Here is a 523,757-nt window from a genome sequence, read left to right as displayed (position 1 = left end):
ATAAAAGCGGGATACACAAAACGTTTGTTGTTGAAACGTGGCTCAGTATCCTATCCTGTTTATTTTGGCCAGCTGCTCCACTGAATCACAACCTGTACGTAGGTTAAAAAAATGTATGCTTATATTTGCTATGGATGTTTTTCCTTACCTGTGGCTGGAAATGAGACTTTACTTGTTGCCACCAATCAAGTTAAATCCAGGGGTTTTGTGCGCGGTGAGGGAGTGCGGATTCAGCATCCTGCTGATCGGCCCGTTCTTGCCATCCCAGACTTGATTTTTGGAACTAGTCTCACATCTCTCCCTTTGGGAGATTCCAACCAGGGAAGACTTGCTATCTTGAATCCAGGGAGGATCTGGAACCCTGGGCCCAAAATTTGAAAGCAATGGTTTTGGCCGAACAAGGACAATTGGCTGTGATCTCTTGGTCTCCCAGTAGAGTTTCAGGAAACCATTAGTAATGCTGGGGAGCCTCTACTCTTCCAAATGGAAGGTTTTTGAGAGGTGTTTGGCTAATGCAGTAGTCCATATCAGCTGCCCGATTGGTTCTGTGCTGGAGTTTCTGCTAGAGAAGTTTGCAGCTGGAACAACTGCGATTACTTTTGAGAGTTTATGTTGCAGCTATTTCCACTCCCATGGATACGGACGAAGCCCCCTAGGTAGAGATTGTTTAGTCTGTACATTCCTCTCATTTGTTCTTCTCATGTCTATTGTCCTAGAGCACTTATTAGAACCACAGCTAGCGCATTTGGTGTCAGCTCCTGAACGGATTTAAGTGATGCTCCTGCTGGGGCTAGATACTATCAATTGTGAAGAAGATTTGTAGACTCTCTCTGTTAGCAAGTTATGCATGGTGTTTTCTCCATGGTATTCCTACAGCCCAGACCCAGTTAAGTCCCCAAGGTTTGTCCACGTCATTCCCGTCACAGTTGGTCATGCTTCAGATCTTTTGGTTCTAAATTTTTTTTGCTTCTCTTGAGGATGAGAGGCTTCACCTGTTCTGCCCTTTTTGAGCTACAAAGCTTCATTTGGACTTCTCTAGCCAATGGCGCAAGTCTCTTTTCACCGCTAGGCATTCAGGCACATTCTTCCAGGAGTGTTGTACCCTCTTCACAAGCTCTTTAATAGGAGTTCCTCTTGAGGATTTTTTTGTGGTGGCAGGATGGTTGCTTCACACTTTTAAAATGTTTTATAGATTAAATATAGGTTCGGCTCCTGGTTCCCAGATTCTTTCTGCTTAAGGCAGCTGTTTGCTTTTAAACTGGTCTGTTTTGCATCAGGCCAGATATGTCAGCACATAGCTTGGCGGGTGTGGTATATCATTCCCATTGCTTAAGAGTTTTGCAGCGTTAACATATCTGGTTACTTGTATAACCCATGTTCTCTGAATAGGGAATAAAATGCTGTAGTCTCTGCCAAGCTCCTCATGCTGCCGATAGGACTTCTTCATCAGGAAATCTGAGGAGCAGATCTCTATATGCTAGCACTAGAGTTGATGACAATGTGATGTCAGGCGGCATCTGCACCAATGTTGTTTTTGTCAACAATGACGACAACAAAATGATTTTGTTGACGCACCTTTTTTTATGACGATAACGCGACGATGACTAGCTAAAAATGGCTCTAATGTGACTAAAACATGACGAAAAGTTTTCGAGTTTTCGTTGACGAGACGAGACGTAACAAATATGATTATAAGTCTGACGTTCACAATGCATGTCATTTCTGCCTGTTTTGAAAAGGACCCGACTGCAGCCTGCAGATCGAGGCGGGGCTGCACGTACTTTTAAATGAGCAGTTGATCAGCGCAGCACACTGTGACTCCATGTTGCTTTGAGCACATAATTCTGCACCCGCGATGTGCATACGCGCTTTATGCGCTGTGTTTTGAAGCATTTCATATTATCATGGGGTTGCGCACTGAAAGATTATTAAAAGCCTATATTTTGATACCTAGCCTACACAATACATTTAAAATGAGCATAATTTAATTGTATATAATTTGTGTGTAGTGTAGGCTATATAAATACATACACTTCTTAGCTCTAGACATCCATATATACATATAAAATTGTGTTACTTTATTACTGTGATTCCTGGTGAAAATAGGCAATGTGCTGAAATTTTAGAAGAGCATCAATTCATGGAAAAATATATAACTTGAAATATGTGGATAAAAGGTTCTGCCCAATGCGACCATGAAGTACAGCTTGGCAGCACTGCATCTCCATCAATGAGAAAGTCTAGTTTATTATGCAAAGCTTTTAAGGTTAACTGTTGTTTTATGAATTGCAACACTCGTTACAACCTGTAAAACCTAAGTCCATTTCCGATACTTTTTAACCTAAATTAATTTGTTAAAGACTACTTTTTTGTTTTTTTACTAAAATTTACTAAAACTTGACTAAAACCTTTTTGCATTTTCATCGACTAAAACTTGACTAAAACTATCAAGTTTATAAGTGACTAAAATGTGGCTAAAACTAAAAAGCATTTTCGTCCAAAAGACTAAAACTAAGACTAAAACTAAATGGGCTGCCAAAAATAACACTGATCTGCACCATCAGCCAATGAATTGGCATGTTTCCATTTGGGCTTCAGACCATTGGGACACCCATAGGGCATTCCAATTTTATAAGAGCTACGCAGCATCTTTTTCTCTTTTCAGAGAACGTAGGTTGAGCGAGCAATCTCAGAGGTTTTCTGTTAATACGTGAATTTCATCTTATTTGATTTACACATTGTGCTGTTACAAATTAATAAACAAAGTATCTGCCTTAAAATTCTGCCATATTCTTAACAAAATTCAAACAAAAATAAATGTAGCATGAGCAAACATCTTTTTCTTTACTATTATAGTATGAAATAAACATGAATGAACATCAAAATGAATGTTATAAGATACAGTAAACCTTATTGAAATGCCTCATCTAATTGCTCATTCAGTCTTTTAAACAGCAGAGAACATTTAAAGCAATACCACGTAACAATACATTTACTACCTGAAGTCAGGTAGCTTCAAAGAAGATGAGTTATCAGCTGTTGCTTGAAAATTGTCAGGGATTCAGCATTCCGGATAGGGGTGGGAAGCAGGCCTGGACTGGCCATCGGGAGTACAGGGAAAATTCCTGATGTCAAAGTGATTTGACTATTGAAAGGAAAATGGTCTCCCTATATTCTGTCTTTCTTGCTGTGAATAATGGGAATAATGTCAAAATTGGCCATACTTCCATACACTGAAAAAATAAAAACCTTGTATCAACTTAAAAAAATTGAAGTAATCAATCACACGAAACATTTGACATTGACTCAATGTAAATAATTTAATTTAGTTTAACTTGAAAATTTTAAATCCATGCAAACCACTTTATAAAGGTTGATCAATCTAATTATTTTAGGTTGGAACAAACTAATTTTTTTAAATTAGAACAAACCAACTAAACTAATATGTATAGGTTAAATTAAATTAATTATTTTAGTTTGGAACAAACTAATTTTTATAGGTCCGATTAAATTAATTATTTTATTTAATTAATGATTTCAATAAATTTTAATCAATGACTACTCAGAACACTTTTCCTTTAGAACACATTTATTGTTCAATAAACTCACAACATTGAACATTTGCTTCAAATGTATGAAGATTGACAGCAGAAATACTTGAAACACTGCAATCAGTCTCTTCAGTTGTTCATAAGACTTGGCCTTATTCAACCTTTGTACCTGGTAGCCATCGAACTTGGGCAGCCACATTTGTAAATGCTGCAGTGAAAATGCAGCCTTGTTAGTACAACCTTTTTATTAAAAGGATCTAAAGTCTTGGCTGTAAAAACACAATAAAATGTAACAATTATGCAATTATACAATTAATCCCTGTACAGCTGAGTGGTCAGTCTAGTGACTTTTGGGGTCATCTTTATTCCATCAAGCTCCATCAGGACCTTTTGCACAAATTCAAAGGTGAACTGTAGCCTTTTTGGATATTTTAGGTTTAGTGTATATATGAGCCCAGCAACCGATGGCAACTCGTTCAGGACCTCTTTTCCTTCTACAACAATTTTAATGTCTTTAGGTGGATGGAGAGGATCCTCTTTCCCAGTGATAAAGATCGCCATGGTTGTCCGCTCCAGTTCTTCAACCTCATTATCCTGCACAAAAAAAGAAAGAAAATATGTTATAATTTCAGAAAATCTCCCGATTTCATGTTAGATCATAATGTGCCAAGCTCTTATACAATCTAAACTTTCAAAACAAAACATTTGATTAGCAAATAATCAAATGTTCATTACAAGGGATGTGACTAAATTAAAAGTGATGATCTAGTTTTACTTAGTAGATCTGGTAGACAACTTCCCAGATGAGAGAAAATTTTACACTTTAGGATGCCTAATTATCACAAATGTCCTCATGACATTGGAAATAGAACTTACCACAAGCAATGATCACTGGCAGGAGATTCCAAATAATTTGCACAGCAGGAACAGCTGATTGGTGGCTGCTTCCCTGAAGCTGAAAGAGAAAACATGATTTAAGTTTCAGCCATCAAAGTGTGTTAACTACTAACATCATACACAAATTAAGAATACCCAACATTTAACATTAATAGATATATACTTTATTTTATGATTTTAGGAAAGCTGGCTAACATTTTGGTAAATTTCTACCACATGTAAATGCTGTTAATAGTGTAGCAAACTAACATTACCAGATACAAATAGCTGCGCCTTGTAATATTATGGCTGATAAATACTGAACACAAGATAATTAGGAGTGCAAATAAAAGATCACATAGGACCTTTAGCTATTGATAGCATAAGTAACCATTACCATTAGTCAAGTTTCAGAGTTTCAGGGATGCAAACACATGTAAAATGTAGTCAAAAAGTATTTTGGGCAGTTCGATTCAATAAACCGGTTGAAAAAAAAAACAGCATAGGTCTCTGCAGGAATGTAATGGGAGTTACCAAATCAGGGTGTTTTTACACCATGATACCTGATTGGCTAATGTCATAGTGATGTTAGGTTTAGGGCTGGGGTTGGGTAAGGGTGATCATTTTAATTGCATGATTTAGAAACACCCAGCAGTTTGAAAACACTCACAAGGTGATAAACGCCCACTTTTGCTCTGCAGAGACCCAAGTCAAAAAAACAAACAAAAAAAAAAGTCCATCTGTTCTTTTACGCTCAACGTATTGACGTCATTACAGAAGTCTATCAAATATAAAGTCCTTAATCATAACTTTAGTCAGTTAAAAACCTCATAATCATGGAAAGTTTACAATTAAGTTTTGCAACAACACACGGAATAAAGTAACAGCAATAATGTGCATGAGGATTTAAGTCTTGAAGATATAAAGTAAATAAATTAGATGTCATAAGGGCAGAAATCGTAATCCATTTACTATACATAATTTATTGCAATGTATTTGTTATGAAATAAACTTACGTTTCGCCAGGTCAGAATCAATAACAAAAGAACCAGTTCAGTTCAGACGCTCTGTGTGTCAGTCTGCTTCACGCTGAATCATGCATGCGCAGTATCATCAGCTCATCGGTTATCAAATCGGACGTGTCCGATAGAAACGATTCTCGGTTCAGTGTACGTACTGCTGATCGGAAAACTGATGCAACTGGTTCTTGACTCGAGAAAGAGAACCGCTCCAGCAGTGGGCTAGTTCGTTTGTAATCTGGCTCTGCTTGGTGTTCATCTTCAGTTCTCTTCACAGCAGTTCAGTCAGTGTACTGTTTGAGTAAATGAATTACACTGGGATATTGGTTTGTTTGAACTCAGAGGGAGTGTCAGCCACATTAAAAAAGTTAACAGCTTAAGTCATTTGCGGATTAATGCATATTGGAGATGTGAATCGTTTCAAACGATTCAGTTCGATTTGGTGAACTAGTTCAAACGGTTCACTAAGAAGAACCGGTTAAATCGAACGATTCGTTCACGGCACAAAGCTAAGAAATGTCGAGCGCACAAATCCTTGTGTATATCTGTCCAACAGTTTATCGATCATTTGTTTCTTCACGGTTTTAAATTCCATTTATTGTTGGTTTGATGCCAATTCATAGTTCTTGTAATGTGTGATCTAACAGACACACCGTGGCGAGTCGTTTAAAAACAGCACAAAACTCCAACAAAATAATCATTTTATGCAAATCCACAGCCCTTTATCTACAGATCAAGCATCATAATGTGAATATATCATATTGGAGAGAGTTTTACCGTGTATCCTGCTCGATCCTGCTGTAACGGACGAGGCGCGCGGTTTGAATATAAAATGGAGAATGATTGACAGCCGCAGGGAGAGGGAAGACGAGTTTCCGTAAACTGTAATTTAATTATCTAAATATAATTCTGTCCCTCAGATTAAGCTATGGCCTATGGAATGACTTCAGATGACTTTGTGAAATTATAATCTCTCATAACTGCAATCATGCAGACTGACGCGAAAAAAGCGGGAGGTGTCGAAAAGCGCGCTGTTTGCATCCATGAAGTTTGAAGCTTGAACATGGGGGTTTACTACTGCATTTCAAGTGTCAGAAATTGAGCGGAAAAAAATGTCTAGCATAATTATGCATTTAGAAATAATAGTGATATCCTAGTGATAGTTACATACTATCGAGCGTGAATGCTGAAAATACGAGGCCAGTCAGGTAAAACGTTAATTGAAAACAATAAAATAATAAACATTAAGGGTATACAAAGTTGATTATTTTACCTTCTTCAGAGTTGCTCGTAGTTCTTCTGTGTCTCTCAGCCAGCCTGGAGGGGTCTGTTGAAGTGTAAGTAACTGCGGCCGCCACACAGTTCAACTGTAACGGACGTTTTTTTTTTTAAATTCTTCTTTAAATAAACAGGTCAGGTGGTCAGAGAGCGGAACTCCAACTCAGCAATGCGCATGTGCAAACCATGCTTAATTTAATAAAATTGCTTTGATCAAATGAATAAATTCAGTTTAATGCCCCGCTGCAAATCATATTGTATCCATGTAAAAAAAATGGATTCAACCATAAATATAAACTAAAACGTTTAGTTTAAATGTAAAAAACAATAATTTTAAGCTATTCCAACGACAAAATACACATTAAACGAATAACAGCAATGTTAGACTTTTTTCAGTGTACTTGTCCACCATTTTATTTAATGTTGAAAACCTACTTTTTCAAACTCCTCCTAGACCGTTAGTCCGATTTTCACCAAATTTGACATGAATCATCTTCAGACCATGCTGGCAAAAAGTTATGGATTTCGTGTCGTTATACAAAACGGTTCTCATTTAGTGCATTAACGAATTTGCTGGAAGTGTGCCAAAATGCATTTGAGGCTGTATCTCTGCAAAGCTTTGACATATTTGCACCAAACTTTGTATGCGTCATTGACACCTCACACTGACCACGCCACATAAATTTGGTAACAGAACCACTCGAACAAATTTTACGTAGTGTTTGCAAAAACAGTCGTAAGGCTGTATCTCTGCAATGATTTATCATATTCAGACCAAACTTTGTATATGTCATAACAAGCATGACCTGAGGCTACATGTTGCATTTCGGCACAGCGGCATCTACTGGTCCGGAGATATAAAAACAATAGCTATTTTTGTTTATAACTTCTGAACAGTTTGTTCAAAAGTCGTAATAAAATTGGTCTTGTTAGATTCAGGGCAACATGCCGAGTCGACTGATATCCAATTTTACCATTTCGGACATTTTTACTGTCAGACATTTTGAATTTTGTGCTAAAATAATGAATTTTAAGAACGCATCAACGGATTGTTACAAAACATGGTATGGTTCATCAGCACAATGTCCTGAAGGAGCGTGAGAAGTTTTGAAACAGCGCCACCTAGTGATGAATTGTTTTTTTCAAATGCTTATAACTTTGTGTGTGGTCGACTTATTTTCACGAGACTCATCTAATTAGACTCCTGAAATGTTACAGGGTCCTACGATACCAAACATGCTAGGTTTCGCCTTACGGTTTGTGTAGTATTGTTATTTAGCACTAAAAAACCATTAGGCAATATCTTCGAAACCGTTTGTCTGATCGAGACGACCCACCGTCAGAAGTTCAGAAACATAGGTCGATAGCTATTTACCAATGACCAAATGCGAAAATATTGGTCAAGAGTAAAAAACCAATCATGAATTCTTAATTATTAGCATTTTGAAAATTTCATAACTTTTGATTGCATTTACCTATTTTAATGAAACTGGTCTCAAAATATTCCTTGGGTCATGTAGACAACGTACATATCATTTATGTTATAAGAAGCTGAACCTCCTGTCGTCCATTTAGATTTAAGTTGTTATCCTACTTTTTTGCACTTCTCATTAACCGTTGGTCCGATTTTCACCAAAATTGTGTCAAATCATCTTCAGACTGTTCTGACAAAAAGTTATGGATTTCGTGTTAATAGACGCAACCGTTCTTCAAAGCTTTGACATACTGACACCAAACTTTGTATGTGCATTAGTCACCACACACTGACCATTCCACACTAATTTGGTAACAGCGCCACCTATTGGTCAAATGTGATAAGCCAATAAATCATATTAATAGTTATGTTTATTGTTTTCAAGTCATTTTACCTAAAATAATCTTAAAACAGTTTTAATTACTCATTCCTGCCGTTCGTCTGAAACTTGTGCTTGGCCCGTAATTGCTGCTTGCAGCTATATTTAAACTTCTTATTGACTGATGGAGTGCAACTCCCACTGAGTTGCATCAAACAGCTTGAAAGATCAATGACCATTTTTTTATTAACTCTGACTGGATTTATATGCAAGAACAAAGTCATATACACCTAGGATGACTTCAAGGTGAGTAATTTATGGGCTAATTTTCATTTTTGGGTGATCTAACCCTTTAAGTGTTCCATTAATGAACAGGTTAATTAAATGATTGAAGTTAAGCTAATTCACTACATAACCCTTTCTTGCTTTCATTTTAGACCAAAAAGAAGACCGTGAGAAGAGTGAAGAACTGAGTGAGGCAGAAGGGAAGCAGCATCATGTCATAACTAGTAAGAAATTATTGAGCCGCTCACAGATTAAAATTAATTTATTGAAAAGAGAAGCCAAAAAGTCTTTCACCTGCAATCAATGTGGGAAGAGTTACACAGTAAAAGGAAACCTAACATTACACATGAGAATCCACACTGGAGAAAATCTGCACACGTGTGATCAATGTGGGAAGAGTTTTCCGATAAAAGCCAACCTTAAGGATCACATGAGAATCCACACTGGAGAAAAAACGTACTCATGTGATCAGTGCGGGAAGAGTTTCCCATACATGCAGAGTCTTATTATTCACACGAGAGGTCACACTGGAGAGAAGCCATACACATGTGATCAATGTGGGAAGAGTTTCATACATAAAGGATCTTTCAAGGAACACATGACAATCCACACTGGAGTGAAACCATACACATGTGATCAATGTGGGGCAAGTTTCAGACAAAAAGGATTCTCTAAATAAACACATTACAATCCACACTGGAGTGAAGCTGTTCGCATGTGATCAGTGTGGAAAGAGTTTCAGAAAGTCATCCAGTTTTAAAGTACACCTGCGTCGTCATTCTGGAGAAAGACCATTTACCTGTGATCAGTGTGGAAAACTTTTATAGGTCAGATGCACTGAAGGACCACCTGAAAGTTTATACAGAGGAGAAGCCTTACATGTGTACTTTGTGTGGAAAGAGTTTTAGTCGGTCAACAACAAAAAATTATCTGAAAGTGTTACAGTGAAAGTAAAAGTTATAGAGTTTCTCCCAAATCAACAATATTTAAGATGATTTGTTGTTTGAGTACGAGTTTACTACATGATATAATTAAAATAATGATACTATATGACGGTTTTTGCAATTTGTTCAATTTGTATGCAATTTTCTTAAACTACTGAAGCAGAGTGGATTCCAAGGATCCATCACCTTACCTTCCCTGCCTTATTATCACCTTTTAGTCAATGTTTAATCACCATTTGTTAATCAGTATTATCTTTTATGCAGCGATTAATATAAATGTAGAATAGTGTTAGCATGTTTTAAGTTGTTTTTCACGCTCTTGTTTTACAGTATGTAACCATGTATCACTCTTGGTTCCTTTTGCTCTCTTTCATGAAGGAAAGTAAAGCATATTTTTATACATTTATATCAGCACGGTTAACCTGTTAACAGAAAAAGAGCAGTTGGAATAAAGACATAGCAGTTTGATTTGTTGTGCAACCCTTTATGTTAATAGTATATTTTATAGATGTTTTGTTGTTGTGAACAATATTTCATTTTCGTATTTTCTCCAGTCACTAACCAAGCAGTGCCTACAAAGTAAAACATCCACCTGCACTTCTTGCGGTTCCAAACGGTCAGCAGAAGTGAGAAAAAAGATTTATTACATTTGAAATATGGATATTTATCTTACAAAAATGCATGGATTCACTACAGATGATCTTTATTCATCCCCCTGGAGCAGTGTGAGGGGCGTTTTATTGCAGGTCCAGAAAAATATGAACGTCATCGTCAGAATAGTCCATCTGCCATCAGTGGTTCAGCCGCAACGTTTTTGAATTTATATACAGTCATCAAGTTTAATTTTCTTAACCATCATTTTTTTTAAAGTGACTGGTTCGCTTCACTGACTAGTTGTTCACAGCAGCACAGCAGTTGAACACAGCAGCAGTGGGTGAAGCAAAAAGAGAGATGACGAAGTTCCATCTAAATCCATTCACATCTATGTTCTCAAACCTTAAACTGACACAAACTACAACACACATATCTTATATTATTTCTGCGAAATAAGCATTCTCATTGACAGCACCATGTAGTACAACATCTTACACAAACTAATGCATGCATGACACTTCAATCTTTTTCCCATCATGTTTGGGCTTAATGTGTTCGTAACACTGCCAAATGTTTTCTGGTTGTGGATTGGTAAGTGAATAATGCATTGGTAAATCTTTAGTGATCCTTTTCTAAATGTGTAAATGGTAAATGGACTGCATTTATATAGCGCTTTCAACAGACCCATGGCCATCCAAAGCGCTTTACAAGTTGCCTCACATTCACTCATTCACACACTCATTTAAAACACAGACGGCTGTGTGTGTGTTTTGGACTATGCAAATAAGTTCCACAGGAGGAAAGAAAGGTGGGCCACACCGTGTCCAAATCCCACGACTCGTCTCGGTTTACGTTTTTACTGCAGTTTAGTATTGCTGTAGAGTGGACGGGATTATTTACATGTCGTTATACCGGACTTCTCACTCAACTACAGATCATTTTACGACCACTTATGCAAACCTCTTCCAGCAGAGACCTTGGCATCGTTGTGTACTATGCACCAAGCAAAATTAATATTTTCTGACAGGATCTGGCATCAGGGGCTGGATCTGATATTTCTTACATGGAGGTATGTTCTCAAAGGGTTTATATATATATATATATATATATATATATATATATATATATATATATATATATATATATATATATATACACAACTATAATTATTAGGTCCTTGTATTGCCATTAAAGTGAAATAACTGAATATTAAACATGATAAAAATGCAAATTTTTCAGGTAGCACTTGTTTGCATATATTTTATGTCATCATTTATTCACCCTCCTCTAATTTCAAACTCGTTATACTTTCGTTCATCTTCTGAATAGTGAACACAAATGAAGATACTGCAAAATTAATTCACATGAATTGAGCGATGTAGCCACAGTTTTAACTCCCCCACTTTTCCTTTAATTTATTGTGTAAAATGTGATGTGATCTGAATCAGTTAGTCTATGACTGGCTTAATAATAATCCATTAGTTAATGTTAGTTAATGTATTAACATAAAAAGTAGGCCTACATTTATTAGTTTTTATTCATCTTTGTTAATGTGAAAATAGTCATTCATTGTTAGTTCATTTTAATTCCCATTTGTTAATGATAACCTTTATTTTGATGCATCAGTAAATATTTAAATGAACATGAACTAAGATTAATAAATGCTTTTGAAGTATTTCTTATTTAATGTTAATTATAGTTAACTTACTATGTAACTTACTGTAAAGTGTAAAAAAAAAAAAAAAAAAAAAAAGCTTGGTTGGACTCTGCCATCTTATGGTCAGACGCGGGAATTTATGCGGCGCGATCCTCACCATTCTGTGTATTTTTTTTTCTGTTTTACATTCGTTATTGCGGTGCCTTGTGAGATTGAATGTGTAAAATACTATGCTTTAGTTTAAATGTGTGCACTCGATAAAATCCATGTTTTAGAGCCATTGTGTCTCGCATTGATGACGTCACAACACTCGCGTTCTTGCACTCATTCCAGCAAGTCTTCTGAGGTGAGCTGTTCGTATTTCTTTATATATTTACACAATCATTACAAAATGTTTTTATAAGCGAAATTTATAGCTGTCATTTCTGCCTTGTTTTTCTTTTTCTTTTCTTAGGATTCTGTGCTATTTGTACGTCTTGTTTTGGCATCTGTTGACTTTGAGGTTAAGGAACAGGGCAATGATTTTTGGAGCAACATTAACGTTATATAGGTTGTTTCAGTGTTTCGGCGGTATTCAGGTCAAGTCTGTGTAGAAATGTAAAATACATTACTAAAACGAAGCTTTTGGGTGATTTTTTTTTATGTTTTTCTTCTAAAATTGTAGGGAATAGTAGTATTGCAATTTTGTCGTCATCAGAATATATCACATTTGACTCAAATTATCTTAAATTATTAGGTTATTGAGTAAACGCCAATTGCTTTATTCCATGTCAACAGATCCCCTCATTCATCTCATTATATATATTGTAATAATGCTCATTTCATTGGTGGAGTAAACTAAATGATACACACTTTCGATGTCTTAAAGATACACCTCTTAACATCAATAACCCATAATTAAAGTTATTTCAAAGATTCACCTCTTACACATCAATGAACATTGATGTCGTGTAATTTTATATAAAACTGCAAATAAATAAACAATAACCAATTGACAATAATATAGGTAAGTGAAAAGCTAAATTAAGTTTACATTTTGATTGATTGGTAATTAAACATAACATATGATGTGTTACTCATATATATATATATATATATATATATATATATATATATATATATATATATATATAATATTATTATTATTATTATTATTATTATTATTATATATATATATATTTTTTTTTTTTTTTCAGATCTTCTATTCAACACACGAACTTCCCAAGGCTGAATGAGAACATGAATAAACCAGAACCCTTCAGAATAAAACACAAAGATACTGCAAAGCAAGGAGGTTGGTGTTTATTCTTGATTATTTATTAATGTTGCTGAATCACTTTCACAATTTCTGATGTTAAGAGGCATAGGCTTTTTTAATCTGGTGTGAGATTAACTTGAGCTGTGTGAGAAACATGTTTTATTTGACTGTCCTGCTTTTAATGTAAGGAGAAAAATATTTTTATGAAATAAGCTCATAGGGATACTTCACCCAAAATGAAAAATGTGTCATTAATCACTTACCCACATGTCGTTTCTAACCCGTAAAAGCTTCGTTCATCTTCGGAACACAATTTAAGATATTTTGGATGAAGAGCGTGTGCACCTGAAAGTGTGACATGTGCAGCAAACTGCCAACCACACGAAACGTGTGAATAAAGAAAATCTGTATTAAAACAAAATATGCATTGATAATCGTTTTATCATTGTAGGGTTAGAGATTCCCAGGTTTATTTAATTATATATTTTAGATTTAGTCCGAGAGCTCTCAGTCCCTCCATTGAAGCTGTGTGTACGGTATACTGTCCATGTCCAGAAAGGTAAAAAAAAAACATCTTCAAAGTAGTCCATGTGACATCAGAGGGTCAGTAAAAATTTTGAAGCATGGAAAATACAATTTGGTCCAAAAATAGCAAAAACTACGACTTTATTCAGCATTGTCCTCTCAAAGCAGTTTGTGATATCCGGTTCGTGAACGAATCATTCGATGTAACAGGAACGTTTTGAACCAGTTCACCAAATTGAACTGAATCGTTTAAAACTGTTCACGTCTCCAGTAGGCATTAATCCACGAATGACTTAAGCAGTTAACTTTTTTAACGTGGCTGACACTCCCTCTGAGTTAAAACAAACCAATTCCAACCAATATCCCGGAGTAATTCATTTAACTCAAACTGTACACTGACTGAACTGCTGTGAAGAGAGAACTGAAGATGAACACAGAGCTGCAGTGCCCGGGGAGCAGTTGGGGGTTCGATGCCTTGCTCAAGGGCACCTAAGTCATGGTATTGCCGGCCTGAGATTCGAACCTACAACCCTAGGCTTAGGAGTCAAACTCTCTAACCACTAGGCCACAACTTCCCTACAACAGCATTGCAAAGCAACTTTACAGAAAATAATGTTTCTACAATATTTAGTAGTAGCTTATAATTAGTTACTGTCAGTTTATGTGCATACGACATGATTTTTCCGTAAAATTAATACAAGACGTAGTCAGCCAGACGATGAACCATATTAATTATACTTTTAGCAATATTTGTTAGTTCTATTTGTTGATTCAGGGTTAGCATCATCTGGGGTCCAAACATCCAGCGAGGATAGCCAAACGTCCAGCGTGACCTTAGGGAGCATGATGGATTGAAACGTGGTAAATGTATGCATTTAGCAGACGGTTTTATCCAAAGTGACTTACATTGCATTCAGGCTAACAATTTTCTCCTAACATGTAGTCCCTGGGATTCGAACCCACGCTTGCTAAAGCAATGCTCTACCATTTGAGCTACAGGAACACATGGTAGAAGAATAGTTATGTATGCAGGAGGTCATGAATGCATGAACTAGATTTTCTGCATCAGAAACAGATAACATGTTTCGTTGCTTGGCAATGTTTCTAAGATGGAAGAATGTAGTTTTTGGGAAATATAAACCATGGGAAATATGGTTTTCAAAAGATAAGTTGCTGTCTAATATAACACCCAGATTTTTTACTGTAGAGGAAGTAACAGTACATCTGTCTTGTTGCAAACTGTTCTTTGTACTGTTTTTTGATCCATTAATTAATATCTTTGTCTTATCCGAATTTAATAGGAGAAAATTATTGAAAAATAAATCTTTTAACACACTCTGTTAGCTTAGATAATTTAGAAGTTTCATCTGGTCTCGTTGAGATATATAGCTGAGAATCATCAGCATAACAGTGGAAACTAATCCCGTATTTTCTAATAATATCACTGAAGGCCAACATGTATATTGTTGATAAATGAGATGATTCCCCATTTAAATAAACAAAATGATAGCGATTGGACAGGAAGGATCTAAACCATCTTAGAGCCTGCCCTTGAATACCTGTATAGTTTTGTAATCAATCTATGAGTATTTCCTGATCTATGGTGTCGAACGCAGCACTAAGATCAAGTTAAACTAGCAATGAGATGCAGCTTTGATCTGTCGCAAGAAGCAGGTCATTTGTAATTTTAACAATTGCAGTTTCTGTGCTATGGTGGGGTTTGAAACCTGTATGAAATTCTTCATATATATATTTTTATTTTATTTTTTTATTTTTTTTTCAGGAAGGAGCTAACTGAACTAACTGATCTCTACTTCATTACAGTTTGCACATATTTTTTTCGAATTTTAGCAATGCATTTCTAACATTTATAATGTGGTTAAAACCAATTCTAAGAATTGATTTACACAGACTTTCAAATATTTCAAACCCCTTTCCAAACACGGTTAATATATGTACGACATAACCATGGCCCAGAGGTGGACTTCTCATCAGCCCTGTACTCTCCAGCAGATGTTGATTGATCTTGGCACCTGGGAAGGGAACATAAAATGAAACTCAACTCAAAGAAATCCAATGTCTTGTTTCCCTTATGAAACAGATTCTTGGCCATCACTTCCTACAGATGAGAACACACTTATAATCTGTGTCCCTGTTAAAGTTTTAGGGCTAACTATCCAGAATGCTTTAAATTGGGATTGTCAAGTGTTGTCCTATGCAAACAGAAAGCTCTCCACCAGTTAAAAAAAGTTGGTGTTCGAGATCAAGAATTGTTTATCATCTATACAGAGGATATGCAGCCTGTGTTATAGTATGCATTTCCTGTTTACCATGTTGACAACTGAACAAATTAAAATGTTGGAAAGTGTTGATGTGGAGTAAATTGGTTTTGACATTTTATTGGTATTGCCTTTTAACTTTAACTTTTCACTTTATTGTAACAGCAAAATAATTCTGTGTTCCTTAATGATGAACGTCCTTATTTACTTTTCAGCATCATTACAGATACATAAGTCAATAAATAAATAAAGAATTTCCCTGTCCGAAATGGCACACTTGATATGCACTAATGGTCTTGTGGACTTAAAATGGTCGCAGCATGAGTGTGTCCATCAAGTCCACAAGATTGTAGGGTGTCCCATTAGTCATTTTAAATTTCAGAAGGATGCCCACAGGGATGATTTAATTTCCCCTGCTCTAGTATGGTTCTGTTCATCCACCTTCACTTTCCATGTACCATTGTATGTGTGTGTTTGTGTTGACTAGTTCTTTGTTAGTGATTTAGTACATTAAACTGTGTACAATACATTTCAGATCTCTGGTTCTTATTCTGATCCAAATATTATAATTACCACAAGTTATAATTAATATTAATTATAATATTTGCCCTTTGACCTAATTCGCTACTAACCCTTTCTTGCTTTCATTTTAGACCTAATGGAAGACAGTGAGGAGAGTGAAGAACGGAATGAGGCCGAGGACAAGCATAATCATGTCAAAACTTGTGAGAAATCTTTTAGTTGCTCACAGACTAAAAGTAATTTATTGAAAAAAGCCAAAAAGCCTTTCACCTGCTCTCATTGTGGGAAGTGTTACACAGTAAAAGCAACCCTGGCAATACACATGAGGACCCATACTGGAGAAAATCTGCACACGTGTGATCAATGCGGGAAGAGTTTTCCGATAAAAGCATACCTTAAGGATCACATGAGAATCCACACTGGAGAAAAACCGTACTCATGTGATCAGTGCGGGAAGAGTTTTACGATGAAAGGAACCCTTAAGGATCACATGAGAGTTCACACTGGAGAGAAGCTGTACTCGTGTGATCAGTGCGGGAAGAGTTTTGCATACAGACACAGTCTTAAAAGTCACACGAGAGCTCATAGTGGAGAGAAGCCATTCTCATGTGATCAATGTGGGAATAATTTCACAAGTAAAAGATCTCTTAAGGAACACATGACAATCCACACTGGAGTGAAACCACACACATGTGATCAATGTGGGACAAGTTTCAGACAAAAAGCAGCCCTTAGGGAGCACATGACCATCCACACTGGAGTGAAGCCGTTTGCATGTGATCAGTGCGGAAAGAGTTTCAGAAAGTCATGCACTTTTAAAGTACACCTGCGTCGTCATTCTGGAGAAAGACCATTTAACTGTGACCAGTGTGGTAAAACTTTTTTTAGGTCAGATGCGCTGAAGGACCACCTGAAAGTTCATACAAAGGAGAAGCCTTACATGTGTACTTTGTGTGGAAGGAGTTTTAGTCAGTCAGGTACTTTAAAATTGCATCAGAAAAGACACAACAGTGTGAAGGAGCATATGTGTTTTGATTGTGGGAAGACTTTTGTTAGAGATGCTGAACTCAAACTGCATCAGAGCACTCATACTGGAGAAAAACCTTACAAGTGTTCACATTGTAACAAGAGATTCAGATGGTCAGATTATCTGAAAAAACATGAGAGGATCCACACCGGAGAAAAACCTTTCAAGTGTTCACACTGTGACAAGAGATTCAAATGGTCAGAATATCTAAAAAAACACGAGAGGATCCATACTGGAGAGAAGCTGTATCAGTGCAGTCAATGTGAAAAGAGTTTCACTCTGTCGTCATCTTTACTCAGTCATACAAAAAAGAAATGTGTGAAATCATGAACTCTTATCTGAATAAAAATCTGAATTCTTTGGATCCAGCACATTTAATTGTGACACTGTGACACCAAACATTACCCAATAAAACAAGCAATAAAATTGATCTCTTCTATAAAAATCTCCTAATGCAGCGACAGAACTACAAAAACTTCATCAGGGGGCTGTTTCATAAAAGATGCTAAGTGGGGATTAAAGTCCAAAACCTGACTTGAAACAACCTATCAAAACAATTGGAAGTAAAGTTTCGTGCAATTTTACTAATTTGATGCGCGTTCAATGAGTCAAGATGATTGGATGTATACACTTATTCTTAAGCAGCCCTCAATGTCATGGATCAATCGATCCACCATTGCAAACAGCGAATATATTTGTGCTGTTTAATGCATGAGATATGTTGTGTTTTCCACAGTGCATAATGGACATATAACAGTTATATTCTCCATCTATAAATATTAGACAGTCGTTCAGTGTGTGATCTAACGGCAGACTGGTAAAGTGTTGAGTGTGAATCCCCCCATGACAAGATTTGACCCTCCCATTTCACACCCTACATTGCTTATAATCTTATAGTTCATGTAGCACTTCAGATTTTTACTGTTTTTAAGTGAAATAATAATAATAATAGTTTATCGAAAGGTTAAGGGTTCATATTCCCGCCTCCCTTTACAGCTTTTCTTCTGAGAGTGTGGTCACCTTACTGTTTCATATGACCAAGAGTAGAAGAATATTGTGTGAATTGTGGATGAGATGGAACATAGTGATTTTAAAATTATACATTTATTCAAAATTTTAGTGAATGTAAAAACCAGTACAGATTTAAAATGGTGTTGTGATCTCACAGTACCAGCTTTACTGTGGTGTATTTTCTGAGTCAAACTGAAACCAGCCGAGATTAGTTTTCTAAGCGTGGTTTGATCCGTTGGGTGGACAAACAGATGTGAGTGACTCTGGGCATTCAGAGCACGAGGGTTTAGTTTGTAGGTGAAGAGGTTCTTCCTGTGTGGCCTGCTATTATTTACAGCGTTTAAGACTCTAATCTACTGGGGGTGGGGAGACAAACCTTAATAAAACATAATTATTACAAACCTTAATAAAACCTCATTATGTGTAGTTATTGCAGCTCTTCTGACTGCATTATCCCCGTCCCTCATGTTCATGAGCACTGCTGCTTTGGTTCTGCAGCTGATTCAGTATTACTGGGACTTTGAGTACTCGGTGCTCACGCACAGTTAACCATCATCAATACGCTGTGAATCTGGGGACAGATGCACAAACTTAAAAAATGTTATGACAGAGGCTAAGTTTAAGTGTACACTAACACACATACTTAATGTATTCTTAAATTTTGCACATAATATACCTGTACATACAGTACATAACTGCTATTGTAATATACCTGCCATACAATTGTCATTCCTTAACTACTCATTTGTATTTTTTGTATTTTTCATTCTTTTATTATGTGTTTTTTGTTTTGTCGCTGTGAGTCTGTTGCACTGCGGCACTTCTGTCATGAAAACAAATTCCTTGTATGTGTAAACATACATGGCAATAAAGCTCATTCTGATTATGATTCAGTGTTGGCCATGGATTGGGTAATCAATCTTTTGAATTCAGTTTAGACTAATTTCAGTTTTTATTTAACCAATATAAAATATTTGACCAATTTCAAAGACCTTAACATTTGCTAACTTGACTAACTTTAAAGACTAGTTCAAATATTTTATGCAACCAACCCCTGGACTTATTTTTGTAAACGTGGTGAAATTACTGTAAGTGTCATGTTTTTCCCCCAATGTGTTTCTGCTCCTGCATGGTGAGACATAAATTTAATTTAAAAAAAATGTGTAGCTTATATTTGTCACGAGCTGTATTTAGATGCGTTCGACTTTACGCAGCAAACCGATCGCAGTCTGACTTGAAGCAGTGCGTGCTGGTTAGAAATTCTGTCCGACTCGCTGAAGCCACATGACTGTTACGTGTGTGTCATCAAAGTACTGCGTGTTTCAAGAGCAGCTAGCTGACTCAGCCGCTGCAGTTTCTCCAGAGCGACTGCAGAAGCGCTGATGACGACACAGCTGCTTCACGATTGCAAGTATAGAGGCTTGTTCGACTTCATGCAGCTCTGCTAAGACCGATCGTCAGCTGACTTGAAGCAGTGCATGCAGGTTAGAAATTTTGTCCGACTTGATACAGCGCTGACGCCACGTGACTGTGACGTGTGCCATCAAAGTACCGTGAGAGCGATTCGAGAGTAGCCGGAGAACTCAGCCAGCATTGCTTCTGAAGAGCGGCTGCACATGTTCTGATATTGACACAACTGATCCACGATTGGCTGGTTTCACTGATGACACAGATGACGTGCGTTTCAAGTTTATTGCAAGTCGACTTCAGTTTCACTAGTTCACGCTTACATATAATTAGCTGAGGTATGGTATGCGTATTTGGCGTGCTGTCCGGGGAAGGGCTCCGAGCTCGGGAATGGCCCGAACCTAGAGTACCCCCCCTTCCCCATCTATTATAAAGTGAACTTGAAGTGAGGAGATGGGGTGGAGGAGGCATGCTGATAAACCTTCAATGGATAGAGGTAAGTCAGCGATATTTATACTATGGGATTGATTACTTGATTATGGTCCACCTGTGTTGATTAGGCTAAGTATCTGTTGGCTCCTCCCGAATCTTATTAATAATTACATTTCAGAAATTGTCATATGAACTTTTAAAACAGTTCAATACGTTTTTATGTCATCTTCATCTTATAAATCCATCCATCCATCCATCTATCATCTTCCGCTTATCCGGGGCCGGGTCGCGGGGGCAACAGTCTAAGCAGAGATGGCCAGACTTCCCTCTCCTTAGCCACTTCTTCCAACTCTTCCAGGGGGACCCCGAGGCGTTCCCAGGCCAGCTGCGAGACATAGTCCCTCCAGTGTGTCCTAGGTCTTCCCCGGGGCCTCCTCCCGGTGAGACGTGCCTGGCACACCTCCCTGGGAAGGCATCCAGGAGGCATCCGAAATAGATGCCCGAGCCACCTCAGCTAGCTCCTCTCGATGTGGAGGAGCAACGGCTCTACTCTGAGCTCCTCCCAAGTGACCGAGCTTCTCACCCTATCTCTAAGGGAGCACCCAGCCACCCGACGGAGAAAGCTCATTTCGGCCGCCTGTATCCGGGATCTTGTCCTTTCGGTCATGACCCACAGCTCATGACCATAGGTGAGAGTAGGAACGTAGATTGATCGGTAAATCGAGAGCTTTGCCTTACAGCTCAGCTCCTCCTTCACCACGACAGACCGGTGCAGCGACCGCATTACTGCAGAAGCTGCACCGATCCATCTGTCAATCTCACGTTCCATCCTTCCCTCACTCGTAAACAAGACCCCAAGATACCTGAACTCCTCCACTTGAGGCAGGAACTCTCCACCAACCTGAAGTGGGCAATCCACCCTTTTCCGACTGAGAACCTTGGCCTCGGACTTGGAGGTGCTGATTCTCATCCCAGCCGATTCACACTCGGCTACAAACCGTCCCAGTGGAAGCTGAAGGTCCTGGTCTGAGGAGGCCAACACGACAACATGATCTGCAAAAAGCAGCGACGAAATCGTATGGTCCCCAAACCGGACACTCTCCGGCCCTTGGCTGCGCCTAGAAATTCTGTCCATAAAAATTATGAACAGAACCGGTGACAAATGGCAGCCCTGCCGGAGTCCAACATGCACCGGGATCCGGTCTGACTTACTGCCGGCAATGCGAACCAAGCTCTTGCTCTGGTCGTACAGGAACCGAACAGCCCTAAGAAGGGGCCGCTGACCCCATACTCCCAGAGCACCCTCCACAGGATGTCGCGAGGAACACGGTCGAATGCCTTCTCCAAATCTATAAAACACGTTGACTGGTTGGACAAACTCCCATGAACTCTCCAGCACCCTGGAAAGGGTATAGAGCTGGTCCAGTGTTCCACGACCGGGACGAAAACAACACTGTTCCTCCTGAATCTGAGGTTCCACTATCGGCCGAATTCTCCTCTCCAGTACCCTGGCATAGACTTTCCCGGGGAGGCTGAGAAGTATGATCCCCCTATAGTTGGAACACACTCTCCGGTCCCTCTTCTTGAAAAGAGGGACCACCACCCCGGTCTGCCAGTCCAGAGGTACTGTCCCCAACCGCCATGCGATGTTGCAGAGGCATGTCAGCCAAGACAGCCCCACAGCATCCAGAGACTTGAGGTACTCAAGGCCGATCTCATCCACCCCCGGTGCCTTGCCACCGAGGAGCTTTTTAACTACCTCGATGACTTCAGCCCGGGCGATGGACGAGTGCTCCTCCGAGTCCCCAGCCACTGCTTCCTCAACGGAACACAAGTCAGTGGGATTGAGGAGATCCTCGAAGTATTCCTTCCACCGCCCGACGATATCCCCAGTTGAGGTCAACAGCACTGTTTCCCCCTCCTGAGGCGTCGAACAGTTTGCCAGAATCTCTTCGAGGCCAATCGATAGTCTTTCTCCATGGCCTCACCGAACTCCTCCCAGGCCCGATTTTTTGCCTCCACGACTACCCGGGCTGCAGTCCGCTTGGCCTGCCGGCACCTGTCAGCTGCCTCCGGAGTCTCAGAAGCCATCCAGGCCTGATAGGACTCCTTCTTCAGCTTGACAGCATCCCTTACTTCCGGTGTCCACCACCGGGTTCGGGGATTGCCGCCTCAACAGGCACATGGAGGTGGAGAACATGGTCCACTCGGACTCAATATCTCCAGACTCGGATCTCGTGATCCGGTTGAAGCTCTGCCGGAGGTGGGAGTTGAAGATCTTTCTGACAGGGGGCTCGGCCAAACCATCTCAACAGACCCTCACAGTACGTTTGGGTCTGCAGAGTCTGTCCAGCTTCCTCCCCCGCCATCGGATCCAACTCACCACCAGGTGGTGATCAGTTGACAACTCCGCCCCTCTCTTCCCCCGAGTGTCCAAGACATATGGCCGAGGGTCTGATGACACGACCACAAAGTCGATCATCGACCTCCGGCCTAGGGTGTCCTGGTGCCATGTGCACTGATGGACACCCTTATGCTTGAACATGGTGTTCGTTATGGACAAACCGTGGTTAGCACAGAAATCCAATAACAGAACACCGCTCGGGTTCAGGTCAGGGGGGCCGTTCCTCCCAATCACGCCCCTCCAGGTGTCACTGTCACTGCCCAATTGAGCGTTGAAGTCCCCCAGTAGAACGACGGAGTGTCCAGTCGGAGCACTTTCCAGCACCCCTCCCAGAGACTCCAAGAGGGCCGGGTAGTCCGCACTGCCGTTCGGCCCGTAGGCACAAACGACACTGAGAGACCTATCTCCGACTCGAAGGCGCAGGGAAGTGACTCTCGTTCACCGGGGTGAACTCCAACACATGGCGGCTGAGCTGGGGTCTATTAACAAACCCACTCCAGCCCTCCGCCTCTTACCATGGGCAACTCCAGAGTGGTAGAGAGTCCAGCCTCTCTCAAGAAGTGTGGTTCCATAGCCCAAGCTGTGCGTGGAGGTGAGCCTGACTATCTCTAGTCGGTACCTATCGACCTCCCGCACAAGCTCAGGCTCCTTCCCCGCCAACGAGGTGACATTACACGTCCCTAAAGCCAGATTCCGTGTCCAGAGATCGGGTCGTCGGGGGTCTCGCCTATGACTGTCGCCCGATCCACTATGCACTGGCCCCTTACGCTCCCTCCTGCAGGTGGTGAGCTCCTATACAAATGATACATAATACATTATGTTCCTCCATTTGTTTGGTTTCTTCATATTCTCTAGCTTATTTTGCTGTGTTTATACTTCACCTGCATGTGGTTAGCAAACTGCTTACAACTTGCTGTAACTTCAACTTAACAACTTGACAACATTCTGTTCATTTTCAAATAGTTGGTCTAAATCACAATATAAATCCAACAGAATTGTGCTTTTCTGTATATGAAAATCAGTGGTGTTATGTTTAAAATGTTAAAAAGAGCTCAGCAGCAGGGTACTGTAAATCTCGTTGCTGAAACCTTCTTAAAAAACACATACCCACCTGGGAATTATTTAATAGGTTACTTTTATCATTTTGTATTAGCAGAAACACCCATGTCATACTATTAAAGTATATATCCAATGTGTTATCTTGTTTTGGAAGACACCCTTCCAAAACACCACTTATACACACATCTTAAACACGATCAAGTAGCAAACGCCACGTGATCTGCCATGACTGACGTAATTGCAGCAAACTACGGGAGCCACAACGTGTCCGGCTTCATATCTCCGTTTGCAGCTCCTCCCCACCTGCACGCGGCTACTCTCGCCGATCGGTTGCATCCAGCCGATGTCAAACACACCTTAGGTCTCTGTGGAACAAAAAGGGGGCGTTTCCCCATTTAGGGGTGTTTTCATACAGGAATTAGGCGTTTTTAACAATCCAATCAAAAAAGTATGGAAGCACTGAAAAGCCACACATCAATATTTTTTTCTTTCATGTTTTTCCGCGATCAATGAGTTATGTAAACATAAAGAAATAAAAACGAATGCTGCATGTGATTTTTCCTTAAGTGCAGACGTATTGAAACATTTTGCTCAATGATACAACATTTAATTTACGAATACTTAGCTTAAAGGAAATGTGTGAGATAATTTTAAACCAAGTCAAACCTCAAATCAGTATCCGCTGAAAGGGAACTACGTTTCAGTATTATTGTACTTTAGTCAGACTAAAAAAAAAAAAACATGTAAATGGCTTGAAACTATTTACTGTGACAAAATTACAAATAAATAAATATCATTCAGAATAGTCTATTCAAAGAAAACTATTATCTTTAATTATTTATAACCATTTTTGGTCCATTATGCCTTAACAGTATATTTTTGTGCTTAAAAATATTTAAATAGCACAGAAAATGAGCAAAAGAGAGCGAGAGGATTATGTATATAGTTTTTATTTACAAACAAATGTCAAATTTTATTTCCTTAGTGTAAACCTTTTTCATAACAGCTATAAAAGTGTGATATGATTGCACTTATCAACATATGAGCACCATTAAAGCCTAAAAAATACCTTCCTGCGGAACAATTTAGACAGCATTTTACATTTGGTGTTTACTAAAGTTATTTATAATTAACTTTATTATGTTATTATTATTATATATTGATATTATTATCATATATTAGTATTATTATATTATTATATATCATTTTTTTCTCAACATATACAAATATAGAAGCACATGATTGCATTTGCACTTGCCATATTTTTACAGAATAAGCTTCATATGCATTACTGATATTTAGCTGACCTTTACAGAATAAGCTTCATATGCATTACTGATATTTAGCTGACCTTGTGAAATTGATTATAATAAAGAAAATATATTGACCTGAAATGATGACTGCAAAAACTTTAAACATTAGGATATTTTTATTGACCACGTAGCCACAAACTTATACACTTAAAACAAATAATTATTTTAAATGCAATATTCTTAGTTCAGTGTAATAAAAACAGAAACTAAAAAGTATATATAAATATATGGCCGGCAGCCATATCATCCTGGAGCCCAAGACCGGTTTCCCACTGAAGCTAAGCAGGGCTGAGCCTGGTCAGTACCTGGATGGGAGACCTCCTGAGAAAACTAGGTTACTGCTGGAAGAGGTGCTAGTGAGGCCAGCAGGGGGTGCTGACCCTGTGGTCTGTGTGGGTCCAGGCGCCCCAGTGTAGTGATGGGGACACTATAGTGTCAACAAGCACCGTCCTTCGGATGAGACGTTAAACCGAGGTCCTGACTCTCTGTGGTCATTAAAAATCCCGAAAAGAGTAGAGGTGTGACCTCGGCATCCTGGCTAAATTCGCCCATTGGCCTCTGACCATCATGGTCTCCTAACAATCCCCATATCTGCTGATTGGCTTCATCACTCCGTCTCCTCTCCACCAGTAAGCTGGTGTGTGGTGGGCATTCTGGCGCACTATGGCTGCCGTCGCATCATCCAGGTGGATGCTGCACACTTGTGGTGGATGAGGAGATACCCCCTGTCTATGTAAAGCGCTTTGAGTGTCTAGAAAAGCGCTATATAAATGTAAGGAATTATTATTATTATTATATAAATTAATATTCAAGAAATAAAAACCTGTTAGTATCACTTTATTGATTGCATAGCTACAAAACTAAACTAATTCTTATTTTAAGAACAATGTTTTCTAAAAAGCAAGTGATAACAAAAGAAAAAAATTGAATCTAATCTGAAACATTAAATGTTTTCTCCAGCCTATGCTCCAGCCTCATAAAAACAGTCGCTTCCACAATATCCCTCGAATTCATCAGAGGAGTAAAACCCCTGCCACACGCCTCTTTGTCCCTGCTCCATAATGCTTGTAACAAGCTGTCACACTGGAGGCATCTGGATATTGAGTAAGGAATCCTTTACAGGGATCTGAAGTTCTCACTAAATGCCTTTCCAGTTCACCACACCTGATAAATGTATAAAAAAAAAAAAATCAGCTGATCTCATTCACAGACAACTGCCTTTAAAGTGCAGCAATGTACTTACCACTGTTACATGTCAATTGTGAAAGAAACAAACAGAGCTTCCATTTACCTAACAATGATATCAAGAAAAATGGGAAGGGTAATAAGACAATAAAACCTACTGTCCAACCACCGAAAGTGAGCCTCTCGCTGGAAACTTTCCATGCACACAAGTTTGTTGCAACTGCTTGTAAGGGCAAGGGTGCGGATTGCAACATCACCATCATGAACCACAACTTCCAGCAAGATTGCTCGAAGAACTAGCAGAGGAAGCTGTAGAGGAGCAAAAGTTGTGGTCATAATAATCCAACTGCAGTTTAAAGATTGAATAAAATGGCAAATACATGCCTGCTGTATGTTCAGGGGTGTGTCACTGGTTGCAACTACAAGGAAGAGACAATAGAACAGCAGTAATTTGGGGAAAACAAACAAACAAAAAACATTTGTAATCAATAATGGAGCCACTTAAACAAAGTAAACAATACCAGTGTCTTGTCTCTTGGACTAGGAGCAGGTACAATTCAGATATCTTCAAATATAATGGTGACTAGTCGAAACTGAATTAGAGATATCTCTAATTACCTTTGCATGTATGTGACGCATCTATTGAATATATCTATGATGTAATTACAGAGATCTTAAATGGAGATTTGACTAATCATGAAGTATTTAGAGATATCTCTAATCAGATGTCTTAGTGCAATTATAATTGCATATATCTTTAATTATCATTCTGACTAGTCAAATTATAATTGACAAGACGAATTACAATTTTAACTTTTTGAAATATATTTTATGGATGCTCAAACCAAAGTATTAAATGCTACTGTAACCAAAGTATTAAATGGCTTGCCCAGGGGCGGGTCTACGTGGTAAATTCGATTGGCCACCCCAGGTGCCCCCCCTATAAGATGTCTTGTTATTGGTTAATTTTATGGCAAATCAGTCTATAGACTCTACTGAAGTTCGGGATTCAAAGAAGTGCAGCGTCTTCAGAGAAACAACGCTCGTCGCGATCTTGGACTTAATTAATTAATTCTTGACCTGGGTCTTCAGTCTGTGATTAACTCACCTCGTGTCTGACAAGTCTTCGGGTTCAAATCATTCCTTAATCACGTGACAGACCCATGCGCTATTTCTGACATTTCTGTCACTGTGTTTTTGTTACTGTTTCTTGAGGATCTGTGGTGTTATTATTTTATAAATAAATAAAACCTTTTTATAAATAATATATTGATTAATTTGTCTTTTTGACTGTCTATCAGTAAATAAACACTAGGCTATATAATAATATAATAATCTAATAAAGTATTTATAGCCTAGTTAAATTTTTAATCAATTTTTAATAATATATGTATAAGATGCTTGCTCAAAAAGGACATAATGACATAAATTAAAAGCAAAGAACATTTTGAATCCTAAATAAGTAACACTACAGTTCTATAGTCTAATCTGAAGGGTGAACTCAAAAGATATAAATCATACAACACGGTCATTTTTGAAGATAAGAATCCACTGTAAAAAAAAAAAAAAAAAAAAAAAAACAATCAAAGTGATGTCGCCGTCATAGAGACGACTCGTTCTTCCCTAGTCACATTAAAGATTCGTCGTTCAAGAACGACACATCACAAGACACGAAACAAAGAGCTGGTAGGTAACCTTTATGTATGGTTTAAAATGTTTGTATGGTTTTCTCAGATCAATGTTTTTACCCCGTCAGGCTCTGCTCGCGTTGGTCGTGGTTGATTTTTAAAAGTGATCAGTGGGAGTGGTCCTCGATAGTACATGATCTTTTAAAAAGCATCTGAACAATATTATTCTGTCTGTGTATCTTCATTTACGGAACATCAGCCGTCTTTGTCCATTTCTCACCCCAAAATCCACAGCTGTTCTTGTACATGCTCTAGTTACCTCGCGCATTAATTACTGTAACTCTCTTCTTTTTGGTCTGCCTAACAAACTCCTTCATAAACTTCAACTGGTCCAGAATTCAGCTGCCCGTATAATTACTAGAACCTCCTCCATTGAGCATATGCTCTCAGATTCATCACAAATTCTAGTTTTAGGACACATCATTGTTTACTTTACATTTTGGTAGGATGGTCATCTCTGCATTTGCGCAGGCTTGAACATTGGTATATTTTTATTTACAAAGTTATTTTAGGAAAACTTCCAAAATATTTATATAGCAAATTTTTATCATTTCAAAGCTCCTACAATCTCAGGTCATATAACTGGTTACAGTTTAAAGTGCCGGCTATTAGAACAGAGGTTGGAAAGCTAAGCCTGTTATATTATGGCCCCTGGTCCTGGAATGAAGTGCAGACTAAACTTAAACTACAATCCTTCATCTCTTTAGGTGATTTTAAACATAGAATAAAAGAATTGGTCATTGCTAAGTGCAGATGTTTTGATAATTCCACTTCCACTTAAATTTATTATTAATATGATTTTATTAATGTTGTTTCTGTGAACAGTATTATATAGGGTATTAGGTAATACCTAATTGTTTATGCTGCTGTATTCTTTGTTGTATCTATTGATGATGTTGGTTTTGTCTGTGGTTTGTTATCTGTTTAATCCTGCTATCTGACCCTGTCTTGACTAGGTCTCACTTGTAAAAGAGGTTTTAACCTCAATGTGACTTTCCTAGTTAAATAAAGGTTAAAAAAATAATGCTGGTGAGCATCGAGGGCATGGAGGCGACCCTTGTCCAGCCTCCTGCGACTGAGGGTGAACTAAAACTGGTTTCTGAAAATTATGTAGAGGAATTAAAGGAAATTTTTCAAATGGACCTTATAGACTGGTTTAGTGAGGTATTACCCAAGTCTCCATTGTCTCCGCTGGTTCCGCCCAGCCCTGAATCTCTTGTGTCTCCGCTGGTTCCGCCCAGCCCTGAATCTCTTGTGTCTCCGCTGGTTCCGCCCAGCCCTGAATCTCTTGTGTCTCGGCTGGTTCCCCCCAGCTCTTAATCTCTTGTGTCTCCGCTGGTTCCCCCCAGCCCTGAATCTCCAGTGTCTCCGCTGGTTCAGTCCAGCCCTGAATCTCCTGTTTCTCCATTGGTTCCGCCCAGCCCTGAATCTCCTGTGTCTCCCCGCTGGTTCTGCCCAGCCCTGAATCACTTGTGTCTCTGCTGGTTCCCCCCAGCCCTGAATCTCCTGTGTCTCTGCTGGTTCTGCCCAGCCCTGAATCACCTGTGTCTCCCCACTGGTTCAGTCCAGCCCTGAATCTCTTCTCTCTGCTGGTTTAGTCCAGCCTTGAATCTCCTGTTTCTTCGCTGGTTCTGTCCAGCACTGATCCTCCTGTGTTTCCTCCCTGCCTCCCTCTCTCACCTCCTCCTAGACCAGCCAGTTCCTCAACCTCATCTCCGCTGGTGCCAGTCAGTCCCGCAGCTTACCCTTAGTCAGCGCCATCTAGACATGATGTTTCGCCACGGGACTTCCAGTCTCCAGCTCCGACTTGGCTTGAGGATTCCCTGTCTCGGCCTCCAGCCTCCGAGCCCTGGACTCCACCTCAGTCCTTCGACCCAGCGGCTCTGCCTTGGCTCTTAGCTCCCTCGTCTCCACCGTGGCCCGGCATCCCACCAGCTCCACCAGGTTCCCTTGTCCCTCCGGATCCACCTTGGTCAGTCGTCGACCATCCGCCAACTCGGGACTCCATTCCTCTGGCTTTGCCTCATCACTCCATCCCTCCGGCTCTGTCAGGCTCCTCCTTCCCTCCGGTTCCACCTCCATCCTCAGTCACTTCGGCTCCGCAGTGGTTTTCCAGGGCCCTGTCTCCGCCTTGGTCACATGAGCCTTCTGCTACGGATGCTCTGCTTCACCCTGGCTCTCTGTCTGCTTGGCTCCAACTTGGGCTCCTCATCCAACGGCACAGTCTCCGTCAGTCGAACCCCTGGTGTTGTCGGCCCCTCTTCCACCATGGCTCCTACCGCCGTCGACAACATCGTGGGTCAGCATCCTGGCTGGTCTTCTTTGACCTACATAAGCATGACACCTGAATCTTTTCACAATATTATTCATGGTAGATGGTGATACGCCACTTTTACAGTTACAACCAGTTGAATTTTACCAATTCAACTGGTTATTGTGGTTTCAAAACAGCTAAACTTGGATAGTTTATAATCTTTTTTTAATAATAAAAAAAATTAATTATGAACAATTTGTTGGAATTGAAAAAAAAAAAAAAAAAAAACTGTGATACACCCATTTGAAGTAGATACAGTCATGGCCCGAAAGTTTTGGCAATGATAAAATTTGTGTTTTGCAAAGGTTGCTGCTTCAGTATTTGTAAATTACTTTTCCACGTTTCTATGGTATACTGAGAAACAATGATAAGCATGTGTTTTAGAAGACTTTTATTGGTGCAATATATATAATTTATTTAATTTTATCTATATTTTAATAGTATTTATTTTCATTTAGGAAAGGTGAGTTTCAATGGCATTAGTGAAATATGCTCGGATAAGAAAAAAAATAAAATCCTGTACATTTCAATCCATTCTATTCATCCATGCTGAATCTGCTGAATAACTCGGCCTCAACTCAATGTAATCAACAAAACAATGTTCCACTGTACATTGTAAATTCATGCATTTTCTGTACTGCAGATTTAGATGTCATTTCAACGCTTTATGACTTTTCTAACTGCAACCACTGAATCTAATGAACTGCTTCAAGTTTTATAACCTTAGTGAAGAATGAATATACACCAACCTATTTTTTTCTTCAGTGTCTTCCTGTTTTATTCTGCAGGGATCTGGATCAGTCATGTTTTCGACTTTCTTCAATAAAGTGGGAAGAGCTTCACTAAAGGTGAATTGCTGTTTGGTTGGAGGAGCAAATCTGCCAAAATCAAAATCATATCAGTGATCAAATAAATGTTTAATTCACACACTAAGCATGTCTTTTGTGTTTTTCTATCCAACTAACAAAATGTAATGTTTGGCTATTTACTTTGTGTTAAAACAAATGTAAATATTTGAAGAATGTATCTTTTGTCTGAGGAATAATCTTAACATTATTATTTTTGACAGGGGACTCCTTAATTTTAGTTCTCCTAGACTTAACAGCTGCCTTCGACACCATTGATCATCAGGTGCTTCTATGGAGACTAAAATCTCTAGTGGGGTTAAATGGTTATGTCATGGAGTGGTTCAAATCTTACCTAACTGACCGCTACTTCTCAATAAAAATTGGAAACTACTCCTCTGCTGCGCGTCTCGAATTTGGCCTCCCTCAGGGTTCGATCTTATCCCCTCTGCTTTTCTCCCTCTATATGTTGCCGCTAGGATCGATTATGAGAAAGCATGGAGTTCAATATCATCTCTATGATGATGATACCCAAATCTACCTACCTATAAAAAGAGGCAATCCCCTTTCTGTCAGTTCGCTATTTTCCTGCCTCGACGAGATTAAAATCTGGCTGGCAAATAATTTTTTATCCCTTAACAACTCAAAGACAGAGGTTATTGTGTTTAACTCCTCAAATGTCTCCAAAATTGATACCTCTATTCTAGATGACCTGGCAGTTCACCAAACAAAATGTGTTAAAAATCTTGGTGTCTTGTTGGTCTGTCAGCTCACTCTAGACAAACACATCTCCTCAGTAGTTGCATCTAGTTTTTTCCAGCTCCGTCAGTTATCAAAAATCAAACACTCATTGCCTGTTAGCTCACTCGAGACAGTAGTCCACGCCTTTATTGTTTCACGGCTGGACTACTGTAATTCTTTATATAGCGGTATTTCAAAAATGCAACTAGATCGGCTTCAATTAGTCCAAAATGCTGCCGCGAAATTTCTAAAAAATGGCCGTAAATATGACCACTCCACCCCTCTACTCCGAGCCCTTCACTGGTAACCGATTCAGTACCGAGTAAATTTTAAAATAATTTTATTCGTCTACAAATGTGTGCACGATCTGGCCCCAAGCTATCTATCTGAACTCATCTCCCCATACAACCCCACTCGAGAGCTCCGCTCTGGAAATCAAAAGCTGCTCAAGATCCCCTCATTCAGACTCAAACGCAGAGGTGACAGAGCATTCTCTATCCCAGGCCCGAGATTGTGGAACAACCTACCAAGCCACATCAGAACTGCTCCTTCCCTAGATATTTTTAAATCTCTTTTAAAAACCCATCTGTTCTCCCTTGCCTTTTTGGATTGACAGGGATAGTTTTTATTACGTTCATTAGTTACAGGTAGTCGTGTGTGAAAACATAATATTTGTGATAAAGTGCTAGACATACTGTCTACTGGATTGTAAATTTTCACACTTGGTGTCTTTAAATATTATGTACCATCAAATGCTCAATGGAAGCTATACATTATTTTACTTGGACTGGCATGTAACATGTTCTAGTGTTGTCAATTCTATCTGCTTTATTTTATCTCTATATGTCATGCATTTTATTTTGTACAGCACTTTGGTCAGTCGGGTGACTGTGTTAAATGGCGCTTTATAAATAAACGAACTTGAACTTGAACTTGACATGAAGAGGCTTTTAGTGACACTCCCTTTTAATAAGTATTATCAGGGAGTTCAGTTCTGTTTCATTAACCACAATTAAACAACTACCACACAGCAGCATTTGTACATGTGAAAGTGCATATTTCAATTCACAACTTAAGTCATTGCATTAAAAAATTATAAATAAATAAATAAAATTATTAACTTTTTTTTCATCCTAGGGACAGAAACGGCTCTTTATTTAAAATGAAATAGAACAACAAAACAATATTTTAAAATAAAAAAATTCAAAACATTTGAGATGATGTAAATCCACACGTCAACAAAATATATAACACTGTTCTCGTGATTTTAGAATATTTTAATTGAAAAAAAATCTTACATACTGTGCCTTTAAGTGGCAGTTTACAGGTGATCTTAAGACATTACCATAAAGGGAAAATACTGCTCTGAAATAGCAGAGATGATCCTAAATCAACCCTTATGATAATTTGAAGAAGCCTGACTGCAATTTAAGTGTTTGCTGTAAAGACTGATTATTTGAGTCAGGAAAATTATCTCATATGTCATATTATGTCATGGATATCATTCCTACTTTGACATAATCGCTTCAAAACATCGAAAAGACGATCCACACCAACCTATAAAAACAATCAAATCCGCTAATGTTTCAGTGATTTTCACATTAGCTTCTTCCTTACACTGCCGCTAAGATAATGTTTATTTCGGTCACCAGAAAAGACACTCAAATCACGGCAATGAGACCAATACTGTTATAAATCAGTGCATATTCAAAACACCGTTGACTCACTTTACTGTGGGGCAGATTCAGCGACGTCTGCAACTAAAAACGGAAAAAAATGTGCTTTGTCTGTTCATTTACACTATAACAGCAGTCGGCGTTTTGGGAGCCTAAAAAATGCAAGCTCTTGAAAACGGGTTTCAAAGCACAAGTAAAATGTCCCGTTATCAGTTCCTTTAAAATAAAAAAAATGTGAATTTTGTAAACCGTGACATCTTCTTCTTCTTTGGTGTTTTACGTCAGCTGGCATTCATAACGCTGCTTTACTGCCACCTGCTGTTTTCACTTCCCCTTAGTACTCAAGAATACAAATGTGATCCTGGACTACAATACGGAAGTTCTAAGCGGCAATGCATTATAATATTTTTCCTTTTTGTTTTCTCGTTATAACGACTTAATTTTCTCATTATCTCGACATAACAAAGTTCGTTTTCTCGTTATAACGACTTATTTTTCTCGTTATCTCGACATAATGAAAGTTTGTTTTCTCGTTATAACGACATGACAGTTTTACTGTTGCTATAGTAACGAACTCAACTTTGACAGGCATCTGATGGACAACCATGCAGGCACTCTTACTGTAGCCTATATTTCAGCAAATATTGCTTCGCCTAGGTAATAACGTCTACAATACTGTATATAAATAAAGGCTGATCAATCACTGTTGATTTTTCCAGAGACAGTACAACTAACGTTTTGTTTTTGTAATTAACATGTTTAAATGGCAACACCGCGCCATTAAAGCTACTTGGATTAAACTCACTTTTCATTTTCCCTTTATTTGAAATAAAATTATAATTTGTAATTTGTAGTAGTCATTATATGATGTGGCAGATATCATGTGTGGTACAAGCTTCTGTTTGAAAAGAGCGTTCATTTGTACGTGTAGTGTATGTGTGTGTAGAAAAAACGATTACAACATTATAGAACAAAACTGAATTAAATTAGCTCATGGATTTTACATATACATCACATTTCTCATCAATATGGTTAACAATAAAGATTAGTAATAAGGAAAAGAAGCACATCAGCCTACATCGTTACATCCCGTCCTACTGTAGATAAACAGAATACAGTGATGTCAACCTTGGTTTTGATAAGCAGTTATTTTATGCAACAGAACGCGTTGGTGAAACTCATGCATCTAGCAGGAACTTAATACACAAAATATTCATTTTGATTCAAGCATTTAACATTTTTGAATTAATTAAATGTCAGTAATGAACAAGACTGCAAAAATTGTAGCGATCACGAGGAAGGTCCACGTACAGTAAAGTGGACAGTGTACAACACCCCATCAGTTATATTCAGGTCTATAGTGTCACCTGCTGGCGCAGTTTTGTAACTTCTTAGAGAAAACTAAGTCGTTATAACGAGAAAACGAACTTCGTTATGTCGAGAAAAAACGAGAAAATTAAGTCGTTATAACGAGAAAACAAAAAGAAAAAAATATATAATACATGGCCACTTAGAACTTCCGTACTACAAAGCCAGTCACAAAGGTATTTTTTTCCCCCTTTAACTTAAGATGTATCATCTGAAAGTTGGATAAATAAGCTTTCCATTGACGTATGGTTTGTTATGATCAGAGTATATTTCGCCAAGATACAACTATTTGAACATCTGGAATCCGAGGGAGCAAAACATTTAAATATTGAGAAAGTCATCTTTAAGTTGTCCTTATCAATCAAAAATTAAAATTAAAATTTGATATATTTACGGTGGGAAATTTACAAAATATCTTCATGGAAAATGGTATACTTAATAGTCTAATGATTTTTGGCATTAAAAAAATCAATAATTTTGACCCAAACTGTGTATTGTTGTCTATTGCTTCAAATATATGCTACTCAGGCTATGACTGGTTTTCTTGGTCCAGGGTCACAAATGTCCTTCCTTTGTCACCACTTACACACTCTACTGTACTTTTTAGATTATACCATATCTCCCCAGGCCTCTGTTGTCTGAATCTGTGATCCAATTGGGTGTCTTTGTTCTGGTGGGCGTGGTAGGCTGCTGTTGCTGCAGTAGTTATAAGATCACATCTACTTGCAGTTAACTTCAGTAAGACATGACATAAAAAGACAGCAGGGGGAGATGTTTTCCAATCTACCAAAAAGGGTACCAGCACAGTCAAGGCCCAGAAACATAGTTGACAAGTGACATGACCACTGATGTCACATGGACCATTGTACATCATTTTGTGACATCACACACCTGCCCAATGATGAAACCAATGATATCACACAGATGAAATTCCATGGAGATCGAAACTAAGGTTTGAAGATGCATTATCGTATAACTATGCCAATCATTGTAAATAGCTGACTACCGTGATCTTAAATGGAGATGGGAGAAACTTACAGAAGGACAAACAACACTGCGACACTCCACCAATGGGCTTGATGGCAATGTGACCAAACGCAAGCTTCTCCTCAGTAAAGATACATGAGAACCTGAATGGAATTTACAAAAAATACACCTGAATAACTGTCAGACTACAAAAAAAAAAAAAAGCTTCTCTGGTCTGATGAACCTCAACTCCTTATTTATATCTGAGGAAAACAAAGCACCGTTGATCACCGTCATAATACCATCCTAACGGTGAAGCATGGAGGTGGCAGCATCATGCAGTGATGTGTTTCTCAGAGGTAGAGACTGGGAAAGTGGCAAAAAAACAAAACACGGGGGGATTTAAAGCAGTTTAACCTAATAACGCAACATAACAATGTGTGAAAAAGAAAATGAAGGGGTATGAAGACTTTGTACAGGAACTGTAAATTCAATTACATTCTTCAATTTGTTGAAGATATTCAACAAATTGAATTTTTATAAACAAAAGGTCTACAAAAGCTGAAGGAAATGTATATATTTTTCATCACACACACACACACACACACACACACACACACACACACATATATATATATATATATATATATATATATATATATATATATATATACACTGTAAAAAAAAAAGCGTCAACTTAAAAAAATAAGGCAACTTATCGCAAGCGCTTTTTTGAGTAAACTTAACAAACGGGGACTAAAGTCCACCCAACTTAAAATAACTTAATATCACAAGTTGTCACAACATAAATAGTCATATTAACCTAAAAAATATCAGAACAAAATGCACGCACACAGAAGCGTTCATCATTTATGCTGCAGTGCCCAGGGAGCAGTTGGGGGTTCAATGCCTTGCTCAAAGGCACCTCAGTCGTGTTATTGCCAGCCTGAGTTTCAAACCCACAACCGGGTTAGGAGTCAAACTCTCTACACTAGGCCACGACTTTATATTATTCAAGTATAGTAAAATAATAAATAAAAGACCATAACACAGGTCAAATAACTTTTTTTTATTATTGAAAGTTTGTGTCCAAAGCACAAGGACATACCGAGTCTTGTATATTAACTTTTTTACTCAATGCATTTTACACTGAACTAAACACATGGTACATAATGCATTAAATAAATCCAGTGTTAATTATACCTTAATACGTTGGCAGTCTTGTGGCATGAAGTCGCATGTATTTAACATTTTTTTTGTTTTTAAATGAACTATTATGTGAAATGTACTATATTGTGTATTTTAACATCAACCTAATCCACTGAGCAAAGTTACGTCCATTGGACGTCTTTTTATGTCTTTGCAGACGTTGAAAAGACGTCCACTGAGGAGACAGAATGTTTTTATGACGTCTTTATTTTATTTTATGACTTCTGTACGTCTGATATAGACATTCACAGATCCTCCTTACAAGGTTCTGTGACTTTATTTCTGTCAGACATCTAGAGAAGCTCTTATTGAGAATTAACAGAAGTTTAAATGTTGATACTTGATTCATTTGAAGTCACTATTGTGGTGGAAAGTGTCTGGTTTAGTTGGGATCTTGGTCCAGTTACTTCTTGTGTTAGCTTGTCTCTTGCTGCTGTAATGCTGTATTTTAAAACACTGTTATAGTGAAAATATCTCAGTGGTAAATCATTTACCACTCGTATGTGAAAATACCTGAAAGTGTGAAGTGTGTTTGCGGCCAAATGTGCATTTCACAAAATAGAAAATATTTGCATGGCATGTTCACTTTGAGCAAAGACAAGAGGTTGTAGTTCACAGAGAATGTTTTCCATATAAACTCTTGGAAAATAAACTCGTTAGACAACTTTGCACTCCATATCCAGCTCTGAGATCTAAAATGATTGATTGTGTATTATAGCATTTGTGGTGGCTGGTATTCACAAGTAGTAGCATGCAATGTACACACCCACCCACACACATTTTATTCAGTTCACTGCTGTGTTCAGTTGTGAATGTGAGTGCTGTGACTCTCTCCTGTTACAAAGGAAACAGTTTATTGTCCAGCATCAGTGTGTCTGATCTCAGCATCAGTCTCTCTCTACCTCTGGAGGTGGAATATCAGGAGAACAACATCTACAGCTGTGTGATCAACAATCCCATCACAAACCAGACCACACATCTGGAAATTAGTCAACTTTGTCAGCCAAATTCAGGTATGTCGGTATTTGGGACTTTTACACTGGGTGCATTTACTGTGACGAGTAGCATGCAATGTACCCACACACACTTTATTACATGCACACCAACAAAACCCTAACAGGAATGCTGTTTTCTAACTTTATTTTCTTCAAACACGTGCGCAAAACAAGCTTGTTCGCTTTAATCGCGTAATAAAAACGGCATTCGCGTTGATAAGATGTGTCAGCGCCATTTTCCTCAGAAACCTTGGAATAAAACGCAGGACTTCGAAAAACAAACAAACAATCACAGCAAACGCAAAGGATGATTGTGTATAAGCAAGCATTTTCTGCGCTTCCATTAAACGTAGGCTATTAAATGAAAAAAAGTAGAGGCAAGTAGTCTGGCTATGTGGTAGTCCTACCTATTTATTTTTTCTCGGACTAACACTGCCAACCCACATCACCGGAGCTGCAACAGCAATGACGCCGCCTTTTAGATTTCGTCTGTATGTGAAGAGATCGACGTACACATAATATAATTCTCAGAAATGTCTCGGTTTATGCTTTCAGATTATTCTGGCTTTTAACGAATATGGTGTTTCGTGCATTTTTCTGTTTATGTCTGTGGCTTTTGGGAGGTAAGTAATGTTTTAATTGCTTCAGTTATTCCTATAGACTATACAATCAAACTCCAGTATGTTCTAACAGTTTGAAGCTTGTTAAACTAAAACGTCATCTTTGTTTAATTTTCGCCTTTAGGGAATGAACACTTAGATCCAGGAATGTTAAAATAATAAATCGAATGTGCAGTTTACAGCACTTTAAAAGATGTAGCCTACACTTTGCCAAAATGTATTAAACTTAATCTACAGCCTACATGCAATTTAATGACTTAAGTTTTTAGCCCAAAATTGTCATTTGCTTTCCACCATGTGTTTCCAAACCTGTAAGACTTGTGTGTGGAATAGCTGGCAAAAAAAAAAGGTATTTAGCTGTTTCCTCTTTTTTAAAACACTCACAAAAGTGGGAAATACAGTATAGCACCAAAGAGAATAAACGCATATTTGCCAACTGGTGAAAAGCATAATTTCTTCACCTGTATGTCTTTCATGTTCTTTATCTGCGGAACACAAAGAAGATATTCTGAAGAACAGTGAGGTCCAAACAACAATTGACTTTCACTGTATTGACAAAGAAAACACAGAATATCTTCTCTTGTGATCCACAGATGGAAATCAGTCACAGGTTTGGAATGACATGAGGGTGAGTAAATGATGGAAGAAACTACATTTTAGGAGAACTGTCCCTATCCCAGCATTTCTTTATGATGCTGTTTATTGTATAAACCAGTTGTGTAAAAATGAAGTGTGATTCTTTTATTTTTTCATACTTGTAAATACTCACGTTAAAGAAATTGTAATGAAGTTTTATTTTTGTTTTCGAATAAACTCTGAAAGATATCTGAGGTGATAATCTGTGACTGTTTTGTCGACTCTTTTCTTCAGGTGTGTCTGATGTTTATTCAGATGAAACAGTGATGATATCAGTGATGGAGGGAGATTCTGTCACTTTAAACACTGATGTTACTGAAATACAGCAAGATGATCTGATACTGTGGTCATTTAGATTTAACAGTTCAGAGACTCGTATCGCTGAAATCTATAAACAGATTGTCTCTGTGTATGATAATAAAGAGAATAATGAGAGATTCAGAGACAGACTGAAGATAGATGAGCAGACAGGATCTCTGACCATCACAAACATCAACAAATTACACTCTGGACTTTATAAACTAAAGATCATCAGTGGACAGATGAAATACTTCAGCTTCAGTATCGCTGTCTATGGTGAGTAAACTGAAGAAATCATATTGAAAAGAGTTTTTTAAATTTTAAATTAAATGTAAAACTGACCATCTGGAAGCACATTGTTATTGATCTGTGATGATTGACTATCACATCGCTACCAATAATGGACTGTTCCTGTTTTTCTTTCATGTTTTTTTTAGGCATTCTGCCTGTTCCTGTCATTATCAGAGACGCTTCTCAACATTTTTCACCTGAATCATCAGGTCAGAATTGTTCACTGCTGTGTTCAGTTGTGAATGTGAGTGCTGTGACTCTCTCCTGGTACAAAGGAAACAGTTTATTGTCCAGCATCAGTGTGTCTGATCTCAGCATCAGTCTCTCTCTACCTCTGGAGGTGGAATATCAGGAGAACAACATCTACAGCTGTGTGATCAACAATCCCATCACAAACCAGACTCAACACAACATCAACATCACTCAACTCTGTCAGCCAGATTCAGGTATGTGAGTATTTGGGTGCATTTACTGTGACGAGTTGCTTTCACTTTCACCTAATAACTCCCTTAGAGTCTATAATTGGACTGTTTGACAGTTAATAATGTCATGCTGGTTTATCAGTCGAATGTATTAATGAGATTGAGATGTTGAGTTGAATTTACAACGGCTCACCCATATTAAGCATTTTGACAAATAACACCTTTTCAGGTGTGTGTGTGTGTGTGCTCTTAATATTGGGTTTCCAAGCACATTATATAAAGGTTATATTCCTAGCTATATAAATGATATAAATGAAACTTCACAGATAGAGTGTGTATGAGCATTAGCATCTCAGCTAACACGGAACATTCACTAATTTTCTTTAAAGGGTAAGATAGATGTTATGATAAAATGTTTTTTAAATAACATTTTTGGAACATTCAAATACAATTAGTACCATTTGATATTTATTCCTATGCTGTTGAACTTGAGAGAATATTCTTAGAACAATGTTCTTTAAATGTTTTCATGATGTCTTTACTAAAGGTTATGGTTATGGTTGAGTGAACACATTCTAAGAAATACATTTTGGGAATATTCATTTTATTCTTGATGAATGTTATCATTAACCTTCTTGGAATATAAAATATAATAAAGTAAGAACAATATGCTGTTATTGATACCCTTCAAGATCTCCTGGAAAGAGCTGTGGGAGATGGAGGCATTCAGGGCAAGCTTTACCATCAGGGCTGCCTAAGATGTCCTTCCTTCTCCCGCAAACCTAAAACAATGGTATGCCGAAGACCCCACATGCCCTTTATGCCCAAGTCTAGCAACGCTGAAGCACATCTTAGTGGGATGCAAGACCAGCCTCACACAAGGCCGTTACACCTGGCGGCACAACCAGGTGCTAAAGTGTCTTGCAGCAGTGTTAGAAAGCCGACGGACAAGTGTGAATGCCCTTCCTCCCCCGTCACCCCAGTGGCATCCAACACCATTTGTTTTTCGGGAGGGTGAGGGTCAAGCCAACCTCACCACCATAAGATCAGACTCTGGTCAGCTGGGCAGAGCATGTGACTGGAAGTTGCTGGCAGACTTGAGCAAGAAACTCTGCTTCCCAGCTGAAATCACAGCCACCAACCTGCGACCAGACCTTGTTCTGTGGTCAGCTTCACTCAAGCTTGTTTACATCATCGAGCTCACCGTGCCCTGGGAGGGTGCAGTGGAGGAGGCTTATGAACGCAAAAGGTTGAGGTACGCCGAACTTGCAACCGATGCGCAACAACAAGCCTGGAATGTGAAATTACGCCCAGTGGAAATAGGCTGCAGAGGGTTCGTAGCCACCTCAACATCCAGGCTACTCAGGGAGATGGGAGTGCGAGGAGAGGCCCACCGACAGGCAGTCAAAGACCTCTCTGCGGCTGCAGAAAAGGGAAGCCAGTGGCTATGGGTAAAGAGAAAAGACTCCTCCTGGGTCTTCAAAGCGCTTTTCACACTGCACGTCGGACCCGCAATATTCCCGTAACATTGCCTGGTCGCCTTCTGTGTGAAAGCAACCACGTCCCGAAATTGATTACCGAATCGAACCCGGGTTGGGGACATAGTAACATTGCGGTAATCGATCCGGAACGACCGCTGTGTGAACAAAAGCCAGATCTAATTCCATATCGAAGTGATGACGTGCGTTATCGTGCGACTTTTTTACCGGCTGTTTTGAAGGAAGATCAACGTTCGCGACGAAAACACATGTGCAAACTGTAATGAAGCAGAGATCAGTTAGTTCCTCACTTTCAGCACTGATGCCGAGATCGTTTGCTTCAGTGAAAGTATAATGTGCCAAGCGTTGTCGACTCGTACATTACACGTCACGCGCTGATGTCACGTGTCGTTACGGGATCTTCAAGGGTTGTGTGTGAAAGCACGCACATATACCGGGTCATCACTGGCAGTGTGAAAGTGCCAAATCTAGCGACCAGGGAACAATTACAGGAACACTTTACCCCTGTATTTGCCGGAATGGCAGTGTGAAAGGGGCTCAAGTGAGTTGATGGCACCTAGGGAGTGAACCTGGGACGCTGGGATTCACTGCTGAACCCTCTGGAGGTGTCGTGGGCCTATCAGCGAAACACCAAGGAAGGAGGGTGCCCACTTGACAACCCAAAGGGTGCCATCACTCAATCGACTATCCCACGGAGTCTCATCGGAGCCTCAAGAATGCATTAAGGGATATCAACATCAAGTCCTATACAACAGATCCAACACAAATTTTTCAAATATACATTTCTTAGCTGGGAAATTGCTTTATTCAATTTAGAGGAGTACACATGAGCAAGATGTGGAATTATGTTTTTTTTTTTTTTGTTCATCTCTGTCTCTTGAATTAGTCTAATGACTGTTTGTGTTTCATCCATTACAGAATCCAACCAGACTACTCTTCTTCTAGTTGTGTTGCTCTTGGTCTTGCTGCTGTTAGTGATCTCAGCTGTAGTTGTGATGATGATGATCTGTCGACGAAGAAAATACACACGAGCTAAACAAGAGGGTAAGTATTACATACAACTAAATATATAGAAGTGTCAAAAAATCTTGGAAACACAATATCGGTTTCTTAAACTTTTTTTATTATTTTATACATTTTTATCAAACAGCTCAGAGTAATGAGGAGGAGGTTGATTATACTGAAGCAACATTCATTAAACATGAAGATCAGGATACGGTAAGATATGTTTGCTAACCTCTGCTCTAAAACTCTTTGCTTGTAGAAATCTTGCTAAGTTGCTGTAGTTTGTTTATATACATGATGTTATATCTTTTAACATTCAGACATTATACACAGTATTTGAAAATCTGGATTTAATGGTTCTTAATTTGCTTTTGCTGGCTTGTTTTCTTTTGTCACAAAGCTCCTATGAATAGACTCTGAATCCTATGAGACACTTCTCTAACTATGTTAACGGTCTTTGTGGGAATAAAAATAACCATAAAATGTCACATAGTGTGTTTTTTTTCATTGATTGTTATTATTTGTGTATTAATTGTCATTTTCATATTCGGACTGTGCTTTAAGCATGTGTATTATCATTATTGTGCTCATCTCTCTCTTGATTTCCTCATGTGTGTCTCTAACAGAGGGCTAACGGACACGATCAGACGGTGTATTCAGAAGTTGTTTTGAGAAGATGATCGTGTGGACTGTATGCCTCTTCTACCGGTGCAGAGCATGTTGAGGTGTATTTCAGTGTAGCAAAGCTCAAAACCCCAGTTAAACTGCAAATGCACTGGTTCTAGCTACACATGACTGAATTTCAGAATATATTTTTTTAAACTTTATTAAGAAAGACCACGTCACATTTCAGGGATTGTAATTTACTTGTACACAAATACATAAAGGTCAGATGTGTTCAGTACTGTAGGATGCTTGTATAATCGCTGTGCTCGTGGCTCCCTCTGCTGACTCTCTGTCAGACTAAAATGCTAAAATGGGTTTGACTTTCTGCTGGTAGATAACCATCTGTGGGACAAAAAGCTACATTGTCTTTAAAAATTTTTTTTTTTAAATATTTGTAATTTATTGTTGCCTTCCGATATTTCTAAAATATCAGTTCAATAATATAATATCAGGTTCTCTAAATTATCTGTCATTATGTTGTAATCTGTGTAAAATTTGCACATTAAATATTGTAATCAGCAAGCAATAATTTTCTATGTGCATTCGGAGGGAGTGAGTGCTCCAGTAGCCTACATGTGATGCATTTACTCATAAGATGTTTTTATTTTCTGTAGAAAGTTCTTGCAATGTAAATGAAAACACAGAAAATAATGTTTTGCAATAGTTATCAGTATTAATTATGTCTGTGTAATGTGGTTCATTTATGGACACTGAATGAAGCTCTTGACAAAATCTCAGTAACATCTGAATATCTCCAGTTTTAGAGTCAATCTAAGCTGACAAACCCAGGTCATGTGATTTAAAGGGACTGATGAATCGAGTTTTATCTTTATTCAAATTGTTTGAATGTAATTTTAGTCTATATAAATGCTTATATCTTTTTTTGCCTTGCTTAAATTCTTTACTTGAAATGTTTGAAGGCTGTTGAAGTGATTTGTCTGTTACGATATTAAACATTTTCTCTGCACTGATTATTTGTCTCTTTATGCCACAATAAAGCTCTGATGTTATTCATGGAAAACTGATGCACTTTTTTTATTCTGTTTTTATGAATCCCAGGATCAAATGTTGTTTTCAGTCATAAGATTGAATTCTGTTGTTCGTCTGTCACATTACTGACAGTTTGGTTAAAGCTAAAGCCTGTGGTTTCACTGGATGTATTTGTAAGTTTGATATGGGGAAGAGCATTTCATGTGTGAAAGCTTAACATCATAACCTTAACATCATGAATACTGATTGAACAATTTAATCATGAATAAACCTTATTATAGTTTGACATAACACAACTGAATTGCAATGTCTGTTTTTAAAGACGTTGGTGGAAGATGCTAAACTCTTACTGAGGTCAGTGCGTCAGGGGTCTGATCTCGGTGCGTCTGGTTATTTTTCTGGGTAAATGCACAAAGCAGAATTCAGTGTGAGTGTGGGTGTTAAATATGTGGTTTTGTCACATCCACAAGTGAACGTTATGATGAAAACAGCAGTGTGTGAACAACCAGCGTGAAGCTCAGGTGATCTAAAGTGATTTTCTAATTAAAGGGACAGTTCACCTAACAATGACAATTACAGCAGGATTTACTCAACCTCAAGCATCCTAGAAATATATGACCAATGTAATATATGTAAATATATATATAATGCCATGACCAAAGAGAGAGAAAAAACATATTTAACAACTAATGAAATGATGACAGATTTAGGGGTGAAGTCAAGTTAACTGCATTTTTTCCCAGTGATTTCCCCGAATTCACCCACATTTTTTTATATTAATTGTGATATATTATTCTTATTTTTTAATTAGACTGAATTAAGCTGGATGGTTACATCACCGTTTTCTACAGAACTGCTTTATAAATGAACTGAACTCATTTCATAATTGATGAACTTCACACAGTTATTAAACTGAAGTGAATCAACCATGAACAGTCCTCAATCCATCCTTCAATCAGATCTCAAGCCCAGCAACCAGTGTGAAGTCTGCACTTACAGGGAAATATTTTCTGTCATCATTTATTCACCCTCATGTCATTCATGTGACGTTCTTCTTCTGCGAAACACAAAAGCAGACATTTAGAATTTTATTTTGACAAAGAAAACAGAATATTTGTTTAATTGAAGAAAGTCAGTCACTGTTTTGGAACAAAATGCGGGTGTGTAACTGTAAATATATAAGTAAATAAATGCACATTATCATTGTGTATAAGCAAATGTTTTCTTCTTCTTCTCCTTCTCCTGGAGGTAAAAAGGTATGTTCAATTCAATTCAAGTTTATTTGTATAGCACTTTTTACGATACAAATCATTACAAAGTAACTTTACAGAAAAATTAAGTTTCTACAATATTTAGTAGTAGCTTATAAGTGGTCTGTGTGTGGAAGGCTATTTAATATTTTTTTCGGACTGAAACTGTTGACCCACAGTCAGTGAAAGAGCATCAGCAAACGAGACGCTTCCTCTTTGAAGAAGGTTTCTGAAACGTGAAGAGCTTTTTGATTGTTCTTTTCAGACATGTGGCGGGTGTTTCATGCATTTTTCTGTTTTTGTTTATTAAGTTATATATTTTTACAGGTATATTTCTTGTAATACAGGCAGACTATTCCAGTATATTCTAACAGTCTATATTCTAACTTCATCTTTTTTTGCATAGGGTTTAAAAACTTTAATCCTGGAATATTAAAGGACCAGTTCACACTGAATTAAATTTAAACCTTAATGTATATATATATATATACACTGTTAGAAATGTCTGTAAATTTAACAGTATTTAACTGTAAAATGAACTGTATTTTACTGTAGGACAGTTTTCCAGCATATTACTGTATTTTAAAGTTACATTTTGGGGAATACCCTCTTGGCGACACTAAATTACAGTATTTTTAATTTACTGTAAATCTAAATACAGTAAAGAAAAAATGAGCGTGAAACCTGACCAATCACAGATCAAGTTTTATTTCCCACTTGGAGAAAGAAGAAAACAAGACACACAGATGCGAAAAGAACCAGTCAGATGCAAAGGTGGGTACAAATATTACTTCTTTTACTTTAAATATATTATATCTTTGGTTTAACTAAAACAAAAATATAAATAAAAAAACGCTGCCACTGAACGGCGCGCAGTCACCTCACATTTATGCTGTGAAGAGAGCTAGAGAGAGTTGTGGTGACACTGTGCAAACATTCATATTTCTTTCCTTTCTTTCCCTTTTCTGAACGTTTCACCGTCAAAATATGGACATTAACGGGTCTCTGCCTTGGGTTTGACCACTCCAGAAGCTGGTGAGTGTTCATGTGAACTGTTAGCCGAACAACAAAGCTTTCGTGGATTTAGCTTAAAGTCAGTCGGATTTTTCCCGCTATTATCGCTTGCTGTTAACTGATTACCCCATATAAATGCACGTCGTGCTTGTAGTGCTAGAGTAAAACCCGCAATGTTCGTGTCGTGTGCAAACACTGGCGTCTCTGTGGAGACATTATACGCCTTTATTAATCATGCCAAAGGGCATAAAAACACGGCGAATTTAAGGTTTTCGTGTGCAGTTCCTGAATGCTCATACACTTTCCAAAGCCTCTCCGCCCCTCAGTCTCACATTTAACGTTACCGCAAACACATAAAGTTAAGGAAACTAAACAACCAAGAGAAAAATATGTCTACTTCAAATGTAACATTTGTTCTGTACATCAGCATCGGGAGAATAACATAATCTCGTTCTCGAAAATGCGCCGCAAATGGCACAGAACATAATGGAAATGTTTTCAGGGGACCCCAGTAAGTGACGAACCCGACTGTGTACATCCAATGCGCGATCAACGGCTGTCCGAATTCACCAGGGGGCAAGGAACTCGACCGGAAGTTGAAGTCGGGTGGGGGCTGCCATCTTTTGGCAGAACTTCACTTGCGTTAGCATTCCCATTGACTCCCATTCATTTTGACGCCACTTTGACAGCGAGTAACTTTACATCTGAGGTGTTTAAAGACTCCGTTTGTCCATTATTTATTTCTAAAGATACACGACAATGTATAAAGGGCTCCATTACCTTCTATGTTACATTATGGCCCCGTATAAACAGTTTTTGTAAAAAATAGGCTAACGATTGCGTCATAACCACTCGGCTCGCTGTCGCATTACCGTACAGACAGGACGAGAAGCTCGCAGGCAATTAACTTAATATGGCGTACTGGCGTTACATTTTAAAATACTATACAAAATAATTAATCAGAATACTTACTCCTGCTCACTCATGCCAACGAACTCCCCGCTCAAGCTCGCCGTCTCTGCAAGATTAACGATGGCAGTTTGCACGCACAGCTACTAGAAGATTTACATCTGTCAGACAGGTTGCTGACGTCGTCAAGCTTCGTTTGAGTCTGCGCGTCAGAAAGGGAAGTGCTAAAAAACGCTAAAAATGGGCTTCACTTGTCTCAATTGAGTTCCAATGGGGTCGCTGTGTCCATTTCTTTTACTGTCTATGGAATTCACTCACTCGTTTTCATTCACAGCTTCAAGTGAACCGTATTAGTGGACTAATGTAGAAATGAGTGAATGAGTGTTAAGGGGGCGATTTCGGATTTAGCCAACGTAATTTCCTCATTATTTTAACCTGGGATGTTCTCGTGACAAAGCAGCATGGTGTCTATCAGCTTAATAGCTGTACTTAGGACATAAATGTCTTATTATTGCTGTTAACATAACTGTTGCAAATAAATACATTTTATACAGAAAAGTTTTCGTAATATGCTTTATTTATCTGTGTGTGTCTCAACTTTAAAATTAGCTGTTTCATCTTTGGACCCTACATTACCTTACATTTCTTACCTATGAAACTTATTTAAACATAACATTACAATTTTTTTTACAATGTTACTAATGTATAGATTAATATCTCACCCTCATGTTCTTTTTACATTTTTTATATTATATATAAAGTTGTATGTCATAAATATGTAATCTCTGTATTTTTTGCAAGAAAACAAAAGTAGACGTTGAGTACTAAACATGCTCCATCCGGGTTCGTCACATATTGGGTCCCCTGGAAATATTTCCGTTGTGTTCTGTGCCATTTGCAGTGCATTTCTGTATTTGGTTGTGTTGTGAGTATTTGGTTGTTTTGTTAGACATTTTTCACATCAAATGATCTAACTTTTTTTTCTGTTATGTAAAGGTTAAATGTTAACCCTGACAACAGCAAGTGCTCCTCAAAGTTCCACGTCATCAAAAGAAGTGGGAAGATGGTGCAAAGGAAGAACTCTGGTCTGAACCCTCATGTATCCTCCTTCATTAAAGGGATAGTTCACCCAAAAAATTAATTCACCCATTAATAACTCACTCTCATGTCGTTCCAAACCTGTGAGACCTCCATTTATGTCCTCTGTCCCTCCATTGAAGCTGTGTGTTCGGTCTGCTGTCCATGTCCAGAAAGGTAAGAAAAACATCATCAAAGTATTCCATGTGACATCAGAGGGTCAGTTAGAATTTTTTGAAGCATCGAAAATACGTTTTGGTCCAAAAATAGCAAAGACTACAACTTTATTCAGCATTGTCTTCTCTTCCGTGTCTGTTGTGAGAGAGAGTTCAAAACAAAGCAGTTTGTGATATCCGGTTCGCGAACGAATCACTCCCATGTAATTGGATCCTTTTGAACCAGTTCACCAAATCGAACTGAATCATTTTAAACGGTTCGCATCTCCAATACGCATTAATCCACAAATGACTTAAACTGTTAACTTTTTTTAATGTGTCTGACACTCCCTCTGAGTTCAAACAAACCAATATCCCGGAGTAATTCATTTACTCAAAAAGTACACTGACTGAACTGCTGTGAGGAGAGAACTGAAGATGAACACCGAGCTGAGCCAGATAATGAACAAAATACTGACTCGTTCTCTAGTCAGCCACATTAAAAAAGTTAACAGCTTAAGTAATTTGTGAATTAATGCGTATTGGAGACGCAAACAGTATAAAATGATTCAGTTTGATTTGGTGAACTGGTTCAAAAAGATCCGGTTACATCGAATGATTCATGAACTGGATATCACAAACTGCTTTGTTTTGAACTGTCTCACAACAGACCCAGAAGAGAAGACAATGCTGAATAAAGTCGTAGTTTTTGCTATTTTTGGAACAAAATGTATTTTCGACGCTTCAAAAAATTCTAACCGACTCTGATTGTCACATGGACTACTTTGATGATGTTTTTCTTACCTTTCTGGACATGGACAGTATACCACACACACAGCTTCAAAGGAGGGACTGAGAGCTCTCGGACTAAATCTAAAATATCTTAAACTGTGTTCTGAAGATGAACGGAAGTCTCACGGGTTTGGAACGATATGAGGGTAAGTTATTAATGACCTAATTCTGATTTTTGGGTGAACTATCCCTTTAAGGAGTTTCTGGATTTCAGCTGGCAAAACTATTAAGCTACTAAGAGCAAATACATTCTACACAGGAGTTTAATGAATTTGTAAATTTTTAAGATTGTTCTTATGACTGAATCTGTTCATGTCTGTTGTTTTAAAATGCTCTTAATATGAAACTTTTATGTATAAATTAAATGTATTCAAGTTTTTGGAAAACTGAAAGTACAATCTGCAAGAATATTAAAATGTTATTTCAAGTATTACAATTTAACTATTAAACCAATAAAAGAAGTTAAACAGTCTTTTGTTTCTTTTTATAGTTTTTACTACTGAGACATGAGACCTGTGTAAATTTCACAATGTAAAGTTATATTTTATTGTATTAAAATATATAAAAGGAGAAAAAAACATAATTGTGTTTTACAGTAAAAAAATATATTACTGCAAATACATTTACAGCAAGTTAAATGGTACTGTAAATATGAATACAGTATTTTTACTGTAAGTTTAATTTACAGTAAGTTACTGGCAAACTGCTGCCAGTAAGTTACTGTAATTTCTACAGGAAATTTTTTACAGTGTATATATATATATATATATATATCAATTCAAAAGTAAAAATTTTAGCCAAAAATTCAAATTGTCACCATTTACTTTAGTCTCACTCGTGTTTCTAAACCTGTATGACTTTTATGTGGAATACAAAAGTACATGTTTTTCACTTTGATATCTTTTAACATGTAACAAAACTGATACCGTAGATAGTTTTGGGATAGTAAAAAAAAAAAAAAAAAAAAAAAACTTCTTTCATGTTGTGATGAACTTTCTTTTTTCTGCGGAACACAGATATCTGAGTGGGGTCCAAGCAACATTGACTGAACACAAAATAAATAGATAGATAAAAGATTATCGTCTTGTGGTCTCCACGGAATAAGGACAGTCATACAAGTTTGAAATAAAATGAAGATGATTAAATGATGACAGAAGCTTTATTTGATCTGAAGTAACCCTTAAAATTATTTTCGTATTATGGTACTGTTTATTGTGTAAACCAGTTATGTAATAATAAAGCTTGATACTTTTGCTCCATTTAGATTTTTTTTGTACATATGTTATAACATTTATATAAAAAAAAGTTTTAATATTGTTTTGTTTTTAGATAAACTCTGAAAGATACCTAAGATGATCATCTGTGCTGACTCTTTTCTTCAGGTGTGTCTGATGTTTATTCAGATGAAAGAGTGATATCAGTGATGGAGGGAGATTCTGTCACTTTAAACACTGATGTTACTGAAATACATAGAGATGATCTGATTCTGTGGACATTTAGATTTAACAGTTCAGAGACTCGTATCACTGAAATCTATAAACAGATTGTCTCTGTGTATGATAATAAAGAGAATAATGAGAGATTCAGAGACAGACTAAAGATAGATGAGCAGACAGGATCTCTGACCGTCACAAACATCAACAAATTACACTCTGGACTTTATAAACTACAGATCATCAGAGGAGATGTCAAACACGAGCTTCAATCTTGCTGTCTATGGTGACAGTTTCTTGCACAGACTGATCGTTTTGTGTATTTAGACCTCAATGTATTGTCACAAGCCACAGAGTTTAATTTGGTTTTGTTCGTTTGTTTTTTTGACTCTCAAAGCCATGTAGCCCATTGACTGCCATTATATGACTGACAAACTACAACGGTTTGGGTTAAAAATCTTTCTTTGTGTTCTGCTGAAGAAACAAAGTCCCCTACATCTTGGATTCCGTGGGGGTAAGAAGATAAACATTGAATTTTCATTTTTGGGTGGACTATCCATTTAAGGTATTTCAAATACTACTTCATACAAAGTCATGATGTTCTTCTCTTTAAATAACTAAACATAACTTGATGCAAATACTAAAGCCCCTTTCACACTGCGATTCCGGCAAATACACGGATAAAGTGTTCCGGCAATTGTTCCTGGGTCGCTAGATTTTGCACTTTCACACTGCCAGTGATGACCCGGTATATGTGCGTGGTTTCACACATAACCCGTGAAGATCCCGTAACGACATGTGACATCAGCGCGTGACGTGTAATGTACGAGCCGAAAACGTTAGGCACGTTATACTTTCACTGAAGCAAGCAAACAATCTCGGAATCAGTGCTGAAAGTGAGGAACAAACTGATCTCTGCTTCATTACATTTTGCACATTTTTTTTTTTTGTCCCGAACGTTGGTCTTCCTTCAAAACAGCCGGTAAAAGAGTCGCTTGATAAAGTGTTTCATCACTACGACACTGCATTATATCTGGCTTTTCTTCACACAGCACTCGTCCCGGGTTGAACCCAGCAATGTTACTAGGTCCCCGACCCGGGTTCAATGCCGGAATTAATCCAGGCACGTGTTTGCTTTCACACAGAAATTAAGAATTTATTTAATCACACAGATTGAATAATGTTTAAATTATTGTATTAATTTTATTTATGAAATCCATATGTACCATGATATGTGAAAATATTGTTGAACCAGTTCTAACAAATAAAAATAAAACATTTAATCAAGCAGACGTTCATTTACGTTTACATTATACATATACAGTATACAGTAATTTATAGATATAAAGGTAAGAACAGAGAAGTTTGTATTTATTCCTGATTCCTCAAGATTGATAAATATTACTTTTTTACAAATTGTAATGAAATAAGACTTGAGGAAAATCAGGAGTTATCAACTAAATATTGTCTGATCTAAGTATTTTCAAGTTTTGATTTTGTGCAAAAGTGTTACATATATTTGATTTATACAAATTAATCAAAAAGTATCATAATATTGTATTTCAGTTGACTGGTGGTGCATTAATGCTCACTTTGTCCTTTCCCTATATATTTTTATGGCAAACCACACACGTGATCAGTGTAGGAAGAAATTCCCACATAAAGAAACTCAAATCCTCACTGGAAAGAAACAGCATACATGTTGTAGTGATTTTTCCTGTTGCCAACCTAGCGAGGTGAAACAGTGTAGTGATGGGTATTCGCGTCACCAAGGACGTTATGATATTTGGATCACGTGTCACTTAAGGTGTGGTTACTCTATTGGTGGAAACTCTTAACTTCTAGAGCCTCTTAAGTATAATTAACACAAGGAAGACACAGATGAAACAAAACAGATTTTATTAGCAAAATATAGACAAGAGTAATCACCAACTACGAAATGAATACCATCAATGAAATGGGAATAAAAGTGCATAAGATGCATAAAACGCAAGTGATTATGTTGAGTGTTGCAATGTCAGAGTAACGTTATCTGGAAAGAGAAACTGTTGCTTCTCTGAAAGAAATAAGGTGAAGAACCCTATTATGCATCAAACAAATATATGAAAGATTTGCTATAAGCTGCAGTTGGCTTTATAATATCTAATTTAAATTAGAAAAATCATATGATGGTAATTTCTAACAATGCCAAGGTCTCTGGAAAAGGTTTGGATAAGTGATATTTACGTTCTCTGTGGTAGAGTGAGCAGTCCGGTAGTGGTGACTTTATCCTGGTAGCAATGCACTGGGTAAAGGAGCAGGAATCTGTTTCAGCTTTGAGCACAAAGCACTGGAGGATGCTAATCCCCTGGAACACCAAAGGGTCCTAAAATCTGGAACACACAGATGTGTCCCTGCAGTAGATGCAGAAGGTCCTCAGCCTGAAACATGCAAGCAAAGGTACCTTGGAGTGAAGGTTTGCTCACCGGAGCTGGACGAAGACTCTAAATGAAGTTTAGAGGTCTGAGGACTAGGTATCTGTTATTGCATCTTTCCTCATGGGTCCAAGGCTCAGAATGTTGTTGATCTGTTGCAGTCTTTTCCTTGACAGGATTCAGACTCAGAACGGAGGTTGATCTGTTGTAGTCTCAACTTTACAGGCTAGAGACTCAGAACGGTTGTTGATCTGTAAGTGTCTCCTGGATGTGTCAGTGTCTCTGTTAATGTCTCACCCTTGTAGGCCGGACACTCAGAACTGGCTCTGTTAGTGTCTCATCCTTGCAGGACTCAGACTCAGAACAAGGAGTGTCTTTTGGGAAGGTACCTTTACCGACGAATACATAAAATATCTTAAACTGTGTTCCGAAGATGAACGGAGGTCTCACGGGTTTGGAACGACATGAGGGTGAGTTATTAATGACATAATTTAGATTTTTTGGGTGAACTATCCCTTTAAGGATCTCATGAGAGTTCACACTGGAGAGAAGCTGTACTCGTGTGATCAGTGCGGACAGTTTCAATGCTCCATCACCTTCCCTTTGTCCCCTTATTATATGGCTTTAGTCCATATTTAATCATCATTTGTTAATCAGTATTATTTTATTTTTATTAATAAGTGATCAAAATTATTTTTGCATGGTTTATATGTAAGTTGTTTTGATTTTCTTGTTCCTACAATAAATTATGTAAAGTATGTATCATGCTTAGTTTGTTTACTTTTGTTTTATTTTTATACATCGAAATTTTTATTTTCGGTGTTCATATCAGCAGGATTCAGCAGAAAAAAAAAACAATATTAGGAATAAAGACATACTTGTAGCAGTGCGACTTTTTGTGCAATAAATTCCATCAATTTTGTTTAATATATGATATTTTATAGATGTTTTGCTGTGATACTCTACAAAACAAGATTAAAAACACCTTTTTTTTTTGTCACTGCTGAAAAAAGATCACTTTCTGTTAAATTAACTGTATAGTTTGAATTAAGCTAGCCTACATCAGCAGTGCATGGTTTAAGGTGAATACTCCTACATCACTCTTGTCAATCTTGATCGTTGCAACAAAAATCTTGACTTTATCTAGTAGTTATTTTGGGGAAAATTATTTTTTTTTTTCTTGTTAATAAATTAATTAATACCTTTGTCAGCTTTTTGGCCGCTTCGAGGATCCGTACCATAATTGCAAATTCCAGGTGGCTGGCTTGACTAAGGTAGCAAGTTTACTGAGGTGAGTTGTTCACATAGATTCATATATTTACACAATCATGACAAAATGTTTTTACACAACAAAACTACTTTTACTACATTTATGAACATAAGCTAGACCAAACAAGCCTTTGTAGACAGACCGGTGTGGCTGCTAACTGAAATTCAAAACAGGATCTGGTTCCCCCACTTCTCAACTCAGTATCCCACAGTGGGAACATACTCACAGAGGTTACAACAGTCAGTTGTAGAAAGGATATCAACAGAGTGTTAGAAAATGCTGCAGCAAACCAGGTATGTCACAGGCTGCTGATAATAATGTACAGATAGAATGTACATTTGATGAAAATATTTCATGTTGCTTATGTGGTTTCCAGACTGCAATTAAATGGTCGTATTTTGCTTACTTTATAGCTTGTGCTACTAAATTTTGTCAGATTTTGTACATGCTTGCACTGGTGCTCATCTGATTTTTTTTTGTAGATAGTATAATTTATTAGTATGATGTTTAGTGAGTTTTTTTATTATTATTATTATTAGTACATTAAGCCACTTTAAACATTTTATTGTTCAGGGCTCATCTGATTTTTAATAGATCGTATACTTTATTAGTATAATGTTTTGTGAGTTTGGTCTGTTAATATAACTGCCTTAGTACATTAAGCCACGTTAAGCACTTTCTTATAACGGTTTTCTATAGGAAAAGGCTTAACGTGTCATTAAATGTGGTGAGATCATGTTCAGGGCTCATCTGATTTTTTTTGTAGATGGTAACTTTATTAGCATGATGTTTAGTGAGTTTGGTCTGTTAATATCATTGTCTTAGTACATTATACCACGTGAATGTTTTTCACAAAAAGATTTTTAGAATGTCCCAAATGTTTCGGTGATTTAAACTAATTTAAAGCCAGATGAAGCAGCGCTGACTCTCCATTTCAGGAGCTAATTCTTCACTGTGTAATGTTCTCATTAAAAGCCAAGTTGAAATTTGTCTACGAAACAGCACATTTTACTCTTTAGTGCATTGATGAATTCTGAATTCTCAGTCCATGCGTTCTATATGCTTTCAAACCCACCTTTTCTGGTTATTCTCCAAACCCTTTTAACAGACCCCTTTTACAGTTTGCACCATACACATTACAGAAACGAGAATACATTGCTATCATACATTTGGCAAAATGGTTTTGTGGTTGCCTTTTTCCTTTACAATCTGAGGCAAGTGCAACTCTGACACACCGGTGCATCGTTCATACTTTGTGAGCAGTGGTGATTTAAATTAAATTATTTTGTTACAGATTGCATTTCCAAACAAACCAAGCTTGAACCTGGTAAAAAGATCATCTGTTTACCATCTTGACTGAAAAACATGATATTTCATTAGTTAGTATTAACATCATAAACTGAAAGCAATCTTTCTGTGACTTTTCAAATGTTTTAAAATTGGTCATCCAAGTATATGGAAGCAAAATAATGACATATGTCTTTGAAACAAAAAAACATGCTGAATAGCACAAACTGAAAAAATAATGCATTGCATTAACAGTACTTGTATTTTAATGCCTTGTATTTCCAGGGCTTGCATTTTTAGGTCCTGAAATGTAACATAGTTGTTTAAGCTGTGAATATTTCAATTCAAAATATTTCACACACCTTTTTCATAATAAAAAAATCAATAATTCATATTCACGTTCCAGAATTCACTTCCAAAATATTCAGTCGGTTTATAAAATACGTTGTATAATATTCGACAGGCAAATTTCAGTCCATTTTATTTCACTTTCCAAATTCGCTTCCACAAATTCAGTGGTTAAAATTCGGCAGATAATTTGCCCTTTCACATCCGGGAGCTGCAGGAATAGCAGTAGAGCACAGAAACATGATCTCCATCTGCTGTCAGTGTTGTCCAATTGTCCAAAGTTCTCTTTTTAAATGAGAGCAAATTTTGTATTTAATTTGAAAACCAAGGTCCTGGAGTCTGGAGAAAGCGCGGGGAAGCTTCTGCTAAACAGCTTTTTGAAGATGCTGATTTCATTTTCCAGCAGGATTTGGTGTCTGCCCACACTGTCAAAAGCACCAAAAGTTGGTTAAATGACTATGGTGTGCTTGACTGGCCAGCAAACTGGAAGATGGAAGAGGAAGATGAGAAACAAGAGAACAAACAAAGCAGATGAGCTGAAGGCCACTGTCAAAGAAACCTGGGCTTTCAGACGACCTCAGCAGGGCCACAAACTGATCACCATGCCACACCGAATAGAGGCAGTAATTAAAGCAAAAGGAGTCCCTACCAAGTATTGAGTACATGTACAGTTAATGAACATACTTTCCAAAAGGCCAACTGTTACAACTTTCTAATTTGTATCCAGGATTAGGAGAGGCAACACTGAGATTGTGATCATTGTACATACTGGCGAGGGTAGCAAAAGACAAATGCAACACAAACCTCCCAATAAACATAGTTTATTGCGTGACAACAATAGTAAAGCAAGTGTATCAAATAACAAACAACAAAAAGTGAAATTTTACAATTTTACATGAACTAAATAATAAGAAAGAAAACAGATATAAATCGGGGGGAAGGACATGAGTGGCACCAAAGAAAAGAACAAAACAAAACCAGTCTAACTCAAATTCAACCTCTATCTCTACTAATAAAAGGGAAAAAATAAGAAAAACAAGTCTTCAGCGTTTGCACGCCATAACTTGCCTAATGTCACTAGGTGTTGCAAAATCTATGTCATGTAACATCCTACCTGTCCCGTTTTCCCCTACGGCAAAAAAGTCAGCACAATGCCGGAAATAACAATAATAAAGGCAAACATAAAAACTATACAAAGTAGGAATGTCACTAAACAAAACTAACCATGATGTCACTGCCGCTAATAAAGATTGACAGCTTCCAGGAAAAAAAACACAAAAGAGTGTGCACTGAATTTATTTAATACATAAGTTTCACAATTTGAGTTGAATTACTGATATAAATTGACTTTTACACAACATTCTAATTAATTGAGATGCACCTGTACAATAATCGATCTTCACAAGCAAATAGCCAAAACTTGGATATTTTAGGCAATATTAGAAATCATGGCAAGGGTGCGTCTCTTAAAAATAAAATATGTTACAGTGGGATCTCAAAGACATAGCCTTATGTGGCCTGCTGGTCACCAGTTGCTTACCTGCCTTAACCTTATCACCTTTTATGTCCATAGAGGTGGAGTTGTACTAGGTCAAGCTCCACCCATGATGTCCAGAGAACTGAGCTGGACATGACTTGACTCTGCAGTGAGCACCACTTCTTTACCTTTGGTTATTAACAAATGTACAGTATGGTACTGTAGAAGAACAATATTGGTTAACTGATCGCAATCTCATGTTAGTATTATATTTTATACAAGGATAATTTTGGTGTGGCAGTGCATTGTTTTTTATGCCCAGTATACACTCGACTATTTTGGCTTTCCCAGATGAAAACAATTAACATTCGTGCCGATTTCTTTGGTCATGGCTCCTAAAATGGTGGTCCTACTTCATACTGTGAATAAGGTTAAAGATGGTTGCTGTCACGACTTGTTTGTTTACATTGCACAGTCTACGTACATGTCATACTTAAGATTAATAGATCTATGTCGCAGTGTGATTTGTATTATTTTAGAAGATTGTTGAAACCACACAATCTGAAGCAAGCAATGATAAGGAAGTTACTAACCCATTAAATTCAGAAGTCTAGTAGCCACACCTGAATTTCCTGGAAACAAACTTTATCACAGATAGGTCATTGAGAGCACGAGCGTCTATGAGCACGCTGTCACCAGTATGCTTGCCAGGAAAATTGTTTTGTGTCAATGCTTATTGTTTGTAAAAGGTAAGATTATTATTATTTTTTTTTTACTACATCATTAACTCTTTTTAAGTAAATAGTACAGTGCAGTACTTATTGCTGGTGACTGATATATAGATATATATTGTTTGGCTCTAGCTGTATGCATGTTTTGATTTAACTAAGATGTTGATGAAAAGTTAAATAATTGAATAATATTGTGCACTGATTGGTTTAAAATTGCAGTGCTTGCTGGATAGTGATAAATCTGTTAGGATTTTGTTTGTTTGATTGTTTTACCATCATTCATGAAACTGCAATCATTCCATATTTACAAAAACAGATTTGACATGCGTTCAGTGAGTGATATGTAATTATTAGGACTGATAAGCGATTAAATGATTTTTATCTAGTTAATTACATGATGTGGTGATTAATTAATCAAATTAATCGCACATCAAATTTGGAGAAATTACTCTGAAATTAGTTAAGTTAGTAAGTTATTGTTGTGCAAACATCAAACAGATTACAAAAAGTAGGTTCAGCAAGAAATATTTAGTTTGATTAAATGTATTGCATACTCTCGCTCTCGCGGTACATTGATGTGAAGTGCCACTTCAAAGCCAACTATGGCCAATGGTTCAACGCGCCAAATGGTTCATCCAATTTGTTCAAAATGTGGATTAAGAAATGAAATACTGCTGTAGATTGCTCAGGGATGAACAATTCTGATTTGTCTTTATATTTTGGTTGGCAAAATTGAGCAAAACAGACATTGTATCTAAAATAACACAATAAAAAAAAATAAAAAAAATAAAAACATGGTTACTGTAGCTAAACCATGTTAACCACAAATTAACCATGATTTGGCTACAATTACCACAGCTTAACCATCATATTTGTAGAAAATATTTGTAAAACTTTGGTTATACAAATGCTAATCAATATGCCAAAAGACCATTGGTACACTTGTACTCCAATAGAACTATTTTCATACGGTTGTGTTTGAAGTTCCAAACCTTTTGCCTTGAGCAATCATAATTCATGGGTGTGTCTTTCGGTATTGTGTGGATGCGTATTTGAAGAGGCATTTTTTTTTTACCATTTTTGACCCCTGCAAAATTATTACTCTCATTGAATTTGCTACCTGATTGCCTAATCCTAACCCCTCCCCAATACTTAACCCTAACCCAGGGGGGGCAAACTCAGCAGCTACTGGAGGACTGATGTCCTGCAAAGTTTAGCTCCAACTTGCCACAACACACGTGCCGGGAAATTTCTGGTATGCCTAGTAAGAGCTTGAATCTCTGGTTCAGGTGTGTCTAACTGGGATTGGCCCTCCAGGACCAAGTTTTGGCACCCCAGGCCTAAACCTACCAATACTGTGGGGAGGGGGGAGGGGTCTGTAATAATCAGTAATAATCTGACACCTGGTCTCTCACCCTTTACAAACAAAAGCAAATTACAGTACATTGCTTTGTTATACAGAAGTTAATAAACTATATTATTGTCAGATGTATATGACAAGGAATATCCTATCTAGGCTATTTCTTATATTTTAATATAAAATGTGTAGTTTTTACCTATAAATACCGATCTCGTATAAACGATGACATAAATGAGAACAAACAATAATTAATTGTCACACACATGATGCAGATATACTGATTATTTGTCATGGTTGTCATGCTTAGCTTAGATGTGAAACAAGGCTTACTTGGTCCAAAGTAAAGATGTTCAGAGTGAGGATAAATACAAAATATAGGCTTTATATTTATTTCTGGTTATAACTTGTTAGCTGCCATTTTTGGGGGCATAATAAATGTAATTCATGAATGCTAATTTGGGAGTTTATTGGTGAGGTGAAGTTTAATTAATTAATTTTATTTTTATTTATAATAAGAAATTATATTTCACAAAGTAGATCATACTCTAAAGTAGTTCTAAGTTGACAAACAGATGCTACACGCAATCCATTAAAACATGTTTGGTGCATTCTCTACTCACAATTAAAACGTGTGTATTCAAAGTATCACTTATATCAGCAGTCAAACATAAACCTGAAATGTTAGAATTATTATTATTATTATTTTTATTTCAATTATGTTTTGTCAAGGATTTGATTTATGTGATTTGGTTTAAAAAGTGCAAATTGCAACCACTTAATAGGATTTAAAGTTCAGTTTTTATGGTAACACAAAGTCTGTTTGCAAATTCAAAAAATGTATATTAACATTTTAGGCTTTCAAATTATCCTAGTTTTTGGTGATTACTTTTGGACATTTTTGTCCTTTTCAGTGTTAGTCATTTTGCCTGTGTTATTGCCAACTGCATACATTTTGGCACAGGTGTGTTTTTTCTATTGGAATTTTACTATTCTTATATTATTTACTATACCATTTGTTCCTTTTTATTAATCTGTTTTGCACTAGGTACACAAAATTGTTCCTTTCAGGACCATAAGGACAAAAATGTCCCCACTGAATCCCATTAAAATGGCTATTTTTAATCGCAGTGCCATTTCAGTGTAAAATTATGCAATTTTTGTTAATAGGCTTTCATTCTTTTGGCAGGGCTTCAAAATTATCATTATATTTAATATATCCTTGATGGAGCAATTTGTTCAGGTCTGGCCTATAAAGCAAATGCTCACTTTATTCCTGTTTCCTGCTTCTGCATATTATAGAGCCAATTCGATAAATATTGCAGCTATAATTGTGTGGGTGTGTTGGTATGGATGTCATGATGTGGTTTGTATGTGTGACGTAATAATTGTGTGTGTTTGTGTGTGTGTGGGTGAGTGTGCTTGTAATATTTGAGAGAGAAAGCTGCAAAAATCTCACTGAAAGCAATTTTTTTTTTTATATCAACCTCAAATTTGGAACACAACTTGTTTAGATTTATGGCTTTGATCTTCTAGCAGGTTTAGAGTTCAACATGTGTCATATAATTAATATTTTATATAAAATATCATTCATAAATCATTTTCATAAATGTAACATTTTTTCACCTTTAAACTTTTTTTTTTTTTATCTGCCATGGGTCTTCTTTAAAATGAGACCAAACTTAACTCTATGCTCCCAAGCTTCACATTTTTATGACAATTGTTTACATGGAGATTTTTGTCCACTGACCTAAGTGTAACTTTTTTACTTGATGCACATGGGTTAAATATATATTAATACATAAATATATATCAATAAATTCACAGACATGGTGTGGTTAATATACTAGTGAGGCAGTCTCCGTGCAGTACAGAAGATTGGCCTTTGTTAATAGCTAATAGCCTTTGTTAATGGTTTCTGTTTTACAGACATATCTCAGAACACATAGCAATAAATATTAATACAGTTCTGCTTGTGGATTTCAATTTGCCCCCTTGTATCCTGTAAACAGCTTTTTCTTATTTACAAACAAAGGGCTTTACCCACAAAAGAAATCTGATCTGAATGGAACTCATTATTCAGTAGGCTACTTGTTATTTTTGTGTGCATGTACATCAGACAGTCAGTGAATGAATAGCAAATAAAGCTTAGGCTGAGTAGTACATGTCCACCGATCTTCATTCTCATTCTGAAGAAGAGGAATATAAAAAACAACAACAAAAACAGCCATTTAAGGGACCAATGGTGATGTATCACTAACAGATCTGAAGTGATCAACTAATACAGCAACAGTAGCCACGCCCACCACAACAGAGACGACCAATCGGATCACAGCTTCAGCAGAACCACAACGAGTAGTGTCTGAGGGTAGAAAAAAAGTGAGACAAAGCTTTCCATTTTAAAGAAAATGTAAGATTTTTATTTTTTTTTCTCAGACTTTTGTAACTGCAGATTAGCTCAGCTGATTAACAATAACATCACTGCTGAAGTACCTGCACATATTTGAATGTAAACTTTGAAAGTGTATCATTGTTAAAAGTCAAAATTTAGGAATAAAATAGGCTATACTGAAAATTAGCCTCTAAGTTAATAGACATGGATTAAATGCCACAAAACAGAACAAGTGTCAGTTAAAGAATAACAGAACATTTAATACCTGCGCATGGCTGGCAGAGTTGAGTGATGTTGAGATGTGTGGTCTGGTTTGTGATGGGATTGTTGATCACACAGCTGTAGATGTTGTTCTCCTGATATTCCACCTCCAGAGGTAGAGAGAGACTGATGCTGAGATCAGACACACTGATGCTGGACAATAAACTGTTTCCTTTGTACCAGGAGAGAGTCACAGCACTCACATTCACAACTGAACACAACAGTGAACAATATGATGATGATGAACATTGCGAAGAGTCTCTGGTGATGTTGGGAATAGGCAAACGAGCTGGAAAACATGACAGAATAACCAGGAAGTTTGCAAAATTGATGTAAACATGCTGAATTAGTGTTCTTAAAGTTGCTGTTCGGATAAGATTTCCTTCATTTTCCTTAACTGTTTGCAGCACAATTACAGAACTAATTCATCCTTCAAACTGTGATGGATTTCTAAGTTGAAGGATGGCAATGTAAAGGAATTGAATCTGAATAGAGGAATTCAGACTCTGAAAAATCCAGAACTGTGGCAATGTCTCCAAGACACTTGAACATGGGGAAGTCGTGGTCTAGTGGTTAGAGAGTTTTACTCCTAACTCTAGGGTTGTGGGTTTGAGTCTCGGGCCGGCAATACCATGACTTTGAGCAAGGCACAGAGACCCTAACTGCTCCCCGGGCGCCGCAGCATAAATGGCTGCCCACTGCTCTGGGTGTGTGTTCACGGTTTGTGTGTGTGCACTTTGGATGGGTTAAATACAGAGCATGAATTCTGAGTATGCAGACAGGGACTTTTCAGATTGTATGTAATGGTTCCAGAAAGTACAGCACAAGTGCACTGTTAATGTTGCGCAATGAGGATTCCCTCTCTAGGCCACCCTGTTCTGCCAGTATAGATGTTGAAAAGTGAGTTCATGAGTGAGTCTCCACCCTTAACCTGCAGTTTCACCTGACTATATATATATATATATATATATATATATATATATATATATATATATATATATATATATATATATATATATATATATATATATTTTTATTTTTTTTTATTTATTTTTTTTATGTACATTTATAACATATTTTGTGTAATATTATGCCACCCTGGCAGATAAAAAGAAAGAAAAAAGAATCAACACTGCAGTGAGGGTGTTTCTAATATAAAGGAAGTGACCATAATCCGAAGTATGAGTCTTAATAAAGAAGGCCATAAGTCAATACATAGACATTATATTTGAGCAAATTAAAATATCCTGTTAACCCAGCGAACAATGTAAAAGGATCTATTAACTGTATATTAACCATAGTTCTATTAACCATAGTTACAGTGGATAAAGTAATATCAGAAATGACAAACGTTGAGGTACAAGTGCATCTGACAAATTGACAACAGACTCTAGTTAGTTGGTTAGTTTCAGCATAGGGCTGAAATCCTATTGTACTTGTTTACTTTCAAAAGTAATGTGTGCCGGTAGAAGCCTCATGCTGTGGGGCTGTTTTTCAGTGGCAAGGACTGAAAGACTCATCAGAGTAGAAGAAAAACTCAGTACACCAAAATATTAAGATAAAACCCAGTCCAGAGCATTCAGAACCTCAGACGGGGCAGAAGGTTCACCTTCCAACAGGACAATGACCATAACCACATAGAAAGAGTGGCTTATAGACAACTCTGTGAATGTCACTGAGTGGCCCAGCCAGAGCCTGGGATTGAACCCAATCAAATATTTCTGGAGAAACCTGGAAAAAGTGCTTCTGCCCCCATCCAAACTAACATAGCATGAAATGTGAGGAGATGAAGAGAAAAATGGCAGATAATTGCCAAATACTTATGTGCAAAGTTTGTTTCACCATACTCTTAAAGACTAATACCTATAAATAATGAATTTAATCCATTTTATATATATATATATATATATATATATATATATATATATATATATATATATATATATATATATATATATATATATTATCACATAAGCTGTTGGACCAAATTGGAATATTTGCTGTCATCCCATACAGTAGTTCTCAAACTATGACAAATTTCACTTTTGAACCCTAGTGTAAAAGATTAGATTAGATTAGATGATTTGCATCTGATGATGATGTAATGTTAAACCTATGAAATTGGCCAAAAAAACAACAACATGCTGCTCCATAGTGCGCACACAGTGCCGTAACCACCATTTCTGGAAATATCTCACTAGTCAAGCATTTAGAGCTGTAAGCCATGTTCATTTTCTGCCATACATTCAACCCCAGACAATATATATACTGTATAGATATCCAGTATAATAATGTTGCATAATTGGGGTCTCAAGACTGATTTATACTTATAAATATAAAGTGTTTATGTTTTAGAGAATAAAACACTGAAATTGTATGAGATTTCACCACCAAAGCTGGTTAATGTACTCACCACAGACAATAACTCTGAACCTCTTTTCTGAAGTCCCTCCATTACTGATGATGGTTACTTTGTAAAGTCCAGAGTGTTGTATTCCGATGTTTTTGATGGTAAGAGACCCAGTTTGAATACTCATCTCCAGTCTGTCAACGAATCTCTCATTAATGTCATATGTTGGCATGTTCTGCTTGTAGATTTCAGCAATACGAGAGTTTTCAGGTCCGAATCTCCACAGTATCTGATCCTCTCTCTTTATTGCAGAAACATCAGCATGAAGGGTGACAGAATCGTCCTCCATCACTGATAGCGTTTCATCGGCATCTGAACTAGTACCAAACACACCTAAAACATTATGCAGACAAATAACATTCATGCACAAATTGAAAACTTACACAAAGGTAGCTTTGGAGCACTGACTGCAAGCGTAAAACGAGTTATTTTTCTATTGTGTTTAAAAAGACCCACAAAGAATCCAACAGGAAATGGTTTCACTCTTCGTATGAAAAGCCTTACAATGTTTACGACGCAGGTTTATCTAAATTCAACAAAATCACCTTCATCGACCAAAAAGAAAATATATGTATAAGTAATAATATAATGATAGTAAATATGATAATAAAGCCTCACACTGTACAGAGATCAAAAGCAAGATGAAACTCCACATGGACATTTTTGTAAAACTGGTGAGATGCTGTTGAGTTGCGTGGCTTCAGCAGAGCACATTCAGCCAGTGAATGGAAAAACTTGTTACCTGAAATCATGATGAGCTCAGACTCAGACCACAGTGGGTGTTACTTCAACAACCTCTGACACACTTAAACTGAAGGCCATAAACTCCTTTGAGCAACATCGATTTTCCTTCTATCTGTTTTCAAATAGCATTGCTGTATGTGAAAGAGAAAAAAAAAATGTTTCAACAATACATAATGCTATATAATATTATGTTTTAATTTTAGCATGTTGTTTTAGCATGATGTTTTGCACCTGTTTATTGGGGTCGGAATAGTTGCTGAAGGATATATGTGCCATTATTGTGGTTAGAGGTTCTCATCCACCTTCTGACCACAAGTGAAACAACAGACAAAGTTTCCATCAGACACTTTGTAGAGTTTTCTTAGCTCTCTTTATACAGTATTCATGGCTGACTTTGTTTAGGATTTAAGAAACCTTGATTATCAATGTGAATATGCACATTTAGAACTGTGAAAACAACAAAGGCCTGGAATAGCAATCAGATTGTTAACAACTAAACCACCATTAATATTTAGTTTGCTTTTGCTTTGTCCTTTTTTCAGCTGTCACTACTTCCGTTTGGCATGTTGTGTGGGTGTGATGCACTCGATGATAAATATGAGACTGTTTTGATCTCGCTCAGCCACAATTCCAGAAACAAATCACTGAATGTGTTTTTAAAAGTGAGTGAGGGTGCTCTAGCAAAGTAAAGATGTATAGAGAGATTCACAAATCATTACTATTTACCAATAATTGCAACAGCTTTTCCAAAAATATTTGGAGGGCTTGAACATGTTCCCGATTTATTCACTCTGAGGGAAAGTTTTTCAAAAGTTGTCACGGGTGTGGTACCTGGGCTACACCCTTGTACTTTATTTACCCTTAAAGGGGTCATGTGATGTGACTTCAAATTTTCCTTTCCCTTTGGAGTGTTACAAGCTGTTAGTGAACAGTTAACATCTCTAAAGTTGTAGAGACTAAGGGCACTTTCACATCTGCCTCATTTAGTTCGGTTGAATCGTACCAGAGTTTGTTTCCCACTTTGGTGCGGTTCGATTGGGCAGGTGTGAAAGCATCAATTGCACTCGGGTGCGCACTAAAGGTGGACCAAACAAGCGTACCGAGACCTGCTTGAAGAGGTGGTCTCAGTACATTTTCAAACAAACTCTGGAGCGGTTCGTTTGTGGTGAGAACATGATCTGACCGCGAACAGACCCAACTGCAAAAAGTATTGAGCATTTTTGGACTAAAACAGCTGCCGTAGTCAGCTGCGTTGTGCATTATGGGATGAAGAAAGTGTTTGTTGACAGTTTGCACTTTAGCATGGCAGCTCGTGGACAAACTTGGAGTAGTGAGGAGGTGCGGAGCCTGATAGAAATTTGGTGAGATGACCATGAGCATGTCAGAGTTAAGAATAATTAATGCACGCCTCCGCTTGAAGTTACGAGCGATTCCCGCTCGCCGTTTGAAGTGCATTAGAACGTTGTTTTCAAGCCGCATCCGTGCTTCATTATAGAAATGTATTTTTTGCATATTGTGGTGTATACAAACAATGTAATAGATTATGGCCAGGGACAAAACCAGCACGCGCTGTCGTGTTGACGTGTAGTTGTTGTCTCCGTGTTGTTTTCTGGCTTTTCCTCTTATGTTGGAATTTTCCCGCAAGTAAGTTCTGACCAATCGAAAAGCAGTTTAGGAAATACGTCATGGCCAATGAGTGATGTAGATGTTGTCATGTGACTGCATTTTGGTTCATTTCAACTGGTACGGACCAAAGCAATCAGTGTGGTGTGAAAAGGAACCAAAAAAGCTGAAAAATGCTACAATGTATAATTGTTTGCCCTTGGTTCGGACCAAATGAATTGAACTAGAGATGTGAAAGCACCCTGAAGTCTCAAATCCAAAGAGAGATTCTTTATAAAAGTCAAGACTTGTCAGAACACTCTCTGTGGACGAGTTTGTTTCATTGTGAAAGCAAGACTACTTTGTTTGGCCTTCCAAAGGGAGGACACAACTAGAAATCAGTGCAAGAGGTTACCTACTTATCACAGGGGCTTTACTGACGAGATGCGAATGAAAGTTGCTTTCGATTTTTTGCCTAGCCCTATATTGATAAATACCTTTGATCTAGATCATGTAAATGTAAATTTTGGGAATAAATACAATGAGTGACAAAATTTGTGTGTAGTATAAATTAGTAGGCCTAAATATGTTAATGTAGGTTTATAATATGTACAACAACCAGAGGTCAGCAACGCTACAAGTAAGATGAAATGTAAAAAAGTGCTGGTAATAAGATGAATATTCAGATTTAACATTGTAAAGTAAATATTTTGATGGCAGCATGTACCAGTTTGGACATGGTAAGTACGGAAGGAGACATAGCCTACGAATGTGATAAAAACGTTATAAAAACATTTCTACAATGTTGCAAAAAAAAAAAAAAAAAAGAAAAAACATATTTGTAACATACAAAAAAACAAACAAACAGCCATTTGTCCTATAAAATATGTAGGAAAAAACATCATCACAACCTATTTCACAAAGTAAAAAAAAAAAAGAAAGGCAGTCAAGGTAAATTACAGACATGGATTTGAATCAGATTCAGTTAGATGGACAGTTTACACCAGGTAACTCGTTCCCGGAGGGCCACCCTCCTGTAGTTTCCCACCCCAATAAAAAACATCTGAACCACCTAATCAAGGTCTTGCTATGCATGCTAGAAATGTCCAGACAGGTGTTGAGGTAAGCTGGAGTTAAACTCAGAAGGACATGGCCCGCCAGGACTGAGTTTGGACAGCCCTGGTTTACACCCAGATGGTGTCCAGATCTTACCCACTGACTCAGGTCAAGTTACCTCTAACTTACCATGGGGCAAATTAATTTATTTATTTTTGATTAGTAATCATATATATTGATTGCATTGTCTGAAAGTTTAAAATGATAGAAAACATCCTAAAATGACATTACTTTTGGCTCATTTACCTTATCTTGAGAGCCACGTAAGTAAAAAAAAAAAAAATTGGCTCATCTTACTCCACTCTCCCCTATCAAGATATTTGTTCTATTGTAAAGTTCGGTTTTATTGTGATGTGATGTCATGATTATGACAGGGCCTGGTTTCACAGACATGTTTTAGGATGGGCCAGGATTATAACCTGGATTAGGCTGTCAGTTCAATTAGGAATGATGTGGTGACAACAGCTGTGCAGAGGGGGCCCAATTAGATTTTTTTTGTCATGGGGCCCAAAATTCCTGGCAGCGCCCCTGGCTGGTCTTAATGTCTTTAAACACCGTGCACCAGACTTTAGTCTCGAGACTGAAAACACTAATTGAGCTCAAATGACATTCATAACCGACCTGACAGTAGTGTTTCCCGGCTTCACAGAATGAACCTGCTCGCGCGTGGAACTAAAAGTATTTTCTTGCAGAACGACCCAGTCTGGATAACAATTGGCTAAAACGACTGTCAATCAAACTCATAAAGAATAATGCAATTCAGTGAGCCGCTAGTGATTCATTGTTACGGTGTGATCATCGAGACCAGAACGTTGTTCTTGTAGGACTATGACGGACAAAGCTGTTTTCCTTTGCTTTTGTCTGTTGCTCAAGAAAGGTAAATAGCACTAGCCTTTTTTTATTTTTTTAGCCTGTTCTTAATTGTGTTCATTTAGCAGATGCGCTATGAACTACATGTAGTATAAGGCTGGAGCCGTACCATATCGTCTACATAGCACCCAAATCTTATAAGTCTATGGTTGGCTAGTTCGAGGTCGCATCGGTAATTTATGTTCAACACATGGATGTTTAGATTTTTAGTTTTTTGAAGCCCCAGACTTGTCTTCAAAACTTGTTTGTTTGAAATATGTTCTGTTTTGTTGTTGCTGTGAGTTCTTGATGGGATACAGGCTGCGTCGCGGAGTGGGTTTGCCGCGTGTTGATTTTCGTCTTCTCGCCTGTACACCTGCGGCCGCGCATAACAGGTATCAGGCGAGGTTTAACCACAGCAGCCGCGGCCCCGGGGAAGAGTGAAGCGGAACACTTAACAAACCCGCTCCACGTCTGCCACGCTCGCAGTGTGTCCCAGGCGTGCGTCGGTTCAAAACGGAAGTTGTTGGGCATTCAGAGGAATTTAGAATTTGATCGAGCGTGGAGCGATTTCACCAGAGTGGGATGAAATAGATGAGTGGGGAGCGGAATTGACAAATACATATAGGCCTACACGCATGCTTCCTCAAACAAATTGGTGATTTGAATCAGTGCAGAAATCCTTCGCAATGTGTGTGATTGTATTTGATAGATGTCTGTGAATTTTAGGGTAACAAATGAATTCAGAAGATGCCTTATTCATGTATGCTGACATATAGTGCTAGGTAGTTATCTGACACATATATTTGTTCAATAATTTACTTCATATTATTGTAATTAATTGTAATTATTGATATAATTATTGTGTGGGGGAGTTGTCTTCAATTTAATTCAGTTGATTGACCAGTTCTCTATTGAGAAATATTTAAATAGACATTTAGCCAATGTTTTTTAAGATGTTTATGGAGTGTATTCAAATCTGACTTTTTAAAGATGCCAGGAAAATCTTATGTGTGCTTAGTTAGATTTCACTTTCAGCATAATAATGGTTGTGATTAAATTCTGACTTCCAGTCATATTCTTACCTCCGTCTTTAAGACTGGTACCAGATTGTTCCCTTAACTATTTACTAATTTGCTTGCCAAGGTGTTTGCACCTTATTTTTAACATAAGCACGGTGTGGCCATTTGGAAATTGAATGTGTTATGGTTTCCAGTGTCTTTTGCTTCCAGTTATTTCAGCTGTACAAAAACTGTCCATTATGCAGTTTAATACTGCATTTGTTATCATATTATTTTAATTTATTATCATAATCACAAACACTCTTTTGGTGTTTTTTTTTTAATACAGTTATTTACACTTGTGGCTAATGAATCACAGTTCACACTCATTAACAGAAAATAGCAAATGCTTATTCTGTGTTGCAAAATGAGGTGGACAGATTGGCTAATGGAAACAACTGCCTGTTCTTGATTCAGTTCATAATGTTGATAAAGAATTATTCCTGTTATATATCCGAGACACATATTTTCTAAATATGTTTCAGGTGTGTTTGGTGATACAGATGAAGTGAAGTCAGTGTCAGTGCTGGAGGGAGATTCTGTCTTTCTAAACACTGATGTTAAAGTACAGAGAGATGATCAGATTCTGTGGATGTTTGGACCTCAAAACACTCGTATTGCTGATATCCACAGACAAAACATTTATATAGATGCCACTAATACAATATTTGAGAACAGACTCCAGATGGACAATCAAACTGGATCTCTGACCGTCAGAAACATCAGATCTGAACACTCTGGACTTTATAAACTACAGATCATCAGCAGCAGAGGAACAGAAGAGAAGTTGTTTAATATTTCTATTTATGGTAAGTTGACGATGCATACCCGCATCATATTCATGTCTTGACATCTTGTTGTCCTAACTCTTCATTACTTTTAGTTTATGTCGAGATGCTATAAGTGCAAATTAAGTTAGATGTTATTTACACAGTTTTATGCTTTTTTGCACATTGCATCCATATAAAACAAATAACACTTTGCATTAAGCATAAAACGTGATTCCTATGTAGTGATACATTCTAGTGTAAATAAAACTATTACACTAATTGTATTATGGTTACAATCTGCATCATTTAATGTTCATATCTCTGTCCAGCACGTCTGCCTGCTCCTGTCATCACCAGAGACTCTTCACAATGTTCTTCAGGATCATCCACATCCAATTGTTCACTGTTGTGTTCAGTTGTGAATGTGGGTCATGTGACTCTCTCCTGGTACAAAGGAAACAGTTTATTGTCCAGCATCAGTGTGTCTGATCTCAGCATCAGTCTCTCTCTACCTCTGGAGGTGGAATATCAGGAGAACAACATCTACAGCTGTGTGATCAACAATCCCATCACAAACCAGACTCAACACAACATCAACATCAGTCAACTCTGTCACACATGTGCAGGTATTAAATAGTCTTTTATCCTCTAATTGTAAATGAGTCAGGCCTGTTATCACAGACAGGTCTTAGATTAAACAAGGAGTATGTCATATCGTAGTAAAGACATTTTATTATCTTTTATAAACTTGCCTTTATCATTATTATTTTTTATTATTAGTATTATTAGTTCTATATTTTAAGATACAATACAGCCCATATGAAATTGTTTTTTTTTGTGGCATCAATTCTACTTGGATCCTATTTGGATAACTTTGATCCTACAGTATATGCTACTTTATTCCTAAATTTAGAAAAAAAAAAAAAACTTTTAGCAGACATACATGTTTATGGGTTTACATTTTTATAACCCATCCTGGAAAATGAATGAAATTTTTTTTTTTGTGTATTACAGAACTGGATGAGCGTTCGAAACACATGATGCCAAAAGCCATTATAACAATTATAGCAGTGCTGCTTGCTTTCATTGCTGCAGTTGTAGGTTTGAGGTACCACAGAAACATAAGGCAAGTCAATACAAAAATACATATGCTTGAGCATATTTTGTTAACTTTAAAATTGTGATTTGTAACCATTATCTTTTTTATGTTATTATTATTATTCATTTTTATTAAAACATTTATGACTCGGGAAGAAGAGGTGATTTATGTTGATATAACATTTTGTGCATATCTGGGTAAAGAGAACAGTAAGACATCTGCGACTTTTCTGTAAACCCTCAGCCATTTTATTTTTAATTGTGATTCTGTTTTCTTGCAGGACAATAGTGCAACAGTTCACACAGCGTACACAAGCGTAAGGGAGAGTGGAGAGAGTTGAGCCATTTTTTTGTTTTCATATTTAAAGCGAGCAGGTGACTGTAATGGGTCCAACTTAAATATGTGCATACATTTCAGGATGTGATGCATACTGATTCATTCACGAAACTAGGCATCCAATCAGATTTCTGACTCTCCCCAATGCCATTTCAACATGTTGAATCGGGCAACCCGGTCTGACGTGTGCCAAAATTTGGGTAATAGAATGGAAGTATGGATGATTTATTTTATTTAAAGATACCGTTCACAACTCTGAAGGCATTTTTTTAATTATGTAAAAATTTCTGAATAAAATAAAGTTAATAATTAAAGACTCATTATTCACTTACCCCTATGTCATTCCAAACCGTAAAAGCTTTGTTCGTCTTTGGAACACAATTTAAGATATTTTGGATAAAAAGCGGTAGGCTTGAGAGTGTCCCATAGACTGTCAAGTAAATAACATTGTCAAGGTCCAGTAAAGTATGAAAAGCATCGACAGAATAGTCCATCAGTGGTTCAGCCGTAACGTTATGAAGTGACAAGAATACTTTTTGTACACAAAGAACAAAAACAATGACTTTATTCAACAATTCCTCTACTCTGTGTCTCTCCAAATCAGCGTAGGGCCATTTTGGCAAATCTGAACTGAACCTAGATGGAGTATGCACTTATGTGTATTTACACTTTGGTTTGAAAGTGAAAAATTCATCTGCGCAGTGCAGAGCCTACAACATTTGCGTACAGCTCCGATTTGCCAAAATGACGCTACAGCTAAAACAAAAACACTCTCCCCCGATACGAATTTAGGAGCCAAAATGTTTTGTTTATTGTTGGTCAGTTTATCACTGTTATATCATGTTTCTTTGTATTTTGTATAATTTTTTCAATCATTTGGATTTAATGTTTAATACCCCCATTTTTTTGTGCTCGTTCTGTCTATCCTTTGCACTTTTAAGTTATTTAATTATATTATCTCTTACTCTAATTTATATACCAGAATTAGGTTTAAGCATTAATACATTATTGGTGTTTGATTTGATACCTACTGTATTTTGCACAAGCTGTTTTTTTTTTTTTTTTTTTCTTTTGTTTGCTTCCTTCTAAGTAGTAGTTTAAACAATCTAACTCAATCTTTATATACCTAATTAGAGCAACATTTTCAACAGTCAGAGGTTACCGACTGCTACTATTTGAGTAGACCAACATAGTCACCATTACCTAGAACCAGTTATATAGTCCTCACATGAAGACATGAACAAACATCTGGAATTTGCACATTTTTATGCCCCATTGGGGAATGGGAGAGATCCTTAAGCTATCAATACTTTATTACAGTCTACTTTTGTAAAGAAAATCGTCGTAAGCCAAACATGAATGGGGCGCTTTCTTGAATTCACGAGTGACTGATGACCTTAATGTTAATACACTATTTCTTGTCTGTCTCTCACAAGATCAAAGTAAGGTTCTTCCAGCCTTACCATGTGTACTCTATCATTAAACTGCCTTTTTCACTGAACAGTAATTCAGAAATGTGTTCAATATTTTAAGCCACTGTTATTCACATTTCTTTTGAATTTGTATAAAATTTTGTATAAAGAAATAAATATAAAATTATATGCTCAATGAAACAGTGTCACCATAAATGTCATTAAGAGAGAGAGGAAAATATGAGTTTTTGGGAAAAGCAGTTTCTACAAGACCATTGTGGCAGAGAGGTTGCATGTTATTTTTGAGGTTTCCAGTTCTATCAGTATTTGAGATTCACACCAACTACTGTCACAAGACTCAATCCATCATTCACCGCCTTGTATTGTGTGCTCTTGTTATTGCTTTTTTGTATGTTGACTTTGTATAGTTTGTAAAAAGTATCAGATATATAATAAAGTTTAAACACAAGGGTTGTGGGTTTCTGGAAGAAAGTGTTTTCTACAAGACCATTGACAGTGTCCTCACTTGTGGCAAAGAAGTTATAAGTTATGAGTTTAAATAACAAGGAGAATAACTAAGTGCATTAAACGATAAAATTGTTTGCACTACATAATAAAGATAAAATAATTTAGTGTTTAGTCTCATTTACCTATTATTTTATGATGTGATATTATTTTATAATGGTATTTTTGTGCTGTGCAGTCCTAAACTTTTCTCATAGACCATTTTCTTTGACTCGTGATAATGAGAAGATTGAGATGATGATAATTTTTGGAAAACACCAAAAGTAAGTCATTTAACATTTTTAACAATTTAACTACCCTGATTAGATTAGATCAGATTAGATTCGACTTTATTTCATTGCACATGTAAGGTACAAGGCAACGAAATGCAGTTGATGCAGGAGAAATATAACAAAGCATCAGGGAACATCTGCGTGTAATGAAGGAGGAAACAGAAGCTTAGACCAAACGTAGAGCTCCTCAAAGAAAGGATGGTGCTGACAAACTTCTACCGGACAAATTATGGGATGAGGAAGTGTTTGTTGACAGTTTGCACTTTAGCATGGCAGCCCGTGGACAAACTTGGAGTAGTGAGGAGGTGTGGAGCCTGATAGAAATTTGGTCTGATGACCATGAGCATGTCAGAGTTAAGAAGAATTAATGCACGCCTCCGCTTTTACGAGCGATTCCCGCTCGCCGTTTGAAGTGCATTAGAACGTTGTTTTCAAGCCGCATCCGTGCTTCATTATAGAAATATATTTTTTGCATATTGTGGTGTATACAAACAATGTAATAGATTATGGCCAGGGACAAAACCAGCACGCGCTGTCGTGTTGACGTGTAGTTGTTGTCTCCGTGTTGTTTTCTGGCTTTTCCTCTTATGTTGGAATTTTCCCACGAGTAAATTCTGACCAATCGAAAAGCAGTTTAGGAAATACGCCATGGCCAATGAGTGTTGTGGATGTTGTCATGTGACTGCATTTTGGTTCATTTCAACTGGTACGGACCAAAGCAATCAGTGTGGTGTGAAAAGGAACCAAAAAAGCTGAAAAATGCTACAATGTATAATTGTTTGCCCTTGGTTCGGACCAAATGAATTGAACTAGAGATGTGAAAGCACCCTGAAGTCTCAAATCCAAAGAGATATTCTTTATAAAAGTCAAGACTCGTCCGAACACTCTCTGTTTGTTTCATTGTGAAAGCAAGACTACTTTGTTTGGCCTTCCAAAGGGAGGACACAACTAGAAATCAGTGCAAGAGGTTACCTACTTATCACAGGAGCTTTACTGACGAGATGCGAATGAAAGTTGCATTAGATTTTTTGCCTAGCCCTATGTTGATAAATACCTTTGATCTAGATCATGTAAATGTCCCTACCCTTGAGGGTGTTCATACTCTTGATCTTGAGTTATCATATAGAATTTCTCTTTATGATCTAGTGGACAATGGGTTTTCTGATCATAAAAGTGTTATGTTTTCTATTCCTGTATCATCAAACTCTTTGTAACTAAACTAAATCACGATTAATTAACTCTGATTCAAATAATTTTATATATAAACTGAACTATAATTATTATTTTTTGTGTGTGTGTGTGTGTGAACTACCCACATCATATAACTTTTTATATTTTGGGAATAAATACGATGAGTGACAAAATTTGTGTGTAGTATAAATTAGTAGGCCTAAATATGTTAATGTAGGTTTATAAAATGTACAACAACCAGAGGTCAGTGTGATGTCCTTACATTAATGCACCACTAGATGGCACTCAAGCCCCTTGAGTTAGATATATACATAGTAAGTAAGTGAGATGAGTAAGAAAGACTGCTGAGCATGTGCATGCATGTTAACCTGCTTGTTCATAGTAGTTATTAAAGTTTGCTAAGATAAATACACAGTCTTGTACTTCTTGTCTACATGAAGACATAACAAAATTGGCGACGAGGAGGTTTTTTTACGATATTCCCTGAGGATGGCATCAGTAAGTGCTCCATTTCCCAGTCCTTTTTTGCCTTGTCCCGGTGAGCCTGCTATACCATTAGTAACATGGCTGAAGATGTTTCAGAATTACATGCTTGTCATAAATGCTACTGGAGATTCCTGGCCAGAAGCCAGAAAACGGGCTTTGCTCCTTCACTGCCTCGGAACTGAAGGTCAGAGACTGTTTTATACATTGCCTAATACCGGTGACAATCTAGCAGATGCTATTAAAGCTCTGGAAGAGCACTTCATTCCAAAAAGAAATGTGGTCGTGGAAAGACATGCCTTCAGGAAACGAGTGCAGAGGACAGATGAAACGGTATTGCAATATATTGCTGCACTGAGAGATTTGGCAACTACTTGTGAATTTGCTGATAATCTTGATGATATGCTGCGTGACCAGCTTGTTGAAAACATTGCTAACTCTCGCATTCGTGAAAGATTATTAGTGGAATCTAAATTGACATTGGAGACTGCAATTACAATTGCCACACAGCTAGAAGCCGCTGATGTTCAGGCCAAATCAATGGCTACAAGCAACCCTGCTCCAGTACAAGCTGTACATTCCACTCCTGCTTTTGGACGGCAACGTCCAAAGGCCAAATTCAAAGCACGTACCTCATCAAAACCCTCTGCTTCTGCTCCTTCTTCGTCAGCTCGGACATGCTTTCGTTGTGGCTCTGCTGGACATCTTGCAAACGCACAGAATTGCCCTGCTGCATCTGCTAAATGTAAGAATTGCAATAAGACTGGACATTTCGCACGAGTCTGCCGTTCTGCTCCTACACGTTCAGTGCATTCAGTTGAATTACCAGAGGTCTGCATTCTCTATCTACCTGGAGAAACTGACCGTTTGATGTCACGTGTGATGTGATCATCAATGCCACACCTGCTGCCATCCCTGTGTCTCTACAGCTCACAGTGGACACTGGTTCATCAGTGTCCATCCTGCCAAAACAATTGTATGAGCAGCATTTTCACACTGTGCCGTTACATGCTCCTACTGCCCGTTTAGTTACTTACTTAAAAGAACCAATTTCAGTACTAGGATGTTTATCTGCTACAGTATCTAAATATGGCCTTACCTGTCCTGCAAACTTCTTCATCGTTGACAATGGCAAAGCTTTGCTAGGCATGGACCTGATTAAGGGACTCCAGCTTCGATTTGATGGACACACTGTGCTGCCGCCGCCACAATCTGCTTCAGTCTGCGCCCTCTCCACTCCTCCATCACAGCATGTTACATTGGGCTGTGTAAAAAATTTTACACACAAGGTTAACATTTCTGAATCTGTACCTCCTGTCAGACATAAACTGCGTCGCTTACCTTTCTCTGTGAGAGATGCTGTTTCTACGGAACTGGAACGACTTTTGCATGCAGGTGTGATTGAAAAGATTGACTCTTCTCCATGGGTTTCTCCGATTGTTGTGGTCCAAAAGAAAACAGGGGGGATCCGCATGTGTGTGGATCTGCGAGGGCCCAACAAGGCAGTTATAGTAGATAGCTACCCCTTGCCGCACATGGAGGAAATGATGACATTACTGCAAGGCGCATCTGTATTTTCAACTATTGACTTGGAAAGTGCATACCATCAGGTACCTCTTCATGAAGACAGCCGGGACCTCACTGCATTTATTACACACGAAGGCCTCTTCAGGTTCTGCAGGGTACCTTACGGCTTGGCATCTGCTCCATCTGCATTCCAAAAGATGATGGTTGTCATTCTAAAAGGACTCCAGAATGTTGCAAATTATCTGGACGACATCATCGTTTGGGGACGCTCACTACAAGAGCACGATCAAGCGCTAGAGAATGTGTTGCAACGTCTCAAAGATGCCGGGTTGGTGCTGAATCAGTCTAAATGTCAATTCAGAAAACAGAGCTTGAAGTTTTTAGGACACATGGTGACATCGCAGGGTATTCAGTTGGATCAGGAACATCTCTCTGCAATAATCGATGCACCTGCACCAGCGGATGCTGTTCAGTTGCGTTCTCTGCTAGGCCTTCTATCATGGTACAACAAATTCATTCCCAATTTCGCCTCTGTGGTAATGCCCCTGCGTGCATGCCTGAGAGATGAGAGTGGATTTCGTTGGTCTAATGAAGCTCAACAAAGCTTAGCTGATGTCAAAAAGCTACTTGTACACAGTCCTGCTCTTGCAATATTTGACCCGGAGCTGCCAGTGGTAATTTCTACTGATGCATCAGCTTACGGACTAGGTGCTGTCTTCGCACAAATATGCACGGATGGTCAAGAACGTACTGTCGCTTTCGCATCCAGAACACTCACCTCAGCTGAACAGAAATATTCCACTGTTGAAAAGGAGGCTCTGGCATGCGTTTGGGCAGTGGAAAGGTGGAGGACATACTTGTGGGGGCGCAGATTTACTCTACGGACTGACCATCAAGCCTTAACGACGCTGCTGACCACAAAAGGGACTGACAGAGCTGGTATGCGCATAGCCCGGTGGGCTGCTCGGTTGCTCTGTTTCAACTATACAGTTGAGTATCGTGCTGGATCTGAAAACCACACAGCAGATTGTTTGTCCCGCTTGCCTCTGCCTCTTACTTCAGATGCTGAGTCGGATACAGAGCCTGAGTTTGTTGCTTTACTGTCCACAGGTCCGACTGCTATATCTCAGGATGAGTTCGCTGCTGCCTCTGCTCGCTGTTCGGAACTCTCTGCACTGCGCACACAAATTACAATTGGATGGCCTTCTTCTGTTGCTGCTTTGGATCCTGTTCTTCATCCGTACTACAAACTCAGATATGAGTTCAGTGTGCAAGCTGATTTTGTGTTTAGAGGGTCTCGATTGGTGGTACCTGGGGAACTGCGTGAGTCATTGGTCCGCATTGCACATGAGGGCCATCAGGGAATTGTTAGAACAAAGCAACGCCTGCGTGAAATGTATTGGTGGCCCAAAATGGACACACTTGTGGCAGAGAAAATTACTGCCTGTCAGTTATGCCTTTCTCTGGATAAAACTGCGAAAGCCTCTGCTGTTCCACTCCAGCCTGTTCCTTTACCTTCTGCACCTTGGGAAAAACTGGCAATAGACATCGTGGGCCCTTTTGAGACTGCTGTTTGGGACTGTCGATATGCTCTGACACTCACTGACTATTATAGTAAATGGCCCGAGGTAGCCTTTACTGCATCTGTTGCAACAAAACAGGTGACTGCATTTCTTACCTCTGTCTTCAGTAGGCACGGCAACCCGACCACTCTGGTCAGTGATAATGGGCCTCAGTTCACTTCCCCAGAGTTTGCTGCGTTCCTGAAAAAGAGAGACACTAAGCATATTCGCACATCAGTGTATCATCCTGCTGCAAATGGAGCTATTGAACGCTTCCACAGAGTTCTTAAAAGTACGATTCAGTCAGCAATCCTACAATCAGCTCCATGGAAAACAACAGTGACTGACTTCCTGCAAGTCTATCGCGCTACACCTCATGCTGTGACAGGTGTTTCCCCCTTCGAATTACTTCATGGAAGGAAAATGCGTACCTGCCTCAATGTCTTGAAACCCTCACCTTCTGGTCAGGCGCCTAAAGAATTGCAGAAGCGTGTTTCATCACGTCAGGATGTCATGAAATCTCGCTTTGACCAAAAGCATCGTGTGCGTAATTTTTCTTTCCAGAAAGGGGATAAAGTGCGCATTAAAAAGTCAGCACATGTACCAAAAGCTCATCCAAAATTCACTCCTCCAGTTGAGGTTAGGAAAAAAGTTGGCCCTTACACTTACCTCTTGGATGATGGAAAAAAATGGCATGCATCGTGTCTTGCACCTGTACCGACTAATGTGCTGGATAATGGACTGACCACTAATGCTGAAAATGTGATCCCCTCTCAGGTTCCATTGTCTGGAAATTCAGTGTCTTCTGATGCTTGTCCACGGGAGAAACGTCAAAGACGTGAGCCAGTTTGGCTAAAAGATTATGTTTGTTAGTAACAGAAACTGACATGGACTATTGCAACATACATTACACACACTCACATGACAATTCAACACTGAATAGTAGTTGAGTAGTTTGGTTCATGTTGCTTATTATTTAAAATGATCTTTTGCATTCAGTTAATGTGTTTCTTAGTGCATAATTCATAGAGATGTAAACTTGTTGATACATTACAGATCTAATGTTCTTTATTTCTATTTCATGCCAGTTGTTAGTTACAGAAAGAATTCATTTAACTAAGAGGGGAATATGTGATGTCCTTACATTAATGCACCACTAGATGGCACTCAAGCCCCTTGAGTTAGATATATACATAGTAAGTAAGTGAGATGAGTAAGAAAGACTGCTGAGCATGTGCATGCATGTTAACCTGCTTGTTCATAGTAGTTATTAAAGTTTGCTAAGATAAATACACAGTCTTGTACTTCTTGTCTACATGAAGACATAACAGTCAGCAACGCTACAAGTAAGATGAAATGTAAAAAAGTGCTGGTAATAAGATGAATATTCAGATTTAACATTGTGAAGTAAATATTTTGATGGCAGCATGTAAAGTACTAGTTTGGACATGGTAAGTACGGAAGGAGACATAGCCTACGAATGTGATAAAAACGTTATAAAAACATTTCTACAATGTTGCAAAAAAAAAAAAAAACAGCCATTTGTCCTATAAAATATGTAGGAAAAAACATTATCACAACCTATTTCACAACGTAAAAAAAAAAGAAGAAAAAAAAAAAAGAAAGGCAGTCAAGGTAAATTACATACATGGATTTGAATCAGATTCAGTTAGATGGACAGTTTACACCAGGTAACTCGTTCCCGGAGGGCCACCCTCCTGTAGTTTCCCACCCCAATAAAAAACATCTGAACCACCTAATCAAGGTCTTGCTATGCATGCTAGAAATGTCCAGACAGGTGTTGAGGTAAGCTGGAGTTAAACTCAGAAGGACATGGCCTGCCAGGACTGAGTTTGGACAGCCCTGGTTTACACCCAGATGGGGTCCAGATCTTACCCACTGACTCAGGTCATGTTACCTCTAACTTACCATGGGGCAAATTTATTTATTTATTTTTGATTAGTAATCATATATATATATTTATATATATATATATATATATATATATATATATATATATATATATATATATATAATGTGGGTTTTTTTTTTTTTTTTTTGATTGCATTGTCTGAAAGTTTAAAATGATAGAAAACATCCTAAAATGACATTACTTTTGGCTCATTTACCTTATCTTGAGAGCCACGTAAGTAAAAAAAAAAAAAAAATTGGCTCATCTTACTCCACTCTCCCCTATCAAGATATTTGTTCTATTGTAAAGTTCGGTTTTATTGTGATGTGATGTCATGATTATGACAGGGCCTGGTTTCACAGACATGTTTTAGGATGGGCCAGGATTATAACCTGGATTAGGCTGTCAGTTCAATTAGGAATGATGTGGTGACAACAGCTGTGCAGAGGGGACCCAATTAGTTTTTTTTTTCTTTTTTTTGTCATGGGGCCCAAAATTCCTGGCACCGCCCCTGGCTGGTCTTAATTTCTTTAAACACCGTGCACCAGACTTTAGTCTCGAGACTGAAAACACTAATTGAGCTCAAATGACATTCATAACCGACCTGACAGTAGTGTTTCCCGGCTTCACAGAATGAACCTGCTCGCGCGTGGAACTAAAAGTATTTTCTTGCAGAACGACCCAGTCTGGATAACAATTGGCTAAAACGACTGTCAATCAAACTCATAAAGAATAATGCAATTCAGTGAGCCGCTATAGTGATTCATTGTTACGGTGTGATCATCGAGACCAGAACGTTGTTCTTGTAGGACTATGACGGACAAAGCTGTTTTCCTTTGCTTTTGTCTGTTGCTCAAGAAAGGTAAATAGCACTAGCCTTTTTTGTTTTGTTTTGTTTAGCTTGTTCTTAATTGTGTTCTTTTAGCAGAAGCTCTATGAACTACATGTATAAGGCTGGAGCCGTACCATATCGTCTACATAGCCCCCAAATCTTATAAGTCTATGGTTGGCTAGTTCGAGGTAATTTATGTTCAACACATGGATGTTTAGCTTTTTAGTTTTTTGAAGCCCCAGACTTGTCTTCAAAACTTGTTTGTTTGAAATATGTTCTGTTTTGTTGTTGCTGTGAGTTCTTGATGGGATACAGGCTGCGTCGCGGAGTGGGTTTGCCGCGTGTTGATTTTCGTCTTCTCGCCTGTACACCTGCGGCCGCGCATAACAGGTATCAGGCGAGGTTTAACCACAGCAGCCGCGGCCCCGGGGAAGAGTGAAGCGGAACACTCAACAAACCCGCTCCACGTCTGCCACGCTCGCAGTGTGTCCCAGGCGTGCGTCGGTTCAAAACGGAAGTTGTTGGGCATTCAGAGGAATTTAGAATTTGATCGAGCGTGGAGCGATTTCACCAGAGTGGGATGAAATAGATGAGTGGGGAGCGGAATTGACAAATACATATAGGCCTACACGCATGCTTCCTCAAACAAATTGGTGATTTGAATCAGTGCAGAGATCCTTCGCAATGTGTGTGATTGTATTTGATAGATGTCTGTGAATTTTAGGGTAACAAATGAATTCAGAAGATGCCTTATTCATGTATGCTGACATAGTGCTAGGTAGTTATCTGACACATATATTTGTTCAATAATTTACTTCATATTATTGTAATTAATTGTAATTATTGATATAATTATTGTGTGGGGGAGTTGTCTTCAATTTAATTCAGTTGATTGACCAGTTCTCTATTGAGAAATATTTAAATAGACATTTAGCCAATGTTTTTTAAGATGTTTATGGAGTGTATTCAGATCTGACTTTTTAAAGATGCCAGGAAAATCTTATGTGTGCTTAGTTAGATTTCACTTTCAGCATAATAATGGTTGTGATAAATTCTGACTTCCAGTCATATTCTTACCTCCGTCTTTAAGACTGGTACCAGATTGTTCCCTTCACTATTTACTAATTTGCTTCCCAAGGTGTTTGCACCTTATTTTTAACATAAGCACGGTGTGGCCATTTGGAAATTGAATGTGTTATGGTTTCCAGTGTCTTTTGCTTCCAGTTATTTCAGCTGTACAAAAACTGTCCATTATGCAGTTTAATACTGCATTTGTTATCATATTATTTTAGTTTATTATCATAATCACAAACACTCTTTTGGTGTTTTTTTTTTTTAATACAGTTATTTACACTTGTGGCTAATGAATCACAGTTCACACACATTAACAGAAAATAGCAAATGCTTCTTCTGTGTTGCAAAATGAGGTGGATAGATTGGCTAATGGAAACAACTGCCTGTTCTTGATTCAGTTCATAATGTTGATAAAGAAATCTATATTTAATATCTTGCTATTTGTATTCCTGTTATATAACAGAGCCAAATATTTTCTAAATATGTTTCAGGTGTTATTGGTGATACAGATGAAGTGAAGTCAGTGTCAGTGACTGAAGGAGATTCTGTCTTTCTAAACACTGATGTTAAAGTACAGAGAGAGGAGCAGATTCTGTGGATGTTTGGACCTCAAAACACTCGTATTGCTGATATCCACAGACAAAACATTTATATAGATGCCACTAATACAATATTTGGAGACAGACTCCAGATGGACAATCAAACTGGATCTCTGACCGTCAGAAACATCAGATCTGAACACTCTGGACTTTATAAACTACAGATCATCAGCAGCAGAGGAACAGAAGAGAAGTTGTTTAATATTTCTATTTATGGTAAGTTGACGATGCATACCAACATCATATTCATGTCTTGGCATCTTGTTGTCCTAACTCTTCATTACTTTTAGTTTATGTCGAGATGCTATAAGTGCAAATGAAGTTAGATGTTATTTACACAGTTTTATGTTTTTTTTGCACATTGCATCCATATAAAACAAATAGCACTTTGCGTTAAGCATAAAAAGTGATTCCTATGTAGTGATACATTCTAGTGTAAATAAATCTATTACACAAATTGTATCATGGTTACAATCTGGGGGAGTTTGCAATAGCCAACAGAGCATCATTTAATGTTCATATCTCTGTCCAGCACGTCTGCCTGCTCCTGTCATCACCAGAGACTCTTCACAATGTTCTTCAGGATCATCCACATCCAATTGTTCACTGCTGTGTTCAGTTGTGAATGTGAGTGCTGTGACTCTCTCCTGGTACAAAGGAAACAGTTTATTGTCCAGCATCAGTGTGTCTGATCTCAGCATCAGTCTCTCTCTACCTCTGGAGGTGGAATATCAGGAGAACAACATCTACAGCTGTGTGATCAACAATCCCATCACAAACCAGACTGAACACAACATCAACATCACTCAACTCTGTCAGCCATGTGCAGGTATTAATTAGTCTTCTATCTTCTAATTGTAAATGAGTCAGGCCTTGGTATCACAGACAGGGCTTAGATTAAACAAGGATTAGGTCATATCTTGGTTAAGACATTTTAGTATCTTTCATAAGCTTGCCATTATTATTATTATTATTATTTCTGTATTATAAGATATAATACAGCCCATATGAAATTGTTCTGTTTTGTGTGGCATCAATTCTACTTGGATCCTATTTGGATAACTTTGATCCTACAGTATATGCTACTTTATTCCTAAATTTAGAGAAAAAAAAAAAAACTTTTAGAAGACATTCATGTTTATAGGTTTACATTTTTATAACCCATCCTGGAAAATGAATGAAATCTTTTTCTATTTTCATATATATATATAACAATTTTTTTTTTCTTTTTTTGTGTATTACAGGACTGGATAACCGTTCGAAACACATGATGCCAAAAGCCCTTATAGCCATTATAACAATTATAGCAGTGCTGCTTGCGTGCATAGCTGCAGTTGTAGGTTTGAGGAAAAAGAAGGCAAGTCATTACAAAAATACATATGCTCAGTGTGCGATTTGTGAAAAAAACAGAGGGGGGAGGGGGGGGGGGGGTGTTTGAAACATTTTAATTCATAAAAATAAATAATGAGAACATTAACTAGATGATGTCATGTGCTAATTAGCATATTTATGACGTAAGTGCGTCGTATTGTATTGCATCCCTATGCTCACATACAGCAATTTAATTTAGCCATTTAATCTAATTCTCAATAAAACAGTTTTTATTACTATATTTTAATGTTTCTGTTGTCAGACAACGGAATGAATATTATAATGACTGAAACGCGGTCCATTAAGACTACATAACCAGCTCTCAAACATTAATCTGCACTAATGAAATAAAATACACATACGATAAAGTCGGTGGTTGGGCTGTTACTGATGTCGGCTATACTTGCTTGTAAAATAGAGTTAGAAGCAACAGAATATCTTTTTTTTTTTTTTAACTGAAAGTGCTGCTCTTCTCTGCGCTCGCTGAACACAGCAGTTGCAGAGAGAGAAGCTCGCGCTGGGAAAGAGAGACCTCTAGATTTGTCGCGAGTCGCTATTTTGGAAAAAAGTTGCTAAATCTAGCGACAAAGTTGCCAAGTTGGCAACTCCACTGCCAAGCGGACTGGCTTCAATTGTCTCGCAAGTGTTGATGGGCTATTACTCGTGAGCTTAACCAATCAAATAGCGCCGTGGGCGGGGTATTGAGCAAGTCTGCAGAGTGGTGAATACAGGGCAGGGGGCAGGGTTTCATATTTTTTTTGAAGCACCCCTGGGCGCCGCCATTGGCTAGCGGACCCCCACCTGCTGTTAGCATTCCATTGACTCCCATTCATTTTGGCGTCACTTTGAAAGCGAATAACTTTACATCTGAGGCGTTTAAAGACTCCATTTGTCCATTCTTTATTTCTAAAGAAACACGAAAGTGTATAAAAGGCTCCATTACCTTGTATCTTACGTTATGGTCCCGTAGAAGCAGTTTTTGTAAAAAATAGGCTAACGATTGTGTCATAACCAGCGACTCTCTGTCGCACAGTAGAGAAATTACCGTATGGACAGGAGGAGAAGCTCGCAGGCAATCTTTTACTGTCTATGAGGCTATCGGGGGGACGTGGAGGCATAAAGTCGAGGGAGATAATTAATCGGAATACTTACCATAATTTGCTCCTGTTCACACTCGCCTTTCTCTGGAAGATTCGGTGGGTGATTCAGATTTCTCTTAGCACAGCGATTAGAATAATTACAGGTTGCTCACGTGACATTTACATCATCAAGCTCAGTTTGAGTCTGCGCAGTACGCTCGACCCCTAGGAAGTGCGTGCTTCTAATTGACTTCATTTTTCTCCATTGAATCCAATGGGATCGCTGTGTCCATTTCTTTTACTGTCTATGATACAGAGAGGATGAGCCAGCCAAAATAGCGCATTTTAAAATAAAATTGACTTTAATCAGACCATGGATCCGTGATAGGTTTTGTGATCCGTCTCACCACTAGTGTAGTAGCACTGATCACTTTGAGGGGGGGGATAAATTTATCCCCACCGGGGATAAAAATAATTAAGCAGAGGCAGGGATACATTGACCAGAAAGGGGGAAATCCCACGCATCCCCCCCCGGCAAATCGCACCCTGCATATGCTTGAGCATATTTTGTTAACTTTAAAATGGTGATTTGTAATCAATTTGTAACCATTTTCTGTTTTTTTTTGTTTTGTTTTTTGTTTGGTTTTTATTAAAAGGTTTATGAATCGGGAAGAAGAGGTGATTTATGTTGATACAACATTCTGTGCATATCTGGGTAAAGAGAACAGTAAGACAACTGTGACTTTTCTGTAAACCCTCAGCCATTTTATTTTTAATTGTGATTCTGTTTTCTTGCAGGACAATAGTGCAACAGTTCACACAGTGTACACAAGCGTAAGGGAGAGTGGAGAGAAAAAAAATGTTATGTGTGGTTAGTGAAAAACTAAAATGTTAAATCACTTGAATAAGGCAAAAAAAACACATAAAGAACATTGGTTCCCGGGACTTTCACCATCAATTTAGACACATCAATCATAACTCCTTCAAAAACAGCTAGAAACCTTGGAGTTACAGTATGATTGATGATCAGCTGACTTTCTCAGACCACATTGCTAAAACTGTCCGATCCTGCAGATTTGCTTTATTCAACATCAAGATCAAGCCCTTTCTTTCGGAACATGCTGCACAACTCCTTGTTCAAGCTCTTGTTCTGTCCAGGTTGGACTATTGCAATGCCCTCTTGGCAGGTCTTCCAGCCAATTCTGTCAAACCTTTACAATTAATTCAGAACGCTGCAGCAAGATTAATTTTTAATGAGACAAAAAGAATACACGTCTCACCTCTGTTTATCAATTTGCACTGGCTTCCAATAGCTGCTCGCATAAAATTCAAGGCATTGATGTTTGCCTACAACACTACCACTGGCTCTGCACCCATTTACCTAAATGTGTTACTTCAGACTTATGTGCCCTCTAGAAGCTTGTGTTCTGCAAGTGAACGTCGCTTGATTGTGCCATCCCAAAGAAGCACAAAGTCACTTTTACTGACTTTTAAATTAAATGTTCCCTCTTGGTGGAATGACCTCCCCAACTCAATCCGAGTCCTTAGCCATCTTCAAGAATCGGCTTAAAACCTATCTCTTCCATCTTTATTTGACCCACTAACTTTAACACTCACTATTCTAATTCTATTCTTAAAAAAAAAAAAAAAAAAAAAAAATCTAACTACCTTTCTAATCTTTTTGTATTCTATCTATTTTCTTTTCATTTATTATGCAATTATAAAAAAAGACCTCTAACACTAGCTTGCTCTATTCTTTTTCAATCTATGTAATAAGTTTTAATTAATAAATTTTAATTTAATCTTTGAGTAAAGTGTGTGTGTGTATATATACAGTCATGCCCACAAATATTGGCACCCTTGGCAAATATGATCAAAAAAGGCTGTGAAAATTCATCTGCATTGTTAATCCTTTTGATTTTTTTATTTAAAAAATTCACAAGAATGTATCCTTTCATTGGATAATAAGAATTTTAAACGGAGGGGAAATATCATTATGAAATTAATGTTTTTCTCAAATACTTGTTGGACACAATATATATATATATATATGTATGTGTGTGTGTGTACAGTACAGTTATGTAACTTTTGTTATAACGCATTTTAATTTAATCTTTATTAAAATTTTTCATTTACCTGTATGTATGCACAGTGCAGTGCAGTGTTAATGTTCAAACTGTGTTTTTACAATGTTAAAGTGGCTGACAACAATAAATATTCTTAATAGGAATATAACTGACAAATTTTTTATCTGTATTTAATTCTTAGAGCTGTAGCTGAAAAGTTAGGCATATACTTCCCTGCTGAAATTTAATGTTGGTCATTATGGTGGAACTTAGAGAAATATTTTCTGAATGTTTAGGAAATTTTCAGTAAACCATTTCTTTCCCCTTGTAGAGTCATCAAGGATTCAGCTTATTCTTATTCTAAACAGCCATATAAAACAACAACAAAAAAATAATTTATTTGGTGCTTTTCAGATGTAACTAGGCATAGTTAGGCATCTTAAGGAGACTTCTGCGATTTCTCCTAAGAATTTGTCCATTCTCTGTTCTAACAACTGATCTTGGATTAGTTACTTGGATTACTTCTTCCAAAACAACAGCCTTCTTGTCCCAGCAGTTTGCATCTTCCACTCTCACAATGTCATTTTTTAATAACACTTTCAGCATTTTTGTTTGTTTGTCATAGCTTGTCTTTTGTCTCTTTTGGAGAGCTTTCTGTTTCTGCCTTACATTTGCACTGCCCATGTTTTCTCGTTTTGTGTTCATTCTGAAAGGAAACGTTCTTATCTTGCGATTCATTAAGAGCTCTGAAGGTGATGCAACCCCCAACTGCTCCCCAGGTGCTGCAGCATAAATAACTGCCCACTGCTCCGGGTGTGTGTTCACAGTGTGTGTGTGTGTGTGTGTGTGTGTTCACTGCTGTGTGTGAGCACTTTGGATGAGTTAAAGGCAAAGCGTGAATTCTGAGTATGGGTCACCATACTATGCTGAAAAATTTTTGTTCTAAGAATATTTCACAAAACGTTTTAGTGCTAAAATTAGCTCCTAAATCTGTGAAATGTTAGGAGTATACTGACATACTGTAAACGTTAAGCGTATACCTCCATACATAAAATGTTATTGCCAGTAATCTACCTTAGAATAGAAACATTTTAGAAACATTTGACGATAGTGAGCTTTTTAAAAGGTATCAGCTTTGGATTGGAGGTTATCCCAACTCCAAAGTTTTAATCAGAGGTGGAAAGAGTACAAAAATATTCTACTCAAGTAAAAGTAAAAAGTAGCTCATTTAAAATTTACTCAGAGTAAAAATTACTTAGTTACATTTTAACAGTGGGAGGGAGCCAAAAATGGGACAGGCCAAGGGTGTCAAACTCAGTTCCTGGAGGGCCACAGTCCTGCACAGTTTAGATATAACCCTAATTAAACACACCTGATCCAGCTAATCTAATCATTTAGGTTTATTTGAAAACTACATGATATGTGTGCTGGAGCAGGGTTAGAACTAAACTCTGCAGGGCTACGGCCCTCCAGGAACTGAGTTTGACAACCCTGGGATAGGCCTATTAATCTCAAACTAGTTGTTTTTAATTAAAGGAATCAGTTATTTAGAATAATAAAACATTTGGGCTGTTACCAGGCAAATCAGTATCAACAAACTCATCTTTTAATGCAGAGGAAATGCAGAAGATTCATTGGAAGTAGCATTTAGATGTATTACACTGTTTAGTGCAGGACAAGAATGCATTTAACCTGCAGTTACAAATGCACGAATATTGTTTTGATATACAAGACATAAAATGTTGAATACTCATTTGAAATGATAAGAAATTAATTATAAAAAAATAAATAAAAAGCTCACTGTTAAAGTCACTGTTAATAAGTGAGTCACTGCGATTGAACCGAATCATTTAAACGGTTGATTCATTCAGGAACGAAACACTGTCACGTTGCTCAGAGACGCAAAACTGTGCTTTGGTGGCTGTGTTTGGAATTATTTTCTGTTGTAGAAATAGAGCTAAAAAAGGCAATATGGTGTCTAAAATGCAAGTCTCTTAATTAACTTGTTTACTGAACTGTTATATATTTGTATGTATATATTCATAATGATTTTTGGAGGAAAAGACGGCATTCTTTGTGTGATTCTGATTTAATATATGAAATTATATAAATATGTGAATTTTCTGCCCCTATATCTTCAATTTTGTGATCATTCTAAATGCATTTTAGGAGACTGAATCACACAGTGAAAGAAGGCACTATAAATGTGCGCGCACATCATTAAAACAAAAATTATGATATTATCGCAGACGATATACAGTCTTGTTCAAAATAATAGCAGTACAATGTGACTAACCAGAATAATCAAGGTTTTTCGTATATTTTTTTATTGCTACGTGGCAAACAAGTTACCAGTAGGTTCAGTAGATTCTCAGAAAACAAATGAGACCCAGCATTCATGATATGCACGCTCTTAAGGCTGTGCAATTGGGCAATTAGTTGAATTAGTTGAAAGGGGTGTGTTCAAAAAAATAGCAGTGTGGCATTCAATCACTGAGGTCATCAATTTTGTGAAGAAACAGGTGTGAATCAGGTGGCCCCTATTTAAGGATGAAGCCAACACTTGTTGAACATGCATTTGAAAGCTGAGGAAAATGGGTCGTTCAAGACATTGTTCAGAAGAACAGCGTACTTTGATTAAAAAGTTGATTAGAGAGGGGAAAACCTATAAAGAGGTGCAAAAAATGATAGGCTGTTCAGCTAAAATGATCTCCAATGCCTTAAAATGGAGAGCAAAACCAGAGAGACGTGGAAGAAAACGGAAGACAACCATCAAAATGGATAGAAGAATAACCAGAATGGCAAAGGCTCAGCCAATGATCACCTCCAGGATGATCAAAGACAGTCTGGAGTTACCTGTAAGTACTGTGACAGTTAGAAGACGTCTGTGTGAAGCTAATCTATTTTCAAGAATCCCCCGCAAAGTCCCTCTGTTAAAAAAAAGGCATGTGCAGAAGAGGTTACAATTTGCCAAAGAACACATCAACTAGCCTAAAGAGAAATGGAGGAACATTTTGTGGACTGATGAGAGTAAAATTGTTCTTTTTGGGTCCAAGGGCCACAGGCAGTTTGTGAGACGACCCCCAAACTCTGAATTCAAGCCACAGTACACAGTGAAGACAGTGAAGCATGGAGGTGCAAGCATCATGATATGGGCATGTTTCTCCTACTATGGTGTTGGGCCTATTTATCGCATACCAGGGATCATGGATCAGTTTGCATATGTTAAAATACTTGAAGAGGTCATGTTGCCCTATGCTGAAGAGGACATGCCCTTGAAATGGTTGTTTCAACAAGACAATGACCCAAAACACACTAGTAAACGGGCAAAGTCTTGGTTCCAAACCAACAAAATTAATGTTATGGAGTGGCCAGCCCAATCTCCAGACCTTAATCCAATTGAGAACTTGTGGGGTGATATCAAAAATGCTGTTTCTGAAGCAAAACCAAGAAATGTGAATGAATTGTGGAATGTTGTTAAAGAATCATGGAGTGGAATAACAGCTGAGAGGTGCCACAAGTTGGTTGACTCCATGCCACACAGATGTCAAGCAGTTTTAAAAAACTGTGGTCATACAACTAAATATTAGTTTAGTGATTCACAGGATTGCTAAATCCCAGAAAAAAAAAATGTTTGTACAAAATAGTTTTGAGTTTGTACAGTCAAAGGTAGACACTGCTATTTTTTTGAACACACCCCTTTCAACTAATTGCCCAATTGCACAGCCTTAAGAGCGTGCATATCATGAATGCTGGGATGTTTGTTTTCTGACAATCTACTGAACCTACTGGTAACTTGTTTGCCACGTAGCAATAAAAAATATACTAAAAACCTTGATTATTCTGGTTAGTCACATTGTACTGCTATTATTTTGAACAAGACTGTATATAGCACACTCCTCACCACTGTCTTTTTGGCTAATTTGTGCAAAACCTCTTGCTAAAATGTCAAAGCTTCATTTTAACCACCAATGCAACGATGCAATTATTTAGCTTACCTCTATGTTCTTGCAAAGGGTTGATGTCTCGTCAAGATTTTATAAGCTACTAGTTTGGTCTTCCTAGGAAAGTACAGCTTACACTGCATAATAGAGCATACATATGTACCAGGGGTTCACTTCATTTCCTTCCAGTTAGACTTCAGAATATGACGGGGTTTCGTTTTCAGCGGTGTCTGCACCACTAACGCCTGTTTTGTGTGTCTGCATCTTTCTTGTGATTTTAGCGCCAGTTTGCCCTCCTGCCCATTATTTACTGCCGTAGTTTCCAGGGAGCGATTTTTTTTTTTTTTTACTCCGTAATTAATGTGTTTTAAAATTTAGCGAAGTACAATACTTCAAACAAAATATACTTAAGTAAAAGTAAAATTAAAGATTTAAAAAATTACTTTAAAAAGTATTAGTACACAAAAAAGCTACTCAATTATAGTAACGCGAGTAAATGTAATTCGTTACTTTCCACCTCTGGTTTTAATTATATCTTTAATATAGCATAGCTGTTCTCGCATCCAGTTTGGTTTTCTTTTATGTTTTATGTCTTACTATCAGCCATGATTATTATACTTGGCTAATTAAAAGGCTGTGTATATGCATATTACCAAAATTGTATTTGTTCCTTAGTCGCAAAAAAATAAAAAAATAAAATCCACATTAAGTTGTGAAATCACACAGTCCGTGACAGACAAATCATTAATGACTGGTCTATGTGGTTATAAAGTACATCGGGCAGGACATCCATATGCTCACCTAACATTCATTGACCTCAAATATGGCTTATCATCTGAAATATGTAGGCTATGTATTAGCAACTTTACATGGCAGCTCAATCTAATGTTAGCTTAGACAAAAGTGTGCAGGTCACATGTTTGTGCGGAGTGGGAATCTGAACAGTAGCGTGCTTTGGCTACTATAGGACAGATGGAGGTGCCAGTGCAATCATTTGTTCTTAAAATACTTCATAGTTTTTATTTATTTAGATATGAGTATTGCATCTTTTGTATCTGTAAAAACTCTACATTTATTTGTGTGCACTCAGAATAGCAATGAAACATTGCACTTTTGTAAACTAATGAAAGCAAACAGGATTCACTATCTGCCGTCTTGAACACTGTGAACTCGAGTGTGTCACTTCAAAACTGCTATTTAGGAGAAATCTTAGTGGCACGATAAAATATTTTGTGAATGACAGTGCTGGGCCTGTATTCTTAGATTCTAAGAATCCTCTTAGAGAGATCCTAATATAGCTTTTCTATGCAGGAGTCATAGCTTAAGAGCAATTCAGAACCGATCTGAGAGCAACTCCGAGCGAGGAAAAGGAAAAAACTTTAATCTTAGTGAGGACCAATTAACCAGATGAACATGCAAAACTAAGTTATTTATAACATAATTATAACATAACATAGCTTATGGTTAACTTTAAAACTGAAGAGTCACATTAAACGGTATGGTAACTGGTTAACCTCTAATATATTAGCATGCTAAGCTAACTAGCATAAGACAACAAACATAAGCATGTTCAATTTCCAAGAGGTATTTCTCAGGAACAGAAGTGAATATCAAAAATCTGTTCAGTCGTTTCCGTGCAGTCCAAAGAGCTTCTGATCAGATTTTGGACAAAATTTGGAGGAGGAATAGTGAAAAAACTGTATGTCTGACGGCACATTAATGGAAAACGGCAAATGAGACATTGTCAGAATCAGCATAAGCCAAGGATTTGGAAAAATTCCAATTTGGACAATGTTTTCAAAAGCTAAGCATTTTAGCAAAAATCCTTATATCTCTGGGACACTAGGTGACGCAATGTTTAAACTTCTTAAGTACATCCGGGACATGTTGTCTATGATTCATACCAGCTTTTGAGCAGATCATTTAAAAAAAACAGGTAGTAACTCCGATCCTGGCAAAACTGACATTTGACAATCCATAGACAACAAGATTTTTCCTTTTCTGACTATCTGTTCAAAAGTTATTGACTCATCATGACTCATAGGTGGCAGTGTTCCAAACTTTGGCATGCACCCTCAGATCATGGAGCTGATGAAATCCAGTCAAATGTTTGTAACTTGAAGTGTGCCTGTAGTGACTATTAAGTTCACTTTAAATAATTTTTATCACAAACATGGATATGTTTTTGCGTGGATTCATCATCAAAGGAACAATGCTTCACTGCTAACCTAATTCAGGACTAGTTATGTTCCCGATTAAAGATCACAAATGGATACCGGCTCAATCGCTGGATCAGTCAGATGTTAGCCAAATAACATCCATAAAGCAAAAGATTTATCCACCCTGTATTCCCCATTTCAATAAAAAAAAGGTGATTATGTGAACTTAACTGAAAATACTCTTATCAAGTACTGCCTCAGTAATCACACTTTTCTTTATTGTTGTTCAAATAACTTTTTTTTTTTTTTATGTAAATGTACCAAATTGATTATGATGCATGATTGATTAAAGAATGCAGAAAGCTCATCACACAAGACAGCATAAATCACATATAAATAACATGCTTTCAGGGCTGAGGGAAATCAGGTGTGTTTGATTGTCATATAATTTCTTACACTGTTAAAAAAAACCATGGGCCTAGGTTTAGGGGGGGACGCTAGGTACTAGTCCCTATCAATATTTTGAGATGACAAATTTGTCCCCACCAATATTTAGCAAGCTCCTTTGAACTGCTATTTGGATAGATTCTAACGGCCAGGACGACGACAGTACAAGAAACGCCGTAATTTGATTGGCGGCGGGGTATCTGACAGGCTACATGCGCGGGCCGGGACTACTTTTGTGCTTGCACTAGCAGCGAGCGGGTGGTTTGTGTGCGCGCGCATGTTGACGACGCCGGCGGTAAGTTACAAAGGCTGTCTCTCTGCCACATACAAAGGCCAGAGTAAAAACATTTTAATATGGGGGGGGGGGGTTTGCCCCTTTTTGTACTTTGTAGATGCCACCCAAGAAGAAATGGGACATAAGAAGCTTTTTCATAAAGCAGAGTCAGAGCGTAAGTAAGCAAAATAACTAGCTAGCCACAAAAATAAACTAGCAGTAGTGACTGACCAGGCTTTCAAATGCATATTCTGTGGAAAATAGTATTAACTGGTGATAGTATTACCCAGATAGAATGCTACGTTAGCAAGTAACTGAATGTCAATTAACCTGTAAGTTTCCTTAACTTAGAATCTTGCAGTCAACATAAACGTGAGTGTACTGGAGGGTAAATAGTGTTTATAATAGAAAAGTGTTATTATATTTATTTATTTAGATTTGTTTCTTTGTGGCAGAGTATTTTTTGTTAGTGTAAATACTAATGTACATAATTTATCTTAATAAAACGTTTGGTTGTTCAGCACTACACTACACAGTCTCAGATTTAATTTTTTGAGAGTGCATTTTTGAGATTATACAGTTATACTAAATCACCATTAAATCACTGGTATCTTACAACAAAATAATTCCGGCGGGTGGGGGGTTGGAGATGTTATGGGGGTGTCCCCACCAAAGCTGAGACCAAACCTACGCCACTGAAAAAAACTGTCAAATTTACGGTAAAATACCGGCAGCTGTGGTTGCCAGGAACATACAGTGAAAAAAATGTGGAATCTGTAAAAGACAATACGGTATACTGGTTTTGTAACCCTAAATTTTACAGTAGACAACATATTTTTTTTAACCAAAATCATGGTAGAAAAAAACATATATTTATACATTTATATTTAAAACATATATATAATTTTATGTAAAAAATGAAACTTTCCACAGCTTTTTACGGATATTTGCAGTAAAAAAAAGTTATAATATAATAATATATATATACAACCTATGAGTTTTGGATCTACCTAGATACACATTACAGTTGTGTAAAAAGCCAGTGATAAGAAAATAAAATGTCACGCACATCAAATGATTGGACAAGTAGCTGTAGAAATATGTTTTATGTGTATGCGCATGAGAGGAAACCTCTGCCATCCGTTTTTGCCCTCTGTTTCTGTGGCTTCTTTCTTATTTTAGTAAAAAGACAATAGATCTTTTTGAGTGTGTGGAACTGGCATCTGACACCAGGACTGAGTCTCTGGGACTGCAAACAGCTAAAGAAGAGTTGTTCTAAGAAGCATAAGAAGACTGAATAAGTGTGCATAAGAAGACTGATGTTCGGAGCTCTTTCTTTTGTTCTTTCTTACTAGGAGGTTAAAAGTTATTTAATTTTTGTAAATATCTGCATAGTAATACCAATGACAGTAACATTTTGGAAATTAAGTGGGTTTTTTTTTTTGTTTGTTTGTTTTTTTACTTTGTTGATTACTTTTTCAAGTGTGTGGGGGTGTTCCAGAAAGCAAGGTTAACTTTACTTTTACCCCTGTACTTTATCAGAGTATTTTTATTTTGGAAAACTTAATTTCAAATGCATGCTGCAGTATTCCAAAACATTGTCAGCACACTTGTGTTACACCAAGTGTGATCTTCCTAAGCTAACAATGTTTTAGCAAAGCTCTCCTTATTGTTCAACAGACTTCCATTCTGGTAATGTTAAAGGGTTAGTTCACCCAGATAGCTTATTTATGTAATTAATAACTTACCCTGATGTTGTTTCAAACCCGTAAGACCTCCGTTTATCTTTGGAACACAGTTAAAGATATTTTAGATTTAGTCCAAAAGCTCTCAGTCCCTCCATTGAAACTGTGTGTACGGTATACTGTCCATGTCCAGAAAGGTAAGAAAAACAATATCAAAGTAGTCCATGTGACATCAGAGGGTCCGTTCGAATTTTTTGAAGCATAGAAAATACATTTTGGTCCAAAAATAGCAAAAACGATTTATTCAGCATTGTCTTCTCTTCCATGTCTGTGTGAGAGAGAGTTCAAATCAAAGCAGTCTGGATCCGGTTCGCGAACGAATCATTCAGTTCACCAAATCGAACTGAATCATTTTAAACAGTTCGCATCTCTAATACACATTAATCCACAAATGACTTAAGCTGTTAACTTTTTTAATGTGGCTGACACTCCCTCTGAGTTCAAACAAACAAATATCCCGGAGTAATTCATTTACTCAAACAGTACACTGACTGAACTGCTGTGAAGAGAGAACTGAAGATGAACACAGAGCATCCCTGAACTCAGATAGTAAATATCAAACATTTGATATTTCCGACTCTTCATCAGGCTGCCTCTGACGTGAAACCCACGATAGCCAATGAGAGCGAGCAAGCATCACCTACCAGTTGTTGCGTGCTTCTATAGTTGAAACTTGGCAGCCACAAACATGCCATGAAAGCAGAGTACATCACCCATATTCCCTTTTATACTGTGAAAAAGAACATGTGCCAGAATAGCCAGCTGACAATGTTGATTGTCCTCTATTTGTTTTTCTTCTCAAGTCACGTTTGATCTCGCGAGTGTCCGTGAATCTCGTGTTACTGTGAAATCGTTCTTACAATCGACAAGTGAAGTGTGTGGTCTCATGGTCTGTTCAAATTGTCTACTTTGTGAGTTCAAGGATTATAAGGCTACAAATCGGTTGATCCGTCTTCATGACTATGGTCTCCCGTGCTTTTAAAATCATTTCACGAGTTCACAATTACATATAATTAGCTGAAGTATCATAATGCATATTTGGCGTGCTGTCCAGGGAAGGGCTCCTAGCTCGGGAATGGCCCGAACCTAGAGTACTCCCTGTATATAAAACAGTCCCTCCAGAAAAACGCGGATTATTTTTGTGATTGTTGCGGGCAAAAATCCTTGATTTTGCGGCAGGTTTTCTTAAAAAATGCGATGGAATATGCGGGATATTTTTGAAATCTTATGCAATGAAATTGCGGGAAATTGCAAAAACTGCGGTTTGATGAAAAAGAGAAAAAAGGTGACCCCCCCCCCCCAAACCCTGTTCTCACTAGGCCTTACTGTAAAGAGTCATTTCTTATGACTTCCTATGATAAGCAAGCATACTAAATCACATAATATTTAAGTTTCCATTCTGTTTTATTTCAGACCTTAATTAACACATTGCTCAAACTTACAAAGCATTGAGTCAAACAAGTTCTCTAGCTTTACAAAAGGAATATTCAACAACTTCTGTAAAAAATGAATACAAATAAAATATAAACACACAAATATACAAATGCTGTTTTACAGGAATTGCAAAGTGCAGTCTCTTACTGCAACGTAATTTTTTTACATACTACTAATATACTTACAACTGTGAGCTTTTGGTACTATTCTGTAACAAAAAAGTACAATCTTACAACTGTAGAGGTGCATCAACTTCTGAATGAAACTACAACAGTCCACTGTGAAAATGAAAACTAACTGCGTAGCCTTTAACACTGGCCTATCATTCGCCATCCTCATCCTCATCCCTCTTTCAAAATAATTTGCCCCACTGTCATGTAACACAACGGGTAACTGCTTCGCGCAGTCTTTTTCGCTTATTTTTGGTGGCAGATGAGAATGATTTGCGTCCTTCCCCCTGGTTTCCCCGCGGGGCGCGGGTTTCACAGATGATGTTCACGTCGCACAATTACGTCACTTCATAAGGTTCCCATTGGGAAATAATGGCGATTTACTTGTGTGAAGTAAACGCAAGATTTTTCAACTTCCTGCTAAGATATATGTGACTTTTTTGCAACGAAAATTATTATGAAATCATGCTACCTCCGCATATTTTGCTTCCTGAAATCTGCAATTTATGCGGCGAAAGTGTGGCGTATTTGAAAAAATTGCGACCCCCGCATAAATATGCGGCCCTTGGCTGATTATGCATTAAATCACGCGATCGCATAATCGCGTTTTTCTGGAGGGACTGATAAAAGTGTAACATGAACTCTAAGTGGAGGAGATGGGGTGGAGGGGGGATGCTGATAAACCGTCAATAGATAGAGGTAAGTCAGCTGTATTAATACCCTTAGTGTTAATTACCTTAAGTGTGCTCCACCTGTGCTATTTAGTATTTGACATGCTCCTCCCGAATCTTGTTAATGAAACTTCATTTAAGATTTGTAAATTGTCTAGTGTGCGGCCAGCATTATCTGACACAACTGTTTAAGGTCATGTTCAACATTAAGGCTCTCTGCCTATCATTCCGCCTGTGTCCCCCCCTTTTTCTCTCTCCCTCTCATTCTCTCTTTTTTTCCTGATTCTCTCTTTTATATGCATGTGCAGTTGTTTATGGGTTTTCTTGGTATTAGATGTAGACATGAATCCGAGGTATGGGGGGGAAATACTCAATTAATAACTGCATAGTTCAAGCTAGACATTTGCATATATTGGTGTGAAAAGCAATACAAGTCACACCACAAAAAAGGCTAATCTTACTTAGTATTTTGCCTTCTAAATAGCTTAAATCAAAATGCACTTACTAGATAAGCAAAAAGACATAAGAGGCAGAAGACATTTTTCCTTGGGGAAAAATCTAAATGAAGTGGATTTTACTTAAAACAAGTAAAATCCTTTTAAATCAAGATTATTTTTCTCACCTCATTGGAGTTTTTTTTTTTTTTTTGCCATGCAACTGGGAAGTCATTTGAAATGTAGCTATAGTGTCAAGGCTGGTCTCGCTTTGTGTTTATTATAGTAAATAGCAATATTGTCCTCTGGTGTGACACTCTTAAATTATATTTTTTAAATTAAAAACGACATGATAAACAGCAAGCTCAGAATAGCGAGGCCATTAATTGACAGAAAACGGCTGAAGTATCCTCTGGTTTGACAAAAAATGTCCATGTACTGCCACACACCACAGGACAAAGATGTCACACCAGAGGACAATCTTAAAAAAAAAAAACGCTTTAAATAATTAAATAAGATTTGTTTTACTCTTTTTTTTTTTTGTTCTTTATTTTTATCACTGTTCTTAAATGCAATAATTGCATTAGTTAAGCTTTTCTTATGTTTTCTTATGTGTTATATGTGTATATATATATATATATATATATATATATATATATATATATATATATATATATATATATATATATATATATTATGGCAAGCCGTTCAGGAAATAATTATATTTATAATATGAAGTCTAAATATATAGAATGAACGTTTGAATATATATATATATAATGAAAAGCTGAATATATAATGAAAGTCTGAATATATATATAATCAAAGTCTGAATATATAATGAAAGTCTGAATATATATAATGAAAGTCTGAATATATGGAATGAAAGTCTGAATATATAGAATGAAAATCTGAATATATAAAACGAATTTCTGAATATACATAGAATGAAAGTCTGAATATATAAAACAAATTTCTGAATATATATGGAATGAAAGTCTGAATATTTAAAACGAATTCCTGAATATATAAAACGAATTTCTGAATATATATAGAATGAAAGTCTGAATATATAAAACAAATTTCTGAATATATATAGAATGAAAGTCTGAATATATAAAACGAATTTCTGAATATATATATAGAATGAAAGTCTGAATATATAAAACAAATTTCTGAATATATATGGAATGAAAGTATGAATATATAGAATTAAAGTCTGAATATATAAAACGAATTTCTAAATATATATGGAATGAAAGTCTGAATATATAAAACGAATTTCTGAATATATAGAATGGAAATCTGAAGATATAAAACTAATTTCTGAATATATAGAATGGAAATCTGAAGATATAAAATGAATTTCTGAATATATAGAATGAAAGTCTGAATATATAGAATGAAAGTCGGAATATATAGAATGAAAGTCTGAATATATAAAATGAATGTCTGAATATCTGATGTTATCAGCGCCATCTTGTGTTATTCATCTACTATTTTACACATTTAGAGCTATGAGCGAGTCCGCACGAAATTTAGTAGCAGCAATTTTAAGTAACGATCCTCTAATTAACACCCTGGCGAATGCGTGTACGGGCCAAAATACTGGCATCCGTCCTCAACATCGTTCTACTGATGAAGAAATTTATTCACTATTTCACAGCGGAAGAGCGAATGCGGTGAACTTTACAGCCCAGGGAGATCCTGCTTATCAAGCAAACATTACAAAAAGAAACATGCCTTCTACCTCACAGCGATCACCCACAGCTATCTACAATCTTCGCCCGTTCACTCGAAAGGGCCCTAGACATAAGAGGTAAGAACAAAATTAATTGGGAGTGATAAGAGTTTTTGTCATAGCAAAATTCAGAAATATCGGTGGAATATGTTAAGTATGATTTCATATGTAGGCAATTGTACATCTTTAAATGTAATGTACAATAATTAGGCTTAAGTAGTTAAACTTTGGAATTAGTAGTTTTTGGGTTTTCCACTGCTGTAATGACATGGTTGTGTACAAATGTTGTATATAAACTAGAGAAAAAAAAAATCTTAATATCAACTACATTTTACAATAAATTAATTTAACACAGCTTCCAATTTCTAAACAGAAAAGATAACTTAATATAACGTACATACATATTTAATTGAATTGAATATGTTGATTTTCTTTAATGTTAAGGTTTCAGGCACTAGGCAGTTTACGTCCGGTGGCTCAGTCTTTCACCAAAGAAGTTATTCTCCTGCCAGACCATACATCTACACATGTGCCAAGGCGTGCCAAGAAAGCTTGGCTTTTTGAAAATGGTCATATAAAATCTGCCTTAGAATTTGGCTGTGACTGGGACGCCGACAAAGTTATGCAGACTATAACATCAGCCTTCCAGCCAGTTGTCGAGGGATGCAGTTAAACGTTGTGTTTAATCACATTTATTACTTATTTTATATTTTTGCAGTAATACTAGTAATATAATGTGCTTTGATAAATATCCCTTGTTGTGATATGTAACAAAATTAACCAAATATTGGATTTTGCCAATACATTATCTAATTCTTTTAAATTTATATTAACTGACCAACTGATAGTATAACTGACAGTATAAAAATTTGAATGTGTAGACAAATGGTGTTTTGAAACCATACCTTTCCATGTACTGTTGTGTGGTTTTCTAGCTTCAAAATAAGTTTCATATACAGTGTGCTTTTTATTTTGTCAGATTACAAATCTTGATGTCGTGCCACAACAAATTAGTGGAGCCATCCCTGACTTCCAAACAGACTTTAGGTGGAGACCTTCTGAAAAAGCTTTTTCATCCGAAGTCCATTTATGTCAGGCCTGACAAGGTCATTTTAAGTGAAGAGAAAGGATCTGTAAGTAGTGCAGAAGATTTTTTTATTTATTTTAAATTACAGTATTGTCAAAATTCGTATGCACCCTAGTATTTTCAGCCTCCAAAAATTGCTATAAGCCAGTTATTAATATATTTTGCTGTGTTGTGTATATAGGAAATATCAATTCATATTTCAATTTGACATGAAGTGTAATAATCAAATTAGACTTTTGTTTGCACAAGGACAACAGTTGGTCTGCACCACACAGAGATCTGAACTCACCATCATCAAGTGCATCTGTGATTACATGAATGAACTGAGACAGACTAAATCCAGACACCAAACACCTCGAAGATGCTTGAAGAAACTCACCTGCAAAACTACTTGCAAGTGTACCAAGAACAAAAGCTGTTGAAACACAAACTTTAATATGATTTAGTTAATAGTAGTTCATTGTTAAGTTACATTTTTTCATTATTTTTGCAAATTATTATTTTCATCCAAAATTTACAGCATTTTTGTTAGATCTTTCTTCAAGCATATTTGAGATGTTGCCACAGTTCTTCTGGATTTAGTCTTCTGGTTTCTTATTTTTCTCCAATCGCACATGGACTTGGTGATGTGAGATCACATCTCTTTGTGGTGCACCGGATGTTGTTAGACTCCTTGTGCATACATAATTCAATTCAATTCAAGTTTATTTGTATAGTGCTTTTTACAATCCAAATCGTTACAAAGCAACATTACAGAAAATTATGTTTCTACAACATTTAGTAGTAGCTTATAAGTGGTGACTGTCAGTTTGTGCACGTATGACAGGATTTGTAGAAAAATTAATACAAGACGTAGTCAGACAGGTGATGAACATTATTAATATTATTAATAATTAATAGTTATTATATGATGCAGTCACACTTGTAGCAATATTTGTTAGTTATGTTTGTTGATTCAGGGTTAGCATCATCTGAGGTCCTCTGAGGGTCAGCATCATCTCTTCTCAGGTGTTCTGGATCCAGACTTGAGCTTGTGTAAATCCTAGTTACCAGGGGATGTGAACTTGGGGTAATATGATCATATTTTCTTGAGTCTAGAGGTCATGAATGCATGAACTAGCTTTTCTGCATCAGAAACAGATAACATGTAGCTTGGCAATGTTTGTAAGATGGAAGAATGCTGTTTTTGTAACATGGAAAATATGATTTTCAAAAGACAAGTTGCTGTCTAATATAACACCCAGAGACATAAATCACAATGGATTATTACAATTAATGTCAAAAGAAACATAAACAATACTTCCTATATAAAATTATTTTCCCTATAGATTCACAAAAGCAAAACATTAAGATTTTTTTTTTGTGGGGGGGGGTGGGGTGGTGAAAGTACTATATTTGACTTTTGTACAGTACTATATATAACAGGGGATAATGGCAAAACTGTATTTTACTTTGGTACTAGTTTGTTGTGACAATTAAAACAAATGTTTGCTTTGTTGTTAGCATAGTGTATTGGAAGCATACATTTAATAAAATTATTATTATAAATGTATTTATTTGCTTCAATTGACAGTCATGTTCTGATGAAGACAGTAGCAACACAAACAAGAATGATTTCAAAGAAACGGTGGATCCTGACAAATGTGGTAAATACTTTTTCATTTTTATTTTAAATCTATTACATAATGTAATGTTGAAGATATAAATGTGTTATGTTGCTTACACTCTCATATAAGTGAAATCCTAATAAAAAAAATTAACCAACTATTTTTCCTTGTTTTTACAGTCATTCGTAGTGTGCCTGACATTTCCAAAGAAGTTGTTTCAGCCATCTCCAGTGTCTCTCCAGTAATACCCCTTCCATCTCTAGTGATGAAGTTATTTGGTGTATTGACACTAAAGATATTTGCACCAATGCACCACCCATCTCAGCTGACAACCTCACCATGTCAAAACACATACCACAATTGATTTGGGACAGAGACATTGTAGACCCTCCGTTGAATAGCCCTTCGTCCTCTTAAGGCTCTCCCCACTGGATCTATGATTCTTAAACGCTCTCGCACTCGCCATCGCGGAACTCTGATCCCTCTTCCCCTCAAACTACCAGTGATGTATGTCTCTCCTGATCCAGGGGTTTGTTGAAGAACCTCAGTAATATGACGATCTAGATCATCATTTGAAATGCTTGTGAAACTCCCATAGTCCACTAAACCAAGTTGTCTCCTGTGGTTGTACAGTGTTCGAATGTTTACAGACAACATTCGTGATATGGCCATCCAGCTAAATCCTATGTCCCGCATGTGAATCAACAGAGCAGCTGATATGTTGTACCTCAAACGAGAAAAAAAACAAAATAACAAAAATGTGCTAATTAACAAAGTGTTAATGCATAACTTGTATTAATTATTTTGTTTGCAACTTGCAAAGACGCTTAAGTACAATCAGTTATCATCACTCACCTCAGCCTTCCTCTCTGTGATGAAGAATGTGCACTTCTACCATGCACTTGTGTATCAGCTTCTACCTGGAGGACTATTTCAGCCAACATTTCCCTAAGAGATTCATAAATTCCTTCGAGAATGATGCATAAGGTTCTTTCAGCAACATTTTGTTGAACATGACTGCCCATAACTGCTAAGAATGTTGCAAGATTGGAAATATGATCCTCGAGATGACGTGATGTAGACTCCAAATTGTTTGTTGTTTGGAGTATGACCCACTGTTGCAAAAAAGTCTTGTAGCTCATGAAAGTATTGGAAAATTTCAGTGAATGACATTTTAAATGAATCATAATTCAAAAGGCTAAAACAAGCTACACATTATTCAGTGAGAATTGTCAAATGTACACTTTCTTTACACATATTCACACTTTCGCATAAATTTAGACTTTCATCTTATATATTCAGACTTTCATTCCATATATTCAGACTTTCATTCCATATATTCAGACTTTCATTCCATATATTCAGACTTTCATTTTATATATTCAGGCTTTCATTTTATATATTCAGACTTTCATTCCATATATTCAGACTTTCATTCCATATATTCAGACTTTCATTTTATATATTCAGGCTTTCATTTTATATATTCAGACTTTCATTCCATATATTCAGACTTTCATTCCATATATTCAGACTTTCATTTTATATATTCAGGCTTTCATTTTATATATTCAGACTTTCATTCCATATATTCAGACTTTCATTCCATATATTCAGACTTTCATTTTATATATTCAGACTTTCATTTTATATATTCAGGCTTTCATTTTATATATTCAGACTTTCATTCCATATATTCAGACTTTCATTCCATATATTCAGACTTTCATTCCATATATTCAGACTTTCATTTTATATATTCAGACTTTCATTTTATATATTCAGGCTTTCATTTTATATATTCAGACTTTCATTCCATATATTCAGACTTTCATTCCATATATTCAGACTTTCATTTTATATATTCAGACTTTCATTTTATATATTCAGACTTTCATTCCATATATTCAGACTTTCATTTTATATATTCAGACTTTCATTCCATATATTCAGACTTTCATTCCATATATTCAGACTTTCATTCCATATATTCAGACTTTCATTTTATATATTCAGACTTTCATTCCATATATTCAGACTTTCATTTTATATATTCAGGCTTTCATTCCATATATTCAGACTTTCATTCCATATATTCAGACTTTCATTTTATATATTCAGGCTTTCATTTTATATATTCAGACTTTCATTCTATATATTCAGACTTTCATTTTATATATTCAGACTTTCATTTTATATATTCAGGCTTTCATTTTATATATTCAGACTTTCATTCCATATATTCAGACTTTCATTCCATATATTCAGACTTTCATTTTATATATTCAGGCTTTCATTTTATATATTCAGACTTTCATTTTATATATTCAGACTTTAATTTTATATATTCAGACTTTCATTCCATATATTCAGACTTTCATTCCATATATTCAGACTTTCATTTTATATATTCAGACTTTCATTCCATATATTCAGACTTTCATTCCATATATTCAGACATTCATTTTATATTTTCAGACTTTCATTCTATATATATTCAGACTTAATTTTATAAATATAATTATTTCCTGAACGGCTTGCCATAAAATATATATATATATATATATATATATATATATATATAGTAACCCATTCTATTTTCTCAAAGATCAGATTATTCAGTTGATGTACACAAGGGTCTGTTTCACACCATATGGCATCATTACGTCAAACCAGTGACTAAAACATCAGCTCATAGTGTTCGCAAACTAGTAATAACTGTAAATTAAATAATAACTGTAGCATTTCACTGCATCCACAAACTTATAAAATCCTCACAAAGCTCATGAGATTGGAAAAGTACATAATATTGATGCACAAATGCACAGTAAACCCATTGCAGGAAAATCTGATGGGTAGGATAAAATGTCTGTTTCTTTGCATTTTTGGAATAGAGAAATTGCCATAATGTCTATGAGGATATTAGCCTAATATTTCACCTACCAGACCGGAAATGATAAGAACAAAAACTAAACAGATATTAAGATTTATGCCCTGGTTTAGTTTGGCCAAGCACAACGCCTTTTGTTGGAAATCTACAGTATTCCATATGTTTTTCCCGATGTCTGACCGATTAGTACAGCCCAAAACATGACAATAAGTGACCATTTTCAGCAGCAATAATCAGCAACATATGCAAGTTTCAATAATCATAAAACTGGAACGTTCTAACAACCCTATTTCTGACCTGAAACTCAGAAATAGGGTTAAAAATAAATAAATAAATGACCAGCGTAATCAGGGTCAATAAAGAAGATGATTGTATTGCATTTAGAACTTACATATAAAACAATATAATGAAAACACTCCAGGATAATTACAGTCTTTCACAATAACATCAGGTTTAATATTCTGCTGCATATAATTCATATTCAAAAGCAGCAGAAATAATAAAATAGACATAAAAATGACCTCTTAGCACCTCTGACTAACAAAGTAAAAAATACAAATAATAATTGCCGGTTTACTTCAGACGCACCATTATATTTCACAAACAGACGCGCAGGAAATGGTCCCTGTTGCTGGACTCTAGTAAGCGTAGTGTTGTTGACCGTTTTACTCTGGTAAAGGTTTTTTTTCACAACCACAGAGGTGCCCGAAACACTTGACATGTGTTCAATGCAGGAGTTCTTCCCAGGAAATGGGTTTGGAAAAGACCTCCCGTTCCAGCCAGAGGTCGTAGTTCATTTGGAAGTCTTCTGGAAGGTCGATCCGCTGTCCCAGCACGCTTTGCAGGCAGTTGTCCACCGGGAGGAATTCAGGATTGCTCTGGCTCTTATCGTAGCGTCGGCTGTTAAACCGTTCGATGCTGGCGCGTAGGGCGCATTCTTCCGCCTGGAAATCCCACGGGCGAGCGTCCAGGTCTGCTGTCAAAGACGGAGCTCGTTTAATTTTGACACTCAGGTGCAATAAAAAGTTTTGGGTGTAATAAATGATGCACTGAACCATTTACTGAAGAACCCAGAACATTGAAGTCCAGATTCTTCCCCTACTCACCGTTTCCGTAAGCCCAGTCGTCGTTGAGGCGATGGCGTACTTTCTGGTATATCGCTGACATGGTTTTCATGTTGCTCTTCCTCCACTGTCGTCCCAGATACTTGGTCTGGACTTTGAGCAGTTTCAGCACATAAAGCTGCATCATGGCCTGCTTGACCTTCAGCGCCCTCTTCAGGATTGGAGCAGATTTGAACACCACCAACATCTAGAAAATGGCCAAATTTGAACGTCCTCTCCAGATATAATACAGTGCCTTGCAAAAGTATTCATACCCCTTCCATTTTTTCCCCCCTCAAGTTTTTTGTTATGTTGTTGCCTTATATTAAAATGCTTTAAATTACCTTTTCCCACATCAATCATTAATCTATACACCATAATGGCAAAGTAAAAAAAACAGGGTTTTAACATCTTTGCAAATGTATTACCCTTATCTGAAGGCCGTTGAAATTTAGCTCAGGAGCATTCATATTGCTTGTAGATATTATTACACTTCAATTTAACCAGTGGCAAATTCAATTGAATGGGTATGATTTGGAAAGGCACAAACCTCAATAAAAGGTCTAAAAGATAAAAGTGCAAAACTCATACCAAAGCAAAAACCAAAGTTGTGAGAATTATGTTATGGTTTTTCATTATGGTGTATGGAGTGTAGACTCATGTGGGGGGAAAAGTAGTTTAAAACAGTTTAACATAAGGCCGCAACATAACAAAATGTGAGAAAATTAAGGTGTATGAATATTTTCGCAAGGCACTGTACATGAGCACAGAAAGCTGTAAAATAAAAATGTTTGGATTTGTTTGTGTGGTGTCTCACCATGGTCCTGGAGTGCTTCCATTTGGTGAGTTTATTAAGGATGCGCAACAGATTAATACAGGAGAACAAGTTCCTCCAGCAGAACTGATTATCATCACCAGCTTCCTGTAATCAAAAGCATCAAACAGCTCAAAGACTCGACTCAGATGAAGACTGAAAACATTCGGGTGTATATTTTTCTCACCATACTCTCAGCGGTGAGCTCTGGAAGCTCATGGACGATGCAGTGAGGGAAATCCAGAACTGAGATGCTGCCGAATAGATATGACAGATTACCCAAAATGCTAGAACAAGTACATTCTTCATGTTCCGTTAAAATGTTTGGTGATTCTGAAATGACTAGAGTTTGACTTTAAGCTTCACCTGTTTTTAGCTGTGATGTAGGACATTATGTTCTGGTTGAAGAACTTCAGGATCAGCGGGATACAGTTGGCAAACACCAGATGCTGCGCCATGTGCTCAAACTAAAGAAGAAACTTGCTTTTTTACTGGACTTTTAAATGATTCCAATCACATTTCCTCACAAGGTTCCTCACAAACAGCTTCGAGGGTGTGCTTGTATATACCTGATAGACGTGGTTGAGTTTGAAGTGTTTCAGCAGCAGCAGCAGTATGGCTGATATTGCTTTGACAATGATTTCTTTATGGCGATTCACATCTAAACCCAACTTCATACTCTGAAGAACCGTAGTGCTAGAGAGAGATAACAGAAAGTCAAACAATGCATGCTTAATGTGCAAAATTTAAACTAATAATTAAAAAAAAAAAGTCTACTGTCTATAGCTTAAAGCTGTATGAGGAATTGCTCACACAGAAGTCACTTTCAAACCAAGCAGTTGTATCTTGTTTATAGTGGCAAATTCACCAAACCAACTTAAAAATAAGGGGCAATTTGTTTGGGGAACTTTTCTGATTGCATGAATTTCTATTGTAATGACTGGATTTCAAATATGCAACTTTGCAAAGCAACAGCTGGTTTGACCACATCTTTAGTAAAAGATACATCTATAGTACAAGATACACTAAAAGTCAAAAGTTTTTAATTAGTGAGACTTTTTAAAGGTTTTTTTTTTTCCTTTTTCTATTAAGAAGTCTCTTCTGCTCACCAAGCCTGCATTTATTTGAACCAAAGTATAGAACATATTTTAATATGGAATTTATTCCTGTGATTTCAAAGCTACATTTTCAGCATCATTACGCCAGTCTACAGAGTCACATGATCCTTCAGAAATCATCAAAATTATAGAAATTAATACTCTAATTTAGCAAGGATGGTGTAAATTGATCAAAGGTGATGATAAAGACATTTACAATGTTACAAAATATCTATATTTCAGATTAATAGAAAGTTCAGAAGAACAGAATTTATCAAAGAAACTGAAAAAGAAATCTACTCAGCTGTTTTCAACATAATATTAATCATAATTTTTTGAGCAGCAAATCAGAATAGAATAATTTCTGAAGGATCAAGTGACTAGAGTGATGATGCTTAACATTCAGCTTTGAAATCACAAGAATACATTTTAAAATGTTAAAATATATTAAAATTATTATTTAAAAAAATTATATTACATGAAAAACTATTTAAAACAATTATTTGAAATTGTGAAAACGTTTTTGCTGTACTTCGCATCTAAAAATCCGAATCTGGAATTGTATTAAAAGTGATCATATTCAATTTAAACAGTTTAGTGACATTTTTGACTCTGACATAAAACTTTTGCACAAATCTATTAAAATGACTTTTGCCTATGAATTTTCATTGAGCAATGCTAAATTTAACTATACTTTTAGTAAAGATAGACAAGATTTACCAATTCAGCTTCAAACACAGACTCAAGTTATTAAGAGAATCACTTTGATTCAGCGAGTCCGTTGACACATTCAGATCATTAGCTAGCAAGTTTTATTCAAGAATCAGTCAGTCCGGCTGACAGAAAGCACAACAACATCTGCAGCTGTGCTGTTTGACAGTGTCTTACGGCATTTCCTCGGGCAGCACGTCTGCCAGGATGTTGATGGAGTCAGTCTTGGCTTTGGACGTGGGAGCAGCAGCCAAGAGAATCTTCAGCAGAGCAATCTGAACACACACACACACACACAGTCTGTTACTATGAGAACATCTCAGATGTAATGGGACTAGTGTGTAAGTGACAGTTTCTCACCATATACTGTGGTAAACTGGGTAAAATACCCTGGTATAAGAGCTCTGTGGCACACAACTCCAGCTCTTCCTCACCCTAAACACACAAACAGAGAGTGTGTTTGTGTGTGTGTTGAGCTCACCATCAGACATTATATTGCAGCAGTGAACAGTGACTCACGCCAGACAGCGGGGTCTTCAGGTACTCCTCTTCTTTAGTGCTCTGGACCTCAGCGATGGACACATACTTGTGCTGAAACGAACACACAAACTAAATGTTGACAAGGCAAACACTAATGCATTTTATTGGAGCAAGACACCACAAAACTATAGGGATTTTACTATGGTTAAGCTTAGTGGTGTCAAAAGTATCATCTCCGGTACTGAAATTTTAAAATGTAATTTCCCGCTAACATTTGATCGCTGTTGAGCTTATTCTTAAACAATGCTGATTGGTCATAGTGTCCACACGCTCAACAGATGCTACTGTGATAGGCTACAATGATCAATGCTTTATGCTACTTACTGAGCACAACAAGAGCTTTTAAAAGCCAAAAGTGATTTCAAATGTTTCTGTTGTGCTTCTGTGCTCAACAGCACTCAAATTTTTACGGGAAATGGATGCTTTTATATTTCAGTAACGACTGGTACTGAAGTTTGTACTTTAGCAACTCCAATTAAGATCATTAAACCATTTCAACAAAGTGTCAACAGTTACTGTTTTTAATAAACAGTGACAACAGCAATATGAGAAGTTTAAAAGACATATGTTTGGGCCATTCTACAGAACTGGTCAAAAGCTGCCATCCAACAACCAAAAAACATTTAAAAAAGCAGTAGATGTTTACTAAGATTTTTCTGTTAGCTACAGAAACCCACAAATATATTAAAAATGTTAGTAAGCTTAATATATATATATATATACACACACACACAATCATCATTTATTGGCTATTTTGAATTGGGAGGTAGATGTCTCGAACCCTAATCCCTAAATTTCAACTTTATAAAATTCTATTAATATATTTACATTTTATATAAATATATATATATATATATATATATATATACTTTGTAAATTATAAAATGTGTAAAACGCATTTTCAAGTGATTACCGTAATGTGTATGGTATAGTCCAATGGCTGACTCTGATTTTAACTTCACCCCTGCATTTATGATCAGGAAATATTTGTGTGTGTATCTCTCTCTCATACATGTTGAGCAGAGAGACCTCATCGTTTTGAGGTAAATGTATTCATAAGTATGAAAAAACAAAATTTCACTATAATTGAACACTTCGGTTTCATAAAATTAAACTGCGAACATAAATCTACGAACAACATAACTTTAGACGTTTACTCTCAGAAAATCCTGTTTTTGTAAGAGCTCAGACGGTGGGTTTTCGTTCTGAAAAGAAACCCAGGCTCAGGGAAATTAGCACAGCCGATCCTAAAACACGTCGGCTACCGCTTCAGGAAGAGCTGCAGCACTGTGCAGAGTAGAGGTTTAAATCCCAGTTAAACTAGATTTCAAGGATGCGGTTTACTCTGGGAACTCACTAAGGGCTATCTGATCATTAGTGCTGTTTGTCTATGGCCTTTATGTTGGCTTAAACATCCTGTTTATACTGGGAGAGAGATGTGTTATTCACTGCAATGTCCACATGTTTTATTACAAGCAAGAAAAATGCGATTATATATATTTAAAAAGAGTGTTCATTTCATTAACTATTATAATAGCCTACAGTAAAATTCCTCTGTACTGTATAATGTCTAAGTCACATTAGAAATCTGTTATGATCAGGCACAATGCAAGGATCAGACGTTATCCCAGAATTGAACTTGTGACATTCACAAACTAGACCACTAAAAGTAATGTTTCCTTATTTCAACCTCAAATTCCTTTATTATTTCCTTAGAACGTCAACAGCAGGCCTGACCGCTAACATGAGCTTGTGCGTGAGATAAAATGACTCATATATTTGGCTAACCACTAACCATGATGAGTGACCACTTTTATGTAGAATAACCTTTTCTAGAAGACTGATATGTCTTACGTTTTGTGCCAGTGTATCGGACATTAGTCAAAAGTGCTGCTCAGTTACAATCTACTTCAAGAAAGTGCACAGAAAGTCATTACATGTTGCCCTCTTGTGGCGATTTGTTAGTGTCAAAGCAGAAAGTATATGCATTTCAAATACTAAACACATAAAATAAATATTATTATAGCCTAATCTCAGTGATAAAGTGTGCAAAGGTTCTAAAATGAGCTGTTATCTGTATTTTAATGTCTGCACAATGCTTTCACTGTGTGTCAAATGGAGGGAAATAGTATTTGTGTGTGTATTGACTCATGAATTTAAACTATCAGCACTTCTATTTTAAACGTTTTAGATTTATTAAATCATGTTTTTTTTTTTTTCGGTTCAGCAGAAGAACAGGCCTTTTAACATCCTGAAACCACTGGTAAAATATATTAATCGAAAATACCTCAAAATATGTAAGAAGTCATGTGCTCTGATAATAGATGTGGGATTAATATGATTCCTCTAATCAAGATAAAAAAAATATGAGAATTAACGGCACAGTTACAATAAATCTGTATTATTATACAATAATGCATACATGCAAAATTTGTGGGATAATTTTTTTTCCAAGATGTTTCCAACTCGTGACTTTGAACCAGTTCTGTAAAATGGCCCATGTATGGATCATATTGTAAATATGCAAGATATGCATGAGCAGGGTGGGGTTATGTTAATTAGCCATGTTCCTTGCATTGCGTTAGCAAGCTCAAGGTTGTGGGTTCGATTCCCAGGGAGCACACGTTAGGTAAAAAATGTTAGCGTGAATGCACTGTAAGTTGCTTTGGATAGAAAGCGTCTGCTAAATGCATAAATTAGTTTAATTTAAATTTAATTAATTTATGTGGTGCTAATTACCTGTTTGAGAGTTTTGATGCTTTCATGTATGGGTCTGGGCAAACCAACCACTGTATCCGTGTCACTGCAACACAGACGCAAACATGCATCACTGCGGCTCATGGGAAGTAAACAATCAAGCTTCAGAAAACACACTCACTTTCCCAGCGTGTAACCGATGAATTTACTCCTGCTGGACTCCAGGAAGTTTTCAATATCCTTTTCCCTTTTAAAACAAAAACAGAAATTGCATTTGAGAAACCCATCAAATCAACCGCATCAAATGGATGAAATCAATCTCCTACCTGACTTTCGGAGCCCACGGCAGACCCTTGGGGAAACAGACCCTCTCAGAGGGGGGATGCGGGATGGGGGGTGGCATGACCTCATCACGCTCCAGCGGGAAAGGCTCCGCCTCCAGAGAGTTGTCGTTATCGTCATTCTCCTCTTCGTCCTCGCGGGCGTCATCAGCCTTATACGGGTCCTTCTCGTTAAACGCATCCAGATTGTCCTGCTTTATAAGACCCTGAAGAAAAAGTTGCATTAAGGATTGTTTGTGGGAAGTCGTGGCCTAATAGTTAGAGAGTCAATCGAAAGGTTGTGAGTTCGAGTCCCGGGCCGGCAGGAATTGTGGGTGGGGGGAGTGCATGTACAGTTCTCTCTCCACATTCAATACCATGACTTAGGTGCCCTTGAGCAAGGCATCGAACCCCCAACTGCTCCCTGGGCGCCGCAGCATAAATGGCTGCCCACTGCTCTGGGTGTGTGCTCACAGTGTGTGTGTGTGTGTGTGTGTTCACTGCTCTGTGTGTGTGCACTTCAGATGGATTAAATGCAGAGCACAAATTCGGAGTATGGGTCACGTCAATTTCATTTTATTTTGATCTAAAATCCACTTATGATGTGTGTCACTTTTCTGTTACTTTGTGTTCTCTCCGGGCACGTCTCTGCTGTTGCTCGATGAGGTCGGAGGCGGACGCTGGCGGGGACGCAGCTCTCATGCTCCTCACCACGCGGATGCTGTCCTCCGGCAGCGGCGGGAGACCCAGTGCCACACGTTTACTGACTTTACTGCACTGCAGCTGCTCGAACCCTCCCAGAGTGAACTGGGATCCATCAGGAAAACACACAGACAAAACCATTAACACAACAGGCACTTGGTGTGATTTAATCCAAAGCTGTACTTGAACTCACCAGGATGGTCTTCCACAGCAGTAGCAGGACTTTCTTCATGGGGAAATGGGGCGCGTGGCCGCTGCAGAACTTGGTGACCATCCCAAACAGCATGACGGAGACGGGCTCGTGGTTATAGAGAGGAGAACCTGCCGGGAAACATCAGAAACAATTCTACTCTTCCATACTCAACATGTCTCTTCAGATAGAGCATCACAGTTTAGGTCAGCTAGAACACATGCAGACCGAGTTCAGACTTGAAGGTTTCTCTGATGGTTCTCCACTCCGGACTGTCTGTGGGTTCTTCACGCTGGATGGCCTCCACCATCAGATACATGATGTTCAGCAGGATCCTGAAACACGCACGCAGAGAGGGTTATGGAGGACTGCGAGTGCCACTTATAATAAATAAATAAATAAACAAAAATAAATAAATAAATAAACCAATGATCAGTAAACCACGTGCAAATAAATTACAAATGACAAATTAATAAGTACACATTTTTATTTGTTTAGAAATGTAGTTAAATGAATACGTAGGAAATAAATAAATTTTAAAAACAAAAAACACTTGAATGTATCAGAAAGTAAATTAATCACTTTACAAATGCACACATAAATATTTACGAGTTTTATTTATGTTTAAAATACAGTGAAATGTAACAAAATAAATGAATACATACAATTTTAAAACTGACAAATAAATATAGATTTAAAACATTTTTTAATTTTGTCTGAAAAGGCAGTTGTAATGTAACAATACATATTACAATAGAATTGTAACAATAAATCAATTTACAAAGGTGACAAATAAACAGAAGTTTTAACTCATGTTAAAACATGTGGATAAATGTAACAAAAAATAAGTTAATCACTGTTTAAGTAAACAAATAATGTAGTTAAATCTATAAGTAAAACACTTACTAAAAATAACATTAAATCATAACACAACTTATTAAAAAATAAATAAATAGACATTTGAAAAAAAAAAAAAAAAAATCAATTCTTGTTTAAAAATGTACTTAAATGTAACAAAATATAAAGAAATCACATTCAAATTGACCAAAACATTTTGGTAAATGTAACATGTTTTTTTTATCGCTTAATAAATTTTACTATTTTTTATAAGTTAAATTTAGCAATAAAATAATGTATTATGAATTTACTTTTCAAATTGACAAATAGAAGTTTAATAACAAAATACAATAACACCTAATTTTATAAAGTTGCATTAGCAATTGCTTTACTATTTTGTATTCATCAGCTAAATTAAAAACGACAATTCACAATTCACATGTGGGACAATGAATTATCTGCCCTATCAGTCGAGAACTAGTTAGCACATGTCAAGTGTTGTGTGTTGTACCTGAGGTCAGTGCTGTCAGCCAGTGAAATGGCAGGTTTCCTGACCGCACTGCTGCATGCAGCACTGTTACTGAGAGACATTTAACACCGAGTTGAGTTATTTAAGCTTACAGACGTGACATATGAATGTCTGTGCGTGCAGTTCATCTCACTCGATCTCCATGTTGAGCAGCTCCACCAGTGCAGTGAAGGCTCCCACATCCAGCAGCAGGAAGACGTTATACCTCATCCAGTTCTGCACCTCCAGATCTGAAGAGCACTCGCCGAACGTCCCTGAACACACACCAATCAGAGCTTGTTAACACTGAAATGCATGCATAAATAAAGATTACAGATCACGATTTACCTTGAGCCATGTACAGGATGGCTCTGGCGACTTTTAAGCGGCGCTCTCGGCAGATCACGTCCAGTCCGTCCAGCAGACGCATGGCATGAGCTCTGTGCTGAACCCAATCCAGTTCGGTCCATTTCTGATCAGGAACTGCAGAAACACATAACACATGATCTTTTGTAACACATAGATCCTCTTAAATGCACACACAAAAACATTTTTTAATGATGAAACCTGCAAATGTGTGTAACTATGAAAGAATCAAGTGAAATAAGAGTTTAACACTTACTATGAGTGTGGAAATCTTCTTCGAAGCACTTTCTGTTGAGCAGGAACTCTGGTCCCTCTGTGTAACTGTACAACTCTACAAACGCCGTTTCATATTGGAAAACAACATGTTATTGTTGTCTGTAATTTGTTCATGATTTGCAATATTATTACATAAGAAAACAGCAGTAACAGAACCACATCGCTCTCACCTGACAGTTCAACTGTAGATTTATCAGCATCTGAATACTCAAACTCCAGATCAGGTGTTTCTGAAAGACCCTGAGACACAAACACAACATATTAGTCTGTTTATCATCCATTTTTTTATGTAAGATAGTCTTTCTGAGTCATTGTAATTGTCCATCATCAGCTGACAACTGATTATAGCTCACCCTTTCAAGAGAGACAAAATAGCTGTTTGGAATGAGCTCATCCTTGTGGTGCTTACATGCATTTATTGTGCACTTGTAGGGAAATTCAATTGTTAAAAGGCTATTTATAAAATCCATAGGCCATTTTTACTAACTGCTTGTGGCAGCGCAAACCATCTTTTGGCGTTAAAATAGTACTTTCAGGAATTGCTAAAGAAATATAGTATGAGTGCTGAATTTAGGTTAACAGTTTCTATGAAGCCTGTATTTATAATACATTACAAGGGTACTCTTAAGGCATTATAACAAATGCATAATGCATTACAAAATCAATCTTATAATATGTTATATCAACTCTTGAATAATCATAACAACAATTATAATACATCGTAATACGTATATGTGGTTACAAGTTTAAGAGTATGATTATTTATACCATAATGAACACCATATTAAATCTTCTTCATTTAGAGTATAATTAACATTGTTTATTTCAGATCTGCACAGTATCTTACTACAGCTTGTGAGTGGTTAGATATTGAGTGTTTCTTTTGGAGCTACTGTTAATTTATTGATGTGAGCTTAATACTCCAACAGAAAAAAAAAAATTCAATGTTTTTTATGGTTACATTTTATTTTGATTGTCCCCTTAATCAATCGACTATAAGTGACTTTGCAACTACGTCCCAACTAACTCTCATTGGAGTATCAGTATGCTCAAGAATGGTAGAATCTAGTACGGTAGAATAAGTTCAAAGCAAATGTGTCTTATTACAAATTCATCTGATCTGATAGCTGATCTTGTGGTTGTCTGAGTGAGGGAAAAAAAAAGTTATTATTACTTCTTATAAGTGGTCTTTGACAGCTTAAAGTAGAGTAGTATCAGAACAATGGCAAGTTAAGAGACTTATAATACATTATAACTATGAGAAATATAATCCATTGTAAAAGTTGAAGCAACGTGTTCATTGTGTTATAAATCATCATACTCTTAAAAGCTTTAACCAAAAATAATTAAATATTATAATATATTACAACCGCTCACATAATGCCTTAAGAATACCCTTATAATATATTATAAATTTACTAATGTTTGTGCTCATCAAATTACTAGTATTTGCATCATTTTTTTCCGCAAAAAAAAAAAAGAGTGAACTAAAGGATCGGGAAGGATTGACAATGAGAGGTTGAACTAGGTATTGCAGTCTAAATTAAAAATATTAGAGAGGGTTTTTTTTTTTACCCAGGCCCTCCTCCTGAGACTTGACGCACACGAAGGTTGCCAGTTTGACAACACCAACAGGAACTGACCCTTTCTATTGGCAGCTTCCATGACTGAAATTAATCTCGCTATGTTTTCGTCAACTGGCAACTCAGGGTGCCGAAATACAATTGAGTAAACTAGAAGTTCACAAACCAAAACAGACACTACATTCCGGCCCAGAACACATATTTTCAAAGGAGAATATCTGTCTGTAGCATTGTTCTTCAGATAAACAAATATTACCATGTTTCTTAAATATCTGCAAACATATTCCGGTATTTTTATGCTTTCAGTTGAGTCAAATATTTACATACAGCACCTTTAAAGCAGGCGGTAGCCTAATTTGTGTTGCACTTGGTAGGTTGCTCTCCTCATTATGGAAATGATCCGGCTTCGTCCGTGTTATTTATTTTGCACATTGTCAAAGATGGAATTTTCCCCTTCCATCGAGGCTTTCATGGAATTGTGCTTTAATACTAATTTGCCATGTTTAGTCAATCTGGCCCCATATGAGCAATTAACATATTAAGGAAATAAAAAGTACTTAAGGTGAGTACATTTTTATACGTTTTAAAACACTTAAGTTTTAACCATGCAATAATGTCAAATTTAACTCTTTAATTTTAATTACCTTTTAAATTATTGCATTAATAACCAATGGTTGGTTATACTTTACAGATGTGTTATTTATAACACTTAAATACATGATGTAACGGTTTAGATTAAAATGACATTAAATTATATTTTTAGTTAACTAAAAAAGCTTGACAGCACATTTGGCAGAGCACACTTTAACCATATTTCAAAGAAAATAGAATTATGTAAATACTTGTGAAGCTGTATTAAAGTTGGTCATAAAAGCACTGTTCATAAAATATGAGTGCATTTATTTTCAATTTAATCTATGATACATTTTCACGTAACAGCAAATGTCATGCAGTTAAAAGACTGAAAGCACGGCATTTAATCTGCATTTGAATGTATTCTTTTAAGTATGCTATATCCACAATAAGTAGTTTTATTACTACAGAGAGATGCTGGTGTTTAAATATTAGTATTATGACAAATATGATTTATTATGTTCATCGTACAGTCAGCCGTTATCTAGGGTTAAATAACCAATCAGAATTAAAAAGCCGAGAGAAGAGATGAATCACAACCTATCATTAAAGGTCGATGTTTACTACATGCATCAATCACGCTGTGTTATTCATTAATATGTGTTCACTAATTATAAAATAATATGAGGGATTTAAATATAATATAATATATATATATATATATATATATATATATATATATATATATATATATATATATTTCAAAAGTAAATTAACTGTTGTTTAATTAATTTTAAGTTAACTTATATAAGCACTTTTGTCATGAACATTTACAATTACGACGCTCTTTTCATATTCTGAGCTACAAACAGACTGCAAAATTGCATATATACAATCACAAGGGTCTAAACAGCTTCGTCTGACTCTTACCTCAGAGTCCTTCCTCTGGTTTCTGCTGAACTCGCCTCGCATTTTATTCGGCAACATTTCGTTCTGTTTCTGTTTGTTGTTAGCTGATAAACCGACACCCTCCATCTTCACTCCACTTCCGGCTCCCGCTCCACACTCTCGCGATACATACAAACATCTCGCAATGCTACAACCTGAGGCTTCAGCGGCTCCTGACGTGATGTTCAATGGTTTATATCATGACTTTGATTTAATATAATTATTGCAATTTTTTACTCACACAATTACTTTTCATAATATATGAGGGCACCGCATGTTCTTCCAAGGTAAATAACAGATAGATAGATAGATAGATAGATAGATAGATAGATAGATAGATAGATAGATACATAAATAAATAAAAGGGTAACTAAATAATGCGGCCCTGGACTGCTACCACAAAACCATAAAAGTCATCAGGGCACATTTTGTGAAATTCAGATTTATACATAATCTGAAAGTTGAATAAATAAGCTTTCAGTTGGTGCATGGTTTGTTAGGACAATGGGATAATATTTGGATGAGATACAACTGTTTGAAAATCTGTAATCTGAGGGTGTAAACAAAACAAAACAAAAAAATCTCAATATTTAGAAAATCACCTTTAATGTTGTGTCCAAATGAATTCTTAGCAATGCATATCATTAAACAAAAAATAATTATTTTGGATATATTTACAATATGAAATATACAAAATATATTCATGGAACATGATCTTTACTTTATATTCTAATACATTTCTGCATAAAATAAAGATTAATAATTTTGACCCATACAATGTTGTTGGCTATTGCTGCAAATATACCCTTGCTTTCGAGGTTTTTAAATAAACTTGATATGTGTTTGGGAAGATGTTCTGTTATCGTTTTGTTGACATATCGAGTGTTTTCGGTATTATATTTCGTTTTTTAGACTAATGCTAATTGCTATTATTGGGATATTGTTCAGCAGCTATTGTTTGCATACCTGTTGAATAACTATGAAAGAAAAGTGTATATTATTTTAATGTTTAATAACAGTAAATTGGTACATTATTTATACCACCAGAGAAAAAGCTTTGTGTGGGCATTTTTTTTCTCCCCTTTTCTGATTTTATTTTTTTTTTAAATGTAGGATTATTTTTTTTCCCAGTCAAACGCTGCAAGCCGGAAATCTGGCACAGTGCCGGAGAACTTTAAGCCCTGCATTTTGTACCCCTCTGTCACTGTATTCATAGTTTTTATTGTTTATTATCAAACCACATCAATCCCCCACACTTTTGAAAAGCTTGCTACGCCCCTGGATGTAGTCATCAAGAAGCCCCATCAGCACAGTATGTGACATCTTCTACATCATCCAGGGCAGTGTTCTCTTCTCTGACCAGCATTCATCCCAGTCACCGCCTGCTCTTCATCAGTGGCCTAGAAAGAGGAACACATTTGAAAAAATAAAACATTTACTTAAACTATCTATTTTCAGATAGAGGTGTATTCCTATCCGTAAGGATAGGTAAATAATCTGTGTTAAAGTTTCAACACTTTGCCAAAACGCTGTTTGTATTATTGTACGGTTAGAAGATCCAAACATGCCCCATTCTAACAGAGTCAGTCACTTACTGATTCTTTATCTGTTGGTATTTGATAGAATCAAAGATGCCATGTATCTAAACAAGATGTCCAGGACCTCCAGCAGAAATATAGGCCCACAACATCAAAGATACAGCAGTATATTTCATTGTACACATGGGGTACTTTTTATCCCTGTTATCACCAAACCCATCTTGAGTGTTTACTGCTAAAAAGATCATTTTTTTGTTTCATCTGAACTTAGAGGCCAGTCCAGTTTGAAGTTCCAGTCGTGTCTGATAACTGAATATGCTTTAGTTTGTTTTTGGATGAGCTAGGATATTTTTTCTTGAAACCCTCCCAAACAACATGTGTTGATGTTCTGTTTGACAATTTTTTTAAAGGTTTTCTGAACCCGAGACTCAACTATTTTCTGCAATTCTCCAGCTGTGATCCTTGGAGAGTCTTTAGCCACTCAAACTGACCTCCTCACCATGCATTAGGACGATATAGACACACATCCTCTTCCAGGCAGTTTTCTAACATTTTCTGTTGATTGGAAATTCTTAATTATTGTCCCGATGGTGGAAATGGGAATTGTCACTGCTCTAGCTCTTTTCTTAAAGCCACTTCACTAATTTGTGAAGCTCAATTATCTTTTTCTGCACATCAGAAATATATTATTTGGTTTTTCTGATTGTGATGAATGATTAAGGGAATTTGGGCTTTGTTTTCCCTCTTTATATTTCTGTGAAACAGGAAGCCATGGCTGGATAATTTAATGTTTAGCAAAATTTGAATATGAATGGGAATATACTTCAGAGATATTTTACTCAATAAGAATTGCTAGGGGTGCCAATAATTGTCTCTAACGTGTATTTGAGAAAAAAAAACTTTAATTACATTATGATATTTCCCCCCATTTTAAATTCTTATTATCCAATGAAGGGATACATTTTTGTGATTGTTTTTTTTTAATAAAAGATCAAAATGATTAACAATGCAGATTAATTTTTACAGCCTCCTTTGATCATATTTACCAAGGGGGGCGATATTTTTGGCCATGACTGTATGATTATTATTTTTGCTTATTTAATATTCTTTTATTTGCTTAATTACATTTTATTTTTCTTCTTTCTTCACTCTCTTCCTTTTTAATGTATGTAAAGTGGGTATCGAAAATAATAGCTCCCTGTAATACATTCACATTTTGTTCCTATGAATCCTGAAATGAAGATGGACCGTTTTTGTTTTGTTTATTCACTGCAACATTTCAGGAAAATCCCCATCCATTTTTCTTCTATCCTGACAAGTGCTCCAGTCCCTGCTGCAGAGAAACACCTGTACTGAATTGAGAAAGTTTTCACAGATCAGAATAGGGATGTACACGACCCAGGGAACTGTTAGCTGACCCGTAGGCCTACTTAACTTAGAAAATTTTCACAGACCAGAATAATTCAGTTAAGGGCTCGGGGAAGGGTCAGTTGACCCAAATTGAACTGTGAAAGTTTTCACAGATAAGAATAGTGATGTTAGTGACCCTGGGAAGGGTCAGCTGACCGGTAGTGAACTGTGAATAGTGATCAGATCAGATCAGAATAGTGATGTTACTGACTCAGGGAAACCGTTAGCTTACCATAACTGCAATGTGAACGTTCTCACAAATCGAAATAGAGATGTAAATGAATCAGGGAATGGTTAACTGACCAATTTTTTAGATCAGAATAGTTAAGGGACCAAGAAAGGGTTAACTGACAAAAGCTTAACTGTGAAATTTTGGCAAATCAGAATATTGAAGCCAAGTACTCAAGCAAAGGCACAACATCCCAAACATTATTGTCAAACAAAGTGTACAAGTATATATATACATATATACACAATAGCATTTTATCGTGTGGCTGTGTTCCCCCCGTTTTTTTTTTGTCTAATATTGTCATATCGTTGCTGTTCCAATGAATAACGGTTTCAAATTTATTAGGTACATTAACTAGAATATGACATATTTTCAGTTGTTTCACACTTTTTTGTTATGTGTATAATTCCATATATAATTCCACATGTGTTAATTCATAGTTTTGATGCCTTCAGTGTGAATCTACAATTTTCATAGTCATGAAAATAAAGAAAACTCTTTGAATGAGAAGGTGTGTCTGTACTGTATGTGTGCGTGTGTGTGTGTGTGTGTGAGTTTATATATATATATATATATATATATATATATATACAGTACAGACCAAAAGTTTGGAAACATTACTATTTTTAATGCTTTTGAAAGAAGTTTCTTCTTCTCATCAAGCCTGCATTTATTTGATGAAAAATACAGAAAAAACAGTAATATTATGAAATATTATTACAACTTAAAATAAAAGTTTTCTATTTGAATAAACTTAAAAAAAAAAAAAAATTATTCCTGTGATGCTAAGCTGAATTTTCAGCATCATTACTCCATTCTTCAGTGTCACATGTAACATCCAGTCTATCACATGATCATTTAGAAATCATTCTAATATTCTGATTTATTATGAGTGTTGGAAACAGTTCTGCTGTCTAATATATTTGATGAATAAAAGGTTAAAAAGAACTGTATTTATTCAGAATAAAAATAAAAAATTCTAATAATATATATACTAATAATATATTTTCTTTACTATCACTTTTTTTATCAATTTAATTTAAATGCAGGCTTGATGAGCAGAAGAGACTTCTTTCAAAAACATTAAAAATAGTAATGTTTCCAAACTTTTGGTCTGTACTATCTATCTATCTTTATATATATATATATATATATATATATATATATATATATATATATAGTTAATTTACCTAATAAATTGGAAACCGTTATTCATTGGAACAGCAACAATATGACAATATTAGACAAAAAACGGGGGGAACACAACCACACGATAAAATGCTATTGTGAAAAGTTTTCACAAATCAAGCTCATTCTAAAACAATGTTCTTTTATTCCAGTTGTCTGTGTGTTTATTGGTAATAGACGTTAAACATGAACAATGTCTTTCTTTCGCATTCCTTACTGGCGGACTTACCAAGGGGTTTACGGACAAGAGCTTTGCTGTGAAAAAAAAATCACAGATCAAGCTGATGAAGGTGACATTGTTTTCACTCTTCTAAGTGTCCAAGTTTTGGAGCTATAGGCATTATAAAATTGAGAGTGTCTATGACAGTGCACTGCGTATTTGTAGCCCAAATAAATCTGAATTTCAAAGCGCAAACTATCTTTACTGTGGTGCTCTACCGAATGTTTGGACCTTTCAGTCTGGACACTAGTGACACGCTGAGCTGTTTCTTGTACTTCAGTGTGATGTGTGTTGCTCTCTAGCGGTGAGCTCGAGGAACTGCAGATGTGACTGTTTCAGTTTCAAGTCTACAACTTTAAGCAGGAAAATATTGACATCTGCTGTATCTCCAGTTATACTGATAGCTGGCTATTGAACTAATGAACTCTTCAAACTAAATATGATCAAGTTTTTTTATTTGTATAGTTACAATATGCCAAAACATTACAACACAATGTTTTAAGATTAAAATCACTAAACAAAAAGCATTCGATGTACAATCAGAACTAGTGACTGAAAGCACGTAATATTCATCCACAACTCTTACATCAGTAAAAACTTTATCTTATGTACAGAGACATGTTGTCATGTCATGAGACAGATACTGAACTTAAAATAAGTTCTACTATAAAGTGTCAGAGAAATGTAATGTAAAACATGCATAAACGTCAAATAAATTAATGGTATAAAGAAATATAAATACAACAGGACCACTGATCTCTAAAAATGACTATTATAGATCACTGATTTGAATCTGCTCATATTAATTAATTAATATTAATTAATAGCTCATATTAATTACATTTTGATTTTAGACTTTCAGTTTATGTCTTTTTATATAGAAATGCTAAATTAAATTCACAGTCATGATCAGCAATATTTTAATAATTTCATTATGGATGAGATTAATCTTGACATCATGATGATGAAGGTCTTAATACTAGACTTGTATTCTTACTAATCCACCTCTTTCTTCTAATTCACCTGAAAAAAAGAAAAGAAAATAGCATTCAAATTAATAAAAACCAACAATATACATTCACCATTACTCTGTGTTCATGTATGTTTCTATTAATGCTGCATTATTTCATTTGAAGGTCTAATCTTCCATATGTATGCATTAATAATCATTGATAAATAGTAATATATATAACAGTTAGCATAATAACTTCAGATTTGTTAAAGCAGTGCTATTTGAAGCTGTAAGTTTGTCATTGTTTATATTAATTGCTTGCTGTTTAGCCACATCTCACCAAAATTACCATCACACATATTGATTTATAACAGTACTATAATGAGAACCTTCTGAGGATTCTTCATCTGATGATTACTTTTCTTGATCTGTTGATTTCACAGGATCCTCCGGAGCTTTAGACCCAGTCAACCATCCACTAAAGTACTTCACACCAGCTCTCAAGAGCGGATGTCCTCTCTCCAGACTGTAAGGAGGAACCAAGGTGTTAAGTAGAACAAGTTGAAAATTTGTTATACAATTTGTTTTATATTTTAATTAGTACAAAGCAGATTGTAACAAAAATATTTGTTTATTTTTTTTAATTTTTAAAATACATTCATACAAGATAAATGATGTGTGTTAGTGTGTCTGTGACAAATGGATGTTCACTGACCTCAGTTTACAGTTTGAGTCTCGTAGCACATCAATGAGCTTCTTCTCTGAGTCTCCTACATTATTATTACTCAGATCAAGCTCTTTTAAAAACTGCAGTGCTTCAGTTTCAGCCAAAGTCCGAGTTAAAGAAGAAACATCTGTAATGCCACAGTCATTTAGACTAGAAAGAGAAAGAAAGACAGACAGCGGAAGAAAATTATTTCCCCTTTAACACAGAGTGTGATATTAACCCAGAGGACACAGACACGTTTGTGATTTATTAGCATCATTTTTTAGTCAAAATCACAGTCACTTCAACAGGAAATCATGTGATGAGGAATTTCAACTAACGGCTTTCCAGTGGCAGAAAAATTCACAGTGTTTCCCATTCATTATATAAACTATGGAGGTCCGCCATGGTCTAATTTGTCCCACCAGAGTTTGATAATGAACAGAAAATCTTTTAAAGTAATATAAACTTGCACTGTTACATTCCACTCCCAGACCGACAGTGAACAGCTGTGAGTGAAGGAGACAGACTGAATGAATCTACAGTTCACTCTCTGACAGTGGATGGAGATCAAGGAACAGAGGTTTCCCCCAAAAACCCCCAGAAACAAAACACAGCAGACTGCACTACTTTCTGTTCCTGACATCGCCTTTAACTTTAACTTTAACTTTGAACTTTAAACTGATTGAAACATTTGATTAATTTTACCATTTTGTTTTACTGTTTTATTGTATTTTCAAAAGCATTGTTATGCTTAGGCTTATTCTTGTTATTTTCTGTTAATGTTATAATATCATTACAGTTAATCTTATCACAAACATAATTTCTTAAATTAAACTAATTGCCTTTTTGCTCTCCGTTTCTTAAACTTGTCTGGTGTGAGGCACATGTTCTTCAGCAGTTTGGCTGATACTGATGGTTTCATCAGTTCATAAGACACAACAGGAATTATTAATATGCCATACACAAATACTATATTATTTATTATTTATTTACAAATATAATGTGAACTCAGACTCTTTGTGAGATGTTGAGTGAAAGTGTTATAATCAAATTGTAATGTTAAAATTGTTTAAGCATTTTTAAGCACATTCCTCACCTCAATCGCTCCAGTTTACAGTGTGTTTTCTTCAGTACGTCACATAAGATCTTCACTCCTCTGTTTTCTATTTTATTTCCACTCAGGTCCAGTTCTCTCAGGTGTGAAAGGTTTGAACACAGAGCTGAGGTCAGGATGAGACACTGTTTCTGTGTGATACTGCATCCACACAGACTGAAGACAGAAAGAGAAAAGACAATGAATCAGATCCACGTTAAGTTTATGTGAGTTAAATGCTTCTTAACTAAATGTCATCTAGCACACTAATACACCAGCAGAAGCATGAAAATATATTATAGATCTATAAACCAACTCCTAGCCAGGATTTGAGGATACTGGATTCAACCCAAGTTTACACAATCATCACTCTGTCAAAATATGTTATAAATGTAGATCTGATTTTGTGAATTATGAATGTAGAACTGATTAAAACATTTCAACTGACTATGTTCACATTCTTAATGTGAGAAAAATCACAGGTATCTACTTGGGTTTATGAAATCGTGTTCTGGACAAAGTTCAAATGAGGATAGAAAATGATAAATTTTACAAACATTTACGACGAGAAAAGTTATTTAGGAACTGTATTATTTTAACTAAAAAAAGTTAAAATGAGCACATGATCGAATTATGTCACTGCAGCACGTATCCATGGTAACGCTCAGCTGCTAATGACAGTAACGGTCCTCCTGGTGATGCTTTTAACTGAGTTTTCACTTTCGTTGGTCGAAACGGTATTTATACTTTTAGATTTGTAGACATTAATCCTTACATTTTATGACAAGGTGAGTTTTTAAGTCGTCTCGTATGGCTGCTGATGTTAGGCTATGTGAACACTTTCAAACGTTAATAATTTAATGCTTACATTACCATGTAAAGCTGAAATGATTAAACGTTATTATTATAATATATTACTATTTAGCAATGTTAAGACTCGGTGTAACAACAATAATACTAAATAAATACACTTTTAAATACAGGCCTGTGGCTCTTAATTTATTTTTATAAATTCACCATTTGTAAACTGATTTTCATTTCATTTTTTAGAAATTTCAATAGCATTTGTATAAAAATTATAAACACTGAACATACTAAAAGAAATGAGAATCGAGTCGATATCTAGTGAATCGAAATCAAATTGAATCGGGACATCTGAATCAATACCCAGCCCTATCAGAATAATCTTTTGTCATGCATGTTTGTCAGCTCACTTCAGTTTCATTTTGTCAGATTTCAGCATAAATCTTTCAGCTGATAAAAATACTGAACCATCAGTCCATTAGCTCATAGTACTTTTGAATCTTTCTTTAAAAGGGGAAATGCAGAATATTCAGTGCTACACATTTTGTAACTTGTGCCCTGTTGTCTTAATAAATAGTACATTTAAATCACACTGTAATTGCAGCACAGAGTAATGATGATACTAACTGTAGTTTCTCCAGCTTGCTTTGTGAACTGCTCAACAGAACACCAAGGTGTTTCACTCCAGAGTCTCCTAGTTCATTCTCACTCAGGTCCAGTTCTCTCAGATGTGATGGGTTTGATTTCAGAGCTGAAGTCAGTGCAGAACAATCATCAGCTTTTATATCACAAGACCTTAACCTGCATTCAGAGAAAAGAGACAAATATGTTTTTTATTCTGTTTCATGAAAATACCAAAACACTAAATTGTTTGTTGTATGTGAATGTTCCTCACCTCAATCTTTCCAGTTTTAATCGTGAATCCTTCAGTATATCATAAAATGTATTCACTCTTGTGTGTTTAAGTTCATTTCCACTGAGGTCCAGTTCTCTCAGGTGTGCTGGGTTTGATTTCAGAGCTGAAGTCAGGAAGACACACTGCTTCTTTTTAATACTGCATCTACACAGACTAAAGACAGAAACAGAAAGGACATTGGTTCAGATCTTTGATGGCCATCTTATAAAAGAGCAGCAATAGGCATATAGTCTTCAATATAGTCTTTAGTTGCCATAGTTTAACTGAATTAATTGTTTTTAAGTTCCAAATACCAGAAGCTGTTGTTTTCTTCTCATTCATTTAAAAAAAAAAAAAAAAAACTATAGACATACACTTCTTTTTCTCTCATCTGTTGTTGCAGTAAATGTGAATCTCCAAATATTTCTGCAGAACATGTACACAACCAGTACAGTTGATCAAATACTTTTAATTAAACCGATTATTTCCTAGTTAGAGTGTCTCTACACCAGAAACGACAGCCAAAACAGCTAAAGTGTGTCTACACTGGATGCCACAAAGCATTATAAATTTGTGTCAGTACGTCATAAATAGAGCACAGCAGTAGTTTACTGTCAGACGTTTGTTGTGCCATGCCACAAACAGTGTAGACAGCATCATAGATTCTATTGTATTTTGTCATGTTCCACTGTTAGACACATATTATTAAGTTGGAGCAGTAGAGAAAAAAATAGTTGCAGTACAGATGCAGTACAGTTTAAATACTGTAAACTGGACTTGTTTAAACAGTGATTTTTAATCTCTCTGTAGCTGCTGTACAGTATAATGATACTAACGCTAGTATTTCCAGCTTGCATTGTGGGTTCTTCAGTAGATCACTGAGGTTTTTAACTCCAGAGTCTCCTAGTTCATTCTCACTCAGGTCCAGTTCTCTCAGGTGTGATGGGTTTGATTTCAGAGCTGAAGTCAGAGCTGAACAACCTTCATCTGTTATATCACAGTATCTTAACCTATGTTGAGAAAAAGAGAAAAGCAGAAAATAAACCTAAAGACATTCTCTAAAGACGTAGAAAGAGAGATCATCTCGACTTCACCATATCACAAATACTCATCCTCTTTACAATATAGAGACTATAAAGTGTCTCTGTCATTTAAAAGCTGTTGAAGTGATTTTAATCATTTTGATTCTTGTATGTGAATGTTACTAACCTCAATCTCTCCAGTTTACAGTCTGAATCCTTCAGTGTTTCAGAGACATGCTTCACTCCTGTGTTTTCTATTTTATTTCCACTCAGGTCCAGTTCTCTCAGGTGTGAAAGGTTTGAACACAGAGCTGAAGTCAGGATGAGACACTGTTTCTGTGTGATACTGCATCTACGCAGACTGAAGACAGAAAGAGAAAAGACACTGAATCAGATCCATGAATATCAAGGTTTTGGAGGATATGGATCGTTTGTCTGACTGTTATTTGTCATCTGAAAGTCACACTTGAAATTCTCTTGAACAGTATTTACGTTATAAAGAATTACTTCTATTCCAGATGTATTCACTTCTCGTCAGTTTTAAGACTGGTTCTTCTGTCAATCTCATCTTCAGCTTGTCGGGGAAAATGCGTTCCCAGCAACATACAGTAAGCTTTACTTAGTTAACTACATTAGTTAATATGAACTAATGATGAACAATACATCTACGGCATTTTTTAAATAAAATGTTTTATCTCTTATCATTACGAACCGTGAACTGACATGAACAAGCAATGATTATTAAAGATTAATCTGATCACCTTTGTATTCAATAAAGTAGTGTTGTTTGTGTGCTTGCTGCAATTATAAAAAAAATTTTAAAGCAGGACAGAAGGATAAAGGTGACCATCAGTTGATAAAGATTGGTGGCTGATCTGTTGGTACTTCATTAATTTGCTTTGTTCTGAAACGGGCACTAAATTGTTAAAATGTTGCATTTGTGTTTTGAGGAGTTTGTGAGTTCTGAAAAAACATTGCTCTCCCTCTACAGTAACTGAAATAATAATGATCCATGAGCAAAGTGATTTGGCCTTCTGTTTAAAGCTAACTGTCATTTTTTGAAAAGTATTTGTTTTTAGTGGCCTGTTTATATTTAATACTTCACATTGTGGTTGTGACATGAGAAAATTTTTTAATCAAGTACATATTAAATGATGTAAGACACTTACATCAGTGTGTTGAGTTGACAGTGTTTATCCTGCAGTAGAGCACAGATCTGTTTCACTCGTGTGTCTCCTAGCTTCTGTTCACTCAGATTCAGTTCTTTCAGGAGTAATGGGTTTTTACCCACAATTCCTGTCACATACTGACAGGCTTCTTCTGCAGCAGGACTTCTCAGAAACCTGGAAAAGGTACAATTTTAATTCTGAAATAAATGTACACAGCCTTACAAAACATGTTGGTAAATCATAATTCATTATTTTTCCCAATGACAAGCGTTATTTACTGTTTTATTATTTTTTGACATCCAAATGTTCAAAAACAGTGATGTCAAAAAAGAGAAACAGTGCAAATGTCATGAAGGACAGAAGGGCAAAATATCTTTCTAGACACCAAATTAAACTACAGTCTATTCAGAAAATGTAGGTAACAAACTACTGAGTATCAGAACATTTAGTGGCTCAGAATTTATAATTAAACAGAACTGTAACTTACAACAAAACAATTTGTCACCAACAACACAGTAGCTCAGATGCACCAAATCGAAGCTTATTGTATTACTGAAATAGTATTATGTATGAATATTCAGCCTGATTGTCATTTATTTTGTATTATTTTATTACATCTAACCTCAGTGTCTTCAGTGAATAGTTTGGATCCTGTAGTAAATCACTGAGCTGCTTCACTCCTGACTGTCCAGGATCATTTCCTCTGAGATCCAGCTCTATCAGGTGTGAAGGGTTTGATCTCAGAGCTGAAGCCAGAGCTTTATAACCTTCTTCTGTGATACTGCAGTCTGACAGTCTAGAAAGTGAATGAAAATGTACAAATTAATCTGATTAATCAGTTAGTCCACAAATGTTCAGAACAACATTAATCAATTCAAACAGATGGCTAAATATGGATGCAAACACAGGCCCAGAGACCTTTAACATGTTACACATAATTTCACCTGAGTTTCTTTAGTTGACAGTTCCCTTTCAGTCCATCAGAGAGCAGCTTCACTTCTGAATCCTTCAGATTATTATTGCTCAGATCAAGATCCCTCAGACTGCTGGAGTCTGAACTGAGAACTGAAGCAAGAGCTGAACAGCTTTCCTCATTTAGATCACAGTCACTGAGCCTGAAAGTAATAAACAAATACAATAACGTCATCAAATATGTCATATTCCTGTGTTTGCTTTGGTGTTGAGTGTAGATGCTGGGGATATCTACTCACTTGAGTATCTCCAGCTCACACACAGGATTCTTCAATCCCTCACAGATCTCTATGACTCCTGAGTCCAGCAGACGACTGTTGTTCAGGTTCATCTCTTTCAGGATGGTTTTGGAGGAGAGAACAGTAGCTAGAACTGAACAGCTTTTCTCTGTCAACTCACAATTATTTAGCCTGAACACAAAAACATAATTTTTATTTATCCTATTCAGCACATACAATATTTAGCACACCATATATCAACAGTTTTTTACATTATATTAAATATATTTAAAAATGTATAATTTATTATATGATATACTATATATTCAACTTATAAAATGTAACTATGCAGGGCTTTAAGTAACAGTCAGATCAAACTTAGAAGAGAGGATACTATGTGAAAATTAGTGACCATAAGTCTGAATGGTCAGCCATGAAATGGGAAGTCCCAGAAGGCTCAGTTCTCACACTATTCTCATTCAATTTGTATATGGTTTTAATAGTGAAAATAATAAAATGAACTAAACTTCTCATAACAGCTACGCAAATGGCATTTAGATCTACCCAAGTCTATCACCTAATGACTACAGTCCAACTGAATCCCTGAGACAGTGTATTGAGAAAAGTAACAGTTGGATGTGCCAAATCTTCCTTTAATAAACAAAGAAAAGCAGAGATTATTTTATTTGATAAAAAGGATGAAATTCTCAAGGTAAACCCAAAACTTGGGTAAACCCAGAACTCTAGGGATCAAAAAACAAACAAACAAACCAAACAAAAAAACACTCAGGAATCAGGAATATAGGTGAGATTTTGGATTTTAGTAGTCATGTCAAAGTAATAACTAAATCAGAATACTTTCATCTCAAACATATAGCAAGAAATAGATGATTTTATATCCCATTAGGATTTGATAAAAATGTTTCATTCACCTTCTTTCCCAAAAAGACCATCAGACAGCCACAACTAAAGAACACAATGCTTTCAGGATTATGACCCCCAATCCCCACCCCCCAAAAACTAATAATTTAAAGAGTTTCTTAAATACAATAAAAATACAAAACCAGCCAAAAAGAAATAAATAAATAAAACACAATAATTAGGATTATACAGTATGTTTTACATTTTTGCATAGAAATACTAAGGTTCTCTCAAAACAAGGTTTCTTCATGTTCAACTACACACTGAAATCAGCTTCCAGAAAAAGTCAGTAGATACATTCAAATCCAGATTATAACTATATTTACTGAGGATTGTGCTGCATTAACTGATTGCACTGTATCATTTTATTTCTATATTTTTATCTTATTTAATTTTGAGTATATTATTTAATTTACATACACCTTTTAGAAATAATTACACTTTTTGTACTTTGAATTAGCATTGTGCATGAATATGAATAATCTTGTCCATAAACTCATGTTCACTCACTTCATTGTCTCCAGTTTACTATGGGAGTCCATCAAAAGGGCAGAAAGTTTCTCTCCATCCAGATCTCCTAATTTATCTTCACTCAGATCCAGTTCTGTCAGTAATAATGGACTTGTACCCAGAACTTTAGTGAGATAATCACATGCTTCCTCTGCAGCAGGACTTTTCAGAAACCTGCAGGAAGCAGAAGACAATTTCAGATTGCATGATCTTGTTGTAATTCTGTATATGTCGCTGCTCCCATCATGTTTATGGGTGGAGTTAAACAAACATAGATCATTCACATTATAGGCCCACTAGTTTCTATAGTTAGTGCATTAAGCCCTACTAGGACAAGACTAGTTTTCTAAACTACTCTTGAGTTTTTTTAATGTAGCAATTTGGACAGGACTAAAGTCCCCATGTTTATTATAGAGGTGGGCAGGTTTTCTAGATGTGATATGGTTTTGTGCATCACATTCAAAGTATATAGTCCAGTGTCATAGCCACAAGGGAGCCTGGGCCTCATTTACATGACTAACACCATGTCTGTGAGGCAACGGTTTGTTGGTTCATTTTTGACACACTCAAGTTCACAGCTACTGGTACAGCAGAAATAGAATCCTGTTTGGTTTCATTATTTTACAATATTATTTTCACATTTTGTTGTTATAATGAGTGTACACATAGACCCTTAAGAGATATGAACTATGTAAATATTGACTGTATGTCAAAAAATGACATGTGCAGAATATTTTTTTTTTTTTTTTTTGGAAGGTACAATTTTAGTGAGAGTAACACTGAATAGAATAAAGGTCTCAAAGTTTTAAACCTTGTTTTTATGCCAAAATCAAAATGGTAAATATATCCATCAAGGGCATGCTTGGAAGAAAAAACTACAGAGAACAAAACCGCATTGAATGAAGTGGATATTCAAGATTGACCCCCCCCCCCAAATAAATAAAATAAAAATAAAATTAAAATACCCTACAGCTGTTGCAAATTTCAACACATCTTAATTTTCCCAAAGTTACCACTTCATCAGTGGTGTAGCAGACAGGCACGCAGTAAAATTTGAATATTAAATGAGATTAAAATGAATTAGAACTAAGTGCAAATAGCAACAGTGGAAAGAGTACAAAAATATTCCACTCAAGTAAAAGTACCATTACATTAATGTAATTTTACTTAAAGTAAAAGTACCAGTCTAAAAATCTACTCAAGTAAAAGTAAAAAGTAGCTCATTTAAAATTTACTCAGAGTAAAAATTACTTAGTTATATTTTAACAGTGGGAGGGAGGCAAAAAGAGGACAGGCCAAGGGTGTCGACTCAGTTCCTGGAGGGCCACAGTCCTGCACCATTTCGATATAACCCTAATTAAACACACCTGATCCAGCTAATCTAATAATTTAGGCTTATTTGAAAACTATGTGATATATGTGCTGGAGCAGGGTTAGATCACCTGCTAGATTTACCCATAACAAATTAAATTTTATGTTTAGCCACTAAAGAGACATCAGAGCCGGCGGCACATATCAGAAAGAATATATCAGTCAAGTACAGTCTTTTGTGTGGCAATCACCCGGAGAAAGTACTCATTTGCAAGGCGACCTTCATTAAATTGTTCGGTGAGGACAATTTTCATTTCAGAATTGCCTAGTTTAATACCATTTTGTAGGTTTCTCCCTTGCGACAAAGGTGTTTTGCTCTAAACAAGCATGCTCATGCGACATGGAAAGTACTGATAATAATACTAGCCTACTGATACAAGAGGTTTCTGACCCCTGCCAGGGCTGTGCAAAATCTAGAATTTCAGAATTTAATTCAGTTAAATTAATGAATTTGAATGGACTTCACCTTACAGGATGTTGAATTGAATTTGAATTGGAATTACACTAAGTGAAACTGAATTTATAGCAATTCAGAGAAATTCATTATCACATATCAGTGAGAATGTGATAAGTTACTTTTAATATAATTAATATAAGACACTAACATTAATCATTCATTCACTAAATGTAGAATAATTAGCAATATCTTAATTTCAAAGCAATCAAATGAAAAAAATATTTTTGGTATTACAATTTTAATAATCTGTTTTATAGAGTATGTTTTTAATGTTAATTTGGCCTATTAAAAAAGGCCTATTTACTATAATAAAGTTTTGTGTGTGTAAAGTTCATACAATTATATCTTTATGAAATTCATGTTGTAATCATATGTAATATATACTGTAAAGCGTCATTGTTAAATACACCTTAATTATGTATTATGTATTTGAATTTTATGGAATTCAAATTCAGCTTCCTGTTTGCAATCTCAATTCAAATTCAAGAATAGCAAGTTAGTTGTGTGTAATTCTTTTTGTTTCAATCTAAACTATTTACTTTCACAGGCATTATATACAATATTATGTTGAGACTGCTGAGGCTCGCCCAGAGAGAAGAGGTGGTGGACAGCACAATGAGGAGCACAACAGGAGAAGGCAACTCATTGTTGAGCACATCCAGTCTTTAAACGCAGGGCCAGCCAGACCAACCAGGAGCACCAGGTCGCAAGTATGTCCCTAGTGACCTGAATGTGCACAAGATGCATTAGCTCTTTGAGGCTCAGAACCATGCTCAGACCAGCTACTCCCTCTATTACTCTGTGTTTTCCAAAGATTTTAATCTTGGCTTCGGTTACCCAGCTACAGCCACATTGTGGTTAGTTTTATTTATAGCGGACAATGGTCCTACTTTACTGAATGCCAATGTATTACTGAATGATTTGCCTATGAATATTGTTATCATTATTAGGTTTTTTTCATGCATATGTAGCGAACAAATTGTTCTAGTTGTTACAGGTTTGACACTTTATTAAAAAAAGACTTTGTATTACTAAATAACTTGCCTATTGTGTCATGAATCCGTCCCGGTGTTCCTCCCTCTCACCACCAGAGGGAGGTGATTTGTTAACTGTAGTTGTGAATTGTGTTTTTTTACATCTGTCATAGAGTTTTAAACCCGTTTTGTTTTGACTTGTTGGCTTTTGTTTCAGTTTATTAAAATTACTTCCCTGCATTTGGACCCGGACCCTGTTCGTGTCTACCGCCCTGTGACATACTGAATATTACTATCATTACTTTTTACAGGTTTGGCACTGAATGACTTTTAACCTAAATGCGTTATTAAATGTAAGGATGAAAGAACCTGAGATACTTTGATCTCCTGAGACAGGCAATAAACACAAACGGGCATCTTCGAGACACCCAACAGAGTGGAGGAGCAGGAGACCTCCTTGCTTTCTCGCCATTTGCTTCATTTTAAATCCCTTCACCTATGCTTCCTTCTACTCAATCAGCTCAAAATGATTACATGAAAATGTCAATGCAAGTGAACTAACACTCATGTCTAGTAGCATTTGAAATGTATCAGTGCAACTGGTACAATGGTCTCAATCTTACAAAAGTTAATTAAAAGAGAATCCCAGGGTCCTCCATGTAAATAACCTCCTGTTCCCATTGAGTTGTAAAACCACCCAGTCTTGGGACATGAGTTAATGCAAATTCCAATTGTTAGTTCCTGTCTCCATTTCGGGGGATGTTTGTCTTGGACTGATGTATTTAAAGGATTGCAGAAAAAGGATCAGGACGATTCTGTACCCAGAAAGCTCGTAGTGTGTTGAGCGTCGCTTCACTCCATACTATGTATTTTCTAAGTTCAGGTATGCATATTATATTTTTTAGATGCATCTTTGAGAATTTTGATGTTTTATATCGATATGTTTGAATTGGATATGTAATTGTCAGAATACATCTTTACCTGACTGATAATAAATTGTTTTTATTCTGTTTTACTCTGTAATTATTGATTCTAGTAGATGTAGTAGATTCTATGTTGAATCCTTGTATACATGAGCACCCGAATGAACGAGTTAATATAAAATAAAGAGTTTAACTAGAATAATCAGATGTCAAAAGAATACTAATTAGAAACAGACATACAACCAATTTGCATTCCAACCTAAATTTGAGGTCATAATAAAATGGAGTCAGATTAGATACTAAAATGGAGTCAGATTTGAGTTTAACCTAAAATGAATAACTCTACCGGCTGAAAGACCAATCACGCAGGAAACCTTCATCCAGCACCGGATTCCTTCCTTGGACCGAGTGCCTGGACCTTACACTAAATGATTTTAATGTAATGTTAACATTGTTGTATTTTTATTAAATTAGTAGTATTTGTATGTGTGTTATATTTAAATTATTTGTTTTATGTGGTGGACAATATTGAAACATGAAATTTTAAATATTTATTTTATTTGACTATTTAGTTTGTTACTATTTATTTTATTTGGTTGTTATTTATTTTATGCATTTGCCTTTATTTGATTTATATTAATTTATAGTATGAGTACCTGATGTCATATGTTGCATGTTCTTTTGTTGTTGTTGTTTTTTTTTTTATAAAAAGACATAAAACCAACAATTTGTAGGTTGGTTTTAACAAGGATTTGTAGCATTTAAAAAAAAAAAAACTATGGATTTGTAGCATTTAAAAAAAACAGAAAAAAAAAACTTTGAATTGATAATCAACAATATTGTTGTTTCATTGTTTATCAATCATTTTTTAACATGTTCAGACTGAGCCAATAGACCATTTTAACAGGATTAATTAAATATTAATTCAATGTTTGGGTCTATAACTTTATGTATTTAGCTAAACAAGCCTGCACATACAACGATAATTAGAAAGAAGTAAATACATATTTGGGTGGTGTAATAGGCTATTATAATACAATGTCATTAATCAATATATGAGGAGCTCTTTTCCAAAACGCTAGAAATACATGTGTTATTTCATAGTTTTGTTGCCTTCAGTGTGAATCTACAATTTCCATAGTCATGAAAATAAAGAAAACTCTTTGAATGAGAAGGTGTGTCCAAACTTTTGGTCTGTACTGTATGTTCCATGTAAACAGTCCATATTTTGTACGATTTCTAGTTTATCATGTTGCAGGGTTAGCCTATTATTGATTGATTTCTCACAACTTATTGTGTAGATCGAAATGACAGCCCTTTATTACAACATGAGGAAACTGTGTAGTTTTAATTTTTTCATAACGAATGTTTAATGACCATAAAATGCAGTAAGAGCCTTTGTGTAAATTACTTTTTTTATGTATTAGGCTGTAGCCTGTACGAGTATCTCACATTTTCAAATTAACTTTCTAAAAATGTATTTTAATTTAATTTTCTAATGATTTTTAAGGATGTTAAAATGTTATATTATCAATATATATTTTTTTAATTTTGTTATCTGATCTCAGTTTACAAAACAAAATCATTTTGCCACCTGGTGGTTGTTTCATGAACGACTTTAACACACTACTGACTTGCAGTTAATGCCGTGGCCAATCACAAACAATTGCATTAGGACAGTAAGTACTTTGTGTTGGAATTTTTATTTTTTTAAATTGTGAGAAAAACACAGACTTGGAAGATTCACATTGGATTTAAATCGCAAAGTATGTGCTTTTTGTGGTTCCTTTTGGTTTTGGTTTTGGAATTGGCTTCTAAATCATTTATTCTAGATTTTAGTCTTATAACTATAACCTAATGTTCACAGAACACTATATAATTGTTTATAGTTCAATTAAAGTGTTTTTCAGTTTGAATTGTTTAAAGATAACATGGTATTATCAAAATTTGTTGTTGTTGTGAAAAGGAGGGGGAAACACCTTATTCAGAGGCCAAAACTCAATATGTAAAATTTGGTGCAGTTGCTAATATTTATATTTGATATGATATTTGTACAGACAAAAAGTAAGTTGACAATCCGGTAGCTTGTAATTTAATGCCAGTGAGATCTTTACCTGATGGACTTCGATTTACAGCATTCATCCTGTAGTAAATCATTGAGCTCCTTCACTCCTGATTGTCCAGGATCATTTCCTGTCAGATCCAGCTCTATCAGGTGTGAAGGGTTTGATCTCAGAGCTGAAGCCAGAGCTTTATAACCTTCTTCTGTGATACAGCAGTCTGAAAGTCTGTATATAAAAGAAGCTGTTAAGTATTGCATGTTCTACTCCAAATAAAATAAAGAACACAACATTATAGTCAATATTTTAATAATATATGATATATTAATAAATGGTTCTAAAGATGTAATGTTACAAAACGGAAAACAAGTTATGAAATACAAAATGTATGCTAATTTAATGGTATTTTAAAACGGGCAAAATTGTCTCATAGACTCCATAAATACACCCATTGACCAGTGCTTTAATGATAACATTTAACTAAATAAACTATTTGCCCAACATTGAAAACTGTCATAATTCATTCACCCTCATGCTGTTTCCAAAATTGGACTTTCTTCAGAAAAACACATAAGAAGATGTTAGGCAGAATCAAGTGGCAATCTCTCGTGAGGCCTATACAAAAGTGACTTAAACTGTAATTCCTCGACTGGCTGCAAAGGGAGTCAATCCCATAGACTCCCCATGTTAAAATGGCCAACTTTACAGCAGAAAAAAAAACATGTTTACAGCCTGGTTAAAAAAAAATATTTTGGTCTATATATTTAATTTTGCCTTTCATGAAAACTGTGAGGGGGGTGAATTTATTTATAACTCATCCGTTTAAATTATATTAAACCTTAAAGTTCTGCATAATTAAGCTCGTGGACACTTGAGTGACAGGTGGATTGCCGCTGCTGTCACCACCATCGAGATGGGCGTGGTTCTAGCAATAAGCCCCTGCCCTCCTCCCATTTTTCATTTTCTGAGAGTGACAAGATGCTAAGATGGTGACGGTCATCTCTGCATACTTTAGGCTTCAAAAATGCTCTTTGGAAACCTATGGGAGTGATTTTATGGACACTACGTCCATGTTTTTTACAGTCTATGGGAAGAATATTACCCTATGTCAAAGTGAAACTGAGGTAAATAAAGTAGCAGAAATTAAAGCCTCCAGTTTTCTTTTTTTTTTCAAATAAACATGATAAATGTAAATTAACATGCATAAAAGTGGATAAATTAAAATACACACTTCAGTTTTTCCAATTTGCACTGTGTGTTTTCCAACAGGTGACAGATCGTCTCATTTCCTGAGTCTCCTAGTTTATTTCCACTCAGATCCAGCTCTATCAGGTTTGAAGGATTTGAGTTTAAAGCTTCAGTCAGAACACGACAATCTTCTGGTGTGACACTGCTGTTATTCAAACTGTTAAGAGAACAAACAGTTACAGTTTCAACTAAGTATTTACCAATAGTTATTAGTTAAAAGTCAGCACCTTCTGGTAAATAATACATTAAACACATCCAGCAGCAAATTCACAAGTATTTTAAGTTATTATATTAATGATAAAACTCACATCAGTTTGTTGAGTTTACAGTGTTTATCTTGCAGTAGAGCAGCGATCTGTTTCACTCGTGTGTCTCCTAGTTCACATTCACTCAGATTCAACTCTCTCAGGAGTAACGGGATTTTACCCACAATTCCTTTCACATACTGACAGGCTTCATCTGCAGCAGGACCCAAAAACCTGCAGAAGAGAAGATGAAGCAGGATTCAATTCAACTAAACTTGGTGTAAAAAAAAAAAAAAAAAAAAAACGCATCTGATTCTGATGGGAATCAGAGAGAAATGGTTTATCTTGAATTTACTTTGATGCAAAAAAAAAAAAAAACTGTATTATTGAAGTAACATTTCTATTATGAATTCAACTGCATATCATGTCTCACTTCAGTGTCTTCAGTTGATAGTTTGGATCCTGTAGTAAATCATTGAGCTCCTTCACTCCTGATTGTCCAGGATCATTTCCTGTGAGATCCAGCTCTATCAGGTGTGAAGGGTTTGATCTCAGAGCTGAAGCCAGAGCTTTATAACCTTCTTCAGTGATACTGCAGTCTGAAAGTCTACAGTAAAGAGACTTAAAATAAATTAAATGTTTTATTTATTTGTGTGCCCTTGGTCACCAGCCTTAGAAGGAAAGCACATTTGAACAGTTTATGGAGAAACTATACTTCTAACTATGAGCAACAGCACAAAGGAATACAATAGAGTAAAGATACCAAAAAAAAAAATAAACAGTGATTTTCATTTTTCTTTTTTTTATAGGCAGCTCTAGCATTAGTTTTTAGGTACAGAAACTGAATCAAATAATCAAATGTAAAACAGCACCACATATTTAACTGTATAAATTAAAGGTTGTTCTTTAAAAAAAAAAAAACATTTGTAACATTAATCAACAGCAGTGAGTGATTTCTTTGTTGTTGATGTTCAAATAAAATAAGACTGTCACTTAAAGAGAATGCATTGATCTACTTGGTCTACGTTCAGCCGGCTCACACAATGTGTTTCTGATCTGCTATGACTGCTGTTATAGTATTAATGTGTTAATGTATTGTTTTGCTAGTACATTTGTATGTAAATGTCTAAAACCTAAAACAAACACTTTACTGGCTCTACTGGTCCCACATATAATGTTTTAGAATATAGTAATGTCTATACAACTATTCCGTGTTTTCAACCACAAAGTGTTTGTTTTAGGTTTTATACATTTAAATACAAATGTACTAGTAAAACAATACATTAACACATTAATATAACAGCAGTAATAACAGATCAGATACACATTGTGTAAATAATAGGGGTGGCATGGCTCGCTGAAATGAAACCGAACCATTCGCTTCACCACACACAGTTCGGCATAACCGTGGTTCAACTTAAATCTGACAAAGCATCTGTAATATGGTTTGCTATAAATAGCAGGTAAAACAAACAGGTTTTCAGCTAATATATGTTTCTGTTGATGCATGTGCATTCTGAATTCACAGACATAAAAAACGTGGACAGACTATGCACTGTTGTTCAATGTGAATGCCTTTTATGCTGGAATATGAGCAGTCATTTATTACATCATCACTCAAGTGCTGACTGCACAGATGAGACCTTAACTCATTTAAGCTTTGTCAGTTATACATTTAAGAGCCAGAGGACGCAAGCTCAAGCGTGCACTGTGAAGAATTGTGCATTTGCTCATCCAAAGTGCGCAAACCTATGCCTCAGAACGCACGCAAATATAAGTTATCTCTGAAGTATTGTTTAAATGGACAAATTTACACAAAAATTATGTTAAAATTCCCGTCTTGGTAGGTATCCTACAGCAGACATAGCCGGCTAAACGTAGACCAGCTAGATCAATGCATTCTCTTAATGTAATGCCACGCCAGCAGAGGGAGCCCTCGCCTGCGTACTGACTGTGTTCCACTCCCTCTGCTTCTCTTGTACTTCCTGTTTGATAGACATTTAAGCATGGCTGCAACCACAATCACGTTGCAAAGTATTGCCAGCCTGTCTGCCTTACCAAGCGTTTTCCCATTGCCATAGTTTGCCTTATTGTGTATGATCTTTGCCTGGTTTCCTCGTGTCTGCATTTGGATTTGCCCACTGTCTTGTTGTTTGGATTGGACTGCCTATCTGTGTATGATTCTCTGCCTTCTACAATTACTATTCTCTGCCTACTGTTTGGATTTGTCTGCTGTGGATGTTATTAAACTGCACATGGATTCTAACGCCGCCTCCGCGTCATTACACTTAAAGTGGCAGTTTATTTTAATCGAACATCAACAACAAAGAAATCACTCACTGCCCTTGATTAAAAAGCATTTGTAACTTTACAGAACAATCTTTAAGTTATACAGTCAAATATGTGGTGATGTTTTACATTTGATTATTTGATTCAATTTCTGTACCTAAAAACTAATGCTAGACCTCCCAAAAAAAAAAAAAAAAAATCACTGTTTATTTTTTGGCATATTTATGCTATTGTATTTATTTGTGCTGTTGCTCGTAGTTAGATATAATTTTAAATATAGTTTCTCCATAAACATAGCACATACTGAACCATACCGAAAACCGTAAAACAAACCGAACCATGAAAAAGTTGAACTGTGCCACCCCTAGTAAATAACTATAAAGTTCACTCTGTTAATAATAATATATGTAACATGTATATACAGTATTTCTAAGAAAATCAGGTTTTGATATTGAGAGTAAAAATACCCCACCCCCCTCGAGCATTTTACAAAAGCACAACATTTTGTTTTTTTATAGAGTGAACACAAATAAAATTTGACATTTACAGTTTGAAATGATGTTGTCTTTTTATCTGTATGAACATTAACGTGTGTATGACTTGCAAGTTGTTGCTACTGATACAAGACAAACACACATGTGACTGTGCCAGGGCCTCTGTCCTCTTGAGAGGGTTAACTTTAAACAAACAAACAAACAAAAAGTTATTATTAAAATTAAATGTTCATTCATTTAACTCACCTGAGTTTCTCGAGTATGCAGTTTGTATTTTCTAATCCGTTCTGGAGTTTCTTCACTCCCGAATCCTGCAGATTATTTTTGCTCATGTCAAGCTCTTTCAGAATGGAGTTTGATCTCAGGACTGTAGCAAGAGCTGAACAGCTATCCTCTGTTAGACCACACTTACACAGACTAAAATGATGAAATTGAGAGAGAATTTACAAACACAAGGTGCTTGTTTTCACTCTTAAGTGATTCCTAAGAAATGTGTTTAGGTCACTTGATTTCATTAACATAGATTAATTGTGCAATAAATACCACATTCAAAATTCTCACTTCAGTTTGTTGAGTTTACAGTGTTTATCCTGCAGTAGAGCAGTGATCTGATTCACCGGTGTCTCTCCTAGTTCACATTCACTCAGATTCAACTCTCTCAGGAGTAACAGGTTTTTACCTACAATTCCTGTCACATACTGGCAGGCTTCATCTGCAACAGGACCCAAAAACCTGCAGATGTGAAGATGAAATAGGATATGTAATTTCCAAATAAACTTGAAGAAAAACAACATCCAAATTAGTTTATCGTTAATTTACTTTGATACAGCAGGTTTGGATTAGTGAAATATGTCTATAAATAATACACCTGTATTTAATTTATTTTGTATTATTTCATCATGTCTCACCTCAGTGTCTTTAGTTGACAGTTTGGATCCTGTAGTAAATCATTGAGCTCCTTCACTCCTGATTGTCCAGGATCATTTCCTATGAGATCCAGCTCTATCAGGTGTGAAGGGTTTGATCTCAGAGCTGAAGCCAGAGCTTTATAACCTTCTTCAGTGATACTGCAGTCTGAAAGTCTAGAACAAGTATGAAATCAACTGATTAAGCAGCTATAGTAGAATTTACCTTAACAATATTAATCCCTAAAGTGACCTTCTATAGTGAATTGCAAAGTGAAAACTAATAGCCAGTTACATGGGCAAACAAAAGGCTGAGAATCTCCAGTCATCTTCAGTCACTCACAGTAACTATGTATCCATACAAATGTATGAATTAACTTAAGCACAAAATTGGAATATTACATGAAACATTTGCACATAAAGCACTGTTTCCATCCAGTGAGTTGAAGAGAACAAAATCTTTTGTTAAATTCCACATAGAAAAATTACATTTTCTGAAGTAGAAGTCAATGTATATAAAAAAATTGTATACAATAAATTCCAAGCTTCAGACTATGCAGATGAAAACTAAAACTATGAAACTATTTAACAAATTGAATGAACAGTTTTGAAATAATATGTAAAACAAAATATTTAAGTTTTTTTGACATCCGTTTTTGTCTGTTATCATACAACTCACCTCAGTATCTCCAATTCACACTTTATATTCTCTAGTCCATTGCAGAGCAGCTTCACTCCTGAGTCCTGCAGATTATTATTGTTCAGGTTTAGCTCTTTCAGATTGGTATCTGATCCAAGAACTGTAGACAGAGCTGAACAGCTTCTGTCTGTTAAGTCACAATTATTCAGGCTACAAGGGAAAAAAAATCACATTAGATTGAATACCAACATTTATAATACAGCACGGCTTTATTGACAATGAGTTAAACATTTGAAAGCACTCCACTGTCTTTAGTGTCTTGAGGTGGAGAATATGGAGGTTATTGATTGCAACACTGAGAAGTTCTTGATAGACTTAAGGCTCGTTCACACCAAGTGTGATAACTATAAAGATAATGATAAGGAAGATATAGTTCTAAAAATCTTTCTCAATATTAAAGAATAGCAGAGTTCACACAACAGCTATAATGATTAAGGCACAGAAAAACAATATAGTTGGAATCACATTCAGAACTATTTTATCCCAGCTGATAAACAATAAAAACACTGATAGTCAGAATCAATCCTGCTTTTTTACGAGTTTGAGAGTTTAAAGCAGCAAACTCGCATGTGCTTAGAATAAACATATATTGTTTGCTGGTGTGGACAATAATATGGTTATCTTTATAGTTATAGTTCTTGGTGTGAATGGGGCTTTAGAGTTAATATTCATATTGGAGTAAAAATAACTATGGAACAAAGTGTTTTATAAAAAAATGTACACTGTTCTCCGGATACTGTTGATAAAAAAGCTGCTAAATAAAACTCATTTAATGACTTACAGAGCTCTTTTGGAGGTTTTGATGACTGATAATAATCTAACAAGACACTCATCTGATTTCTTGAATTTCTGAAGCTCAAACTCCTCCAGCTCCTTCTCTGATGTCAACAACACAAAGGCCAAAGCAGACCACTGAGCAGGAGAAAGGTCAGAAGATGAGAGACTTCCTTTGCTAAGGTGAGTCTGAATATCTTTCACCAGAGTTTGATCATTCAGTTCATTCAGACAGTAGAACAAATTAATGGATCTCTCTGGAGACAGATTAGCTTCTAATTTCTGTTTGATGTACTGAACTATTTCCTTTTTGCTCTGGTCATTGTCATCTTGCTGTGTCAACAGACCTCGTAAGAGTTGCCGATTGGACTGGAGTGACAAACCGAGAAGGAAGCGAAGGAAAAGGTCCAGGTGTCCATTGTCGCTCTCAAGTGCCTTATCCACTGCAGTTTTGAGCAAATCAGTCATGTTTTTTTTGGATTTGGGCTGGAGTAACAGAACAAAAAGGAAGTGAAGGAAAGGGTCCAGATGTCCATTGGTACTCTTAAGTGCATCGCCCATAGCTGTCTTGAGAAAATCAGTCATAGTTGGGTCATGAACAAACACACTTTTCATGTTGATGTCTAGAAACATATGTGCATAAAGGGCTGCAATAAACTCTTGAATGCTCAAGTGAACAAAGCAGTACATGGTACCAAGAATGATCCCAGTTTCCTCCTTAAATATCTGGGTACACATGCCTGAATACACTGATGCCTTATAGATGTCAATACCACAGGCTTCCAGGTCGGTGTCATAGAAGATCAGGTTGTTTCTTTCCAGCTGATGAAATGCCAGTTTTCCCAGTGAAAGGATGGCATCTTTATCCCATGAAACATCTAGTGTATATTCTCCATCATACTTTCGTCTGCTCTGCAGGATCTGAAAGCGGAGAAAGTGTGTGTACATCTGTGTCAGAGTCTTAGGAGTGTCTTCAGTATTCGATTCCTGAAGTGTTTTGGAGGCGTCATCAGCCTGACTGTTTTGTAGATCATTATTTTTTTTTTCCTTTAAAATGTTTTGGAGAACAGTGGCTGAAATCCAGCAGACAACTGGAATGTGACACATGATAAAGAGACTCTTTGATTTTTTAACATGATCAATGATTTCTTTGGCCTGATTCTGATCTTCAAATCGTTTTTTGAAATACTCCTCCTTCTGTTCATCATTGAACCCTCGTACCTCTGTCAGCCGATCTACACAGTCAGGAGGAATCTTACTGGCAGCTGCTGGTCTGGTGGTGATCCAGATGAGAGCAGAAGGAAGCAGATTTCCCTTAATGAGGTTTGTCAAGAGAACATCCAGAGATGCTGGTGATGATACATCAGACCACTTCTCATTAACATCAAACTTCAGAGGAAGACGAAATTCATCCAATCCATCAAGAATGAACAGGACTTTTTGGTTCCTTCTTGCAAGGTTCAGTCCTTTTGTCTCCGGGAAAAACTCAGTTATAAGGTCCAACAAACTTTGTTTTTCTTTTTCCTTTAAGTTCATCTCCCGGAAAGGAAGAGGAAATATGAAGCTGATATCCTGATTCTTTTTTTCTTCAGCCCAATCTAAAACAAACTTTTGCACAGAGACTGATTTCCCGATGCCTGCAACTCCTTTTGTCAGTACAGTTCTGATCTGCTTGTCTTGTTCAGGTGCTTTAAACATGTTTGTGCACTCAACTGGTATCTCTTGTGATTCGGATTGTCTGGAAGTAACTTCAATCTGTCTTACTTCGTGTTCAGTATTGATCTGTTCACTACAACCCTGAGTGATATAGAGATCTGTGTAGATGTTATTCAGAAGTGTTGAGTCACCTTGCTTTGCAATTCCTTCAAAAACACACTGATACTTTTTCTTTAGGCTACATTTTAGCTGATGAACAAAGATCAGCTCATCTAAATACAGAGACAAAATAAAGATTATTTTTATCATTTTGTTTTAGTATTAGTTTTCACTGCTACATATATAAGTGACAATATGACAGATGTTCATGAGTCTCTTACCTTCTAGAGTATTAGCAGCTTCATCTTGCTTCATCACTCTCAGGAAGTAGAGTGTGAGATCAAGAGCTGCTTCTTTGATACTGCATCTGTTCTCATTAAAATCCTTCACAAAGTATTGTATGTCTTCCTTTTGTAATATTTTCTTAAACTTTTCCAGTTCATTCTTCAGAAATGTGATTATTTTTCTTTCAAGATCCTAAATCAAAGACATTTTTGCATTTTTATGGGTTCTTAAATGAAAAAAAAAATAATGTTTAAAATAAATAATTAATCAAATTTATATTGAATATTGTTGAAAGTGTTGTTCAATACCCTATTCGTTTATTATAAAAATAAACATTATTGAAAAAAAATTCCTACCTTGAAGATCCATAGGAGATTTCTTGTTCCTTGACTCTGGACATCTGAATCTAATGACTCATCCTGAAGTCTATTAGTGAATAAAATAAAATACTGCATTTTCAGGGAAAATATAAGAGAAACAGTTTGCAATTGTTTTAAAAGAAAGACAGAAAGCAATAGCAGTACAAGTGGACACCGTTAAAGTACAGGACCTATTTAAGTGTAAATTTAGGTAAATATTAGGTCTCTCATTATAATATTTTCTGTCCTACATGCAAATGTAGCAACAGGGGCTGGTGAATTATACATAAGTACAGTAGGTGGCCAACCAGAGTGTGCTTTCTACCACCGCCTCCGTCCCGTCTGCAAAGTGCGTTTGAAGCTTTCGACCATTCTTTAACACTCTTGAGTCGATTAACACATATACGCGTTATGAGTCATTTTCTCCTAATATCCCCGAAAAGAGCTTAAATTACACTTTCAGTTTTAATTGTACAGATAAGAGCAATACATCAATTAAACACTACTTTAATTACAGCTTTTCTATTTTTTTAGTGTGTTCCGTGGGTGTGTGTGTGAGAGTGAGTGTGCATGGGTGAGAAAGAGAGAAATGGCTTTACTTCAGTCAAGCAATAATTTTCTATACAGAATTCACACCCTATACAAATACCACAGCTGTAAAATTTTCACACCCTTTACTAAATTGAACCTATACAATAGCCTACTCATCTGGATTGAAGCAGCAAACATTCATAGTAAAAGTAAACAAATTACATAACTTTATTTAATATTTGAATCACAGCTTATATAGTGTTTTGACATCGACAACCCAAGTGCATTTTACCTCAAACTTGCAACATAACCAACAGCCAACCTGCAGTACACAAATAACTCGCACGGCTTCTGGGCGTGTACTTGAACCTGATGTCAATAGTGTGGAAAGTACAGCCCAGTACTTTCATTGAAAGTTCATTGAGCATTTCAGTTCAGGGAAGAGAGCACCACCTGCTACAGGGAAACAACCACGCTCGGAATCACAAATCAAATTAACATCGGCACTGCTTTTAATCGCTGGAGACAACTGATGGACCTGAAAGAAATGAGGTTCGACTCCGAAATTGCAACATTTCTTTTGGATTGGTAAGTTAGATGCTGTTAGTAGTTCGCTAGAAGTTTGTTTTATATGTTTGTGTATTTGTTTTCGGGAAGTTATAACATAGAAATGTATCGAAGGCTGTTCGATAAACATGCTAATGTTAGCGATGGCTAACCGTAGCTGCGTTTGATAATTAGCTAGCTATAACTTAACTTTACCCATTTTATTATATCATAACTAACCTGCTCTGTCTAGTCTGTTGGTGTCCTTGTCCTCTTTGCTTCTTGGTTTTTCTGTGCGTGAAAAAATTGATGTGTGGCGTGAAAGCGTGTGAAAAGAGTCAATTGCGTGTGTCTCACGGTGAATGCTTGAGAGTTGGCACATAGAGGACAGGTTGATTATTGCTGTTTAGCGTTTGTACTAATCTATGATGTGTCCCTGTGTGCGTACAGGGACATAAAAAATAAATTAAAAGTGATACGTGGACCAAGGTGCCTTTTTTGGCATGGAGACAGAAATGACATAACCAAAATAAAAAGGTTTCTGCTCATGATTCTTTCTGACTAGATACATATTCAACATATGTTCACAAAGCTGACACTTCAAAGTTTACTGTTCAGGAATCAGAATCACTCAGACTGTTATGATAATAGAGATATATAAGCTCAAACATAAAAACAAAAATAAAAATATTAAAAACATATTTTTTAAATGTATTTAAAAATGTGTTGATGTAAGATGAGTTTAGAAATAGAGTGTAGCTAAAGCCACAAGTCTTTCAAAACTTCATTAGAAATTTCATAATCTAATCTGTAAAACTGTGAATTTTATGAAATATTTTCTAAGGCCATGTCATGTGTGTTTTTTAGAGAAGGCTAATCAGATTGATTTATGGCCCTTGTCATCTCTGTAAGATCTCACATGTAAACTCTTCTGTGTATTTTGTATGTGTGTTGGCTTTGCAAAACTTACTATAGTCTTACTATAAAAATACAACAAACCTTTTCTTACGACCTTAAGTGAATTATTGAGACAAAAATGCATTATGAAGAAGAAAAGCACCTGCTATTAGTAGCATTAGAGCTACCTTAGCATCAAGCTACATCAGACAATTTCTGAAATTATTAGTACACCTTTACTCAAAACTCATTTTAAACCCCGATCGAGTGTTTATAATAACTTCCTTTAGCGATCAGGGGTGGAATTTGGTCGTTTACTATTGTAAAAATATGCTATTTGTAGCCTTTTTCATAGCTGCACAAGTTAGCATTTCCGATGTACATTTTTTTTTTATATTTTATAAAATGCCCCAGATCTCTAGAAAATCTCATACCAAGCTTTTCTATCGTAATCGCGGGTTTATTATTCGGATATTTCGTGTATACAGAGGTGTTTCAGTGTTGTTGTGAGCAGATATGGACCAGGAACTGTTCACGAACCATGTGACACGATCTGACGCTGTCTGGTTTTGGGACTGTCAGATTGACAAGCCGAAGGTCCAATCAGAGTCTGTCTGGGTCACAGCTCGAGTACACGGAAGCAAACACACAGAGACAGCTCTGGGAGAGGCTATTTATCATCAGATTGCGTAAATCAGTGGAAAATGAATATAAATGACGATTCTGTCTGAAGAAATACGAAGTAAACATCAGTAAATATATCCATATATTTCCGCAGATATGCATCTTTGGTCTATAAATCCTTATTGATGCTGTTCAGTGAGTCTATGTGAACACAAATAAACCGCTGCTGACGTGACTGAATATGAGTGAGTGGTGAATTTCTATTTAAAATGGGGCATAATACGGATTTATTATTTTGCACTCCTGACATAAATCGCTAAATATCTGTCACTGCAACAATGTTGTATCAAAATATTGGTCAAATATCGAAGCTAGAGTCTTTAAACTTTCAATTGATGCACAGTTTGTCCAGATCAAGTAAGAGAGTGATGTTTAACGTGCTGTGAAAGTGAAACAATAATAAACTGGGGCCGTCGGCGATGTTTGCACGTAAATGGGGTTAAGTAAAGGATCCTAATATTTCGTCCACAACAATATTTAATGAGGTTAACTTATAACTCCCTGTGGTTAGTCTGCACGAGATCAACAAACTTGTTTGCTTTGCGGCCGCTTTAAATACAAAATAAGCATTCGATCTACGTTAGAGCATAGAGACTATGCCATTTCTCGTTTGTTACTCTAGAGTAGACCAATTCACTTTATTGAGGCATACTGCCCCCCTCTGGTATGGAATGTGGAGTATGATTAGATTTTTTTTGCCAAATATTACAGATGGCACCTTTAAATTTCTAAAGTAGCAATTGCATCTCGGGTCGACATTAACACATTGACAGAATTATATTCAGAATTAAAAAAAATATTTTTATACCACTTTTTAATGTGTGATTGTGTAAAGGTGTTCACGAGATACCAACCTTTTGTGAACTTGCTTTCAGCGAACACTCGTTCTCATGGAGATGCGGTGTGCACGGAGGGGAGGGGCTGTGTGTGTGTGTCTGTGTGTGCGCGCGTGCACATGTATGTGAGAGAGATGAGTGAGTGACAGATGCAGGGTAAGGAAATGCAGCTGAACATTATTTGCTCTATGAAAGACATTGACAAAGACAAAAACTAAAGGTAATTTAATTTCATTTTAATTAGTTTTGCCAAATACACATAACAGATTTGGTTAGTTATCGTTATTTTTGTAATGCCTCATTTTTATTTTTATTTCAGTTAATGAAAATGTTTTTTCCCACCTAGAATTCATTTTTTCGTTCGATTTCGTTAACGATTATAACCTTGGCCAGTACACCGACGGCTTTTCACTGCTTACTATCTGTGCCTCAGACAGCCATACTTCCAGTGCTGTACGGCGGCCCATATCCCCCGCACAGATTTCAAAATACTTCCACACAAATTACATGATAGTGAATGTTTACAATGTAGTCTGTGCACACGGGTGCACTTCCGGAAAAATTGGCCAAAAAAAGACCAAAAAACGGCCAATTGCCGATCGTGTATTTTAAGCAAAAACCGTCCGGTTCTGATGATTTATGGCCGGTTAACCGGTGTGTCCCTAGTGTGTGTATATATATATATATATATATATATATATATATATATATATATATATATATATATATATATATATATATGACTGTTTAATAACAATAGCATGCAGTAATAGCCTTTGTGTAAAGGTCTTTTAATTTTTTAAGCATAGACTGTAGCCTGAGACTATACCACTTTTTTAAATTAACTCGCTGTAAATTTTCTAGTGGTTTTTAATTATGTTACAATGTTATATCATAATATTGTTGTTGTTTTACTTCGTTGTTTTATCTCCGCTTACAAACCAAAATTTTACAATTGCAGTCATTTTGCAATCCGTCCCCTTATGATTTTAACACACGACTATCTTGCAGTTAACGCTGCGACCTTGCGGTGACGGCAGTACATGCCATTCTGGTTGTCCAACTACTGTATATTCTGCATTGACAATAAGTATTTTCATACACTGTCGAGCAGTTATGTTAGTGCACCAAAATTAATGGAGATTGCCAAATACTACGGTTCACATCAAATCATTATAATCGTCTCTGTCTCTAATCTTCTTTGCTGATGTCCTTAGTATCTTAATGAAAACTGATAAATATTTCAACAGTATAGTTTCATGATAAATACTGATTAAAAATATTTTCAACAAACATTCTATGTGCAAACAACAATAAGAATTGGCACACTGCCACCACTTCTCCCAAAGATCAATTTATTGGAATATATTGAATCTAAGAATAAATTATCCTTGGGAGCAGCAGTGGATTCTCTCTACTTATATATGTTTGGTTGAATGATCTATTGTATTTTAGTTATGCCTTTTAATCACTGCCTGTATAATTGTATTGGAAAAAAAGCTCCATACATTGGAAGGTCACCAGACATTGTGTTCAGTGATATAATTTTTTTATTCAGTGAACATCGAACACAAAAACACAGTGGCACAGTTAGCTAAAATAATGCTATAATGTCATACCTTTTGGTAGATGATTTTTTATCACTGAATTCCGGTTGTTCACATCCTTTTGATCGGTCACTCTTCACAGACACAGAGCTGGGCACATGTGAACCTGATCTTAAACTAAAGACACAAACAACAGAGGGAAAAAAACAATATTACAGAAGGTCCTTTGGTCAAATGTATGAACTTTTAATGTTGCAATCTGTAATTAATATACAATTATAGACATGCATTTGATCTATTATACTTATACATGTCTGGCTAAATGATCTATTGTATTTTCCATGGTGAATTTATGCCTTTTAATCACTGCCTGTATAATTGTATTGAAAAAAAAAAGCTCCAGACCAGAGTTCAGTAAAGATTACCAGACTTTGTTTTAAGTTATTTATTTTTTTCATTCAGTCAACATCTAACACACACACGCAAAAAAAAAAAAAAAAAAAAAAACAATGGCACAATGAGCTAACATAATGCTGTAATGTAATACCTTTTGGAAGATGATGATTTTTTATCACTGAACTCCGGTTGCTCACATCCCTTTGATCGGTCACTCTTCACAGACACAGAGCTGGACACATGTGAGCCTGATCTTACACTAATGACAGAGAGAACAGAGAGAAAAAAAATATACAGGAGATACTTTAGTTTCGTTTGAAGAGATTTTGTGTGCAAAAAGAAGTTGTTTAGTTCAATTTAACACAACTAATTCACTTAACTCTTCAGGCCTAATGTAAAGGAATCACAGGTAAACTACCAGTCAAGTAAAGTACTGGTTTCTCATCCTACATAATTTCCACTTCACTGAAAAACACAACTGGCTCTAATACTGTTATAGTGCAACAATAATAAATCTCATCAGTAAACAAACTCTGTTGATCCCATTGACCTGATGAGAAAATTCTAAAGCAAAACTATCATCTTGTTCCTATAGCAATGAATATACTGAACAATGAACAGTTTGCAGAGAACGAGTTTGAGAAAGAGACAAATCTTTAAAATTTCCCTTTAAATGTAAATAATTGGCAAACTAGAATTACTTCAAATTAGGGCTGGGCAATAAATCATTTTTATTGATTAACTCGAATGTGTTGTTTTACATCGATTTGTTTAAATGAACATGGTTTCATGGAAAAATGGTTTCATTTTTAACATCTGCCAACGCTCCACTCAGGGCTCCAACTGGTTCCAACTGGGCTCAACCCTCCCCCCACACATTTGCCGTAGAGACATACTGCCTAGTGCGAGCATTTCACCCTATGAAATGAACAACACAGAGGCAGCACAAACACAACCACCAAAAAATGCAAACTGCAGCAGTGTTACTCATTAGGCGACTCGCCAAGCTTTATTTTTGTGGCTCTCATGTCAGGTAATAATATGACGATATGACCATGCAGTCAATACAGATATTTAATAAAAACATGAAAAACAAGCAGGGCTAAAACATAACCCATTAAAAAGCTAAGGTAAGACAAATAGACAGTGTCTGCTCTATTTACAAATAATTTATATTTTTAAACAAAAAAATTTATAAATAAAACCTAAAACAGCGGCATTACAAGATGGAAATATAGACTAGAAAATATATTTACACCGTTTTTAATCTGAACAGCACTTAATGCTGAGTGTGCACTTGGATGGTTAGATGCATGATGGGCTAGTATAAAAATGTAGCTAGTATTATTTTTCTTTTCTTTTTTATCCGATTGTCTCATTTATACCTCTGACTGGTAAATAATAAAGAGATATTTTAACACTAGTTTTGAACAATTTCTTTGTCATCTAAATATTGATTTTAAGTAGGGGGGGAAATCGATTTAAATCGATTACATCAATTTAATACTAATACACATCAAACTAATACAGATCAAACTAAATCAGACCTGTTAGCCAGCACCCCCCATGATGGGACTCACAGCTGAAAGTGCCCTACCTAACTTAAAATTGTAACAGTTCCTTACTTATGTTTGTTACACACATACTTTTTGGTGTCTTTAGAAAGAAGACCCTTTAGGCTTTACTTTTTATCAACCAGAGTTGTTAATGCTCAAAAATATTAAAAGTTATAGACACTGAAGTACCTTTGTAACACACTGAATTTTTTTATTTGATAAAAAAATACATGAGATCAGTCCTGGAGCAATCTAGAAAAGTAATCGGTTGAAAATGGGTTCAAATCTGCTGATGTGCAGTTATAGAGATTGTAATCATACAAATGCGCAATAAAGTCAATAATCACACTCTATTCATATAGACGGCGTTCACATCGATAGCTGTGATTACTCAGTAATAGCGAGCTGATTCGCGCTCAGACAGATGGTAATCATGCAGATACGGGCACATTCAACATAAAACACACTCACACATATATGCAAACTAGGGCTGGGCGATATATCGAACGATATGATCATGCGCATCTAATCAGTAAAGCTGCTTCCGTGATCACCGCTAAAATCTCCATCACCTGCTTATAATTGGAGTGCCATTTAATAGACAGAGCCGTAGATCGCTGACAAGCCACGCCATATCGTGTTCATTATCGCAGATGAATCGCCTTCGATATGAACGCGATATGGCGTGGCTTGTCAGCGATCTACGGCTCTGTCTATCAGAGGTGGGACTTTCAAGTCACAAGCAAGTCTTCAAGTCATATTCAAGTCCTCAAAGGGTTAAAGCTAAAGAGATAATTAAGTGACTAATTAAATGATGATTGTGCATTAATGATGAACTTCTGCTGTTAACAATCAACATCACTGAAGTAAAGAGAAACACAAGAACTACAACTGAATTTAGCCACAGCCTTCAACTGAAAAAAAAGTAAAAGAAAAAAAAAAACTGTCACCATAATTGTGGTCAAGGTTTGCTTTAAGTAGTGTCTTGACCCTTTTACTAACTTAAACCAATTTGATTCAAAACAATTGCAATATTGTTTTCACAACAAACATGTATGCATTGCTGAGTCAAACCTTGCAGTAACATCTTGTCTTATGCTCTCATGCTTTTTCTGTTTATAACTCATGATGACTGAACATCATGAAATTGTGTTTATCTTTGGATAGTAGACCGATACTCAGCTATTACTGAACTGAAGTAAAAAAAAAAAATCACAATGCTTCATTATTGAAAGACACAAAAGGAGACAATGAGTTCAGGTTTTTAGACAAACACACTTATCACACGATCCTCAACAGTGGTGACAATTTTTCATACTGCAGTGCATGACGGGAGTTTTTACTAAGGTTTTACCCAGCATGCAACATTTTGTTGATTGTCACCACTGTTGAGAGTCATATGCTGGTTCTTGATCTCTGTGTGTGCCTACAGAGTATAGTTTTTCAAATGTTGTATGCACTTAGTAGATTTAAAATTCACTTTAATTTTTTCCCCCATAGTGTTGATTTACTGGGTTGATTATGCTTAATTTAAATAGAGCTAATGTTAATTTGATTGTAATCTGACCACCTATCACATACAGATTAATTTCTTCTCTCTGCTTTACAGCACCTCATGCAATGCTACATAAAGAGATCTAACATGACAGTCAAGGGTCAAGAGCCCCACTAAAGCAAACACTGATCTCCATTATGGTTGCATCACTTTAACCAATAAAACATCAACATCTGATCCTCTGTAATTCTCAAGAACAGCAGGTGTTCATCATTAATGCACAATCATCATTTAATTAGTCACTTAATTATCTCATTAACTTTAACCCTTTGAGGACTTGGGATATGACTTGAAGACTTGCTTGTGACTTGAAAGCCCCAACTCTGGTAAAAGATGAATGTCAGTCAATAAGCCAAAGAAGACTATCTCATGATGTCCAAATCAACATGAGTTATAAACAGAAAAAGCATAAGATTATCTGTCATTACAAGGTTGGATTCAGCAATGCATACATGTTTGTAGTGAAAACAATATTGAAATTGTTTTGAATCAAATTTCTTTGAATTAGTTAAAGGGTCAAGAGACTACATAAAGCAAACCTTGACCACAATTATGGTGACATAGTGTTTTTTTTTTCTTTTACTTTTTTTTTTCAGTTGAAGGCTGTGTCTATCAGTTGTAGTTCTTGTGTTTCGCTTTACTTCAGTGATGTTGATTGTTAACAGCAGAAGTTCATCACTAATGTACAATCATCATTTAATTAGTCACTTAATTATCTCTTTAGCTTTAACCCTTTGAGGACTTGGATATGACTTGAAGACTTGCTTGTGACTTGAAAGTCCCACCTCTGCTGTCTATTAAACACCACTCCAATTATAAGCAGGTGATTGAGATTTTAGCGGTATTCACGGAAGCAGCTTTACTGATTAGATGCGCATGATCATATCGTTCGATATATCGCCCAGCCCTAATGCAAACTATTGAAAAATAAAACAAATAAAGAAAAAGCCGATCACTAAGTTATGCCTTCATCAGCTGACAGGTGCATCAGAGTGCGTTACTAGCCGTCATGAGAGAGCGCAAGAATTCAACAAAACAATCTTCCGCCTTTCTTTCACTTTTTTTGTGGATCGTCTCATTCTGTTAGTGATACTGTACGCTACAAAACCATGCCGGGTTTTTCTACCAAGACGCAGTTTTCTGAGCGAGAGGTATTTTTTATAGAGGTATATTTCATAACGGACACAAACAATACTGTCCCTGAAAAACTGAAACATGAACTGAGCCGGCTCGGAGGCCGGCCCAGCCCAGCCCAGCCCAGCCCAAAGTGCTCCCCCAAGTGCTTCTACCTGAGCTGGGGTAGAAACTTGGCTGAAGGTGCGAGATCGGGGTGGCGGAGGGATTCTGGAAGTCGAGAGATAACGAAGGAAGGACTTTCTTGATTATTTATAGGCATTTTCTCTTGAGCTGATTGGTAAACTGTGTAATCACTTATGATGAACTAGCTGTGTTAATTATCCGTGCATGCTCCTCCCGAAATTTGCTTGAGAAACTTCACTTATATAAGTTTAAATAAATCTAATTTAAATAAATCACTTGTTCAAAAAAATTTAATAAAAGAGGATGGGAGTTTGAAATTCATCCCATTCAGCAGTATTGAATATTAGACCTGTTTCAAGTTGTTTCTGGCCTAGAACAATCTAAAAGCAGGAATAGGAAGTTCTAAACTGAAGTTTTGCACAGCATTGAGAAAAAGACTCCATTGTTGATGGGATTTCATTCTTCACAGACAGTTTAAAATAATTATCTAAACATAGACTCAGTCTTACCTCTGTTTCTCCGAGAGACACATCTCAGACGGAGGAACCTTTCCTCGCTCCACTGACATACTGCAGCTACACAGACTTGAAAACTATCAGATGCTCATCATGACCTGAAAATGACAGTATTTTACTGAAATAACATGACAATTCAGATGAATGAATATTGAGTTAATAAACAATATATATATATATATATATATATATATGTAAAGGGCTACAAACAAATATTTTAACCATCTTGATTTCATATTATTCAGATCTCTCCACAACATATGGATCTAAATATACTTTTATTACTATGCAATTAATAAACATTATGTGGTAACACTTCACAATAAGTTTCAATTTTTTAACATTAGTTTATGTGAACTAACAATGAAATATACTTGTAAAGCTTTATTTAATCCTAGTTAATATTAAAATCAACATTTACCAATGCATTTTTTTAATCTAAAATTGTATTTATGAATATTAATTAACAGACCTGAGCTAACATGAACTAACGATGAACAATTGTATTTTTATTAGGTGCCGTTAACAAATATTAATAAATTCTGTAAGAAATGTTTTACTTATTGTTAATGTTAGATAATGCATTACTTATTTTGAAGTGCTACTAATTACTTTTACACAGTGATTGATAGTAAAACAATACATACTTGTTTTTTTTTTTGCAGTGATATGATATAAGAATCAAGATATTGGCATTTGTTTTATTTTTTAACATTAATGTAAAAGGAACTCGGTGTGTTGGAGTTTATCTACCTGTCTGAATTCACACACCCTGGTGTTGTGCAATATTCAGTTGGTGGAGCATCCATGAATATTCATTATAGTTCCCCTGTTGTGGGCAGGTCCTTGAGACAACACACAAACAAATGGAACTCAAAATATAAGCGCAGTCAGAACTTTTCTAATGCATTATTTCTAAAAGGTCATGAACTTTCAATGTTAAGTTATAACTACAAGTTTCAAAACAAATGCATAGTTTGTGGAACATGATAAATCATCATATTTTCTGGACCCCTTAAGCATGAAAGGACCTCCTGTCAACTGCCAGTAAAACAGAGAGAAAAATCTGCTGTTAAAATTAGCCCACTGTGGGTCATCCTAAACAACACTGAATGCTGTATATTGATTTTGTAAAATGTAAAAAAAATAAATAAAAATAGCATTCATTTTTGGATTTTGGTCCTGAATGCAATGTTAAAGGAGTGTTTCTTTATTTTATTTTTATCTTTCCCTTCTTCTTCACAAATGTGCTTTAAATTAAATTTGCTAAGTTTGTTAATACAATGATTTTTTTGGTAGTCTTCTGGCCATAAATTATTCTGCAGAGTAAATGCTCAGCTGCATAGACCTGTTCTGAAATGGACCAATAAAAAACGACTCTCTCCTGTTGCGACCTTTGATGTTGAAGTAAGCTGATGATGAATAAAATGCAGTAAATAGCCAATCTGTTGCTATCAGTGAACTCTGTTGTATTTGTTTACAGATCAGGACGCACAATCTCGCTCACAAATATTTCAATGCAAATACTGCTTAACCATACCCGGGCCAGATCATAACCTTACCTTAAATGAGGCACGTCTGTTAGTATAGATATGGCTGTTTAGACATTTTTATAATAATTTTTATTATAAACATTCAAGGGAACAGTTAAAAATCATATAGTCAGAACTATTGGCGCAAAGAATTTAACATAAAAAAACAAACGAACAACATTTGTATGTCAAGCTCTCAAAGGCCCAGTACGTAGCACTGCCAATGCCGGAAATGTCTGACTTAAGAATACTTTCGATATCTCGATTTAATAATACTATACATTTATAGTATTATTAAATCGCGAGATCGAAACAGACCTATGATGTGATGAGTGATGCAAAAATGGTGCCAAAAAACTAAAACAAAAACAAAACAAAAAACTTTCAAAACAATATTTTTCGATAAACTTTCACTTTAAACGGTTACACGTGTTTAAGTCTGGCTGACTCCGGAAAGAGGCAGACATTAAATAAATTAACATTTAAATCACACTTGGGCTACATGAAATCCGTTAAACAACAACATAATTCCCTCAAACAACTGTATTAGTTTTAGTATTTAAACTTACTTGCAGTAGTTCAGACGGTCGTGTAAAGCAGGAAGTCTTTGAAACACTTTCGATTTGTGATCGCTGTTAACACACCTCCATCATTGTTGTTTGTCACATGACAAATAAAATCCAGTTTAAATATTTTGACTGACCATTCCGTTTGATTTTTTAAAGCTGAATTAGCATTTCATGACCACAGACCAACAGACTCTGGACTTTACAAAGTAACCACCAGTGCAGAGACGACGCTCAACATGTAGCTTAATATTACCGTTTCATATACAGTACGAATCTTGTACATTAATCAGACTAAAACTGGCAGCTGTAACAGTAGCGCCATCTCTTGGCAGTAAAGTGAACGTGTAGAAAAGTTAACAGCATTTTTTTTTTTTTTTTTTACATTTAAATACATTTGTGTTGAAAAAAAAAAAAAATATTAAATTTACATTTAAATATAAAATGTCTAATTTAAAGAGCAACATAAACCGAGTGAACATTTAAGATTAGGGAACGTTATTCACTATTAACATAGCATGTGTATTACTAGAATGTTGGCTGTTTATTAGTACTTATAAAGCACCTATTAATGCCTTATTCTGCATATATATCCCTCAACCCTAATTTATGTTTTTGTGGGACCACCCAACAGAGTTCGTGATTTTAGAGTGTGCTGAGTGTCAGGGTTGGCAAGGAGGAACTCAAATGCAGACAGGAATCAGAACACGAAGGGTTTATTTACAAAAAGGGGAAAAACAAAACCCACGAGGGGGAAAACAAGGGCTAGGGTAGACACTAAATAATTTAACAAAAACTGAGTAGACAAGGTAAACAAGGACTCTAAACAGGAGAACATGAACTACAAATAAACACTCACTGCTAGACAAAAGACTTCTTTGAGGGGTTTCAAGGACAAGATATCTCAGGAGGCTGACAGGTAGGAACACATAAGTTGAACAATGAACCGACGCAAGACAGAGCACACTAGGGGATCTAAATAGGGGAACAATTATGACACGACAGGTGACACAGATAGGACAATCACGACAAGACTAGGATAACAAGGGGGGCGGGGCAAGGGAACGAGACAACACAAGCACATGGCCCAAAGACAAGGCCATGTGCTTGTACACAAAACACGGGTCTGCCATGATCCTGCCTCAAGACTAGGAAAAATCAAGGACACGAGGGCAGAATCATGACACTGAGGGCTTTTCCTTTTTTTTAATAAAAGGGAAGAAAGAATGGAAGGACACAGTCTATGAGAGACAGCATGACAATGCAACACTGAGCATTGAAGAAGAATGCTACAACACAATAGTCAGCCAAGCCAGAGTGGTAGTCCAGCATGCCTTTGGGCATCTTAATGTCTTGGAGAAGGATAAAAGAAATCCAGAACACCAGGAAAGATGTTGTAGTTCAGCAGATTTTAGCTTTTTAACTTGTCTTCGGGTCTCAACCGGAGTCTTTGAGGACCATCCTCTTGGATGCCCCAGAGATGGAGATGAAAATGAATAAAATGAGCACACTTAAAAATACCATGACAGTATTATTTTATTGTTGATTGTTTATTGTAAACACAGACAAGCAATGCATTTTAAATTAAAATATTACTTGTGTGTCATTTTGAGTTAGTGAAAAAGGGAACCTGTTTTTTTATTTATTTCAGAACTAGCCGGGGAGTACCATTCTTTGGATGTCCCAGTGATGAAGAAAAAGTAGAACAGAAGATACCTACACTCACAAAGGCGAAAATTGATTTTGATTGAATTGATTGACTGTTTTATTGATAATGCATTTGAAATCCGTTTGTTTGTCACATTGCGTTAATGAAACAGAAAGCCTGTGCTTATAAGAACTATATTAGCACCTATTTTCCTTGTTGGCAATTGTCTATTAAATGTGTACTATACAAACTAAAATCCCTTAACTTTATGACCTTTTTCATTTATCTAGACAGCAACAGTGTTTTAACATGAAGAACTTTTAAGAGGACACAAACAGTAGGGTGGTGTTAAGGATGTGCGCCTGTATTTATGTAGGCTTCTGTAACAATGCCAACATTATTTGTTCAAAGGACTGTTGTGAAGCTGACATCTGTGCAAGAATTTCTTCATGGCTCCTTTCTGTTGCTAATTCTGACTCCCTCAGAAAATCAAGAAGAGCACTGTCCTGTCCGTCCTGCAGGTGTTTGTTGTAACACTCTCTGAAGCAGCACTTTTCTACATGTAAGGCCTCTGAATTTCAACACCCTCAGCTGTCGCCACAACAGAAAAACTTCTGTCATGCTGGTCACACAATAGGGCATCCATTACTTAAAAAAAAAACAGAAATCTCATTGAGCTGCCACTTGTGCTGCTATTATTGTCTTTCAGCTTTTTGTAAGCATCTTCTAGTGTACCACTTTCTCTGTATTTTTTCTGGGTTTTCTGGGTCTCTGAATTGACTGGACAGCTTACGTGCCATGTCCTTCCAGAATTTTTTTTTCTTTCCTCTGGATGATTTTACTTTGTTCCGTAGTTCATTTCAGAGGGGTAAAATACTTGAGTAATTTTACTTGATTACTGTACTTAAGTACTATTTTGGGGGATTTGTACTTTACTCAACTACAATTTAAACTGACTACTTGTACTTTTACTTGATTTCATTTCTGAAGAAAAAACAGTACTTTTTACTCCTTACAATTTTATTTAATCTTGAAAAGTACATTATATCTTTATTTTATCATATGCACATTAAATATGGTAAACAGAATCTCAAACGTGTGTGCCTGAAGTGAGAACTTATGATTAGTTTTCATGCATTATTTCTACTTTAATTATGACTTTCATTAGGTAAATGTCTGGCTTCAAAGGTTCACCATCAAATCTGAGGAAGCATATTGAGGTAGCAAAGTTGCGTTTTCATTATTTGTTCTGTTTTGATAGAGCCATTAGCTATGTAATATATTAGCTGAATGCTTAAAATTGAGTGCAAATAAAATCAGTGATGAGAATTTAAATACAATTAACTTTTTTGTGGGATTTATTTTTATTTTTATGAAATGTTACAAATCTCCCAAAAAGTGTTTGAATAAACATTATATGCTAAATTTATTGTAATTCGTGTTTCATTATATGAATCATTAAGTAGGAATTTGGACTGTCAGTGAATTTTTATTTTATTTTTTAATCTTAATAATTACATGCTTTTTTCATTAATTAATCTAATTAGTCACAAATAATTGTTTATCAATATTTGCTAAAAAAAAAAAAAAAAAAACTCTAAATGCCCCAAATAAACATTTAAAAGATGAATTGTCCTTTTAGACATTGAATAGACAACACAAATAAAGTGGCCTTTAAAAACGTTAACATTGTATGTTTTAATTCTATGACTCTCCTCATTAATTCAACACATTATTGGATTCTGTCTGGAATATATTTCTAGTCTCTCCATCACATCTTGCTCTTCAAAGGGATAGTTCACCCAAAAATGAAAATTCTCTCACCATTTACTGAACCTCTGTCATCCCAAATGTTTATGACTTTTTATTCACATGAACAAAGTCTATATAATACAAGGGGACAGGCCACTTCAGGAACCACACAAAATGAACTTGACAGTCAAAATTTAAATATTTGTATTTTTCTTACATATTCATATTGTTTCACTTAAGAAGACAGTAATTCATTAACAGGGGTTACATGAGTATCTTTCATATTCTTTGTGCATTTTTGGATGTCCCATACACTTGCGTTATATAAAGATTTTTTTTTTTTTCTAAAACTCTTAGTTTGTGTTCATCTGATAAATGAAAGCCATATATTTATTTATTTATTATTAATTATTTTTTTGGTGTTCCGCTGGATTTCATTTTGTTGTTGTTGCTGTACTAAATATGTGTTTGACCTGTGACATTGCATTTTTGTTCGTTCTCTTCCTTTAACCATTCTTCTGTATTGTTTGTCAGAAAAAAAAAGTACTTCTACTTTTTTAATACTTGAGTTCAATTTAAAGTTGTATTTTTTTACTTTTACTCAAGTATGATTATGACCAGATACTTATACTTTTAATTGAGTAAAACTTTCATTGAGTACTTGTACTTTCAATTGAGTAAAATTTTGTGAGTACTTTTTATAAAAATTTGTTTAGATTTTTGGTAAGTTCACCCTTTTCCTCCAGGTTCTGATGCATTAAATCGATTAAGTACAGTGTTTGCTGGATGTGTTTTTTTGTAAGCCTTAAACTGAAGAGCCAATCAGACTCATCAGAGCTTATTCCTCTTTGGTTCACCTTTAAATAAAATAAAAAAAATGACAATTTGCTTGAATTTTAAAGCAACATTAATCTCTAAATAAATACCACATTTCTATCAGACATGCAGCATTATTTCATTGTAAAGTCTGAGTCTCTTCATGTGTATTGATCACATTTATTTCTCCTCATAGACACAGTAGTGAAGCTCTTCTGTAGATCTTCACCTGATGTTTACTGCTGCTCTCATCATGACATCAAACTAAACTATGATATACAGCATTTATCATCTTTTGGCCATTGACCTCTATCAGGGGCTCTTGGCAATAGATCTTCATCTACTTTGTAAGGTGGAAAAGAAGAGAAAACAATCAGGGTTCAGTGGAACAAAGGGCAAATTAGTTACAATATTCAAGTTACAGTTTTTTTTTTTTTTTGGGGGGGGGGGTAAAAAGAAATTAAATTTACACGATCTCGTATACATTTTTATAAAACAGTATTTGTTTTAAATATAATACATTTAAAACACACATTCACCATTCATACATTTGTCTGTTTGTGTGAATCCTGTTGAGTCACTTTAAAGAGTAACACATGCTAATGATTGTATGTATAATAAAGAACAAATACAAATGTGACTTTGCCTTAAAAAATAAAATAAAAATTTTTGTGTCCAACTATTCACTTAAGTGAGAGAATGCCATGTGATGAGAGGGATAATGTGCAGTAAAAGTCTTAGGCCATTAGTTTTTTCAGCAACACCAAAATAGTTTTAAGTCAGTTATTTCTATCTTTTGCTGTAGTGTGTCAGTAGGAAATGTCAGCTTTTCATTCTAAACATTCCAGATTTTTGTTTGCACAACAGCCAGTGATCTAAACAGAGATCTGACCAGATTCTCATCATCGGTCTGTCTGGAGTGACATGAAGAAACACAACAAACTGAGACAGACTCAATCCAGAAGAACTGTGGAGAGATCTCCAAGACACCTGAAGAACCCGACCTGCAAAGCTAGTACTGCGGAAAGTTTAAGGTGAAAATGCTGCAAAGTGAGGAGGCTGTCAAAATGCCACACATGTAATTTATCAGTTAACTTCTATAAATTAAATCAAATCAACATTTGGGGTGACATTTTTAATTTGTTTGCTATTGTTTGTTTTGTTTGTGTTTTTTGTCATGGGAACACTTACACATTTTTTCAGGTTGCTTTGCAGGAAGGATTCTTCAAGGGTTCTGGAGATGTTGTCACAGTTCTTCTGGATTGAGTCCGTCTCTGTTTGTTGTGTTTCTTCATGTCACTCCAGACAGACTGATGATGATGAAATCAGATCTCTGTGTGCAACACTGGCTGCTGTTAGATTAATTGTAGGAGCCATACAGGTGTAATTGTTATATAATATCTTTTCTATAGTCTACAGTCTTTTCTATAGTTTACTTTCCCACACAGAAGTGGCTATCTATCAAAAGGAAGCAGAGTATACGGAGTATAATTTTGAGTATACTGTAAAGTGTTTTTAATTTTAATTTTTAATTTTAATTAAGTGATTTTAATCATTTTGATTCTTGTGAATGTTCCTCACCTCGATCTCTCCAGTTTACAGCATACATCCCTCAGTGTTTCAGAGACATGCTTCACTCCTGTGTTTTCTATTTTATTCTCACTCAGGTCCAGTTCTTTCAGGTGTGATGGCTTTTATTTCAGAGCTGAAGTCAGGATGAGACACTGTTTGTAATACTGCATTCATCCAAACTGAAGACAGAAAGAGAACAGACAATAAATCAGCAAATGCTATACAGCAACTAATAAACAAGCAAGAGCATGTAAACTTAATGATATGAAACAAACCAAGACAGGAGTATTTGAGGATGTTAGTTACAATCTATGTCTGGATTTGTCCTGACTCAACAAGTGCATTTCATTAATGTTGATTAATATATGGGATTATTGTACAGAATAGAAATAATAACACTTCATCAGATATACAAAGTCTAAAAAAATAAAATAAAATAAAACTCTACACATAAATAATTAAAAGTTATTTAATTTAGAGTGTACAACACATTCTGAATAAACAAAGGTTTAGTGAAATGTACCATAAGTCCAGTATATAGTGCATGCATAATTATTATGCAGGTTTACTTTACCGATTCCAAACCACTTCTATCTTAATAACCTCTATTACTTTTGTTAATAATATTTTATTAATCTTAAATATAATTATTAACCAGGGCTGGAAGTAAAAAAATCTCTTATACTCGTGTGTGCATAATTATTATAAAGCAGGTTTATCTTTTACAGGTAAAATGCATCAAGACATTTAACTCTATTTAAAAAATTATTAAATGCCCACAAGAGGATGCAATACTAATATAATACTAGTAAAACTGTCAGGAACCATTTAGTCTCCAGTTCCACCATTTTCCAGAGCTGCAACCTGAGTCTCCAGAATTACAAGGTTTTATGTTCTCAGAGACTTCAAGAATCAAGAAACACAACCCCCGCTTAAAAAAAAAAAAAAAAAAAAAAAATCACACTCTGATGCTGATAAATACATGAAGAGAATCAAATACAAGAAGGCTTTATGGGCAAACAGACTCTTGAAGGACCAGCACCTCTTCCAGTACTGATTGAGGAATTAATCTTCCAGAATCTGGCAGTAAGTTATTTTTTTATGTCCATCTCCCACCTTGCAAGGCCCGTCTTGCTCATTGTTGTAGCAGCTCACACCATTACTGCATTATGTCTGACTTGAACTGGTGCTGGTCCATCAAGGGTCAATCTCAACCTATCAGTCCATAAATCTTTTTCAAAAATCATGTCTTAATGTATTTCACAACACTAAGTGGGGGTCATCTTTCAGGATTGTTTACCTTTGCAAAGTCCCTGAGAACCTGACACCTTGTACTTTCTCCAGGCAGGTTCAGCTCATCTGCCAAAACTGACCTCAGAAGACTACGGTGGATAGTCCAGACTGCTGAGCGAGTCACTGGTACCACCACTCTCATCCAGAGTGAATAAAAGGGCTGGCAAAAACACTCTGGACCCCTCTCAAGCAATATACACCTGTTTGTAATTTGTGCCTTTTGCCTCGTTTTCTGCTTTTAAAACTGAAGACCTGGAGCAATATAATATAACTAGTATAAACTAGGCAATGATTAATCGTGATTAATCACATCCAAAAATATTGTGTACATAATATATGTGTGTGTACTATATAATATATATGTGTATATGAATACACACACATGTATATTTAGGAAAAAATATGTTATGTTTATATATTTAAATATTTATATATAAAGTATATGCATATAAATATATACATGTAAATAAATTACATTTTTTCAAAATATATAGTCTATGTGTGTGTCTTTATACATAATAAATGTACACTGTACACAAACATATTATATACACAAAAACTTTTATTTTGGATGCGTTTAATCATTGCCCAGCACTAATTAAAACCAAAAATGTATGTACTAATATGTGACTTTTGTTTTAAGCAAGTTCGTTAAATGCTGGTCTTCCTCTAAAAAAAAGGTTCCTGACAGAAACAGTAAACAGCAAGAGAAGGATCTGATGTAACATGCCTCATCTAATGGAGCTCAAATAAAAACAGAGAATATATATATATAATAGGAACTCTTCTCATCTGCTGTGTCATTTATTTTCAACACCATATGTGACACCATATAAATCTGCTTATCTTTTGGCATAATGGAACATTTCATGTGGTTGATAAGCTCAATTGTGTGTTACCAGTCTCGTAAATACTGTTGTGGGTAGCACAATACATGTGAATTTGTTGACTAAGCTGACAGAACTGGTGAATGCAGAAACCTCGTTTGGAAACAAATGTACAGATAAGACTTACAAATCCAGTAGCAGGAAGCCTAGGTCTCCATCCGTTTTGCTACATGTTGCCTCTTTCAGCTCGCACCACCGTCTGATATTGATTCGTTCTCAGGCTCGTGTCCGTTCACTCTTTCATGAGGATCCCAGAATCCAAGATCAAGTTATGAATCAGACCCTGATCACCTGTGAGCACATTACAAAACATTCAGTCAGACGCTTCTCACGGTTCACTGAAAGATTCATGATCAGAGACAAATGTTTTTCTAAATTCATCTGTGTGAGGTATTTCCGATGGCCAGAATATAAAATTATTAAATTATTTTAAGCTCATGATGATTCATTTATTCATTATGACTGGTGTAAAAATTGGCTCTGTAATATATACATATATGTTTATAAGAAATAAAATATTTCACAATCAATACTGCTTATACTTTATTTAATTATTCTTATCTTAGATTTAATTGTGGGTGAGCAATCAATGGTTTAATATTTATTAATACTTAAAGCTGTAATATTAAGTAGTCATCAGTTCTGTAACATTAATAAATATTGAAATATTTAGTTAGAGCTGTAATATCACATTAAATGCTGTAATATTTTATCAGAGCCAAAAAAATGTTGCTGTATTATTTTATTATAGTGTTGTGAAGTTTAATAACAAGCACTTAAATGTAATTGTTATTCCTGCGACATGTAATATTCAGCACAGTTGTGGTCTAGAGGTGAATGTTACTCACAGTGATCAGATTCAGGTGAGAGCTCCACTATCAGAGACAGGAAGTCTGCCAGGAACTGTGTGTTATTCTCAGCCATCTGCAGATGCTTGCAGTATTCTTTATACATAGAGAGAGAGAGAGTGGATGACCATACATTTACACACAACACACATTTAACAGAGGAAATATCATAACAGATAAATGTATGTGTGTAGCTACCTGAGAGCTAGAAACATGTGACCAGCTGACTCAAACAAGTTTGGCAGCAGGAACTGTAAATCTGAGAAAAGCGCAGGAGAGATTATTTAAGATGAAACATCAACATCACTAATCCCACCTAAAACATCATCCGTATTAAATGAAAGACTCACACTGCAGCTGCAGCATGACATCGCTGAGGTCAGCCTGGATGTAATATTCACTGTATGGAGGAAGTACCAGGCCCAGACTGCAGGGGGCGGCGCATGAAATCAAACCATGAGTTAAGCGTGTTTAACATCAAACTGGACGATCTGAACTGTTCAATGGACTCCTACCTGTAATTAGTGTCATTAATGGGCGTCCAGGAGTACATACACGTGACCTTAATGTAGTTTTATCAGACATTTTTCAACATTACTTACGATGTTGCAGAAAATGCACTATTCTTGCTCAATTTCGAAAATGTTCTTCATGGGAACAGATTTGGAGAAATATAGTGTGACATAGAGCCCTATGATTTCCATGAGTGAGAAATGCGGATGGCATCACGGAATCCAGTTATAAACACAGAATTTACTGTATAGCGCGGAATGTAACAGAATTTCACACATTTTGAATGGATACATCAAACAGATTAGTACAGCAAAATAAAAATGTGACATGACATGGACTAATGTCTGTGAATATTAAGCCTCAAAAATATGAATCCTGCAAGTTCTGCTCATCTCTGATGAATGAATAGCACAGACGTGTGGTTTCATTTCTCTAGAACTGCTCTAAAAGTCAGCTCATGAGGATTTTACCATTCCCTTTCACTGTCAAAAAATTTACAGGACAATTACTGTATTTATACAGTATTTTTTTTCCGTTTTCTTAAAATACATACAAAATTGTATAAAATTACAATAAAAATGTGTAATTAAATGTTTAGCTCATTATATTAAAGGTTTATATCCATAATAACAATCTAGCATATTTTCTTGTCATATTAAAGTAAATTTTATTAGTTTTACATTTAATTGTATTACATACTGTATAAACTCTGTAACTGTCTATATATAATTTTAGCAAACTTTTATCATTGCATTAAACAATTCTTAGTCTCTTTCATCTTTGCTCTCTAGATTGAAACTTTCAGTCATGATGTGCCTCTGGCCACAGACACAATCAGTGATGTCACAGAAATTTAAAGCACTTACATGTCAAGAAATCTGACTAAAGTGACATTTAAAAGCCAGGAAAGCTTTGCAATAGTCCAGGCATGATTTAGTCAAACAAGAATGAAAAGAGCAGCAACATGCTTGAAAGTTTTAACCTTGAAGCAGAAACATTTTGCCAAAGTGGTTTAGTGTTCGCTATAATGAGGCAATGCATCAGAAAAGAGATTAACATAAATGAAAGTGAGTAACAATGTACTGTTACATTTTTTATGTCAAATCCTTTACAGCAAAGCAGGGGCATAGCCAGAATTATATTTTTGGGGGGTCCCATCTTAAAATGAGGGGGCAACTCATTATACACACACACACACACACACACACACACACACATATATATATATATATATATATATATATACATACATATATACATACATATATATATACACATACATATATATATACATACATATATATATATATATATATATATATATATATACACTATATCTCTTAACACCTATAAATAAAAACAGCTTAACACCTGTTCACATTTAAAACAGCATATTTACTTCACCATTTCAGCAGAACAGTCATAACAGCCCACAACAGCTCTGTGATTATTACCTTTTACATGAGTCTACGAGGGCAATTATTAAATGATGTCATCATACTCAGTCCAGAAAATCCACCAATTTACGTTCGAAAAACAGAAGAATATATACAGCATAAGCAAATATATACCGCATAAAATCACAGCATTTTTACTTCACTGTTTCAGCAGCATAACAGCATACAATAGCTAAGCGGCTATAATTCAAACCATGGGATTACCTTTTACATGAGAAGGCGGATCTACGGGGGCGATTATTATTGAACTATAATCAAGCCATGTGAACTCATTGTACCATTTTGGGGAAAAGCAACGATTCTTTCCGGCAAACTCAATGCAAGTAAATGCGGTCATCACTGGTTGTGAATGCGATTCATCAATTGCAGACAAATCATTGGGAATTATGCTGATCTGTGTCGTGGAAGTCTCACCGCTACACTCCTGTGATGAAATAGGCGTTTCTGTGTCCTGAGAAGCCTCAGGTGCCACTTCACTCGCTGTCGCAGAGCTTTTTTGAAAAAGCGTAATATTGTACTTTGCGTGACAGCTGCCATTGTCACCGAATATTAATGAACTTTCAAGCGAAGATGACGGCGTCAGTTATGCACAACACGTGACATAGGCTAATCAAATCAAGTTTGAAAACAGCCGCATTTTACCGTGTAACATTTCGATTGGTCAATCTATCAATCAGACTGACAAATCAACATTTCCTTATTTTACTTATTTTATTTTAAGCAATCGGAAATCTGAGGGGGCCGGACATGTAAATGAGGGGGCCAAGGCCCACACAGGCCCCCTCGTGGCTACGCCACTGCAGCAAAGGCATACTAGAAAATAAAGCATTTTATATTAATTTCCTTCTCTCATTTCTTTAGGAAATAAATGCTTAGTTCACCCCCAAAAATAAAATGCTTGCATTTACTGACCCTCAAGTTGTTCCAAAACTGTACGAGTTTATATATTCTGCTGAACACAATAGATGATTTTATGAATAAAAGAAAGAAACTCATATGGTTTTGGAACAACTTGAGGGTGAGTAAATGATGACAGCATTTTACATTTTTGGTGGAAAAAAACAGGAAACAAGATCATATGAACATGTACAAAATTAAATGTGATTTAATTTCAGGTAAAACAGTTCAAACATGCATTTTAGTCTGAGACTACAGGCTTAAGCCTAGCCTGTGAAACCTGAGGTACATGTAGTAACTTGTATAATTACAATATTATATGAATGTTGAATGGAGGATGACAGCAGCAGGGAGAAGACTTTATGTGAACTTGACTTAATTATTCATCTCTACTTCAAATTAAACTAATGGCTTATTATTTTTTATGAAAACAAACAGTTAGTAAATGAAAGACAACATATACACATGACATGTATATCACATAACATCTAATTGCGATTTTTTTGACAGATATTGCGGCTGTGATTTGATTTGTGATTTTACTTTTGCAAATTCAAGCTTTAGCTTAATATTGTCAATAGTGTGCACAGTATGAGTTTCGATAACCTGCTGAAAAAAAACCCCCCCAAACAATAGAAACTAGCACTTTTTTTTTTTTTTTTTTTTTACATTAAAACAATTACAAAATTCCTTTTTGTAGTGTGTTTTGGGCATTATTCCCATATGCAATAGAATCGATCAAATACCAGCAGACAACATTATTGTTCACATTAAAACCAATATAATTCCCAGTATAACTCTTAAATCTATTAAATTGTCTATTGTATTTTGGGATGGGTTCTATTGTTTATTTTTTTCAGCTGGGGATATTACTTTACATAATTTACTTAATTACTGAATTTCACAGGAATATGATGATTTGTTTTTAAGTATTTAGGATTTTAAGAACGAGTGGGAAATGTGCTGCGAACATGCATTATAAACCTCTTTCAAATTAGAATCTGTTGGGAAGAAGCGCGTCCACGATCCGAAAATCACCATCAGCAGCACCAGGCAGACACGCATGAGCCCATCTCGTCATCTTCCATGAAAACTCAGTCCAGCAGCACAGATATCCTCACGGTAAACCAGTTAGGCAGAATATACAGATATAACGTGGTAGTAATCGCTGTTTTTGTCTGAGAAGTAAAAATGAAGGAAAATGAAGAGATGCCGGAGGGCGAAAGATACAGCGCATGATGGTGATGCCGTGCACGCGCGCCCGCGAAACCTCACAGATCTGCGCGCGACCCCATTCATTTCCAAAACACTCTGAAACAAAAACCTTGCGAAAACACGCCCACTTAATATTAATTAATTCAGATATTTGTATTCGTATTTAAGAAATAAAAAGGCTCGAACAAACCTCACATGTTCCAGAAAATAGTTGAAGGGTGCACTGTAAAACCCGACAAGTTAACTTAACTCAATCCGTTTGAGTAAACAGATTGCCTTGATTTAAACCATGTAAGTTTTAAAACTTTGCATTCAAGTAATTAAGTGATTAACTAAGTGCTGATTGAGAATTAGTGATGAACAGCTGTTAACAAACAGAATCACTGAAGAAAAGAGAAACACAAGAACTACTACAACTGACTTCAGACACAGACTTAGATGAAATCAACTGAAATAAAATACATGAAATCTCTCAAGATCTGATTAAAAAACCCCACAAACAGCATCACCAGCTCCACTTATTAATAACCAGACTGACTTTATTTCTGTCAGACGTCTACAGAAGATCTTATTGAGAATGAACTAAGGTTTAGATGTTGATTTATTGTTTCATTTGAAGTAACCATGTTAAAGATCAGTGTTTGCTTTAGTTGGGCTCTTGACCCTTGATTTCTGTCTTAGTCTTTTCTCTGGCTGTTATAACCGTGTGTTTCTAAAACATATTTGTTGTAGCTCAAAAACCCAAAAGAAATGCCATCAGGTGTTAACCTGTACCTAGGTGTAGGTTGTTATACTTTATATTGGTGATGATAATCATCAATTATTGAGCTGTACGGAGTCTAATCTCTGATGAAATAGGTGTTGTGTAATTTGATTGATTATCATAAAAGTGATTCTAAGAGGAAGTGGTTCTGTGATAATCAGTTAATATGAATGACTTTTCAAACAGTGTGGTCTTCTATTGTGTCAAACAGTCACACAAAGACATCAATAATCAGATTATGAACCTCAACAATGGTGACCATAAAAAAAAAAAAAATTGCTGCAGAGCATGCTGGGAGCCATAGATGAAATTTGTACTACTTCATCAGAGATTAGACTCTGTATGGATCAATAATTGTGAATAATAATGAATAATTATCATCACCAACATAAAATACAACAACCTACACCTAGGTACAGGTTAACACCTGATGGCATTTCTTCTGGGCTTTTGAGCTACAACAAATGTGTTTCAGAAACACACGGTTATAACAGCCAGAGAAAAGACTAAGACAGAAATCAAGGGTCAAGAGCCCAACTAAAGCAAACACTGATCTCTAACATGGTTACTTCAAATGAAACAATAAATCAACATCTAAACCTTAGTTCATTCTCAATAAGATCTTCTGTAGACGTCTGCCAGAAATAAAGTCAGTCTGGTTATTAATAAGTGGAGCTGGTGATGCTGTTTGTGGGTTGTTTAATCAGATCTTGAGAGATTTCATGTATTTTATTTCAGTTGATTTCATCTAAGGCTGTGTCTGAAGTCAGTTGTAGTAGTTCTTGTGTTTCTCTTTTCTTCAGTAATTCTGTTTGTTAACAGCAGCTGTTCATCACTAATTCACAATTATCACTCAGTTAATCACTTAATTACTTAATTGCAATGTATATCTTCTTTCAGTGAACTCAACTGAATTAAGTTCAGAGTACTCATAACTGTTAGTTTTTTCAACTTAAACGGTTTAAGGCAATCGGTTTCCTCAAACGGTTTGAGTTAACACAACTTGTAGTTTTAAGGATATCTGTTTACTCAAACCGTTTGAGTTAAGTTTACTTGTCGGGTTTTACAGCGTGTAAATTGAACATAATGTACATTTTGTTTTGAGAGAAATTTGCAACTATATTTGGAAATATTGTAGGCCTACTAGTCATTCGAATTGTGTATAATTTGCTTATTTAATTCAATATTACAAACTTACCATTAAATGAAGTTAATTAGTAGATCCATGCATAGAATTCTTTGTAGGCCTACTAATGATAATATTCTTTGCATAATCTGTAGGCTACACTAAAGTCTCAGCAGTGATGATGATCAGGGAATATGGAGGAGCACAGAGATGAATAATGCATCACAGCAGGAAAATCAATCATACAGAGATTAAAATACAAGCTCTGCTGAAGGTCTATGGTTTGGTCACTACAGTGACACGCTGAGCTGTTTCTTGTACTTCAGTGTGATGTGTGTTGACCTCTAGCGGTGAACTCGAGGAACTGCAGATGTGACTGTTTCAGTTTCAAGTCTACAATTTTAAGCAGGAAAATATTGACATCTGCTGTATCTCCAATTATATTGATAGCTGACTATTGAACTAATAAACTATTCAAACTAAATATGATCAAGTTTTTTTTTTATTTGTATAGTTACAATATTCCAACAATTTACAGTACAATAAAAGAGAAAACTAAAATCACTAAACAAAAAGCATTCAATGTACAATCAGAACTAGTGACTGAAAGCACATAATATGCTACATGAATTCTAACTTGTTAATATTAGTGTAGGTTGATGTGGAAGAAGAGATTCATCCACAACTCTTACATCAGTCAAAGCTTGTCTTATGTACAGAGACATGTTTCTCATGAGACAGACACAGAACTTACAAAAACATATTTAAATAGTGTGAGTGACATGACATTCAGCCAAGTATGGTGACCCATACTCAGAATTTGTGCTCTGCATTTAACCCATCCAAAGTGCGCACACACACAGAGCAGTGAACACACACACACACACACACACACACACACACACACACACACACAGAGCAGTGGGCAGCCATTTATGCTGCGGCGCCCGGGGAGCAGTTGGGGGTTCGGTGCCTTGCTCAAGGGCACCTAAGTCGTGGTATTGAAGGTGGAGAGAGAACTGTACATGCACTCCCCCCACCCACAATTCCGTCCGGCCCGAGACTAGAACTCACAACCCTTCGATTGGGAGTCCAACCCTCTAACCATTAGGCCACGACTTCCCACGATCAGAAGGGATAAACAGTCTGTATATAAAATGTAAGAGAAAAGTAATGAAAAACATACATAAATGTAAAATAAAACAATGGTATAAAGAAATATAAATATGACACAGGACCACTGATTTTTAAAATGATTCTATTATAGATCACTGATTTGAATCTGTCTACATGTGGACCATAATATTTACATTTTCATTTTAGACTTTCAGTTTATGTCATTTGATATAGAAGTGCTAAACTACATTCACAGTCATGATCAGCAATATTTTAATTACTTCATTATGGAAGAGTTTAATCTTGACATCATGATGAAGGTCTTATAGACTTGTATTATTAATAATCCAGCTCTTCTGAGCGCTCATCAGATTCGAGTCCCTTCCGTTTCAGCTGTAAAAAAAGAAAATAGCATTAAAATAAATAGAAAAACAACATTAAACATTCACCATTACTCTGTGTTTCTATTAATGCTGCATTATTTAATTTGAAAGTCTAACACTTCCATGTGTATGCAGTATTAATCATTTTTAAATAGTAATATATATATATATATATATATATATATATATATATATATATATATATATATATATATATAAAACAGAATAATAACTTCAGATTTGTTAAAGCCGTGCTATTTGAAGCTGTAAGTTTGGCATTGTTTATATCAATTGCTTGCTGTTTAGCAACATCTCACCAAAATTATCATCACACATATTGATTTATAACAGTACTATAGTGAGAACCTTCTGAGGATTCCTCATCTGATCATGACTTGTGTTGTTCTGTTGATTTCACAGGATCCTCTTGAGCTTTAGACCAAGGTAACAATCCACTAATGTAGTTCAAACCAGCTCTCAAGAACGACTGTTTTTTCTTCAGACTGTAAGGAGGAATCAGAAGAGAGCAACAGTGTTGAGTAGAACAAGTTGAAAATTGTTTACTATATTTTAATTATTACAAGGTAGACCGTAACAAAAATATTTGTTTAATTTTTGAAATACATTTAAACAAGTTACATGATGTTTGTCTGTTTTTTGTTAGTGTGACAGCGACACATGGATGTTTTCTCACCTCAGTTCACAGTTTGAGTCTCGTAGCACATCAATGAGCTTCTGCTCTGAGTCTCCTATTTTATTATTACTCAGATCAAGCTCTTTTAGAAACTGCAGTGCTTTTGTTTCAGCCAAAGACTGAATTAAAGAAGAAACATCTGTAATGCCACAGTCATTTAGACTAGAAAGAGAAAGACAAGCAGACAGAGGAAGAAAATTATTTTCCCTTTAACACAGAGAGTGATATTAACCCAGAGGACACAGACACGTTTGTCATTTCTTAGCATCATTTTTTAGTCAAAATCACAATCACTTCAACGGGAAACCATGTGAAGAGGAATTTCAACTATTGGCTTTCCAGTGGCAGAGTCATTTAGGGTTTCCCATTCATTATTTAAATTATGGAGGCCCACCATAGTCTAATTTGTCCCACCATAGTTTGATAATGAACCAAAAATATTATTTTAAATAATATTTAATATATTACAATTTTTAAAATAAAAAGTAATATAAACTTGCACTGTGGCTTCAGCAATGTATGTATTACTCTCAGACAGACAGTGAACTGCTGTGAGTGAAGGAGACAGACTGAATGAATCTACAGTTCACTCTCTGACACTAGATGGAGATCAAGGAACAGAGGTTTCCCCCGAAAACCCCCAGAAACAAAACACAGCAGACTGCACCACTTTCTGTTCCTGACATCACCTTTCACAGAGAAGGAAGCCAAAAATATTTACATGTTTTCAATCAGCTATTCAGATTTTATCTGTCTATCAAACAAGACTAAGGGCCCTATTTTAACGATCTGAAACGCAAGCGTCAAAGCGCGAAGCGCAAGTAACTTTGTGGGCGGGTCTCGGCGCTGTTGCTATTTTCCCGGCGGGATAAATGGCTCTTGCGCCCGGCGCAAATCTAAAGTGGGTTGGTCTGAAGTAGCTTCATTATTCATAGGTGTGGTTTGGGCGTAACGTGAAATAAACCAATCAGAGCGTCATCCAACATTCCCTTTAAAAGCAGGGGCGCAAGTTCCATTATGGATTGCTATTATTGTGGCGTATTTACCAGGCGCACGCCAGGAGCGGTTCACAGCCGAGGAGACAGATGTTCTTGTAAGAGCAGTGAAAGACAGAGAAGTTGTGTTGTATGGGGATGGGAGAAACCCACCCAAAATACACCACAATGATTTCCGTCATCTCATGTGTTAATATTTTTTTTAGTGTAACAATTTATGATATGCAAAAATAACTGTTGCATCTGTGTAGATTACATGAGCAAAGTGTATGCGCGTTGTGCACGCTATACATTATGGTCAAGCATGCGCCCTTAAAATAGCATAATGAACAACGCGCAACGCGCCCCCGACTTTAGACTAGGTTTTTTCTGGTCAGTGGCGCAATTGTTTAATGGAACAGCAAAATAGCACCAGGGATTGTTTGCGCCGGAACACGCCTCCTTTTTTGCGCTGAACCGCCCAGGGAGCGCAAGTTCATTCACTAGTTTAGCGACGTGCTTCTGTGGAGGGAAAAGCGCGCTTTGCGCGGGTGCAAAATAGGAATGACACATGCGTCGGTGTACAAAGTCAATTGCGCTGGGTGCAAGATAGGGCCCTAAATGTTTAAAGACTTAATATTTTTTTTTTTTTTACTAAAACATTTTTACATTTTAATCTGGACTAAAACATGCCAGAAAATATATATTTAAAAAGGTTCTGTATTATATTATTTAATTTTATAGCTGTGTTCTTTTGAACTTTAATCTGATTGAAACATTTGATTAATTTTACCATTTTGTTTACTGTTTTATTGTATTTTCAAAAGCACTGTTATGCTTATTCTTGTTATTTTCTGTTAATGTTATAATATCATTACAGTTACTCTGAACACAAACATCATTTCTTGTATTAAACATAATATTCTTGTATTAAACTAATTTCTTTTTTACTCTCCTCTTCTTACACTCGTCTGGTGTGAGCCGCATGTTCTTCAGGAGTTTGTCTGTTACTGTTACCCTGCTGTTGTTCACTCTGTTGCCTCACCATTTTTATTAAAGTGTCTTATAATTACACATTTATTCATGAATATTACTGAGGTTCTTTGTGCCACAGCACACATTTAAATATAATCAGTAATGAAATAATAACCTGCCATGTGTTTGGTATCTGTCAGGTGTTTATAACAAACTTTCATCAGTTCATAAAACACAACAGGAATTATTAATATACTATACACAAATACTATATTATTTATTATTTATATACAAATATAATGTTAACTCAGACTCTTTGTGAGATGTTGAGTGAAAGTGTTATAATTAAATTGCAATGTTGAAATGATTTTAAGCATTTTTAAGCATGATCCTCACCTCAATCTCTCCAGTTTAAAGTGTGAATCCTTCAGTATTTCACATAAGTGCTTCACTCCTTTGTTTTCTATTTTATTTCCACTCAGGTCCAGTTCTCTCAGGTGTGATGGGTTTGAACACAGAGCTGAAGTCAGCATGAGACACTGTTTCTCTTTAATACTGCATCCACACAGACTGAAGACAGAAAGAGAAAAGACATCGAATCAGATCCATGTAAAGTTTATGTGAGTTAAATGCATCGCAACAAAATTTCATATACAGTAGCACATTAATATACCAACAGAACTATAAACCAATTCCTAACCAGGATTTGAGGATAGCTACTAAATTCAACCCAAGTTTAGACAATCATCACTCAGTCAAAATGTTATAAATATAGAATTGATTGAAACATTTCAATTGACCTTTCACATTTTTAATGTGAGAAAAATCACAGGTGTTTACTTGGGTTTATGAAATCGTGCTCTGGACAAAGTTCAAATGAGGATAGAAAATTATATTTTACAAACATTTATGACGAGAAAAGTTATTTGGGAAATGTATTATTTTAGCTCAAAAAGATCAAATGAGCAAATGATCGAATGATGTCACTGCAGCATGTATCCATGGTAACGCTCAGCTGCGTAATGACAGTTAACGGTCCTCCTGGTGATTGTTTTAATTGCGTTTTCGCTTTTGTTGGTCGAAAAAGTTATTTATACTTTTATATTTGTAGACATTAATGCTTACATTTTATGAAAAGTTGACCTTTATAAATGTTTGCTGAATTCATCTCGTACAGCTGCTGACGTTAGGCTATGTGAACACTTTCGATGCTAACGTTAGCATGTTAAGCTGAAATGATTAAACAAGTTAAATAAGTTAAATATTATATACTATTTAACTTATACATGTACTCATATCACATACACAGCAGCTACAAGTTCCTTAAGGCAAACCGTCAAAATAAAAGTTGTGAAGAAACTGTCAAAAATATATTACTATTAGCAGTCTTAAGACTCGCTGTAATAACAATGTTATTAATTATAATATATATGAATAATTCTTTATTTTTAAATGAATAATCTCATTTGTTTTCCGTTTAATTTTAACAGTAAACCTCTGTTGTGCAGCACTTTATTTGCCAAAAAAATAAAAATAAAAAGATTTTTCAGTTGATTAGGATAAATTAAATTGTTTTATGCCTTCATCTGATTACCAGAAAAATTTAAAACAATTTTTTATGGCCCTATTATTGTTTAAAAAAGGACCTTATAAAAAAAAAAAAAAAAAAAAAAAAAAAAAAAGGTTTTAAATACAGGCCTGTGGCTCTTAATTTATTTTTATAAATTCACCATTATAAACTGATTTTCATTTCTTATTTTTAGAAATTTCAATAGCATTTGTATAAAAAAAACTATATTAACTGATCATACAAAAAAAAAAAAAAAAAAAGAAGAAGAGAGAATCGAATTGTAATTGAATCAGAAATCTGTTTAACTAAACAGTTATTTTTAATCTCTCTGTAGCTGCTGTACAGTATAATGATACTAACGCTAGTATTTCCAGTTTGCATTGTGGGTTCATCAGTAGATCACTGAGGCTTTTCACTCCAGAGTCTCCAAGTTCATTCCCACTCAGGTCCAGTGCTCTCAGATGTGAAGGGTTTGATTTCAGAGCTGAAGTCAGAGCTGAACAATCATCAGCTTTTATATCACAAGACCTTAACCTGCATTCAGAGAAAAGAGATAAATATTTATTTTCATTCTGTTACAGTAAAATGCCAAAACACTAATTTGTTAGTTACATGTGATTGTTCCTCACCTCAGTCTCTCCAGTTTAAAACATGGATCCTTCAGTATATCATAAAATTTATTCACTCTTGTGTGTTTAAGTTCATTTCCACTCAGGTCCAGTTCTCTCAGGTGTGATGGGTTTGATTTCAGAGCTGAAGTCAGGATGAGACACTGTTTCTCTTTAATACTGCATCCACACAGACTGAAGACAAAAACAGAAAGGACAATGGTTCAGATCTTTGATGGCCATCTTATAAAAGAGCAACAGTAGGCATATAGTCTTCAATATAGTCTTTAGTTGCCATAGTTTAACTGAATTAATTATTTTTAAGTTCCAAATACCAGAAGCTGTTGTTTTCTTCTCATTCATTTTTTTTAAACTAGAGACATACACTTTTTTATCTCTCATTTGTTGTTGCAGTAAATGTGAATCTTCTAATATTTCTGCAGAACATGTACACAACCAGTACAATTATCAAATACTTTAAATTCAACTCGATTATTTCCTAATTACAGTGTGTCTACACATTACACAACAGCCACAACAGCTAAAGTCTGTCTACACTTGACGTGACAAAGTGACATTGAAAATCATTATAAATTTGTGTCAGAATGTCATAAATAGAGCACAGAGGCAGTTTACTGTCAGGTATTTATCGTGTTGTGCCACATCCAGTGTAGATAGTATAATAGATTCTATTGTATTTTGTCATGTTCCAGTGTTAGACACATATTACGTTTGAGCAGTAGAGAAAAAAAAAAGAGTTGCAGTACAGATGCAGTGCTACAGTTTAAATACTGTAAACTGGGCCTGTTTAACTAAACAGTTATTTTTAATCTCTCTGTAGCTGCTGTACAGTATAATGATACTAACGCTAGTATTTCCAGCTTGCATTGTGGGTTCATCAGTAGATCACTGAGGTTTTTCACTCCAGAGTCTCCAAGTTCATTCTCACTCAGGTCCAGTTCTCTCAGGTGAGATGGGTTTGATTTCAGAGCTAAAGTCAGGATGAGACACTGTTTCTCTTTAATACTGCATCCACGCAGACTGAAGACAGAAAGAGAACAATGAATCAGATCTATGAAGATCATCTAGGGTTTCGGAGGATATTTATCGTTTGTCTGACTGTAATTTGTCATCTAAAAGTCACACATTTAATTCTCTTGAACAGTATTTACATTATAAAGCATTACTTCTATTCCAGATGCATTTGCTTCTCGTCAGTTTTAAGACTCTTCTTCTGTCAATGTCATCTTCAGCTCATCGGGGAAAATGTGTTCCCAGCAACATACAGTAAGCTTTCCTTAGTTAACTACATTAGTTAATATGAACTAATGATGAAAATTACTTCTACTGCATTTTTTAAATAAAATGTTTTATCTCTTATCATTACACACTGTGAACTGACATAAACAAGCAATGAACATTAAAGATTAATCAAATGTTTATTCATTAAAGTAGTGCTGTATGTGCTTGCTGCAATTTATACAAATAAATAAATAAATACAAACTGTGCCTGAAATTAAGCAGGACAGAAGGATAAAGGTGAACATCAGATGATAAAGACTGGTGGCCGATCTGTTGGTTCATCATTAAAGGGGGGGTGAAATGCTATTTCATGCATACTGAGTTTTTTACACTGTTAAAGAGTTGGATTCCCATGCTAAACAAGGACAAAGTTTCAAAAATTAAGTTGTACGTTTGAAGGAGTATTTCTGTTCCAAAAATACTCCTTCCGGTTTGTCACAAGTTTCGGAAAGTTTTTTTCGAGTATGGCTCTGTGTGACGTTAGATGGAGCGGAATTTCCTTATATGGGTCCTAAGGGCACATCTGCCGGAAGAGCGCGCTCCCGTAGAGCAGGGCAGAGACATTCACTGATCAGAGCGAGAGTGTCGCGTAATGTCACTAAAGAAGTGTGTTTTTGGTTGCTAGGGCAAGACAACCTTGCACAGATTACCAAAAGAGAAACAGCATTAAGGGACCAGTGGATGGAGTTTATTTTTACAGAGCATCAACGGAGTTGTGCAAGTGTTTGTGTTTGTTCCCTGCATTTCGAAGATGCTTGTTTTACAAACAAGGCCCAGTTTGACGCCGGATTTGCACATCGTTTATTTCTTAAGGATAATGCAATCCCAACGAAAAAGGGTCACGATCGTGTGTTGGAACCGCAGGCGGTGAGTAAAACTGCTTCAAATATCTCTGTGTTGTTAACTTAGCTATCGGCGCGTAAGCACATCAAGTAAACAACATGCGATGTTGGCATCAAACTGCACTTTCCACATGTAACGTTACAGCTTAAAAAAAAAAAAAAAGACGACATAAAGTGGAACTTAGTCATTTTCCAAAACCGCTAAGCAAATATATACAGTTTCAATACATACTACATAGAGACGTCCTGCTGTAGTCGTTGCTGATGCTGCTCTTGTTAAATTTCAGCCTCCAGATCTGATTCTGGATCATAAATATACGCTGAATCTGACTGTTAGCCATGGTTTGTTTTGGTTAGTTTTGTCCTCACGGTAAAGTCACAGCTTCCAAACGCTCTCAACGCAAAAGCCTACTCGCGCTCGTGATTCTTTAGCTCCGCCCACACGTCACGCCTCCAGCCGCTCATGTTTTTCCGGGAAAAATCGGTACAGACTATCTTTCTCTTATGAATATAATAAAACTAAAGACTTTTTGGAGTTATGAAAGATGCAGTACTACTCTATAGGTACTCGAGATTAACAGGATATTGAGTGAAAACGAGCATTTCACCCCCCCCCCCCCCCTTTAATTTGCTTTGTTCTGAAACAGACACTTAATTGTTGAAATGTTGCATTTGTGTTTTGAGGAGTTTGTGAGTTCTGGAAAAACCTTGCTCTCCCTCTACAGTAACTGAAATAATTAATAATGATCCATGATCAAAGTGACTTAGCCTTCTGTTTAAAGCTAACTGTCATTTTCTGAAAATTATTTGTTTTTAGTGGCCTGTTTAATTTGAATACTTCACATTGTGGTTGTGACACCTCTGGCTCAAACTAATGAGAAAATGTATTAATCAAGTAAATATTAAATCATGTAATACACTCACATCAGTGTGTGTAGTGTACAGTGTTTATCCTGCAGTAGAGCAGCGATCTGATTCACTTCTGTGTCTCCTAGCTTCTGTTCACTCAGATTCAGTTCTCTCAGGAGTAACGGGTTATTACCCACAATTCCAATCAAAAACTGACAGGCTTCTTCTGCAGCAGGACCCAAAAACCTGGAAAAGGTAAAGCAGGATTCATTTTAATTCTGAAATAAATGTACACTGCCTTACAAAACATGTTAATAAAACATTATTCATTATTTTTCCTAATGACAAGCTCTATTTAGCTCTATTGCAGAAACCGTGCAAATGTCATGAGGAGCAGAAGGGCAAAATATCTTTCTAGACACCAAATGAAACTACGTTGTATTCAGAAAAAGTTACTGACAAACTACTGATTATCAGAGCATTTAGTGGCTCAGAATGTCTATTTGAACAGAACTGTAGCTTACAACACAACAGTCTGTCGCCAACAAGACAGTAGCTCAGATGCACCAAATCAAAGCTTATCGTATTACTGAAATAGTATTATGTATGAATATTCAGCCTGACTGTCATTTATTTTGTATTATTTCATCAAATCTCACCTCAGTGTCTTCAGTTTACAGTTTGGATCCTGTAGTAAATCACTGAGCTCCTTCACTCCTGATTGTCCAGGATCATTTCCTGTGAGATCCAGCTCTATCAGGTGTGAAGGGTTTGATCTCAGAGCTGAAGCCAGAGCTTTATAACCTTCTTCAGTGATACTGCAGTCTGAGAGTCTATAGAAAAATAAATACATAATAATAATTGTTATTATTTTCGGAGACATATATCATCACATCTCTAACGGGATTTATGAATGGCTTCTGAAAACCGAAATAGATAAATTATGAAAAAAATATTGTCATAAAGTGCAAAAGATGTATGCCAATAATGTTTTTTATTTTAATATTGGCAAAAAGTAATAGTAATCAAATTCCATCATTAATAAATGCTGTCCTCAGTTTCTTTCAAAAACGAATATGAGCCTCAGTCAGACTCTAAATTAGATAAAAGTACAGCTAAAATTGTGGCCTTCATTTCTACAGTTAAGCTAATTAAATAAACACTAATAAATGTATATAAAGATACAGAAAAGTACATAAATGAAGATACATACTTCAGTTTCATGAATTTGCATTGAGGATTTTTCAACAGAAGAAAGATCTTCTCTATTCCTGAGTTTCCGAGTTTATTTCCACTCAGATCCAGCTCGATCAGGTTTGAAGGATTTGAATCAAACGCTGAAATCAGAGCAGCACAACCTTCTTCTGTGATACTGCTATTCTTCAACCTGCAGAGAAAGACATGAAACTAATAAGAGTAACAGAAAGATACATTTAAATAATAGTTTAATTAATCTCAGTCCCTAAATATTTTACAGAACAACAATAACAGAGTTTCATTAGACTGTAAAAATATTTACATTTACATTTATTTACATTTATTCATTTAGCTGACGCTTTTATCCAAAGCGACTTACAATTGCTATATATGTCAGAGGTCGCATGCCTCTGGAGCAACTAGGGGTTAAGTGTCTTGCTCAGGGACACATTGGTGTCTCACAGTGGATTCGAACCCAGGTCTCTCACACCAAAGGCATGTGTCTTATCCACTGCGCCAACACCACCCTTAAAACATATAACATCAACATTTTGTGTAAAGCATTATAAACCATGTGAAATACTCACATCAGTGTGTTGAGTGTACAGTGTTTATCCTGCAGTAGAGCAGAGATCTGATTCACTCCTGTGTCTCCTAGTTTACATTCACTCAGATTCAGTTCTCTCAGGAGTAACGGGTTTTTAATGTGAAGAACTTCAGTCAGATATTTACAGGCTTCTTCTGCAGCACGACCCAAAAACCTGATGTATGAAATAATTTAAATTTCTAAATAAACTTGATCTAATGAAAAATTGATTCTACATGATAAATGCATTTAATATTCTTGAAATTATATTTATATAAATTATTTGCATGCATGTAATTTATTTTGTATTATTTCATCATATCTCACCTCAGTGTCTTCAGTTGACAGTTTGGATCCTGTAGTAAATCATTGAGCTCCTTCACTCCTGATTGTCCAGGATCATTTCCTCTGAGATCCAGCTCTATCAGGTGTGAAGGGTTTGATCTCAGAGCTGAAGCCAGAGCTTTATAACCTTCTTCACTGATACTGCAGTCTGACAGTCTAGAGGAAGACAAAAATAAACAAGTAGTTTTAAAATACTAGAAATTACTCCTTTGCTAAAAAGATTTCAATATGAGGATTGTGTCATTAGGATATTTGGTAACACTTTCTATGAAACCTGTATTTATAATACTTTATACGGGTATTCTTAAGGCATTATAATTGTTATACATTATTTTTATTGTTATATATAATATTTGATTGCTTCCATTGTCATCATTTGTAAGTTGCTTTGGATAAAAGCGTCTGCTAAATGATTAAATGTAAATGTAATTAAAATGAATGCATAATGTATTATAAAAAAAAAAACAAAAAAAAAAAAACGTTATAATATATTGTATCATTTCATGAGTAATCATAACAAGTCTTAATGCATTATAATATTTACTTATTTGTGGCTATAGCTTCTAAGAGTATGATGAATATTTTTATTGTTATATATAATATTTGATTGCTTCCATTGTCATCATTTGTAAGTTGCTTTGGATAAAAGCGTCTGCTAAATGATTAAATGTAAATGTAATTAAAATGAATGCATAATGTATTATATAAAAAAAAACGTTATAATATATTGTATCATTTCATGAGTAATCATAACAAGTCTTAATGTATTATAATATTTACTTATTTGTGGCTATAGCTTCTAAGAGTATGATGGATTATAACACATAAAGAACACAATGCATCCACTTAAATTACAATGAATTATATTTCCCAAAGTTACAATGTATTATAAGTCTCATACAGTATTGTTCAAAATAATAGCAGTACAATGTGACTAACCAGAATAATCAAGGTTTTTAGTATATTTTTTATTGCTACGTGGCAAACAAGTTACCAGTAGGTTCAGTAGATTGTCAGAAAACAAACAAGACCCAGCATTCATGATATGCACGCTCTTAAGGCTGTGCAATTGGGCAATTCGTTGAAAGGGGTGTGTTCAAAAAAATAGCAGTGTCTACCTTTGACTGTACAAACTCAAAACTATTTTGTACAAACATTTTTTTTTTCTGGGATTTAGCAATCCTGTGAATCACTAAACTAATATTTAGTTGTATGACCACAGTTTTTTAAAACTGCTTGACATCTGTGTGGCATGGAGTCAACCAACTTGTGGCACCTCTCAGCTGTTATTCCACTCCATGATTCTTTAACAACATTCCACAATTCATTCACATTTCTTGGTTTTGCTTCAGAAACAGCATTTTTGATATCACCCCACAAGTTCTCAATTGGATTAAGGTCTGGAGATTGGGCACTCCATAACATTAATTTTGTTGGTTTGGAACCAAGACTTTGCCCGATTACTAGTGTGTTTTGGGTCATTGTCTTGTTGAAACAACCATTTCAAGGGCATGTCCTCTTCAGCATAGGGCAACATGACCTCTTCAAGTATTTTAACATATGCAAACTGATCCATGATCCCTGGTATGCGATAAATAGGCCCAACACCATAGTAGGAGAAACATGCCCATATCATGATGCTTGCACCTCCATGCTTCACTGTCTTCACTGTGTACTGTGGCTTGAATTCAGAGTTTGGGGGTCGTCTCACAAACTGCCTGTGGCCCTTGGACCCAAAAAGAACAATTTTACTCTCATCAGTCCACAAAATGTTCCTCCATTTCTCTTTAGGCCAGTTGATGTGTTCTTTGGCAAATTGTAACCTCTTCTGCACATGCCTTTTTTTTAACAGAGGGACTTTGCGGGGGATTCTTGAAAATAGATTAGCTTCACACAGACGTCTTCTAACTGTCACAGTACTTACAGGTAACTCCAGACTGTCTTTGATCATCCTGGAGGTGATCATTGGCTGAGCCTTTGCCATTCTGGTTATTCTTCTATCCATTTTGATGGTTGTCTTCCGTTTTCTTCCACGTCTCTCTGGTTTTGCTCTCCATTTTAAGGCATTGGAGATCATTTTAGCTGAACAGCCTATCATTTTTTGCACCTCTTTATAGGTTTTCCCCTCTCTAATCAACTTTTTAATCAAAGTACGCTGTTCTTCTGAACAATGTCTTGAACGACCCATTTTCCTCAGCTTTCAAATGCATGTTCAACAAGTGTTGGCTTCATCCTTAAATAGGGGCCACCTGATTCACACCTGTTTCTTCACAAAATTGATGACCTCAGTGATTGAATGCCACACTGCTATTTTTTTGAACACACCCCTTTCAACTAATTCAACTAATTGCCCAATTGCACAGCCTTAAGAGCGTGCATATCATGAATGCTGGGTCTCATTTGTTTTCTGAGAATCTACTGAACCTACTGGTAACTTGTTTGCCACGTAGCAATAAAAAAATATACGAAAAACCTTGATTATTCTGGCTAGTCACATTGTACTGCTATTATTTTGAACAATACTGTATATTGCCACTGTTAAGATGTTACTTTACTTAACCCCTTAACTGTCACCCCCCATTTTTTAAATAGGCATTAAAGTGCACTATCCAAACTTAAATTGCTGTAATTTATGAACACTTTGGAATAGAAACCTAAGGTTGGTCTCTTTTTAAAGAAGAAAATTAGCAGATTTTGTCAAAAGTGTCAGTGAAGTATCAAAAAGTTACAGAAGTTTAAATGTACTGTAAATAAAATGGCTATATTAATTTTATTTTATTTATTATAAATATTTTAAATAACAGGTTTACTCTAAAATTAGTATAAAGTTAAAGCCTTGTGTCTAAATAAGTTATGTTACAAATTTGAAGTTGATATGAAAAGATTTGGAGTTCCTGTGAGATTTTATTTTGGGGCGTCATACCACACACAGCCACTGGGAGTCAACAAAACTACTTTGAATTTTGCTTAATGAATTTATCTCTAGATTTCTCTTTGAATTTATCAAAATAATCACCAAATATGAAATCCTGAGACTCAGACCTTTCCAACGATGTGTTTGTTAACAAGATTATAAAAAGTTTTGATTCTAAAAGACCGTAATGCATTTAGTAATATGACACTTGACCCAGCCCACTAAGGGGGAGGAGGCCACCATTGGATTTTAAAGTACCATTTCCATGGTAACGCAATGTCCGATGGTAACGCAATGTCCAATGAATCTTGGGCTTCTAAGGTTTCAAATGATATATGACTTATGATGATTACTAAAAGATTTTATAGAGAAAAAGACAACAACAAAAAAGAGTACCAAGCATCCCACAGGTGGGACTGTGACAGCAGACAAAGACCACTTATAAATAATAACAACAATGACGACAACCAGTGGCGCCCCCTGAAAATTTTAATAGGAGTGGCCAGATGAAGCCACAGTAAATCGTGGGGTGGCACATCAAAATAGGAAAGTCGTGGCCTAGTGGTTAGAGAGTTTGACTCCTAAGTTTGTGGGTTTGAATACCACGACTGAGGTGTCCATAAGCAAGACACATCAAACCCGCAACTGCTCCCCGGGCGCCGCAGCATAAATGATGAACACTGCTCTGTGTGTGTGTGTGTGTGTGTGTGTGCGCGTGTGTGTGTGTGTGTGTGTTTGTGCGTGTGCATGTGTGTTCACTGCTGTGTGTGTGCACTCTGTATGGGTTAAATGCAGAGTACGAATTCTGAGTATGGGTCATCATACTTGGCTGTATGTCACGACACTTTCATAAAAAAATAAAATAAAAATAAGGGTTTGTAATATTGACAAAATATTTAATTGTAATTTCTGGGATTTTATTAATAACGATACTTAATATTTTGCTTAGTGTTATTGTGCTGATATCTTATTTCTAATTGTGCTGACAGCTGACTCCTGACTTTTTATTTTTACCTTTACACCATTTGCATCATCTTTTGGGTCAAATACTGGCATTTGGGCTGTTAAAAGGAAATGCAATCAGTATCAACAAAACTGATCTTTGTCATACAGAGAAAACAGAAGCTGCATCTGAAGTGTCATTTAGATGTTTTTTTACACACTGTTTAATGCAGCTCTGAGGGACATGGGATACTTTCACCTGCAGTTACAAATTAATAAATAATGTTTTGATATTTTAAACATAAAACATTGAAAACTGATTTTTTAAATTATTTAAAAAATGAAAAGGTACATTAAATGTGAAATTAAAACCACCAGTAGGTGGAAGCGAGTCACTGTTAATAAGTGAGTCATTTGCGATTGAACCGAATCATTTAAATGGTTGATTCATTCAGGAACGAAACTCTTTCATGTTGCTGTGTTTGGAATGATTTTTGTTTTTAGAAATAGAGCAAAAACCGGGAATATGTTGTCTAAAACATAAGTCTCTTGATATTAACTTCTTGCTCTTGTTCATTGAACTGTTGTATAAAATCAATATCACATTTGTAATTATGCTGATCTTTGGAGAAAAAAAAGTAACTTTCTTGTGTTAGTAACTATATAAAATTATATAAATTATCTAGATCTATAAATGTTCTGCCCCATATCTTGAAAATTGTGATAATTCTACATTTCCAGTGAAAGGCAGATACTCAGGTGGTGTCAATCTGCGATCTTTTCTGGAGGCTGCAGCCGGTGATGCATTTTTTTCCTTCTTTTCTTTCACTTCTCAAACTATTGTAAATGTACATTCTGCATTTAAATGAATAGTAAACACTGCAAATCATCCTAGGAGTGGCCAGAGTTTATACAGTGGTGGTCGTGGATACCCCTGGTCACCTCTTGGGGGCGCCACTGATGACAACAACAATATTAGTAATAAATAAATAAAAACAGTATTTTTTCTTAAAAAGCCACACTGTCAGATATTTGATCAGACGATTGTGTTATAAGGCACATTTGCTTTTAGCCATATTTGTAATATCAGTAAGATTCTGGAGATTTAATGACTTCATTGAGTGTTATACTGTAAATAATCATACTCATAAAGGTTATAACCACAAATTGTTTTATGATGTATTATAATATTATAATTGTTGTTAGGATTATTTATGAGATGAAACAACATATTATTGGTTTTTTAAAATGCATTATGCATCCAATATAATGCCTTAAGAATCCCCTTTTAATGTGTTATAAATACAGGCTTCATAAAAAATGTTATTCGATATTTATATTTCCCAGCACCTCAAAAGACTGATTTACCTGCATTCATTACACAGCTCTCTGTAATACTTGATTCTGATTGTTCAGTTGCAACATTTCAAGGTGTGTTATTCACTGATAACAACATTCATCATTAGCAACGCCAAATAACATACCACTCATCTGGCGTTTCTTTCCCATCTCTCATATTACACCACTGTGGTCTCTAGTTTCATTCAGTCACAACTGCTATCATCTTGTGCCTCAGTTATAAACTGTATTTACTGCCAAATGAACCCTGAGGACTTCAATATTAATAGTAGGTCTGTGGTAATTGTTGAATTGTTTGTCTTGTTACTAGGACAATTGTTTTGAACACTGCAATGGATTTCAGAAAATTAACATGTACTGTACGTTTTTAAAACACTGCCTTCTCAAATGACATGTCCACATCTTTATTTATGTGGTGAAAAGCTGTGTAAATCGTGATATGACTGTACATTACACATTAAATGTAAGTCTTATCTGAACTTCATCTAGACTCAAAGCTGTTTTAGGAACTGTTTTCTTAGTGGAAGATTTTCATTTGAAACTTCAATTAATAAATCTATATTTTTTTCTGATATAACAACCAGCTGGATGTACATGTTTCCTTATTTGCTGAATAGAGTGTTAATTTTAGACTTCATTTACAGTCCAGTTATGAGCTTCATACTGATTCATGTTCAGATTTAAATCCTAACCTGAGTATCTGCAGTGAACACTGTACATTTCCCAGTAGACTGGAGATTTGAGTCACTCCAGAGTCTCCGAGTTTATTTCCACTCAGATCCAGCTCGATCAGGTTTGAAGGATTTGATTTGAATGCTGATACCAGAACAGAACAACCTTCTTCAGTAATACAGATAGAATTAAACCTATAAAAGAGAAAACAATTATAAACGTGATATAATATAAAATTATAATATCAGTTTTGCATTAGTTAGCCTGTTTTACACTTTGACTAAATTACTTACTTCAGTTTTTTCAGTCTACACTGTTCATTCTTAAACAGAGTCGAGAAGATCTTCATTCCCGAGTCTCTGAGTTTAGTTTGACTCAGATTCAGTTCTGTCAGATTTGAAGGGTTTGAATTTAAAGCTTCAGTCAGAACACGACAATCTTCTTCTGTGATATCGCTGTTATTCAGACTGCATTGAAAGAAAAAGATTTGCTTGATAATGACATTACAAAAACATTATTATTATTATTATTATATTATTATATTGTTATGTATACATAAAATACACCCAGCAGCAAGTCCACAAGTATTAAAAGGAGTAATCATAACGATAAAACTTACATCAGTGTGTTGAGTTTACAGTGTTTATCCTGCAGTAGAGCAGTGATCTTATTCACTCGCAGCTTACATTCACTCAGATTCAGTTTTCTCAGGAGTAATGGGTTTTTACCCACAATTCCTTTCACATACTGACAGGCTTCATCTGCAGTAGGACCCAAAAACCTGCAAAAAAAAAAGACAAACACAGTAGTTTCATCTACTACACAAACTCAAGCCCATGTGATGCTTGTGGTGTTTTTTCCATCAATATTTTAATTTATTCAGTGAACAAATTCTGTTGTTCAGCACATTTTTCAGCAAAAAATAATGCCATATGTATCAGTATAAATTATATATTTTTTTTATTACATTTTAAAAGATGGATTAAAAAAAAAATCATTTCATTAAACATCCTTTTCAATTACATTTTTATATTAAATCATAACACACAGAATACATAAAAAGGGAAAACTGAGTTTGATTGGAGCCCTGAATTAGAAAGTATCCTACTTTGTGGAGTTGACCTTTTAAAAACAACAACGACAACAAAAGCTATATTTACATTTATTCTCAGTCTAACAAATGTGTTTAATACATTTCCTTCCTCATTAATAGCATTAAATAAATGTGACTGGTGCTGGCAAAATAAGCCGGAATGAGACATTTTTCAAAAATGTGTTCTCCATTTAAATAACTTTAAATTAAAATATGACTTGTTGGAATCTGACAAAAAAATGACTGATGCAAATAAACAGTAGATTAATCAAGAGCAGTGAGTGATATCGTCTTTCCTTTTAATGAATGATTAACAATGAGACAGATCTACAGTATCAGACATAACGTCTGTATGAATCTCGACAAGACACATTTCACAATAATGTACTTTATAGGGAGATCGCACGCTCTGGGAGAGGTGCTTTGCAAATATGAGTCACTGATCGTTTTGTTTTCATCTGCATGAGTTTGAAAATCATATTTCTTTAAATCTTATTTTTTCAGCGAGAATTCTGCACTTTACAACAACAGACAAACAACTTATGAGAAGCAGAAGAGCAGAGAAAAAGGTCCTTCTCTCAGAAAACATACAAATAAAGATCATTTTAGATGTTTCAAATCTGAAAGTGTTTCAAATGTCAAATTCAGATGTGTTCAAATTAGACGAAAACTGACATTTTTCACTTCTTTTGCCTGTAGCTCAAAATTAGACCGTGTGCAGTCCGACTCACTTTGCCAGCACAGGTCACAAATATTGTCATAAATATTGATATTGAATAATTTAAAAATATAACCCAGTTCCATTCAATAGACTGAATTAGTAAAATCAATTTTCTATGAATAAATAGGCTTTAAAAGGCTTTATGAAAAATAATTTATTTAGTATTATTTCACCACATCTCACCTCAGTGTCTTCAGTTGACAGTTTGGATCCTGTTGTAAATCACTGAGCTCCTTCACTCCTGATTGTCCAGGATCATTTCCTGTGAGATCCAGCTCTATCAGGTGTGAAGGGTTTGATCTCAGAGCTGAAGCCAGAGTTTTATATCCTTCTTCTGTGATACTGCACTCTGAGAGTCTAGAGAAAATAAAAACATGAATTAAAAGTAAATACATAGAGTGCACAATCACAATTGTTATTTCAGTTGCATGAAAAACAACAACAACAAAGAAAAACAGTTTTTCAAACTGGGAATACATTTTAATCAGAAAGTGAGCAAATAACATCCCGATCACTGAAGCCATCAAAGACTAGCATGAGTTCTGTCCGCTTAAACTCCCATTAAAATCAAATCTATACTTTAAGATGATGAGTGAGTGCGTGCCATAAACTGAACAAAAGTCTGACATTTTCTCTAATCTAAACACCTTTGGATTTGGCACTACATATATCTGCTCAACACAAACGTGTGATTGGTTAAAATTCTACACGCTTTTTATACAACATGCGTAAAAAGAAAATCTGATGTAACATCAGCAGATCTAAATTAAATTGTGAATTTGGGGAGAATGTTTGCTTATTTTAGTGCCATTTTTTGGCCCAAGTCTCCATTAATTTCCAACCCTACTTGGGTTATGTACAGTATAAGAAAGAAACTTAAGAAAGTAGGAGACTGATTTTGACATTGTGTTTTTAAATTTCATCCTTAACCTAGGAAAAATATAATTGTGAATAAATGTAATAGTTAATTTATTTATTTTATCACTGTGATAAGAGACAACACTTGTTAAAAATACACAAATGTGTTCTCAATGCACAGTTAGTGAATGAAAACCACTGTCTACAACAAAAACAACAAAGTATTATTCAATTATTTCCATTACTGGAGGTGAACTGATTAAAATCTAGATATAAATACATACGTATACATATGCTGAATGATGGTGAAATGTACTCACTTGAGTATCTTCAGCTCACACACAGGATTCTTCAGTCCCTCACAGATCTCTTTGACTCCTGAGTCCAGCAGACGACTGTTGTTCAGGTTCATCTCTTTCAGGATGGTTTTGGAGGAGAGAACAGTAGCTAGAACTGAACAGCTTTTCTCTGTCAGCTCACAATTATTCAGCCTAAACACAAAAACAGAATCATTTATTTTTCAGCACATATTCTTCAAACAACAAATTCATCATATTTGCTCACAGATACAGAATGTCTGAAAGTCTAATAATGACGAAACAGAAGATATAACGTATAAACTCTTCTTCACTCACTTCATTTTCTCCAGTTTGCTGTGAGAGTCCACCAAAAGAGCAGAGAGCTTCTCTCCATCCAGATCTCCTAATTTATCTTCACTCAGATCCAGTTCTGTCAGTAATAATGGACTTGTGCCCAGAACTTTAGTGAGGTACTCACACGCTTCCTGTGCAGCAGAACTTTTCAAAAACCTGCAGGAAACGATTACAGATTAGATAATAGTCCAACTGTATGCCTTTAGGAGCTCCCGTTCTAAACGAATCTCTAAACAGAGCAGAATAATAACTTCAAACATCGGTCTGAATGAATTAAACTATTGCCATTTTCCTGTATAAGCAAACACCAGTAACAGAAAGTACAGAAATGTATTTCCACTTATTACTTCTTTACACATAAACAGAAAACATAAAACAGCATATCTTTAATTACAGCAGATGATCAAAATAAATCATGGCCAAATAATAATACTATGAAAATGATAATGTGATATAATTTGTCTAAACACATGACACCAGTTGACAAATACACTAAATCATCATCAGATATTCTCTTGTGAACACAAATATAGCAAAACTACTTATCTGTGAAAATATTAGTGTAAAATCTATTATCAGTGCTATAATAATAACTGAATTCTCCCAGTGATCAGTCAATAATATCTCATCACCTAAATATTGTGCACCTCTGCTCCAGTGTAGTATTAATGTAAAATGTGTGTAGAATGTGGTTGAAGTTACAGTTATGATCATTGTCTCCAGTTTAATTGAGAACATATGAATTACTCAAATAAAATAAATTAGCACAGTCCGTTTTTATACATTGTATTACAAAAACACTTACAAAAACTGTTACAAAAAAATAAAAAAAATCAGTGTTTTTTTTTGAAATATCTGAAAGCTTTTATCACCTGACGGTCTTTAATGAACACTGTTTATCCTGTAGTAAATCACTGAGCTCCTTCACTCCTGATTGTCCAGGATCATTTCCTGTGAGATCCAGCTCTATCAGGTGTGAAGGGTTTGATCTCAGAGCTGAAGCCAGAGCTTTATAACCTTCTTCTGTGATACTGCACTCTGAGAGTCTATTTGAAAAAAAAAAAAAAAAGTTTTATAATAATCAAAAAGTATTATGTGATTTATAGAATTAAAAACATTTATTACTGTTAAAATATAAACTTTATTATGAAAAAAGTTACATGCAATCAATGATAATTCAACTCACCTGAGTTTCTCCAGTGCACAATTTGTATTTTCTAATCCGTTCTGGAGTTCCTTTATTCCTGAATCCTGCAGATTATTGTTGCTCATGTCAAGTTCTTTCAGACTGGAGTTTGATCTCAGGACTGTAGCGAGAGCTGAACAGCTTTCCTCTGTTAGACCACACTTCCACAGACTAAAATGTTGAACAAGTTATTTATTTATTATTGTCTTTTGGTCACTGTGCATTTTATTTAATCTCTATAAGATACTTTAAATGTGAAGCAATAAATAAACTCTATACTCACATCAGTGTGTTGAGTGTACAGTGTTTATCCTGCAGTAGAGCAGCGATCTGATTCACTCGTGTGTCTCCTAGTTTACGTTCACTCAGATTCAGTTCTCTCAGGAGTAACGGGTTTTTTCCCAGATGTTTAATGACATACTGACAGGCTTCATCTGCAGCAGAATTTTTTAACAACCTGGACACAGGAGAAATACACTGAAATTTCACAACTGTACATTGCAGAGCTGTCTTCTAGAATGAGATGAAGATCAGGAGACAATGAAGATCATCTTGATAACTTTGTAGGCTTTTACACCACAAATGTAACATAAAAGACAGTTTTGTGGAAAACTGCCTCTTTTTATATAAAAGCTTGTAATTTAATTTTACAAGTATAATCCAGCATAACCATTAAACTCAAATATATGCATAATGCAAAAATAAATGATACTAAATGATAATTGTTCTGATTTATTAAAAATTAAAAGGTAAAATGTGGTAAATTAATGTAGATGTAGGTACATGTAAATGTTGCACACAAAGATAAAAGATAATTTGACAGTTTAATTGCATTTCAGCTGAAATCTTACATTTATTGCACATAAGGACACTTACCTCAGTGTCTTCAGTTGACAGTTTGGATCCTGTAGTAAATCACTGAGCTCCTTCACTCCTGATTGTCCAGGATCATTTCCTGTGAGATCCAGCTCTATCAGGTGTGAAGGGTTTGATCTCAGAGCTAAAGCCAGAGCTTTATAACCTTCTTCAGTGATACTGCAGTCTGAAAGTCTACAGAAAATAAAAACATGAATTAAAAGCAAATACATACAGTGCTCAATCACATTTATTGTAAGAGATGATTATAATAAATTAATGCACGGTTCTGATCAGCTGCAGATGTTGATTATTTTGAATAACTGCACAGATAAAGTAGCTCCAGGCAGGTCTTGACCACATTAAAGTTTCATATCACTTCATCAGATTACTTTCCTTAAAGCCTACAACAGCAAAAGAATCAAAACCCCTGAAGATAATGACAAAGAAAACAACAGGAAAAAAAGAAAAGAAATGAAATGGCATGACTTATTCAGGGCAAGAACCATTTATTAATTAGTTTATTGCTTTATATGTATAAAAAAATCAATTGGTTATTTCAGTAGCATGAAAAACAACAACAACAAAGAAAAACAGTTTTTCAAACTGGGAATACATTTTAATCAGAAAGTGAGCAAATAACATCCCGATCACTGAAGCCATCAAAGACTAGCATGAGTTCTGTCCGCTTAAACTCCCATTAAAATCAAATCTATACTTTAAGATGATGAGTGAGTGCGTGCCATAAACTGAACAAAAGTCTGACATTTTCTCTAATCTAAACACCTTTGGATTTGGCACTACATATATCTGCTCAACACAAACGTGTGATTGGTTAAAATTCTACACGCTTTTTATGCAACATGCGTAAAAAGAAAATCTGATGTAACATCAGCAGATCTAAATTAAATTGTGAATTTGGGGAGAATGTTTGCTTATTTTAGTGCCATTTTTTGGCCCAAGTCTAAATTCATTTCCAACACTTGTTAAAAATACACAAATGTGTTCTCAATGCACAGTTAGTGAATGAAAACCACTGTCTACAACAAAAACAACAAAGTATTATTCAATTATTTCCATTACTGGAGGTGAACTGATTAAAATCTAGATATAAATACATACGTATACATATGTTGAATGATGGTGAATTGTACTCACTTGAGTATCTCCAGCTCACACACAGGATTCTTCAGTCCCTCACAGATCTCTTTGACTCCTGAGTCCAGCAGACGACTGTTGTTCAGGTTCATCTCTTTCAGGATGGTTTTGGAGGAGAGAACAGTAGCTAGAACTGAACAGCTTTTCTCTGTCAGCTCACAACTATTCAGCCTAAACACAAAAACAGAATTATTTATTTTTCAGCACATATTCTTCAAACAACAAATTCATCATATTTGCTCACAGATACAGAATGTCTGAAAGTCTAATAATGACGAAACAGAAGATATAACGTATAAACTCTTCTTCACTCACTTCATTTTCTCCAGTTTGCTGTGAGAGTCCATCAAAAGAGCAGAGAGCTTCTCTCCATCCAGATCTCCTAATTTATCTTCACTCAGATCCAGTTCTGTCAGTAATAATGGACTTGTGCCCAGAACTTTAGTGAGGTACTCACACGCTTCCTGTGCAGCAGGACTTTTCAAAAACCTGCAGGAAACGATTACAGATTAGATAATAGTCCAACTGTATGCCTTTAGGAGCTCCCGTTCTAAACGAATCTCTAAACAGAGCAGAATAATAACTTCAAACATCGGTCTGAATGAATTAAACTATTGCCATTTTCATGTATAAGCAAACACCTGTAACAGAAAGTACAGAAATGTATTTCCACTTATTACTTCTTTACACATAAACAGAAAACATAAAACAGCATATCTTTAATTACAGCAGATGATCAAAATAAATCCAATAATAATACTATGAAAATGATAATGTGATATAATTTGTCTAAACACATGACACCAGTTGACAAATACACTTAATCATCATCAGATATTCTCTTGTGAACACAAATATAGCAAAACTACTTATCTGTGAAAATATTAGTGTAAAATCTATTATCAGTGCTATAATAATAACTGAATTCTCCCAGTGATCAGTCAATAATATCTCATCACCTAAATATTGTGCACCTCTGCTCCAGTGTAGTATTAATGTAAAATGTGTGTTGAAGTTACAGTTATGATCATTGTCTCCAGTTTAATTGAGAACATATGAATTACTCAAATAAAATAAATTAGCACAGTCCGTTTTTATACATTGTATTACAAAAACACTTACAAAAACTGTTACAAAAAATTAAAAAATCAGTGTTTTTTTGAAATATCTGAAAGCTTTTATCACCTGACGGTCTTTAATGAACACTGTTGATCCTGTAGTAAATCACTGAGCTGCTTCACTCCTGATTGTCCAGGATCATTTCCTGTGAGATCCAGCTCTATCAGGTGTGAAGGGTTTGATCTCAGAGCTGAAGCCAGAGCTTTATAACCTTCTTCTGTGATACTGCAGTCTGAGAGTCTATAGAAAAATAAATACATAATAATAATTGTTATTATTTTCGGAGACATATATCATCACATCTCTAATGGGATTTATGAATGGCTTCTGAAAACCGAAATAGATAAATTATGAAAAAAATATAATATTGTCATAAAGTGCAAAAGATGTATGCCAATAATGTTTTTTTAATTTTAATATTGGCAAAAAGTAATAGTAATCAAATTCCATCATTAATAAATGCTGTCCTCAGTTACTTTCAAAAACGAATATGAGCCTCAGTCAGACTCTAAATTAGATAAAAGTACAGCTAAAATTGTGGCCTTCATTTCTACAGTTAAGCTAATTAAATAAACACTAATAAATGTATATAAAGATACAGAAAAGTACATAAATGAAGATACATACTTCAGTTTCATGAATTTGCATTGAGGATTTTTCAACAGAAGACATATCTTCTTCATTCCTGAGTTTCTGAGTTTATTTCCACTCAGATCCAGCTCGATCAGGTTTGAAGGATTTGAATCAAACGCTGAAATCAGAGCAGCACAACCTTCTTCTGTGATACTGCTATTCTTCAACCTGCAGAGAAAGACATGAAACTAATAAGAGTAACAGAAAGATACATTTAAATAATAGTTTAATTAATCTCAGTCCCTAAATATTTTACAGAACAACAATAACAGAGTTTCATTAGACTGTAAAAATATAACATCAGCATTTTGTGTAAAGCATTATAAACCATGTGAAATACTCACATCAGTGTGTTGAGTTTACAGTGTGTATCCTGCAGTAGAGCAGAGATCTGATTCACTCGTGTGTCTCCTAGTTCATGTTTACTCAGATTCAGTTCTCTCAGGAGTAACGGGTTTTTAATGTGAAGAACTTCAGTCAGATATTTACAGGCTTCTTCTGCAGCTGGACCCAAAAACCTGATGTATGAAATAATTTAAATTTCTAAATAAACTTGATCTAATGAAAAATTGATTCTACATGATAAATGCATTTAATATTCTTGAAATTATATTTATATAAATTATTTGCATGCATGTAATTTATTTTGTATCATCTCATCACATATCACCTCAGTGTCTTCAGTTGATAGTTTGGATCCTGTAGTAAATCACTGAGCTCCTTCACTCCTGATTGTCCAGGATCATTTCCTGTGAGATCCAGCTCTATCAGGTGTGAAGGGTTTGATCTCAGAGCTGAAGCCAGAGCGTTATAACCTTCTTCAGTGATACTGCAGTCTGACAGTCTAGAGGAAGACAAAAATAAACAAGTACTTTTAAAATACTAGAAATTACTCCTTTGCTAAAAAGATTTCAATATGAGGATTGTGTCATTAGGATATTTGGTAACACTTTCTATGAAACCCGTATTTATAATACTTTATACGGGTATTCTTAAGGCATTATAATTGTTATACATTATTTTTATTGTTATATATAATATTTGATTGCTTCCATTGTCATCATTTGTAAGTTGCTTTGGATAAAAGCGTCTGCTAAATGATTAAATGTAAATGTAATTAAAATGAATACATAATGTATTATAATACAAATATTTACTTATTTGTGGCTATAGCTTCTAAGAGTATGATGGATTATAACACATAAAGAACACAATGCATCCACTTAACTTACAATGAATTATATTTCCCAAAGTTACAATGTATTATACGTCTCATATATTGCCACTGTTAAGATGTTACTTTACTTAACCCCTTAGCTGTCACCCCCCATTTTTTAAATAGGCATTAAAGTGCACTATCCAAACTTAAATCGCTGTAATTTATGAACACTTTGGAATAGAAACCTAAGGTTGGTCTCTTTTTAAAGAAAAAAATTAGCAGATTTTGTCAAAAGTGTCAGTGAAGTATCAAAAAGTTATAGAAGTTTAAATGTACTGTAAATAAAATGGATATATTAATTTTATTTTATTTATTATAAATATTTTAAATAACAGGTTTACTCTAAAATTAGTATAAAGTTAAAGCCTTGTGTCTAAATAAGTTATGTTACAAATTTGAAGTTGATATGAAAAGATTTGGAGTTCCTGTGAGATTTTATTTTGGGGCGTCATACCACACACAGCCACTGGGAGTCAACAAAACTACTTTGAATTTTGCTTAATGAATTTATCTCTAGATTTCTCTTTGAATTTATCAAAATAATCACCAAATATGAAATCCTGAGACTCAGACCTTTCCAACGATGTGTTTGTTAACAAGATTATAAAAAGTTTTGATTCTAAAAGACCGTAATGCATTTAGTAATATGACACTTGACCCAGCCCACTAAGGGGGAGGAGACCACCATTGGATTTTAAAGTACCATTTCCATGGTAACGCAATGTCCGATGGTAACGCAATGTCCAATGAATCTTGGGCTTCTAAGGTTTCAAATGATATATGACTTATGATGATTACTAAAAGATTTTATAGAGAAAAAGACAACAACAAAAAAGAGTACCAAGCATCCCACAGGTGGGACTGTGACAGCAGACAAAGACCACTTATAAATAATAACAACAATGACGACAACCAGTGGCGCCCCCAGAAAATTTATAGGAGTGGCCAGATGAAGCCACAGTAAATCGTGGGGTGGCACATCAAAATAGGAAAGTCGTGGCCTAGTGGTTAGAGAGTTTGACTCCTAAGTTTGTGGGTTTGAATACCACGACTGAGGTGTCCATAAGCAAGACACATCAAACCCGCAACTGCTCCCCGGGCGCCGCAGCATAAATGATGAACACTGCTCTGTGTGTGTGTGTGTGTGTGTGTGTGTGTCTGTGTGTGTGTGTGTGTGTGTCTGTGTGTGTGTGTGTGTGTGTGTCTGTGTGTGTGTGTGTGTGTGTCTGTGTGTGTGTGTGTGTGTGTGTGCGCGTGTGTGTGTGTGTGTGTGTTTGTGCGTGTGCATGTGTGTTCACTGCTGTGTGTGTGCACTCTGTATGGGTTAAATGCAGAGTACGAATTCTGAGTATGGGTCATCATACTTGGCTGTATGTCACGACACTTTCATAAAAAAATAAAATAAAAATAAGGGTTTGTAATATTGACAAAAAAATTATATCTGTAATTTCTGGGATTTTATTAATAACGATACTTAATATTTTGCTTAGTGTTATTGTGCTGATATCTTATTTCTAATTGTGCTGACAGCTGACTCCTGACTTTTTATTTTTACCTTTACACCATTTGCATCATCTTTTGGGTCAAATACTGGCATTTGGGCTGTTAAAAGGAAATGCAATCAGTATCAACAAAACTGATCTTTGTCATACAGAGAAAACCGAAGCTGCATCTGAAGTGTTATTTAGATGTTTTTTTACACACTGTTTAATGCAGCTCTGAGGGACATGGGATACTTTCACCTGCAGTTACAAATTAATAAATAATATTTTGATATTTTAAACATAAAACATTGAAAACTGATTTTTTAAATTATTTAAAAAATGAAAAGTTATCCTTAAATGTGAAATTAAAACCACCAGTAGGTGGAAACGAGTCACTGTTAATAAGTGAGTCATTTGCGATTGAACCGAATCATTTAAACGGTTGATTCATTCTGGAACGAAACTCTTTCATGTTGCTGTGTTTGGAATGATTTTTGTTTTTAGAAATAGAGCAAAAACCGGGAATATGTTGTCTAAAACATAAGTCTCTTGATATTAACTTCTTGCTCTTGTTCATTGAACTGTTGTATAAAATCAATATCACATTTGTAATTATGCTGATCTTTGGAGAAAAAAAGTAACTTTCTAGCGTTAGTAACTATATAAAATTATATAAATTATCTAGATCTATAAATGTTCTGCCCCATATCTTGAAAATTGTGATAATTCTACATTTCCAGTGAAAGGCAGATACTCAGGTGGTGTCAATCTGCGATCTTTTCTGGAGGCTGCAGCCGGTGATGCATTTTTTTTTTCCTTCTTCTTTTCTTTCACTTCTCAAACTATTGTAAATGTACATTCTGCATTTAAATGAATAGTAAACACTGCAAATCATCCTAGGAGTGGCCAGAGTTTATACAGTGGTGGTCGTGGATACCCCTGGTCACCTCTTGGGGGCGCCACTGATGACAACAACAATATTAGTAATAAATAAATAAAAACAGTATTTTTTCTTAAAAAGCCACACTGTCAGATATTTGATCAGACGATTGTGTTATAAGGCACATTTGCTTTTAGCCATATTTGTAATATCAGTAAGATTCTGGAGATTTAATGACTTCATTGAGTGTTATACTGTAAATAATCATACTCATAAAGGTTATAACCACAAATTGTTTTATGATGTATTATAATATTATAATTGTTGTTAGGATTATTTATGAGATGAAACAACATATTATTGGTTTTTTATAATGCATTATGCATCCAATATAATGCCTTAAGAATCCCCTTTTAATGTGTTATAAATACAGGCTTCATAAAAAATGTTATTCGATATTTATATTTCCCAGCACCTCAAAAGACTGATTTACCTGCATTCATTACACAGCTCTCTGTAATACTTGATTCTGATTGTTCAGTTGCAACATTTCAAGGTGTGTTATTCACTGATAACAACATTCATCATTAGCAACGCCAAATAACATACAACTCATCTGGTGTTTCTTTCACATCTCTCATATTACACCACTGTGGTCTCTAGTTTCATTCAGTCACAACTGCTATCATCTTGTGCCTCAGTTATAAACTGTATTTACTGTCAAATGAACCCTGAGGACTTCAATATTAATAGTAGGTCTGTGGTAATTGTTGAATTGTTTGTCTTGTTACTAGGACAATTGTTTTGAACACTGCAATGGATTTCAGAAAATTAACATGTACTGTACGTTTTTAAAACACTGCCTTCTCAAATGACATGTCCACATCTTTATTTATGTGGTGAAAAGCTGTGTAAATCGTGATATGACTGTACATTGCACCTTAAATGTAAGTCTTATCTGAAATTCATCTAGACTCAAAGCTGTTTTAGGAACTGTTTTCTTAGTGGAAGATTTTCATTTGAAACTTCAATTAATAAATCTATATTTTTTTCTGATATAACAACCAGCTGGATGTACATGTTTCCTTATTTGCTAAATAGAGTGTTAATTTTAGACTTCATTTACAGTCCAGTTATGAGCTTCATACTGATTCATGTTCAGATTTAAATCCTAACCTGAGTATCTGCAGTGAACACTGTACATTTCCCAGTAGACTGGAGATTTGAGTCACTCCAGAGTCTCCGAGTTTATTTCCACTCAGATCCAGCTCGATCAGGTTTGAAGGATTTGATTTGAATGCTGATACCAGAACAGAACAACCTTCTTCAGTAATACAGATAGAATTAAACCTATAAAAGAGAAAACAATTATAAACGTGATGTAATATAAAATTATAATATCAGTTTTGCATTAGTTAGCCTGTTTTACACTTTGACTAAATTACTTACTTCAGTTTTTTCAGTCTACACTGTTCATTCTTAAACAGAGTTGAGAAGATCTTCATTCCCGAGTCTCTGAGTTTAGTTTCACTCAGATTCAGTTCTGTCAGATTTGAAGGGTTTGAATTTAAAGCTTCAGTCAGAACACGACAATCTTCTTCTGTGATATCGCTGTTATTCAGACTGCATTGAAAGAAAAAGATTTGCTTGATAATGACATTACAAAAGCATTATTATTTTTATTATTATATTATTATATTGTTATGTATACATAAAACACACCCAGCAGCAAGTCCACAAGTATTAAAAGGAGTAATCATAACGATAAAACTTACATCAGTGTGTTGAGTTTACAGTGTTTATCCTGCAGTAGAGCAGTGATCTTATTCACTCGCAGCTTACATTCACTCAGATTCAGTTTTCTCAGGAGTAATGGGTTTTTACCCACAATTCCTTTCACATACTGACAGGCTTCATCTGCAGTAGGACCCAAAAACCTGCAAAAAAAAAAGACAAACACAGTAGTTTCATCTACTACACAAACTCAAGCCCATGTGATGCTTGTGGTGTTTTTTCCATCAATATTTTAATTTATTCAGTGAACAAATTCTGTTGTTCAGCACATTTTTCAGCAAAAAATAATGCCATATGTATCAGTATAAATTATATATTTTTTTTATTACATTTTAAAAGATGGATTAAAAAAAAAATCATTTCATTAAACATCCTTTTCAATTACATTTTTATATTAAATCATAACACACAGAATACATAAAAAGGGAAAACTGAGTTTGATTGGAGCCCTGAATTAGAAAGTATCCTACTTTGTGGAGTTGACCTTTTAAAAACAACAACGACAACAAAAGCTATATTTACATTTATTCTCAGTCTAACAAATGTGTTTAATACATTTCCTTCCTCATTAATAGCATTAAATAAATGTGACTGGTGCTGGCAAAATAAGCTGAATGAGACATTTTTCAAAAATTTCTTCTCCATTTAAATAACTTTAAATTAAAATATGACTTGTTGGAATCTGACAAAAAAATGACTGATGCAAATAAACAGTAGATTAATCAAGAGCAGTGAGTGATATCGTCTTTCCTTTTAATGAATGATTAACAATGAGACAGATCTACAGTATCAGACATAACGTCTGTATGAATCTCGACAAGACACATTTCACAATAATGTACTTTATAGGGAGATCGCACGCTCTGGGAGAGGTGCTTTGCAAATATGAGTCACTGATCGTTTTGTTTTCATCTGCATGAGTTTGAAAATCATATTTCTTTAAATCTTATTTTTTCAGCGAGAATTCTGCACTTTACAACAACAGACAAACAACTTATGAGAAGCAGAAGAGCAGAGAAAAAGGTCCTTCTCTCAGAAAACATACAAATAAAGATCATTTTAGATGTTTCAAATCTGAAAGTGTTTCAAATGTCAAATTCAGATGTGTTCAAATTAGACGAAAACTGACATTTTTCACTTCTTTTGCCTGTAGCTCAAAATTAGACCGTGCGCAGTCCGACTCACTTTGCCAGCACAGGTCACAAATATTGTCATAAATATTGATATTGAATAATTTAAAAATATAACCCAGTTCCATTCAATAGACTGAATTAGTAAAATCAATTTTCTATGAATAAATAGGCTTTAAAAGGCTTTATGAAAAATAATTTATTTTGCATTATTTCACCACATCTCACCTCAGTGTCTTCAGTTGACAGTTTGGATCCTGTAGTAAATCACTGAGCTCCTTCACTCCTGATTGTCCAGGATCATTTCCTGTGAGATCCAGCTCTATCAGGTGTGAAGGGTTTGATCTCAGAGCTGAAGCCAGAGTTTTATATCCTTCTTCTGTGATACTGCACTCTGAGAGTCTAGAGAAAATAAAAACATGAATTAAAAGTAAATACATAGAGTGCACAATCACAATTGTTATTTCAGTTGCATGAAAAACAACAACAACAAAGAAAAACAGTTTTTCAAACTGGGAATACATTTTAATCAGAAAGTGAGCAACATATAACATCCCGATCACTGAAGCCATCAAAGACTAGCATGAGTTCTGTCCGCTTAAACTCCCATTAAAATCAAATCTATACTTTAAGATGATGAGTGAGTGCGTGCCATAAACTGAACAAAAGTCTGACATTTTCACTAATCTAAACACCTTTGGATTTGGCACTACATATATCTGCTCAACACAAACGTGTGATTGGTTAAAATTCTACACGCTTTTTATGCAACATGCGTAAAAAGAAAATCTGATGTAACATCAGCAGATCTAAATTAAATTGTGAATTTGGGGAGAATGTTTGCTTATTTTAGTGCCATTTTTTGGCCCAAGTCTCCATTAATTTCCAACCCTACTTGGGTTATGTACAGTATAAGAAAGAAACTTAAAGTAGGAGACTGATTTTGACATTATGTGTTTTTAAATTTCATCCTTAACCTAGGAAAAATATAATTGTGAATAAATGTAATAGTTAATTTATTTATTTTATCACTGTGATAAGAGACAACACTTGTTAAAAATACACAAATGTGTTCTCAATGCACAGTTAGTGAATGAAAACCACTGTCTACAACAAAAACAACAAAGTATTATTCAATTATTTCCATTACTGGAGGTGAACTGATTAAAATCTAGATATAAATACATACGTATACATATGCTGAATAATGGTGAATTGTACTCACTTGAGTATCTTCAGCTCACACACAGGATTCTTCAGTCCCTCACAGATCACTTTGACTCCTGAGTCCAGCAGACGACTGTTGTTCAGGTTCATCTCTTTCAGGATGGTTTTGGAGGAGAGAACAGTAGCTAGAACTGAACAGCTTTTCTCTGTCAGCTCACAATTATTCAGCCTGAAAACAAAAACAGAATCATTTATTTTTCAGCACATATTCTTCAAACAACAAATTCATCATATTTGCTCACAGATACAGAATGTCTGAAAGTCTAATAATGACGAAACAGAAGATATAACGTATAAACTCTTCTTCACTCACTTCATTTTCTCCAGTTTGCTGTGAGAGTCCACCAAAAGAGCAGAGAGCTTCTCTCCATCCAGATCTCCTAATTTATCTTCACTCAGATCCAGTTCTGTCAGTAATAATGGACTTGTGCCCAGAACTTTAGTGAGGTACTCACACGCTTCCTGTGCAGCAGGACTTTTCAAAAACCTGCAGGAAACGATTACAGATTAGATAATAGTCCAACTGTATGCCTTTAGGAGCTCCCGTTCTAAACGAATCTCTAAACAGAGCAGAATAATAACTTCAAACATCGGTCTGAATGAATTAAACTATTGCCATTTTCCTGTATAAACAAACACCAGTAACAGAAAGTACAGAAATGTATTTCCACTTATTACTTCTTTACACATAAACAGAAAACATAAAACAGCATATCTTTAATTACAGCAGATGATCAAAATAAATCCAATAATAATACTATGAAAATGATAATGTGATATAATTTGTCTAAACACATGACACCAGTTGACAAATACACTTAATCATCATCAGATATTCTCTTGTGAACACAAATATAGCAAAACTACTTATCTGTGAAAATATTAGTGTAAAATCTATTATCAGTGCTATAATAATAACTGAATTCTCCCAGTGATCAGTCAATAATATCTCATCACCTAAATATTGTGCACCTCTGCTCCAGTGTAGTATTAATGTAAAATGTGTGTAGAATGTGGTTGAAGTTACAGTTATGATCATTGTCTCCAGTTTAATTGAGAACATATGAATTACTCAAATAAAATAAATTAGCACAGTCCGTTTTTATACATTGTATTACAAAAACACTTACAAAAACTGTTACAAAAAAATAAAAAAAATCAGTGTTTTTTTTAAATATCTGAAAGCTTTTATCACCTGACGGTCTTTAATGAACACTGTTTATCCTGTAGTAAATCACTGAGCTCCTTCACTCCTGATTGTCCAGGATCATTTCCTGTCAGATCCAGCTCTATCAGGTGTGAAGGGTTTGATCTCAGAGCTGAAGCCAGAGCTTTATAACCTTCTTCTGTGATACTGCACTCTGAGAGTCTATAGAAAAATAAATACATAATAATAATTGTTATTATTTTCGGAGACATATATCATCACATCTCTAATGGGATTTATGAATGGCTTCTGAAAACCGAAATAGATAAATTATGAAAAAAATACTGTCATGAAGTGCAAAAGATGTATGCCAATAATGTTTTTTATTTTAATATTGGCAAAAAGTAATAGTAATCAAATTCCATCATTAATAAATGCTGTCCTCAGTTACTTTCAAAAATGAATATGAGCCTCAGTCAGACTCTAAATTAGATAAAAGTACAGCTAAAATTGTGGCCTTCATTTCTACAGTTAAGCTAATTAAATAAACATTAATAAATGTATATAAACATACAGAAAAGTACATAAATGAAGATACATACTTCAGTTTCATGAATTTGCATTGAGGATTTTTCAACAGAAGAAAGATCTTCTCTATTCCTGAGTTTCTGAGTTTATTTCCACTCAGATCCAGCTCGATCAGGTTTGAAGGATTTGAATCAAACGCTGAAATCAGAGCAGCACAACCTTCTTCTGTGATACTGCTATTCTTCAACCTGCAGAGAAAGACATGAAACTAATAAGAGTAACAGAAAGATACATTTAAATAATAGTTTAATTAATCTCAGTCCCTAAATATTTTACAGAACAACAATAACAGAGTTTCATTAGACTGTAAAAATATAACATCAGCATTTTGTGTAAAGCATTATAAACCATGTGAAATACTCACATCAGTGTGTTGAGTTTACAGTGTGTATCCTGCAGTAGAGCAGAGATCTGATTCACTCCTGTGTCTCCTAGTTTACATTCACTCAGATCCAGTTCTCTCAGGAGTAATGGGTTTTTAATGTGAAGAACTTCAGTCAGATATTTACAGGCTTCTTCTGCAGCTGGACCCAAAAACCTGATGTAAGATAAAGCAGTATTCAATTACATTTCAAATTAAAGCTGCAAGCAGCGATGAACGGGCCCTCGCACCCGGGCTCACCGGCAGCGAGTGGCTTTAGTTAATAGGTGAACGGTGAGAAATATGCGTTTAAACTCATAAATATAAGTAGAATATATCAATGTTTATTCCATATATGTGCCAATCTTCCTGTTGCCAGCAGGTGGCGCTATCATTATAATGGAATTTTGGCCTTCAGATGTGTTCAGGGCAGGACTTTTATCGAACATGTGAGGTTTGGGGAGGATTGGACATTTTATGCCTGAGTTACAACAACATCCTATTTCATGGCGAAACAATGAAATTTGTCAGGCCGCCATGGACACGCCCATTAACGAAACCTCAAGATCTTCGCAATTTAAGATCGCAAAAGGCTTTAGATTACACTGACCAAGTTTGGTGTTGATCTGAATAAATATCTAGGAGGAGTTCGTTAAAGTACAACCCCTGAAAATGGCCAAAACAACACTAATTTTGCAGAGAAAATTCCAAATAACTGACTTCCTGTTGGGATTCGGACTTCGTACCAAGAGCCTTTTTCGTAGATATTGGTGTGTTACATGTGTGTACCGATTTTTGTACATGTACGTGAAACATAGCTCAAGGCGCACTCCGTTTAAAGTGTATACGCACTCCGTTGAAAGTGTATAGGTGGCGCTATTGAGCCATTTTGCCACACTCGATGGAATATTGGCCTTCAGATCTGTCCAGGCCAGGACCCTTATCACACAAGTGAAGTTTGGGCAAGATCGGACATTTTATGCCTGAGTTATAACATCTTTTATTCCCATGGCGAGACATTGAACTTCATCACGGCGCCATGGACACACCTTTTAACAAAAACTCAAGATCTTCACAACTAAACATCACACAGGTCTTTAGATTAGACTGACCACAAAAAAGACATTGATGTCATAAAATTTCTAGGAGTAGTTTGTCGCAGTGTAAAATATGTAACTTCCTGTTGCCAATAGGTGGCGCTATGACTATAACTGAATATTGGCATGTAGATCTGTTCAGGTCAAGAGTCTTATCCAACATGTGAAGTTTGGGGCAGATTGGACATTGTATGTCTGAGTTACAGCAACTTCCTTTTTCATGGCGAAACATCGAAATTTGTCAGGCCGCCATGGACCCGCCCTTTAACGAAACCTCAAGTCCTTCGCAATTTATTATCGCAAAGGGCTTTAGATTACACTGACCAAGTTTGGTGTTGATCTGAATAAATCTCTAGGAGGAGTTCGTTAAAGTACAACCCCTGAAAATGGCAAAAACAACAGCAATTTTGAAGGGAAAATTCAAAATAACCGACTTCCTGTTGGGATCCGGATTTCGTACCAAGAGACTTTTTTGTAGGTATTGGAGTGTTACATGTGTGTACCAATTTTTGTACATGTACGTGAAACATAGCTCGAGGCGCACTCCATTGAAAGTGTATAGGTGGCGCTATAGAGCCATTCTGCCACACCCGGTGGAATATTGGCCTGAAGATCTGTTCAGGCCAGGACTCTTATCACACATGTGAAGTTTGGGGAAGATCGGACATCTTATGCCTGAGTTATAACATATTTTATTTGCATGGCGAGACATCGAACTTCGTCGCGGCGCCATGAACAAGCCTTTTAACGAAAACTCAAGATCTTCACAACTGAACATCGCACAGGCCTTTAGATTAGACTGACCACAAAAAAGACATTGATGTCATAAAATTTCTAGGAGTAGTTCGTCGCAGCGTAAAATATGTCACTTCCTGTTGCCAATAGGTGGCGCTATGACTATAACTGAATATGGGCATGTCAATCTGTTCAGGTTCGGAGTCTCATCAAACATGTGAAGTTTGGGGCAGATTGGTCATTGTATGTGTGAGTTATAGCAACTTCATTTTTCATGGCGAATCATCGAAATTCGCCAGGCCGCCACGGACACGCCCTTCAACGAAAAGTCAGGATCTTCGCAATTTAACATCGCAAAGGCCTTTAGATTAGGCATACCAAATTTGGTGTTGATTTGAAGAACTCTCTAGGAGGAGTTCGTTAAAATACAACACATGGAAATGACCAAAATTACACAAAATATGCTCATAATATTAAAAATAACCGACTTCCTGTTGGGTTTAGAATTTCGCTCCAAGAGTCTTTTTTGTAGGTATTGGTGTGTTACATATGTGTGCCAATTTTCGTGCATGTACGTGAAACATAGCTGGAAGGCTGTTGATTTTCTTGGTATAGGTGGCGCTGTCGAGCCATTTTGCCACACCCTCTTCTGAATCCTATATCAGACGAAAATTTTCACCAGGTTTGACGAGTGTGCAAAGTTTCATGACTTTTTGAGCATGTTAAAGCCCTCAAAAATGCGATTCATTCGGGAGAAGAAGAAGAAGAAGAAGAATAATAATAAATATAGCTGCAAGCAGCGATGGCGGGCTCAAGCCGTCAGTGCAACGCCACCCCGGTGGCATCGGGAAAACTGTGCCCAGCGGGCATAAGCATTTACAGTAACCCTCTGGCAATCAAATTTTAAGGGATATGGCAGTTAAAGGGTTAATCCGACCCGTCTAGACTTTGAAATCACATACACAGAACAATATATATAACTTTAGTAACACTTTATTTTAATATATATATAAATGTATAAGGTGTACATTGTAGCTGACACCTAAATTAACACATTAAAATTGTTTTATGACTGCAAGTCTTTCTCCTCAAATGCTATTGAGCTTCAAATTTGCTTTTGAGTCCATGTGAAAAAGTAGCATAATTTACATATGACTTACAGTTTGTTTTAATAAATATCAAACATTCAATTTAATGGTGCATTATAGCTGTCACCTAGATGAACAATTACAGTTGTTTTTATGACTGTAAGTCATTCTCTTCAAATGCTACTGACGTTAGAAAATTGTATAACAATATCACATGTAACTTAAGAGACGGTCCCTAAATTTGAGACTCTCGAATGTCCAATGTCAAGCCAAATTTATGCCTGTTTTTGTTTTGTTTTTTACTTTATTTTTCTTTTCTCTGTGCCGGATTGCTGATGACTTTTACCCGGGCATAGATGTCCATCCATCAATTACGAACATTCATCCGCAAATGTCCGAGCGGTCGCGAGCGCGGATGGGAGAATGGCGCATGTTTTATTTTACTGGGATGGTGCCTCCTCTGGGAGTTGGTGCCCTAAGAAGACTGCGTATTCTGCATATAGGGAGCGGCGGTACTATCTGGAAGATATATTCCTCAAACCGTCGTACAAGAGGAGGTGATGCTAGTACTTCAAGCATCTCTCAAAACCTATCTGTTCATAAAGCCTATATATAAAGTCTTAATATAGTATTCCACAATATGTTGTGCTATTCTAATATTATTGTGGTTTTTTATTGACATTGTTATTTGCTGTTATTTTTTGTTTTAATATTGTTACTGTTGTTACTTGTTGTACGGTGACCTTGAGTGGTTTGAAAGGCACCTTAAATAAAATGCATTATTATTATTATTATTATTATTATTATTATTATTATTATTATTATTATTATTATTAGCTGTACACTTGATAAAAAAAATTAAATATAAACTTATGCAATTGTATATATATGTATATATAGTGTACAGTTTTCTTTTATTGCATCTTGAAATAAATGTTTCTGAGTTCTGTGTTTGTTTATTTTTTATTTTTATTTTTTTTTATTTTTTTAGGAAGATTACAGCCTTTAATCTCCTCAAAATAAATGTGCATATAAACCATGAACAATTTAATTATAGCTGTATTTATAAAATGCTTACTAATGACTATTAATTTTGGGAGATGGCTATATAAAGCAGCAACAGTTGATGTTGAGGCCTAAGATATTTCTTAAGCTGTAATGATGAAAAAACAACAACAACACAAAATTGCTTTTTTTTTCTGCTGGTGATTAAAGAGATGATTAAGTCTCCCTCCCTCTCTCTCTCTCTCTCTCTCTCTCTCTCTCTCTCTCTGACACCAAGCCCATCCCCTCTCCCACACATTCACACAAACTCAGCACACACACTTAACACACAAACACACACACACACACACACATTACCCACAGTGACAGAGGGACAGAGTGACATCAGATGTATGGTAGTTTTTTAATTTTCTATCATCCATATAGTGTTGTATAGTCATGAAACTATGCATATTTCCTCAGCATGACTTCTATGTGTACATTTTGTTGAAGTGTTTAGAAGCTGCACTTTAAAAAAATAAAAGACATTTACTGGTTACTTTTTTACTGTTATTTCAAAAAATCACCACGACAAAACCATTCAAGCTATCCAAAATTAATTTGCATCTGTTCTGTAAGATAAATTCTTTAAACAGTGGTAAAAGAGGATGTGGTGCTGATCCTTCAAGAGTCACTCAAAACGTGTCTGTCCATAAAGCCTATAAAGAATTATTCTTAATATACAGTTCACAATATTTCAGCTTGTTATTCTAATAAAGTGAGGGTCATTTTATCAGTAAATACATACAATTCATATTATTTTTCTTTGAAAGATTTCTATAAATGATTTAAATCATACTTGTTTCTACAATAATTATTTAAAAGTAATCCTATACCTCCATCTGGTGGCCATTATTGGTACTAAGAATTGCAAGCTTCATTTATAAGTTATGATAGTTTTAATTTTATGCTGGCTCTTGAAAATGATAAAGCTATTAAACTTACTGTGCCTCCTTCAAATGCTAACTTCTACGTATATAAAAAAATATGAAGAGTTTGGAATGAAAAAAATTAAAGATATAGTAAAATAACTATTGTATTTTTTTTATGTTACTTTAATAAATCGCTATGACCACACCATTTAAGCTATCCTAAACCCATTCGCAATTTAACATCTCAGTATATTGGCTTCATGTTAAAAAAAGTTTGGTGTGAACTACTTGTGTCTTCTTGGAGGAGTATGAAATCATTTACAGGCTGATTTTATCATAAATCCACAATAGAATTTCTGAGTTCTGTATCAATCAGTGTTGTTGTTTGTTTATTTTTATTTTTTTATTTTTCATAGGAAGATAACTGACCCTTTACTCTCCTTTTTAACAAATGTGCTTATAAACCAAAAACAAGCTATTTATAGCTGTATTTATAAACTGCTTACTACTGACTATTAATATTGGGACAAGGCTTTATAAAGCATGAACTGACTATTTACTTTTTGAGTTTGAAATTATTATTTGCAGCACAAATAAGGTTTTTTAGGATTTTTAAAAATCCCTAAAACTGTCAGAAAAGGATAAGGCCTATTTCTATGTGAGTGGCTACATTTATTTGTTTTTATAACTATAATGCATAAACTATGAAATTATACAAAATGTATAAAAAAAGTACAACAGTTATTGTTTTCCAATGTTTTTTATTAATTTTTTTTTTTTTTTTTTTTTTTTGGATTTACATTTAAAAAAATTAGCCTACTGCAATCATTCTAAACAGCTTGAATAAAACCTGTCAATATTTATTATAGACCACTGTAACTGTGTATAATCTAACAAACAAGTTTATTATGAAAATAAAAGTGTGTACACCAGAAAAATTGGACGATAAAGAAATTGCTAACAATAGTATAATAGATCATGTTTTATGTTTTTAGGCGTTTAGATGCAGAAATGGACAAATAAAATGTAAAATAAAATGTAATTGATTTAATTAAATATAGATTAATTCTTGTTAGAGCAAAATAATAAATACATACGTACACACATTAAAAAAGCAGCCAAGATGAATGAGTTTCATTTTTTTTTATAGATTCAAATTGAAGACAGAAGCAGCTGGTATATGCGGTCACTTAATATTCAAATCCAGTAGATCCACTTCAGATTTATTTCTCAACAGTTTATGTTCAATTGGCTGTTTTCGTTCATATTCGCCAAGCTATTTTGAAATAATCTTGTCCGTTATGTGTTCGTTCGTACGACGAAAGGCAGAATCCTGCAGCTCGAGAGATACATGTTATTCTGCCAGTGGCGGTGTCAAATAGTCTTTCACACTTATACGAGTCACAAACACCTGCATTTAGCTCTTGCAGTGTTACAATGGGTTTATTGTGTGCATTTGTGGTAATATTTTATTTAAAAAAGCTCTTAAACAAGAATAAATTCGTTTGTTTTGAGCTCGACACTGTAAGCGCTGATCGGAGCGGTGATTTCAGATAGGCAGCCACAAATATTTAATTTTCACACAAACAGTTCAAAAACATCTGAATTTAGCTCTTGGTGTGTTCTAATTGGTTGATTGTGTGATATCGCTGTAATAATTTATTTTTAAAAGCTTTAAAACAGGAATAAATTCGTTTTTTCTGAGCTCTTTACTCCAGACGCTCGTGATCAGAGCGGTGATTCATCTCTCCTATTTCTCACGTATCTCTGGCCAGAAATTATTTATCCATGAGCCCTGAACCGGTAATAATCAGATATGTTGGTTTAGCTTGTCAGTGTGAATTAAATCTAAGTATGTATTTGTATTTTTAACCGATTTAAAAGTGAAAGTAAAAGTCCGGTAATTGCACCTGTAGGGGCGCTATTTCTCTCAGACAATGGAAGTCTGAAGCACATATACTCAAACAGAGGGACAGAGTGAGATGAGATGTCTGACAGTTTTTTAATTTTCTGTTATCCATACAGTGTTGTAAAGTCGTGAAACTATCCATATTTACTCAGAATGACTTTTTTCTGTATGAAAAAAGGTTTTGAAGTGTTTGGAATTTAAAAATGCAGGACAATTAATAATTCCATTTTTATTGTCATTTAAAAAAATCACCATGACAAAACCGTTCAAGCTATCCAAAATCCATTGGCAATTTAAGTTGTTTAAAATGTTTTGGCATCATGTAGACAAAGTTTGGTGTGTATAGTGTTACTCTCCTCTGAGCAGTATGCATTAATTCACAGCTAAATGTAAAAAAAAAATCCACATTCAAATCAAAATAGCTGACTTCCTGTTGATCGTAGCTGATGACTGTGAATTAGAAAGTTGTCCGTGTTGATAAGAACAATTTTTGTACCGAGTTTGGTGTCTGTAGCTAAAACTAACCCCCCCACTTTTGACAAAAGGTGGCGCTATAGAGTGCCTCTTCCACGCCCTTTTAAAAGCTTTTTCCATTGTCTAGCTATCAAGAATACTGATATGTGTTTTGAGTTTCATGTAAATCTGAGGTTGTTATCTGCCTCAAAATCACCATAACAGAATATTCAAGTTTGACACGTTGCCATGGCAACAATATATAAGATATCAATATCCCCACAACAGATTTACATCGGCCATGTTTTGTCATTATTCTGATGAAGTTTGAAGCAAATCGAGTAAAAATAAGATGCTGAATTCAAAGCATTTTGAAAATGACTCACTTCCTGCTGCCAGTTGGTGGCGCTATAACGTTGACTCTTAATAATCACATATATACGATCGGTATCATACATCGAACAAACCGATGAAGTTTGATCAAACTCAGGCAATGTATGTGGATGTTATTAGGCATTTCCTGTTTCTCACTTTTTGCCCTAATTTCAACGCCTCGCCACGGGCAAACCGTTCGAGATATAAAAAATCCCCTCGCAATTTTTCATCCCCAATGTCTTGAGATCATGTTCACCGAGTTTGGTGGCAATCATGTAAAAAACCTATGACAAGTATATCAAATTCCAGAACATGCTTTTTTTAAACAGCCATGAATAGCTGACTTCCTGTTGGGCGGAGCCTTTGACATAGAGCGCGAAAGTTGTTCAGCTCAATGAGATCTACAAGTGTACTGAGTTTCATATAAATATATGCAAGTGTGTGTGAGCTATGGTTCAAGATTTCTGACTGTGTTCCAGGGGGCGCTGTAGAGCCCCTGTGCCACGCCCGGGTCCCAGTCTCTGTGGCGTCCTGATGGCCGCAGATTCCAATGTGTGTGCCAATTTTCAAGAGTTTTTGAGCATGTTAAGGCCCCCAAAAACCCCCGGAAGGTTTAATAAAAAATAAAAAAAATAATAATAATAATAATAAGAAAAAGAAATATAGCTGCAAGCAGCGATGGCGGGCTCAAGCCACCAATGCCATCGCCACCCCGGTGGCATCAGGCAAACTGTGCCCAGCGGGCACATGCATTCACAATATCCCTCTGGCAGTGAGGTTTTAAATGATATGGCAGTTAAAGGGTTAATCCGAATCATCTAGACTTTAAAATCACATTCACAGAACAATATATATATATATATATATATATATATATATATATATATATATATATATATATATATATATATATATAACTTTAGTAACACTTTACAATAAGATTTCATTTATAAACATTATGTTAACATGAACAATATTTATATAGCATTCATTCATGTCAGTTAATATTCCAAATTAAACATTAAAACATTGTTTTATTGTGATTTTTTTCCAAGCACATTTTACCAATTCCAAACCATATCAATCTTAATAACTACCATTATTTTTTATTTAATCATTTATGAGTGCTATACAATAGTCCAGGAAAGCTGGAAGAGAAAAACAGGTCAAGAAGAACTGACAAAAAGAATTGCAAAATAATTAGGAATTAATGTGAAGATTAATTTTTAGTCAATTCTGCAAGACAGACTTTCAGGAAAGGAGGTGGAATAAAAATGAGCTCCTAAATCTTAATCCCGGATTCTGGAAGATATATTCCTCAAACCATCGGACAAGAGGAGGTGGTGCTGGTCCTTCACGAGTCACTCTAATCTGTTAATTAAGCCTATATATAAAGTCTTAATATATAGTATTTCACAATACTTCATAGTATTCTAATTAAATAATTTTTTGGAATCTTAGATCTCTCAGAACCTGGCACATTGTAATTCTGAGACTCCAGGAAAGTGGCAGTTCTGTAAAATGTTGGCGCTGGAGACTAAATGCTCCCTGATAGTTTCACACCTAATTCACTTAACACACACACAAACACACACACACACACACACACACATTAACCACAGTGACAGAGGGACAGAGTGACATCAGATGTATGATAGTTTTTTAATTTTCTATCATCCATATAATGTTGTATAGTCATGGAACTATGCATATTTCCTCAGAATGACTTGTCTGCTATGTGTACATTTTTTTAAGTGTTTAGAAGCTGCACTTTAAAAAAATAAAAGACATCTACTGGTTACTTTTTTACTGTTATTTCAAAAAATCACCACGCAAAATCATTCAAGCTATCCAAAATTCATTCACACCTGTTCTGTAAGATAAATTCTTTAAACAGTGGTAAAAGAGGATGTGGTGCTGAACCTTCAAGAGTCACTCAAAACGTATCTGTCCATAAAGCTTATAAAGAATTATTCTTAATATACAGTTCACAATACTTCAGCTTGTTATTCTAATTAAGTGAGGGTCATTTTATCAGTAAAATACATAAAATACATATTATTTTTCTTTGAAAGATTTCTATAAATGATTTAAATCATACTTGTTTTACAATAATTATTTAAAAGTAATCCTATAGCTCCATCTGGTGGTCATTATTGGAACTAAGAATTGCAAGCTTGATTTATAAGTTATGATAGTTTTAATTTTATGCTGGCTCTTGAAAATGATAAAGCTATGAAACTTACTGTGCTTCCTTCAAATGATGACTTCTACGTATATAAAAAATTATGAAGAGTTGGAATGAAAAATTTTAAAGATATAGTAAAATAACGATTGTATTTTTTTATGTTACTTTAATAAATCGCTATGGCCACACCATTTAAGCTATCCTAAACCCATTCGCAATTTAACATCTTCAGTATATTAGCTTCTTGTTAAAAAAGTTTGCTGTGAACTTGTGTCTTCTTGGAGGAGTATGAATTCATTTACAGGCTGATTTTATCATAAATCCACAATAAAATTTCTGAGTTCTGTATCAATCTGTGTTGTTGTTTGTTTTTTTTTTTGTTTTTTTTTTTATTTTTCATAGGAAGATAACTGACCCTTTACTCTCCTTTTTAATAAATGTGCTTATAACCCAAGAACAAGCTTTTTATAGCTGTATTTATAAACTGCTTACTATTGACTATTAATATTGGGACAAGGCTTTATAAAGCATGAACTGAATATTTACTGTTTGAGTTTGAAATTATTATTTGCAGCACAAATAAGGTTTTTTAGGATTTTTAAAAATCCCTAAAACTGTCAGAAAAGGATAAGGCCTATAAGATTTTATGTGAGTGGCTAAATTTATTTGTTTTTATAACTATAATGCATAAACTATGAAATTATACAAAATGTATAAAAATGTACAACAGTTATTCTTTTCCAATGTTTTTTATTTATTTATTTATTTAAATTTTTTTTATTTTATTTACATTTCAAAACATTTGCCTACTGCAATCATTCTAAACAGCTTGAATAAAACCTGTCAATATTTATTATAGACCACTGTAACTGTGTATAATCTAACAAACAAGTTTATTATGAAAATAAAAGTGTACACCAGATAAATTGGACGATAAAGAAATTGCTAACAATAGTATAATAGAGCATGTTTTAGGTTTTTAGGCGTTTAGATGCAGAAATGGACAAATCAAATGTAAAATAAAATGTAATTGATTTAATTAAATATAGATTAATTCTTGTTAGAGCAAAATAATAAATAAATAAATAAATAAATACGTACACACATTAAAAAAAGCAGCCAAGATGAATGAGTTTCATTTTTTATATGGATCAAAATTGAAGACAGAAGCAGCTGGTATATGCGGTCACTTAATATTAAAATCCAGTAGATCCATTTCAGATTTATTTCTCAACAGTTTATGTTCACGTGGCTGTTTTCGTTTATAGTCGCCAAGCTATTATGTATTTTGAAATAATCTTGTCCGTGATGTGTTCGTTCGTACGACGAAAGGCAGAATCCTGCAGCTCGAGAGATATATGTTATTCTGCCAGTCGCGCTTTCAAATAGTCTTGCACACTTAAACGGGTCACAAACACCTGCATTTAGCTCTTGTAGTGTTACAATGGGTTTATTGTGTGCATTTGTGGTAATATTTTATTTAAAAAAGCTCTTAAACAAGAATAAATTCGTTAGTTTTGAACTTGTGACACTGTGCGCGCTGATCGGAGGCGGTGGTTTCAGATAGGCAGCCGCAAATAATTCATTTTCACACAAACAGTTCAAAAACATCTGAATTTAGCTATTGGTGTGTTCTAATTGGTTGATTGTGTGATATCGCTGTAATAATTTATTTTTAAAAGCTTTAAAACAGGAATAAATTCGTTTTTTCTGAGCTCTTTACTCCAGACGCTCTTGATCACAGCGGTGATTCATCTCTCCTATTTCTCACGTATCTCTGGCCAGAAATAATTTATCCATGAGCCCTGAACCGGTAATAATCAGATATGTTGGTTTAGCTTGTCAGTGTGAATTAAATCTAAGTATTTATTTGTATTTTTAACCGATTTAAAAGTGAAAGTAAAAGTCCGGGAATTGAACCTGTAGGGGCGCTATTTCTCTCAGACAATGGAAGTCTGAAGCACATATACTCAAACAGAGGGACAGAGTGAGATGAGATGTCTGACAGTTTTTTAATTTTCTGTTATCCATACAGTGTTGTAAAGTCGTGAAACTATCCATATTTACTCAGAATGACTTTTTTTCTGTACGAAAAAAGGTTTTGAAGTGTTTGGAATTTAAAAATGCAGGAAAATTAATAATTCCATTTTTACTGTCATTTAAAAAAATCACCACGACAAAACCGTTTAAGCTATCCAAAATCCATTGGCAATTTAAGTTGTTTAAAATGTTTTGGCATCATGTAGACAAAGTTTGGTGTGTATAGTGTTACTCTCCTCTGAGCAGTATGCATTAATTCACAGCTAAATGTAAAAAAAAAATCCACATTCAAATCAAAATAGCTGACTTCCTGTTGATCGTAGCTGATGACTGTGAATTAGAAAGTTGTCCGTCTTGATAAGAAAAATTTTTGTACCGAGTTTGGTGTCTGTAGCTAAAACTAACCCCGCCACTTTTGACAAAAGGTGGCGCTATAGAGTGCCTCTTCCACGCCCTCTTATGAACTTTTGCCAGTGTCTAGTTATCATAAATACTGATATGTGTTCTGAGTTTGATGAAATTCTAAGCATGTTATATGCCTCAAAATCACCTGAGAAGTATTCCAGTTTAACATGTTGCCACGGCAACAATATTTTTAGATATCAATATCCCCCCAGCAGATTTATATCGGCTGTGTTTTAACATTATTCTGATGAAGTTTGAAGCAAATCGAGTAAAAATAAGATGCTGAATTCAAATCATTTTGAAAATGACACACTTCCTGCTGCCAGTTGGTGGCGCTATAACTTTGACTCCTAATAGTCACATATATGCGATCGACATCATACAACGAATAATCTGATGCAGTTTGATTAAAATCAGGAAATGTATGTGGATGGTATTAGACACTTCCTGTTTCTCATTTCTCGCCATAATTTCAACACCTCGCCACGAGCAAACCGTTCGAGATATCAAAAATCCCCTGGCAATTTTTCATCCCCAATGTCTTGAGATCATGTTGACCGAATTTGGTGGCAATCGGCAAAAAAACCTATGACAAGTATTTCAAATTCCAGAGCATGCGCTTTTTACATAACTCTAAATAGCTGACTTCCTGTTGGGCGGAGCCGAATGACATGCAGTACGAAAGTTGTTCAGCACGATGAGATCTATATGTGTACTGAGTTTCATATTAATACGAGCAAGTATGTGTGAGCTATACATCAACATTTATGACTGTGTTCCAGGGGGCGCCATAGAGCCCCTGTGCCACGCCCGGGTCCCAGCCTCTGCAGGCTCCTAAAGGCCACAGATTCCAAAGTGTGCGCAAATTTTCAAGAGTTTTTGAGTATGTTAAGGACCCCAAAAGCCCCCACAACTTTGACGAAAAATATGAATACTAAACCCTAAATATCCAACTTCCTGTTGGGCGGAGCCTATGACATGCAGTACAAAAGTTGTTTGGTTTGATGAGATCTACATGTGTACCGAGTTTCGTGTGTCTACGTGCAAGTATGTATGATATATGGCCCTCAGTATTCCAGGGGGCGCTGTAGAGCCCCTGTGCCACGCCCGTGTATCAGTCTCTGCCCGGCCCTAATGGCCGCAGGTTCCAATGTGTGTGCCAATTTTCAAGACTTTTTAAGCATGTTAAGGGCCCCAAAAGCCCCCGAAACCTTGAAGAAAAATAATAATAATAACAAAATATAGCTGCAAGCAGCGATGGCGGGCTCAAGCCACCAGTGCCATCGCCAACCCCGGTGGCATCAGGTAAACTGTGCCCAGCGGGCACATGCATTCACAATATCCCTCTGGCAGTGAGGTTTTAAAGGATATGGCAGTTAAAGGGTTAATCCGAATCATCTAGACTTTAAAATCACATTCACAGAACAATATATATATATATAACTTTAGTAACACTTTACAATAAGATTCCATTCATAAACATTATGTTAACATGAACAATGTTTATATAGCATTCATTCATGTCAGTTAATATTCCAAACTTAAACATTAAAACATTGTTTTATTGTGATTTTTTTCCAAGCACATTTTACCAATTCCAAACCATATCAATCTTAATAACTACCATTATTTTTTATTTAATCATTTATGAGTGCTATACAATAGTCCAGGAAAGCTGGAAGAGAAAAACAGGTCAAGAAGAACTAACAAAAAGAATTGCAAAATAATTAGGAAATAATGTGAAGATTAATTTTTAGTCAATTCTGCAAGACAGACTTTCAGGAAAGGAGGTGGAATAAAAATGAGCTCCTAAATCTTAATCCTCAAACCATCGAACAAGAGGAGGTGGTGCTGGTCCTTCACGAGTCTCTTTAATCTGTTCATAAAGCCTATATATAAAGCCTTAATATATAGTATTTCACAATACTTCATGGTATTCTAATTAAATCATTTTTTGGAATCTTAAGTCTCTCAGAGCCGGACACCGAGTAATTCTGGAGACTCCAGGAAAGTGGCAGTTCTGTAAAATGTTGGCGCTGGAGACTAAATGCTCCCTGATAGTTTCACACCTAATTCACTTAACACACACACACACATTACCTACAGTGACAGAGGGAAAGAGTGACATCAGATGGATGATAGTTTTTTAATTTTCTATCATCCATATAGTGTTGTATAGTCATGAAACTATTGTCATGAGACCAGTCATTCTGAGGAAATATGCCTCAGAATGACTGGTCTTCTATGTGTACATTTTTTTTGAAGTGTTTAGAAGCTGCACTTTAAAAAAATAAAAAGACATTTACTGGTTCCTTTTTTACTATTATTTCAAAAAATCACCACGACAAAACCATTCAAGCTATCCAAAATTCATTCACACCTGTTCTGTAAGATTAATTCTTTAAACAGTGGTAAAAGAGGATGTGGTGCTGAACCTTCAAGAGTCACTTAAAACGTATCTGTCCATAAAGCCTATTAAGAATTATTCTTAATATACAGTTCACAATACTTCAGCTTGTTATTCTAATTAAGTGAGGGTCATTTTATCAGTAAAATTCCTAAAATACATATTATTTTATTTGAAAGATTTCTATAAATTATTTAAATCATACTCGTTTCTCCAATAATTATTTAAAAGTAATCCTATAGCTCCCTCAGGTGGCCATTATTGGTACTAAGAATTGCAAGCTTGATTTATAAGTTATGATAGTTTTAATTTTATGCTGGCTCTTGAAAATGATAAAGCTATGAAACTTACTGTGCTTCCTTCAAATGAGGACTTCTACTTATATAAAAAATTATGAAGAGTTAGAATGAAAAATTTTAAAGATATAGTAAAATAACTATTGTATTTTTTATGTTACTTTAATAAATCTCTATGGCAACACCATTTAAGCTATCCTAAACCCATTCACAATTTAACATCTCAGTATATTGGCATCATGTTGAAAAAGGAGTATGGAGTAGTATGAGGAGGAGTATGAATTCATTTACAGGCTGATTTTATCATAAATCCACAATAAAATTTCTGAGTTCTGTATCAATCTGTGTTGTTGTTGTTTGTTTATTTTTATCTTTTATTTTTCATAGGAAGATAACTGACCCTTTACTCTCCTTTTTAATAAATGTGCTTATAAACCAAGCACAAGCTATTTATAGCTGTATTTATAAACTGCTTACTACTGACTATTAATATTGGGACAAGGCTTTATAAAGCATGAACTGACTATTTAATAATGAGTGCAGTTATTATAAAGTGTTATCAATGAATTTGCTAATGTTAACAAATTAGACATTATTTTACAGTGTTATCAAATCCTTAAATGACTCATAAGCATTTGTGAAAGTTCTGCTTGCATTACAGCTTAGTATTGATCTGTGAGCTGAACAGATTTACTGTTACATCCATGAGATTATGTAAATTAAAATAAATATAATGTCACAGGATGTCATAGGTCAGTATCAAATGAGTTTGAAATTATTATTTGCAGCGCAAATAAGGTTTTTTTAGGATTTTTAAAAATCCCTAAAACTGTCAGAAAAAGGTTAAGGCCTAAGCTATTTCTATGTGAGTGGCTAAATTTATTTTTGTTTTTATAATTGTAATACACAAACTATGAAATTATACAAAATGTATAAAAAGATAAATAAATAAATACGCACACATTAAAAAAGCAGCCAAGTCGAATGAGTTTCCTTTTTTATATAGATTAAAATTGAAGACAGAAGCAAGTGGTAAATGTGGTCACTTTAATATTCAAATCCAGTAGATCCAGTTTATGTTCACGTGGCTGTTTTCGTTTATATTCGCCAAGCTATTATGTGTTTTGAAATAATCTTGTCCGTTATGTGTTCGTTCGTACGTCGAAAGCCAGAATCCTGCAGCTCGAGAGATATGTTATTCTGCCAGTCGCGCTTTCAAATAGTCTTGCACACTTAAACAGGTCACAAACACCTGCATTTAGCTCTTGTTGTGTTACAATGGGTTTATTGTGTGCATTTGTGGTAATATTTTATTTAAAAAAGCTCTTAAACAAGAATAAATTCGTTTGTTTTGAGCTCGACACTGTACGCGCTGATCGGAGGCGGTGATTTCAGATAGGCAGGTGCAAATATTTCATTTTCACACAAACAGTTCAAAAACATCTTAATTTAGCTCTTGGTGTGTTCTAATTGGTTGATTGTGTGATATCGCTGTAATAATTTATTTTTAAAAGCTTTAAAACACGAATAAATTCGTTTTCTCTGAGCTCTTTACTCCAGACGCTTGTGATCACAGCGGTGATTCATCTCTCCTATTTCTCACATATCTCTGGCCAGAAATAATTTATCCATGAGCCCTGAACCGGTAATAATCAGATATGTTGGTTTAGCTTGTCAGTGTGAATTAAATCTAAGTATTTGTTTGTATTTTTAACCGATTTAAAAGTGAAAGTAAAAGTCCGGGAATTGAACCTGTAGGGGCGCAATTTCTCTCAGACAATGGAAGTCTGAAGCACATATACTCAAACAGAGGGACAGAGTGAGATGAGATGTCTGACAGTTTTTTTAATTTTCTGTTATCCATACAGTGTTGTAAAGTCGTGAAACTATGCATATTTCCTCAGAATGACTTTTTCATCTGTATGAAAAAATTCTTTGACGTGTTTGGAAGCTGCAATTTAAAAATACAATAATGATTCCCTTTGTAAGGTCATTTAAAAAAATCACCACGGCAAAACCATTCAAGCTATCCAAAATCCATTCACAATTTAAGTTCCTATCAGAAATACTGATGTGTGTTCAGAGTTTTGTGAAATTCTAAGTATGTTATTTGCCTCAAAATCACCTGAGAAGTATTCCAGTTTGACATGTTGCCACGCCAACAATTTTTTAGATATCAATATCCCCCTTGCAGATTTATATCGGCTGTGTTTTACCATTATTCTGATGAAGTTTGAAGCAAATCGAGTAATAATAAGATGCTGAATTCAAATCATTTTGAAAATGACACACTTCCTTCTGCCAGTTGGTGGCGCTATAACTTTGACTCCTAATAGTCACATATATGCAATCGACATCATACAACGAATAATCTGATGAAGTTTGATTAAAATCAGGAAATGTATGTGGACGGTATTAGACACTTCCTGTTTCTCATTTCTCGCCATAATTTCAACGCCTCGCCACGAGCAAACCGTTCGAGATATCAAAAATCCCCTGGCAATTTTTCATCCCCAGTGTCTTGAGATCATGTTGACCGAGTTTGGCGACAATCGAGAAAAAAACCTATGACAAGTATTTCAAATTCCAGAGCATGCGCTTTTTACATAACTCTAAATAGCTGACTTCCTGTTGGGTGGAGCCTATGACATGCAATACGAAAGTTGTTCGGCACGATGAGATCTATATGTGTACTGAGTTTCATATGAATATGTGCAAGTATGTGTGAGCTATACATCAACATTTCTGACTGTGTTCCAGGGGGCGCCGTAGAGCCCCTGTGCCACGCCCGGGTCCCAGCCTCTGCAGGCTCCTAAAGGCCACAGATTCCAAAGTGTGCGCAAATTTTCAAGAGTTTTTGAGTATGTTAAGGACCCCAAAAGCCCCCACAACTTTGACGAAAAATTTGAATACTAAACCCTAAATAGCCAACTTCCTGTTGGGCGGAGCCTATGATATGCAATACAAAAGTTGTTTGGATTGATGAGATTTATATGTGTACCGAGTTTCATACGTCTACGAGCAAGAATGTATGATATATGGCCCTCCATATTCCAGGGGGCGCTGTAGAGCCCCTGTGCCACGCCCGTGTATCAGTCTCTGCCCGGCCCTAATGGCCGCAGGTTCCAATCTGTGTGCCAATTTTCAAGACTTTTTAAGCACGTTAAGGGCCCCAAAAGCCCCCGAGACGTTGGAAAAAAATAATAATAATAATAATAATAATAATAATAATAATAAAAAATAATCCTAAGGAAAACAATAGGCCTCTCGCCCTTTGGGCTTGAGCCCTAATAATCCTAAGGAAAACAATAGGGCTCTCGCCCTCCAGGCTTGAGCCCTAATAATCCTTAGGGGAACAATAGGGCTCTTCGCCCCTTCGGGCTTGAGCCCTAATAAAAAACAAAGCAGATACAAGAGGGTCCTCGCACCTCGGTGCTCGGGCCCTAATTAAACTTCTGAAAATCTAATGAAAAAATTGATTCTTCATGATAAATGCATTTTATATTATTGAAATTATATTTATATAAATTATTTGCATGCATGTAATTTATTTTGTATTATTTAATCATCTCTCACCTCAGTGTCTTCAGTTGACAGTTTGGATCCAGTAGTAAATCACTGAGCTCCTTCACTCCTGATTGTCCAGGATCATTTCCTCTGAGATCCAGCTCTATCAGGTGTGAAGGGTTTGATCTCAGAGCTGAAGCCAGAGTTTTATAACCTTCTTCACTGATACTGCAGTCTGACAGTCTAGAGGAAGACAAAAATAAACAAGTAGTTTTAAAATACTAGAAATTACTCCTTTGCTAAAAAGATTTCAATATGAGGATTGTGTCATTAGGATATTTGGTAACACTTTCTGTGAAACCTGTATTTATAATACTTTATACGGGTATTCTTAAGGCATTATAATTGTTATACATTATTTTTATTGTTATACATAATATTTGATTGCTTCCATTGTCATCATTTGTAAGTTGCTTTGGATAAAAGCGTCTGCTAAATGATTAAATGTAAATGTAATTAAAATGAATGCATAATGTATTATAAAAAAAAAAAAAAAAAAAAAAAAAACGTTATAATATATTGTATCATTTCATGAGTAATCATAACAAGTCTTAATGCATTATAATATTTACTTATTTGTGGCTATAGCTTCTAAGAGTATGATGGATTATAACACATAAAGAACACAATGCATCCACTTAACTTACAATGAATTATATTTCCCAAAGTTACAATGTATTATACGTCTCATATATTGCCACTGTTAAGATGTTACTTTACTTAACCCCTTAGCTGTCACCCCCCATTTTTTAAATAGGCATTAAAGTGCACTATCCAAACTTAAATTGCTGTCATTTATGAACACTTTGGAATAGAAACCTAAGGTTGGTCTCTTTTTAAAGAAAAAAATTAGCAGATTTTGTCAAAAGTGTCAGTGAAGTATCAAAAAGTTATAGAAGTTTAAATGTACTGTAAATAAAATGGCTATATTAATTTAATTTTATTTATTATAAATATTTTACATAACAGGTTTACTCTAAAATTAGTATAAAGTTAAAGCCTTGTGTCTAAATAAGTTATGTTACAAATTTGAAGTTGATATGAAAAGATTTGGAGTTCCTGTGGGATTTTATTTTGGGGCGTCATACCACACACAGCCACTGGGAGTCAACAAAACTACTTTGCATTTTGCTTAATGAATTTATCTCTAAATTTCTCATTGAATTTATCAAAATTTGTGCGTGTGCATGTGTGTTCACTGCTGTGTGTGTGCACTCTGTATGGGTTAAATGCAGAGTACGAATTCTGAGTATGGGTCATCATACTTGGCTGTATGTCACGACACTTTCATAAAAAAATAAAATAAAAATAAGGGTTTGTAATATTGACAAAAAAATTATATCTGTAATTTCTGGGATTTTATTAATAACGATACTTAATATTTTGCTTAGTGTTATTGTGCTGATATCTTATTTCTAATTGTGCTGACAGCTGACTCCTGACTTTTTATTTTTACCTTTACACCATTTGCATCATCTTTTGGGTCAAATACTGGCATTTGGGCTGTTAAAAGGAAATGCAATCAGTATCAACAAAACTGATCTTTGTCATACAGAGAAAACAGAAGCTGCATCTGAAGTGTCATTTAGATGTGTTTACACACTGTTTAATGCAGCTCTGAGGGACATGGGATACTTTCACCTGCAGTTACAAATTAATAAATAATGTTTTGATATTTTAAACATAAAACATTGAAAACTGATTTTTTAAATTATTTAAAAAATGAAAAGTTCTCAAGCTATTGTGAATTTACATTCTGCATTTAAATGAATAGTACACACTGCAAATCATCCTAGGAGTGGCCAGAGTTTATACAGTGGTGGTCGTGGATACCCCTGGCCACCTCTTGGGGCGCCACTGATGACAACAACAATATTAATAATAAATAAATAAAAACAGTATTTTTTCTTAAAAAGCCACACTGTTAGATATTTGATCAGACGATTGTGTTATAAGGCACATTTGCTTTTAACCATATTTGTAATATCAGTAAGATTCTGGAGATTTAATGACACTGGATTTTAAATGGTGTTCATTGAGTGTTATACTGTAAATAGGGGTGTGCCGGTACTAGTACCGGTACCGAACGGTTCCTGGGCAAATTCCAAATGTAAGTGATCATCCCTATCCCCTTGGAGTGGGCACTTTGGAGTGAGTAAGGCATGTGCGTGCCATTAAGTAGTCGTTAGGAATGCACTTTGCTAAAGGAGCGACATAATTTCCTCATTATCTTCAGCTGGGATGTTCCCGTGACAGTGCAGCATGTGTCCGTCAGCAGATGTCGCTGTTTTAATGTTATAAATGTTTTTTCTTTTTTAATTTTTTTTTTATTGTTGTTAGCATATAGGCTAGTGACAAATGGTCAAAAAGTGCTTTAGTTTTTGAGATACCCCTACCGGAGGTAGAACTAAACCCAACAATGTTTTTCCTCATCTCTAAGGTCTCCCATATATGAAATGGATTCTTGGCTACAAATATTTTACTGCTAAGATTGTTAAATTGACAGATATTGTTATACACCACAAAACCAACAAAGGACTAAAATATAGCCTGTCCGTATGGGAGTTAAGGCATATAAACTAATGCAGATCAATCACACAAGCTCTGAGAGCTTTGAAACTTGACACGTTTGTAGTCAGGAAGTTGATTCAACTACTAGAAAAGACTGGATGTAAATATATTTATGTATGGAATAAATAGAGACATGTAAACACATACCTAATATAAGCGGACATGCACAAATTTAATATCTATGCAGAATGTTTTCATTTAACAATGAAACAAATATGATGGCTTGTTGGAAAGGTGGGGTTGTGCTGAATCCAGCAATACCAAATATGTAAATATAGCATGACAAATAGGAGTGTACTGTCACTCAATGTATGAGGTGTCAAAAATGAATGAAAATGGAACACTGACATAATTTAGTCTAAAGGCCATTATCAGTGGTGAGAAGAATGTTGACAAATTCATTGTTTCTGCAAAGTAACTTACATTAGGTAAGTACTGATCTATATTTATGAGACATTTAATAATTATAGATTTCATAAGGCACAGTATACTATACAATTCATATGAAACACAGATCCAATTGAAGGTTAACATTGGAATGGAACACCTTTACTAAAATATCGTCCCTGTCGGGCGGAAACCTCGCATGTCCAAATTTTGTCAATTTCATATTTTTTCACAAATCGATGCTATTGGTCAGTCCCCACGTGGTTCTTTTATTTTTTTAAATTATTAAACAATCTAAAGTGTTGAAAATAGATTGAGAGCAAATCTCTTAACTCCATCGGACACTTCAACTGTCTGAGAATCCTTGTAACTCCACCTCTTCTTCACTTTTTGTGTCCTCAGGATTTAAAGTCGCAACGATTGAGAAATCCTTGTCGAGCAACACATAAAGCAAGCTTTAACTCTGATTTTATCTGTGTTAAACTATGATATCAGTTATTGATGTATTTTAAAATGTCTACTTATTAATAGGCTTATTATTACTAGGCTTATTATACGTGTGCATAGAAGTTTTAAAATGTATCTAATTTCTAATTCTACTTGTATTGAATTTAATGTTTTGGATACCAGCATTAAATTATTGTTTTTATTATTATTTTACTGACTCGAAGTTGGCACTGTGCATGTAAAATACCCCAAGTAGGCTAACAGGTTTTATTTATGGTTTTATTAAGGTTTTTTTATTATTATTATTTTATTTAAGCCTATCTTTGCATAACTGTATTTTTTTTTTTTTTTCACAATAACAAATGAAAATAGTTAGGTTAGATACATTTGAGTAGGCTTGTTTTTTTTTTAAAAATCGATAGCTGTAATGCTTCGGTGCAGAAGGAAGCCTGTGAAACACGAAGGTAAGTTTGCGTGCAGATTAGGCTAATTCCCGCCTATTACAGCCTAGTCACCTCATTGTTTTTTGTTCTGCTTCACTTTTATAGCTCTTAAACGTTTAAAATGGAGTTTATGAAGATGTATGTAACCACAGTTAGCTTTGGTTAACTATTGAAGCCTTTTCTCTTGTCAAAAGGCTGAATGCGACCGCCGACTTTGTTTGCGGCAGATTAATTTCTGCCTTCATTTTTTTATTTTTCCTATTGGATGTTTGCGGTGGTACATGACGTAAGCAGTTTCCAGCTCACCACGCCCTTGGTACGAGCTACTATGCCCTTGGCAGTATAAAACCATCTTGTTCCATCAAAATCACTGTAGTGAGTCAGGAGTTGGAATTGCGAGTATTGAATACGATCAGGATAGAGTATTTTAGCATCTATTTAGCATAGCATTTATATAGTTAAATAGATGATTCCGTGTAGCCTATGTCGTTAATTAGCATAGTTGTTAGTGTAACATTAATATTGTTAGAAGTATAGTTAGTTAGTAGCATAGGATTGCATCAGTTAGGATAGCTTCAAGTTAGCATAGATTTATTTACAGTGGTCAGGATGGTACGTGCTGGTTGCTGGTTGCAACAGCACGGACTGAATAGTTTTCCAGCATACTTGAAAATTAGGCGCCAGTGGTTGCATGCACTTGTCCTGAAAGACAGTTCCCACCTAGAGCTCATCCAGTGGATGAGTGACAGTGGTGTGTTGCAGTTGTAACATCAGGGGGGGTTGACCCCAGAATGGTCCAAGAGGGTCTGGCTGCAGGCTTGCACTTGCACTCTCAGACTTGCACTCTCAGACACTTGCACTTCCGCTAGTGACATCACTTGCAGTCTTTATTTTTTATTTTGTTGAATTTTTTTTTTTACTTTTTGTTTGAATTTCCCAAAATTTTATAACAGTAGCCAGGTGGCGAAGACAAGAAAAAATAAACTAAATTACAATGTCACTTGCAATCGCTATTTGCACTCTCTGCTACCTGTGACGTCACTTGCAATCGACACTAATCGTGCATGTTGCCAATGAAGACAAGAAGCTGTGGTGGTGATTAAATGATTCAAACTAATTTAGTACTATAATGTACAGGGTCCTGCAAGAAAAAGACAAGAACGGCAAATCCGTGGCCAGAACAGCAGAATATGAACGTTTGCGCAAAGTCTCTCGCTAAGTGTAGAAAAAAACACTTAACATGGCTTAATATATTAAGATGCTATTAAATTATCAAATTAAATATAAAGTTCATTAATATAATGAATATGTATATAGTATTTTCCTCAGATACCACAAAATGTGGCATAACGGACTAAGTTGATAAAGGCCAAACTCAATATGCTTCTCTACATTATTAAAATACATAACTAATAGGTACAGGCAAGCAGGTGAGCCCAGTATAGACGCAACATGCAAAGTTACACGTTAAGCATTTTTCCATATAGAATAAACTATCTACAACTCACTGTACTTGTCTGCTTGCCTGTACGGAGTTGATCCTTTTAAAATCACTTAATGCATTTCATAATGCACGTACATATTTTCTGGTCTGTATACATTGAGTCAACAACAAAAGACATATAGGCTAGGCCTACTGAATTGTCTTTATCATCTTAGTCTGTTATTAGGCCACATTAAATGGATAGTTCACCCAAAAATCATAATTATGTTATTAATAACTTTAGTTGGAACTCATGTTGTTCCAAACCAATAAGACCTCTGTTTATCTTCGGAACACAGTTTAAGATGTTTTAGATTTAGTCTGAGAGCTCTTAGTCCCTCCATTGAAACTGTGTGTACAGAAAGGTAAGAAAAACATCATCAAAGTAGCCCATGTTACATCAGAGGGTCAGACAGAATTTTTTGAAGCATCAAAAATACATTTTGGTCCAAAAATAGCAAAAACGATGACTTTATTCAGCATTGTCTTCTCTTCCGTGTCTGTTGTGAGAGAGTTCAAATCAAAGCAGTTTGTGATATCCGGTTCATGAACGAATCATTCATTGTAACCAGATCTTTTTGAACCAGTTCACCAAATCGAACTGAATTGTTTTAATCCACAAATGACTTAAGCTGTTAACTATTTTAATGTGGCTGACACTCCCTCTGAGCGCAAACAAACCAATATCCCGGAGTAATTCATTTACTCAAACAGTACACTGACTGAACTGATGTGAAGAGAGAGATGAACACCGAGCCGAGCCAGATAATGACTCGTTCAAAAGTGAAGAACCGGTTGCATCGGTGTTCGGATCACCAGTAGTTCTTTCAGACAGTTCGATTCAATAAACCGGTTGAAGAAAACGGTTCACCGGTTCTTTTGCGCTCGATGTAATGACATCACTGGTGATGATTGCAAAGCCTTCGGTTTACCCGCGCACATAACACTAGCACAGAATCAGTTCAGAATCAATCACCAAAAGAATCAGTTCAGTTCAGGCGCTCTGTGTGTCGGTCTGCTTCACGCTGAATCACACATGCGCAGTATCATCAGCTCCTCGGTTCACAAATCGGACGCGTCTGACAGAAACGGTTCTTGACTCGTGAACTAGTCAGTCTATTGTTTATTATCTGGCTCAGCTCGGTGTTCATCTTCAGTTCTCTCTTCACATCAGTTCAGTCAGTGTACTGTTTGAGTACATGAATTACTCCGGGATATTGGTTTGTTTGAGCTCAGAGGGAGTGTCAGCCACATTAAAAAAGTTAACAGCTTAAGTCATTTGTGGATTAATGCATATCGGAGACACGAACCGTTTAAAACAATTCAGTTCAGTCAAATTTGGTGAACTGGTTCAAAAAGATCCGCTTACATCGAATGATTAGTTCGCGAACCGGATATCACAAACTGCTTTGTTTTGGACTCTCTCACAACAGACACGGAAGAGAAGACAATGATGAATAAAGTCATATTTTTTGCTATTTTTGGACCAAAATGTATTTTCGATGCTTCAAAAAATTCTAACTGACCCTCTGATGTCACATGGACTACTTTGATGATGTTTTTCTTACCTTTCTGGACATGGACAGTATACTGTACACACAGCTTCAATGGAGGGACTGAGAGCTCTCGGACTAAATCTAAAATATCTTAAACTGTGTTCTGAAGATAAATGGAGGTCTTACTGGTTTGGAACAACATGAGGGTGAGTTGTTAATAACATAATTATGATTTTTGGGTGAACTATCCCTTTAAGCGTTTTGTTGTATGGGAGGACAAAGTTTGCGTATTGTGTTCATAGCCATCTGCTTACCTTGTAGTACTTTAAATAATAACTATATGTCATATTTGGTCTTTTAATTGAACTTAATGTACCTTAATACATTATGCCATATTAAGTGTTTGTTTTTTCTACAGAAGGAAAATGCTTAATGAAAGACTTTGTGCATTGCGTTCATATTCTGCTGTTCTGTGGCCACGGTCCGGGCTTGTCTTTTTCTTGCAGTACTCTGTACATTATAGTAGTAGGCCTAATAATTTAATTTTAATCATTAAATCACCACCACAGCGTCTTGTCTCCATTGGCAACATGCACGATTTGTGTCGATTGCAAGTGTAAGTGACATTGTAATTTAGTTTCTTTTTTCTTGTCTTCGCCACCTGGCTACTGTTGTAAAATGTTGAGAGATTCAAACAAAAAGTAATAAAAAAATTCAACAAAATAAAAAATAAAGACTGCAAGTGATGTCACTAGCAGAAGTGCAAGTGTCTGGGAGTGCAAGTCTGAGAGTGCAAGTGCAAGTCTGCAGCCAGACCCTTCTCGAATGGTGACCAAAAGCAGTTCATGTTCCAAATGGTTGCTGCTAGAAAACAAACTAAACAGCCTGAGAAGACAGGGCTCATTACCCCAAAGAGTGTTTGTTTGTTTAGTTAGATTGCCAATTGTTTTATTTAAGAGTAATTTAATTTGTATTGTGTGAAGTTAAGTTATAGTTTTATTAAAAACGTGCCATATGAAATATTTCATTATTAGATGTATATTATATTTGAATTTGTCAACATTCTTCTCACCACTGATAATGGGCTTTAGACTAAATTATGTCAGTGTTCCATTTTCATTCATTTTTGACACCTCATACATTGAGTGACAGAACACTCCTATTTGTCATGCTATATTTACATATTTGGTATTGCTGGATTCAGCACAACCCCACCTTTCCAACAAGCCATCATATTTGTTTCATTGTTAAATGAAAACATTCTGCATAGATATTAAATTTGTGCATGTCCGCTTATTTTAGGTGTGTGTTTACATGTCTCTATTTATTCCATACATAAATATATTTACATCCAGTCTTTTCTAGTAGTTGAATCAACTTCCTGACTACAAACATGTCAAGTTTCAAAGCTCTCAGAGCTTGTGTGATTGATCTGCATTAGTTTATATGCCTTAACTCCCATACGGACAGGCTATATTTTAGTCCTTTGTTGGTTTTGGGGTGTATAACAATATCTGTCAATTTAACAATCTTAGCAGTAAAATATTTGTAGCCAAGAATCCATTTCATATATGGGAGACCTTAGAGATGAGGAAAAACATTGTTGGGTTTAGTTCTACCTCCGATAGGGGTATCTCAAGAATTCAGGGGCATTGTCACTAGCCTAATAACCGTTGCAAATAAACATACATTTTATATTTAAATATGCTACACTGTAAAACCCGACAAGTAAACTTAACTCAAACCGTTTGAGTAAACAGATTGCCTTGATTTAAACAATGTAAGTTTTAAAACTTTGCGATTAAGTAATTAAGTCATTAATTGAGTGATAACTGTGAATTAGTGATGAACAGCTGCTGTTAACAAACAGAATCACTGAAGAAAAGAGAAACACAAGAACTACTACAACTGACTTCAGACACAGTCTTAGATGAAATCAACTGAAATAAAATACATGAAATCTCTCAAGATCTGATTAAACAACCCCACAAACAGCATCACCAGCTCCACTTATTAATAACCAGACTGACTTTATTTCTGTCAGACGTCTACAGAAGATCTTATTGAGAATGAACTAAGGTTTAGATGTTGATTTATTGTTTCATTTGAAGTAACCATGTTAGAGATCAGTGTCTGCTTTAGTTGGGCTCTTGACCTTTGACTTCTGTCTTAGTCTTTTCTCTGGCTGTTATAACCATGTGTTTCTGAAACATGTTTGTTGTATCTCAAAAGCCCAGAAGAAATGCCATTAGCATTTTTTACTTTACCCATTGTTGATGATCATTAATTATTGAACTGATTGGAGTGTAACCTGATGGTCTTCATTATAATGAAGTAAACTAATCATGCATCACGTATTTTGTCAGTTTTTGGACTCTAAACAGCTCCATAATTGACAGTTTTCATCATCAGAAAGCTGCATAACAACCAATATCTGTTAATATTTCCTCTGGGTTTTTGAGTTATAACAAACATGTTTCAGAAACACATGGTTATAGCAGCCAGAGAAAACACAAAAACTGAAGTCAAGGGTCAAAAGTCCAACTAAAGCAAACACTGATCTCTAACATGGTTACTTCAAAAGAAACAATAAATCAACATCTAAACCTTAGTTCATTCTCAATAAGATCTTCTGTAGATGTCTGACAGAAATAAAGTCAGTCTGGTTATTAATAAGTGGAGCTGCTGATGCTGTTTGTGGGGTTGTTTAATCAGATCTTGATGTATTTTATTTCAGTTGATTTCATCTAAGACTGTGTCTGAAGTCAGTTGTAGTAGTTCTTGTGTTTCTCTTTTCTTCTCTAATTCTGTTTGTTAATTCTGTTCATCACTAATTCACAATTATCACTCAGTTAATCACTTAATTACTTAATCGCAAAGTTTTAAAACTTACAGGGTTTAAATCAAGGCAATCTGTTTACTCAAACGGTTTGTTAAGTTATTTGTCGGGTTTTACAGTGTATATAATATATAAAAACAAATATATATAAAACTTTTTAAAACATCAAATTTATATTGCTTTTATGTAGATGTCCATCAGTGAATCTACTTTCACGGGATCATCCCAGCTGAAGATAATGAGGAAATTATATTGCTCCTTTTGCAAAATGCATTCCTAATGACTACTTAATGGCACGCACATGCCCTACTCACTCTAAAGTCCCCACTTCAAGGGGATAAGGATGATCACTTCCAAATTTAATTTGCCTGGGTACCGTTCAGTACCGATACTAGTACCGGAGCATCCCTAACTGTAAATAATCATACTCATAAAGGTTATAACCACAAATTGTTTTATGATGTATTATAATATTATAATTGTTGTTAGGATTATTTATGAGATGAAACAACATATTATAGGTTTTTATAATGCATTATGCATCCAATATAATGCCTTAAGAATACCCTTTTAATGTGTTATACATACAGGCTTCATAAAAAATGTTATTCGATATTTATATTTCCCAGCACCTCAAAAGACTGATTTACCTGCATTCATTACACAGCTCTCTGTAATACTTGATTCTGATTGTTCAGTTGCAACATTTCAAGGTGTGTTATTCACTGATAACAACATTCATCATTAGCAACTCTAAATAACATACAACTCATCTGGTGTTTCTTTCACATCTCTCATATTACACCACTGTGGTCTCTAGTTTCATTCAATCACAACTGCTATCATCTTGTGCCTCAGTTATAAACTGTATTTACTGTCAAATGAACCCTGAGGACTTCAATATTAATAGTAGGTCTGTGGTAATTGTTGAAGTGTTCGTCTTGTTACTAGAATAACTGCTTTGTGCACTGCAATGGATTTCAGAAAATTAACATGTACTGTACGTTTTTAAAACACTGCCTTCTCAAATGACATGTCCTCATCTTTACTATGTGGTGAAAAGCTGTGTAAATCGTGATATGACTGTACATTACACATTAAATGTAAGTCTTATCTGAACTTCATCTAGACTCAAAGCTGTTTTAGGAACTGTTTTCTTAGTGGAAGATTTTCATTTGAAACTTCAATCAATAAATCTATATTTTTTTCTGATATAACAACCAGCTGGATGTACATGTTTCCTTATTTGCTGAATAGAGTGTTAATTTTAGACTTCATTTACAGTCCAGTTATGAGCTTCATACTGATTCATGTTCAGATTTAAATCCTAACCTGAGTATCTGCAGTGAACACTGTACATTTCCCAGTAGACTGGAGATTTGAGTCACTCCAGAGTCTCCGAGTTTATTTCCACTCAGATCCAGCTCGATCAGGTTTGAAGGATTTGATTTGAATGCTGATACCAGAACAGCACAACCTTCTTCAGTAATACAGACAGAATTAAACCTATAAAAGAGAAAACAATTATAAACGTGATGTAATATAAAATTATAATATCAGTTTTGCATTAGTTAGCCTGTTTTACACTTTGACTAAATTACTTACTTCAGTTTTTTCAGTCTACACTGTTCATTCTTAAACAGAGTTGAGAAGATCTTCATTCCCGAGTCTCTGAGTTTAGTTTGACTCAGATTCAGTTCTGTCAGATTTGAAGGGTTTGAATTTAAAGCTTCAGTCAGAACACGACAATCTTCTTCTGTGATATCGCTGTTATTCAGACTGCATTGAAAGAAAAAGATTTGCTTGATAATGACATTACAAAAGCATTATTATTATTATTATTATATTATTATATTGTTATGTATACATAAAACACACCCAGCAGCAAGTCCACAAGTATTAAAAGGAGTAATCATAACGATAAAACTTACATCAGTGTGTTGAGTTTACAGTGTTTATCCTGCAGTAGAGCAGTGATCTTATTCACTCGCAGCTTACATTCACTCAGATTCAGTTTTCTCAGGAGTAATGGGTTTTTACCCACAATTCCTTTCACATACTGACAGGCTTCATCTGCAGTAGGACCCAAAAACCTGCAAAAAAAAAGACAAACACAGTAGTTTCATCTACTACACAAACTCAAGCCCATGTGATGCTTGTGGTGTTTTTTCCATCAATATTTTAATTTATTCAGTGAACAAATTCTGTTGTTCAGCACATTTTTCACCAAAAAATAATGCCATATGTATCAGTATAAATTATATATTTTTTTATTACATTTTAAAAGATGGATTAAAAAAAAATCTTAAACATCCTTTTCGATTACATTTTTATATTAAATCATAACACACAGAATACATAAAAAGGGAAAACTGAGTTTGATTGGAGCCCTGAATTAGAAAGTATCCTACTTTGTGGAGTTGACCTTTTAAAAACAACAACGACAACAAAAGCTATATTTACATTTATTCTCAGTCTAACAAATGTGTTTAATACATTTCCTTCCTCATTAATAGCATTAAATAAATGTGACTGGTGCTGGCAAAATAAGCCGGAATGAGACATTTTTCAAAAATTTCTTCTCCATTTAAATAACTTTAAATTAAAATATGACTTGTTGGAATCTGAAAAAAAAAAAATGACTGATGCAAATAAACAGTAGATTAATCAAGAGCAGTGAGTGATATCGTCTTTCCTTTTAATGAATGATTAACAATGAGACAGATCTACAGTATCAGACATAACGTCTGTATGAATCTCGACAAGACACATTTCACAATAATGTACTTTATAGGGAGATTGCACGCTCTGGGAGAGGTGCTTTGCAAATATGAGTCACTGATCGTTTTGTTTTCATCTGCATGAGTTTGAAAATCATATTTCTTTAAATCTTATTTTTTCAGCGAGAATTCTGCGCTTTACAACAACAGACAAACAACTTATGAGAAGCAGAAGAGCAGAGAAAAAGGTCCTTCTCTCAGAAAACATACAAATAAAGATCATTTTAGATGTTTCAAATCTGAAAGTGTTTCAAATGTCAAATTCAGATGTGTTCAAATTAGACGAAAACTGACATTTTTCACTTCTTTTGCCTGTAGCTCAAAATTAGACCGTGCGCAGTCCGACTCACTTTGCCAGCACAGGTCACAAATATTGTCATAAATATTGATATTGAATAATTTAAAAATATAACCCAGTTCCATTCAATAGACTGAATTAGTAAAATCAATTTTCTATGAAAAAATAGGCTTTAAAAGGCTTTATTAAAAATAATTTATTTAGTATTATTTCATCATGACTCACCTCAGTTTTAGTTTATGGTTTTTAACCTGTAGTAAATCACTGAGCTCCTTCACTCCTGATTGTCCAGGATCATTTCCTGTGAGATCCAGCTCTATCAGGTGTGAAGGGTTTGATCTCAGAGCTGAAGCCAGAGTTTTATAACCTTCTTCAGTGATACTGCAGTCTGAAAGTCTACAGAAAATAAAAACATGAATTAAAAGTAAATACATACAGTGCACAATCACAATTGGTTATTTCAGGAGTGTCAGAATCACGCTCAGAAGAAAATGGAAGGGAACGCAGCCTTTAACCACTGGATGTTCAGACATCATTTAATTTTTTTTTTTAAAGACATGGCAAAATTTCACTGTTCAGTGTAAACTCTGCCTACCATGGATTAATTTGCTGTCAATGGAAATCTTTGACCTACCAAAGTTATTGCTGGGAATTTCATGTCCTTTAATATATTTTTGTAATGTTGATATTTCTTCATTGTTACTACCTTAAGGACTTCAAGTGTTTTGAGATGAAATATTTGACCTGGAAATAGGGCTGGGCGATATATCGAATATTAGCGATAATATCGGAATAATTTTGACGACGATGTAAAACTTGAATATATCGGGAATATCGAATATTTCAAATTCAAGCATACTTTCCCAAAAGAACGCACCGAATGTCCAAAAAAGGAACCTGTAACTGCTGACTGCTTTACGCACCTCTGCTATGAGAGCTTTAATGATAGCGGTTGCCAGATAACAAGAGTTTAAATCTCCGAATCAGAGCTCCACTGTTACAAGGATACATTTTCTGCCAGGTGTTTGCTTATTTTAAGCAATCTGGCAACCATGCGCACATGCTCACTCCTCATTGCGGAAGAGCCGCCGATGATAATCTGAAAACACTAACAAGCTGGAATTGAGCGATCTAATGAAAGCGTCGTTCAGCCGGTCTGTGTTCTGTCGTGAGAGCTCAACTGTATTGTTTGCATTTGTGATCGCAAAATAAATGCACTTACTCGACCGCTGATGTTTGAATAGAGAAACATAGGCTATGGCCATTTGGAATTACTATTGGGGAATTTCACTGATATGTTTACCAGTTTCCATAATACAGACAGAGAGAATGCAAAAGTCTTTGGTATTCATTTATATATATTTATATATATGAAATAGCTATGTGCTTCAGCAACTAGCTCCCCATCTAAGAGGGTTTTTAGTGTCAGTAGGAACATGCCACAGAGCTTCTCTTAAAACCGCAGTTGACAGACTTGTGTTCTTAGCTTAAAAACTTGTTTAAAAAATTAAAATAAAATACTTATCCCAGTTGCATAGTTTAAATTGTGAATTGCATGCACAAAAAAGTTGACAGAATGCACTTTCTGTACTTAATTTGCACTGCTTCAGTTACATATAGGCCTACAGTACATGACATTTATTCATTTAATAAAAAGCAGTAAGTGATCTCTTGGTCTAGATTTTTTTTAACTGCTTAAATTAGCTGTTTAATCTAAATAGTTTTTTTTTTTTTTAATGGGCAAAAGAAAATCATGTTTTTTTATTTTTTAAATGCAAATGCAAACATATCAAGATATATATCGAATATCGTAAAAAAATTGACAATATCGAGGTATCATTTTTTTTAAGCCCTACCTGAAAATGGTCTTTATATATTAGCCAGGGCTCGACATTAACTCTTGTCCAGTACAAGTGGATTTTGTGAAGGGGCAAGTGAAAGAGGATTTTACTTGCCCGACCGGACAAGTAACCTGATCATAATTTTAATAACAAAAAATAACTAGGGCATCACCGAGACTTTGAAGAGAATGATTCTGATTTTATTACTTTCAGTGTAAACGGTAACTAATAACAGATAATGTATTATTGACAGTATCAAGGTGGAGTCAGTTGAGGCTCGTGCAGTCTGTCTCACTCACGGATATAAGAACAGCACACACAAAGAAACAAACATTGCGATGCAAAAAAATATAAATATGTGCAACATCACACGACCAGGATTGATGTTTTTCCGACATTTTTAGTTCGATTGCAAATGTGATATTGATTTTATACATCAGTTAAATAAACAAGTAATATTAACTGACTTACATTTAAGAGACATTGTGGATTTTTACTTCATTTCAAACAAAAATAATTCTAAGCAAAGCCAAAGCAGAACAGTCGTGCATCTCCGAGCAACAGTCTTTTGTTACTAAATGATTCATTTTTAAATGAGTCAATGATTCAGTGAGCCATTTATAAAACGGTTACCTCCTTCATTTATTGAATGAATCAGCCGTTTGAATGAATCGGTTGAATCAATGATTCACGCATTAAGACAGTGACTTGTCACCCCCTACTGGTGGTTTAATATCATATTTAAAAGTATCATTGCATTTTTCCAACATTTCATAATTTTGTATGTCAAAAAAGTAAAACATTAATCTAATAACATAATTTATTCATTTGGACAGATGGAGTTTGTTGATACTGATTTAATTTTAATAATAATAACAACCTTAATGTCTTATTATTCTAACGTAATGTATTGATCACATGTGAGAATTCAACGTATATGTAGACATCTACATTTAATCAGTTTAGGAAAATATTTTCCTTTATAAAGTTAAAGTGTAACAGCAATCAATTTAAGGCAAATATAAAAAAATATACTGATTAAAGTAATACCTGATAGAGCACTGATGAGACAGTTTCAGAATAAATTACATTTGTGCCAAAGAACAAACAAATTTTTTTTCCCCGGACAAGTATACTTTTTTCACTGGACAAGTGAATGATTGATTTACTTGTCTGAAGGAGGAGCTCATTTAAAAGCTTAATTTGGAGCCCTGTATTAGCAATGATATTGCTGTGAGTTTCATCCTCTTTAATATTCATTTTTGTAATGTTGTTATTGTTTGTACTTTGCACTTAAAATGGTTTGAGATGGATAGAAATGTCATCGCTGAGTGAGTTTAGTCTTTTTCAAAATTCACGTTCGCAGTGTAGCTATATTGTTTGATGTTTTTTCATTGATACAGTCTTATTCACTTTTAGTGTTTTTCTTTTTTTTTTTTTTGATTAAATATTTTACCTAGTAGTGATATTGCTGTGAATTTCATGTTTTTCAATATTGGTTTTCAAAATGTACTTAATTATAAGTAAATATGCTTTATAATCATAAGATGTGATTTTTTTTTTCAGTGTTACTAGCAAACTCTAACAGCAAGGTAAATTAGTGTTAGTATTTTTTAAGTATTAACTGTCCATATATTGCACTTGACAAATAAGCTATTGTGGCTTTTTTTGCTGAATATTTTATATATTTAAATATATTTTGAAAAAAGTACAAGATTAGGCTAACTGAATATATGTGATATCAAATAAGGGTTAGCACAAATGTAATCTAAATGTAATCCAAAAGTAATCAGAATACGTTACCAAAAATGTGTAATCTAAGAGATTATATTACTGATTACATTATTTTCATGTAATCTGTAATCAGTAACTGATTACAATTCATAAGTAATCTACCCAGCTCTGATCAAAGACTAGCATGCGTTCTGTCCTCTTACTCTTACTCTTACCTCTTACTGTCCTTTTAAACTCCCATTAAAATCAAATCTATACTTTAAGATGATGAGTGAGTGCGTGCCATAAACTGAACAAAAGTCTGACATTTTCTCTAATCTAAACACCTTTGGATTTGGCACTACATATATCTGCTCAACACAAACGTGTGATTGGTTAAAATTCTACACGCTTTTTATGCAACATGCGTAAAAAGAAAATCTGATGTAACATCAGCAGATCTAAATTAAATTGTGAATTTGGGGAGAATGTTTGCTTATTTTAGTGCCATTTTTTGGCCCAAGTCTCCATTAAATTCCAACCCTACTTGGGTTATGTACAGTATAAGAAAGAAACTTAAGAAAGTAGGAGACTGATTTTGACATTATGTGTTTTTAAATTTCATCCTTAACCTAGGAAAAATATAATTGTGAATAAATGTAATAGTTAATTTATTTATTTTATCACTGTGATAAGAGACAACATTTGTTAAAAATACACAAATGTGTTCTCAATGCACAGTTAGTGAATGAAAACCACTGTCTACAACAAAAACAACAAAGTATTATTCAATTATTTCCATTACTGGAGGTGAACTGATTAAAATCTAGATATAAATACATACGTATACATATGCTGAATGATGGTGAAATGTACTCACTTGAGTATCTTCAGTTCACACACAGGATTCTTCAATCCCTCACAGATCTCTTTGACTCCTGAGTCCAGCAGACGACTGTTGTTCAGGTTCATCTCTTTCAGGATGGTTTTGGAGGAGAGAACAGTAGCTAGAACTGAACAGCTTTTCTCTGTCAGCTCACAATTATTCAGCCTGAAAACAAAAACAGAATCATTTATTTTTCAGCACATATTCTTCAAACAACAAATTCATCATATTTGCTCACAGATACAGAATGTCTGAAAGTCTAATAATGACGAAACAGAAGATATAACGTATAAACTCTTCTTCACTCACTTCATTTTCTCCAGTTTGCTGTGAGAGTCCATCAAAAGAGCAGAGAGCTTCTCTCCATCCAGATCTCCTAATTTATCTTCACTCAGATCCAGTTCTGTCAGTAATAATGGACTTGTGCCCAGAACTTTTGTGAGGTACTCACACGCTTCCTGTGCAGCAGGACTTTTCAAAAACCTACAGGAAACGATTACAGATTAGATAATAGTCCAACTGTATGCCTTTAGGAGCTCCTGTTCTAAACGAATCTCTAAACAGAGCAGAATAATAACTTCAAACATCGGTCTGAATGAATTAAACTATTGCCATTTTCATGTATAAGCAAACACCTGTAACAGAAAGTACAGAAATGTATTTCCACTTATTACTTCTTTACACATAAACAGAAAACATAAAACAGCATATCTTTAATTACAGCAGATGATCAAAATAAATCATGGCCAAATAATAATACTATGAAAATGATAATGTGATATAATTTGTCTAAACACATGACACCAGTTGACAAATACACTAAATCATCATCAGATATTCTCTTGTGAACACAAATATAGCAAAACTACTTATCTGTGAAAATATTAGTGTAAAATCTATTATCAGTGCTATAATAATAACTGAATTCTCCCAGTGATCAGTCAATAATATCTCATCACCTAAATATTGTGCACCTCTGCTCCAGTTTAGTATTAATGTAAAATGTGTGTAGAATGTGGTTGAAGTTACAGTTATGATCATTGTCTCCAGTTTAATTGAGAACATATGAATTACTCAAATAAAATAAATCAGCACAGTCCGTTTTTATACATTGTATTACAAAAACACTGACAAAAACTGTTACAAAAAAATAAAAAAAATCAGTGTTTTTTTGAAATATCTGAAAGCTTTTATCACCTGACGGTCTTTAATGAACACTGTTTATCCTGTAGTAAATCACTGAGCTGCTTCACTCCTGATTGTCCAGGATCATTTCCTGTGAGATCCAGCTCTATCAGGTGTGAAGGGTTTGATCTCAGAGCTGAAGCCAGAGCTTTATAACCTTCTTCTGTGATACTGCACTCTGAGAGTCTATAGAAAAATAAATACATAATAATAATTGTTATTATTTTCGGAGACATATATCATCAAATCTCTAACAGGATTTATGAATGGCTTCTAAAAACCGAAATAGATAAATTATGAAAAAAATATTGTCATAAAGTGCAAAAGATGTATGCCAATAATGTTTTTATTTTAATACTGGCAAAAAGTAATAGTAATCAAATTCCATCATTAATAAATGCTGTCCTCAGTTACTTTCAAAAACGAATATGAGCCTCAGTCAGACTCTAAATTAGATAAAAGTACAGCTAAAATTGTGACCTTCATTTCTACAGTTAAGCTAATTAAATAAACATTAATAAATGTATATAAACATACAGAAAAGTACATAAATGAAGATACATACTTCAGTTTCATGAATTTGCATTGAGGATTTTTCAACAGAAGAAAGATCTTCTCTATTCCTGAGTTTCCGAGTTTATTTCCACTCAGATCCAGCTCGATCAGGTTTGAAGGATTTGAATCAAACGCTGAAATCAGAGCAGCACAACCTTCTGCTGTAATACTGCTATTCTTCAACCTGCAGAGAAAGACATGAAACTAATAAGAGTAACAGAAAGATACATTTAAATAATAGTTTAATTAATCTCAGTCCCTAAATATTTTACAGAACAACAATAACAGAGTTTCATTAGGCTGTAAAAATATAACATCAACATTTTGTGTAAAGCATTATAAACCATGTGAAATACTCACATCAGTGTGCTGACTTTACAGTGTGTATCCTGCAGTAGAGCAGAGATCTGATTCACTCCTGTGTCTCCTAGTTCATGTTCACTCAGATCCAGTTCTTTCAGGAGTAACGGGTTTTTAATGTGAAGAACTTCAGTCAGATATTTACAGGCTTCTTCTGCAGCTGGACCCAAAAACCTGATGTAAGATAAAGCAGTATTCAATTACATTTCAAATTAAACTTCTGAAAATCTAATGAAAAATTTATTGTTCATGTGAAATGCATTTTATATTCTTGAAATAATATTTATATAAATTATTTGCATGCATGTAATTTATTTTGTATTATTTCATCATATCTCACCTCAGTGTCTTCAGTTGACAGTTTGGATCCTGTAGTAAATCATTAAGCTCCTTCACTCCTGTTTGTCCAGGATCATTTCCTGTGAGATCCAGCTCTATCAGGTGTGAAGGGTTTGATCTCAGAGCTGAAGCCAGAGCTTTATAACCTTCTTCAGTGATACTGCAGTCTGACAGTCTAGAGGAATATAAAAATAAACAAGTACTTTTAAAATACTAGAAATTACTCCTTTGCTAAAATGATTTCAATATGAGGATTGTGTCATTAGGATATTTGGTAACACTTTCTATGAAATACTTTATAATACTTTATACGGGTATTCTTAAGGCATTATAATTGTTATACATTATTTTTATCGTTATACATAATATTTGATTGCTTCCATTGTCCTCATTTGTAAGTCGCTTTGGATAAACACTGTCAGACATGCAAAAGAAATCTATTGTATCTCTTGCTCTGGCGATTGTGTACAGACCACCAGGGCCGTATACAGAATTCCTAAAAGAATTTGCAGATTTCCTCTCAGACCTTCTGGTTACAGTTGATAAGGCGCTAATCATGGGAGATTTTAATATTCATGTTGATAATGCAAATGATACATTAGGACTTGCGTTTAGAATCAGAATCAGAATCAGAATCAGCTTTATTGCCAGGTATGTTTACACATACGAGGAATTTGTTTTCGTGACAGAAGCTCCGCAGTACAACAGAATGACAGCGACAGAACATAAAACACATAATAAAAGAATAAAAATACAAATATGTAGACAGTGAATGACAATATACAAATGACAATTGTAGGCAGGTATATTACAAAGTGAAGTTATGTATGTACATATATATTGTGTGCAAAATTAAGTGTATACTAAGTATGTGTGTTAGATAAATAAAGTGTGTGTGCATATAAATATAAAGTGTGGTGTGTTCGCCGTTATTATCAGCTGTTCAGAAGATGGATTGCCTGAGGGAAGAAACTGGTCCTGTGTCTGGTCGTTCTAGTGCTCAGTGCTCTGTAGCGTCGACCAGATGGCAACAGTTCAAAGAGGGAGTGTGCTGGATGTGAGGGGTCCAGAGTGATTTTGACAGCCCTTCTGCTCACTCTGGATAAGTACAGTTCTTGAATAGATGGGAGAGTTGAACCGATGATTCGCTCAGCAGTCCGGACTACTCTCTGTAGTCTTCTGAGGTCAGATTTAGAAGCTGAGCTGAACCAGACAGTTACTGAAGTGCAGAGGATGGATTCAATGATGGTGGAGTAGAACTGTTTCAGCAGCTCCTGTGGCAGGTTAAACTTCCTCAGCTGGCGGAGAAAGTACAACCTCTGCTGGGCCTTTTTCACAATGGAGTCAATGTGAATGTCCCACTTCAGGTCCTGAGAGATGGTGGTTCCCAGGAACCTGAATGACTCCACTGCAGTCACAGTGCTGTTCATGATGGTGAGTGGGGGGAGTGCAGGGGGGTTTCTCCTGAAGTCCACGATCATCTCCACTGTTTTGAGCGTGTTAAGCTCCAGGTTGTTGAGACTGCACCAGACAGCCAGCTCTTTTACCTCCTGTCTGTAAGCAGACTCGTCACCGTCCTGAATGAGGCCGATGAGTGTGGTGTCATCTGCAAACTTCAGGAGCTTGACAGAGGGGTCCTTAGATGTGCAATCATTAGTGTACAGGGAGAAGAGCAGTGGGGAGAGAACGCAGCCCTGGGGAGCTCCGGTGCTGATTGTACGGGTGCTGGATGTGTATTTTCCCAGCCTCACTAGCTGCTGCCTGTCTGTCAGGAAGCTGTTGATCCACTGACAGATGGAGGTGGGCACGGAGAGCTGATTTAGTTTGGGCAGGAGGAGGTTTGGGATGATCGTGTTGAATGCCGAGCTGAAGTCCACAAACAGGATCCTCACATAAGTCCCCGGTCTGTCTAGGTGTTGCAGAACATAATGCAGTCCAATGTTTACTGCATCGTCCACAGACCTGTTTGCTCTGTAGGCAAACTGAAGAGGATCCAGCAAGGGTCCAGTGATGTCCTTCAGGTGGGCCAGCACCAGTTTTTCAAATGACTTCATGACTACAGACGTTAGAGCCACAGGCCTGTAGTCATTTAGTCCTGTAATTTTGGGTTTCTTAGGGATGGGGATGATGGTGGAACGTTTGAGGCATGATGGGACTTCGCACAGCTCCAGCGATCTGTTGAAGATCTGTGTGAAGATGGGGGCCAGCTGGTCAGCACAGGATTTCAGACAGGCTGGTGTAACACAATCTGGGCCTGGTGCTTTTTTCCTTTTTTGCTTCCGGAAGACCTGGCGCACCGCATCCTCGCTGATCTGAATTGCAGGTGTGGGGGAGAGGGGGGATGCAGGAGGTGAGAATGGTGAGAGTGCTTGATTGGAGAGGTGTTCAGGATGGGTTGCAGGAGCTGTTAATGGTGTGAACGGTAGTTTGGAGAGGCATTCAGGGCTGGTTGCAGGAGTTGTGAAGGGTGTGAATGGTTGTGTGGGGAGGCGTTCAGGGCAGGTGATGGGTGTTCTTTCAAACCTGCAGTAAAACTCGTTCAGATCGTCTGCCAGTCGTTGATTCTCTACGGTGCTGGGGGGTGGTGTCTTGTAATTGGTGATGTTCTTTAGACTTTTCCACACTGATGCGGAGTCGTTGGAAGTGAACTGAGTCCTTATATTTTCAGAATAATTCCTCTTTGCCACTTTGATCTCCTTTTCCAATGTGTATTTAGCCTGTTTATACAAGACATTGTCCCCCTTCACGTAAGCATCTTCTTTGGCCTGACGGAGCTGTCTGAGTTTTGCAGTGAACCACGGTTTGTCATTATTGTAAATTAGTTGAGTCTTTGTAGGAATACACATATCCTCACAGAAACTGATATATGATGTTACGGTCTCTGTGAGTTCATCCAGATCGGTGGCAGCAGCTTCAAAAACACTCCAATCAGTGAGGTCAAAACAAGATTGTAAATCCTGCTCTGCTTCATTAGTCCATCTTTTTACAGTCCTTGATACAGGTTTAGCTGATTTTAGTTTCTGCCTGTAGGACGGTATAAGATGAACCAGAAGGTGATCAGAACGTCCCAAAGCTGCTCGTGGAACAGAATGAAATGCATCCTTTATTGTGGTGTAGCAGTGATCCAATATATTACTGTCTCTTGTGGGACATGTAACATGCTGTCTGTATTTTGGCAGTTTACTGACCTAATAAACTCTTTTGGAGTCAAGCAAAATGTCACCGGGCCCACTCATCATTTTAATCATACACTAGATTTAATTATATCGCATGGAATCAATCTTACTGCTATAGATATCGTACCTCAAAGTGATGATCTTACAGACCATTTCCTTGTATCGTGCATGCTGCGTATCACTGATATTAACTATATGTCTCAGCGTTATCGTCTGGCCAGAACTATTGTTCCAGCCTCCAAAGACAGATTCGCAAATAACCTGCCTGATCTATCTCAACTGCTATTTTACCCATAAATACACATGAACTTGGAAGTTTTTAGAATTGCATGGAAAAACAGTATGTCCAGCTATAGACAGGCTCTAAAAACTGCGAGGGCAGAGCATATACACAAACTCATTGAAAATAACCAAAACAATCCAAGGTTTTTATTTAGCACAGTGGCCAAATTAACAAATTACCTGACGCCATTTGATTCAAATATTCCACCAACGTTTAATAGTAATGACTTTATGAATGTCTTCACTGATAAAATAGATAACATTAGAAATACAATAGCGAATGTAGATTCTACAGCGTCTAACACTTCAGTTTCATCCATCGCACCGAATGATAAACTGCAGTGCTTTACAAATATAGGACAGGAAGAGCTAAATAAACTTATCACTGTATCTAAACCAACAACATGTTTATTAGATCTTGTACCCACTAAATTACTGAAAGAGTTGTTACCTGTAGCCGAAGAACCACTTCTCAATATCATTAACTCATCGTTATCTTTAGGTCACGTCCCAAAACCATTTAAGCTGGCGGTTATTAAGCCTCTTATTAAGAAACCAAAATTAGTGAACTGGCAAATTATAGGCCTATTTTAAATCTTCCATTTATGTCTAAAATTTTAGAAAAAGTTGTGTCTGCTCAATTGAGCACCTTCCTGCACAAAAAATGATCTGTATGAAGAATTTCAGTCAGGTTTCAGGCCCCACCATAGCACAGAAACTGCACTTGTTAAAATTACAAATGACCTGCTTCTTGCGTCAGATCAAGGCCGCATCTCATTTCTAGTTTTACTTGATCTTAGTGCTGCGTTCGACACCATAGATCATGACATACTCATAGATCGATTACAAACTTATACAGGTATTCAAGGGCAGGCTCTAAGATGGTTTAGATCCTACCTGTCCGATCGCTACCATTTTGTTTATTTAAATGGGGTGTCATCTCTTTTATCACCAGTAAAACATGGAGTGCCACAAGGATCCGTCCTAGGTCCTCTTCTATTTTCAATATACATGTTGCCCCTTGGTAATATTATTAGAAAATACGGAATTAGCTTCCACTGTTATGCTGATGATACTCAGCTATATATCTCAACGAGACCAGATGAAACTTCTAAATTATCTAATCTAACAGAGTGTGTTAAAAATTTAAAAGATTGGATGACCAATAATTTTCTCCAATTAAATTTGGATAAGACAGAGATATTAATTATTGGACCAAAAAACACTACACAGAATCTTGTAGATTACAATCTGCAACTAGACGGATGTACTGTTACTTCCTCTACAGTCAGAAATCTGGGTGTTATATTAGACACCAATCATATTTCCCATGTTACAAAAACTGCATTCTTCCATCTTAGAAACATTGCCAAGTTACGAAAAGTGTTATCTGTTTCTGATGCAGAAAAGCTAGTTCTTTATAAGTCGCAATTCATCATTACTTACCTATAAGGCCCTAAATGGTTTAGCTCCTGCGTACCTAACTAGCCTTCAACCACGTTACAATCAGTCCCGCTCCATAAGGTCAAAAAAAAAAAAAAAAAAAAATTTGACTTTTGGTAGTTCCCTAGGATAGCAAAGTCCACTAAAGGAGGTAGAGCTTTCTCACATTTGGCTCCCAAACTCTGGAATAGCCTTCCTGATAATGTTCGGGGTTCAGACACACTCTCGCTGTTTAAATCTAGATTAAAAATGCATCTCTTTCGCCAAACATTCGAATAATGTATCTTAAATTGTGAGTGTAGTTGCATCATTTTTATTCTTTAGCTTGGGTTAAACTAATTCATTTTACTTTGTTGGATCAGCAGCTATGCTAATTATGTCTCTATTTGTTTCTATGTTTTGTAACTAGGATTTACACAAGCTCCAGTCTGGATCCAGAACACCTGAGAAGAGATGATGCTGACCCTCAGAGGACCTCAGATGATGCTAACCCTGAATCAACAACAGAACTAACAAATATTGCTACAAGAGTGACTACATCATATAATAATGATTAATTATTAATAATATTAATAATGTTCATCATCTGGCTGACTACGTCTTGTATAAATTTTTCTACAAATCCTGTCATACGTGCACAAACTGAGAGTCACCACTTATAAGCTACTACTAAATATTGTAGAAACATATTTTTTTTTATGTAAAGTTGCTTTGTAACGATTTGTATTGTAAAAAGCGCTATCCAAATAAACTTGAATTGAATTGAAAAAAAAAAAAGCGTCTGCTAAATGATTAAATGTAAATGTAATTAAAATGAATGCATAATGTATTATATATATAAAAAAAAACGTTATAATATATTGTATCATTTCATGAGTAATCATAACAAGTCTTAATGCATTATAATATTTACTTATTTGTGGCTATAGCTTCTAAGAGTATGATGGATTATAACACATAATGAACACAATGCATCCACTTAAATTACAATGAATTATATTTCCCAAAGTTATAATGTATTATAAGTCTCATATATTGCCACTGTTAAGATGTTACTTTACTTAACCCCTTAGCTGTCACCCCCCATTTTTTAAATAGGCATTAAAGTGCACTATCCAAACTTAAATCGCTGTAATTTATGAACACTTTGGAATATAAAGGTTGGTCTCTTTTTAAAGAAGGAAATTAGCAGATTTTGGCAAAAGTGTCAGTGAAGTATCAAAAAGTTACAGAAGTTTAAATGTACTGTAAATAAAATGGCTATATTAATTTAATTTGATTTATTATAAATATTTTAAATAACAGGTTTACTCTAAAATTAGTATAAAGTTAAAGCCTTGTGTCTAAATAAGTTATGTTACAAATTTGAAGTTGATATGAAAAGATTTGGAGTTCCTGTGAGATTTTATTTTGGGGCGTCATACCACACACAGCCACTGGGAGTCAACAAAACTACTTTGAATTTTGCTTAATGAATTTATCTCTAGATTTCTCTTTGAATTTATCAAAATAATCACCAAATATGAAATCCTGAGACTCAGACCTTTCCAATGATGTGTTTGTTAACAAGATTATAAAAAGTTTTGATTCTAAAAGACCGTAATGCATTTAGTAATATGACACTTGACCCAGCCCACTAAGGGGGAGGAGGCCACCATTGGATTTTAAAGTACCATTTCCATGGTAACGCAATGTCCGATGGTAACGCAATGTCCAATGAATCTTGGGCTTCTAAGGTTTCAAATGATATATGATTTATGATGATTACTAAAAGATTTTATAGAGAAAAAGACAACAACAAAAAAGAGTGCCAAGCATCCCACAGGTGGGACTGTGACAGCAGACAAAGACCACTTATAAATAATAACAACAATGACGACAACCAGTGGCGCCCCCTGAAAATTTTAATAGGAGTGGCCAGATGAAGCCACAGTAAATCGTGGGGTGGCACATCAAAATAGGAAAGTCGTGGCCTAGTGGTTAGAGAGTTTGACTCCTAAGTTTGTGGGTTTGAATACCACGACTGAGGTGTCCATAAGCAAGACACATCAAACCCGCAACTGCTCCCCGGGCGCCGCAGCATAAATGATGAACACTGCTCTGTGTGTGTGTGTGTGTGTGTGTCTGTGTGTGTGTGTGTGTGTGTCTGTGTGTGTGTGTGTGTGTGTGTGTGTGTGCGCGTGTGTGTGTGTGTGTTTGTGCGTGCGCATGTGTGTTCACTGCTGTGTGTGTGCACTCTGTATGGGTTAAATGCAGAGTACGAATTCTGAGTATGGGTCATCATACTTGGCTGTATGTCACGACACTTTCATAAAAAAATAAAATAAAAATAAGGGTTTGTAATATTGACAAAATATTTAATTGTAATTTCTGGGATTTTATTAATAACGATACTTAATATTTTGCTTAGTGTTATTGTGCTGATATCTTATTTCTAATTGTGCTGACAGCTGTCTCCTGACTTTTTATTTTTACCTTTACACCATTGTTTCTAAAAGTGTGCATCATCTTTTGGGTCAAATACTGGCATTTGGGCTGTTAAAAGGAAATGCAATCAGTATCAACAAAACTGATCTTTGTCATACAGAGAAAACAGAAGCTGCATCTGAAGTGTCATTTAGATGTGTTTACACACTGTTTAATGCAGCTCTGAAGGACATGGGATACTTTCACCTGCAGTTACAAATTAATAAATAATGTTTTGATATTTTAAACATAAAACATTGAAAACTGATTTTTTAAATTATTTAAAAAATGAAAAGGTACATTAAATGTGAAATTAAAACCACCAGTAGGTGGAAACGAGTCACTGTTAATAAGTGAGTCATTTGCGATTGAACCGAATCATTTAAACGGTTGATTCATTCAGGAACGAAACTCTTTCATGTTGCTGTGTTTGGAATGATTTTTGTTTTTAGAAATAGAGCAAAAACCGGGAATATGTTGTCTAAAACATAAGTCTCTTGATATTAACTTCTTGCTCTTGTTCATTGAACTGTTGTATAAAATCAATATCACATTTGTAATTATGCTGATCTTTGGAGAAAAAAAGTAACTTTCTAGCGTTAGTAACTATATAAAATTATATAAATTATCTAGATCTATAAATGTTCTGCCCCATATCTTGAAAATTGTGATAATTCTACATTTCCAGTGAAAGGCAGATACTCAGGTGGTGTCAATCTGCAATCTTTTCTGGAGGCTGCAGCCGGTGATGCATTTTTTCCTTCCTTCTTCTTTTCTTTCACTTCTCAAACTATTGTAAATGTACATTCTGCATTTAAATGAATAGTAAACACTGCAAATCATCCTAGGAGTGGCCAGAGTTTATACAGTGGTGGTCGTGGCTACCCCTGGTCACCTCTTGGGGCGCCACTGATGACAACAACAATATTAGTAATAAATAAATAAAAACAGTATTTTTTCTTAAAAAGCCACACTGTCAGATATTTGATCAGACGATTGTGTTATAAGGCACATTTGCTTTTAGCCATATTTGTAATATCAGTAAGATTCTGGAGATTTAATGACTTCATTGAGTGTTATACTGTAAATAATCATACTCATAAAGGTTATAACCACAAATTGTTTTATGATGTATTATAATATTATAATTGTTGTTAGGATTATTTATGAGATGAAACAACATATTATAGGTTTTTTTTTATAATGCATTATGCATCCAATATAATGCCTTAAGAATACCCTTTTAATGTGTTATAAATACAGGCTTCATAAAAAATGTTATTCGATATTTATATTTCCTAGCACCTCAAAAGACTGATTTACCTGCATTCATTACACAGCTCTCTGTAATACTTGATTCTGATTGTTCAGTTGCAACATTTCAAGGTGTGTTATTCACTGATAACAACATTCATCATTAGCAACGCCAAATAACATACCACTCATCTGGTGTTTCTTTCACATCTCTCATATTACACCACTGTGGTCTCTAGTTTCATTCAATCACAACTGCTATCATCTTGTGCCTCAGTTATAAACTGTATTTACTGTCAAATGAACCCTGAGGACTTCAATATTAATAGTAGGTCTGTGGTAATTGTTGAAGTGTTCGTCTTGTTACTAGAATAACTGCTTTGTGCACTGCAATGGATTTCAGAAAATTAACATGTACTGTACGTTTTTAAAACACTGCCTTCTCAAATGACATGTCCACATCTTTATTTATGTGGTGAAAAGCTGTGTAAATCGTGATATGACTGTACATTACACATTAAATGTAAGTCTTATCTGAACTTCATCTAGACTCAAAGCTGTTTTAGGAACTGTTTTCTTAGTGGAAGATTTTCATTTGAAACTTCAATTAATAAATCTATATTTTTTTCTGATATAACAACCAGCTGGATGTACATGTTTCCTTATTTGCTGAATAGAGTGTTAATTTTAGACTTCATTTACAGTCCAGTTATGAGCTTCATACTGATTCATGTTCAGATTTAAATCCTAACCTGAGTATCTGCAGTGAACACTGTACATTTCCCAGTAGACTGGAGATTTGAGTCACTCCAGAGTCTCCGAGTTTATTTCCACTCAGATCCAGCTCGATCAGGTTTGAAGGATTTGAATTGAATGCTGATACCAGAACAGAACAACTTTCTTCAGTAATACAGACAGAATTAAACCTATAAAAGAGAAAACAATTATAAACGTGATGTAATATAAAATTATAATATCAGTTTTGCATTAGTTAGCCTGTTTTACACTTTGACTAAATTACTTACTTCAGTTTTTTCAGTCTACACTGTTCATTCTTAAACAGAGTTGAGAAGATCTTCATTCCCGAGTCTCTGAGTTTAGTTCCTCTCAGATTCAGTTCTGTCAGATTTGAAGGGTTTGAATTTAAAGCTTCAGTCAGAACACGACAATCTTCTTCTGTGATATCACTGTTATTCAGACTGCATTGAAAGAAAAAGATTTGCTTGATAATGACATTACAAAAGCATTATTATTATTTTTATTATTATATTATTATATTGTTATGTATACATAAAACACACCCAGCAGCAAGTCCACAAGTATTAAAAGGAGTAATCATAACGATAAAACTTACATCAGTGTGTTGAGTTTACAGTGTTTATCCTGCAGTAGAGCAGAGATCTGATTCACTCGCAGCTTACATTCACTCAGATTCAGTTTTCTCAGGAGTAATGGGTTTTTACCCACAATTCCTTTCACATACTGACAGGCTTCATCTGCAGTAGGACCCAAAAACCTGCAAAAAAAAAAGACAAAAACAATAGTTTCATCTACTACACAAACTCAAGCCCATGTGATGCTTGTGGTGTTTTTTCCATCAATATTTTAATTTATTCAGTGAACAAATTCTGTTGTTCAGCACATTTTTCACCAAAAAATAATGCCATATGTATCAGTATAAATTATATATTTTTTTTATTACATTTTAAAAGATGGATTAAAAAAAAATCATTTCATTAAACATCCTTTTCGATTACATTTTTATATTAAATCATAACACACAGAATACATAAAAAGGGAAAACTGAGTTTGATTGGAGCCCTGAATTAGAAAGTATCCTACTTTGTGGAGTTGACCTTTTAAAACCAACAACGACAACAAAAGCTATATTTACATTTATTCTCAGTCTAACAAATGTGTTTAATACATTTCCTTCCTCATTAATAGCATTAAATAAATGTGACTGGTGCTGGCAAAATAAGCCGGAATGAGACATTTTTCAAAAATTTCTTCTCCATTTAAATAACTTTAAATTAAAATATGACTTGTTGGAATCTGACAAAAAAATGACTGATGCAAATAAACAGTAGATTAATCAAGAGCAGTGAGTGATATCGTCTTTCCTTTTAATGAATGATTAACAATGAGACAGATCTACAGTATCAGACATAACGTCTGTATGAATCTCGACAAGACACATTTCACAATAATGTACTTTATAGGGAGATCGCACGCTCTGGGAGAGGTGCTTTGCAAATATGAGTCACTGATCGTTTTGTTTTCATCTGCATGAGTTTGAAAATCATATTTCTTTAAATCTTATTTTTTCAGCGAGAATTCTGCGCTTTACAACAACAGACAAACAACTTATGAGAAGCAGAAGAGCAGAGAAAAAGGTCCTTCTCTCAGAAAACATACAAATAAAGATCATTTTAGATGTTTCAAATCTGAAAGTGTTTCAAATGTCAAATTCAGATGTGTTCAAATTAGACGAAAACTGACATTTTTCACTTCTTTTGCCTGTAGCTCAAAATTAGACCGTGCGCAGTCCAACTCACTTTGCCAGCACAGGTCACAAATATTGTCATAAATATTGATATTGAATAATTTAAAAATATAACCCAGTTCCATTCAATAGACTGAATTAGTAAAATCAATTTTCTATGAAAAAATAGGCTTTAAAAGGCTTTATGAAAAATAATTTATTTAGTATTATTTCACCACATCTCACCTCAGTGTCTTCAGTTGACAGTTTGGATCCTGTAGTAAATCACTGAGCTCCTTCACTCCTGATTGTCCAGGATCATTTCCTGTGAGATCCAGCTCTATCAGGTGTGAAGGGTTTGATCTCAGAGCTGAAGCCAGAGCTTTATAACCTTCTTCAGTGATACTGCAGTCTGAGAGTCTAGAGAAAATAAAAACATGAATTAAAAGTAAATACATAGAGTGCACAATCACAATTGTCATTTCAGTTGCATGAAAAACAACAACAACAAAGAAAAACAGTTTTTCAAACTGGGAATACATTTTAATCAGAAAGTGAGCAAATAACATCCCGATCACTGAAGCCATCAAAGACTAGCATGAGTTCTGTCCGCTTAAACTCCCATTAAAATCAAATCTATACTTTAAGATGATGAGTGAGTGCGTGCCATAAACTGAACAAAAGTCTGACATTTTCTCTAATCTAAACACCTTTGGATTTGGCACTACATATATCTGCTCAACACAAACGTGTGATTGGTTAAAATTCTACACGCTTTTTATACAACATGCGTAAAAAGAAAATCTGATGTAACATCAGCAGATCTAAATTAAATTGTGAATTTGGGGAGAATGTTTGCTTATTTTAGTGCCATTTTTTGGCCCAAGTCTCCATTAAATTCCAACCCTACTTGGGTTATGTACAGTATAAGAAAGAAACTTAAGAAAGTAGCAGACTGATTTTGACATTTTGTGTTTTTAAATTTCATCCTTAACCTAGGAAAAATATAATTGTGAATAAATGTAATAGTTAATTTATTTATTTTATCACTGTGATAAGAGACAACACTTGTTAAAAATACACAAATGTGTTCTCAATGCACAGTTAGTGAATGAAAACCACTGTCTACAACAAAAACAACAAAGTATTATTCAATTATTTCCATTACTGGAGGTGAACTGATTAAAATCTAGATATAAATACATACGTATACATATGCTGAATGATGGTGAAATGTACTCACTTGAGTATCTTCAGTTCACACACAGGATTCTTCAGTCCCTCACAGATCACTTTGACTCCTGAGTCCAGCAGACGACTGTTGTTCAGGTTCATCTCTTTCAGGATGGTTTTGGAGGAGAGAACAGTAGCTAGAACTGAACAGCTTTTCTCTGTCAGCTCACAATTATTCAGCCTGAACACAAAAACAGAATCATTTATTTTTCAGCACATATTCTTCAAACAACAAATTCATCATATTTGCTCACAGATACAGAATGTCTGAAAGTCTAATAATGACGAAACAGAAGATATAACGTATAAACTCTTCTTCACTCACTTCATTTTCTCCAGTTTGCTGTGAGAGTCCATCAAAAGAGCAGAGAGCTTCTCTCCATCCAGATCTCCTAATTTATCTTCACTCAGATCCAGTTCTGTCAGTAATAATGGACTTGTGCCCAGAACTTTAGTGAGGTACTCACACGCTTCCTGTGCAGCAGGACTTTTCAAAAACCTGCAGGAAACGATTACAGATTAGATAATAGTCCAACTGTATGCCTTTAGGAGCTCCTGTTCTAAACGAATCTCTAAACAGAGCAGAATAATAACTTCAAACATCGGTCTGAATGAATTAAACTATTGCCATTTTCATGTATAAGCAAACACCTGTAACAGAAAGTACAGAAATGTATTTCCACTTATTACTTCTTTACACATAAACAGAAAACATAAAACAGCATATCTTTAATTACAGCAGATGATCAAAATAAATCCAATAATAATACTATGAAAATGATAATGTGATATAATTTGTCTAAACACATGACACCAGTTGACAAATACACTAAATCATCATCAGATATTCTCTTGTGAACACAAATATAGCAAAACTACTTATCTGTGAAAATATTAGTGTAAAATCTATTATCAGTGCTATAATAATAACTGAATTCTCCCAGTGATCAGTCAATAATATCTCATCACCTAAATATTGTGCACCTCTGCTCCAGTTTAGTATTAATGTAAAATGTGTGTAGAATGTGGTTGAAGTTACAGTTATGATGATTGTCTCCAGTTTAATTGAGAACATATGTATTATTAAAAAAAATAAAATAATAATAAAAAATAGCACTGTTATTTATTTAATTTTACATTGTATTACAAAACACTGACAAAAACTGTTACAAAAAAATAAAAAAAAATCAGTGTTTTTTTTGAAATATCTGAAAGCTTTTATCACCTGACGGTCTTTAATGAACACTGTTTATCCTGTAGTAAATCACTGAGCTGCTTCACTCCTGATTGTCCAGGATCATTTCCTGTGAGATCCAGCTCTATCAGGTGTGAAGGATTTGATCTCAGAGCTGAAGCCAGAGCTTTATAACCTTCTTCAGTGATACTGCACTCTGAGAGTCTATAGAAAAATAAATACATAATAATAATTGTTATTATTTTCGGAGACATATATCATCACATCTCTAACGGGATTTATGAATGGCTTCTGAAAACCGAAATAGATAAATTATGAAAAAAATATTGTCATAAAGTGCAAAAGATGTATGCCAAAAATGTTTTTTATTTTAATATTGGCAAAAAGTAATAGTAATCAAATTCCATCATTAATAAATGCTGTCCTCAGTTTCTTTCAAACATGAATATGAGCCTCAGTCAGACTCTAAATTAGATAAAAGTACAGCTAAAATTGTGGCCTTCATTTCTACAGTTAAGCTAATTAAATAAACATTAATAAATGTATATAAACATACAGAAAAGTACATAAATGAAGATACATACTTCAGTTTCATGAATTTGCATTGAGGATTTTTCAACAGAAGAAAGATCTTCTCTATTCCTGAGTTTCCGAGTTTATTTCCACTCAGATCCAGCTCGATCAGGTTTGAAGGATTTGAATCAAACGCTGAAATCAGAGCAGCACAACCTTCTGCTGTGATACTGCTATTCTTCAACCTGCAGAGAAAGACATGAAACTAATAAGAGTAACAGAAAGATACATTTAAATAATAGTTTAATTAATCTCAGTCCCTAAATATTTTACAGAACAACAATAACAGAGTTTCATTAGGCTGTAAAAATATAACATCAACATTTTGTGTAAAGCATTATAAACCATGTGAAATACTCACATCAGTGTGTTGAGTGTACAGTGTTTATCCTGCAGTAGAGCAGAGATCTGATTCACTCCTGTGTCTCCTAGTTTACATTCACTCAGATCCAGTTCTCTCAGGAGTAACGGGTTTTTAATGTGAAGAACTTCAGTCAGATATTTACAGGCTTCTTCTGCAGCTGGACCCAAAAACCTGATGTATGAAATAATTTAAATTTCTAAATAAACTTGATCTAATGAAAAATTGATTCTACATGATAAATGCATTTAATATTCTTGAAATTATATTTATATAAATTATTTGCATGCATGTAATTTATTTTGTATTATTTCATCATATCTCACCTCAGTGTCTTCAGTTGACAGTTTGGATCCTGTAGTAAATCAGTGAGCTCCTTCACTCCTGATTGTCCAGGATCATTTCCTGTGAGATCCAGCTCTATCAGGTGTGAAGGGTTTGATCTCAGAGCTGAAGCCAGAGCTTTATAACCTTCTTCAGTGATACTGCAGTCTGAAAGTCTGGTTTAATATAAAAATAAAGGTTTATAATAATAATAATAATAATAATAATAATAATAATAATAATAATAATAATAATAATCACTTACAGTTTTATAGTCAAATAATTTTATGTCATAAAATAATCAAATGTACTTTCTCTTATAAGTTAAGAAAAATGCATCATATGACAAAGGCATGTTTTTCATGTTTATTCCTGTTTCCTGTGTTTTCAGCAGTGTTGGGGTAGTTACTAAAAAAATTTAATTAGTTACTAGTTACTTCTGTAAATCGTAATGAGATTACTTTAGTAGTTACTGCATTTGAAAAGTAACTTCACTACTTATTACTTTATTTTTTTCCAAATTCCGTTTTCCGTTTTAATTTTTCTGGATTCCATTTTTTTCTGTTTTATTTTTTTCTCAACTCCTTTTTAATGGTTAAATTTAATTGCATTAATCAAAAAGCATGTCTAATTAATTTAAATCATAACACTTATACATTTATAAAAAATTACATTTTTAGGGCCCTATGAAATGTAAATGAAAATGAAATCTTTTCTTCAGCATATGTTTGATTTTTTTTAGCATGTGTAATTATTTAAATGCATAAAAACAAATTTATGTATTAAATTTTTCTTAAAATAGCCTTATTAAATGTTTTTTTTTTTTTTCTCAGAAATTCTGTTGTGTATTTACATTTTTCTGGTTATCAAATGAAGGCATAAACCATTCATTTAGATTTTCTTTTAAATATTGAAAATTATGCAAACTAAATTTTTTGGTAAACAAAGGGGATTTACTATTAAAAATAAAACATGGAAGAAATGTTAAGCAGGAGATGCTTTAAAGCACGAAAAAGAGAGGTTTTCCCAATAACAGCTGGAAACAAAGCAGCGCTGAGCTCACAAACGCTGCTTTATCAGGCATATAACATGCAAGTCTTCCTTCTGAAATACAGTGATATAAAAACACCTGTGTCTCGTTTTGATATTTAAACATATAAATGTAAGGAATTATTATTATTATTAAACGTGCAGTACGTGCTCATGTTTATTCAACAAAGCCTTTTGGAAAGTTGTTTAGTTTTAAAATTGTGGCGAGTCTCCACACATAAATAAATGTATGGAAAAAACATCACACATCACAAGTACCTGAGCCCAACTTCAGTCTACTCATCACCTTAACTTTAACTGCGTTTGTAGAAGGCACCACAGCCAGACCGATATACACAACACAGACCGGAAGTTAACTTAGGTCCAGGAGCGTGCGCCTGATGAAACCGTCTATAAGATGACATTTCAGCACTTGACAAACGGAGAGATGCTTTCTACGTAGCACTTGAAGCACTGCTGTGCGATTGCTTTACATGCAATGTTGGGAAACGCATGTCAAACAATAACGAACGATCGTAAAATTACTCGTAGAAAACACTCTTAAGCGCTAAGATCAATCGTTATCGGGAAACCCAGCCCAGAACTTTACACACAGGCAAACACGGCATGTGTAATGCAGGAAAGCGCATTCCTATAGTCTAGTAAAGTAGGGTAGTTACCAATATTATTAGTGTAATGCGTTACTTTACTTCGTTACCCAAAAATGTAATATAATTACTGTAATCCGTTACTTTGTAACTCGTTACCCCCAACACTGGTTTTCAGTAATTTTTACTTTGATCAAAAGATTGTTATTGTGTTCCTGTAGCTCAAGTGGTAGAGCACTGCCCTCCAAGGTTGGGGGTTCAATTCCCCAGGAACACATGATATGTAAAAATTGATAGCCTTAATAAGTCGCTTTTGGATAAAAGCGTCTGCTAAATGCATACATTTAATTATTTATTTTTAATTTAATGTTATGGTTAAAATAAAACAATGATTCTCTGAGCTCACCTTAGTTTCTTGAGTGTGCAGTTTTTATCTTCTAATCCGTTCTGGAGTTTCTTTATTCCTGAATCCTGCAGATTATTGTTGCTCATGTCAAGTTCTTTCAGACTCGATTTTGATTTCAGGACTGTAGCGAGAGCTGAACAGCTTTCCTCTGTTAGACCACACTTATGCAGACTAAAATGAAGAACAGGAGAGAGAATTTATAAATACGAAATATCTGGTGCCAACATTCAGTCTCTTGAGAAATAAATCACTGGGCAATACTGTTTTGTCACCTGATTCAAGATCAATCTACAATAATAAATGAAAACGACACTCACTGAAGAGCTTGAAAACTGAAAATGTATTAATCAAGTACATAAATTATGTGAAATACTCACATCAGTGTGTTGAGTTTACAGTGTTTATCCTGCAGTAGAGCAGAGATCTGATTCACTCCTGTGTCTCCTAGTTTATGTTCACTCAGATCCAGTTCTCTCAGGAGTAATGGGTTTTTAATGTGAAGAACTTCGGTCAGATATTTACAGGCTTTATCTGCAGCTGGACCCAAAAACCTGGACACAGGAGAAGTACACTGATATTAACTGTTATATGATGATTATTTGCAATCTTGTTTTAAAGGGTCTTTAGTCATTTCAGAGCTTTTATAAATGTCTTTTTTGATGGTTTAATTCTCTTCCAGCTACATTTTCCTATTTTAATAACACTTACCTCAGGGTTTTCAGTTTTTTGGATGAAAACCACCCTCCCTTTTGTAAATCACTGAGTTCCTTCACTCCTGTTTGTCCAGGATCATTTTCTGTCAGATCCAGCTCTATCAGGTGTGAAGGGTTTGATCTCAGAGCTGAAGCCAGAGCTTTATAACCTTCTTCTGTGATACCACAGTCTGAAAGTCTGCAAAACATAAAAGCTTAAATTTAAATAAATGTTAACATTTAAATTTAACATTGTGTTTCAAGTTAATTAATTGCTGTACAATAGGCTGAGTCACAATTTATAACTAGACACACCAGAGCTGAATACATTATCAGATATGATAAACAAAAAACAGACATGTAAGCAAACCACATCAGTTTTTATGGACTATAGACCATGTCTTCACTTTCCATCTGGGAGAAAACTCTCTCAACCACTGAGTCAGAATAACATCTTTGGAGTTTGTCACTGTTCAAACCTGCAGAACTTGATTGTAATTCCAACACCATCAAACATTCGAACCATCAAGACTTTCATCCAAGGCTGCATCCAGACACTCATTTAATTACCAAGGCAATGCAGGTATCATAAATTAAACTAAATGGAACAGAGGTTTAGAATATGCTGTAGACCCATCTACAGAAAACAGTGTTGATGGATTCACTCACTAAACTGACTCCTTATCATTGCTCCATCCCCAGTTTCTCTAATGGTTTCATTCATTCAGTCTCATGTGCCCCTCCTCATGTATGTATTAATGTATATTTGTTTGCTTACACTAGTTGTGTGTTAGTGTTTAATTAACAAAAATATTGTGCACAAATTACATAGGTTTCTGACTGTCACTGCTTTCGGATAATGTCCCTTTTACAAGCCGATCTTGTTACATGCTCTACTGCATTAGTTCTTGAAAGAAAGCTATTTTCCGTGGCCACAAAAATAATTTTTTAGAGTTGATATGAAATAACACTGAATGGTTGCTGGACGAACAGATTAGTTGATGGTAATAATAATTCTGCTACAATTACTACTGAAAGCTGATATAAATAACTATTTAATTATACTTTATTCTAATTATTTGATACATTTATTTTATTTTATTGCTAATTGTGTCATTTTTTTGTTACATTCAACAAAACATTCTTTAAGTTTAAATTTTACCTAGAGATATTACCACTGTTATGAGAGAAAAATATATATATTTAAAATATATACCTCTGGAAGCAACCAGATTCAATAAATATATAATGTTAAGTGTAGGCAATGTTGAAATGCACTCACTTTAATATCTCTAGCTTAGATTTCTTCAGTCCCTCACAGATCACTTTGACTCCTGAGTCCAGCAGACGGCTGTTGTTCAGGTTCATCTCTTTCAGGATGGTTTTGGAGGAGAGAACAGTAGCTAGAACTGAACAGCTTTTCTCTGTCAGCCTACAATTATTCAGCCTAAACACAAAAACAGCATTATTTATTATTCAGCACATATTCAGCACATAAGAGATCAGCAGCTTTTCATATCTGATCACACGTGACTGACAGTACTTTATACTGAACAAAATAAAAGTTATAAATCATGTTCACTCACTTCATTGTCTCCAGTTTGCTATGAGAGTCCATCAAAAGAGCAGAGAGTTTCTCTCCATCCAGATCTCCTAATTTATCTTCACTCAGGTCCAGTTCCGTTAGTACTAATGGATTTGTACCAAGAACTTGACTCAGATAGTCACACGCTTCCTGTGCAGCTGAACTTTTCAAAAACCTACAGGAAGCAGAACATTTGGAAACTTTAAATTAGATAATTTTGTTAGAATTTTAAGTATTTTGCAGCTCCCATCCTCCTTATGGGTCCAGTGTAGTACTAAAGTAAAGTAAAGAGTAGAATGTGTTAGTCATAATTGTGATAAATATTACCAGTTTTGCTTGATAGCAATTCAGTAAATCATGTCATTCTAATTCTGCATTAGCTTTATTTGTCACATTTAACTAGTTGCACACATCTGAATATGTCTTTGTCTTATTTCGAAAAACTGAAAGGCTTTTATTACCTGACAGTCTTTAATTTACAGCATCCACCTCTCAGTAAATCAATGAGACCCTGCACTCCTGATTGTCCAGGATCATTTCCTGTGAGATCCACCTCTATCAGGTTTGAGTTTGACTTCAGAGATGAAGTCAGAGTTTTATAACCTTCTTCAGTGATACTGCAGTCTGAAAGTCTAAATATACATTAAAAAGCTGTTAAGTACTACACCCAATGCATTAATAGCACCTGCTTCATTTGAGTTTCATACAATAGCTAAAGTTCTCTTTAAACACAGTTAAAAAATTATAATTTTAGCTTCCATAGCCATCTTATTTTATTTTTTATTTTTTTTCAATTAATCTAATCAATTGGACATTTATAAATGTATACTATCATGCAGAAATGTCGATGAATAAAAATACACACTTCAGTTTCTTCAAGCTACATTGTGGATTTCTCAACAAAATACAGATCTTCTTGATCCCAGTGTTTCCTAGTTTATTTCCACTCAGATCCAGCTCTATCAGGTTTGAGGGATTTGAAATAAACACTGAAGTCAGAGCAGCAAAACCTTTTTCTGTAATTCTGTTGTTATTCAGCCTGCAGAGAAAGAAAACAAAGACAGGAAAAATTATTTGGAATATTTTAGCCACAACACACAACTTCATTAAGGTTTTTGCTGTGATATGCAATATCAGCTGTTAGACCTTTAATTAAGATGTGTGTGCCTTTCCAAATCATACCCATTCAATTGAATTTGCCACAGGTTAACTTCACTAAACGTGTAGTAACATCTATAAGCAATATGAATACTCCTGAGCTAAATGTCAACTGTCCCAGATAAGGGTATGAGTACTTATGCAATGGAATCAACTAATTTATTTTATTTTAATAAATTCGCTAAGATGTTAAAAACCTATTTTTTTTTTTTTTTTTTTTTTGCTTTACCATTATGTTGTATGGAGTGTAGATTGATGTGGAAAAAAAGGAAATTTAATCCAGTTTAACATAAGGCAGCAACATAAAAAAATTAAGTAAATTAATTAAGTACTGTAAGTAAAAACTTCTTAAGCAATTAAGTAAATAAGTAAACAATCCGTGATAAAAACAAAATCAAATTACAAGCAATAAGACAAATAAACATACCAGAACAAAGACGCAAATTATTATTAGTTTTTTTCATGTAGCCAATTATTCAAGTACAAAACACTACAAAAAAATGGAGTCATTAAATATGAAATAAAATAAAACTGCAGGGACTGAATAAATTAAATATGCTACAAATGTTTTTCAGTCAAGAGCAGCAGGTATATTAGGTTGCTGTCACTTTAACACTGAATGCACAGATTTAATTTATTGATACACATCTGATTTTCTCCCAACTGTTTATGCTCACTTTAGACATATTTGACTGTTTTTACCTGAATACACGCCAAGTCAGGCATTTTGATACATAGTGTGTAATATGTAAATATAGTGCATTATATTGTACATGCATACAGGGCCAACTGAAAGCTTGTGAATAGAGAATGCAGTTCTCTAGCACAGTTTATTGTGCTTTTAATAAATTAACAAGCATGTTGCAATCTTCATTTTCTCGTTGTGAAAAAAGTGAAAATCTCTTTTACTCATTTCTCTGTGAATATTGCATGGTCCGACCTTATTCATTTCTAAATGAGCAACTATAAACATGTTTTAAAATAAGCGTGTTAAACGCCTCACATTTCTATGCAGGAGTGAAATGCTAAGCAGATGCATTTATGTAACTGTGTTTATACAGCTGCAGCAACATTCAATCTAATGTTTGTGATTGTTGTGAGAACACACCAACAAGTTTGTCACAGTGTCTGGGTTGTGTTCCCTGGGTGTCCACTAGATGTCCTCTTTTCCCACGGTGTCTGTCACTTCATTAATCACTTTCCTCACGTCCCTGCTTAATTATTGCACCCAGCTGTCACTAATTACTAATCATCACACTCTGTCAGGTTCCCATTAGCGTTTGCCTCTCCTTGTGTATTTAACCCGGTCTGTCTTAGTATGTGTCACAGAGTCTTTGTTTATTCACGTCCGTCTCTAGTCGTGCACTTGTCTTGTGTCCTAGTCTGTTTATGTTTTGGATTGACGTTTTGGTTTTGACCCCTGCCTGGACTGTTTCTCTTTTGGATTTACCCTAAATAAACGACATACTTGGTTCTCTCACCGTGTTTCCTTGTATCCCGGCCGTGACAGAAGGACTCTGTCACACAGAGAACCAGCGGTATGTCTGCTTATGTCTCCTCCCCAGCCACAGAGCGGGAGAGGAATGGATTTGAGGGAACTCGCCTGGTGGTTTTCCAGGGGACCAGGGGAGGTCGCAGAGGAGGGAGTGGTCGAGAGGAGATTCAGCACCGCTCTCAACCATGGCCTCCCTTCGACCCGGGGCTCGTGTGGGATGGATCAGAGCCACCATCTCAACATGGCGGACGGAGAGGAGAGAGGAAGCGCACGTCCGCCACGGTGGTGCCACTGCCCATGATAACCACTAGTTCAGCACCACGAGGCAGGATGGACGCCAACACAGCACCACAAAACAAGGTGATCACCAGTACAGCGCCACGGTGCAAGAAGGCCGCCAGCTCAGTGCCAACGCCCAAGATGGCTGCTGACTCATTCTTGGATTATTTCACTACGCTATCAAAGATCTTAGAGATTCCCAAGAGTGTTCATGTCACAGCTGCTGAGCCAGCGCCACAGCCCAAGATGGTCGCCAGCCCAGCACCACAGCACAAGATGGCCGCCAATCCAGCACCACCACACAAGATGGCCGCCAGCCCAGCACTACAGCACAAAATGGCCGCTAACCCGGTGTGGTGAGAAATCCAGTCCCCCCGCGAAATCGAGTCCGCTTAGGACCAAGGCGGTAGCTGTTTTAAATGCCTGATCAAAAGTTGTTATCGCGATAACTTGTTGCATGGCTAATCGGAGCTGCGGTAGCTTGTTGTTTCAAGCAAAAATAATTTAATAAAAGCAACATACAGAATGTAATTGATCAAAATGTTTTTTTAAATGTCATAAAACTAGCAGCATCTCATAAATAATGCATTGTAATTAGTTTTAATATTCGGTTACTAGAACGCCTCAGCACAGCTTTTGAATATATTTTCCAGTTCTAAAATAATAATAATAAAAATTCAGTTGTGATGACTAAAACACGTTTAGCCCACATATTCAGAAGATTGTGGGATAGTTGAAAGATAATTATTAATAAAACGAACCTATATATATATATATATATATATATATATATATATATATATATATATATATATATATAGATAGATAGATAGATAGATAGATAGATAGATAGATAGATACACACACACACACACACTTTGATTTTTATTTATTTTGACTTACTACCTAATTCATGTAATTTTTTACATTATTTTCAATATTGTAATAAGTATACTTATGTTGTTATATATGGTTTTGCTTACAAGCAGTTCATGTATTGCAATTGCTGATTGTATATTATTTAAGAAGCTATTGTTTTCAAAGAAAATCATACAGCAATTATCACATTATGATGACGAAATTACAATTGTAATTGACTTTAACTCATATAACACAGTACATAAAATAGTACAACAGTTACTTGTACTATTACAAATCAGTAATAGTAAGGCAATAATGGCTGTTTGTGCACTGAAAGTAACTAAAAATGCAGCTAGTTTATAATTGTTAATTATAACTTGCAATTATAATATAATTCCACACAATTTTTTTACATTTAAATGTTCAAGCAATATGCACACTATCAATGTAAGACATTTATACATTTTTCAAAATGCATAACATTTTCAAATGATTTTTACAGAAAGACATACTATTGTGTCTATGTGGTCAAAAACACCCTCACTGTTTTAATAGTTGGTGTTAAATGCATTAGTCGTCATACATACAGCAAGCAAGCCAAAGGCAACAGGGGTTAATTAAGAAAAAACTGTAAGATGTCGATACTGGAGTAAAAAAAACCTTTGGAGAAACCAGACTAACCAAAAACACTGGGGACCAGTTCTCCTCTGTATATTCAGTCTGAACATTTGGTACAATATCATTGGTAGTTAACAGCGTTACTGCATTGATTCAGCTGTAAGGTTAGAGGTTAAACGTGCCATGTACAGGCAGCAACATTGTTTTCTCTGTGGCCCAGGTGAGGCATGCAGTGGGAGTGAAGAGTGCTAAGGTGCAGTCATCCATTCATAAATTCTTGCTGTTTTGCTGAAACTGGAAACAGTTCATCCTATGTGAAGTCCATTGTGGAAGATTGGGGAATCCTCAGTCTCAACGTAACCCGAGAGCGTCTGGGACAGAGCTTCTGTGGTAAAGAAAAATATAAAAATTGTTTAGGAACTGTAATATAATAAAAAAAAAAAAAAATCCTCTCTGCCTTTGTAATATACAGTATGCTGGAAGACTTTCTTGACATCATACAGAACGGGTTCAGAATACAACAGAAGCAGGAAACATCAAAAATCACTGTTAACCGTATAGAGCATCGGTTTACAATTCTTGCAAAAATCAAGTTATGATTTATGTGTATGTTGTTATAAAAACAATCAAACAGACATAAATGTAATCTGTTAAACTCAGTCTATTTTGCATTCAAACATTGCTTTAAATAAAGAGACAGGTGATTTATTTGAGCAGAGCTTGTTTTCTGCCTCCACTATTTGGAAAGTCTAATACGAAAATACTAATAAATATATATATACTATTTTATATTAAACAAAACAACTGCTGCAATCTCCTTATGATTTATTGTGCCTTAATTTACTATTAATTTCATTCATAATTATTCACTTACTGAACGCTATTATAAAAGTATATACGTTTGTTTATGTTAAATAAAAGATAAACATGAGAAAAGAGTCGTATCTTCCCTTAAAATGCATCTTGAACAATCGGGTCCCACCTAGCGAGGACCCCTAAGATGGCGGCCATCGCGATGCCTGTGCGCAAGTCGCAACGGATGCACTTGTCATGAAGGACACAAGACAGGTAGTAATTCACAATAAAAATCTTCGTGTGATTTGTGCACGAGTATGACAGAACTAGAGGTGTGCTTAAACCCGTCCTGCACACGCATGCATTTGGGTGTGGAGGGGAGGGGCGATTAATGATTTGAGCAGATTTTCTTATTAACTACCAATATTATCCACTGTCCTTGTGCAGTAATATGACACTGCCAATACACACACAAATAATAGTAGTAACGTTAGTAGTGATAATAATAATTAATCATCTTACGGGTCCTCGCTAGGTGGGACCCGATTGTTCAAGCCTTTTTCTCGCGATCTTTGACGATGAGGTCTGTATTCATTGTTCAGGCGTTTTATCGACTCCATCTGCTATTTTTTCCACATATGAACGTATTTTGCTGGTAGTTAATACGATCTCAAATCTGACAAAGATTTTTAGTGTACATTAGTAACTGTCTCGTGTCCTTCGTTCGGGACAAGTGCCTCCGTTGCATCCTGCGCACAGGCATCGCGACGGCCGCCATCTTAGGGGTCCTCGCTAGGTGGGACCCGATTGTTCAAGATGCATTTCTATGATTTTAAGTGAAGATACGACTCTTTTCTCATGTTTATCTTTTATTTAACATAAACAAACACATATACTTTCATAATACCGTTCAGTAAGTGAATAATTATGAATGAAATTAATAGTAAATTAAGGCACAATAAATCAAAAGGAGATTTTCATTGCAGCAGTTTGTTTCATAGAAAATAGGATATATATATATATATTAGACTTTCCAAATAGTGGAGGCAGAAAACAAGCTCTGCTCAAATAAATCACCTGTCTCTTTATTTAAAGCAATGTTTGAATGCAAAATAGACTGAGTTTAACAGATTACATTTATGTCTGTTTGATTGTTTTTATAACAACATACACATAAATCATAACTTGATTTTTGCAAGAATTGTAAACAGATGCTCTATACGGTTAACAGTGATTTTTGATGTTTCCTGCTTCTGTTGTATTCTGAACCCGTTCTGTATGATGTCAAGAAAGTCTTCCAGCATACTGTATATTACAAAGGCAGAGAGGATTTTTTTTATTATTATTATATTACAGTTCCTAAACAATTTTTATATTTTTCTTTACCACAGAAGCTCTGTCCCAGACACTTTTGAGTTACGTTGAGACTGAGGATTCCCCAATCTTCCACAATGGACTTCACATAGGATGAACTGTTTCCAGTTTCAGCAAAACAGCAAGAATTTATGAATGGATGACTGCACCTTAGCACTCTTCACTCCCACTGCATGCCTCACCTGGGCCACAGAGAAAACAATGTTGCTGCCTGTACATGGCACGTTTAACCTCTAACCTTACAGCTGAATCAATGCAGTAACACTGTTAACTACCAATGATATTGTACCAAATGTTCAGACTGAATATACAGAGGAGAACTGGTCCCCAGTGTTTTTGGTTAGTCTGGTTTCTCCAAAGGTTTTTTTTACTCCAGTATCGACATCTTACAGTTTTTTCTTAATTAACCCCTGTTGCCTTTGGCTTGCTTGCTGTATGTATGACGACTAATGCATTTAACACCAACTATTAAAACAGTGAGGGTGTTTTTGACAACATAGACACAATAGTATGTCTTTCTGTAAAGATTCTTTGAAAATGTTATGCATTTTGAAAAATGTATAAATGTCTTACATAGATAGTGTGCATATTCCTTGAACATTTATATGTAAAAAAAAAAAAAACAGTAGAATCATTATATTATAATTGCAAATTATAATTATATAGCAATTATTGCTATCTATATAAACTATCTAGCTGTATTTTTAGTTACTTTCAGTGCACAAACAACCATTATTCACTTACTATACTTAATGGTATAAATATAATAGGCATACTGACATACTTCATGTAAAATTAATATAACATTCATTTTACATAAAATAATAATATATATGTATATAATACAACAATAACACGGTTCTGCACAAACAATTGCGATTTTATATCATTTAGATTAACAATATAAATTTACACACACACATCGAGTAGCTGTATGCTATGCTGATACGCGAGTAACAAAAAAAAAAAAAAAACGAGAAATGTTTGATTTCACAACCTAAAGCGCGTCGGCTATATACTAGCATATGAAACATGTAATTTAAAGTACATAAATGGTCATTATAGCAAAGTTCAAACGACAAAAATAAAAACGCTATTTAGCAGGAATTGTAATCAGGCGCTAAAAAATAATACCCATTAATTGTTCGTTGAGCCAATGGGATCACTCGGGGTCCTAAGCGGACTCGATTTCTCGGGCGGACTCGATTTCTCATGACACCGGCGCCAAGGCCCAAGATGGCCGCTCGTCCAGAGTCAAGGCCCAAGATGGCCGCTCGTCCAGAGTCATGGCCCAAGATGGCCGCCAATCCAGCGCCACAGCACAAGATGGCTGCCAGCCCAGTGCCACAGTGCAAGATGGCCACTCACCCAGCGCCAATGCCCAAGTTGGCCACCAGTCCAGAACCACGGTCCAAGATGGCCGCCCGTCCCGAGTCATGGCCCAAGATGGCCGTCAATCCAGCGCCACAGCACAAGATGGCTGCCAGCCCAGTGCCACAGCACCAGATGGCCACCTGTCCAGAGTCATGGCCCAAGATGGCTGCTTGCCCAACGCCGCTGCACAGGATGACAGTCACAGCTGACCCTCTGGAGTCGAGTCAGGTTCCAGTGGACTCTCCAGAGTCAAGTCAGGTTCCAGTGGACTCTCCAGAGTCGAGTCAGGTTCCAGTTGACCCTCCAGAGTCGAGTCAGGTTCCAGTGAACTCCCCAGAGTCGAGTCAGGTTCCAGTGAACTCCCCAGAGTCGAGTCAGGTTCCTGTTGACCCCCCAGAGTCGAGTCAGGTTCCTGTTGACCCCCCAGAGTCGAGTCAGGTTCCTGTTGACCCCCCAGAGTCGAGTCAGGTTCCTGTTGACCCCCCAGAGTCAAGTCAGGTGTTCGTGGACCTTCCAGAGTCAGGGCTAGTCACCGATGACCTTCCAGAGTCAGGGCTAGCCACCGATGACCTTCCAGGGTCAGGGCTAGTCACCGATGACCTTCCAGGGTCAGGGCTAGTCACCGATGACCTTCCAGGGTCAGGGCTAGTCACCGCTGACCTTCCAGGGTCAGGGCTAGTCACCGCTGACCTTCCAGGGTCAGGGCTAGTCACCGCTGACCTTCCAGGGTCAGGGCTAGTCACCGCTGACCTTCCAGAGTCAAGTCACTGGTGATCTTCAAGGACTGAGTCAAGTCACCGGTGATCTTCATGAACAAAGGCAAGTCACCACTGATGTTCATGAACAAAGGCAAATCACCATTGATCTTCATGAGCAAATACAAGTCACCAATGATCTTCATGTACAAATACAAGTCACCAATGATCTTCATGTACAAATGCAAGTCACCAAGAATCTTCATGAGCAGTGTCGGGTCAGCACCAATCTTCTGGAGTCCAGTATGTACACCATGGGATTGCCAGAGTTTCATCCTCCCGTTGGTCCGACCACACGGTTGTGGTGGTCTTCTGCTCCGCCCTGGGGGCCTTCGGCCTCGACCACAAGGATGTGGTGGTCTTCTGCTCTGCCCTGGGGGGCATCCGTCTCGACCACATGGTTGTGGTGGTCTTCTGCTCCTCCCTGGGGAGCGTCCGCCCTGACCACACGGTTGTGGTGGTCTTCTGTTCCGCCCTAGTGGGCGCCACGTGATGTCCTTTTTCGACTTGTGTTTTGTGTTTCTTGTTTTCTGTTATGTTTTCTGTCTGTTCCCCTCAGTGAGCCTGGCCCTCCGTCCCTCCCCCTGGACCTCCTCCGGTCCTCCTCCCTCCTGGTCTCTCTGTTTTGTGTCTACACTTCTAGTATCGGTTCCCCATGATTTTTTTTTTTTTTCTGGCCCTCCGTCCCTCCCCCTGAGCCTCCACCTGTCCGCCTCCCTCCTGGTCTCTATGTTGTTTCTTGTCGTGGAGCGTCTGGGAGCCGCTCCGTAGAGGGGGGGTATTGTCACAGTGTCTGGGTTGTGTTCCCTGGGTGTCCACTAGATGTCCTCTTTTCCCACGGTGTCTGTCACTTCATTAATCACTTTCCTCACGTCCCTGCTTAATTATTGCACCCAGCTGTCACTAATTACTAATCATCACACTCTGTCAGTTTCCCATTAGCGTTTGCCTCTCCTTGTGTATTTAACCCGGTCTGTCTTAGTATGTGTCACAGAGTCCTTGTTTATTCACGTCCGTCTCTAGTCGTGCACTTGTCTTGTGTCCTAGTCTGTTTATGTTTTGGATTGATGTTTTGGTTTTGACCCCTGCCTGGACTGTTCCTCTTTTGGATTTACCCTAAATAAACGACATACCTGCACTTGGTTCTCTCACTGTGTTTCCTTGTATCCCGGCCGTGACAAAGTTAAAGTAATACATATACAGCAAACATATAACAAGTTTAAATGAAATAAGCATTTGTGTTTGTTTGCACTTTAACTGGGATTCACTATATTTAGCTGCTTAACCTCTGTCACGTTCATTCATTTTTATGGTTGATGTTTTCAAAAAACAAGATTTAATGTTTGTAGCTGTACGCAGTGTCTGAGTCCTAATGGCTTTCTATACAAATAAAAGTTTAAAAAAAAATTCAATGATAATTATCAAAATGTAACAAACTGTTATTCTGTTTTCAAGATACGTATACTGTTATTGTAAAGTGTAAAACAATGCACAATACTCACGTCAGTGTGTTGAATTTACAATGTCTATCCCGCAGTAGAGCAGAGATCTGATTAACTCGTGTGTCTCCTAGTTCATGTTCACTCAGATTCAGCTCTCTCAGGAGTAACGGGTTTTCACCCACAATTCCACTCACAAACTGACAGGCTTCATCTGCAGCAGCACCCAAAAACCTGCAGATGGGAAGATGGAAAAAAAAAAGGTATAACATTTTTTGCTTAGAAACCAAATAGTCTTTTTTAATAATATTCTAATATTAACCCTTTCACACATAAGTTTAAAATATTCTAGCTGAGCTTCCAGTGTGAGTTTAACACAACTGTTATTTTAGAATGTGTATTGTAGAATGTGTAGCTCTGTATGCGTAATGTATCGCATTTATTTAGTTTTCCCTTTTTTATTCAAAATATTCACAAACATGTTAACTATATTACGAAACGTCTGATATTCCAATTCTCAAATATGTGCAAGTAAATGTATTTGGTTATTTATTTAATGATCATCGTGGCGAGTGGGGAGTGGTTTAGTGGGGTTTGCAGTGGGAGGGAGCGGTCTGATACGAGCGGTGAGTAAGTTGGTCAAGCGCAGAATGACATTCAGAAGCTTCTAATTACAGCGATTGGCATGGGGAGACCCTTAAAATGGTCACTGTGACTCAGAAGTGGCAGAGAGAGACTGACTGAGGGCTTGTGGCCGAATGGATGGTGTCTGGACGAGAGTACAACCAAACGTGCTTTGAGTTTATGTTATTTAATGCGTGTGATCACACCTTTGCTTATAGTTTTGACGAACTGAATAAATATCCACGAGCCTGAGTCACTCCAGCTCCAACTTCTTCCTTTCCTTCTAAAACAAACTTTATTACAATCATATTAGTTGTTCTATAACGGGCGATGTGTTCCTCCATATTACTTTGTGAAAGACATGAAAATAAGTGTCACGGTTTGTAGTAATCACAAAAACGAAGATAATGATGATGAAGAAACAGTTGTATTTTTATTATAGCATTCAGTCCATAGAAGACACAGGTAACATCAAAAAAGCATTAACGTGGTCAGACCCACTGAATAGAAACTGAGAGAACTTAAGTACTGGTGAAAATGAACTGAACACAGCTGAGACAAATGACAAATCAATTAACAACCATGACGACAAACTCAGAAAAACGGTGCAAACTGAAAACAACGACATCCAAACTGAGTGTTAACATGTAAGTGGCTGGTGAACTGTGAGAAGAATAGAATTTTCTTTTATTGTAAAATAGAACTTTATTGTTACCTACATTATATTAATAAAACACATTAAAATATAGTTGAAAGGTTCATTATCGCTGATTCCATAGACGTTAATGTGTGTTTCACAAACTACTTTTTTTTTTTTTGCTAGAACTTACGTCTATCTAGATTAGATTAGATTAGATTCAACTTTATTGTCATTATGCAGAGTACAAGTACAGAGCTAATGAAATGCAGTTAGCATCTAACCAGAAGTGCAAGAATATAGTGTTTTATATAGATAAAAGTGCAGAGTAAGTGAAGCTATGATTTACAGAATGTACAGTGGGGTTGCTATATACAGTATTTAGCAGAGTATATACAGAATATAAATAGGAATGCAGTGTAGGATTGTATGTACATTATGAACAGCAGCAACGTGAGAACAGTGGTAATAAATACAGTTGGATGAGTGTGCAAAAGTATTGTTAAAATGAATTCTATGCAAAATAACAGTAGTGCAATTATATTTTTATAGAATAGTTTACTGTGCTTTGTACAGTAACAACTTAGTTTACAGTGCGATAACTAGAACAGTGTGCAGTCTGTGCAAAATATGAGTAGTGCAAATACATTTAAGTAAAGTACTTTGACCAGTGCAGAAAATAAAGTAGGTGCCGGTTAGATTGGTGGTGTGGCGTTCAGGAGGGTCTATGGCCTTGAGGAAGAAGCTCTTCCTGAGCCTGCTAGTCCGAGAGCGTAGGCTCCTGTAACGTCTGCCGGATGGAAGGAGAGTGAAAAGTCCATGGTTAGGGTGAGAGGCATCCTTGATGATGTTTCTTGCCCTGCCCAGACAGCGCTTGTGATAGATGTTCTCAATGGAAGTTAACAGGGTGCCGGTGATCCGTTGAGCAGTTTTCACCACTCGCTGGAGTGCTTTGCGGTCAGATGCGGAGCAATTGCTGTACCATACTGAGATGCAGTTTGTGAGTATGCTCTCAATGGTACAGCGGTAGAATTCCACAAGGATCCTGGGATTCAGGTGAACTTTCTTAAGGCTCCATAAGAAGTAAAGGCGCTGCTGTGCCTTTTTGACCAGGGTGGAGGTGTTATGGGACCAGGTGAGGTCATCAGAGATGTGGATGCCAAGGAACTTGAAACTCGACACACGGTCCACTACAGCTCCGTTGATGTAGATGGGTGTGTGTGCATGACTCCTAGTCCACCTGAAGTCCACAATGATCTCCTTTGTCTTCTGGGTATTTAGTTCTAGATTGTTGGTGGCACACCACACAGCTAGGTGCTACACCTCATCCCTGTAGGCTGACTCATCATCATCTTTGATCAGACCTACCACCGTGGTGTCATCTGCAAATTTGATTATGGTGTTGGAGCCATAAACAGGAACGCAGTCATGGGTGAATAGGGAGTACAGGAGAGGGCTCAGTACGCAGCCCTGTGGCACGCCGGTGTTCAGGGTGATGATGGAGGAGGAGAGGTTATCTAATTTAACAGACTGAGGTCTGTTAGTCAAAAAGTCAAGAATCCAATTGCAGATGGATGTGCTGATTCCAAGCTGGCTGAGCTTGGAGATCAGCTTGGGAGGGATTACAATATTAAATGTAGAACTGAAATCAATGAACAGCATTCTCACATGTGTGTTTTGACTGTCCAGGTGGGTGAGGGCAGAGTGAAGTGCTGTTGAGATGGCGTCCTCTGTTGACCTATTGCGGCGATAGGCAAATTGAAATGGGTCTAGTGTAGCAAGGAGACAGGATATTAAATGGGATGCAATCAGCCTTTCAAAGCACTTGATGAGGATGAGCAATGATGAGGGTGAGTGCAACAGGATGGAAGTCGTTAGGGACCGAGGCAGTGGAGTGTTTCGGTACTGGTACGATGGTGGAGGTTTTGAAGATAGTGGGGACAGTTGTTTGGGCCAGGGACAGATTGAAAATGTCTGTGAAGACCTCAGCCAGTTGCTCTGCACACGCTTTAAGCACACGACCAGGTATTCCATCAGGGCCAGCTGCCTTCCGTGCATTCACCTTACGCAGAGTGGAGTAAACACTTTCTGTTCATCCAGGGCTTCTGATTGGGGAAAAATTTTATTTTTTTGTGTGTGGTCGCTCTGCCCACACATCTGTTGATGTGCTCCAAGACAGAGTTGGTGTAAGTGTCAATGTTAATCTGAGAGTCTGTGGTGGCCTGGGCAGCAAACTCACTCCAGTCTGTGTGCTGGAATTGATGTTGAGTCAGCACCTTCCAGCCAGATTTTAACAGTCCTTATTGTAGGTTTCACACATTTGATGACTGGGGTATACTTGGGGAGCAGGAACAAAGAGAGGTGGTCAGACTGACCCAGGTGAGGGAGGGGTGTTTTTTTTTAGGCATCGGTCACATTAGTATAAACGTGGTCCAATGTTTTATGTCCCCTTGTAGTGCAAGAGACATTTTGGTGAAATTTAGGGAGAACAGATCTTAAAGTGCAGTGATTGAAGTCCCCAGCAACAATAAAGGCTCCATCCGGGTGCAGGGTTTGTAATTTGCTAATAGCAGCACAAAGTTCTTTCATATCCACGTTAGCATTAGCATCCGGAGGTACATAAACTGCAGCAGCAACAATGCAAGTAAACTCACGTGGTAGATAGAATGGCCTGCACTTGATAATCAGGAACTCCAGATCAACAGAGCAGTAGGTATCAACAATGACAGAGTCTGTGCACCATGATTTGTTTACATAAATGCATACTCCACCACCCTTGTTTTTTTTACCAGAGGTTGCTGCTACAGACCTGAAGAAAGAGTGTCCATCCATATGGACCACGCTGTTTGGGACATCGTTGCAGAGCATAACATTACAGTCCATAAGCCATTTCTGTGTGAGGGTCCAGATCTTTAGTTTGTCCATCTTGTTCATCAGAGACCGTACATTGCCAAGGAAGATGCTGGGCAGAGCTGGTCGATGTGGAGTTAGCCTTAGCTGAGCACGCAGCCCTCCATGCTTTCCCGTCTTTGTTTACGGTCTCGACGCCAACGCCAAGCACTTCCGGTCGGTGCAAGTGATCCGCTTGTCCGCGGTGATCTCAGTAGCTTCGGTGGGAGTTCGCTGAAGTCGAAAGGATGGTCTAATACACTGGAACACCGTTTGTTGATGTCCAAAAGTGACTGTTTACTATAGGTGTAGTTTGCATAACTGAATCGCGCGAACACAAATGAAATAACCAGGTAAATTAACACTATTATCCGAAATCTGGTAAGACGCTGAGCCTCGCGATCTAAATCTCTGAAGCCTAAAATAAATATTATGTGGTTGAAAATACTGCATAGTTGTGATATATGTGCGGAGCACTGAGTGCATTCATCTCTGGCTAAGTGCCAGCCAAAGTGTGAAATCAGGTCTGACTCTGAATTTAGCAGTCGGTCGCTTGATGCACTGAACATTGTAATCTCACCTCAGTGTCTTCAGTTTACAGTTTGGATCCTGTAGTAAATCATTGAGCTGCTTCACTCCTGATTGTCCAGGATCATTTCCTCTGAGATCCAGCTCTATCAGGTGTGAAGGGTTTGATCTCAGAGCTGAAGCCAGAGCTTTATAACCTTCTTCAGTGATACTGCAGTCTGAAAGACTAGAACAGGGGTGAACATGGAACATTCATGTGATTAATTCATTATTCTAGAAAATAAAGAAATGAATGTTTACTTGTATGACAGATTACATTTTTCAAGCAATGAGTAAAGTAATGCATTGCTTTTTAAATTAACAACAAATTAACTGATTTACTTTTTTCAAACAAAGCATTTTATTCTTTTTTTATCATTCAAGCAAGAATGTTTCAGTGGAATGCTGTTGTACGTATTTGTAGCACTGGATAAGTTCTGTCAGTGAGCTCTCATGTGCAGCAGTCATAAACCTAAACTACCACTGTCATGACAACCAGTGCAACAGGACAAAATGTTGACTACAGAATGACTACAGTACAAAATTTTTTCACATCATACATTGTGAAAATTTAACTACAGCACTGTGAAAATGTTCAGGTGAGAAAAAAATTGCTTCCTGCAATTACAATTGTAAAATAATGTTTATACATGAGTATACACACTATATAAACACAGACACTTTTTTACATGATAACTTACTTACTGATGAGTAATTATTTAAACAAACAAAAGACCCAGAGTTACACAGCAACTCACCAGAGCTTCTCTAGCTTACAGTTCTCTTTCAGGCCATCAGACAGCAGCCTGACTCCTGAATCTTCCAGATTATTATTGCTCAGATCAAGATCCCTCAAACTGCTGGAGTCTGAACTGAGAACCGTAGCAAGAGCTGAACAGCTTCCATCTGTTAGATTACACTTACTGAGCCTGAAAATAATAATTGAATATTGCATTATCCAATGAATTTCAATTTGTCAAGTAATGTGGCTATGTGCTATGTGCTATATGCTATATATATATATATATATATATATATATATATATATATATATATATATATATATATATATATATATATATATTAGGGGTGTAACGATACGCGTATTCGTATTGAACCGTTCGGTACGACGCTTTCGGTTCGGTACGCGGTACGCATTATGTATACCGAACGGTTCGTTGGAGTAATTAATTATATTTGAAAAAAAAAAAAAAGAGAGAGAAAGAAATATAATGATATGCGTTCAACAAGGTAGCCCAATAACCCAAACAACGTAACAGGCAACGCCCCTGACACTCCCGAAGAAGAAAAAAACACCATCTTATATGTTTATGTTAGGCTACTCAGCAGGCGCTCGCTCACTCAGTACACGCTGAAGGCTCGTTGCAAAATAGCCAATGCGTTTAACAGACTAGAAATGAGAAGATCCTCCAATAACCAACAGGTCTGGTGTTTGGGTGCACTTTGGATTCCCTTTAAGCTATAATGGTGATGGCAAGAGAGTGGTGGATAAATAAACAACGGTATGTCGCATCTGCAACATGACAGGGTACACCAGCGGGATTACAAAAAAAAAAAAAAAAAAAAAAACAGCGGGAATATCTGGGATATATGCGTCAGTACTATCTGGGAAAAGACGAAAAAAAGGAGAAACATGCACGCAGCAAACTATCCCTGCAGCATTTAGACACTATAGCTTACAGGGAATCCAACCCAAACACCAGACCTGTTGGTTATTTTAGGATCTTATATTTCTGGTCTGTTAAATGCATTAGACATTTTGCAACGAGCCTTCAGCGCGTGCTGAGTGAGCGAGCGCCTTAGGGGCCGTTCACATATCGTGCCTAAAAACGCATGGAAAACGCTAAGCGCGTCTTTCTCCTGAGGCGTCTGTCTTTGCTAAGCAACAATGACGTGCTCTCTCCATGAGACGCGGAAATTTCAGCGAAGGATAAATGGATTTGCAGCTCTAAAAATCGCTTGCAGTAGCTCTGCTACTGAATTTATTTCAAAATTGCAATCCATATACAACTATGATCAGCTGTTCCTTCATCTTGGCTGAGCTCTCAACGTTGTTACGGGAAAGGATGAAGCTGATTGGTTGGTTCTTGTCACATGACCCGCGGTGCGCTTGCGGCATTCTGAAAAGTTGAGATGTTTTTACATTTTGCTGTATCTAAAACGTATCGAACCGAACCGAACCGTGACATCAGTGTATCGTATCGAACCGAACCGTGAATTTTGTGAACCGTTACACCCCTAATATATATATATATATATATATATATATATATATTAGGGGTGTAACGATACGCGTATTTGTATTAAACCGTTTGGTAAGAGGCTTTCAGTTCGGTAAGCGGTACGCATTATGAACCGAACGGTTCGTTGGAATAATTAATTATATTTGGGGAAAAAAGAACAAGTGAAATATAATGATATGCGTTCAACAAGGTAGCCCAATAACCCAAACAACGTAACAGGCAATGCCCCTGACACCCCCGAAGAAGAAAAAAACACCAACTTATATGTTTATGTTAGGCTACTCAGTCAGGTGCTCGCTCACTCAGCACGCGCTGAAGGCTCGTTGCAAAATGGCCAATGCGTTTAACAGACCAGAAATAGAAGATCCTCCAATAACCAACAGGTCTGGTGTTTGGGTGCACTTTACCAATCGATCGGGGTATCCAAACAAGCACGGAAATCAAAATGGACTAGGACTGTACTGTGTCGGAATTTCCTGGGCAGAACAATACAATTAACAGGCCTGCACGTTATTAGATAGAAGAACTGTTATAAATAGAACGTATGCACGGGCAGTTTTGAAAACTCCACCTACTTTGCTCTTGGCATAGTGCAGCGCAAATCGCGTTGTATCTGAAGGGCAACGCTGAGCCCAGGGTCCAGCGCCGCGCATACCGCGTCCTGTGTGAAAGACCCTTAAGCCATTTTGCAACGAGCCTTCAGCGCGTACTGAGTGAGCGCCTTACTCTGTAGTGGAAAACGCAGGTTTTAAGAACATGCTTAATGTAATTGAGCCCCGTTACAATATTCTTTCACGAGCCCATTTCAGCCAGACCGTAATTCCTGCTTTGTTCCAAAAAACATAAGCCCTATAGAGAACCAATTGAGTAAAAACACACTCAATATAAAGAGTTATAGAGTTCCATATAAAAAGTTACATCTTTGTATTTGTTCATAACTGCTACAACAATATTACATATTAATTTTTTTTATAAGGAGCTGTTTTTGCTTTATACTAGGGATGCACCGAAATGAAAATTCTTGGCCGAAACCGAAAACCGAAAAAGAGAAAACCAAGGACCGAAAACCGAAACCGAAACACCGAAAGAAAATATGCCAATTATTAGTACCGTTGCATTTATTGCTATGACCGTGTACTAACTTTACTAAAATTAAGACATTGCAATTGCATAAATTAATATTAAAGTTTCAAAAATAATTACAATTACATAACTTATTTAAAAAAAAAACCATAAAAATACATAATTACAAATGATGCAAATATTTATTAAGCACATTGCAACAATGCACAGTAGAAAATAAAATTCAAACTAAAAATGTATCCCACTCGTGTGTATATTTAATAATAACGTACAGGCCTACTGGCTGCAGAAAGGTTTTAAAATGAACAGTTCTCTCATAAAAACAAAGTGCATTTAGGTGAAGTGCATTTGAAATTTTTCTATGTAGGACTAGAAAGTGCATTACTTCTCCAGTTGGCAAGACTGTTATCACTTCTGGGGATGGGGACTTCAGACAGATAACCATCTAGCTGTTGAGCAGTTGAGCTTGTCATCTGCCTGACATTTGAGAAATATTTGAGAGAGTGTATTTAAATAGGGTCAGGGCATAAATAAACATTTTTATCAAATTAAAGCAGAAATCTAGTAGAAAATCTAGCATAAATATGGCTACAATCTGATATTATGTATGTATATATGTTTGTGTGTGTGTATAGTAGCCTAAGAACAAAATAGCCAACCTATTATTATTATTTGAGGCACTTTCTTGCAGAATTCCACTGAACATATCAGACAACGATGGTGCATGCCACTCATCTGGTGCAGAGACGAGTCTTTTTTTCTGCGCTCTGAACTGTCTCCTGCGCTTGGCGCTTCTCCGTCTCCACGCGGGTTCTCCGCATCCAGCGCGGCCTGGATCATTTCTCGTGCGCGCTGCCTTATTTCCGCATCCAAGTAATGGTCTTTATAACGCGGATCAAGCACATTCGCGATGAAGTGCAGAGGATCCGAAAAGATCTCAGTGAGACGTGTGCTCACAGACTTTATAAGACTGTACTTTTCTTTGTTTTTACTTCGTGGTCCGTCTTAATCTCTTTGTTAGGAGACGCTTTAGTGCTGCGAATAAAGGAGTAAGAAGAGAATGTTCTCACTGGTGTTAAGTGAATGTCGCGTGGAGCTCGTGGTCTGCGCTATGCTGGTGCACGTGCAGGTCGCGGTTTCTGTTTGCGTCATCACAACATTTCGGCCGTGTTGTTTCGGTGATAAAAGTCTATCGGCCGAAAACCGAAAAGGCCATTTTCGGCCGATAATTTTCGGTGGCCGAAATTTCGGTGCATCCCTACTTTATACAGTATGCTGCCAAGAAAACACCACAGAAGTGTCACGGCTCGGCAGAGACGGCGCCGTGGAAAGAACAAGATCTGGGTTCAAGTTCAGGGAAGAGACACTTTATTATAACAAGAACAAACGAGAACTAAAAGGCCAACACGGCAAAAACAAAACCAAAACGAATCACAGGGACAAGCCGGAACACGAGCACGAGAAACACAGGTAATCCACATAGACATTACAATATAGCCAGGCAGAGTGGTGGGTGAGACTAAACTATATACTTGTGAACAAATAGGGAACAGCTGTGTGAGTGAGTATGTGCACAGGTGTACAGAGTGAGTGGATGCAACAGGTGTACAGAGTGAATATGTGAGTGGGTGAAGGTGATGAGTCCGGGAGAAAGGAAGTGGTGCCCTCTGGGGGTGAGAGGGAGGACCACCGGGTCCGGACTCATGACAGGACCCCTCCTCTAAGGAACGTATTCCAGACGTTCCAGTGACCCCCCATCCAGAGGAGGGGCCGTGCGGGGGTGGAATGGGGGTCCCGGTCCATGTGCTGGAGGGGGACCAGGAGACTCAGGCAGAGCCGGTGGGGTGGGAACCCATGTCAAAACTGGAATTGTGAGCGCCTCTGGTGCTTCCCGAGCAGCCACCGCCTCTGCGAACCATGAGCAGCACCCGCTGCCTCGGGGGGCTCATCCGCGGGGGGCTCAGCCTCCTCGGGGGGCTCGTCTGCGGCGCCCGCAGCATCCTCGGGGGGCTCGTCTGTGGCGCCCGCAGCTTCCTCGGGGGGCTCGTCTGCGGCGCCCGCAGCATCCTCGGGGGGCTCGTCTGCGGCGCCCGCAGCTTCCTCGGGGGGCTCGTCCGTGGCACCCGCAGCATCCTCGGGGGGCTCGTCTGCGGCACCCGCAGCTTCCTCAGGGGTCTCGTCTGCGGCGCCTGCAGCTTCCTCGGGGGGCTCGTCTGTGGCACCCACAGACTCCTCGGGGGGCTCATCTGCAGCACCCGCTGCCTCGGGGGGCTCGTCCGTGGCGCCCACAGCCTCCTCTGGGGACTCGACCGCGGTGCCCGCAGCATCCTCGGGGGGGCTCGTCTGCGGCGCCAGCAGCTTCCTCGAGGGGCTCGTCTGTGGCACCCGCAGACTCCTCGGGGGGCTCGTCTGCGGCACCCGCAGCATCCTTGGGGGGCTCGTCTGCGGCACCCGCAGCTTCCTCAGGGGGCTCGTCAGCAGCGCCCGCAGCTTCCTCGGGGGGCTCGTCTGTGGCACCCGCAGACTCCTCGGGGGGCTCGTCTGCGGCACCCGCAGCTTCCTCTGGGGACTCGACCGCGGTGCCCGCAGCTTCCTCGGGGGGCTCGTCTGCGGCGCCCGCAGCATCCTCGGGGGGCTCGTCTGTGGTGCCCGCCGCTGTGTGAAGGCTGGAAGCGAGCACCGCCTCCTCGCCGGGAAACTCCTGGGCAGGCACCCCCACCCTGACGGCTGAGCCACTCAACTGGAGAGCCAGGTCGATATAACTCTCCAGTGTCCTGTCGGGGTGCCAGAATGGCATGAGAGACTTGAGGGGCTCGGCTAGTCCTCCCCAGAAGAAGACCATTAGACAGGTCTTCTCTGTCGCTGACTGCCGAGACGCCCCCACAAAGTCCCAAGCATAATCCTCGATACTCCGAACTCCCTGGCGGACATCGAGGATCCTCCCTGCTGGACCCATCTTTGCTGGCTATATTCTGTCACGGCGCGGTAGAGACGGCGCCGCGGAAAGAACAAGATCTGGGTCCAAGTGCAGGGAAGAGACACTTTATTATAACAAGAACAAATGAGAACTAAAAGGCCAACACGGCAAAAACAAAACCAAAACGAATCACAGGGACAAGCCGGAACACGAGCACGAGAAACACAGGTAATCCACATAGACATTACAATATAGCCAGGCAGAGTGGTGGGTGAGACTAAACTATATACTTGTGAACAAATAGGGAACAGCTGTGTGATTGAGTATGTGCACAGGTGTACAGAGTGAGTGGATGCAACAGGTGTACAGAGTGAATATGTGAGTGGGTGAAGGTGATGAGTCCGGGAGAAAGGAAGTGGTGCCCTCTGGGGGTGAGAGGGAGGACCACCGGGTCCGGACACATGACAAGAAGATGGGTAAAGAATAGCTCCATCATTGTTCAAAGTAAAAAAAAAAAAAAAAAACATACTTTGTTAGTTTTAATAAATTAAACATTTTTTAAAAATCAAGGAAATTTATCTGCCAATTTTTTTCTTTTTGCTGTATCTAAAACGTACCGAACCGTACCGAACCGTGACACCAATGAATCGTATCGAACCGAACCGTGAATTTTGTGAACCGTTACACCCCTAATATATATATATATATATATATATATATATATATATATATATATATATATATATATATATATATACACACACACACAAACTCGATTCCAAAAAAGTTGGGACACTGTACAAATTGTGAATAAAAACAGAATGCAATGATGTGGAAGTTTCAAATTTCAATATTTTATTCAGAATACAACATAGATGACATATCAAATGTGTACCTGACAAAATTTATCATTTTAAGGGAAAAATAAGTTGATTTTAAATTTCATGGCATCAACACATCTCAAAAAAGTTGGGACAAGGCCATGTTTACCACTGTATGGCATCCCCTCTTCTTTTTATAACAGTCTGCAATTGTCCGGGGACTGAGGAGACAAGTTGCTCAAGTTTAGAAATAGGAATGTTGTCCCATTCTTGTCTAATACAGGCTTCTAGTTGCTCAACTATCTTAGGTCTTCTTTGTCGCATCTTCCTCTTTATGATGCACCAAATGTTTTCTATGGGTGAAAGATCTGGACTGCAGGCTGGCCATTTCAGTACCCGGATCCTTCTTCTACGCAGCCATGATGTTGTAATTGATGCAGTATGTGGTCTGGCATTGTCATGTTGGAAAATGCAAGGTTTTCCCTGAAAGCGACGACGTCTGGATGGGAACATATGTTGTTCTAGAACTTGGATATACTTTTAGCATTGATGGTGCCTTTCCAGATGTGTAAGCTGCCCATACCACACGCACTCATGCAACCCCATACCATCAGAGATGCAGGCTTCTGAACTGAGCGCTGATAACAACTTGGGTTGTCCTTGTCCTCTTTAGTCCGGATTACATGGCATCCGTTTTCCAAAAAGAACTTCAAATTTTGATTTGTCTGACCACAGAACAGTTTTCCACTTTGCCACAGTCCATTTTAAATGAGCCTTGGCCCCTGAGAAAATGCCTGCGCTTCTGGATCATGTTTAGATATACTGTAGCTTCTTTTTTGACCTATAGAGTTTTAGCCGGCAACGGCGAATGGCACGGTGGATTGTGTTCACCGACTGTTTTATGGAAGTATTCCTGAGCCCATGTTGTGATTTCCATTACGGTATCATTCCTGTATGTGATGCAGTGCTGTCTAAGGGCCAGAAGATCACGGGCATCCAGTATGGTTTTCCAGCCTTGAGCCTTACGCACAGAGATTGTTCCAGATTCTCTGAATCTTTGGATGATATTATGCACTGTAGATGATGATAACTTCAAACTCTTTGCAATTTTTCTCGACCTAATAAGTTGCAAATTGGTCCTCCAGCTGTTCCTTATATGTACATTTAACTTTTCTGGCCTCTTATTGCTACTTGTCCCAACTTTTTTGGAATGTGTAGATCTCATGAAATCCCGATATTTGGCATGAACATTTCAAAATGTCTCACTTGGCATATATATATATATATATATATATATATATATATATATATATATATATATATATATTAATTAAAATTAGTGTCTTTGAGATTATAAAAAAAATTAGTGCTACAAATTAAATTTCAAGTGACAATTTACAAAACTCTTTAATTAAATCAGTACTCAAAGTTTTGACAGAAGGGAAAAGACAGAAGAAACAGAATATCTAGTTAAACCATATTATTGTGATTATTATTTTGTTGAGTGTAGCTGATGGTGAAATGTACTCACTTGAGTATCTTCAGCTCACACACAGGATTCTTCAGTCCCTCACAGATCTCTTTGACTCCTGAGTCCAGCAGACGGCTGTTGTTCAGGTTCATCTCTTTCAGGATGGTTTTGGAGGAGATAACAGTAGCTAGAACTGAACAGCTTTTCTCTGTCAGCTCACAATTATTCAGCCTGAAAACAAAAACAGCATTATTTATTTTTCAATACATACTTAATACACATCAGATCATTAGGTCTTTATTTATGCTCACAGATATTACAGTCATTTATAATGAATAAACAGAAGTTATAATGTATAAAATCATGTCGACTCACTTCATTGTCTCCAGTTTGCTATGAGAGTCCATCAAAAGAGCAGAGAGTTTCTCTCCATCCAGATCTCCTAATTTATCTTCACTCAGATCCAGTTCTGTCAGAAGTAATGGACTTTTACCCAGAACTTTAGTGAGATAGTCACACGCTTCCTCTGCAGCAGGACTTTTCAAAAACCTACAGGTGTAGAAGAGCATTAAGAATTTAGGTTTTTGCACAAGAGACATTACGTTTCCGTTCCTCAAGAGTTTTGTGAGTGGCTGCAGTAGAAAGCCTAGTCAGAGGTTGTTTAGCCAATTTGGAAAAAGAAATTCAGATACTTTAATAAAACAATAAATAAATAAAAATTAAATAATGTATAAATAAATAGACACATTTAAAACTGTTTAATTCATGTTTTAAAACGTGGATTAATAAATCAATAAAAAGTACATTAATAAATCTTTTTAAATACACATTTTAAATCGCTTTTTAAAAATGCATTTGGAAATCGCTTCTCTCTATTTGCCAATTGCTTTTCTTTGTCCTTTTGCCAATTGCTTTTATTTATCCATTTGTTGTCAATTGAGTTAAAAAATGCCATTGGACAGTACACACGTGGGAGCAACCAATCTGAACGTGTTTGGAGAGGGATTGTGGATGATTTGTTAGCTTTAGCTGATTTCTGAAAAAGAAATTCTCCTCTCGGTTATCAGGGCTGGCGGAAATTGCAGCATCGGCATCTCGCAGTAGCACTTCCGCTTTACTTTTTTATTTTAAAAACTACATTTCAACAAAATAATACTATGTACTAATACTATGACTGTCATTTGCAGACATTTATCATAAAATTTGTTAATAAAGTCAGTTTATGTTTGATATTTGCTGCATAATCGTCTAGGCTGGGAACCGTCTGCAAATTTACCTCACAGTACAAAACGATTTTCAATAATTCATTCAAATTAATGTTTGCACTGCAGGCCTATAATAAAAACAACAGTAATACAAGCTTTACAGTTTGCCAATGTGTTATATTTAAATGTTCTGTCTAAATGTTAAAAGTCATTTTATTTAAAACACATCGGACGTTTTAACCCAATTGGTGGAATTTAATTCGGTCACTTACCCTTCAAGCGCTGTGATAGCGCTTCAAATCTTTCTCTGGTTTAAATTTACTGCTACAATACACAAAAGCAGTTTTGAAATATTTTTTCATGATGATATAAATTGGTTGCATACTGTTAAAACTGATTGTGGTAGTGATATCTTTAGGACTGACGACTGTATAAAACAGTGTCAAGCAAAAGTGAAAAAGTATTACATAAAATTATGTCACTGGCCAATGAAGAAAGTCCGTGCAGCTAGAAGTGCCCCCGATAACCGAATTCATTTATTTTTCAGAAATCAGCTAAAGCTAACAAATCATTCACAATCCCTCTCCAAACACGTTCAGATTCCTCTGACATTTTGTGTCGTTTGAACCCGTCTTCATACTCCCGCTGTAATGACATACAGCTTTTCTCACTGTCCAATGACAGTGTGTGTTACATTTACAAGTGAGAGAGGGGTTGGCTCTTCAAATCGAGGTGAAAGTTGATTGGTTGCTCCCACTTGTGTACTGTCCAATGGCATTTTTTAACTCAATTGACAAAAGGACAAAGAAAAGCATTTGGCAAATAAAAAAAGAAAAGCAATTGCCAAATGCATTTTTAAAAAGAGATTTAAAATGTGCTTTTAAAAAGATTAATTAATGTACTTGTTATTGTTTTATTAATCCACGTTTTAAAACATGAATTAAATAAAGTTTTAAATGTCTATTTATACATAATTTTTTTATTAAATGTATTGTTTTATTGTTTTATTAAACTACACTTAAAAACACGAAATAAACATCTTTAAATATGTCTATTAATTTGTCCATTTAAAAAGTTATTTATTTATATACATTTTTATGTTTGAATTATCAAATCAATAAATTGATTCTTCATTTTATTTTTAAGTGGCACTCTCGGTCCTCCATACAAATAATGTTTCTTTTTGAAATGATATTTAAATTTTATTATCAAAGCTCTTTAGGTTTTTTTTTTTTTTTTTGGAGATTCTGAGATAAACAAATAAACATCCATCAAAAGCCTGATGTTTCATATTTGATACATAATTTTCATAAAAAAAAAAAATGATTTGTAAATAATCAAGCAAACTTATGTTGCTTTAGCCCAATAAGTGTTCATCTTGCAATATTACTTATATAAAAGTTATGTTTACCTTATAAAAATCAGTTTACCACAACTTGAATAGGGGCATTTTAAATATGATATTAAAAGAGCTTGCTAATGCAAGACAGTTCTGACAGTTATAATCTTTCAAATGGCATATAATGTGATTAAGTAAACACTGGATCAGAACATGATACAGCTTGTCAACTGATTGTTGTTGCAGCATGGTTCCAGAAAATGTATTTGAAATTTACAATTTTAATAAGTAATTGAAGGTTTTAATCACCTCAGTGTCTTCAGTTGACAGTTTGGATCCTGTAGTAAATCACTGAGCTCCTTCACTCCTGATTGTCCAGGATCATTTCCTGTGAGATCCAGCTCTATCAGGTGTGAAGGGTTTGATCTCAGAGCTGAAGCCAGAGCTTTATAACCTTCTTCAGTGAGCCTGCAGTCTGAAAGTCTGTATATGAAAGAAGCTGTTAGGTTTTGCAAGTTCTGTGCTAAATAAACAAAATAAAGAACACTTCAAGTTCAAAAAAATATTGTGATGATAAATAATAGTTAGAGAAATGAACAACAAGTTAGACAAATTATTGCCATAGAGTGTGTAAAAATCTATGCTAATAGAATTTTAAAACTAGCAAATACATGCATTGACCAATAATTTAATGCTAACATCTTATTAAACAAACTATTTGCCCAACAAAGAAATTTGTTATTATTGATTCACCCTTGTTTTGTATTTTTTTTTTTTTCCAAAACACAAAAGGAGATGTTAGACAAAATATTAGTCATTAAGTCAAAGTGAAATTAAGGGGAGTAGAGTAACTGAAATGATAGCCTACAGCTTTAATTTTTTCTGGTAATTTAATCAAATTAGCACTATAAATTCAAATGTAGAAATGTACATTAATGAAAATACACACTTTAGTTTTTCCAATTTGCATTCTGTGCTTTTGAACAGAGGACATATCTTCTGTATCCCTGAGTTTTCTAGTTTATTTCCACCCAGATCCAGCTCGATCAGGTTTGAAGGATTTGATTTAAACGCTGAAGTCAGAGCAGCACAACCTTCTTCTGTAATATTGTTATTTTTCAGTCTGCAGAGAAAAAAAGAAAGTGAGAGGGAAAACAAAAACAAAAAGACTGGAAACATTCTTCAGATTATTTCATTCACAAAACACAACTAATAAGTAAAGAAGGATAAATCTATATGATGGTTCAACAAATCTTAGTCCTCTAAAAAAAGAACCAAAATGCCAGTATTCTGAAAATTAAATATCAAACAGTATTATACTTTAATGGTATTTTATAGAGTATTGAACCATGTGAAATACTCACATCAGTGTGTTAAGTTTACAGTGTTTATCCTGCAGTAGAGCAGAGATCTGATTCACTCGTGTGTCTCCTAGTTCATGTTCACTCAGATTCAGTTCTCTCAGGAGTAACGTATTTTTACCCACAATTCCAGTCACATACTGACAGCCTTCATCTGCTGCAGGACCCAAAAACCTGCAGAAGAGAAGATGAAGCAGGATTTACATGAGGTAATGAAAAACAGCATCTGGTTCTGATGATAAACAGTGTTACATTACGTTAAACTGTTATGAAACACTTTCAAAAGTCAAAGTCAAAGTCTGCTTCATTGTCAATTCTGCCACATGTACAGCACATACATACAGAGAATAGAATTTGCATAACTCTCAGATCCTTTGTGCATACAGTTAACTCTAAATACTAACAGTAGACATAAAAATACAGATAAATACTGTCTAAATATATATATAAATACAAACTATACAAATAAGGAAATTGAGAAAAAGAAATAGATGCAGTGGCATAAGGCACATGGCAGATAGCGTACAAAACAACGAAATAAACAAAACAGTGCAGTTATAATGAGTGTAGTGTAAAAAGAGCTTTTCAGTCTGTTTAAAGTGACAAGAGCTCAGAGAACAGTCTTTAATTAAACTATCAAGTTACTTTAATACAGAAATAAAAATTCTACAAATAATTAACTTGCCAAATAATTTATTTTTGTATCATTTCATCACATCTCACCTCAGTGTCTTCAGTTGACAGTTTGGATCCTGTAGTAAATCACTGAGCTGCTTCACTCCTGATTGTCCAGGATCATTTCCTGTGAGATCCAGCTCTATCAGGTGTGAAGGGTTTGATCTCAGAGCTGAAGCCAGAGCTTTATAACCTTCTTCAGTGATACTGCAGTCTGACAGTCTAGAGGCAAACAAATAACAGCAACAAAATAAAGTCTCAAATGTTGTTACTCATTTAGTTAAAACAAGTTTTAATTTTTCAGATTACAATACTTATAATTCTCAGCTCTCCAAAAATGCTGTCTTAGGTACAAACATGATATTGCTGACAAAAAGATTATTTTCATGTTTAAATTCACAAATTCAAACCTGAGTATCTGCAGTGTGCACTGAGAATTTCCCAGTAGAGTGGATATTTCAGTCACTCCAGAGTTTTCTATTTTATTTCCACTCAGATCCAGCTCGATCAGGTTTGAAGGATTTGAATCAAATGCAGATGCCAGAGCAGCACAACCTTCTTCTGTAATGCTGGTGCAATTAAACCTGTATAAGAAAGTAAACAAATAAGCTATACATATAATTATGCAACTAGTAGATTTGGCTATTACTACTTTAGTCCACCAATATGAGAATTTTATGATAAAAGCATTTTTAGTAGTTGGTCTTTATTTTACAAATTGACTAAAATACTTACTTCAGTTTTTTCAGTCTACACTGTTCATTCTTAAACAGAGTCGAGAATATCTTCATTCCCGAGTCTCTGAGTTTAGTTTCACTCAGATTCAGTTCTGTCAGATTTGAAGGGTTTGAATTTAAAGCTTCAGTCAGAACACGACAATCTTCTTCTGTGATATCGCTGTTATTCAGACTGCATTGAGAGAAAACAGTTACACCATTAACAATAACAACTGTTACAGTTTGAACTAAATATTCACCAATAGTTATAAGTCAACACTCTCTGGTAAACAATATATATAAAACATCCAACAGCAAGTTCATAAGCATTAAAATTTTCATAATAATGATAAAACTTACATCAGTGTGTTGAGTTTACAGTGTTTGTCCTGCAGTACTGTAGCAAGTTTCATTAATCCATGATGTTGTTGTTTAAGTTCACTCAGATTCAGTTCTCTCAGGAGTAACAGGTTTTCACCCAGAACTCTATTCACATACTGACAGTCTTCATCTGCAGCAGGATACAAAAACCTGCAGAAGAGAAGATGAAGCAGGATTAAATTCAACTAAACTTGGTTTAATAAAAATAACATCTGATTCTGATAGGAAATGAGAAATTGTTTAGCTTGAATTTACTTTAATGCAACAGATTGCATTAGTGAAATAATAAGGTGTATTAATGCAACAGCATGACATTGTATCATTTAATTATGGCTCACCTTAGAGTTTTCAGTGAATAGTTTGGATCCTGTAGTAAATCACTGAGCTCCTTCACTCCTGATTGTCCAGGATCATTTTCTGTCAGATCCAGCTCTATCAGGTGTGAAGGGTTTGATCTCAGAGCTGAAGCCAGAGCTTTATAACCTTCTTCTGTGATACTGCAGTCTGAAAGTCTACAGTAAAGAGATTTGAATAAATTGCATTTGACCTTTTGTAATATAGGGGCATTTTCAAAGCATTATTAATTGTGTACATATATATATAAATACTGCAACACAAACTAATATAGCAGCGCCCATAATGCATTATAAATCAACTAACAAGTTTATTATAAAGGTTTGTAAATTAGATAATTGGCATAGTTAACAAGTTTGTGAATATTTTGAATTAAAAATAAAAAAAATAAATCGAACTGATTTGAAAATCTGTCATACAGCACTACTGTGGCTGTAGTGTGACATATGACATATGATGCGTCGCCATGGATATAATAAGGTGATGCTGGAGGGTCATCTAGTATATTTTAAAATTGCATGTGAAAGGGTTAACAGCAAAGGTCTCATTACACTACATTCAGCACAAATTGTGCTAAAATGATGTGTGAATAACATGTATGTACACTATTTTGAAGAAAATGAAGTTTACACTTTGAGAGTAAAAACTGTAATATAGAACCATAAAACACATACTTAACTTTATTTCATAAAACATTTGAGTAACAAACAAACAAACAAAAAAACTAAAGGTTATGATACACAAGGCAACTTTCTGAGAAATATTGCTGGGCAATGATGCTATCAATGGGCCACCACACTAATCTAATTATCCAGACAGAGATTTGTGGCCCATTCTCAATGGGAACGTGCACAAACAACATTACTTGGCAACATTGCTCAAAAATTTGCCCTGTGGATAATCACTATACAAAAACTATATTATTATTAAAATTAAATATTAGTTCATTGAACTCACCTGAGTTTCTGCAAAGTGCAATTTGTACTTTTTAATTTAAATGTACAGATATGTATGTTAAAACAGCACATTTAGTCACATAATTTGTAAGGCCTAATGATGAGCCTCTTTGAGAAATATGGACAATATGAGAAATACATAATTTAGATGCTTTGTTTTATCTTAGTAAATTGTCTTAATAAATTTACCTTAGTATCTCCAATTCACACTTTACATTCTCCAGTCCAGTGCAGAGCATTTCCACTCCAGAATCCTGCAGATTATTATTGCTCATGTTCAGCTCTTTTAGACTGGTATCTGATCCAAGAACTGGAGCTAGAGCTTTACAGCTTGTGTCTGTTAAATTGCAAGCATTTAACCTATAAGGGAAATTTTATCATTAAAATTGGTAAATACATACATTTGGTAAATACAAAAATGTAAATATCTCTACCTAAACATTAAATATATTGTGAGGCTCATACATCAGTTATTTTCAGACAGTGATATTTGCTACACAAAATAATCTTAAACATGTTAAAAATGCTAAGGTTTAAGGTTGATGTACCGTAGGCCTGCAGCTAATATTATTTTGATAACTGATTAATCTGTAAGTTGTTTATTTGCTCAATTAGGACTAAATCAATACTTATTTCCTGTTATATATATACATACATATATATAAAAAAATCTAATAATGTGCAAACTGGATGCTATGAAAACAAACATGGTGAATGTATCTAAGTACGCTATGCTATACATCACATGAAAAAAAAATAGACATAAAACAAAACTACTTGCCCAACGTTTTAAAGTCACTTAATTAAGAATGATAAAGAAAAACAAAAGCACAGACTAAATGTTAACTGGTAACAGAGTAACTGGTATTACATTCACTCAATTGGTATTACATTCACTCAAAATAGTAATTATATACTCCATTACAATAGTCTATTTACAGTTACTGTTCCCCTTAAATATAATTAAGTTTCATGTAGCATTTTAAACCTACATTCATCTATTATTGGGCTACATTTCTAATGTGCTCTACTTGTTTGATGTGCATGTGCGTGTTCCTGCTCGATTAATGAAGTCTGTGAAGTTCAACAAAGACAAAATGCAAATACTTGCAGGATTTTCTGAAATTTACATTTAAACATATAACTGCAAGTGTATGCAAATCATACAGTGCACAGCATAAATGAGTACACCCCCTCTAAAACAAATTCAGCAATTACTCTATACTTAGGGTTAGGGTTCTTTGGAGATGTAATGTTCCAACAAGCCTGCTTGATCATTTACCAAAGAAGAGTGCCAAAATTTTTCAGCAAAATGAGATTTTCTTATCAAAGTGATACAATTTTGTGTTGCAAAAATGAGTACACCCTCCTGAAATTTACTAAATAAAATGAAACAAAACAAAAAAAGTGCATAGGTTTAAGGCTATTTTTGATCAACAGGTAAGTATATTGAACCAAAAAGTTTAAAGACACGTAATTTCCTGAAAATTAAGTGTTATATAGCCGACTGAATCATACTCAGACTTAATGGTGGCAGCAGTGGACCTACTTGGGGGTGAACTACCAGGTGATTTATTTTTCTTAGCATAAAAGAGGATAATGGTACAAGTGGAAAACCAAATTATACTCAAGAGACCAAGTCAATCATTTCAGATCCAAAAGCATCCAAAATGCTCTGGTGTTGCTAGAGGAGGAGTAAGGTGAGAAGTGTTTGGTACCCACAGTGAAGTTCAGTGGTAGTAAAGCTTTTATATAGCGGTGAATGAGTGCTGCAGGTGTGAGGGAGCTGTGCTTTATCAGTGCTGTCATGAATTACGTGATATAATACAAAAACTTGAAACAGAAGAAGCTACCCTCCCCTCATTCCCTGCATTACTGGACATTTTTTTCAGCATAACAATGAATATATTCATTCTCCCAAGGTGAAGATCCTTCAGTTTACATGTATTTCACTCTATCTTAATGCTCTTGAGCAGCAGTGGGGGATTCTGTAGAGACGAGCTGAGCAAACTCCCCATTAAAGATCAGAGCATTTAAGGAGGTCGTCCAGGAATTAACCAGGACAGATGTGAAAATTTGTCATGAACTTGTACACTCAGTTCCAAGAAGGGTCAGAGCAGTATACTTTAAGTTCTGGAGGACATACTATACTAGAATATTATACATTTTCTGAATTAAATCTCAGATGTACACATTTCTGCAATTCTTCATTTAAACAAAATTGGCTAATTTACTTATCTTACAGTAAATATTGCCATATATTTTGTTGTTTTTATTAAGTATATGTTTAATATGGTTCAATTTTGCCATTTCCCATGATTTATATTAGTGATCATTAAGAAAATACATATTTTATATTTATTCAGAGGGGGTGTACTCATTTATGCTGTGCATTACACTGAGGGGAAAAAAATAAAACATCTCCAAATGCATTATACAGCAAACACTTCTGCAAGAGCACCTGTCAGGGCCACGTTACACTATATGTTTATGTATTCGTTTTAAGTGCATAACATAAAGCATTCTCACATTATATTCAATTAAAATATATTATTCAATTTTAATTTAATTTAATTTAATTCAAAATATATAAAAACAATTATTTTGGCATGTGGTTTAGAATTAACTTGAAGGCGGTATAAGATTCGAAAAATTAATTATAGAGGGTTCCTGATAAATGTGTTTTTAAGATGAGTGCAAAATGTGACAAATTACTAACAAAGCTTTTTTGGAGATTTTTATGACTGGTGATAGTCGAATGAGACACTCGTCTGATTTCTTGAATTTCTGAAGCTCAAACTCCTCCAGCTCTTCCTCTGATGTCAGCAACACAAAGGCCAAAGCAGACCACTGGGCAGGTGAAAGATCAGAAGATGACAGACTTCCTTTGTTAAGGTGAGTCTGAATCTCTTTCACCAGAGTTTGGTCGTTCAGTTCATTCAGACAGTAGAACAGATTGATGGATCTCTCTGGAGACAGATTATCTTCAAATTTCTGTTTGATGTACTGAACAATTTCCTTTGTGCTCTGGTCACTGTCGTCTTGCTGTGTCAACAGACCTCGTAAGAGTGTTTTTTTAGACTCAAGTGACAAACCGAGAAGGAAGCGAAGGAAAAGATCCAGGTGTCCATTGTCACTATCAAGCGCCTTGTCCACTGCAGTCTTGAGCAAATCAATCATGGTTTCATTTTTGTTTTCCTGTTCTGTAGACTCCTGAACAAATGCATTTTTCTTGTTGATGTCTAGAAACAGATGTGCATAAAGGGCTGCAATAAACTCTTGAATGCTCATGTGAACAAAACAGTACATGGTACCAGCAATGATCCCTGTTTCCTCCTTAAAGATCTGGGTACACATGCCTGAATACACCGATGCTTTAGAGACGTCAATACCACATGCTTCCAGATCTGTGTCATAGAAGATCAGGTTGTTTTTTTCCAGCTGATGAAATGCCAGTTTCCCCAGTGAAAGCATGGCGTCTTTATCCCAGGAAACATCTGGTCTGTATTCTCCATCATACTTTTGTTTGCTCTGCAGGATCTGAAAGCGGAGAAAGTGTGTGTACATTTGTGTCAGAGTCTTCGGAGTGTCTTCAGAATTTGATTTCTGCAGTGTTTTGGAGGCGTCATCAGCCTTTTTCAGATCATTATTTATTTTTTCCTCCAAAATGTTCTGGAGAACAGTGGCTGAAATCCAGCAGAAGACTGGGATGTGGCACATGATAAAGAGACTCTTTGATTGTTTAACATGATCAATGATTCCACTGGCCAGATTCTGATCAGTGAATCTTTTTTTGAAATACTCCTCCTTCTGTGCATCATTGAATCCTCTGACCTCTGTTACCCGGTCGATACAGTCAGCAGGAATCTTACCGGCAGCTGCTGGTCTGGTGGTGATCCAGATCTGCGCAGAAGGTAAAAGATTTCCCTTGATGAGGTTTGTCAGGAGAACATCCAGAGAGGCTGGTGATGAGACATCACGCCATGTCTCATTATCCTTAAAGTTTAGAGAAAGACGGCATTCATCCAATCCATCAAAAATGAACAGGACATTAAATTTATCATTTCTTGTAAGGTTCAGTCCTTTTGTCTCTGGGAAAAACTGACTTACAAGACTCATCAAACTTTGTTTTTCTTTTTCCTTTAAGTTCATCTCTCTGAATGGAAGAGGAAATATGAAGCTGATATTCTGATTTTCTTTTCCTTCAGCCCAATCTAGAATAAACTTTTGCACAGAGATGGATTTTCCAATGCCAGCAACTCCCTTTGTCAGTACAGTTCTGATCTGCTTGCCTTGTTCAAGTGCGTCAAACAAATTTGTGCATTCAACCTGTATATCTTGTGTTTCATGACGTCTGGAAGTAACTTCAATCTGTCTTACTTCATGTTCAGTATTGACCTGTTCACTACAACCCTGAGTGATATAGAGATCTGTGTAGATGCTATTCAGAAGTGTAGAGTCACCATGCTTTGCAATTCCTTCAAACACACGTTGATACTTTTTCTTCAGGTTCGATTTAAGTTGTCGTTGATGAATGAAGACCAGCTCATCTGAACAAACACAACAAAAACACTTGATCTTAATTTTCTTTCCTCATTTTATAAGTGAAAAATCAGACAGATGCTCATGAGTCTCTTACCTTTTAGAGTGTCTGCAAGTTTATTTTGCTTCATACTTTTTAGGAAGTAAAGTGTGATATCAAGAGCTGCTTCTTTGATTTCACACATGTCCTCTATAAAATCCTGCACAAAGTATTGTGTGTTCTCTTTTTTTAATATTTTCTTAAACCTCTCCAACTCATTCCTCAGAAATGTAATTATTTTGTTCTCAAGATCCTAAAACCAAAGAATAAAAACAAAGAGGGGTACAACAATAAAATGTAATTAAATCTTACATCCACATATAAAACATAAGGTTAAACTTGTTAGACAAAAGCAGTAACACAAAGTACCAGAATTGAGGTAGGGAAAATGAGCATTTCCGAACTACTGTAAACATGACAGAACCCTAAATCATGCATAGCTGTGAAGTTGCTTAATATTGTTTACATGTAATTGCAAGTTTAATTAAGAATCTAATGTTATAATTTCTGAAGTAATTTAAGTCAGAAGTGATCCTATCTATCTTCCTACTGATAGCAGCACAACACATGCAGATATAAAGCTGTAGAGGTTGTTTTATAAACTATTCCTCTATAAACATGAAAAAATCCAGGTTTTGATTCCAGCATAGCAGGGATGTGGAAGTGTGCACAACAAAAATCCTAGAGAAAACACTGCAGACATTAGTCGTTTACAAACACAAATATGCTTTATATTTGTTTTATAAGAGGAATAGCTTATAAAACAACCTCTTACAGCTTTATATCTGCATGCGTTGTGCTGTAATCAGTATGCTTTATATTTGTTGAATAACATGTTTGTTTCTTTATAATAATTTGACTGTGCATATTTTTTTCTTACTCTCCATCATGCTATTGTACTATCTCCATATTTTGCAAAAAAATAAAATAAAATAAAAAAAATTTGATTAAATAACATAAATTGTGCCATTTTGAGTGCGACCATCAGTGGTGGAGCCAGGATGTTTTCATAGGGGTGGCCAGAGAGGGGCCAGCAACCAGTCTGGGGTGGCACAGAAATCACAGTTTTATTAAGATTTATTTAATCAATAGTTTTGTAAGAAGGTTGTTAAAACATTTTTATTTGTTGCTAAATTTGCATTTCTAATAAATTAGTTATTAATGGCCAGTATTTGTTTGTAATTTGTCTTTAAGTATAATAATAATAATAATATATATTTTATATTTATTTTAATATATTTTGAATGTGTATGTGATTTTTCAAAATAATGTTCATTTAAATAAATAAATAAATAAATATATATATATATATATATATATATATATATATATATATATATATATATATATATATAGACCTTTTAAGGCCTTTTATTAGGAAAACATTATTTAAGACTTTTTAAGGACCTGCGGACACCCTGGACTTTCTTTCCCGGTACCACCTATTCTATTGCAGCTTATATTAATAGCTGCTAAACACTACCATAATATGCTGCTAAGTGCAACCCTAGATAACCTGTTTCCCATTAACCCTATTAGTAATTGGACTTTTAGCAGTAATTCATCTTGCAAATAATTAAACAAAAATAAGCTGGAATTAACAAAGACTGTCATGTTTCCTCTTTTATTCTTGCTTTTTTCCCACTTCTGGCTGCCAGACGGATAAGTCCTCTTCATGTTTAAATTGGCAAATAATGCATGAGTAAGTACTGTCCCAGTTTGAAAACGGCAGCTAACGCATCACGAGTAAAAAAAGCAAGCACATCCAGCATAACATGAGGGGGGTCCCCCTATGGGGGATGCAGAAATATTGCTCATGTTATAATAATAATGACATTTCCAATTGTTCAAATTGTCAGCAGGAAATTGCCTGCTTTGCCTGACCTATATATATCAAAATATTTTCCCTTACCTGGAAGATCCAGACAAGATTTTCTCTGAAATTCTTGATAAAGCGGTAATTTTGGAAGTCTGATTTCTCATACTGAACCCTGTAAACAAAATAAATTTGGTCAGTGTTTACAGTAAAATGAAATAAAATTGGACATTTCCGATATTACAGAATCTGTTAGAAACTTTTTTTTTTTTTTTGCAAACAAATCCAAGATATGCTGATAAGAAGATTCAAATGTACAGAGGATCTTTCTAATCATCAGTGTAATCAATAGTGTTTTTTAAATTTCATTTATTTTATCTAATGAAAGCACACACAAATATCCTTTGATTTAATGTTTCATTTAAAACCCGACTAAACACATCACACATTAATGTAAGACAATCATAGCCAAAGCCAATTTTTTTTACACAACTCGCATTACAAAACAAGAACACATGTATTCCTCTTAAACCTTTTGGTTTATGTGATGCAGAGTATTTTAACACTTATGTGAAATATGTATTTTAACACCATATTTTTCATTGGATGGCACCAGCATGTTGCACGGCAAGCCATCGCATTCCTGGCCTTTTAAATGTTTGTGCTGTTATAGCCTACTAGTTTTGTTCATGTTTTTGAACTCTGTTTTATCTGTGCTAAGGTATGATCGCTCAACACTTTTGGAAATTCAAGCCTTAGTAAACTGTGTGGATTATCAGTATGGTTCTGGTGGCCATAATTTCCCTAGACACCTGAGGTACATACCGTCAGAGCTATCTCGTCTGGACTGCAGCTCAATGCAAGGAATGTACGCTAAGTCTGTGCTATTTATCAGCATCTACAGACGTGGCTCCTACTGGTGTACTCTGTGCAGCCTGTGTCAGTACTTCGGACTTTGCGGCAAAAAACGCACAGTCAGAGTGTCCGGTCGGATTTCTGTCTTTTAAAGGAGCTGATATACTCGGTGAAAGTGCATCCGCAATCCCGGGATCTCTGCACGGTTAAAGCCACACTGCTGAATGCGAGGTCAGTGGGAAATAAAATGTTTATTCCTCAAGATTTTACTACTTCTCAGAATTTGGATTTTCTGTTTTTAACCGAGACATGGCTGGATCAGGTGAACACCTGCTCTCTCTTTGAACTGGTGCCCCTTAACTATAATGTTTTAAATACCCCTAGATCCACTGGTCGAGGTGGGAGTGTAGCCACACTTTTTAAGGACAGATTCAAATGTAGTCCACTTTCAGTGGAGAAATACATGAGTTTGAACTTCAGCTGTTTATATTGGAATCACACTAATTTATCGTCCTCCCAAATATGACAAGGATTTCATTCAGGACTTTTCAGACTTTCTTTTATTGTGTCAACCACTGACAATCTATTAATCATCGGGGACTTGTATGCTGCCCATTAAAACCATAAGTAAAGCAGTTTGTGTGACGGCTGGTGAAAGGACAGTCTGGAAACAATAGCGAGTACAAATATTTAATGAAAAGATTTGATGGTAGTACAAAGACACACAATGACGATGATACAGCAACACTCCAGAGGGATGGTTTTGGCGGTGAGAAGTCCAGACGGTGGTGGAGAGAAACTGAGGAATCCGGGTGTTGATGGCGTGAGGCAGCAGGAGAGAGTGGCAGAGGAACTGCGGGGAATAGAGCCGAAGGTAAGTGTCCATGGCTGAGTGATCGTGCGGAGAGTGGATGAGGTTCTGGGGAAACACAGACATCCAACGCAAACTACACAGAAGCCAGACGGGGGTAAACACAACGACATGAAACAACGATCTCACAAACACAGAACGTGAGACAAGCCATTATATAGTGGATGGGTAATGAGTGGCAGCTGTTGCTGATGACAATTAACGGAGACGCCCACAACTAATCAGTGCAGACACGGAACACACAGAAATCACCACAAAGTGTAAACAACCCGAGATCACGGTTTACCAACCGTGACAGTTTGTTGATCTTGTGGAATCTTTTAACCTAACTCAGTCTATATGTGATGCTACTGTTACGTGCCTCCCTGGTCTAGGGTCAGGGATGGCAGAAACAAGGAAATTTTTAAACAAGGTAGAAAACAACAAGTTCTCTACGGACCACCTGGAGACCTTCTCTCCTGTCCCAGCATGACACAGAAAAACCACACAGACTGGTCACAGTCTAGAATTCTGGTTTATTTGACAAACTCAAGGAAAGATGCTTAGCATGGAGCAAAAATAAACTTCAGGAGGGGACCAGGCCAAAATAACAAACATAACAGATCTAACTTACAAAAAGGAGTACTTTCTAATCTCTCAAAACAAAATCCAAAATAAACAACAAAAGTCTTACCTTACTCCCTTTCTAGCCAAAAACAGGTGAAAACATGGACAATAAAAGAAATGGCGTCCTCCTCCCTACGGCTCCAAACTTAATTAAACTTTCAACTTTAGGTCTAACCCTTGGGAGCTTACTTGTACAAAAACAAATAAACCACAACTCTCCAACGTTTCAAACTGTATACACCAACAACTATGTAAACAAACAACTAGCACACATGCTATGGTCTGAGGCAGGATGAAAAGTCTCCAGAGGCAGTAAAGGGCACACTTCAGATGGGGTCTTCAGCTTTTATCCACAAGCTTCCCCTCCAGAAGCCAATCAGAGGAACCCGGTGATTGATGACAACCAGAACCAGCTGATCTTCATTAAGCTTTTGAAATGGCGTAGAGAGAATAGGGAGACAAAACACTGCACAAATAACACCTTAAATTACGCCCAAGGACGTAACACCCCCACCACCAAATTTACAACCCTAAGGATTGTAAACACAGATTATTTTTAGTGTGTAGTGGCATATGGGTATCTCAATCACCATCAGCATCACAGGTCCTAGAGAGTGCATCCGCCACCACATTCTCCGAACCTTTCTTGTGCTTGATGTCCAAGTTATATTCCTGGAGACAAAGTGACCAGCGCATCAAACGCTGATTTAGATTGCACATGCGGGAGAGAAAAACTAGAGGGTTGTGGTCAGTATAGACAAGAGGCATACTACTACCACCAACGTAAACTTCAAAATGTTTTAAGTGCCATCACCAGGGCGAGAGCTTCCTTCTCGATGGTACTGTAGTTTCGTTGACACTTAGAGAACTTCTTAGAGAAGTAGCAAACTGGATGTTCTACTCCCGCACCATCCTCCTGCAGCAGGACAGCACCCGCTCCAACAGCACTTGCATCTACTTGAAGCTTAAATGGAAGAGAAAAATTAGGGGCAGAGAGAACTGGAGCATTACAAAGAAGATCTTTGGCAGAAAGAAAAGCAATTGCACACGGAGGACTCCAAACAAACTTCTTCGCAGAGCTAAGTAGGTCAGTCAAGGGAGACACCACTGTTGCAAAGTTTTTGCAAAATCCACGGTAGTATCCGGTCATTCCAAGAAACTGTCGTAATTGACGCTTGGTAACGGGAGCAGGATATTCAACAATGGCAGCAACCTTTGCCGTTACGGGTCTTACACAACCTTGACCCACCTTTTTTCCAATGTAAGTTACCACAGCCTTAGCAAACTCACATTTTGCTAGATTCAGAGTTAACTTGGCATTACTCAACCTGCTAAACACTCTCTCCAAGCTACGGATGTGGCCTTCCCAATCACCTGAATAGACCACAATGTCATCCAGGTAGGCCTCACAGTCGCACAATCCTGAAAAGACTTTCTGCATGAGCCTCTGGAATGTGGCTGGGGCATTTCGCATCCCAAAAGCCATACAGCTGTACTGGAGGAAGTTATCAGGGGTGACAAAAGCAGAGATTTCACATGCACGTTCAGTTAAAGGGACCTGCCAATAGCCCTTTAATAGGTCTAGCTTTGTGACAAACTTTGAAGAACCAACTTTATCCACGCAATCTTCCATACGGGGCAAGGGGAAAGAATCAGGCTTTGTGATGCTATTTACCTTTCTATAGTCAGTACAAAAGCGAAAGGTAGAATCGGGCTTTGGGACCAGCAAGCATGGAGAGCTCCAGGGACTTTGGCTAGGTACAGCCAGCCCATTTTTAAGCAGGTAGTCCGTCTCAGTCTTCATGACCTCTCGTTTTGCAGGATTTACCCTGTATGGGTGCTGTTTGATAGGGACTGAGTTCCCTACATCAATATCATGAGATAAAACTGTGGTTCTTCCTGGAATATCAGAGAAGAGTGTGGGATATTTTTGTAACAACTTTACAACATCTTCACACTGACTTTTTGGCAAATATGACAAATGGGAATCGATTTTACCCAAAATGGCAGAATTATTCAGACGCACACTAGGAGTCTGAGGTTCAGCCAGCAACAAATCTTCATCAACAGGAACATAGTTAGGAACTACAGTAACACAAGGTTTACTCAGTGGCACAGAGAGTATTGTTGGTTTAGTTGAGTCACGTGCAACATAGGACTTCAACATGTTAACATGACATACTCTATTCTTGCGTCTGCGATCAGGGGTACCCACAACGTAATCGGTTTCACTCAGTTTCTGTTCAATGACATACGGCCCTGAAAACTTAGCCTGTAGAGCTGAGCCAGGAACAGGAAGTAACACAAGAACAGAGTCACCCGGTTGAAAACTGCGACGTACTGTTCTTTTGTCAAAGTGGACCTTCATTTTTGACTGTGTCATAGAAAGATGAGCTCTTGCCAGTTCGCAGGCTTTATGCAGACGTTCACGGAAAGAACTTACATAGTCTAGAACAGAAATGGGTGCACTATCCTTACCCATCAACTGCTCCTTTAACAACCTCAAGGGGCCACGGACAGTATGAGCAAACACAAGCTCAGCAGGGCTAAATCCTAGTGACTCCTGAACAGACTCTCTCACTGCAAACATGAGCAATGGCAAGGCATCCACCCAGTCCTTTCCAGTCTCAATACAAGATGTGCGGAGCAAAGTTTTTAAGGTTTGATGAAAACGTTCCACTGCTCCCTGTGACTCCGGGTGATACGCACTAGACATGTGATGTTTTATTCCCAACTCTTTCAACATTTGTCCAAAGACTTTTGAGGTGAAGTTTGACCCCTGGTCAGTTTGAATAACTCTGGGCAAGCCAAATGTTGTGCAAAACCTTACAACCTCTTTCAGAACTACGTGTGCTTTCAGTGTACGCAATGGTATGGCTTCAGGGTAACGGGTAGCAGTACACATTATCGTCAAAATATACTGGTGACCATGTTTTGACTTTGGAAGAGGCCCTACACAATCAATTACCAGCCTCTCAAAAGGTTCTCCAATGACAGGAATTGGCTGAAGAGGAGCTTTAGGAATGATTTGATTGGGTTTACCAGCACGCTGACAGATGTCACATGTGCGGCAGTAACGAGAGACAGCAGACTTGATTCCAGGCCAGTAGAAATGTTTAACCCTTTCGAGTCGATTAACGCATATATGCGTTTTGAGTCATTTTCACCTGATAACCCCGAAAAGAACTTAAATTACACTCTCAGTTTTAATCGTACAGATAAGAGCAATACATCAATCGAATCTGTAAAGGGTCTAGTTTTTTTTGGATACAGACATAATAACAAAAAACCTTTGTGCACTCATAAAATAAATATAACAAACAAGGTGCGCTGTCTACAGTCTTTGTCTCCGCTGATCGTCATGTACAAACATTTCATTAAAATGAACTGAAACACCGTGAATACTCAACGAAGAGACATGAGAGAGATATCTATAGAAAGCCTGGAATGTCTACTTTTAAACTAAACAAGTGCTGCCGAAAACAAATATTCTGAGATAAAGTAATCCATATGAAAACAACGCAATGTCTGTTTTTCATATCTCCGCTCATTATATCTAATGTGACCACGCCCCCGCGCTTAACGCGCTATTCAGATTCAAACTGAAGCGCGCGGCTTGAATACGCCCACACAGAAGAAAAAGCAGCAAGACTATTCTTCAAGTTTTTATTTTATTTTACTGTTTGCTTCGCGATGAGAGGACTAAGACATAATTCACCCCAAAAAGATGTGATGTGGTTGAGGATTTGAGAAATGGATTTCCTCAGAAAAAAGAATGAAGCACTTTATTCAGCAGAGATCATAAACATGAGTAAGTCTCTTTTTTATTTATTTGTACTAGTTTTCACATAACGTGTAAACATTTTACTAGTTAGACTTTTTCCAAATACTTTTTCCAAACTATAATTCCTGACTAAATGTATAATCAAGTGAAACATTATGAAGTTTCAATAACAATATACAATACTATACCATTCAAAAGCTTGATGTAAATAATATAAATGTGACAAATAGAGATAACTCTAACAAATGTAAAAACAATGCAGTTCTTTCGATTTATTCCCCCTAAAAAAAACTGAAAAATATTATCAGCTCTTTTCAACATTAATAATAATAATAATAATAATAATAATGATGATAATAAATGGGGTTTATTTGGTAGAAAATAAGATTGTTAAAAGGATTTCTGAAGGATTGTGTGACTAGAGAAAGGATGCCAAAAAATTTGAAAGTCAGCTTTGATTGTTCCTAATAAACTGTTTAACTGCTCCCCAAGTGGATATTAAATTATGTTGTGGGATAATTAAATATATTCTTAATAAACTACAAACATAAAATTATATACTTTTATTTTGTTCTCACATTCTTTCTTGTAAGTCCTCCCTCACAGTGGCACAGTTGAATGGGAGGCTCATTATGCAGCTCATTATGCAGGCCTTTGTCTTCTCAGGTGTAAATCACAATGATATTCATGATAGTTGACGCCTACTCGCATATGACTTTTACCAACAAAAAGTGTTTTAGAAAATTTAAATCAATATATTGTTTTCTGTGAGTGAGTGAACAAGATGATTTTCACATCATTCAGAAAGAAAAATTCTAGGATACAAGCTCCAGTTCTCAACTTTTCCGGCAACCAATTTTATGTATGTGTTTTATTGCCTTATTCAAGTGATTTAACATTTTTAGTTTTTCACTAACCATGCATAACATTTTTTTTCTCAAAAATACAATCATGTACATGCATGCATTTCACATATTATTATAGCCCAGTTTGTGCTGATTACAGTGATATTAGACTTTACCCATTTAGATATTTATAAGAAACTGAAAAAAAGCACAAATGTCAGGGCATGACAAAACTTCTCAAGGCCCCAAAAATACCCTTAGACTCCAGAGGGTTAACTATCCTCTGAAATGTTTTTGTGACACCAAGGTGTCCAGCAAGAACATTTGCGTGTGCGAGTTGCAAAACATGAGAACGGTAGCTGGAAGGCAAAACAATCTGATATACTGTTTGCCAGTCACCTCCGTCTGAAAACTTGGGGTGCCACTTGCGCATCAGAATTCCATCATCCCAAAAGTACACTACCTTTGCCAACAAAAGACTGCGACTGTCCACTGCAGCACTAATGCAGTTTACAAGTGTAGGGTCTAATTTCTGTGCAGCAGCCAAATGTTCCCTACCCACTATGGAATGACGTTCGACTGGAAGCTGGGCGTCATGCTCAGTGACCATCTCATCCCCAACAGATAACTTGCACTCTACCAGTTTAGGTTGCTCCCTCAGGAAAGAATCAGAGAGATCAACGACATCTTGAAAGCTTCTTGACTGAGAACGTGTAACAGCACATGCTGGAAAAGCTAGAGGATGGGTTGCAGAGAGATCATGGGAATCACCGATTATTGGCTTGCTTACCACTATTGGACTGGGAAAAACGTTACCACCAGCAAGGTCATTACCCAGTATGAGACCAACATTATCTACAGGCAACCGTTTACACACACCCAATTGAACAAAGCCTGTAACAAGGTCAGACTTCAAATTAACATTGTGTAGTGGAATGCTAATACAGCCCATCTCGATACCACGCACAAGGACATTTGCACCAGTATATGACACATCAGAGAATGGCAAAACATCCTCAAGCACAAAGGATTGGGCCGAACCAGTATCTCTAAGAACCTGCACACACTTCTCTGCAGAGTCACCAGCTAGCGATACATAAGCATTCAAAAGAAAGGGACCATAGGATGATGTTTCAGCAGCAAACAAATCAGGAACCGATTGTACAAATGCCACACCTTTAGGCTTTATATTTGTGGCTTTCTGCTTCCATGCCTTACAATCCCCAATCATATGACTAGGATCAAGACAGTAAAAGCAAACCCTCCTATCTGTGCTCTTTGAGAACGACTTCCCTCCACCACTAGTCTTGCTGCCATTCACTCTGAGTGCATCTTGAACTCTAGACTCTGTGGTCAGGGATGTTTTAGACTGACGTGTTGAGGAAAAGAGAGTTCTGTGTGTAAGTGTGAATTCGTCGGCAAGCACGGCTGCATCAGAAAGTTTTGCCACTTTTTGTTCGTTTAAATGAACCACAATGCCTTCTGGCACAGAAGTTTTAAAATCCTCAAGTAAGATCAATTCTTGCAATTCCTCAAACGTGGTAACTTTACTAGCAAGACACCACTTTTCAAAAAACACCTTTTTCTCCCTTGCAAATTCAACATAAGTGTGTTTGGCTTGCTTTGAACACGCCCTGAACTTTTGTCGATACGCCTCCGGCACCAACTCGTATGCCCTCAACACAGCGGCTTTCACAGTATCATAGTCTAATGACTCCTCAATTGGCAAAGCAGCACATACCTCTTGTGCTTTGCCAACGAGGTTGCTCTGCAACAGTAAAGCCCACATGTCTTTCGGCCAATTCAACTTTGCAGCTACCCGCTCAAAAGCAACAAAATAGGAGTCTACCTCTGATTCACGAAAAGGTGGCACTAATTTGATGTATTTGCCAACATCAAATTCAGGTTTAGACACAATGCCATCACTAGAGGAAGGTGGCCTAGAACGAGGTATAGGAATCGGGCGACTACGCAGGGTTTCCACTTCTAACTCAAGCTTACGTAACTTAATGTCACGATCTGCTTGTATTTCAAGAGCTCTCAGCCGAAGCAGCTGTGTATCATGCTCCTGCTTTCTTAATGCAAGATCAAGCTCTTTTAATTTCAGGGCTAACTGAGGATCTTCAGAAGCTGCATTCTTATTGCTAGCTACAGAGCTTGAGTCATCTTTTGTTTCAATGCCAGCCTCATCCCCCTGCTCTAGTGTTTCTTCTGGGAAAACACCTGCCTCTACTAACTTGCTATACAGCTCCTCTTTTATTGCCTGTTTACGTGCAGCTTTAGATATTGTAACATTATAAAAGTCAGCTATCAAAAGCAGATCTTTTTTTCGACAACAGTTGTATTCCGCCAAAGAAGGAGACAGCGTGAACTTTATCAAATCAAAATCCATGTTTCCAATAAAACATAAGACCTCCTCACCCACCAAAGTTTAAAGCAGCCAAACAAACCTACATCCAACCACAAGAAAACTGCAATTCTAGTTTGCGTAGTAAAAAAGAAATGGACGAGCCCCCAATTGTTACGTGCCTCCCTGGTCTAGGGTCAGGGATGGCAGAAACAAGGAAATTTTTAAACAAGGTAGAAAACAACAAGTTCTCTACGGACCACCTGGAGACCTTCTCTCCTGTCCCAGCATGACACAGAAAAACCACACAGACTGGTCACAGTCTAGAATTCTGGTTTATTTGACAAACTCAAGGAAAGATGCTTAGCATGGAGCAAAAATAAACTTCAGGAGGGGACCAGGCCAAAATAACAAACATAACAGATCTAACTTACAAAAAGGAGTACTTTCTAATCTCTCAAAACAAAATCCAAAATAAACAACAAAAGTCTTACCTTACTCCCTTTCTAGCCAAAAACAGGTGAAAACATGGACAATAAAAGAAATGGCGTCCTCCTCCCTACGGCTCCAAAATTAATTAAACTTTCAACTTTAGGTCTAACCCTTGGGAGCTTACTTGTACAAAAACAAATAAACCACAACTCTCCAACGTTTCAAACTGTATACACCAACAACTATGTAAACAAACAACTAGCACACATGCTATGGTCTGAGGCAGGATGAAAAGTCTCCAGAGGCAGTAAAGGGCACACTTCAGATGGGGTCTTCAGCTTTTATCCACAAGCTTCCCCTCCAGAAGCCAATCAGAGGAACCCGGTGATTGATGACAACCAGAACCAGCTGATCTTCATTAAGCTTTTGAAATGGCGTAGAGAGAATAGGGAGACAAAACACTGCACAAATAACACCTTAAATTACGCCCAAGGACGTAACAGCTACCCATAGATATGGGACATACTCTTGATTTAGTTTTATCTATAGGTCTATTAGTAATGTGGTCATAGTGGACAACTGTATATCTGACCATAGATCTCTCATGTTTAATATTGATCTGCCAACTGTTATCTTGAATAATAGATCTGTTTACTGTTATTTCCATCCTGTAAATGAGATCTCAGCAAAGCGTTTTGCTGAGGCTTATGAGGCAAGCCCAGGGCCAGCCATCATTGAGGCTTCTGGATCCTCTCTAGATACAGTGGAACTGACTGCTGTTTTTAATTCTGTAGTGAGGACATTATGAATGACGTGGCTCCACTTATCCCATGTTTCCACCACTGGAACTTTACCCAGGAACTAGGGACTTTGGGCTGTTACTCTGTGTGTTTCCACAGCAGGAACTAGGATCTAAATAAAATTCCGGGTAAAAAAAATCACCTCAGAAAGTCCCTGCTGGCGAGGTAGTATTTTTTCAAAGGTCCAGAACTTTCGGGGGCAGGACTTGGGCGCTGAACATGCTGATTGGTTGTGTTCATGCTGCATTGCTATTTCAACCACCATTTTTTTGGATAATTTTCAAAATATTACTGTTATTGTGTCATGAAATGTAGTTTTAAAAGTATTTCAGGCGAGAATGTAGTTGTTTAAAACTCAATTATGCGGTTTATTTATAAAGACATCGCCTATTTGCAGCGCCTAATATGTGTTTTGCTGATTTAAGAGGCGATCAGCTCCACGCAATCAGCGGGAGCTTAGTGCTCATGTTTACCGATGAGAGCAGTCTCGACTTGGCTAGTCCTTCTGTCATTTGCCGCTGGCTCGAACGACTCTTTATTGGTTAACAATAAAATATAATTCATTTTGGTTAAATCTAACATGTAATCTTTGGACTTTATTCAATTAATCTATTAATATGTTAAAATGAAAATAAAAAGAGGCAATACTGTTTGATATAATATTTTGTTTCATTGTAATGTAGGCTATATAGGCCTACACATTTTCCTGAACTACATTTCTGTGGCTATTAATATGTTTAAATGAAAACGAAAGGAGGCAGTGGTGTTTGATATCATATTTTGTCCTATTGTAAATATACAGTCAGGGAAATTTCAGTAGCCAAGGCGAGCTGACTGATGTAATCAAGTATGCTGTTGTTTGCAGAATTACCGGACTTGTGTCGTCCCATCCACGGGAGTTTACACTCCGAGTCGAACTCGCAAAGTCCAAACTACCAAGGATGCAAGTCCGAAATTTGAGTACTTTGTATTGAGAAATGCTCGCAGATCTATGTTACCAGACTATTTGCCTAATCTTCACAGTACTTTTGACTGCGGTGGAAATGCAGAAAGCAACAGGTCTGGGGGGAAAAAGTTCCTGGTACAATTGTTCCGGGTAATTTTGGTGGAAACGCGGAATTAGACGTAAAAGGTCTAAACCTCAGTCTCAGCCATGCTTTAATAAGGAAACTCATGCTCTTAGATGGGCCTGTAGTATTTCTTATGAAATGCCAAATGATACTCTTAACACTTACCAGCTTGAGGTCAAATTGGCAAGAACAAAATATTTTTCAGGCTTAATTAATAGAACTGCCCATTGTCTGAAAGCTTTGTTTAGCACAATAAACTCTGTGCTACACCCAGCTGTAACTCCCTTTTCAGATTCCACTTCTCTTACTTTCTGTCCCATTTCTTAACTTTAATTTTTATCTAAAGTTTTAGAAAAGGTAGTTCTGACTCAAATTACCCCATTTTTGTGGAAGAATGATCTCCTTGACAAATTTCAATCTGGTTTCAGAGCTGGTCATTGTACTGAGATCGCTCCGCTAAAAGTGTTAAATGATTTATTATTAGTAGTTGATTCTGGGATGACTGCAGTTTTAATTATGTTAGATCTCAGTGCTGCATTTGACACTGTAGACCATTAGATTCTTTTAAAACGGATGGAGGATGAGGTGGGGTTTGGGGGGACTGCCTTGAAATGGTTCCAATCATATCTTACGGATATAATTTTTTTTGTACATTTAGCAAATATTTCATCCTCTGTGGTTCCCTTAAAATATGGCCTTCCTCAAAGCTCTATTTTAGAGCCCTATGTTGTTTGCTTTATATATGTGCCCACTGAGGTGTATTTGCCATTGCCACAGCATTGCTTATCACATGTATGCAGATGACACACAGATTTATCTTCCAGTCAAGGTTGGAAATGAGCAGTCTTTACAGTACCTGTTGCAATGTCTAGACGAGGTTAAAGGTTGGCTCTCAAATAATTTTATTCAGCTTAATGAAGAAAAGTCTGAGATCATAATATGTGATCCTTCTAAGGCTAAAGAGAAGATAGCCAACTCTCTTGCCCCCTTAGAACTGACAGTGAAAGACAGTATGAGAAACCTTGGCGTCATAATAGATTCATCTCTCAGGTTTGATAAACAGATTAATTTGGTTGTAAGAAGCAGTTTTTATCAGTTTAGAATTATTTCTAAGATAAAACCTTTTTTTGAGTTTTAAAGATTTGGAGATTGTTATTCATGCTTTTATCACTTTGCGACTAGATTACTGTAACTCACTTTATGTTTGGATCTGTCAGTGGCAACTATCTTGATTGCAGCTCGTGCAGAATGCCACAGCTAAGCTTCTGACCGGCACAAAAAAAAAAAAAAAAAAAAAGATAGAACACATCACTCTGGTGCTATCATCTCTACACTGGCTACCAGTCAAGTATAGGATAGATTTTAAGATTTTATTGGTTTTAAAAGCTTTACACAACTTGTCCTCAAATTATATTAGCGGCCTCTTAGAGTCTCACACAACGGCAAGTTCACTTAGATCAGTAAATCAGTTGTTGCAGACTGTCCCTCGGTCCAAAAAAAAGTCAGAAGGGAGCGCACATTTTCAGTAGTAGGTCCTCAATTATGGAATGGTCCTACCTTGTGTTAAAACTAATAACTAATAATTAAAAATTTAAACTTCCCTGGTGTAACTAATATTTGTAAAAAAAAGTCCTTAAAATTATCAAAAATAATTAAACTGTCAGACATAAAAAAGCAAAGGATACATACAATAGAATAAAAAAAGACACAAATTATGCAAACTGTGCTTTAAGCAGGGTGGCCATATGAACCGTTCATAGGGGCCAGGATTTTAATATCGCCTAAAACATCAAAGGCAGTTTGACCAATAACATGCAGGTATTGTACATAATCGACCAATCGTGGGGCTGCGCATGAGAAGGTGAGATTTACAGAGAATGATCAAAGCGATGCAAATATGCACACGTGTTTGTTTGTTTGACTTGAAGCGTTGCAGGGCACTGATCAAAAAAAGACACCAAAGTAGGTGTGAGAGCAATTCGAAAGCATAAGGAGACGTCTTCTCTGCTCTCTGTAGCTCTCATGAATCTCACACAACGATCAACCTGCACAGTGCAAACAGCCAAAACCTGGATATGTTAGGCAATATTAAAATCCTGGCTGAACGGCACATATGGCCACCCTAGCTTTAAGTTTTTTTTTTTGTTTTGTAAAAAAAAGTATTCAGTTAACAGCCTACTACAGAAATGTAATAATCTAATATTAAATAAAACAGCATAGTCTTCACTGTAAGAATTAAACTTCCTTCCTTCTTAAGTCATTCAGTCAAAAGCAGAGAGTGATTTTGTCTTTCTTTTGTTGTTTGATTAATAATTAGCACAGTCAGCAACAGGAGGATAGCCCGCTGACACTTTATAAGGCATGCTTATCCAATTTATTGTTACAGACGTATTTTCATTCTCAACTGTTTACGTTCATTTATTAAATAACCGACGAGGGTTTACATGAGTAATCACTAAGTGTCACATTTTGACACATTTTTGCATGTATTTGACCATTTAAGCGCACAGCTTGAGCTAAATGATTTTACTAGTCGGTGTTTGATTTAGACTCTGAGTGCATGCACAGTAATCCTCCTGAGGAACAACACAAGTTCTCTTTTATGCTTTTAAAAACATGAATAAATCTAATTAACTTTAATAAATCAAGCACGTCCAGTTTTGCAAAAGTCACGTAACACGATTTTACAGATTTGCACATGAAATTTGGCTTTTATGGAGGAGCGAAAGCGCACCACTGGAAAGGGGGTGGAATGGGGCACAATAATCGTTTTATCTTACTAGGGTTGCACGGTTTACCGGTGCTACGGTGGTATCGCGATACTAAGGGTCCAAAATACTGGCGGTGCCACTGTATTTTTTAAACGGTAGTATCGTCATTACGGTTGTACCATAAGTACTGTTGTATGTGGCTTGTGGGGCAGTTGCTAAAACGTTCGAACACTTGTGTTGCAAATAAACAATATAGCGTCTTTTTGTCTTCCTGTCGTCTTTCTGCGGTGCCCTTTAAGCGCGCAAAAAACCTGTGTAGAATTCGCGCCTTATATACCATATATGGTATTGTTTTTTTTGTTTGTTTTTTTTTCTCGACAAGCATCTGACTCAGTTCATTTCATTTTAATTTGCAATGGTGTGTTCCTGTGAATTACAATGAATTTACGTTTGACCGCGACAATCTCCTAAAAAAGAACAATTCACGTAGTGAAGTATGGAATTACTTCGGATTTTTACCTGATGAGACTGGAAAACCGATTGATGACGGAAAACCAATCTGCCGTGAATGCCTAACGCGAATTCAAGCTAAAGGGGGAAACACTAGCAACCTCACCCAACAAACATGAGACGTCTATACGACGTGCAGATCAAGTCTAAATTGCGTCGGTCGGTCTGGACCATATCTGGACGTCTACACGACGTGCAAATCCGGTTAGTTCGACGTCCGGTTAGTTCGACGTCCCTTGGACGTCAATATGAGGTTCAAAATTTGAACGTCGGGCTAAGGATTTTCTTGGACGTTTGTAGAACTAGCAGAACAAGTTCAGGAAATTGACATAATTTTTTTTTATATAAACACAAAGCAATCCTTTGATTTCTGATTTAAATATCACATGTAGCCTACTCTTCTGAAACATCTAGGTGATAAATTAATGTAATATATAAATGTTTAAAAACAAAGGCCTGATTAAAGTACCATAATGTGACCATATACAATCTTACATGTATTTATTTATTTATTTATTTATTTGAGTGGTATTTTCCACTGGAGCATTGACAGAAAAGCAGTTTTCATCTAGATCTAAATATAGTTAAAGGATTAAAAATATTAATGTTTAATATATTTAAATAGATAATTAGATTGTAATAATATTATATCATATTAAATAATAAATATTTAATACATAGATTTAAATGAAATGAAATACAGTTTATTTAAACGTGCGCTCGCCACGAGGGGCATTGGCGTGATGTTACGTTAGTGACGTAAACGTGATGGCAGAAAAAAAAAAGTAAACGTGATGGTGCAAACAATCACGAAGACGGAAGAATAATTCAGTTTATTACAAAAGACTGAAGATATAACTACCGCCATACTTTAATTTATTTATTTCTACGTTGAGGACACTTTATAAACCTACAGTGATAGCTGACTAACGAACAACCTTCACAACGGGACGGAGCTAATTAACGGTACTTTGAAATTCAAACAGTAACGGTCATCTAACTAAGTTACTGGTGTTGAGCCAAAGGTAAGCATAAATGTGCTTTTATTCGTCGTTTTATCAATCTAATGTTACATTTCAATTCAGATTAATATTTAAAATGATTTATTTGGATTAGAAAGATTATATATTTTCAAATTCCTCTTTTTGTAATTTTACATATCCCTGTTGGTTTATTTTAGGTGGTTCAATTTACAGTCTGAGGTAAAATTATGATTATCCTTTTTTACTTGGTTATTAAAATTGGTCACTAAAACAGGTGACCGTAATTTTTCTTGATCAAATAAAAGCATCGGTTTTGTTATTTTGTATATATATTTTCTACTTTTCAGGACGGGAACAGCAACAAAAAAAGTTTAACTTCTGATTCATAATCTACACACTCTACTGGTAACGTTAACACTACTGACACCTAGTGGTAAGTTTTAGTAACGTTACTGGCAAGAACAAATACATTCTGTCACTACATAACAATAATGTAAGATTTTCAAAACTTTGTCTTGTGTGAAGGGTTCGTTCTTGTATTAAAACAGCCTTTATGGTATCCTGGATGCTCAAGTGATCCTGTGAAATTAGGCAATTTAAACTTTAAAATAATTTTTTTAAATCACGTTTTGAAATGATTTGCTAAAGACAAAAAATCAGTCTGGCAGAATTTTCTGATCATATCTTCACCACAGAGGTAAAAATGAGCATTGTGAAGCTATATTTATATTTATGATAATCATTTATATTTAATTTGTGTTTCAGGGCAGTTGGTGAAGACAGAGAGCTGTTGTGACGATAGGACAGTTCCTCCTCACTAGTCTCTGCTGTATATGGATGCCTGTCCACTAGCACAGGACATTTACAACATTTTGGAGCCAGGGACCCCTAGCAGATAAGATTTTTCAAGGACACCCTCAGAATTACAAGATTTGAAGGTTTAAAATTATTGTGGGTTGGAGTATAATAAACATAATATGATTGTTTTATTTATTCATTTAGTTTTTTTAAATGATCCCCAATTGTTAAATAATACATTTGTTCAATACCGCACAATAGAGGGCTAAGTTGCACCAGGTCAGGAAAAAACAGATAAATTATCGGTGTATAAGAAACATTTTGCTATTCATTTCAGAAATAATTTAAATACTGATAAATAAAATGTAATAAAAATTGAAAGAAACTTAAAAACTATAAACACTGTAAATATTTTATTTTCCCTCACTTTCAAATCATCTATTCAAAACAGAACAAAAATAAAAATATTTAGGCCTATATATAAAATAAACTAATTCTAGTGCCATTAGTTACAAGCAGTATTTCCTTTGTTAAATAAAGAAACCAAAAAAAACAAACAAAAAAAAAAAAACACTTGCCATCTCAGTTTCTGTGAACCTCATCCTGAAATGTAGAAAACACAGAGGTACAGGCAATGCTACTGTGTACAGACAGACTTGAGAGAGTGAGAACTATATTTATAGAAACATTTAAGTGCCCACTTTTATGTTTACGTTGTGCTTAGGCTTTTTGACATTACATGCATTATATAAGTTACTTTGGAATAATTCAGCACTCAGAAGATTCAAAAATATGACTTGGAGTCTGGAAAATATGGTATAAAATATTTTGTGGACCCATTTGCTTTGGTCCTGAACCCCAGATCGAAAACCCTTGCATTGTAGTATATTGTGTTTATTATTATTATTATAATAATAATTATTATTATTATTATAGTGCATGCAGATAATATTTAGGCACACAAACACTTGACTATTGCATGAATAAAGAATACCATATTTAAGAATTTTATGCTAATTGCAGATTAAATAAAAGTGAAAAAGCTTAAAAAGTGAAGCTCCAACAGGTGAACATAATGTGTGGACCCAACTAAACTAAATTGTGTGTTGTTATTTGTTATCCACTTTATAATGAGTGAAATGTATTTTATTTTTATGTTTTTTTGTGTGTGTGTGAACACACTGTTTCTTTAAGTTTATTTACAAGTAGAAATATAAATTGCATGGAAATAAACAAGAGATTTAATTGAATGCAGCCTAAGAGTGTTTATTTTGTCTAGAAATCTGAACTCAATTTTAACCTCCTAGAGACATCCTGTGTACGTCGATATTGGACGTCCAAAAGACGTCGAAAAAAGACGTCATAAAAACTTTCATTCTGGCTCTTCGGGGGACGTCATTTCAACGTCCGACAAAGACATCGAAAAGATGTCGTTTCGACGTACTTTTGCTCAGTGGGCATCAAGCACCTTCGGACACATCCCACATCTTATGCAGAGTACACAAAGGTTAGTGAATCTTATTTACCTTAAATAATTTGTCTTCATTTTTGACGATGTCCTGTTTAACATTTCAGTAAGGTGATGCATATTATTCACGCTATCTAACGTTAACGTTAGAGAGAGGGAATTAAAAGATTTTTAAAATGAGCAGCTTAAGCTGTATTTTAAAATAATAACTTTATGTATAGTATGTATATATTGTCACGGGAGGAGCACAAGACAGACACAGTGGGCGTGGCGTCAGGCCTCGGAGAGGCTTTTATTAACAGAAATAATAAAACACAGGGAATAAAAGTGGCCAAAGGGGGAAAGTGTCCAAAATAACAGGGAATCTGGTGTCCTCGTCGTGCTGCGGGGTATGTGTAGGTCGGGCAGTGTTCATCGAGGAAGGGTCCAGGTAAGGGGCGGAGTCCGGCGGCCGCACGCGCTCCCCTCCTTGGTCCGGGGCGCGAGGGGCGGCGGCTTCCTCTAGCGGCCACATCTCTCTCGTCGGCCGCGGCGCTGGTAGGGGATGGACGGCCCGGCATCCTGGCCCGTCGGCCGTGTATACGGGTGCGGTTCCCATCCGGATCGCGGGTCCGGCAGCTCACGTCTTGGTGGCGCGGGAGTCCCTCAACGCACCCTTCCTGGACCCACGAGGACACCAGTGTGCATGCACGGGGAAGAGACCGGTCTCCTGAGGAGAGGCGCGTTGGGCTTTTAAACAGCGGCGGTAATGAGGCTCCACTTCCTTCAGGTGTGCCCCATCACACGCCGCCAGCCCTGACTCGTCCAGCGCCCCTCCTCTCACACACCCACTCCAGTCGGGAGCCTGGTGAAGGGCGGCGATTTAGGACGGGGTGCCGGTGATAATCAGGGAGGAGGCAGCTGACTCGTCACAATATTTTTGTTGCTCTTTTGTCCAACTTCTGGATGAATGGTTTTCATTTTTTGCAACAATCTTTGCTACGAAGAATGTTGTTATATTCATTAACATGACGACATTTGCAGTCTGTTCTTGTCAGCCCTTTATTCATTTATAATGTTAAAATTTTCATTTTTTGCAACAATCTTTGCTACGAAGAATGTTGTTATATTCATTAACATGACGACATTTGCAGTCTGTTCTTGTCAGCCCTTTATTCATTTATAATGTTAAAATCTGCTTGTTTCATTCCTAAATATATCTGTGTTTTAAACAAGTTGTTAAAGGAGCCATTCACGAAGTTTCGTGTGAGTAATCACTTGCTTCATTCCTGAAGTGACCAGATGTTTCTTTGAATGGCTCTGTCAATAAATCATTAAGAACGACTGCCACCTACTGGATGTTTTAGTTTCCCATTTAAAGGTAGTCCATAAAATATTTTTTTCAACATTTCATATATTTGTATTTGACTTTTTTTTTTTTCAACTTCATATATCAAATAACTAATCATTATTTTAGCAGTTGTAATTGCAGTGTCACTTCAAGTGCAGTTTCTGTGCCAATTCTGCTGTTCTAAAATGTATTTTACTCACACTGATTTCATTTGATTTATTAAAAAAATAAAATCACACCAGTTTTTATTTCATTAAATGTACAGTACTAACATACAACAAATGTAAAAACTATTTTCTGTATTCTATTTTTTGAAAAAAAAAAATGAAATTTTTTAATTTCAAAATTTTTTAAATGTTTATGCACTTTTTTTTACAAACAAACAGAATCCAAGTACCATAATTAATTTCATATTGTTTCTTATTGGTTTTTTTTGTGTTTTTTTTTTCAGAATCAGAACCATGCTGCCATAACTGGTGCCCAAAGCCACACAGGTAACCCTGCCACCAGCAAGTCGCAGCCCACCATCGACAGCCTCTTTGAGAAATCCAAGAAGTATGAAGCAACATCCAAAGAAGCAGCTGTTCTAAACAGAGCTGTGGCCGAATTCATTTGTCTTGACCAAATACCAATATATACAGTGGACAGGTTTGGATTCAAGCAACTAGTCAAGACCAAAATTGTACACAGAAACTAGAGGGACAATAAAAGCAGAACTTGAAGGATCTGGATTTTATTCATGTACTACAGACCTCTGGACCAGCAGAACAATGCAGTCCTACATGGCTGTAACTGCTCAGTTCATAACAATGGATTGGCAAATGCAGTCATGGTGCCTGGGCTGTGCAGAACTTAATAGTGACCACACAGCAGAGAGCATAAGCGAGGCCTTCTCTGAGATGTTGGAAGAGCAATGGGGGCTCAATTTACATGACATGGCAGGAATTACAACTGACAATGCTTCAAATAACATCAAGGCCTTCTCTGATTGTAACTGGATTCCATGCTTTGGGCATAATCTTGACTTGGCAGTTCACAAGGGCCTCAATGTTGATCATGTAGGCAATACCTTGTCTCGGCTTAGAAGAACTGTATCTGCTTTTTCGCCATCCGCCAAGCTAACAAGACAGTTAAAGTCAAAGCAGGCTGACCTTGGTGTACCACAACACAAACTGATACATGACGAACCTACCCATTGGGGGTCCGCATGTGACATGGTGGAACGCTTTTTAGAACAGCAGCAGCTGTGTTAGCTGATAAGAGAAACAAGTGGCACCTCATGCCTAAAGACCTGGATGTTACTACAATGGAAGCACTGAAAAATGTGCTTGGACCTCTAAGGGATTTTACTGATGCACTAAGTGGAGAGCAGCATCCCACAATTTCCTCAGTCCTGCCACAGCTCTGGAAAACTGAATCAATTTTGATAGTGTCTGCCTCTGACAGCCAACTAAGTTCTCGTATCAAGGATTGCATAAGGTCTGATCTGCAAAACAGATACAATCAGAAAGAGATACAGACAACGTTGAACTGTTGTACATTTTTAGATCCGAGATTCAAAAACACCTTTGTATCTAATGTACAAGAGGTGGAAGCACGGTTTCAGCAGCAGGTTGAGAAAAGCTTAATGCATGCAGTCCCATCAGTGAAGATCCCAAATCAGCCTAATTCCGGGTGTCCAAAGTCAGGGCTAAGTGGACTTTTGGCAGGTATTATGAATGAGAAACGAGGAGCAACGCCATGCACAACTGAGGATGATGTTACTGTCTCTGCAGCAGAACCACAGGTAAGATTACAGTGTATTCCATTTTGTTTTTTTATATTAAATTAATTACAGCACTGTAGCTAATAATGAGAACAGATTTGACTTAATTAAATGTTTATGTGTTTGCATTCACAGCAAAAGCTAAGGAGGGAGTTTGAAATATACCACAAAATGCCAGAGACAGATGCAAGAGATGACCCACTCAAATGGTGGAGGCAAAATGAGGGCAGCTTTCCAGTCCTATCGATCTTCGCAAAAAGATACCTGTGCATATCTGCCACAAGTTGTGCATCAGAACGCATTTTTAGTTTATCAAGCAACATATGTACACCTCTCCGTTCAAGGCTGACCTCACATCATTTGGATATGCTGGTGTTTCTTGGCAAGAACTTACAACAGGTCAAAAAATTGGACACATAAACTGTAAAGGCAACAGCATTAATTTACTCTGAAACAGTAAAATGGTCTAATGTTCTCTAATTAACTTTTCAGATGAATATATGAATTATTCTTATTTTTCTTCTTCAAATTCATTCTTCCCTGAAATCCAAGTTTTATGACTTTCCTTATCCAAATTAATGTGTTGTTTATACTTAGTACACTGAGAAGAGTTTCATTTTGCATGACTTCATTACTGTAAAGGTGGAGTACAATTTTTTAGTTGCTTCATGACTGTTCTTGAGTTTTTCAAAGAGCCAGTTATTCATTTTCATTAAAAAAAAAAAAAAAATATTCTGAGGACAATTTGGTCTGTTTTCATTTATATCTTAGTATTTCTGACATTTTGCTTCATTTTGTAGATTTGAATTTTAAATTAATTCAATATGGCATGGAATCGTGATACTACTTGGTATCGTGATACTTCAGCTGGTATAGTATCGTAACATTTTTTTATGGTATCGTGACAACCCTATATCTTACTGTATTTTCATAATCGTTGGATGCTGAAATCAAAATCAAAACTGTTATTTCGATTAATTGCACAGCCCGAGTAACATTTAGAGATTAAGTCATCCTCTGGCAAAAATTGTTTATGCACTTTGGTATAATTGATTATTTATTAGGCTTGGGCGGTATCTACATTTTGATACCGCTCAAACGGATTGAGCTCCGTCACTATATTCTTTTCATTGACTATTTTTAACTTAAAAATCAATTTTATACATCATTGTTTCCGTTTATATAACGTGTGAATATATCCTCTATTGTATTCTACAACAAAAACAATCAGAGCGCCTCGCTATCACTAGTTTTATTTTAATCTCCCAGGTCCGCTATTAGCTTTTAGCCAGTTAGCATCAGCAAGCGTGGTTGCTGCTAACTGCGCTTACATTGCTAATACTCTATTCACACACATTACCACTGCTGTACTCACTGTTACTTGCTTTAATGGCGGATGAATGTCTCCACTCTGTGCAGCTCGAGCTCGAGGCCGTGGGGAAGCAGATTCGCGACCTGGAAGAGAGGCAGGCCCAGCTGAGAGAGCGGAGAGCCGCGCTGGAATCATCCCGGGCTGACGCTCACAAGTCCGGGGTAAGTATACAGCGTGCTGTTAACAGTCCCACCACGTCTTCTCCGTGTGTTTCTCTGCACAGGCCCGGTGCACCCAGGACGCGATCTTCCCAGATGTCCTTCACTGCGACGCCGGGAGACCACGGACCCTGGGTGTATCCACAGCGGAGGACGCGAGCCGGGTCCCGGGCGACGACTTCTCCCCCTCCTGCCTTCGAGATCTCCATCCGGAACCACTTCGCTCCCCTCCGCGAGACAAGACGCAACGCTGTGATCATCGGAGATTCCATCGTCTGACACGTCCGTGCTACGTTAGCCGAAGGTAAAGTGCACACTCATTGTTTGCCTGGTGCTCGTGTTCTCGATGTTTCTGCGCAGATACCCGCGATCCTGAAGGCCGACGAGAGCCCCAGACCTCAGGTTTCTCAATGAAAACATGAGAGAAGTAAGAAAAAAAAAAACTTTTTTGAACACTGTCAGAACATTTTCCTTGATGCGAGTGGCGCCGCCACCAATGATGAAGAGGATGCAATGCCCACTCGTCGGAAAAGGCTGAGCCAGTTCTTCACTGATGATTACACAGTGTCCAGCCGAGACGAGTGGGAACAGTTCTTGCTGGAGCCATGTATTCCACCAGATGAGGATCCCATTCAGTGGTGAAACGAAAACACGAAGCGCTTCACATAACTTATTCGCTTATCACACCATTATTTGTGAGTCCCGCCAACATCTGTGCCGTCAGAGCGCGTTTTCTCTGCGGCCGGCCTTATTGTTAACAGACTAAGGAGCCGACTTTCCCCCGATCATACATGCCCATGTTTCTTAACAAGAACGTGTACAACAATAGAAAAAAAGCAAAAAAGATTGGCTGACAGCTTCAAAGTTAAGTGTAAGCTACATTCTGTACAATGGCCTAATTGCTGCAGGCTGCTTTACGTTTTTCCTTTGTTCTTTTTTTTTTTGTGCTTTTAATCTGTACTTTTGTTTGTTTGCGTTGTTAAAGTTTTTCAGCTACAACGTTTTTCAGCTAATCTTCAAGATTATTGTGTGTAAGCTTGTTCAAAAATGACAGAATATTTGCGGAAAAACGCCCATCCATAAAAATCACACTGCACGAACAACTTTTAAAAACAAAGAGCAGCTTATAAAAAAAAAAGAGCAAATAGACCCACAACAGTCAACCAGAGTTGAATTAAAATACACATCCATATATATATATATATATATATATATATATATATATATATATATATATGTAGGCTATATATATCTATAATAAAAATTATTGAAAAGCAATAGTCTTCTTTCCAAAATAGTTTTTTATGAAAACCAAATAAAAATAGCTGAATCCATTAAATAAATAAAAAATAAACACAGTGCTAATAGGAACGAACGGCAAGTGGCATACAATCAAGATTTTTCGCTAGGGCACGTTGTGGACCGACAACTTTACCTGCGGTGCTGAAAACCTGCTTCGCTGGTGTGCTTGTGGCACAGACGCACAGGTACTTTCATGCCACTCGCGACATCCGGGGAAAACACCAGTCAGCATTTTTCCATGGATGAAGTGGGTCCTCGTCTCCTTGAGTAACTGGCTCTAAACAGTATGCTGTTATTTCAGCTCCGATTCGGTCCTCTACGATGCCGACAGGACCTACCATTGCATCGTCTTTTTTTTTTGCAGTTTTTTTTTTTTTTTTGCAGCATATTCCCAGAGTCATCTTTTTTCGTGACGGCACAATTTGCAAATAGCCTTGTCCTTATTTACCTCTCCCTTCTCGTTCGGTCGAAACCTGAAATACTGGCAAACTGCAGAAGTTGTTGTCTTTTTCGAGACCAGGTCACTCGGTGCGCAACTCGCCAACTCGCCTCTCTTTCTCTTCATCTCGTTGTCACGCGATGACAACCACGCATACACATTTTTAGGCATTAAATAAATTATATTTAATATTTAATCCTTGTTTCCTATATAAGTGCATTGTTTTTTGTTTTGTTTTTATTAACGGTATGACGGTATTGAAACTGATACCGTTGCTATTTTTAGATCCTGCGATATACCATATTACCGCCCAAGCCTATTATTTATGTTGTAAATTAAACTAAAAGAACTCTGTTGTCTAAAAGATGCGTTTGTGTTCTCACCTGTTGAGAAGAAAAGATGCCAGTTCCACATCACTCTTCATTCCCTTCTGTGTTTTTAGATTATCCCATCGTGTAAATTCTGCACCAATATTTACAGTGGTCTTCTGTCCTTTGTTGCTAAATCACACAAAACAACAAATCACATAGAAACTAACAGGCTAACAGCTGTGTTTATAATTTGGGCAAACAGTCATCAAACTTGCAGGCTACTTTAACCCAGCATTAATCAGTTCAGATAAAGTCCAAAAAAAAAATATGGAAAAAGTCTTCTCCATGTTTAATCTATCTACTATTCATATTGTATATTAATCAATTTCTATGGTACAATTTTGCATCTAAAGGACCGAATACAGACAGTGATGGACAAAAGCACTATGATTTATTCAATGCATATCAAAGTCATATTGACATTACAGTTGTGTCACACACAGCACAGTGAAGAATTTAGCTAATGTTACACTGTAATGCAAAGCACCTGACATACCTTTTGGACCTGAACACTTGTGAGACCAGGGTTTCCCACACATTGATTTATTTGAGGCGGCCACCACAATATAAAAAGGCTTTGACTTTATTGAATAAAGATGAGCACTGCACGTTTCAAAATAAAAAATTGGTGCAGGTGTTTTTATATCACTGTATTTCAGACGGACACTGATTGTATTTAGTAAATTTACGATTTTCATTTCATCTTGCATGTAATGCTTGATAAGGAAGCGTTTGTGAGCTCAGCTCTGCTTTACAGCAGTTACTGGAGAAACCTCTATCTCTCCCGCTCTTAAAGTGCCTCGTGCTGGCAGAAAATGAATTTGCATATATATGTATATATGGGGGCGGGGGAGTGCCACCACAAATAGAGTGTAAGGCTGTGGGAAACACTGGAGACTGATCTTACACTAATGACACACACACAGAGAGAGAGATTTTACTAGAAGGAGGTTCTTCAGTCACATTTGCTTTGTCTGGAAATGTCCATTTTATTTTGATCATGTTGTCAAAACACTCAAAGCATGCAATAGTGAGGGGGTGTTGACTGTTTCCTATGCAATGGCATTAGCCCATCATGACAGTGCTGAATTACTGGCTGAAGCCTTAAAGGACTACGCCTTAAAAATAGCCTGTTTCTGAGAGAGGATCAGAATTTTTCCACATATTAAAATAATAAAAAAATACATGTCATGACCCCTTTAATCTCAATCTCATATGAAGGTAGAAGACTGTTAGCATCCATTTATTTTAACTCTAGGAGAGGCTGTAAGATTTTGTACAGTAAGTGATCTCTTGTAAGAATAAATTTCCCTCTTTATTAAGAGTCTCTGACACAAATGCAATTTGTCCACACTATGAGTATACCAGGTCTTTGCAGCTCATTGACATAATATGAACACCACAAATAAGTATAAAAAAAGTTATAAAATATATTTGTTTGCATTATATTTTATGCAGAGTACAAATGCAAACAGCTGTGCATTTCTTTGCACTTTAAATTTTAGCTGTTACAGGATGTGTGTGTGTGTGTGTGTATATTTGTGAAATATAAGGTCAGCTTACAAAAGCATGTATAATTTTTTTGTTAATTTTGTTGTGTGAAATAGTGAATTGCAGTGTGCATCTGACACTTGAGAGTGAAATCAAAGTGTCTGAACTGTGGTGAGAACTAACCAGTGCTAAAAAGGTGGGACTCATGAGCTTTTTTTTTTAAGCATCTTACAAGACATAGGGCCCTATCATACACCCGCCGCAATGCGACGCACGGCGCAGCGCGTGTTTGCTAGTTTCAGTCTGGCGCCGTTCGCATTTTCCCGACCAGCACCACGTCGTTTAATTAGCAAATGCATTTGCGCGCCCATGGGCGTGCTGATCTAAAAAAGAGGTGTGTTCAGCCTATTACTACTTATAATGATGAATGAAATTGGCTAATTAATTGAACAATAATGCCGATACACATATATATTAACTGACTCATCGCGCGGAGCTTTGGTGAATGCCTGCTTGTCCCGTAGATGATCTGCTCGCGCACTTTAACTTCACGCACGAGCAGATCGGTTTATTCTCTTGAAAAACATTCAGCTTTTCCGCCAACAAAGTGCGCCATGTAAATAGCGATCCGCCATGGCACGAGCGCATCTCACTCTTAAAGGGAATGGGAGATGACACATTGATTGGTTTATTGAATGTTACGCCCATTACTTATTAAGAGAATAGGGACAGCCCATTCTTAAAATGCGCCCCGGCGCACGGACTGTTTTTCCGTTGTTAAAATAGCAAAAGTGGATTTTGACATGCCCTGAGTGCACCTGCGCCGTGCGCTTTACACTTTACGTTTAGATCGTTAATATAGGGCCCATAGTTTTCAATGATTTGTGGTTTCAGTCAGACTCTCACATGTAACAGCTGAGAAATTAGCTAATGCAACGGTGTAATATAGAATGTGTGAGATACCTGCACGGTCTGCCTTTGTATCATACCTGCATTGCTCCATATCTGACAACGTAATAATCTGATTTATAATCACGTTGATGTTTCTTGATTCGGACATATCTCCATGTTTCAGGCAATAATCCAATTGTAGTAACAGGGGTTATTTCTTCAAAAGTTAGCTGGCTCCGGTAAAGTTATATATTTCATCAAGAACCGTTCTGAATTATAGTTATGCAGAACACAGTTTGTCCCCTATTTGCAGTCATACACCATATATACCAGACCATCCAAATAACAAATTTTTAATTCATAAGTAATCATATGTTTTGCACAAATCACCATTTCATTTGTTAACATAGCTCTTCGAGGAAGGCTTTATGACAAAGCAGAATCCTCTTGTTGCCTGGTCGCTCCCGGATCACAGCAAGCGGGACCCGGTCTTGCACTGACTGCCCTTCCCTTTACCGTCCAATGTTTAGTTAAGGGAAGTTCGGATCATTTTACAGACTCATACCTTTGAGTCTCATTCAGCAAAATGAACAAATCTTTTTTCGAGTCATTTCGTTCATTTGATCAAAATATAATTAAAATGTTATGTGTCATTCCTTCATCACGTGACAGACCCATAAGTGTAATTTATACAGTCTAAGCTGGAAAGAGAATTGATTAGTTTATAAAAGGATTTAACCTATTGTTCGTTCTTTTGTCACGTGACATGAGGGCATTGGATAGATAAATTAATTTACAAGCTTCCTTACAAATAGGTGCATAGTTATTATTAGAGGTCAACCGATTTATCGGTTTTGCCGATTAATCGGCACCGATAGTTGATTGCTGGAAAAATCGGTTATCGGCAAAAAACCATGCCAATAGTTTTCCGCATTTCGTCCGTTGCTGGAGCGGCTGAGAAGGCTATGTTTTCATTATACAGTGTTAGAGCGGCCTCTAGTGGCTGAAATCACTGACAGCACGTGCTGTTTGTTTAGACACGTGACGCTGCATGCTGAACAGAGCGAGACACTTCAGACAGAAAATTCTGCTGCGCCTCTGAGCGCCATTCACATAGTTTCCCATTAAATTACATTATATTCGCCCCGAATCGTTGTTAATGTACATAATGAATTGTATATTGAGATTTTCCATCGAAACGTTTGTCTTTCTGTGGCTCTAATAAAGTCTGTATGCTTCATTTATAGAGTTATAATATAGATCGCTCTTTCCGTTTGCACTTAACTTCAAATTATTTTTGGCTCATTGTTCATTCTTTTAATCAGCTTGTGTCCACTTGGTGAATAAATAAACAGTTTTAGACTGCTGCTCGAGTTGAACACGACGCGTCCGGATGTATGTGATACCGGTGAGTTATCCTAGACTCAGCTGCTCTTTTATTTTGATTAGATAACCATTAAGTGTTCAAGAATAGAAGCAGTTAAAGTGCGAGAGTAAACATTGTGCTGGTTTAATTGTAGGGCCCTATGTTTTCCGCGATGCAGAAAACGCGGACGGAATCACGGAATCCATTCATAAAAAAGAAATTCACAGTTTAGCGTCTGTGACGCTCGCGGTGATTTTAGCGTCTGCTGTCTCACTAAATGAGGACGAAAACACATGAAGAACATCTCCAGAACTGCTCTGAGAGTCACTTCATGAGCATTTGACCTTTTGTTGATTTGAGCAAAAGCATCATATCACATGCACAGAACTGTAAAGGGATTCTTTTATTTTGCAACCCGTTCAAAATAAAAGTCTAAAAGGTTTTGAAGTCTAATGTTCAGTAGAATGTACATAGCCTACTACTACTACTACTACTACTACTACTACTACTACTAAAATGAAACAAGCATTCTTTTTAAGGAATAATCACACAACATTTCTTCCATGTTTTCATTTTAATAGTAAATCCCCTTTGTTAGCCAAAAAAAGTTTGCTTAATTTTAAGTAATTAAAAGACAAATAAAATTAATGTTTCATGGCTTGATTTGATGATAACAAAAATGTAAATACACACAGAATTTTTGAGGGGAAAAAATCATTAGGATTCTTTAAGAAAAAATAAATTAATCAAATTGTTTTATGCATTCAAATAATTAGACATGCTAAAACAGAATTTGGTAACAATAAAAAATATGGTGAGAAAAAATAAAACATTTCATAGGGCCCTAATCATGTAATTTTTGTTAAACTTTTATTAAACTGATTTGAAAATGTGTAAGTTTCATGATTTTATTTAATTAGACTTACTTTATGATTAATAAACTTTAATGTAACTATTAAAAAGGAGTGGAGTAAAATTAAAATGGAAAAAACAGAATCCAGAAAAATTAAATAACAGAATTTGGAAATAAATAAAATGGAATTTAGGGAAAAATTAAACCGATTTCATAGGGCCCTATTAGAGTGTGGTCATTTCAACATTTACTATTACTGTTATTATAATTATTATTATTATTATTATTACTACTACTTTTTTTTTAAAATAAAACACTATTTTATTTTATTTATTTATTTTTTTAATCCATTTTAAAAACTATCGGTTAATTAATCGGTATCTGCAAGTGTGGTCCAACCTAGCTATTGGTATCGGCAAAATCCAATATCGGTCGACTTCTAGTTATTTTTATGATTATTATTATTATTATCATAATCATCATCATCATTATAATTATAATTATTATTTACTCTTACAATTACTGCATTTATGGTCTCAAATTGTAGCTTTTTACTTCTTACAGTTTATAAATGTGTGAATTTCTGTCATGATGGTTATTCCATACACTGAATGTTGTAACAAAGGTAATGAAGAGTTGGTTATTATTATTATTATTATTATTAAGTCACTTTCTGACTCAGAGTGCATAGGTTAAAGCTTATGGGTCTGTCACATAATGAATGAACGAGTAGAAAACCCGGAAACTCAAGAGATGAAATAATCAATTATCTTTCCGGCTCAAGACTGCATTGGTTATGCTTATGGGTCTGCTGTGGAGCTCGCCCTGGTGCGGGCTCGGCAGAAGTGAGAATAGAGAGTGCATAATGGCCGCAGAGGGGGCACTCGTGAGCACCCTTCTGAATGCTAAAATGACAAATGGGACACCCTGCGGTCTCGTGGACTTAACGGACACGTGCACGTGACGGCCATTGTAAGTCCGTAAGACCGCAAGTGCACATGAAGTGTTCCATTTGGGCCAGGGCCAGAGATTAACTAATAAATTCTCTTTCCGGCTCAGACTGCATTGACTGAAACAGGTGAACTACTAGACTAATTTGAGTACAGAACCTATAGAATATTGTGCATGTGTGGATGAACGAATCACTCCCGAGACTACTTATTCTTCCCGAGTCACATTAAAGATTTGTTCAAAATGAACAAATCGTTCAAGAACAACCCAACACTACCGCTGTTTGACTTCGGCTAATCAGTTTGGGGGAATGCAAACAACGTGAATATCCTGAGCACAACATTCAGCTATGCAAGAAAACATGCAATCTACCTGAGGGATTTCAGGTATTTCACTATTGATCTGTAAAAATATGGAAAGAAGTCATCCCTCAGGTAGATGGTTTGTGTGTAATGTGTGTGACATTTTTTGTATGACATTAAAATTCCTTTTATAATAGTTGTCCATAAATATGTTAAGCAAACAAATTAGATGTTTTTTTTTTTTTTGTTTGTTTGTTTGTTTTTTTCTTCTAAGTACCTTTTATACACCTTTTATACTTAACCACAGACATGGAAATAATGTACAGGATGTGGTGCAATACAAATATTTTGAGCATCTCTTATTCTGTCCCTTATTTTCCTATAAAGAATCACAATTATCCCTTATTTTCCTTTATGGCATCCATAGTTATATTGTTAGGCAAAGTTTAAATTGTGTTAATTTTTAATGTCCGTTTTAACTACTTGGTCTGCAATGAATTACTTTTTAAATAAAATTAACAAAACCCTCTTTGTGGTGAAAGAAGCATTGCGATAAAACGATTTTGAGGCTTACTACTGAGCAATTTTAACATTCACAACATGCAAACATCAATAAAACTATTAATGTTATTAACCCTCTGGGGCCAACTAACACTAATATGCGTTTTGAGGCATCTTCTGATAACACCAAAAAGAACTTAAATTACACTTTCAGCTTTGATCAAAATACTCAACACAGAGACATGAGAGAGATATCTATAGAAAGCTTGACATGTCTACTTTTAAACTAAGCAAGTCTATCGAAGACAAATATTCTGTGATAACGTAATTCATATGAAACCAACGCGATGTCTTTCACGTCTCCCTTCATTATATGTGACCACGCCCATGCGCGCTATTGGCATTATAATCATCCACATGAATGGGGTAAATGCCCCATAACAACAAACAAAGCAGTGAGTTTTTTACATTTTACTTTGCACTTCGTGCTGAGAGGAATGAGTTCACCGCAGAAAAGACTTACTGTGACAAATAAGAAAGAATTCACCTCAAGAACCTTTGGATTACCTTTGGACTATTAATGCGGCGGCTTGATCAAGCAGAGGTCCTAAAGATGAGTAAGTCTTTTTCTTATTATCCTACTTGTATTAGTTTTCACATAACCTGTACACATTTTACTAGTTAGACTTTTTTCAAACTATAATTCCTGAATAAACGTATAGTGAAACATTATAAAGTTTCTTTCACAGCATCTAAATGTCTCACCATGCCAGGATTTTTTTTTTTTTTTTTTATGTAATATAACATAAACAGCAATACGATATAAAAAAATATATTGTTGCTAGCCTCATGTCAGTAAAAATTGTTAGACAAACTTTACTGAGTGTTGAGTGTTTTTTGGGCGTAACGTGCAATAAACCAATCAGAGTCTCATCTGCCATTCCCTTTAAGAGCCAGTTGCGATGACTATCCATTATGACATGTAGGCATTTTTATGTTTAATTAGCCTACAAAAATTCTTATGCATTGCAATCCTTTAATTTTTAATATTTGGCATGTTTGTGTGCTGCTGTGCGTCCCTGTGTTTATTAATAAGCAGTGTGTACGCGCGTTGTGGACCCGCCTATACTAACGCGCTCTTTGGATAACAATGAAAAAACATTGGGCCAGACTTTAGACCAGGTTTGAGTTGGTCTATGGTGCAGTCTATTTTCAGCTCCTTAAAATAGCAATGCGCCTGAACACACCTCTTTTTTAGACCAGCACGCCCATGGGCGCAAATGCATTTGCTAATTAAACGACATTGCGCTGGACGGGAAAATGCAAACGGCGTGGGACTGAAACTAGCCAATACACTTGCACTGTCGCATTGAGCCGGGTGTATGATAGGACCCGGAGTCATGATCGTAAATCCTGGACATTTTGTACCCTCCTCCAACATCTCTGAAGCAACTGGCAGATGTTTTTGAACCCTTAATCAGTCCTTGGGGTCCAGTTGACCCCAATGAAATCCTAAATAATATATGTAAACATGCACAAATAACTGGGCTTGATTTGGTTGTTCTAAATGTGTGTAAAAAAAAAAAAAAAAAATTCCGCTTAAGGTCCTTGGGGTCAGATTGACCCCACATTGAAAATGAATGGGAAAATGTAATTTTCATTTCATTTGTCAAAAAAAAAGAAGAAAAAAATCCAGTATAAATATGAAAATTTCTACATTTGAATAAAGGTCTGGTCCTAGATCATAAAAAAACAAAGTGGAGCAAACTATATATATCATACACACACATATAAACACACACGTGTGTAACTGCAACAGAACATTTTTTATAGAAACTGGCAAATAAAATCAACAAAACTTGCATAAATCTGAAAAATTTCCACACATAAATGAAGGACTAATACTAGAGGACAAAGGCAACGTGGAACAAGTGTTCACACACATACACAGGTGTCTAGGGCATTTTTTTAGATTATGGCAAATATGGCAGACATAAATGCACAACAGTGTGAAAGGGGTAGACATAACACCCCCCCCCCCCAACACACACACACAGAGAAAGAGAGAGACAGCATTTACTGTTCCGTGAACTCTTCACTACTGTTCATTACTGTTTATTGGTGCTGTTGTTTTTTGTTTTGTATTGTGTTGGTTTTTTCACTGTTTAAAATTAATCTCTTGTTTTAAAAAATAAATAATTCTGAAATAAATAGTATGTGATTACAGTCATGCCTTTTAGTGGTGACTTGTAACATTTCTGCAAATTTATGTATAATAATTTGCATAAGCAAACAATTCAAAATATATTAGACAACAACAAAAATAAATACAAAAATACAGATTGTGTATATTTTTTAGAATGTTTAAATATATATTCACAAAATATATATCATAAAGTTGTGAGGATGAGTTGAAGCATCAAGAAAAATGAAATGAAAATGAAATGAGTCTTAATTACTGGATAGATGTGGTCATTGCACTTTAACTATAATTCCTAAAGTTTTTTTTCACAAACCTGTAGATGGCAGTATTCTATCCCTAACACATAGAGCAATGTCCAAATACAATTTAGAATTAATTAAGATCATGCAGGGTCAGACAACTCTCAGATTCCATCTAAAATATCTTAATTTGTGTTCCAAAGATGAACAAGGGTCTTACAGGTTTGAAATGACATGAGGGTGAGTAATTTATCACTACCAAAAAGTCATAAAAAATACCAAATATCCACAAACACACAGCATAAATGCATAGTTGATAAAAAAAAAAAAAAAAAAAAAAGATATATAGTTCATCGTATAAAAAATTTCCTTCTGCAATCGCTCTGTAAAACTTTGGGGTTTATCTGACCCCAAGGAACTTAAACGTAAACCCTACTTAAGGTACAATTAATGGTTAAACATAGGGCTGTGACGGTTGCCGTGACAAGGTCCATCGCCCAACAAGGTCCCACACCCAACACAAAATTAATTTGCTGAATGCATAAACTGTATTTTCCTGTGCTCAAACCTGCCAATCTAAAGAAAATGCTGTGTATGGTGTTTGAAGTAATTTGTGAATTACCATAGACTTATAGTCTAAATAAAACAATTTGCAACTATTACTGTTATTACACTTGAATACAAAACTTTGTATTATGCTTGCTATAGAGTGCACTACCACCGGTCCGCCATTGCTGCACTGACAAGAATGTCTCTCAAGCACTTTAGGTGTTCTGTAGCTGGTTGTATGAATCCACATAGCTCTCTCCATTTACTCCTGAAATCTGTGCCTTCTGTCTTTTTTAACTGATGCTGCCTTCATGTGCTACCAGAATGATTGTGAATAGGAAAGTGGGACTTAAAATTGCATATGAAATCAATGTGAAGTCGACCAAATCCAAAACTCAAATCCTGAGGTAATCCTCAGCGCATCTTCTTGGGGTGAATTATATCTTATTCCTCTCAGTGCGAAGCGAACAGTAAAATAAAAATAAAAACTTGAATAACTGTGGTATGGGCATTTACACGCCACAAGCTTCACATGGAACATTATAATATCAATAGCACGCTCAGTGCATGGGCGATGTTGCATTAGATATAATGAAGGGAAACGTGAAATACGGACATCTTGTTGTTTTCATATGGATTACTTTATCACAGAATATTTGTTTTCGATTAGACTCACTTAGTTTAAAAGTAGACATGTCAAGCTTTTTATAGATATATATCTCATGTCTCTTCGTTGAGTATTCACTGAGTTACAGTTCATTTAAATGACGCGTTTCCAAATGAAACACCGCAGACCACGTTAATCAACTCCAGAGGGTTAAAGGCAAATTGTGGTAAAACACCTTAGTAAAGAAATGCCAATTTTCCAGATTTTCACATCATTTTGTATATAATCCTTTAAATATGTTTGGTTGCCAGGTATCTTACATGTTGAATTTATGCACCCTATGGATTCCTGTACTATTGTACTATTGGAAAGAAACTCCAGAAAAAAGTTTATCAAAAAAGCAGCAGTTTAAAAGACAGCATTTTGTAATTTTTTCTTCTTTTTTTTTTTTTTAGTCAAACTCTGCTGTCACAACTGAAAATACAACACTGTAACATAAAATGTGTGACATACCTTTTTGTTGACAATGCTTTTTCCTCTCTTAAGTTTGGTCCATCACCTTTTGACTGGTCACTCTTCACAGACACAGAGCTGTAAACATCTGAGCCTGATCTTTGCCTAATAACATGAGGAACAGAGAGAGAGAGAGAAACACTTTACTACTGGACATTTCTCTGTGACTGATATCTGCACGTGCTCTCTCTAGTCCTCCACCGAAATTGCACTTGCTTGATTTGAAAGCACCAGTCATTCCAGTTTACTGACTTTTATGGTCACTCCAGTTTATTCAAATATATATATACACATTATTTTTTATAGTGGTGGACGAAGTACACAAATCAAGTGCTTGAGTAAAAGTACAGATACTCCCACTTTTCAATTTTACTCGAGTGAAAGTACAAAATTATTTGGTTTGTAATTTACTTAATTATTAAATGTAAAATCACTGATCACTAAATTTGCAATTTTATATTATATATTTCATAAAGGGTTGTCAATAGATTCAAACTTTTAATCGGATTAACTAAATCAAATCAAAATACATTGTGACCATCATTTGCATTTAAAACAGCTTTTGTCCTTAGTTTTTCAGGTAGATTTGCAGGTACCAAATGAATACTCGCTCTCTGTCTTATTCAAGGTAAATCATCACCACTTCCATCCCCTAGTTTAGTTGAACTAATGGCTAAAATGCATGTGCATTCAGAGAATCCAGTCATAAAGATTGAATTTACTGTATAACACAGAATTTGCCTAATTTTGGACAAATAAATTGAAAGTAGGTCAGTTCATTTAAATCGCATTGTGACATGGACTAAAGTCTGTGAATATTAAGCCACAAAAGACTATTATATGCTAACTAGCTTTGACTAACTACAAAAGTTGAAGAAACTTATAAAATACCTTTTGGTAGACGATGGTCTTATTTCACTTAAGTTTGGTCCATCACCTTTCGATTGGTGACTCTTCACAGACACAGAGCTGAACCCATCTGAGCCTGATCTTTCTCTAATGACACAAAGAAAGGAAAATAACTTTATTACACAAGGTTCCCAGCTTCATTAAAAAAAAAGAAAAAAGAAAACAAAGTAATGTAATGACATACAATGTAGCCAGCATTTTTCTTCTTACGATAGATGGATATATTTATGTTTGGTAAGAAGTAAAGCAGCAAATGCTAATTAAACACAGTATAGCTGTGGATTTGTCCTTTTTACAACTATGGGTGGATAGATGTATTCAGGTTCTGGGTGGTCATCTACGTAACTTTATTACTGGAAAGATATCAGATTATCACACAATGTTTTGTGAATTATTGTTTTATTTTGTGAATTCATCACTTAAACCTACTGTAATGTAATGTAAAACACATGAAATACCTTCTGGTATGTGGTGTTGTTTTCTTGCTGAAACTGGGCCCATCACCTTTTGACTGGTGACTCTTCACAGACACAGAGCTGAACACATCTGAGCCTGATCTTTCCCAACTAATACAAAGAAGAAAAAAAAAACTTCTCTACAGGACAGGTAATTTGGTGTCTTTTAAAGAGGTGTAATGTTGCAAATGGCAATTAAATATAGAACAGCAGTGGATTTGTTCTTTTTACAACTATGATGGATGATTTCTGTTTGACTATCTGATTTGTTTTACAATAATGCCCCTTAGTGTTTGCTTATGCAACTGTATTACTGGGTACATGCTTAAGTGTCTAAGCTACAAGAGCTACAGTAAATTAACGGTTTCAAATAACTGATTCATTATATCAAATAATTGCCCTAGAACATTCAAATGCATTTTATATGTAGGCATATGTTGATGTTGTTCTTCTATGAAATTATATTTGTAAGGGTGTTTTGTCAGTATCATACGGTTTTGGAATATTCAGACTGTAGCTTCGAATTTCGAATCTCATTGTTTGACATGTCCAAGAAAATGATTATAAGGTTTTTTTGTAAATGTATATATATATATTTTGATTTAGTGTTTTGTTTGGTGAAGTTCTATCACATACACCACAGTGATGAAATTAGCTGACACAACGCTGTTAATCAAAACACATGAAGTACCTTTTGGTAGTTGAGTTTTCCTCACTTAAGTTTGGTCCATCACCTTTTGACTGGTCACTCTTCATAGACACAGAGCTGAACAAATCTGAGTCTAAACTTTCACTGATGAAACAAAGAACAGAGAAAAAAAAAAACTACATTACTACAGGAGATTCTGTGTCTGATATCTACACACAAACATGGACGGACTCCCTAAATTTTTAAGCAACAGTCATTTCAGTTTAACTCACTAAATGTCTTTTATGAATAAATCATCTCAGATGTGACATTAAATACATATGACTGAAACTTACATATATTTGATAAACTTAATTGAACAGAACACAATGTTTTATTGACTAAAATGGAGAATGGACATGTCCCTGCTACACAATTCTTAAAATATGAACGGCCCAATATTTGGTATGTTTCTCTCTTACTTTAATAACAACAGCACTTGAGCTGAAATGAACAAAACCTGAACATTTTTTCAGAACAATTTTTCTTCTTTGGACTGTCCAAAGAGCCACATGGTCAATGTCACTCGTTTACTTATATTTGTGACCCTGGACCACAAAACCAGTCATAAGGGTTAATTTTTTGTAATTGAGATGTATACATGATCTGAAAGCTGAATAAATAAATAATGTATGTATTTGTTAGGATAGAACAGTATTTGGCCGAGATACAACTATTTGAAAATCTGTAATCTGAGGGTGAAAAAATCAAATTACTTAGAAAATCTCTCTTTTAACTTTGTCCAAATTAAGTTCTTAGCAATGCATATTACTAATCAAACATTAAGTTTTGATATATTTACAGTAGGAAATTTACCAAATATCTTCATTGAACATGATCTTTACTTTATATCCTAATGATTATTGGCATAAAAGAAAAATCGATAATTTTGACCCGTACAATGTTTTTTTTTTTTTTTTGGCTATTGCTAAAAATATACCCAGCGACTGGTTTTGTGGTCCAGACTCCAGGGTCACATGTAGTTAGTGACCTAGAACTAGTGCAGAACATAATTTTTTCTTCTTCATATTGCAACATTTGTTTTAAATTATTCAAAATCCTAAAGCTGTTACTTTTTTTTTTTTTTTTTTAACTTAGACAAAAATAGTGGAGTCTAATGTAATGTAATGATTTTCAAAGTGGAATCCTGTCAAAAGTCATAAGAAAACATTACAGGTTACCTAGCTTTGAGTAACTAAAAATCTTGAAGAAACACATAAATTTTACCTTTTGGCAGATGATGGTTTTTTGTCACATAAGTTTGGTCCATCACCTTTTGATTGGTCACTCTTTACAGACACAGAGCTGACAACATCTGAGCCTGACATTTCACTAAAGACAAAGAGAAGAAAAAAAAGATGTATTATTGTTATTCAGTTTTATTTGAAGAGATGTGTAATTAAATAATCAACCAATCAGAAGTCTATATTTTTGGACCATAATGTTGATCCAGGATCAACAAAAGATGTCACTAAAGACACAAACAACAGAGAGGGGAGAAAAAAAACAACAACTTTACTACAGTTCTGTTCAGTTCTCTTGCAATAAAGTTGATTGTATTGTCAAAATTAAGTGAAGGAAAGTTTAACCAAAAGAAAAAGCATTTAAACTGGAATGATATTGTGCTTTGGACACATGCTGTGTTGCAAAAATGAGTAAAACCCCCTGAAAGTTGCTAAATAAAAAATAAAAAATAAATAATGTTGGTGACTTGTGAAAAGGCTCCTGAAATAACTAGGTCTTTACTTCAAAGGGGGGGTGAAATGCTATTTCATGCATACTGAGTTTTGTACACTGTTAAAGAGTTGGATTCCCATGCTAAACATGGACATAGTTTCAAAAATTAAGTTGTACGTTTGAAGGAGTATTTCTGTTCCAAAAATACTCCTTCCGGTTTGTCACAAGTTTCGGAAAGTTTTTTTTCGAGTATGGCTCTGTGTGACGTTAGATGGAGCGGAATTTCCTTATATGGGTCCTAAGGGGACCTCTCCCAAGAGCGCGCGCTCCCGTAGAGCAGAGCACAGAGAGCACAGACATTCACTGATCAGAGAGAGTGCGTCGCAACATGTCACAAAAGAAGTGTGTTTTTGGTTGCCAGGGCAAGACAACCCTGCACAGATTACCAAAAAAAAAAAAACAGCATTAAGGGACCAGTGGATGGAGTTTATTTTTACAGAGCATCAACAGAGTTGTGCAAGTGTTTGTGTTTGTTCCCCTGCATTTCGAAGATGCTTGTTTTACAAACAAGGCCCAGTTTGACGCCGGATTTGCACATCGTTTATTTCTTAAGGATAATGCAATCCCAATGAAAAAGGGTCACGATCGTGTGTTGGAACCGCATGCGGTGAGTAAAACTGCTTAAAATATCTCTTGTGTTGTTAACTTAGCAATCGGCGTGTAAGCACATCAAGTAAACAACATGCGATGTCAAACTGCACTTTCCACATGTACAGCTTAAAAAAAAAAAAGACGACATAAAGTGGAACTTAGTCATTTTCCAAAACCGCTAAGCAAATATATACAGTTTCAGTACATACCACATAGAGACATTGTTGCTGATGCTGCTCTTGTTAAATTTCAGCCTCTGGATCTGATTCTGGATCATAAATATACGCTGAATCTGACTGTTAGCCATGGTTTGTTTTGGACGCTCTCAACGCAAAAGCCTACTGGTGCTTGTGTTTCTTTAGCTCCGCCCACACGTCACGCCTCCAGTCGGTCGTGTTTTCCGGGAAAAATCGGTACAGACTATCTTTCTCTATGAGTATAATAAAACTAAAGACTTTTTGGAGTTATGAAGGATGCAGTACTACTCTATAGGTACTCAAGATTAACAGGATATTGAGTGAAAACGAGCATTTCACCCCCCCTTTAAGCTTTCATTTAGTCATGCGAGAGTTGCCAGCAAAAGAGCAGGAGAAACAGCAAGAAAATGCCTCAGAGCCAGCAAAAGCTATGAAAATAGTGGCACTTTTTCCTAACAGAGTAAGATGCAGCCTGCAGAAGTGACATGCATGGTTGTTTATCCAAACCAGAACTACCGACTGTAGCTGAAGCACAATACACTCATTTAGCTTTGTCCAAGGCCCATATTTACAAAATATAGACTTCTGGGAATCCATACTCTGGTCTCATGAGACCAAATCAATTATTTTGGATCTAACAAAATCCAAACTGTTTTGGTGTTGCTAGAGGAGGGGTACAGAGAGAAGTAGCTGGTTCCCGCAGTGACGTTCAGGGGTAGTAAAGCTCTTCTATAGGAATGTGTAAGTGCTGAAGGTGTGAGGGAGTTGTGCTTCATCAATGATGTCATCCATTCACACACCACTATGTGATGTAAACAGAAGATGCTACCCTCTCCTCATTATGCTGCATTTTTAAAATATGACAATGAAGATATTCATTCTCCCAATGTGAAAATATATATAATATATTTAATATGCATACTGATTATAATTGTATTATTATACTATTAATATTTTATATTTAATATATTAATATAATATAATTATATATTTAAACCACCACTGGCTCTGCACCACTAATTTCATTACTTCAGACTTATGTGCCCTCTAGAAGCTTGTGTTCTGCAAGTGAACGTCGTTTGATTGTGCCATCCCAAAAAAGCATCAAAATCACTTTCACGGACTTTTAAATAAACTTCTCCCTCCTGGTGGAATGACCTGCCCAACTCAATCCAAGTGGCTGGATCCTTAACCATCTTCAAGAAATGACTAAAAACGAATCTGTTCCATCTTTATTCGATCCTTTAACTCTAGCACTCTCTATTCTAATTCTGTTATTTAAAAAAAAAACTTGTCCCTTTTAGACTTGCACTCTACTCATTTACTAAATGCTTGTTATCTTAAAAAAAAATCTTACTAATCTTTTTTGTATTCTATCTGTTTTCTTTTTATTTATTATACAATTAACAAAAGCAAAAAAGGCCTCTAACCCTTGCTTGCTCTATTCTTTTTCTATTCTATCTGTTTTCTTTTTGGTGATTATATAATAATAAAAAATAAAAAAAAACTTTTCTATGTAGCACATGCATATCATCAGTGTTCGAACTGTCAAAGCTCTTGTGGGGGTCCCCCAAACCAGACCCCCATCCCATGCCGCCTTACAAAAAAATTATAATAAATAAATAAATAAAATATACAGACTGTTTAATGAATACATGTAATCTGCAGTAACAAATGCATAAACAATGTTTTTATATTTTAATCCTAAAACGTTAATGCTAATATTTGAAATGGTTAAAAAAAAGATAAGGTATTTTAAATCTGAAATTAAAACCAACAGTAGGTGGCAGCAAGTCACTGTTAATAAGCGAGTCATTCCCGAATCATTTAAATGGTTGATTCATTCAGGAATGAAACACAAGACGCAAAACAGTGCTGTGGCTTTGTTTGGAACCATTTTTGTTGGCAAAATAGAGCAAAAATAAGCAATAAGGTGTCTAAAACATAAGTCTCTAAATAATAACTTCTTGTTTATTGAACCGTTGTTTATTAAACTTGTTTATTGAATAAAATCAACATGACATTTCTGATTTTTCCGAAATATTGGCACTCTCCATGGGATATTGATTAAATATTTGAAATGATTTAAATATATACAATTTCTGCCCCTATATCTTGAATTTTGAGAACATTCTAAATGCATTTTATATGAATCATGCAGTGAAAGTAGGGACGCATCGATCAGATACTCAGTATCAGTATCGGCCCCGATGCTGCCATTTTCTGTCGGATCGGGTATCGGTCCAAATCTGACATAGTGCTTATAATATTCTGTGTTATTGTTAAGCCCCATGAAAGGCACAAAAACATTATAAAGCACCATGACGTTTTCATTCACTTTATTTCAAGTGTTCTGAAGCCATTCCATAGTTAATGTGAGCTATAGATGAATATTTAAGTCAAGTTCTCTCTTCTCTCTTCTCCCCACTGCGTCTGTCTGTCATCCTCCATTTAGCATTCAAACTGCGCGTCACATTCGGTTATTACAGTCAAAACGATAAAACTCTCTTCAAGAGTGCACAATAACTTATTCACAATAAGAGATTTAAAACTGTTAAAAGAAAATGCTCAATAAAATATCGCACAGATATAATACACTACGCAGCAATATCTCATATATATATATATACTTTTATTTATTTATTACTGTCATTGAATAGCACCGAGTGAAAAATCAATGTTTTCTTTATATCTAGTGGCAGTGATCATGACGTTAGTTCAGAGAAGTACCGGTAACCTTTGTCATAGTGTCGTAGAACTGGTAAATTTTGTCTTTGTCATCTAGAAATAAAAGGCATCATGCTAGCTATATGGACGTTTCTAAGCGTTTATCTCGTCCTCCGGTGAAAATGTTGTTGCAAACGTAGCCGTGTGTCTGTCGCGGTGTTTGACAGGAGCTTGTGTGGGTGCCGTCCCATGTAAACTGCGTTAGAAAGCTTGTGCTGTAGGGAAGTGAGTGCGTTTGGGTCGCTATCTCACTATCTATCTGTCTGTCTATCTAACTATATACTGTATCTAGTCTATCTATCTATCTATATATATGTATTTATCTATAATCTGTAATCGTTCTGCGCTATCTGAATACTCTCATCTCTCTAGTCACTCTCAATGCTCTCAAGGCGGCTTTGGTAAATTCTCTCCCCAACGTGACGTGATGCAATGCATTGTGGGGGAAAGGAGACCGCTGTAAGATAGTACCTATTTTTTCGTATTATATTCCATTTTGTGATACCCAACAACATAAAATCGATGGATAACAGTTTAAATGTTTATTACCAACAAGCAAATTGCACATATTCGTTAAAAAATTAACCTTGCAACATGGCCTTTAAAGTGCATCATTCTGTGCATGGGATGCGCATATCCACTTTGTGCCACTCTGTATTGGAGCTATACCCTTTCGAATTATACTTTTGCGCAATGAAATATTATCAATAGTCTTTTTTTGTTCTGTTCCATCTATCATAAGTTGTTGCCTTCATCACTGTGCTATAACCACAGAAGTATAGAAATTCTACATTGATTTAAAAAAAAAAACTGTGCTTGTATCGGATCGGATAGGAATTGGCCGGTACTCAGACTGTTTGGTATTGGATCGGATCGGTTCTGAAAAAATAGTATCGTTGCAGCGAAAGAACACACTCTAAATGAGAACAGTCAGTCTAGCTAGTGTTTAAGCACTCATAACTCCAACTAAGACTAAAACTATTGGTCAAAAAAAATTTTGTAAACTGAAATAAAATTAACATTTCAAAATAAATGAAAAACTAAAACTAAACGACACTAACAACATTAAAATGAATATTAAACAAACCAAAAAATAATAATAATGAACAAAAATAAATAATTGTGTTCGTGATTTAATAAGCTGTCATTCTGTGCCAGAAAATCTGACCTGTGGGTGTTCATGGAAATACGTGAAGATGGCGCTTCATGCACAGAGAATGCCTTTTTTGCATTTAAAAAACAAGAGGTGGGAAATTAAATCGGAAATAACTATAAAATTTGAAATGGGAAATAATAATAATGCAAACCCTACAGCGCATGGACATTTAAAAGCGTGCTTGACGTGCGAGAACAACATGAGATCGAGTTTACAATTTTTTTGGGATGAACTGACTTTAGTGAATAGTCATTTTGTCATGTTTTATGATTATTATGGCAAGGTCCATGACCGCCTTGAATGTACAAAAAGCATCCAAAATGAGAGAAAGCAGCAGCCGCTCTGTGTTTTCACTGCTTGCTGTTTCCTGTGTAAAAGGGGCTTTATGGAATTGATTGCGTTGCTCATCTGAAGCGCATGCGTGTGGAGCGGCTCATCAAAGTAAAGTGCAAACATCATTTAAATCACCACATTGCATTTAGTTTTGAGTAGTATGAGATTTCAAAGCATCTTAGATTGTTTCTTCTTATTGTGTACTTTCATAAAGGGAGAGATGGGACATAAAGTAGTGTCCTGCAGAATAAAAACTCAACTGCCTGTAGATTTCTAGTAACTCTGAAAACCTTGATGGCATGTTTAAGAAGATTACATCTTTAATATGAATGAATATGAATGAATACATTTTACACATACAAGTTGCATATTTTTGTTTTTTGTTCGGTTGTAAAAAATAATTTTATTTTCATTATTAAAAGGTTTGCACAAGAGTTAATTGTAAAGTGTGCAAACCTTCAACTTTGCTAAAATTAAATGTCTTGCGTTGGTCTACACTGGAAGTGTTCCATTAACTCTGCTAAACTATAATTACTAAAACTAAAACTAATATATATATATATATATATATATATATATATATATATATATATATATATATATATATATATATAAATAAATAGAAATGTGTTCAAAAAAATAAAAACTAAACTAAAACTATCAAAATCATTAATGAAACTAACTAAAACTAAACTGAAATGATAGGAAATTTGAAAACGATATTAGAATAACTATGATATCAAAACTATGATATCCTTGGTCTGAGCAAAAGGTTTCAGCAATGACTAATCTGAATGCCTCTGATTGGCTAATGCAATCCTAAACTCAGCAGAATTGTGTGTGATTGATTATAATGAGCAATGCTGTAAAACTGTGTAAAAATAAATTTGATGTAACATGAGCAGGTCTAAATTTAATACAGCAATCGAAACTTTATTTTAAGTATTATAGTTTTATTGAAAAACCAGGGGATCCCCTAAGTATATATTTTTGGGGTGTTTTAAGTGTTCCCTTAATGCTTATGGGAGGTCCGGCTTAAGCGAGGTCAATTCAAACATGCCATATCATTGCAGCAGATAAATATCTGTTAGAGCCCAACTGAGCAAGCCAAAGGTGACAGTGGCAAGGAACCCAAACTCCATCGGATGACAGTAGTAGAAAAAAAAAAAAAAAAAACTTGCGATAAACCTGACTCAGTCAGAAGACCCATTCTCTTCTTTATTATACCCTTTATGAACACTTCATGAACAAAATCTCAAAAAATTCTTGTTATGAGTTATAGCAAGTCTATTACCTAAATAATTTAATTGCCAATGCTGAGAAATACATCTGCTGTTTTTAAGGGTTTTTTTGCTTAAAAAAAAAAAAAAAACTTCAGTAAAGGATTCTCTGAAAACAGACTTACCCATGTTCCTCAGGAAGACTCATCACAGACGGAGAGTCCTTTCCTCGTTCCCCTGACATACTGCAGCTACACAGCCAGTGCAAAAATCAGCACTGCTTTGTGAAAAGTGTCAGCTGTTCAGCATAACCTGAAAATAACAATGTTACTGAGATGAATAACATGGCATTTCAGAGGGACGAATAAAAAATAAAAAGATTATTATAGATCATTCCACAAAACACATGGCCTAAATGTGCTATGCGGGAAATAAGTCAGTACTTTGCTACTGACATTGATAACCAACAATACTTTATTTTCTGTTTTGGAGTCTTTAAACTTTTTCCTATCTTGTTGTATCATTTGCTTTTGAAATAAGCGTAATTTACTATCATTTGTACTAAACGTAATGTGAGATGCCACATGAACCAAAACGTTTGTTTTTTTATTACATAACACATTACATGAAAGAAGGTATACTGGAGCTTATAGTTACCTAACTGAAAATGGCGGATGTCGTCGAAATCTTATAACTTCCTGAAACTGCGTTCTACTTTCGATTTCGCATTACATTTAGTAATGCGAGTTATCTAAATGACAAAAGCAGACTAAAATAAAGAAGTGTGGGAAAAATCCATACTATCCAATACATAAAGCTCCATACTTTAACATGCGTGGTGATCAAACAGTTTGCATTCTTCTTGTTCGTCGGTTAAAGGCTAACAGTTACTCCTGGAACTGGCATAGGCCTACAACTTCGCATTTAAATAAAGCTAAAATTCCTTCATACACTAAAAATATGTGTAACAAGGGAAATATTAAAGCTTACTTGTAGCAGTACAGACGGTCTTGTGTTCAGCGAACAGAATCCAGATATATTTGAACACTTCCGATTTTTTTGTTCGCGCTGTTAGCGACAGATTGTAGATGATCGAGCACGTGATAAAAGTTCAGTTTGCTATAAACCCGCCCTCTCCCAACCACAGGTTTTTTTTTTTTTTTTTTTACTGGAGATTAACGATTGTTGACTGACAGCATCCTCAGATTAAATAATTAAGTAATTAAAGCTATATGTATTAACATTTTCTATTCCATACTTTATTCTGCCAGATAACTACACAAATTAGCCGTGTGCACTAAGAAAACACACTTTCCAATGTTTTTCGGTCCTTATAAGGATATGTATAAATAATAAATAAATAAATATATTCACACTTGTTGTTTGTCATGTGGTGATTCCAAATCAAAGTTCAATCCGGTAAAAGAGAATTTGCATTAACTCAGACTGGTAATGATTAACAGCGTTGACTGTACGTCCTGACCAGAGCCCGCCATATTAGACATTCTCTGGTCCTGACGTTCGCTTTCATTTGCCAAATGACCGCACGTGGCAAGGCGCACATGTCCACTGGGGCTGATGGCGACGCTGAGCGCGGGTTGTCAATACATTCTCGTGTTCTGTCGTCGGTATAGGAAGAAGATAGATTATGGATTATATAAATGTTCGTAAATGTTTCATTTTGCAGAGCCTGTAAAATGTTTTCTGGGACCTGATATGAATTCAAAGCCAACCAACGTTTTTCTCTTGGTATAGTTTTGTTTTTGTAGTTTGTACTATATTACTTTCACTTTCGTCTTCTTCGGTGGTTTTAACTGGTAGAGTAGCTAAACTGTTCATACCGCCACCTGCTGGACTGGAGTTTAGAGAGTAAAACGTAATACAGTAATTTAAACGGTCAACATGGCATTTATTTTTGTCCCTTTTTCTTTTTTCATTTTTTTAATACATATTGTAAATGCCTAAGATCCCGAGTTTGTTTCCTGCTGTATGTTCAATCCTTTGTTCCATATTGACAAATAACTCTTACCAAATTCTAGAAACATATTTTAAGAAAAATATTTCATAAAAAAACTGCATCCTTCTAATAAATTCCTAAATCTATGAATTAGGTTTTAAGTACTGTACCTTGCCATTTCTGTAATTTCTCTTCTCAAGATGCAGAAAAAAATTTTTTTTCTCATAGTATAACCAAAGACTGCTGTTTTTGTTTTATGTAATTAATAACTTTATAATACTGGCCAAATATTTACACACATATGTAGATTCATTATATGCCTCCTCTATTCATTATTCAGAAATTAATTAAAACTTCTCAGAAGCTCTTCAAACTGTTTGATCTCATTGTAACATAATTTGCTGTATTATGACCTTGATCAAAGTGTATCCTTGTCTAAGTTTGCAGAAAACATTTCTTTGATCACATCATGTGGAACTGTTGCTTCATATTTAACCTGAATGATTTTCATATATTGTGCACAATATAAGTAAGCGTAGGTTGGGAGTAAATAAAAGATGTCAGAGGATCAAAAGCAGAAATGTTTTAGTTATGTAGTTTTAAATAAAAATGCACAACACCAGAGGGCTATTGAGTCGCTGGGACACGGCGATCAAGTGCCAATATCATCCTTTCTTTCATGTCTGCTCTCCACTTTCCTGTGAAATAAAGACAGAAAAGCCAAAATTAAGTGCCTGGTTTAATATGTAAGTTTTTGAATAAAACATGCTATTACATAGCGGAGAAGTTTTTTTTTTTTTTTTTTTAATCCTACTGACCTTCACTCTCATGGTGGTCCACAGGGATCATCTGTGTGATGTCATAGTTGTTGTTTTTCATCACATGACAATGGAATAGCTTTCTGTATGATAGTAACACTGTCTTTGGATGACAACAATGTTCATTATGTTAATGATTGTATAAAATAACTGCCCGTGAGATGAGAATGGGTTTGATAACACTTGTCTTTATTAGTCAGACCTGCATGGCTGCTCATTCATATGTAATTTCTACAGGAAACTCTACAGCTTTAAACAGGAGAACCTCTACATCTACCAGAAGATCAGTTAGTCTGGACTAATGAAAGAGGAGAGACTCCATCAAGACTTCTTACGTCAGTCAAAGCATTATTATCTTGTGTTCAGAGTACAATGAACCAAACACTTACTTAGATGTTTCTTCACAGATCTAAAACAATATATTTGTCCAGACATAACCCTGACTTAATACAAATTAAAATAATAAATATAAAAAAATATATAAAAATGTAAGAGACATAAGATGTAAAAATGTACAGAAATATAAAATGTAAAAATGATTTTATGGCATAAAGAAGTATAAAACTGACATTGATAGTACTGATTTGAATCTTTAAACATGTAGACTTACTTTCAGTTTATATTTCATGTTCATTTGATATATCTGAGAGCTTACACTGTATTGTACAATCATTTACAGCATTTTTTTTTATTATTTCTTCAAAACTGAGTTGAGTAATCACAACATCATTATCTGATTGTAGTGCTTATAACAAATAGTCATGTCTTCCTGCTAATCCACCTAATTTGAGTGTTCATCAACTTCTTCTCTTTCCTTTATTTCACCTGTAAATAAAACCACAAAATATTATTTGTAAATACAAAACCAACAATAAACATTCAACATTACTCATGAACATGTATGTTTCTATTAATGCTGCATTATTTAATTTGAGAGTCTGAGCCTCTTCCAGCTGTATGCTTTAGTTATCATTATTGAAAAGCAACATATACAGAAAGAGTCAGTGTAATAACCTTTAGTTGTGCTGTTGGAAGCTGTTTAAATCAGTTATCAAATAAATATGCCTGTTTATAAACACTCAATTCATATTAGCTGTAGGTTTTGAAGTGCTTCTGAATATCCCTTCTGATGTCCTCAAAGATTTAAAACAGGTTAGGGGTACGATTTTGTTATTTTATGATAATACGCTCAGTTCATGTTTGAATATATGATGAACATTATACATTTTGATTATAAACATCAAACATATTAATTTATTACAGTACTGCTGAGGCTTGTCTGAGGATTCCTTATCTGATGGTGACTTTTCCTTTTCTGTTGATTTCACAGGTTCCTGAGCTTTTGACCTGGGTGTTAACAATCCACCAATGAAGTCCACTCCCCATCTGAACCAGTCCTTATCCAGGCTGCAAGGAGGAAGCAAAAATAGCGTTAAGTGGGAGAAGTTGCAAATTAGTTTCTGTATTTCAATTACTTTGAGTTCAGAGTATAATAGACTTTAACAAACATTGAATTCTTGTAATCAGGTTAATTTCTGGTTTTACATTACTTGGCACACATTTTTCTAGATCAATATTGTTAATACTTTATTTTAAGGACCAATTTTCACCCTTAACTTGTTTATTAGCATGCCTATACTTAGCATATTAGCTGTTTATTAGTACTTATAAAGCACATATTAAAGTCTTATTCTGCTTGACCATTCTCTAGATCCCTTAATCCTACCCCATACCAACAACTACCTTACTAACTATTGATAAGCAACAAATGAGGATTTTATTGAGGCAGAAATCATAGTTAATAGTTATTTGAGAGTGAGAATTGATACCAAAACTAAAGAGTGACTACAGTATTTGTGTTTTGAATATAACACATTCAAAATGCTTATCTGTGTTAGTATGACTAAAGAGATGTTTACTCACCGCAGTTCACAGTCTGAGTCTCGTAGCACATCAACAAGCTGCTTCTTTGAGTCTCCGATCATATTGTATCTCAGATCAAGCTTTTTCAAAAACTGCAGTGTTTTTGCGTTTGTCAAAGACTGAGTTAAAGAAGAAACATCTGCAATTCTACAGTACTTTAGACTAGAAGGAGACCAACAGAAAGACAAAAAGACAGAAGAGAGATCATGGTAACAGTTTCTATGAAGCCTGTATTTATAATTCATTATAATTTTATTAAGGCCTTATAACGAATGCATAATGCATTATAAAAAAAAAAAACCTTATAATATGTTCAACTCATGAATAATCATAACAACAATTATAATACATCATAATACTTGCATAAATGTGGTTATAAGTTTAAGAGTATGATCATTTATAACACACAATGAACACCATATTAAATCTTCTTCATTTATTTAGGATCTGCACAGTATCTTACTACAGCTTGTGAGTGGTTAGATGTTGAGTGTTATTTGAGTGTTTCCTGATGAGCTAATGTTAATTTATTGATGTGAGCTTAATACTCCAACTGTAAAAAAAAAAATGCTATATAAATGCTTTATATGGTTACATTTTATTTTGATGGTCCCCTTAATCAGTTGACAAGCAACTACATGGCAACTAATTCTATCATGAGAGTATCAGTGTGCTCAAGAATAGCAGAATCTAATAAGTTGATGTCCTTTCAAAGACACTTGTAGTCAGCTTATCTGTTGGTTGACCATCAAAATAAAGTCTTAGCATATATTTACAGTAGCAGACATACTAATACTCTAATGACCGCTAGTTAATATGTAGTTTCAGAGTTAATTAACAACAGCTGTCTAAAGGGTACCATCAAAATAATCAAACCGATATTAAAATAAAAGTAGCAAATGTGTCATATTACACATTCATCTGATCTGATATATGATCTTATAGCTGTTTGAGAGAATGTATTATTATTATTATTATTATTATTATTATTACTTATAAGTGGTCTTTGACCACTTGGCAAGATATGAGACTTATAATACATTATAACAATGAGAAATATATCCATTGTAAAAGTGGATGCAACGTGTTCATTGTGTTATAAATCATCATACTCTTAAAAGCTATAACCTCAAATAACAATATATTATAATATATTAAAACTGTTCTTATGAATATTCATTAAATGATACAACAGACTATAAGTTTTTTTTATATATATATAATGCATTATGCATTCATTACAATGCCTTAAGAATACCCTTATAATGTATTATAAATGTGGAGAAATTCCACAGAACTGATAAAAAAAAAAAAAAGTTGTTTTATTTGACACTAAAGTGTGGGCTGAGCCTCATCAAAGCTACAGAAGTTTGTGCAGAAACACATTCAGTCCTTTGCAACTTAATTATTTTTTGTAAATGTTATATTGTATACAGTTACTGTTTTCATCACAAATATAATTTCTTGAACAATTTATTTTATTAAATATTTAATAAAAATACACATTTTTGGAGGGGGGGGTCCTTGCTTTGCTTGGTCTGCGGCACATGTGTTTTTGGCCAGCTGGTCATGCAGTTATTCTGCTGCTGTTCACACTGATCATTCAGTGCCATTCACAATGTGTCTTAAACTTCCACATTTTTTCATGACAGTTAGTGATATTTCTGACAGAGAGAAGATGCTTGTGCCACAGCTGCACATATCCCGCTAACACAGTGGTCCTTGAGCAATTATTTTCCACAAATATAATGCAAACTCGAGCTCTTCTTGAGATATTGAGTAACAGTGTTTCATTTAATGTCTAATGTCAAAGTAATTTTTAAAGCATTGTAATTATAATGTGAATGTTACTGACCACAGTTTCTCCAGTTTACAGTGTTGATCCTTCAGTAATTCACATAATTGATTCATTCCTTCGTTTTTTATTTGATTCCCGTTGAGCTTCAGTTCTCTCAGGTGTGATGGGTTTGATTTCAGAGCTGAAGTCAGAATGAAACACTGTCTCTCTGTGATACTGCATTCACACAGACTGAAGATGGAAACAGAAAAGAGAATGATTAAAAATTGTTAAGTTCATGTGTGAGTTCAATTCATCATAACCAAACACCATGCAGTCATTTATATATAAGCAAAACATGATATTTAATTATAAAACCACAATCCAATCCATAATTAGAATCTAAGTCGGAAGCATCTTTAATTAATCTAATGTAGATTAAGACACATGACTGACTGGAAATTTAAATTGACTATTTGCACATTCTTAAAGTGAGAAAATAAATAAACTATATTCGAATTTAATATAATTTAAGTTAATTTAGTGTCTCACAAATCATCATTTGAGCTGTCGTTGGATTTCACACACAATATCAGTTTGACATTATTTGCATGATTATTAGATCACATCTATTTCACTATTACACATTCAGCTTTTACATTGCAGGTACGATGTGGTGAGAGATTTGTTAATAGTTCTGACAGTCTGAAGCCATTACTAAGCAACGTTATTAACACAATGGATTGTTCAAAAAGACAATCAGCTGAGGAATCATCTGTTGTTAAAACAAAGAAACCTTGTTTAGTGAAAAGTTTTCAAGTAAAAGGAAAAGTGAAAGTGAAAGAAACTGTAACAACTCATATTTACATCAGACTGGCTTTTAAGAGAAGGTGAGATTTAAAACCGACCCAAAGATCAACAGGTACAATTATCTAGCCCTCAGATGGTTTTCGGGGACTTTTTCACCCCAAATGACTTTTGCTCAAATTAAAAAAAAATGTTCCCTTTGTCCAAATGGTATGAAACCTTCTACACCTCTCAACACTTTCAAAATCAGAAACAACGCAGAACACATCAACAGAAATGGCACAAATAAAGTCGCACACTTCCACCAATGCAAAAAACATCCACAATGCTAAATTATATTGCTCACAACACGCGTACACACACACACACACACACACACATATAGAGGAATACATTTTTGAGACTATAAAAACTGTTCTCTTATCATTTGTCAAATAAAATTATCCAAAATGCAGAACCAACACAAATATAAAGTGGTGACACTGACACCGACAATGTGCACACACACACACACACACACACACACGTGAGGTTATAAAACAATTGCTCTCTTATAATTATTTCCAAAAAATCATGCAAAATGCAGAACCACCAAAGAGGTAGAGAGAGTGAGAGAGAGATGTCAGGATGAGACATAAAAATTTAGCACGCACACACAAACACACACACACACACAAACCTGCTCCAACCCCGTCTACAGAAGTCATGCGGTTTACCATGCTTACTGCCTGCAATGCATTGTAATGTAACATTATTGAAAAACTGGGTTTTTTCAGTAAAAAAATGCTAAACTTTGACAATTTTTATTTTTTATTTTTGTTATAATTGTGATTTTATAATATTTAGATATGAATCCAACTGAATCCAACTTGTGAAAAGATATCTTTCAGGTAGTCAAATAGCAAATAGCATAAAGTGGAGCTCTATAACCATCTAGTGGTTAAAGTGATTTATTTTTTTATTTTTATTTTTTAAACTGCATTTTCCAAAAAATGGGTATAAATGTTACATTAAATAATTTAAAATTATCCATGTTATCCCCATGAATGAAAGTTAGAAATCTGGGTCTTTTATAAAGTGAATTTTACATCAAATGCTGTTTTTTTTGTAAAAAGCCTATTTAAATAAATATTTATTTATTTATTTATCGAAATTTAAAAGATATCATAAATCCTCCAAAAACTGCACAAATGTTGAGTGAAAACATTAACAAACAGAGTAAAATTACATTTGTAAAAAAAAAAAAAACTATTATCTTGTTACAAAATTTAATGTTATTGTCTGGGGTCTCTGGAGACCCCAAAAAACACGAGTGTTGGACAGAAACGAAGACCATCAGAGGGCTAGCAATTGTTTTGTTGAATTGTCAGTGATGCCTAACTCTTTCAATGTAATAAACTGTTAACCTGCTCAACAGATGTTATTTATGACAATTATCACATGAATCATTTCTTAATCTCGTTCTAATGTTAATACATTTGGAGTATTCTATTTGAGCAACTGTGTGTCCGAGTTTAGTCATTTGTATAAAAAAAAAAAAACACCCAAACCATCTCTATATGTGAAGTGCTTTCCACAAAAATTGTCTTTAGTGTGCCATTCTCAAAAAAAAAAAAAAAAAAAAAAAAAATAGTTCAAACACAATAAACACCTCTAATATTGACCCTAGCCAGCTGTAGATTTAAATATCTTCACTGTTATACAGAGAAACCCTTCAGACGGACCCACACTAGATGTCACGGTTCTCCTCTACATGCCCTTCACATGTAAGCAGGTGTGGTCTTAACTCCTTTCTGTCAATAAAGTACTTGAAGTGCTGTAAATAATGTCATTTAGGCCCTGTTGCTTTTAAATAAATAACTTAATAGTCAATTTTAATCACACTGTTACTGATATAATGTACAGTCACTAACTGTAGTTTCTTCATTTTGCATTGCGAACTGCTCAGTAGAAGCCCAAGGTTTTCAACTCCAGAGTCTCCAAGTTGATTCCCACTGAGCTTCAGTTCTCTCAGGTGTGATGGGTTTGATATCACAGCTGAGGTCAGGATAAGACACTCTTTGTCGGTAATCATGCAATTACACAGACTAAAGACAGAAAGAGAAAAGACAATGAATCAGATCCGTAAATGCCACAGTCATTAATTCATCAGTAAAACATTGAAACATAATTATTGAACCATATGCTAATCCATAATTTGAATTGAGGATACTAGTAACAACACAAATCTGGAGCATCTTTACTTTCACTTTGACAAAAAAATAAAATAAATTACTGTGATTTATACATGTAGATTAAAATACAGAATCACAATAAAACATAAATAAATAAAAACTTAGATTAAGTGAAAAGTACTGTAAAACCATGTAACAACAATCAAGTCACTGAAGTTACACTATTCTCAAATGTGTATTTTTGCAGCAAGGATTTGCCAGATAGATGACAGTTTATGAAACAAAGTTTATATTAATTAAAAAATATATATATTTTTCTACTTAAACATATCATATCCATCAGTCCATTAGCTAACAGCATAATAAGATTTCATCACACTTTAAATGCTGTACAGTAAAATGATACTAACGCTAGTATTTCCAGCTTGAATTGTGTGTTCTTCAGTAGATCACTGAGGTTTTTCACTCCAGAGTCTCCAAGTTGATTCCAGCTCAGGTTCAGTTCTCTCAGATGTGAAGGGTTTGATCTCAGAGCTGAAGTCACAGCAGAACAACCTTCGTCTGACATATAACAGCAGCTTATACTACAATGGGAAAAAGAGAGAAATAAGAAAATAAAACAGCTCAACAAACTCTTTATTCTGTACAGTCACATTAACACAACATATTAACAAAAAGAGGAAGAGAGATCATCTTCACTAGGGATGGAGTATTGGCATTGGTCTTTATACTGATCTTGTGCACTCATTCTCATTAAAAGGCTCTGATACCAAAAACAGATACCATGCAGTGCAAGTACTGTACTTTTGTCAAGACAAAAAAATAAATAAATAAATAATAAACACAAACAACAGAACCAACAGACAGCAGAAAGAAGATATCAAAGATTAAGAATGTATATTATGCAAATGTATCTAAATTAAATTAAATTTATGCATTTAGCAGACGCTTTTATCCAAAGCAACATACAGTGCATTCAGGCTATACATATCATTATCTAGTATCTAATTACTAGAATATTAATATCATATTAATATGAATCAATAATATGAATAACATTATATTAATCAATATTCATGTGTCACAATCATTAGATGGAGTGCCCATGAACTTCAGTAGAGGGCACTCCACTCAGGACCATTCCACCCATCAACAACCAGATGTCACTTGGACACTAGCACCTCTCATACTGTTCCACCACACCCAAACTACATTCCCCATGAGTCACTGCATCACAATCACCTTGCCACACCTGCACCTCATTCATCAGTCAATTTCCTTGCCACACCTGCACCTCATTTACACACACATAAAAGCAGCACAATCACTCTCACTCACTGCAAAGTCTTGTTTAGCCAGTCCGACATTTCCGAGCTTTTTTCCCTGTGTTTGTTATTCCTGTGTTTGACCCTTGGACTGTGTATTCCGACTCTGATTCTCCACTGCCTGTCATGATCTCTGCTTGTTTCTGGTTACAATTCTGGTTATCCCTGACACACTTGACGCCATTCCTGATCTCTGCCTGTCTGACCATTCTGTTTAATAAATGCTGCACATGGATCCGAATGCCTCTGACTCCTCGTTACATCATGCATGTATAGCTGCTGTGCGCAAACTGATAAATGAAGCACATTACATGGATTGAGTGCACAGCAAGCTATGAAAGCACACATCTCTTTCTCACAGATATCACTGAAAAGGTGTAGCTTGGTCAGACATGTCACTAGCAACGGAAGTGAAACAATGCACCTAACACTACTTGATGGTGAAGAGAAAGAAGGAGAGAGAAATAAAAATATAAAATGTAACACCTAATGTTGCTTAATAAAACAGATTTAGTGAAAGTACTATATATATATATATAGTATTCCTACAGGAAAATGTTGTGATTTCTGTAGCCCTACACTAGAACAGCTCTAAATATCTGCTATGCTTTTAAATTAATAATGAATACAATAGAGCAATATAATGAAACTGACAGTTAACAAAGCTTGTACAATACACTTTACAGTACACAACTTACTGTATATGATTCATCTTCTTTTGGTTTCTCAAATATGAAGAAAAAAAATGCTATGAAAATACTGCTATTGGTAATCAGTATCCAAAATCAGTGAACAAAAAATAAAGTATTGATCTTGTTCTGGAAAGGTGGTATCAGTGCATGTTTAATCCTTATATTTCACCAGATAATAATCAAAAAAAAAAATTCAGACTCACCATTAGATATTGAGTACAAAGAGTTTGTATTCAAACTGTTGAAATGAGTTTAAGCATTTTAATGTTACTGACCTCAATCGCTCCAATTTACAGTGTGAATGCTGTAGGACATCACATAAGTGATTCACTCCTGTGTCATTTAGTACATTCCGGCACAGGTCCAGTTCTCTCAGGTGTGAAAGGTTTGAACACAGAGCTGAGGTCAGGATGAGACACTGTTTCTCCGTAATACTGCACCCACACAGACTAAAGATGGAAAGAGAAAAGACAATGAATCAGACCTTATAATCTGCAAAGGCAGTGGTTCTCAAATGTTTCTCAACCACCCCCATCAAATTACTGTCTTCATTGAATATTAAAGTTGATTATTATTTATTTATAATGAGAACTCATAACATTTACAGTACCATTCATATGTTTGGGCTCATTACATTACGATTTTAAGAAATGCAATACTTTAATTCAAGGATCCATTGAATTAAATTATTTTTACAGTAAATTACTTGAGAAAAGGTTAAGCACATTTATTTACACAAGTTTTTAAGCAATTTAGTGATTTTCAGATTTTCACACCAAACGTAAAAAAAAGGGCTGTTTTTACAGAGGAGCTTTCAGTTTGTTCTTCCTTCCCAGAAACTCTTGATCAACCTTTTTACTGCAGTGATTTTACCTCAAATTTTTGGGTGGATGTTATGAATTATTTTTCAGTGTAAAATAATAACATGAATCCCTTATATTTATATACAAATATAGTTGGTGTATTTCTTAGATTCTGTGAGATAAGATTCTCTTATATTCAGCAATCAGGATGATTTCTGAAGGATCACGTGACTCTGAAAGCCGGAGTAATGGGGCTGTAGCATGAGAGGAAATAGAAAACAGTTATTTCAAATTGTAGATTTACAGTTTTTACAGTATTAATTGCATTAATAAATAAATGCAATTTGATGAACATAAGAGATTTCTTTCAAAACCATTTATAAACTTTACTTTGAAACCTTGAAATTCTGTCGTAACAGCACCTTTAATTTCAGAAACATCAAGTTAATAAACATTCCTTCTCTTCCACTCAATTTTAAGACTGGTTCTTCTGTGTCAGTGTCACTATTTTACTCAAAGGGTCAAATATGTTTAGGTCTGTTGTTCTCAGCCACACTGTTTGCAGTAAGGTTACATGCATTATCTAACATGGACTAATGGTGAACAATACCTCTATAGCATTCATGTTAATTTCAACATTTACAAAATCATTTTTAAAATGTAAATTTAAATTATGACACTTTCAATTGCTATCAGTTTAACACATTTATTTTTGAAGCAAATAATTATGGGGGAAAAAAACTACAACAACGCTTTTAATAAACCCTGCCTGGCCCAGTATGTCATTTTATATTGCATGGTTCAGGACATCATGTGGCCCATGACATTTTTGTTAAATGACCCTAAAATACAAGATAAGAGGGCCTGTCTCTTATCTTATATTTTTGTCATATATTTGCTTCTAGTATTTTAACAAGAGCAAGAGAGCTGTTTTCCACAAATATCTGCAAATGTGACATAGATTTTATACAACAGTTCAATAAACAAGAAGTTAATATTATGTTACAATTTACACAAAATTTTGTCAGTATTGTTGCAAACAAAGCCACAGCAGAACTGTTGTGTCTTTTCAGGAAACACATAATGGTGTCTTGTTCTTTATTGAATCCACTTTTTTGAACAAATCAAGGGAGCCAATGATTCAATGACCCATTCATAAAGACTGTCACTTGCTTTGTTTCTGAATGAAGCAGCCATCAGAAACAATCATTTGATGAAATAAACTGAACGACTCACTCATTATGACAGTGAATTGCCGCCACCTGCTGGTGGTTTGGTTTATATTCAGAGTACTATTACAATAAATGAACAAATAAAACTATATTAATTTCATTAATCAATATTTAATTTGCTTCACAACCTTCAGCTTTAAAAAAATCACCTAATTTTAAGCACAAATCAATACACTTTCAAGCTAAATCTTGTGTAGATATGAAATATATACTTTTGAAAATAAAATAAATGTGTACATACATTTAGCCTATATTACATATAATTAACAAATGAAAGTTGTTTTAATCATTTTTCTCCATCTACAGTAACTAAAATAATTATTGACCCATGATCAAAGCTAAGATAATAATTATTTGTTTCTTTGATGGGCTGTTTAGTTATAATACTCCACATTATTGTGACTGTGGTGTTGAGAGAAAAATGCCGTCTTAAACAAATGAGAAAATATTATTATCAAGTACAGTACTATTAGTATTAAAAGTAATGTAACATTTGAAATTTTGTGAAATACTCACGTCAGTGTGTTGAGTGTACAGTGTTTATCCTGCAGTAGAGCAGAGATCTGATTCACTCGTGTGTCTCCTAGTTCATGTTCACTCAGATTCAGTTCTTTCTGGAGTAACGGGTTTTTACCCACAATTCCTGTCACATACTGACAGGCTTCATCTGCAGCAGGACCCAAAAACCTGCAGAAGAGAAGATGAGGAAGTAGATTCAATTCAATTCCGTAAACTTGATCTAATGAAAGGGCTCCAAACAAAAAAAATCGAGTAAAGAGCCATTGGCTCCTAAAAGAAAAAAAAAACGTAGGCACCAAATTATTTTTTAAGGTTCCACAGAATAAACATATTTTATTTATTTTTTACATATATTTTAACCTTTCTTGGCATTATAAGCATTTTAATCCATCTTGTAGATGACCTGGGAACTAAGGTTCACTTAAAGTGGGAACTAAATGTTTTTTCGGTCCCACTTTATATTAGGTGGCCTTAACTACTATGTACTTGCATAAAAAAAATGAGTACAATGTACTTAGTGTTCATATTGTATTGTAAAACACTTTTGCTGCTATTGAGGTGGGATGGGGTAAGGTTAGGGAGAGGGTTGGAGGTATGGGTAAGTTTGAGGGTGGGTTAAGGTGTAAAGTATGGGTCAACGGTGCAATTATAAATGTAATTACAGAAATTAAATACAGATGTAATTACATGTAGTTTTTTAAATATAAGTACAATGTAAAAACATGTATGTACACAATAAGTATATTGTACTAAATTATTAATTAAAATGTAAGTACATAGTAGTTAAGGCCACTTAATATAAAGTGGGTCCGTTTTTTCCAACTTGAAATATACAGTCACACATCGTTTATTACACAGAATCTGTACCAATATCATGGACCTTAAGCATCACGTGGCCACTGAGTGTAGTTTGGGCTCCTCCTCCATACATCCTGTAAATGTTGTCATACACAAAAATAAAGGTGCTTCACGTTGCCATAGTATAACCTTTTTTTTTTTGTCTAAATGGTTTCATAAAGAAACTTTACCATATGAAGAACCTTTACATTTCACAAAAGGCACAAAAGACAACCTCAGCAAAAACTTAACTTGCAATTCAATATTTGTCAATATTTGTTCAATATCGCAGTTTGGGGCCCTGTAGCATATGATTCAGAGTGTGAAATTGTTTATTTTGTATAAGTGAAATAATATTTACACAAATAATTCACCTGCATGCCATTTATTTTGCATAATTTCATCACATCTCACCTCAGTGTCTTCAGTGAATAGTTTTGATCCTGTAGTAAATCATTGAGCTGCTTCACTCCTGATTGTCCAGGATCATTTCCTGTGAGATCCAGCTCTATCAGGTGTGAAGGGTTTGATCTCAGAGCTGAAGACAGAGCTTTATAACCTTCTTCAGTGATACTGCAGTCTGAAAGACTAGAACAGAAACAAAAATAAATTACATTTGTTCTAAAAACTGACCTGAATAATGTAAATCCCAAGAAAATTATATTTAATTCCTTGTACAAATGTATTGGAAGTTAGTTGAAAAAACTGTTTAGTGACTATAGAGGCATAGAGAACTTTAATATGTTAGACATCAACCTCACTTTCAGGCTTCTTACTATCTAAAAGTCTTTTCACAACATACAAGCAACCTAAAAATAGTTCAACATTAAAGTTTTGGAACTAAATGGGCAAAACTGGAAAAATAAATAAATAAATAAAAAATCACCCACAGTGGTGTGAAACACTAATAAACAATTATAGGACCATCCCCATCTGCTCCCTCAAAAGGACTAGGCCTATATCTATCTTATCACATATAATCTTAAAATAAATGGTGATTATCAGATCTCACTCTCCTCCAGCTCTAACAGACTGGTCTAAATTTTGACTCAACAAACAGTAGGACAGCAACTGATTAAAACACTAAATTATAATTTACAATAAAGAAGAACAGCCCCATTTAAGTGCTAACTCTAGAATATCTGCATATATAGAGACGTCTGTATCCAGTTACTATACTCATAATAACTACAATTACAAGCATTACATGTACAATTTGAATTTAACAACAAATTCATTGACATAATATTTCAGTCAGAGTTTGTATGCTTCCTATAAAGCTCTATCTGTTTAACACACATGCATGAGTTTGCACCCAGCGTGAGTTTGAGCATGAGTTTACTCCACAAACAGCAAATCCTTCTGAGCTAGGGTGACGAATCGTGCAGCAGTTTCCATGACCGTGGGGGAAAAAAAGGAAAACAAAACACTTTCAGAAACGGAAACCAAATTGGAAGAAGGGGTGCTTCTTAGTTTTTATTTTTTTGTTTAGGTTCTGTCTTCTTTCATGATGTTGCCTACATTGGCCCGAGGAGACATAGGAGAATTCACCATGAACAGTCTTTATTAATCATATAGGAACAATGAACACACACGTAGGAATAGGGATCAACATTTAGATGGCACAAAGGACTCAGGAAAACACAGGGCTTAAATAAGGAACCAAATAAGGAAATTAAAAAGGAAAAACCTGGAATCAATTTCACACATGAGTAAAGAACTAGGACACATGGTAAACAAAGAGCACGTCGGAGGAGGAAAACAAACACACAGTCCATGGGTGTGACAATGCTTTTGTTCTACTGACAACTAGCCAAATAGACATGGACGGTACACTTTGATGCATGCAGTAGAGAGCAGGTTTTTGCAGACCATTTTCTTTTGCATGCTTCAGCTTTACATCTTTGGTGTAAACTTACCTTAAGCAAACTCTCCCCAAGAAAAATAATGCTTCAATCAAAATGCACCCTTATACGACTTCAGGGTTTTGATATGATTGGAGTAGCACACACTTCACGACGGCTCCATAAAAATGTAATATAACATTGTCAGAACATCTTTTCAGCAATTGTGAACATTGTTAAAATTATAGTCTTGCATCCTAGAAACTACTACACAACTTTAGGATTTAATTTGTCTAGTTTTTTAAACATGCCAGGCAAATCTTGGAAAACCCCAGACCAGGCCGCTATAACCTCCGGCTCTAATGTTGAAGAAGCGCCAGAAGAAGATGCTCCATAAGCGGGTAGTTAAGTCCTCCTCAACGTGATCTCGTCCGTTTGCGCGGAACTTTTTTATAATTAAATCAGACATTGGAGAAATCATAGACTCAAAGATCGAACAACTTGCTGTCGCTATCAGAAGATAACTGTCGGCATTTAAAAATGAGGCAGGCATGGAGATTAAAGTTATGAAGGGCGATCACTCTGCAAAATTAGCAAACCTGGGGAGTTATGCTTCTAGCTCGTCTGACACAGTGGTTAAGATGGTACCAGATCTGGTAAAGCTAAAGAGTAGAGTGGAGCAACTTACAGAAAAATGCACTAACCTAGAAAGCCGCAGCAGAAGACAAAATATCTGTATACTGAACATTAAAGAGGCAGCTGAATCCAGAGTAAAGCGAATAAAGTGGAGTAAAGTAGAGATTTTGTTGCCCGTTGCAGCGTTTATAGTCCTCTCCTCAGCCGCTTCAGCTGGGACCGATCAGCCCGCTGTGATTGCGTGCAGGTGAATCTCCCTCGTTGCCAGGGCGACGCTGATAGATGCCCAGGACACGACTCACACTATATATATATATATATATATATATATATATATATATATATATATATATATATATATATATATATATATGTTGTTATATTTTACTTTACTTACTTTAATTCTGCATTGCACAACGTGTTCTAGTTAGTCGGTTACATGACAGGATTATTGTTTATGTTTTGGGGAATATGGGATGGGAGCCTGTTTAAAATAATCCAAGGTTCTAAACAAGCAGTAAAGACGATTGGGCTATTTTTAATCTAGCAAAATAACAGAAAAAGCCTCAAATGTATATCTCATCGAATGTTAAGGATTAAGTAGAAGTGATGTCTGCACACTGAAAACTACTGCTCCAGAGGAATTTAATCAAGCAACGTTTCGACCTTCAGGGCCCGTATTCATAAAGAATCTTAATGGAAAAAGTAGCTCCTAGTGACAAAATTCTAAAAAAAAAATTCTTAGAAATGTGGGCGTTTACTCTTAAAATTAAAGAAAAAATCCTAGTAAAGAAAAAAGTAATTCAGAAAGCATCTTAACCCTTAAAAGAGGTCTTAAGGTCAAACTTGTTAGGAGTACAGATGAGGACTTTTAAGAGGCTTAAGAGTTTCTTTAGCAGAGGAGAAAAAGACAGATAAGACACTATAGATTAGATCGTGCAGGGATCATGTTTGTGACTGATCTTATTAGAGACGTGCTAACATCTCCGACACAGCGCAGAAATGCCCTAGCTCCAGAAATTAAAGTAATCAGTACATTATGATATTTGGCAACTGGGAAAATGCAACAATGCAATATGATGACTTGGGTCTGTCACAACCTTCTATAAGCAGAGTGATCACACAAACAATTACAGCACTTTCAGAACATCTTATTGTGTCGCAGTTCATTTCGTTTCCACAGGACATTCCCACCTTGCAGGCTCAAAAAACTGTATTTATGAATATAGCAGGCTTATATGTGCGTACAAGCAGAGGGAATGAACCGTTAATAGTTGTGCTATACGCTCCCATGTCTGCTTCTTGTCCCTTGCTGTAACACCCGGCCCGAATTTTCCTTTAAGAATGGCCTTGTGTTCATCCACTAACTGGGCTAACAGTAAAAGACTGTTCCTCTGTCCAGTTGGGCTTTCTCGCCCTTCTTGGTTTTGATTCCATGTTTGATTCATTAAAACCAACATTCAAACCGCCACTTAAATAGGACAGCAATCACTGTAATTAGAAGGAGTGGAACAATTTGTATCACTCTAAGCCAATCAAATACCTTATAGGAAATTAAAAGCATGGTAAATACAAAAAAAGATTTATATACACACATATAATGTGTGTTTGTGTGTGAGAGAGAGAGAAAGGTCAAATAGGAAAAATTACGCATGTCAATTCAAAGTGAGAATTAGAATAGAGTGACCCTATACTTAAAATCACTCTTTTTTCCTTCTTGGACAACCAACCAATCACAGTCTTGAAAAGATTGTGTCATACATAGCAACGGGGTTAACCCCGCCTCCCCACTAAGATGAAAGTTTTTGTCTTTTCCTTACTCAGAGTTGCTCTCAGATCGGTCCCGAATCACTCTTAAGCTAAGACTCCTACGTAAAAGTTTTTAAGCTAAATTAAGAGTTTTCTGAGAGGATTCTTAGAATCTTTATGGATACGGGCCCAGGTCTTCATCAGGCACAATATCAATATAAGGTGAAGTCAACTTTAAATAGACACAGGTGATCACCTTAATTAGGCACATCCAAGAAATCATGTGACAAATACAAGTCATGTGACACATACAAGTCATGTCTATTATGTGACGAATACAAATCATGTAACAGATACAAGCTACAAAGATATTTTGAATCTCTATAAAAATGGCTTGATATCAAAATCCTCATTCAACCCTAAAGGTGACAAAGTATTTAAAGTATAAATCCAAAAACATTCCCTCTGTAATTTCTTCTCATAATCTCCTCCTCTTAAGGGTTTTGTTACCTTTTCTATACCAATATACTGCAAAACGCTGACGTTATGGCCTGCTTGTCTAAAACGAGACGCTATAGGACTGCACATATTATAGGAAATTAAAAGCATGGTAAATGAAAAAAGGATTTACCGTATATACACACATATAATGTGTGTGTGAGAGAACGGTCAAATAGGAAAAATTACGCATGTAAATTCAAAGTGAGAATAAGAATAGACCCTATACTTAAAATCACTCTTTTTTTCCTTCTTGGACAACCAACCAATCCCAGTCTTCAAAAGATTGTGTCATACATAGCAACAGGGTCAACCCCGCCTCCTCACTAAGATGAAAGTTTTTGTGTTTTCCTTACTCAGAGTTGCTCTCAGATCGGTCCCGAATCGCTCTTAAGCTAAGACTCCTACGTAAAAGTTTTTAAGCTAAATTAAGAGTTTTCTGAGAGGATCCTTAGAATCTTTATGAATACGGGCCCAGGTCATTATCCAAGTCTGGTTTGTAATATTTTGCCTGGTTTAATGAGTTGAATCTTGCTGTTAGCTTTAATTTGGAAATTGTACTTTTTAACACCTTGATAATGAAAGTTAGACAACATCAGGCAAATATAGAATATGTAAATCCAGCATTAGCATACTGTGGATATTTAAAAAAAAAAAAAAAAAACAGTAAAAAAAAAGAAAATCATTCAAATAATAGATTTTTATCCATTTGTAAAGTGTAAAAAATATCTAAATCCACTGTTGCCATACAATGTCATACAACTTACCTCAGCATCTCCAATTTACACTGTATGTTATTCAGTCCAGAGCAGAGCAGCTTCACTCCTGTATCCTGCAGATTATTATTGTTCAGGTTCAGCTCTTTCAGATTGGTATCTGATCCAAGAATTGTAGCCAGAGCTGAACAGCTTTTGTCTGTTAAGTTACAACCATTTAACCTGCAGGGGAAATAAATCACATCACATAATAAGGTGGAACATGTACAATACGTTTTTATATATTATAATTAATATATTTATATTATTTTACATGAATAAGGTGAGCCAAACTAACATGTTTTTTCAAAAACTAGAAAATGGCATTTAGATAAAATTACAGTTACAGTAAAATTAAAACAAAGTAAAAGATAACTTCACACAGTACTCATGTGCTCTCTTATAGACCATTTTCTGTGCGCCCACACCCAAAGTGTGCGCACGTAAAGCTGCCTCTGAACCAGCGCACAGCTACAAACTGACTACATTAGATACTTGCATGAGGCATTTTTTTCTGTCATAAATATGACTATGAACTAATGTTCTATAATATATGGGCCTCAAAGCCTGATATATCAAATCAAAATACCTTTTTTACACAAATTTCAATTAAATGTTTGAAAACATTTGAAAACAATAATACATTTCTACATTGGTGCAAAGATGGTGCATCGCTAATAACAATGTATAAATAATTAGCTTTGCACTTTAATTCTCCTTTACTCATAAAAATAAGACAGAAACTGAAATAAGAAACAAATATAGCATGAAACATGTTATTTATGGTCACTAAAGAATCACTATAGAGCAATGTGGATAACTGCATATTCTAAGCTATATCATAACTTTAAAAAAAGAAAAAAGAAAAAAATTGCTTACAGAGCTCTTTTGGAGGTTTTGATGACTGCTGATAATCTAATGAGACACTCGTCTGATTTCTTGAATTTCTGAAGCTCAAACTCCTCCAGCTCTTCCTCTGATGTCAGCAACACAAAGGCCAAAGCAGACCACTGGGCAGGTGAAAGATCAGCAGATGAGAAACTTCCTTTACTGAGGTGGGTCTGAATCTCTTTCACCAGAGTTTGGTCGTTCAGTTCATTCAGACAGTAGAACAGATTGATGGATCTCTCTGGAGACAGATTAGCTTCTAATTTCTGCTTGATGTACTGAACTATTTCCTTTTTTCTCTGGTCATTGCAGCCTTGCTGTGTCAACAGACCTCGTAAGAGAAGTCTATTGGTCTGGAGTGACAGACCGAGAAGGAAGCGAAGGAAAAGGTCCAGGTGTCCATTGTCACTCTCGAGTGCCTTGTCCACTGCAGTCTTGAGCAAATCAATCATGGTTTCATTTTTTTCCTGTTCTGAGTCTTGAACAAATACATTTTTCTTGCTGATGTCTATAAACAGATGTGCATAAAGGGCTGCAAAAAACTCTTGAATGCTCAAGTGAACAAAACAGTACATGGTACCAAGAATGATCCCAGTTTCCTCCTTAAAGATCTGGGTACACATGCCTGAATACACTGATGCCTTATAAATGTCAATACCACAGGCTTCCAGGTCTGTGTCATAGAATATCATGTTGTTTTTTTCCAACTGATGAAATGCCAGTTTCCCCAGTGAAAGGATTGTGTCTTTATCCCAGGAAACATCTGGTGTGTATTCTCCATCATACTTTTGACGGCTCTGCTGGATCTGAAAGCGGAGAAAGTGTGTGTACATTTGTGTCAGAGTCTTGGGAGTGTCTTCAGTATTTGATTTCTGCAGTGTTCTCAAGGAGTCATCAGCCTGATTTCTCACATCATTACTCCTTTTCTCCTCTAAAATGTTCTGGAGAACAGTGGCTGAAATCCAGCAGAAGACTGGGATGTGACACATGATAAAAAGACTCTTTGATTTTCTAACATGATCAATGATTTTGTTGCCCTGATTCTCATCTGTGAATCTTTTTCTGAAGTACTCCTCCTTTTGTGCATCATTGAATCCTCGTATCTCTGTTACCCGGTCGATACATTCAGGAGGAATCTTACTGGCAGCTGCTGGTCTGGTGGTGATCCAGATGAGAGCAGAAGAAAGCAGATTTCCCTTGATCAGGTTTGTGAGGAGAACATCCAGAGAGGTTGGTGATGATATATCAGACCACGTCTCATTACCATCAAAGTTTAGAGGAAGTCTGCATTCATCCAATCCATCAAGGATGAACAGGACTTTAAAATTATTTCCCCTTGTAAGGTTCAGGCGTTTTGTCTTTGGGAAAAACTGATTTATAAGGTCCATCAAACTTTGTGTTTCTTTCTCCTTTAAGTTCAACTCTCTGAATGGAAGAGGAACTATAAAACTGATGTCCTGATTTTTTTCTTCTTCAGCCCAATCCAGAATAAACTTTTGCACAGAGACTGATTTTCCGATACCAGCAACTCCTTTCGTCAGTACAGTTCTGATCTGCTTTTCTTGTTCAGGAGCTTCAAATATGTTTGAGCATTCAACCTGTATCTCTTGTGATTCATGACGCCTGGAAGTAACTTCAATCTGTCTTACCTCATGTTCAGTATTAACCTGTTCACTACAACCCTGAGTGATATAGAGATCTGTGAAGATGTTATTCAGAAGTGTAGAGTCACCTTGCTTTGCAATTCCTTCAAACACACATTGATACTTATTCTTCAAGCTACATTTTAGCTGATGAATGAAGATAAGATCATCTAAATCAGGAACAAAAAAACAAACAAAACAAAACAAAAAAACAGTTTCAGTCCACTTTCTCTAATAGATTCATAAGTGACAGATGTTCATAAGACTCTTACCTTCTAGAGTATCAGCAGCTTCATCTTGCTTCATCTCTCTCAGGAAGTGGAGTGTGAGATCAAGAGCTGCTTCTTTGATAATGCATCTGTCCTCATTAAAGTCCTTCACTAAAGACTGCAAGTTCTCCTTTTTTAAGATTTTCTTAAACATTCCAAGCTCATTCTTTAGGAATGTGATTATTTTGGTCTCAAGATCCTACAAAGAAAGCAAAAAAAAAAAAAAAATTGAAATCAAATTTTTGTCTTTGATAACATAGATAAACTTTAAACACTTATGTTTTCTTACCTGAAAAATCCCCAGAAGATTGTCTTTGAAAGTCTTGTGGTTCCTGTGAGTCTGGATATCTGAATTGAATGTCTCATACTGAAGCCTTTTAACAAATAAATAAAATAAAATACTGCATTTACAGGCAAAATATTATAGAAATCCCTTGTAAACATTTTTAGAAATGAGAAACATTTATGCATTTAGCAAACGCTTTTATCCAAAGTGACTTACAGTGTATTCAGGCTATCAATTTTTACCTATAATGTGTTCCCGGGGAATCGAACCCCCAACCTTATGCTTGATAGGGCAATGCTCTACAAATTGAGCTAAAGGAACACTGAAAGCATTAGCTTTAAAATAGGGATGCACTGTATGTTTAGCAACCAGAAATATTCGTCCAAATAAGCAAAAAGACTAAATAAACTCTAACCGAACAATGTCGTGAAGTGATGTCATGTCACATATCAGCAGTGTGGAGGCATTTAAAACTGTCTTAGAAAGACGCAAAAATCATTACAAGCACCGATAGCTAAAGACTGTTTAATATTGCATTGCATGTCTTCGATGAGAAGAGGAACGGTGGTTGTTTCTGGTTACTGTATGATGAATAAATCATGGCCTCAAATGATTAGTAAATGTACTTCAGAATGTAATTTCGAATGTAATTCAGAACTAATTATAACACTCACACACAGTGGCGTGCACAGACCTCTAGAGGGGCAGGGGCGAAATGGCGTTACGAGGGCACAATCGCGGACCGGGCCGGGGGTGGGGGGGTGTTTAGTTTGTATTGGTTTAAGACATGCACGCATATGATATATATATATATATTTATTATTATTATGACGTGACGCATGGTGATGTGACACATACTCAGAATTCGGCTCTGCATTTAACCCATCCAAAGTGCACACACAAACCATGAACACACACCTGGAGCAGTGGGCAGCCATTTATGCTGTGGCGCCCGGGGAGCAGTTGGGGGTTCAGTGCCTTGCTCAAGGACACCTCAGTCATGGTATTGTCAGCCCGAGACTCGAACCAACAGCCTTAGGGTTAGGACTCAAACTCTCTAACCACTAGGCCACGACTTCCCCATACAGACATGCATCTTGTTCATTTCAGTTGTTTACTTTCATTTTAGATATAGCCAACTGAGGCTATACATGAACCTTCTGTGTTTTGACAGTACTGACACAAAACATAGCTTAGTTCAGTAATCAGGCGCTGTTATTTATCAATTATTTAATTGATATCATATACACATAGTGTAGTTAACAATAAAGTTTACTCTATTCTACTCCCTGTTAACCAGAAACGTACTTTAATGCCGGGAAGAGAGAATGATTTTTTGTGATGTTATTCTCACAGCTCGGATTCAGCACAAACTAACATGGTGGCACTCATAACCTGATATAGATCAACTACCAAATTAACTACCAAATACATTTACTTACACGTATTTAACATATATCAGATATTTATGAAAGTGAAAGTCGTGACATTTGCCAACTATGTTAACCCATACTCAGAATTGGTGCTCTGTATTTAGCCCATCCAAGTGCACACACATACATCAGTGAGAAGTGAACAAATAGTAAACACAGAACCGGAGCAGTGGGGAGCTATATATCCAACACCCGTGGGGGGAAACGGGGTGTTCAGTGCCTTGCTCAAGGACACTTCAGCCATAGTATTGAGGGAGGAAGAGAGCATTCACCGCCCCCCCCACCAAACAACTCCTGCCAGCACTGAAACTCGAACCGGTGACTAGTCCAAGTTTCTAACCATTAGGCCACAGGTGCCCCCCAAAAAAGAGTTTCAGGGCAGAGCGCAAACGCAGTCCCCCACTACCATATATTATGCAGTGGAGATTCCCACATTTGGGGAATTCACGGGGGTCAGCATGGCCAAGCGAGTGCAATGGACAAGCCCCACCCTGGGTGAACCGCATTCTTGATCATGGTGTTTCCCCTGCCAGGTAAGTAATAATATAACTAACACGTTTATGTATTTTGAATAAAACAGGAACATTTTATAAAAGAGATACAGAACTCATTCTCAGCTATTGTGGCTGCAAGTATGACGTGTCACCATGGAAAAAATGTTAATGTTAATAATTGGTAATATCTGAACAAACAAAAAATGTTCATATATGATATTCACTGATAAACTTTCTATCACAGTCTATGTGTCACCAAAATTAAGAAACATATGAAATACCTTTTGGCGAGTGGAGTTTTTCTCTCACAGAAATTTGGCATGTCATCTTTTGACCGGTCACTCTTCACAGACACAGAGCTGGACACAAGAGAGCCTGATCTTACACTAATGACACAAAGAACATAGAGACAAAACACTATCACAGAGAAGGTATATCAGTATAATAAAAAAATTTAATGTTGCAAATGATAATTAGATACCAATATTTACCTATATAGCTGTGCATTTCAATCTACTATTACTATGGATGGATGGATATATTCATGTTTGGCTGCAAAATCTTTATTTTAAATGCTAAATGTACGTGTATTACTCTTAGTGATCATCTGTGTACTTGTTTTACTGCAAGAAGTTCCAGAATAAGCTCAATAAAGGCCACTAAATATAGTGTTCAATAATTTATTTCAAGTTTTTTTTTCAGTCCAGCTCTATCACATACCCCTGTAGATTAATACAATAATGTAAAACACATGAAATACCTTTTGGCAGGTGACGTTATTTTCTCACTGAAGTTAGGCATGTCATCTTTTGAACGGTCACTTCTCACAGACACAGAGCTAGACACATGAGAGCCTGGTCTCACACTAATGATACATAGGAGACAAAGGGGGAAAAAGACCAACACTGACTGACTAACAATTTTCATAAATGTAGCCACTTTTATTCACTTTCATTTAAAAAGTTTGTGTACAATTATAACACTTTTTTTGCTACAATAACACTACTGTTCTATTACCCAGAGCAAACTTATATATATATATATATATATATATATATATATATATATATAATAGCTGTTAGAGGGTGAATAAATTTGTACTTTTGCAAATACGTCAATGATCAATGATTTTGCTTTTCATATTTTTTATGTTAAGCATCTACAGGATACTTTATAAATATTTAAAAATCAGTTAGGTTGCACTGATAAAATTAATTCATCCTCTAGTCCTAAAACATCTGCAGTCGTGGTAGATGCTCTGTATGTTAGTTATTTACTATTAAGTTTGACTTCTCCATAAAGCCCTGTTTTCATGTTTAGTTTAAAAGTATTTGCAAATAATAATAATAATAAAAGATTCAGTCTCACCTCTGTTTCTTTGAGAGACTCATCTCAGACAGAAATTATTTTCCTTGTTCCTCTGACATACTGCAGCTAAACTCTCATTGCAAGCATCAACACTGGTTTGTGAAAATAGTCAGCTGATCAGTATCACCTGGATATGATAAGGTCAATAACATGGCAATGTATAATATATAAACAAGAAAAGAGAAAAATAAACTACTACAGACTAAATTCCAAAAAAGTTGGGACACTGTATAAATTGTGAATAAAAACAGAATGCAATGATGTGGAACTTACAAAATTTAATATTTTATTCAGAATACAACATAGATTACATATAGAATGTTTAAACTGTATCATTTTAAGGGAAACATATGTTGATTTTAAATTTCATGATATCAACACATCTCAAAATTTGGGACAAGGCCATGTTTACAGTCTGCAAACGTCTAGGGACTGAGGATATACCTTTCAGCATTGATGGTGCTTTTCCAGATGTCTAAGCTGCCCATGCCACACACGCACTCATACAACCCCATACCATCAGAGATGCAGACTTCTGAACTGAGCGCTGATAACAACTTGGGTTGTCCTTGACCTCTTTAGTCCGGATGACATGACATACCTTTTTTCCAAAAAGAATTCAAATTTTGATTCGTCTGACCACAGAACAGTTTTCCACTTTGCCACAGTCCATTTTAAATGCCTTCGCTTCTGGATCATGTTTAGATATGTCTTCTTTTTTGACCTATATAGTTTTAGCCGGCAACAGCGAATGGCACGGGGGATTGTATTGACAGACAGTGTTTTCTGGAAGTATTCCTGAGCCCATGTTGTAATTTATTCAGTACTATTCCTGTATGTGATGCAGTGACGTATAAGGGCCCGAAGATCACGAGCATCCAGAATGGTTTTCCGGCCTTGACCCCTTACGTACAGATATTGTTTCCGATTCTCTGAATCTGTGGATGATATTTTGCACTGTAGATGATGAAAACTTCAAACTCAGCAATTTTTCTCTGAGAAACTCCTTTGTGATATTGCTCCACTTTTTTTTCGCCGCAGCATTGGGGGAATTGGTGATCCTCTGCCCATCTTGACTTCTGAGAGACACTGCTACTCTGAGAGGCTCTTTTATACCCAATCATGTGAATATGGGTATAGGCAGAGCCGGCCGAGCCATTAAGCGACCCTTGCAATTGCAAAGGGCCCCGTGTCCAGCAGAGGGCCCCCTTGAGTCACTGCTATAGTGGGTGAAAAAAAATCATACAACAAAAGTAACATAAAATAAATAAATAAAAAGAAATGGGCCTACAGGGCTCTTTATCAGGCATCATGATAAGCAAAGTTGTTTTTTATTTAGTTCTTTATTATGCCAAGTTCCCCGCGAATCTTGACCCTGACTGACCCCTATGATGTCACTCGTCACCCGGTCAGTGTCTGTCAGTCAGTTAACGTACTCCAGCGTCGACGATGTCTGACAAGAAACGAAAATATCTTTCTGGCCAGGAAAAACGACAATAAAGGTACGTAAACCTGTAGGCTTAATTTTCCGATACCTGTATAGATAATCTGCAGTCTAAAAGTCTTATATTGGGATGCAAACACTTACAGCGCGCTTTTCGGCGCCTCCCGCTTTTTTTCGTCATTTTGGGTGACTTGGATCTGAGAGGGTCCGTCTGATTATAATTTCACGAAGTCATCTGAAGCCATTCCATAGCTTAATGTGAGGGACAGAAGACTATTTACATCATTAAATTAAAGTTTACGGAAACTCGTTTTTCCTCGTCAATCATTCTCCATACAGCGCGCGCCTCGTGCATGGTAAAACTCTCTTCAATATATGATATATTCACATTATAATGCTTGATCTGTAGATAAAAGGCTGTGGATTTGCATAAGATGACTTTATTTTGTGTATTTGTATTTTATGTTTGTTGCTGTTTTTAAACGACTCGCTACCGTGTGTAGTGATAGATCACGGACACACATGACTATGAAAAGGCATCAAACACACACTAACTGGAATTTAAAACTGTGAAGAAACAAATGATCAATAAACTGTTGGACAGATATACATTAGGATTTGTGCGCTCGACATTTCTTCGCTTTGTGCCGTGAACTTTTAAATACGCACTTGAGCAGCGCAGCGCTGCACACTGTGACACCATGTTAAAGAAAATAGTCTGCTCCGCGTCCATAGCAACGCTCTGTTTATGGCAATGGTGTGTTCTACTTCGCAGCGGTCTGTTATCAAGAAATAACAAACCGCATTCTACATTGGGATTCAACCAAGCCATGTAATAAATGCTAATAACATAATACTTTTCCTGGTTCACAACACAGTATTCAGTTCTATTTGCTCTATTTCATTTAAATTCTATATAAAGGCTGTTGTTTGTGCCTCTTAAACTCTGGTGTCAATTAAAAATGTTTATTTTATGGTCAGTGAAAATCACTTTATCAGTCTTTTTATTCAGCAAGTTCATCAGTGTGTGTTCGTTGAACTGCACTGCCATTCAGCTCAGTGGTATCATAATTTTCCTGTTAGACATCAAACATGGAACTCAACTCAAGAACTCAAGGTCTTTTCTTGTCATTCTGTACATGTTGCCACATAAGAACGAAATACTTACTCAGGGCCAGCAGCGTAAAAAAGATAATTAACATACAGCATACATAGAATAATTAAAACATAATTTAATAGACTAAAAAATTTAAAAATAACATAGTAGATTTAATACGTACAGTATAGTTACAAGGTAGTCATTAATTTCTGTAGGCCTTACTTAAAACGGTCAAAGGGGCCTCCAACCAATTTTGCTTAGGGCCCCCAAAGGTCTAGGGCCGGCTCTGCATACACCGCATCACTCAAATGCAAGGGTGTAAAAATGAGTCTTTAAGTTTGATTTAAAAACACTGAGCGATGGACAGGACACATTAACTAACAATGAGAAATATATTTGTTTAAAAATTTAAGCTTTGTTAACATAAAAAAAAAATACAACTGTTTATTTTTTGTTAACGTTAGCTCAGCTCCATTAAATAATATTTATTAATACATTATTAAAATCAAACATTGTATTTGTTAATGATAAAAGTAATGTTTACTAACATTAATAAACACTTTAAAGGTGATTTTCATGTTAACTAGTGTTAACCAATGACATCTTATGGGAAAGTGCTACTATTTTATGAAATATAGTAAAGACCATACCAATGCGGATTGTTTTTTCTTCACTTTGATCAATAATCTCTATTGTGTTGCAGTGCTATCTGCCCTGTTCACGCTCTCTCTCTCTCCCCCCCACAAACATTCACACCTCTCACAGGATCAACACCTGACCAGTGAGTCTGGGATCAGGAAGACTGGTTTAATGTTTTTAAAAGAAGACTTTTCTGCTAATCAAGGCTGCATTTACCTGATCAGAAATATTGTAAAGTGAATTTAAAATTGTGAAATATGTCAGCATCATTACTCCACTCTTCAGTGTCAAAAGATCTTCAGAAATCATTTAAATTAGCAGAATTGATGTTCTTTTATGATCAATTATTATTGGTTCTCAATCATTAATAATGATTCTTATATTATCACTGTTGAAAGCATATTTTCCTGCTTCATAGTTTTGTGGAAACTGTGATATATAGTACTTTTTAGGATATTCAATGAAAATAAAGGTCAAAATTACAGCATTTATTTAAAATAAACTGAATAGATCTATATCGAGATATCTATAGATATCTTGCCTATATATATATATATACATATATATATATATATATATATATATATATATATATATATATATATATATAGAGAGAGAGAGAGAGAGAGAGAGAGAGAGAGAGAGAGAGAGCTGTTACTTTAAACTGTGATAATACTTGCAGACTTGGTGAGCAGAATATTCTGTTTGTAACAAGTTTGCCAGGTTAATTCCATTATTTTGCATTAAAACTCAAAGGAAGTTTGACTACTACAAATAAATAACAATTCATGAAATAACTCTGAAATATGAGCTAAAGTTATTTAAATAGAAATGTACCTGTCTCCATGAGCTGTCAGGATCTCCGCAGTCGAACATCATTTCTTCTCCTGTAGTGATGTTTGTGGTCACAAATGCACACAAATCTGCTCTTTTCTGTTCATCAACAATCTGTTGGTCACAAACACATACACATGCACATATTAGCTTTAGAGAATACATACATTTATGATACAAGTTTAATATGTGTCCCAGTTGTTTTCGAGTTCCAATGATTATCAATATTTAATATTTTATCAAGTATGATTATCAGTACAATCTTTATAACAGTGCATCAAAATTAAAACACACTAAATATTCAAGCCACTGATTATCTATAATTTCTGTTTCTGTATTTTTTCACACTGCACACTATGAACAAGTAATAACATTGCACAGTGCACTTCTTGAAATTCATAAGCTACTATGCCAAATATTTAATTAATATTTGCAGTCATACAGTATTGGAGACAGAGTCGTAAATGATAACTTACCTTTCTCTTGACTCTTGACTGAAATGTGTCTTTATCTTTCCCAGATACGATGACTCTTCTGGGTCTCATTTTCCTGTGAAATATTCAAGATCGTTTTAGGGTACACTGCATTTGCCAAAATGAAAAACAATATTTAGAAACAACCACAAAAAAAATCTATCAACAAATGAACAAATATATACAGTAAATAGAGATTAAACAGCACTAACATTTACTAAGAGACTACATGCAAATTTTAACAGCCTGCATGCATTTTTGCATTTTTGCATTTTTGACACATATATTTTTGAAGTCTACTGTTTACATATTATCAGAATCTAAATTCAGAATGTATAACTTACCTTTTCAGCCTTGAATGGAAAAAAGAGATGAGAAATGGCCTTAGTAGGCTTTGTTGTATGTGGTCCCTTGTAGGCAATGTAGGAATCTCAAAAAGCAGTTTGTCCTTTAAGGTTTTAGAAGTTTATTTCACAAAAAATAAAAAAATCAATGAAGATTCTGTCAGGAAAACAGAGTATGTATACAACCCCACCCAGATATCTGGAGCGTGATTGGATAAGACTCAGTCAGCCCAGATACTGTTGCTGTGAAGGGCCAGGTGATAATGCTCAGGAATGTGGAGACATTGGTGCCATTAACATATAAAAAGAGAGAACAATCAGTTTACCAGACGCTGCTGGGGGAACTGGGGGATGTGGGGATTCTTTAAAACAAGTCACTTTGACTGGGATTGGTTTGCTTTAAGATTATGTAGTTTGAAAAATAATCAGGGATTTTTTAAAAAATATTACAAAAGTATTTAAAAGTATTTGTGTTGTATTAGTAGTCCTATCATACACTTTATCTCAAGTCTTGATGATTTATTACCCTGATTTATGGCCTGATTTATGGCCGTACAGTCCGTGTAGATTGACAGGTAGTCAGAAGTGTGCATGGTCAGTTGGATTGATTTATGACTATAAGGCCTGTCAGTCAAAGCGGTTGCCATGCCACTGGGTCCTGTGACCCTTGATTGACATGGCAGAGGTGTGTAAATCAAAAGATCAAAGAGATCTCAGATTTGACTTGTGTTGTGTTTATTACTGGATATATGATGGTTGTATCTGTAACCAGTGCAGTGGTGGGGGGTTTCTTATGATGGTTGTATCTGTAACCAGAGCAGTGGTGGGGGGTTTCTTTTTGATGGTTGTATCTGTAACCAGAGCTGTGGGGGGGTTTCTGTGAAGTCCTGTTGTTCACACCTAGAGACAGTGGGGAGGTGTCTGGGTTTTTTCCTGGGGGGAAAAAAATGGCTGTGCAAAAGTGAGGGTTTTGATGTCTTGGCAAGATCAATGTTTGTTTGCTCTATATGGTGCTGATACCTAGGCACCGACAGGCCACATGCCCCCCGTCTACAAACACATTTGAAAACCATGACGATGTCTGGTGTCTTTCCAGGTGAGAATTTCAAAGAGTGAGAGAGACCATTATCTAAATCATCAACTAACCAAGTCGCTGAAGAGATAAATAATTGAATGTTATCTGAAATTAATAAAATCAAACAAGCATTCCTTAATTTTAAGAAAATACTATCCATAATATGTGATGTGTAAAAGGAGTTGAAATCTCACGCTAATTTTAAAACCGACTTTAAACACACACACACACACACACACACACACACACACACACACACACACACACACACACACACACACATACCTGGTGTTAACTGATGTTAAATTGAGCAAAACAAATATGTATTGTTGTTGTATGAAAGGTGTTTGTATGCCCAGTGTGTTGTGTTTTCAGTCCAGTATCATGACCAAAGTCTCTAGTCACAGTGCCCCACATGAACACACACTACGAGCAGTGGGCAGCCATTTATGCTGTGCTGCCCAGGGAGCAGTTAGGGGTTCAGTGCCTTGCTCAAGAACACCTCAGTCATGGTATTGCCAGCCTGAGACTCAAACCCACAACCTTAGGATTAGGAGTCAAACTCTTTAACCACTAGGCCATGACTTCCCCAATCTTCGAACCCAATCAATTATTTCTGGAGAAACCTGAAAATGTGTGTCTGTCCCCATCTAACCTGACAAAGCTTGAGAGGTGAAGAGATGAGCAGAAGAATTTCAGATAATTGCCAAATGCTGATGAGCAAAGCTTGTTGCATTAAACAAAAAATGACTTGAGGCTGTAAGGTGAGGTGTTTCAGCAAAATATTTAATTAAAGGTATGAATACTCATGAAATAAAATATAAATATAATAAATTCACAAAGTTTTGTCGGTATGGTGTATGGAATGTAGATTGATGTGGGGAAAAAAGTAATTTAAAGCAGTTCAACAAAAAGGCAGCAACATAAAATGTGAAAAAAATTAATTACTTTTGCAAGAAAAAGTCTTAATGAATAATTCACTGTATATGCTGTTTCATGCTTGATGATCATGTTATTTTACATATGCTTACATCTGATTACATTCACAAACGCTTGTTTCTGCTTCTTCTTCGCCATATTTTGATTCGTTCAATCCTATTACAGAAAATGTGTGATACTATTAGTTAAATGTGTAACTACTATACACCAGCGAAAACACGGAAAGCTGGACATTTTTGTCAGTGGCGGGGGAAAGACTTAAAATCTTTGTAGTAAAATTATATTTTGTTTAATTGTATCAAGTCTCACCTCAGTGTCTTCAGCTGATAGTTTGGATCCTGTAGTATATGACTGAGTTCCTTCACTCCTGATTGTCCAGGATCATTTCCTGTGAGATCCAGCTCTATCAGGTGTGAAGGGTTTGATCTCAGAGCTGAAGCCAGAGCTTTATAACCTTCTTCACTGATACTGCAGTCTGAAAGTCTGCAGAAAGCCAAAAAATAACCAGATAAAAAAAAAAGATTAAAACAAGACTTCATTAGTATTAGCATTCATCACACTAATAGGATAATTATATTTCCCAGCACCTCAAAATTGCAAACTGTTTGTCAAGACATTATAAATCTCTCTAAATAAAAACTTTTTTCACTACCGTAAGTAACATTACTGACTTGTTCCTTGTTACACACTGCCAGTTTACAGACCAGTTGGAGCTTTAGCTGTACACTTATTCATGTTTAAATTAACTTAATTCATACCTGAGTATCTGTAGTGTGCATTGTGAATTTCTCAGCACACTTGAGATTTCTGTTACTCCAGAGTTTCCTAGTTGATTCTCGCTCAGATCCAGCTCTCTTAGGTTTGAATTAATTGCTGATGCCAGAGTGGCACAACCTTCACCTGTAATACTGATGCATTTAAACCTGTAGAAGAGGGAACTTCTTAAGTCTGTGTTTAAACACTTTGTGTTACAAATCAGATGAAATGCTATACAGTATCTGTCCCCAAAAAATTCTGCAAATGTAAAATTAATTGAACCTTTCAAAATACATATTATAAACAGAGTAATTAATGGGATACACTTTTAAAATACTTACTTCAGCTTTTCCAGTCTACACTGTACATTTTCAAACAGAGTCAAAATAATCTTAATTCCTGAGTTTCCTAGTTTATTCATACTCAGATCCAGCTCTTTCAGATTTGATGGATTTGAATTTAGAGCTGCAGCCAGAATATGACAACCTTCTTCTGTAAAATTGATGTTATTCAGACTGCATAATGAGAAAAGATTTAATTTAATATTACTATTTCCCAATATGTATTAGCTGAAAGTTGAAAAATTTCTGGTGGGATGATGATGATTATCACATTGCAAAAGTCTCATATGGCTTTTCAGTCAGCCTTCTCTTATAATAGATAGATACAACACAACCAGCAGCAATATTTTAAGTATCACAGTAACAAATACAAAAAAAAAAAATTACATCAGTGTGTTGAGTTTACAGTGTTTATCCTGCAGTAAAGCAGTGATCTGATTCACTCCTGTGTCTCCTAGTTCACGTTCACTCAGATTCAGCTCTCTCAGGAGTAACAGGTTTTTACCCACAATTCCAGTCATATACTGACATGCTTCTTCTGCATCAGGACTCAAAAATCTGCAGAAGAGAAGATGAAAAAGGATTCAATTCAGTTTTCTATTAAACATTCTTATTCTGAAGCAGAGTGAAGGGGTTTGTGTTAGATTTACTTTACTATGCAAGTAAAATAATGCCATAAGCATGTTGAATAGCACTGAAAAAAATGCATTGCATTAACAGTGCTTTCATTTTGATGCCTTGTATTACCAGGGCTTGCATTTTTAGGTCCTGAAATTTAACAGATTGTTCATTTATGCTGTGAATATTTCAATTAAAAATATTTCATACACATTTTCATAATTAAAAAATCAATAATTCATATTCATCTTCCAGAATTCACTTCCAAAATATTTAATCGGTTTAAAAATACAATGTATAAAATTTGATAAGCCAATTTCTGTCCAATTTATTTCACTTTCCAAATTTGCTTCCACAAATTCAGTGGTTAAAATTTGCCAGATAATTTGCCATTACACATCCGGGAGCTGCAGGAATAGCAGTAGAGCACCAATGCATGATCTCAGCATGATCTCAGCAGGTGGTGCAAGCGGGCTGTTGATTAAGACCATAGCAACAGGTGGATTAAGTAATTCATATACAAAAACTGATCTGCATAAATGGAGCAAGCACTAAGTAGAAGTTATCGGGGCGTGTGGAAAAGCTGATTGTGTGTATGTTTAATTCAACATCTCTGCTGTTTCCCATAGCCTACATACAAGCAGCGTTCTCTACCACAAAGGAGATTATATATGCTCTTTTACCCAACACTGAAGTACAGAACTAACATTACATCTAAGGAAGACATAGGCCTGTCCCAAATGGTGCACTTCATGTGGACTTTCGGTCTCGTGGACTTAAATTGCGCATGCTCGCCGAGTCTATGAGTCTATAGGCCGTCCCATTCAGTATTTTAACACTCTGACGTGTGCTCAGCAGCGCCCCCTTTGTACCCTTGAAGTGGTCTTCCGCAAAGCCTTCATAGATGCAGGCTCTGCACACTTTAACCACTCAGGAAACCTTGCGAAATCTCAATAAGAATATGGATGGAAGGAGATTTTGCTCAAGAGCAAATTATGACATGGCTGAGAAGAAAATATTTAAGTGTAGGTATCATTACGGGTTTTATGACCTAGGTGTACATTTTACCAGTTGTTACCTACAGTTTATACAAACATTATGGTCATCGACCAGTAGTTGATATCTTAAACATATTACTAGTGCATTGAATAATACAATTGCATTATGATTAATTAAATAAATAGTGAGCGCAAAAAAATTATTTCTCTGCAGGGCAAGCCATCTCGCAAACACAACGGTAAAAACAACAACAACAATAGGCTGCATATTCTCAGAACCTGCAGCTCCTGTCAAAAAACAACCAGACCGTTATTTCCGGCATGATGATCAAGTCTGTCCCAAAAATATCTTTCAATGCGCCCTTGTGGACTCGCATCAAGTGCCCTATAAGTCTGCACTACATGACGTCACCAAAGTGTGGACACTGAGGAAGTCCACAAGTCTGGAGTGTACCATTTTGGACAGGACTATATATTGCTTTCAGTTGCTAAGTTTTCCTAACTTTGTGTCATGGTTTGTGTGACGCTGTGCTATTATAATGGGGATCCCCTCAGGTCATACTCCAGGATTCCCCAAGGATGAGTAACACTACTCAGTGAATTAATACTGTGATATAAGACCTCAGAATACACTTTATTGATGCAAATTATATAGACAGTTAAGCAGATGTAGAATTTGAACGAATGCTCAAGATCTCACGCTGTTTCCTTCAGAAATCTTTCAAATCAAAGAAAACACGTAACGCAATGACAGTGATTAAAGACCAAACTCAAATCTTACTGATGATGCAAACTGTATACAGACAGATGAGGATATGAATGCAAGTTACGGAACAAGAAAAAAATGCATTTAACATATTTTATATCCACAAGATATTAAATTATTAAAATTGGCATCTAATTAATACAATATATTACTGTATATTATGTACATTTAAGCAGATGAACCCAGAATATGAGACCAAAACCCACAAAGTTTCAACAAACAAATTTTTTTTTTAAAGAAAACCAAGTGCAGTAATTTTATGTTTGATATTTGCTGCATATTCACCTAAGCTGCTTTAGGGACCATCTGCAAATTTCCCAAAAAACTAAACGAAGTACAATAATTTATTCAAATTAATAATTTACTCAAACTGTCAATATATATATATATATATATATATATATATATATATATATATATATATATATATACTCGCTTTAGACCATTATTTAGTATGGACACTAGACAAATATTCAGATCAGATCAGATCAGATCGATGATACACGATATTATTGTGCATGGGTGGAGCAAGCAAGAGACCCTTTTTACTTGTCATAGCATAACTATTTGGCGTTTTAAACCACGCAGGTGCACGCGTGAGAGCCTATGGAATCACCAATAATCTAAAATATATACTTTCAAACATACTGATAAACTAACATTAAATATAAAAATACTGCATTTAAAACAGCTAGTTTATATAGTCGGACACAACTGTCATACCGCGCGTCCTGTGACAAATGTACCGCATCTGCACACAAAAGTTAACATTCTAAATGTTCTGCAAATTTAGTCAATGGTGAAAGTCAATAGTAGATTTCATTTAAAGTCCATCAGTTTAACACTAATATTGGACATAAACAAACACATTAAATATAAAGTATATAAAAGAGGTAAGTTCACATATTTGGAGTAAAGTTAAATTGAACGGATGCATCAGTCATACAGCGCTCTGGACCATGCATCCCATGACGAGCCCGATGCACCGCCACAGAAACAAGAATGAGATGCATTCTAACATAACTGTGGCATTAAACTCCGTTAGTGAGGGCTTGTTTAAAATATTGCACATATATAGACTACAGGCTCTAATCCTTATTTGTGCGCACGTGTGTATGTGAAATGCGGTGCTGAAGTGAATTGGCTGGGCAGTTTGATAGTCAAATTATAATAAGTCGTTTATTTTTATTTTTATATATATATATTACATTCCAAATGTTGTAGTACATTCCTAGTGAATAGACTGACATACTATTGGTAATATTTACATCAATATTTTATAATACAACCTTTGGATCATGAAAAATCCCTTTTGGGGTCTTACAGATTATTTTTTTTCTTTTAAATAATTGTGAATGGCACATATACTAAGGCAGATGGCAAAATTTACATGAACTACATAAATAACAACGTACTACAACCTGTGGAATATGAAAAAAAATCCCTTTTGGTAAATAGTTTTTAAAAAAGTACTGTACATAACGTAAGGGAGATATTGGCTAAATCTTACATGTAGTAAGTGTGTCTTGTGTTTAGCAATGCACTACAACTGCTGGAACATGAAAAAAAATGCATTTAGCAGACGATTCATGCAAAGCGACTTACAGTGCATTCAGGCTATCAATTTTTACCTATCATGTGTTCCCGGGGATTCAAACCCCCAACCTTGCGCTTGATAGCGCAAAGCTCTACAAATTGAGCTACAGGGATCTTTAATATGTAAATAATTGTGTACTGTACATATATGCAACATTTCACCTGTAGAAAATCACTATGAGGGATTCAAGCTTTAGAATTTGACAGCGTGTTATTTAAAAATTTTTAATTGAAACACATTGGGCATTTGAACCCAGTCAGTGGAATTGTCAGAATAATACACCTAGATGGTTTCAAACTCATTTTTTATGTTGATATAAAGTGGTTGAATATTGTTAAAAATAATCATGGTATTGATATCTTTGTGGGACTGTCGACTTTATTGATCAGGGGTAAGGGAAAGCAATTATAAAGAATAATTGTATACGTATAAATAATATACGTCTTCCTTAGATGTAATGTTAGTTCTGTACTTCAGCATTGGGTAAAAGAGCATGTATAATCTCCTATGTGGTAGAGAACGCTGCTTACATGTAGGCTAAAAGAACAGCGAAGATGTTGAATTAAACATACACAAAATCAGCTTTTCCACATGCCCCGATAACTTCTACTTAGCATTGCTCCATTTCTGCAGATCAGTTTTTGTAAATAAAACTTAATCCGCCTGTTGTTTTGGTCTTCATAAACAGCCGCCTGCACCACCTGCTGGTGAGTGACTGACAGCAGCTGGAGATCATGCATCGGTGTTCTACTGCTATTCCTGCAGCTCCCAGATGTACAATGGTGAATTATCTGCTGAATTTTAACCACTGAATTTGTGGAAGCGAATTTGGAAAGGGAAATAAAATGGACCAAAATTTGTCTGTCGAATATTCTATCGTATTTTTAGATGAACTAATATTTTGGAATTGAATTCTGGAATGTGAATATGAATTATTAAACGTTTAATTATGAAAATGTGTGTGAAATATTTTGAATTGAAATATTCAGAGCTTAAATGAACAATGGGCCCTGTTTTAACGATCTGAAACGCAAGTGTCAAAGCGCGAAGCGCAAGTAACTTTGTGGGCGGGTCTCGGCGCTGTTGCTATTTTCCCGGCGGGATAAATGGCTCTTGCGCCCGGCACAAATCTAAAATGGGTTGGTCTGAAGTAGATTCGTTATTCATAGGTGTGGTTTGGGGGTAACGTGAAATAAACCAATCAGAGCGTCATCCAACATTCCCTTTAAAAGCAGGTGCGCAAGTTCCATTATGGATTGCTATTATTATGGCGTAGCTATTTACCAGGCGCACGCCAGGAGCGGTTCACAGCCGAGGAGACTGATGTTCTTGTAAGAGCAGTGAAAGACAGACAAGTTTTGTTGTAAGGGGATGGGAGAAACCCACACAAAATAGCGTCGGTTAAACAGGCGTGGGAGGAAATAGCCACAATTGTTTCAGCGATTTTTTTTCCTGGTTCTTGACGGACAAACCAATTTGTCAGATATCCTTATATACATATATGTCTTGCCACTATTGGGCAAACAGGTCTTATCCTTAATTACTACAATTAGCCTGAATAATTTGTAAGCTAGATTTATGCCTATTTTTTCACATCTTCATGGCACACCACAATGATTTCCGTCATCTCATGTGTTAATATTTTTTTAGTGTAACAATTTATGATTTGCAAAAATAACTGTTGCATCTGTGTAGATTACATGAGCAAAGTGTATGCGCGTTGTGCACGCTATACATTATGGTCAAGCATGCGCCCTTAAAATAGCATAATGAACAACGCGCAACGCACCACTGACTTTAGACTAGGTTTTTTTCTGGTCAGTGGCGCAATTGTTTAATGGAACAGCAAAATAGCACCAGGGCTTGTTTGCGCCGGAACACGCCTCCTTTTTTGCGCTGAACCGCCCAGGGAGCGCAAGATCATTCACTAGTTTAGCGACGTGCTTCTGTGGAGGGAAAAGCGCGCTTTGCGCGGGTGCAAAATAGGAATGACACATGCGTCGGTGTAAAAAGTCAATTGCGCTGGGTGCAAGATAGGGCCCAATATGTTACATTTCAAGACCTGAAAATGCAAGCAATAGAATACAAGGCATTAACATGCAAGCACTGTAAATGCAATGCATAATCTTTTTCAGATAGTGCTTTTCAGCATGTTTTTTTTTATTTTGTTTCAAAGACATATGGCATTATTTTCCTTCCATACTTTACTGCAACAAATTATATTAGACAAATATTTTTATAAATAATTTACCTGCACGTTATTCATTTTTTTATAATTTCATCATATCTCACCTCAATGTCTTCAGTGAATAGTTTGGATCCTGTAGTAAATCATCAATCTCCTTCACTCCTGATTCACCAGGATCATTTCCTGTGAGATCCAGCTCTATCAGGTGTGAAGGGTTTGATCTCAGAGCTGAAGCCAGAGCTTTATAACCTTCTTCAGTGATACTGCAATCTGAAAGCCTACAGAAAAGGTTATAATATAATCAAATTTATTATATGTTACCAAAAAAAAAGGTAAAACAAAAACGTCTAATGTATTTTGTTTATTCTTTCCACTTCTGGACAGAGAAGAAAAACAATTAATTATCTGACACAAATATGTCTTTCCCTCTTCTTTGGTATATTAAAGTAATATTTATTTGATCAAAATAAATTATTAAAACTCTGATCATTCACATGAGTTATTCACATATTCTTATTCTGTGACAACCTATTTACATTATGTGATAGATTTTTTAATGTTGAGTACATTCTCACGGTCTGGTGTGCAAAACAAAGGGCACAATAAAGAAGTGTAATCAAAAGAGTTTTATTTTAATAATCCACATGAGAGAATGGGCACAATCAAACACAAATCCAAACGAAGACTCATTATTTGCGGACAAAGAAACAATTGAGAACACAGGCTTTAAATACTGAGAATGTAATCAAGAAGTACAGAAACAGGTGTGGAAACTAACTAGGCAGGATATTGGAGACACTGAAAAATAAACACATACATGTGACAGTTCACCCCCTTCTGGAACAGCGTGTCCTTGCACCAACAAACAGTCCAACAGTGAAGGGAAGGTAAGGGTTCAGAGGGGCATATTTCATAGGGCCAGGCCAGAGTAGATGGAGGGAGGAGCCAGTGAGTTCCAGAGGCCAGCCAGGATAGCAGCCCATGGTGCAGTCCAAGGCGGGAGGAGTCATGGTGGAGATAGGGCCAACAACACCACGAGTCAGGGTGACATTGAGGATCCAGAGGGCCAAGGAGGAGCAAAAGGATCAGGCGACCGAGGCTGCAGCGGGGATCAAGAAGACCGCGGCTGAGCCAGTATGACTGAGGATGGAGTGGAGCCAGAGGGAAGGAGGAGCCTGACAAAGCCAGAGGGATGGAGTGACGAGGTGAAGAGGAGTGGAGTCCCAAGGCAGCAGATGGTCGACAACTGACCAAGGCGGAGCTGGATTGATGAGGAAGCTTGGTCGAGCTGGTGGGATGATGGGCCATGGTGGAGATGAGGGAGCTAGGAGCCATGGCGGAACCGATGGGTCGAAGGACCTTGGTGGAGTCCAGGACTCTAAGGCCGGAAGTGGAGACAGGGGATCCTCACACCAAGCAGGAGCTGGAGACTGGAATTCCCGAAGCGGATCAGAGCACCCAAATGGCACTGACTGAAGGTGAGCTGAGGGACTGACAGGCACCAGTAAAGATGGAGCTGAGTAACTGACTGGTTTAAGAGGAGGTGGGAGAGGGAAGCTGGGAGGGAACACAGGAGGACTTCAGATGGCCGGAACCAGCAGAGACAAGGGAGATTCAATCTCAATCTCCGCCAGTATTCCCAGAGCAAGTGGGGAATTGTGTAAGGTACGTCAGATCTAAAAAAGAAAAACGTGGTGTGGTCCTCCAGCAAATGGTACCATTGTTCCCGGCAACGGCTGGGATATCCATTCGCAGAGAGGGATAAAACAAAACAAAACAGAAAGAAAAACACAGCTAATTTTTACTCACCTTTGATGGTCTGCTATTCTGTCACAATCTGGTGTGCAAAATAAAGCGATGAAGAAATATAATCAAAATAGTTATTTTAATAATCCACAGGACAGAATGGGCACAAACAAACACAAATCCAAATAATGAAACTTCAAAATGGAGACACAGAAAACAACACAAAAACAGATCACACATGTGACATACATTTTGTGACATTTATTCAAAAAACTAAAAACTTCTATCTACATAGTCGAATGGAATGCAAAAACTTTGAAGCACAATATCTCAGAACTACTCAAAATTCAGACATAACCTTTTAATTCCAAGGGTACAAATCATTGTTTTTAATAAAAATAAAAAAATGGTTCACCTGAGTTTCTCCAGTTTGCATTTTGTATTTTTTAATCCATTCTGGAGTTTCTTCACTCCTGAATCTTGCAGATTATTGTTGCTCATGTCAAGTTCTTTCAGACTGGGGTTTGATATCAGAACGGTAGCGAAAGATGTACAGCTTTCCTCTGTTAGACCACAATCACAAAGCCTAAAATGAAGGAGAGTAGAGGGAGAATTTACAAATACAAAGTGCTTGATTCCAACATTCAGCGATTAATGAGAACTGTTTAGGTCACATGATTTATATAAAAATTAATGGTGGGAATCAATTAATTCTTGAAATTAAGATTCTTGAGATTAATCTAGATTAAAATATATATTAAGAATATGTATGCTACCCAAATAAAACTGACAAACAGTAAGTCTTTGAGAAGGGGTTTCTCAAGACAGGTGGTACATTAGAAAAGGGGCTCATCTCCTGTTTCCAAAATGCATCACAAAGTGCTTGAAAAAGCTGTAAACTAATTCCACATTGCACGAGGTGCAAACACCCTTACACCTGTTTCACACATACTCCGTCTGCAGTGCGTATGCGTTGCATATTTTTTTACGCACCCATGCTAATGGATTCTAGTTGCGTTCCAGGAGCGTTGCGTCTGCAAAGATCGCACATCGAGTCCGTGCTGCACCACATACGTAACGCACACGGACTGCATACGCACTGCAGACGGAGCATGTGTGAAACAGGCATGAGCAGGGCCGTAGCTGGGGTCAGCTGGGGTCAGCGGGGCCCCGGTGAAGGTTGTACCAGTGGACCCTGTTAGAAATTGTTTAATTTGTATGTTCGTATATTTTTATTTATTTGTGCTATTTACACAATGTTTTTTTTTTTTTTCAAGTTTTTAGGTGTCAAGGTACAGAAACCAAATAATTAAATGTAAAATAGCAATGGATAGTCTTCAATGTAAAAATGAAATATACAATCAAACCTACTTTTATTCAGACACCTTAAACATTTCTCACATTATTACAGTTTTGCTATATATATCAAAACTTATATCTGGTGTCTGAATAATTTTTTGTTTGACTGTTAAAACTACAAAGTAATTCAGTCAAGAGCAGTGAGTGATTTTCATTTTCTTGGATTAACATTACAGCAGCTAGTAGCTAAATTAGGCGCGGTCACTTTAAGAGACGATGAACGCATCCAATATAATACAAATCCCATTTTTTTCCTCAACTGTTTACTTTCACTTGAGAAATAACTGACAGTTTTTTCTAGCATAATTTCCAAGGTGGATATTTTGACATATTTTGTATGTATTTGTCGGCACAAGAGCAAAAAGAAGCAGATTCGGTGTTCAAGTGTTTTGAGACACCTTTCTCTGTGTGTGAGCCCTGTGTGAGCTCTTTCACATCTTTTTGTTTGCTCAAACTGCAATTTGTATTTGTTCGTTCAGGTGCAAGGGGGACTTAGAGGAGAACTTTGCAGAAGAGAGCTCGGTTCAGTGTCGCTGTCCGTGATATACGACTCTGTCTCTGCGTGCGCACCGAACACAGCGCGTGAGTAACCAGCTACTCTGTTCAGCTTTACCATGTCTTGTGTTTGAATGCTTTAATGTTTAAATCGACAAGCGGTAAGGCTTAAAAACACGTGAAAAAGATAAGCTTTCATGACGATGCACAGCAGTGGACCGTCAACTGTCCTGAGCATCTTTTTAGGTCGGTTGTATAGAATATCAAGGCGAAAGTCATCATAGCTTGCTTAGTATAGACCCAGCTCCCAACCCAACCTTGAGAATAGATTAACGGCGATATTTTTTTTTTATCACCCGATAAGAGTCTCCCATTAATGCAGCATGTTAACGTCAATAACGGCCCACCACTAATAAAAATAGAATAAATGTGCAATTAAAAACTACATTAAAAATACTCACTGTAATTTGTTGAATTTACAGTGTTTATCTTGCAGTAGAGCAGTGATCTGATTCACTCGTGTCTCTCCAAGCTTCTGTTCACTCAAATTCAGTTCTCTCAGGAGTAACAGGTTTTCACCCACAGTTCCAGTCACATACTGACAGGCTTTTTCTGCATCAGGACTCAAAAACCTGCAGAAGAGCAGATTAAGTAGGAAGTAATTTTATTCCCAAAATAACTTGATGAAAAACAACATCAGAATCTGATAAGAACTTATGACAGAAGTGTGAAATAGATTATCTTGAATTTACTTCGATGCAGCAGGTTTGTATTAGTGAAATATATAGCGAAAACAAATCACCTGCATTTAATTTATTTTGCATTACTTAAATCACATCTCAACTATACATATACCTAAATTGCGACCTATGTTCTATATCTCAAATGCATAAATGTTAATTCATGTGTCCATGACCTCAAGGTTTGATTATTGTAGTGATTTATTAGGTTTTTGTTTTGCACACTTAATAAACAAACTCCAGCTGGTCCAAAATGCAGCAGCTAGAGTTCTTACTAGAACCAGAAAGTATGACCATATTGGCCCAGTTCTGTCAAAATTGCACTGGCTTCTTATTTAGCATTGTACAGATTTTAAAATCTTGCTAATTACTTACAAACCACTGAATGGTAAACTCCGGCAATTTGATAATACCTAGACCAAAATCAACTGTGGGTAGCAGATCCTTTTCCAATTTAGTGCCCAAACTCTGGAATAATCTACCTAACATTGTTCAGGAGGCGGACACACTCTGTCAGTGTAAATCTAGAGTAAAGACCCATCTCTTTAACCTGACTTACACATAAAACACTAACACATTTCTAAGCCCTCAATGTCAACAGAAACCAGGTCAACTTTCAGTCTTTTGTTCGTTATCTGGCTCGGCTCTGTGTTCATCTTCAGTTCTCTCTTCACAGCAGTTTAGTCAGTGTGCTGTTTGAGTACATTAATTACTCAGGGATATTGGTTTGTTAGAACTCAGAGGGAGTGTCAGCCACATTAAAAAAGTTAAGAATGGTTAAGAATAAAATGCAACGACACTGTGTGAGCGCCCCTTTGATCGTCAATGCAGTAACGTGTAATGACACGGTTATCGTGATCCCCCTCAAGGGGGCCCCTCTCAGTAGTCTCTGATAAAATAGCTCTACTTTTCAGTCTTGTACAAATGGTGTAATTTTGCAGCAGGTAACTTAGGCTAGCAAAAATATGTTTATGTTAGCTACCTGCTTGACGGCAAATGCTGCTTGTAACGAACAGTTAGTGCAACTTTTTTTCGAACGGAAGGAATATGGTTACTGTAATATGTATTTTAACGGGATAAAGAAGACGCAGATCAGAAATCGCATACTGCAAGGAGTCAGCAGTGTGTTTTTTATTTGAGGGAGCGGGCAAATGTAAAGAGAATGTTGTGGCGTTTGTCCATTGCAAGATAAAGCTGGTATACCACAACTAGGGCCCTATGATTTCCACGATGCAGAAAGCATGGAGCGAATCGCGGAATCCAGTCATAAAAACAGAATTTACAGTTTAATGCAGAATGACAAGTAATTTGCCAAATGTTGAATGAATTAATTAAAAATAGGTCATTGCACTTACATCAAATCACAATATGGACTAATATCTGTAAATATTAAGCCAGAACAGTCTGTTTAAATATGAATCTTGTATGTTCTGCGTGTCTCTGTTAATGGGAGCAGAAGCGCGTCTTCCTTTATTACAGACACTAAAGCGCGCGTGACGCTCTGGTGATTTCAGCATCTGCTGTCTTACTAAATAAGACGTGAACACATGAACAACATCTCCAGAACTGCTCTGACAGTCACTTCATGAGCAGTTGAACGTTTGATTTGAGTAAAACTAGCGTCACATCACATACACAGAGCTGTAAATGTACGTCAACCCATCAAAATAAAAGTCCTGTTTTAGATAAGTATTTGCCAGAGATGTAATACTAATACTAATATAATAGCCTACTTTTAAGGTTTAATCACACAAAATTTCTTCAATGTTTTATTTTTAATAGTAAATCCCCTTTGTTTACCAAAAAGTTAAGTTTGCTAAATTTTCAATAATTAAAAGATAAATTAATGTTTGGTGTTTAATGCTTAATGTGCATCTCAGAAAATGTTTTATTTAAAACCCCAACCGAATGGAACTTAAATGGACTTAATTCATCTGTCAATTTTATTGTTATTGTTCACAGTATAAGTACAGACAGAGAAACAATAGGTAATAATTAAATGTTTATTTTTGATGTATGCATTGCATTGTATGCATTTAAAAAATAAAAATATTTTTTTTCTAAAAAAGGAAACTAGTTGCTCATTTTAAGAGACCCAGAAGTCTTATTTTCTCTTGTATAATTAATATTGCACTTTAAGCAAAAACACATTTTATCCAATTACTCGATTAATGGATGGAATTTTTGGTAGAATACTCGATTACTAAAATATTCGATAGCTACAGCCATAGATGAAAGGGGCACAGCAAATAGCATGCTAAACTATTCCACCGTGATAATCTATTTACCAAATGGGGGTTAGGAAAAAAACCAATATGGAAATGCTAACATATCTTTAAGTTTTCGGTAAACTTTATAATAAGTAAAAATACTGTTTGCTAACAATTAAATGACAATTAACTAAATGTTAATTAACTATCAGTTTACCATCTATGAATGATTGTTATTATAAAGTGTCTACCATCTAACTTAGTTAGCAGCTATGGTTTTGGGAAACACACCCCTGAGCTGTTAATAGTGACCTCTTTCAATATGCTAACAGTGAAATGGTAAAACGTACTTCATAGGTAATTTCAGATTTTTTTTCAATTATTTTCCCAGCTACACCATCAACTTCATCCTCAACATCAACAGATGCATCACTTCTCAGTGCTGATGTTTCCTCTATATAGCACAAGGTAACACAAGCTCTATAACTATAGCTGATATCCTGCACAGCCCAGAGTTTAAACTGATAAGTGTGTGCTGTCATATTATTAGAAAAAAAAAAAAAACAGTTCAAATCACTATTGAATTCCCACCAAATATTGTTTTCAAGCAGTATTTGCACTGTAAACCTTTTTAATTTATATAAAGTGTGGGTGAACTTAAACTGTATGGCTATGCTGTGGTTCCTGTAGGCTTTGCGTGCGTGCGGGGGGCCTCTATGTCCATTTTGCTTGGGGCCCCCAAATTCCTTCAAGTGGCCCTGTAGCAACACATTCATCACTTCTCCCTTTATCATTCTGGAGCTCCTCCATGGGACTCAAGACCGGTGAGTGGCGCAGATGTTGCGCATTCTCATTAACTCCACCGGCCTCACTCTGTTCCCATGGCTCTTAGCCCCGCCCCCTCTTGTCACAACACTTTTCCTATTTGATACTGTTAAGCTGCTTTGATACAATCTGTATTGTTAAAAGTGTTATATAAATAAAGGTTACTTGACTTGGTTTGACTCACTTCAGTATCTTCAGTTGACAGTTTGGATCTTGTAGTAAATCACTGAGCTCCTGCACTCCTGATTGTCCAGGATCATTTCCTGTTAGATCCAGCTCTATCAGATGTGAAGGGTTTGATCTCAGAGCTGAAGCTAGAGCTTTATATCCTTCTTCAGTGATACTGCAGTTAGAAAGTCTAGAAACAGAATGAAAATGTAAAATTTAACAGATTTTTCATCTATTAATGAATTTGCCTTAAAACTTTCAACACCGACAGCATTTTTGATCATTTTCACTCAAATGTCATGGCCCCCAGAATATTTTGTTATATGAATATCTAAAATGCATTACATAAACATAAAGAACAGAGCTTCTAATTTTAAACAAACAAATACATTTTTATTCAAGCTTCAAGCATTCTTTTTTTTATAAACACTTGAATGTAGGTAAGTTTTATAAAAAAATGTAATAAAAAAAGCATAATTTTGAGCAAAAAGCTGAGAAACTTTTTATCAAAGACTTTGCTTTAAGTGTATATTAGGATTTTTTTCTTTTTAAACACCTTGATAATTAAAGTTAGACAATATAAATCAAACTAAATTAAATTTTAGTTAATCATTTTGCATAATGCCAATATTGTTTTTAAAAAAGGAGATGGTAAAGGACAATAAGTTAAGTTTTTTTAATATATTTTTTTCTGGTTATCACACAACTTACCTCAGTATCTTCAGTTCACACTTTACATTCTCCAGTCCAGTGCAGAGCAGCTTCACTCCTGAATCCTGCAGATTGTTATTGTTCATGTTGAGCTCTTTCAGATTGGAGTCTGATCCAAGAACAGTAGCCAGAGCTGAACAACTTCTGTCTGTTAAGTCACAATCATTCAGGCTACAAGGAAAACACGTCACATTAGACTGAATACATACAGTATAATACAGTAAAATGCATGAATACATACAGTATAATACAGTAAAATGCATGACCTAAATACAAATATTAAATAAATTTTTCACCTATTTATTTTACCTGAACAGTAAATATATTGTAGGTTTGGTGGGCTATGCTGAAATTGCAACTACAAAATCAATAGTATTTTTGATTAAAAAGCTAAAACAAATAAACAAACTGCATTTAAATGGCTTACAGTGCTCTTTTGGAGGTTTTGATGACTGCCAATAATCTAATGAGACACTCATCAGATTTCTTAAATTTCTGAAGCTCAAACTCCTCCAGTTCCTCCTTTGATGTCAACAGCACAAAGGCCACAGCGGACCACTGGGCAGGTGAGAGGTCAGAAGATGAGAGACTTCCTTTGTTAAGGTGGGTCTGAATTTCTTTCACCAGAGTTTGGTCGTTCAGTTCATTCAGACAGTTGAACAGATTGATAGATCTCTCTGGTGACAGATTAGCTTCAAATTTCTTCTTGATGTACTCAACTATTTCCTTTTTGCTTTGGTCTTTGTCGTCTTGCTGTGTCAACAGTCCTCGTAAGAGTAGCCGATTGGACTGGATTGACAATCCAAGAAGAAAACGAAGGAAAAGGTCCAGATGTCCATTGTCACTTTCGAGTGCCTTGTCCACTGAAGTCTTGAGCAAATCAATCATGGCTTCATTTTTGTTTTCCTGTTCAGGACAGTCCTGAACAAACACACTTTTCTTGTTGATGTCTAGAAACAGATGTGCATAAAGGGCTGCAATGAACTCTTGAATGCTCAAGTGAACAAAACAGTACATGGTACCAAGAATGATCCCTGTTTCCTCTTTAAAGATCTGGGTACACATGCCTGAATACACTGATGCTTTATAGACGTCAATACCACAGGCTTCCAGGTCTGATTCATAGAAAATCAGGTTGTTGTTTTGCAGCTGATGAAATGCCAGCTTTCCCAGTGAAAGGATGGCATCTTTATCCCAGGAGACATCTGGTGTGTATTTTCCATCATACTTTCGTCTGCTCTGCTGGATTTGAAAGCGGAGAAAGTGTGTGTACATTTGTGTCAGAGTCTTGGGAATGTCTTCTGTATTTGATTCCTGCAGTGTTTTGGATGCATCATCAACCTGATCATTTTTCATATTCTTGTCCTTCAAGATATTCTTGAGAACAGTGGCTGAAATCCAGCAGAAGACTGGGATGTGGCACATGATAAAAAGACTCTTTGATTTTTTAACATGATCAATGATTTCATTGGCCAGATTCTCTTCTTTGAATCTTTTTCTGAAGTACTCCTCCTTTTGTGCATCATTGAATCCTCGTATCTCTGTTACCCGGTCGATACAGTCAGGAGGAATCTTACTGGCAGCTGCTGGTCTGGTGGTGATCCAGATGAGAGCAGAAGGAAGTAAATTTCCCTTGATGAGGTTCGTCAGGAGAACATCCAGAGAGGCTGGTGATGATACATCAGACCAAGTCTCATTACCCTCAAAGTTCAGAGGAAGACGAAACTCATCCAATCCATCAAGTATGAAAAGGACTTTGTACATATTCCTCTTTGCAAGGTTCAGTCCTTTTGTCTCTGGGAAAAACTGAGCAATAAGGTCCATCAAACTTTGTTTTTCTTTCTCCTTTAAGTTAATCTCTCTGAATGGAAGAGGAAATATGAAGCTGATATCCTGATTTTCTTTTCCTTCAGCCCAATCCAGAACAAACTTTTGCACAGAGACTGATTTTCCGATGCCAGCAACTCCTTTTGTCAGTACAGTTTTGATCTTCTTGTCTTTTCCGGGTTGAAATAAATTTGTGCATTCAACCTGTATTTCCTGTGATTCAGAACGTCTGGAAGTAACTTCAATCTGTCTTACCTCATGTTCAGTATTGACCTGTTCACTACAACCCTGAGTGATATAGAGATCTGTGTAGATGTTATTCAGAAGTGTACCTTCACCTTGTTTTGCAATTCCTTCAAACACACATTTATACTTTTTCCTCAGGTTTGATTTAAGATGAATGAAGACCAACTTGTCTGAATACAGAAACAAGAAATATATTTTCATTAAAATCTACATTTACAAGTGAGAATCTGACAGTTTATGTTCATAAGACTCTTACCTTCCAGAGTATCAGCAGCTTCATCTTCCTTCATCTCTCTCAGGAAGTGGAGTGTGAGATCAAGAGCTGCTTCTTTGATCCTGCACATGTCATCTTTATCTCTCACAAAGTATTGTGTGTTTTCCTTGTGTAATATTTTCGTAAACTTTTCCAGCTCGTTCTTCAAAAATGTTATTATTTTGTACAAAAGATCCTAAAAAGAAGCAAAAAAAAAGAAGAAGAAGAAGGCTTAGAACAAAATGTAACCAAATTGTACGTTCACATATCAGACATGCTTAAAATATAAATAATTTACATCTAGGACCAATGTCAATATGTCATCAACAAGAAATTTTCCAGTGTTATAAATATTTTTTGCCAGAAATATTAAACATTTACCAATTTCTTTCCTACCTGGAATATCTTGTGGATATTTACTCTGAACTTCTTGTGGAAGTGGCACTGCTGAATATTTGTGGGTGATTTCTCATGATGAACCCTGTCAGCAAAATATATTTGGCAACTGATATTGTTAAAAAGTAAAGAATAATCACTAACTTTCAATGTTTTTGCCAATAAGGTCCCAATTATTTAACTCAAATGTAAGTTCTAATTGCAAGGTACTGAATTTTGCTTACAAATTATTTTTTATAATAATAATAATAATATATATATAGTATATAGTTTTTATGATACTTTGATGAATAAAAAGTAAAAAAAAAAAAAAGAAAAAAAAAGTTTTTAAAATATAAATATTCTGTAATAATAATATACACTACTGGTCAGTAATTTGGTGTCAGTAATTTTTTTTCTTCTTTTTAAATAAAAGCAATACTTTTATTCAGCAAGGATGTGTTAAATTGACAAAAAGTGATAGTAAAGAAAATATATTATTAGAATATATATATTATTAGAATTTTTTATTTTTATTTTTAATAAATGTAGTTCTTTTTAACCTTTTGTTCATAAAATATATTACACAGCAGAACTGTTTCCAACACTCATAATAAATCATAATATTAAAATTATTTCTAAATGATCATGTGATAGACTGGATGTTACATGTGACACTGAAGGCTGGAGCAAAGGTGCAGAAAATTCAGCTTTGCATCACATGAATAAATTATTTTTTCAAAGTATATTTATATAGAAAACTATAATTTTAAGTTGTAATAATATTTCACAATATTACTGTTTTTTCTGTATTTTTGATCAAATAAATGCAGGCTTGATGAGCAGAAGAACTTCTTTCAAAAAATTTACAATAGTAATGTTTCCAAAAATATATATACATACATACATACATACATACATACATACATACATACATACATACATACATACATATATATATATATATATATATATATATATATATATATAATATATATATATATATATATAATTTAATGCTTTAGAAGGCACAACTGTTGGTTTTGGTGATATGAGTGTACGCATGTTTACTTGGGCTCATAAATTCTGGTCTTAGGGATGTTTACATCTGCTGTAAAATGAAACTGTCATATGAAACTTGGCTAGACATAATTAAAGTTTTTAAAATGAAAGAGAATGGTGTTTTTTCAGAGATGAGAGAAAACATCCTCTTTATATTATAGTGTACCTTTATGTGGTATTTCATTGGGATACACAGAGATTATCTTACATTCTTGCAGTTCTGGCTCAGTAGTTAGTCAAGATACACAGGGATCTCTTCATTTACACAAAACATGATCTCTTTTCAGATATCAGACTTTGTTCTAACTGACTGGGGAATAAATGGCTCAAAATGAGCTATGCCTTCACTTTCTGCATAGAACACTCCAACCACATCAAGATGCAATATTTGGCATAATCATCTGAGATTGTGTCTAGTACTATATAAATTACAAAGGTTTAATTGGCATCTTTATTTCAAACGACCTGACTGACCTCGGCCCGAATATCATTTAAAAAATCTGTAGAAGCAATCACATGTTGCCCTTTGGTAATATTATTAGAAAATACGGAATTAGCTTCCACTGTTATGCTGTTGATACTCAGCCATATATCTCAACAAGACCAGACAAAACTTCTTAATTATCTAAGCTAACAGAGTGTGTTAAAAATGTAAAAGATTGGATGACCAATAATTTTCTCCAATTAAATTCGGATAAGACAGAGATATTAATTATTGGACCAAAAGAACAGTACACAGAATCTTGTAGATTACAATTTGCAACTAGACGGATGTACTGTTACTTCCTCTACAGTCAAAAGTCTGTGTGTTATATTAGACAGCAACTTGTGTTTTGAAAATTTCCCATGTTACATATCTCCCATGTTACAAAAACTGCATTCTTCCATCTTAGAAACATTGCCAAGCTACGAAACATGTTACCTGCTTCTGATGCAGAAAAGCTAGTTCATGCATTCATGACCTCTAGACTGGACTATTGTAATGCACTTCTAGGTGGTTGTACTGCTTTGTCAATAAGCAAGCTACAGGTAGTCCAAAATGCAGCAGCTAGAGTCCTTACCAGGTCAAGAAAATATGATCATATTACCCCAATTTTACAGTCTCTGCACTGGCTACCTATTAAGTTCAGTGTCAGTTACAAATTATCATTACTTACCTATAAGGCCCTAAATGGTTTAGCTCCTGCGTAGCTAACTAGCCTTCTACCACGTTGCAATCCATCACGCTCCCTAAGGTCACAAAACACTGGACTTTTGGTAGTTCCTAAGTTAGAAAAGTCCACTAAAGGAGGTAGCGCTTTTTCACATTTGGCTCCCTTGGAATAGCCTTCCTGATAATGTTCGGGGTTCAGACACACTCTCTCTGTTTAAATCTAGATTAAAAACGCATCTCTTTTGCCAAGCATTCGAATAATGTATCTCTTAAATTATGAGTGTAGTTGCATCTGACCAAGTGTGCATTTTTATTCATTAGCTTGGGTTAGACTAATTTTACTTTGTTGGATCAGCAGCTATGCTAATGATGTCTCTATTGTGTTTCTATGTTTTGCCACGGGATTTACATTTTTCTAGACCCCAAAGAACTAGTTAATTACAGACCGATCGATCTCGGAAAAAAACTGGATGATTTCTTAATGTTAAAATCTGAAAAAAAAACAGAGGTGTTAATTATAGGATGTAAAAACCCAGACAGCAAGCAGTTTCGGCACAGATCCAGCCCACAGATGTGTGCCGGATCTGGGCCAACACTATGTTGCTGTCTGGGAACTGGGAATGTAATAACCTAGAACACTTTCTAAGATCTGCTCTGTCAGTTCTTCGGCATCAGTAAGGAATGCTTTAATGGGTTGTTGTTCTGCACGCTTGATAAAAAAACTCCAGCTGGTTCAAAATGCAGCAGCTAGAGTTCTTACTAGAGCCAGGAAATATGACCATATTAGCCCTGTTCTGTCAACACTGCACTGGCTCCCTATGAAACATTGTGTCGATTTTAAAAGCTCGCTTATTACTGATAAAGCCCTGAACAGTTTAGCACCTCAGTATTTGAACGAGCTCTTATTGCGCTATAGTCCTCTATGTCTGCTGCGTTCTCAAAACTAAATTTGATAATACCTAGAATATCAAAATCAACTGCTGGTGGCAGATCCTTTTCCTATTTAGCACCCAAACTCTGGAATAACCTACCTAACATTGTACGAGAGGCAGACACACTCTGTCAGTTTAAATCTAGATTAAAGACACATCTCTTTAACCTGGCTTACACATAACACACTAACACATTTCTAATACTCAAATCCGTTAGAGGATATTAGGCTGAATTAATTAGAAAAAAATGGAACAATGAACATTTCCCATAACACAAAATGTACTTGCTACATCGTTAGAAAAATGGCATCTATGCTAATATTAGTCTGTCTCTCTCTCTTATTCCGAGGTCACCGTAGCTACCAGATCCAGTCTGTATCCAGATCAGATGGTCACTGGCACCACCTGGATCCAGTACGTATCACGCCCAGATGGTGGATCAGCACCTAGAGTGGACCTCTACAGCCCTGAATGTCAGCAGAAACCAGGACACCTAGATGAGCCCCAGAGACAGATCGACAGCCAAGACCTGTCTTCTAGACGGCCTCCAGGACAAGACCACAGGAAACAGATAATTCTTCTGCACAATGTGACTTTGCTGCAGCCTGAAATTGAACTACTGGTTTCATCTGGCCAGGGGAGAACTGGCCCCAGACCGAGCCTAGTTTCTCCCAAGGTTTTTATCTCCATTCAGTCACCGATGGAATTTTGGTTCCTTGACACACTATTTTCCTATTTAATGCTGTTCAGTTGCTTTGTTACAGTCTCTATTGTTAAAAGCGGTATATAAATAAAGGTGACTTGACTTGAAATACCTTTTGGTCGGTGATGTTTTCTCACTGAAGTTTGGTGGTTCAATATTTGAATGGTCACTCTTCACAGACACAGAACTGGACACTTCTGAGCCTGATCTTACACTAATGACACAGAGAACAGAGAAAAAATGCTTTACTGCAGAAGGTTGTCATGTCTGACATCTGCACATGCTCTCGCTATCTTGTTCTCCACAGAATTGAGAATTATTTGGCTATAAATCTGCAGTGCACTTTCATAGACATTCACAGTGCCGTTTTGGTCCGTTAACTTCTTGAGCTTCAGTAGAAGAAAGATCTGATGTATAATTAATTTGTTTCATGATCATTGTCACTCATATTTGATTGACCTAAATACTGTGCATAATTTCTTCTTCATTTTATCATAACATGTATTAAAAAAAATAATCCAGAAAAAAAAATCCAACTTGCATACAGTTTGAAACCCAGATTTCAGATTCTCCACTGTTCCAAAGCCTACTGAACAGCTAGAAAAATATATAGTCTTTGCTAACCAACCTTTGACAAACTACTAATGTTGGAGAAACAAACAAAATACCTTTTGGTAGATGATGTTTTTTTCTCACTGAAGTTCGATACGCTGCCTCCTTTTGAACAGTCACTCTTCACAGACACAGAGCTGGACACATGTGAGCTTGATCTTGCACTAATGACACAAATAATTAAGAGAGAAAGAAACATTTTATGAAAACAAGAAGTTCATCAATCTCATACAAAGACATTTGATGTTGCAAATGGGAGTTAACCACATTCGATCTTCAACAATGACCGTTCTTTATTATTCTCATCTTATGCCTGCATGTCTCTCTCTTTCCCTCACTTTCTGATTTTTTTCTTATTAGGCTCACCCTTTCTGAGTTCCAGTTGGTTTGGGATGCTGGCAGTCTTTATTAAACTGGCATGATTGCCAACTTCTCCGCTGCCAATCAAGTTTCAAGTTTCCCATCAGCATTTAAAAGCACACTGAAATGAAAGAGAGAGGATCCTTGATCCCCTGCTCGTTTGCCTAGTGTTGTGCTTTTGTTTGGTGACAGTTTAATCCCTACCACTTATAGTTTGCAATCTCGCTTTTATATTATTTTACCACCCCCCACCCCCCCACACAAACAAACTTTTTTTCTCTTCCCTTTTTATTGTTGACGTTTGCTCTGTCCAAGAGAAAGTGTATAGGTGAGATGTTACGTGACTTACATAGTGCAATATGTAGGTAACTCAGTGTTTAGACGGCTCAGGTAAAAAAGTGAATGTCAGCCTTTGTAATTTTGTCTGTTAGTATGAGTAGGGAAGATTAGGGTGCTTGGAGATTAAATCTATGTTTTATATTTTGTTTGTTGGTTTGGTTAGAAGTTGAATTATGAGTTTTTGTTTTGCTTTTTATTTTCATTAGCATCACTTTGTGTCCCCTTTTCTTTTTGGTTTAATTATTTAGTTTATTGGTTTGTTAACACTTTTGTTAATATACCCTTACTTTTACTCATGTAAAATAAAACACTTTACTTGGGCATTACTTTGTTTAGTGTTGTCTCTTTCTATCACCATTACTCAAAACTGTATCATCTACTATACGTTATTAAATCTAATCCTAGACCAAATTTAGAGGTTGTAACTTTAGGTAATTGCTGAGCCAAGTCTTGTTTTTTTGTTCTTGTATTTTGTTATTTTTTGTTCTGCCACAATATAAACTGCTTTTCCGCCAAAAAAAAAAAAAACATTTTTTTTTTTACTGCATTCCTCGACTGGACTCTAAACAAGTGATTTTCCTACCAATCATATCCCTACGTGTTTAACTTAGTCTCTTCTAAACTGACTTAATCTATAGACACAAACTAGATTCAGATTCAGATTTTTATTATTGGTTTTTTTTTTTAATCTGCAGCTATGGTAGAATAACTGCATGATAGTTAGCTATTAACCCTGGTACTGGCTATAAAGCAGTCTTACCTCTGTTTCTGTGAGAGACTCATTTCAGACAGAGAGATCTTTCCTCGCTGCTGAGACATACTGCAGCTGAACAGCTCAATTCTGGGATTTTTGTCACTGAAGACGATCAGAGGCTCATCGTGACCTGGACATGACAATGTGACATTACTGAGATGAATATCATGATAGTTCAGAGGAATACATAATGAAAAATAAGAACTAATTACGAATGTTGCGTTACCAACAAGCAATATGAAAATAAAATAGCCTATTCTACAAATATACTGCCACTTACTGTTATTAAATGGTGTTAAAATCACTTCAGAACATTCCAATCACTCCTCACAACACAAGCCTCTCTCTTTATCAGTTTTTATGAAAATTATTGCATCAGTCCTTCTCACTTTGACTATTATTTCACAATCTACTTTATTAACTTAAATCTTAACATCTGGACGTTATGGAGAAGTCGTCGGCCTGACTTGTTCACCATCAAAGAAAAGATGACGGTGATGGCCGACCGACAAAAGGGTGCGCAAATGCAACCTATTTTTCTGTTGCCAAGTCCGTGGTTTTACCTGTTGCCAGGGTTGTTTTTCCATGTCGGCGGGTTGAAAAACAACCTCAATAACGTGATATTTAGCCACTGGAAATGCGTGTTTTGCAAAGGGAACCCCGCCAAACACGTACGTGTATTTTATCGCCAGAAGCTATTGTTAAAGGGGGGCCACTCGAATTGGGCTAGGGATAGTTTTGAGTACTGATTGGGTGGGTTATTTTGTGAAAACCTGGCAACCCTGATAAGAGCCCAAAACTGACGAGAAGGAATGTGGGCTAGTGATGGCAAGCAAAAGACGTGAAGATAAAGGCAGTTGGGAAAAGCTAAAAGGAAAAAAAAAGCTAACAATTACATCAGGTTACCTCTGCCCGCAACTCTCAATATGCACAGCATGTAGCCTGTAGCACTATCGTTAAAACCCAGGTACAAGCATCCACTGTTATTTATAACATTTTCTGCATTTTCTGGTATAAATAGGCTACTACATTTATTCATAAAGAGACAGCAGTGGTTTTACAACGGGTTACATTTGAGAGATATTGTATTAGAAAAATAGAGTAAATAAAGTAGCCTAAGGTGATTAGCATGATTAACATGACATGCACACGCACACGCACACGCACACGCACACACACACACACACACACACAGAAAAACATATGAATACTCAAATTAAAGAATTCTGTTGTTTCAGGTTTGTATATTCTAGGTTTATGATTATCATGGTAATATACATTTTGCATTCTGCATTCTTTTTATGTAGATTTTAGTTCATACATCACCAAGGGTCACCATGGGTTTTGTGATATTATTTGCCATAAATACAACAGGATTGCTGTAATATTGTGAGATAGTTATGACTGTTTGTAGTTGTGGTGGGCTTATTTGGGAGAAAATCCAGGGCCTTATACTCCCAATCCCTCCCTGTCTTTCAGTAATTATGATGTACTCGATATGTGAGCAAGATATTCTATTGAGTCATACAGCAGATTATTTGTTTCAATTTTTTATTGAACAAACCAATTTACAGCAATATTTAGAACCTTATGAATTTAATAGAACATATTCGCTTCTGTTCATTCTTTTTTTCTTCACAGAATACTTTCGATTTCAAAAAAAAAAAAAATATTGCTGCTTCTTGGTCATTTATTAAACTTCCGCGAAATGTACACGCACACACACAAAAACATATGAATACTTAAATTAAAGAATTCTGTTGTTTCAGGTTTGTATATTCTAGGTTTATGATTATCATGGTCATATACATTTTGCATTCTGCATTATTTTTATGTAGATTTCAAATATTGTAGTTCATACAATAAAACGTTTATTTCAATCATGTTGAAAAAAAGAAAATAGAAAGGCCATTTGTTTAACTTCCGCAAAACCTCAATTTGTAACATAGTTAAATCATTTATACATATATTGCATTACCTCAAATAACTGTAAACCTTGAAGTATTCAAACGTACAGTTACAGCAGAACAGACGATCTTGATCAACAGGAATAGAATCCAGAAATCTTTGAAACACTTTCGATTTGCAATCGCTGTTAAAACATGCGATCCTTCACCATTTTTTATTTATTTATTTAATAATCAAAATCAAAGTTTTCTAAACAGACTTAATACATCTTTGTCATCAACTGGACAGGAGCATGAAGCACCACCACAGATTTCTCCTCCTTTCTTCCAACGGCAGATAACAAACTAAAATACCGTGTATATGGTCATTTGATTTTCTAAAAAGAAATAAAAAGAAACGAGAAACTTCTTTCTTTCTTTTTTTTTTTTTTTTTTTTTTTTTTTTTTTTTGTTTATGAAACGAAAAAATGAAAAGTTAGATGGATTTTTCGTATTCTTGTTTATGAGTAAAAAAAAGGAAATTATGCTTTAATATTTGTTTTCAATATGTGTGCGGCGCTGAAACGCCCCTTTCATCCCTTCTGTACCGCACCATACCTAATTATACCTTATTAAGTTTTTTTTTTACACAAATTCATGGGGGGAAAACACAACCCCACATAAATATATGTAGTCATTTAGCAGACGCTTGTATACAAAGCGACTTACAAATTATGACAATGCATGCAAACAGAATCAACAAAAGAGCAATGACATGCTCACATCACTTATTTGATGCGCTTGGAGGAATTTATTCGCAAAATGCATTTCCATCTCTTAAGCCTATTTCGCACAAGTCAAAAATCACCTCAAACGAGCGTAAAAACTTGAAATTCAGTGTTCATCACTCGATTCTGATGCGATACTTCAAAATGACTGCAGTTTGAGCGTGAGATTGGTCTCTCGCTGCATAGATTTATTTGCTGCATTATATACATTTATATCCGCGAGTGTTTCAAATTGGTAGGGTACGTGTTAAATGTATATCTGTTAAATGTTCAAATTTTTCACTTTTTATCTTCGTTAATTATTTGCGGTTAGGCTACTTTCGTTTTCATCTTCTTCATGGCGGGTTTCAAACAAGCTGAACAAGTGCGTACTGCCACCTGCTGGAACGTGGATATTATGCTAGCCTACGTATATTTCTCAACCCTGTTCTGTTTACCATAATAAATGTTAACACTGCATTTATTTATGTCCCTGCTGCTGGATATTTACATTTCTGACATCCTGGGATTCCTACATGCAGTCCTTTGGGTTTGTATTGGAATGTGCCAACTATGTGTTTTCTGCTTCCTGGCCTTCTTAGCTTAAACCAAAACCACTTCGTATTGAGTGTCCCTTTCTCAGATGTGTGAAAATGATCTGTACCTGAGGGCAACATGTTCTATAATTATTACTTATGCAAGAATCTGTCATCTTTCATGGATCATGTCACAATCTCAATCCTACTTTCCTCGATCCTCGAAAAATAAAGACCGAAATCACAAAAAAACAATTACATTACATTAAAAAAAAGGGTAATCTCCATAGTCATGGATCCATAATCAATCAAATGGAATGAATTACTCATAAAGACCGATTTTAGTTTCTTATTTAGAGTATCATTGTTTTATTTCATTTATTCATTTAAATATAAAAAAGGGAGAAACAAACGTTAAAGTTCACCAAAAAATAAATAAATAAATAAATAAATATATATATATATATATATATATATATATATATATATATATATATATATATATATATATATATATATATATATATATATCAAAATTATCTTCTTCTATGTTCCATTTATGTTATGTTGTAGCCTTAACATTGATGTGTAATACTTTTTATGTTGAATCAAATTAATTATTTTTTTCTAACGTTACATCTTGTAATCTCTACTTAATACTTTCTCATTTAACACAAAAATAGCTTTAAATAATCTTTTGTTGGTATTTTCAAAGCCAAATGTAATTTGCAATTCATTAGATTAATCTACACATCATGTGATTTGACTGTATTAATGAGGTTTTTTTCTTATCATTTTTTACACACACACACAAAAAAAAAAAAATCTATTCACATGACATTATCTATTAATTTTACAGACATTTCTTTTAATTTCTAAAACAATGCAATGAAGTGTAAAATTCATAAAACTAGTAAAACACCAAATAAATAAATACGGGGGTCCTTCAAATTATACACTTGTATTATTGTGGTGTAATACAAATTACACCACAATACCCCTCTTTTGGGACCAATACCTTTCTGTAGGAATAGCAGATAAATGTCAACAGATCTGTTTTCTTGTTTAGTCACTAGAGGGAGCTAGGAGCGTTATTTGTTTCACACCCTGCAATCTGAGGTGTTTGAATGCAGTGCACTGCAGTTACTAAATGTAGTTACATATGATTTACAATAATGAAATATAATAATAAGACACAACAAAAATGACAAAACTGCACACAATTCCACAAAAAAATGTATGTCTCAAGCCATGTTTAGTTTCCTTCAAAAAACAATGTATTATTAGGAAAAAAGAGTGCAGAATTTCATGCAAAGTGCTGAACTAACTACTAGCATGAAGTGAATACAAACTTAGAATTCTAAAATATTCGAAATACAAATTTGCAATAAAATGTGCACAGAACATTAAGGGTCATTTTGTGTCTGTTGAGACAGATTCTGATAAACTCTCGACAGGATGTGGTTTTTACTGGAACTCAAAGCGATACAGACATAAAGTTCAGCCAGTATGAACTGAGAAATGTAAATGACAACACAAAGCACTTTTTCCTGAGGTGTGTCTACATACTAATATACATTGCTAAAGCATTTTGGCTGGATAGGTTTGGAAATAATGGAAAGGTTTTGTTAATGCGGTTGTTCCCTTGACAGGGTCTTTGACCGCAGTTAACAGAAGATGCTCAAAATAAACCACAAGGACTGAGACTATCTGCAAACATTACTTTTAGATCAGAGATCAGAGAATATTTAATTTAGATTTAGTGAGCACAGAATCTTAATATTAAAACATTAATTCTGAACATAATTACAGTCCTGCTTTGTTTGGACTATTGAATTTCAAAATTATGAAAAAGTCAAATGAGAATTGAAATAAAGAATTAAAAAATGTAAAAAAAAAAAAGAAAAAAAAAACGTAACTTTTAATTTATTATTATTTTTTGTTGTTGTTGTTGTATGCCTAATATAAAGGATTTATTTTCTTATATTATAACTTCCCTCAAAATAGCTTTACTGTGGAATAAAAACATTCAAACGAAGATCTTTTTTTTTTCTCTCTTGCAAGATAAAACATTGCTTCCACTGTATGCTCTTGAGGCTCTAGCAGCTCAGTTTCTGAGTCAAAGTGAAACCTGCTGCTGCCTGAGCTTAATTCAGGTCAGTGTAGAGGCAGTAAACAACCCAAACGAATGTGGCTTCTGTTGAGTGGACAAACATCTTGTATGGGATCAGAATCCCGACAAACGCATTGCAGTCACAGATCGAAAAATGATAAGCATAAATCAAAAAAATTAAAAATACATGTAAAATAATAACGCACAAAACCAAAAAACAAATGCAATTTTTAAAACAAAAATAAAAAAGGCGGTAATGGATCGAAAAATAATAAGCGTGAATCAAAAATGTGAACACATCTTAAATTATATTGCACAAAACTAAACATGAATTTACATTTTTCCAAATTGCACACAAAATCAGGTTTCCTGATCATATGTTATTTATTTATTTTTTTATTGTGCTTATGGTCTTTTCCCCTTTGCTCTTGTTTCCATGTTCTGCGCTTATGTTTCTAAATGTTGCAGTTAGAGTTTCATGTAAATCAGGGCAGGCTTCAGCGTCACCATTGGGCCACAAGTTCTAGATTTACAGCTGCTCCCCATAGCCAATCAGTCCAAGGGGGGAGTTGACGTCACTCCAATGCGACTCGTGGGTTCTGTGGCAGCTGTGTGAAGATGGATAATCAGCATCATCAGGCAAATGCCGGACAATTGCCGGGAAATTTTAAATGCAACTGATAAAGGCTTTGCATGGAAAATAAAGGAGTGGGTTAATGAAGCTGGGCTAGAGTCAATATAATTTGCTCCAATAGTGGTAGTATTCCCAATTCCTCCCCCCTGATAATAGATCAACCGGAAATAGACATAAAATTACACAAAAACAGAAGGGAAATGACTGAAGCAGTTAGTTTAATTACATATCTATACGAGTATATATATATATAAAAATCATTCTACTCGTTTCTTCAGATTTATACAGATGGGTCAAAGAGTAAAGAGACTGGAAGGACAGGGGCTGCATTATATGTTCCAGAGTTTGAGGTGAGGAAGGCTGAAAGGATAACAGATTGTGCATCAGTATATATACAGCTGAGATGATAGCTATTTCAATGAGTGGGTGTATGAAGTTAGACCTGATAACATTTATTCATTTACTTACATTTATTCATTTAGCTGACAATTTTATCCAAAGCGACTAACAATTGCTATATATGTCAGAGGTCACACGCCACTGGAGCAACTAGGGGTTACGTGTCTTGCTCAGGGACACATTGGTGTCTCACAGTGTACACAGTGTACTCACAGGTCGACACTATTACAAGGTTCAAAAAACCATAAAGAAAAGCAAAATGATTCACAACTTAAGGAGAAAAGAACAAATTATTTTCACACATTTACCAACAGGACATTCAAATCTAAATCAGACTTAACACATTATAGGGAAACATGACACAGGTCTATGTGATGTCTGTTCAGTAGAGGAAACTGTAGAGCTTGTTATGCAAATATGCAAGACATATGAAATACAAAGGAGGATTCTTAAGGAAGCATTAGGATGCCAGGAATTTAATATAACTAGCTTATTAAATGATGGTCCAAATTCAAGAAAACAAATACATGCAGTCATGAGATTTATTAAGAATAGTGGCGGCTCCAGACAATTTTGTTTCGAGGGGCAATGGGGGGTCCTGGTCATTTCAAGGGGGGTCTCATGAAAACCAACAAAAATTACAGTGGAAATGGCTAATAACTGCATAAACAACAAAAACAACAAAGCATATCAACTACTTTGTTTTGAATTAATTAATCAATTGCAGTTTGCATACAATATGCTCAAACTTTAAAGGGATAGTTCACCCAAAAATCTAAATTATGTCATTAATGACTATTTTAGATTTAGTCCGAGAGGTCTAAGTCCCTCCATTAGCCACATTTCCACTGTCGGGCCAGTGCGAGTCAGGGCTTAAAACGGGCCAGGCAGGCCTAATAGCCTCGGATCAGTAGCACCGTGGCCAAAATAGCACAGGGTTTCCACAGTCGGTCCTGAAGCACCGCTGCGCTTCACTTAAACCCACCCTTTACACGCCTCTCAGGAACAACGTCACAAAACCTCATCATTTCACCAACAAAGAGAAGTTATCAGAAAACTAAGAAATAAGTCACTGGAACTAGCGTGATCACAAAACAAACATGATAAAAGCGGCCGTTTGTTTGCATGCTTTGTTATATTCAAATTCAAAAGCATCAATGTTTTACTATTTAATAAGTGATACATTGAGCATAATGAATTAATTTATCAGGACTCAAAATTAATAACACAGAAATGTATTTCTATTTTATCTTTAACTGCTTATACAGTCGAGTCTGTTTTTGTTTATTATACACCTATACGTCACATTTAGAATTAATGATATATCTCTATATATCATATTAGCCCGGTCCTGTCCACACTGAACTGGCTCCCTATCAAACATCGTATTGATTTTAAAATATTGCTTATTACTTATAAAGCCCTGAATGGTTTAGCACCTCAGTATTTGAATGAGCTCCTTTTACATCATACTCCTCTACGTCCGCTACGTTCTCAAAACTCAGGCAATTTGATAATACCTAGAATATCAAAACCAACTGCGGGCGGCAGATCCTTTTCCTATTCGGCGCCTAAACACTGGAATAACCTACCTAACATTGTTCGGGAGGCAGACACACTCTTGCAGTTTAAATCTAGATTAAAGACCCATCTCTTTAACCTGGCTTACACATAACATACTAATATGCTTTTAATATCCAAATCCATTAAAGGATTTTTAGGCTGCATTAATTAGGTAAACCGGAACCGGAAACACTTCACATAACACCGTACTTTCTACATCATTAGAAGAATGGCATCTACGCTAATATTTGTCTGTTTCTCTCTTGTTCCGAGGTCACCGTGGCCACCAGATCCAGTCTGTGTCCAGATCAGAGGGTCACTGCAGCCACCCGGATCCAGTACGTATCCAGACCAGATGGTGGATCAGCACCTAGAAAGGACCTCTACTGCCCTGAAAGACAGCAGAGACCAGGACAACTAGAGCCCCAGATACAGATCCCCTGTAAAGACCTTGTCTCAGAGGAGCACCAGGACAAGACCACAGGAAACAGATGATTCTTCTGCACAATCTGACTTTGCTGCAGCCTGGAATTGAACTACTGGTTTCGTCTGGTCAGAGGAGAACTGACCCCCCAACTGAGCCTGGTTTCTCCCAAGGTTTTTTTCTCCATTCTGTCACCGATGGAGTTTCGGTTCCTTGCCGCTGTTGCCTCTGGCTTGCTTAGTTGGGGTCACTTCATCTACAGTGATATCATTGACTTGATTGCAAATAAATGCACAGACACTATTTAAACTGAACAGAGATGACATAACTGAATTCAATGATGAACTGCCTTTAGCTATCATTTTGCATTATTGAGACACTGTTTTCCAAATGAATGTTGTTCAGTGCTTTGACGCAATGTATTTTGTTTAAAGCACTATATAAATAAAGGTGATTGATTGATTGATTGATGTACGTCACTAGGAGCACTTTGCATAATAATCTCCGCCTACCATCTTGGGAGAAACGGAACTCTGACCTGCCCCACCCCCCACACACAGACGCTCTGGTTGGTGTGATAGCATCATGATTATGAAGTTTTGTGTCTGTTTTCTCCCGAGCGTCTTATCAGTATGTGTGCTGTCTGCAGCCTTTCTCTGCGCTGATCGTCATGTACAAACACGTCATTAAAATGAAGTGTAACTCCGTGAATATTCAACGAAGAGACATGAGAGAGATATCTATAGAAAGCTTGACATGTCTACTTTGAAACTAAACAAGTGCTGCCGAAAACAGATATTCTGTGATAAAGTAATCCATATGAAAACAACGCGATGTCTGTTTTTCATGTCTCCCTTCGTGACCACGCCCCCGCGCTGAACGCGCTATTCAGATTCAAACTGAAGCGCGCGGCTTGAATACACCCACACAGAAGAAAAAGCAGCGAGACTGTTCCAAGTTTTTTATTTTACTGTTTGCTTCGCGATGAAGGGAATAAGACATAATTCACCCCAAACAGATGCTAACGCATAGTTTACCGTGGAGGTGTGTGCGGAACAACCAATCAAACCTGACTATGTTAGTTGACCAATCAGAACACAGTATGCTACCGAAAGGTGGGGTTTAAGGAAACTGAATCTTTTGAACAGCTTTGCGCGAACCGTTAGGGGATCTCTGAGAATTGAGGTAATTTTAAAATGATATTTTGACAAAATGACAATGTTTTTTAACCTTGGATGGATTTAAACCTAATGTACAGGACTTATAAACAGTGATAGGAAGTTTAGAATTTTCATCTTACTGGCTCTTTAACTTTTTTAATGTGGCTGACACTCCCTCTGAACAGGGCCGTGCAGAGACCTTTGGAAGGGGCAGGTGCTCAAAGTATAAAAGGGGCACATGGAACAAGGCTTTAAATGGCGCTGTTCAAAATATCAATACAGCAATATATTGTGATGCATTCCTCGCTGATTCTGAATAATTAAGAACAGCGGTTATAGTAAAAACTATAGAAAACGCTCGTGCCTCTACATTTTCCTCTTTCTCACCCGTCTCCTGGCTTGCTGTTCCCTGCTCTCTTTCTGTCACTTGTGCGTCTACATTTCCCTCTGTTTATTCCTCTATCTCCATCTCCTCATCTGATCTATTACTTTCCACTGTCTGTCCATCTAGGAACAAGGCTCAAATTATTATTTCAGCATTAATCTATTATTTTAACCATGACTACTATATTGTTACAAAACATAAAACAAACTGATATTGTGATTAATATTATTATTACTGTTGTAGTTGTTGTTGTCTAAAATTGAACACCTTTGCAATGTAAACAAATGACAGGCTACATTTGTTATTCATATCCTTCACACTGTACTTTGATGTCAGGTTAATTATATTTTTTATTGACATTGATATTTTTACATTTATTTCCAGAGAGATTTACAGGCTAAAGTGGTCTTGCTGTTGTAAACACTGTTGCTATTGTAGAAAAAAAAAAATTATATATATATATATATATATATATATATATATATATATATATATCACATTTAAAATATAATTATATTTTAATTCATTTCTGAATTGTTTTTATTTTTATAATGATAATTCAGAGAATGAGAAAATCTGAATAAGCCTTACCAGTGTTGTGATAATTATTTTTAAGTCACTCTAGGTGTTAAAATCTTTTTTTTTTTTTTAAGGACTGTAAATATAATTCTCCCTCAAACAGCACGCTAGTGTTATTTCTACACTGCAGGCTATACAAACAAAATATCTGCATGTTCTCACATCACATCGTTCTTGTAAAATAATAATAAGTAAATAAACACCAAAATCACTCCGCTGAGAATGAAACACCACTTACCAGCTGCCACGCTGCTGAAAATATCCTCTAGCAATTAAAAAATGTGCATGTGGCAAGGAATCCTCCTGGTTGGATGAGGTCGTTGTCTCAGGTGAAAGGTCATCATCTTGGTCATTTTATTTACGGCTAAATTATTATTAATACATTTTACTAATATTATGATTGGGCGTGGGCTTATAACATTAGCACAGAATCAGTTCAGAATCAATCATCAAAATATTCAGTTCGGTTCAGACGCTCTGTGTGTCAATCTGCTGAATCACGCATGCGCAGTATCGCAGCTCCTCGTTTCTCGAATCGAAAGCCCAAGAACCCCGTTGGCGCCGCCGGTGGTGTGTTTGTTATTTATTCAGCATTCATTCATAACGCATACATTAGGCTACATAAATAATGAGAACGTCAAAATGTCAACCTGTTTTACAAGCAGCCCAATTCCGAGATAAAACGGTTAAGGTTGGATCATGGGACAGGTGCGACTACATGCGCACATCAGTTTTGGGGAATTTTTGTCACTCTGAACAACAATAAATACTGTATTTAAATTATTGTAATGGGTGGGGGTAACAAAACACAATCGTGTAGGTAGTAAATTTAATTTACTTTTGCTGTATCCCTTCTAGTCACAACCCGGCAAAATGTTAATAAATAAATAAATAAATAAATAAATAAATAAACCCGAACTTGGCAAAAGACTACTTCCGAAAGCACCACCGGACCAGCCTCTCTAAACCTCTATTGTTCGAACAGATGCATACGTCACCACGTGTTGCCGCCTGGGCGAGGTCAGGCGCGCGCACTGCACAGACTGTCAGAGTTCTGTGGGGTTTCAATGTTACGCAACATTTTAATGACCTTAAATAATGACACGAGTTTCAGTTTTCTGAGGCTTTACGAAAATGATTCGGACACTTGATTTGTTCTTTTTGTTGTGCCTAGTTGGTAAGTTATAAATCTTTTTATTAAAAAAAAAAAAATCATAAAATACGAAAATTAAAATTAAGGTTTAAATATTTACGTGCAGGTGTGTTTGATGTGGAGTCGCATGGAGTGTCAGTGATGGTAGGAGATTCTGTCACTCTGGACTCTAACGCTTCAGAAATAGAGCTGAGGAGTGAGATCGAGTGGAGGTTTAATGGCATTCTCATCGCTAAAGTTATTATGGGCAACCTCACCTATCATGATTATACGAGGTTCAAAGACAGACTGACGCTGGACAGAAACGGATCACTCACAATCAAAGACAGCAGAATAACAGATACTGGAGGATATGAATTGAGTATTACTAGTAATAGGGAGTCTGTCAAGAGATTCAGTTTAACTGTTTATGGTGAGTAGAGTCCTCTCCATATTCCTAATGTAAACAGCAGACTATTATATCATTCTCTTAATGGTAATATTTCAGGATTATTTTAATATTTGAATTTACAGATTCATTTCAGATATGGTCCAAATTTACTGTTAAAACCGTTTAGAATTTTTTAAACTGTATTTATTATTATTATTATTTATAGAGGCATCACCTGTGCACTCTTGAATGCACATTATTGCAACCAGCCTTTTCTATTATGTATATAAAAATAAAGGTGTTACATGATACCATCATTTTGTCTAAATGGTTAAAAAAAGAACCTTTAACATCTGAAGAAACTTTCTTTCACAAAATGTTCTTTGTGGCAAAATAAGGTTCTTCAGATTATAAAACCATGAGAAAGAGGTGGTTCTCTTTCTCTTTATATATACTGTATATGCACAGTGCATATGCCGAGGCACCACTTCGTTTCCAGTGTAGACAGCATAATGCTTGCATCCGGTGTAGACACTTACAAAACGTGCAGTGCTGGTGAGGTCATAGTAAACACTCATGCAACATTCAAGAATAAAACATTCCTTTTGTATCTCTTAATGTACTCAGGTTTCATCTTATTTCATGTGTTGCAGCTCCACTATCCATTCCTGTCGTTACCAGTGACATTTCACAGTGTTCATCAGGCTCAGAATGTTCACTGCTGTGTTCAGTGGTGAATGTGAGTCATGTGACTCTCTCCTGGTACAAAGGAAACAGTTTATTGTCCAGCATAAGTGTGTCTGATCTCAGCATCAGTCTCTCTCTACCTCTGGAGGTGGAATATCAGGAGAAAAACAGCTACAGTTGTGTGATCAACAATCCCATCAGCAACAAGACCAAACACGTCTGCATTACCGATCTCTGTCGTTTGTGTTCAGGTACGTTAGCAGTTATCATTTATTTACTGAGCAAGTCTCCGGTCAGGTACATTTGTGTGATATTAATGTATATTTTCTTTACCCGAGTTAGAAAATGTTGTTTCTGTGAATCAGTTCCCTCTTCAGATGAAGTCCATTATGGCGGAGGGACTGAACCTGTGATCCGATTGGTCGTCACTGCTGTGGTGGGTCTGGCTGCTGTGGCTGCGTTCATTGTGCTGGTTTATGACATCAGATCCAGAAGAGATGAACAGGAGAGACACAGATGATGGATCAATAATGAATGGATCAAAACAATAATGAATCCTTTTCACAGATTTTGATGATGTGTTTCTAGTTAGGTTAACAGCATTGCAAATATATGTTATATATATTCATTTCTAAAAAAAAAAAAAAAAATATATATATATATATATATATATATATATATATATATATATATATATATATATATAATGCTATGCTATGCTTTGTATTATGTTACCTTAGTAGTAAATGGCAATAAAACAAATAGCCAGTAAACAGTGTGTTTGTTTTTTGATAAATAATAAAAGCTTAAATATATTTGCTTTTCCACAATGATAAATGGCAGGTTATTCTTTTTTCATTTATTTATTTCATTAGTAGATCCTAAATCGAGTATGGTTTTAAGGAAAGTAATTTAAAATCAAATGCAAATTGCATAGCACCATAAGCATTAGAGACATTAGTCTCACACTCAAAGAAAAAAAGTGCCAAGACTGTCACAGGTGAAAAAAAAAAATAAAAAAATATATCCCTGAACCTACATGTTAAGAAAGACTGCATAACTGAGCAAGTATATTTGATCCAAGTAGCTTTATTTGCATCATTTCATTTTTTTAAAAATAAATAAACATTGCCATAGGACTGATATCAAATTACACATTTCATTAATTGTATTATTTTCCAAAACCTTTGGTAGCATTTTTTGCATGTTCCTGTTATGATTCCTGTCTCGTTTTCCCCATCTTAGTGTTTCAGGACTCTTATTTTGAAGTGTATTCTTGTTCCTATCCGTGCAGGAATCCAGCTGCACAAGTGTTGCTGTTTTTTGCCCCTTGGTTAGTTGTACGAATTCACCACCAGTTTGACAAAACATAAAATAGATGCACATTGTCATGATACTATTTGCTTCTTTCTTCCTTTACTGTGAGCATCTGATAATTAATAAAATGCTTCTGGATTTACAAAGGTTTTGTTTTTAAATGAATCATAAACCAAAACAAGATAATGCTGCCCAGCCAAGTTTTTAAAATGCCACTCAGTCACACAATTCCACAATTTAAACCTTTTTTGTAATCATTAAAACGATAATATAGTCATGATTTATGTGCAAGTGTACATAAATTATGTAAAAATTCTGTGTCTGCTACAGAATAATCATTCAAGGATCAGCGTTTTTTTATTATTATTTATTTTATTTTTATTTTTTTATTCAGAGCAAACCAAATAAGTCTATATGTACAGTACATATTCGACAGATAACTTAATCAACAAAACAAATCAGACACTGGATCACATTGGACAGAACAACACAGAGGAAAGATATAATGTATATTTGGAGCAAACAGTACATGGACACCTTGTTCTATTTAACAGGTTTGGTTATTCCAGTAATTCCAATGAAGATGAACCTTAACGCCACAGCATACATTTTTTTATTCTAGATAACTATTCAGTTGGAAAGCATTCAGAGCAAATCAAACATGTAGTGTTTCTTTACAAAGTGGCATCACCAACTACTGGCCTGGCATGCATAACGCAGGAAAACATTTCTGCTTTTACTACACCGTTTTCATGTAAACATATCCCAGTCCTATCAGAAATAGAGGTCACGCATCGCATTTGTTGAAATAATAATCTCACTTGTTTTTCAAGTCAGCTGGAGCACTCATAGTATGCACAGCAGATATAGCTAAAGCAGCAGGCACCGCAGAATGAGGTCATGTAGTGTGAATGCATGTATGGGGGCCTTACTTAGCATACAGTCAAGTACATTATACATTAATGTAGCTATACATCCATAGTTTGAAGATAATGAATGAGTTTGAATGGCAAGCATCAACTTCACCTTTCCCTATATATATATAGATAGATAGATATATATATTTGTTTTCTAATAAAATTTTCTTAACTCTTTTCACAGAGCTATATGGTTGATTCTCAAACTCTATTAATGTGAACTGACTATGACCTACTGCTGTTGGTCATTGTTTAGGTGCTGCCTCGTATAGCACTTCAGTTGTTTCACCACCTATAATAAACAGAAAAGAATCACAAGCGTTACAAGGAGAGAGATAAATAGTTCTGATCTACATGTAATGTAATGCTACAGCTACACAAACCCAAAGATTACAATAAAAGCTGCTAAATAAATGATACATCTTACAGTTATTTATCTTGCAAGCCACATTCATTTCATTTCCATTTATATATATATATATATATATATATATATATATATATATATATATATATATATATATATATATATATACGTCAAAGTCAAAGGAGATGTTTGAAGTGTTTTGATGTTAAAATACTTATCCCAGTTTAATATGCAGAGATGACTATGAGAAATGAATGTTGATAGGTTAATTTCTGAAACTCTGGCTCTGGGACTTACGAAACTTTGACCTGTTTGTTTAAGCATTTAATGTTGAGTCAGAACAGATGGACTCAAACTGCTAATTTTAGTCAAGAAATCTCTAGCTTCCCTCTATTAACCAAACATTTTCTGTCATTTGAACATGTCAGGTTGACATTCAATGCCATGCTTGAATTATACTCATTTTACTTACTCTTCTTACATGGCCAACATATTTCAAACCAACCCATCTTGAGCCCAATACAGATTCCAATTCCGATCAGGATTAAGATAACAACAATGCCTGCCAACACTGGACCAGTTGTCTCCCAGTGTGAACGCGGGGGGAGCTCTGTAATAGATCAGCAAATATTCCTGCTATTGAAGACATGTGTTGACAAAAGGCAGATTGACATTTTAATTTATTCCTAATGGCTATACATGCATGAACAATAATATGAGGCATTTCATAAGACTGTAGTACCCGGTTCTATGTCTGCCAGTGATCACTAGTGAAAATCCTGCCTCATTTCAAGTACTCTAATGTCACCATTGTTGATGACTGTTGATTTGATAATACACATCCAACTCAAAGTTGTCCTTCCTCCAGGGGGAGACTGACGCACAAAGGAATCCTTCATTGTGTCGCATTGAAATATCCTCACTTTTTTTTTTTTTTTTTTTATAAATCACACAAATAAATGTAAATGATGTAATCATTTTCTCAACCTGTTGTCATTCTAAACCGTCTTTCTTCTGGCAAACAAAAACAAGATAAAATGTTATTTTATGTTCCACAGAAGAAGAAAAGCAATGCCTATTTGGCATGACATGATGGTGAATAAAAAATAATGACAGACATTTCATGTTTTAGGTTAAATATCCTGCAAGCTAGTAACTGTCATTTACAACTGAATAATAATAATGCTTAGAAATTTGATTGCATACTGTTGACTGTACAATTAACAGTAACACTTTAGAATAATGGTCCATTAGTTAATGTTAGTTATTTCATTAATTAACATGAACAAACAATTAACAATACATTACTGTGTTTATTAATCTGTTAATGTTAGTTAATGAAAATAGTTATTCATTGTTAGTTCATGCTAATTCACAGTGCATTAAATAATGTTATCAAGCGCAACTTATGCCTTTGAATAATGCATTAGTTAATATTGAAATTAACATCAACTGAGATCATCTAGATAAACCTCTGTATGCTGATTTCCACTCTCTGCTTGCCTCTTTTGATCTCAACCAAGTGTCAACTACTGCTAATCACAAATCAGGCAACCAACTGGACCTTATTTATACACAACACTGCTCTGCTGATCATGTTCTGGTTACTCCACTGCACACGTCGGATCACTTCCTCCTCACTCTTAACCTCAACATGGTCCCTGACACATCACTTACCCCTCCACATGTCATCTTTCGACGTAACCTACACACACTTTCACCCTCCCGGCTTTCTGCAATGGTTTCATCTTCACTTCCTTCCCCTAAACTGTTTGTCTGCTCCACTCTTACTTCTTGTTAAGACACTTTTTGCCCCTTATCTTCCAGGCCAGCCCGTATCACCCCTTCTGCCCCTTGGTTATCTGATGTTCTATGCAAACACTGTTCTAAGCTTAGAGCTGCTGAAAGGGTGTGGCGTAAGTCCAAAAATACTACTGACCTTAATGTGTATCATTCACTCCTATATTCTTTCTCTGCTAATGCCTCCACTGCTAAAATGACATACTACCATAACAAATTAACAATTCGTCTAACTCTCACAATCTTTTTAAAACATTTTCCTCACTTCTTTGTCCTCCTCCTCCTCCTCCCCCTCCTGCTTCATCTCTAATAGCTGACGACTTTGCAACGTTTTTCATTAATAAAATTAAACACATTAGTGCACAATTTTCCACACCACAATCAGTCAAGCTCATATCACCAGAAAACTTACACTCATTTACATCCTTCTCTTCACTCTCTGAGGCAGAAGTCTCAAAACTCATCCTTTCTAATCACCCTACAACTTGCCCGCTTGATCCTATTCCATCTCATCTGCTTCAAGCCATTTCTCCTACAGTTGTACCTGCACTCACTCACTCATATTATCAACACATCCCTCCACACTGGTGTTTTTCCCTCATCATTTAAAAAGACACTCCACTATTACTATAACTCCACTACTTTAAGAAACCCAACCTCAACCCATCTCTTTTAGAGAACTACAGACCAGTTTCCCTTCTTCCTTTCATTGCAAAAACACTTGAACGAGCTGTGTTCAACCAAGTCTCTACATTTCTCACACACAACAACCTCCTTGACAGCAACTAATCTGGCTTCAGAAGTGGACATTCAACTGAGACTGCCTTGCTCTCAGTTGTTAGAGCTCTAAGACTGGCAAGAACGGAATCCAAATCTTCAGTACTTATCCTGCTTTTGACATGATTATCCACCAGATTCTCCTATCAACCCTACTGGCAAAAGGCATCTCAGGAACCACACTTCAATGGTTTGAGTCTTACCTATCAGATAGGTCCTTCAAAGTATCTTGGAGAGGTGAGGTGTCCAAGTCACAACATCTAACTACTGGGGTGCCTCAGGGCTCAGTTCTTGGACCACTTCTCTTCTCTGTCTACATGGCATCATTAGGTTCTGTCATTCAGAAACATGGCTTTTCATACCACTGCAATGCTGATGACACTCAACTCTACCTCTCGTTCCATCCTGATGATCCGACGGTAGCTATTCGCATCTCAGCTATTCTAACAGACATTTCTTCCTGGATAAAGGACAATCACCTTCAACTCAACCTTGCCAAGACAGAACTGCTTGTGATTCCAGCAAACCCATCGTTCCATCACAATTTCACTATCAAGTTAGGCACATCAACCATAACTCCTTCAAAACCAGCTAGAAGCCTTGGAGTTATGATTGATGATCAGCTGACTTTCTCAGACCACATTGCTAAAACTATCCGATCCTGCAGATTTGCTTTATTCAACATCAAGAAGATCAAGCCCTTTCTTTCGGAACATGCTGCACAGCTCCTTGTTCAAGCTCTTGTTCTGTCCAGGCTGGACTATTGCAATGCTCTCTTGGCAGGTCTTCCAGCCAATTCTATCAAACCTTTACAATTAATTCAGAACGCGGCAGCAAGATCAATTTTTAATGAGCCAAAAAGAATACATGTCACAATTTGCACTGGCTTCCAATTGCTGCTCGCATAAAATTCAAGGCATTGATGTTTGCCTACAAAACTACCACTGGCTCTGCACCCATTTACCTAAATTTGTTACTTCAGACTTATGTGCCCTCTAGAAGCTTGTGTTCTGCAAGTGAACGTCGCTTGATTGTGCCATCCCAAAGAAGCACAAAGTCACTTTTACAGACTTTTAAATTAAATGTTCCCTCCTGGTGGAATGAACTCCCCAACTCAATCCGAGCAGCTGAGTCCTTAGCCATCTTCAAGAATCGGCTTAAAACACATCTCTTCCATCGTTATATGACCCTCTAACTTTAACACTCACTATTCTAATTCTATTCTTTAACAAAAAATCAAACTACCTTTCTAATCTTTTTGTATTCTATTTTCTTTTCATTAATTATGCAATTGTATGTGTGTGTATGTATAATGACCTCTAACACTAGCTTGCTCTATTCTTTTTTTATTCTATCTGTTTTCTTTTTATTTATTATATTATTTAAAATCCCATGCTACGTGTACTGTGTTAACCTAACTGAGACTTGTTATAGCACTTATATATCATTGCTCTTTTTATTGTTTTTGATTGCTTCCACTGTCCTCATCTGTAAGTCGCTTTGGATAAAAGCGTCTGCTAAATGAATAAATGTAAATGTAATAAATGCTGTAGAAGGATAGTTCTTGCTTAGATCATATTAACTAAAGTAGTTAACTAACATTTACTAATGGACCATTATTCTAAAGTGTTACTCAATTAACAATACATTTTTGTCTGCATTAATGCAAAATAAGATAAGAATCTGAGCATTTAAACCGTTCTCTATTTGGTAGGGTTTACATAAAAAATATATAATTTGATAATTGTGGAACCCAACAGATTCATAAAAAAACAATACATGATAGAAAAATCTGAGGCACTCACCACTAACTGCAATATGGAATTTCTTGTGTAAGATCATGCTGCTGTTGTTGATCTCCAGATCATAGTCTCCAGAGTGTTCAGTTTGGATGTTTCTGACAGTGAGGTCTCCAGTATGATCATTCAGTTTGATCAGGTTTTTCCATCTAGCATCAGTAGTGCCATTTAATCCATTAACTTGCTTGAGACCATCGACGGTCCCGAGGTTAGTAAGTTTACATTTACTGATTGATTTTACGATCAAAATCTTAATCAATATAGACTTACAATATGTCATGTGACAGTTTAAAGGCTCAGGATTCTAATATGCATGAGCGTGATATTATAACAATAATATCATTCTCATTTGTATTAGGATTTCGTATAAATACACGCAACATTTAAATAGTGAGTTCTAAACTGTTTTTGTTCAGAGACCATGGCGGATAAATTCAGTCACGCAAATATCAGTGTAGTGTTCAAGATAACTATTTAAAAGAAAAAGTCAGTTAGACTTTTTATTAAAAAATTCAAAATTTAAGACAAATATTGAGGTGACATTTGTTTTGATTAAGTAATATTTCTCAAGGGACAATTACATTTCTTTTCTATTTTACATCAAATTTTGCACTCTGAGGTTGTTTCAGTAATAAAACCCTATATTATTATATTTGTTCGAGTCTTACGAATAAAATAAACCCGACCTCAGCATTTTTTCTGCAGCACTGATTGGTCGGAGATTCAGAACGCTCTAACAATGTAACCTCCAGAAATGCCCAACCAATCTTCACTGTGCACAGTCAGTCAATGCAACGCTAATTCAAATTTTGATGGGTGTAAAATTCCGCCAACAAATGATTACAGAGAATTATGTGGATTGTTTAGATTCTTCAGTTAGCCATATGTAGATTTTTAAGAATAGAATTTCTCATTGAGAATATTAGTCTTAATAAGTCTTACTGAATGTTAACTGAAATGTTACTTGTTATTAATTTACCTTTTATTAGGCCATTGGCATCATAAAAAAAATAGTACATTTTACTAACTGTATTCGAACAGGTTTTCTCAAGCACCCCCCTCATCTTCCGTTGGTTACTTAAACATTAAGTCCTGCACTAACCTCACTCCAATGGCTAAGTCAATGTTGCTCTGTCAAGCTGATTGTGATGCTCAAACAGGTTTTGAAAACAGCGCAATGTCATTTTCTTTTCCAGATATTCCTTTTTCAGTAATATCTATAAACGTCTCACTTGGACATGACCCTGCCTATTAAACTGGGAGATAAAAAAAGACAATTTAATACTGAGAACACATCACTTTTAATTCGTAAAGTCAATGTGAAACTAATTTTGCAACCCATTTTATTGCAACCGGTTTTTATCCAATTTGGCGCATTGCGAAGTGAAATAGTACATCCAATGAGGAACCAATGGGACCCAGCCTGATTTTATACATCAGAATGGATTAGATGGTAAAAAGTGGGTGTTCCTTTTCCGAATTGGAGCCTGATTTGAATGTGAGTTACAGCTATTCCTAAAACACTTGTATTAAGTGCTCTTTTTAAAAGTAGCATTCTTCAAGAAGAAAAGATCAGATGAACCTAATTTTCAGTGGCTCCGTCTTCTAATTTGATATATAACTTGGTCAGTATTGTGGCTTTGAGTTCATTGCTTTTAAAGTTGATCCGACACATTTCCATTCATTTACTCCTAAATCCCTTTCATGGAAATAATTTAATTATTACTTGTCAAAATATTTAAACTTCTCTTAATTTATGTCTACACTGCAATAATAATTTCGGATACTTGAGCAACGAACTCTTAACTAGTATCTTTCTAAAGAGCCCTCAGTTATGTCTGTAGTCCAGAGGGTTCATGAACTGTGATGGTTTTAGTTTGTGTAGGCCAGGTTTATGTTTGAGCTCAACTAGTGAGGGCGACAGTTAAATGGTTAAGTGAGCAATGAGAGTGCCTTGGCCTCCAAACTTCCACACAATCTGATCACCTCCTTGTATTTTAATAACACCAGTGTGTAGAGTGACCGAATCTCCCTCCATCAGTGACACTGACTGCACATCATCTGTCACAGCAACAAACACATGAAAAATTTTAGGAAAGAGTTAAACATCACCATACTGTGCGGCTGGATTGCATTGAGTCTATTAACTCTCTCGCCCCACCTATTCATCTTTTGGACTGGCTTTTCATAAATATGTAATATTAACTGAACTGAAAATTGTTATAAAATCCATCTCTGAAATCTTATTTAGTATGCATTTAGTTTTAAACTTCTGTTCTACCTGATAATATTATTTGTATGACATTTTTTTCTATTGCAAGTTTTGCTCAGAATAAGCACACTGTACACTGTCTTTTCCATGTGCCGTTTTTATTTTTAACTATTTATTTTACAGATGAAAAATCCAAATCAATCTCTAAAAGGTGACACCTGATCAATTTGCAGTACATAAACTGTTCTCAAGCAATTAAAAGTGCACTAAGCGATTTCTGAGAAACACTGAATATGGTCTTGACCGCCTGCCTGGTCTCACGGCAGGTGGCTAATTGGTATGAATTTGTATGACCTCATTTGTATAAATTCATATGATTTGTGCTAAATCAGACGCATTTCACGAGTTGCACAATTCGTATGAATTTGTACGAATGACGTACACCTAACCCCGCGCCTAAACTTACCAGTCACTGGGGTCTAGACAAAGCGTACGAGTGAGGTTGTATGAATTTGTACGAATTAGCCACCTCGTAAAATACGTACGAACTGGTCGTGAGATAGCGTCGAGTCTTGAATGAATGGAATCAAATAATTAATTAACACCTTCGTTCCACCTTCCCCAAAACACATAATGAGAGTGTGAATGTCTCTTCAATTTGAATTGACTCAAAACTGTTCTGTTACTATTGAAAACCAGTGTTGGGAAGTAACTAGTTACAGTAATAATTGTACTTTTTGTAGTAACTGGTAGAGTAACTTATAACTAATACGATTTCAGTTACCATCCCTAAAAAAAGCTCTTTACTTAGTTACTTATGCCTCAACCCCTACTGATTTGAAGTCCAACAATCCAATAATTCCTCGATTATTTGCATAATTTGAATGATTTGACAGGCTCATGAATCCGCCAGTGCAGCAGGCAAGCTTAGGATGTGGAAAGTCTTACATTCAGGGGATGGGAATATTGCAATTACTTTGATTTTGTTCAATAAAAGATAGTTATGGCAATGCATGGCTGGCAAGGCATGGCTTGCCCAGCCACATCTCTGTCTCCCTGATATCTCCCTGATATAAATTGTTTTAGAAAACAAAAAATTTTAATATATACTTATGTTATTTCTTTAGGTATAAATGAACCATGAAATATAATAAATATAATAAAATTAGCTTCAAGCTACACAATTAAAATGAGAATAATACAAGAGAATACAGCACTTTTATTTAAACGTGACTATTAATCACTATCAATTGAGCGTTTGTAATAACATCTTCTAAAATGTTGCTAACAACATATTTCTGCCTCATCATTTGGCCAAATGGCCTTCCAGCTCTTGTCTCCCTTTATTGCTGTAAACCTTTCCAATATTAATGCGCTCCCTAAAGATTTTTCCTGATCAAAAGCCTTCTTTTTCCGGTGATATTCTCCTGATCTTTTCTCTTTTGTAATGTCTCTCAGCCCTCTCTCGATCTACAGTCTTTCTTAAAATCTCTAGGACTGCCCGTGACTAAAAAGGTTCCTAGTCGACCATTAGTTATTAATTTATGCTAGTACTTACTTGGTCAGGGGTGAAGTATTAAACCATAATAAGGAGCATTTAAAATATCAGAACACAAACAAATTGGGCTAAATAATCTATAAATAATAATCTATAAATAATCTATAATGGAAATAACAGTGAAATAAACAAGTTTGCTCAAGTTGTCGGGGAGAAGTAAGCTTGTGTCTTGCTCACAATTTACACAACCACTGCTGATTGGCTACAAGTGTTTTGGGGTTCGGTCCAATCCACTTTCAACACTGTTTCTCTGAAATCACATACTGCACTTTGAATCTAGGTAATTATCAGTTTACAGTTATTATAAGACCAGTTACTCACCACGGACAGTAACACTGAATTTCTTCGAGATCTCAGTTGTGCTCTTGATCTTTAGTTGATAAAGTCCAGTGTGTTCAGTTCTGATGTTTTTGATGATCAGAGATCCAGTCTGTTTGACCAGGTCCAGTCGGTCTCTGAATCTCTCATTATCATTGGCAGAGAAAATTGCAGCCGCTTCGTTCATTTTAGCTATAATAGAGTTATCATCTCCAAACATCCACAGTATGGTATCATCTCGCTTTATTACAGTAATGTTAGTGTCTAAAACGACAGAATCTCCCTCCATCACGACCACCGTCTTCACTCCATCTGCCACAGCAACAAACACATCTGTAGAACAAACATGAGAAGCATTGCAAAGAGAAATTTTAAGATTTGTGCCATCTATTATTATTGTGTAGTTTTTGTAAACACAAATTTACTGTGTAACTAAATTTCAACCATAGTCCCTGCATGGAAGGCACAAATAGGCCTAGGCCTATACTAGGCCCTATCCATTATAACTAGTAAAGGGAACAGAAAACATACTCATTCCAGAATATTGCTCTATCCTTGCCATGTTGTGTTCATCATTGGTTTTGACATGGCCAGATGGAGAAACTGGAAAACACACAAAATATATATATATTTAGACACGCACACGCACACGCACACGCACACACACGTCTCAAACTTGAATAGGCTAATTTTTTCATATTAATCTCATACAAATAAACTGTAAACTGTGCACATGTGTGTCTAGTACAAAGAGTGCTAATGAAAAAAAACCTACACGACGACCAGAGTGAATTACATTTATTTATTACACAGCTTTTATCCACGAATGACACGCAGATTATTACAGGCGGTCAGCGCCCTCTAGTGTCTCTGATCACCAAACACATACAGTACATACACAACTACCTTACCCTCGAAATACATTCGCATTGGTTTGCTCGAGTGTGATTTATCACAACAACGTCCATTTGAAGTAATACACGTTTGTATGTATTAAAACACTGGAGATATATGAAGTTAGAAGATATCAGCGCGTGCTCATTTCCTGTTTCTGGCTTATATTGAAACCGAAAGTGTTGAATATGAATAAAAATAGGCGAATACAAATCAAGGGGACTTACCGTCCAGGAGTAATAAAATCCAACAAATGAAGGAAAGGTTCCTCATAATTATATGTCGTTTCTGACCGCATCTAAACTGAATGAGAACCGTGATTCATCAGTATTCTAAGAACGGACTCGTAGCGAACAGTCCAAGTCACGTGATTTCCGCGAAAGAGGACGCGTTACGTCATACCATTCCGAAGTGTTTCTACGTGAACCTAGACTGGGTCAAAAAGTTCGTGGCATAAAATAGTCTTTTTATTTGGGTTTGTGATAATTTTGGGGGGCTTACTTCTGAAATGAAGTTTAATAGATTTTAAAAATTGTTGAGTGTCCAGGGGCCAGTTAATAATGACCTAGTAAGAAAATTTTTGTTATTTTATGCTATGTTTATTCACCAGCAATAGCCATCATTAGCTATTCTAGAGAAGCCACATGTGAGCCCTACATTTATCAAAAACAGTGTTAAATATATTTATATATACATATTACAGCACATATTTAAGAACAGTTCTTAAGTTATAAAATTGCCCATGAGAATGTAAAAAACAAATAATTAAAAACATATTTAATTGAAATAATAAATTATATTTGATTCTTGAAAACTGGGTGGTTGTGTTGATGGCTAATAGTTGTTTTTAAAGGGTCTTTCTCAGGATGTAGGCTACTTACTGTATCAGAAAAGTAAGTACTCTGTCTACACAAACCGAGAGCCCATAGACACGTTTGTCATATTTATAAAAAAAAAAAAAAACATTTGTCATTGTACAATGTGGATAAAATTATTTTCAAGATTTGAAAGTATCCATCACAGTTTATTTGTAATTTGTGCTCTTGTTCAACACTTTGACATTTGTTTGTACTTAATTAAATATTGTTTCAAATACCACAGGAGTCTTTTTAACTGTCAGTTTATTTCCTTTATTCTCTCTTTCCAGCTCTCCCACCCATTACTGTTTTTATCACTTCTCAAAATCCTTTATAATCATCTTCTGATAGCTCACAGAAAATAAGAACCCTGTCACCATTCAGTTACCCTCATGTAATTTTAACTTTCTTCCTTTCTTTTGTCTCTGGGACATAAAACATGTTATTTTAAAGACTGTCGACAAGTGGTTTTAGTGGTACCTCAGCACAGTTGTACAACTCTCATGAGAACCACAGAATAAAAATAAGAACTGACAACTCCCTTTCTATGAAACATAACATTTGATTATATGATTTAAAAAAAATATATATGTATATATATATGTATATATATATTATTGTCTGGAAGCTGGGCTAAATGAGTAACACAGGTCAGACCCTCAGTCACCTCTCAGATACCACATACAGACATTGTTTGTAACATAAATACTGGAATAGATGCACTAGTTAAAAAAAAAAAAAAAAAACTACTATTTTGTTCATTATATGGTAAAAGAGGAGGAGATTTGAAATCCACCCATTCACTGTATATTTACAATGTGCCAATGTATTACATTCGAAGGGGCAAAAGAGATGATTAAAATAGATAAATAAAAAAGTCTATCAGTGAAAGCAAACGCATAAAATTAAAATAAGGAGTAAATGAGGTCCATTCGCACATCAATTATCAAAGCTTTACTGTATTACATACAGAGTATAATGTAACAAACACAATGAAATTTACTTAGATGGGTTTTTTTTCAATATTGTTTATAAGACAATACTGTATGTGCATTATCAGACAGATGGACATCGGAGAAATTCCCTAGATCTTTTGACATATAAGTGGTCATAAAACATACTGTGAGTTTCAGAAGTCAAAACTTTTTTGTGAGTCTAAAAACAGATGTTTAAGCCAACCTGCCAAAATGACCGGTTGTTTGGAATGCGTCACTTTATGATGTACTAGTGCGGCTAAAGAAGCCACAGAAGAAGATCAACTTCTGCATCACTGCCTGTTTAGCCCTGCTCACCGTTCTGCACATGAAGTGGGTAAGTAATGAAAGAGTCAAAGGCATGTTTACACAGAAATTAAATGATAAAGATTGCTCTGAAGGCAAGACGTTGTGCAGTGCCAAGTTCTGAAAAAAAAAAAAAAACTTTGCATTGCCTTCCTTCTGATCCAAACATTAGGAAAGAGTGGAAGTTTTAGCGTCTTTATTTCTAATGAAGATCCAGTCTGCATCAGTATTAACTTTGTCCTTTGTTCACCTTAAAGGGGTCATGACATGATAAATCAAATTTGCCTTGAATAAAAACAGGCTACTCTAATCCAAATATAAATCATATGCATATATCACATTCCCACTTATTTCACCAAATAGGCTAACTGTTACGGAGGATGTGCTAAAACGTATGTGCAAGTATTTGGAAGGCAACGGCAGCCAGTTTTGTGTCTTCATTTTCCAGGTCTTTCCTAAGTTACTGTCTTAGGAATGACTGTCTTAGGATGACAGGGGAGATGACAAACTCTTGAAGATGTGGAACGCTGCCTTCAGAGAGATGAGGTGGGTCTGAGGACAGCCAGGGCCACCCTGTCCCGCGGCATCAGAAAGGCTAAGAGACAGTACTCTTAGCCCATCAATTCAGTGACAGCAGAGACACTCAAAGACCGTGGCAGGGGATACAGACCATTGTGGACTACAAGCCCCCACCACAGACCTGTGACTGCAACATCTCCTGGGTGTGTAATGAGAGACTGTGCAGCGGAACTGACTTATGTCTTCACAGACATTTTCAACATCTCACTAAGTCAGGCTGTTGTCCCCACATGCTTCAAAGCCACCACCATAATTCCAGTCCGGAAGATGCCGTCTCCATCCAACTTCAAAGACTACCATCCTGTTTCACTTACTCCTATTATCATGAAGTGCTTTGAATTGCTAGTCGTGCATGAACCACATCCTGCCGCAAGTCATTTCAATGCATGTTGAGGGCAGCTGAGAAAATCATTGGTGTCTCTCTCCCCTCCATCCAGGACTTTTGTGGAACCAGTCTCACCCACAAAGCCTTCTGCATCGCAGATGATCCCACACACCAGCCACACAGCTGCTTTCAGGGAGGAGACTGCAGATGCTCCAGGCCAGAACCAGCCGACTGAAGGACTGCTTCATTCATCAGGTTGTCAGGAAGCTGAACTCCCTCCGGACATTGTACATGTCGAACAATTGACAATAAAGCTTTGAGTTCTGGTGAACTCATTTCACCAGTAGAGGTCAGTATCACCTCAGGTCTGGTCATCGATTACAGCTCATTCAGGTTAAGATAAAGAGATGGGAATATTAATTGAGCCTTGTACAACATTTCCCCTATACTTCCGGATTTTCTCTTCTGATGCTCTATATTTACTTGTTTCCTATGTTGGATTAATATTGCTATGGATATTGATATGCTAATTCTCCATGTAGTCTTTTTCATATCCTCAGAAGCTACTATATATTGAGTCTATGATACTGGATAGAACAGTTAATAGTTTAGACAGACAAAAACACAACAAAACCAGACACCTCATTCAATCTCAGTTATGTATGAGGTAAAATATATTTAATTAGGCATTTAAAAGATTGAAAACATAGAATGCCCCAAAAAGAATCAATATATAGATATATATATATATATATATATATATATATATATATATATATATATATATATATATATATATATATATATATATGTGTGTGTGTGTGTGTGTGTGTGTGTGTAAACAGTTGAGAAAAACCTTTCTCGATTTAAAAGAGAGAGAAAAAATAAATATCAGATACATGTCTCACTTAAAAGTGTTAAGGCCCTGATATACTTTAAGTTAAATTGACGAAAAACTAACAAACATGATGTGATTTTGAAACATTCTGATCAGCTATGAGTAAAAACAAGACCACGCTGCTGATTATTGAAGTTGTACTTACGATCAAAAGTCTGTTTCCTGAAATTGAAGATCTGGTGTTTTTCAAATGTCACAGCTGCAGTAAATATGTTCCCAAATTCAAAGCACATGTGATCCTCTTTTCTGGTGAATTTTTAAGATACACAGCTGACTAAAACTCTTTCCACATGTAAGACTTCTCCTTTTTGTGAACATGCATGTAGATTTGTACCTCTTTGTTCACAGTTAAACAGTCTTTCTCCAGAGTGAGAATGCATATGTAATTTAAGAGTGTATGCATGTGTAAAACTCTTCCCGCACTGATCACATAAGTATGGTTTCTCTCCAGTGTGGATTTTCAGGTGATCATTAAAGCTTCCTTTTTGTGTAAAACATTTACCGCACTGATCACATTTGTAAGGCTTCTCTCCAGTGTGGGTCCTCACGTGTATTTTCAGAGTCCCAGTCTGACTGAATCTCTTGTCACAGTGTGAACACTTGTAAGGTTTTTCTCCAGTGTGAACTCTCTGGTGCCCTTTCAATGCATCAGATCTACTAAAGCTCCTGCCACAATCAAAGCAAACGTGATCCTTCACACCGTTGTGTCTTTTTTATTTTAAAGAGGTCATATGATGTTTCTAAAAAGAACATTGTTTTGTGTAATGAAATGTGTTCATGCAGTTTAAGGTTTAAAAAACACATTATTTTCCACATACTGTACATTATTGTTTCTCCTCTATGCCCCCGCCTTTCTGAAACACGTCATTTTTTTAGAAAGCTCATCAGTCTGAAAAGCAAGGTGTGGTCTGATTGGCCATCTATCCAGTGCATTGTGAATGCCTCAAGCAAGTGACCAAAATGTTACGCCCTTTACTATACTGTGATGCATGTCCTGGTCAAAACACCAACGTGACAAGACAATAACAATAAAACCAACTGCAAACAAGGTATTTTTTGTTCATTGTTCCAAACATCCCTACTCCCTAAATCTGTTGAAGTTTACCTCACTTTGGAACATTAAATCACAGATTTGCATTGCACTGCGTCTCCACAAATGGATAAGTGTGACACCATATACCTCTAAATAAGTTAAGAGTTTGGTTCCAAAATGAGATAATTGCCATTTATACACTCACACACACACACACACACACACACACACACACAAACACACACACACACACACACACACACACACACACACACACACACACACATATATATATATATATATATATATACATATATATATATATATATATACATATATATATATATATATATATATATATATATACATATATATATATATATATATACATATATATATATATATATACATATATATATATATATATATATATATATATATACACATATATATATATATATATATATATATATATATACACATATATATATATATATATATATATATATATATATATATATATATATATATATATATATATATATATATAATATAAAAGTAAAAAGTAGATGAGGAAAACTAGGATGCCGGTTGTATTCAAAGTGCCGCCATTACTGTCTAAAGCGCATGGAATGGTGCACTGTGATTGGCTGTTATTGTTTACATTGTGTGGAATGGTGCGCTGTGATTGGATGAGTGGATATAATAAATGTATTCTTGTGAAAACTCTGCGATCAGCACTCAAGGAGGAAAATTTGATGCACCATATTCCCCTTGTAAACTTAATTTCTGCTTAATGAATATAGAGAGATTATACTATAGCAATATAAACATGCACCAATAATAATAATAATAATAATAATAACAATAAGTAAAAGAGAAACTTTTAATGCATAACTTAACACATACTCCTAATTTTCTATGGTTTGGCCAAACACCACTATTAAATAAAGTGCATTCCTCCAGGCATTGCATTCAGTTTGTAGGATCAGGAAAGAAGAGACAATGGGTCTGGGGTGGAGGTTAATAGTCTTTTATTAATGTCACTTATCTTCAGTTGTCAGATGAGAAGTGGTGTAGAACACAGAAATCACTGTTACATATATCTCCCTCTCTGTTTGCTCAAGCATTAGCATACTTCCCAGTTCCTGGTAGCAACATGTACTTGTTGATCAGTTCTTATCAGAAACATAGGAGGTAGTTCAGCCTTGCATATAAAACTATTACACAGTATGAAAAGACTAAAGTATGAATATAAAAGTATATATGACTCTACATTTACAATACGCAAATACATAATATAGTACAAAAAGCAAGATGATAACTGTTAAGTAGAAAGCATTATAGACTGCTGACTGTGAAAGCAACAACTTCAAATATAGGGATTTGGGGTATATAAATGCTATCAAATGGCAATACTAAAGATGACTTATTCTGGGTTGATGTAGAGAACTGACTCCATCTTATGTCAGTCAAAGCATTGTCTTATGTAAAGAAAAAGGCTATTTGCTCATGATGAGACAGAGGGATACATAACAATACAAATTTAAATAAATATATTTTGTATATAAAATGTAAGAAAATAAAATGCAATACAAATGTAAAGATTAAAAATAGCATTTTGATAGGACTCGTATATGTAGCCCACAATAATTAAATGCAATCTTAGACTATCAGTTTGTATCATTATGGACGAGTTTAATCCAAACATCATTATGATGTAGACCTTAAACTGAATACTACATTAACAATAAGCATTTAACATTACTCACATGCTTCTATTAATACTGCATTATTTAATTTTAAGGTCTGAGAATTTTCCACCTGTAAACTCGATTTGTTAAGCAGCTATTTGAAGTTGTAGTAGCTGTAAGTTTGGCATTTCAGAATTTCTTAATTGCGGTTTAGCAATGTCTCTGCAAAATTACTACCACACATACTGATTTCTTACAGTACTAAATGGAGAACCTGCTGAGAATTCCTCATCCGACAGTGACCTTTTCTTTTTCTGTTGATTCCACAGGATCCTCTTGAGCTTTAGTCAAGGATGTTAACCACCCACCAAAACTACCAATGTAGTTCACACCAGCTCTCCAGCTGAGCAAATGCTCTTTCTCCAGACTGTAAAGAGGAACCAGAAGAGAACAAAGGTGTCGAGGAGAACAAGTTTGAAATAGTTACTATATTTTAGTTACTTTGAGTACAAAGTAGACTTTAAAAAAATATTATATTTCTGTAATCAGTTTGGTTACTGATTTTAAACTATTTGACACACATTTTAAAACAATATTTGTTTGACATATAATAGATTTAAAGCAATTTACATGATGCTTGTTTGTGTAACTGTGACTGCAATAAAAGGATGTTTACTCACTTCAATTCACAGTTTGAGTCTCGTAGCACATCAATGATCTGCTGTTTTGAGCCTCCTATTTTATTATTACTCAGATCAAGCTCTTTTAGAAACTGCAGTGCTTTTGTTTCAGCCAAAGTCTGAGCCAAACAATCAACATCTGTAATGCTGCAGTCATTTAGACTAGAAAGACAAACAGAGGAAGAGAAATTATTTTTACTTTCACCCCGAGTGTTGAACACCCAGTTACTGATGTGCACTTGCACTGTTGTTTCAACAATGCAAGTGTTACTCCCTGTCAGTCAACCACTGACAATGCAGTTCATTTTCAAACCATAGATGGTGATCACTGGACAGCAGTTTCCTTGAAAACCCGCATAAACAAAATAGACTGTACTTTCTGTTTCTTCACATAGAAGAATGGAAGTCAAACAGTGTTTTCAAACAGGCATTTAGCTTTTTTTAGTCTCTATAATGTTTACAGAACAACACTAAATACTTAAATACGTAGTATTTATTTTCAAACATTTATTTTTACTTAAACATTCACATTTCACACTAAAACATGAAAATATATTTTATATTATTTAACAACATAGCTGTGTACTTTTGCACTTGAATCTGTTTGAAACATTTGATTAATTCACTATTTTGTGTACTGTTACATTGTATTTCAAAATCACTAATGTTTAAAAAATTTTGTTTACGTATTGTTGATTTTATATTTAACCTTTAGACAAAATATAAAAGATAAAACTTTGTGTACTATGTGTTTTATGTTTTGTATGTTTTATGTTCACGCCTTGCCCCGGTTCCTTTTTTCCCGGACGTGCATGTGGAGATGATGAAGTCGTGGACGGCCCCTTTTTTCATCCAGAAGCCGCTCGTCCGCTTCTTTCATCCTCACTACTATTGAAGGCAGGGTGGCTATGGGGTACATTGACATTCCAAGGTGGAAAGTGCGGTTGCAGTATTGTGCCCTCAAAACGCTGCCACTTGGAGAAATCGTCCTCGTCTCCCGTCCAAAGCCTATAAGCTGACAGTGGCTCTCACCCAAAGCTTAAAGTGCTGTGGGCCAAGCCACCTCTGTCATGTATGCCATGGCAATCCTACAGATCCACCGAGCCAAGGCACTCAAATAAATGCACAAAATCTAGTATCGACCGGGGGTTTATCCAGGAGCTGCGCTCGGTGACCATCTTTGCTCTCCGGTCGATAAAGGTCATGGTGCAGTCCCTCAGAAAGGCGATGTCCAATCTTGTGTCCTTAGAGCGCCATCTAAGGTGGAGAGAGAACTGTACATGCACTCCCCCCACCCACAATTCCTGCCGGCCCGAGACTCGAACTCACAACCTTTCGATTGCCAGTCCGCACTCTAACCATTAGGCCACGACTTCCTTTTCCTCTGGACCATCAGGCTTGTGGGTTAACAGTGATCGATGCAATGCCTTAAATCATCTTAAAACTGATTAAATTGTAGACCAGGTTGTCTACAGTCACGTTTCATGTCACGTTTCAACTCACCTACCATCTCCTCCTCTGGAGTCAAACATAGCGCAAGTTGCTGCGTGCAGCCACATCTCGGGACAATCATGCAACCAAAGTGCCTTCAATACAGCTCATGTTCCTCTGAGAATGGCAACTCCATTCTGAGATGGTCCGGCTGTTCTGGAGTCAATTTGGGGAAGCTCAGGAAAACCAAGTGGCCTCCCAGGAGTCTTTGGTGGACCAATTTAAGTGATTAACAGCATGCTTCAGTTTCTTTTGTTAGGGTCCATATGATCATGGAAAAACTGGAAAAGTCATGAATTTTAAAACCATCAATTTACAGGCCTGGAAAAGATTTGGAAATGTCTTGGGATTTTATTTCACAAATCTCTGTATAATGGAGCTATATTTAATCAGGTCCTGAATTTCAGTGGGGGACTGTGCATGTCTAGGCCATAGTTTTACTCATTCCCGCAGCTTTCAAGTTTATAATAAGGTAAATTCCTGCAAACCTTTATTCAATATAGTAGATTAAATGAGTAAATAAATACACAGAAATTAGATTAGTTACATTAATTCAGTCATTTGAAAACCGCATGAGTGATTAAGATGTACCACGTCTTGTCTCTTTCACTCTCTCATCGTCGCATCCAAGTTTTTCGCTCACATTTTGGGACAGTTGACAGAACTGTCACTTAGCTAATCAGGTCATTGTTGCAAAAAATGTATCATATGCACATATTTTTAAGTATTTTTAAGCAGTTTTGTACTTGCATGCTCCAGAGGCTGTATTCTGTGTGTTCACAGCCACGCCAAAGTGCACACGTAAAGCTACACGTAAAGCTGTCGTGTCTTTTGTGCACTCAAGTTCATTATTTCAAATGTGAGGCTATCGCAGCACATCATGATGCAGTGGACAGCCGGTCCCTTGGAAAGCATGATCTGGTCACGAGGTTCCTGAGTGGTGCCCTCCGTGGATCTCTCTATTGTCCTGACTAGACTGCAGAGGGGTCCCTTTGAGCCGCTGGATTCAATCAAGCATAAATTCCTGTCTGCTAGAAGAAAGGACTCCTGACCGCACTCTCATCCATCAAGAGGGTTGGTGAGCAAAGAGTGCCTTGTGTTCGGGCCGGCCTACTCTCACGTTCTCCTAAAACCCAGCCTGGATACATACCTGAGGTTCCCACCACATCTTTTCGTGGTCAGATGGTGAACCTGCGAGCACTGCCCTCGGAGGTGGCAGGTCCAGTCTTGGCACTGCTGTGTCCCGTAAGAGCGTTGTGCATATATGTGGACTACACCTGGAGCTTTGGAAGCTCAGAATAGCTCTTTGTCTGCTTTGAAAGTCAGCAGAAAAGGAAGGCAGTCTCCAAGGTTAGCTGTACCCTCTGAGTTTGAGGGATCACTGTACACGGAGTGCTGCCTACTCCTTGGCATTGGCGCACGGTGCCTCTCTGGCAGACATCTGTAGAGATGTGGGCTGGGCTATACCAAACATCTTCGCAAGATTTACAAGCTCTACATTGAATCAGTTTCTTCCCGTTTGTTGGGTAACAGTTGGATGGAGCTGGCTGTTGTCACACTTGCTGTGCCATTCCCCCTGACCACTATCCTCCTTCAGTAAAGTTCCCCGGATGGCGAACCCTGGTGGAGTTTCTCAAGCACCCGTGGCAGTCAAACTGCGCAGAGCTGCCTGATGCCAGGCCCAGTACTGGTGTTAGCTTGCCCCAGACCTGGGTTTGTCCATATTGATGTCTCCACATGTCACCTCTGTTCGTGTAGGATGTGGCCTCCATAGCACCCTCATAATGTGAACCCAGACTCAATATGAGATAAGTGTTTGCTAAATTGCAATGTTGAATTTATTTTAAGAATTTCCTCTTTTGTTTTTGAGTGTCACTGACCTCAATCTCTCCAGTTTACAGTGTGAACTATTCAGTATGTCACATAGGATCTGCACTCCTTTGTTTTCTATTTTATTCCCACTGAGGTCCAGTTCTCTCAGGTGTGAAAGGTTTGAACACAGTTCTGAAGTCAGGATGAGACAATGTTTCTCTGTAATTCTGCACCCACACAGACTGAAAAAAAAAGAGAAAAGACAATGAATCATATCCATGTTAGGTTTGTCTGAGTTAAATGCATTATAACTAAATGTCATGTAGCACACTAAGGGGCCATTCACATATCGCGCCTAAAAATGTGTGAAAAACGCTAGGCGTGCCGCTTTCTCCTCCTTTCCAAAGCGCTCGGGCAGTTGCGCTCCTGAGGCATCTGTTGTTGCTAAGCTCTCCATGAAGACGCGGAAATTTCAGCAAAGGATAAATGGATTTGCAGCACTAAAAATCGCTTTCTTTTATACTGACTTGTATGAAATAGCCTAACCTAAAAGAAGGACTTGAAGGAGTAAAGCTCAGAATGCTTGTGGATTAAACATCTCTAATGACATTCATTGCCATTGATTGATTTTATTGGGTTACAAGAAAAGGTAGGATATGAATTTAATTGCGAACTGTTATTAAGCTAATGATTTTATGACTGATCATACTGTTTCTCATTTTCATAAGCAAACTGAAACACTATTTATGTACTGCTTAAAACAGTGCTATCTGTTCAAGAATAAAGTTCAAAATATACATATATTCTTTAAATTACAAAGTGAGGGAAAATATACTTTTATTAGTACTTTACAAAAACGTGATTTAACATTGCGACTATAGTAAAAGAGCATTATAAGTTATAAGCTTTTTTAAGTTTCTCATTTCCAGACATGCCTTACCATCCCTAAAATTTGAAATAAACCAAACAAAGTATCGGTTACTCCTGTAACTCCAACAGCACTGCTGTTTACTGAAAAATGTTGATGATCATATTTGTGGCCTGTGGGATAACAGTGAAAATAAGTACACATATAAATCCAATTGCAGTTGTTAGTGAAGGCTGCATTTAAATGTTGCAATGACAAAATAAATTAAAAGTTTAAATGTTACAAATAAGTACAATATTGAATGCTCCCCAGCAGTTTGAAAACACCCACAAAGTCAGAAATGCTCACTTTTCCTCTGCAGAGACCTAAATCTTAATTTACTGCATGACAACCATGTGTTTCGAGTTTATTCTAACATCCTCAATTCCAATAACACTCTTTTACTATAGTCGCAATGTTGAATCACATTTTTATAAAGTACTGATAAAAGTATATTTTCCTCCACTTTGGAATTTAAAGAATATATGTTTATGCTGAACTTTATTCTTGAACAGATAGCACTGTATTAAGCGGTTTATAAAAAATGTATCTGTTTGCTCATGAAAATGAGTCTGAAAAGTCTGTGTATTTATCAAATATTGAATTGACATACTGAAAGTGTCAACCTGTTTGCTTGTACATTCCTGTGTATCTTAATATTTAAGACGACAGTATAATGCACATATGCACATTGCCTCTTTTACATCTCTTAGTATATTAATATTTAAGAATAGAGTGTACTTTCATGCACATTATTTTCCAATATTTACTTTTTTATATTTTGTTCTTATATTTGTATTGTTTACTTTGTTCATTCTTTCATAGCTATATTTTTGTATATTTTCATCTGGGTTGTATTCTTTATAATTGCACAGATTTACAAATCCAGTGTAATTTTTACTTTTGCTAATTATAAATCACAGTATTCTGTGTTTCATAAGCAAACCTCCAGAAACATGTATTTCATTACCTCTTAAAATTCACAAAAGCTCCATCAGCGTTACAGAAGATATTTAAAAATATATTGTCATGCAAATTTTTGTACTGAGTAATGAAACTAACTGTATTTTTTCCAGTTTGCATTCTGAACTGCCCAACAGAACTCCAAGGCTTTCAACTCCAGAGTCTCCTAGTTGATTCACACTTAGGTTCAGCTCTCTCAGGTGTGACGGGTTTGATTTCAGAGCTGAAGTCAAGATGAGACACTGTTTCTCTGTAATACTGCATCTACACAGACTGAAGACAAGAGAAAAGACCATGTTAAGCTAACATGTGACTTAAATACATTGTGAATAAAAACCATACTGGCACTAATACGCCGCCAAAAACCTGAAAACCTAATTAGATGACCATAAACCAAGAAACCTCAAAAATTTTGCTTAAGAACTGATTTAGTGAAAAGTACTATTAGTCCTGTAAAAGCCATTTTACTGTCAATTTGTGTTACTGTCATTCATGTTACTTCGGGTTTTTTTTCTTCTTCTAATTTATTTTTGTTTTTGCAGATAAGTTTTTTCAGACTTCAGCATGTGAAAATGTTACAGGTTTGGAGGAGTTTGTTTTTATTTTATTTTTCTACTGTCACACTACTGAATCATCAGTCCATCAGCTAATAGCATAATAAACTGTAATCACACTGTAACAGCTGTACAGTATAATTTTACTTACTCTAGCTTTTCCAGCTTGCATTGTGGATTCATCAGTATATCACAGAGGTTTGTTGCTCCCAACTGGCCAAGTTCATTCCCACTCAAGGCCAGCTCTCTCAGGAGTGATGTCTTTGATTTCAGAGCTGAAGTCAGAGCTGAACAATCTTCAGCTTTTATAGCACAGTACCTTAACCTGCATTCAGGGAAATGAGACATACTTTTCATTTTTTTTCTTTAAAATACCAAAACACTAAATTGTTTGTTGTATGTGAATGTTCCTCACCTCAATCTTTCCAGTTTTAATCGTGAATCCTTCAGTATATCATACAATTTATTCACTCTTGTGTGTTTAAGTACATTCTCACTGAGGTCCAGTTCTCTCAGGTGTGATGGGTTTGATTTCAGAGCTGAAGTCAGGAAGACACACTGCTTCTCTTTAATACTGCATTTACACAGTCTGAAGACAAAAACAGCAAGAACAATGGTTCAGATCCTTGACGACTGTCTTATAAAAACAGCAACATTAGACATATAGCCTTCCATATAGTACTTAGTTGAGTTTTTAATGGATTTTTAAGTTTTGAATACCAGAACCTGCTGTTTTCATTTTCTTTTCTTTTTCAAAACTATAGACATTTTTTGTCTTTTATTTATTCGTTGCAGCAAAAGTGAATCTCATAATATTTCTACAGAACATGTACACAACCAGTATATTTTATCAAATACTTTAATTATTTAAACACCTATTATTAAAGGTGACAGAAATACAGTTGAATTATAGATGTAGTGCTAGGGTTTCAATACTGTAAACTGGGCCTCTTTGACTAAACAGTGACTTTCAATCGAACTGCTGTACAGTATACTGATACTCACGCTAGTATTTCCAGCTTGCATTGTGGGATCATCAGTAGATTGCTAATGTTTTCAAATCCAGAGTCTCCAAGTTTATTCTCACTCAGGTCCAGTTCTCTCAGGTGTGAAGGGTTTGATTTCAGAGCTGAAGTCAGAGCAGAACATCCTTCATCTGTTATATCACAGCCTCTTAACCTTCATTAGGAAAAAATGGAAAATAAAACATTTTGTAAAGACAAACAAAGATGAATCATTTTTATTTCACCAGATAACAAAATACTCTCTCACAAAGTGTTCATTAAAAGATACTGAGCATAGTGTCTTTGTCTAAAAACTGTCAAAGTGATTTTAAACATTTTGTTTCTTATATGTGAATGTTACTGACCTCAGTCTCTCCATTTTACAGTGGAGATCAATCAGTAGATCAGATAAGTGCTTCACTCCTTTGTTTTCTATTTTATTTCCACTCAGATCCAACTCTCTCAGGTGTGATGGGTTTGATTTCAAAACTGAAGTCAGGATGAAACACTGTTTCTCTGTAATACGGCATCCACGCATACTGAAGACAAAGAGAGAAAGAAAAATTAATCAGATCTATGAAGATCATCTAGAGTTTTGGAGGATTTGGATTGTTTGCCTGACTGTCTTCTGAAAGTCACACTTTAAATTCTCTCGAGCATCAGTTATGGAACATTAGTTCTATTCCAGATGCATTCACTTGACATCAAGTTTAGGACCGGTTCTTCAATATCAATTGCACACTTTTGCTCAACGGGGCAATTGAGTTTAGATCTGCTGTTCCCAGTTACATACAGTAAGGTTTCCTTAGTTAACTAAATTAGTTACCATGAATTAATAAAGAAAAATACTCATACAGCTCTTAACATTACTCACTGTGAACCATGAAAAAACAACAATTTACGAAAATTAATCTGATCCAGTTGGCAATCATTATAGTACTTTATGTGTGCTTCCTGCCATTTCAAAAACCAAATCAATAAAAATTGTATTTAATCAGTAATAAAGGTTTAGTGTGAACATCAGCCGATAAGGACTGGTGTTCGATTAGTTGGTACATCACTACTTTGCTTTGTTCTAAATCGCGCACTAAACCATTTTGAGGGGTTTGTGAGTTCTGGAAAAAATGTCTCGGTTACGTACATAACCCTCTTCCCTGAAGGAGGGAACAGAGACATCAGACCAATGAACTGGGATCTCAGATGGAGAGACCAATGTACTTTAATTGTATACTAAATGCGCCAATGCACATTGGCATTCAATAATTGCATCCAGCTGCTGCTGATCATAACACGAGTATAACTAGGCAGTGGATGCAATGCATAATCAGGTTTTTTGCTGAGGAGTTAACATGGGTTAACTAACAGGCAACTTTCCAGTTGTTAGGTCTGGTGCTGGACGCTCTGCCATATCCGGCTGCCAAGGGTGACGGAGGAACTCCACAAGGGAAGAATAAGTGCACATATCCAGTCCGTAGAAGGGAATGGCACAGCAAACTAGACACTGAGCAGTCTCTCTGGTTTACTGGCCACTTGAGGCAAGTTCCCCAGAGGCCACTGGCTTTAAACGAAGGCTATAAAAACGCGTTTGGTGTCGCCCAGACCACAGCTCTACAGATATCTGTCAGAGGGGTGTTTGCACTAACGCCCAAGAAGAAGAAACACTCCTTGTTAAGTGTGCTCTCAACCCAAGTGGCCATGGCATGCCTTGAGTTTGATACGCCAAGACGATAGGGGTTGCACGCCTACTGATTTCTGCTAGTCGATTTCTTATTTTAAAAAATACTCGAGTTACTCAACTACAGGCTATGCTGGCTATTCACCAAAGTAGCCCTCCTCTGCAGAACAAAAGAGTGGCTAGATCGGGGTATAGGTAAGGAGACTCCATCTATTTTGATGTGTTGGAGTCTCAGCAGAAATACATCAATGGCCATACTGCCACAATGATTGCATGACATCTTTTAAAACATGCAACATCACACCCATGTAATGCTCATGTAATGGAAATTAGCTCTTTCAGAAGTACTAAAGCAACCAGGGGAACAACCGCCGCAGAGCCGTCACACCAACATGCTGGATGCAATCATCAATGTGCATTGGTTCATTTAGTTTACACTCAAAGTATATTGGTTTCACAATGCAAGATCCCAATACATCGGTCACCAACCTCCCTCGGAGTAACTGACTCAAAGGGAACCATTGTTCTTCCCTCTACAGTAAATTAAATAATTACTGAACCAATATCAAACTTGGCCTAAATTCCATTTTATAATTAATTTAGTTTTTAATGGCCTGATTAATTGTAATACTTCATATTGTGACTCCTCTGGCTCAAACAAATGAGAAAATAATTTTATCAAATACGTGTTAAAAGATACTCACATTAGTGCGTTGAGTTTACAGTGTTTATCCTGCAGTAGAGCAGCAATCTGATTCACATGTGTGTCTCCTAGTTCATGTTCACTCAGATTCAGTTCTCTCAGGAGTAATGGGTTTTCACCCTGAACTTTTATCACATATTGGCAGGCTTCATTTGCAGCAGGACCCAAAAACCTGAAAAAGTAGGATTCAGTTATTCTGAACTAAATGTCCATTGCCATACAATACATTTTGTCAAGACAGAATACATTATTGTTTCTATTGCAACCTGGTCTCACAGAATTCCGTGAAATGTCCACGGGTCCTTAACTCAAAATCCGTGAAGCCATCACGGAATTGCCCCAAATTCCGTGACCCGGCCACGGATATTTCTCCAACGCAAGTCAATGACACTGACCTCCCGTGATCCACACACGGATACCCGTTTCAATGAAGGAGTACAGAACTCGCTGAACGGACGTGCTTTCTCATTTGGAAACGCAACATTTGACGTATTTGTTTCTTTTCCAATATCAAATGCCATAATGACATTAACCAGACAGCTGTTGTAGTAATTGCATTGTCCTGTCATCATAAAAATTACGTTTGTTTCAGTTACAAAAGTCCCGTGATGGCACGGACCTCCACAACCTGACCTCACTCACTTGTTTAGGAACTTACAAGCTTTTCGTCGACACTGTTGCAATGGAATGTAATTAACTTGGCATTTTTTCTCGTCCTGTCATCATACAATCCAGTTTGATGGCGTTTTACACACATTTTGGCTATAGTCAGAACTAAAATCTGTGATAGGAGCACGGAGTGAGTCTGTGCTTAGATCACGGATAACTCTAACGCAAGTCAATGACACTCATCTTCCGTGGTCCGTACACGGATCGTTTCAGTGATGGAGTACAGACCTCACTCAATGGACGTGCTATCTCATCTGGAAACGCAACATTTGAAGTATTTATTTTTTTCAACACCAAATACCATGACCAACCTGACTGTTATTGTAACTATTGCATTGTCCTGCCATCATACAGATTCACTTTGATTCTGTTAGCCTAACTAAAATCTGTGATACGAGCACGGAGTGAGTCTGTGCTGAGATCACGGATAACTCTAACGCAAGTCAATGACACTCATCTTCCGTGGTCCACACACGGAAACCCAGTCTCACGGCAGTTCGTGATTTTGTCACGTAATTTAATCTATTTATTCGTGGCAGGCACACGTTTATTTCCTTATTTTCATGATTGCAGCACGTTTTTTTAAACTAATGCATTTCAACTGGAGGCATCTTTCGTGCATCAGCACAATATTTTCTGATTAATTATTATTATTATTATTACATTTTTCACAGGACAACAGAAGAAACTCACTGAAACTTGAAAAAAAATCGGAGCTTAACTTACTGTACAAAACTGAGCAACATACTGTATTGCTGGTGACAAAAACACATTAAAACTTTTTTAGCTGTAAAATGCGCAATGGTTCTTTTTTTTACTTTTCATTGATTTTTATTTTTTTCATAGGCCTAGATTTAATTTTTTTTTATTACAGAATTCAATATCAAGTCCTTGACACATAACTGTAACACATTTTCACATTAAGAAACAATTTAGTTTAAATAAAAAGAACAAAAAATATCTAAAAATAAATAAATTATTTATTAGCGATAGGCTTACAGATTTATTTTTTTTATTTATTTTTTATTTTTTTTACTTTAGACTCTAAAGTTAAAAGTTTTTATTAAGGCTATTGTAAAGGCTTCTTAAAAGGATGTCGCTGATGAGCCTCTGATCGCTGTCAGATTCTGTGATATGAATGTCCGCTAATGGGTTTAGAATGAGCCCCGCTCGGCCCGTGTTCTGGCTTACTGTAATATTTCACCTGTAATAAGACGGAAATAAAATAATTAAAATAAAGAAACATGATAATATGATAACTTCTAAATAAATGTTGATGGATTTAGCGTTATAGTTTTAAAAATATTAATAAACAGCAAATCAACACAGAAAGACCTAAATAATAATAATACATAATTAATAAACAGCGCCGCCCCTCCCACTACGCGCATCACGCGCTGTGCGTCAACCCCAAAGCGTCAAAAACTGAAGCTTGGTCAAGCGCCTCTAGCGTCACTGACATGAGATGTTTATCGCTTTGAAATCACGTTCAAGAAGTCTCATTCAGCACACATCGCGATACTTTCCATCAGTTTGCAAGAGCCGCAGGTTGGGTGAGTTATACAGTCTATGGTGAGTAGTAGTAAATATGCTCTTTTAATGCCTGTCCTAAAACGTATTCTGTCTTCTTTATTAATCAGATGGGCGCCTTATGTTTACTCTCTGTATTACATCGGTCATCCGAGGCTGTCTTTGAGTTTCATTGTGTTTAACTAAATGAACACAGCTGCTAACTGGTTAAACTCTATCGGTCACGTGACGTGACGTGACGTGCCACAGACCTGGGATCCGTTTTATATTAATTTCAGGTTCAAAGATGTAAGTTGTATTTGTAGTAAAATCATGGTAACCATGACACCTACAAAAGTAGGTAAAACCCAGTAAACAAGACATTTACCATGTTTTTTTTTTTTTGTTTTTGTTTTTTACCACAGTAACTGTAGCTTTACTGTAGTATAGTAATGGCACATTAATCACCAAATTAACTATAGTTGTACCACTGTAATGGTAGTGTTTTAATGTGCTTTTATATGACTTATTTCACAGTAATCACATTTACTGTACCATGCTTGTAATACCTTTTTAATGTAAAAAAAAAAAAAAACATTTTTCCCATCTTGCAGTTCAAATCATATTTGTTTATATCTTAAATATTTTGCTCACAGATCACTATTAACATTCTGTATATAATTCTGTTTTATTTTCTTTCCCCTTGTATTAATCTTTTAGCTGAAAAGACGTAAAGTAAGCAGTCACCCCAGTGGTGTTTGTGGAGAGGTATTCCTTCAGAAATGGAGAAGACAGAAAGCTGCAGAGGCAGGTTGGTCTGTGATAGTTTGTCCCTTTTATCAAACATTCCTGTTGTTATCATTTGCACAGCATTTTGTTGTTTCTTAAACTGTTGTACGGTCCAAATACCCACACTTGCCATCTTTGCACATTTCCTTTATTTGGCCCAAGTGAGCATGAAGATCACAATGTGTGTCGATCTTAACATGACAAAGTTCGTTTCAACTTTGTATTTTAAAAGAAACTTCTAAATGTCTTTTCAATAGTCCCTAATAATACATTTTAATGCGCTTTTCTAGAACCCAAAGCGCTAAAATTAGCGCCCTATTAACCCTATTAAAGATGACAATTTATTTTGTGGTGCTTCTAATTAAGTGATAAAAAGAAGTTACAAATGATGTACAAAATAAATATACTTTTCTGTGCACCAAGAAAACATGCAACACTTTGTTTTACTACTAAATTAGTCTCAATTTCTAATTATTATAATTAATATTTCACAAACATTGGAAAGTTGCCTGACCTCCTGTGAGATCTCTGCAAAAAGTCTCACATTAATTCCAAAACATGATGCATGATGGGATACACTAAGCGTTGTATAGCGCTCCGGAGCAGTATTGGAGAGGTTTAGTGTGTGTTAAGGACACCGTGCTTTGGCATTATTAAGACCGGGGACAGTCTCATAGTCACGTACACACACTCTCAAGTGAATAAGACCACAAGTGTGGGTATCTGGAAAGGGGAAAAGTCTTTAAAATGATCCCTAAATACAGTCCCACATCAAAGTCTTAATAATTCACTAATGCTTTCATGGTCTAAAAAATAATGTATGTAAGTAATGTATAAGTTAAAGTATATAGTAATGTATAAGTTGCATGTAATGAAATAATATTTCCTTTCTTTCTGTCTTACAGGATTGTTTGCAGATAATGCTGTTCTTCTTTTTCAGAAGTTTTTGGGGAGCCAACCCTCACAAACCTAGTTAAAAACTAAAAGAGCTATTACTGAGTCTCAGCGACTCTTGCCACGATCAGCTCTTCCCAGGTACAATTGTTTACTCATCAAATGCTCTGGTCTGAATCTTACTTTAAATTAACTTAATTATATGTTTAATGAGAAATATTGCTCATTGCACACAGAGTAAGATTATCTTGTTTCACAGAAGAGAAGGAAGACCAAGGAAATGATTTGCTCAGGATGAGGAATGAAGATGGTCATCTTGTGCTCAAGCAAACAGAAGTCCTCTGGTATGTGTGTGTTGAAGCAATGCTGTGTTACAGGACTTTATGATGATCTCTCACAGGACTGGTCATGTCAGCCGTAATTATTCTTTCCAATGTTTTTATATTTATTTTATTTTATTTGATAATAATTATAGCATTTTAGCAAAGTTTGACTGGAACATTTTTAATCTAAAGTTTAAAAAAAAAACACCACCTGTTATTCTTAAAAGCATACAAGTGTCATAAAAGTGGTTTAATTGATATAAACACCAATTGACATTATCTCACTGTTTTGTGAATGTTGTGTTATAAATTGTGAATTGATAGTTGATTGGTTTGAGCAAAGCCTTACACTGCACAGACTAAAACACATTTGTGAGAGAAGTCATTAGCTCTGGAGAAAGACTCTAGAGGAAGAAAACACATTTACTGCAACAAAAGATGAATTCTAGAGTCTCTGAGAAGTACACATGCTAATGGAGTCTCATGGGCAAGTCCTTTGCCTCTGTAACTTTTTCTAAATTCTTGCATAATGAAATTGTTTATTGCAGTATTTTAACAATTTTACTTTGTACAGATGATCTCATCAACCAAATGAGGGGTTTTGACCAAGTGATGCTCTTGAAAGGAGTGAAAGAAGAGGATGTGGTAAATTGTCTTCAGAGAAAAAGCTTCTCAAAAGATCTTAAAACAGCTTGAAGAATGGTAAGTGTACAGTACTACAAGGGTCATAGTTACTCATAAGATGAGCTCTATGTCCATTAAACAACTTCATCTGGATTGTTTGTTTCACTTTGACCAGGTCTGGGATCTTAGGACTGGGAGATCTCACTTGCACCCAGTTAACCTCCATAGAGAACATTTATCAGAAGCGCTGTCTGGGTAGGGCAAGAAACATCATCAAGGATGCCTCTCACCCTAACCATGGACTTTTCACCCTCCTTCCATCCGGCAGGCGTTACAGGAGCCTACGCTCTCGAACTAGTACCTGCTCTTTTACTGCACTGGTCACAGTACTTTACATACATGTATTGCACTACTCATATTTTGCACAGACTGCACATGGTTACATCCATTACACTATAAACTGTCTAAAGCTGTTACTGTACAAGCACAGTAAACTATTTCTACAATAAATATAATTGCACTACTATTATTTTGCATATAATAAAAAAGTTAAACTATACTTTTGCACACTCATTCAACTGTATTTATTACCACTGTTCTCAAGTTCCTGCTATTCATAATGTATATATAATTCTTCTTTGCTCTGTTCATAATGTACATACAATCCCTACATTAAATTCATATTTATATTCTGTATATACTCTGATCAATATTGTATATAGCAACTCCACTGTAAATTCTGTATATCATAGCTTTACTTACTCTGCACTTTTATGTATATAAAACACTATATTCTTGCACTTCTGGTTAGATGCTAACTGCATTTCATTAGCTCTGTACTTGTACTCTGCATAATGACAATAAAGTTGAATCTAATCTAATCTAATCTTCTGGCTGAGAACAAGCTACACCACATCAGTGTTGGATATCAACCACAAACTGTTTCCAGACACGACAGAAGATCACGATGAAACCAGTTTAGATGTGATGATGGGAATCATTATTTTCTGAAACAGTATCCAATGTCTTATATGTATCACATGATCTGTATCACAGTTGACTGAATGGGACTGTGACTTTTAAGGACATTTCATCACTCATCTGTATTTTTGATGATGAATAATTATTTTCCTTGAATCTTATTTGTCTTGATGCTACTTTATCATCTTTATAGTCTATGCTTCAATAAAATGAATATGATGAATATTGTGTTCTGAAGATTCTTGGTAAATACATCATTTTACTAGGTAGGCTCATATGTGTTTATTTTAGACTTGGAAAAACTACATAATCATTATTGGGATTATTTTTTACTTAAGACATAAAAATATTTGATCAGATTAATGACATCTGGGACATCAGTACACCAGAAAGTTATTATTGTTTATATTTAGTAACAAATGCCAATTGTTTTGTGAAAGAAAGGGAGTTACGAGATTAATTATTTTGCATTACAAGATGGTGCCATGGGCTTTATAGTTACAAACACTTGAGGGATAACTGAGAATGTAGCAGGAATGATCAACGTGGATCTTGTACTGCATTAAAACCAAGAGCACACACATTACCGATGTCCAGCACATGAGGAGCAAGAGACAGGGGTGAGAGGACATTTTTACACTGATTTTTGCTAATTAATTATTAGTAATATATATATATATATATATATATATATATATATATATATATATATATATATATATATATATATATATATGAATGAATTTGTCCTTGTGTAATAGTGAAGTATCACAATGTGTATACATTGTCCTTGATTACTGCTTAACAGTGGGGAATAGATAATGGCATGTTGTTGCAGGTTCATCCATTATATTTATTGATGTTTACTTCAAAAATCAAATAAATAATCTATTATTTTTATTATCAAAACATTTCTTTATAATTTTTCCATGTTTCATCAGATGGCCTCACAATGTCCTGTCAAAAGGTATAATAGCAATGATGTAAGAATTAGAAAACAGAGGACTGTGAAAACTGTCAGATATAAATGTGACTCAGCTCAGTTTGTTGTCCATGATGAGGAGAATACATATATGTAGGTTTTACTGCCCTTCTACCCCCAGGGGCCCAGTAGCACCCCCCGGAAGAGCCAAAAACTGTACATTTCAAAAGGCTGTAAATCAGAGTCTAATTAACATATCAAAGCGAAAATCAGCATGATTACTACTTATGCTATGCTGATAAAATAATGTTGGGCACAGTTTTCAGAAATGAACGGAAAGGTGGCATAAAGGCATTTTACATATTGCATACTCTAAAATACTAAATTTCACCATGCCTCTCAAATATATCATAGTGGTTTACACAGTGAACATATTTATATGTCTAGTTTACCATTCAATATATTATTTATTTCATTTCGTCAATAAAACTTTTTAAACTACATTACCCATAAGCCTCCATCGTTCTATCTATGGAAAGGGAATACTAGGCGCTGTTTTTTGTAGTTCATTGAAGTTATTCTTAGGGTTAGTGTTAGGATCTCGGTAAAAAGGTGATTTTTCTCAACATAGAAACACCCAATGTTGACTTAATATATTTACTAATGTGATAATAGCAGCAAAACATACTTTTGTAACATGATCCGCTGTTTAATATGGGTTAAAAGATAATCCAACCACAGACAGTCCTGCGATGACAAGGGACATTCACAGCCAATGACATCAAAGCTGAGCAGCGTCATCACACTTCCTTAACCATTTATTGTCATTCATGAACGCTGTTTTCCGTTTTTCGGCTAAAGGGATAGATTGGTTAACAATAAATTAAATTTGCCACCTATTAGATAGTGTTTTATTAACGTCTACACCTTCTTCCAACAATAATGCAAATACAGAAATTATTGTTATTCAGCTTGACAACAATTTGGCAATATCGATGTGTACATGTGTGTGTACAACACGTGATGTGAACTGCACAGTCACAGTTGTATCTTATCTAACCAATAGATTCATTTCATTCAATTTAAAAGATAAATTTTTTCCTGACCAAAGACAAGAGCATTTACTAATAAAAAGTAAAGAGTGAAATTATTAAGTTATTAAATTATTTAAATTTGTTTCTGTGATTTGCCTTGCTTTACCAATTAATCTCTAGGAATAAAAACTGAAATAAAGCATAATGAACATACATAATTTTGTAAGAGTTTTCCAGTATTTATAGATATGTCAAACTCATTTAAAGACAAAGTGCGCATATTACTGCACTGTCACCAAGCTCGTTTTTAAAGAATAAAACTATGAAGAAAAAAAAGGCAGTTATGTTGTAAACGTTAACATTTTTCAGTGTGCAAATTCTTTTATTAAAAAACAAAACATTATAAATATGGTATATATCTTTCAGAGAACACCGTAAAACTATACATTTTCTTAAAAGATTCTATTGACCAAAAAGTGATACAACACTTAATGTTTCAAACTCACAAAATAACATCATGAAGACATGCATGTCAAGTGTGCAATATCATCTATAAAACTCAATCAGCAGAGCATCACGTAAACACTGATTGTCCGAACAATGGAAGAAAGATAAAGTGTTTAGGAAAACAAACACCTGCTACATAAAAATGCAGAAATATAACTTTAACAATAACATCATTCACTTCATGACTGGAACTAGGGGATTGCTGTGCATGAATATGTCCTTTACTAAAACTCCTGATGAGAACTGAAGCTTTTTTATGATAAAAGCACCAGAAGTAAAGTTTACTGTATGAAGCTTGACAAAGAGAACACAATGCTTTATCAATATTATAAATGCTATTTTTTAACTATTGTTGTCATCACTGGTTCTGTATACAGTACAGTATATGGGTTGCTGGAAGGTCACAATGTATTCATTATAAGGTTAATTCATTATAGGGGGGGGGGGGGGGTTAAAGAGGTGAGTCCTTGTGCATGACGGAGAACTACAGTGTTATCTGGAAACAATCCTGTAAGACAGAAAGGATAGAAATATTATGTAATTAAATGCAACATTACTGTGTTTTTTTTAGACCATGAAAGCATAATCTGCAAAGATGCTGTATAATTAAATGTTAAATGCATCCATTATTAAAAGCAAGTCATTAATAGCAATATCTAGTCATGGAGATCACGTATAGTGGGAACATGAACTGATGGGGCTTATTTGAAGTAATTTAATGAGAAGCCAATGAACAATATAAACTTTCTGACTGTGTGGGGCAACTGATTTTCCAATATTGTGATAGTGTCAGATTAGATTGTCCAGGGGCTTGTACAATATCATACAAGTGTTAAATTGAATTAGTGAATTATTAAGACTTTGACGTGCGACTGTATTTAGGGATCATTTTAAAGACTTTTCCCCTTTCCAGATACCCACACTTGAGGTCTTATTCACTTGAGAGTGTGTGTACGTGACTATGAGACTGTCCCCGGTCTTAATAATGCCAAAGCACGGTGTCCTTAACACACACTAAACCTCTCCAATACTGCTCCGGAGCGCTATACAACGCTTAGTGTATCCCATCATGCATCATGTTTTGGAATTAATGTGAGACTTTTTGCAGAGATCTCACAGGAGGTCAGGCAACTTTCCAATGTTTGTGAAATATTAATTATAATAATTAGAAATTGAGACTAATTTAGTAGTAAAACAAAGTGTTGCATGTTTTCTTGGTGCACAGAAAAGTATATTTATTTTGTACATCATTTGTAACTTCTTTTTATCACTTAATTAGAAGCACCACAAAATAAATTGTCATCTTTAATAGGGTTAATAGGGCGCTAATTTTAGCGCTTTGGGTTCTAGAAAAGCGCATTAAAATGTATTATTAGGGACTATTGAAAAGACATTTAGAAGTTTCTTTTAAAATACAAAGTTGAAACGAACTTTGTCATGTTAAGATCGACACACATTGTGATCTTCATGCTCACTTGGGCCAAATAAAGGAAATGTGCAAAGATGGCAAGTGTGGGTATTTGGACCGTACAACAGTTTAAGAAACAACAAAATGCTGTGCAAATGATAACAACAGGAATGTTTGATAAAAGGGACAAACTATCACAGACCAACCTGCCTCTGCAGCTTTCTGTCTTCTCCATTTCTGAAGGAATACCTCTCCACAAACACCACTGGGGTGACTGCTTAATTTACGTCTTTTCAGCTAAAAAATTAATACAAGGGGAAAGAAAATAAAACAGAATTATATACAGAATGTTAATAGTGATCTGTGAGCAAAATATTTAAGATATAAACAAATATGAATTGAACTGCAAGATGGGAAAAATGTTTTTTTTTTTTTTTTTTTTTTTACATTAAAAAGTAATACCAAGCATGGTACAGTAAATGTGATTACTGTGAAATAAGTCATATAAAAGCACATTAAAACACTACCATTACAGTGGTACAACTATAGTTAATTTGGTGATTAATGTGCTATTACTATACTACAGTAAAGCTACAGTTACTGTGGTAAAAAAAAAAACTAAAAAAAAAACATGGTAAATGTCTTGTTTACTGGGTTTTACCTACTTTTGTAGGTGTCATGGTTACCATGATTTTACTACAAATACAACTTACATCTTTGAACCTGAAATGAATATAAAACGGATCCCAGGTCTGTGGCACGTCACGTCACGTGACCGATAGAGTTTAACCAGTTAGCAGCTGTGTTCATTTAGTTAAACTCAATGAAACTCAAAGACAGCCTCGGATGACCGATGTAATACATAGAGTAAACATAAGGCGCTCATCTGATTAATAAAGAAGACAGAATACGTTTTAGGACAGGCATTAAAAGAGCATATTTACTACTACTCACCATAGACTGTATAACTCACCCAACCTGCGGCTCTTGCAAACTGATGGAAAGTATCGCGATGTGTGCTGAATGAGACTTCTTGAACGTGATTTCAAAGCGATAAACATCTCATGTCAGTGACGCTAGAGGCGCTTGACCACGCTTCAGTTTTTGACGCTTTGGGGTTGACGCACAGCGCGTGATGCGCGTAGTGGGAGGGGCGGCGCTGTTTATTAATTATGTATTATTATTATTTAGGTCTTTCTGTGTTGATTTGCTGTTTATTAATATTTTTAAAACTATAACGCTAAATCTATCAACATTTATTTAGATGTTATCATGTATTCATTCATTTCTTTATTTTAATTATATTATTTCGGTCTTATTACAGGTGAAATATTACAGTAAGCCAGAACACGGGCCGAGCGGGGCTCATTCTAAACCCATTAGCGGACATTCATATCACAGAATCTGACAGCGATCAGAGGCTCATCAGCGACATCATTTTTAAGAAGCCTTTACAATAGCCTTAATAAAAACTTTTAACTTTAGAGTCTAAAGTAAAAAAAAAAATAAAAAAATAAATAAATCTGTAGGCCTATCGCTAATAAATATTTTATTTATTTTTAGATATTTCTTGTTCTTTTTATTTAAACTAAATTGTTTCTTAATATGAAAATGTGTTACAGTTATGTGTCAAGGACTTGATATTGAATTCTGTAATTAAAAAAAATTAAATCTAGGCCTATGAAAAAAATAAAAATCAATGAAAAAGTAAAAAAAAGAACCATTGCGCATTTTACAGCTAAAAAAGTTTTAATGTGTTTTTGTCACCAGCAATACAGTATGTTGCTCAGTTTTGTACAGTAAGTTAAGCTCCGATTTTTTTTCAAGTTTCAGTGAGTTTTTTCTGTTGTCCTGTGAAAAATTAAATAATAATAATAATAATTAATCAGAAAATATTGTGCTGATGCACGAAAGATGCCTCCAGTTGAAATGCATTAGTTTAAAAAAAACGTGCTGCAATCATGAAAATAAGGAAATAAACGTGTGCCTGCCACGAATAAATAGATTAAATTACGTGACAAAATCACGAACTGCCGTGAGACTGGGTTTCCGTGTGTGGACCACGGAAGATGAGTGTCATTGACTTGCGTTAGAGTTATCCGTGATCTCAGCACAGACTCACTCCGTGCTCGTATCACAGATTTTAGTTAGGCTAACAGAATCAAAGTGAATCTGTATGATGGCAGGACAATGCAATAGTTACAAAGTCAGGTTGGTCATGGTATTTGGTGTTGAAAAAAATAAATACTTCAAATGTTGCGTTTCCAGATGAGATAGCACGTCCATTGAGTGAGGTCTGTACTCCATCACTGAAACGATCCGTGTACGGACCACGGAAGATGAGTGTCATTGACTTGCGTTAGAGTTATCCGTGATCTAAGCACAGACTCACTCCGTGCTCCTATCACAGATTTTAGTTCTGACTATAGCCAAAATGTGTGTAAAACGCCATCAAACTGGATTGTATGATGACAGGACGAGAAAAAATGCCAAGTTAATTACATGCCATTGCAACAGTGTCGACGAAAAGCTTGTAAGTTCCTAAACAAGTGAGTGAGGTCAGGTTGTGGAGGTCCGTGCCATCACGGGACTTTTGTAACTGAAACAAACGTAATTTTTATGATGACAGGACAATGCAATAACTACAACAGCTGTCTGGTTAATGTCATTATGGCATTTGATATTGGAAAATAAACAAATACTTCAAATGTTGCGTTTCCAAATGAGAAAGCACGTCCGTTCAGCGAGTTCTGTACTCCGTCATTGAAACGGGTATCCGTGTGTGGATCACGGGAGGTCAATGTCATTGACTTGCGTTGGAGAAATATCCGTGGCCGGGTCACGGAATTTGGGGCAATTCCGTGATGGCTTCACGGATTTTGAGTTAAGGACCCGTGGACATTTCACGGAATTCTGTGAGACCAGGTTGTTCTATTGACTAGCTCTAGTTACGGTTTTACTTTGAACATAAAAAATTACTTTTTGACGTCCAAATATTTATTTTAAAGAAAGAAGAGCAGAAGGACAAAATATTTTCAGTTCAAATATGGACAATGACATTAGAATTCTTATTGGTCCCAGTATCATACTAGACACAGCATGTTTGTGAAGAACTGGAGACTCACTGATCTGCTGCAGAGTGACACAGTGTTGAGAATAAGGGCTTGATGGAAATTAAGTGCATTCAGAAAAAGTGAATATCAAATTACTGAATATCAGCACATCTATAATATATTTTTAAATTGTAGTGTTCCTTGTACCTTAACTAAACGGTGCTGAAATTTGTCACTAATGGCACAGAACACTTAGATGCACCAAATTGAAGATTTCTGTATCACTGAAATAATATTTTGCATGAATATTGAGCCTGCATATCATTAATATTGTATTGTTTCATCTTCTCTCACCTCAGTGTCTTCAGTTGACAGTTTGGATCCAGCAGTAAATCATTGAGCTCCTTCACTCCTGATTGTCCAGGATCATTTCCTGTGAGATCCAGCTCTATCAGGTGTGAAGGGTTTGATCTCAGACCTGAAGCCAGAGCTTTATAACCTTCTTCAGTGATACTGCAGTCTAAAAGTCTAGATGAAGAAATAAGCAATGTCTCAAATGTATTCAGTTACTCAATTAGGAGATTTTTAAGATTTTCTTTTTCAGATTATGGTATTTAGAATTATCTATGCCCAAAAAACGCTATGTGACAATGTTGCCAAAATATTTTTAGACAAAATCATACTACTGATTTTTACTACTGTAAAATATACTACTGACATAAATTTTCTGTTCATGTTTAAATTCTCCAAATTCAAACCTGAGTATCTGCAGTGTGCACCAAGAGTTTGCCAATAGAGTGGAGATTTCACTCACTCCAGAGTTTTCTATTTTATTTCCACTTAGATCCAGCTCTATCAGGTTTGAAGGATTTGAACTAAATGCTGATGCCAGAGCAGCACAACCTTCTTCTGTAATATTGATGCAATTAAGCCTATAGGAAAGAGGAAAAACAAATAAGGTTGACATACAATTGTGCAACTAGTAAACTTGGCTATTACTATTTTAGTCCACAACATGAGATACTTACATCAGTTTTTTCAGTCTACACTGTTCATTCTTAAACAGAGTTGAGAAGATTTTCATTCCTGAGTTTCTGAGTTTAGTTTCACTCAGATTCAGTTCTGTCAGATTTGAAGGGTTTGAATTTAAAGCTGCAGTCAGAATATATGACTCTTCTTCTGTGATATCGCTGTTATTCAGACTGTGTTCACAGAAAATACAGATACAAATGAAAGCAGTTTCAAATAAATATTTTTCAAGAGTTAGTTAAAAGTCAACACGGCCTGGTAAACGATACATATAACACCCAGCAAGTTCAAATGTATTAAAATTATCATGATAATGTTAAATCTTACATCAGTTTGTTGAGTTTACAGTGTTTATCCTGCAGTACCACAGAAAGTTTGTTCAATCCTGAAAGTCCTAGTTCATGTTTACTCAGATTCAGCTCTCTTAGCAGTAACAGGTTTTCACCCAGAACTGTATTCACATACTGACAGGCTTCATCTGCAGCAGGATCCAAAAACCTGCAGAAGAGAAGATGAAGCAGAATTCAATTCATCTAAACTTGATTTAATAAAAATAGCATCTGACTCTTATGGGAAACAATAATAAATTGTTTATCTTGAATTCACCTAGGCACAAAAGATTGCTTTAGTGAAATAATATTTGTATTAATACTTAACAGAATGTCATTTACTTTGTATCATTTCATTACATCTCACCTCAGTGTCTTCAGTTGACAGTTTGGATCCAATAGTAAATCACTGAGCTCCTTCACTCCTGATTGTCCAGGATCATTTCCTGTGAGATCCAGCTCTATCAGGTGTAAAGGGTTTGATCTCAGAGCTGAAGCCAGAGCTTTATAACCTTCTTCAGTTATATTGCAGTCTGAAAGTCTGCAGAAAGACGAAAACATCCAAGTTAAAAACAAAGATCAAAACATGACTTCATTACTATTAGCATTCCTCTCATCATTTGGATTTTTTATTTCCCAGCACCTCAAAAATGCATTCTGTTTATCAAAACTTTATAAATCTTTCTACACAATCATGTTTTTCACTACTGTAAGTAACATTACTGACTTGTTCCTTGTTACACAATGCCAGTTTACAGACCATTTGGAGCTTTAGCTTTACACTGATTCATGTTTAAATTAACTAAATTCATACCTGAGTATCTGTAGTGTGCATTGTGAATTTCTCAGCAGACTGGAGATTTCTGTTACTCCTAAGTTTCCTAGTTGATTCTCGCTCAGATCCAGCTCTCTGAGGTTTGAATTAAATGCTGACGCCAGAGCAGCACAACCTTCACCTGTAATACTGATGAAGTTCAACCTATAGAAGAGAGAAAAAGTATGCATCTAATTGGTTTAGCTATAAATTTTATCCAGCAATATGAGATTTACCATGATAATCATACTGTAAAGTAAGGCTACTTCCACACAAAGTCAGAGCTTTCCCTATTTAATCTTTTATATTTCCTCAAATAAAGAAATATCTGCTTCCACATGAAATCACAAAACAGACACAAAAAGATGCAGTTCTGAAGATGCATTCTTTAGAAATGTTGGCCCATATTGATAGGATAGCATCTTACAGTTAATGAAGATTTGTGGGATGCACATCCAGGGCACGAAGCTCCCATTCAGCCACATCCCAAAGATGCTCCATTAGGTTGAGATCTGGTGACTGTGGGGGCCATTTTAGTACAGTGAACTCATTGTCATGTTCAACAAACCAATTTGAAATTATTCGAGCTTCATGACATGGTGCATTATCCTGCTGGAAGTAGTCATCAGAGGATGGGTACATGGTGGTCATAAAGGGATGGACATGGGGATGGACATGGTCAGAAACAATGCTCAGGTAGGCCGTGGCAATTAAACGATGCCCAATTGGCACTAAGGGGCCTAAAGTGTGCCAAAAAAACATTCCCCACACCATTACACCACCACCAGCAGCCTGCACAGTGGTAACAAGGCATGATGGATCCATGTTCTCATTCTGTTTACGCCAAATTCTGACTCTACCATCTGAATGTCTCAACAGAAATTGAGACTCATCAGACCAGGCAACATTTTTCCAGTCTTCAACTGTCCAATTTTTGTGAGCTCGTGCAAATTGTAGCCTCTTTGTCCTTTTTTTAGTGGAGATGAGTGGTACCCGGTGGGGTCTTCTGCTGTTGTAGCCCATCCGCCTCAAGGTTGTGCGTGTTGTGGCTTCACATATGCTTTGCCGCAAACTGGAAGTTTTTTTTTTCCTTTTCACACCATTCTTTGTAAACCCTAGAAATGGTTGTGTGTATAAATCCCAGTAACTGAGCAGATTGTGAAATACTAAGACCGGCCCGTCTGGCACCAACAACCATGTCACGCTCAAAATTGCTTAAATCACTTTTCTTTCCCATTCTGACATTCAGTTTGGAGTTCAGGAGATTGTCTTGACCACCCCTAAATGCATTGAAGCAACTGCCATGTGATTGGTTGATTAGATAATTGCATTAATGAGAAATTGAACAGGTGTTCCTAATAATCCTTTAGGTGAGTATATAATCCTTTTATGGTAAAATACTCAAGCCTAAACAATTTTTACAACCCTACACTGAACAAGCAGTTTGGAGAATGGTTGGTATGATACAGTTATAATAGTAGTATTTACGTCTTATTTCTTTATCTTAGAATGCTAAGGCCTCAAGCTTTTGTTATGGTGTAAAACTGCACAGTGACTTTTAAGTCTTTGCTACAAATCTGGTGAAATGATTCCACAAAAATGATGAAAATTCTGCAAATGTATAATTAAGTGAACCTTCCACATGCCCGTTAAAAGCAGTTTAATTAATGGGTTAAACTTTTAAAATACTTACTTCAGCTTTTCCAGTCTACACATTACATTTTCAAAGAGAGTCAATATAATCTTCATTCCTGAGTTTCCTAGTTTATTCATACTCAGATCCAGCTCTTTCAGATTTGATGGATTTGAATTCAGAGCTGCAGCCAGAACATGACAACCTTCTTCTGTGATATCGCTGTTATTCAGACTGCAGATTTGAGAAAACAGATTTAGTTTCATCTTAATATTTCCGGGTATGTGCTAGTTGACAGTTTAATAATACTGGTGGGGATGATGATGATGATGATGATTATATGCACATTACAGTCGTATATGGTATTTCAGTCAGCACTCTCTTATAAAAGATAGATAAAACAAACATAGCAGCAAGATCTAAAGTGTCACTGTAACAGATATATAAAAAAACTTACATCAGTGTGTTGAGTTTACAGTGTTTATCCTGCAGTAGAGCAGCAATCTGATTCACTCGTGTGTCTCCTAGTTCATGTTCACTCAGATTCAGTTCTCTCAGGAGTAACGGGTTTTTACCCACAATACCAGTCACATACTGACAGGCTTCATTTGCATCAGGTCCCAAAAACCTAAAGAAAGAAAGATGAGGAAGAATTTCATAAATAATTTACCTGCATATTATTTATTCTGTATTATTTTTTCACATAAGGTAAGTATGAGCCTGCATTTCATTTATATTTTTTTATTACACCACATCTCACCTCAGTGTCTTCAGTTGACAGTTTGGATCCTGTAGTAAATCACTGAGCTCCTTCACTCCTGATTGTCCAGGATCATTTCCTCTGAGATCCAGCTCTATCAGGTGTGAAGGGTTTGATCTCAGAGCTGAAGCCAGAGCTTTATAACCTTCTTCAGTGATACTGCAGTCTGAAAGTCTAGAGGAAGACAAAAGCAATATGTTATACCATGTTATTACAAAACATTATAATATCAAAAAAATGTCTAATGTATTTTGTTTATTCTTTCCTCTTCTGGTCAGAGGGGAAAAACATGATTCATCATCTGATACCAAACATGTCTTTCCCTCTTCTTTGGTTTACTACAGTAATTTTTATTTGATCAAAATAAATAATTATTAAAACTCAAAAGACATAGTTATTGTTATTATTAAATTCAAACACTGGTTCACCCAAGTTTCTCCAGTGTGCAGTTTGTATCTTCTAATCCATTCTTGAGTTTCTTCACTCCTGAATCTTGCAGATTATTGTTGCTCATGTCAAGTTCTTTCAGACTGCAGTTTGATCTCAGGACTGTAGCGAGAATTGAACAGTTTTCTTCTGTTAGACCACAACCACGCAGCCTAACATTTTAAACAGGAGAGGGAGAATTTACAAACACAAAGTTCAATGAAATTCAATGCAAATTGAAAGAGCTCGATTCCAACATTTTGTGATTACTAAGAACTGTTTGGGTCACCTGATTTCTTTAACAGATTGAATGTGCAATATAATCTAGATTAATAATACTCACTGTAGTGTGTTGAGTTTACAGTGTTTATCCTGCAGTAACGCAGTGATCTGATTCAATCGTGTGACTCCTAGTTCATTTTCACTCAGATTCAGTTCTCTCAGGAGTAATGGATTTTTACCCACAATTCCAGTCACATACTGACATGCTTCATTTGCATCAGGTCTCAAAAACCTGCAGAAGAGATGAAGTAAGATATAATTTAATTTCCAAATAAACTTGATGAAAAAAGCATCCAAATATGATGGACAGAAATGTGAAATAGTTTTTCTTGAATTTATATTAATACAGCAGGTTTGCATTAGTGATATAATATTGTCAAGGTTACCGAGGGAGAGGACCCAGATGCAGAATGGAAAAGGGATGTTTATTGACAAATTAGACAAAGCACAATATGAGGGAGTGGCTTGAATGGTCCAGACAGTAGGATAGGGCACACAATGGTGGAGCAGGCAGATGGGGTGGGGGTGGGAGGTGACCGCTGAGGAGGGCCCTGGGTGACAACCAAGTGCAGGACTGTAGAGGAGGCTATGCAAGGGACCAGACCACAGCACCAGGAACCAAGGCCACTTGGCTATGGAGGTGAAGCCACATACGTCAGACCTCCAGGCAGGGAGACCCAGTGGCCAGGGAGAAAGCAGCAGGCAAGACAGCAACAGACAGAACTCATAAAGCCAGCGGCACTGATATGTGCTACTGGCTTTGATGTCTCTTTAGTGGTTAAACATAAAATATAATTTGTTTTGGGTAAATCTAACAGGTTATATTTGGTCTGTATTCGATTTATCTATATGTTAAAATGCAAATAAAAAAGGCAAATTTATATAATATTTTGTTTCATTGTAATGGCTGCATATATGCACATATCCCTGAAGTACATTTAAGTACATTTCTGCAGCTGTTATTATGTTTAAATGAAAACGAAAGGAGGCAGTGGTATTTGATATCCCATTTTGTTTTAATGTAAATATACAGAGAGGAAAATTGCAGTAGCAAAGGCGAGCTGACTGATGTTATCAAGTACGCTGCTGTTTGCAAATTTAACGGACTTGCGTTGTCGTGGACATCACACTCCCAGGTCGAATGCACAAAGTCTGAAATACTAAGAATGCACGTCTAAAATCAGTGTAACTTTGTATTGAGAAACCTGTGCAGACCTATGTCACAAGACTATTTGCCTAATATTCCCGGTACTTTACACCGTGGTGGAAACGCAGAAAGCAACAGGTCTGGGGGGAAAAAGTTCCTGGGGAAAAAAGTTCCTTGTACAAATGTTCCGGGCAATTTCGGTGGAAACGCGGCATAACTCACATACAAAACGAACCAGCAAACACATAAGGGAAATAAGCACAATAAATAGGAAAGCACACAAACACAAGGCGAGAACAATCAATTAATGAGCACCAAACAAAGACTAAACGAGGAGGTGTGGTAATGTGAAACAAGGGGCCAGGACGACAGGAGCACATGGCCAACATAAACAAAGACAAAGATATGTGGTCATACACAGGAAAAACAGAGAAACACTAAACAAAGACAAAATAGACACAGCTGCCAGGGCAGAACCCTGACAAATATTATACAAACAATTCACCTGCATTTAATTTATTTTTATTATTTCATCATCTCTCACCTCAGTGTCTTCAGCTGACAGTTTGGATCCTGTAGTAAATCACTGAGCTCCTTCACTCCTGATTGTCCAGGATCATTTCCTGTGAGATCCAGCTCTTTCAGGTGTGAAGGGTTTGATCTCAGAGCTGAAGCCAGAGCTTTATAACCCTCTTCAGTGATACCACAGTCAGAGAGTCTAGAAAAGGAATGAAAATATTTCTAATTAATCAGCTATTCTATAATTTAGCTTAACTCGTTTAACACTGCCAGCATTTTTTTAATTTTCACAAAAATTCCATTGTACCCAGAAATTTTGTTGCATGAATATCTGAACATGCAATACATAAAAATAAAGAACAGACCTTCTCATTTTGAACAAAATTTTCTTTTTTAATCAACACTTGAATGTATGTACGTTTTGTAAAAAAGCTACATTTTGAGCAAAAAGCTGAAAACAAAAGAACAAAAACATGTTTTTATCAAAGACTGCATCTGGATCATATCAATATGATGATCAAAGCATGGACTAAGCACATTGTGTCCATCAGCACTCCAAAAGCTCTCACAGTCCTTTACCTCTTCCTGGATTGACATTTTACTCTATGGCATTAGGTCGTTTTTCTTTATATGCTGTTAACTGTTTATGATTGCATTATTTTTCATCTGCTTCGTCCCTTCATCTGCTTACACATGAGATCGCTCGTTTCTGCATCTTCATCATCTGTGCTTTTGATCAGGAAATTGTGTTCTCATTCAAGAGATGAATAATAGTGCCACCAAGCATATAACAGTGAAAACACAGAAAGTTGTATAATCTCATATTAGGCAGATGAGATGAAAGATGAGACAAATTGTCAGTGGTGGGGTAAGAGTTAACAATATTAATCACTAAAGACATCTTCTACAAGTGAAAATGGATATGCATATATATATATATATATATATATATATATGCAGAGTTGGGTAACTGACTGTAAACAAATTACTTTTCCTGGTAATGCAGTAAATTAATGCGTTACGTTTAAAATGTATGTAATTTGATTACTTATGTCAATAAAACTACGTCACTTAAGTTACAAATGCAGCATTAAAAATTATGACGTACAAATCATGTTTTTGGCTTTATTATGCATTTTAAAATGCCCCTATTGTGGATTTTTGAAAATTACCTTTCATGCAGTGTGTATCACAGCTTTAAGCGAATGAAAACTCCTGCAAAGTTTTAAATCTGAAAGTGCACCATGTATAAAGTTACTGTCTCTCAAAAGAAAGAGTCGAAGAGCCTTTTCATGTTGACGTCAACATGAAATATTAGCATATTGCCCACCCATTAGTTGGTCTTTTCACATTGGTCTGAATTAAAATCCAAGTTCATTCTTTGCCACTAGGTGCCGATTTTTGAGCAGTAAAGTAGCGGTTTCCCTGGTAACACTATACACAAAGCAGAACTGTGCTCACAAACACTGCTTTATTCGAGATTGAGGTCACTGCAAAGCAAAAGTGGGCGTTTCTGAATTTGTGGGTGTTTTCAAACTGCAGGATGTTACTCAATAATGCAATCAAAATGATGCCCTTTTTATTACTTTCGAATAAACCATAAACCAACATTTTCATGAGCAAAAGAAAAAGTTTTTTTTTTGCTTCATAGCTCAAAGCTATGTCATTATCACCACTCCTACAGCTGAGTTAGCTGACTGCTCTCGAAATACTATTGCAGTACTTTGATGCCACACGTGACAGTGCCGTGGTGTCGGTTCAAGTCGGGCAAAATTTCTAACTGGCACGCACTGCTTCAAGTCAGCCACCGATCGGTCTGCGCAGTGCTGCATGAATTCGAACACACCTCTGTACTTGGCTTTATCAGGGATTAAAGACATGATGAAATAAAAATGAGACCAATCAGACCAATCAACACAGATTAGCATTAGTTGTTTGGAAAAATGAATCAAATGAATAAATAATTTGGGAGTCATTGAGCAAGTAAGGTAAAAATAAATGCATATTATAAGACAATGAACGTATTATTTTGCCCTTACATGCATGTCAACTGGTTGTTTGGGACTCCCAAAACCAAAACATAAACCTTTCGTTACCCATAATATGGGCAATTTAAAACGAAATCACCGGAGAATGTGAGCTAAAATGAGTCCTACAACATTTAGATGCAATGAAATGTTGTATTTCAATTTGTATGAATCATATTTCAAAATGTTGCACTCAGCATATTTTAGTCTGGCATTATAGTTTGGTAAATGTTCAGCAAGTTGTGTAAATGTGAACAAGTTTATGTCACACCGTAACACTAATATAAGCAAAAATAAATGACTCATCAGAATGAGATCATCCGAGAGAAGAGGAGAATGATCACATGAGCTCTGTCGTCTTCTTCCAAATTGGCTGTTGCTCACGAAAGTCACTCTTCATTTGCATAAAGTTGAAGAATTCTCAACTTTGTCGCATTACTGGACATGCCCCATCCGGTCACCAATAGCCACTGCCCCTGTTGTTGCTGAAAATCACCAGCTCTCCATTGAAATTAATGAGATCGTGTTACTTTGGCCCAATCCCAATTCTATTTTATATCCCTCCCATTTTATATCCCTCCACCTACCCCTTCCCCTTGTCCCTTGAAACAGAGTATTGAGGGGTAGGGGAGAAAATATTCCCCTAAGGACTGGGACACCACTACTATGCCGTCAAACGTCATTATTTGTCATCTACCTCTTACAATACACACATATACTGGTGTGCTGGTGTGCATCAGAGCCTTTAATTATTGTTCTGTATTATTGAGCTGCTAACTGACACACACACACATATCGGAAACAGCGCATACACATCAAGGAGAAAATAAACTTGTCAACACTGCCCCACAACTTAACTTAAATACAGTTTAAATACTAAATCGCTACATTATATTTTTCATTGACGAGAGGATACAATCACTGTCTTTAAGTAAACTTTTACTTAAACCATCCAAGTGCACACACACAGCAGTGAACACACACATGGAGCAGTGGGCAACCATGTTGCTGCAATGCCTGGGGAGCAGTAGGGGGTTCGGTGCCTTGCTCAAGGGTCTCACCTCAGTCGTGGTATTGAAGGTGCAGAGAGTTATGGTTTTTCACTCCCCCCACCGACATTTCCTGCTGAACCTGATACTCGAGCCCACAACCTTTGGGTTAAAAGTCAGACTCTCTATCCAATAGGTCATGACTACACCCCCTTACCCCCTCAAAAAAGGAAACTGCACCTTAGTTGTTTTGTGCTTTAGATCGGCCATTGGCCAATGTCGGGCCAACAGAGAGTGACGGTCGGGTTAGTTAGTTTGGTGTGTTCCACTCGTTGTCTCTTTGGGCTCACGATGGCAGCACGTTTGCCCAATTCAAAATGTTGAATCGGCCTCTGGGCCGTCAGGACCAATGGCGAAAATGAGAGCTCTGATTGGATGTTCTGCTCACCATCAGCCTGCACTCTCTTAAGCAGCACACACTGCACTCAGAAGACGGTCTCGAACTGAATGCAACGCTGGTCTAATCCCTCTCTCATTTCTCCACAGAAAGCAGTGTGTGACCGACAGCCCGACCACTTTGGAGCATGTCAAGACACCCACTTTCACTTTGGTTGGCACCGAAGAGCACAGAGAACGCACGGAAAGCACCAGCCACCAGGAAGCGGCTCACCTCACTTCACCAGGCACCCTACACTATTAAATAAATCCACCCTCCGGGGCATTTAATTCATGAACCCTTGTTGAGCGATTCTTTACCCTGTGACACTATATATATATATATATATATATATATATATATATATATATATTAGGGCTGTCAAAAATAGTGCGTTAACGACGTTAATTAGTTGTTTGTTGTTAATTACGTCAAATTTTTTTACGCATTTCACGCATGCGCAGTGTGACAAATTATCTAGGTCAGGAAAGTCTCGTCGATCTCTGAGTTCTCAAGATAGTAAAAAACAGCGGCGAACGCCGCGACGAAAACACAGAAGAAGCTTAAGGTTTTACCCCAGTTACTCTCAAATACATTCATGCCAAGCTCGATAAACAGAGACGACTTTGGTAGTTGATACGCTGGAGCTTCTTCCTGTTATAGCGTCCTGTGTTTCACAATGCCCATGCGCAGAATGCATACATGCAATGCAGCGAAAATTACAGCTGTTTGAAAAAGCATTTGCATTTTTACTTGGTTTTACTGGCACTTGAAGCCTTCAGAACGTGAAAATATCGATCCTAAAGAATTGTGGCAGGGCAAATGAACATCTCCTAAAAACAAGAGTGCCCAGAGTGCAGAGGGCGCATGTTTGTGTTTCTGAGTTCATTCTTTCGAGTTTCTCTATGCATAATTTCATAGATATGTGGCTATATTTAACCACTGGTTCACCTAAAACTCTTACACTATCTGTAGTTAAATGGCATGGTTTGATATAGTGGTCAGGTAAATTTGATTAAGTAAATGTTAAACTTTTGAAATTCAGAAAAAAAAGAACCACATATTGATGAATCAATACATGAAAATTATGTATCTGTGTCCTGTTATGTATCTATTGGTACGCATTTCAGAAAAGAAAAATGGTTAGGATTCAGGTGTATTTGCAAATAGTGATTAATCATGATTAATCCACTGAAAATTCTGATTAATTTGATTAAAAATTTGAATCATTTGACAGCCCTAATATATATATATGTGTGTGTGTGTGTGTGTGTGTGTGTGTGTGTGTGTGATTTAGATGGTAGCAATGCTAAATATTACCTAGTTGTTTTTAGTATATATTACGAAATTTTACATTTGGTACACCTTGATAATTAAAGTTAGACATTATTAGTCAAACAAAAGATTTATATTAATAATTTTGCATAATGCCCATATTGTTTTTTTTTTTAACAAAGGATATAGTAAACTGTGAAATTCATAATTTGTCTATTAAAATATGCAAAACAAAATCATAATTTTTAGGTTTGGTTGAGATCAGTTTTTTGTTGGTCATCACACAACTTACCTAAGTATCTCCAGTTCACACTTTAAATTTTCTAGTCCAGTGCAGAGCAGCTTCACTCCTGGATCCTGCAGATTATTATTGTTCATGTTCAGCTCTTTCAGATTGGTATCTGAACCAAGAACTGTAGCCAGAGCTGAACAGCTTCTGTCTGTTAAGTCACAATCATTCAGGCTACAAGGTAAACAAGTCACATTAGATTGATACAGTATAGTATACATACAGTATAATACAGTAAAATGCATGAACTAAATACAAATATTAAATGTATTTTTAGGGTGTGATGAGATCTCATGGCACGAGATCTCGCGAGATCTTACTGGTCTCGCCAGAACGTGATGATATCCAAAATCCATGGAATTTGTAAAATTTTGAATTAACCAAAATTAGGTCATTACACTCAAATCAAATCATGATATGGACTTGTATCTGAAAAAATATAATGCCGCAAAAGTCGTTTCAAACATGAATCCTGCATGTTCTGCCTGTCTCTGTTAATGAATTGCACAGACGTGCAGTTTACACACACACACACACACTAAAGCGCATGACGCTCACAGTGATTTCTGCTCTGAGAGTCACTTCATGAGCATTTTACCATTTGATTTGAGTAAAACTAGCGTCATATCAAATACACAGAACTGTAAAGGTATTCTCATCAATCCGTCAAAATAAAAGTCTTTGGTTTAAAATAACGACAATGTGCCTATTAGTATTTTTTTAGTAGAATATACATAGCCTCCTCCTACTACTACTAAAATGAAACAAACCTTTTTTTTAAGTAATAATCACACGACTTTTCTTCCATGTTTTAATTGTGATAGTAAATCCCCTGTTTGCCAAAAAATAAAATTTGCTAAATTTTCAATAATTAAATGATAAATTATCAAAATAATGTTTTATGCCTTCATTTGATAACCAGAAATATGTAAATACACAACACAGAATTTACGAGGGGGAAAAAATTATAAGGCTACTTTAAGAAAAAACTGTATGCATTCAAATAGTTAGACATGCTAAAACACATAATTTGGTAACAATAAAAAATCTAAATAATATGGTAAGAAAAAAATAAAACATTTCATAGGGTCCTAAACATGCATTTTTTTGCATTGTGTTTTTCAGATGAATAAAAGACTATTTTCCCCTATACATTTCATCATTAAGGATTTCTTTAAAAAAAAAGTCTAAAAATATCGTCTTGTCTCGCTCTCGTGAGCCCAGTCTCGTGTCTCATCTCGTCAGTTGGTATAAGTGTCTCGTCACACCCCTATGTATTATCCATCTTTTACTCTTACATGATCATTAACAATCAACAATCATTATTGTAAGATTGGTAGGCTAGACTGACATTGCAGATACAAAATGAGTAGTGTTTTTGATTATGTGACAAATTTGCTACATAAACCAAACAAGAATACCATTTTAAGATTTATAACTTTACTGACAATGAGTTTTATATTTGAAAGCACTCCATTGTTTTTTGAGGTGGAGAATATGGAGGTTAATTATTAGAACACTGAGAAAGTATAATTCAAACAAAAGAAGACTTAAATTAGGAAGTTGAGGTAAACAATAATTTCATATTGGAGTGAAAATAACAATGGAACAATGTTTTTATAATAAATATTATGTTCTTCTGGTACTAACAAAAAACTGCTAAATAACCAAATTGTATTAAATGACTTACAGAGCTATTTTGGAGTTTTTGATGACTGCTGATAATCTAATAAGACACTCATCTGATTTCTTGAATTTCTGAAGCTCAAACTCCTCTTGCTCTTCCTTTGATGTCAACAGCACAAAGGCCAAAGCAGACCACTGACCAGGAGAAAGTTCAGCAGGTGAGAGACTTCCTTTGCTAAGGTGGGTCTGAATTTCTTTCACCAGAGTTTGATCATTCAGTTCATTCAGACAGTAGAACAGATTGATGGATCTCTCAGGAGACAGATTAGCTTCAAATTTCTGCTTGATGTACTGAACAATTTCATTTTTGCTTTGGTCATTTTCATCTTGCTGTGTCAACAGACCTTGTAACAGCAGCCGGTTGGACTGGATTGACAGGCCAAGAAGAAAACGAAGGAAAAGGTCCAGATGTCCATTGTCACTCTCAAGCGCTTTGTCTACTACAGTCTTGAGCAAATCAGTCAAGGTTTTCTTTTTGCTGTCTTGTTTTGTAGACTCATGACCAAACACACTTTTCTTGTTGATGTCTAGAAACAGATGTGCATAAAGGGCTGCAATAAACTCTTGAATGCTCAAGTGAACAAAGCAGTATATGGTACCAAGAATGATCCCTGTTTCCTCCTTAAAGATCTGGGTACACATGCCTGAATACACTGATGCTTTATAGACGTCAATACCACAGGCTTCCAGGTCTGATTCATAGAAGATCACATTGTTTCTTTCCAGTTGTTGAAATGCCAGTTTTCCCAGTGAAAGGATGGCATCTTTATCCCAGGAAACATCTGGTGTGTAATCTCCATCATATTTTCGTCTGCTCTGCTGGATCTGAAAGCGGAGAAAGTGTGTGTACATTTGTGTCAGAGTCTTAGGAGTCTCTACAGTGTTTGATTCCTGCAGTGTTTTGGATGCGTCATCAGCCTGATTGTTCTTCAGATCATTATTTGTTTTCATTTCCAAAATGTTTTGGAGAACAGTGGCTGAAATCCAGCAGAAGACTGGGATGTGGCACATGATAAAGAGACTCTTTGATTTTTTAACATGATCAATGATTTCTTTGGCCTGATTCTCATTTTTGAATCTTTTTCTGAAGTACTCCTCCTTTTGTGCATCATTGAATCCTCGTATCTCTGTCACCCGGTCGATACAGTCAGGAGGAATCTTACTGGCAGCTGCTGGTCTGGTGGTGATCCAGATGAGAGCAGAAGGAAGCAGATTTCCCTTGATGAGATTCGTCAGAAGAACATCCAGCGATGCTGGAGACAATACATCACACAATGTCTCATTATCCTTAAAGTTTAGAGGAAGACGAAACTCATCCAATCCATCAAGGATGAACAGGACTTTGTACATATTCCTCTTTGCAAGATTCAGTCCTTTTGTCTCTGGGAAAAACTGAGCAATAAGGTCCATCAAACTTTGTTTTTCTTTATCCTGTAAGTTCATCTCTCTGAATGGAAGAGGAAATATGAAGCTGATATCTTGATTTTCTTTTCCTTCAGCCCAATCCAGAACAAACTTTTGCACAGAGACTGATTTTCCGATTCCAGCAACTCCTTTTGTTAGTACAGTTTTGATCTTCTTGTCTTTTCCAGGTTTAAATAAATGAGTGCATTCAACCTGTATTTCCTGTGATTCAGAACGTCTGGAAGTAACTTCAATCTGTCTTACCTCATGTTCAGTATTGACCTGTTCACTACAACCCTGAGTGATATAGAGGTCTGTGTAGATGTTATTCAGAAGTGTAGCGTCACCTTGCTTTGCAATTCCTTCAAACACACGTTGATACTTTTTCTTTAGGTTTGATTTGAGATGCATGAAGACCAGCTTATCTGAACACAGGAACAAAAATATATTTTCATTACAATCTTCTACATTTACAAGTGATAATCTGACAGTCTATGTTCATAAAACTCTTACCTTCCAGAGTATCAGCAGCTTCATCTTCCTTCATCTCTCTCAGGAAGTGGAGTGTGAGATCAAGAGCTGATTCTTTGATACTGCACATGTCATCTTTATCTCTCACAAAGTATTGTGTGTTTTCCTTTTTTAATATTTTCTTAAACTTTTCCAGCTCGTACTTCAAAAATGTTATTATTTTGTCCTCGAGATCCTAAAAAGAAGCAAGAAAAAAGGTGTAGAACAAAAAATAACCAAAATGTATGTTCACATGTAAAAAAATATTTAAATATAAATAATTTACATATAGAACAAAAGTCCAAATGTCATCTAGAAGAAATTTAATTCCTACCTGGAATATGCTGTGGAGATTTTCTCTGAACTTCTTGTGGAAGTGGCCATTCTGAACCTTTGTGCCTGATTTCTCATGTTGAACCCTGTCAGGAAAATAAGGCTGGGCACTGATCAGGTTAAACAAAGTAAAGAATAATCAGAATTACCAATGGGGTTTTATTTCTAGAAGTAATTAAGGATTTTTTTTAACTAAACATTAAAGGCACACTTTCATTTTCAATCTTTCTGCTGATTGTGGATAAATATAAATTAAAAATAAAAGTTCTTACTGCAAAGTACATAATTTTGCTTTTGACAAAATGATTCATACTTTCATATATATTATACCACAAATGCATGTATGTGCACAGTAAGTGCATTGTATTAAATAATTAATTTAAATGTAAGTACCTAGTAGTTAAAGACACTTAAAGAAATATAAAGTGTAGGTCTACTTTTCTGATCCAGGTAGGCTACATGTTAATAGTGTATAGGCATAATCATTGTAGGATTGTTATATAGTATTTTCTAGCTAACTGAAGGGTCTTGCTTTGTTTTTAAACCTTTTTTGTGATGTTTTATTCTGCAATATTTCTCACATATTTGCATATTTACAAAGGCCATAATTAGCATGGAATCGTGCATGAGTCCAACACAGATTTTGCTTTGTAAGTATATTTCATTGATTTACCTGACTGAAATGTCATGGGCTAATGTAATAGTAACATGGACCTTAATGTTATGTTATGTAAAGCCTGTAAACATCTTTCACACACTTTTTGCTATCTCTAGTGAAACCCAAAGTGTCCATGCACACACTCGCTAGATTGGAAATCCAGCATGGCCACCATATACAACAAGCCAATTGTTAAATTGGAACGAAGCTCCAGGCCAAGTTCACTAGAGTCAAGCCGCTTGCCAGATATTTCGTATTGTCTTTTATTGTTGTATTTAGTCATGTTCTCTCATATACACAAGAGTAGAGAAATTAGCCAATGTAGTGCTATAATGCAAACACATTAAATACCTTTTGTTTGGTGATGTTTTTTTCTCACTGAATTTCGGTGGTTCTTCTTTTGAACATTCACTCTTCGCAGACACAGAGCTGAACACATGTGAGCCTGATCTTACACTAATGACACAAAGAACAGAGAGATGACTCATGTCTGATGGCTGCACACATTCTCGCTCTCTCTCCCTCCACAGAAATATTTTTTACTAAGGAAAATGGAGAGCTGCAGTTTCCCCGAAACAAATCTGTTACTTCAATTAAATTACATGTTTATCCAGTTTCTAACATCTGTTAATCAATGTCTAATTTAAAAACATAGATTATGTTCAACTCATTACTTCGGAAAAATTTGCTTCTGTATACAGATACCCACTGCTAAGGTCTAGTTTGAACATGTCAATAAATTAACTTTCCTCAATACTTTGTTTGACTGCATCTGCCTTCTTTTTCACTACACAAAATATTTGGTGCTGAAAAAAAAAAAAAAGGTTAAATAATTTCTGGTAGAAATCTTGCCCCCAAAACATGGTTTTCTCCAGCACATTTTGAGATTATCCAAAAAGCATCTTGAGCTTCAGTGGAACACAAAAATCTGATTTACTGTACAAATAGTCACATGATCAGAGTTGATCATATTTGATTAAGTACTTAGAAATAGTGGATTTTTTGTTTTCTTAATCTTTAAAAAATGTTTTATTTTTTTATGAAATGTTCTGGGTTTTGAAACCCAGATTTCTGCTGTTGACTCAACAGGATATTCTGTCTGAATTGCTAGAATGAAATATAGCTTTGCTTTACCTTTGACAACTATTCATGCTGGAGAAACATACAAAATACCTTTTGGTAGGTGATGGTGTTTTCTCAATGAAGTCTGGTGTTGTTTTATTTAGTCACATTCTATCACATGCACCACAGTTGAGAAATTGGCTAATGAAATGGTAAAATGAAAAACACATAAAATACCTTTTGGTCTGCAATGTTTTCTCACTAAAGTTTGGTGGTAGATCATGTGAACAGTCACTCTTCACAGACACAGAGCTGGACACATGTGAGCCTGATCTTACACTAATAACACAAAGAACAGAAAGAAAAATGCTTTACTACAGAAGGTTGTCATTTCTGATATCTGCACATGCTCTCGCTATCTTGTCCTCCACAGAAATGCATGTTTGCAACCGCAGTTAATTTTGTGAATTCAGAATCATTTTGTCTATAAACCCGCAGTGCACTGTCATAGACATTCAGAGTGCTGTTTTGGTCGGTTAACCTCTTGAGCTTTAGAGGAAGAAACATCTGATCTATAATTAGTCTCATACTAATTGCCAACCATATTTGATTGACCTAGAAATAGTGCAGAATTTCTTCTTCATTTTTGATCATAACATTTGTTTAAAAAATAATTCCCAACCAAACAAAAGTTATCCTAAGACAATAACACATTTTGGTTTAGGTTTTAGGACAACTTTGATTAAAGGTTTTTGTAATAGATTATTCTGAGTGAGATTTACATAAACCACGCCCCTACTGAATGTACGTGTATGACCTATTATTGAAACGTGAGTTCTCAGAAAAACAAGTATGCTTGCAGAGTATGTGTCTGTCATTCATCTCTCCTAAACCACCCCTTAGCAAAATATATTACAGTTTTGATCCACTTCAAATGTTGACTACTGTATATTGGATGCATATTTTGTTGTCTGATGTCTTTCCATGTTGAATGCATGCCCCTTAGTGGCTTTCTTTGTAACTGAATTACTGAAAAGATACTCCAGTCTATTAAAGAGTTCAGTAAAGAGAGAAGCAGATTACATGACATGTCTTTCTGTAATGTTTTTTTTTTTTATTTAATACATTTTTCTTACATATACCACAGTGCAGAAATTAGCTAAATAGTGTTGTAAATGTAAAACAAATAAAGTACCTTTTAACAGATGATGTTTGTTTCTCAGTGATTTCCGGTGGCACATCTTCTTTTGAACGGTCACTCTTCGCAGACACAGAGCTGGACACACGTGAGCCTGATCTTACACTAATGACACAAAGAACATAGAGATGTTCACCAGTCTCATATGGAGACATTTGATGTTGCAAATGGGAATTAAATGCATTTGACCTAACCATAGGGAGAGAAATAAAAATAAAAAATATGTAATGTTTTGGAAACATTCCATTGATTCAATGCAAATCAAAAATAACAATTTTGTCACTCCACAGAAATTCAGTGGGATGGCATCAAGATATTTGTTCTAAAACTAAAATGTCTTTGGAGTCTTCAATTTTGATGTTTATGTTACATGCCTGCGTCTATCTCTCTCTTTCCACCGCTCTCTGTAATTTTTCTTAGGCTCACCCTTTCTGATTTCTAGTTGGTTTGGATGCTGCCATTAAACCTCATGATGTCAACTTCTCCACATGCCAATCAAGTTTCCCAGCAGCTTATAAAAGCATGTTGAAATGAAAGAGAGAGGATTCTTGCTCCCCTGCTTGTTTGCCTTATGTTGTGTTTTTTTTTTTTTTTTTTTTTTTTTATTGCTCTTTGAGCTAGTATCGTTTGTTTGGTTACATTTTTAATCCCTACCACTTTTAGTTTACCATCTCACTTGTTATTATTTAGCTATGCTTTCCCTTTCGTTTTTTTCCCCTTCCTTTTTGTCATTTTGGTGGCATTTTCCCTGTCCAAGGTAATAAGCCAATTGACTTACATAATGCAATATATAGGTTACTCGAAAGTGAATGCCAGCCTTTGTCAGTTTTGTTTGCTAGTTGTTTAGGGAAGGGAAGTTTAGGGTTCTTTGTGCTAAAGAATTGCTTCATTTTTATTTTTATTCGTCTGTTAATTTGGTTAGAAGCTGAATTATGAGTTAGATCCGATTTTCTGTTTTGTTCATTTCTTTGGCGTCACTTGCATCCCTTTCTTCTTGTGTTTAAAATATAGTTTATTGATTAAAATTGTAATATATATGTTTACATTCTGTTCATTTTTCATTGTTAACACTTTTGGTAATATACCCTTACTTTCACTTATGTATAATGAAACAGTTTTTTTTTTTTGGCATTACTTTGTTTTCTTGCCACCAACATTACTCCAAATTTTAGCATCAACCTTGGTCCGTTTGACTACACCAGTTGCACTGCTCAAAGGATGGCCCAGCTCTAGATGCACCAATCTGATCGCTTGTTATTGTTTTTGTTCTGCCACAGTATAAACTGCCTTTCTATCATGAAAAAAAAAAAAAACCTTATGTCATGCATTCTTTAACTGGACTCTAAACAAGTGATTTTCCTACCAACCATATTTATAAGTGTTTGTCTTAATAGAAATAAACTAAACTCAAATTCAAGTATCCCCCCTCTTATTGACATCTTCATATTTTGATGAGATTAAGCCTTCAAAAAAAAAAAAAAAAATATATATATATATATATATATATATATATATATATATATATATATATATATATACCAACTATATAATAATATATATTATTATTAATAATAATAATAATAATATATTAATATTACATATAATATAAGCATTATTATTAATAATAATATTATTTATCTATTTCCAGACATATTAGAAGAAATGCATGATAGTTAGCTTTTAACTCTAGGATTGGCTATAAAGTCTTACCTCTGTTTCTCCAAGAGACTCATCTTAGATGGAGAGTCTGTTTCCTTCAGATCACTTCAGAACATCCAATCACTCCTGACAACGCTGGCCTCTATATGTTTATTACTATGCAGAAATGAAACAGTGTTAAAATACAAAAAGGGAAGAAAAGAAACACTTCACATATATAGTTTTCTAATAGACATTAATTTATTCAGTTTTTATGAAACTCTTGTTTGTTCCCAGGCAAGCGGAGAGACATATAATTCCTCCAGCATGTCCTTGGTCTTCCCAGGGGCCCCCCATCTGATTCAACTCACCAATAGATGGTGACCAGCTGACAGTTCCTTTCCCCTTTGACCATTATTTCACAATTTACTTAACTTCAAATTATCTCACAATATTTTTTTTTTTTTCAGTAATTATGATGTAAGTACTCCATATATTATTTAACAAAAATATGCTATTTAGTCATACAACATCTTATTCATTGCAATTTTCCTTTAACAGCCCAAAAATACAGTAACAGAACCTTAAGAAATGTATTACAAACAAACATATTCGCTTGGGTTTATTGACTTCTTTAAACGAAGGACTTTGGTAAAGTTGGTTTTATATTACCACATTCAAACCAGTTCGGTAAAACTGGCAAGATATTCACAGATTCGACTTTTCCGGATCAATAACTCGCGAGCAAAACGTTTTTGGTACACGAATTATGCCTCTTTTTACCCGTAGTGATGTAGTAAACGAGCTACAAGCGAGTTTGCCTGAAAACAAGCTTTCCTCCGCTCTGTACAAAATACGTTGATCTCAATGCGCTGGCGTCTGAGAGACAAGTCCTAAGGGACCGTCTGCAAAGTGCGAAACGCGAAAAAGGTTACTAATAAAATACTCAATAACTTCACAGTAACACACTGTAGTGTCACCAAATTCAGTTCACACATCACTGCTCTCGTGCTGCTTATACTACAATGTTGGTTTTAAAAATAGTTGCTTTTGCACAATTTTTTTTATTTTTTTTATTATGAAAACATTAATAACGTTACTGTAACACACTGTACTTTCACCAAATTCAGTTCACACATCACTGCTCTCCTACTGGTTATACTACAACACTTATATTGAAAATAGTTGCTTTTGCACAATTTTTATGATTTTTTTGTTATGAAAAACAGTTAATAACTTTACTGTAACACACTGTACTTTCACCAAATTCAGTTCACACATCACTGCTCTCCTGCTGGTTATTCTACAACAATCATTTTGAAATTAAATGATGTTGCACATTTTGTATTATGAAAAATAGTTAATAACTTCACCGTTATAGAACATAATAGTTAATAACTTTAATTTAACACACTGTACTTTCACCAAATTCAGTTCAAACATCACTGCTCTCCTGCTGGTTATAGTACAACCTTAATTTTGAAAGTAACTGCTTTGGCACATTTGTTTTGAATTTTTATTATGAAAAATAGTTAATGAATTCACCATTATTGGACATAATAGTTAATAACTTTAATGTAACACACTGTACATTCATCAAAATCAGATCACACATCACTGCTCTCCTGCTGGTTTTACTACAACACTCATATTGAAAATAATTGCTTTGGCACATTTTTTATTATTTTTTATTATGAAAAGTAGTTAATAACTGTACTGTTACAAACTGTACTTTCACCAAATTCAGTTCACACATCACTGCTCTCCTGCTGGTTTTACTACAACTTTCATTTTGAAAGTAATTGCTTTGGCAAATGTTTAGAATTTTTATTATGAAAAATAGTTAATGAATTCACCATTATTGGACATAATAGTTAATAACTTTAATGTAACACACTGTACATTCATCAAATTCAGTTTACACATCACTGCTCTCCTGCTGGTTTTACTACAACTTTGATTTTCAAAGTAATTGCGTTGGCTCATTTGTTATGATTTTTTATTAAGAAAAATAGGTAATAAATCACAATTATTGAACATAATAGTTAATATCTTTAATATAACACACGGTACTTCCACCAAATGCAGTTCACAAATCACTGCTTTCCTGCTGGTTATACTACAACTTTCATTTTGAATGTAATTGCTTTTGCAATTTTTTTATGACTTTTTTATTATTAAAAATAGTTAAAAACTTCACCATTATTGAACATAATAGTTAATAACTTTACTGTAAAAGAGTGTACTTCCACCAAATTCAGTTCACACATCACTGCTCTACTGCTGGTTATACTACAACTTTGATTTTAAAAGTAATTGCTTTGGCTCATTTGTTATGATTTGTTTATTAAGAAAAATTGCTAATAACTTTACTGTAACACACTGTACTTTCACCAAATTCAGTTCACACATCACTGCTCTCCTGCTGGTTATACTACAACTTTCCTTTTGAAAGTAATTGCTTTGGCACAGTTTTTATATTTTTTTGTTTTGAAAAATAGTTAATAACTTCACCATTATTGAACATAAAAGTTAATAACTTTACTGTAACACACTGTACTTTCACCAAATTCAGTTCATACATCACTGCTCTTCTGCTGGTTATACTACAACTTTGATTTTGAAAGTAATTGCTTTGGCACATTTTTTAGAATTTTTATTATGAAAAATATTTAATGAATTCACCATTATTTGACATAATAGCTAATAACTTTAATGTAACACACTGTACATTCATCAAATTCAGTTCACACATCACTGCTCTCCTGCTTGTTATTCTACAACACTCATTTTGAAATTAATTGATGTTGCACATTTTTCATTATGAAAAAGTTAATAACTTCACCGTTATAGAACATAATAGTTAATAAGTTTACTGTAACACACTGTACATTCATCAAATTCAGTTCACACATCTCTGCTCTTCTGCTGGTTATAGTACAACTTTTATTTTGTAAGTAATTGCTTTGGCACATTTTATTTTTTATTTTTATTAATAAAAATAGTTAATAAATTAATCATTATTGGACATAATATTTAATAACTTTACTGTAACACACTGTACTTTCACCAAATTCAGTTCACACATCACTGCTCTCCTGCTGGTTATACTATAACTTTCATTTTGAAAGAAATTGCTTTGGCACATTTTTTTTGAATTTTTATTATGAAAAATAGTTAATGAATTCACTATTATTGGACATAATAGCTAATAACTTTACTGTAACACACTGTACATTCATCAAATTCAGTTCACACATCACTGCTCTCCTGCTGCTTATACTACAATGTTGGTTTTAAAAATAATTGCTTTTGCACAATTTTTATGATTTTTTTTATTATGAAAACGTTAATAACGTTACTGTAACACACTTTACTTTCACCAAATTCAGTTCACACATCACTGCTCTCCTACTGGTTATACTACAACACTTATATTGAAAATAGTTGCTTTTGCACAATTTTTATGATTTTTTTGTTATGAAAAACAGTTAATAACTTTACTGTAACACACTGTACTTTCACCAAATTCAGTTCACACATCACTGCTCTCCTGCTGGTTATTCTACAACAATCATTTTGAAATTAAATGATGTTGCACATTTTATATTTTGAAAAATAGTTTATAACTTCACCATTATTGAACATAACAGTTAATAACTTTACTGTAACACACTGTACTTTCACCAAATTCAGTTCACACATCACTGCTCTCCTGCTGGTTTTACTACAACTTTCATTTTGAAAGTAATTGCTTTGGCACATTTTTTTAGAATTTTTATTATGAAAAATAGTTAATGAATACACCATTATTGAACATAATAGTTAATAACTTTAATGTAACACAATGTACATTCATCAAAATCAGATCACATATCACTGCTCTCCTGCTGGTTTTACTACAACACTCATATTGAAAATAATTGCTTTGGCACATTTTTTATTATTTTTTATTATGAAAAATAGTTAATAACTTTACTGTTACAAACTGTACTTTCATCAAATTCAGTTCACACATCACTGCTCTCCTGCTGGTTATACTACAACTTTGATTTTGAAAGTAATTGCGTTGGCTCATTTGTTATGATTTTTTATTAAGAAAAATTGCTAATAACTTTACTGTAACACACGTTTTTTCAACCAAATTCAGTTCACACATCACTGCTCTCCTGCTGGTTTTACTACAACACTCATATTGAAAATAATAGTTTCGGCACATTTTTTATTATTTTTTATTATGAAAAATAGTTAATAACTGTACTGTTACAAACTGTACTTTCACCAAATTCAGTTCACACATCACTGCTCTCCTTCTGGTTATACAACAACTTTCATTTTGAAAGTAATTGCTTTGGCAAATGTTTAGAATTTTTATTATGGAAAATAGTTAATGAATTCACCATTATTGGACATGATAGTTAATAACTTTAATGTAACACACTGTACATTCATCAAATTCAGTTCACACATTACTGCTCTCCTGCTGGATATACTACAACTTTGATTTTGAAAGTAATTGCGTTGGCTCATTTGTTATGATTTTTTTTATTAAGAAAAATAGGTAATACATCACAATTATTGAACATAATAGTTAATAACTTTAATATAACACACGGTACTTCCACCAAATGCAGTTCACAAATCACTGCTTTCCTGCTGGTTATACTAAAACTTTCATTTTGAATGTAATTGCTTTTGCACATTTTTTATGATTTTTTTATTATTAAAAATAGTTAAAAACTTCACCATTATTGAACATAATAGTTAATAAGTTTACTGTAACACACTGTACATTCATCAAATTCAGTTCACACATCTCTGCTCTTCTGCTGGTTATAGTACAACTTTCATTTTGTAAGTAATTGCTTTGGCACATTTTATTTTTTATTTTTATTAATAAAAATAGTTAATAAATTAATCATTATTGGACATAATATTTAATAACTTTACTGTAACACACTGTACTTTCACCAAATTCAGTTCACACATCACTGCTCTCCTGCTGGTTATACTACAACTTTCATTTTGAAAGAAATTGCTTTGGCACATTTTTTTGGAATTTTTATTATGAAAAATAGTTAATGCATTCACTATTATTGGACATAATAGCTAATAACTTTACTGTAACACACTGTACATTCATCAAATTCAGTTCACACATCACTGCTCTCCTGCTGCTTATACTACAATGTTGGTTTTAAAAATAATTGCTTTTGCACAATTTTTATGATTTTTTTTATTATGAAAACGTTAATAACGTTACTGTAACACACTTTACTTTCACCAAATTCAGTTCACACATCACTGCTCTCCTACTGGTTATACTACAACACTTATATTGAAAATAGTTGCTTTTGCACAATTTTTATGATTTTTTTGTTATGAAAAACAGTTAATAACTTTACTGTAACACACTGTACTTTCACCAAATTCAGTTCACACATCACTGCTCTCCTGCTGGTTATTCTACAACAATCATTTTGAAATTAAATGATGTTGCACATTTTATATTTTGAAAAATAGTTAATAACTTCACCATTATTGAACATAACAGTTAATAACTTTACTGTAACACACTGTACTTTCACCAAATTCAGTTCACACATCACTGCTCTCCTGCTGGTTTTACTACAACTTTCATTTTGAAAGTAATTGCTTTGGCACATTTTTTTAGAATTTTTATTATGAAAAATAGTTAATGAATTCACCATTATTGAACATAATAGTTAATAACTTTAATGTAACACAATGTACATTCATCAAAATCAGATCACATATCACTGCTCTCCTGCTGGTTTTACTACAACACTCATATTGAAAATAATTGCTTTGGCACATTTTTTATTATTTTTTATTATGAAAAATAGTTAATAACTTTACTGTTACAAACTGTACTTTCATCAAATTCAGTTCACACATCACTGCTCTCCTGCTGGTTATACTACAACTTTGATTTTGAAAGTAATTGCGTTGGCTCATTTGTTATGATTTTTTATTAAGAAAAATTGCTAATATCTTTACTGTAACACACGTTTTTTCAACCAAATTCAGTTCACACATCACTGCTCTCCTGCTGGTTTTACTACAACACTCATATTGAAAATAATAGCTTCGGCACATTTTTTATTATTTTTTATTATGAAAAATAGTTAATAACTGTACTGTTACAAACTGTACTTTCACCAAATTCAGTTCACACATCACTGCTCTCCTTCTGGTTATACAACAACTTTCATTTTGAAAGTAATTGCTTTGGCAAATGTTTAGAATTTTTATTATGGAAAATAGTTAATGAATTCACCATTATTGGACATAATAGTTAATAACTTTAATGTAACACACTGTACATTCATCAAATTCAGTTCACACATCACTGCTCTCCTGCTGGATATACTACAACTTTTATTTTGAAAGTAATTGCGTTGGCTCATTTGTTATGATTTTTTTTTATTAAGAAAAATAGGTAATAAATCACAATTATTGAACATAATAGTTAATAACTTTACTGTAAAAGAGTGTACTTCCACCAAATTCAGTTCACACATCACTGCTCTACTGCTGGTTATACTACAACTTTGATTTTAAAAGTAATTGCTTTGTCTCATTTGTTATGATTTGTTTATTAAGAAAAATTGCTAATAACTTTACTGTAACACACTGTTTTTCAACCAAATTCAGTTCACACATCACTGCTCTCCTGCTGGTTTTACTACAACACTCATATTGAAAATAATTGCTTCGGCACATTTTTTATTATTTTTTATTATGAAAAATAGTTAATAACTGTACTGTTACAAACTGTTCTTTCACCAAATTCAGTTCACACATCACTGCCCTACTGCTGGTTATACTACAACTTTCATTTTGAAAGTAACTGCTTTGGCAAATGTTTAGAATTTTTATTATGGAAAATAGTTAATGAATTCACCATTATTGGACATAATAGTTAATAACTTTACTGTAACACACTGTACATTCATCAAATTCAGTTCACACATCACTGCTCTCCTGCTGCTTATACTACAATGTTGGTTTTAAAAATAATTGCTTTTGCACAATTTTTATGATTTTTTTTATTATGAAAACGTTAATAACGTTACTGTAACACACTTTACTTTCACCAAATTCAGTTCACACATCACTGCTCTCCTACTGGTTATACTACAACACTTATATTGAAAATAGTTGCTTTTGCACAATTTTTATGATTTTTTTGTTATGAAAAACAGTTAATAACTTTACTGTAACACACTGTACTTTCACCAAATTCAGTTCACACATCACTGCTCTCCTGCTGGTTATTCTACAACAATCATTTTGAAATTAAATGATGTTGCACATTTTATATTTTGAAAAATAGTTTATAACTTCACCATTATTGAACATAACAGTTAATAACTTTACTGTAACACACTGTACTTTCACCAAATTCAGTTCACACATCACTGCTCTCCTGCTGGTTTTACTACAACTTTCATTTTGAAAGTAATTGCTTTGGCACATTTTTTTAGAATTTTTATTATGAAAAATAGTTAATGAATACACCATTATTGAACATAATAGTTAATAACTTTAATGTAACACAATGTACATTCATCAAAATCAGATCACATATCACTGCTCTCCTGCTGGTTTTACTACAACACTCATATTGAAAATAATTGCTTTGGCACATTTTTTATTATTTTTTATTATGAAAAATAGTTAATAACTTTACTGTTACAAACTGTACTTTCATCAAATTCAGTTCACACATCACTGCTCTCCTGCTGGTTATACTACAACTTTGATTTTGAAAGTAATTGCGTTGGCTCATTTGTTATGATTTTTTATTAAGAAAAATTGCTAATAACTTTACTGTAACACACGTTTTTTCAACCAAATTCAGTTCACACATCACTGCTCTCCTGCTGGTTTTACTACAACACTCATATTGAAAATAATAGTTTCGGCACATTTTTTATTATTTTTTATTATGAAAAATAGTTAATAACTGTACTGTTACAAACTGTACTTTCACCAAATTCAGTTCACACATCACTGCTCTCCTTCTGGTTATACAACAACTTTCATTTTGAAAGTAATTGCTTTGGCAAATGTTTAGAATTTTTATTATGGAAAATAGTTAATGAATTCACCATTATTGGACATAATAGTTAATAACTTTAATGTAACACACTGTACATTCATCAAATTCAGTTCACACATCACTGCTCTCCTGCTGGATATACTACAACTTTTATTTTGAAAGCAATTGCGTTGGCTCATTTGTTATGATTTTTTTTTATTAAGAAAAATAGGTAATAAATCACAATTATTGAACATAATAGTTAATAACTTTACTGTAAAAGAGTGTACTTCCACCAAATTCAGTTCACACATCACTGCTCTACTGCTGGTTATACTACAACTTTGATTTTAAAAGTAATTGCTTTGTCTCATTTGTTATGATTTGTTTATTAAGAAAAATTGCTAATAACTTTACTGTAACACACTGTTTTTCAACCAAATTCAGTTCACACATCACTGCTCTCCTGCTGGTTTTACTACAACACTCATATTGAAAATAATTGCTTCGGCACATTTTTTATTATTTTTTATTATGAAAAATAGTTAATAACTGTACTGTTACAAACTGTACTTTCACCAAATTCAGTTCACACATCACTGCCCTACTGCTGGTTATACTACAACTTTCATTTTGAAAGTAACTGCTTTGGCAAATGTTTAGAATTTTTATTATGGAAAATAGTTAATGAATTCACCATTATTGGACATAATAGTTAATAACTTTACTGTAACACACTGTACATTCATCAAATTCAGTTCACACATCACTGCTCTCCTGCTGCTTATACTACAATGTTGGTTTTAAAAATAATTGCTTTTGCACAATTTTTATGATTTTTTTTATTATGAAAACGTTAATAACGTTACTGTAACACACTTTACTTTCACCAAATTCAGTTCACACATCACTGCTCTCCTACTGGTTATACTACAACACTTATATTGAAAATAGTTGCTTTTGCACAATTTTTATGATTTTTTTGTTATGAAAAACAGTTAATAACTTTACTGTAACACACTGTACTTTCACCAAATTCAGTTCACACATCACTGCTCTCCTGCTGGTTATTCTACAACAATCATTTTGAAATTAAATGATGTTGCACATTTTATATTTTGAAAAATAGTTTATAACTTCACCATTATTGAACATAACAGTTAATAACTTTACTGTAACACACTGTACTTTCACCAAATTCAGTTCACACATCACTGCTCTCCTGCTGGTTTTACTACAACTTTCATTTTGAAAGTAATTGCTTTGGCACATTTTTTTAGAATTTTTATTATGAAAAATAGTTAATGAATACACCATTATTGAACATAATAGTTAATAACTTTAATGTAACACAATGTACATTCATCAAAATCAGATCACATATCACTGCTCTCCTGCTGGTTTTACTACAACACTCATATTGAAAATAATTGCTTTGGCACATTTTTTATTATTTTTTATTATGAAAAATAGTTAATAACTTTACTGTTACAAACTGTACTTTCATCAAATTCAGTTCACACATCACTGCTCTCCTGCTGGTTATACTACAACTTTGATTTTGAAAGTAATTGCGTTGGCTCATTTGTTATGATTTTTTATTAAGAAAAATTGCTAATAACTTTACTGTAACACACGTTTTTTCAACCAAATTCAGTTCACACATCACTGCTCTCCTGCTGGTTTTACTACAACACTCATATTGAAAATAATAGTTTCGGCACATTTTTTATTATTTTTTATTATGAAAAATAGTTAATAACTGTACTGTTACAAACTGTACTTTCACCAAATTCAGTTCACACATCACTGCTCTCCTTCTGGTTATACAACAACTTTCATTTTGAAAGTAATTGCTTTGGCAAATGTTTAGAATTTTTATTATGGAAAATAGTTAATGAATTCACCATTATTGGACATAATAGTTAATAACTTTAATGTAACACACTGTACATTCATCAAATTCAGTTCACACATCACTGCTCTCCTGCTGGATATACTACAACTTTTATTTTGAAAGTAATTGCGTTGGCTCATTTGTTATGATTTTTTTTTATTAAGAAAAATAGGTAATAAATCACAATTATTGAACATAATAGTTAATAACTTTACTGTAAAAGAGTGTACTTCCACCAAATTCAGTTCACACATCACTGCTCTACTGCTGGTTATACTACAACTTTGATTTTAAAAGTAATTGCTTTGTCTCATTTGTTATGATTTGTTTATTAAGAAAAATTGCTAATAACTTTACTGTAACACACTGTTTTTCAACCAAATTCAGTTCACACATCACTGCTCTCCTGCTGGTTTTACTACAACACTCATATTGAAAATAATTGCTTCGGCACATTTTTTATTATTTTTTATTATGAAAAATAGTTAATAACTGTACTGTTACAAACTGTACTTTCACCAAATTCAGTTCACACATCACTGCCCTACTGCTGGTTATACTACAACTTTCATTTTGAAAGTAACTGCTTTGGCAAATGTTTAGAATTTTTATTATGGAAAATAGTTAATGAATTCACCATTATTGGACATAATAGTTAATAACTTTACTGTAACACACTGTACTTTCACCAAATTCAGTTCACACATCACTGCTCTCCTGCTGGTTATACTACAACTTTCCTTTTGAAAGTAATTGCTTTGGCACAGTTTTTATATTTTTTTATTTTGAAAAATAGTTAATAACTTCACCATTATTGAACATAACAGTTAATAACTTTACTGTAACACACTGTACTTTCACCAAATTCAGTTCATACATCACTGCTCTCCTGCTGGTTATACTACAACTTTCATTTTGAAAGTAATTGCTTTGGCACATTTATTTGAATTTTTATTATGAAAAATAGTTAATGAATTCACCATTATTTGACATAATAGGTAATAACTTTAATGTAACACACTGTACATTCATCAAATTCAGTTCACACATCACTGCTCTCCTGCTTGTTATTCTACAACACTCATTTTGAAATTAATTGATGTTGCACATTTTTTATTACGAAAAAAGTTAATAACTTCACCGTTATAGAACATAATAGTTAATAAGTTTACTGTAACACACTGTAAATGCATCAAATTCAGTTCACACATCTCTGCTCTCCTGCTGGTTATACTACAACTTTCATTTCGTAAGTAATTGCTTTGGCACATTTTTGTTTATTTTTATTAATAAAAATAGTTAATAAATTAATCATTATTGGACATAATATCTAATAACTTTACTGTAACACATTGTACTTTCACCAAATTCAGTTCATACATCACTGCTCTTCTGCTGGATATACTACAACCCTCATATTGAAATTAAATGATGTTGCACATTTTTTTATTTTGAGAAAGTTAATAACTTCACAGTTATAGAACATAATAGTTAATAAGTTTACTGTAACACACTGTACATTCATCAAATTCAGTTCACACGTCACTGCTCTCCTGCTGGTTATACTACAACTTTCATTTTGTAAGTAATTGCTTTGGCACATTTTTTTTAATTTTTATTAATAAAAATAGTTAATATATTCCTCATTATTGGACATAATATTTAATAAATTTACTGTAACACACTGTACATTAATCAAAATCAGATCACACATCACTGCTCTCCTGCTGGTTTTACTACAACACTCATATTGAAAATAATTGCTTTGGCACAGTCTTTATATATTTTTATTATGCAAAATAGGTAATAACTTTACTGTAACACACTGTATTTTCACCAAATTCAGTTCACACATAACGGCTCTCCTGCTGGTTATACTACAGCACTCATTTTGAAAATAATTGCTTTTACACGTTTTATGAATTTTAAATAAGAAAAAAACAGTTAATAAATTTACTGTAACACACTGTACTTTCACCAAATTCAGTTCACACATCACTGCTCTCTTGCTGGTTATACTACAACTTTCATTTTGAAAGTAATTGCTTTGGCACATTTTTTATGATTTTTTATTATGAACAATAGTTAATAACTTTACTGTAACACACTGTACTTCCATCAAATTCAGTTCAAACATCACTGCTCTCCTGCTGGTTATACTACAACTTTCATTTTGAAAGTAATTGCTTTGGCACATTTATTTGAATTTTTATTATGAAAAAATAGTTAACAACATCACCATTATTGAACATAATAGTTAACATTTATTTTGAAAATAATTGTTTTTGCATATTTCTTTTTTATGATTGTTTATTATGGAAAATAGGTAATAACTTTGTAACTACATAACTTCACGATGTAATAAAATTACTTAATTTATGGACTTTGTTTCTGCACAATACAAACATGTATCTCAACTCCGATACCTAATGCAGTTTACTTTTTAGTTAACTGTAGAATTTAATAGCACATAATGAAAATAAGAATACTTCACACAAATGATGTTGTTACCCACCTAACATACTAGATACTCTCACAATGTCATTAAGTTTACAGTAACTTATTTTAATAAGAAAAAATATAATAAGAAATATCATAAAAAATGTGCCGGCACAAATATTTTCAATATAAGTGTTGTAGTAAAACCAGCAGGAGAGCAGTGATGTGTGAACTGAATTTGGTTGAAAAATCGTGTGTTACAGTAAAGTTATTAGCAATTTTTCTTAATAAAAAATCATAACAAATGAGCCAACGCAATTACTTTCAAAATCAAAGTTGTAGTATAACCAGCAGGAGAGCAGTGATGTGTGAACTGAATTTGATGAAAGTACAGTTTGTAACAGTAAAGTTATTAACTATTTTTCATAATAAAAAATAATAAAAAATGTGCCAAAGCAATTATTTTCAATATGAGTGTTGTAGTAAAACCAGCAGGAGAGCAGTGATATGTGATCTGATTTTGATGAATGTACATTGTGTTACATTAAAGTTATTAACTATTATGTTCAATAATGGTGAATTCATTAACTATTTTTCATAATAAAAATTCTAAAAAAATGTGCCAAAGCAATTACTTTCAAAATGAAAGTTGTAGTAAAACCAGCAGGAGAGCAGTGATGTGTGAACTGAATTTGGTGAAAGTACAGTGTGTTACAGTAAAGTTATTAACTGTTATGTTCAATAATGGTGAAGTTATTAACTATTTTTCAAAATATAAAATGTGCAACATCATTTAATCTCAAAATGATTGTTGTAGAATAACCAGCAGGAGAGCAGTGATGTGTGAACTGAATTTGGTGAAAGTACAGTGTGTTACAGTAAAGTTATTAACTGTTTTTCATAACAAAAAAATCATAAAAATTGTGCAAAAGCAACTATTTTCAATATAAGTGTTGTAGTATAACCAGTAGGAGAGCAGTGATGTGTGAACTGAATTTGGTGAAAGTAAAGTGTGTTACAGTAACGTTATTAACGTTTTCATAATAAAAAAAATCATAAAAATTGTGCAAAAGCAGTTATTTTTAAAACCAACATTGTAGTATAAGCAGCAGGAGAGCAGTGATGTGTGAACTGAATTTGATGAATGTACAGTGTGTTACAGTAAAGTTATTAGCTATTATGTCCAATAATAGTGAATTCATTAACTATTTTTCATAATAAAAATTCTAAAAAAAATGTGCCAAAGCAATTTCTTTCAAAATGAAAGTTGTAGTATAACCAGCAGGAGAGCAGTGATGCGTGAACTGAATTTGGTGAAAGTACAGTGTGTTACAGTAAAGTTATTAAATATTATGTCCAATAATGATTAATTTATTAACTATTTTTATTAATAAAAATAAAAAATAAAATGTGCCAAAGCAATTACTTACAAAATGAAAGTTGTACTATAACCAGCAGAAGAGCAGAGATGTGTGAACTGAATTTGATGAATGTACAGTGTGTTACAGTAAACTTATTAACTATTATGTTTTATAACGGTGAAGTTATTAACTTTTTCATAATAAATAATGTGCAACATCAATTAATTTCAAAATGAGTGTTGTAGAATAACAAGCAGGAGAGCAGTGATGTGTGAACTGAATTTGATGAATGTACAGTGTGTTACAGTAAAGTTATTAACTGTTATGTTCAATAATGGTGAAGTTATTAACTATTTTTCAAAACAAAAAAATATAAAAACTGTGCCAAAGCAATTACTTTCAAAAGGAAAGTTGTAGTATAACCAGCAGGAGAGCAGTGATGTATGAACTGAATTTGGTGAAAGTACAGTGTGTTACAGTAAAGTTATTAACTGTTATGTTCAATAATGGTGAAGTTATTAACTATTTTTCAAAACAAAAAAATATAAAAACTGTGCCAAAGCAATTACTTTCAAAAGGAAAGTTGTAGTATAACCAGCAGGAGAGCAGTGATGTGTGAACTGAATTTGGTGAAAGTACAGTGTGTTACAGTAAAGTTATTAGCAATTTTTCTTAATAAACAAATCATAACAAATGAGCCAAAGCAATTACTTTTAAAATCAAAGTTGTAGTATAACCAGCAGTAGAGCAGTGATGTGTGAACTGAATTTGGTGGAAGTACACTCTTTTACAGTAAAGTTATTAACTATTATGTTCAATAATGGTGAAGTTTTTAACTATTTTTAATAATAAAAAAATCATAAAAAAATTTGCAAAAGCAATTACATTCAAAATGAAAGTTGTAGTATAACCAGCAGGAAAGCAGTGATTTGTGAACTGCATTTGGTGGAAGTACCGTGTGTTATATTAAAGATATTAACTATTATGTTCAATAATTGTGATTTATTACCTATTTTTCTTAATAAAAAATCATAACAAATGAGCCAACGCAATTACTTTGAAAATCAAAGTTGTAGTAAAACCAGCAGGAGAGCAGTGATGTGTGAACTGAATTTGATGAATGTACAGTGTGTTACATTAAAGTTATTAAATATTATGTCCAATAATGGTGAATTCATTAACTATTTTTCATAATAAAAATTCTAAACATTTGCCAAAGCAATTACTTTCAAAATGAAAGTTGTAGTAAAACCAGCAGGAGAGCAGTGATGTGTGAACTGAATTTGGTGAAAGTACAGTTTGTAACAGTACAGTTATTAACTATTTTTCATAATAAAAAATAATAAAAAATGTGCCAAAGCAATTATTTTCAATATGAGTGTTGTAGTAAAACCAGCAGGAGAGCAGTGATGTGTGATCTGATTTTGATGAATGTACAGTGTGTTACATTAAAGTTATTAACTATTATGTCCAATAATGGTGAATTCATTAACTATTTTTCATAATACAAAATGTGCAACATCATTTAATTTCAAAATGATTGTTGTAGAATAACCAGCAGGAGAGCAGTGATGTGTGAACTGAATTTGGTGAAAGTACAGTGTGTTACAGTAAAGTTATTAACTGTTTTTCATAAAAAAATCATAAAAATTGTGCAAAAGCAACTATTTTCAATATAAGTGTTGTAGTATAACCAGTAGGAGAGCAGTGATGTGTGAACTGAATTTGGTGAAAGTACAGTGTGTTACAGTAACGTTATTAATGTTTTCATAACAAAAAAAATAATAAAAAAAATGTGCAAAAGCAACTATTTTTAAAACCAACATTGTAGTATAAGCAGCACGAGAGCAGTGATGTGTGAACTGAATTTGGTGACACTACAGTGTGTTACTGTGAAGTTATTGAGTATTTTATTAGTAACCTTTTTCGCGTTTCGCACTTTGCAGACGGTCCCTTAGGACTTGTCTCTCAGACGCCAGCGCATTGAGATCAACGTATTTTGTACAGAGCGGAGGAAAGCTTGTTTTCAGGCAAACTCGCTTGTAGCTCGTTTACTACATCACTACGAGTAAAAAGAGGCATAATTCGTGTACCAAAAACGTTTTGTTCGCGAGTTATTGATCCGGAAAAGTCGAATCTGTGAATATCTTGCCAGTTTTACCGAACTATTCAAACTTCGCGTTCAAGAACTTTCTAATTATATGTGCAATAAAGTTAATGTTTGCACACTCTAATCAGCGACACGATATTTAAAAACATGATATTTAAAATCATGATACTGACCAGCGATTGTCAGTTAGCCTACATTCTTCACAATCGATAAAAGTATTGTTTTAACGGCATACTTACTTCCGAACATCCAAAGGGGTCCAGAATGTCTAACGTGTAGCGTGGCAAACAAGTTAGGGACCGTCTAAAAAGTTGTACTTTTTTTTCATTGTGCACAAACAGACAACTACAGAAAGCTTTTACACATTGTGGCCCAGGCCTTTTTTTTTCTTTTTTTCTTTTTTTTTTTTCTTCAGACCACAGTACATGTTTTCATTCCAGACTTGGAAACAAAAGTGGAAACAGAGTGCTCTAGAAATTAAAATAATCAGAGTGTGGTCTGAGACAGCGTAACAAACACTGAAAGACAATACAAATAATACATAATATAATTATAATAATAAGTAATAAGTAATAATACAAATTGTCCAGTTGTTACAAATATACAGTTAAGAGAGAAGAAAGGACTGTAATGATTTCAGACTTTATTGTAGATGTTTGGGTAAGAGTGGACTCTCTCTCTCTGAGCCTGCTTCTGCCTCATCTTCAATGGAAGTAGGGGAGAGTGGGTTAAGTTGAACCACCCCCCTGTATCTTGGCAACTGTACATTTTTACTGTCATGTGATCATTTATTTTGGAACCATCCATTATTTCTGCCAGAGTGTGAAAAGGAGAAACACATGACAGAGCGGAAGGCACCCATTTACTTGAAAAACAACGTTTGGCTTCTCAGTGTAATAACAGGTATAATGGTTCTTACATCAAAGCTAATTTATCCAGGTCTAAAAATATATGATAAATATAGGTCATTAAGCAACATATAAAACCATGCAAATCATTTAGCTAAATAATAGCCTCAGCCTTTTCATTTCATTTTGGGGAAGTCGTGACCTAGTGGTTAGAAAGTTTGACTCCTAACTTTAAGTGTTTTGTGGGTTTGAATCTCGGGCTGGCAATACCTCTACTGAGGTGCCCCCATAAATTATACCCACTGCTCTGTGTGTGTGTGTGTGTGTGTGTGTGTGTGTGTGTGTGTGTGAGTATGGGTATGGGTCACCATACTTGGCTGTACATCATGTCATGTCACTTTCACTTAGTTTTTTTCATTTTTTCTTTAAAATTGACTATTGGGCAAAGTCAGCTAAATGTTGTGGGGTAAATTGAGTATGCATTTAACTTACCCCACTGTAGTTCAGTTAAATCTCTAAATTGTAAACTGGTATTTTAAAGTGATATTATTGATTTAGTTTATCATATAGCCTATATATATTTGTTATAGTTTATATAATAGGGAGAGTGTATAAGTGCACCAAATCCTTCTCTGATAAGAACCAGAAAATGCTTTTTATCACAATACAATCAGATAAATCTTTCCACCTGTAGTCACTAATGGCCAACAAACTCTGTTTAGTCTGTTTTAAGGAAGGTTACAACTCTGGTATGCAACATATTGTTTCAGATATGCAAACAATTAAATAATGAAATGTAAACTTTATTTGGTTGTTTTATGTTGTTATAGTTGTGAAAAGAAATATGACTGTTTGTATAAGGAAACTATTAAATTAGTGTTTCAATTATTATTTCACATGAGTCTGAATCCGATTTGGTCAGATGGGCCTTTTACACCCAGATGGTGCATCTTACCCACTGACTCAACTCGAGTCAACTTACCCCAAACCCAAGGCACACTGAGCCATGGATACATTTTCTTTATAAGAAACCATATTTTTAGAACCCTTTGTCATACATTCTGATCATTTAAAATGATATGGATACTTTTATTAGGATATGATAGATACTTTCATTGTACCTCTGCGTCATTTTTCCCTTATCTTGAGGACCCCAATAGTAAAAAGTGGCTAATCTAACCCCACTCTCCCCTATAAGAATTAGACATTTAATTTAATATTTTACAGCATAAATCTATATTATATACTAATAAACAACTAATTTAGAACATTTATATAATTACATTTTTTAACTATTTATGTGCATGGCCCTGTTAAAGCGTATATCAGCACCTGCATAGACAATATCATATCAGAGAAGAACATTTGCACATTTTACTCGGCATTGAAGCTTTCAAAATTTCAAGATATGATGTTCACCAAAGCATTAAATCTGCTGAAGCATCCTACAATCACATGACTCCAGGAAAATGTGTCTCATTAAGAAACATATTCTAAGCATTGTACAGGACTAATATCAACAGAGGATGCCATTTAATTTGCCCTTCACACTGGTTTTACTTAAAAAGTTTGGAATTCAACACTATCATCTTCTCAAAACTCATAAACAAGCTGTATAGCCTGGGCCTGCCTTCATCACTGTGTAACTGGATACTGAGCTTCCTCACAGTAGACCTCAACATTTCCGCCTCAGAAAACACACCTCCAGCATCATCATACATTTTGCAGATGACACCACAGTCATTGGTCTTATTGCATTCAATGATGAGACCGCATACTGGAAAGAAGTGTCTGAACTGGTCACATGATATGAGGCTAACAATCTCACACTGAACATCAGCAAGACCAAGGAGATGGTTGTGAACATGAGGAGAAGTGATCGTGTCTGTCAGCCTCTACTGAAAACACAGTAAGGCCAATCAAAGAATGTACGTCCCGAGGAGACTTAGGAAGATTGACATGTCATCACAAATACTCCATAACTTCTACAGATGCACTGTGGAGAGGGTGTTAACTTGCTGTGTGGTTCAGCAACAGCACAACACATGATAGAAAGGCACTACAGAGGGTGATGAAGCTGGCCTGGGAAGTCACAGGGACAGAGCTCCTCTCACTGCAGGACATCTACATTAAAAGGATCTGCAAATGGATCTTGCACTATCATCAAGGATACCAGCCATCCCAGCCACAATTGCTTCACCTAATGCTAATTGTTTCTAATGAAGTCTGGCAAGTGGTACTGGAGCACTGCGGCCAGAACATCCAGAACAGTTTATATCCCCAGGCCATAATTTGCCATTAATTGTAATAATCCGATTTTGTCTGACAGCAGCTAGGGCTCCACACAGAGATCTGATCAGATCATCATCAGTCTGTCTGAGACTACACGAAAAAAACAGAACAAACAGAGACAGACTCAATCAAGAAGAACTGTGGCAACAACTGCAAGATAATTCAAGAAACCTACCTACAAAGTTTCCTGATAAATAGTCAAAACCCACTTCCTCTTCCATCAGGATAAATTCAGCCTATTCACTGACTCTCTGCACTTTACCTGCTGAAAAATCATACACTCACCTCATAATGACTGAACATGGACAATTTAAACACTAGACTTTACATTGACACTTATTAAAATACAACTTGACACTTCAAAACTGACACTCTTTTTACCTGAACTGTAGGTAAAGCAGGACCCTTTCATATATATATATATACAGTATTGTTCAAAATAATAGCAGTACAATGTGACTAACCAGAATAATCAAGGTTTTTCGTATATTTTTTTATTGCTACGTGGCAAACAAGTTACCAGTAGGTTCAGTAGATTCTCAGAAAACAAATGAGACCCAGCATTCATGATATGCACGCTCTTAAGGCTGTGCAATTGGGCAATTAGTTGAATTAGTTGAAAGAGGTGTGTTCAAAAAAATAGCAGTGTGGCATTCAATCACTGAGGTCATCAATTTTGTGAAGAAACAGGTGTGAATCAGGTGGCCCCTATTTAAGGATGAAGCCAACACTTGTTGAACATGCATTTGAAAGCTGAGGAAAATGGGTCGTTCAAGACATTGTTCAGAAGAACAGCGTACTTTGATTAAAAAGTTGATTAGAGAGGGGAAAACCTATAAAGAGGTGCAAAAAATGATAGGCTGTTCAGCTAAAATGATCTCCAATGCCTTAAAATGGAGAGCAAAACCAGAGAGACGTGGAAGAAAACGGAAGACAACCATCAAAATGGATAGAAGAATAACCAGAATGGCAAAGGCTCAGCCAATGATCACCTCCAGGATGATCAAAGACAGTCTGGAGTTACCTGTAAGTACTGTGACAGTTAGAAGACGTCTGTGTGAAGCTAATCTATTTTCAAGAATCCCCCGCAAAGTCCCTCTGTTAAAAAAAAGGCATGTGCAGAAGAGATTACAATTTGCCAAAGAACACATCAACTGGCCTAAAGAGAAATGGAGGAACATTTTGTGGACTGATGAGAGTAAAATTTTTCTTTTTGGGTCCAAGGGCCACAGGCAGTTTGTGAGACGACCCCCAAACTCTGAATTCAAGCCACAGTACACAGTGAAGACAGTGAAGCATGGAGGTGCAAGCATCATGATATGGGCATGTTTCTCCTACTATGGTGTTGGGCCTATTTATCGCATACCAGGGATCATGGATCAGTTTGCATATGTTAAAATACTTGAAGAGGTCATGTTGCCCTATGCTGAAGAGGACATGCCCTTGAAATGGTTGTTTCAACAAGACAATGACCCAAAACACACTAGTAAACGGGCAAAGTCTTGGTTCCAAACCAACAAAATTAATGTTATGGAGTGGCCAGCCCAATCTCCAGACCTTAATCCAATTGAGAACTTGTGGGGTGATATCAAAAATGCTGTTTCTGAAGCAAAACCAAGAAATGTGAATGAATTGTGGAATGTTGTTAAAGAATCATGGAGTGGAATAACAGCTGAGAGGTGCCACAAGTTGGTTGACTCCATGCCACACAGATGTCAAGCAGTTTTAAAAAACTGTGGTCATACAACTAAATATTAGTTTAGTGATTCACAGGATTGCTAAATCCCAGAAAAAAAAATGTTTGTACAAAATAGTTTTGAGTTTGTACAGTCAAAGGTAGACACTGCTATTTTTTTGAACACAACCCTTTCAACTAATTGCCCAATTGCACAGCCTTAAGAGCGTGCATATCATGAATGCTGGGTCTTGTTTGTTTTCTGACAATCTACTGAACCTACTGGTAACTTGTTTGCCACGTAGCAATAAAAAATATATTAAAAACCTTGATTATTCTGGTTAGTCACATCGTACTGCTATTATTTTGAACAATACTGTATATATATATATATATATATATATATATATATATATATACAGGTGCTTCTCAATAAATTAGAATTAGAATGTCTAGGAAAAGTTCATTTATTTCAGTACTTCAACTCAAACTGTGAAACCTGTTTATTAAATAAATTCAGTGCACACACAGTCACAGACTGAAGTAGTTTAAGTCTTTGGTTCTTTTAATTGTGATGATTTTGGCTCACGTTTAACAAAAACCCACCAATTCTCAACAAAAGAAAGTGACAGTGAAAGTGACTTGACATTCAGCCAAGTATGGTGACCCATACTCAGAATTAGTGCTCTGCATTCAACCCATCCAAAGTGCACACACACACAGCAGTGAACACACACACACACTGTAAACAGACACCCGGAGCAATGTTCATAATTTATGCTTTGTCGCCCGGGGAGCAGTTGGTGGTTCGGTGCCTTGCCCAAGGGCAGCTAAGTCTTGGTATTGCCGGCACGAGACTCAAACCCACAATCCTATGATTAGGAGTCAAACTCTCTAACCACTCTCTGAACACAACTTCCCCCAAATTAGAATATAGTGACATAATATGGTCACATTTTTTTATTTTTAGGCAAACATAGTTTTAAAGTATATTTGTATAACCAATATATAAGTTGGGGGATGTATGCCTGCAGCAATAAAAAAAAAATTCTGGAAGACTGCAAGCTTGTTTATTTATTTGTTTATATTTAGAGCTAAGCTTTAAATGTGTGTACCATTAACCATATCTCTATATTTGAAAATGCTGGGCAGAAAATACATACCAAAAACTTTAATGCACTGTATACATTTGAATACACTGTAATGCTGATCAAGGCTGGACTTGTGGGGCGGAGGAAATAGACTCGAAAGAAGTCAGAGAAACAAAACAAAGTCCAACACTCGGTGCTCTTACCAGGATAAAATTCTGCCCAGGGGATTGATTTTATAACCTGGTCTCAACAAAGAGGGCATATTTTCTGCTGACTAATAGGCCTGCCTCTCTCTTCAACATATTTAAGGGGAGTATGTTTACTTTTAATAATCCTAATACTGATTATGCTGCAGGTGGAACAAACATGACAAAGATTTGTCTATCCAAAGATACTTTGAAAACATCTGTTTGTCTATAAATCCAGCTTTTTTATTGCAGAATGCTGTATTTCAGTCTCAGACCAAGAAGCTTCCAAGAAATGATTAGCAGTGCATAGAATAGAATCTTTATTGTCTGTTATGTACATAATACAACTGAAAACAGTGTAAAAAATTTGCTAACAACAAATATGTTTGTGGTCAATATGGTCCATCAGTCTTGACCGTGACGCGATGGAGCGGACTGGTGAATGTATGACCTGATGTGTTCACTCATCCAGCCAGTCAAGGATCAATGCCTCCCCTCGACAAGATTTGCGCTTGACGCCGTATAATCAAACAGCAGCTCCTCGCATAAATTAATGTCTCTTTTGGCCTGGAACAGGATGACATCCCTCTTTCCTTCAGGGAAGTTCATCATGCAGTGGACTGACCTCAGGTTTGCTCTCTTGGAGGAATGATTGATCATCCGGCCCACGGTGTTTTCTGTTGGGTGACACTCGCAAGGGAAAGTCTCAGCGTCCACACAGAGGTCCCGACCTGCAGCCTGGAAAAAGAAAAGATAGGCCGCATCACCCTTGATGGACTCGGCCAACTTCCGGCCCTCTGCTCCTGTGATTACCTTGCCATGGTAATCACAAACGATGGAGCCCATGGCAAAGGCTTTGGTGGCAACAACTCCTGTGGTCAAAAGAAGGTGTTATTATTTTTCACTCCAGGAGTACGAATATCTGCTTACAAGACAAAACATGGTATGTACTTATATGTATTATGTTTACATACCTTGTCCTTTTGAGCCAAAGTCCTTGAGGGCCAGGCCTGTCCACTTTTGTTTCTGGATCGCAGTGATGATCCATGGATCCGACTCCACCTGCACCTCAGTGATGGGTCTCCACTTTGCCACTATGTCCTCGGGGCGAGGACAGTTGCCAGTCCAACCCTCTTTTTCGATCAGCAGTGACACCTTGCTGACAGTCGGGGGCCGTCTTGAACACTGGGCTGTCAAAGACATATGTTAAATTAATATTCTTGTGCAAAATGTGAATTTTGTTACTTTGATTATAGAAATATGTATTCATTTTTTTACAATAAAGCGCATCAACTTACACGAGAGATACTCCTCCCGCTTGGCAAACTGCAAAGACCTCCACCTGTTATAAAACACTTTGTCAGATGGAAACCCCGCAGCGGTCCGCTTCTTTTTTGTGGGCGGGCTGCTACTCGTCGTGACTGGAAACTTCAGGAGAAACGCACCAAAGTCCCTGTCATACTGGTCAGCTGCGCCTCTGCCCCTCTTCTGTTTCCGAACTCTCCTCTCATCGGACGGCTCATCAGAAGAAGAGCTGAAAATTTGAGAAGATTTCATGTTCAAACTCTGACAGAAAGCTAGACAGATCTTGGAAGTAGCTGACAAACAGGAAATATATGAATGTTGTGTGTTTTGGATGATGATGATGATGCATACCATGGCATAGTACTTTGGGCTCTTTTGACTTGCTGGCTTGAAAAGCTGGGTAAATCGTACCTGCAATGAAGAAAATACAAATCTCAGATTAATCCTCAAATCTTTCAGTTAATTTTTCTTACAGAAAATAATATTATTTTAACTTTATGTAGTACATAAGCCAGACTATCAACTTAATCATTTTATATTTTTCGGTACAGTGCGTATAAATGCAAAAACTATTATAAATGATTCTGCTGAAACGTACTGTTCATGCAGACGCCTGAGGTCACTCGTGACGTTGATAACTGGCAGCCCTTGTTTGGACAGGAAAAATCTGCCCTGGTCCTCTGCGCTGTCCTGCAGACATCCTGGACGAATCTTCTGGAAGTATGCGTCCAGTATCTGTGGAGATCAGATATGAGGTTAATGCATACCGAAAACTTTTAGAGATCTGACCTCTGACCCACTCAAGAATCCCAGGTGATGCATTCTTATCTTGCTCTCACCAAATTTTATTTTTTATTTTTTTATTTTTTAAAGTATAAATCGCATACCACCTAACTGCACATTCTATTTATTCTTTATTTAAAAGGGACAATGCACATTTTCTTTATTAGTCTTCAAATGAATTAATTAGTATAGTTTATTAGTATAATGTATTGGGTAAGCTTTAAATGTGTGTCTCATGAGCCATATATTTGAAAATGCTGGGCAGAAATCCTGTTAGAGAACTTACATCAGAGTCCTCCTCTGTGAGGGAAAATGTTGCAGTGTGTTTTGCGGATTGCACCTTGATGTGAATTTGTCCATCAACACTTCTCTTGTTGAGCCAGTCTGAAGCCTGGAAAACAAGTGAAGAACACAGTGAGTGACTGACTTTATACACACTCAGGAAACACTGTAAAGTAGAAGTACTTACTTTAAATGCCCTCACTGCGTCTGGTCGCTGGAAGTATCTCAGGACCAGGATGGCTTCGCAGAAGTACCGGAACAGCGTCCTTTGGTCTTCTTCCACATGCTGCTGATCCAGGAGCTTCCCGTGGATGTCCAGCATGTCCGCCTGTGATACTCGGAGGACTCTCTGGCAGTCTTGGAGCGCCGGCTGAGCAGTCCTAGAATGATTAGATGAAACAAAAAAATACAAATAAGGAGGCGAGTTAGAGATGTTTCTGTATGTGTGCCCGGCAGCATTCCAATGACTCTGCATTCAATGAAAAGTAATACCAGTGAATAACAACTCACTTTTTGTTGTGTGTTTTCACTGCAGCACTGTTTTCACTGTGATTGGATTCAGCCTGTGCCTCCATGGGGTCATTTAGGATTAAAAAATGCCTCTCACGAAGGTCTTCCAGAAGAGCCCGTCTGGAAGCCTCATCGGGGTACCGCTTGACCATGACATTGTAGTCCCAGGTTCTGCCTCGGAGGGTCCAGGCCTTCATGGACTTTTTGGCTCGGTCCACCTCTGCATTCCTCTCCTCATTAGTCTGGTCCTTCATGCAGACCCTCGACAGGTGGTTAGGCAGCATCTCCTGGGGCCTGAAACACTGCAGACAGGAAATGATGCGACGGTCCTTGTCACTGTGAGAGAAGGCAAAAGAATCCAGAGAGTTGAATTGTGAAAGTTATTCTTGATATTTGGTATCAACATGCTGTTGGGTTTTGACATATACAAACAAAATCAATATTACGTCCATAGAATAAAATGAAATATTTACAGTTTATTATTTCAGGTATATCAAATGATCTGAACTTACCGCTTGGAAGCCATTCTTCAGAAATGAAAAAGCTGGTTTAACAACAGAAAGTGCAGGAGGAATCTTCAGTGTTGACTTCACCCTTTTCTTGGAGAACTGAGTAACTGGGTCCTCTGAGTCTCACCTTTATTGACCACTTGGTAGCCTCACCCCTTTTTCTGCAGAAGCTGATACACCAATTTTAACCTTGACCTGAATGGGCCAGTTACAGGTTGAAGATGGGCCAATTTTAAACCCCTTAATGGGCCATCTACACGAATTATGGGCCATTTTCAAAACAAAGTTGGGCCATCATGGTTGTGATGATTGAGCGATCAAATGTTGTTTTCAGGGCAATAAAATATCTCATCAGCCCATTTCTAAACTTCTCCAAGTCATTTGAAAATTAAATGAAAATTATGCACTTATACAAAATTATAAAATTATGCATTTTACCATATCAGGGAAGGAAGCATGACAACAGCTGTAGCTACTTCCAAATACGATGGGCAGAAGTGTGAAATTGTTTTTCTTTACTTTAATGCAGCAGGTTTGTATAAGTGAAATAATATTTAAATAAATAATTCACCTGCATTTAATTTATTTTGTATTATCATGTCGGCGTTTGTGTGACACAGAAGCAGTTTAATGTGAAGTTCAACATCCATCAGGGGCTTTTTTAACAGAAAACGTAAAAAAAAAAGAAAAAAAAAAAGTTTGCATTGTTTGTCCAAGGCGTCTTATTTGAAGTACGTTTTATTGTTATTGTATGAAATAGAATTACAATTTATTTTAAATAATATTTTATTATTATAAATATTTTATAATTAAACGCTATGTGCTTACAGTTGTCTTGATGCGAAATACAGCCAATAGTTTAAGATTGTTTGTACATAAATAAATTATTAATTCATCAACTCATTCATCACAAGACTTGTACTGGCCATACTGGCAAATGACTTCTCACCGGTGATTCCCGACGGGTTTAGAGGACTCCTCGTCGCTCCCCTGTCATTTCAAAGATCTAGTAGCCTACAACGGTGGACGTGACAAGTATAAAAGCCTCGTCCGTTTGGGAAGATGCGCTCGCAGTCAGTGGAGCCAAGTCAAAGTATAAATCCCGTTTAACTTTCTTCTTCTTCTTCTTCTTTCAATTTTTTTTAAAAGTACATTACCGCCACCTGCTGGACTGGAGTGGTACTGGATTCTAACCTTTCCAATGAAAAAAATGAAATAAATAAAAAATACAATAAAATAAAATAAATAAATAAAATCACCTAAATTATTTTAATTAGTCATGTATTCCTTAGGAAACTAAATATATATTTAAAACATTTCATCTGAGCTTCTTTGTAGGATTTCTTCTAAATTTAATCTTAACTGTTTTCTTTTTAATTGTGAACTTAATCTTTGTCTTTCTTCCTGATATTTAGGACATTGAAGGATAACATTCTCTACAGACTCTGGACATTCACATAATTCACAATTGCCATCATCATGTTTCTTTATTATTACCAAAGTTTTATTTAATCTTGTGTGTCCATACCTCATTCTTGACAACACATCCTCCTCCTCCTTGCTTCTGTTCATATTTCTGCCCTTTCACACTTTATTCTGGATATTATATAACTGTCTTCCAGTCTACCCATTGTCCCATAATGTTTGCCATTTGCCCTTAACAATGTTTTTAACTATACTCTTAATTTCTGCTTTGCTATAATTAACCTCAATATCTACATTTCCAGCTGCTTAGCACATTTGTCTGCCAAGTTTCCTACGACTTCTAAATGAGCTGGTACCCATATAAGAGTTATCTCAGTTCCTGATTGTATCAGATTATTTGCAATTTGTATTATTTCTCTTACAATATCCTGTCTTGATTTTGACTGACATGTTTTGATGCTGATCAAAGCTGAGCTTGAATCTGAAGCAATTACTGCCTTCCCTGGCCTATTAACTTCCACCCACAGCAGAGCTAGCCACACAGCGACCAACTCCGCTGTATAAACTGCCAAATCATCACTGATTCTTTGAACTACTTCTACTTTTAATTTTGGGATGACATATGCCACCCCCATTCTTTTATCACTCTGTTTAGATGCATCTGTATATATACTTACATCCTCTCTATATCTCTCCATTAAATATCTCTGCATCCCATACCTGTCCAATGTCCATACCATTTCCTTGCGTTTCTTCTAACAATCCCAAATCAATAGCCATTTCTTTATGTTCCCATGGTGGAGCAACTGGGAAAGGTACAGTAGTACTTACTTTAAGATCATTGAACCGCATTTAATTTACCTTATCATTGATCACCCAACCAAAACTTCTGACTTGAGTATTTCCACGCTCTTGGCATTGCTTCAAAACTGATTGACTCATGTGATTTCCAATATGGTTCAGTCAATACAAAAACCACAACCAATAACTCACTTTCACCAGCAGAGGTCAGTGTCACATCAGTTCTGAGCATCATCAGATTGAGATTTAATCATGCTTTGCATATCCTCTTATTTGCCAAGCAATTGCTTGGGAATATTTTATGAGCGTTGTGCTACATTTCTCTTAAACCTTTCTCTTTTAACTGATTCTCTATTTTTCCTCGTTTCCTCTGGTATATTAATAACTGAAACCTCAGACAAATGTTATCAGCAGCAATCACAAGACAATTGATTAATAATTCTTCATTTACATTGTTCTTGCCATAACCTCAGAAGCAATTTGATTTTAAATTTAAAATAGTTAATTTAGACAGACAATAACACTGCAATCCCAGACACATCATTTAATCTGTTATGTTTGGGGTAAAATATAATTTACCAGGCATTTAAAATATTTAAAACACAGAAAGCCCCAAAAGTAGTCACGATATAAAGATGTAATCATTGCCCATATAACAGAAGTTATAACAAATAATGTCTTTTTGAAATCTGAAAAAAAAATAAAAAAAAATGTTTGGAGTTTATTTAGGTTGTTCCAAATGTTTACAATGGCTGTTAAACCACTTCAAAAAACAAAACAAACAACAAGAACAAAAATAAATAAATTTGCATATACTGTGCAAAGTCTTGGGCCATTAGTATTTTCACCAACAGTAAATGGTTTTAAGTCAGTTATTTATATCTTTTGATACAGTGTGTCAGTAATATCAGTTTACATTCCTTTTCCCATTAATTGTAATAATCGAGTGTGATTTTATGCACAAGGAATCTGACGGCAGCCCGTGATCCACACAGAAATCTGATCTCACCATCATCCAGTCTGTCTTCGATTACATTAAGAAACAGAAAAAACTGAGGCAGACTAAATCCAGAAGAACTGTAGCAATGTCTCCCAGATGCTTAATGAAACCTTTCTGCGAAGCTACAATACTGTTAAAAGTTTTAGTCACTTGTGTAACTTCTATTACCCAATAAAATCAGAATTTGGTGCAACCACCAATTTTTTTTAAAAGACATTTTGTCCTAGTTACACTTGCACATAGTTTTTGCAGGTTGCTTTTCAGCAAGGTTTCTTGAAGTGTCTTGGAGACATTGCCACAGTGTTTTCTGGACTTAGTCTGCCTCAGTTTGTTTCCGTTTCTTCATGTACACACAGACTGATGATGGCGAGATCAGATCTCTGTGTGGAGCACTGCTTATCCGTACAAAAACCTCAAAAGATAATTACAATGAATGGTTAAAGCAGTGTTTGGAAATGTAAACTATAATTTCCTACTGACACACTACAAAAGACATGAATACATTTTTGTTGTTGTAGCTGAAAATACTATTGGCCTAAGACTTTTTTCATAGTACTGTATGCTGGTGTTAGCTGGTCCCTGCCAGTCCAGTCAAAGTCCAGACCTCATCCTGACTGGAACGCTTTGGCGAGAGCTGTGCATAAACAACAAACGTTAATAAACCAAAGCAATATTGTAAAGGAGAGTGGGCCAGAAACAGATCAAATCGTACAGAAAATGATTACATCACATTATTGCTTCTAAAAGTGTCCCTAGTTTGACACACGTGGCTTTACCATATTGGCTTTAATTTTGTTAAATAAATGATACGGTTTGATATACCATGTGTGTTTACCGGAGGTTTTATTTTCTAAAGTTTTTTAATGATTTTCCCAATTTTTAAGATGATTTTTATGAACAAAGTTATATAGACAAATATTACACATATCCACAAACAGAATCCACATTTTTAAAAAGTATGGGGAAAAATTTGAAAATATTCACTATACACTTTATTAAACTTCACTTACCTAGTCATACTGGTTTTTATTATCCCTTTTTTTTATGAAACACAGTTAATCTCAAAATATAATGAAATGCTGATTTATATTGTTGTGGTTTGTTTCATTCTGACGACAAACGAAAATGAGCTGAAAGTGGCAGTTTACAGGTGATTTAAACACAACAGCATAATTAATGAGGTAAAAACAGGACTATTGAAGCTATTTAGCAGCTCTGTTAACACTCTCAATCCTTAAATTGACATCACTGAATTCAACGATGAACTGCCTTTAACTGTCACTTTGCATTATTGAATCACCATTTTCCTAATGAATGTTGTTCAGTTCTTTGACACAATCTGTTTTGTTTAAAGTGCTATATAAATAAAGGTGACTTGACTTGACTTGACTTAAACAGGATCATCAGCAAAAAAAACTAAATCGAAATCCATTTTATTAAATGCTACATTAACCATACAACACTATAATATTTCTTGTGAAACATGGTTACATTTTCTAATAACTACTAGATTATTAAATTATTTCTCTTTTTTTATGCGAAACTGGAAATGATGAGACCATTTTAAGCTAAAAAAAAAAACAACAATTGTAGTGCTTCATGGCTTTCAAATACACATATTACGAGCAGTAAATAAACAAAAATTGATAATAAAATAATAAGTTGATTTAATAAATTGCTTAAGCAACTACAAAAATCTGATGAAGGTAAAATACAGATGATTTTTCAGACATTATTTCCATTTTTTTATTGCAGCTGACCTTAAAGATGACCTTTAATATAAAAAATCTTCATATAACAATTTTTTTTTTCAGACAACCGTACATTTTCTTCATTCCCGACTTGGAAACATAAGTGGAAACAGAGTGCTCTAGAAATTAAAATAATCAGAGTGTGGTCTGAGCAGCGCTACTGCTCCCACCAGGTGCATCAGGCACTGTGCATAGTGCACCAAGTGCTGAGGGGTGCTTGTTTTTTTTAAAATGCCGGTATTATTTCATTAGCCTATAGAAATATTAGCCACATTTTAGCCATGTCTATGTAACAAAAAAGGGGGAACAAGAAAGATATTTAATAATTGCTCTAGTCTAGTCTAGAAAGTACGGCTTCTGCCTATCTTCAATGGAAGTAGGGAAGAGTGGGTTAAGTTGACCCACCCCCCTGTATCTTGGCAACTGTACATTTTTACTGTCATGTGACCATGTATTTTGGAACCACCCATTATTTCTGCCAGAGTGTGAAAAGGAGAAACACATGACAGAGCGGAAGGCACCCATTTACTTGAAAAACAGCGTTTGGCTTCTCAGTGTAATAACAGGTATAATGGTTGTTACATCAAAGCTAATTTATCCAGGTCTAAAAATATCTGATAAATATAGGTCATTAAGCAACATATAAAACCATGCAAATCATTTAGCTAAATAATAGCCTCAGTTAGTATTTTTTTCTTTCCTTTTCATTTCATTTTGGGGAACTCGTGGCCTAGTGGTTAGAAAGTTTGACTCCTAACTCTAAGGTTGTGGGTTTGAATCTCGGGCTGGCAATACCTCTACTGAGGTGCCCTTGATCAAGGCACTGAACCCCCAACTGCTCCCCGGGCGCCGCAGCATAAATGATACCCACTGCTGTGTGTGTGTGTGTGTGTGTGTGTGTGTGTGTGTGTGTGTGCGCACACGCACTTTGGATGGGTTAAATGCAGAGCATGAATTCTGAGTATGGGTCACCATACTTGGCTGTACATCATGTCATGTCACTTTCACTTAGTTTTTTTTTTCATTTTTTCTTCAAAATTGACTATGGGGCAAAGTCAGCTAAATGTTGTGGGGTAAATTGAGTATGCATTTAACTTACCCCACTGTAGTTCAGTTAAATCTCTAAATTGTAAACTGGTATTTTAAAGTGATATTATTGATTTAGTTTATCATATAGCCTATACATATTTGTTATAGTTTATATAATAGGGAGAGTGGATAAGTGCACCAAATCCTTCTCTGATAAGAACCAGAAAATGCTTTTTATCACAATACAATCAGATAAATCTTTCCACCTGTAGTCACTAATGGCCAACAAACTCTCTGTTTAGTCTGTTTTTAGGAAGGTTACAACTTTGGTATGCAACATATTGTTTCAGCAAAGCAAACAATAAAATAATGAAATGTAAACTTTATTTGGTTGTTTTATGTTGTTATAGTTGTCCAAAGAAATATGACTGTTCTTTATAAGAAACCATATTTTTAGAACCCTTTCTCATACATTCTGATCATTTAAAATGATATGGATACTTTTATTAGGATATGATAGATACTTTCATTGTACCTCTGCGTCATTTTTCCCTTATCTTGAGGACCCCAATAGTAAAAAGTGGCTAATCTAACCCCACTCTCCCCTATAAGAATTAGACATTTAATTTAATATTTTACAGAATAAATCTATATTAAATACTAATAAACAACTAATTTAGAACATTTACATTATTACATTTTTTAACTATTTATGTGCATGGCCCTGTTACAGTGTATGTCAGCACCTGCATAGACAATATATCAGAGAAGAACATTTGCACATTTTACTCGCCATTTAAGTCTGGGGACTCTGAAGCTTTCAAAAATTCAAGATATGATGTTCACCAAAGCATTAAATCTGCCGAAGCATCCCACAGTCACATGACTCCAGGAAAATATGTCTTATTAAGAAACATATTCTAAGCAGTGTACAGGACTAATATCAACAGAGGATGCGATTTAATTTGCACTTCACAAAATTCTAACTTACCTGGAAAATAAAGGCAGCTATGTCTGACTGGTTTTCCTTAGTAAAAGTTTGGAATTCAACACTATCATCTTTTCAAAACTCATAATGAGGCTAACAATCTCACACTGAACATCAGCAAGACCAAGGAGATGGTTATGAACATGAGGAGAAGTGATCGTGTCTGTCAGCCTCTACTGATGGAGATACTGAGGTTGAGACAGTGGGCAGCTATAAGTTCTTTGGTCTACACATCTGTGACTACCTCAAGTGGACAGAGAACACAGGAAGGCCAGTCAAAGAATGTACGTCCCGAGGAGATTGACATGTCATCACAAATACTCCATAACTTCTACAGATGCACTGTGGAGAGTGTGTTAACTTGCTGCGTGGTTCAGCAACAGCACAACACATGATAGAAAGGCACTACAGAGGGTGATGAAGCTGGCCTGGGAAGTCACAGGGACAGAGCTCCTCTCACTGCAGGACTGACAGGGCTCTCAAGTGTCACGCATTGAGCGTGACAGTCACTCATTTCGGTCTTTTATCACGCACTCCCGCCACACATTGTATTTCTCACGCAGAAAAACTATTTATAATATATTTAATATGCCGCACGCAGCGCCCAAAAGTTATCTGGTCGCGCCGCTCTCACTATGGAAACCGGCAGGAATCAAGCGCGTGTCCCCTGGAGTTCTTAATCGAGCCTGCCACTTATCAGCCAATCAAAAAAAAGAAATAGGCTACACAATAGCCAATCAGAAAATAGCACGATTGTATCTGGGTAAGATTTAAATCAACAACCAATGAAAAAAAATCATCCTGGAATTGTTCACCATATTCCTCGTTCACCCACAGAGGAAACCAAGCATCACTTTGAGCACAAAGTAAGTAATGATCTCATGTTACAACAAATTCACAACTCGTTTGACACAAACAATGACAACTTGACTGCTGTTAGAGAATGTTTCCCAGATAATTAGCATCAGTTTTTCATGAGTGTCTGTTACTTAGCCAACAGTTTTACAGCCTGTTCACTGACAACATCTGTTCAGAACAAGTAATGTTAGTCGAGGCCTAGTCATATTTTCGTTATCACACGATGACTGACTTATTGTCACATTATAAATATATCTCTCTCCAATTGGCTTAATAATTTTATTAGCACTAAATTAATTAAAGTGTATTGCATAGTCGATGTTATAGGTCACTTTTAAAATCATGTCATATTTTATAATTATATAATCCTGGCCATGGATGCATTAATCATTGCATCTGTCTTTCAAAGATGTCAGGTAAAAGGCAACTAATCATCCTTTCATTCACCCTGAGAGGAAAGCCCCCCAAAAAGAGCAGGTTACAGGATGCTGGCCCAGAGAAGGTCACGAAAATGGTAGGCACATTAGAGGAGGAGACAGAGGAGGAGACGGTGCAGGTGGAAGAGGAAGAGACAGTGCAGGTGGAACATGATGAAACAGTGCAGGTGGAAGATGATGAGACAGTGCAGGTGGAAGATGATGAGACAGTGCAGGTGGAAGATGATGAGACAGTGCAGGTGGAAGAGACGGTGCAGGTGGAAGATGATGAGACAGTGCAGGTGGAAGATGATGAGACAGTGCAGGTGGAAGAGACGGTGCAGGTGGAAGATGATGAGACGGTGCAGGTGGAAGATGATGAGACAGTGCAGGTGGAAGATGATGAGACAGTGCAGGTGGAAGATGATGAGACAGTGCAGGTGGAAGAGACGGTGCAGGTGGAAGAGACGGTGCAGGTGGAAGAGACGGTGCAGGTGGAAGAGATGGTGCAGGTGAAAGAGGAAGAGACGGTGGAGGAGATGGCTAAGGTGTCAGAAGAGGCCATCAAAACAAAAGGGAGAAAAGTACCAGGAGCAGCCACCTACAAGAGCTCTTTTAATAATGAAGCTCCTATTACTGGTGTTCTATCTGCCGCCAAGAGAACTCCTGTGCCCATCAAGGTGTGCGGGATGTGACAAGGCACATAGAAAGTAAGGGGCATCAGGCCAAACAGCAGGCACTAAAGTCAACCAGCACAGTCAAAAACTTTTACTTGCCAGTGACTTCAGAAATGAGTGTGCAAGAGGTCAAGGTACATAGCACATTAAATCCAAAAGGTTGATTACATTGTTCATGAATACCATTTTTCCTAAATAATACAACCATTTCTATGTTTATGGCATATATGAGACATTCATCCATAACATGGACAGAATACTGCTCTGTAATGTATTTTTATTGTTACTGAAATTCATAATTTTAATGGACATGCAGATATGGGATAAATCAGAGTTAACATTCAAATTTGTATTCAGCATAGCTATATATATTTTGTAATTTGTTTCTGTTGCAGACAAGGAGAGCTGAGGTGAAAGTTGCCGTAGCAATGGTTCAACACAATGTTTCATTTGCTGTGGCAGACCATTTCAGCCCCTTGTACAGGGAATGCTTCAGAGACTTTCCCACAGCTCAAAATTTCAAGAGTTCCAGCACAAAAACTGTGTGCATCATTAATCAAGCAGTTGCACCACATTATAGAAACGAGCTGGTGTTGAAGATGAGGGAAAATCCCTTTACACTGGTCACGGATGGCTCAAATGACACAGGTATACCTTTGACAGCTAAATTGCCTGTTTTCATTTCCTCATGTTCATGTCACACATACTGAAATAATTCATGCATGCAGTTAGTTATGTACCATATTGTTACAGGACTAGAGAAGATGAACCCCCTAACTGTAAGGGTATTTGATACCACCAAAGTTGTGCACAGATTCCTCGACATGTGCACCACAAGTGGAAGAAACTGTGGCACAGCTGATGTCATATAAAAAAAAATCAACGATGTCCTGATAGAGCATAACATACCATGGAAAAATTGTGTCGGCCTGTCAGTTGACAATGCCCCAGTTAACACTGGAGCCAAAAATTCAATTGTGGCAAAAATGCTTAAGGAAAATCCCAGCATTTACATTCATGGATGCCCCTGCCATATAATCCATAACACTGCTAAACACGCTGGGAAGAGGTTTTTGGAAGTAAGTTTCAACATGTTTGCTTTCCATTAAATATCTGTTAAGCTAAGGTGGAGTACATAATTTGCTGTAATATATGTTTGCGCTCATATCATGTTCTGCAGATATCTGGATTTGACACTGAGGACCTTGTGGTTGATGTTGGATACTGGTTTAAGGGCAGCACAAACCGTAAAGGTTACTTGAAAGGTTTGTAATTCAATTAGCTCCAGTGTTATACACCCAAACTAAGGAAAAATTGGGTTAATTTGGTTTGTTTTTCTTACATATTTTACCAGAATTTTGTAAACTCCATGGCAGTGATTATATGGAAATGCTGCTGTACATTTCTGTGAGGTGGCTGAGTTTGGAGATGTGCATCACCTGCATTCTGCAGCAGTATGGCCAACTCACCAGCTACTTCAAATCTTTAAGTCACACATTATATTTTTGCACTAGTTCAAGATGGTTATGTGAGACACCCGATACTAACAACCTGTCTATTTGCAGATGAGAAACAACCAAGGTTCAGGAGGCTGGTGGAGGCGTTTTCCAATCCCCTGACGGAAGTCTACCTCCTGTTCCTTCAGGCCACATTCCCAGTGTTCTCTACACTGAACCTCCTTCTCCAGAGAGAAAAGGCATCCATATTCCAGCTGTATGAAGAGGTAAATGGGAGGGTTGGGCTATTTTTGGCTATTTTGATGTCTCCTTTCTTAAGTGCAACACCCCTGTGAAATATAGGTTGTGTTACTTCGTCAAGAAAGACAATTAAGCTATCTAATTTCAAAACATCTGACATTTTTTGATACTGTGCACTACATGTCTCCCTTGATAAATTATTGTACAAAGTGAAAAAATAACTTAATTATCTAAACTTAAATCTACTCATAGTCATTGAACTGAGTAGCAATTGCATTAATAATGCATTTTAATATTTTTTGACATTACATTTTGCAGATGACAAAATTCATCAAGAAACTCTGTTCGAGGTTCATGACACCAGCAGCATTACGAGGAGGAGAAGTCCATGACATCCCCTTCAAGGACTCACTGCACCAACTGCCAGGTAATGCTTTGAAGTCACATAGGGAGATAAACCTGTATGCTTATTCACAACAAATACACCTTTTCTATGGATTGAGTGGTCTTTCTGATGATTTTTTAAAAGTATGGTATCCCAATAACAGTATATTCACTCCTCTGCCATTTGGTAGAAGATATAAGAGCAGCAGAAACAGCTCTAGTAGATTCAGAGACAGCTTCTATCCTCAAGCCATCAGAATGCTGAACTTTACTCAACCATCTTCACTCTCCTAAATGGCACACTTGTCACTTTTTAGAATTAATCCTTCAACCTAAATTAATCCTTTTTTATTTTACCTCTTCTATTTATCTACTTTCTTTTTTTTTTTTTTTATTCTGTAAAGTTGAGATTACTTTGAGCACAACAAATTTCATGACTGATAAATGTTATTTATGTGTATATGACAATAAACTTGAAACTTGTATAACCCAGAGATATCCTATAAGAAGCCTGTATTTGACTAGCTTTCTCTATGTCTTCTGTCTCACTGATAGGAGAAAAACTCAATGTGGGTTTCACCACCAGAGCTACGCTAAACAGGCTCCTTGAGGCTGGAGAGGTCACATCACAGAAGGCTCAACAATTCCAGCAGGCAGCACTGGCCTTTTTGGTCGGAGCTGTGGAGTATGCCATTGATAAACTCCCGTTGAAAGATGCTCTCCTGAAGCATGCCAGATTTATTGATGTGCAGCTAAGAGCTGAGTGTGGGGTTGAAGATGCCCTATACTTTGTAGACAGGCAAGGGTTTTTACATACTGATTATATATTTTTAAGTTTAATGGTCATGATCACAAAATAAATCTGTCTCTCACTGTATTCTAATCAGTCTTGTACACATGTGCCCTTTTTAAGATTTCAGGAACTCCTTCCTTTTCAAGACCCAAAGGAACAAGACCAAGTAAGTGAGGAGTTTATGGAATACAAATCTCCAATATTAATTTAACACTCTGAGGCCCCGTCCACACGGAGACGGAGCTTACCCCAATCCGATCTTTTTTTTCCTCGTCTCAAGAAATATCCACGTCCACACGAAACCGCAAAATGATGTAGTGTACATGCCAGACCAGTATGTGGCGCTGTAATTCTGCCACAGAGATACACTAAAAACAGAGAAGAAGACTTGGACTGGCTCATAAACCTTGCGCATGGTACACAAACGATCATGGAACAATACATTTATTAATCTGTGTTAATGTTAGTTAATAAAAAGACAATCGTTCAGTGTTTGTTCATGTTTTTGTTGCTGTAACGTGACGTAGAGGTGTCTGACTAGGGGGGAGACGAGGGCTGATGACGTAATCGTTTCTGAAAATATACGGATTAGCCGTCCAGACGAAAACGCAAAGATGGCGTTTTCAAATTTATCCACTCTGGGACCCGGTTTAAAAAAATAGCGGTTTCACCTTATGAAAACGCCGGGTGCGTGTGGACTTAACACCTATCCGATAAAAAATATGTGCGTATTCACAGAAACGCGTCTCCGTGTGGACTGGGACTTAGTCTGCCTCAGTTTGTTTCCGTTTCTTCATGTACACACAGACTGATGATGGCGAGATCAGATCTCTGTGTGGAGCACTGCTTATCCGTACAAGAACCTCACTAGATAATTACAATGAATGGTTAAAGCAGTGTTTGGAAATGTAAACTATAATTTCCTACTGACACACTACAAAAGACATGAATACATTTTTGTTGTTGTAGCTGAAAATACTATTGGCCTAAGACTTTTTTCATAGTACTGTATGCTGGTGTTAGCCGGTCCCTGCCAGTCCAGTCAAAGTCCAGACCTCATCCTGACTGGAACGCTTTGGCGAGAGCTGTGCATAAACAACAAACGTTAATAAACCAAAGCAATATTGTAAAGGAGAGTGGGCCAGAAACAGATCAAATCGTACAGAAAATGATTACATCACATTATTGCTTCTAAAAGTATATCGATGAATTAAGTCAGTGTCCCTAGTTTGACACACGTGGCTTTACCATATTGGCTTTAATTTTGTTAAATAAATGATACGGTTTGATATACCATGTGTGTTTACCGGAGGTTTTATTTTCTAAAGTTTTTTAATGATTTCCCCAATTTTTAAGATGATTTTTATGAACAAAGTTATATAGACAAATATTACACATATCCACAAACAGAATCCACATTTTTAAAAAGTATGGGGAAAAAATCAGAAAATATTCACTATACACTTTATTAAACTTCACTTACCTAGTCATACTGGTTTTTATTATCCCTTTTTTTTATGAAACACAGTTAATCTCAAAATATAATGAAATTCTGATTTATATTGTTGTGGTTTGTTTCATTCTGACGACAAATGAAAATGAGCTGAAAGTGTCAGTTTACAGGTGATTTAAACACAACAGCATAATTAATGAGGTAAAAACAGGACTATTGAAGCTATTTAGCAGCTCTGTTAACACTCTCAATCCTTAAATTGACATCACTGAATTCAACGATGAACTGCCTTTAACTGTCACTTTGCATTATTGAATCACCATTTTCCTAATGAATGTTGTTCAGTTCTTTGACACAATCTGTTTTGTTTAAAGTGCTATATAAATAAAGGTGACTTGACTTGACTTGACTTAAACAGGATCATCAGCAAAAAACCAAAATCCATTTTATTAAATGCTACATTAACCATACACAACTATAATATTTTCTTGTGAAATATGGTTAAATTTTCTAATAACTACTAGATTATTAAATTATTTCTCTTTTTTTATGCGAAACTGGAAATGATGAGACCATTTTAAGCTAAAAAAACAACAATTGTAGTGCTTCATGGCTTTCAAATACACATATTACGAGCAATAAATAAACAAAAGTTGATAATAAAATAATAAGTTGATTTAATAAATTGCTTAAGCAACTACAAAAATCTGATGAAGGTAAAATACAGATGATTTTTCAGACATTATTTCCATTTTTTATTGCAGTTGACCTTAAAGATGACCTTTAATATATAACATCTTCATATAACAATGATGTTTTAATGAGGGTGTTTTTAACTGATTTATTATGAAGAGAGCTTTTATTACTCAATGCGTTATTGGGTCACATTTGATGATGAGTCAGCAACACACTTTAAATGTGCTTGAACGATTTTAATTTCGGACAGCTGTTTTTAGTATGACGGTGTAGTGATCCTAACTGAGTGAAACTGTTCCCACACTGATCACATGTAAAAGGCTTCTCTCCACTTTGGACCTTCTCATGTGTTTTTTCTCCAGTATGAAACCTCTGGTGCTTTTTCAATGTCGCAGCGGCGGTAAAGGTCTCCCCACATTCAAAGCACATGTGATCCTTCACGCCACTGTGTCTTTTCTGGTGAATTCTTAAATTACCCAGCTGACTAAAACTCTTTCCACATGAAGAACACGTGTAAGGCTTCTCCTTTGTATGGACTTTCAGGTGGACCTTCAGGTGTTCGGCCCTAGGAAATCTTTTACCACATTGATCACAGATGTACGGTCTTTCTCCAGAGTGAGAACGCAGATGTATTTTAAGAGTGTATGTATGTCTGAAACTCTTCCCGCACTGATCACATGTGTGCGGTTTCTCTCCAGTCTGGATTTTCATGTGAGTTTTAAGATTTTATTTGTATGGGAAACTTTTTCCACACTGAGGGCAGGTGAATGATTCTTTGTCTCTTCTTTTCGGTGAGCAACTCGAAGATTTCTCCAGTTTTGACATGATGATGTTTCTCTTTCACCTAATTCAGTTATTCACTCTCTTCTTTCTTCTCCATCAGGTCTAAAATAAAGAAAAAAAGGTTTAATTTTAAGAACAATAAACATAAAAAAACACAAATGTGAAGTAAATGTTACGCAAAATTATGGTGAATCATGATGATTTTTTATAAATGAAACAAAAAATGATATCAAACAGTGTGTGTGCAGAGTACACAAAGAATCACTGGGCATTTTTCGGGGGGGGGTAAGTGCCCCTCCCCTGTCTCCTCCACTGGGAATGGTAAGAGGAGATGGTGGTTTTAATGAGGGGATGCTTTTTGTCAGTTTTCTTTCCCCAACAGGGGGATCAAATCCCCCTCAATTTGAGCCCTGTATGTGTGCGCGTGTGTGTATAGACACACACACATACAATTGAGGTCAAAAGTAATAAAAAAAAAAAACTTTTCCAAAA

At 35.9% G+C, this 523,757-nt stretch overlaps 12 protein-coding genes, 4 long non-coding RNA genes and 1 other non-coding gene across 20 annotated transcripts; 7 read left to right on the top strand and 10 right to left on the bottom strand.

Annotated features, from left to right (window-relative positions):
- Nucleotides 1-3,233: 3,233 nt before the first annotated feature.
- Nucleotides 3,234-7,121, bottom strand: LOC127986990 (uncharacterized). Its single transcript, XR_008161016.1, has 3 exons — nucleotides 6,720-7,121; nucleotides 4,428-4,506; nucleotides 3,234-4,145 (listed from the first exon to the last, which is right to left on the bottom strand). It is a non-coding gene; the product is annotated as an uncharacterized LOC127986990 (long non-coding RNA).
- A 5,064-nt stretch (nucleotides 7,122-12,185) lies between these two features.
- LOC127986947 (gastrula zinc finger protein XlCGF52.1) lies at nucleotides 12,186-17,972 on the top strand. Its single transcript, XM_052589214.1, has 3 exons — nucleotides 12,186-12,343; nucleotides 13,194-13,291; nucleotides 16,713-17,972. Exons 2-3 carry the CDS (start codon nucleotides 13,237-13,239, stop codon nucleotides 17,936-17,938), a joined length of 1,281 nt encoding a protein of 426 aa, XP_052445174.1. The 5' UTR covers nucleotides 12,186-12,343; nucleotides 13,194-13,236; the 3' UTR covers nucleotides 17,939-17,972.
- Nucleotides 17,973-39,719: 21,747 nt separating this feature from the next.
- On the top strand, nucleotides 39,720-43,811 carry LOC127986981 (SLAM family member 9-like). The gene is made up of 5 exons (XM_052589259.1): nucleotides 39,720-40,053; nucleotides 40,215-40,514; nucleotides 42,908-43,033; nucleotides 43,140-43,207; nucleotides 43,621-43,811. Exons 1-5 carry the CDS (start codon nucleotides 39,744-39,746, stop codon nucleotides 43,672-43,674), a joined length of 858 nt encoding a protein of 285 aa, XP_052445219.1. The 5' UTR covers nucleotides 39,720-39,743; the 3' UTR covers nucleotides 43,675-43,811.
- A 16,651-nt stretch (nucleotides 43,812-60,462) lies between these two features.
- On the bottom strand, nucleotides 60,463-65,939 carry LOC127986968 (SLAM family member 9-like). The gene is made up of 4 exons (XM_052589244.1): nucleotides 65,846-65,939; nucleotides 65,231-65,560; nucleotides 62,822-63,106; nucleotides 60,463-62,526 (listed from the first exon to the last, which is right to left on the bottom strand). Exons 1-4 carry the CDS (start codon nucleotides 65,886-65,888, stop codon nucleotides 62,396-62,398), a joined length of 789 nt encoding a protein of 262 aa, XP_052445204.1. The 5' UTR covers nucleotides 65,889-65,939; the 3' UTR covers nucleotides 60,463-62,395.
- Nucleotides 65,940-68,294: 2,355 nt separating this feature from the next.
- Nucleotides 68,295-87,449, top strand: LOC127988201 (SLAM family member 9-like). The gene is made up of 7 exons (XM_052590819.1): nucleotides 68,295-68,313; nucleotides 69,859-70,026; nucleotides 71,106-71,408; nucleotides 84,086-84,409; nucleotides 84,726-85,022; nucleotides 85,438-85,554; nucleotides 87,442-87,449. Exons 1-7 carry the CDS (start codon nucleotides 68,295-68,297, stop codon nucleotides 87,447-87,449), a joined length of 1,236 nt encoding a protein of 411 aa, XP_052446779.1.
- LOC127986995 (uncharacterized) lies at nucleotides 78,005-80,051 on the bottom strand. Its single transcript, XR_008161022.1, has 3 exons — nucleotides 79,893-80,051; nucleotides 78,292-78,397; nucleotides 78,005-78,171 (listed from the first exon to the last, which is right to left on the bottom strand). It is a non-coding gene; the product is annotated as an uncharacterized LOC127986995 (long non-coding RNA).
- A 20,216-nt stretch (nucleotides 87,450-107,665) lies between the features above and the next one.
- On the bottom strand, nucleotides 107,666-120,762 carry LOC127988051 (striatin-interacting protein 1 homolog). Of its 2 annotated transcripts, none has more exons than XM_052590563.1 (21): nucleotides 120,560-120,762; nucleotides 117,644-117,713; nucleotides 117,454-117,528; nucleotides 117,180-117,314; nucleotides 116,986-117,106; nucleotides 116,835-116,903; nucleotides 115,715-115,821; nucleotides 115,490-115,617; nucleotides 115,219-115,401; nucleotides 114,601-114,821; nucleotides 114,456-114,521; nucleotides 114,317-114,380; nucleotides 111,557-111,628; nucleotides 111,398-111,472; nucleotides 111,215-111,312; nucleotides 109,799-109,925; nucleotides 109,596-109,696; nucleotides 109,417-109,483; nucleotides 109,233-109,337; nucleotides 108,419-108,623; nucleotides 107,666-108,288 (listed from the first exon to the last, which is right to left on the bottom strand). In XM_052590563.1, the coding sequence occupies exons 1-21, from the start codon at nucleotides 120,662-120,664 to the stop codon at nucleotides 108,038-108,040; spliced, it is 2,445 nt and encodes an 814-aa protein (XP_052446523.1). In that variant the 5' UTR covers nucleotides 120,665-120,762; the 3' UTR covers nucleotides 107,666-108,037. The 2 variants fall into 2 exon arrangements, with proteins under 2 accessions (XP_052446523.1, XP_052446524.1); XM_052590564.1 differs by having other exon boundaries at nucleotides 107,666-108,285; nucleotides 120,560-120,753.
- Nucleotides 120,763-125,600: 4,838 nt separating this feature from the next.
- LOC127986808 (uncharacterized) lies at nucleotides 125,601-478,687 on the bottom strand. Its single transcript, XM_052589043.1, has 103 exons — nucleotides 478,602-478,687; nucleotides 478,271-478,463; nucleotides 476,358-478,182; nucleotides 474,671-474,841; nucleotides 469,677-469,850; nucleotides 468,047-468,217; nucleotides 467,706-467,876; nucleotides 467,278-467,451; nucleotides 466,975-467,145; nucleotides 466,578-466,751; nucleotides 464,885-465,049; nucleotides 464,438-464,611; nucleotides 464,069-464,239; nucleotides 463,741-463,914; nucleotides 463,471-463,644; nucleotides 463,067-463,240; nucleotides 365,246-365,416; nucleotides 362,970-363,143; nucleotides 361,088-361,261; nucleotides 360,417-360,590; nucleotides 357,775-357,948; nucleotides 297,856-298,029; nucleotides 297,531-297,704; nucleotides 297,169-297,342; nucleotides 296,449-296,619; nucleotides 296,034-296,207; nucleotides 295,394-295,567; nucleotides 292,916-293,089; nucleotides 292,601-292,771; nucleotides 284,743-284,913; nucleotides 283,998-284,171; nucleotides 279,331-279,501; nucleotides 269,985-270,158; nucleotides 269,581-269,751; nucleotides 269,121-269,294; nucleotides 268,817-268,981; nucleotides 267,551-267,733; nucleotides 267,220-267,393; nucleotides 266,843-267,013; nucleotides 264,802-264,975; nucleotides 264,476-264,649; nucleotides 264,126-264,299; nucleotides 263,572-263,745; nucleotides 262,672-262,845; nucleotides 262,357-262,527; nucleotides 261,360-261,533; nucleotides 259,983-260,144; nucleotides 259,654-259,827; nucleotides 259,381-259,554; nucleotides 250,009-250,182; nucleotides 249,669-249,842; nucleotides 249,319-249,492; nucleotides 248,766-248,939; nucleotides 247,878-248,051; nucleotides 247,563-247,733; nucleotides 243,354-243,524; nucleotides 241,982-242,143; nucleotides 241,656-241,829; nucleotides 241,383-241,556; nucleotides 230,539-230,567; nucleotides 211,008-211,152; nucleotides 210,126-210,299; nucleotides 209,811-209,981; nucleotides 208,814-208,987; nucleotides 207,437-207,598; nucleotides 207,111-207,284; nucleotides 206,838-207,011; nucleotides 202,749-202,922; nucleotides 202,423-202,596; nucleotides 202,073-202,246; nucleotides 201,512-201,685; nucleotides 200,642-200,815; nucleotides 200,327-200,497; nucleotides 199,190-199,363; nucleotides 198,597-198,770; nucleotides 198,314-198,484; nucleotides 195,800-195,973; nucleotides 194,422-194,583; nucleotides 194,096-194,269; nucleotides 193,823-193,996; nucleotides 187,898-188,071; nucleotides 187,572-187,745; nucleotides 187,001-187,174; nucleotides 145,397-145,570; nucleotides 145,050-145,220; nucleotides 144,735-144,905; nucleotides 142,139-142,312; nucleotides 141,769-141,939; nucleotides 141,444-141,617; nucleotides 140,267-140,440; nucleotides 134,428-134,601; nucleotides 133,018-133,188; nucleotides 132,751-132,921; nucleotides 132,429-132,602; nucleotides 131,807-131,980; nucleotides 130,825-130,998; nucleotides 130,452-130,625; nucleotides 129,616-129,789; nucleotides 129,348-129,521; nucleotides 127,920-128,093; nucleotides 126,830-126,991; nucleotides 126,533-126,640; nucleotides 125,601-126,185 (listed from the first exon to the last, which is right to left on the bottom strand). Exons 2-103 carry the CDS (start codon nucleotides 478,356-478,358, stop codon nucleotides 126,182-126,184), a joined length of 18,765 nt encoding a protein of 6,254 aa, XP_052445003.1. The 5' UTR covers nucleotides 478,359-478,463; nucleotides 478,602-478,687; the 3' UTR covers nucleotides 125,601-126,181.
- On the bottom strand, nucleotides 146,871-161,954 carry LOC127986814 (NLR family CARD domain-containing protein 3). Its single transcript, XM_052589066.1, has 8 exons — nucleotides 161,691-161,954; nucleotides 160,343-160,434; nucleotides 159,584-159,687; nucleotides 154,855-154,962; nucleotides 154,380-154,484; nucleotides 149,264-149,333; nucleotides 148,904-149,099; nucleotides 146,871-148,795 (listed from the first exon to the last, which is right to left on the bottom strand). Exons 3-8 carry the CDS (start codon nucleotides 159,640-159,642, stop codon nucleotides 146,871-146,873), a joined length of 2,463 nt encoding a protein of 820 aa, XP_052445026.1. The 5' UTR covers nucleotides 159,643-159,687; nucleotides 160,343-160,434; nucleotides 161,691-161,954.
- On the top strand, nucleotides 276,921-278,453 carry LOC127986829 (uncharacterized). Its single transcript, XM_052589095.1, has 2 exons — nucleotides 276,921-277,511; nucleotides 277,572-278,453. Exons 1-2 carry the CDS (start codon nucleotides 276,936-276,938, stop codon nucleotides 277,845-277,847), a joined length of 852 nt encoding a protein of 283 aa, XP_052445055.1. The 5' UTR covers nucleotides 276,921-276,935; the 3' UTR covers nucleotides 277,848-278,453.
- On the bottom strand, nucleotides 376,461-376,627 carry LOC128008593 (U1 spliceosomal RNA). The gene has a single exon (XR_008180328.1). It is a non-coding gene; the product is annotated as a U1 spliceosomal RNA (small nuclear RNA).
- On the bottom strand, nucleotides 385,538-412,259 carry LOC127987954 (NACHT, LRR and PYD domains-containing protein 12-like). The gene is made up of 14 exons (XM_052590413.1): nucleotides 412,247-412,259; nucleotides 408,936-409,059; nucleotides 407,533-407,640; nucleotides 403,036-403,120; nucleotides 402,643-402,835; nucleotides 400,741-402,556; nucleotides 400,314-400,484; nucleotides 399,619-399,792; nucleotides 396,121-396,291; nucleotides 394,221-394,391; nucleotides 393,311-393,437; nucleotides 392,164-392,300; nucleotides 385,893-386,066; nucleotides 385,538-385,718 (listed from the first exon to the last, which is right to left on the bottom strand). The coding sequence occupies exons 1-14, from the start codon at nucleotides 412,257-412,259 to the stop codon at nucleotides 385,538-385,540; spliced, it is 3,645 nt and encodes a 1,214-aa protein (XP_052446373.1).
- LOC127986832 (CD48 antigen) lies at nucleotides 420,383-422,243 on the top strand. Of its 2 annotated transcripts, none has more exons than XM_052589099.1 (4): nucleotides 420,383-420,552; nucleotides 420,635-420,940; nucleotides 421,552-421,836; nucleotides 421,963-422,243. In XM_052589099.1, the coding sequence occupies exons 1-4, from the start codon at nucleotides 420,510-420,512 to the stop codon at nucleotides 422,103-422,105; spliced, it is 777 nt and encodes a 258-aa protein (XP_052445059.1). In that variant the 5' UTR covers nucleotides 420,383-420,509; the 3' UTR covers nucleotides 422,106-422,243. The 2 variants fall into 2 exon arrangements, with proteins under 2 accessions (XP_052445059.1, XP_052445058.1); XM_052589098.1 differs by having other exon boundaries at nucleotides 420,386-420,552; nucleotides 421,951-422,243.
- On the bottom strand, nucleotides 423,255-433,949 carry LOC127986826 (uncharacterized). Its single transcript, XM_052589090.1, has 7 exons — nucleotides 433,772-433,949; nucleotides 433,182-433,253; nucleotides 432,654-432,983; nucleotides 430,499-430,623; nucleotides 428,569-428,734; nucleotides 424,659-424,796; nucleotides 423,255-424,111 (listed from the first exon to the last, which is right to left on the bottom strand). Exons 1-7 carry the CDS (start codon nucleotides 433,815-433,817, stop codon nucleotides 424,065-424,067), a joined length of 924 nt encoding a protein of 307 aa, XP_052445050.1. The 5' UTR covers nucleotides 433,818-433,949; the 3' UTR covers nucleotides 423,255-424,064.
- On the top strand, nucleotides 452,065-453,935 carry LOC127986849 (uncharacterized). The gene is made up of 3 exons (XR_008160980.1): nucleotides 452,065-452,486; nucleotides 452,898-452,988; nucleotides 453,872-453,935. It is a non-coding gene; the product is annotated as an uncharacterized LOC127986849 (long non-coding RNA).
- Nucleotides 453,942-455,234, top strand: LOC127986845 (uncharacterized). Its single transcript, XR_008160976.1, has 4 exons — nucleotides 453,942-454,001; nucleotides 454,120-454,204; nucleotides 454,758-454,885; nucleotides 454,983-455,234. It is a non-coding gene; the product is annotated as an uncharacterized LOC127986845 (long non-coding RNA).
- A 26,725-nt stretch (nucleotides 478,688-505,412) lies between the features above and the next one.
- On the bottom strand, nucleotides 505,413-509,626 carry LOC127986821 (uncharacterized). 2 transcript variants are annotated; one of them, XM_052589083.1, is made up of 10 exons: nucleotides 509,464-509,626; nucleotides 508,518-508,684; nucleotides 508,006-508,341; nucleotides 507,683-507,875; nucleotides 507,500-507,604; nucleotides 507,029-507,165; nucleotides 506,782-506,841; nucleotides 506,424-506,659; nucleotides 506,100-506,315; nucleotides 505,413-505,997 (listed from the first exon to the last, which is right to left on the bottom strand). In XM_052589083.1, exons 2-10 carry the CDS (start codon nucleotides 508,529-508,531, stop codon nucleotides 505,609-505,611), a joined length of 1,686 nt encoding a protein of 561 aa, XP_052445043.1. In that variant the 5' UTR covers nucleotides 508,532-508,684; nucleotides 509,464-509,626; the 3' UTR covers nucleotides 505,413-505,608. The 2 variants fall into 2 exon arrangements, with proteins under 2 accessions (XP_052445043.1, XP_052445044.1); XM_052589084.1 differs by lacking the exon at nucleotides 508,518-508,684.
- Between the last annotated feature and the right edge of the window lie 14,131 nt (nucleotides 509,627-523,757).

Source organism: Carassius gibelio, chromosome B22 (genome assembly GCF_023724105.1).
Source record: "Carassius gibelio isolate Cgi1373 ecotype wild population from Czech Republic chromosome B22, carGib1.2-hapl.c, whole genome shotgun sequence".
Lineage (NCBI taxonomy): Eukaryota > Metazoa > Chordata > Actinopteri > Cypriniformes > Cyprinidae > Carassius > Carassius gibelio.
Note: the sequence above shows the minus strand (reverse complement) of the source record. Positions and strands in the feature narration are given on the sequence as shown.

Coding starts and splice junctions, on each gene's coding strand:
- LOC127986821 (XM_052589083.1), bottom strand. Junction 507,876..508,005: donor GTGAAAACACACAACAAAAA/GTGAGTTGTTAT, acceptor TAATCATTCTAG/GACTGCTCAGCCGGCGCTCC. Junction 506,842..507,028: donor CTCAGGCGTCTGCATGAACA/GTACGTTTCAGC, acceptor TCTTCATTGCAG/GTACGATTTACCCAGCTTTT.
- LOC127988201 (XM_052590819.1), top strand. Junction 70,027..71,105: donor CCACGTCTGCCACGCTCGCA/GTGTGTCCCAGG, acceptor GTGATACAGATG/AAGTGAAGTCAGTGTCAGTG. Junction 84,410..84,725: donor GTTTAATATTTCTATTTATG/GTAAGTTGACGA, acceptor ATCTCTGTCCAG/CACGTCTGCCTGCTCCTGTC.
- LOC127986829 (XM_052589095.1), top strand. CDS start 276,936: ATGGCCGCTCGTCCAGAGTCAAGGCCCAAGATGGCCGCTCGTCCAGAG. Junction 277,512..277,571: donor ACCCCCCAGAGTCGAGTCAG/GTTCCTGTTGAC, acceptor GAGTCAAGTCAG/GTGTTCGTGGACCTTCCAGA.
- LOC127986968 (XM_052589244.1), bottom strand. CDS start 65,888: ATGTCCATGTGGAGTTTCATCTTGCTTTTGATCTCTGTACAGT. Junction 63,107..65,230: donor GTTCAGAGTTATTGTCTGTG/GTGAGTACATTA, acceptor CATGTTTTCCAG/CTCGTTTGCCTATTCCCAAC. Junction 62,527..62,821: donor ACTCTGCCAGCCATGCGCAG/GTATTAAATGTT, acceptor TTCTACCCTCAG/ACACTACTCGTTGTGGTTCT.
- LOC127986826 (XM_052589090.1), bottom strand. CDS start 433,817: ATGAGGAACCTTTCCTTCATTTGTTGGATTTTATTACTCCTGGACG. Junction 428,735..430,498: donor AAGGCACTCTCATTGCTCAC/TTAACCATTTAA, acceptor CAAGTTAATGGA/TTAAATGGCACTACTGATGC. Junction 424,797..428,568: donor ATTCCATATTGCAGTTAGTG/GTGAGTGCCTCA, acceptor GATCTATTACAG/AGCTCCCCCCGCGTTCACAC.
- LOC127986947 (XM_052589214.1), top strand. CDS start 13,237: ATGAATAAACCAGAACCCTTCAGAATAAAACACAAAGATACTGCAAAG. Junction 13,292..16,712: donor AGATACTGCAAAGCAAGGAG/GTTGGTGTTTAT, acceptor CTTTCATTTTAG/ACCTAATGGAAGACAGTGAG.
- LOC127988051 (XM_052590563.1), bottom strand. CDS start 120,664: ATGGAGGGTGTCGGTTTATCAGCTAACAACAAACAGAAACAGAACGAA. Junction 115,618..115,714: donor AACCTTCAAGTCTGAACTCG/GTCTGCATGTGT, acceptor GTTTCCCGGCAG/GTTCTCCTCTCTATAACCAC. Junction 111,313..111,397: donor CCAGTTTACCACAGTATATG/GTGAGAAACTGT, acceptor GTGTGTGTTCAG/ATTGCTCTGCTGAAGATTCT.
- LOC127987954 (XM_052590413.1), bottom strand. Junction 402,836..403,035: donor ATATCCACAAGATATTCCAG/GTAGGAAAGAAA, acceptor GCTTCTTTTTAG/GATCTTTTGTACAAAATAAT. Junction 386,067..392,163: donor TATTCACTGAAGACATTGAG/GTGAGATATGAT, acceptor CTCATTATGCAG/TCTGAATAACATCAATTTTA.
- LOC127986832 (XM_052589098.1), top strand. CDS start 420,510: ATGATTCGGACACTTGATTTGTTCTTTTTGTTGTGCCTAGTTG. Junction 420,941..421,551: donor ATTCAGTTTAACTGTTTATG/GTGAGTAGAGTC, acceptor CATGTGTTGCAG/CTCCACTATCCATTCCTGTC. Junction 421,837..421,950: donor TCTCTGTCGTTTGTGTTCAG/GTACGTTAGCAG, acceptor TCTGTGAATCAG/TTCCCTCTTCAGATGAAGTC.
- LOC127986814 (XM_052589066.1), bottom strand. CDS start 159,642: ATGTCAGTGGAGCGAGGAAAGGTTCCTCCGTCTGAGATGTGTCTCTCG. Junction 149,334..154,379: donor AAAAAATCATCTACCAAAAG/GTATGACATTAT, acceptor ATTCACTAATAG/ACTTCAGGATGAGTCATTAG. Junction 148,796..148,903: donor AGCTGCTAATACTCTAGAAG/GTAAGAGACTCA, acceptor CTCTGTATTTAG/ATGAGCTGATCTTTGTTCAT.
- LOC127986808 (XM_052589043.1), bottom strand. CDS start 478,358: ATGTGCAGTATCAAAGAATCAGCTCTTGATCTCACACTCCACTTCCTG. Junction 262,846..263,571: donor TGTTCATTAAAGACCGTCAG/GTGATAAAAGCT, acceptor CGTTTCCTGCAG/GTTTTTGAAAAGTCCTGCTG. Junction 141,940..142,138: donor TATCAACTGAAGACACTGAA/GTGAGACATGAT, acceptor TCTCTTCTGCAG/GTTTTTGGGTCCTGCTGCAG.
- LOC127986981 (XM_052589259.1), top strand. CDS start 39,744: ATGATATCAGTGATGGAGGGAGATTCTGTCACTTTAAACACTGATGTT. Junction 40,054..40,214: donor CTTCAGTATCGCTGTCTATG/GTGAGTAAACTG, acceptor TGTTTTTTTTAG/GCATTCTGCCTGTTCCTGTC. Junction 40,515..42,907: donor ACTCTGTCAGCCAGATTCAG/GTATGTGAGTAT, acceptor CATCCATTACAG/AATCCAACCAGACTACTCTT.